Below are 485,097 nucleotides of genomic sequence, written 5' to 3'. Positions count from 1 at the left end.
GATTTTCTACATGTTAGATCCGATTCTCTCTCTCTTTTTTAATATTATATATATATATATATATATATATATATATATAATATTAAAAAATATATATGTTATATGATCTTTATTAGAATAATATAATTATAAAAATTACATTTCATAATACAAATTATATACATATACAGTATATAATTTTATTCTTTATATAGAGGTACTAGGTAAACATCAATTATAGATCACCACAAAATTAAAAAGATAGTGTATACCTTTTTATAATGAAATAAACATATAAATTAAAAAAATAATAATACGTTTAAGTAACTTAAACCCAAATTACGTGGCACCTCTGGAATGTTGTTTTGGCACCCCGGTTAAAAACCACTGGAGTAAGTGGTTAAAGAAGCATTGCAGGATCACCTAGATTTTCTAGACAAGACTGCAGTAATAATTCACATGCAGCATTCTCATCTCATAAATTTGATTGGATACTGTCATATAGTTACAAAGGAACTAGATGCAAAAAAATAATTTTGATATCATATACTTGGATTACAGGAAAGCTTTTGATACTGTTGCGTATGGAAGACTACTGTACAAATTGGAGAAGTATGGTATTAAGTACAAGTTGCTACAATTAATAACAGTGTGGTTCAGTGGGAGAAAATAGATGGTGATAATCAATGAACGCTGTTCTTCTTGGACTAATGTTATTAGTGGAGTCTCCCAGGGTTCAGTGTTATGCCCACCACAGCTGTGACGAAGGTGAGGCAAATGAGGCTCTTACCACACATTAAAAGCTGAAAGGGGGCGCCAAAAGAGATTAAATAATTGACAACGTTGCCATTGATTAACAATAGGGTGCAATTTTTCATTCTTGCCTCAGGAATTAAAATGGCTCGGCACAGCCTTGGTGCCCACTGTTGTTTTGTATATTTATCAATGATACTGATGAAGGTACACCGATGAGCCAAAACATTATGACTAGCAAGTCGTTATACAAATCGAAGCAACTGCAGGTGAACTACGGCGCGTGCACGGGTCGGACACGGTATAAAAAACACCTAACACTGAGCTCCGTTAATCAGTGTTACTCTTGTTCTTCAGATGAGAATGGCAACGGACTTAATCGAGTTTGACAAACGTCAAATTGTAATGGCCAGACGACTGAGTCAGAGCATATCCGAAACGGCACGGCTGGTGCGCTGCTCAGGGTCAGCAGTGGTCAGTACCTACCGAAAGCGGTCCGAGGAGGGGGAACCCACGAAAATGTGTCTGCAATTCTGCCCAGACACGATAGGAGGGAGTATATGATGAGAGCCTTGCCGATCAATTCGGCCCTGGAAAGATTGTGCAAGGCTCAAGGGGTAGAATTTTTTTCAGCCTGGACTGTACTTGTTAACAGGAGAGATTGCTTCTACAGGGATGGGATACACTTAAATAGAAAGGGTGCAAGAATATTTGCTGATGCTATCGAGGCAGTGTTAGGTGGGTCGGAAAACTGATAGCTTGGGGGGATACAAGGACTAATAGTTTAACAGTAGCCGTAGGCAGAGGTGAAGGGGATTCTTGCACAACTTCTATTAGAATAAGTAGCGACCTGGAGCGAGGGGTGTTGGGGGTTTCAGGGACGGTGTCAGACATCGTGAAACAGGTGGGTATATGGGATGTGTTAGAGTGGCTGGGAATAGGAATAGGTGCATGTATACTTGCATGTATACCAATGCTAGAAGTATAGTAAATAAATTTGATGAATTTGAAGTGTTGGTCTAGACATCTAAGGCGGATATTGTTGGGATATCAGAGACGTGGTGTCACACAGATTTAAGGAATGCCGAAATGGAATTTGAGGAGTACAATGTGTACAGAAAGTATAGACAGGATAGGAAGGGAGGAGGTGTTATGCTGTTAATAAAGAAAAACATAAAATCAAAAGAAGTGCATCCAGTTGATATAGATAAACAGTGCACTGTTGAGTCAGTTTGGCGTGACATAAGCACTGCGAAAGCAAAAATAAGAGGAGTGGGTTATAGGCCTATGACTCGAATGAGTACAATGAACAATTGTACAGAGAAATACAGTGGGCTAGTAAATCGGAATGTCTTATAATGTGGGATTTTAACTGGAACTTGTGGGTTGGGCACTCACACACTAGTCAGATTTTGTGGATTTATTGGATGATTGTTTTCTGCAGCAGCATGTTCGAGAGACAACCAGAGAAAGTAATACTCTTGATCTGGTTATCAGCAGTGATCATTCATGTATTAGGAATTTGCAGATAAAAGAACCACTAGGTGGCAGTGATCACAATGTACTGACGTGGGATTTACTTAAAGATTTAATTACCATCAGGGGTAAAGGAAATGGTTTTTGCTTCCGTAAGGGCGAGTACAGTGGTCTCCGACAGTTTTTAAATTCTGTACAGTGGGATCAACTGACGATGTTACCAACAGTAAATTCTAAGTGGGAAGCATTCAAGAAATTAATCGTGGAAGCTACTAAAAGTTTCATACCTATTAAGAAATATTGGTAAGGTTTAGGCCTAAATGGTTGTCAAATGAACTAATGAGACTCGTAACAGAGAAGAAAAATGCATGGGATGCATATAAATTATCAAGCGAATCAGAAGCCTATGGCAGATATAAGTTAATCTGTAATCACGTCACAAAGGAGGTTCGGCAGGCGAAGGCAGATTACGAGAAATCCTTGGCAAAAGATGCTAAGAAAAACAGCAAGGATTTCTTTACTTATATAAACTCTAAAAGGAAGGGGATGAATCTGATTGGTCCACTTGACATCGATGGTTCGACTGTTGATGATCCTGCTCAGATAGCAAACAAACTGAATGAGTATTTTGCATCTACATTCACACATGAGGAGTTATTAAGGTTTGAAAATGGCAGAAGGTTATCAAATTGTAGCAGGGTGCTTAATGATCTTGTAATAACTGAGAGCAAAGTGGAAGAGAAATTGTTGAAGTTAAACGTAAGAAAAGCACCTAGGGTGGATGGGATCTATCCAGTTATATTAAAGGAGGCGGCAAGGCAACTAAGCAAACCCTTAGCCATAATTATGAGAGCATCTATGGACTCAGGAGAGGTTCCCACGGACTGGAGATGTGCAAATGTATCCCCAATTCACAAAGGGGGATCGAAGGGTGACATGAGTAATTACAGACCAATTAGTTTAACTTCTGTTCCGGGTAAAATAATGGAGTCACTGGTTAAAGATGCATTGCAGGATCATCTAGACAAGACTGCAGCAATAATTCAGACACAGCATGGGTTTGTTAAGGGAAAGTCTTGTCTGACAAATTTGATAGGATATTATGATGTGGTTACAAAGGAACTGGATGCAAAAAATAATTTTGATATCATATATTTGGATTTCAGGAAAGCTTTTGACACTGTTGCGCATGAAAGACTATTGTACAAATTGGAGCAGAATGGTATTAAGGGTAAGTTGCTACAATCGATAAAAGGATGGTTAAGTGGGAGAAGACAGAGGGTGGTAATCAATGGGTGCTGCTCTTCTTGGACTAATGTTATTAGTGGAGTCCCACAGGGTTCGGTGTTAGGTCCACTGTTGTTTTGTATATTTATCAATGATATTGATGAAGGTATATCAGGCTTAATGTCGAAGTTTGCAGATGATACAAAGGTTGGCAGGGTTGTTAATGACAGTAATGGCAGTGTGCTACTGCAACAGGATCTAGATAATTTGGGCAGATGGGCTAAGAAGTGGCAACTGAAGTTTAACCTTGACAAATGCAAAGTACTGCATATGGGTAGAAGTAACCCCAGAGAAACGTACCAACTGTGTGGTACTACACTTAAGGTGGTAGAAAATGAAAAAGACCTGGGAGTAATTGTGCAGTCAGATATGAAGTTTTCTCAGCAATGCAGACAGGCTGCCAGGGCAGGTCATGGGGTTTTGTCAATGATATATAGCAATTTTGCTAGCAGGGAAAAGGAGGTGATTATCCCTCTGTATAAGGCAATGGTCAGGCCACGCCTTGAGTACTGCGTACAGGTCTGCAGGCCTCATTTTACGAAGGATGTAGATTTACTTGAGCGTGTACAGAGAAGGGCAACAAAATTGGTGAGAGGAATGAAGGGATCCTCTTACCAAGAGAGGCTCAAGTTCTGCAAATTGCAGTGGCTGGAGACTAGGCACCTGCGCGGTGATCTGATTGAGGTATATAAGGCCTTGAATGGGTTGAGCACGCTGAATTCTGATGGGATCCTTCCACTTGTTCAGATTACGAACCTAAGGGGGCATAAATTCATATTAAGAAAAAACAGATGTAGAATAGATGTGCGGAAATTTGCCTTTAGCCAGCGGGTGGTTAATTGCTGGAACAAACTTCCATTTGTCGTTCTGGAAGTTGATAGGTTGAATAAATTTAAGGAGGAACTGGACAGGCATTTGGAGGGAATGGTGTGATTTTTTTTTTTTTTTTTTTTTTTTGGCTGATGCTGCATAAGCTCATACATTTGCTTTCTTGCATTACATGCCACTACTACTACTACTACTTCCGGCGAGGTGTTGGACGACCACGACTCATCGATGCTCGAGACGAACGAAGGCGCAACTTCCCGGTAATTGGAATGCTGGTGACGGGAGTAATGTGTCACAAAACACAGTACATCGAACCCTGCTGAAAATGGGGCTGCGTTGCCGCAGGCCGTTTCTTGTGCCCATGCTAACCAGGGTTCACCGACAACAGCGCTTACAATGGAGACGTGAGCATGGAAACTGGACCTTGAGTAATTGGAAAAGGTCGTCTTGTCCGATGAATCACATTTCTTTTTACACCATGTGGACGGCCGGGTACGTGTGCGTCGTTTACCTGGGAAAGTGATAGCGCCTGGTTGCACCATGGGACGGACACAAGCCGGTGGCAGCGGTTTTATGCTTTGGACGATGTTCTGCTGGAATACGCTGGGTCCGGTCATCGATGTGCCGGGAATTCTGACATCTACTACCTTCCTAGACATCACGAAGATGGGAGAAACCCCTGGTGCCGTTAGACACGAAAAAAAAAAAAAAAAACTTAACCTAAACATCATTGCTGACCAGGTACACTTTTTCATGACAACGGTATTCCCTCTTGGGGTGCCGTCTTTCAGCGGGATAATGCACCACGCCACACCTAATTGTGCACCGGTCGGACCGGTTCGCGGAATATGAGGAAGACTTCCAGGTTTTCCAGGAATTCTCCAGACATCAATCCCATTCAGCATCTGTCGTTTGTTTTTGAACAGAAACTACAAACTGCATCGTCTCAACCACGGACTTTACAGGAGTTAAACGATCTGCTGGTTAAGTGTTGGTATGAGATACCCCAAGACACATTTAGAAATCTTGTAGCGTCCATGCCTCACCAAGTACGAGCTGTTTTGGCTGCATGTGGAGGACAAACATCATATTAGGTAGGTGGTCATAATATTTTGGCTCATCGGTGAATATCAGGCTTAAAATCCAAAAACCAAAGACCATAACGAAACCAACTCCAAAAACTGCTGTTAAAGGAAGACCTGCAACTAGGTGGAAAGATGGGCTCAGAGAACTTTTCGGCGTGACATTTTGCGATCCCGCTAGTATAGCACATGATCGATGCAGTTAGAGGAATTTGTTGGTGGCCACAACAGCTCATGGAACTATGTGACTGGAAGAAGATGATGTTTATTTGTTCCAAAATATCATTTTCTATTGAAATTATTGCCAAATTAGAGAGTCGTTGTTGAGACATTGTCGCTCGTAAACAATTTTTGATTAGTTTTAAAAAACTCCGTTCACCTGAATCAAGGAAACTGGTAAAGTTAGAAAAATTCTGAATACAATTGCTACATTTGGAAAAGTATCTGTAAAATCGATTTTAAAAATATATTGTAAAAATTCAAATTGAATAATATTGTTTTTAATATATTTTAACGTACTATATATAAGTTCTTCAAATAATGCTAAACCATCAATATCACTTAACTTAATATGTAAATAATTTAATAAATCGTCATCTGACCATTTTTTTTTTAATTCAGAAATATAAAACATTTTAAATATTTCTACATGTTTTTCTCATATTTGTAAACCTTTCTTTCAGTTTACAAGAAAATTGTTGTTTCCATAATTTGAAAGAAAAAGATAATTTTGAAATTTTGTTGCGGATCCTAAATGTTGAAGTTTGCAGATCATACAAAGGTTGGCAGGGTTGTTAATGATAGCAATGATAGTATGCTACTGCAACAGGACCTAGAAAAGTTGGGCAGATGAGCTGAGAAGTGGCAACTGAAGTTTAACATTGACAAATGCAAAGTACTGCATACAGGTAGAAGTAACCTCATAGAAACGTACTAACTGAATGGTACGTTGTTTCACCACTCAGGGTGAGCAGAATGAAAAAATCTAGGGATAATTGTGCAGTCAGACATGAAGTTTCCTGAGCAGTGCACACAGGCAGCCAGAGCAGCTCATGGCGTTTTGTGAATGATATACAGGAATTTTGCTAGTAGGGAGAAGGAGCTGGTTATTAATTTGTATAAGGCAATGGTCAGACCATGTCTTGAGTACTGCGTACAGGTCTGGAGGACGAGTACAGAGAAGGGCAACAAGATTGGTGGTGAGGAAAACGAAGGGGTGCTCTTACTAAGAAAGGCTTAAATTCTGCAAATTGCAGTGTATGGAGACTAGACACCTGCGAAGTGAACTGATTGCAGAACTGGAATTTGGGCAGTACAATGTGTACAGAAAGGATAGACAGGATAGAAAGGGAGGAGGGTTTATGCTATTAGTTAAGAAACACATCAAATTCAAGGAAGCGAAGCCAGATAACTCCACTGGACAGTGCAGTATCGAGTCAGTTTGGTGTGACATAAGCATTGGGAGATCAAAATTGAGAGTAGGACTGTGCTACAGGCCTAATGACACTGATGAGTATGATAAGAAACTGTACAGGGAAATAGAGTGGGCCAGTAAATCAGAGAGTCTTATTTAGGGAAGGGGATTTTAATTTCCCAGATATTAACTGGAATTTGTGGGTTGGTCACTCACACACTAGCAAGGCTTTTGTGGATTTCTTGGATGATTGTTTTTTACATCAGCATGTTCGGGAGGCAACTAGAGGAAGTAATACTCTTTATCTGATTATCAGTGGTGATTCTTCATGCATTAAGAATCTGCAGATAAAGGAACCACTAGGTGGCAGTGATCACAGTGTGCTGAAGTGGGATTCACTCAAAGAGGTAACTACCATCAGGAGTAAAGGGAAGGGTTTTTGCTTTCGTAAAGGCGACTACGATGGACTAAGACAGTATTGAAATTCTATACAGTGGGACCAACTGATGATGTTACCAACAGCAAATTCAAAATGGGAAGCATTCAAAGAACTTATCTTGGAAGCTACTAGGCTTTACATACCAACTAAGAAATATTGTTCAAGGTTTAGGCCTAAATGAATGTCAGATGAACTAATGAGACATATGGCAGAGAAGAAAAATGCATATAAATTGTACATATAAATTAATGGGTGACATGGAAGCCTATGATAGATATAAGCTGGTCTATAACCAAGTCACAAAGGAGATTAGGCAGGCAAAGGCAGATTATGAGAAATCCTTGGCAAAGGATGCAAAGAAAAACAGCAAAGAGTTCTTTATCTATGTAAACTCTAGAAGGAAAGGAATGAATCAGATTGGTCCACTGGATATTGATAACTGAACAGTTGAGGATCCTGCTCAGGTGGCTAACAAACTAAACGTGTATTTTGCATCTACATTCACAAATGAGGAGTTATTCAGGAAGGGGAATGCCAGAGGTGTAGTAAACTCTGCCAGTGAGCTAGATGATTTTGTAATAACTGAGAGGCAAGTGGAGGAGAAATTGTTGAGGATAAACATAAAAAAGCGCCCGGGGTGGATGGGATCTATCCAGTTATATTAATGGAGGCAGCAAAAGAAGTAAGAAAACCCTTAGCCAATTATGAGAGCTTCTTTGAACTAAGGGAATATACCGATAGACTGGAGATGTGCAAATGTGACCCCAATTCACAAAGGAGGATCAAAGGCTGACACAAGTAATTATAGACCTGTGAATTTAACTTCTGTTCCAGGAAAATTAATGGAGGCACTGGTTAAAGAAACATTGCAGGTTCATCTAGACAAGACTTCAGTTATAGCTCGGACACAGCATGGTTTTGTTAAGGGAAAGTCTTGCCTGAGCAATTTGATTGGATACTATGATGCAGTCACAAAAGTACTGGATGCAGGGAATAACTTTGATATTATATATTTGGATCTTAGAAAGGCTTTTGATACTGTTGCACATGGAAGACTGCTGCACAAATTGGAGCAGTGTGGCATTGGAGGCAAATTGCTGCTATGGATAAAGGGGTGGTTGAGTGGGAGAAGACAGAGAGTGATAATCAATGGACACTGCTCATTGGGGACTAATGTTATTAGTGGAGTCCCTCAGGGTTCAGTGTTGTGTCCATTGTTGTTTTCTGTATTTATAAATGTTATTAATGAATGTATATCAAGCTTAATGTCCAGGTTTGCCGACGATACAAAGGTTGTCAGGGTTACTAAGGGCACTACTGACGCTATGCTGCTGCAACAGGATCTGGAAAGGTTGAGCAGATGGGCTGAGAGGTAGCAAATGAAGTTTAACATTGACAAATGTAAAGTACTACATATGGGAAACAGCAACCCCAGAGTAACATATCAACTCTGTGGTACTGCACTGACAGCGGTAGAGAATAAAAAGGACCTGGGGGTAATTGTGCAGGCAGATATGAAATTTTCTGAGCAGTGCAGATGGGCTGCAAGAGTACCGCATTGTGTCTTGTCAATAATATACAGGAATTTTTCTAGCAGGGATAAGGAGGTGATTATTCCCTTGTATAAGGCAATGGTCAGGCCACATTTTGAGTACTGTATACAGGTCTGGAGGCCTCATTTTAGGAAGGATGTATAGCTGCTGGAATGAGTACAGAGAAGGGCAACCCTTTGTTCCATTTAGAAAGGCTATTAAGAAATTAGAAAGGCTATTAAGCCTTTCTTACGAAGAAAGGCTTAATAGCCTTTCTTCGTAAGAAAGGCTATTAAGTTTTGCAAATTACATTGTCTGGAGACTAGGCTCCTTCGAGGTGATCTGATAGAAGTATATAAAGCCTTGAATGGTTTGAGTATGCTCAATTCCGATGGGATTCTTCCTCTTTCTCAGAATAATCGCCTGAGAGGGCATAAATTCAAATTGAGGAAAGACAGATGTAGGATAGATGTGCGGAAATTGCCTTTAGCCAGCGGGTAGTTGGTTGGTTGGTGGAACAGACTTCCATCCGTTGTTGTGGAAGTGAATAGCCAAAATAAATTTAAAGCTCAGCTGGACAGGTATTTCGAACTAACGGAATGGTGAAATGGGAGTGTTTTTTTTTTTTTTTTTGGCTGATGCGTAAGCTTGCTGTTTTGCATCATATGCCTGTACTAACGCTAAATGCTAATGCTAAGGATTGAGGTGTATAAGGCCTTGAATGGGTTGTCCAGGCTCAATTCTGATGGGATTCTTCCTCTTGGTCAGATTACAAACCTGACGGGGCATAGAAGACAGTTGTAGAATGGATGCCCGGAAATTTGCCTTTAGCCAGCGGGTAGTATTGCTGGAACAAACTTCCATCTGTCGTTGTGGAAGTTGACGGCTAAAATCAATAATATAGCAATGGCTTAATTTATCAGTAATCACCTCATGTCTGCGCGATTAGCACAGTGGTATCGTCACCGTCTTCCCCACACCGGGTGGGAAAGGCGTGGGTTCGAATCCCGTCGATGACGCGAGGAACTTTAATGGGCTTTTTTCACTCCGTGGCTGAGTTAGTTGGTCTCAGGCGTTGATAGCAAGGTTTTTCTCCCCAGTATCTGAGGTTTTTTCTTCCAGCAAAACAGGCAAATCAACCATAGAACATACGCAATTTACAGACACAAATACAGGTTAATGTATTTAATTACGGGCAACCCTAAAATAATAATAATAATAGTACTCACCTCATCTCATGAGGTGAGTACTATTATTAGCCAGCGGGTTAATCAGTACTCACCTCATCTCATGAGGTGAGTACTGATAAATTTACCCATTGCTATATTATTGATTTTAGTTATTAATCCGTTACTTTAAGGTTTACTATAATTTTTTCATTGGAAGTTGATATCTTAAATAAATTCAAGGAAGAATCGGACAAACTTTTAGCGCGAATGGTTGTGGGAAATGGAAATTTTTTTTTGGCTGATGTGTAATCTTGCTTTCTTGCATCATATGCCTCTACTAATGGCGCCTCTGTAGCCAGGTGGGTAGGAGCTGCAGTGCATAGCACATGCTTTTTGATTAGACCGGGGTTCGAGTCCGTGACTAAATACAGAGGATGCGGAAAGGTCAGGGAATGAACACCACATATCCCCGGAGCAATATGGCCTTAGTTGCTAATGCTCCTAAAAACCAAAAAACAAACAAACAATCTCTACTTTCACAATTGAAATGACATTTTTTCGAACTTTTTCCTTACACCGCTTACTTCTGGGAACGAAGTTTCTTCAATGCCAATGATAACAGCTATATTATTAGCCGAATCGGGAAATTTTTTGACTGCTTTCTCTGTTCTGCTTTCTTTAAAATATTCGGCGATCATTTGTAGAGATTCAAGAGCTTTGTGTATATCAGAATCTTTTTTTTTTTTTTTGGAGCATTTTACTTACTGGATTAATTTTATTTTCGTCTTTAGTGATTATAGCAAAATATTTAGCTTCTCTAGTCATTTCTAGTATTTTATCTGTAATATTTTGTGAAATTATTTCAATAATTTCATTTTGTATTTAATCACCCAAATAACATAAAAGCAATATTTTTCGATTCAGATTTCTGAATACGGCGAATATGACCTGCCATAACCAGTGACGGCTCGTGACTCTGATGTTTGGGGGTGCAGCGTCTTAAAGTTGCATTAAATTGCCTTGGTTATAAGACATGTAGACATACACAGTAATAATAGTAAGCAAGTTAAAAATACTACAAAACATTAACTAGACATTTACCATTAACAGACTTGAACTTTTATTTAAAAACAAATCCATCCTTCGGTTTTTATTTGTTGAAAATAGATTAATAACCCTTTCATTCAAGTTTGGTGCACTGTTGACCAAGCTTTACATTGCTTGAGCATTTAGCCTTTCCTGATTCCTAGTGCTCCTTAAAAATATTTTTATTCTGTTTTTTTTTTAATGTCGAATGATAGCGTTCGGGCTCTGAAGTAGTCATCGGGATGGTCAAAAGAACTTTTATGAGTTTTGTAAGTTCACCAAGAACTTCAGCTAGATTATTTTCTGAGATAAATTTCAGCAAGTCATTCAATTTGCAATAATTGTGTAGATCATGTCTGCTATAGAAAACTTGTAATTCCGTAAGAAGTTTTTCTCTTTCAATCATAGGTTATGCCTCAGTAGTCTTTTCCTCTTCCATGGGCATTTTCGTACGAAAAATAACAAAGTTCTCCTTGTTAAACAATTTAGCACCAATTAATTGCTTTGTAAAAGAATATCTCTCACCTATGTCAACACATATATTCGCATACTTCCTTCGCTTCAATTATGAGTGTTTTTGAAGGATTTTCACAGTACATTTAATTCCTGATTTTTAGAATGGCATTCTTAAAGTTTCCTATATATTCATGTATTTTAACTGCCTCAATTTGTCGAGATGGCATTTGATTATAAATAACTTCCACGTGAGGTATTATCTGATGGAATAGTTCTAACCAGAACTCGAATTTTTCATTACTCAAGATGTGCAAAATTCCAGTTGCTTCTGAAATCGTCTTATCTGCGTTTGCTGTCGCTTGTAGTTCCTCCATGCACTTTTTTAAGGATTCAAAATTTTCATAAACGCTGTTCACGGTGCGTATATTGAATTTCCATCTTGTAGGGGGAGGTCGGGCAACACGGCTGCCCATATGCTTTCTGAGAACAGAGAGACACTGTGGTGATCTCAAGAAAAATGTTGGTGTCGACATGGGGTTCGAAATGAATATTCTTGAATCTCGGGTACTACTTGCTGAATTTCTCATCATCAGATTCGGTTGGTGTGCATAACAGTGATTAAAAATTGTGCATTTTTGTACACTTCTTTTATTTTAGCCCGAACACTCTCTTTCTTGCCTTTCATCATACTTGCGCCATCAAATGTCTGAGCAACCAGTTTTTGAGTATTTTCTTCGAGGATTATGTCTGACTGATCTAGAATGCACTTCGATATTCCGTCTGCCGTTTGGTTTTTCGGAGTGAAAAAACGTTTAAAAATGTCTCCATTCAGTTCATATCTCAAAACAAATGGTAATTGTTCATATCTCAGACAATTACCATTCGTATGTGTTCTGAAACATCTTTTGTGTCATCAGCCATGACAGCTACGAATGAAGCTTCTTTAATTTCTCTTTTATTTCATCCCGGCATATTTGCAGCAAACAGTCAATTCTGAAGCAAAAATTCTGAATAGTTTTTGAAATGCCTTTAAATGCTCCATTATTTTCTAAATGGTTCTTTAAATTGGAGTCTAACGTACAGGCGAAATTTATTGATCCTCTGAATACTCCTGAATTTTTAGAATCGTCTTTTTTGTCATGTCCACGTAAAGGAATAATTTCAAACTGTCCACAATCCACAAAATTTAATGCAGTCTATTATTTTAGATAATTCACGATCCTCGGTAACTTTTCTGTTAAGTTTGCAGATCGAAAGTCTGTAGGCTTCACTAAGCTGTTCTTTAATATGTACGCTTCCTAAAAGCGATAGTGAAATCACATTATCATCGAACTCTCATGTTTTAGAGTTTTTTTCTTTCATTCTGTTTATGTTTGCAAAGCCACTTTTTGTCCACGTTAAGTCACTTCGGAACAATGAACATGGAAAACAAAACAATGCATTTTTAACTTCACAACCACAAAGCCAACTTTTCCTTTGGTACCATTCAGTTTTAAAACTGCGAATATATTTCTTATTATTACTTATTCCCCGCTGAGCAATTTTAATCTTTGGTGTGGGGCGGCCTTCGTTTTAATCGCATTTTTTTCTTGGAGAGATAATTGTGAAAAACTAGTTAAAGTTTATTCAGTGTCACGCGATTTACTTCATGGGGAAAGCATGGAGGCCATGATCGAATCAAATTTCACAAAATCGTTGTCGTAGAAATAATGTTTTATTTACACATCACCTGATATTATGTAACTTCAACTTACCAAGTTCAAGCTCGATTCGCAATTAAGCTGTAATCACATAATTATATTGTTGAATTGTTTCTTGACAATTTGATGTTTTTCGCATTAATTGTATGAGTTGTTAGTATCAGGTTCTCTTTATATTAGCGGGGGTGTGGAGGTAGCAACCCCTAGAACAAACAAAGAAGCTTTTCTATTGAGGTGCATGAGCAATTCTCATTGTTAATGTACGTGAAATCGCCTAGTAATGTACGGGCGAGAAGAATCAGTGGTTGTATGTCGTGTTAATTTTTGTTAGCTATGTAAAAAAAAATTGCCATTTTGCTGTTTTTTCTTCATTTCAGCTGCGACATATTGTGTTGTTACGTGACATTCCCCTATAACATGCAGGAGAGGGGATAAAACAGTGAGTGGGAGATGCCTTCTTCCTCTCTTCCCGGCCGAAGTACGGGGTTGTGCCTATGTTCTGGAGTATAACCCTGCGAAATATAAATATGAAACACAGATCCAGATAATAAGAAAATTAAAGTAAGTCTTCAATTTCATTTGCTGTATTTATTTCAAATGAATTATTTGATTGCAGTGTTGAATATTGGTGAACGTTAACCAATCAGATGACCTGTGCGACAGGCGGTTGGATAGGTTTTACGAGTACCACAGGTTGCAGGATGATAAACCCTTTAATTCTTAATTTTTTGACGAATTGCTTGAAGGCCAGAGGTGCGAACAATGCATTCCCAGTTGTCTCTCGTAATCCATCCATTATATGGAAATTTTCTTCGATCTACGAAAACTATTTTAAATGTAATTACCAAGGGGAATTCAAAAAATATTGCTAAATAGAAAATTTTGCTATAAAGAAGTTTGTTAAACAGAGGTTCGTTTTGTATATCAAAAAGTTTTTTGGCGGCATCCTGAACTGTCGCCCGTAAGCGACGCTTACCTCGCCTACTCACTTGCGGCGGCCCTGACAAACTGTTATGTTTAGTTAGTATGTACACTGTGCTGCCACTTTATTAGGTACACCTACCTAGTAGCGTGTTGAGCCTCCTTTAGCCTTCAAAACAGCCCGAATTCATCTAGGCATGGATTGAACAAGATGCTGAAAACGTTATTCAAGAATGGAGTATCATGCAGACACGAGTGTGTCAAGCAGTTCCTTGAGATTCGACGGCGGTGTAGGCCTGCAGCGAACAGCCCTTTCCAGCTCATCTCAAAGATGTTCAATAGGATTGAGATCCACGGACTGAGTGGGCCACTGCAGCAAAGTCATTGTCATGTTCCTGGAAGATCTACTCTTTTCTTTATCTCTCTCTTCCCCCCCCCTTGGTTTTTTGGTATATATATATATATATATATATATATATATATATATATATATATATATATATATGTATGTATGTTTTCGTATATATGCTAAAAACCAATATATATATATATATATATACTTAGTATATATATTTATTTATTTTTATTTATTTTATTTATTTCATTTTATTTTATTTTATTATTTTTTTTTTACATTTTTTTAATTTTAAAAAAAAATTTTTTTTTGTTATCTTAGTTAATTATTTTTATTCTTTTCTTTCTCTTCCTTTCGGGTTTCTTTTTTTTTTTTTTTTTTTTTTCCCTCTTGTGTGGGCCCCAGAGAAGGATTTTTTTTTTGTCTCATACTCTGAGACCAAAGGTGTCCCATCTACTGGAACTGGCCCACCTTCCCGTGGCGTGGACGAGTACCCAGAATCATCTGTCCAGGTGATTGATGCTTCTGGGTAGCCAAGTGGGCAGAACATAACAACAGAACACACAAACCGACGTCACACACATATCTGGCCCATTTGTAGTGATACTGTTCTTCACAGAGATACGAGGCGGGGTTGAACTGACGTTCTAGGAGCCGCCCCATACATAAACACATGTCGTGTTCCTGGAACCATTCCATAGTGATTCGGGCTTTATGCACCGGCGCATTATCCTGCTGGAAGTAACCATCTGACTGAGGATAAACTGTCAACACGAATGGATGCAGTTGGTCAGCAACGATGTTTAGGTACGATGTGGCATTCAGACGTGAATCTATGGGTATCAATGCACCCAGCGTGTGCCAAGAAAACATTCCCCACACCATAACACTGCTCCTACTACCTTGCACAGTAGTCATCAGACATGACGGGTCCACGAATTCATGTTGTTTTCGTCAAATTCTGAGCCTTCCACTTATTCTTATTTAAAAATTGCACTTAAAAAATAGTTCATTAATATCATTGTTCGTTTATTCATGAAATTCTTGAATTTAATAAGTTAATATACAGTTTCGTACCATTTATTACTTCGAATTTAAAATATATCTGAAAAGCCCACTGGAAATTGCTAAATAAAATTTCAAATTGCAAGATTTCTCCCCTCCCAAGTCCGCTAATTAACGTCAAGGAGTCATCACATCATAGATAAATCACATAAACTCTAGTCATGTTGATGACACGTACATTACACACATTAATACAGTTAAAAAAAAAAAAAAAAACATTAATTAAATATAAACGCTCAAAAAAACTCTTACTTTTTCGGAACATAATGAAACGTAATGAAATACCGTTCAAAATATTCAACCGTCTCCGAATCACACACACAAAAAAAAAAAAAAAAAAAAAAGAGCATTTCGCCAAGTTGAGGTACTGCAAACAGTTTGAGGAAGTTGACTATCAGTTCCTACCTAATCTATGCTAGCAAGTACCCCAATTAAATATAATTAGTTTTACCTTGTTGAATTTGTTTACGAGATCAATTTCCTGTAATTTTGCTTTAGCATCCAGTTCGGGTCTGAATATTATTCAGAACTGACTGACGATGTGCTGCAAACATAAGTCTAACAGGAAAAATCTTGCTAGGAGAGGAAAGAATTTTATAGTTCCTTGAAATGAAAGATTTTCCTCAATTATAGGATTTTAGCTAACTAACGAAAGAATTAGAAAACTTTCAGAGATTACAGAAATCTTATATTGATTATCTGTTTAAAATATAAATTTTGTGATAATCGGATTAGGCATAACCCACTACTATATTATTTTTAGGCCACCCGAATAATTAATTTCATCTGCCATGCTGTGTCTTATGTCTGTAAATTGCGTGTGTTATATGGTAGATTTGTCTGTTTGCTGGACGAAAACCCCCACTTTCTGGGGGAAAAACCTTGCTATCTACGCTTGAGACCAACTAACTCAGCCACGGGGTGAAAAAAGTGCGTTAAAGTTTCTCGCGTCATCGACAGGATTAGAACCCGGGCCTTTACCACCCGGTGTGGGGAAGACGGTGATGATACCACTGTGCTACCGCGCAAACTGGCATAATCTACTAGAGTCCTACTAGGCCAGTGTTTCTCAACCTTTTTTTTTTTTAATTATCGTCCCCTAAAGGGCTTTTTTAGACAATTTTTTTTCCTAATCGCCTCCCCGTGAAATTTTAAACAAGAAAATACTTTATACTTACTTTTTTTATTCAATGGGATCCCTGAGCCTCATGCTTCTTAGCTAATGCTTGGCATGATGTTAGTAATTTTAATTCTAATGTCTCCTTTTGAACATATATATGTATATCAGTTCTGTTTCTTTCCTATGTTAATATTTTATTTACTGAACAAAAAACGAATTTCAACCACATAAGACGTTGGAAAACAAAGTACTTTGGCCATTTCAGACCACATTGTTGGATAGAGAAGTTTAGTTGTTTTTGATACCCACAACTCAGCCATTCCAAATTCTTTTTCAAATTTATATTTGCATTCTTCGTTACATTTTAATTCAGTGAGTCCTTCTTGAATTTCTTAACTAGCAGACCCGTCATCTCATCCAAAAAGGATCTAACATCCATGGCTTCACTTCAAATCTGAAAATCTATTTTTCATTTCACCTTTTAAAGAACACAAATGATCTGAATAATTCTTAAGATCATTCTCGGTGAGCGATTCATTGATTTCAGTTAACTCTTGCATACCATGAAATTGTAATCTCATTAAACTGCTCTCAGATATTTCCAGTTTTTCAGTGAAGGCTTTTAATACGCGTTTGCAGTCTATCACTGTAATTAATTTCCCTTGAAGTTGAAGTGATACTTCATTAAGTTTTCGAAAAATCCAAGCCATATAGTATATGTTGTTGATGTGTTTGCTGATCTCCTTTGCTAAATCGGTGTCTCCTTCGCTGTCTAAAAAACTAATTATCGAATCAAAAAGGTTTAGAAATCTTGTTAGACAGTTTCCTTTAGAAAGCCATCTGACTTCTGTATGTAAAAGAAGCCTCACATACTGTTCATTATCAACACAAAATTTTCTGAAAAGGCGATCATATTTGCTATGTAACTTTATTTTATTGATGATTTAATAACTATACTTAGCGACTGATAAAGAACTGGATTAATATTTTTTGCAACCAGATGATGTCGGTGCACAATGCAGAACATACTTCCTTTTGTTGGGCTATAAAACCTTTTGTAGGCGTTTATTTTTGCCGGACACACTAGCAGTCTGGAAGGGGTACCCGATAGAGTACTGAATCTCGACCGGCTACTGATACGGCCGTGATTGACGGGTGCTGACTCCGCCCAGTGTCACGTGATTTTAATCACCTACTGTTATTTAGTTTAACCTTATGTTACCTTGGGCCACTGACTGCTTACAGGATCAGGTATCTAAACCTTAACTGGAGTAGAGTGATACAACATGCCATTAGGAATATACATATTCAATAATGTTTAATGAAACCAACAAAACATAAAATAGGTACATAGGCACTTGCATTAAATGAACTTTCCTTACCAAATTTTACAAGAGAAACAATTCAATCAAATAGCACTGTTACTTCCATATCACTAGCGTATTGTTATTACATAAATTTTCCTTCTCAATATACCTTGCACAACTCTTGCTATTGTGCCATACTGCATTAAAGTGAATATTATCTTCAATTACAATTTTCCTTATTAGCCTATTGTTATTACATAAATTTTCCTTCTCATATATACATTACACAAATCTTGGTATTGTCATACTGCATTAAAGGGAATATTATCTCCAATTATAATTTTCCTTAAGCATTCCTTATAAGAATACAGAGTGCCTCTTTTGAAACCTACTTACAGGTTTCGCCTGGCCGGACACACTAGCAGTCTGGAAGGGGTACCCGATAGAGTACTGAATCTCGACCGGCTACTGATACGGCCGTGATTGACGGGTGCTGACTCCGCCCAGTGTCACGTGATTTCCTGAACATAAGGAAACATCTGGCACGGGTGCCACGCGATGCGTGTCACCCGTGCCATGTTCCTCATAGCACTGGAAACATTTTGATTTATCCTTTGTTATGGCAGCTGAAAACAAAAGATTTGAGGATTTGTCCTTTGTTTTCAGCCGCTTTACCTATTTGTTGCTGTGCCACGTGCCATCCGCGCCGAGCCGGCCCGAGGGGAGTGCGAACGGTGCCAGTGCACAAGGTCCCGCGCCGCTGACTGATTTTGAAAAATGAAAATGGTTTCATTTTTTTTTTTTTTTTTTTAATACTGTCGCAAAATCTAGCGACATCGCCATAAAATGGCCATATTTTTAATATACTGTACATAAGAAACAAAATGTCAATAATCATGTTATTAACATTATCTGAAAGCACGCCAAGAATTCTCCAAAGAACACGGAAAAATATATTTTCTTTCAAATATATTTAAAATATCTCTCCTTACAAATAAAAATAATAATTATATAATAATTTATTGGAGTTTCATTTGAAATTATTGAATAAATGTTCCCCACAAATACGAATACAGTAAACCCCCGCGAATAGCGGGGGTTACGTTCCTGAGAAATGCCGCGAATACTGAGTTACGGCTCCCATAGTAATATAGGGGTTCCATTCCAAAGTATGAAATATATAAGAAAACCTAATCTAAAATTTTGTCTATGTATGTATTATATGTACCTTCATAATATAAACTATGTACATAGACAGTACATAGTGAAATACAAGCATATGGCATCGAAATGAAAATAAGAAACAATTTAATATTAAATGTAATATTTATTAGAGATTTCAAACGAATCTTTCAAACCAGCGCCTTTGCTAGCTAAAAAACTTATCCCGCTAGTGCTATCACGTGTTTCACTGAAGTGCTGATAAAGGAGTTTTGCCTTTTCACGAATGATGAGTGAACTTAACGGAATTTTATTTTGAGTTCGGTCTTCTATCCACAGATTTAAAGCTTTTTCCAATTTAACATCACGAGTTACAGAGCAAATTTTTGAAGCAATTAGCGCGTTTTCACGGACACTACGGCGGATTTTTTCTTCCGATTTCTTGATTGATCGTACCGTTGACTCATTGATTTTATAATGTTTTTGCAACTGACGAGACACTTTCACCATTAGAAATTTTGTCTAATAACTCAATTTTACTCGCTAATGTCATCACCTTCTTTGATCTTTTCACAATTCCCTTGTTATTCGTAGGCATATTTTTGTACGGGTTAGAAAGAACTTATCTCCACGATAAAGTCACTTTCTTCCATTAACACACTCGAAAAGGTCTGTTTTACACTGCAAAATGGTAGATTTATTACTTTTGTAAGCATATCAATTGATAAATTTATTCAATTTATAAGCATATAAATTAAAAGCAAACGACGAAATTTTCCATGACAAGCGCATAACACATACTGAACAAAGATTAGCGAGAAACATCCACGCTCGCGATTTTGTCACCCCTCTCCCCCCACCCACTGAGAGCTGTTTTGACCGGGAAAGATAATTTTAGCCACGCCCATGTTTTTTATGGCGGAAAATGTTCACGGCGCTTTAAAATTCACATTTTTTTAGGTTTCATTTTATATTAAATCAGCGACCGCGAATACAGATACCGCGAATAGCGGGGATTTACTGTATTTTTTTATAGGACTCAGTCCCTGAAATCCCAGGAAATTAGGCGGCGGGACCTGCCAGAGTATAATAAATTTCAAGGTACACCTGGCCAGCCTCCTCGTTGGCATAGTACGGACAACGTCGGGTCCCATCAGGGGCTCGACGGCCAATAGGCCAGAAGAACAATGGGCACAACATACTACACAACACATGATCCACACACTTTTAAATCTCTGGTCTTGACAGAGTACTGTCCCTCGATACAGCGAACACTCGCGGAGATGGGAGAAATTTCTGGTGCCGTTTGACCCTCAACATACTTTGTACTTTGTACAAAGTATGTTGAGTTTGTACTTTGTATATATATATCCCCTACTGGGATAGGATAATGCAATTTACCCTGGGTGCAGGATACTCACAGGAGCACCTGCTCCTGTAATTTTCAACTTCCTTCTCCATCCTCTTGCTTAGAGTGGACTACCTTCCCTCTTTGGTCCACTCCAACTACTGTTCCCCACATTTGACCTCTTCTTCTTCTCTTACACCCCCCATATGCTCTCTTATCTTTTTATTTATTAATTTTTTTTTTCACTCTTCATTTTATTTATTTTTTATTATTTTTATTATTTTTATTTTTTATTTTTATTATTATTATTATTTTTTATTTATTTTATTATTTTTTTTTTATTTATTTTATTATTATTTTTTTTTTTTATGGCTTCTGTCAGGAAGCTCAGGCAACCCTGGCAGAGGCAGCCAGAGTATAATGGGTAGCCTGGCTCGCCTCCCAGTGGTTGTGGCGGGCAACGTGGAGTCCCAGTAGGGGCCCCGCGGCCAAGCAGCCAGACACAACAACAGAACAAAGCACAATACTACATTAACCAGACATTACACTTTTTTCTGGCTGTGCAGTAGTTCTGCATTTCATCATTAGAGTATATATGGTGCAGATGTGGGAAACCACCGGTGGCGCCTGAACCTAAATACTATGCCACTAAGTAATATATATATTAGTATAAATACGAATATATATATATATATATATATATATATATATATATATATATATATATATGACAGTTGATCGTACATCGTACGTTTTTATCGCGATTCGCGAGGTGTGAAAAATAACATATTCGTATCTATTTCGCAACATGACTAGTAGAGACAGAGATGCAGGAAGAAAGTATATGTGTGGCTCTGATAAATTGAAGAAAAAAATAAAAGAGAAGAAATAAGGGAAAACAGAGGAAGTCCCTTGCAAAATTTTTAAAAACCGAATATGTGCAACAAACTGAAGAAACACATAATTCACGGTTACTGGAAGATCAAACTCGCAGAAATGAAATTACGCCGTGCGACATCCACGAAAACGATCCTGATCATCATAAAGCCACCTCTCGTCCTAATGAAGAGGAAAGCGATGATAAGAAAACTGTAGAACGGGAAGATAATCATGAAGCAGAGGGAACGTACAGACGGAGGATTTTTTGTCAGCGTCGAACAAAGAACAAGATGAATTATTCCGAGGACCGCAGCTTCAAGAGAATCAACAAAGCGACGAAGACGAAAATATCGATATCAATGATCCTGGTACTTGGCCCGAAATTATAACTGATAAATTTAGAATGGCTATCATACAAAATGGCGTGATACAAGTAAAAAACTACGATTTTCCGAAAGATAAAAATAACAGAAGTTTTTCTGAAAATTATTATTTAAGAAAATTAACGAATGGGGAACGTCAAGAACGAAGGTGGTTACTCTACTCAAAGTACAAAGATGCCACATTGTGTTATGCGTGTAAGTTATTCTCTTCAAATACCACTTCTCTGTGTTCAACTTTACTTAACGATTGGGTACATTTAAGTTCGCGACAAAGTCACGAAAGATCAGAATATCATTTACAAGCTATGTACAAATTGTTACAACTTGAAAAGAATTTGAAACTTGGAAACACTATTGACAAAGAACATGAAAAAATAATTAAAAACAAAACACAGCGTTTAAAATGTGTTTGTGAACGAATAGTGGCTGCATTTTATATTTATCAGAGCATAATTTGGCGTTCAGGGGCGGTAGCGATGCTCTATATAAACCGCACAACGGTAATTTCTTAGGTGTCATAGAATTACTTGCAATATTTGACCCAATCATGAAACAACATTTAGATCGGTGAATAGAATCAGCATCGCGTTCCTATTTATCTCATAGAATACAAAATGAACTGATTTCTGCTTTGGCTAAAAAAGTTAGAAAGGAAATAATAAACACAGTTAAGAAAGCTAAGTATTTCACAATTTTATTAGATTGCACTCCAGACGTAAGCCATCAAGAACAATTATCTGTTATTTTAAGATATGTTAATGTAGATAACTCTGAAAGTGATGTGAGTATACAAGAACGATTTATTTGTTTTGAAACAGTAAAAGACTCGACAGGAAAAGGGTTATCAGCCAAAATTGAAAGCATATTAGAAAAAGGAGGAATTAGATTTAGGGAACTTTTTTTTTTTTTTGGTAGTTGTTGGCGCATAGGCTTATGTGGCCATAATGCACCTCCCGAGGTTTTTGCAGTACTTTGATGCAAGCCCGAGGCGGGAATCGAACCCGCGACCTTTGGGTTGTCAGGTAGGCACTTTACCCACCCGGCTAGCCCGGTCGGCATTTTAGGGAACTGTCGAGGACACAGGTACGATAATGGAGCTCATATGAGAGGTTTATATAAAGGCGTGCCAGCACTTATCCTGCAAAAGAATTCCAAATCCCTGCGGAAGTCATAATTTGGATTTAGTTCTTGGAGACATTTCAAAATCATCTTCTCTTGCAAATTCATTTTTTGGGACTTTACAAAGCATATATAATATTTTTGCAAGTTCTGTAATACGCTGGGATATATTAAAAGAGCGTGTCAAACATCTTACTCCAAAATCACTGTCAGAAACGAGGTGGGAATGTCGCCTCGAAAGTGTGAAATCTGTGAGATACCAAGTACCACAATTTTCTCTAGCTTTAAAATACCTTTATGAAACATACCAGTGACATGAAAACGAAATCTGAAATCCAATCAATCGAAAATAAACTTACTTCATTTGAATTTTTATTAAGTTTGGTCATTTGGTATGACATACTGAATGAAGTAAATATTGTGAGAAAGATATTTCAAAATTCAAATATAGATATCGGTATTGCAAATTCACATTTAAAAGGCGTTTTAAATTTTTTTTGAACAGTATCGTGAATCGGGATTCAAATCTTCTTTAATAACTGCAAAGGAAATAGCTGAAGAATTACAAGTGACATCTGAATTTAAGAATCAAAGACCTGTACGAAAAACAAAGCAATTTTATTAAGAAGGAACCGATCAGCTCTATTTCATCAGGCGAAGAATATTTCAGAATTCAATATTTTCTAGTCATAATCGATAGTGCGATTATTTATTTTAAGAAAAGATTGGAAATTTATCACGAACATGAGACTTCATATGGTTTTTTATATAATTCCGATAATATTCAAAAACTGACTGAAAACGATCTTCTTAAATGTTGCAAAGACTTAAATGTGACCTTGCAAGACGATATTGATTGCATTGATTTATTTAATGAAATCAAAATTTGTCGTCGAGTTTTGCCTTCCAGGATCACAATATTACAATATTTACTGAAAAATAATTTATTTGAATTGTATCCAAATTTTGTTACTGTTCTGAAAATTATATTAACCTTACCAATTACCGTCGCATCTGCAGAAAGATCTTTCTCAAGATTGAAAATAATAAAAAATTACTTGAGATCTAGCAAGAACGATTTACCTCCTTAGCCATTTTATCTATCGAATCCGAAAAAGCCAAAAAACTAAATTATGATGATATTATCAACGAATTTGCTATAAAACATGTAAGAAAATGAAACAAAAATCACATATTGTGACCTTATTCGAATAAGTCGCATACCAAATTATATATTTTATAAGTATATGAAGCAATTATTTTTCTTATTTGATTTATTAAAGATTTTTTCCTGATTAAAATGTTAATTTTATTAAAATAATTTAATTATTTATCATTTTCATGTAATCCTAACTAAATCAATTTGTGCAATGTAATAAATATCAAAATGCAATAAAGTATTTTGTTGTACTAAATTTGTATCAAGGCCCCGCAAGTTTACTTTGCACCGGGCCCGCTTTTGTTCGGGTCGGCCCTGACTGCTTCCCCCATATGTAAGTCATGAAATATAACACCTAGCACACTCTAGGTGACCAGCCAGGTGCGAACCAATATAAGCAGGGCTCGAGGTGTGGTACCCACATCACACTGAGGAATGCCGGCAGATGACTCTCATCAACCAGTGCAATACCATCACTTTGCTTATTGGAGGCTTGAAGCGGTGCAACCCATGCTTAGTCTCCAAACAAATCTCTGGCAAATCCTCCCCCATCTTTTCCATTATGCAGTATGATTGATGTCTTTCAGGTTATGATGGACATCATGGAGCGATGCAATCTTCACTACATTTCGAGGGTACAGCTCAAAAACGATGTTCACAGGCCGGCCGCTAGTTAGTACACTGAACCGAACCTATTGGTAACTCTCTAGGAGGCTTTCGGATCAACTAGTGTATAAACTCGCTGCCTCTACTCTGAGTCTGTGCCGGTAGTACATAGGTATCGTCATCGTTCTCCGCACACCGGGTGGAAAAGGCCCGGGTTCGAATTCCATCGATGACGCGAGGAACTTTAGTGGACTTTTTTCACTCCGTGGCTGAGTTAGTCGATCTCACGCGTAGATAGCAAGGTTTTTCACCTGGAAACTGGAGTTTTTTCGTCCAGCAAAACACGTAAATCGACCAGAAAACACACGCAATTTACGTACAAAATAAATATACGGGTAGATGTAGTCATTTATGGGGAACCTAATATCATAATTTGTTTTATTTTTGCCTCTACTCTGCCAGATAGAGACGCGAGGGAGTCCAGGTAGTGTGTACCCAGGGAGCATTGTAATCAAGGTTCTGGGTATGTTCTCACTATGTGTTCGCCATATCCAAAAATTTCATTACTTCGTACAGCATGTCCCCCCTCCACCTTTTCTTACAACTGAATTCACCCTGAATTGTCAAACTAATAAAACAAACTTATCTGGGAAAATATCTAAACCTCCCAAACGATTCCAAATAAATTACACAAATATACGTGCTGCCAAACCTCACATACTTTTTTTGAGAGAATCTCAGTTATCGGTTGGTTCTACCACTGCTCATCTCAGTTGTCCGAATTATTTGTTGTATGATTCCTTTTGTTTCAAAGGTGGTACTTGTGCATATGTCCATTCTGCTTTTCCCTGTCAGGGAATTAGAAATTTGGAATCTTCTCTTTTCGATCTTCTCTAGCTTAAAAATTCTGTACCACGTTCTGTGAAATTCATCTGTTGGCTCTATCATTCTCCCAACTCCACTGATCCCTTGGAACTCGTCGACTTCCTATCTTTGAAACTTACTCCAGTTCAACTTTCCTAACAGTGTGGTATTTTTCCTTGGTGATTTTAAGTTTCACAACTCCATCTGGCTGCCATTCTGAAGTCACACGGACCGGAATTGTCGACATGTTGAGGCTTTTCAATTACTAATGATCTTGCACAGATTGTTCATTTACCAACCAGAATACCAGACAATCCTAACCATTCAGTCAAAACGTTTGATCTTTTTCTCACAAACAATCCTTTTAAGTACATGGTCGAGGTGAGAGATCATCTAGGCATCTGAGATCACAACTTGGTGATGGTCTCTCCTCCAATGGACCTTTCTATCAAGGCCATTCCCAACCTCGTGTTGATTGGCATTACAAAAATGCAAAATGGGATGAACTGCATGATCTCTTTTCCTTGGTCGGATGACTGTTTAAAATGCCTGCTGTGAAAATTTGCTCAGATCATGTCAGCGATATTATTCTTTTATGGGTGGAATCCTTTATTCCACACTCCACTTTAAAATCTCATTCTTTATCTAAGTTTTTTATCTTGGTTTTCCAATAAATGTGGTAAGGCTGTTCAAGAGAGGAATGTCGCATATCGTAATTGGCTAGTATCCAAATCTTCAGGTCCATTTTCTTTCTACACTAAAGCTGTAACAATTGAAATGAAGTTATTAATGAGTCCCAACAAGATTTCGAACAGGCCAAGAGTAGAAAACTTGCTTCTTGACCTAAATGGTAGCCGAGCATTCTGGTCTCTTGAGAAACCTATTGGCTGCAACTTTTGCTCATCTTTGTTCCCACTTCTGTCAAAATCAGATCGTTCTATATTGCCACTTCAGAGCCAAGGATAAACCTGACCTGCGAGCATCCTATTTTTTTTCCAACTCGTGTATTAATCATTTTATGATTTTGGTAGATCACCTTCCAGAATTCCCCAGTACATTCCATTCAATGCTTCCTGTAGTCCTTCGTTAAAAGGATGTGAGAAGGATTTTGAACAATCTAGATGCTATGAAAGCTTCAGGTCCTGATGGTATTTCTCCGCTTGTTCGAGAGAGAGAGAGAGAGAGAGAGAGAGAGAGAGAGAGAGAGAGAGAGAGAGAGAGAGACCTTTTTCCATTGATCGGAAATCCTATCCGTAGTTTTGCTGATGATAGCATATCGCATTGCACCTTCCAGTTCGAGAAACCGTCCTGCTCAAACCGCTTCAACTTTTCGAATATCCATTACCAACTCCTTAAATGCTGTTCTGCAGATAATTCTCCAGTTGGGGGAAAAAACAACTTAGTTGATTTCAATTCTTTTATTGCTCAGTCCTGTCTTGTATCCCGCAAAAAGGATTCTTCTGCTCCTATGCTTTTCTTTGATGACACTTCGATTTTTAGGCAAGATCATATATATGTCTATTGGGGAATATCGTTACTTCTAAACTCTCTTGGCATAAGCACATTACAAATATTGCTTCCTTTGCATCTGAAAAACTTGATTTACTCTTTCGCTTTCCAAATTGATTTACTTGATTTACTCTTTCGCTTGATTTACTTTTCTTTCAAACAGCCATTCACTCTGTAAAAATCTCAAATCCGTTATACTATGGAACATTGTTCCCATATCTGAGGCTGTGGCCACAAAAGCTCTCTCACGCTTCTAGACTTCATTCAAAAGAGTGCTGTTAGAATAATTAATGACTCATCTCTAACAGAGTATCTCCACTCTCTGTCTGTTTCTGTTGCATGCCTTTTCTATAGATACTTCCTCGGGCACTGTTCTTCTGAATTAGCTTCTATAATTCCCGCTTTCTCTTGCATCCGAACACGTGCTGCAACCTGTCAACATCCTTTTACTGTCCATCTTGAAATTCACAGAACCAACTTTTATTCTTCATCGGTTCTCTCTTTGCTTGTTATTTGAAATCACTGCTATTGCCTTGCTTCCATTTTGGCTGTAGAGCTTCACAGCGCACTGTGGTTTTTCGTCCAGAGAACAAAAATTCGACCTCAGAACACACGCAATTTACAGACAATATATACGGAACAATATTGCTAGTTGCCGATGCTTCTAAAACCCTATTAGGACAATAAAGTGAAGATATTGTTACCCCAATACTACGATAACCCCAGGTGCTCACATTTGGTGAGTATGGGCTTGGCACACCCATGGTCCTGTGCTGAATATCATCATTCTTCTCTTTCTTGGTGATTCCCTTCTATTTCTGACTCTCTCTCTCTCTCTCTCTCTCTCTCTCTCTCTCTCTCTCTCATGGTAACTGAGAAATTTTCTTTTGGCTGGTGCAGTAAAAGCCTCAGGCTTCCTTGCACCATATGACTAATCATAATAATACTAATAATATTCTCATCTACAGCATCTTGTCTCTTCCATTCCGTCTTAGATTTAAATTTAGAATTGCTTTTGATTTGGTTAACTAATTTATTTGTACAGTATTTATTGGTTTTGCCTTTGGCACATCTTAGCCTTGGGTGAGTTCTGCTTGTCTCTTTGTGTTTTGTATATATGTTTCTGCATTTCTTCTGGTTGACTATTTCTGTTAATTTCTTGGTTGACTGGTTTTTCAACTAAGATTTTAATTACTTATTTTGTAAATATTGTATATTTTACTCTCTGCTTATGCAGTGTAATTTGTTAATATGTTTACTGCTATATTTCATATCGGTGACATAAGTATTTATTATTTATCTTAATTTATTCTTTTAAGTGGCTATCTAATAGCCACTTGTACATTACCTATGTTCTTTCCTTGAGACTTTTCTTTTTCCCCTTGTCGGTGCAGGTTGGGCTTCCTTCCTGGCTAGGAGAATCTTTCTTTCAAAATTACAAGCCTTCGGGCTTCAAAATTTTACCTCTTCAAGTTCTCTCGCTTGTTGGATTTTCCAACTAGTGTTTTCCTCTTTCCTATTTCTTCTTTTTTCTGAGAGAGTGTTTTGCTTTCTTTTCTTCTTCTACTTTATTTTCTCCAACTTTGTCCTCCCTATTCCTTATTTATTATAACCGGCATTCCACTTGTTGGAATCCCGCTTAGTTTAAACTAGATAGTTCCTGGTGCGCCTCCACGTGGCTAGGGACGGGAGTTGGGACACAGGTAGCTTGCTCCCTGCCTCCCGGCTGCTAAGACTCCAGGGCCGGCAAACAACAACTATCACACACACACACACACACACACACACACACACACACACACACACACACACACACACACACACACACACACTTGCCGGCTATAAATAACCTATAGATGCTACAACGGTATATAGGGGTAACCCTGGAGGCCGCAATCTTCCATTCCGTAGGTGTGCAAATATTACCCGAGGCAACGTTTCCCCTAGTGGTGAGTTGTCGAATCAACCTTGTTTGTTTTTTTATTTTTATTTATTTATTTTTTTATCATACACTTCACATGCATTTCATCGAATATCGCGCGTTGCAGGCAACTCTAAATAAGTCACTTTAATACTAGCCATCCAGTGTATTTTTTAAATTGTCCTGAAATTTTCTAATTGCTGTATTTTTTGAGACACCTTAGTGTATTTACAGAAATTGTCACTTTTTGCCAGTTTTATCGATTATTTTCAAAATTGTGTACTATTTTTACAATATGCCAATCTCTGTAATGGACCTCAAGGGTCTTGTACTTTCGTTTTTTACTTTTCTCACGGTATATTGGGCTAGTTTTGGGCGCTGGAAATTTTCTATTCAAAAATTTTACACCGTTAATGCTTTTGTGTACTTTCTTCCATTGAACATGTCACGTTAGGTAACATATGAGTTGTAATGGGTCGTTCCCGGCTTGCTTGGGTTTGCCAGGCTTAAAAAAGAAACGAAAGGGGAGAAAATAAATTGAACAGCTAATGCCTGGTGGTTTAGCAGTTGCTGATATTAATAATGGGTTCCGTCACTATAGACCATTTACCAGAACCCGTCCTGGAATATATTCTGAGTTACTTGTCACCCTATAGAGATTTAAAACAATGTATGCTAGTTAGTAAAAGTTGGTATCGTCACGTTCATGGTGAGTTTTATATAAATCTGTATTGATTTTTTTCAGCCTTTCTTTCTGTTGTGACTTGATTCAGGCTTGGACGACCATTTTAGATTTTCTGACACTATTTTTATTTTAAATTCAGGTGCTAAATATATGTATGAAAGTTATCGACAGAGCTGTGCCCCTCTAATTTAGTCCTGCGAATACAGATCTTACTGCGCTCCCTCCAACTTAATATTTATTTCACTTCATTTGGTTTTAGCGCCTCTAGCAAGAATAGCCTGGAAAAGGACCATCAATCGCCCACACCTCGTTGTAGTGATGAAATTCTTAGTCCATGACCCTGAGGACCCAAATGTTTTAGAACGCATGGGGAATAGTATTCTGTGGTTTTTAATGAGTGCAGATTTCGCTGGGGGAGGTGGAGACAGAATTTGGAATCCACTGTCAAAAGGGGTAAACCATTCTACAAAACAGTACGTGAACTTGACCTTGGGCAATGGCTCGAATATATAACTAGGTTTTATAAAAAAAACTCCTGCCCTTATGATGCCGTCACAAATTGTCTACGATCGTACCTCTGATTAATTACCTGCTTGTTGCAGCCACTTCTGGTGATGATGAAGTACCACAGTTGATGGTGAAATGGCTCAGGCCATTCATCATAGACGCACTATGATGAATGGCCTGAGTGAAGGAAACTTCTTTCCTTCACTATGGCACAGATACAAAGTCTGCCCTATCCCTAAAAAGCAACTTTCGTCTGAAGTCAACCAATTCAGGCCTATTTTCCTGTGCATCAAGCCTCTTAAAGATTTTGGAAAAGGCTTTACTGCCATCGGTAACAAATCAGATTCTCCCACAGAAGCCAGCCAATGTTCATAAAACAATCAACCATCACAAACTTAGTAGCAACCACGTCGTCCATCCTTCATGCGCTTGAACAAAAGGCAGAGTTGGCCATCACTTACCTCAATATCCATGCAACTGTTGATGCAATTTTCATTCCAGCCTTACTTCACCTATTGCAGCATTTCTGCAATATTCAGGGAGATATACTTTGGTTCCTTACTGCCTTGCTCCAGGGAAGAACGCTTGTGCTACAAGCCAATAACCTGTCTCTCTCTCAAAAAATCACCCCAGGTGTTCCTTAAGGAAAGTCTTGTCTGGCATCCTTTTCATGCAATAATAGCACCACTGATCTCATCCAATGATAATATAGTCAGTTATACAGATGACCTCAAACTCTTAATAAAGATCATCCTGTAGATAATCTCCTACAGATTACAAATATCATAAATGCAACTCTCAGGAACATTGAAGAATACCTATCCAGTTTTAATCTACACATAATCTGAAGTCCAAACAAATGGTCTTCTCATTAAAACACAACCCTTTATAACTGACTCTCTCCCTCTCTTCAAGGACCTGGTATTCCAATTGTGCAAGCCCGCACCAACCTTGGCGTGGTCTTTGATGCCAAAGTGACATTCAACAGCCACATATATATGGCAACCACTATGTTCTCTTGTCTTAGGCGGGCCATCAAACAGCATTTTCTCCATGTTTCGAACCCTCCATCCTCATACAGTTACACGGAACTGTGTGTGGATGGAGGTAACCTTGTACAGTTATGAAATTTGGGTTTCAGCAGCTTCCACTAACATGAAGAGACTTTATGCAAGAGTAGTCTTTTGAAGTGGGCCAATGCCAAACTCCATCACAATCATAGGATCACTACCACTGAACTGGCAGCTGACTTGCCAATCAGAAGAATGTACCTCCTTATTTTTGACAGCAGAATCATGTTCGCTGCTAAAATGCTAATAGGGTCAATTTCCCAACCAACCATCTGGGACTCTTGCTCCTGGAGACTCCCACAACCTCGTCTCTGATCCGCTCTGATGCTCAGTTATACTAACAGGCTTGCCCTGGCAGACAGATTCCTTCCCAACCAGATGCTTGACATGTTCATCAAAATGGATAGCAACATGCACAAATTGGTGAAAGATAAGAAGTATAGACAGAGCATTCTCCTGGCCATAGAGACCTCTTTGCTATACAGTAATTAGTTATTGCTGTCTGTGTTCACTTACCTGTCTGCAATGTTTTTATTTTTTCTATTTATATTATGTTTTTTGTTGTCATGTTTTAGTTACGTATTGTCCCACTGTGTATTCTTCTCTTAATTGTAATGTGTTACTTTAGTGCCTCACTCAAATTGTAAACCCCTGGCATTCTCATGTTTTGAAGGGATATGTATGGTTTCTTTCCATAATAAAGATTATATTATTATTATTTTGTAGTTTCACTCTACTAGTATCGAATGCAAAGTAACCTTGTGGGTTCTGTGTTTAATGTAGTCAAAGGGCATTTTATTTAAAAAAAATAATAATGATAGGATATTGGGTATTGTGACAGTAACAAGAACTTTAGGTACAATTATAAATGTAACAATTTTCAAATCAATTAATTTCTAAAGCTGTATAGCATTAGCAAAGGCTAACTTTTGTAAACATCTAATTTTCTGTTTGGAGGAGAGTGAAATTGTGTGCTTTATAATGGTTGCTGCTGTGACCGTCAGTCATAGTGTCTGAGAGTTCTGGTTTGTAAACTTTTCAGAGGTAGTCAGATCACTATGTTGCAATGTGGGCTCTGTCCCATAAACTTTTTCAATCTGCTGTGATGCTCCTGATGTCAGTGATACATTTTTGAAATTGGGGTGTCTTTTTAATGAACCTGCTGTTATTTTCACTTACTTATATTGAAAAAATAGATACATACAGGGTTATTGGGGTATTTTGAAATTAGCATTAGTAGAGGCATATGATGCAAGAAAGCAAGCTTATGCAGCATCAGCCAAAAAAAAAAAAACACTTCCACTTCACCCCTCCGTTCGTTCGAAATACCTGTCCAGCTGAGCCTTAAATTTATTTAGGCTATCAACCTCCACAAACAAGGGATGGAAGTCTGTTCCACCAACCAACTACCCACTGGCTTTAGCTACCTGACGATGTTAGGTAGCTAAAGGCAAATTTCCGCACATCTATCCTACATCTGTCCTTCCTCAATTTGAATTTATGCCCTCTCAGGTGATTATTCTGAGCAAGAGGAAGAATCCCATCAGCATTGAACATGCTCAAACCATTCAAGGCTTTATACACCTCTTTCAGATCACCTCGCCATTGCCTAGTCTCCAGACACTAATTCGCAAAACATAAGCCTTTCTTCGTAAGAGCAACCCTTTGTTCCATTCACTAATCTTGTTGCCCTTCTCTGTACTCGTTCCAGCAGCTCTACATCCTTCTTGAAATGAGGCCTCCAGACCTGTATACAGTACTCAAGGTGTGGCCTGACCATTGCCTTATACAAGGGAATAATCACCTCCTTATCCCTGCTAGAAAAATTCCTGTATATCATTGACAAGACACCATGAGCTACTCTTGCAGCCCGTCTGCACTGCTCAGAGAACTTCATATCTGCCTGCACAATTACTCCCAGGTCATTTTCATTCTCTACCACTGTCAGTGTAGTACCACAGAGTTGATACATTGCTCTGGGGTTGCTGTTTTCCATATGTAGTACTTTACATTTGTCAATGTTAAACTTCATTTGCCACCTCTCAGCCCATCTGCTCAACTTTATTCAAACTTGAAGCCCCCATCAAGGGGCTTCAAGTTTAAATAAATAGAAACATGGGCATTCCATTCTGTCTTTGGATGGCTTTTATGAAAATTCTCTGTTGGGATGATTAAAGGAAATTGGATTAGTGCTATTTGGAGTGGTCTTGAGTACCATCTTTGGCACCTCTGGTATAGGTTGCTAACCTATGCTCCAGGTCCTTTTGGTTAATATCTGATAACTCTTTTAGATCTGATAAACCCCATCCATCTTCATAATTTCCTTCAGATCATGTCCAACTGGTTTCCCTTGAATCTCTTGTATTGAAGAAGATCAAACAGATAAAGCATACAGCAAAACTTTTGGATCCTGAAGCCAGAATCTTCACAGATGAAGAGCGGATCAGTTTTGAGATCACTAAATGCAGTGGAGATAGTAGTAAACGTTTCACAAAATAGTAGCGGTGGTGAAACAGATAAGACTGTTGATCCTTTATATGATGAAAATGGTCAACTGATTTCATTCTAGAAATATGCACTGAAACAACCAGACCTTAAAATTAGTAATTTTCTTCTTGCAAGATTCAAGGGTGGGAACTGTCATGAGTATCTATAATGACTGATAGAAATTATGGGAAATGATAGAAATTATGGGCTTTTAATCTGGTAAAAAGAAAAAGAAGGAAGAATGAAAATGGTATTTGTCATCATGAAAAGTGAAGTAATTCTCTGAATTCATGTTCCTGAGATCTCTGGGAATGTCATTTAAAAAGTAGCCTGGAGATGTTTTTGAGGGCTGATTAAATTATTTGCAATTTTTTTTTTATTTCATTTTGTTTTTTATTCTTTTAGCAGTTACATTGTTTCTCATTGTATCAAGCATATATGTCTTGGAGGGATGAGATAGTATAGCAGTTTTTCCTTGTTTATCTTATGATTAGTGATTCTTCATGCATTAAGAATCTGCAGATAAAGGAACTACTAGGTGGCAGTGATCACAGTGTGCTGAAGTGGGATTTACTCAAATAGGTAACTACCATCAGGGGTAAAGGGAAAGGTTTTTGGTTTTGTAAAGGTGACTACGGTGGGACCAACTGACGATGTTACCAACAGTAAATTCAAATGGAAAGCATTCAAAGAATTAATCTTGGAAGCTACTAGGCTTTTCATACCAACTAAGAAATATTGTTCAAGGTTTAGGCCTAAATGGATGTCAGATGAACTAATGAGGCATGTGGCAGAGAAGAAAAATGCATGAGATGCATATAAATTAACGGGCGACAGTGAAGCCTATGGTTAGATATAAGCCGGTCTGTAATCAATTCAAAGGAGGTTAGGCAGGCAAATGCAGATTACGAGAAATCTTTGGCAAAAGATGCAAATAAAAACAGCACAAAGTTCTTTACTTGGGTAAACTCTAGAAGGAAGGGGATGAATCAGATTGGTCCACTTGATATCGATGATTCAACTGTTGATGATTCTGCTCAGGTAACTAACAAATTGAGTATTTTGCATCTACATTCACACTTGAGGAGTTATTCAGGGAGGGGAATGCCACAGGTGAATTAAACTCTGGCAGTGAGCGAGATGATTTTGTAATAACTGAGAACAAATTGGAGGAAAAATTGTTGAAAAATAAACATGAGAAAGGCACCTGGAGTGGATGGGATCTATCCAGTTATATTAACAGAGGCAGCAAGGGAAGCAAGCAAACCCTTAGCCATAATTATGAGAGCTTCCTTGGACTCAGGGAAGGTACCCATGGACTGGAGATGTGCAAATATGACCCCAATTCACAGAGGATCAAAGAGTGACACAAGTAATTACAGACCTGTTAGTTTAACTTGTGTTCAAGGGAAATTAATGGAGGCACTGGTTAAGGAAGTATTGCAGAATCATCTAGACAAGACTTGTTATAGCTCGGAACAGCATGGGTTTGTGAAGGGTAAGTTTTGTCTGACCAATTTGATTAGATACTATGATGTGGTCACAATGGAACTGGATGCAAAGAATAATTTGGATCTTAGAAAAGCTTTTGATACTGTTGCACATGGAAGACTGCTGCACAAATTGGAGCAGTGTAGCATCGTAGGCAAATTTGGTCTTTGAGGTTGTCAGACTGCCTACCTTTGTATCGTCTGCAAACTTCGACATCAAGCTTAATGTCGAAGTTTGCAGACGATACAAAGGTAGGCAGGGTTGTCAAGGACACTACTGACACTATGCTGCTGCAACAGGATCTGGAAAGGTTGAGCAGATGGGCTGAGAGGTGGCAAATGAAGTTTAACATTGACAAATGTAAAGTACTACACATGGGAAACAGCAACCCCAGAGCAATGTATCAACTCTGTGGTACTACACTGATAGTGGTAGAGAATGAAAGGGCCTGGGGGTGGTTGTGCAGGCAGATATGAAGTTCTCTGAGCAGTGCAGACGGGCTGCAAGAGTAGCTCATGGTGTATTGTCAATGATATATAGGAATTTTTCTAGCAGGGATAAGGAGGTGATTATTCCCTTGTATTAGGCAATGGTCAGGCCACACCTAGAGTACTGTATACAGGTCTGGAGGCCTCATTTCAAGAAGGATGTAGATCTGCTGGAACGAGTACAGAGAAGGGCAACAAGATTAGTGAATGGAACAAAGGGGTGCTCTTACAAAGAAAGGCTTATGTTTTGCATATTACAGTGTCTGGAGACTAGGCACCAGCGAGGTGATCTGATAAAGGTGTATAAAGCCTTGAATGGTTTGAGCATGATCAATGCTGATGGGATTCTTCCTCTCACTCAGAATAATCACCTGAGAGGGCATAAATTCAAATTGAGGAGAGACAGATGTAGGTTAGACGTGCGGAAATTTGCCTTTATCCAGCGGGTAGTTGGTTGGTGGAATAGACTTCCATCCCTTGTCTTGGAAGTTGATAACCTAAATAAGTTTAAGGCTCAGCTGGACAGGTATTTTGAACGAACAGAGGGGTGAAGTGTAAGTGGGTTTTTTTTTTGTTTTTTTTTGGCTGATGCTGCATAAGCTTGCTTTCTTGCATCAAATGCCTCTACTAATGCTAATGCTAAGACATTCTCTCAGATTTGCCAGACAAGCTGCACTTGCTACCTGGGAGTCTAAAACACTGATGGAACTGATATTCGGGTGACACTCAAGTCAAGTGGACCCAATCTCAGCGAAGTCTGGACGGTCTGTGACAGACAAATCCTCTGCTTGCACCTTCAAGATGGTGGGACTGTTAGTAATCCTGGGTATAACCTCCATGCACAAGTACTTGGTGGGTGACCAGCGTAAGCAGGGGTTGAGGTGTGGCGCCCACACCACATGGAGGAACACCGCCCTTCTATGTTACCAGGCAGTACTAGGTGGTAGATGACTATCATCAACCGGTGAAATACCACCACTTTGCTTATTGGAGGCTTGAAGTGGTGGAACCCATGTTTAGTCTCTAGAGGTAAGTTCTGGTCAACCCTTCCCTATCTCTTCCATCATGCAGTATGATTGATGACTTTTGAGGTTATGATGAACGTCGTGGCGAGATCCAATATTCCTTACATTTCGAGGGTACAGCTCTAAAACGGTGTTCGCAGGCCAGCCGCTAGTTAGTACACCGGACTGAACCTATTGGTAACTCTCTAGGAAGCTTCCGGATCAGCTAGTGTATAATCTTGCTGCCTCTACTCTGCCAGATAGTGACTGGAGGGAGTCCGAGTAGTGTGTATGCGGGGAGCATTGTCGAGGCCACGTTATGTCAAGGATCTGGGTATATTCTTACCACATGTACGCCACATCCAAAAATTTCATTGCTTCATACAGCATGTCCCACCTACTTTTTCTTACTATTGAATACACCATGAATTGTGAAACTAATAGAGCAAGCTTATCTGCGAAAAGATCTAAACCTCCCAAGGACTTCCTATTTCATTTCAGAAATATACGTGGTCTCACTTCTAATCTCAACGATGTCCATTTCCACTTGCAGTCTGCCAAACCCCATGTACTTTTTCTGACAGAATCTCAGTTATCGGTTGATTCATCTACTGCTCATCTCAGATGCCCAAATTATTCACTGTATGATTCCTTTCGCCTCAAAGGTGGTACTTGTGCATATGTCCGTTCTGATATTCCCTGTCAGAGACTTGGCAATTTGGAATCTCCTCTCTTTGATCTTCTCTGGCTTAAAATCTCTCTACCTCATTGTATCAAATTCATCTGTTGTCTCTACCGTTCTCCCAACTCCACTAATCACTTGGAGCTCTTTGACTTCCTCTCTTTGCAACTTGACTTTCTCCAATCCAACTTTCCTAACAGTGAGGTAATTTTCCTTGGTGATTTTAATGTTCACAACTCCAGCTGGCTTCCGTTTTCTAGTCACACCGACCCAGCAGGTCGAGATACTGAGGCTTTTGCAATTACTAATGACCTAGCACAGATTGTTCATTTACCTACAAGAATACCAGACAATCCTAATCATACAGCCAATACGCTTGATCTTTTTCTCATAAACAACCCTTCTAAGTACACGGTCGAAGTGAGAGGCACTTCAGATCACAACTTGGTGATTGTCTCTTCTCCAATGGAACCTTTATCTCATGGCTATTCCCAACCTCGTGTTGTTTGGCATTACAAGAATGCAAAATGGGATGACCTGCGAGACTTCTTTTCTTCTTTTCCTTGGTCGGATTACTGTTTCAAAACTTCTGATGTCAACGTTTGCTCAGATCGTGTCAGTGAAATTATTCTTGCAGGAATGGAATCCTTTATCCCACACTCCACTTTAAAATCTCGTCCCTTATCTAAACCTTGGTTTTCCAATAAATGTGCTAAGGCTGTCCAAGAGAGGAATGTTGCATATTGTAATTGGCTTGTTTCTAATTCTTCAGTTTCATTTTCTGCCTACACCAAAGCTCACAACAATTGTAAAGCAGTAATTAATCAATCCAAACTAGAGTTTGAACAGGCTAAGAGTAGAAAACTTGCTTCTTGCCCTAATGGTAGCCGAGCATTCTGATCTCTTGCCAAAGCTATTGGCCGCAACTTTTGCCCATCTCTGCTCCCACCTCTGTCCAAACCAGATGGTTCTGTTGTCACTTCAGCCAAGGATAAAGCTGACCTGCTAGCATCCCATTTTTCTTCCAGCTCATATATTAATGATCTTGGTAAAACACCTCCCACCATTCCCATCACGCTCCATTCAATATCTTCTGTGGTCTTCCGTCAAAAGGATATCAGAAGGATTTTGATGAATCTTGATGCTAAGAAAGCTCCAGGTCCTGATGGTATTTCTCCCCTTGTTCTCAAAACCTGTGCCGCCTTTTTTCACTTTCTTATTCCAAAGGTGTTTTTCCTTCTGCTTGGAAATTTGCTCATATCCAGCCAGTTCCTAAAAAGGATGACAAATCCCTCCCATCCAATTATCGTCCCATTGCAATTACTTCTACTCTTTCTAAAGTAATGGAGAAATCAATTAACCGCCTACTCTTAAACTACCTAGAAACCTTCCGTCTGATCAACGATCACCAGTATGGATTCCGTCAGTGTCGATCCACTGGTGATATTCTGGCTTGTGTTACCCATTTATGGACTAATTCAATGGAAAGGTTCGGTGAAACACAAGCAGTTGCTCTTGACATCTCAAAGGCTTTTGATCGTGTTTGGCATAAAGGTCTTCTAAACAAGCTTCCATCTTATGGTTTGCCAACTGTTTTTAGTAATTGGTTATCCAGTTTTCTCTGTGATTGCTCACTGAGGGTGATGGTAGATAGCTCTTTGTCTTCTAACTTCTCCACTAATGCTGGTGTCCCCCAAGGTTCAGTTCTTTCCCCCACTCTTTTCCTCTTGTATATCAATGACCTTCTTCCATTGACTGGAAATCCTATCCATAGTTTTGCCGATGACAGCACATTGCATTCAACTTTCCATTTTGAGAAACCTTGTCCTGCTCAATCAGCTTCAACTTCTCAAAAAATCTGCTACCAATTCCTTAAATGTCGATCTTCAGGTAATTCTCCAGTGGGGAAAAGACAGCTTAGTTGATTTCAACCCTTCTAAAACTCAGTCTTGTATTATATCTCGTAAAAAGGATTCTTCTGCTCCTATGCTTATCTTTAGTGACACTCCGATTTCTAGGCAAAATGATATATCTCTTTTGGGGATTACCCTGACTTCTAATCTCTCTTGGCACAAGCACATTACAAATATTGCTTCCTCTGCATCTAAAAAACTTGGTTTTCTCTTTCGTTCTCGGCGTTACTTTTCTTCCATACAGCTGCTCACTCTGTATAAATCGCAAATTCGCCCTGCCATGGAATATTGTTCCCATATCTGGGGTGGTGCCCCCAAAACCTCTCTCCGGCTTCTTGATTCCATTCAGAAGAGGGCAGTTAGGTTAATTAATGATTCATCTCTAACAGAGTCTCTCCACTCGCTGTCTCATAGACGCACTGTTTCTGCTGCATGCCTCTTCTACAGATACTTCCATGGGCACTGTTCTTCTGAATTGGCTTCTATAATTCCCGCTCTTTCTTTCAAAACAGTGCGAACACTTGCTGCCACCAGCCAACATCCATTTACTGTCCAACTTCAAACCCACAGAACCAACTTTTCATCTTCCTCATTTATTCATTCAACTGCCATTTTCTGGAACAACCTTCCTTCATACATATTTCCTGAAAATTACAATCTACAGAAGTTCAAGTCCAATGTCAACAAATATCTTCTTTCGTCTTCTCAACCTCCAACCCCAGCACGGTACTAAGTACTATAGGTTCTAATACCTCTCGTGTTTGGGGTTCACATAAAAAAAAAAAGCTATAAGATGGATGAGGCCCTTCTCTCTCTCTCTCTCTCTCTCTCTCTCTTACAGTTCTCCTGACAATATTAAAAAAGGATTTTTTAAGTTGGATGAGGCCCCTTGTAATGTGAGGCCCTAAGCTGTAGCTTGTTTTTCTTATATGTAAATCCGGCCCTGCAGGGAGTTAAATTGTTTTGTAATAACTGGGAGCAGAGTGGAGGAGAAATTGTTTAAGTTAATCATAAGAAAGGCACCTGAGATGGATAAGATCTATCCAGTTATATTAAAGAGGGCATCAAAGGAAGTAAGCTGCCCTTAGCCATGATTATGAAGGCACCAATTGGACTTCGGGGAAGTCCTCACGGACTGGAGATGTGCAAATGTATTCCCAATTCACAAGGGGCATTAAAGGTGACACGAGTAATTACAGACCTGTCAGTGTAACTTCTGTTCCGGAGAAAATAATGGAGTCAATGGTGAAAGAAGCGCTGCAGGATCATCTAGACCAGTGCTTCTCAAACTATCTGTGGTAGGACCAGCTTCTTTTATTTCCAATGCGTTGCAGACTGGTACTTTTGTAAAATACAAATTGTCACAGACCGGTAACAGACTAATCGCCGGAGCTGTTAGAGAGGGCGCGGACTCTCTTTAAAAATTACAGCTGTGAATTACAGGCTCCGAAAAAGCAATTAGTGTTTGCCATTTTATTTACCTAATTGTCATTTTGTATTGAACTTTATAAGTAGCCATATAGTTCTAGATACACTGGTTATTTTTATTTTTAATTTAGATAAGAGTTTTTGTAGATTACTACTTAATATATGTAAAACCGTTGTTTCGTTCGAATCTTGCAGCCATTGTTTTTGTATGGAGTGGTAGGGAATTCTAATTTTTAATTGTGGTAACTAGGTAGCTCTAACGTAAAATTATATAGCGTAATTCGCATCCCTGCATTTTGTATTCTATTAGATAGTGTAGTATTGACAATTAATAATTAAATTTATTGATCTTATTAATTTAAAATATCATGCCCCAGACTAGAGCAGAAAAGCAACGGGCACAAAGTGGCAGGAGTGCTGTGACTCGGGAGAACTGAGGGGGGCGATTCTCCAATGCATCAAGCCTAAAAAAATGTACAACCTATGAAATGTTTGCCGAACTCTGGAACAGAACGTGATCTAGCCAAGGAGGATGTCTTTGTGTGTGCCAGGTGCAGGGAGTGTCTAGAAATTAGGCATCAACTCAGCAACTCTGATGGGTGTCTGAGAGCTTGAGGTGTAGGGTAGATACCCTCGAAGAAATTAATATGAGGGCCCTTCAAGCTCACTCCTGGGCATCAGGCAACCTCCAAGGCAGAATGCGCTGGTCCCACAGGAGTTAGTTATCGTCGGTACCTCTGTTGTCAGGAAGATGGGAAATTATATTGTGTAAAAAGGATAGATGGAATAGGACCAGGGTATGTCTGCCCTGGGCAAAAGTTGATGACGTAAAGCATACATCATCTTTTAAGGGCACAAAGGGTGATATTGTTGTACACGTTGGCACCAATGACATTAAGAGTAGGAGATCTGCAGATTTACTTAACAAGTACAGGTCAATGTTGCAAAAAAGTCGTGAATTAGGGTTAAATTGGAAAGTGTCTGCAATTCTGCCCAGACACAATAGGAGGGAGTACATGATGAGAGCCTTGTCAATCAATTCGGCCCTGGAGGAAATGTGCAGGGCTCAAGGGGTAAACCTTTTTTCAGCCTGGTTTGTGCTTGTTAACAGGAGAGACTACTTCTACAGGGATGGAGACCCTTAAATAGAAAGGGCGCAAGAATATTTGCTGATGTTATCGAGGTAGTGTTAGGTGGGTCGGAAAACTGCTAGCTTGGGGGGATTCACAGACTAAAAGGTTAAAAGTAGCTGCAGACAGAGGTGATGGTGATTCTTGTACTACTTCTATTAGAATAAGCAGTGGCATGGAGCGAGCGGGTTTGGGGGTTTCAGGGACTGATGGCAGTCATCGTGAAACAGATGGGTATATGGGATGGTTAGGGTAACTAATAAGAATAGGTACATGTATACCAATGCTAGCAGTATAGTAAATAAATTTGATGAATTTGAAGTGTTGGTCAAGACATCAAAGGTGGATATTGTTGGGATAGCAGAGACGTGGTGTCACACAGATATAAGGAATGCAGAACTGGAATTTGGGGAATACAATGTGTACAGACAGGATAGGAAGGGAGATGTTATGCTGTTAATTAAGAAAAACATAAAATCAAAAGAAGTGCATCCAGTTGATATGGATGAACAGTGCACTGTTGAGTCAGTTTGGTGTGACATAAGCACTGCGAAAACAAAAATAAGAGTCAGTGTGTTATAGGCCTAATGAGTACAATGAACAATTGTACAGAGAAATAGTGGGCTAGTAAATCAGAATGTCTTATAATGGGGGATTTTAACTTCCCAGATATAGACTGGAACTTATGGGCTGGTCACTCGCACACTAGTAAGACTTTTGTGGGTTTATTGGATGATTGTTTTCTGCAGCAGCATGTTCAAGAGGCAACCAAAGAGGGTAATACTCTTGATCTGGTTATCAGCAGTGATCATTCGTGTATTAAGAATTTGCAGATAAAGGAACCATTAGGTGGCAGTGATCACAGTGGACTGATATGGGATTTACTTAGATATAATTACCATCAGGGGTAAAGGAAGGAGTTTTTGCTTCCGTAAAGGTGACTATAGTGGTCTCAGACACTTTTTAAATTCTGTACAGTGGGACCAACTGATGATGTTACCAACAGCAAATTCTAAGTGGGAAGCATTCAAAGAATTAATAGTGTACACTACTAAACGTTTCATACCTATTAAGAAATATTGTTCAAGGTTTAGGCCTAAATGGTTGTTAAATGAACTAATGAGACTCGTGGCAGAGAAGAAAAATGAATGGGATGCATATAAATTATCAGGGGACACAGAAGCCTATGATATATATAAGCTAGTCTGTAATGAAGTCACAAAGGTGGTTAGGCAAGCGAAGGCAGATTACGAGAAACCTTTGGCAAAGGATGCCAAGAAAAACAGCAAGGATTTCTTTACTTATATAAACTCTAAAAGGAAGGGGATGAATCTGATTGGTCCACTTGATATTGATGGTTCGACTGTTGATGATCCTGCTCAGATAGCAAACAAACTGCATGAGTATTTTGCATCTACATTCACACATGAGGAGTTAAGGTTTAAAAATGCCACAAGGTTATCAAATTGTAACAGGGTGCTTAATGATTTTGTAATAACTGAGAACAAAGTGTAGGAGAAATTGTTGAAGTTAAACATGAGAAAGGCACCTGGGGTGGATGGGATCTATCCAGTTATATGAAAGGAGGCGGCAAAGGAAGTAAGCAAACCCTTAGCCACAATTATGAGAGCATCCTTGGTCTCAGTGGAGGTCCCCACGGACTGGAGATGTGCAAATGTATCCCCAATTCACAAAGGGGGGGATAGAAGGGTGACACGAGTAATTACAGACCAGTTAGTTTAACTTCTGTTCTGGGTAAAATAATGGAGTCAGTGGTTAAAGATGCATTGCAGGATCATCTAGACAAGACTGCAGCAATAATTCAGACGCAGCATGGGTTTGTTAAGGGAAAGTCTCGTCTGACAAATTTGATTGGTTATTATGATGTGGTTACAAAGGAACTGGATACAAAAAATAATTTTGATATCATATACTTGGATTTTAGGAAAGTTTTTGACACTGTTGCCCATGGAAGACTACTGTACAAATTGGAGCAGAATGGTATTAAGGGTAAGTTGCTACAATGGATAAAAGGATGGTTGAGTGGGAGAAGACAGAGGGTGATAATCAATGGGTGCTCTCTTCGTGGACTAATGTTATTAGTGGAGTCCCACAGGGTTTGGTGTTGGGTCCACTGTTGTTTTGTATATTTATCAATGATATTGATGAAGATATATCAGGCTTAGTATTGAAGTTTGCAGATGATACAAAGGTTGGCAGGGTTGTTAACGACAGTAATGCAGTGTGTTACTGTAGATGGGCTGAGAAGTGGCAACTGAAGTTTAACATTGAAAAATGCAAAGTACTGCATATGGGTAGAAGTAACCCCAGAGAAACGTACCAACTGTGTGGAACTACACTTAAGGAGGTAGAAAATGAAGACCTGGGAGTAATTGTGCAGTCAGATATGAAGTTTTCTGAGCAATGCAGACAGGCTGTCATGGCAGGTCATGGGTTGTTTTCAATGATATACAGGAATTTTGTTAGCAGGGAAAAGGATGTGATTGTTCCTCTGTATAAGGCAATGGTCAGGCCACACCTTGAGTACTGCGGCAGGTCTGGAGGCCTCATTTTAGGAAGAATGTAAATTTGCTTGAGCGTGTACAGAGAAGGGCAACAAGATTGGTGAGGGGAATGAAGCGATCCTCTTACCAGGAGAGGCTTAAGTTCTGCAAATTGCAGCAGCTGAAGACTAGGCACCTGCGAGGTGATGTGATGAGGCGTATAAGGCCTTGAATGGGTTGAGCACGCTGAATTCTGATGGCATTCTTCCACTTGTTCAGATTACGAACCTAAGGGGGCATAAATTGAAATTGAGGAAGGACAGATGAAGAATAGATGTGTGGAAATTTGCCTTTAGCCAGCGGGTGGTTAATTGCTGGAACAAACTTCCATCTGTCGTTGTGGGAGTTGATAGGTTAAATAAATTTAAGGAGGAACTGGACAAATATTTAGAGGAGATTGTTTTGTAATTTTTTATTATTTTTATTTTTTTAATTTATTTTGGCTGATGCTGCATAAGCTTATACGCTTGCTTTCTTGCATCACATGCCACTACTACTACATCCATGATCAATTTCCAATTCATTGTGGAGTGGTAACAAACAGTTTGTGGACTGGCACTAGTCTACAGACCACAGACAGGGGTATGTGATGTCAAAAATAATTTTGATATCATATACTTGAATTTTAAGAAAGCTTTTGGTACTGTTGCACATGGAAGACTACTGTACAAGTTGGAGCAGTGTGGCATTAAGGGCAGGTTGCTGCTATGGATAAAGGGATAGTTGAGTGGGAGAAGACAGAGCGGTAATCAATGGACACAGCTCTCTTGGACTAATGTTATTAGTGGAATCTCCCAGGGGTCTGTGTTGGGCCCATTGTTGTTTTCTGTATTTATCAGTGATATTGATGATGATGGTATATCAAGCTTAATGTCCAAGTTTGCAGATGATATGAAGGTGGGTAGGGTTGTTAATGACAGTAAAGACAGTACACTACTGCAACAGGATCTAGAAAAGTTGAGCAGATGGGCTGAGAGGTGACAACTGAAGTTTAACATTGACAAATGCAAAGTACTGCATATGGGTAGCAGTAATTTTTTTCCAATTGGGTAACAATGAGTTCTGAAAATTGCATTGCCTGGAGACTAGGTACCTGCAAAGTGATCTGATCGAGGTGTATAAGGCCTTAATATTTCAGCAAGCTCAATGCTGATGGGATTCTTCCTCTTGCTCAGATTCTGCGCCTGAGGGGGCATAAATTCAAATTGAGGAAAGACATCTGTAGAATACGTGTGCGCAAATTTGCATTTAGCCAGTGGGTGGTTGATTGCTAGAACAAACTTTGATCTGCCGCTCTGGAAGTTGAAAGGTTAAATAAATTCAAGGCTGAACTAGACAAACTTTTGAAGTGAATGGATGGGTGAAATGGGAGGTTTTTTTTTTTTTTTTTTTTGGCTGAAGCTGTATAAGCTTACTTTCTTGCATTGTATGCCTCTGCTAATGCTAATTAGGCTATAATCAAGTCCCAAACGTGGTTAGGCAAGCTAAGGCAGATTTTGAGAAGTCTCTCGCAAAGAATACAAAGAAAAACAGCAAAGACTTCTATGCTTATACTAACAGTAAAAGGAAGAGTTGGAATCAATTTGGGCCACTTGATGTTTATGGGTTAACTGTTAATGACTCTGCTCAGGTTGCAGACAAATTGTATAGGTGTTTTGCATCTACATTCGCACATGAGGAATTCTTTAGGGAAGAGGATCAGAAGTTTATGAAATTCTAATGAGGAGCTAAATGACTTTAATAACTGAAAGAAAAGTGGAGCACAAATTTTTGATGATGGATTAAGGAGTTAAGCAAACCCTTAGGCTTAGCCATAATTATGAGAGCATCCTTGGATTCACGGGAGGTTCTTATGGACTGGAGAAGTGTGAATATATCCCCAATTCATAAAAGAGGATCAAAAGGCGATGTGAGTAATTAGAGACCTGCTAGCTTAACATCTGTTCCAGGGAATATAATGGAATCACTGGTTAAAGAAGTAATGTAGGACTAGTTGGATAGGCATGCAATTATACTAAAATTACAGCATGGTTTTGTCAAGGGGTGGTGTTATTTAATCAATCTGATATGTTACTATTATGCAGTGACCAAGGAAACTGATGCAAAAAAATAATTTTGATATAATATGCTTAGATTTCAAGAAGGCTTTTGATACTCTTGCACATAAAAGACTGATGTACAATCTGGAGCAATGTGGCATTAAGGCCAAGTTATGGCTGTGGGTAAAGGGATGGTTAAGTGGAAGAAAACAGAGAGTGATAACCAATGGGCATTGCTCTTTTTGGACTATTTAGTGGAGTTCCCCAAGGTTCACTGCTAGGTCCATTGTTGATTTGAATATTTATCAATGATATTGATGAAGGTACATATATATGTATTTCAGGCGTAATGTCTAAGTTTGCTGATGATACAAAGGTTGGCAGGGGGTTAATGAATCATCAGAGTGAGCTACTGAAACAAGATCTAGGAAAATAGGATCCATGGGCTGAGTGAGAAATGGCAGTTGAAGTTTAACATTGACAAATGCAAAGTACTGCACGTGAGTAGCAGTAACCCCAGAGTAACTTATCAACTGTGTGGTACTACTATACTGAGGGTAGTGGAAAAAATTACAGTCAAACATGAAATTCTCAGAGCAGTGTAGACGTGCTGCTAGGATAGCTCATGAGGTTTTGTCAATGACATGCAGAAACTTTGCTAGCAGGGATAAGGAGGTGATTATCTCTTTGTATAAGGCCATGGTTAGGCTGAATCATGAGTACTGTATAAAGGTCTGGAGGCCTCACTTTAGGAAGGATGTAGATCTGCTGGAATGGGTGCAGAGAAGGGTAGCCAGATTGGTGAAGGGAACAAAAGGATGCCCTTAGCTAGAACGGCTTCAGTTCTGCAAATTGTAGCATCTTGAGACCAGTGTATTGCTGGGAGATCTGATTTAGGTGTTTAAAGCTTTGACTGGATTGAGTAAACTAAATGTTAATGGTATTCTTCCTCTTGCTGAGACTACACAAATGAGGGGGCATAAATTCAAGTTTAGGAAGGGTGGTTGCAGAATATATGTGCAAAAGTTTGCCTTCAGCCAGCGTTTGGGTGATTGTTGGAATAGGCTTCCATCTGTTGTTGTGGAAATGGATGGGTTGAATAAATTCAGAGGAGAGCTGGACAAATTCTTGGAGAGTATGGATGGATGAACCGGATGAACTGGGGTTTTTGATGTGCAAACATCTATGGCAGGACTATAGTAAAATCACTTGGTAACGAAATTTTCTTAAGGTTGCGGAAATGACGCAATTGATTGGTAACTAAATTTTTTTAAAGAAATGACACAATTGACATTACTTCCTATTAGGTGGCTGTTAGATTTTAAAAGACGCAAATGACATCACTTCTTAAATGGCGTTAATGATGCTAACTCGGTCACTAACGTTGATTTGGTAGGGTAAGCAGTTGATTCAGTAGAGTAAGTTCATACTAAGATACAGAAATGATGTTACTTCCTAAATGATGCTAACTCAGTCATAATGTTGATTTGTTAGTGTAAGCAGTGGGTAGTAATATTATGCAAGAATAAAAGTTTTAAAGCCACCGAAGGAGCCTCTCGTGTCAAAAAGGAATGAGTTCAAAATTTTGGAGAACAAAAAAAATGCAGTCTTTAATAAAATCTGCTTCTCAAAATTTTGATCAACATCAATTTCTAAGTAGCATAAGTAAGTTTCAATCAAATCGTTTAAAAATTTAAATGGTTTTGATTCAAGAATGCAACAATAAAACAGTCACTTCAACAAACAACTTCTTGCAGTAGTTTTTGGTTATGACATACTAGTCTACAAATGGATTTTACTAACTATTGAATTGTACAAATACGAAGATGGCTAAAATTCCAGCTGAGTGAAATCGAGAGAAGAATGCATTCTTCTCTCGATGCAAGAATAAAAGCTTCAAAGCCACTGAAGAAGCCTCCCATGTCAACAAAAGAAAGAGTTCAAAAACAGAGAACGAAAAAAAAATGCAGAGTTTAATAAAATCTGCTTCTCAAGATTTTGATCAACATCAACCTTCTACATCGACTTCTCATCAAGAAGCTGGACTGTCGACATCATGAAATGATATTCAAGAACTTCCTGAAGATTTGAGTTCAAATGAATTACCTGAGGAATTTCAGTTGATTCCTGAATCGGCTAGACAGAGTATACTGCAACAATCAGCTTTGATTGCATTATCCAGAAAGGAACAAAATCATATTTCAGCTCATTTGCCTTTGTAGACATTCCACAAGTTTCAACAGTAATAGAGCATGAAATCATTTACAAGAATGTCAAACATGACCGTAACTCCTATAAAGAATTTGAATGACAGTTTCTGAAATTTTGTTTGGTGATTTGCGACAGTTGCCCTTTGTATGAGCAATGCCTATTTATCAACAGATTAAGCAACACATCGGAGACCCAGATCTTTGCCGTGGGTTACAATATTACGAACTCAATGAAGTGATGAGACAGTTGAATTCAGAATTCTCGAGTGTTGACTAAAATTGGAAACGGTGTTCAGTTAACTGACGACGAACAGGAACTTATCAAGTTGCGATTTGTGAACAAAGAAGTGGTGAAAAATTTGTGTTCTGATGGTGTTCATTTATATTTTAAAAATAATAAATCTGTGGACGATTATAACGATTCTGTGTTAAATTTGTCTTCGGATACCATTATGTCGATTGCTCAAGACATATTTGTCGGGTGCAGAATGTTGAGGCTCACGTGCGACAAAAACTTCATAAAATGGCAGTATTAGACACCAGTGGATTACTGTATGAACTTCCTTTACTTATTGGGAAACCATACTTGATAACCACTAATATTGACGTGTCCGATGTTCTGGCTAACGGACCTTTAGGAAAATTGGCATGTATTGAATATGGCAAAGAGACTAATTATATTAAAAGTCTTTGGTTGAAATTTCCAGGATCACCTGCTGCGGGTCGACTTGCTAGAGCGAAGGCTTGTCGGTTTGCTATGGCTAGAGAAATTGATTTAGAAGCCTTACTGATCACAAGAAGTAAGAGTTTCGTTGAATAACAACAGAACAGTCTCTGCTAAACGAAATCATTTTCCACTAATATGGGCTTGTACTATTACCATCCATAAATCTTAGGGAGGTAAGTTTGATTCCGTAGTTTATGAATATGAGAAATATCACAAACAACAACTAGTTTATATTGCATTTTCTCAAGTTACTGATATCAGTGATCTTTATGTTATTGCTGCAAATGGAGAAAAGAAATTTTATCATGGACTAAGAAATGCTACATCCACTCTTGCACTTCAAGCTGAAATGACCAGATTGTCGAGTAATCCTCTATTTACCATGCAAGATATTTTATATAAGTTCATCAGTAAACGACAAGATCTTTACATTCTAATGTTAAATTGTCAAAGTTTACGTGCTCACAGTGACAATCTCACTAATGCAGTCACAACAATCCATTTACTTCTACTTTTCAAATGAGATCAACAAGCTGGTGGTGTAGCAGTTTATCATAAGAGAAAAAATTGTACTCATGTTGTTACTTCTCATATGGAAGTGATTTATCAACAAACTGTTGGAAAATCCGTGAGTGTTAGACCTGTTGGAGACATTTGTGCAGCTGAATGCCTTCTTCCTGATGGTCAAACGATATTTTCAGTAGTCATTTACATTTCACTTAACCAAAAGATTGAACACATCATTGAATTCATCCATTTCGTTTTACTTCCTTACATGATTGAAGGAGCTGCACTGCTACGATTTTCTCACAAAAAATGCGACTGAATACCAATGATACTTAGTGGAGATTTCAGTGTTAATTTTGCAGATACTCAATTCAAACCTTTGACTGATTCTTAGAAAATAAATTTGGACTAATGGTAAATACGTCTAGATTTGTATTGACTACTAATCATGGAACTATAATTGATGCTGTGTTTCAAGGACATTTACACTCTTTACAATCTCAAGCGTACATATCCTATTTTAGCTATAACAAACCCATTGTAAGTAAATTACCTATTGAACATGTATTGCAACCCCAAATTCATGAATCTGTTGAAAAAAAAATAAATGCTTTATAATGTTAAACGTGTTTGAATTCTTTTTTCATACTAAACCCCTTTAACCTCGCCCAAGCCAGGATGTTTTCACATAAAATATCTTTCGTGTGTACAGGGTACACAGTTTTTTTTTTTTTTTTTTGACTGATGCTGTATAAGCTTGCTTTCTTGCATCATTTGCCATTACTACTACTATATTTACCCTTCCTCTTCAATCCGCCCAATTCATAAATGCCATGTAGCATCTGAAACTGTTACAGACCCTATCCTGAAGTTAACACCCGTGTTTTAAACTACTGCAACAGCTTTCTTCAATTTCCAGCTAATAACTGCATTATTACTAGCTGCCAATGGTTTCTGTATGGTAAGCTCAGTGTCATCTGTTTTGTAAGTAATGATGAGCTCTAGAATATTCCTATCCTTAGTATTTTCTTGAACATGCTGGTGCAAATAATAATCATCACTTTATTAAGCTGGCAAGTTTCCCTTTCACTTATTCCCTTCAATTTGGGGAAAATTGAAATTGCCCATAATAAGACATTCATTCACTCTCATCATTCTCTTCACAATCGTCTGGTATATAGATTACTCCCACTGTTATTATACCTTTGCTTCCAACTAACTCAACGTGGGCATTTTGTGGCGAGGGAACCTCCCAGTGGTGCTGCTGGCCTTCCAGACTAGCATCACTGGGATCCATCGCCCATACCTAGGTTTCAGGGTTACATCACTGGAATCCAGTGTATGCAGCCGTGCGCCATGACCTGTGGAAACTTGGAGGGGGGGGATCCTGGTGGTTGAGGGGGCTCAGCCCTAATTCATCACTTTGGCCCCTGCTTCGACAAGACAAAGGTCTCGGACTGGCCTGACTGGAATCAATTGGTGGGTGGTTCTTATTGCTAGGGTCAAATGCATTCCAATAAGCCTCGCTCCCTTTCGTCCTGGGATGGGGGTCAAGACTTATTGGAAATGTGGGTATGATTCTCCTAAGCAAATTTGGCATCCCATTCGTGTACGCAGTACCTGCTAGTTTTCCTGAATAGGCATCCCCTCATAGGGCTCCATGGTGGGCGAGGTATTTAGGACATCTGAAATTTTTATCTTAATCACGAGTAATTTAAATCCCTCTTTTGCTTCTGGGGCCCCAAAGGCACCGATAATACCGACTCAAAAAGACCCAGAACTGAAGATAGACCACCATCAGTGACAACGTTTTTCTTCATTCTCCATTCCACCGGAGAGCGGTCACTTGGGAAAATGTCACCCTTTTTCATCCAGGAAGGATTAGAGGGGCTGGCAGGATCTCCAAAATCTGTCAAAAGGCTGATTCTGGAGACATTTTAGTTGAGACCCCGTGTCTAAAACATGCACAGCAACTTCTGAAAGCCACATCAATAGGGGAAATACCCATCGTTGTTACCCCCAGAAAACTCTGAACCTTCTTCGTGTATCTGAAGAGATCTGCTCTGAATTGAGAGACCAAGGAGTGACGGCTGTCAAGAGAATATCGACGCAAAAGGATGGGATTCTTGTCCCTACTTGAGTTCTACTCCTAACGTTCAACACCCCACAGCCTCCAATTTCTATAAAGGCATAGTACTTAAACTGCCCAATGAGGATCTACATTCTGAACCCACTGAGGTGTTTTAAATGTCAAAAGTATGGCCACTCTCAAACAGCTTGTCATGGCTCCCCTGCCTGTGCTTGCTGTGGTGCCAAAGATTATGAGAGCAATGAATGTTTAGTTTCTAAGCCAAAAATTGAACTGCCAAGGAGAGCACCCTGCATACTCTCTTGAGTATGCCAGCGGTGGAAGGATGAAAAAGAAATTCAAAAAATAAAAACAGAGCTGAACATCTCCCCTCAGGAGGCCAGAAAACGCATCCAACCAATAAATAGCACCAAGCCCTCACATGCCCAGAAAATTTCTGGGAACGGTATTATCGAGACCCAGACTGATATGACTGCCGACCGGGCTAGCCGGGAGGGTAAAGTACCTGCCTAGCAACCCAAAGGTCGCGGGTTCGAATCCCGCCTCGGGCTTGGATCAGAGTACTTGCAAAAACCTTGGGAGGTGCATTATGGCCACAGATGCCGATGCGCCAACAACTACAAAAAAAAAAAAAAAAAACTGATATGACTATTCCACCAAGGGAATCATTTACTCCCATTGCACGCTATTTATTAAGTTCCCAAAAGCCCACCCAAAAATCACAGTCAGCTGCCACTCCTGTATACATACCTCCTAGTACTCCACTACTTCGAAAACACAGTACTAAACAAATTGGAACAGCCATCTATAATCCAAAAAACAATGGATGTGGAAGATAAGGAGGTACAGGACGAAACGGTCCTGGAGCTCTTTGCAAAAAAGAGAAAATGGATACGAGGCAACGCCCAGTCTTTCCAAAGAAAGAAAATTCCAGAACTGTGAAAACAAAGCCCTTCGGAAGCCACCATTGGACCCAACAAATCTAAATAATGGGTACATTTAAATTTCTACAGTGGAACTGCTGTGAATTCCATAGAAATAGTGATGACATAAAGGCTCTGCTGAGTAAGCATGAGCCAACTTGCTTTTGTTTACAAGACTTATTTGAAGGTAAATGAGGACCCTTGCATAACTGTTCAGTTATTTGCAAAGACAGAACTGGGGATGGATCTTCCCATAGAAGAGTTGTTATCCTTGTGGGTAACCACGCCCCTTTCAAGCTACACCACTTACCACCAGAGGCTGTAGCAGTTTGTCTTACAGTAGGATTCCTCTTAATTGTTTGCTCTATGTATTTGCCACATTAAGAATGACATCCCCCAGGCAGACCTGATGATCTTATTAAACAATTGCCACCACCTTTTCTATTATTAAGGGATTTCAATGGGCATAATACTCTGTGGAGTAGTTATGACATCATAGAAGAGCCAGATCAATACAATGATCTGGCTCTTCCAAATGTAGGATCTAATTCCTTTTTCCACATAGCTACCTGTACATTTACTGCCATTGATCTTTCCATCTGCTCTGCTTCCCTCCTGCCTGTGTTTGTGTATATTGGAGGTCGATTGATTTTGATTTGGTAGTTGTTGGCGCATCGGCTTCTATGGCCATATTGCACCTCCCAAGGTTTTTGCAGTACTTTGATCCAAGCCCGAGGCGGGAATCGAACCCGCGACCTTGGGTTGCCGGGTAGGTACTTTACCCACTCGGCTAGCCCGGTCGGCATTGGAGGTCGAAGAAAACCTTTATGGTAGTGATCATTTTTCATTGTTATCATTTACACGTGTGCAAAACTTAAGGACCAACACTATTTCTAAAGGTTACAACCACAAAATCAAACGAAACAGCACGTGGCAATTTGCATAACTGTGTCCATTCAGTAGAAAGCTGGTGCACATGCAAAAATTTAAATCACGATGAGAGGGCTAACATAAACAGATAAAAGCAGCAGTTCAGCAGTTATGTGCAAATTACCGAATGGTGAGCACGATTGGTTTCATACAGTGCTACAGACAAAATGGCCAGTAGACATCTTGACGATTTTACCCGGGGCTGAATAATTGGGAAGATCGAGGAAGGTCAAAGTGCAAGGAGTGTGGCTGCGGAGTTCGGTATCACCCATAGTATCATCTCACATGCGTGATCAGCCTTAAGAACGACAGGTACAGCTGTTCAATGGACCAGTGGTGGTGGTCCACGAAAAATAATGCCCAATGATGATCGCTATATACACCTACAAGCCAAGGGGGACCGACACCAGACAGCGGGATTCATTGCAAACCAGCCGCACAGAATGCAGGATATCGCAGTTTACCGTGGCCAGGCGACTCCACAAAGGTGCTGTTTGCCTGACTGCTAGTACCCTGTGTCCCTTTAACACCTGCCCATTGGAGACACCATTTACAGTGTTGCATCGAACACAAGGAGTGGACAGCAGCGCAGTGGGGTAAGGTACTCTTTACCGATGAGAGTAGATTGAGTCTCAGCAGCGATTCTGGATGTCAGCTAATCTGGCGAGAGGTTGGCATACGGTATCATCCCGCAAACATCACTGAAAGAGATCGATATGGTGGTCGAGGTGTTCTCATCTGGGGAGGCGTTATCTTGGATGGACGTACACAACTCCAGATACTGGTTGGTGGTACCATAACCGGTGCATGCTACTCTACCGAGGTAATCCTTCTCTGTGTGCATCTGTGCATGATAACGGCACACCTCATCGCACTGCAGCTGTTGATATGCTTTTGGAAATGAGGACATTGTTCGTATGGATTGGCCTGCCCGTTTATACTGTCTAGATCTCATCGAACACATATGGGATGCTCTGGGGAGATGCCTAGTGGCATGCCCACACCCACCAGAAAATGTTGACCACCTGAAGATGGCACTGACAGAGGACTGGACGATGTTACTGCAAGAATTTATCAACAACATTGCTCCACGTATGGACAGGTGGTGCAAAGCCTGCATCGACATTAGGGGTGGCCATATCTCCTACTGAGGACCACCTCTTCGCTTTGTTCCATCTTTGGCAGTGATGCATCTGTATCATGGCAGCCAGTGCTATGTTGCCATTTTTGAATAAAGTCCCTTTATACTGTTTTGTTTCCGTTGTTGTGTCGGTGTTGTTTCCTTCATCATTTCTGTACCTCACGAGGTTCCTTTGATTTGCTTTTCCCATATCCAGGCCACTCCTATGAGAAGCTACAGGTGAAAACATGACTGGTCTTTAAGCTTTACATGCCAGTGTATAATGGAAGACAGTGCTACCCATCTAGGATACCACGGTGGACATTCAGTCACACTGACTGGAATTCCTTTAGATATAGATATCTGGCCATGTTTAATACTGCCACAGTCAGCCAGGAGCCAATTAATGCAGCAGTAAAGTACATCACACAAAGTATCGTCCAAGCATCGGTAGTTGCAATCCCAAGGACATCGAGCTGGTTTCCACATTTTGCAAAAGCATGGTGCAATGAAGAATGCACAACAGATGGAAGGTGCAAAAGAAGCATGGGGGTATATTTTGCTATTACCTCACCACAGAATTATCTGTGGTGGGGTAACGGCGAAATATAAAGGCCTTCAAACGTGCGCGAGCCAAAGCACATTATTTCAGACATCAGAGCCGAAAGGAATCTAAGATCCGATAAGCATCTTTCCTCACACGGGCTGCCAATCCCAAAGTTTGGAAAATGAAGGGCAAATACATATCACACCCTTCATCGATCCTGGAACATGGATGTACAATTGCAGGCCTAACTGCAGTCGGAAACACTCTCGGGGAGACATTTGTTAAAATGTCTTCAGAGACATCATACATCCAAAGTTCCTGTCCCTCAAACAAAGATCAGAAAAACATATAAATCATACAAGAATACAGGAAAGGATCCAAAAATACCAAAAAATTACTGTCCTATTGCTTTGACCAGCTGTGTTTGTGCAAGATCCCGGAAAGAATGGTCAACGCTTGCCTTAGGTAGTATTTAGAAGCTAACAACCTCCTTTCCAGGACACGGTGTGGCTTTCAAAGGAACAGGTCAACACTCAACCATTTAATCTGACTGGAAACATCCATTTGTGATGTTTTCCTGAAACGCAAGCACCAGGTGTCAGTTTTCTTTGACATGGAAAAAGCGTATGACACGGCTTGGAGATACGGAATCTTAAAAGACATAACTTTGGTCTAAGGGGACACATTGCCATGTTTATTAAAAACTTCATCTCAAACTGATCTTTCCAAGACAGTATCTTTTCATAGTCATGCAGTATGAGGGTAATCGAAAGACAATTGCAGCATGCCATTGAACACATTAACTCTTGGGCAATGGCTAATAGTTTCAGGTTCTCACCTCGGAAGACTGTCTGTGTACACTTTTGTCGCAAATGAAATCTTCACCCCGAACCAGAACTCAAGCTTAGACAAAATATCATTCCAGTAGCACCGGACACAAAGTTCTTGGGGCTCATATTTGATAAGAAGTTGACATTTCTACCACATATCAGTCAACTGCAGACAAAGTGCACAAGCTGATTGAACCTCCAACATGCAATCTCCTCCAATAAATGGGGAGCAGATCACTGCACCTTACTCTGCCTATATCGTGTACTTGTCCATTCTAAATTAGATTATGGGTCCCAAGTGTATATATACATCACAAAACAGCGTACTATGATGGCTAGATCCAGTCCATCATCAAGCCACCTTACTGGAGCTTTTAGAACATCCCCTGCCCAGAGTTTATATGTCGAAGTAGGTGAACTGCCTCTGTCCCTGCAACAAAAGTAATTGTCTCTAAAATATACTTTTAAACTGAAATCCCTGCCAGACAACCCTACGTGGACATCTGTTTTTGAGCCACTATGGAAAACTCTCTATAACACCCATCAGATTGCCAACCATCCCTTTGGTATCTGGGTCCAAGAGCTGCTCAGAGAGCTTAACATCACAGTAGACAATGTTGCTGAGTCACCAAGGCAGCGACTTCTACCTTGGCATGATCGCCTACCATCATGTGATTCCTCCATTAAAAGCTCTATACTGCACACTGGGTCGAATACTCTAATTTCTTGCCTGTCTTCGCTGATAGCTCGAAGTCAGAGTTATCTGTTGGATCTGCTGCTGCTGTCTTTCCGAATAGTACTATATCTGGGAAGATTCTCCAAGAATGCAGCATATATACAGGTGAGTTGTATGCTATAGAGTTAGCACTGGACCATATTGAAACTCAACTACTAAAGGTGCATGGTGTATACTGACTCATTAAGTATACTATAGGCTTTATTGGGGATTGGGTACAATTCTCATCCATACTTGACTCAGATCCAGCAGATGTTACATTCTCTTTTCTCTTTTCAAAACATTCCTTTGACATCCATTTTTGCTGGATCCCAAGCCACATTGGGATCAAGGGTAATGAATCGGCTGATGCTGCTGCCAGATCACTGCAGCGACACAACAACGGCAGCCTATTAGTCCCTTATACAGACTACAGGCAGCTAATACTCTACATTACTCTCACAATGGCAACAATCTTAGCATGAGCAGATCACAAACAAACTGATAAAGCCTATTATTCAAAACTGGCAGTCTAGTCTGCGCAGGGACTGTAGAGAGGAAGTTGTTCTAGCTCACCTCCGCATAAGACCGTTTCCCAAACTGGGGTCCGTAGGCCAATTCCAGGGGGGGGTGCAAAATGAGCACTCTGGAACTGGTCAAATTATTCATTCTATGTATAGCAAATTGATGATAAATAAAGTTATTATATATTTATGTAAAAAAAGAATAAAGTTGTTGTTTTAAACATAAAACTTTGAATTTTCTTTTTATATTTTTTTCTGACTATCTATTTTCTATAAAATAGTCAGATAGACAACCATTAATGACCCCCCCCCAGAATATGTTGACAGTTGAATTGGATACTAATAGGAAATTAAAGACACGCTCAATAATAAGCTGAATCAAAAGACAGTGGACAGAACGGGGATAAGCGTAGGACCACCAACCATCCGAAAAACATTTTAAAAATTGAATTATCCTGCTCGGTAAGCTGCACGTAAGCCGCTGTCTCTGCAGCATCTTATGTCACCTGGTTCAGAGAACCGGAGAAATGGACATTAAAGCAGTGGCAGAGTGTGATGTGGAGGGATCAATGGTGCTACATAACCAAGGCATTGGATGGACGTGTCTGAGTGTAGAGTATGCTGAAAGAGATATATAGAGGGTCCACAAACGTTTTGATTTTTGAAGGGGTTCATAACCTTTTTTAGATTTTTGAAGGGGTCCATAACCTTTTTTAGATTTTTGAAGGGGTCCATAACCTTTTTTCGATTTTTGAAATGGTCAGTGGTTTGGGAACCACTGGCATAGGACATACACCTTACGCATACTTTCTTGCTGAGGGCAGATGACTCTCCTATGTGTGAGGATTGTTACATCTTATTAACCATTCACCATATGTTAACTAAATGTCCACTGTATAGACCGGGACATTTTATGTATTTTAATGTTTCTACTCATCTGACAAGGAGAAAATTGAGTATACTGAGTTATGCAAAGCCATTAGAAAGAGACTCAGAGAGGGCATAAGATTTAACACAAAAAATGTAGAACGAGCATTAAGGGAAAACAAAGGACTTAAATCAGCAGCCATGAGCAGTAATACAGAAAGACAAATACTGAATAGCGATGGTGTACTTATAAATAGCAGAGAAGGCATAATTCAAATAGCAGGCAACTACTATAGAGAATTATACAAGGAGTGAGGGGAAGATGGATCACAAATTAGTAACACGTATGACATACCCAATTATGAGGTAGAACATGCGTTGAAGAAAATGAAGAATCAGAAAGCTCCGGGGGAAGATGAAGTTATTGTAGAATTGTTAAAATTGGGAGGAAGAGACATGACACAAAAACTGGCCTCTTCACAAAATGCATTAGAAAAGGTGTTGATGCCTAAGGAGTGGAATAAGGCAATCAGTTTTGCTACATAAGAAAGGAGATAAATTGGAAATTATAGACCAATTAGCTTGTTATCCCACATCTACAAGTTATTCACAAGGGTCATTACTAACAGATTAGAAAGAATACTTGATGAGAATCAACCGAAAGAGCAAGCTGGCTTTAGGACAGGATTCTCAAATATGGATCACCTTCACATAATATAACAGCTAATGGAGGAAGCAAATGAATATAAAACACCACTATGCCTGGCATTTGTGGATTATGAAAAGGCATTTGACTCCATACAGCATAAAGCAATGTTTTGGGCACTGGAAAGACAAGGCATAGATACCCCACATATTATGATTTTGAGGAAAATATATGAGAACGCTACCTCCTTTATTAGACTAGACAAAGACAGTAGGAAATTTTAAAATCAAGGAGTTCGACAAGGAGACAATATCTCTGAAGCTGTTTACTGCTGCCCTTGAGAAAGCTTTCAGAAGATTAGACTGGTCGCAGAAAGGAGTCACTGTGAACAGAGAGTACCTAAACCATTTACGATTTGCAGATGACATTGTGGTCATAAGCCACGATCCCAAAGAATTAGAGGAAAATCGTAATCAGTTATGCACAGTTAGTAAGGATTTAGGACTAAAGATGAATATGGCTAAAACAAAAGTAATGATGAACAAGTATGCCACAGAAAGGGAAATAATGATTGAAGGAGCAGTAATTGAAAAGGTGGAGTCATATACTTATCTGGGACAAGTTATTAGCTGTAATAATGATAAATGGCTGGAAGTCAAGAGAAGAATAAATTTTGGATGGATAGCATTCAGGAAATATAGTCACATACTGAAGAGCAATATCCCAGATTGTCTGAAACATAAAATAATGAACCAATGTATGCTCCCCACCATGACTTATGGAAGTGAAACTTGGGCACTCACCAGAAGAATGGAAGAGAAGCTGAGAACTGCACAGCGAAGAATGGAATAAATTATATTGGGAATCAAACTGTTAGATAAGAAGAGAAACACATGGATTAGGCAGCAAAGTCAAGTAAAGGACACTGTTATCAAAAGTAAAGAACTAAAATGGTCTTGAGCAGGACACATAGCTCAAAGACACGATGACAGATGAACTAAGAACATAACAGAATGGTACCCAAGAGGAGCTAGAAGAAAACTTAAAGACAACGGCAGAGATGGATAGATGAAATTCATGAGTTTGTGGGTAGTAAATGGATGGCTATTGCACAAAACAGAAGGAACTGGAAAGTTGCCGGAGAGGCCTTCATCTTGCAGTGGATTGAAAATGGCTTCTGATGATGATGACTCATCTGACTGAGCCTTATACACTCCGGCAGAATTTATCTGACAATGACAATGTGTCAGCTGTTTTTAGGTTTTTAAAATCAATAAATCTTTTTCTCTTGTATTTAAATATATTTTTATATTCTTCTTTCTTTGGTCCTTAGCTGGTGGCTGGAGGAGGCCGTTGGCCACACAACCAGTACGCTGCTGTAGTTGCCGCAGGGTTTCGCATTTGCTCTGTGATGTTCTTCCATGCTTTACAATCTATGGCGTCAGTCCTGGCCTGATTAAGGTTGAGACGTCGGCTCTTCAGGTCATTTTCCACTTGCTTGGCCCACGTTTTCCTAGGCGCGGTCCATTGAATGCCCCATTGGGTGGGTCGTTGTCTTCAAAGGAGTGTGGATGGTATTCTATTCGCACCCATTCTACATACGTGGCCAAACCATCTAAGCCTTCGCTTCTGAATTTGGTCGATGTTGGTTGGTTGCTGTTGGCATCTGGCGCGGATGGTATTATTAGTGATGCGGTCGCGAAGTGAGATGCCCAGGATCTGAGATTTGATCACAGCATCCTCGCCTGGATCTAAATCCCGCCTGTTCTTCTCGACTGGTTTGCTCGCGATGTTTTTGCAGGCATTGCATTTGGAATACATCAAGTTTGTTTAAATCTAGCTTGGGACAAATCCATGTTTCCGATCCATAAAGGAGAATGGGCAGGATCAAAGTCCGGAAGAGTCAGATTTTAGTCTTTGAGGAAATGTTGGTCCTCTTCCACAGACACCATTTGAACGAGGCGAACACAGTGGCCGCCTGTCCAATTCTGCTGTGGATTTCCATGGCGGATGCAACTTTCTTCTCCTGGACCAGCGATCCAAGGTATTTAAAGTCCTGCACTTGCTCGATCTGGATGCCTTCGAGATAGATGGTGGCTTGCGACCCATCTGTTGTCAGGGCCTTTGTCTTATCAGCATTGATCTTCAATCCGTATGGCCCGGCAATGCGGGCAATGTCGTAGAGGATGTCCGTGGCTTCAGCTTCGTTTCCGGCAAAGATAGCACTATCGTCGGCAAACATCAAGTCAGTCACATAGTGATCCTTGCCATATTGTATGCCACGTCTGTTGCTGAATGCTTGCCTCATAATGGCGTCGACCACAATGCTGAAAAGCAACGGGGAAGCCACGTCCCCTTTGCGGACTCCAGTTTGGATGGTAAATTCCTCAGATAAATCGCTCTGGATGCGCACCTGACTGGTTAAACTGTTGTATGCAGTTTGGAGGAGTGTGATGACTTTTCGAGGTACATGTTCGACCTCTAGCAATTTCCATAAGGCGGGCTGGTGGACACAGTCAAAAGCAGACTTAAAGTCAATAAAAACAATGACGATTCGCTGTCCACACTGGATCCTCTCCTCCATCAGCTGACGGATGGCGAAGATTTTATCACAGCATCCTCGCTCGGGTTTAAATCCTGCCTATTCTTCTCGACTGGTTTGCTCGCGATGTTTTTCCAGCCTTGACTGAATGATCTTCATAAGGACCTTTCCGATGATGGAAAGGAGACTGATGCCACGGTAGTTCTTGCAATCCCGGTTATCACCTTTCTTGTGGATTGGCACGATAATGGCTTTCCTCCATGTTTGCGGAATTTGTTCAGTGCACCAGATGGTTTTGAGGAGTGAGTGTAGTCGGCGAAGCAGTACATCTCCCCTGGCTTTGATCGCTTCTGTGGTGACTTGGTCCACTCCTGGTGCTCTACCATTCTTTAGGGATTGTATGGCTGCTTTCACTTCTACTGTAGGCTCGACATCGACCATAGTGACCTCAAGGGGATCGATCGGTGATGCAGCTGCTGGTGGTCCCTGAGGTGGGTCGTGATTATACAATGCTTTAAAAAATTCACTCCACCATTGCAGGCGTTCGGACCGTGATCGCACAAAGGTCCCACAGCGTTCTTGATGTTGTCACTAGTCAATTTGGTCTTTCCACTCAGGCATCTGAGGGTGCGGTACTCTTGCTTGGATGCCGCCTCTTCAAGATCGTCTACCACTTGGTTCCAGTATGCTTCTCTCTCCGCTTTCATCCTCTGTCGGACTTCTCGGTTTAACTGCCGGTACCGTTCGAAGTCTACCAATTTTGCCTGTTTCCATTAGTCCACGAGGTCGAGGCACTCGTCTGATATCCATGGTTGCGTTTGGTGTCAGGCAGGTTGGCATAGGGGCTTGGCACATTCCAGGATGGCATCAGAGATCTGCTTTTCTTCTTCATTTATATCCTCGGACGCCGCCAGTGTCTCAAACCAGTTGGATAGGGCGATCTGATATGCCTGTTTGTTGGCAGCATTTATTAGCTGCCTCCAGTCCAGCTTGGCTGACCGAGATGACCTTTTTGCATGTCGTAGTTTGAGCTGCACCTTAGCGGATGAGGTAGTGATCAGATCTGCAATCAGGTCCCCTCATGGCATGGATGTCCATGAGTGATGAGCGAAATCGGGCGTTGATCAAAATGTAGTCCAGGATTGCTGAGTCCTTGCCAGATGGATTTCGCCATGTAAGTTGACGTTTTTGAGGGTGCTGGAAATGGCTGTTTCCAATGATCAGGTTGATAAATGCGGCAAAGGACAACAGCCGTAGTCCGTTGTCGTTGATCTTCCCATGACCAAACTTGCCCATTGTTGTTTCCCAACCAGATCTGTCCACGCCAATGTGGGCATTAAAGTCACCTGCGAGGATGATCATTTCTGTCTGTGGAATTGAATCCAGCGTATGTTGGAGCTGGTTGTAAAAATCATTCTTGGTCGGGTCCAGGCTAGTCTCGGTGCATAGTCGGAGATGATATGGGTCTTGATGGTGCCCTTGACAGTAAGGACTGCCAGGCGGTCCGATATTGGTTGGAAAGCGACCACGCTATTGGTCGCCTGAACATCGACCATAAAGATCACTCCTGCTTCTCGTTTTTCACCACCAGAGTAGAATAGCGTAACCGCTTCGTTAGGTGCTGGTGGTTGGATGATCATCGTTCCAGACCCGGTGAGCCTTAGTTCGGATAATGCCACGATTGATATCTTGCACCTAAGTAGTTTTTGGGCGATGATTTCCTTTTGTCCAACGTGGTGCCCCGTTCGAACATTCCATTCGCCAATGTTAATTGCCCTTTTCGGCGTAGTAAACTTACTGCTGTGGCCAGTGGTTCACTTCACACCGGCACCCTGGGTCCCCAGTGCTGGCGCATCGGCTACCCCAGATGCGGTAACATTGTTGAAAGAGCTTGTTCCAAATTTCATGCGGTTTCTTGCCTAGTTTCCCCGGTTTCCCGGTTCTGGTCATTTCGGCAAGATGACCACCCTCCTCCTTTCGCAGCCAGGCTTGGGACCGTCCATGACGGAGTTATATATTAGTTTATCTTCTATACATATCTATATTAGTATATCTTTTTATACATTTATATTTTTATACATATTGACATAGTTGCCTAAGTAATTAGGTCACTGAAACTTTTACTGTTATCTTGTATGGGACTTGGTTTTGGTGCATTATAGCCCTAGTTGCTGATGTGTCATTAAAACTCAAACAAAAAAACTCACACCACACAGATTGGCCTTCGTACTTTGTGTTTTGGCGAACACAAAGTACATGTACACCGAAAGGACAGAATTCATGGGATACCTGGTTCCTGGGCAATGCAGTGCTGTCCCCCCCCTCTTGCTAGTGGACAAACTCGCCACTTAGCAGGGATATAGATTCACTGCATTCACGTAGACAGCAATTCACTGTCAGTATGGATAAAAAACGTCATAAGTTAACCAACTTTGAAAGAGAGATGATACAGGGTACCCGGTGCCTGGGGGCACTCTATCACGGAGGTGGTACAGAAATTGCACTATCCCCGTTCGACAGTATCGAGAGTGTATCAGAACTCACCATTTCTGGAATAACATCTCATTGTGGACAGCGCCACGGGTGGAGAAAGGTGGTAGATGAATGTGGCCATCGATGTCTGTCTCGCATTGTCTCAGCCAACTGGAGAGCAACAGTGGCAAAAATCACTGCCGACTTCAATGAGGGAGGTGCCAGAAATGTCTCCACCAAGACTATTAGGTGATCATTAGCCACAATAGGTTATGGGAGTCGCCTACCGACCAGAGTCCCATTGCTAATGCCATGACATAGGACTCTATGCCTCAAATGGGCAAAAGAACATCGGCACAGGACCTTCGATGATTGAAGATGGGTTTCGTGGTCTGATGAGTCCTATTTTCAGTTATTTCAAGCGGACAGGAGGGTGGGTACCTGGCAGAAACAGCATGAAGCTATGCACCTGTCATGTCAACAAGGAACTGTTCAGGCTGGTGGACAGTCAGTAATGGTCTGAGGCATGTTCAACTGGCACAGGTTGGGACCTCTGGTACGTCTAGACGCATCATCATCCAGATTGTGTCCCTCCTTGCAGACTATCTGCATCCCTTCATGGTCATTGTGCATCCACAGGGCATGGCGCATAATGGCCTTAAGCTGCCATTGCACCGTAAAACCTTCAACAACCCACAGGCAATGGACTCTTCCAGCAGGACAGTGCACCTCCCCACAGAGCTGTGGTGACTAGAACGTGGTTCGAAGAGCATTCCGCAGATTTTACCACCATGGAATGGCCTTCCTGTTCACTGGACATGAACCCTGTGGAGCATCTTTGGGATGCTATGAAAAGGTCCATTCGAGCTTTGGATCCTCCACCAAGGAATGCAATGGAATTATGGAGAGTGGTGCAATAAGCATGGATGGAAATACCTGTGGAATGCTTTCATGAATTAGTAGACTCAATGCATTGCCATGTGACTGCCCTTATCCAGGCGAAAGGTGGGCCTACCCATTACTAGGTAGGTATCCCATGATTTCTGTCCACTCAGTGTACAACAATATAGAGTCAGTAAGTTTTTTTTTATTTGTAAGTTTTGATCATATGCAAAATCCATTGAATACAAGCAGATTTACACCTGTGGAGAAATTAAAGCATCCTCTGCAACTATATTGGTTTTTCCATTTGTCACTCATTTGGGTAGGTCTGGGTTCAAATCTTATTGAAGACTGGAGGAATTCTTAAAAACTTTCAGTTGATGGTCATAGTTATTTAGATCTATGTGGAAAAAAATATAGTTCCTGTAAGTTATGGATTTTTCAGTCCACCCAATGTGCAAATCAGCCCATGAACACATGCTCCTAAAGACATAATACACTAGTGCAATATGGCTTAAGATTTTGCATTCTTAAAATCAGTAACCAATGATTTCAAGCATATCTCGTTGCAAGTATCCTGTGTTGTTCACAAGTGCTTCTCATTTAGCAATACCATATCAATTACCATTAAAATCTTGCTGCATTTCATAAAATTCAGTTGTGCAACTTTCCTTCATACAAATTTTGAACGATTGAGTAACATTGTTTTGTGGTTTTTTTTTTTTTTTTTTTGTAGTTGTTGGCACATCGGCTTCTGTGGCCATAATGCACCTCCCAAGGTTTTTGCAGTACTTTGATCCAAGCCCGAGGCAGGATTCGAACCCACGACCTTTGGGTTGCTAGGCAGGCACTTTACCCACCCGGCTAGCCCAGTAGGCATTGTTTTGTGTGTTGTTAGAGAAGTGTTTATGGAAATATCGGATATGGATAAGCATGTTTATGGGGATGAATCCATCTGAAGAATGCATATATTTCAGGTTTCTCAAGATAGGACAGCAGTCTCTGGAGGGTGATTATCATACTGATAGTAACAATAATCAACATGAGTAGCCCATTGGATGAGTAGGCCAGCAATTTATGCATCTTTGTTCCTATGGATGACCATCAGGCATGACCACCTATGTGAGGTCATCAACATTTACTTTAAATTTTGATGTTTCTCACAGCAGTTGTCAAACTTTACTGTGATAAGCTGAACATGATGTTTTACAACTGATCCTGTGTGTGGGATCAGTTATAAAATGAAATTGTGCTATGAAATTCTGGGGACTACTAGCACTTAGAGTATTTCATCTGGTACAACCAAAAGTTAATGGGGACTTAGACCTGTTCATCAGAATTATTCAAGATACAATCAGAATATCACTTCTGTTATAAATCTCCACTCCATGAAGATGGAAATAAATAAATTTCCTCTTATACTGTATACTTTTCAACCTTTCCCTATCTCTTCCATCATGCAGTATGATTGATGACTTTTGAGGTTATGATGAACGTCGTGGCGAGATCCAATATGCCTTACATTTCGAGGGTACAGCTCTAAAACGGTGTTCGCAGGCCAGCCGCTAGTTAGTACACCGGACTGAACCTATTGGTAACTCTCTAGGAAGCTTCCGGATCAGCTAGTGTATAATCTTGCTGCCTCTACTCTGCCAGATAGTGACTGGAGGGAGTCCGAGTAGTGTGTATGCGGGGAGCATTGTCGAGGCCACGTTATGTCAAGGATCTGGGTATATTCTTACCACATGTACGCCATATCCAAAAATTTCATTGCTTCATACAGCATGTCCCACCTACTTTTTCTTACTATTGAATACACCATGAATTGTCAAACTAATAGAGCAAGCTTATCTGCGAAAAGATCTAAACCTCCCAAGGACTTCCTAATTCATTTCACAAATATACGTGGTCTCAACGATGTCCATTTCCACTTGCAGTCTGCCAAACCCCATGTACTTTTTCTGACAGAATCTCAGATATCGGTTGATTCATCTACTGCTCATCTCAGATGCCCAAATTATTCGCTGTATGATTCCTTTCGCCTCAAAGGTGGTACTTGTGCATATGTCCGTTCTGATATTCCCTGTCAGAGACTTGGCAATTTGAAATCTCCTCTCTTTGATCTTCTCTGGCTTAAAATCTCTCTACCTCATTGTGTCAAATTCATCTGTTGTCTCTACCGTTCTCCCAACTCCACTAATCACTTGGAGCTCTTTGACTTCCTCTCTTTGCAACTTGACTTTCTCCAGTCCAACTTTCCTAACAGTGAAGTAATTTTCCTTGGTGATTTTAATGTTCACAACTCCAGCTGGCTTCCGTTTTCTAGTCACACCGACCCAGCAGGTCGAGATGCTGAGGCTTTTGCAATTACTAATGACCTAGCACAGATTGTTCATTTACCTACAAGAATACCGGACAATCCTAATCATACAGCCAATACGCTTGATCTTTTTCTCACAAACAACCCTTCTAAGTACACGGTCGAAGTGTGAGGTCCTTTAGGCACTTCAGATCACAACTTGATTGTCTCTTGTGATTGTCTCTTCTCCAATGGAACCTTTATCTCATGGCTATTCCCAACCACGTGTTGTTTGGCATTACAAGAATGCAAAATGGGATGATCTGCGAGACTTCTTTTCTTCTTTTCCTTGGTCGGATTACTGTTTCAAAACTTCTGATGTCAATGTTTGCTCAGATCGTGTCAGTGAAATTATTCTTGCAGGAATGGAATCCTTTATCCCACACTCCACTGTAAAATCTCGTCCTTTAACAACTAAACCTTGGTTTTCCAATAAATGTGCTAAGGCTGTCCAAGAGAAGAATGTTGCATATCGTAATTGGCTTGTTTCTAATTCTTCAGTTTCATTTTCTGCCTACACCAAAGCTCGCAACAGTTGTAAAGCAGTTATTAACCAGTCCAAACTAGAGTTTGAACAGGCTAAGAGTAGAAAACTTGCTTCTTGCCCTAATGGTAGCCGAGCATTCTGGTCTCTTGCCAAAGCTACTGGCCGCAACTTTTGCCCATCTTTGCTCCCACCTCTGTCCAAACCAGATGGTTCTGTTGCCACTTCAGCCAAGGATAAAGCTGACCTGCTAGCATCCCATTTTTCTTCCAGCTCATGTATTAATGATCTTGGTAAAACACCTCCCACCATTCCCAACACGCATTCAATGCCTCCTGTGGTCTTCCGTCAAAAGGATATCAGAAGGATTTTGATGGCCCCAAGTGCCAAGCGATAGGGACCAAGCGATTTTCTTAAGCGAATTATAAAGTGATCCTTCCAAGTGATTTTGTTCTCTTTCATTTCTAGCCGCTCTTATTCTCAGTTCATTGTAAGTGGTTCTTCACTTAGCAGATTTTAAGTAGAACCCAGGAAGGAAAATCACCTTTCTTTTTTAGGATAATTATCCATTTTCTCACTAACAAACTAATCCGCCAGTCGCTTGGTTACTAGGTGGCACTGCTCCTGCCTCCCCGTGGTGGGGCCGGAAACCTGAAAGGAAAAATAATCCTTTCAGGGCTAAAAGGAGCAACAATGGACTTGACAAACCAGGCTTCTCCTGGAATTATGGATCAAACTGATCACAATCGGCAGCAAGATGATCTTAATCCATCTACTGCCAAAAGACAAAAGAAAGATGTGACCAAAACCATCTCGCCACTCTTTCTAATTGTTCATTCCCTATCAGACCAACCAGTTAGTAAACTTTCTCCCTTTGTTATACAGAGGTGTCTAGAACATATAGCTGGTCCACCAAAAATGGTTCGCCGCTTGAAATCAGGCGACCTTCTGATAGAAACGACAAATCATCGACATTCTGAGCTTCTTCTTGAAACCAAAACTTTTGGAGGGTTTCCCATCAAAGTCACTCCACATGCCACTTTAAATTCATCTAAAGGGGTTATCGTGGAATGGGACCTCCTAAATAGCTCTGAAGAAGAAATCGTGCAAGAGCTACAAAACCAGAATGTCACACATGCCAAAAGAATCCTTATTAAAAAGGATGGAAACCTCGTTCCAACCCGCACCATCATACTTACTTTCAGTACTCCAACTCTACCATCATCAGTCAAAGCCGGGTACCTGAATTGCCAGGTAAAGCCATATATCCCCAATCCAATAAGATGCTTCAAGTGTCAAAAATATGGCCATTCCCAAACAGTATGCAGAGGACAAGCTATTTGTGCCACTTGCGGCTCAAAAGAACATACCTGTAAAGAATGCAATACACAGTCTCCTCTCTGCCCAAACTGCAAAGGAGACCACCCTGCCTATTCCAGAGACTGTAATATATGGAAAAGAGAAAAGCAAGTTCAAAAATATAAAACTGAACATAAGGTAACATATCAAGAAGCCAAAAAGCAGATACCACTATTTCCAGCAGTGAGATCATATGCAGCAGCAGCAGCAACAGCAGCAACAGCAGCAACTACAGTGCAGAAAACAAAGGTAATTGCAATACAGACCGACATCACAATCCCGCCTAACATCTCAATAGCAGATTGGGCACGTAACATTCTTTTACAAACAAAACAAAAAGTTGATCAGGCAATTAATACACCCATTGTAATCCCACCAGATGCTAAAGATCCAACAACAACAAGCAGTACAAATTCCACCAAACCTGTTGAAAAAACACAAAAAAATACTGACACTATGGAAATTGATGAAAAGGAGAAAGAAGATGAACCAGTTCTGGAACTTTACGCAAATGATGACATGGACAGTGGTGGCCGACCAAGCTTCCCCAGAAAAGAAAAAATCAAAACAGATCGATCAAAACAGGCAACTCATCGTAAGTCATCTGAATCAAGTACTAAACCCAAATAATGCGTACACTTCTACAATGGAATTGTCGTGGCATTCGAAGTAATCTAAGCGATATCAAAGATCTAATTTCCGTATATGCTCCTGCAAGCATCTGTTTGCAAGAAACAAACCTAACTCCGCACATAAGTATTTCAATCAAGAACTACAATGTATATAGGCAAGATCGAAAAACCAATACAGGTCATGGAGGAGTCGCCATTCTTGTTGACTCTAATGTGCCATCCAAACATATTCAACTACAAACACCCCTTGAAGCAGTCGCGGTACGCATCGTGACTGGAATTACCTTGACTATGATTTCGCTCTACCTTCCACCTAATCATGCGTATACACTGCAAGAATTTGAGGATTTAATTGAACAATTACCATCTCCTTTTTGTTTGATGGGGGACCTTAATGGGCATCATATCATCTGGGGATCACTTCATACAGACAAAAGAGGACAGATGATTGAAAAACTTATAAATAATAGGAACCTAACACTCTTAAACACAGGTACCCACACCCATGTCCACTTACCAACAGGGACTACCTCTGCAATTGATCTCACCATCTGTTCCCCAGCTCTCTTTCCTCTCCTTGACGTCTGTTTCCGATGATCCTTATAGCAGTGATCATTACCCAGCTGTTTGTCACCTACTAGCAAATGATGTACAGCAACCTATAAGAGGTATAAAATGGAAATTCTGCAAAGCAAACTGGGAAAAATACCAATATGCTGCTTCTTTAGATGAGAAAATCATAAGACATACTGATATCAATAATGCTGTTACTCATATCACAAATCAAATAATTTCTGCAGCAAACATTGCAATACCAAAGACAGCTAACCAATCTCATAAACACTACAAGCAGTGGTGGAATGAAGAATGCCTGGAAGCAAAGAAAGAAAAAAATAAGGCTTGGAACCAATTCAGAAAGTATCCCACCACCACCAATCTCATAAAATATAAGAAAGCCAGAGCAAAAGCACGCTATATACGCCGGAAATCTCAGAAAGAATCCTGGATATCCTTTGCAAGCAAAATTAATAGAAATACGGACAGCAGAATAATATGGAATAAAATTAGACAAATTTCAGGCAAATATATAACCGTCCCTAAACCGATCATAAGCTGGAAAGGTCATGACATAACTGAACCAGAAAAAATTGCAAATCTACTAGGAGAAACATTTGAGGAATTGTCAGCAACAACGTCATACAGACCAATCTTTCAAACATATAAAGCTCAAATCGAAAAATACAAAATTAATTTCCATGCAGCTCATGAGATTTCATACAATCAATCTTTCACTATAAATGAATTGCATAAAGCCCTAACCAAATCTAAAGAAAGCGCAGCAGGTCCGGATGGAATCCACTATCAGATGATTAAACACCTCCCTAAAAATTCTTTATGCCTGCTGTTACTGCTATATAATAGGATATACCTTGAGGATACATATCCAGACTCTTGGCGACATTCGTTTGTACTGGCCTTTCCAAAACCTGGGAAGGATCATTCAAATCCATATAATTATCGTCCCATCGCGCTCACTAGCTGTCTAGGAAAAATTTTAGAAAAAATGGTGAATGATCGGTTAACATGGTTTCTTGACTTCCATAACCTCCTGAGTCCTAGTCAATATGGTTTCCGGAAAAATAGATCGACAATAGACATAATGACAAAAGCTGAATCAAATATTCGCAATGCCTTTCTCCGAAACGAACACCTTGTAATGATATGCCTTGATATTGAAAAGGCGTTCGATACTACGTGGAGATATGGTATCCTTCATGAATTGTACAAATTAGGTCTTCGAGGCCATCTACCAAAGTTCCTTCAGAATTTCATGACTAAAAGAACTTTTCAAGTCCGTTATCATCATATTCTGTCTCTAATATACAATCAAGAACAGGGGGTCCCCCAAGGCTCAGTCCTCAGTGCAACCCTTTTCGCTATCAAAATAAACCCTGTAACAGAAGTTATTCCAGCAACAGTTGAAACCTACCTATATGCCGACGACCTCACAATATCATGTCACTCACAGAATATGCGGACAATCGAGAGGCAGCTCCAATGTACTATTAACAAAATAGAGTCCTGGTCCACCTATAATGGATATCGAATCTCAGTACAAAAGACAGTGGCAATACACTTCTGCAGAAAACGAAAGATGCATCCTGATCCAGAACTAAGGATAAGCAATCAACAAATTCCACTCAAACAGAGCATCCGGTTACTAGGACTAATCATGGATCAAAAATTAAATTTCCTAGAACACATAAAATATCTACGTACAATGTGCTTAAAGAAATTAAACATTCTACGAGCTGTATCAGCCATGACATGGGGAGCTGATCGTTACTCACTTTTGCACGTTTATCGTGCAATGATAAGATCTAAATTAGATTATGGTTCTCCCATTTACTCCTCAGCTAGGAAAAGTGTGTTGAACTGGTTAGATCCAATTCATCACAATGCACTACGTGTTGTTTCAGGAGCCTTCCGTACCTCACCTGTGTATAGTCTATACACAGAGATCCATGAACTCCCACTCAGTCTTCGTAGACAAGTTCTTCTCATGAACTATGCTGCGAAAGTTCAAAGCCTTCCTGGACATCCAACATGGCAATATCTTTATAAACCGAAATGGGAAAATTTATATACGAACAAACCAAATATATGCAAACCTGCAGGCATCCGACTAAAAGAAATACTCTCAGAATTGAACTTAAGTATGGATAAAATCTACCAAGATACCCCCACAGCCCTTCCACCTTGGGAAATCAGTTCAGTTGACTGTGACATGGTCCTCATAAAATGGAAACAGAACAATATCCCAAGTCAAAATATAAAACAGCTACATTCCTCCTATGTAACACAATTCTCTGACTATTCTCATCTGTACACTGATGGATCCAAGACGGCCACACACGTTGGTGCTGCTGTTGTGTTACCAAACAGCATAATCTCACAGTCTCTTCCCATAGAGTGCAGTATTTTTAGCGCTGAACTGTTTGCAATAAGTCTCGCCCTAGATCACATTGCCAAAACTTCCCCCGTAAAAAGTATCATTTTCACAGACTCGTTAAGTGCAATATATGCTTTACAGACACAAGATCGTCCATCTCATCCGTATGTAAGAAAAATTCTTTCCTCCTTATCACACCTTACAAAAACCAACCAAAGAGTTAGATTCACTTGGATTTATGGCCATTCTGGAATACTAGGCAATGAACGTGCGGATGATGCTGCAAAAAATCCGTCTAACAAAAATTCTCACTTGCATAAAATACCGCTCAATGACTTTAAAAACATCAATCTAAAAGCCTCTGAAAATATATGGACGCAGACCTGGAAATCTCAAACAAACAATAAATTATACCAAATCAAACAACAGCAGAAATCCTGGAAATCAAGTTTTCGGTCAAACAGACATGAAGAGGTTATCCTCGCCCGACTTCGCATCGGACATACATATTTAACACACTCTTACCTCCTAAGAAAAGACGATCCTCCACAATGCCCTCAGTGTCTGACCACACTAACAGTGAAGCACATAATCTTAGAATGTCCACGATACCAAATTGCTCGCCAATCAGCTTTCAAATCGCATTCAAATGAACCATTAAGCCTTGAACTCATTATGGGAGAAAAATCAAACGTCAGTGAACTCCTTTCATACCTCAGCTTAATAAACTTAACCAATCATATATAATATGGTAAATCAGTAACAATATAACAGGAAATAACAAAACTTGAACAGGCGCAATATAGCCGAAGTTGCTCTTGCGCCACTAAACTCCAAACAACAACAACAACAACAAGGATTTTGATGAATCTTGATGCTAAGAAAACTCCAGGTCCTGATGGTATTTCTCCACTTGTTCTCAAAACCTGTGCTCCTGAACTATTCTTTGCCGCCTTTTTTCACTTTCTTATTCCAATGGTGTTTTTCCTTCTGCTTGGAAATTTGCTCATATCCAGCCAGTTCCTAAAAAGGGTGACAAATCCCTCCCATCCAATTATTGTCCCATTGCAATTACTTCTACTCTTTCTAAAGTAATGGAGAAATCAATTAACCGCCAACTCTTAAACTACCTAGAAACCTTCCGTCTGATCAACGATCACCAGTATGGATTCCGTCAGTGTCGATCCACTGGACATATTCTGGCTTATGTTACCCATTTATGGACTAATTCAATGGAAAGGTTCGGTGAATCACAAGTGGTTGCTCTTGACATCTCAAGTGGTTGCTCTTGACATCTCAAGTAGTTGCTCTTGACATCGTGTTTGGCATAAAGGTCTTCTAAACAAGCTTCCATCTTATGGTTTGCCAACTGTTTTTAGTAATTGATTATCCAGTTTTCTCTCTGATCGCTCACTGAGGGTGATGGTAGATGGCTCTCTGTCTTCTAACTTCTCCACTAATGCCGGTGTCCCCCAAGGTTCAGTTCTTTCCCCCACTCTTTTCCTCTTGTATATCAATGACCTTCTTCCATTGACTGGAAATCCTATCCATAGTTTTGCCGATGATAGCACATTGCATTCAACTTTCCATTTTGAGAAACCTTGTCCTGCTCAATCAGCTTCAACTTCTCGAAAATCTGTTACCAATTCCTTAAATGCCGATCTTCAGGTAATTCTCCAGTGGGGCAAAGACAACTTAGTTGATTTCAACCCTTCCAAAACTCAGTCTTGTCTTATATCTCGCAAAAAGGATTCTTCTACTCCTATGCTTATCTTTAGTGACACTCCGATTTCTAGGCAAAATGATATATCTCTTTTGGGGATTACCCTGACTTCTAATCTCTCTTGGCACAAGCACATTACAAATATTGCTTCCTCTGCATCTAAAAAACTTGGTTTTCTCTTTTGCTCTCAGTGTTACTTTTCTTCCAAACAGATTCTCACTCTGTATAAATCGCAAATTCGCCCTGCCATGGAATATTGTTCCCATATCTGGGGTGGTGCCCCCAAAACCTCTCTCCGGCTTCTTGATTCCATTCAGAAGAGGGCAGTTAGGTTAATTAATGATTCATCTCTAACAGAGTCTCTCCACTCGCTTTCTCATAGACGCACTGTTTCTGCTGCATGCCTCTTCTACAGATACTTCCATGGGCACTGTTCTTCTGAATTGGCGTCTATAATTCCTGCTCTCTCTTTCAAAACAGTCTGAACACGTGCCGCCACCAGCCAACATCCATTTACTGTCCAACTTCAAACCCACAGAACCAACTTTTTATCTTCCTCATTTATTCATTCAATTGCCATTTTCTGGAACAACCTTCCTTCATACGTATTTCCTGAAAATTACAATCTACAGAAGTTCAAGTCCAATGTAAACAAATACCTTCTTTCGTCTTCTTAACCTCAAACCCAAGCACAGTACTAAGTACTATAGGTTCTAATACCTCTCGTGTTTGGGATTCTCATAAAAAAAAAAAAAAAAAAAAATACTGCTGCCATGTCTAAAAGAGTTGACAGTGAATTTAGTGATAGCCTGTGTGAGCTCTCTGAATGTTGCTTACAATATTTGCATACATTACTCCAGGACCACAGCCAGTCCCAAGTTCTGTATAGAACAATGCATAGTGATACTAGAGGTCTATGATATTACCAGTAACTCTATCAGCAATACAATTGTATATGCTGCCAGATACTTCCCAACAAGAAAGAAGTGATCTTATACTGTATTGATCACTACTGTAGCTGGTTTCCTGTACACCATTACTGATATCCATTTTTATTGGATAGCAGTACACAGGCATCAATGCACATCACTGCAAAGGTGCAGTCATCTAGTACAACTGCTTAGAAGATAACCAATAAAAATGGATACCAGATACTCCCTAACAAGAAAGAAATGATCAATATAAGATCACTTCTTTCTTGTCAGGGAGTATCTGGCAGCATATACAATTGTATTGCTGATAGTGTCTGTCTGCATCCTTCCGTGATCATATTGAGTCCTTTTATTGCAAAACTACAATCGTAGTTTTGTAATAATCTCAATATTGTCATGGAAAGATGCCTATAGACACTTTGAACGATGGTATACCCTTTGGTAGAACTATGTAGTAAGAAGGAATATACCCTGGAATCTTATGTTAAACACTGTATCATTTAAATTAAATAGGTACATGACAAAATTTGTAAACTTTTGACTTTGCTATACATATAATATGTCATTTAGTTTAGTATGTAAAGTAAATGTTGAAGTAGTATTTTATTTTAATATGTTTTTTTTTGACAGCCGTTGTGAAAAGGATTCAACGAGAATTTCATAATGCAGTTACATCTGTGGGTGTGGAATGGCATCATTTACCTGCTGAACCTGGTCCAACAATATCCAAAAGATATTCACATAGTGCTTGTTGTCATGGGGATTCGATGTATATCTTTGGTGGTTGTACAACTGCTAATACTACCTTTAATGATCTCTGGAGGCTTGATCTGGGAACTCGCTACTGGATTCGACCACTGGCAACAGGTGATCTTTTTCTCTTAAACCTTATCCCATTTACGTGGGATCAGCTTTATTATACCTGTCTCTCTACTCATTCCTGCTTTGGACCAAAGCAGGAACAGGTGAAAAGACAGGTCTATCAAAGCCAGCCCTCATCCACTCAGTATTCTTTCCTATTCTTCCTCATGGTCTCCCACCATGTTTTCTTTGTCTGTCTTTTTTCTTTTCCCCCTCGAACCCCTCCCACTCTACTGACATCTCTCTTCTACAAGAGACATACCTTAGACAACAAGACACCCTTTCAGTGAACAATTATAGAATGTATAGGAAAGACAGATTAAAAGAAAGGTCAACACATGGAGGAGTAGCCATCTTAGTCCAGAACCACATCCCAACCGAACACATTCCTTTAAACAGCAATAAAGAAGCGATAGCGGTAAGAATAACACTGAAATTTAGGGTAACCATCTGTTCAGTGTACCTTCCACCAAGACCAGATATACCATTTGAGGAAATAGACCAACTAATCTCCCAACTCCCATCACCTTTCTGTATAATGGGAGACCTGAATGGCATAGTCAACTGTGGGGAAACACTGATATCAACAGACGAGGACAGATAATAGACCATCATAACCTTTCTCTACTCAATAATGGCAAACATACTTATTTTCACTTTCCTAGTCGTACAACCTCAGCAGTAGATCTAACTATATGCACGCCTTCCCTTCTACCAGAATTAAAGTGGCAAGTAATAGAAAACCCATACAGCAGTGACCACTACCCAGTAATCACCATACTGACCAGAAACCCTCCTTGCCATCCAAACAGACCACCCCGCTGGAAAATAGAAAAAGGTAACTGGGAAAAATTTAGAGAACTGGCTATATTTTATCCACAAATCATCCAAGAAACATAGGTCGATGAAGCTCTGAAGCATGTCACAGATACCTTAATACAAGCAGCCGAACAAACAATACCCACAACCTCAACTCGTTTTCCGTTGCACCCAAAATCCTGGTGGGACGAAGATTGCATGAAAACAAGAAGACAACGAAACAAAGCTTGGAATAAGTTCCGGAGATATCCTACAACGGTTAATCTGATAAAATTTAAGCAAGCACGAGCGCTAGCTATGTATACACGGAAACAAGGCAGAAAAACTTCCTGGATCCAGTTTACTTCCTCTATAAATAGAACAACAACAATAATATGGAATAAAATAGGAAAAATGAATGGGAAGTATAAAAACCAACCATCACTAGTATTACATTGGAATGGAGAAAGCATTACCGAACCATCAGAGATAGCTAATATATTAGGAGAAACGTTTGCTAAAGTATCGTCAAAACAATCCTACACTACTGAATTTTTGACCTATAAGGAGAAAATGGAAAAAAACAGAATTAATTTTAATACTAAAAGGATTGAACCCTACAACCAACCAATTACGTCAAGCAGTATCACATACATGAATTACGTCAAGCAGTATCACAAACAAAACCAAGTGCAGTTGGACCAGACAACATACACTATGATATGCTTAAACACCTAAAGCAGAAAGAGATAGAAAGCCTCCTTCAACTGTACAACTGCATATTTCTAGAAAACCAGTATCCTGAAGCGTGGCATCATGCAATAATATTAGCTTTCCAAAAACCCAATAAAGATCAGAAGGACCCAAACAACTATCGTCCGATAGCCCTCACAAGCTGCTTAAGCAAAGTACTAGAGATCATCAACAAAATATTAGTCTGGTTTATTGAGACAACTAACTGGTTCACCAATATGCAGTGTGGGTTTAGACACAATCGATCCACATTAGATCACCTTGTACGAATAGAAGCAGATATAAGAGATGCATTTATAACCTCAAAGCAGATGGTTACTGTATTTTTTGATATAGAAAAGGCGTATGACACAGCATGGAGACACGGTATATTACAAGATATCCACGATGCAGGACTCAGAGGACATTTACCACTATTCATTCAAAATTTCATGAAAAATAGAACATTTCAAGTTAAGAGTACAAAACACCATGTAAAAATCATATAAACAAGGAGTTCCCCAAGGGTCTGTCCTGAGTGCCATACTATTCTCCATAAAAATAAATAGCATCACAAAACAATTACCACCCACAGTGTCATGTGCACTATATGTAGATGACTTCAGTATTTCATATCAAGCACAGAACATGGGAACAATAGAAAGACAACTGCAATGTGTGATTAACAACGTCAGTCATTGGGCCCAGAAAAACGGGTTTAGAATATCAAAAGAAAAAAAGTCTGCGTACGTTTCTGTAGAAAACGAAAAATTTACCCCCTGAACCTGAACTAATATTGCAAGGTGACACAATACCAGTTAAACAAAGTGTAAAATTTCTTGGACTTATTCTAGACAACAAGTTGACCTTTGTAGAACATATAAAAGAACTCTTTTTTTTTTTTTTGGTAGTTGTTGGTGCATCGGCTCTGTGGCCATAGTCCCCAAAGGTCGTGGGATTTGAACCCGCGACCTTTGGGTTGCCAGGCAGGCACTTTACCCACCTGGCTAGCCCGGTCGGCTATATAAAAGAACTACGAATAAAATGTATGAAACAGCTTAATATTCTTAAAGTCTTAACAACAACATCTTGGGGGGACAGACCGTTATACCCTGCTCAACTTGTATAAAGCACTAGTAAGGTCAAAAATAGATTATGGTGCACCGGTTTATGCATCAGCAAGAAAGAGCGCCCTCAAATGGCGTGACAACTGTTCTCTCCACTGTTCCTGAGGAGAGAACAGTTGTCACTGCTGTATGCTTACAGGATAAGACCCATAAGAGACCATCTGACTTGGACAACTTTATTCTCACCAAAATGGGAAAACATATATAGGAACCACAAAAGAGCAAACCAGTCCCTAGGCATCAGACTACAGGAGCTACTGATAACACAAAATAGATAACGTTGCAAACCAAGAAGGACATATAGATCCACCATGGATAAACCATACCACAGCTTATGAACTCCTCACACAAAACTGGAATAAAAATACTTTATCAGACAGCAACTTTCAACAACTGCATGCAGCACATAGAATGCAATATCCCAATCACATACCAATATATACAGACGGATCAAAATCAGAGAACCATGTAGGAGCAGCAGCAGTATTCCCAGATGTTACATTGTCACGCCAACTCCCAAAAAAATGCAGTGTCTACACTGCAGAATTAGTAGCAGTTCATATAGCCCTGGAGCATTTCAGAACCACCTACCACTTGAGAACTGTGATTCATTAAGTGTAATCCAAGCCATACAAAACACAAGCAATATAACCCATCCAGTACTCTGGCAAATTAAACAGATACTAACAGGCTTCACAAATAAAAAACAAGAGATACTTTTCTCCTGGATACCAGGACACAAAGGGATAAAAGGAAATGAAGAAGCGGATAGAATTGCAAAATCAACCACACAATATTTCACATTTCCACATAAGGACTACAAGCCAATCATTAAAAATCGCTGTCTAACGCAAGAACTCTGGCAAAAACAAACATGGAATAAGTTATACAAAATAAAACCAAAAGTTGAGCACTGGAAAACGAGCATAAGGAAATCAAGGAGAGAAGTTGTTCTGACCAGATTGCGGATAGGCCATACACATTTCACAAATGGTCATCTATTACGTGCAGAAGAACCCCCAAGATGCCAAGTATGCAATACTATCCAAACAGTTAAACATATACTTATAGAATGCCCAACATATGAAAATGATCGACACTGAATTTTTTCATTATATAAAGGAAACCAAAACATCACCCTTAAAGATCTTATAGGTGACAAAGAACACGTGTCAGATATTTTTAGATTCATACAAACAATCAACATATACCATCTGCTGTAAATAATAGTATAATACCACAGAAACAGTTAACCTTTTACATTTGAACAAGATTTATATAAAGAGAACATTGTATAACAAATGAACTGGTGCACTATGATCTCCGTTGTCGATGCGCCAATAAACACCAAAACAACAACTGACATCTCTATGAACCTGTTTACTGGTGATGTTGCTTTATGTGACCAGACCATCTCTCTACCTTCCTGCATTTTTTCTTCAGTTTATTCAGGGAACTCATCAGGGGAGGATCAGTGGGTGCAATGCACCCAATTTAAAAGATACCAAAACCCAACAACTGGAGCCCTCAATCCCTTCAAGGTGGACTAGAGATAGATTCAAACTTTTAATACTTGCACTTGTCCCCCTGAACTTTAAGACCAGCCTTGAATCTAGCTCACACCTAGACTTCCTCTGACAAACTCATTTCTTACCTTTGTCCTTCCTTATGACTCCACACATCCATTGCTGCATCTGGCATCTCTGCCACATGTAACCTCTGTTCCCAGTGTCTCTTAACTCACCAATTCTCCACACCACTCCATACATCAGTGTCAGTCTCACCACTGCCTTGTAAAATCTGCCCTTAATGCTGTTAGTATTACAGTCTTCCCTCAGCCCAGTAGCTCTTCCCTTAATCACCCTACACGACTGTTATTACAATTGGTAGAGGCAATGCTACCAGCTGCAATAATAACAGTGATGCAGGGTCTGACAGGCCTAAATTGTCTTAATATTAGTAGGGCCAAATGATACAGGAAAGTAGACTTTTCTGCTTCCTTATATCATTTGACTTTACTGATACTAAGAAATTTGGCCTGTTTATTTTATTAAATAAAATAAAATAATAAAAATAAAAAAACAGAATATTCATACTATTCCCAATCCCACAATAGCCATCTAATTCTGCTTTGAACTTAGCATGACCACCTTCCTTTCTCCATGCTATGAGGCAACTTATTTCAGTTTTCAATAACTGCTGTCTGTAGGTGAATTTCATGAGAAGTTTACCTGTGGGTCTTTTGTTATTTCTTGAGATTCTGTATTTGTACTCCCTGTACTTCTCTTCCCTAAGAGGTAAAACAGACTTTTCTCTTTCATTTTACTCAACCCCTTTAGTGCCTTATACACCTCAATCAGATCTCCTTCTAAGCCATTCTTTATATTTGCACTTATCACTAAGTTAGCTGCCTTTCTTTAAACCCTCTCCACAAATTCTTTTTTTAGGGGTAAGTTTCCAGACCTGAATACAGTGTTTCAAATGTGGTCTAACCATCCTTTTCTATAGAAAGGTAATGATGTCCTTCTCCCTGCTAGCAAAAGCCTTATAAATCACGGGTAGGACACTGTATGAAAAAATTATGTTCAATTGAATCGTAACACCTAATTCTTTTTTTTTTTTTGTCTCGAAGCGCTTTTAGCTCCTTCCGCCCTAGCTTATACGTGACTCCACGATTTCTGTTCCCCAAATGCATAACCTCACATTTAGAAACATTAAACTTTATTTGCAATATTTCAGACTATATATGCAACCAGTCCAAGTCTTTTTGAAGATGGATGGTATGGACTGGATTGAGTTGTTAACCACGCTTTCCACCTTCAGTTATCAGCAAACTTTGACAACCTCCTGTGGATATCCTCATCAATAACATTTATGAAAATTAGATATAAGTAGAGATCCAACACAGTTGAGGGACCCCACTTGTTATACTGGTCTACGCCGAAGACTGACCATTTATGATAACCCTCAGTCTGCTGTCTTTTAGCCAGCCTGCAATCCAGCTTATATTACCAGTAACTCAAACTTCTAGTTTATATAGCAGCCATCCATCTTGGATGGTATCAAAAGCTTTACTAAAATCTAGATATAGAATGTCTGAATTGTTATCTGCATCCATCTGTTTACATCTTAGCAATTTACCAGATTGGTCATGCATGAACCCCTTTAAAACACATTCTGGGGTCTATTCAAGATGCCATTCTTGTCAAGTTGGTGCTGAATTGCATCCTTAACCGTAGCTCCACAACCTTCCCTGTCACAGAAGTAAAACTTAACTGGCTTATACTTACCTAACTTCTCTTTAGTACCACCTTTGTTTATTGGAAAGACATTAGCACTTCTCCATTCCAAGGAGATTTTCCTTGCTTTTAACCGTAAATATCTTTGAGCAGTATCTGTTCAATTCATCTGCCATTTCTACTGGGGCTTTCTATGGACCTTCCACTGCAACCAATTAAGGGACGTATTTGATTTCCTCAATTATTTTTTGTATTCAGATATGGGAACTCCCTATCCTCATTCTTAGCTGTTTTTGCTTATGCTTTCTCATAATCAGTTTCTGCCCACTTTACCTCATCAGTGATTTTGTTACATATTCTCTGATAATGCTTTGATGTCAACGAGCTGAGCAAACGTTGACATCAAAGTTTGGAAACAGTAGTCCGACCAAGGAAAAGAAGAAAAGAAAGAAAAAAAAAAAGAAAAAATAGGTCACCCCATTTTGTATTCTTTTAATGCCAAATGATATGAGGTTTGGAATAGCCTTGAGATAAAGGCTCCATTGGAGAAGAGACAATCACCAAGTTGTGATCTGAGGTGCCTATAGACCACTCACTTCCACCATGTACTTAGACGGGTTTTTTGTTAGAAAAAGATACAGCATGTTGGCTGTATTGTTAGGATTGTCCGGTATTCTTATAAGTAAATGAACAATCTGTGCAAGGTCATTAGTAATTGCAAAAGCTTCAGCATCTTGACCAGCTGGGTCTGTGTGACTAGAGAATGGAAGCCAGCTGGTGTTGTGAATGTTAAAATCACCAGGGAAAAATTTCCTCACTGTTAAGAAAGTTGGACTGGAGAAAGTAGAGTTGCAAAAAGAGGAAGTCAAAGAGCTCCAAGTGATTAGTGAAGTTGGGAGAATCGTAGAGACAACAGATGAATTTGACACAGTGAGGTAGAGAGATTTTAAGCCATAGAAGATCAAAAAGAGGGGATTCCAAATTACCAATTCTCTGACAGGGAATATCAGAATGTGTGTGTGTGTGTGTGTGTGTGTGTGTGTGTGTGTGTGTGTGTGTGTGTGTGTGTGTGTGTGTGTGTGTGTGTCAGTGTGTGTGTCAGTGTGTGTGTCAGCCATATAATGTATGACTGTCCTGACTATGAAGACTTGATCTATTCTGATCACAAAGATTATTAATTTGCCAAAGGACCAAGAATATATACTAATTCATACCCATGACAATTATAAACACTTCACCACTTTTGCACAGGATGTCTTCAACAGACGAAGAACATTGAGGAGCCTAAACCACCAAGACCAATAACTTGAGACAGATTCTGGGCACCCCTCTCCAGTAGCATCAACCGCCAACCTTATCGAAGTGTAATTGAACTGAAATTCACTTCCTTCATCCAAGTTCCATCAGGCTGATATCTGCAGCTGAATCTGCAGACAAGATCAACTGGTATGTGATCCCACTCAAGACTCCAAACCAAAACACTGGAGACACCAGCAGCATTTCTGCCACAAGCCACATTGGCAATCAAACCAAGCAGTCTAGCCTGGTTTTCTTTTACTCTCCTCCCCAGCCGGGGGGAGGAGATTGGTTCCTGTCTCCTCTCCCCTGCCACTCCCTTCTTCTGCCTGGTGAGGCCTAGGCCTGCCTCAATAACTTCTGGGGTGCCTTCTCTATCGTCCCCATACCTCTGTCTTTTCCCCCCGCCTTCAGTCTCCCCCTCCTACTCTAACTCACAGTGTACACCCCACACAACGTCCAAATTTAAACCATGCTTACATAAACCTCTCTTGGCCTTTTATATTCTAGCATTAACCCCCTTTTTAATTAAAAAAATTTTTTTTTTTCACATAAGCTCTTGCCACTGAAATCTTTGAAACTAGGTGGCAGGGCCTGCCAGAGTACAAAAAATCTACTGGGTACATGACCTGCCTCCCTGTGGCTAAGTGCATTAACGGTGGGTCCCAACAGGAACCCAGTGGCTAAATGGTCAGAAGAACAATGGTGCACAACACTACACATCTGTTCACTCCCCCACACACTTTTTAAATCTCTGGCCTTCACAGAGTTCTGTGCTACACAAACAGAGTACACAATGTGGAGATGGGGGAACCCCTGGTTCTGTCAGACAACTAATGCACTTTGCACTTGTCATTAGGCTTTCCTTTGTTGACTACGAATGGTAGCTTTGATGTTTTAGCAATGTAGTGATGACAGGAAAGTTTAAATATCTTTGTACGCAACTGTTCAATAAAATCTTCTGTTGTTAATTGCTTTGTGTCCAGTGTATCTCTGTCAGTGTGTATCCATTGCTTGAATTCAATAATATCTTCTGGTTCATTGTTTTCAAAAATATTTTCTAGAAACTTTAATCTATTCTTGGACATTTTCACACCAATGAAGCATACAATCTTTTGACTCCAAATCACAGACTGTTTTACCAATGAGAACCTTGTAATCACATTCAACAGGACTTGCTGCTAGTATTAACTTGACATTTTGACGGATTGTGCATACACATACAGAACGTGTTCCTGGTGCACCAACTGTGACATTCCACTTGGGTCGAAGTTCACAAAATTTAGAAAATCCGATGTCAGATCCATTTCTATCTCGATAAGTTATAAACATTTCTTTCAAGTTGCTGAGTAGTCGCTTTTACATTTTTATTCCCTCAGCATTTCTAATGGAAATGTACTCTTTCTTTCTAGGGCATATCCAACTAAAATCATCAAAAATTCCATCACCTTTTGCTTTACTTGCTCAGAAAGCTTTTTTCCAGGTATGGCCATGATTCCTTCTTCTGCTTTAAGTTTTCTTGCTTTCTTGACCATTCTTTCTGAGACACTAAACTCTTCCATTGTTTTCTTTATGGACCAACTAACTGGAGCTAGTATTAATATTTGAAATATTTCTGAATGACTTGATGCCATCAACTTTTCTTTCAATTCTTTCAGCAGCTCATTGTAATCTAAGCAGTTTCCACACTGATGACTTGCACTTGGCTCCACGATGTCATTTGGATCCAAGCCACCAATAGATACAATTTTACTGGCAATTGCATCTTGTACTTGACTTGCCTTCCTTTTGGCATAGCCTTGTGAGTCTCTCTTAGCCATTTGCTGAAATTTCAGAGGAGAAATACCAATAGCTGTCAAACTTGTGTTCAAGCTTTCAGTCACAAGCATTTTGTCATCATGGTCTGATCCAGATGAGGTTGATATTCCTGTTGCTGCTTTTCGGCTATTAGACTCTTTTCGGCATGATGTGCACAGCTTCTGGCCTGGTTTTATGTGTACCTTTGTTAGGTCTTTCAGGTAGTCTGCCATTGACAAATCAATTGGTTGTAAACTGTTTTTTCACCATATGATTTTTCTTCTCGAAAGGATTGCAACATGAATGCTGTGAAAATTCAAATTTTGTCAAAAGCAAAGCTTCACGATGTAGACAAATTGTCTTCACCCAGTTTTAATCCACGTCGACCTATCAGCTGTTGTTCTTCAAATTCTTTGAATCATTTTAACCCAGTTTTGCATGTATAGGATAGCACATGACATTTAGAATTATCCATATGACTGATGGTGCATGAGTCCAGCTTATCTCCAGCAAAATCTTTTGATTCCATGGCTTTCATGCTGACTAATAAGTGAATATTTCTGCAAGCAATGAAAACTTGATTAACTTTATTACGGTCAAACAATAAAAAATAGAGGAACAAAATAAACAAACTGCTCATCATGAAGATAAAACACATTAATAACAGCATGGTTCAAATATCAGCTATTTATACTTTTTTTGTATGATTCTAGAATATTCCAGAGTTCTAGAATGTTCATCAGTTTTTTTTTTTTTTTTTTTTTGTTTTTTTTTTAATTCATGAATGTTCTAGGATGTTCATCAGGTTTTTTTGGAATTCACTAGAATATACTAGAATGTTCTGGAATTCTAGAATATTCCAGAATTCTAGAATATACTCTATTTCTTGATTATTCTAACATTAGGCAAGATTAAGGAAGTGTTCTGCAACAAAAAAGATCTCACAAAATAACAATATCGCACATAAAACTACTTGAATTTTAAGGCCTTAAGCGCAAAGACATAAAACAGATAAGCCATGATCCTTGTAGCTGAAGCTCTGCTCATTCCAGTGGTGGCAAAAATAAGAGAATTGAAGGTGTCCCACATTAAGATATTTGCCCCTTAAGATAGGTCAAATTTGACTTTCAAATTTTGAGTCAATCTTTGAAGGAAAATATCTCAGCCAGAAAACAAGTATAAGAGCTGATATTTAGTTAGGCTGAATTCATGCAGTTGGTAAGTTGAATGTCCAAAGAAAAGAAGGTACCAAAGGTGTTTTTTTTTTTTTTTTTTTTTTTTTTTTTTCAAAGTTATGACTTTCAAAAGTCTTGCTTAAATTTGGTACGACAAATTTTTGGTGCCAGTTTTAGACCACGTAAAAAATGTGAAGGTTTTTGAGCCAAACATTTTGCATTCTCTGCCAAAAGTTAACTAGGTATACCAAGTTTCAGAGCACTACCTCTCACCATTGTGCAACAGTAACACTTAAAACTTTGAATATTTTTTGTGATTTATTCTGCATAACACAAATGACTTCCACAAAAAAGGGTGCTAGTGCCTCAAGCATACTATATTTTGAACTGAAATTTTGCACAGCTTCATTTGAAACCCGTTTAAACATCCACACCAAGTTTCAACAAAATTGAAGATGGTCGAGCAGGGACCCCTAGGCCACTTGACATGGAATGACCCATTTTCGATTTTGTTGATACTTGAAAAAAAAAAAAAAAAAAATACTCGTAAACCCAGGAACTCATAAAGCAAAAACTCATATAGCATATATTAAATCTTAATTGTAATTTGTCGCTAGTTTGTCCAGTATATTTAATTTTACAGGTACAGCATGTAATACAGTAGATGATGTTATACAGTTTGCAAAAAATAGGTGCTGCTGACTTATCAGTGTGATGTTGAGGATGCCTATATGGACAAATAAGGCAAAGTTTATTTTTACATATATTGAACTTGGCAATATCAGCATCTGATGCTTCCCACCTGAATTTACATAAGAGCTTATCTTCAACACTCTATAATTACTTTTATCACTAAGTTCAATGTATGTAAAAATAAACTTTGCCTTGCTTGTCCACATATGCACTCTCAATATGACACTGACAATTCAGTATACCCTATTTTTTGTGGACTGCATAACGTCATCTATCTTATTACTTGCCATTTGGTGTGGGGTCTGGCAGATCGATTTCGTGATTAGATAATTAAAATCAAACAATAACCTGTCATTTCCAAAATTACTTTTCTGAGTTTGTATGTATGATTAGGAAGGTAGCCAGTGTAGCAGCCACTAATCTTGAACCCCCATTTAGCACACACCAGGTATTACGTTGAATTGAAATATTTATTGCTGCCAGCTTAAGTCACTGGTACTTGCTTATTGCACCAAACCTCACTTGCCTGCCTCTACTTGATCCACCCTGCACCTATGTGTTACATTATCACTTTCTCCACTCTTCTCTATCTCTGATCTTAGATACTAAAATCTCTTTTGTGGTTTCTCTAATTCTTTACTGGTGGTTTCTCTAATTCAAACCACATTCTCCTCTATTCTCCCATTCTTGCCTAATTCCACTAATTCTAATGTGGAATGCAAGCATTTGCAGCCATGATTACACATGTACTCTCCTGTATTAAACCATATATCCCTCTGTGGGGAAATTAATAATAATAAATGTGAAATTCTGTTATTTCCTTTTATATAAATATTTTAATAGTTTCAATTAAAATAATTGTATTCTGTGTTTTTAAGGTACTTACCCACCACCAAAAGCCTGTGCAACCCTTGTTTGTCATGAAGAAAATTTGATTTTATTTGGAGGTTGGACTCATACTTCACCATATCCTCTGCACCAAGTAAGCGATCATTTCAAGTATATATTTGAAGAAGTGGTATATTTTCAATTTAATGATAGATGTAGATGAGTCATCAGACAGGGTGATTACAAAATAGTATACAACTTCAGAAAGTTATTTTATAATTTTTAAATGATCATTATGAGTATCACGAGTAATCAAGCATATACAGGGTGATTCACTACCAGTGCGACAAACTTGCAGGAGGTGTAGGGGGCACAAAGACGAATCAGAATCACATAGCATCAGTGCGACAAACTTGCAGGAGGTGTAGGGGGCACAAAGACGAATCAGAATCACATAGCATTGCAGGGTCCGAAATGCCTTCGTCATGCAGTAGAGAATGTTGAACGGGAGGTCGTGAGAACAGCGATCCCACTGGAAGTCAGCATTTGCGAACCATTTCTGTTGAAGAAACCAAGTAGCAAAAGTCCTCCGGAGTGGATAATCCGCAGGCTCCAATGATTGGACGCGTTGCAGATGGTATGAACTCATTTGGTTTGTTGACAGTATCCTCCATATAGTGGATTGGGAAATACCCAATCGTTGGCTTATCGCTCGAGTACTCGTACTCAGATTGCCTTCTGCAAGATGTAGGACATTCTCCTCATTGTCTGGTGTCCTCGTCGTTCGCTCTTGATTCATGGTACCTCTCGTGAAACAACCAGTCTCATGTAACCTTCTGTGCACACGTGCGAAAATCGTATGATGAGGAGCACGCCTGTGAGGGAAACGTTCCTGATATAAGCGCAGAGCAACGCACCCGTTACAGTCCGCAGCTCCATATGCGAGGTGCATGCCGGCCAGTTCGTTTGAATACTCTTCCATCCTACTGCCTCGGAACCGGTTTGCAAATGCTGACTTCCAGCAGGATTGCTGTTCACATGACCTCCCGTTCAACGTCCTCTACCGCATGACGAAGGCATTTCGGACCCTGCAATGCTATGTGATTCTGATTCGTCTTTGTGCCCCCTACACCTCCTGCAAGTTTGTCGCACTGGTAGTGAATCACCCTGTATACAGATGATCTCTAATTCCTATCCTTTCTCATCCAGTGATATTTTGGTTACTTGGGTTTATAGCATTGCATCTAATTTGTAAATTTTTTTTTGTTCCAGGTATAAATCTTTCTGCTTGGTGGATAATTTTCAGAAGCATGGATTGATAAAAATGGCATACAAATGTAGCTGATTTGGCTCTTTGCTGAACCAAAGAATGTGTCCCATCTTTTTAGTGAGCATCTTCATTTACTTCTGAAAATGTTTAATTCACCACTCATGTAGGACATGTTTCACAAAAGAGAAATATTTGCGAGTTATCCTTTTCATTGTCGTCGTTACTGTTTTTCCACTGTGTATCATTTGTTGGAATAAATTTTTGAAGCTAAATAGATTATAATCATCCTATGCAATATAATGATGCAGTAGTTTCCTTATCTGGAGCCAGATTAACCAGGTTGCAGATTAACTGAAGAGGCTTTAGTTAAAGACCCCACAGGAGCAAACAAACCAAGAGGGGGAAAAGTGAAAAGTTCACTTTTCCTCTTTGTCTATGAATATGTAAATAAAGTTTTTTTTTTTTTTTTTGTCCCATTTATCTCTCAGTCACCCATGGATAATCACCAGTCTAATGTAGATTATTGGAGTAATTTTTAATAAATTTTTTTTGTAAAAGCATTATTGGGAATTTACTACTCTGTTTCAGTGCAATTATTTTTTCCCTGTCCACTGATAATAATTAGGGAAAAGTGCTCTTTAAGAAATGTGTTTTTTTTCCTTATGCAGCTCTGTTTTGCTGGTGATATGTAATTTTCAGGATATTTTGCTTTCTGCCAAGGTTACAAGCTAACCCTACTTTTGGTCACTTGCTTCTGTAGACTTCAGACATGTGAAATTGCTGGTAACCATTGTTATCCTCAAGAATTTCGTCTCCTGTAAGACTTACACAGAATGTTTTTTTCCCATATAATTGTTTTAATGATGCAGTGCAACACAACAGGAAAATCATATTAGATACCTAGGGATATGACAACTCAAAGCAAAACAATTCATGAAAATATTTTTCTCTCTTCTCTTCTCTTGAAAACATTTCTTTGCCTAGCTTGTATATAAAAAAGTATTATTATCAATTATTGTGAATTTTTTACAGAATTTTTCCCACTTAATTGTTTTAATTATTTGCAGTCCAACACACTAGGGGAATCATATTAGTTACCTAGGGATATGACAAATCAAGGCAAAACAATACATGAACATATTTTTCTCTCTTCTCTGGCAAACGTTTCTTTGCCTAGCTTATATATAAAAAAGTATTATTGTCAGTTATTGTAATTTTTCAACTTCATGTTCATTAAGCTTGAACACTAATATTACTGAACTTAAACCTTGAGCAGTGCCCTATTTGTTAATTTTGAAATAGGCAAGAAAACATGCTTATAGCGTATGTTTCTGATGAACACTGTTTGCTGTTTGAATATATTTGGTATAAACTGTTTTGACAAAGTATACAAAATTGGCAAATTAGTAATTTTGACTATTACAGATTTATTTCTCTACTTTCCCTCAACTAGCTTATAAGCTTTCTCTAATACAGGTTGAGTATCCCCAATCCGAAATTCTGAAAACCGAAAAGCTCCAAAAACCAAAACTTTTTGGAAAGTTCTGAAAACTAGGAGCCTTGGTGGGAAAGTGTTGTGATGCAGTGCATTGATGTCAGTAAAGCGGCAATTTTCATCAACACAAGGTGTCTTGTGTCCATTACTCACCATTTGTTTAGTTTATTCTCTGTTTTGTGGTGCAAATATATTGTTGAAAATGTCAAAAAAAAAAAAAAACCTGATATGCTGGGTAACAGTGATAAGAAAAAGAGGAAGCATTTAAGTTTATCTATAGAACAGAAAGTGAATTTGTTGAAGAAACTGGGCTGCAGTGTAAGTGTAAGAATGTTGGAACGACCACCATCTACGACCAGAAGAAAGAGAAAGATAAACTGTTCAAGTTTTATGCTGAAAGTGATGAACAGAAATTAATGAAAAATAGAAAAACACTGCATAAAGCTAAAAATGAAGATCTCGATTGTGTTTTGAAAGAGTGGATCCGTCAGTACCGCAGTGAACACATGCCACTTACTGGTCAGCTGCTCGTGGAACAAGCAAAGACCTATCATACAGAACTGAAAATTGAAGTGCACTGTCTGTATTAACAGGCTGGTTACAGAAATTCAAGAAAAGACACGGCATTAAATTTTTAAAGATTTGTGATGATAAAGCATCTGCTGATCACGAGGCTACGGAGAAATTTGTTGATGAGTTTGCCAAGGTCCTCACGGATGAAAATCTGATAGCAGAACAAGTCTATAATGCTGATGAAACATCATTGTTTTGGAATTATTGCCCCAGGAAGACACTAACTACAGTGATGAGACAACGCCAACAGGAATTAAGGATGCCAAGGACAGATTAACTATGCTGGGATGTACTGGGAGGCACACATAAGTGTAAACTTGGTGTGATAGGCCAAAGCTTGCATCCTTGCTGTTTTAAAGGAGTGAATTTCTTACAAGTCCATTATTATGCTAACAAAAAGGCATGGATCACCAGGAACATCTTTTCTCATTGGTTTCACAAACATTTTGTACCAGCAGCTCATGCTCACTGCAGGAAAGCTCGACTGGATGATGACTGCAAGATTTTATTTCTTCTCAACTGTTCTGCTCATCCTCCAGCTGAAATGCTCATCAGAAATAATGTTTATGCCATGTACTTTCCTCCAAATGTGACTTCATTAATTCAGTCACGTAACCAGGGTATCCTTAGATCAATGAAGTGTAAATATAAAAAACACTTTCTTTAACAGCATACTGGCAGCAGTGAACAGAGCTGTGGGTGTGGAAGGTTTCCAGAAGGAGTTTAACCTGGAGGATGCCGTATATGCTGTTGCAAACACTTGGACCTTAGTGACTAAAGACACAGTTAAGCATGCCTGGCACAACCTCTGGCCTGCGACTATGGTCGATGATGATGAAGAAGCTAATGATTTGGAGAAAAAGATGTCTGGACTCCTTAGATATGCAAAAACAGTGCCTTTGGAGTCTATCAGTAAGCTGGAAAATGTGGATATCGAGGCAGACATTAACATTGATAATGAGGCTCCAGTTATTCATTCAATGACTGATGGTGAAATAGGAACTGGTTTTGAATCAAGGCGATCTGCAGTAAAAATGCCTATAGACAACGTGGTGAAAAAGTGTGATGAACTCGTTGAAGGACTAGAACAGCATGCATTTAATAACAGAACAAGAAATAATGTCAGTTTATAAAATCAAGTTCTAAAAGAACTTCCCTGAAAGCCCCAGTTCCTGGTCCCTCAACCCTTGTGATGTCCCTTCTCAGGATGGTAAATAAAAGAGAATTTTTTTCGCATGAAATATGAAATTTTGAATTAGTAATTAGTATTTGTCGAATTTATATTCTTTTGGAAGCAGACCATGTTTTTTTTTTTTTAGTAAATAAAATGGAATTTTTTGCATGAAATCTAAATTTTATTTCCACCTTACTTCAACTCCACCATGCCATGTATTCCAAAATCCGAAACATTTCTGGCCCCCAACATTTCGGAATAGGGATACTCAACTGGTACTGAAATGTGTGATTTTCTGAACGCATTCAGTTTAGTTAAATTCATGCTTTTTGTAATTAAAACACTTTATACCACTGTGAAGAGATAGTTGCAATCAGTAATGAAGATGAGCTGCGACCTGCATATAAGTGAAAATAAAATTTAATTTTATTTTTTTCTTGTATACAGGTGACACCTCATCTTTATTACTGGTTGTAGTTGCAATGGTCTCTTCAAGATGGTATAACATTGTTTTAATTTCATAAAAATCATTAATTGATTATCCCACATTTATTTTCAACATTTAATGCTTTTATAAATTACAGATTTCAAGTTGAAAAAATAAAATAAAAATATACTTTGTTTCAGTTTTTTTTTTTTTTTTGTTATGATAACCCCAAACACGAGAGGTATTAAAACCTATAGTACTTAGTACTGTGCTTGGGTTTGGAGGTTGAGAAGATGAGAGAAAATATTTGTTGACATTAGACTTGAACTTCTGTAGGCTGTAATTTTCGGGAAAGACATATGAAGGAAGGTTGTTCCAGAAAACAGCAGTTGAATGAATAAACAAGGAAGATGAAAAGTTGGTTCTGTGAGTTTGAAGTTGGACAGTAAATGGATGTTGGCTGGTGGTGGCACGTGTTTGGACTGTTTTGAATGTGCGTATAAATATTGTTTTCTCTCTCTCTCTCTCTCACACACACAATTAAACATCTAACTTATGCACGTTAGAGCTATATAATCAAAAATGAAACTGCCATGCCACAATAGCAAGCAGCTGATTTGCACAATTTGTCAACAACAATTCGGTTATGTAATTTCATAATTAAAAATTTTGTTTAATTCTGAGTAATATCCTAAACCATATTCCTCATCAAGAGCCTTCAAATGTTATTTATGTCTTTGTAGATGCAAAACTAGAGAGCATAGTCATGGACAAACATATATTCAGGAATCAGTTTTATAATATGATTAAAGAGGCCTGTGTGCTCTGGATTCATTATTAATATTGAATTACTGTGGCACAGAGCGAAACGGAGACAAGTTATGATAAGTTTAATAAAGGAAATACATACATATATTAGATTAGATACATACGAAAGCTTTTGTATGTATCTAATCTAATATATGTATGTATTTCCTTTATTAAAAATCATAACTTTTCTCCGTTTCGCTCTGTGCCACAGTAATTAGATATTAACAGTTTTATAATAAATAATTCTATTCAAAATAGAAAACACATTAATATAAAAAGGTATATCTGAAGTAAAATAAGCACAATAGTCTGATCCAGAACATGAACCAGCCTTATTAAAATATTTTGTATAGGAAAGTGATATTTTCACCTTATACAACAATGTTCAGAAATGCATTATGTAACTTGAAGTATATCTGTACTTCGTATTATTTAATATCAAATTAAACAGGTGTCCGTATAGGTTTGCTTTTATATGATATTAAGTTATCAACAATAAAAATAAAGTTAAATTATCCATAAAGGATTAAAAGTTTAATCCATATAATATTCCCATTTAATAACTTGCATTCCAAGTAAAACTTTTTCAGATCCCTGCCCCCCATTCTATTTCTTGTTTTGTTTGTAAGGATAAGTCAGATGAAAGTTAACTGAGTGCATTTCAAAGTACTCTTCAGAAGCATTAATCATTTTATCTCCCTGTCACCAATCTGTTCATTCTGTATTATACATATACATATGTTGTATTCTATATTCATTATGATTTTGATAGCCACAGAACTATTTGTGAGGGTACATCGTTGACCTCATTTTATTTCAACCAATGGCTCTTCATTATTCATTTAAGTTTTGAAAACACTAAGTTGCAAGACTACACATCTGGACTGTGTGATAGATATCCCAACACTCCTCCATTAAAATTTATGTCCACCCATATGTGCGAAACAAATGTAGAGGGTTCTTGATTTTGGGCATCATTATTCGCAATCTCAAGTCCCCAAGAAGCATTAATACTTAAAATCTTGAAAAATATAAGTATGACATGGTGGAACAGTTACCATACAGTTCTTGGAGCTTCCAAGTGCTTGAAGAACCTGAACTGGAGACTGTTTATTTACACATTTAATGAGGACAGCATTAATAGGCTGGTGACAGTTGGACCGATGAATTAATGTCTGTGGAGAGTATTTTTAAATAAGCGTAAATTTAAAAAAATTTTTTTTTATACTGTGCATTTTTGTATACTTTGGAAGCTGAATTGCTATCATAATTTTATTTATGTTATTGTTTAAAGTGAAATTTGGTTAAAACATTGTTATTATTATATAATAGGTTTGGCGCATTTTCAGTCACTTACATATGTATAATACTATTACAAATCGCTGGACCCAGATCATTACCCCAACTAGTTGCCCTGCCATGGCAGGCCATTCTGCTACTGTCCAAGGAAATCTTATGGTTGTCTTTGGTGGGCTGCAGCGACAGAGTGGAGAAGGTCCATCTTCCAGGTAAAATTCAGTCACAATTAGAAATTATTGAATATAACTTTTTTTTTTGCTTATATCATATTTCTTTGACCATAAAAAAAAAGGGATAAGAAAATAAGATTCGGATAGTTTCATTATTGTTCAAATTTTCATTCTTCATTGTAATTAAAATTTAAGGTGTGCTGTAGGTGTCTGATGTGTGCAGCTTTTTTTTTTTTCCCCTCATTAAATAACCTGAATTAAAGGTAAATTTTTAGGCAATTTTGATCACTGCCTAAATCAAGCTTTTTATACTGGACAACACAATATGAGTCCTTTTTAAATTAAATAATTGGTTATTTCACAAATTATATAAAATATGAAACTTGAAGTTTTACATTGTTATAACCAGTATATATTAGGGTATATCTAACCCGCAGCCATTATCAACCCACTGCAGAATGGAAGCCTCCTCAACAATTTATGCTGAGGGAAATGGACCATAATCTGCCACGCTGGTCCAGTGCGGGTTGGCTGATCAACCGTATTTAGCAGTCAGGGACTTGAACGCCGGTCTACTCAAAGACCGTGTGCTACTGCACTCCCACTCCTGGCCACTCGGCTACGGAGGCATACGTAAATAATAAGTAGACTTGCATTGGAAGGATTTGTTTTACTTTCAGTTTCAAAAGTAAGTCATCAGCTGACTTATCAGTGAAGCACACTTATTGTGGTGTAACTAGTTTAAAGGAATAAGAATAAGTTATCCTTGAATGAAAAAGTATTTAAAAGTAGAATTTCCTTTGTGATCATATATTCTCCAGTTTAAAAGCATGTGGACAAAGTAATATATTTTAGACAATTACACTTAGGCTCCTAGATCTGGGCTGTTCTCATTGAAATTAGTGAAATTGCAGTTCTTTGACCTGGATATGAGGCATTTATGTGTGGTAGGTTTAGGAAGCAGTGATCTTACATAGAAATTCGGTGTACTAATAGGCAAGATTGAGTGTCCCTGAGAAAGTTAGCAGATGTTCTGAAAGTAATAAACATGGTGGCTCAACAGTTACTGATGGGTTCAACACTATGCCAAGTGATGTTCCCCCAAATGATTTGATCTACAATGGATCAGGCATTGACGGCATTTGGTTCCAAATAATGAACTCTTAGTGGAGAACTGTGCAAAACTAGGAATATTTCCTCTTAATAAAGACAGATGGAAGAGAACCAGAATGTGTTTCCAAGTGGGAGAGTTAATGTTACTAGCCAGTTGTCAGTACTCTGTGGAAAAAATGTTAACTAAAGGAATTATGTTTGACCCATGTGTTGACTAGTGATGTAAAGCCAAAATGAACTGAGGACTTGGGTTGAGAAATCTACGGTCATGCTTGAAAAATACCATGAGATAGACAAAAGATTGCAATTCTTTCCTGACATGATAGGATGGATTGTAAGAATTACATGATGAAATCTTTTGGGTTAATTCCAAACTTTAAGGACTTTGTAAAGGTTATGGGAATGACATTTTTCTCAGATATGCCTTGCCTGTCCATGAAAAACAAAATTCACTTGAATAGAGATGTAAGAGTCTTTGCTGATATCATGTAGGAGGTTCAGGAAAATTGCTAATTTGATGGCAGGGGGAGTCATTGGAAAGATGCATGGCAGTGGTATGAACCGTTGTTGCACTTGCATTCTTGGGAAACACTTCTTTAAGTACTTATAAGGGATATATCAGTGTGATTTAAAAAAAAAAAAAAAAAAAAAAAGTAACTTGTCTATACAGTAATGCCAAGAGTGTTGACAAAGGTAAACTTTGTGATTTACAGCTTTCCGTTACTCAAGATTTTATATTTGTGACCTTTTTCTTTTATCTTCCACAAGTGAAAATATCTCCCTCATTCATTTTACTCATCTGTTTCAGGCCTTGTACTTTTCAAGCAGAATATCCCCTAAGGAGTCTGGTTGCCAGGTTTTGCAGTTTGCACCTTTTGAGTCATTCCTTAAAGGGATAATGATTAGTGCTCCTCACAATGTAGTTACCATTTGTCAAATCCTTTCTAGGTTTTTTTTTTTTTTTTTTTATGCACAGCCTATCAATCTAAATACAGCATTCCAAGGGTGGTCTCATCATTGCCTTATACATTGTATCCTCATTCATTTGATATTGCATTATTCAAAATGCAATGTTTTTAAAGTCAGTGCCATAATAGTCGTGGAACTCAATGTATATGAGCTGTACATTAAAATAAGCACTGTATTGTTTATTATGTAGCACGTGACAAATAATACAGTTTATACATACATAATATATTATTATGTATAATTGCGCATACCTTCTAAAGAGAATATCCATATTTTGGGATATTTGCTATTTAAAAAAAAAAAAAAGTAACTTGTCTATACAGTAATGCCAGGAGAGTTGAGAGAGTTAAACTTCATGATTTACAGCTGTACCTAATCAAGAATATGGGATTTATATGTATTTTAATATGGATTATTCTAAATATGTCTACAGTGATATTTGAAGTTTGAATTAGGTCTGGAAACTTGTGAAATCCTACAGGCAGATTCTTTAACAAAATTGCTAGTATCATGTGAAATTTAGTATTGTTATACAGTATATAACACCTTTAAATTTTATATTTCTTATTCATTTTCCTAAGAACTGCATTCAAAATCATGGAGAGTTCATATAACTGTAACTTGCATTATGGGTGCACATGTAATCCAATTTTGTACACTGCAGGGAGAAGGGAAGGTAATGACTGCTGACAATACTGTGCATCTTCAGGTGTCTGATTGTATGTACTCAATGGAGGAAAAATACCTTTAGAGAAATAAATCTTTCCCATTGGTGGATTTAAAAAATATTAACAATTTGTAAAGAATTCATAACAAGGCATGCGAAATCATTTTAAATTTCTTGCCATAGCAGTCATGAAACTAAATGTATTTTTTATTGCCACATTAGTAGAGGCATATGATGCAAGAAAGCAAGCTTATGCAGCATCAACCAAAAAAAAAAAAAAAAAAAAAAACACTTCCATTTCACCCCTCCGTTCGTTCGAAATACATGTCCAGCTGGGCCTTAAATTTATTTAGCCTATCAACTTCCACAACAAGGGAAGGAAGTCTGTTCCACCGACCAACTACCCGCTGGCTAAAGGCAAATTTCCGCTCATCTATCCTACCTGTCTTTCCTCAATCTGAATTTATGCCCTCTCAGGTGATTATTCTGAGCAAGAGGGAGAATCCCATCGGCATTGAAGCATGCTCAAACCATTCAAGGCTTTATACACCTCTATCAGATCACCTTGTAGGTGCTAGTCTACAGACACTGTAATTTGCAAAACTTAAGCGTTTCTTCGTAAGAGCAACCCTTTGTTCCATTCACTAATCTTGTTGCCCTTCTCTGTACTCGTTCCAGCATCTCTACATCCTTCTTGAAATGAGGCCTCCAGACCTGTATACAGTACTCAAGGTGTGGCTTGACCATTGTTTTATAAAAGGGAATAATTACCTCCTTATCCCTACTAGAAAAATTCCTGTATATCATTGACAAGACACCATGAGCTACTCTTGCAGCCCATCTGCACTGCTCAGAGAACTTCATATCTGCCAGCACAATTACCCCCAGGTCCTTTTCATTCTCTACAACTGTCAGTGCAGTACCACAGAGTTGATACGTTGCTCTGGGGTTGCTGTTTCCCGTATGTAGTACTTTACATTTGTGAATGTTAAACTTCATTTGCCACCTCTCAGCCCATCTGCTCAACCTTTCCAGATCCTGTTGCAGCAGCGTAGCATCAGTAGTGTCCTTAACAACCCTGCCAACCTTTGTATCGTATCCAAACTTGGACATTAAGCTTGATATACAATCATCAATATCATTTATAAATACAGAAAACAATAATGGACCCAACACTGAACCCCGAGGGACTCCACTAATAACATTAGTCCACGATGAGCAGTGTCCATTAATTACCACTCTGTCTTCTCCCCCTCAACCATCCCTTTATCCATAGCAGCAATTTGCCTCCAATGCCACACTTCTCCAATTTGTGCAGCAGTCTTCCATGTGCAACAGTATCAAAAGCCTTCCTAAGATCCAAATATATAATATCAAAGTTATTCCCTGCATCCAGTTCTTTTGTGACTGCATCATAGTATCCAATCAGATTGGTCAGGCAAGACTTCCCCTTAACAAAACCATGCTGTGTCCGAGCTATAACTGAAGTCTTGTCTAGATGATCTTGCAGTGCTTCTTTAACCAGTACCTCCATTAATTTTTCTGGAACAGAAGTTAATTCACAGGTCTATAATTACTTGTGTCAGCCTTTGATCCTCCTTTGTGAATTGGGGTCACATTTGCACATCTCCAGTCTATGGGTACCTCCCCTGAGTCCAAGGAAGCTCTCATAATTATGGCTAAGGGTTTGCTTACTTCCTTTGCTGCCTCCTTTAATATAACTAGATAGATCCCATCCACCCCGGGTGCCTTTTTATCTTCAACAATTTCTCCTCCACTTTCCTCTCAGTTATTACAAAATCATCTAGCTCACTGCCAGAGTTGAATTAAACTCTGGCATTCCCCTTCCTGAATAACTCCCCATATGTAAATGTAGATGCAAAATACTCGTTTTAGTTTGTTAGCCACCTGAGCAGGATCCTCAACTGTTGAACCATCAATATCCAGTGCACCAATTTGATTCATCCCTTTCTTTCTATAGTTTACATAGGTAAAGAACTCTTTTCTGTTTTTCTTATTTATTATTATTATTATTATTAGCCATATGGTGCAAGGAAGCCTGAGGCTTATGCTGCACCGGCCAAAAAAAAAAAAAAAAAAAAAAATTCCCTATTACCCTGAGAGAGAGAGAGAGAGAGAGGTAGAAAGGAATCACCAAGAAAGGGAAGAATGATTTTTTGCATCCTTTGCAAAAGATTTCTCATAATCTGCTTTTGCCTGTCTAATCTCCTTTGTGACTTGGTTACAGACCAGCTTATATCTATCATAGGCTTCCATGTCACCCATTAATTTATATGTAGCTCATGCATTTTTCTTCTCTGCTAGATGTCTCATTAGTTCATCTGACATCCATTTAGGCCTAAACCTTATACAATATTTCTTAGTTGGTATGTAAAACCTAGTAGCTTCCAAAAACAATTCTTTGAATGCTTCCCATTTTGAATTTGCTGTTGGTAACATCATCAGTTGGTCTCACTGTATAGAATTTAAATACTGTCTCAGACCATCATAGTCGCCTTTACGAAAGCAAAAACCCTTCCCTTTGCCCCTGATCGTAGTTACCTCTTTGAGTAAATCCCACTTCAGCACACTGTGATCGCTGCCACCTAGTGGTTCCTTTATCTGCAGATTCTTACTGCATGAAGAATCACTACTGATAATCAAATCAAGAGTATTACTCCCTCTTGTTGCCTCCCGAACATGCTGATGTAGAAAACAATCATCCAATAAATCCACAAAAGCCTTGCTAGTGTGTGAGTGACCAACCCACAAATTCCAGCATATCTGGGAAATTAAAATCCCCCATTATAAGACTCTCTGATTTACTGGCCCACTCTATTTCCCTGTACAGTTTCCTATTATACTCATCAGAGTCATTAGGCCTATAGCACACTCCTACTCTCTTGTTTTGATCTCCCAATGCTTATGTCACACCAAACTGACTCGACACTGCACTGTCCAGCGATGTCGAGTGGCTTCACTTCTTTAGATTTTATGTGTTTCTTAACTAATAGCATAACCCCGCCTCCCTTCCTATCCTTTCTGTGCACATTGTACTCCCCAAATTCCAGTTCTGCATTCCTTATATCTGTGTGACACCACATCTCTGATATCCCAACAATATCTGCCTTTGATGTTTTGAGCAATACCTCAAATTCATCAAATTTATTTACCAAACTCCTAGCATTGGTGTACATGCAAGTATACATGCATCTGTTCCTATTCTTATCCACCCTAACACAACCCATGTGTTTACTTGTACCGCATTGACTCCCAGCAGTCTCTGAAATATCCTGCATCTTGTTTTGCAGGCTGCTGCTCATTCCAATAGAAGCAGTGCAAGAATCAAGGACTAATAGATTAACTACTGTTAATCTATTAGTCCTTGTATACCCCCAAGCTAGGAGTTTTCCAACCCACCTAACACTGCCTTGATGGCATCAGCAAATATTCTTGCACATTTTCTATTTAAGTGTATCCCATCCCTGTAGAAGCAGTCTCTCCTGTTAACAAGTACAGACCAGGCTGAAAAAAATTCTACCCCTTGAGCCTTGCACAGTCTTTCCAGGACCGAATTGATCGACAAGACTCTCATCATATACTCCCTCCTATCGTGTCTGGGCAGAATTGCACTTTCAAATTTAACCCTAATTTGCGGCTTTTTTTCAACAGTGACCTGTACTTGTTAAGTAATTCTGCTGGTCTCCTACTCTTAATATCATTAGTGCCAACGTGTACAACTATATCACCTTTTGTGCCCTTAAAAGATGATATCTGCTCTACAACGTCATCACCCTTTCCCCCTGGCAGACATACCCTGGTCCTGTTCCACCTGTCCTTTTTACAAAGCATGTTCCCTGTTTCCCTGACAATAGTCACCAACAACTAGTAGTTCCTGTGGGACCAGCACATTCTGCCTTGGGTGTTGCTGCTGTGTTGCGTGATGACCAAGTGCAAGCTCTGGCGTTGATGTTGGCAGCTGAGAGCTTGATGGGCCCCTCAATTTAGATCCTTCGAGGACATCCACCCTGTCCTTCAAGATCTCATATAGGCCCATAAGAACGCTGAGTTGTCGCCTGATTTCCTTACACTCCTTACGTCACACACAAAGACATCCATGGCAATATCATGTCCCGTACACTATTGCTTCACGAACATCATGCAAGCAGTGCATTTTAAAAGGCTGTGATTCAGAGGGAAACTGTCACCCCCTCAGTTCTCCCCTGAGCCACAGCACTCCCATTAGCTTGAGCCTTTTGCTTTGCTGCTCTGGTCTGAGTCATGGTTTCGATTTAATTTCAATAAAATTTAAATTTCAGTACAAAATTATAACCCTAAACTTTTATACCAACACAGTTATAATGCTATATATATTTTTCAGTATCAAGTATTATCTATGTGTTCCGTTTATATATATATATTTTTTATGTAAACCTCAAACACGAGAGGTATTAGAACCTATACAAAGGGTACTAGGAAAGTTTTGCAATACAGCTTTGTTTATTTAATTTTTTCAAAGTAATTTCCTCTACATTCAATACACCTCTCCATCCTCCGAAACCAATCTTTAAACCAGTTCTTCCAAGTTTCACTAGGGAGTAAAGCACACTCGTTGTCCCAAGCCCGTAGAAGGTCCTCATCACTGGAAAACCGCCTCCCTTTTAGCTTCATGTTCACATGTGGGAACAGTGCAAAGTCGCAGGGAGCAAGGTCTGGACTGCAGGGAAGGTGCTCGAGAAGTTTCAGTCCTGTCGTGGTCAAATATTCGGTGCAGGCTTTGGTGCGGTTAGCTGGAGCATTATCGTGATGGAGGTACCAGGTGTCCATTCTTGACTTTGGCCGCAGGTTCTTCATAGATCCAATGACTTTAGGCAGGCATTGTTCAGTATACCACTTAGCTGTGACTGTCTTCTGCGTGTCCAAAACGACACGTTCCACAATTCCACTCGATTTGAAAAATACAGCTATCATTTTCTTCTTTACAGATCGGGATTTTCTGACAATTACGGGTGTGTCGTCATCATCAAAGACCCAAACTTTGTTTTGAGCCTTGGTCGGCAGATCGTAATAGTACAGCCAAGTCTCGTCACCTGTCACGATGTTATTCACATACCGAGATTGTCCCTTATCAAACTTTTTTAACATCTCCCGGCACCAAGTCACACGTCGTGTCATCTGCTCTTCAGTCAGTTGATGCGGCACCCAGAGAGAACAAAGTTTCTTCACGTGCAAATGATCTTGCAGAATCGAACGAATTGCTGGTGCATTTAGGCCCAAAGTATCCTCTATCTGTTGGTAGGTCACTCGCCTGTTTTCGTCAAGCATTTTCCTCACAGCAGTAACGTTTTCCTCCGTAACTGACGTTCGTGGCCTTCCCGGCCTCTCAGAATCCTCCAGAGTGAAATTTCCCCTTTGGAATTCTCTATACCACCCGAATATCGTTGTACGATGTGGACAATCATCATCTAGTGCAAGAGTCATTTCTTCTAAGCACTGGTCTATGGTTAAACCACGCACGAAATTATACCGCAAAACTGTCCTTATCTCATTTCGTGACCACGATGCCATCGCAAGCACTTTACACTCTCACTACTAATGAATAACTGAGCTCATCGACTTGGCGCGGCGGCTACTATGCACGTATGAACATGTCTCAACATGCAGCAACAAGCAGCTTCCTGTGATTCATTGTTGCGTCATATTGCAAAACTTTCCTAGTACCCTTTGTACTTAGTACCGTGCTTGGGTTGGTGGTTGAGAAGACGAAAGAAGATATTTGTTGACATTGGACTTGAACTTCTGTAGACTGTAATTTTCAGAAAATACGTATGAAGGAAGGTTGTTCCAGAAAACAACAGTTGAATGAATAAACAAGAAGATGAAAAGTTGGTTCTGTGAGTTTGAAGTTGGACACTAAATGGATGATGGCGGCACATGTTCGGACTGTTTTGAAAGAGAGAGCGGGAATTATAGAAGCCAATTCAGAAGAACAGTGCCCATGGAAGTATCTGTAGAAGAGGCATGCAGCAGAAACAGTACGTCTATGAGAGAGCGAGTGGAGAGACTCTGTTAGAGATGAATCATTAATTAACGTAACTGCCCTCTTCTGAATGGAATCAAGAAGCCTGAGAGAGGTTTTGGGGCACTACCCCAGATGTGGGAACAATATTCCATGGCAGGGCGGATTTGCGATTTATATAGAGTGAGCAGCTGTTTGGAAGAAAAGTAACGCTTAGAGCAAAAGAGAAAACCAAGTTTTTTAGATGCAGAGGAAGCAATATTTGTAATGTGCTTGTGCCAAAAGAGTTATATCATTTTGCCTGGAAATCGGAGTGTCACTAAAGATAAGCATAGGAGCAGAAGAATCCTTTTTGCAAGATATAAGAAAAGACTGAGTTTTAGAAGGATTGAAATCAACTAAGTTGTCTTTGCCCCACTGGAGAATTACCTGAAGATCGGCAATTTAAGGAATTGGTAGCAGATTTTCAAGAAATTTATGCTGATTGAGCAGGACAAAGTTTCTCCAAATGGAAAGTGGAATGCAATGTGCTATCATCGGCAAAACTATGGATACGATTTCCAGTCAATGGAAGAAGGTCATTAATATATTGGAGGAAAAGAGTTGGGGAAAGAACTGAACCTTGCGGGACACCGGCATTAGTGTAGAAGTTAGAAGACAGAGAGCCATCTACCATCACCCTCAGTGAGTGTCCAGAGAGAAAACTGGATAACCAATTACTAAAAACAGTTGGCAAACCATAATAGATGGAAGCTTGTTTAGAAGACCTTTATGCCAAACACGATCGAAAGCCTTTGAGATGTCAAGAGCAACTACTTGTGCTTCCCCGAACCTTTCCATTGAATTAGTCCATAAATGGGTAACATAACCAGAGAAGCTACCATTATAGCTGCTATAGCTGCTCTATAACATTGTACTTTAGTCCCTGGCAGACATACCTGGTCCTATTCCACCTGTCCGTTTTGCACAATGTATTTCCCACTTCCCTGAAAATCAAGTCCACAACTATAGCTGTTTCCTGTGGGACCAAGAATCTCTGCTGCAAAGGATGCTTTTGTGTAGTCTGGTGTTGCATGGGCTCAAGTGTTAGGCTCAGTGGCTGAATGTTTGATAGGTCCCCCTTTTTGAATCCTTCCAGGATTCAATCCTATCAACCTATTCTTCAAGCGCTCATATAATCCCATCAGAACACCAAGTTTGTGTTTAACCTTCTCATGCTCTTTGCAGTGAACACATGCGCAATGGCTGTATCATGTACTGATAGAGGTAGCTTCACAGAAAGAGCACAGGTAACACACTGTAAGCTTAAGCTTATTTAAAAAAAAAGGCTTTTGGCTTTTTAATGTTTTGGCTGTATAATTAGAAAATTTCAGTGAACAACAATTATACATGCAACGAACAGTTGTGGGATAAGGAATAGTCATTAGGAAAATATCTAAGGGCGAGACCATATTTCTCAGAAGTACGGTGAACATTCGACTTACTGAGGGGAGGTCAGGTCGAAATTCAGGGAAATTTAGGTAAAGTTCGGATAAATAAGGACTGGTTCGGTGGCAAGTAAGCGGAGTTTTTCGGAGTTAGCAAGTTGGGAAGCAGCGAGTAAGTTAGTAGTCGAGAGAAGTCGTGGTTGGGAGTTGTAGTTAGGTGCAGATATGTAACTAGTAGTTCAAAGAGAGTAGATAAATTTAGTATGAATAGGCCACATTAAAGTGAGTTTGGTCAAGAAGCAGCGAGTAAGTTAGTAGTCGAGAGAAGTCGTGGTTGGGAGTTGTAGTTAGGTGCAGATATGTAACTAGTAGTTCAAAGAGAGTAGATAAATTTAGTATGAATAGGCCACATTAAAGTGAGTTTGGTCAAGGAGAATCTTGGATGATAACAAGGAATCTGATGTGGAATCTATTAAAGAAAGTGCCGGAAGATCAAGGAGCTGGTCCAAAAACTCGGTGAAATGAAAGTTATTGTAAGTACTGTTTCGTATTATTATTCCTAGTCAAGGAAATAATCCAAAAAAAAGGAAGAAAGGCATTCTGAAATCCTAACTGATAAATTTGACTAGGCTCCGAGGTAGCTGGATAATCAAATTGGATGTTGTAAAGAACTATATATAATTCAATTTAGAATGAGATATAGAACGGACTTGTTGAAATTGTCTATCTCAGTGGGGGAACATCTGTAATATAGAAAAGTTTTCTTGTGATAAATTTTGTATGTATTTAAGTCAGTTTCTATAATTAAACATGCTAAATTTTTCATGTGTATTGTCTCACTAAATTTTCTAGCTAAATAGATAATTTGCCTGGAATTTTGTTAAGGCAGTCAGAGGCCCCAGGATAACTTGTAGTTACCAGATAAAATTAATGTAGGTGAAAAAAATTGTGTATAAATAACTATTTATATATAATAGTACACGGAAGAAGGAGTGTACGCCTACAATTGACATGCCTATTAAGAAAGGAAGTCATACAGCACATAACACAATCCTGATTCATTCATAGGGGAACTGCTTTTGGAAGTTTTCCCCTGCAACAGTGCATTCTGCTACTTTGAGCCATTTTTCTTTGCTGACTAGACTAAAATCATGCCTCTAGTCTGAGGCATGATTTTTAGTCTAACTTTAATTTAAAAATAACACACAAAACTAAGAGATCAAAAAGAATGCTATGCTAATCTTGCTTATTTAAGAGCAGTACAAACTACGCTCTTTTAAATTACATTTAAATTACTTTATCATGTACATCATGATAAAGCCATATTATTAAAACATGTTTATATTGCTATAAATTATAGTTTATAGGCCTCTTCTGATACTGATTACACTGCCACCAAATTACATAGAAAACACTCTAAGTTTTGCCTATATCAATACTATAACAATGGTGACAAATTTCAAACATTCATATTGATACAATACAATGGCAACAAATTTTGAACATTCTTATTGATACAATACAATGGCAGCAGAAGTCCCCTGGAGTTTCTTAAGCAATTAGAAAGGCCAAGTAACAAACAGATTCATCAAATTAATCAGAGAATCACAAATAATAACTACACTACTAATTTTAAATCAAAAGTTACAATAACAAAAAAAATTTAAGCAATAAAGAAAATTCCAATTAGTGACTCCTGAAAAAAGATATCCATCCAGATAGCACAATTGTTATCTTTGATTAAATTAGTCTGTTAATCACATATTCACGAATGTCATCTATTTTTAAATGAGAATTACAAAAATTCTGCATGATTATAATAAGAGTGACTAAAAACTTTTCTTAATTAACACCGACATATCTTTAACTTGTACACACATACCTTGAACCTGTTTAAATCAAAACAGATGTATTTTGGTCCCTTCAGCTTCAAGGAGGTTTTACTTATAAGGGAATAATATCATCCTTCTATTAATTCCAATAAATCATTGTGTGGTGATTTATCCGACTAGATGGAAACTTAATTGTCTTAGTTTTTAAATTTTTAAGTCATTAACCACCTTTATTTCTCCCCCCCTCAATCTTTAAGTTATTCCAGGGTTTTTGTTTTCCCTGGGTACAAGGTTTATTCATTTAGTGGCATTAAACTTTAGTTGCCAATTTTCAGTCTATATATATATACTCCCACACAGCTATATAAGTCAAGAGTTTGCAACTAATCATTTTGACAATGTGTATAATCATTAACCATATATAGCATTCACATGGGCCTTAACTCACAGTTAACTTAAATACATGTCATCTTTGCTGCAATTCTATATTGATCACTTGACTATATCAAGCTAGAATCATGGAGCCATTTAAAAAAAAAAAATTTTTTTAAATTTTTCTGTTTATACTCCGGCACGACAACCAAGTCAGTAAAGTTTACAATAAATTGTCAATACAAATATTTATCATATTTAGTAATCACGTGCTTGAACCCCGGTCCTCTCAAGGAACGCATGCTATTTTGATTAGCTCACAGGATACCTGCATGATGAATCATCAAGCAGAATAGTCCCATGATGGCTCATCATGTGGCAAGTCATCTCAAACATTTCCTGACTGCTTAAGAGGTTTCCCTTAAAGGTATTACCTTTCTTCTGTACATGGAAAGAAAATTTTTTAACTTTCTGTAGAGAGGAATGGAGGTTTAACTGTAGTGTTATCAAATACAATAGGCACTACTGGATAGCAGTTCTGAGAGATAAGAATTGAACTTTTAAATTCTTCAGGAATGCCATAATTATATGAATTAAATTTTAAATAATAGGGTCATTACAATAATTTTTCAAATGTTATTTTTATTTTTATAATCTACCTATATCATCATCATCACCAATTTTCAATCCACTGCAGGATGAAGGCCTCTCCAGCAACTTTCCAGTTCCTTCTGTTTTGAGCACTGGCCATCCATTTACTACCCACAAACTCATGAATTTCATCTATCCATCTCCGCCTTTGTCTTCCAGGTTTTCTTCTAGCTCCTCTTGGATACCATTCTGTTATTTTCTTAGTCCATCTGTCATCATGTCTTCGAGCTATGTGTCCTGCCCAAGACCATTTTAGTTCTTTAGTTTTGATAAGAATGTCCTTTACTTGAGTTTGTTGCCTAATCCATGTGTTTCTCTTCTTATCTAACAGTCTGATTCCCAATATGATTTGTTCCATTCTTCGCTGTGTAGTTCTCAGCTTCTCTTCCATTCTTTTGGTGAGTGCCCAAGTTTCACTTCCATAAGTCATGGTGGGGAGTATACATTGATTCATTATTTTACGTTTCAGACAAACTGGGATATTGCTCTTCAGTATGTGACTATATTTCCTGAATGCTATCCATCCAAAATTTATTCTTCTCTTGACTTCCAGCCATTTATCATTATTACAGCTAATGACTTGTCCCAGATAAGTATATGACTCCACCTTTTCAATTACTGCTCCTTCAATCATTATTTCCCTTTCTGTGGCATACTTGTTCATCATTATTTTTGTTTTAGCCATATTCATCTTTAGTCCAAAATCCTTACTAGCTGTGCATAACTGATTAAGATTTTCCTCTAATTCGTTGGGATCGTGGCTAATGACCACAATGTCATCTGCAAATCGTAAATGGTTTAGGTACTCTCCGTTCACATTGACTCCTTTCTGCGACCAGTCTAATCTTCTGAAAGCTTCCTCAAGGGCAGCAGTAAACAGCTTCGGAGATATTGTGTCTCCTTGTCGAACTCCTTTCTCAATTTTAAATTTCCTACTCTCTTTGTCTAGTCTAATAAAGGAGGTAGCACACTCATATATTTTCTTCAAAATCATAATATATGGGGTATCAATGCCTTGTCTTTCCAGTGCCCAAAACATTGCCTTATGCTGTATGGAGTCAAATGCCTTTTCATAATCCACAAATGCCAGGCATAATGGTGTTTTATATTCATTTGCTTTCTCCATTAGCTGTGATATTACATGAAGGTGATCCATAGTTGAGAATCCTGTCCTAAAGCCAGCTTGCTCTTTCGGTTGATTCTCATCAAGTATTCTTTCTAATCTGTTAGTAATGACACTTGTGAACAACTTGTAGATGTGGGATAGCAAGCTAATTGGTCTATAATTTCCAATTTCTGATTTATCTCCTTTCTTATGCAGCAAAACTATGATTGCATTATTCCACTGCTTAGGTGTCACACCTTTTCTAATACACTTTGTGAAGAGCCTTGCCAGTTTTTGTGTTATATCTCTTCCTCCCAATTTTAACAACTCTACAGTAACTTCATCTTCCCCCGGGGCTTTCTGATTCTTCATTTTCTTCAATGCATGTTCTACCTCATCAGGAAGAATATTGGGTATGTCGTATGTGTTGCTACTTTGCAATCCATCTCCCCCACTGCTGGCATCATTCCCCTGCTCCTTGTATAATTCTCTATAGTAGTCTTCTGCTATTTGAATTATGCCTTCTCTGCTGTTTATAAGTACACCATCACTATTCTTCAGTTTCAGTATCATTTGTCTTTCTGTATTACTGCTCATGGCTGCTGATTTAATTCCTTTGTTTTCTCTTAATGCTTGTTCTACTTTTCTTGTGTTAAATCTTCTTATGTCTTCTCTGAGTCTCTTTCTAATGGCTTTGCATAACTCAGTATACTCAATTTTCTCCATGTCAGTGTTTTTCTTGCTTTTCATTTGTCGTCTTCGGTTCATCATGACAAGTGTTTCTTGACTAATTTTTTCTTCTTTGGATTTCTTTTTCCCTATAGGTTTCTTGGGCTTTATCACTTTCAAAAAGTTGTAATATTCCTCGTCGATATCTTGGTCCTCAGCAGTCTGCAGAAGCTCATACTTGTTCTTAAGTTCCAGTACATGTTGCTTTTTCTCCTCTTCTGTTATCTCAAAGACCTTTGTATTATTTACTCGAGTCAGTTTTTTCCTTTCCTACATCTATATCAAGTGTACATCTTACCATTCTGTGATCACTTCCAACATTTACCTTATTCAGGACAGTAACATCATTCACAATATATCTTCTGTTAGTGAGGATGAAGTCGATTTCATTAGTAGTTAATCCATTTGGACTCTTCTATGTCCACTTTCTGTTCACCCTTTTCTTGAAAAAAGTGTTCATTACTGACAATCCTTGAGATTCTGCAAATTCCACAAGTCTTTCACCTCTTTCATTTCTTTCACCAATTCCAAAATTTCCTGTTGTTCCCCTTTCTGCGCTGTTTTGTCTTTTTCCAACCTTAGCATTGAAGTCTCCCATAATAATAGTGTAGTGGGTTTTATGCTCATCTAGAAGACTCTCAATTTCGGTATACATTTCTTCAACCTCTTCATTATCGTGGCTCGATGTTGGTGCATAAATCATAATCTTTAGCTTGTATCTCTTAGAAATCTTGAGTATTAGTCTTGACACTCTTGGTGATGTACTTTTGAATTCCAAAATGTTGTTTTTAAAATCTTTATGGACCAGAAACCCAACTCCACCTTCACTCCTTTCACTGTTTCCATTGGTGTACAGCAGATTTCCACTTGATAAACTTATAAGTGATTCATTTCTTCTTGTTTCAGCCAAACCGATGATATTCCAATTCACATTTTCCAATTCCTTTTCCAGCTCTAATATCCTGTCTTCACCAATGAGTGTTCTTACGTTATAACAGGCCAGGTTCAGTTTCCGTGCATGGCAGCCTGGTCATACCCAGAGATTCTTAGCACCCTCTGCTTCCACTCTGATCCTCTCGCTGCCGTAAGAGGGAGAGTGAAAGCTGCTGGGGACTGAGGGCCATTTGTTTCGTTGTGCTTTCATGTGCTGGAGGGTTTGGTCTTTTCCTCTTCACGCTGACCAGGCGTCTTGAAGAGAACCACTCTACACGTTCGTTGCCACCTAAGTGACGTAACAGGGCTTACCATCGAGAAGGTGTGCATGAGTGGATTTTAGGGAGGCAGGCCAACCGGACTTCTCCTAAATCTTCTGTAATAGAGAGATATTGGATCCATCAGTGTTTTAGGCTGAGTGTCTGATAACACACAGGATACCTGTTCCCCTTTAAGCCCCTATAATCTACCTATAATGACACCAAATATTTTAAATTTGGCCTGCCATCAACAAAAGGTTGAGTACCTCTGGTCTAAGGTGTGCCAAGAATGGCCCAAACCAATCAGAAAATATCCAGCTAATGGTTCCTGTGACCAGAGACAGCTCACAGATGTGAGAGGCAGACAGGTCATATAATCAGTTGGATGATAACACAGTAAAACAGTGGTGTGCAGAGGTATGTATTTGGAAGCACAGTATGTTAGACCAATGGTCACAAACTCAAATTGCATGCGGGCCGAATGCACGATCTGAAAGCAGCTGACTGGTCGGAATTTTTTTTTTTTTTTTTTAACAAAATGAGAGTGATATATATATATATATATATTGCACCGTACTTACCCCTAATGTATGGATACCATCCCTTTATAACCTGGTGTTACGTGTGACGCGTGTGTGTGGTGTGTTGCGTGTAAGTTTATAAAGTTTATAATAAGTTTGGAAATTTTACTTTTAAAATTTAATTTGCCTCGAACATGGTTTAATCGAAAATTTATTTCAATAATGTTCAATTGTATTTTCTACAATGTTTTTCTCTATACTTACTTTTTATTTCTCAAACTTATATTTCTCTCCTTCTCTCCCTGGCTAAAATTATGAGACTCTTTCTTTCGGTTAAATTTTCTTTTCTATTTTCTTTAGATACCCAATCACTTACTAAATATTTATCAAAACATACATAAACAACAATAATAATAATAATAATAACGAAAGGAAAAAATTCAAATTTATATTTATTTTCTATCTGAAATCTAAAGGTTGGTACTTGCAAGAAATTTCTGTTGGTTACACTTTGTAATTCAAACGTATTGACAGCTGAATATTAAATTTTCAGACTGATATTTATTTCAAATAATTCTAATATGTTGAATTAACCACTAAATAACTTACTTTTAACTTAAACTAAAAATAAACAAATTATGAAAACTTTCCAAGCGGGACAAAACTTGAGAATAAATAATGACGACCTATTCTCTTTCTTTTATTTATTAAATTTTTCTTCAACACATACAGAAAAAATACATATGTTTGTATGTAAATAATTATAAACTTCTTTATTTCTTTCTACAAATTGACACATGATGGTGTTTCGATTCTGATAAAGTTTGTAGCCTTGGAGAAAAATTACTAGAAACTATCTTCATCACGGATTATAGATGCTCATCGGTCAGTAGGGTTCTTTTCTTAGACTTATTAATTTTCAACCGTGAAAAAAACTGTATACAAGCATATAGTGACAAAGACAAAGCCCCAACCTATTCATTCTATCTCTTTTTCCTTCAATAGCAGTCGTGCACATAAGCTCAGTCCATATCTCTATGTCTCTAAAACTATAAGCACAGTATTTACAAAAAATACATAATTGAAACGTATTCGCGGGCAGTGTAAAATTGCTTCGGGGCCCGGATGCGGGCCGCCAGTTTTGAGACCACTGTGTTAGACCACACTTATTTTGAAAACTGAACAGCTATTGGTACAGTGGGCTCAGGAACGCTCACAACTGTACATTTCAGTTGAAAAGGGTTTTCTGGTCTAATGAATCCTGGTTCCAGTTGTTTCTTGCTCAAAGACCTTTTGGCCTTTTGCCTTTTCAGATGCTACAGTAGCATATAGGAGGAACCTTGGAGACTACAATTAAAAGAAACACCTTGTTTCTTGCTCAAAGGACAAAGCATAGCAGCAACATGAATCAGTGGATCCATCATGTCAGGTGTCAACACCCAGGCTGGTGGTGGAAGTGTTTACATGATAGATTAAATTTTTCTGGTACCAGGGATCAACCTGATGAATCAATATTCAATACCAACAACATTTTTATTTCTGCAAGACAATAAAATTCCTTTCAGCATATAAAGTGCACTGTTGAACTATTTCTTGCCTTTATTCTCCCGTCCCCTGCCCCAAAAAGCTGAATTGTGTATAAAGTAAACATGCACCTTACCTTGGATATTTATCTTTTCTATGCCTGTTAGAAATTTAATATTAGTAACCTTATTTAATAAGAATTGTTTGTTCTTTTAATTTTGCATTTATTTCTATTTTTATTTTTTCCCCACCTTTATCAACACCCACAGTAGAAACCAACCTCATCCATCAGATCAGTTAGTAGTACTGGATAATTATTAGACTTTTATATAAATGAAGTCCTCAAGTAACCATAATTTTTGTTGTATATGTATGCTATTTATTTTTTACTTTATCTGGTGATTATTTATACATATAACTGAAAATTACAAAATTAACTGTATATTCAAAATTAACAACAAAACAAAAATCTTGCAATTGTTTCATTTGCTATTTTTGCTTTTTAGTATCATACATAGAAAAAAGCAACAGCTCAACCGTTATAACATTGATATGGCAGTTGTACTTCAATTTGGCATTAGTACTCTGTTCCCATTGGAAAACATTCCTATAGCTTTCCAAAACTTTTTTGCCAATATCAAATTTTCACTATAATATGGTCAGGCAGTCCATTATCAAACTGTGAAAATGAAAAGATTTTAAATCTCTTTGTGAGTAACTTTTATCATATGCAGTAAATCATTATATATGATAAATTATTACCAGCAATTAACAAAAAAAAAACAAACAAGACATTCTAATACTTTAAAAACTCTGGAAGTATGTTGAACAAAATATTTTTTCCAACAATGTTTACTCAAGGACAGTGTATAACCAGTCATACTTATTGATATTTTTTTATTAATTTTTATTATTTAGTTCCAGCGATGTCTGGGTTCTTGATCTCAGGACTTTGAAATGGAGAAAACAAATGACATCATCATCACAACCACTACCTCGGTATGGACATTCACAGGTATATATATATATATATATATAGGCAAATATATATACAGTATATATATATATATATATATATATAGGTAACCCTTGTATAACGCGGAGGTTATGTTCCAGCAATATCACACGGTATATGAGTTTCAGGTTTCATACAAAATGTAGAGTTATGTTCTGTAGTGTTTTTTTTAATTATAAAAACAATGACATTCAACAAAAACATATTTTATTCATTCAAGAATTCATGTAACTAACTATTTAACAAATACATAGCATAAAATTATAAAAATTAGGAATTATACATAAATTTCATTGCACATAATGTATAAATTTCAAAATTAAAGAATGGATATTTTAATCGTCATCACTGTCTTCAGAAAAAATATTTCGTAGATATTCTTTATTTACAAGTGGCCGGATGTCGTTATCATTTGAAATCTCTTCAACATCATTTGTATAATTCTCACTGGGTACTTCAGCTGGTTTTCTTATCAAAAAGTCGGTAATAAGACCTTGCTTACCACTATGCTGCAATTTTTTATTAAGTTCATAATATGGAGCTAAACAACTGTCCAATTGTCTTTTGAGTTTTTCCAAGCACTCTGTTGAGGGATCATTATCCATAAAATAACTTCCTAACTTTTGTGCCAAATTTAATCCTTCTGCTAATTTCTTTAGACTGAACTCTTTAACGGACTCAGCACAATCAGAATCTTCAGTAGAACTTTCCTCACCATTTGTATTTGGTTTGCTGTCCTCTATTAATTGAACCAGTTCCTCCTCATTTAATCTGTTTCTTCATTAATTAATTCACAAATTTCATTTTCAACCATATCGGAAAATCCCTTGCCACCGCAAATGTTTGCCAGGTTTGTTATACGACTTAGTTCAGCATCCACAGGGGGTACGAAATTTTGATTAAGGACGACACCAGGCTGTATTTTTTTCCAGCAACCTTTCACTGTAGAGGGTTTTAACTCCTTTACACATATAGAAATAATTTTTACACAATTAAATATTGAAAACTCTTTCCACACTTGAGGCAGTCATGTTTGGATTATATTCCATTTTTTCCAAAATTAATTCGAATGTTTGATGAATATAATGCACTTTAAATGTTGAAATTATCCATTGATCAATGAAAATATCCATTGAAATTATCAATTGACCAAGGGGTTGAATAAGTGACGTTGTATTAGACGGCAAATAAATTATTTTAATATTCGGATGGTTGAATTTTTTGAGTGTCCTGGCACGTTATCTAAAATTAGTACAATTTTAAAGTCTATATTCTTTTTCTTTGTGTATCTTTCTATATCAGGCACAAAACAGTTAAAAAAAAAAAAAAAAAAAACATTTTCAAATATGCTAGCTGTAAGCCATGCCTTTTTGTTGGCTCTCCAATAAACAGGGAGAGTGGACTTGTCAATCGCTTTCATAGCACGAAGATTTAAAGATCGGTTAATTAACATTGGTTTTGTTATGTAATCACCTGATGCATTATTACAAAACAGTAGAGTAATTCTGTCTTTAGAAACTTTGAATCCAGGAGCTGTTTTTTCATTTTTTGATATATAAGTGTGTTTTGGCATTTTTTTCCAGTTTAACCCAAATTCGTCTGCATTGAATACCTGGTCTGCATTATATCCACCTTCTTCAATGATTTTTAAAAGTTCTGGGAATTTTCAGGCAGCATCTACATCTGCTGATGCTGATTCTCCATGGAGCCGAAGATTATGCAAAGAAAATCGCTTTTTAAAATTTTCAAACCAGCCTTATTGGCACAAAATTCATGTTGAGAGCTTTCTTCTGAAAAATCTTGTTCAAGTTCTTTTAAATATTAATAAATGTTTAGGGATTTTTGTTTAATAAGGTTTCCACTCAAAGGCATTTTCTTGTGAGTGTAATCTTCAATCCAAACCATTAGAGATTTCTCCATTTTTTTCCATTAAAATATCACGTACACGAGCAACACTCTTTGCACTTATCGTTGACCCAGCAATAACACTATCTCTGATTTTCTGCTCATTTTGTTTGATTGTATGAATTGTTGATTCATTTAAATTCAAAGTCCTTACAGCAACAACTTGTTTTTCTCCATTTTTCAACCGATCCAAGATTTTAATTTTTTCTTCGAGAGAAATGAATTTTCTTTTCAATGTTGGTTTTTTTTTTCCCCTTCTTTTGCAGTTTTGGTGGCCATTACTATAAAAAATAAATTTTTTATTTGCCAATGGGTATTCCCCGAATAAATTCACTATTTATAGCTACTTGCGTAACAATTTAACTTTTTATAAGGTAAAAAATTCGCACTACACAAAAAATATATATGTATGTACTTGCGTGTTTTCCCCTTATAAATTCGGTTCTGGCAACTACATCTGTTATAACGAGCAGACACAAATTTAACGAACATAAAGTTTGATTTTTAAATCGTGTGGTAAAAGTGTGTGAAAAGAAGCGATACAACAATTTGTAGATCACGTTATATTGAAATCACGACCGTGTCATACAAGGGTAGCCACAATTTATAAACCGCATTGTATAGGTACCATGTTATACGAGGGTTACCTGTGTGTGTATTAATATATATATATATATATGTATATATATTCATAATGCATATGATTAATAATTTAAACTGAGATATATATATATATATATATATATATATAAAAACTTGCTACATATATTAGAAATTTTTTACAAAATGAAATTTTTAATAAAATCTTAAAATTATCTAAAAAAATTTAGCCAATTCTAATTAGATGTTAGTTTTTAACAAAAATTTAAATAAAATATTTTAAAACTAAACAGGTTTTGTAACTTAAAAAAGAAATATGTGTATTCCTAATAAAGAGATGTACATAAAGTTATCCATTTCACACATAGCTAAAAGGGAATGCTGAATGTGATTAATAGAATAAAAAAAATAGTAAGAATTCATTACATGGGATGGGAAATTTATTTATTTTTTTTTAAAATTTTTTCCTTCTGAAATATGTTACATCTTGTGGATTTTGATCTCAATCCAAATTTGAAGTCAGATATTGCATATAATCCAAGATAAATGCTTGTATTCCAAGAGGAATATAGGTTACACTTATAAAAATTTTTAATCTGAAATATTACAATAAATGGGATAAAAATAATGATATATTTTTCCCTATTTGCTTCTTCTTTTGTAATGAACAGGAACTTCTATGATCAGTGTCCACCAAGGTAGACCAGCATAAGATACTAAGTCTTCCTTAGTATCTTTTTGCAATATTGTAGCAATATCCTGATGAAAATGTGTATCATGTTAGTCACTAATGAGTCCAAGGTTATCATTTATCCTAAATGTTCTCTCTATAAATACTTTCACACTTCAAAGTTTGTACTTGTGCATGTGGCTCCTCAGATATTCCTTATCAGAGACTTCCTAATCTGAAATCACCTGTTTTTGATTCACTCTGGCATAAATTCTCTTTCTCATTTTATCAGATTCATGTGTTGCTTCTATATTCTCCTAACTCTATAAATCACCCAACCTCTTGACTTTCTATCTTCGAAAAACTCTACTTCAATCTAATTTTCCTCTCAGTGGAGTAACTTTTCTTGGTAATTTTAATGTTCACAAGGCCAGATGGCTTCCGTTTTCTAGTTACGTGGACTCAGCTGATGAAGACATTGAAGATGCAAAGACCTCTCTAGCCAAGTGGTCTCAAGTGCAGGATACAAAAGTGCATGTTCTTTGAGTTGACTGTGGTTGAAGCCAGCATAACTGCTAAATATGGTATAATATTTTTATATTCTCTCTATCTTGTGAACTCCTCTTACCTCATCCTTGAAGTATAAAGAGAAAATTTATTTTATTTTATTTTTTATTTATTTATTTTTTTTTTTTTTGAAATTACCAATGACCTTGCATAACTTGTTCATTTACCAACCAGAATACCACATAATCCTAAACACCCACCAGTCTTAATCTCTTCCTCATTCAATAAACTTCAAGATACACATAGTTAATATTAGTGGTCCTCTGGGTATCTGTGATTATAATTTGGTAATGGTCTCAAGCTTCTTCTCTTTCACATGCATGACTATTCTTAGTCTCATGTCATTTATCATTACAAGAATCTGAAATGGGAATGATCTGTGATTTCTGTTACTTGTTTCCAAACAAGAAAAGCTTGTTTGGATTACTGTTTTAATATTCTGAAATTATTCCTGTAGTGAAGAAATCTTTTATTCCTAATTCCACACTAAAATCTTTTCCTTTATCTGAATCTCAGTTTTCCAGTAACATGCTAAGGCTGTTCAAGATGAGATTGTAGCAATTGGCTTGTTTCCAGATCTCCAGCTTTATGACAGACCATGAAGCTGGAGATTTGGACACAAGCCATTTCACTAAATCTGGCAGCTGTAAAAAAAATTATTAACCAATCCAAATTTGATTTTGAAACAGAGTGAAAAACTTGTTTCTTGTCCAATTGATAATTGAGCCTTCTGGTATGTGATCGCAACTTATCTGTATCTATATTTTGACATATTTACACATTATGGTTCAATTGCACCTTCGGCTAAAGGTAAAGCTGATTTATTACCATCTTCCAATTCTTCTAATGCTTTTCTTCCATTTCTTGTATTGTTGATCTTCGTAAATTACTGCCTACCACAGCAAATACATTTGCTCAGTGTCTCTCGTGGTCTTCCAGCAGAGGGATATTAGAAGGGTTCTTAACAATCGTGATGGCAATAAAGCTCCAGGTCCTGATATTATTTCTCCACTTGTTTTCAAAACCAGTATTCCTGAGCTTGCTCCTGTTTTGTATTGTCTTTTTACACTTTCATATTCAGCTGATGTTCCCCCTTTTGGGTGGAAATTTGCTTATATCCAGCCAGTTCCTGAATATGGTGACCTTTCCCTCCCTTCCAGTTATTGTACCATTGCACTTACTTCTACTATTTCCAGAGTAATGGGAAAGTAGTTTGAGTTTCTGGTTGATGGATAATTATCAACCATCAACTCTTAAATTGGTCTCTTTCACTGACTGGAAATCCTATCTATAGTGGAATGTAATGATAGCACATTACATTCCACTCTCCATTTGGAGAAACATTGCCCTCTAGAAGCAGGTTTAGGTTCTCCAATGGAGTGGAGAAAACTTAACTTCAGTCCTTCTAAAACTCAGTCTCTTCTTATTTCTTGCAAAAAAGGTCTGCTGCCAACATGCTCATCTTTGATGCACATATTTCTAGTCAAGGTCACATCTCTCTATTGGAGATTATCCTGACTTCTAATCTTTCTTAGCATAAGAACATCAGAAATATTGCTTCTTCTGCATCAAAAAAACTGGGTTTCTCCTTTTCTCTTGACATAACTATTCTTTTGAACAGCTATTGACTCTCTACAAATCTCAAATTCACTCTACCTTGAAATATTGTTTCCGTATCTGTGGCGGTGTCCCCTCTCTGATGCTCCTAGATGCTATTCAAATGAAGAAAGTTAGGTTAATTAATGACCTGTCTCATACAAAATCTCTCCACTCTTTGCCTCTTACACATTCAGTTTCTACTGCATGCCTTTTTTATAAATGCATCTTTTGGCACCATTCATCTAAATTGGCATTTGTAATTCCACCAGTCTCTGCCTAGCCAATCTGAACATGTACTGTACTAGTAAACATTGTCACTGTCTAACCCCAAACTCACAGAACTGACTTTCTCTATTTCATTGCTAATGCTCCTAAAAACCAAATAACAAACAAACAAACTAACAAACAACAACTCTATTTCATTTATCTTTTCTACTTATTTCTTTGGATTAACTTTCCTTTGTATGTATTTCCTGAAAATTAAATCTACAGAATTTAAGTCTAATGCCAACAAGTCAATCCCTGTACATTTCTAAGTTAAGTGGTATGGGATCTAATACCTTTTTTGTGTTTGGGGCGCGCGCGCGCACACACACACACACACACACACACACACACACACACACACACACACACACACACACACACACACACACACACACACACACACACACACACACACACACACACATGTTGTATAAATATATTGAATTGAATATACATAAATGGATGTGACAGTTATACAAAGTGCCAGCAACTAGCAGGGTGAGGAAAGTAGAAAAAGAAGTGTAGTACATTTATGAAAGGTGAAAGAATGTTAAAATCTTAGAGGTTATGATAAATTAAGAAAAATTGTGGACTGAATTACCAAGCCAATATAAAGTGGGGAAACTGTAAAGGAAAATTAGTACATCAAAATAATAATATAATGCAAATAAGATGGAAATGAAAATGTTATAACTGTCATCAGATATGGGGGGGGGAACATATTTAGAAAATGGTCAAATATAGGTAATGCAAATATGCATGATCTAATGTCAGCAGAAATAATTATTGATACATGATCAGGTATTTCATCAGGGGACTACACCTGACCATGTATCAGCAATTAATTAATTTAATTCCCTCTGCTGTAAGGCCACGAGAGACACTGAGCAAATGTATTTGCTGTGGTAGGTTGATTTTTGATCTTTGTGATTTACGAAGATCAACAATTAATTAAATATGTGAATCAAAGATGAGCATGTTGGCAGCAGACCTTTTTTTGCATGAAATAAGACAAGACTGGGTTTTAGAAGGACTGAAGTTAAGTTTTCTCCACTCCATTGGAGAACTTAAACCTGTTTCTAGAGGAGCAATGTTTCTCCAAATGGAGAGTGGAATGTGATGTACTATCATCAGCAAAAGTATGGATAGGATTTCCAGTCAGTGAAAGAGGTTCATTCATATACAAGAATTAATTAATTAACAAATTATTCAATAAAATTTTATTTAGCAAAAGTTCTCTTAACACCAAACACTGTATTTACAAATTATTTAATCTTAATCATATCATGCTAGCTAAAAAATGCAGTCACTCACGTGGTAACAAAAAACAATCCACACAAAAATATAAAGTTTGATTTTAATAACTTACTCAGTTCTTGGGACCATACTAATTTAATTTACCCATAATAAACCAATTCCTTCTTAACATCAAAAAATCTATCCTTAAAGCTTTAGTTTCATTCTGTCAAAAATTCAAGTTCAACAGTATCCAACTAAAACACTATACAAGACATTGGTCTGTATAGAATTGACAATCATACTACCTACTGCATTGACTTTTGCAATATTAAATTTACACAAAAATTATTCGACAATATATCTTGGTCCTCACTACTCAATAAGCATAATAACCTGTTGCCAGCAAACAGCCAATACAATTTTAATATACATCATGCTTACAACTAGGATCCTTCATTAGGCTTAAAAATTTGTAACTATAAACAACTAGCTACTAACATGGAAAATATTCTACCTACTGATCTCCCATGCCATTGCAACAATCCTATTTATGCCCCTTACATTGATCAACATCGTGAGCATATTATTACAGGCAATCCTAATGTCATTAAGAACCATGACCTGAAAACTTCTATGAGCAAAGGTTTTAAATACAGACCTATAAATAAAGCTAATAACCTTAACATTATCAACAGAATATTATATTTAAGCCTAATACATTTTGCTAACAAACTTGCTTCAAAATACAATATTCCTCATGAGGCATACCAAAATTGGGTTACCATCATCTATCATGACATAGTAAAAGCTATATCTAATGCCTACAAATTGTAAAATAATTTTTACACACCCTATTACAACCTCAAAAAACATATAATAGAATTACAAGACAATTTTATCATCACCCCGGTAGATAAAACTCCCAACAACTTTGCCATATTTTGTAAACAATTTTACTGTACTCAACTCAAAAATGAAATAGAAAATATTCCACCTTCACTACCTGCCATCTTAATCCTTCAACCATAGTCAAAAAGCTAATTGCTTTACATAAGAAAACTACATAATAAACTATAGAACCCAACCCTACCATTTCTCTACATGATCGCAAAATTCCACAAAAAACCCGTAAGTTTCAGATTTATTACTAACTCCAAAAACAGTGGATGCTACCTCCCAGCCAAACAATTTTCAAATTACTAAAAACTATTTTTAATAATCTCACATCTACTTGGGTAATTAATAATAACCTAACTGTCATCAATATCCTTAAATCTAATATTACCATAACTAACATAGAAACATTTAACTTTACCAACCTTTTTACCTCCATACCACATAATTTACTTACATTTGTGCTAAAACAGCTTTATCACAGATACAAAGATAAATTAAATATAAATGAAAACACATGGAATAATTATGTAAACTATGTCTACACAATAATTATATCTTTGATGGCAAACCTACCTATAAACAAACTATTGGTGTTCCTATGGGTTCCCAAATATCCAGCATAGTCACCAACCTATTCTTGCATTATTATGAAGAATTGTACATCATAAATAATTCTAATCATAACTTGTTAGCTTTCAGATATGTAGATGACATCCTAGTCTTAAATACCAATTTTGAACCTATAGCCAAAGCTATTTACCCTAGTGAACTTAAGCTTAATAAAGAAAACTCCACCAATCACATAGCCAACTTCCTTGACCTCAATATTGCTATTAACAATACACTATTAACAATACCGCCACATAGTATTGACATAAATGATAAAAGAAACTAATTTAACTTTGATCTCATCTATCTTACCAACTGGTGTTCCAATATTTCCATCAAAATACATAAAAATACATAAAATACATATGCACCCAAATCACAAGACTGGCTAACATATGCAGTAACCAACTACTGTTCAGCAAAGCTCTACAACTCCTTTATAATAAGCTTGTCAACAATAATATCCCGATTTACTTTATAAAATACTGTTTTAATATTGTCTCCCATTTTATCAGTAACAAATTCAATTACAATTTACTATATAATGGTCAGTTCTAAACGTATTGGTATAGTTGTAAATTAAGGCTCCTCCGTAGCCAGGTGGGAAGGAGCAGCAGTGTGTAGCACACGCTTCTTGATTAGACTGGGGTTCGATCCCGTCACCACCAAATACGGAGGATGCGGAAAGGTCAAGGGAATGACCACTGCATATTCCCGGAGCAATATGGCCTTAGTTGCTAATGCTCCTAAAAACCAAATAACAAACAAATAACAAACAATTGTAAATTATCTGGTGCAATTCCACTGCTTGGTAAGTAATAGCTACATATGATTTCCAATACAACTATTTTTTTTCGAATTGATAACCTTGTCTCTTTACTCACTAAGTTTCTACTGTTATATTTTGAATTTTCTAGTACATCCATTGGATTACTTTTAATTAACTTCCCATTATTTATATTTAACCACCCATATTGAGTCTTTACTGACTTTACTAATTTGTTTTAGGCTAAGGTTTATATTATATGTAGAATTTACCTTTCGTGGGTCTTGAATTTTACAAGCTTATGTTAACATACTATACCTTTTGAATATCCATTTCTAGATTTTTCCACTAAAATCACATAGTAGCCTTCAGATTTTAGTGACTTTGGTCTATACCACTTAACCTTGTATATATCACTTTATACAATCTCCTTACTATAAAGACATCCAAAATATTTGGTTCCTTGGAATTACTTCTTATTCTTCCATCTGAAGTAAAGACTTTCATGTCCATGGATTGGATTCTTAACTACACTACCAATGGATTTGTCAAATAGTTCTTTTTCCTGGGATACATCTACTATTCTTTCCACAGTGAATTTTTACCTGTGGATGTTTCTGATTTGTTATTCCTGGAATTATTTCCTGGTCATTCATGTTATAGTTGATTCCTTGGAATTACTTATTTTACATGGACTTTGCTACACCTTTGGATCTTTAGTCACCACGTTACTTTCATTCCTGAAAGTATACCTATTCATAATTGGATTCTTAATCACACTACCATTGGTTATAATGTCAACTAATTCTTTTTCTTGGTCTCATTCACCTTCTTTCCACAGAATATGTCATTATTCTGTGGAAAGAAGGTGAATTAGTCACCAGGTGCACACCGGAAGCATCAGGTGTGAAATAGTTAATTTACACCTGATGCTTCCTGTGGTTTCTTCTAGTTTTAAATGTTTCCACAGAATTACTACATATTCTGGTCTTCCATGACCAGAATTTATATTACTTCAAAACTGAATTCTTAACTACTACCATTGGATATAATGTCTACTGATTCTTTTTCCTTGGTTGCACTTACTTATATTTCCACAGAAAATACACACCTAATATTACCTGTGGATGTGTATATTTTATATACCCTGAATTATTATCTTCTATACTTTAATTGTTTTCTTGGAATCATTTCATATTCGTGGGCCTATTGCATGTTCTTTTAATATTGGATCCTTTACTACACCATTTTAGGATCTCAAGCCACCACGTTACTTTTCCACAGACTTAAACCAGTTATATTTCCTTGGATGTACCTGCATGCAAATTTGAATAGATTATTAATTTATTTATATCTTAAAATATTTACGATTCTTATTTACTTTCTCTGATACGTTTAATATTCAGCTTATTATAACATAAGCCCTATCTTTTGGTCTACGTGTATATGATTTTTGACACAACCTTAATGGTAATGTTTAATTGTGTATGACTTTATTATATTTAAAGCTGTACTATTCCAATCGCATCTCTCACTTTTTCCAATGCTTATTATAAATTATCTCCATGCACTTGTATTCTAAATATGACTATAGAGGTCACTACGTTCCCGTTTTTTTGAATTTCCACGCTGCTTACTATTAAGTCCGCTTCGCTGCTATAAATTGCTCTATCATGTAAATATATTGTTTACTTGGTTGAAACTTGCTTGCATTCAACTACTCTACTGAATTGATGCACTTCATCTCCTGCCTTTTTCCTGCCAGACTGGTTTTCACTTCGCATGACTTGTAATATTCCAGGTATCGTACATGTTTACTTTCTTATTTTGCTTTCAGTTTCATTTTAGATTCGTTTTATCGGCATGTTCGACACACATATTTCTATACAAGCTTTTGGTATTGGCTTCCTTTTATACTAATGCTTACAAATGCCAAAGCCCTTACTATAAGGTTGAGCCTCACAACCCCAGCAAACTTTGTGTCTTTTAATTGCTTTTTCTATGCTTTTATCTTTCTGCTGTCTATTTCTAATTTCTTCCCATTTGTTGAACTATTAGTGCAATACGAGGGTGAAACAAACTTTCCTACTTCTTTCGCTATTTTTCTTCTTTATTTATGTAAAATACTCCTTTTTCCCTTCCCCTTCCTCAATTTAATACCTCATCCTTACACCATTTGCTTGTTCTAAATTGATTTCTTATCTACACAAAATTAAATCCTACAATAAATTCTACAAATTTGTTTTAACATTTTTCGATTTTAACTAAATTATTTATACCTCAATAAATTACACTGCATTCGGGACTACCTTGTCCATACTGTATTAGAAAGTGCTAATTTCTTTATCCTGACTTGTTTTGACCATTCACTTTTCTTCTACTACTATGGACAAGTATAGAAACGCAGTTCCTGATACATGGTCAGGTGTAGTCCCCTGATGAAATACATGATCGTGTATCAATAATTATTTCTGCTGACATACAGCTATATTTGACATATTTTCTAAATATGTTCCCCCCATATCTGATGGGGGGGGAACATATCTATAACATTTTTATTTTAATTTTTATTTTCATTTTATTTGCATTATATTATTATTTTGATGTACTAATTTTCCTTTACAGGTCTCCCACTTTATATTGGCTTGGTACTTCAGCCCATAATTTTTCTTAATTTATCATAACCTCTAGGATTTTAACATTCTTTCACCTTTCATAAATCTACTACACTTCTTTTTCTACTTTCCTCACCCTGCTAGTTGCTGGCGTTTTGTATAACTGTGACATCCATTTATGCATATTTAATTCATATTAATACAACTTATATTTACTCATGCATCCGTTAATGCTGCTTTGCACTTTTAGGTGCATCTGGCATTCCTATTTATTAATTTTGCTTCACTGAAACCATTTCATCAGCTGTATACCTTTTTCATACGTAACTCTTAAAACATTACCTTTATAGAGTTATATCGAATACCCATTTATTTATATATATATATATATATATATATATATATAGTGTTTCTTACTGAAGACTATAAAAATGATATTTGGTAAAGTTTATTGTATTAGGTACCTGTCAGTTGTGCAACATTAATACTATTGCACATAGGGCAATTAGGCATTATACGTGCATGAAATTATATTAGTCAATTTTATTTAATGGTATCTATCTGTAGGGAATTAGGTGTATAAGGACAAGTTAACAAAAGTAAACTAGCTTTAGCCTGGAACGCCTATATAAAGTTATATTAATGAAAATGATGATGAACACAAAAAAATAACAATAAAAATGATAATAAACAATGAAATTATAAATATGATAATAAACAATGAAAATTGTAAATAACATTCTCTCACTTGGTATCGGTCTGTTAATTCTTCGGGGGCTTTGAGCAGACCGATAGCCAGACTAAAAGAATGTCTCGTACATACCCGTTTCTGTTGTCCCCATTCCAGTTTTGCCTGATTTTAATTTTTAAATTTTAGGTGATTGTATTGAAATTAATAGAAATTAAATGGGAAGTGCTAATAAATGAGAAACGATAATGTGCTTAATTTAAATTTTGTAAAATTTGTGTTAAATTTAAATTTTGTAAAAGTAGTGTCAGAATCAGCAAACTGGGATAGGCAACACAAAGTCCAATGGGTATGTATCAGATTAAATGAGAATAGGTTCTTACTTCCTTCTTGTTCTGTGGTGGTCAGACTGAAAAGGGATAAATTCCGGCCTTCTGGTTGTTTTATATGTTGATTAAATGATACTGCGCAGCCGCGCTTTTCATTGACTATGGCGTGATGGTGAAATTTCTGTAGGCAATATGTCCTATGTCAATGCAAATGTTCTGATAGCCTTGAGAGGATTTATATTTGAGTTAGTGAGGGTGGGTTGCGTCTGATGTCGGAAGGAACCTATATAAATGAAATGATGTGTTTATACCAGTACAATAAGTGTTAGTATGATTAAATACAAGAAGTATGTTAATGAAAATGTGTTAATGTAAATGTATAGGAAATGCTATCCCCTGGACAAGGGCCGGTATAGCTTTTCTAAGACATAACAACCCTTGTATGTCCAGGGGGATAGCTATATACATATTTACAGCCTCCTTCAATGTCAATTTTCACCATGTGTCTCTAGGTTTTATACTGTATTTATATTTAAATGAAGGGATATAAACGTTATGTGTTTAAAATACTTTAGGCATGATTATTCTGTTGTTGGGAGTTTGATACAAGTGATAAATTACCATTAATTAGATTGTCTGATTTTGGGGATTGGATTTGGTCCCCCCCCAAATAAATCCGGGAATCAAAATTGGGAAGTCATTATCTTAGTTTTGATGATGGACACTGGTTTTTAGACAACAAGGTAAAGGTGGGCTACATTTATTGATGTTATAGTTCTAAACTGGTTCAGTGTATTTTCAATAAGTGTATTGGGATTGGTGTAGGTTGAGGTTTTTTGCAAGTATGGCCGCTTTAATATGGTGTCTGCTGTAATTGGCAGGTATATTATTCTTGATGAGAATATCTATAAGTTTTTTTATTGCTTCCGTCATGTTATTTAGATTATTGCAGATGTGTATTAACCTGTTTGTCTGATTTCTAATAGTGTTGCCATGGATATGCTTAGCCAAATTGCTCTCCCAGTTGATAAGCTTTATAGCTGGGAATCTAAAATGGTCTCTCTTATCATAATGTCGAGTGTAGACATTCTTTGGTGATGGTGATTTCGCTGTCGAGATAGTAAGCTTGTAGGTTGCTATCTGGGTTGGTGCGTTCTATGGTTAAATCTGCAGGATAAATTTCCTGGGCTATATTGTCGAAATTGATAACCAGGACATCATCAATGTATCTGTAGAATATAATTTCTTCTTTGATATTGTTTTCGAAATAATGCAGGTAAAGGTTGGCTATGTAGCCACTCCCCCTACTCTGTACGTAAATGCTGTCTCCCATAAGTACGTAATTATTTTTGACATTAAGATTAATAAGGTCGTGCCAATACTGTTTATTACATCCTATTAATTTCAATACAATCACCTAAAAATTAAAAATTAAAATCGGGAAAAACTGGAATGGGGGCAACAGAAACGGGTATGTATGAGACATTCTTTTAGTCTGGCTATCGGTCTGCTCAAAGCCCCTGAAGAAGTAGCAGACCGATAACCAAGTGAGAGAATGTTATTTACAATTTTCATTGTTTATTATCATTTTTATTTCCATTTTCATTAATATAACTTTATGTAGGCCTTCCAGGCTAAAGCTAGTTTACTTTTACTAACTTGTTAGTTTGGTCCTTATACACCTAATTCCCTACAGATAGGTACCATTAAATAAAATTGACTAATATATATATATATACACACACACACACACACACACACACACACACACACACACACACACACACACACACACACACACATTCGATTCCGGTTAATTGGGACACATCGAGACTAGTGCATTTTGGCCTGATTAAGCGGCTGCCCCAATTATCCGAAGTTCCACGTAAAAAAAGTTAAGAATACGATGGACCCCTGCTTTACAATTGGTTCACTGTATGATGTGTAGTAAGCACCGGTCATTGTGATCACGTTTGTGAATTGAATTTTAATTCTATTAAACAACGATTCTAATTAGCGAAAATAAGAGGAATATTATCCACAGCTATAAAAGTAAAGATATATTAAGCACAAATTTATCCTTTGTTACCTTACCAATTAAAAAATTAAATGATACATGAAAATCGGAAGAATATACGTGATAATCGGAATAATTAATACGTACTGTAATGTGTACATACTAACTAGTTGACATTTCTGTTCACTGACATTTGTGGGTGGGGATTAAAATTTAAAACAGTAAAATGATAAGGAATCAATGACAAAGAACACAGCATACACAAATTGCAAGTAACATGATACGCACAAGTGAGAACGGAGTAACAATTTTACGAAGCTTTAAAAATAGGAATGAAGAGAAGATTCTGAAATTTAATTTTTTTATATCATTGAAGATTCCATGGAAATGTAAACACATTTCACCACAATAACCCACAGAATTCCAGTTGTTGGTATTATCGCAAATTCAATAAGATCGAGTTTACTATTCGTTTATGATAGATTGAACTAACAGAAAAGCCCAATAAACAAGTGACTGCTAATTGCTTTTATTTTTTTATGGTCGTGACCTCCACAAATCTGACCGAACCACATGGTACGGTCGGAGAAAATCGTAGGGTAATCTCCAGTGCTGCGGTCCCTGCCCCGATTAAACGGCATGTTGTCCCAATTAAGCGAAACCTTGACTATTTTCTCGATTGGGTTCTGTTTTTTAAGATTTGCCCCAAATAAATGACTGCCCCGATTAACCGGTGGCCCAAATAACTGGAATCCACTGTGTGTGTATATGTGTGTGTGTGTGTATATATATATATATATATATACACATATATAAAGTAAAAAAAAAAAGTGAGCGAACTAGAGAGGGATAGAAAGTAACAAAAAAAAAAGTATAATAAATAAATAATTACAAAAATAAGGATACACGGCATACACAAATTGCAAGTAACACGATACGCACAAGTGAGAACAGAGTAACAATTTTATGAAGCTTTAAAAATAGGAATGAAGAGAAGATTCTGAAATTTAATTTTTTTATATCATTGAAGGAATGTTGCCACACAACTTCCAAAACCGGCCTCTCATCAGGCATCAACAGCCATCAGGATTGCAAGCAATATAACAATGTGTCTTCATTTCTGATATAAACCACAAGCCAAAGGATAAAAAACATAAATGAAAATGAGAATAAAATTTTACTGTTATCGAAATAAATGAAAAGAATTTTTGTGAGCAAAATAAAAATTTTTTACAAGGATTAAAAAGGAAGTATTTTGAAAATGGCTTGTCAGCATTACAGTTTAAACTACGAAGACAAGTAATTGAAAACTGGAATCAACAACAGAAATTTCTAAAACAATTCCAGTTTTAACTTCTCATCTTTATAGGGTCAACTGTAAAGTTTACAAGCCAGTTTCAATATATACCCCCTTTTTAATCTTGTAAAAAAAAATTTATTTTGCTTATAAAAATTTTACTTTTATTTATGTGTATGTTTTGTACTCTTTGGCTTCTGGTTTATGTCAGAAATGAAGATATGTGTTGCTCTATTGCTTGCAGTCCTGGCCGTTGACATCTGACAAGAGGATGGTTTTGTAAGTTGTGTGGCACTTTCCTTCACTTTATTGTCCATTGCTCTGCATAGGTTTAGCATTTGCTCCCTTTGACTGCACTAGACTAAATCCTCATTTTTCATTTTTCTGCCTTGTTACCACTTTCTTGTTATTCTATTCAATACAACTATATATACATATTTCTTTTTTTCTTTTCTTTTTTTTTTTTTTTTCAATTTCATTTTTTCATATTTCATTTTGTGTGTGTGTGTGTGTGTGTGTGTGTGTGTGTGTGTGTGTACAAAGATTTATTTAATTCGATAGATAAATTAAGCTAAGCTATATATACGATCTAGTTCGATAGATAGATAAAGCTTAAAATGGAGGTGAATAACTGCAACCTACAAAGGACCCTATCAGTCTCTATATAAAGCGAAGTCAAACAAAATCCAAATCATAATAATTCCATATTTATAAAATACAAAATCTAAAATACCAAATTTTAACAGTTATTATTGAATTAGGCTTACATCGAAAGGCACGTCATCATGGGGCTAGTACCTCTCAATATATGCCATCAATAACAACATAAACTATCTGTTTCTGCTAGTTATATGCCAGCCTAACCATATTATGATATACTAAATATAGTATAAATAATAGGCATTAAGTTGATATAAGGTCATATTATAAGTTATCTGAAATTACGTTATATGAAAAATAACTGCAGACTGGCAAAAATAACTGCTAGCCCTACAGATAGCCAAAAACTTAAATATTATTAAAATACACACAAGTGTTTCTGTTTCTTAAGCAAAATGCACAGGTGAAAAGCAAAGCAAAGGCATAGACCAAAAACTAGGTGAAAGGAATAGGCTACAAGGATAGAAATAGCACCTCAATCTCCCTCTAATTGCTCTAATAGATTTTGAGGGTATAAGATATTAGTTAGATAGTATATAGATAAAAGCAAAGGCAAATACAGCAAACTACTTCAGAAAATTAAAGCCCCATCCCTTAGCAGGGTTCCTGGTAATCCATTGTGTAAAGAAGCATGTACAAATATAATTAAAATTTAATGCATTATATTTAGAATTAAGGTTAAAATTAAAAGACATAATAATTGAAATTGCCTGTATCAAAATTAGCTACATAAACCAGAAATTAATTCTAAATATCAATACAAAATATAAAATAAAAATAAGAAATTTTTTAGTGACAAATGGGCCTGGAGTACTGGGGTCCATAGTTTAATAAATAGATATTTACAGTATACCCAGTATAAAATAAAATATAAGTACAAATTCAGTAGCTTTCGGAACTCGTGTCCCTTTATCAACTGACAAATTTGAATACATTACAAGCAAAGTGTGGCACGTTACTCATTCGTCATTGTTGTAGCACGGACGTGTGCTGCCTTGCGCCAGTGATCATCCATCAATAAAACGGTTGTCTCCAGGATTGGATGTATACGCATGCCTTTCTGGCGATTTAATGCCTTAGGGTTGTTTATTATGTTTAGTGACTCTAGCCATAGGCGGTGGCGAAAGTGTCGCGCGTGGTCCACTATCTCAAAGTCGCGCTTGGGGTCAAGATCGTGGTTGGCAGCCCAAAAATGTTCTGCAAGCGCGGACTGGTCAGTTTCGGCAAGCCGGATTGCTCTGTCGTGTTCCGTGAGGCGATTCTGGAGACGTCTCGATGTCTCACCTACGTAGCAACTGTTACAGGCCCTACAGGTGATACGGTACCACTACATTGCTGCGTAAGACAGGTGTGACAGGGGTCTTCACACTGGAGACAAGTGAACGTAGGTTCCTACCTGGTAATTGCACACATTTGATGTTGTAACTTCTCAGGATCTTCGAGATACGTCCTGACACTCCTGGATAGTACGGAATGTAGGCGGATGATATGCCGACTTGCTTCGGAGGTCTTGGGTTGGAAGTAAGTTCTTGTGCCTGTAACAAGCATCTGTTTAGTACATGGGATGGATAACCGCATCTGGTTAGGTCCGCCTTCACACGGGAGATCTCGTTACGTCTAATTGTGTCGGTGCTGGAATGGCTCCAGGCCCTGGAGAACAGGGTGCGGGCAGTGCTGTTGAGATGGCTTGGAGCGTGGCCGGACCCGTAGTTGGTGAATTGACCGCACCACATGGGTTTGCGGTATACTGAGGTCTCTAGATGTGGGCCTACGCGATGCACTAGCACGTCCAGAAACGGGAGCGAACCGTCCACCTCTGATTCTACGGTAAACTTGATGAAATTGGATAGAGAGTTGAGGTATTCTAGTAGTACCGTTTCAGAACCACGTGGTATTATGGTAAAAAATATCGTCGACATATCTACTAATAATAGGTGTAATAGGTGTAGGTGGGTTCTGGTGTATCTGCTTCTCCAGATCTTCCATGGCGATGTTAGCTACTACGGAACTGACAGGGGCACCCATAGCAGTGCCATGTACTTGTTTGTAGAGTGAGTCTTTCAAAGGTGAAGATGCTGCTAGAGAGGCATAGGTTGAGGGCGGTACAGATGTCATCAGTGGATAGTGACGTCCTGGATTGGAGGCTTAAGTCGCTCTCAAGGAGCCTTCTGGCGCAGTGCACGGCCTGTTGGACGGGAATCGAGGTGAATAAAGAAACCACGTCAAATGATGCCATGACAGAGTTATCAGGGATTGAAATGTCCTTAATGGTGTTAATGAATTCACTGCTGTTTTTAACGGTGTGAGATGTATTACCTATAAGAGGCGAGAGGAGGCTCGCGATGTGTTTGGACAGTTCATACGTTGGGGCACTGCAGCAAGACACTATAGGTCTGAGAGGAATACCCGGTTTATGGATCTTTGGTAATCCGTAGAATTGCGGTAGTTGGCAGCCAGTAGCACGCAGAAGATGGTGAGTCGCGGTCGGGATCTTCTTATCTTTAAGCCATGCGTGGACAAGTTTATTAACATTTGCTTCCAGACGTTTCAAGACTTTAACGGGAGGATCAGGTAGAGGTTCATATACGTTAGGATCGAGTAATAGGGCCAAGGCTTTCTCTCGGTAGGCTGATCGGTCCAGCACAACAGTCCGGCGCCCTTTATCCGCAGGAAGTACAACGATGGAGTTGTCTTTTCTTATAGATGACAGGGTGGCACGTTGGCGGTGGTTGAGGTTTGAGCACGTTTTTTCGAGTGTTGCGGAGGACTGCGGCAGTCTTGAATCGGATCTCGTTGGCAGTTTCTTCGGGAAGGTTGGTAATACCGGCTTCTATACCCATAGCGAGCTGTGTGATGGGAGGTTTCGATGGTATAACGGCGAATTTCATACCGTTTGATAAAACACTCAGCTGCTCGTTGGACAGTTGTTTGTTACTTAGATTCAAGATGAAAGAAGTCGTGTCGTCTGAACGAAGTGTTCGTCTTTAAGGAGTTAGTTTCTATGCTCAAGTTTATGAACTTGCGCTGTTGGCGTAAACGGTAGGTATCCGAGGTCTGACTAGCCCGATGGCAGATGGTATGTATAAGGTTTGTAAATACAATAGGCGAGACCTTACCTTGTAGATGTTGTAACAGTCTGGACTTGTTGTAGTCAGCGTTCCTGATTTCACGGTGGAGATGGGATATCCATAAATTTAATGTGCGTAGGCTGAAGTTAAAGCAGGCACGATCCATATGAGAGTTGTGGAATGGGGCTTTGTATCGGAACCCTTTAGGTATAATTCGATTGCTTTTGCATCTGTGTGCGAAGCGTAAATGTTGCCTGTAGCGAGCTATTGAGAGGAAGCACTTTTGCAACTGTGCACAATCGTTGTAGGTATTATGGCCATAAAGTGATCGAATAGTGACAAAGGGGCCTGGAGTACTGGGGCCCATAGTTTAATAAATAGATATTTACAGTATACCCAGTATAAAATAAAATATAAGTACAAATTCAGTAGCTTTCGGAACTCGTGTCCCTTTATCAACTGACAAATTTGAATACATTACAAGCAAAGTGTGGCACGTTACTCATTCGTCATTGTTGTAGCACGGACGTGTGCTGCCTTGCGCCAGTGATCATCCATCAATAAAACGGTTGTCTCCAGGATTGGATGTATACGCATGCCTTTCTGGCGATTTAATGCCTTAGGGTTGTTTATTATGTTTAGTGACTCTAGCCATAGGCGGTGGCGAAAGTGTCGCGCGTGGTCCACTATCTCAAAGTCGCGCTTGGGGTCAAGATCGTGGTTGGCAGCCCAAAAATGTTCCCCAGTACTCCAGGCCCATTTGTCACTATTCGATCACTTTATGGCCATAATACCTACAACGATTGTGCGCAGTTGCAAAAGTGCTTCCTCTCAATAGCTCGCTACAGGCAACATTTACGCTTCGCACACAGATGCAAAAGCAATCGAATTATACCTAAAGGGTTCCGATACAAAGCCCCGTTCCACAACTCTCATATGGATCGTGCCTGCTTTAACTTCAGCCTACGCACATTAAATTTATGGATATCCCATCTCCACCGTGAAATCAGGAACGCTGACTACAACAAGTCCAGACTGTTACAACATCTACAAGGTAAGGTCTCGCCTATTGTATTTACAAACCTTATACATACCATCTGCCATCGGGCTAGTCAGACCTCGGATACCTACCGTTTACGCCAACAGCGCAAGTTCATAAACTTGAGCATAGAAACTAACTCCTTAAAGACGAACACTCGTTCAGACGACACGACTTCTTTCGTCTTGAATCTAAGTAACAAACAACTGTCCAACGAGCAGCTGAGTGTTTTATCAAACGGTATGAAATTCGCCGTTATACCATCGAAACCTCCCATCACACAGCTCGCTATGGGTATAGAAGCCAGTATTACCAACCTTCCCGAAGAAACTGCCAACGAGATCCGATTCAAGACTGCCGCAGTCCTCCGCAACACTCGAAAAACGTGCTCAAACCTCAACCACCGCCAACGTGCCGCCCTGTCATCTATAAGAAAAGACAACTCCATCGTTGTACTTCCTGCGGATAAAGGGCGCCGGACTGTTGTGCTGGACCGATCAGCCTACCGAGAGAAAGCCTTGGCCCTATTACTCGATCCTAACGTATATGAACCTCTACCTGATCCTCCCATTAAAGTCTTGAAACGTCTGGAAGCAAATGTTAATAAACTTGTCCACGCATGGCTTAAAGATAAGAAGATCCCGACCGCGACTCACCATCTTCTGCGTGCTACTGGCTGCCAACTACCGCAATTCTACGGATTACCAAAGAGCCATAAACCGGGTATTCCTCTCAGACCTATAGTGTCTTGCTGCAGTGCCCCAACGTATGAACTGTCCAAACACATCGCGAGCCTCCTCTCGCCTCTTATAGGTAATACATCTCACACCGTTAAAAACAGCAGTGAATTCATTAACACCATTAAGGACATTTCAATCCCTGATAACTCTGTCATGGCATCATTTGACGTGGTTTCTTTATTCACCTCGATTCCCGTCCAACAGGCCGTGCACTGCGCCAGAAGGCTCCTTGAGAGCGACTTAAGCCTCCAATCCAGGACGTCACTATCCACTGATGACATCTGTACCGCCCTCAACCTATGCCTCTCTAGCAGCATCTTCACCTTTGAAGACTCACTCTACAAACAAGTACATGGCACTGCTATGGGTGCCCCTGTCAGTTCCGTAGTAGCTAACATCGCCATGGAAGATCTGGAGAAGCAGATACACCAGAACCCACCTACACCTATTACACCTATTATTAGTAGATATGTCGACGATATTTTTACCATAATACCACGTGGTTCTGAAACGGTACTACTAGAATACCTCAACTCTCTATCCAATTTCATCAAGTTTACCGTAGAATCAGAGGTGGACGGTTCGCTCCCGTTTCTGGACGTGCTAGTGCATCGCGTAGGCCCACATCTAGAGACCTCAGTATACCGCAAACCCATGTGGTGCGGTCAATTCACCAACTACGGGTCCGGCCACGCTCCAAGCCATCTCAACAGCACTGCCCGCACCCTGTTCTCCAGGGCCTGGAGCCATTCCAGCACCGACACAATTAGACGTAACGAGATCTCCCGTGTGAAGGCGGACCTAACCAGATGCGGTTATCCATCCCATGTACTAAACAGATGCTTGTTACAGGCACAAGAACTTACTTCCAACCCAAGACCTCCGAAGCAAGTCGGCATATCATCCGCCTACATTCCGTACTATCCAGGAGTGTCAGGACGTATCTCGAAGATCCTGAGAAGTTACAACATCAAATGTGTGCAATTACCAGGTAGGAACCTACGTTCACTTGTCTCCAGTGTGAAGACCCCTGTCACACCTGTCTTACGCAGCAATGTAGTGTACCGTATCACCTGTAGGGCCTGTAACAGTTGCTGCGTAGGTGAGACATCGAGACGTCTCCAGAATCGCCTCACGGAACACGACAGAGCAATCCGGCTTGCCGAAACTGACCAGTCCGTGCTTGCAGAACATTTTTGGGCTGCCAACCACGATCTTGACCCCAAGCGCGACTTTGAGATAGTGGACCACGCGCGACACTTTCGCCACCGCCTATGGCTAGAGTCACTAAACATAATAAACAACCCTAAGGCATTAAATCGCCAGAAAGGCATGCGTATACATCCAATCCTGGAGACAACCGTTTTATTGATGGATGATCACTGGCGCAAGGCAGCACACGTCCGTGCTACAACAATGACGAATGAGTAACGTGCCACACTTTGCTTGTAATGTATTCAAATTTGTCAGTTGATAAAGGGACACGAGTTCCGAAAGCTACTGAATTTGTACTTATATTTTATTTTATACTGGGTATACTGTAAATATCTATTTATTAAAGAAATTTTTTATTATTTTTTACTATGGGTACAACTTTTTCAGAGTGTAAGACACAGATCAACAGTTCTGTGGGAAGTGCCTAATATGTACTTATATACATAAGCTAAAAGGAAGATATCTCAATAGTATTTCCCCAACTTTCTAACCACAGTATGAGGGCTAATATTTTCATGCCATAAATTCATAGCAATAAAAACAGCTCTACATAGATGCTTAAATATAAATTTAAGAGGGAAACCATTTCTTCTAAGCTTATTAATAAATTCTTTAAGTGAAACTAAAATATTTTCGAGACTATTGCATATTCTAATTAATCTTAATTGTTGCGATAAAATTATATTACTATGAATTCTATGGGAGATGTTTGAATGCCAATGCGTGAGGTTAACTGTCTCAAATTTAAAATCTCTAAGTTTGTCATATACTTTCGTTACTACCTTCTCATTAGTAATTTCCATATCTATATCTAGAAATGTGGCTACGAACATACTCTGTTTATTTGTACACTCAAGCTCCAATTCCATAGGATAAAAAAATTGCCATTTCCTGTAAAAAATTAGGCTCATTAATTAGTGATAAGGTCATCAATATATCTATAAAGTATTGTACTTTTATTAAATTTACTTTTGTAGTGATGTAAATACAGATTAGCTATGATACACGAACTACATTCTCCCATAGCTATACCCGTATGCTGTCTATATACTTTACTACTGTTGATGATATAGCAATTAAATAAATATAAGTCTATTAAATTGTCCCAGTAATACTTATCACAAGATATAACCCTATATGTATTATAATATTCACTGATTTTTAAATTTTTAAAGTCATACTTACCTATATGTCTAATATCTGTTGAATTCGTATTCAGGTAATCCAATACTATACTATTATTTAAAATAATCTTAGAATCAGCCACATTTTCCAATACAATTTTTAAGAAAAGATTCTAGCTTTTTATGTGGTATTTTTACATAACTATCTTTGCAAGAAGTTATAAACTTAGGTTTATACGTGCATTGGATCCCAAAATTTCATAGGTCCCCTGTCACGTCTAAACGTGACAGGGGACCTATGAAATTTTGGGGTCCAATGCACATATGGAAATTTAGTGTTAGAGTAGTTAACTTTTAACCTTTTATTCATAGCAACCAGTCACTTGCTGATAATATTACTGTTTGTTAAGCTCTTTAGCTAAAGTAGCAGTATAAAACTTTTTACAAATAATACCATAGTTGTTGGCTGCCTTATCAATGGTAGTGATAATAAATCTAGATTGTATATCTGATAACTGCTGTTTAATTAACTTTAAATCAAAAATCATAGCCTTATCACACCATTTGAACTTACAATAAATCTGCTTAACCGATGCCTCGTATGTAAGGCAAATCCACATATGGAAAGTCTCTACAGGTATACTATATTTATATGCCAGTTTTAGACCAAATTGTATCAGATCAATATGAATTTGCTTACAAATTTGTTTAACACTAGTCCTAAAACAAGGCCTAAATTTAAAACCATAAGATAACAATTTCCTTAGTTCTACCTGTTGGATAATTTTCAGGTCTCCTGTAATGATATGCTTATGGTGTCTCTAACAGAGTCTCTCCACTTGCTGTCTCTTAGACGTACTGTTTCTGCTGCATTCCTTTTCTACAGATACTTCCATGGGCACTGTTCTGAATTGGCTTCTATAATTCCCGCTCTCTCTTTCAAAACAGTCTGAACACGTGCTGCCACCAGTCAACATCCATTTACTGTCTAACTTCAAACTCACAGAACCAACTTTTCATCTTCCTCGTTTATTCATTCAACGGCTGTTTTCTGGAACAACCTTCCTTCGTTTGTATTTCCTGAAAATTATAGTCTACAGAAGTTCAAGTCTAATGTCAACAAATATCTTCTTTCGTCTTCTCAACCTCCAACTCAAGCATGGTACTAAGTACTATAGGTTCTAATACCTCCTCGTGTTTGGGGTTTTCATATAAAAAAATATATATCAACATAAGATTGATATTCTGGTAAATGGCAGAAGCAAAGGGCATTGTTATCTACACTATTAAGCTTTATAGCTTCCTGTTTATAATTACAGACTGTTAGACGAATAGGCTTAACATAGCTGAATCTAGATCTAATTTTTGAACTACTTAATGGCAATGCATAGTTAGTGGTTTAGGATCTGCTCTAATTTAATGTTGTCTAAAACACTATTCAAAAATTTAAAACTTATGAATTCCTTTGTAACTGCTTTAATATTTCCCAGTTTAAACTTAAATATATCAAACAATAAATGTTGCAGGTGTGAATTGATAAAGTTGTAATCTTTGCATAAATTCAGCAAGGCCTTCAACCTGCTAAGTTTCATGCCAGAAACCATGTCACGAATAATCTTGATGTTGATGATAGGTTGATCCCATGACTTTAACAAATCCGAAAAGTTACCTGCTTTATCAACCCTATGTCTCTTAGACGTACTGTTTGTACCACCATGCAAACTCTTTTTCCTGTAATGTCTAATAAAAGTAGTTTTGACCAATTGGAACATATTATATATACATTGGTCCTGTTTAATGCTGGCGAAGTCCATTAAATGTATTGTTCCGTCCATATGGATAAAGTGATTTTTGCTTTAGAATGTTAGGTTTTCTAAACCCAACCTATTATGTTCTTAAAAATGTTCTTAAAACTGTGAACTTGAATGTGCTGTAATTCAATATCTTTTGTTTTTGAAAGACCTGATATGAGATCTGTGAAATTGATTCTCAAATGCAACAGCCCATCTGTTTGTCCTACATATTTGGCATCACATTCTCCACATTTGATTATATAAACAACCCCACTGGCATGGCAAAAAGTAGAGTAGGAAAGATATTCACTTCTGTAGCTAACTGTGACGGGTTCATAACTGGACATGTTAGACAATGTTCTTTTCCACAGCTTCTAAATTTAAAATCATTATTATTACCATTTTTATGATTACACATTTCTGGCTGTACCTGCTTATTACTATGCATTTTAATGTTACAATCTGCAGTACTAGGAGACACTAAATCTGATGCCTTATTTGAACTTAAAGCATCTAATGCTACTTGGCCAGTTAAGTCACTAATCGGTTCACCCAGAACCCCAGTGGAAACCATGGTATAGTTTAGCCTACGCGACCGACGTCACGCATTTGCATAAAACATCTCTCGTAGAAATCATAGTAATATAATTTTTTTCACAAGGATTAAGATTAATTAGAATATGCAATAGTCCCAAATATTTTAGTTTCACTTAAAGAATTTATTAATAAGCTTAGAAGAAATGGTTTCCCTCTTAAATTTATATTTAAACATCTATGTAGAGCTGTTTTTATTGCTATGAAAATATTAGCCCTCATATTGTGGTTAGAAAGTTGGGGAAATACTAATGAGATGTCTTCCTTTTAGCTTATGTATATAAGTACATATTAGGCACTTTCCATAGAACTGTTGATCTGTGTCTTACACTCTGAAAAAGTTGTACCCATAGTTGTTCTATGGGAAGGAATTAATTTTTATTTTATATTGATATTTAGAATTAATTTGTGGTTTGTTTCTTTTTCACCATTGGTTTCTGTTGCTTATGTTTCATTTCACATCTGGTTTATGTACCTCCCCCCCCACGGCATTTGATTTTGTTCAGAGGTCACTGTTGTCCACAACGTTTTTAATTGGAGGATACGTGATCCATAATCTAATTTGACAGTAGAGGAAGCTTTGAAAATTCCTTTAACTTCTTGCAGCAGCTTGGGTCTATCCATTTTTTGTAAGCTCTGATGCATTGGTAAAGATTGCTTTGTTCTTTAAGATGGTCTTGCAGTGCTTGATGCAGGCAATTTCAGTTATTATGTCTTTTAATTTTAACCTTAATTCTAAATATAATGCCTTAAATTTTAATTATATTTATACATGCTTCTTTACACAACAAATGACCAGGAACCCTGCTTGACTGGGCTTTACACCCCGGTAATTTTCCGATAGTTTGCTGTAATTTTCCGAAGTAGTTTGTGGTCTATGCCTTTGCTTTGCTTTCACCTGTGCATTTTGCTTAAGAAACAGAAACACTTGTGTGTATATATTTTAATAATGTTTGTTTTTGGCTATCTGTAGGGCTAGCAGTTATTTTTGCCAGTCTGCAGTTATTTTTCATATAACGTAATTTCAGATAACTTATAATAATATGACCTTATATCAACTCAAATAATGCTACTTTGCTTAATCTAATTTAAACTTAATGTTATTATTTATACTATATTTAGTATATCATAATATGGTTAGGCTGGCATATAACTAGCAGAAACAGATAGCTTATGTTGTTATTGATGGCGTATATTGAGAGATGCTAACCCCATGCCTTTCGATGTAAGCCTAATTCAATAATAACTGTTAAAATTTTGTATTTTGGTATATTAGATTTTGTATTTTGTAAATATGGAATTATTGATTTGGATTTTGACTTCGCTATAAATAGAGACTGACAGGGTCCTTTGTAGGTTGTTGTTATTTACCTCCATTTTAAGCTATATTTATTGAATTAAATAAATCTTTGTATTTTCTCGGGCAAATGTAATGTTTAATCATATCTGATGGCATTAATCTGTCCTGACCAGTATTTTTATCGGTTTTTAAATAAGTGAATGTATTTTTTATCTTAATATATATACAGTATATATATATATTTAATAGAATAACAAGAAAGTCTGAACAATGAACAAGAAGGCAGAAAAATGGGGAAGTAATCTAGTGCAGCAAATGCTAACTGTATGCAGAACATGGACATTAAGTAAGAGGGGAGAAAAAAGGAGGGAGATAGTGATAAAAGAGGGAGAGAAGGTAACAAAAAAAAAATATCTGTAATCAGAGATAAATAATTATAAAATTAACAAAATAAGGATGTTGCCACACAACTTACAAAACAGGCCTCTCGTCCGGTGTCAATAGCTAGGATTGAGAATAAAATTTTGTTATTGATTAAGAAATATTGTTCAGGATCTAGGCCTAAATGGAAGGCAGATGAACTAATGAGACTTGTGGCAGAGAAGAAAAAATGCATGGGATGCATATAAATTATCAGGTGACATATAAGCTAGTCTGTAATCAAGTCGCAAAGGAGGGCAAGTGAAGGCAGAATTCGAGAAATCTTTGGCAAAGGATGCTAAGAAAAACAACAAGGACTTCTTTACTTATATACACTCTAGAGCAGGGGTGGCCAACTTAATTTGTGATGCGATCTACTTCTTTTCTTCAAAATGTGCCATGATCTACCATCTCAAGAATTTCATTGCACATGGTTAAAAAAGTTAATCAACACATTGAAAAATGTTGTTTATAAATTTTAAAATTTAATACAATTCAGAATTCTTATTTTAAATTCATACGTGTTTAAATTTTTAATTTATGTGAAGTTTGTGTGTTCATGTCATTTGCCAAGCTTACAAAATTGGGGATATGCTGTGATAAGGCCCACCATAAAGAGTGTTCTGTATGCGAGTCTGTAAGAGTAGAGCGATTCTTCGTCTTTGTTTCAAATACGAAAAGGCCAATTCACATAGATATGTGGAACCAAAACAAGAATTTAAAAGTTCACTGCATTTTTTTTTCATATTTGGGTACTTTTCTCGGCAAACATATTTCCAAAAGTCTTTTTCTGATGAGCTGGCTTTTAGGAAGATATCGTTTCGCAATGTAATAATTTCATTTTCAAGTAATATTTTCTCCGTGTGAAAAATCTCAGCGTTTTTTTTTCCTTCTGCAATTTGTTTCATATCTAAGTCTACATTAAATGTATAAGAAATATATTGAACAATGTCTTCAATTGTTTTAAAATCATCCACAACTTTCTCAATTTCAGAAACAATTTCTCACTATTACATTCAAAAACAGGATATTTTTGCAGATGATCTTGCATATTTGCACAATGATCGAATTCTTTTTCTTTGAGATCCTTAGTCATTGCCAAAAATTGATATTTATATGCATAAATCTACTATTTATATGCATAAATCTATGAGCATGCAATCGTTCACTCACATTTTTACTCATTTTTTTCAATGCGTTGCATCATATTATTCAAGATAATTGCAGATCTTGAAGAGCACTTTTAATTTCATTTTTGCTCTTAAAATTTTCAAAAACAGAATCTGTTATTTCTAAAAAATGCATCTTTGATGATTTGACCATCAGAAAATGGTTTGCATTTTTTTGCAAGAAGATGACTCACTTTAAATGATGCTACAGTTACTGCTTTAGATTGTAAATTAGGTGTCACGAAGAAATTTTGTTGTGCGAATAATCTGGATTTAAGTTCTTTTAATTTATTTTTTCTAAGGTCGCTATTAGGCAGAAAATCTGATTGGTATTTACCATGGAGTGCATTGAAGTGCCTTTCTAAATTTACTTTTTTTGGGTATAGCCATGGAAGCTTTGCAAATCAAACAACATTTTTCTTTTATCATTACAAAAAAGTATTCTAGTTCCCACTCGATGAAAATGATACGTTTTACTCTTTTTGGGGTATTCATTTTAAATCAAATCAAATTAATGTATAAGTACTGTCCAGTTATTAATATTAAGTAAGCTAAATAAAAATTCCACGCATACACCATGCTCTCCACAATGAACTGCGTGAATTTTCACTAGACAAGCCTGCTGCGTGGCGAGAGTAGTCACGTGGTTCAACGGATTGGTGATAATCTTATGCAGTGGGGCCCTTAATAATAATAATAAAACATTTAGATTTTGACTAATCTGTTTATTATTATTATTATTATTATTAGTCATATGGTGCAAGTAAGCCTGAGGCTTCTGCTGCACCAGACAAAAAAGAAAAACTTTCTGAATTACCCTGAGAGAGAAAAAGAGTCAGAAGTAGAAGGGAATCACCAAGAAAGAGAAGAATGATGATATCCAGCTCAGGATCCTGGGTGTGCCGAGCCCATACTCATAGATGTGAGCCGCTGGGGATCTTTTTTTATATATATTTAAAATTTGTCGTGATCAACTGAAATTAAAGCCGTGATTGACTTGTTGGCCACCCCTGCTCTAGAGGGAAGGGGATGAATCAGATTGGTCCACTTGATATCGATGTTTCGACTGTTGATGATCCTGCTCAGATAGCTGATAATCTGAATGGATATTTTCCATCTACATTTGCACGTGAAGAGTTATTAAGGGAGGAAAATGCCAGATGTTTATCAAACTGTAACAGGGTGCTTAATGATTTTGTAATAACTGAGAGCAAAGTGGAAGAGAAATTGTTGAAGATAAACATAAGAAAGACACCTGGGGTGGATGGGATCTATCCAGTTATATTAAAGGAGGTGGCAAAGGAAGTAAGCAAACCCTTAGCCATAATTATGAGAGCATCCTTGGACTCAGGGGAAGTCGCCATAGACTGGAGATGTGCAAATGTATCCCCAATTCACAAAGGGGGATCTAAGGGTGACACAAGTAATTACAGAACAGTTAGTTTAGCTTCTGTTCCGAGGAAAATAATGGAGTCACTTGTTAAAGATACATTGCGGGATCATATAGACAAGATTGCAGTAATAATTCAGACACAGCATGAATTTGTTAATCACTAATATGATTGGATACTATGATGTGGTTCAGAGGAACTGGATGCCAAAAATAGTTTTGATGTCAGGAAAATACTTTGGTGTCAAAAATACTTGGATTTCAGGAAAGCTTTAGACACTTGCAAGACTACTGTACAAATTGGAGCAGTGTGGTATTAAGGATAAGTTGCTGCAATGGATAAAAGGGTGGTTGAGTGGAAGAAGACAGAGTAGTAATCATTGGATGCTGCTTTTTGTGGACTAATCTTATTAATGGAGTCCCCAAGGGTTCGGTGTTGGGCCCACTGTTGTTTTGTATATTTATCAATGATATCGATGAAGGTATATCAGGCTTAATGCCAAAGTTTGCAGATGATACATAGGTTGGCAGGGTTCTTAAAGACAGTAATGACAGTGTGCTACTGCAACAGGATCTAAAAAATTTTCTAAAAATCTAGAAAATTTTTTTTTAGCAGATGGGCTGAGAAGTGGCAACCGAAGTTTAACATTGACAAATACAAAGTACTCCATATGGGTAGAAGTAACCGCAGAGAAATGTACCAACTGTGTAGTACTACACTTAGGGTGGTAGAAAATGAAAAAGATCTGGGAGTAATTGTGCAGTCAGATATGAAGTTTTCTGAGCAATGCAGACAGACTGCCAGAGCGGGTTGTGGGGTATTGTCAATAATAAACAGGAATTTTGCTAGTAGGGAAAAGGAGGTGATTATCCCTTTGTATAATGCAATGGTTAGGCCACGTCTTGAGTACTGCATACAGTTCCGGAGGCCTCATTTTAGGAAGAATGTAGAGTTGCTTGAACGTGTACAGAGAAGGGCAACAAGATTGGTGAGGGGAATGAAGGGGTCCTCTTACCAAGGAAGGCTTAAGTTCTGCCAATTGCAGTGGCTGGAGACTAGGCACCTACGAGGCGATCTGATTGAGATGTATAAGGCCTTGAATGGGTTGAGCACGCTGAATTCTGATGGTATTCTTCCGCTTGCTCAGATTATGAACTGAGGAGTCATAAATTCAAATTGAGGAAAGAGAGTTGCAGAATAGATGTGCGGGAATTTGCCTTTAGCCAGTGGATAGTTGATTGTTGGAACAGACATCCATCTTTTGTTGTGGAAGTTGATAGCTTAAATAAATTCAAGGAGAAATTGGACGTACTTTTAGAGGGAATGGATGTATTAAATTGGGGTTTTTTTTTTTTTTTTGGCTGATGCTATATAAGCTCATGTGCTTGCTTCCTTGCATCACCTGTCATTTATTACTATAAATGAAAATTAAAATAAAATTTTTGTAAACAAAATAAAAATTTTTCTCTCTCTCTGTGTCTGTGTAAAAAGATTGGTAATAAATCTTGTTTCATTTAGTAATAGAGTTGTTTTTCTTATACTTTACATTCTTTCTTTTAGAGTCTTTGAATAAGAATGTTTCATTGATTTTATACATTATCTTATAGATATCTGTGGATGAGAAACACATGCTGATTATGGGCGGTTGTGGGGGACCAAATATGGTGTGTATTATCTTATTTCAGTTACTTTTATTAAGATATTAGTGTTAAACTTTGTTTGCAGAAGTGCCAAAAACAATGTGCAAATTATATTTACTTTATCAGTAACACCATTAATACCTTGTGTTATTTTCCATGTTATACATAAAATTGTGCATCAGCATTTCTAGATTCATTTATATATATATATATATGCAGGAATGAAATGATGTTAAATTGTAGAAATGTAGAAGCCGTCCTGTAGTTTAAAATACCCGAAGCAATCCAAGAACAAACCGGACCCTAGGCAACAATGGTTAAACATGAATATTAAATTCAATAAAAAATATACATAATTAGCCAACCATGGGAAAAGATACTTTGCAAGGGACTTTGTTGAGGGCTAAACTCCTACAAAATACATAACCCATGGCTGGCAGAGCCATCAGTTTCTGTTGTCTAGGACCAAAAGATGTCAAAAAAGACCATAAGTTAGGTATTAAATAAAATAATATAATAAAATAGAAATTAAGTAGCTTATTAATAGTAATTTTGCAGAAGACAGGCTGGATGACATTTAGCCCGACCGATAGCTGTAACAAAATAACTAAGAACCAAATAATCTGCTAAACATAATAAGCTAAATTAGCTAAAAAAAGGAGAAAGGAGAGAAGGCTAGTTAAAGTAATAGTACCTCAATCCCCCTCGAATTGCTCTAATAGTTCATGAGGTATGAAAAATAAGAATAAGATAGTAAAAAGTGAAGGAAAAGTGTTTATACGATTGTACATGATGGTACCGGGAACGTAGCTTCCCGACCCTATAAGAAAGGGATCCTGGTATAGTAAGATAATATCAGCAAAGAAGAGCCGTTAAAAAATGGTAATTTTTAACGGAAATATATCAAAAAGTGGAATACCGGAATGGCTAATTCCTAATATAAATTCCTAGAGAAAATGTTAAGGTCATGGGGAGTAGGATATACCCATGGTGAAAACACTAAGGTAATACGGCGTTAAATATACATTACCTTACCCTGTTGAAGCGTAAGCTTCAACAGGGTAAGGTCACGTATATTTAACGCCGTATATTTAACCCCTGCAATTCAAGGGGGATTGGGGTACTATTACTTTAACTAGCCTTCTCTCCGTTCTCCTTTTGTTAGCTAATTTAGCTTATGTTTAGCAGATTATTTTGTTTTTAGCATTGCTTATTTATTATTTTGTTATAGCTATCAGTCAGGCTAAATGTCATCCAGCCTGTCTTCTGCAAAATTACTATTAATAAGCTACTTAATTTCTATTTTATTATATTATTTTATTTAATACCTAACTTATGGTCTTTTTCGACATCGATCGGTCCTAGTTATACAGGCAGACGACAACAGAAACTGATGGCTCTGCCAGCCATTGGGTTATGTATTTTGTAGGGGTTCAGCCCTCGACAAAGTCACTTGCAAAGTATCTTTTCCCATGGTTGGCTAATTATGTATATTTTTTATTGAATTTAATATTTATGTTTAACCATTGTTGCCTAGGGTCCAGTTTGTTCTTGGATTGCTTCGGGTATTTTAAACTACAGGACGGCTTCTACATTTTTACAATTTAACATTATTTCATTCTTGAATATATTTAACGATGGATGTAATGTTCTATCTCAGATGGCATTAATCTGATTGGTTAATATAATCTTATAATATCCCAGTTCTATGCTTTAGTAATTATAATATCCCAGTTCTACACTTTAGTAATTTGATTCTATATACAGGATGATTCACTACCAGTGCGACAAACTTGCAGGAGGTGTAGGGGGCACAAAGACGAATCAGAATCACATAGCATTGCAGGGTCCGAAATGCCTTCGTCATGTGGTAGAGGACGTTGAACGGGAGGCCGCGTGAACAGTGATCCCGCCGGAAGTCAGCATTTGTGAACCGGTTCCCGAGGCAGTAGGATGGACGAGTATTCAAATGTTGAACTGACTGGCCAACATGCACCTCGCGTATGGAGCTGCGGACTGTAGTGGGCGCGCCGCTCTGCACTTGTACCAGGAACGTTTCCCGCACAGGCGTGCTCCTTATCATACGATTTTTGCACGTGTGCACAGAAGGTTACGTGAGACTGGTTGTTTCACGAGAGGTACCATGAATCGAGAACAAACGACGAGGACGCCAGACAATGAGGAAAATGTCTTACATCTTGCAGAAGGCAATCCGAGTACGAGTACTCGAGCGATAGGCCAACGATTGGGTATTTCCCAATCCAATGTATGGAGGATACTGTCAACAAACCAAATGAGTTCATACCATCTGCAACGCGTGCAATCATTGGAGCCTGCGGATTATCCACTCTGGAGGACTTTTGCTACTTGGTTTCTTCAACAGAAGCGGTTCGCAAATGCTGACTTCCAGCGGGATCGCTGTTCACGTGACTTCCCGTTCAATGTCCTCTACCGCATGATGAAGGCATTTCGGATCCTGCAATGCTATGTGATTCCGATTCGTCTTTGTGCCCCCTACACCTCCTGCAAGTTTGTAGCACTGGTAGTGAATCATCCTGTGTGTGTGTGTATATATATATATATATATTTTTTTTTTTTTTTTTTTGCTTATTGACCATTTGACTGTTTTGCCAGCATGTATATGTGCGTATACATGCAAAAGGTTTTATCAAAAATTTGTTTCAGTGAATGACATTATTTTGAACAATATGAAGAGTCAATTTTAACTGATAAAAACATTCTCATCATGCCATATCTACTTTATTCATCTGATCTTGCGCACACACACACACACACACACACAAACACACAGCTTTTGGCTTTTCCCAAAATTAATACAGGACATAAATGGGGAAAAAAATTTGTCGATTCAAGAAATCCAATCAAACACGATTGTATTCACAAAAGATTTCCAGAAATTTTGTGATCAGTGGCAAGCATGATGGCACAAGTGTGGGGGTTGCAGAAGGAGATTATATTAAAGCATATTAACAATGCAAATATCATTGAATAAAATAAATTTTTTGAAACATTCAAAACTTTGAATGTTGCAAAAAAATTTTTATTCTAACCTTGTACATGCTTGAATTACATGCTGCCATCTATCAACTGCATTTACAAGTGTGGTAGATTTGAAAATCGGAATATTAGTGCACACCTGTTGGCCTCATTTTACTAATAGCAACTTTGAGACATTGTGGACTTTATGTAAGCAGAAATTGAAGAAGTGCTCTGGTACTCAAATTCGTACATTAATGTAGTTGAATTAAGTAATAAGTAAATAAATGGAGGATGTTCTGCATCCTAAAAATAATAATAATAATACAACTGAAACAGACCAGTCAAGCAGAAGATGATCAAGCGTTCTGGGACAACATGTGGAGCACTGCAGTAAGACATAACAGCCAAGCCCCCCCCCCCCCCCCCCCCCCGAATAGAACTAGAATGGAAGAAAACCAAGGACATACAAAAGATGAGAGAGTGGGAGATTGGGGAGGAAGAAGTACAACAGTAAATCAGGCACTCCCACAACTAGTGAACCCCTGGGAATAGATAACATCCACAACAAGACGCTCACTTGCACACACAAGCACCTAGCAGAGCAGTTCACCCGAAGAATAAGGCACCCAGAGACAATCCCAGAGTTACTCACTCAAGGAATCACATATCTGAAGGCTAAAGACCAAGCTACAAGAAACCCGGCAAAATACAGACCAATCACCTGTCTCCCAATGATGTACAAGATCCTGACCAGCTGCATAACCAAGAAGGTGTCAGACTACTTGGAGAGTCAGAACATAATGGCCAAATAGCAGAAAGGATGCAAGCAGATGAGCAAAGAATGCAAGGAGCAATTAACCATAGATGCTACAGTTATAGAGCACACCTACACAAAGCGCCGCAACTTGTACACAACCTACATTGATTATTGCAAGGGGTTTGACTCCATGCCTTGTAGCTGGCTAATAAAGATGCTGAAGATTCACAAAGTCAATCCGACAGTGATAAACTCTAAAAGCAACCATGGTGAAATGGAGTACCACCAACAAGGTTGAGAACATCACAACCAGACCAATCCCCATCAGGAAAGAAATCTTTTGGGGAAATGCCCTGAGCCTACTGTGGTTCTGTCTAACACTCAACTGGCTATGCACCATGCTCAACAACAGCAAGTATGGATATAACCTTAAAGAAGGAAGGAAAAATCTGTACACCCTCACCCACCTGATGTACATGGATGACATCAAGCTCTACGCAGCAACCAAGAAGCAACTACCTCAGATCACTGAAGAATTCACCAGTGATATCAGGATGGAATTTGATCCAGACAAATGCAAGACCCACAGATTGCATCAGGGGAAATTAGTCGGCCGAAACTATCAGCTGCAAACTGTAAAGAGATAGAAGCCATGACAGGGGGGAGCCCTACAAATACCTAGGGATGATGCAGGTTCAGCAGTTACAGCACAGGGGGAAATAAAGACCTGCCTTACCGAAAAATATTGTTAGAGACTCAGAAGCCTGCTCAAACCAAAGCTGAAAGGAGGGAACACAATTAAAGCCATAAACACCTGTGCAGTCCCAGTGCTAACATACTCCTTCGGGATCGTAGTCTGGACTAACACCAAGCTGGAGGACATCATGAGAAAGACAAGGACAATGATGACCAAGAACCACTAACACCACCCAAATTCAGCCACGAAGAGACTGACAATAGTTGGGAAAGAAGGAGGAAGTTTTCTGTATCGAGCAACAGAAAACAGCAATAGCCAATCTGAAGGATTATTACAGAAAAACACAGCAGCACTCTACCAGGCCATAAAGAAGACAGACAAGCGACATACTCCACTCAACCTAAGCAAGGTGTCCTCTCCTGCCTTGACAGCACAAACGAAGCTAGAAAGATGGGCAAAGAAGACACTCCATGGTTGACAATGACTACAATGACCTTCATCAAGATCACATAGATAAAATGGCTTCCAGTCCATGGTTCACGAGTTGGACGCTCTTTCCCGAGACTGAAGGATTCAAGACCAGGTAATCAACACCAGAAACTATAGAAAATACACTGCCAAGAAGCCCGGAGTGTCAGATGACACATGTCGATGCCACCTGCCCACAGAAACAATCCACCACATCATCGCAGGATGCAAGGTAGAGTAAACTCATAGACACGACTAGGTAGCCGGGATAATACATCAGAAGCTAGCGAGGAAATACCATTTGATCAAAGAAAGTGTACCGTATTATTAGTATGAACCCCAGGCAGTACTAAAGACCCCAACCCACGAGCTGCACTGTGACCATGCCATAATAATGGACAAGACAATGCTGCACAATAGACTGGACATAACCCTTGTTGACAAGACGGAAAATGCTACCTATCTGATTGACATAGCAGTGCCCAACACTGGCATTCTCCAGAAAACCCACAAGGAAAAAAAATCAGGAAGTACGCAAACCTTAAGACCTTAGGAAATAGAGATGTGGCATATGCAACAAGTAGCCACCATCCCGATTATCTTGTAAACCACTGGTATGGTGAAAGACCCTACATAACAGCCTATCAGCAATAGGTCTCCCAGAGAACACCTACAAGGAATTCCAGAATGTCGCAATCCTGAACACCTGTAGGATAGTCAGATAGTTCCTTGACCAACAGTAAAGCCAGACATAACAACCACGTGGCCCATATTATACAGGAAAACTCATTCCCCAAAAAAGGTTAAAATGGATAAGGGATGAAGTTCTCTACATCAATAGCTATGCTTAACTACTGATGCATGCCCCCTGACATTTATGGTTTTTCATAAAATTTAAAGAAAGCTTATATATAATATAGGGATAGAAAGCTTTTACAGTAATTTTTTTTTTTTTTTAATTTATAGATTTCACTCAGTTGTTATATTTTTTCAATACAGACATAATTGATATAATTTTGTATTTATTGATAATACTCACAGTAAAATATGGTTAAACCTCAATTATTCAGACTACTATCCTGCATTATAGAATATAATTATATACAAATATTTTCAGGTTGTAGTTCATAAAAATAAAGAAATTTATTCACAATCCAGCAGTATATTAACATATATACTGCTGGTTAATTTAAATATGACAAATTCTTTTTGTCATATTTGATCAGAACACACATATGACAAAAGAGAAGGAAGTTTATAGAAATGTGTATTATTTAGAATAAAATTGTATGCAGAGTTCAAATCAAATGGAACATGAATAACTCTAAATTTAATCAGGTGTAGACAGTGCCACTCCAATTGCCTTTTTTGAAGAAATCCTTAATCCTTCTATACATTAAAAAAATTTTCCTCCTAGTGATATTTATTCAGCTAATGGGAGAAGAGGGATGCAGGTTACGTGGTACTACTTAACAAATACTAAAATACGTAACAGAAGCTTGTTTTACTGTGGTAAACAAGCTTCTGTTTTAGTGTGGTCATGCTAGATAAACCTCATGCATGCGCTTTGTTTATCTACCCCTGTGCTAGATAAACCTCATGCATGTGCTTGGTTTATCTAGCACAGGGGTCCCCAAAGTGGTCAATATCGGCCCCCATGGGTCGATAATAGAATCCAGGGGAGGGGGGGTCTATTAAACATTTTTACTTGTATTCATAAATTTCATGCCAAGTCCAGAAATTGAAGAAATAGCCAAGATTTTAATACTAAAATACAAAAGTATAAAATGTCTATAGCTTATGTTGAGAAAATTGTCATTTTTGAACAACCCAAAATTATTATTTTTTTTATATATTTAAATTAATTTTTAAATTTATTTACTGATCTAATATAGTTCCCTGAGAACTTGACCATTATTTTATTTTCTATTTTATATATTGTTATACTGTGAATACTAAATTGAGCTACAACCCCAATAAGTACAATGGCTGCCACTGTATCTAAGAAAAATGTCAACAATATTCACAAGAGTATTTGAAATTTGGATTTGTGCCCTCGATTAACAATGAAACAATGCCTATGTGCCTTTTATGTGAAACGAATTTTAGTAATGATGCCATGAAACCTTTGAAGATGAAAGAATACATTGAACAGATTCATCCTGATAAGAAAAATGAAGATCTTAAATTTAAGGTGCTGAAGGAAAAATTCAGAAATTGGCCAAATTTAAATACATTTTTTAAAGCATTCTGCTCATGCTGATAACGAAGGTTAACCAAAGGCATTCAATATCCCTCTTATTATAGCAAAGAAAGGAAAAGTATACCATTTGTGAGGAGATTATAATTCAAGAAATTAAAGAGATGATTGAAACGATTATGAAGAAGGATTCCTATCCTGTTTTAAAGTGCCTGCCATTAAGTGCAAATACAGTGCATTGATGAGATGGCTGATGATGTGGAGAAAACCTTGGTGTCTGTGCTTAAAAATTATAAATTCTGCATCCAACTTGAGTCAATTTTCGCAAGTTTAATATTCTAATGGCTTAAGTGAGTTATATAGCCAAAGCCAAAAATGTATTGTTGACAAGTTTTTATTTACCAGATAAATGAAAGTAGATAGAAAAGGTGAAACAATTTTACAATGTTTGGAAGAGTACTTTAGGAAAAACAGTGTTTCCCTCAGCTATATAACTACAGTGGCTACCAGTGGTGCACCAGCAATAGTTGGCAGTTACAGAGGATTTACCACCCTTCTCAAAGAAAAGGTTTCTGAAGTACGCACTGTTAATTGTCTGTTACACCATCTTGTAGCAAAGAAACTCAGTGGTAAACTGCATGATGCTCTTAAAGTGTATCAAATCAATTAATAAAATCAAAGCACATCCACTTAATTCACGTATGTTTGCCATGTTGTATGAAAAAAATTATGAAACATTCAACCAATTACTTTTGCATAACGAAGTAAGGTGGCTGTCAAGAGGCAGTAGTTTGCAAAGACTTGTCGATTTGTTTGACTCCACTGTGGAGCTCCTTAAGAGTATAGATCCATCACTGTTGATGAGTTGAAAAAGTGTAAGACCCATCTGTTCTGTTTGGCAGACCTGTATTCAAAATTTAATGGAAGTACAGAACCGACTCCAGGGGGAAGGTGTTACCATCATTCAAACCTACACAATTCTATTAGGGTTCCAAGTCAAGTTAGGCCTATATAGATCTTCATTGGCATGCAGAGATTTTCAGTATTTCTCAAACTTAAAACAATTGGAAAGAGGAGGTAAAAAAACTTTCAGATGATCATTTTGAGATATACATAGAGCATCTTAAAAAATCAAGGGAAGCTTTAAAATCCGTTTCAAGGACCTGGAGGAAATGAATGTACCTGATTGGATCATTATGCCATTTGATATAAATATCGAAAATGGAGTTGAACCAGGTTACTTAACCATTCACTGTTTTTTTTTAAACAGTGAATTTATTGATGTGTATTGATATAGAAGCTAAATCTTTATTTAATAATAAAAGTATCAGCGATTATTGGAAGAATATGAACATTACAACAAAATATCCCAAATTTTATGCAGCTGTTGAGCCATTTTTACTTGTGTTTCCGAGCACCTGCATGGTCAAAGCCAGTTTTAATCATAGAAATGGCATTTTAACAAAAGAGATGAACCGACTAAATTTGGAAAAGCATGGTGAGTTAAAATTAAAACTCAAATCTCAAACCCAATATTAAAGAGATTATTAAAAACCACCAACAACATCCTTCACATTAATGATATTCACTAAATATAATATTTAATGTTATATATAAAATTCAATAAAGAATGTGTTAATTTATTTTTAATATGTTTTATTTTTACAGAAGAATTCAGAAATAAATGGAATAAATTTCAAAAAAACAATTACTTCCAAAGTAAATTTTTACATTAAAATAAGTAAAAAATATTTGAAATTTTAATTTTAAATTATATATAAATTTAAATGATACATCAAATCAGACCCCCATAAAATGCGGGAAACATTAAATGTTTCCTGAATTTTTCAATATGAATTAAGAAACACATCGTCTTCACTGCAATTAAACTCAGAAACAGTCCTTAAAATATTGTTATTTTTATAATTTTTTTTATTAAATGGTTGGGGGTTGATGAAATATAAAGGATTTCATTAAGAGGTCAAAACTCCAAAAAGTTTGGGGACCCCTTTATCTAGCATGACCATGCGGTACCATTCTTGATTTCCATATATAACATATTTATGTATTCATAGCTGAGGAAGAGAGACACACACCAGTGTCGACAGATTCTGTAAGTATTTTATTTTATTTTGTCAAAAGAAGCAAGCAGGGGTGAAGCCTCCTAGTATCATATTAAATAAAGGTCTTACTGTATTGTTGTTTCATGTCTTTCTTAATTTGCCAAATTATAAAAATATATTTTTCAAATTCCTCATCAGAATTAGCAAATTTAATCTGAATATCAGGACAACTTCTGCTGTTTTATAACCTGACTTTATTCTTTCTCTTCACTTTTCACTAACAAATTTTTCCCTTGAAATGCTTTGCCATTTCTTCTGCCATTGTATGATATCCAACTTCATCTTTTCCAACCATATATTATTTTTTACCACTGTTGTGTTACCACATTTTGATACACTTCATCTATGATACACTCTCCATCTAAATAAGCACTTAGATTTAGATTGTCTTTTGTCTTGTTCACTGTCATTAGAACTGTTTAAAAAAAAAACTTCTATTTACTTCAATACAAATGTTATATCAGTGTGACAATCTGATCCATGAATTGTATAAGCTATGTAGTATTGGGATGTAAGAAAAGGCATTGTGAAATCTTGATGTTGCCATCCTCACTTGATAAAATTCCGGTGATAGAACATGAAGTGCATTATCAAACAGCCTTAAAATTTTTTTTATTATTATTTTTTTTTATTTGTAAAAGAAAAAGTAAATTTTTACATCCTTTTACAATGTAACTCTGGAACTATTAAGAAAATAAAAAGTTTAGAATTGTATCATACCACCAGAAAAATCTGTTCCTCAAAAAAAAAAAAAAAGAAAAAAAAGAATGTGGTATTAATTATTGAGGTCTTACTGTAAATGAATTAGTTAACTGCACATATTGATATCTTTCCCAATTCTCTTTCAACAGCAAAGAGTTTAAAACAATTTAACATGAATGAAAATGAGAAAATATTTTTTTCTGGTTTTTATTCAGCCTTAGCCACAAATTTTTAGTCAGAATTAGGTCCATGCTGTTACTTAGCCACACGAGCACATTTGTATTATGGCCTTTCAGGCATTTATTGATTGATGACAGCAATTTCTGTTCAAGAATCTTGGATTAGTACTAAATGGATACTAAATAGATACTCCATTCTCACAATTATGTATTCCTAACAGGTCTTCGCCAGGTCATTTACACTCATTTGATATTGTCACACCATTGCAAATTACTTCTGTCCAGTCATCTGGCATCCGGGACCATTTAATTCAATTTACATGTTGGTGCCTCTGTTTTCATTGAGAAAGGGGGTTTTCTCACCTTTGCATAAGTTTTCTCACCTTTGCATAATTGTTCTATCAGTAATGTTCGCTCCAAATGTGTCTAAAATTGCTTTTGTTTTTAGTTCTTCTGCACCCTGACAAATTCTTTTATCTTGAGATGTTATTTTAGGTTTTTGATCTATTCTTGAAACAGCTTTAGTACTGTTGGTAATTTTATAGTGGCTGCACACTTTGCTAATGCCAGATTTGGTAGCCCACCTCCAAGTTTTTTCTATTTCTTCATATATATGGCCTTCCTCATAAAGTATGAGGAAGGCCATATATATGAAGGCCTTCTAAGCATAGCAAAGTATAACTTTGCTATGCTTAGAAGGCAACTAGTTAATTGCCTTTGGTATCATTTTATAAACTTAACACCTGAAATAGTCAAACTATTTTAAGTATAAACATTGATATATCATTTAGCTAATTATAAAATAATGTGTCACATAAATGCAAACAATGGTTGATTGGACACCGGGAGTAGCATGACACAAACAGGCAATATTCACTTTGCCTGTTTGGTTTGTGTAATGCAGTGTTCACATGGTTATGATGATTTCAGTCATTCAATTTGCAGTATTCTGTTTCCATTTCTTGTATCTGTACCCAAAATTGTACATGTATATATTAATCCTAATATATTTTACACAAATAATTAATATCTCAGTTATAAAAGATAAAATAACTGAAGAGTCAGAAGGATGTTTAAATTTCTGATAAAAAAGTTTTCAGGATTAAGTCCACTACTAATATCAACTAGATATTAAAAATGCAGTCTACCTAGTTTGTGCCAAACTAAACAACAAAAAAAAAAAAAAAAAAAAAGCAAACTATTACTATATTTACATAAATAAAACAATGCTTCTAATAAAAGATGTGGCCTTTTATTTACTACTGTAAGGGCCAAGTCTTTTAGAATTCTGTAATACGATGCTATAACATTTCATTGCTATAGCTACGCTCATTGTCAGGAGTAGTTTTTCAGTCATATTAAACCATCTGAGTTCAAAAAATGTACCAAACTTTTCTTAAAGTGAATAAATTGTCAATGTGGATGATTTATTTAAGGTTATGGAGGAGTCTATAAAGTAGCCTTTAACCTGTCATATATTATGGTAGGTCATAGTAATTTTAATAAACTGTCTCAGAATGAGGGGTAGGGATCAAATAAAATGTTATGCAAGATAAATTTGAATTTTTAATAAAATAATGTATACATTGAATATCTACTGGCAAATCTGTTTTTAATTTTATTAAATCAGAAATTATATATTCAGTTTTCATGTCATATGACTGTTTTACATGCTAATTTTACTTTTGTGAAGAATTGAAGGACATTTACCAACAGCCACAAGATCAACTAAATGGAGTAAGGAAAACACTGCACTGTATATACTAACAAGGATTTATTAATTCACTTTTACAATAGAGTTTTTTATAATTCTCATAGCATGAGAATTTACTTGAATTAATTTTGATACATAATGTAGTTACCAATATTTAAAATAAATAAATGCACAAGGCATAATACTTTAAGAGTTTGGTATCTATATATGATATCGGTGTTTAGATACACCATAGATAACTCTTAAGAAACTACAAAGTAGTTGTTGGCGGCATCATTTGCTCTTTCTCATATTGTGCTCTGCCTTCACGACCAATAGTCTTCACGGACAATAGTCTTCTCTATCAGTGAAGCGTTACTTATTCAAGGTAGTGCAATATCATGGCAACTCGTCGTGAAGGCAGAGCACAATATGAGAAAGAGCAAATGATGCCGCCAACAACTATTTTGTAGTTTCTTAAGAGTTATCTATGGTGTATCTAAACACCGATATCATATATAATGTAGTTACTTACCACTTAATTATATACGTATGTAACGGAGAATATTAAAACATTTTGGGCTTTTTATTTAATATTAAAAATATGTACAGATTTTTAATATTAAATATTTTGACCGACATTTGACATCTTTTCACTACCTTTTATTATTTGTGAGTTGTCATATAGACTGCGACTCGAAAATACATATGTTACATTACAGGAATACGGCGCTCACTTAGCGCTCTGTTTTTCCGGAATGAATTATCAGCATTAAGTGGGGGTCACCCGTATTAAAATTTATTCGTTAATATTTATTATTTATTACTAGTGGGAGCCTCAGACGGCAGTGCACATTTTAGTAGCCTTTATATTGACAGAAATTATACTTTTTAACAGCCAGTCTTACCTGATGCTTTGCTGTAATTCTTGAATGATAGAACTTTGAAAAAACTTTGTTCAATGAAGCCTCCCTTTAATAGAAAACAGATGTTCGTCTTACCTCATCATAGCAATAGCAGCAAGGGCTGAACATTTGAAGTGGGACAGATAGTATTGCAGAATGTTATCTCTACTCAGGAAGATGACAGCCCTCTTAAGAAGATGAAACACTTGGTAGTTCTGCAGAACCTAAGTGTTTCTTTTTCTTAAGAGGCAAATGTGCCAACCTATCATTGTTATTATTAAAAAAAGATAGAACCCCCTAAGAGATAGAAAGATAAATTATAGGACCACTAAGAATTGATGAAAGCTTCCTGGTTTATGTTAACACTTTTGCTTCTGGTTTTTTCAACCTTTGTTGCCCAGCATTGAAATCCACAGGATTGAGTCAATCTGGATCAAGGAGGGCAGAGACATTTTTGGGCTTTTCTTCTCACTGTGACTGGTCACCCTCTGGTGAATGCTTCTTGACAAAAATATCCAGCTTTTCTTCTGACCAAAGAAGTAGTTCTAAAAGTCTTTAATCGTCCAAGTGGATTAAAAACCTGATGCCACATATTTGCATCATGATGCAAATAGCGAATGTGCTAAACTGTATTTTGTGGCTTGGTAAAATCATGGATATCATACATATATCTGAAACTCATGTTCCCAGGTTACACAAAAACCACTGAATACTGTTTAAGTAGTAAATTTTTCTCTTTTGTGTATTGTGGATTAAAAAAACCATTTCTTTTATTTTTTCATTCAAATTTACTCGTTCTTATTTCATAGTATTTGCAGTTCCATTATGAAAAATGACTTATTTTTTCACCCACCCCATTTGTGAAAAAAAAAAGTAGTAAAGGGGAAGAATATGCTGTTAAATATGGTAAGTAAAATATCTTCTAGGTTCAAGCATTTTGTTTTGATCTATATTCTTAATTTTTTTTTTCTAACAGCTCTTCAATGATATTTGGCTGTTGACTATAACAGATGAACCACATGTACATTGGGAATGGCAAGAAATGGCTATTAGAGATAAGGATAATGCTGCACCTCATTTGGCATTTCATCCAGCATGTAAGGTAAATAACCTCTTAGCATTAGCATTAGTAGAGGCATGTGATGCAAGAAAGCAAGCTTATGCAGCATCAGCCAAAAAAAAAAAAAAAAACCACTCCCATTTCACCCCTCTGTTCATTTGAAATACCTGTCCAGCTAGGCCTTAAATTTATATAGGCTATCAACTTCCACAACAAGGGATGGAAGTCTTCCACCAACCAACTACCTGCTTGCTAAAGGCAAATTTCCGCACATCTATCCTACATCTGTCTTTCCTCAGTTTGAATTTATGCCCTCTCAGATGATTATTCTGAGCAAGAGGAAGAATCCCATCGGCATTGAGCATGCTCAAACCATTCAAGGCTTTATAAAACCTCTATCAGATCACCTCGCTGGTGCCTAGTCTCCAGACACTAATTTGCAAAACTTAAGCCTTTCTTCATAAGTACTTAAGTACTTTTCCTCTGGTTATTCATTATTTACTGGAAAGTAGGGATGCCGAACTTCTTTATAAAGTTAAATCCTCCTTATATTATTATAATGATTAGAAATTTAATAAGCATTAAATTCTTTTTTATTTTTTTAAGTTAAAAATTAAACTTAGGTGTGAAATAAGTGACAGTGCAATGAAAAGAGTGATTTTCTTGTGAATTGAAACTCTTCCCCATGTATTCCTTTATTTACTTTGATTTGTAGAGACTGATGAAAGCCAATTCATCTCATGTTGTGAAGTATAATAAAAATTTAATTTTTAAATTAAAATTAAAAATCCCATCACTGATTAGAAGTGCAACTAAATCTACTTGCTGAATTTCTACGTTTTAAACATTCGTTCTTCTGTGTTTTAAACATCCTTACAGTATTGTCACCTGGTAGCATTAGAAGTCAATGCCAGTGGTTGCTTTTTTTTTTTTTTTTTTTATACTTGTGCATTAGGTTAATATTTTCTCAATGTCTTCATTAGGTAATTATATACTCATTTCTAAAATAAAATAAGGAAGTTTCAATTAAGATAAATTCTGTCAGTTTCTTTTCTAAAACTTTACATAGGGTATTCTCATAGCTGCCAACTCTTCAGATTTACAATAGAGAATCGGTATTTTTGACTCAATTTGACCTGTTCATCATCTCACCATAGTAACATAATTTCTCCTTTTTATTTTCACTAAAAAAGGGGGGAAAAATTTAAAACTACATTAAAATTGAAATTTTTTAAAAATTCTCTGAATTTTTTATTTTTTGTTAAATTAATGTGCCTGTAATAAACATCTGAGGGTAGTTTGCCATAATTGTTCATTTAGCCATAAAAATAAGCAAACTTATTCTGCAGGTTTTTATTTCCACTGTAACACATGCAATATGGCCCAGGGATGATATTTTCAATTTAGAAAGTAATAAAGATTAATAAAGGAACTTAAAGTTCATTAAAACCTGATATTTTAAAAGATTTATTTTGAAATAAAAATCCATGGCAATCTCACTAACTTGTGAGGAGGCAGTCAAGTAGGCATTTTTATTATTTATTTGTTTTTATTATTTTTTTAATTAATTTTTTTGTTTGTGCAGCAAAAGCTTAGGGCCTCCTGGCACCATATATTTAATACTAAACTGAAATAACACCGCACATTTTCAGTACTTCTCAGTATCATTGACTGACAAGTTGGAAAACTGCGCACCTAAAACTTATCTTAAAAAACCGAACAAAACCTCCGGACCAACTGGCCTCATATCGCCCCATAGCCCTATTCTCTACCCTAAGCAAACTCTATGAAAGTCTGCTTCACAAAAGGATCATGAACCATTACAAAACCGCCAACCTGGAATCACCCAGGCAATATGGATTCAAACCGGGCTTCTCGACCATTGAAGCAGTCCAAAACCTCATAACCAAGGCAACCCAAAGTAACAAGAAGTACTTTCTGGTAATAGCAGTGGATTTTGCTGGGGCCTTCGACACCGTCTGGTGGCTGAGCGTCCTTAGCAGGCTCCGGAAAGCAGCACTCCCAGAAAACTTATATAACAGTGTCCAGGCATATCTGTCAGATAGGAAAATTGAGGTCGTCACAACTTTCCGAAGAGTTGTTAAAAGCATCCGAAGGGGCTGCCCACAGGAATCTTTCCTGGGGCCACTAATGTGAAACATTGTCTTTGATGACTTCTTGGCTCTGGACCTGGGAAATGTGGCCAGTTAGGCCTTTGCTGATGATCTCATTTTAAATGATGATCTCATTTTCAAGTCCCGTTCTGGACTCCAGAACGGGACTTGAAACACAGGCAAACCAAGCACTACAAACCCTACAGAATTGGGCGAAAACACATATGTTAATGATTTCACCAACTGAGACAAACTCAGTATTACTAAAAGGCTCTCTAAATATCAGACGACCACCGCAAATAAAGATAGCGGGATCCACCATTAAACTAGCAAAGCAAATTAAGTATCTAGGTATCCTGGATTATCCTGGATGGAAACCTGTCCTTTACACCTCACTTACCTGAGAGAGAAACTAAGGAACTATGCAGCACTAGCACTTGTAGCAAGAGTATCTCGCAGGGACTGGGGACTCAACAGGAAGACCCTGTCCCTGTATTATAAAACAATATTCATCCCAGTAATCACCTACGGATTGCCAGTCTGGTTCAGGAAGGCCGGAACTGTGGTTAACAGAAGACTGCTGGACACTATCCAAAGAAACATACTTTAACTATAACTAGGGCCTGCAAAACGGTGAGCACCCACACTCTGCAGGTCCTGGCAGGAGCTCTTCCGCTGGACCTCGAGGTGACTAGATGTGGACACATGTATTTACTGTCCAAGGATATGCCTGCCTCCATCTATGACTTTACATTGGACCCAACCAACAGCCGGACGACAGAGACACAACGAATAGTGGCTCACATGTTGAAGATTTGGCAGCACAGATGGAGATGTCGCCAAAGGGTCAAGTTACAAGAAGCTTCATACCGATAGTCACAAAAATGTACCCAAAAGCCCCCTCGTGGTTCTATCCTGGGCTAAATACAACCTTCCTCCTGACGGGCCACGGCCCATTTAAAACAAAACTGAACACACTTGGAATAATAGAAGAGTCCACATGTTCTTCGTAGCATTCACAGTAGTGAATGCTACGAAGAACACAAAGTAGACTTATAACTGAGATTCAATACTTACCGAAAAATCAAGAGTACCATCTACTGCATTCAGAAGATGAATACAAAGCCCTCAGCTGATTTGCACTTGACGTCTTCAATAGACGACGAACAGAAACAGCCATCCACAACGAATAGATGACCACAAATAATAAAGGCAAACTGATAGAACATCAGCACAGAGGAAAGGATCGCAAAATACTAAGGACAAACAGTGTAATATGCAGCAGAATAAATGAAACAGCATCGACCTAGGAACCAATGGGAGTGGCTCCAGGCAGGATGTCGTCGCTCCCAGGATGAACCCACACACCTAGAAAAGGACTAGGCCCCACCAATGAGTCATCATCAGACTGCACCCCCACCACCCCCTCTTTTCCCTCTGGTGGGGCAAGGGCATGCCTCACTGATATACCTGGGATCGCCTTCCCTATTGACCCCATATTTTTGTCTTTTTCCCCCAGCCTTCCGTCTCTCCCCCCCTACTCTACCAATATCGCCAGCGAAAAGCGAATGCCCTACACAACGAAAAATTTTAAATGCCAAACTCGACACACTTGCAACCTCTTTCGGCCTAACTAGATTCAAGCGTTTATCCCCCCCCCCCTTTTTTTTTTTTTTTCATATATCCTAGCCACTGAAATCTCGGGAAATTAGGTGGCAGGACCCGCCAGAGTACTTATCTAAAAATACTAGTGTACCTGGTCTGCCTCCATGGGACCAAGTGTGGGCAACGTTGGGCCTCAGTAGGGGTCCAGCGGCTAAACGGCCAGATGAACACAACACAACACTACACATGTACAATACCCATACACTTTTAAATCTCTGGCCTTCCCAGCGAACTGGTACACCCACAATGAAAGCAACGCAGAGATGGGGAAACCCCTGGTGCCGTTAGACACTAAATACACTTTACACTTTATCATTGAAGATAAAGAAATGGATATTTTGCAGTATCAGTTCTGCAAGTTCTTTCAAAATAATGAAAGAAGAAAGAACTGATGTACAGCATTGGTTAGGGAACTGGCAAGTGCACAAAGAACCTTGAAATATAATAAATTATCCCAAGTCGTGCTTGGCATTTTAGCAATTCCTCATAGCAATGATTATTTGATGGTCTCTTTTAATTGACCTACTTCCAGATCCCCCCCCCCTTCCCCCTGCACTGTTCTAAAAAACATTTAAATTGGATATTCATTCATTTCCTGCTGTATTTTCTGAATGATGCCATCAGTCAAACATCCAAGTCTTGTTTTAATGCCACATCACAGATCAACTTTGAGAATTTGCAATTTTTTGAGTTCTGTTTCACTCCTACATGTGAAATGGCACAGCAGCTGTCTCTTTGAACCAAAGAACAGAATGAGCATAATTTTCTCAATGCTTTCAGAAGATTTGAATTTCCCAAACCTTTGAGGACTGAATGCTTCCGCTGTGCACTGCTTGCTCCAGTTCAAATTTCTTGCATCATGTCTCATCTGTGGTCACTATGTGATCCAAGAATGCATTTCCTTCCTCTTCACACATACCTTTCTGTATTGCACTCTGTCATGGCTGATGCTGTAGGCAGACCCAACTGATATCCAGCTGTCTAGCCATATCAGTTGTATGCTGATCCACTCTGATGTTGTTGCTGCCAAAACATTTTTCTTCTGTGACAACTGTGTGAACTTGTCCTAAGTGAGGTTCATCCTCTAGGGTTTCTTCATTCATGGTAATAGTTTGTCCCCATGCACTTGTAGTTATTGAATTACACCTTTTCCATATGATCAGAGAAATCTCATTTGAATTTGTCAAAGAGGGAAAATGAAAAGGGCAACTCTAATTTTGATAAATGGTGACATAAATTTTTGTGTGAGCTTAATAGTTTTTTTTTTTTGAAAGATTTGCCACTCTCATATTCTGTTCTGTTTTGTAGTAAAAATTGAAGTCTTTATATATTTATGCTAAAGAAAAAAAAAATTAAATGGCTGAATATATGTACAAGTACAAAACCATACCTTGCAGCTTTACATCAGGCAATGCAGCATTTAGTGAATACTGTTATTCAGTTACAACCTCAATTTCTTAATACAAATTCCCTAGAAAAAATCCAAGACCATCTCAACCGGTGAAATACCACCACTTTGCTTATTGAAGGCTTGAAGTGGCGAAACCCATGTTTAGTCTCTAGAGCAAAGTTTCTGGCATCCCCCCCCCCACACTTCTCCTTTAACCCATGCACGGTACTAAGTACTATAGGTTTTGATACCTTTCGTGTTTGGGGTTTTCATAAAAAAAAAAAAAAAAAAAAAAAAAAATATATTATTAGCAAGTATTAAATGACTTGAGAGATACAATAGACTAGCCAGACAAATATAGTATTGCTGTGATCCACTCTTGCAGGGCACAGTTAAATTGTTTGTGCTGGGCACACAAATGCTAAGAGATACAAATTGAAGAACACTTTATTAGCAGAGTTTTCACTGAAGCAAAGATTGAAGTTTTTGCCAACAGGGAGCTGTTTAAACATAAGTTACTATTATAACACATCAGACTTATTACTTAAAAGCTTAGATACCACAAGAAATTGGCAGGTCTTTGTGGATAATTGCCACATTTTTATTTTTTGTACTTCATATGATAATAGGCAGACATAACTATGGATACAGCTTTGAGAAAGTGTTCCTTGATGCTTTTTGATAACAGAAAAAAAAAAGTTGTAAAGCCAGAATGAGATGTAATATATCAAGACAACTAGCTGTTCCTAGCTACTGAACAGAATGAATACTGAATCCCAGAAAGAATGGAATGGGAAAATAGCATCTAAGATTGAAGCAGTGTAAATTTGGAACAATGAGTAGCGATGCTTTTTATTATATATATATATATATTTTTATTGATGCTGCTATGCTTCCTTGCATTATTATTTTGTTGATACTAATCTTAATTTAACACATTAATTACTATAACATTATTAAAAAATAAATTCCTATGGGCCACAAATTTTTTTTTTTTTTTTTTTTTTTTTTTTCTCAAGAATGTAATAATGCCATGACCTCTCAAAAAAAAAAAATTATATTTGGATCTACCAGGCCATTCAGATTCATTTTGCATTAATGAATATTAAGGCAAAATGAATCTGAATGCTGTCTGTGACATAAATGTTGTGCCACATGGCCTAATACTTTAAAAAAAAAAAAAAAAAAGACCAACTTTGTGACATCTCATGGTGATTAATGTGTTAAAGCTGCTGCATTTGACAAGACAGAAACTGAAACACCTCTTAGTAAAAAGAAAGCATTAAGTATTTTATCTGTGATTATTTCGGGTATCCAAACTGGAATTATTTTATTTTATTATTATTTTTTTAATTTCAGTTATTGTACAGTGGAACATATTAGTTTAAGAGCCTAAATTTTAATTTTAGGTTGGAGAACGTGTAGTGGTGTTGAGTAAAACACGGAAGTCCAGAACATCTCCATCTTCCCTTCCCCATTTACTGAGAGCACCATCAAGAATATGGATCCCTCCAAGAGCAGATACTGTAGATATGTAAGTTCTCTTTTAATATTGAGTGATTAGTGGTTCATTTAAACATTTTGTATTATGCAAAACACTTCTGACATTACACATGAGCATAATAGCAGCAATGCTTTTACTCTCGGTGCCGATCAACTTTTTTACTGATTTTCTAGAACAGTAATGATGAAACTATATCACATATGCCAGACTTATCAAGGTCACTATGATCTTACATGCACCATTAAAAAAAATAGGTCATTGAAAAAGCTGTTCAAATCAACCAATGGTGATTAACTTACCTCACTTTTGGTTCATCGAATGCTTAATTTTTTGTTGAGGTTCATCTTATTGAACTGTCATCTCAATGCACAAATTAAACATTTGTTCTTGGAGACACTATTTTAAAAATGTTGAATTATTGATTAATTTCTTTTTGAATTTATTTACAATCAACTTAAGTCTAATTGTTAATTTTCAATTCATAGCTATTAACCTCAAAGGTTAACTGTTCTGTTATGATGATCCTTTCTTATATGCTATATTATTATTAAAACAATATTTTTTTGTTTATGATAGAGGACAAATAAGAAGTTCTCATAGACCGGCTGAAGTGGAGCATTGTGTTAATGGAAAGAAAGGTGTTTTAAAGAGGCAGTTTGATCGCTATAGGCCTCCCGCAGGGTGTACATCAAGTAGTGATGAAGATGATACTCATATTCAGGAAATGCCAAAAAGAGTTGCAACTTCATCACAACCTCATCATGCAACTGTGATTAGTTCTGAATGTTCAAAACTTTCTCCAGCTGGAGGATTACACCCTTCTACTTGCCACAGCAGTCACTCAGAACATTCTCATTGTAAAGAAGTGTTTTCACATGGCATAGCATCTTCATCTTCATCATGTCTGCCTTTATCTTCATCTTGTGAATCATCTGGCTCATCAACAAGTCATTCATCAACAGTACATGAACAGCACGCTCTCTCAGGAAATAGCACAGTTATTTCTACAGATTCAGTACCTCCATCACAGGAAGCAGATTCCAGTAATAAGCCTCCATCCAGACCAGTGTTATCAGTTAGACCAAATGCTCGTCGCAATCGTCAACGTCAATTAGAAGGTTTGGATAGAATGGAACAACGACTAAGGGATTTACGTGCTGGAATGGCAAGGTATGATAATTTTTCAGTTAGATTCGAAAAATTGTTTTTACTTCTGATAACTATTTTTTAAGCCATTGCATATTTTAAACAGTTAAGTTGAAATATTAGTGTATTGATATTTAATTTTAATATTTTTTAAGTTTTAATTATTTTTTGTGATATATACCATCAGAATGACAATTCCTTATTGATAGTCAGTCTCAAGTGAAGATAGAGCCTCCCCTCCCACGGGATTTTCCTCAGTTTATTTTTATTTTTCAGAATGCAAAGCAACCTTAAAGCACATGCAGTTTACAAACATGGCACACTAACACTTCATGGCTTGAGTCTCAGGACAGTAATTAAAATTTAATTCCTTGCCAGTAATAAAAAAACAACCTATCTGCTTAAATGATTAGAACCTTTTAGCAGCCATTCTAAATAAATGATGCTAGTCAGCAATCTCAATTAAAAAGCAAAATGATGACTCCCATAGAATCTATATCCACCAACCCTTCCACTTCAGTTGGAAGTTTTCTGTTTAGTTGGGTTTGTCTTCCCATTTTCAGTCAATTTTGTTAATTTTCAAATGTGCAGCTAGCATTATTTTTTTAATTATGGACCTTACTGAATTTAATGATATGCATTTAAAAACAGACAAGTGTGGCTCTGCACATGCTCAACACGAGGATAGTGAAACCATGAAAACCCCATATATGAAAGGTATTAGAATTTATACTATTTAGTACCGTGCATGGGTTGAAGGTTGAGAAGACACAAGATACTTGACATTTGAATTTATGTAGATTGTAATTTTCAAAAAAAAATGTGAAGGACACTTGCTCAAGAGAACAGAAATAGAAAAGATAAATGAGAAAGAGAAAAGGTTACTTCTGTGAGTTTGGAGTTGACTGTAAATGAATGCTGGTTGGTCGAGGCTTATGTTTGGATTGCTTTTGAAGATAGTGGTGGAATTACAAATGCTACTTTAGAACAGTACCCATGGAAGTACCTATAGAAAAGGCATGCAACAGAAACTGAATGTCTGTGAAACAGAAAGTGGAGTGACTTCATAAGAGGTGGATCATGAACTGACATGACTGCCCTCTTTTGAATGGAGTCTAGAAATTTCAGAAATTTTTTTTGGAGCACCACCTCAGATGTGAGAACAATATTACATGTAAGGCAGATTGAGATTTGCACAGCGTGAACACTTATTGGAAGATAATAAAGCACTCAAACCTATGTTAGTTTAATTATATTTATTTTCAATTTAGGTGCCTCCGTAGCCAGGTGGGAAGGAGCAGCAGTGCATAGCACACGCTTCTTGATTAGACCGGGGTTCGAGCCCATCACCACCAAATACGGAGGATGCAGAAAGGTCCGGGAATAACCACCGCATATCCCGGAGCAATATGGCCTTAGTTGCTAATGCTCCTAAAAACCAAACAACAACAACAATTTTCAATTTGGAATGTTGTACATAATGGAGTCAAACATTTCGTGTTATTTTATTACCACTTCTTCGGTGACATTGTCTTTGCAATATCGCCATCACAAAAGATCACTTAGGTTGTGACTTAAATGACTTTTTTATGATGGTGATATTGCAAAGACAGCTGTCATTGAAGAAGTGGTAAGAAAACACCACAAAACATTTGACTCCATTATATACATATTTCCAAATGGGAAATAAACATAATTAAACCAAATGTAGGTTTGAGTGCTTTATTACCTTAAAATAATACAGTTTATCTAAACACTATGCCACTCAAAGAATGTCTAAGAGTGAATAGTTGTTTAGAAGAAAAGTAATGCTGAGTGTGGGGGGGGAGGGGGATTTTTTTTTTTTTTTGCAGTGAGGAAACACATTTTGTGATATGCTTATGCCAAGAAAGATTAATAAAAGTCACAGAAATCCCTAATAAAGATATGTGATCCTGTCTGGAAGCGGGAGTGTCATCAAAGATAAGCATAGGAGTATTAGATTTTTTTTTTTTTTGTGAGATATAAGATAGGACTGAGTATTAAGAGGGATTAAAATTTAACTAAGTTTTCTTCACCCCATTGAAGAATTACCTGGAGATTAGTGGTGGGTATTAGAGAAGTTGTGGCTGTTTGCACAGGACAAGGTTTCCCAAACTGGATTGCAGTGTGCTATCATCAGCAAAACTATGGATTGGATTTTCAATCAGTGAAAAAAGGTCATTAATATACAAGAGAAAAAGAGTGAGCATGAGCAAAATTAGTGGAGAAGTTAGAAGACAGATTGCTCTCTGCCATCACTTGCAATAAAAGCATTCAGAGTGCAAACTGGATAACTGATTAAAAAAAAAAAAAAAAAAAAAAGTCTGCAGGCCATAAGATGGGACTTGTTTAGAAGACCTTTATAACAAACATAATAAATAGCTTTGGGGGGGAGGGGGTTAAGAAAACATTCATTGGATAAATATAGGACCATGCAGAAAAAATTCCCCAAGTTAGGTCATAATCTGTATGTGTCTGCAATTCTGCCCAGACACAAAAGAGGGATTATATGCTGTAAGCCTTGTAGATTAATGCACAACTTGAGGGAGTCTGGAGGAGTAGAGGGGAGGATTTTCATCAGCTTGGCCTACACTTGTACATAGAAGGAATCTATTTCATAGAGATGGTATTCATTTGAAAAAAAAAGGTGGTGCAAGGATGTTTGCCATTGAGGACACTTTCGGGGTTCAAGGAAACTGCCAGATATTTTTAATGATACAGATATGTTTATCTGATGATATGGGTCAAAGTAATGCTTGCACAACTCAAGAATTCTTATATGTTGCTGCAACACCCGATGTTGGCAAGATGTTCTGAGGGTAGCAACATTTCACATGAGCAGGAACATAAAGCTAGGGTAACGTGCTTAAATAACTTCAAAGGGTGTGTCAGGGAAGTAAATTATAGAAGAATACTTAGTCTTGGCTGTGTCGTGAGTGTTAATAAAATAAGTGAATTCAAACTCTCCTGGTTAGGACAACAAACACTGACATAATAGAACTAACAGAAATGTGTCACCCAGAAACTGAAGATGATGAGTTCCACTGTTGGTATGTATAATGTGTTTAGGAAAGATAGGGAAAATAGAAGGGGTGGTGGGGTCATTCTTCTTATCAAAAGCAGCCTGAGCATGAAATGAGCTTTTGCTGAGCCAGTTATTTTATATCTGCCAGCATAGAATCTGTGTGGTGTGAATGAATTGAAAACAAAGTTACAATGAGAGTGGGAGTAATATACAGACCAGAAAATGGTGAAGAGTATGAAGAGAGTCTCTACATGCAGATGGAATAGGAATACAAGTGTGGAATAAGCAGAGGGAAACTCACCATGGGAAACAAAATTTTCAAATAAACTAGATTACTGTTATTTGTACTAGCATGTTAGAGAAAATACTAGAGTAAGAATATTTTTGACCTTGTCATACTCATGATCAGATGACATCACAGGCCTTAAAGTACAGGAACCATTGACTGGTAGTGAACATATAGTTGTTAGTTGGAACACGAAAAAATATTAATATTAGTAGTGGCAAATGATGCAAGAAAACAGTATAAAGCATCAGCAAAAAAAACTTCACTGATCACATGTCCCCTACAACAGTTTGTCTAGTTCTTCCTTGAATTCATTCAAACTACCCATCTCTACAACAACAGATGGAAGTTTGTTCCAATAATTAACCATCCACTGTTTGAAGGCAGACTTCTGCACATCCATCCATGCAACCATCCTCAATTTCAGTTTGTCCCCTCATGTGTAGTCTGAGCAAGAGGAAGAATGCCATCAACATTGAGCTTGCTCAATACATTCAAAGTCTTAAACACCTCAATCAGATTAGATCTCATGTGCATAATCTCCAGATGCTGCAGTTTGCAGAACTGAGGCCTTTCTTGGTAAGACCATCCTTTTCCCTTCACTAATCTCATTGCCCTTCTCTGTTCCAGCAGATTTACATCCTTCCTAAAACAAGGCCTCCAGACTTGTATGCAGTAATCAAGATGCAGCCCAACCATTGCCTTGTACAGTGGAATAATCACCTCATTATTCCTACTAGCAAAGTTCCTGTATATGACAAAACCCCATGAGCTGTCCTGGCAACATGTCTGCACTACTCAGAGAACTTCATATCTGACTGGCATAGTCACTCCCCAGGTCTTTTTCATTCTCCACTACCCTGAGTGTGGTGTTGCACAGTTGGTACATTAATCTGGGATTACTGTTCCTTGTATGGAATACCTTGCATTTGTTAGTGTTAAACTGAAACTGCCATTTCTCAGCCCATCTGCCTAATTTTTCTTAACGAATTAGCTTAGCCTGATTACTCTCATTAACCACCCTGCAACATTTGTATCATCTGCAAACTTAGACATTAAGCATGATATACCTTCATTAGTATCACTAATAAATGTAGAAAACAACAATGGGCCTGGTACTGAATTCTTGGGGGGGGGGCTCCATTAATAATCACTGTCTTTTCCCACTCAACCATCCTTTTCTACAAAGCAGTAACTTGCCCTTAATGCCACACTGCTCCAAGTTGTACAGTCTTTTATGTGTAACAGCATCAAAAGCTCTTTTGAAATATCCAAGTTTATGATAAAATTATTTTTGCATCCAGTTCCTTTGTTACTGCATCATAATATCCAATCAGATTGGTCAGACAAGATCGGGACTGAACAGAAGTTAAGCTAACAAGTCTGTAATTACTCCTGTCACCTTTCGATTGCCCTTTGTGAAATTGGGGATACATTCATACATCTTCAGTCCATAGGGACTGAAGATGTATGAATGTATCCCCAATCCTGAATCCAGAGATACTCTCATAATTATGGCTAAGAGTTTGCTTACCTCCTTTGCTGCCTTCCTTAATATAATTTGATAGATGTTGCAGTAGCTGTGACTTCAATCCATTTTTACTAATTTTGCAATAAAAAATGACATTTAGAATGATGCTGCAAGAAAGATTAGACTGCTGTTCATATACATGCATCTCTACAAACTTTTCCTACATAAATAAACATCCACTCATTATCAGTAATAGGTGGATATTAGTTATCACAGGGCACTTTGCAAGCCCTGGATGTGCAAGATTAGAAGGGCACACATTCTGGAATTACTACAACATACAGGTCAATTTGCTTTGCTTAAAAATTTAAGGAAGACTATAATACAGTGTAATTTAATAACAGCATTTAGCACACAAGAGGACAAATTGCTGCTAAATTATGTAGAGTACGTACAAATGGAGAGAAGTTGAACCACAAAGACAGTATTTACAAAGTCCAGTAACAGTTCAGTGCCATTCAAAATAAATTGTTTCCTTTCTATAAGAATATAAACATAGCATAAGCATAGGGTCAATCTTATACAGTAAACCCCCGCTATTCGCGGTATCTGTATTCGCGGTTTCTCGTATTCGCGATCGCCGATTTAATATAAAATGAAACCTAAAAAAATGTGAATTTTAAAACGCCGTGAATATTTTCCGCCATAAAAAACATGGGCGTGGCTAAAATTATCTTTCCCGGTCAAAACAGCGCTCAGTGGGTGGGGGGAGAGGGTTGAAAAAATCGCGAGCGTGGATGTTTCTCGCTAATCCTTGTTCAGTATGTGTTATGCGTTTGTCATTGAAGGTTTCGTCGTTTGCTTTTAATTTATATGTTTATAAATTGATTAAATTTATCAATTTATAAATTGATATGCTTACAAAAATGATAAATCTACCGTTTTGCAGTGTAAAACAGGCTTTTTCGAGTGTGTTAACGGAACAAAGTGACTTTATTGTGGACAAGTTCTTTCTAACCCCTACAAAAATATGGCTACGAATAAAAAGAGATATGTGAAAATATCAAAGAAGGTGATGACATTAGCGAATAAAATCGAGTTATTAGACAATTTCTAATGGTGAAAGCGTCTCCTCAGTGGCAAAACATTATAAAATCAATGAGTCAACGGTACGATCAATCAAGAAATCGGAAGAAAAAATCTGCCGTAGTGTCCGTGAAAACGCGCTAATTGTTTCAAAAATTTGCTCTGTAACTCGTGATATTAAATTAGAAAAAATGGAAAAGCTTTAAATCTGTGGATAGAAGGCCGAACTCAAAATAAAATCCCGTTAAGTTCACTCATCATTCGCGAAAAGGAAAAACTCCTTTATCAACACTTTAGCGAAACTGGTGATAGCACTGGCGGGATGTTTTTTTTTGCTGGCAAGCAAAGGCGCTGGTTTGAAAGATTTGTTTGAATTTTTTAATAAATATTACATTTAATATTAAATTGTTTCTTATTTTCATTTCGATGCCATATGCTTGCATTTCACTATGTGCTGTCTATGTACATAGTCATATTATGAAGGTACATATAATACATACATAGACAAAATTTTAGACTAGTTTTTCTTATATATTTCATACTTTGGAACGGAACCCCTTTATTACTGTGGGAGCCATAACTCAGTACAGTAATACCCCGAAGTTACGCGATAGGTGGGTCCGACGAAAATCGCGTAAGTCGAATTCGCGTAAGTCGGGGTACAACTTTGCATATAAATACATATAAATTTTGCCTATGTATATAAAGTGCTTAGCATCATAAACCTTAGTCTAATATAAATTTTGCTTAATTGGGACCAAGGACTAACAAAAACACTAGTTTAGAAGAAAAATATTAATAAAATTGCAGTTCTTTATACATATTAATACAAAATATGTATTAAAAAAACAAATCACTTACGTTAAAAAGTTATTTCGATGTCGATGGCTTCATAAAATCTAACAAATTCGTCTGACGACACAGCACCTTCTTTTTTTCACGCAGAATTTCTTCGTAGCAAGCTAATAATTTTTTTTATTCCTTGCTTTGTAGCTATAACGCGTTCTTCGTTGGAGTCTGTTTTCTAAAATTTTTAAGCCCTTTACAATTGAGCCCTTTTCAATTTTCAACCTGTCAAGTTTGCAATTGTCATGTGCTTTTTGCCGTTGCTTCATTTAGGCCTGTAGCACGTGCAATATCACATGGTCTTTCATTTCGCTCAAAGCGTTTCACAATTTCATATTTTTTCTCTATCGACAGAGGCGGACTGGCCATAAGCCTTACCGGGGCCAGTGTAACCCAGGTGGGCCAGTGTGATTTTGGCCATAAACCATAGTATGAGGCCACTATAAATTTTCCCGGGTAAGAATTTTTGACCCAGTCCGCCTCTGTTCATCGATAATTGCTTTTCTTTTTCTTTCTGAATCTGCAGTGTCTTCACCAGGACGCTTCCTTTTCACACCTTTTAATTAAGTATTTTACTCATTTTTAGGGAATAAAGCGCAATTACAAAACGAGGAGGCACGCTTGATACGCATAAACAAAGCTGCGCGCATGTAGCAACTGAATATACAACACCATAAAGGCAGAGATACACTATTAACACCTCACATTTCTAGGGGTTACTACCATAAAACAATAAAAATCCAGTTGCGTTTCTGCTAGTGAAATCTGTTATAAACTGGTAGTAAACTCGATCTAATTGCATTTGCAATTATACCGATAGCTGGAATTGTGTTGGTTTTTACGTTATTATGGTGAAATGTGTTTCCCCTTCACTGATATAAAAAACATAAAAGCAGCAAAGTTGAATTTTGTTCATCTTTCGCTCTCATTCTCCGCCGTCGCACCGTATATCGATAACATATGAAAAACGACCTTGAAGATAGTGGGCGGCAGCGTTGCCAAACGAAAAAAATCAAGAACCGCGTAACTCCGAGTTCGCGTAAGTCGGGGTATTACTGTATTCGCGTTTTCGGTATTCGCGACATTTCTCAGGAACGTAACCCCCGCGAATAGCGGGGGTTTACTGTATTTTTTTATTAATGCCAAGGTGGGACCAGCAAACATTCTATTTATAAGCTTAATTTAATTCTCTAATAATATTTTTTATTATTATTATTATATTTTTTACGTAGATTGGGCTTATAATTTTTTTACCATCTATTGAGTTTTTATTTATTTATTTCGTATGATGTGATCAATACAAGAAGGAACAAGTTTTTTCTTGCTTCCTTCATGTATCGTGGCCGGGATATCCAACCAACTGGTTGGTTCGGCACCATTGTGATATCCAGCCCGAGGCGGGAATCAAACCCGCGACCTTTGGGTTGCCAGGCAGGCACTTTACCTACCTGGCTAGCCCGGTTTGCATCTATTGTGTTTCTCTTTAGGAACTAGAGTAACACAATATATGGTAAAAAAAAAAAGACTGTTAAAAGTTCTCTTCCACATTTCAGTGATTTGACTTTGGTTTAAAATCTTATTATGGCATACTGTGTATTGCTCTCCCAAACATTTTCCTGCATTTCGTAAATATTCTGCAATATTCTGTATTTCGGTCTTTTTCTCCTTAAGTGATGTCTCCAGCTTCATTTAGTAATTCATAAACTTACTTCTAAAATGTACGTTTTTCCATTTTAACTTATCTTTTTCCATCCTTTGTCTTATCTATAGGTTCCTCCTTTTATGACATTTTTAACTGAATGGTTAAACGTTTTACACCTTTATTTGGGTTGTTTTTTTGTCTTTTCTAAATCTTGCCATTTTGCTTTTTTATAAAAAAAAAAAAGCACACACTTTAGTCCTTTTACAACTTTTTGTTCTAATTAATTGGAGTTGCATAGCTGTCCACTATCAGGTTTATGATAATGAATCTTTCTTTTGGATCCATCTTTGGTTCAATTTGATCCCCTTATCCATCTCTGTCATATTAGAGGTACTATTATGGTTTCTCCATTTTTTTTTTTTTTTTTTTTTTTGCACAAAAATAATAAAACTGCATTAAAATTGTAATTTTAAAAAATTGTGAATTTTTCATAATTTCATTAACAAACATGGCCCTAATAAACACTGCAGATAGTTTGCCAGATCTGTTTGATTAGCCATTTAAAAAAAAAAAAAAAATTATTTGCAGGTTTCATTGCCAGTACAACATATATGTTATGATATCCTCTCTCAACTTAGAGAGTAATAAAAACCTTAGTTTATTAAAAACTAATATAATTGAAGATTATTTTCAAATAAACTAAATTGTGCTTCAACCCCTAACTTGCATTGCCAGTAGTTTAGAAATATAAGCCGAAACATTGCTCTCTCCTGTCAATAAATGGTAAAGGCCACTTTGTTAAACATAGTTACAAAAAATCAATGAGAGACAAGCGCAGAGACAATGTGTTTAATATCAAAGCAGGTCCATGTAGTCAAACTAATATAAGATGAGCTCACATTTAGTAAAATGTGAGCTCGCGTGGGGTGATAATAGTGAGTTTTCGCCTTAACACCGTGAAGTTCTTTTCAGAAAATTTCATTTTGACCGTATGCACATGGTAAAATACAAAAAGAAAATAAAATACCTTATACTAGTTTAACTGCCTGAACCTGTTTTGATATTCAACACATGGTCTCTGCATTTGTCTCATTGTCTCATTCTTTTGTAACTATAAAGGAAGCACTGGTGAAATTTTACATGTATAGTTAAGGTGATTTGTTATAATTTGAAATATTTAATACACTCATAGCAGAAGCTAAATGGCTTTGAGTACATTTGGTAAATTGTGGACTTAGTTTGGTGGCCAATGACTTTCTATTCCTAAGACTAAAATGTGTTTTCTTATGCATTCCAAAGTCTGCTAGTTCCAAACAGAATTTGTATGTCCAATTAAATTAATGGAAGTGTTCAAGTTAAATGTTATTAGTTCATTTCAGTTCATCATCCAAGAGTGCTGTTCGGAAAAAAGTTTTATGAACCAAATTTGAAACAAATTCATTTCACATTTAAAAAAAAAAAGTTCTTGTATTGAGGATATCATTGAAGGTAAAAAATAGCTATTTTGCAGTTCTGCAAATCAGTACTGTCAATTTCAACATGAGAATCTGCCAGACACTATTTTGAAAGGGGAAATAATGGGACCTGACACTAACTAGAATAGGTGCACGAGGAAGCATAAAATACATCAGACTCTCAATTTACCGGGATCGGATTAACTGGGACACTTCCAAATTAAAAAAAAAAAAAAAAAATCAATGAGAAATCATAAAATTCAAGTAATAGCTAGAATAGGTATAAACATTTATTTTGCAAGTCCGTAAATAAGTGACAAGATATGTTGTCATCAGGAGATTAGTGTGCATATTACTTGCAACCCCTGCTGTCTTCACAGCCGCCGCTCAAAAAAAAAAAAAGAGACCAAATGTTTAGTTTGATTTAGTGCATCGATTGTTGCGTTCTGTCACACCAAAAAGGACAAATTTTGTTTTGTTGACTTATGTAAGATGTTGGAATTTTTTTTTTATAATAACTTTTTTTTTTTTTTTTTTTTTTTGAGAAATCATGAAAATGATGGGCAAATGCAAGAGTTATGGTTTCAATTAAACAAAAACTTGAAATTATTCAAAAGTTTGAAAACGGTGCATCTGTTAAATCTCTAAAGAACCGTTATAATGTTGGTGACCAAACCATACGTGAAATTGTAAAAAAAAAAAGGAAAGCATCGTATTGGACACACAAGTAGTGTGTCGTAAGTTTATCTGTCACCATACTTTTTACGTAGGTTGCTGAACATTTTTCAATACGTCAAGTCCCCGACTTATGCAGCTTCGGACTTATGTGTTACGTTATTTATAATTTTTTTATATGATTAAAGATTTCAAGTGAAGGGGACACACATTTCATCATAATAATAACAACTTACAGAATTCCACCTATCGGTATTATCGCAAATGCAAGAAGATAGAGTTTACTACCCATTTATAATTACAGTAGATGCACTAACAGAAAAGACCAATAACTCAGAAAGTGCAAATTGTTTTATGGCAGTGACCTCCAGAAATGTGCTTTAGTAAAATGTGAGCTCGCGTGGGGTGATAATAGTGAGTTTTCGCCTTAACACCGTGAAGTTCTTTTCAGAAAATTTCATTTTGACCATATGTGCCGACTAAGAGAATAAGTGACAGCGGTACTAGTAAATCTATCAAGAAAAGGAAAGCGAATGAGTTGGATTAGAAAATTAAAATAATAAGGATGTATGAAAATGGCCAAAACATTAACAAGTATCATGCGGAATTCAGATTTGTCAGTGGCAACAGTAAACACAATAAAGGTGTTTTTTTTTTTTTTTTTTTTTTTAGGAGCATTAGCAACTAAGGCCATATTGCTCCGGGGATATGCGGTGGTCGTTTCCTGACCTTTCCACATCCTCCATATTTGGTGGTCACGGACTCGAACCCCAGTCTAATCAAGCAGCATGTGCTACGCACTGCTGCTCCTGGCTACGGAGGTGCCCACAATAAAGGAGAAAGAATACAAGAAGCGGTCGGCACCAATGAAGATCAACTATAATAACCAAGGCTACGAAATACATACCAGTTTTTACAGTACAATAACATGCGTTTTTTGTTCCTTTTATGTTTTCTTATGTGCCATTCTGGCTACTTCACTGCTGTCCCCAGGTAAAGTTTTTAATTGAACTAATTAAAAATATATAACTAGTTTTCATTCTTCTGAGGATATTATGTGGTTTTTTGTAATTTGGGCATATCAGGGATATAGAAGCAATATTTTATTAGTCATTCCCGAGTTACGAAAATCTCGACTTAAGTAAGAAGTCCTAGAACGTATCTCTTATGTATGTCGAGGACTTACTATATTTTTGGATTAACCCGGAAATCAGTTATCTCGGAATATTTTTTTACCATCTCTTCCAGAAAATTGAGTCTACTATATAACAAATTATCCCAAGTCATTCTTGGCAGTTTAATAATTCCACATAGCAATGCTGAGTGCCAGATAATATTCAACCAAGTGAGAAGTGGGGGGGGTGAATCTGAATTCAGATCTCTTTCCCGGTATAGTTTTGGAAATTCTCTGGACAACCAAGTTAATTTGCTACAAATTAAATTTCACTGACAAAAATCACTTTTTTTTTTTTTTTTGAAAAATCCTGTTTTTTCTCTTTTCATGGCTAAAAACCACCCGTTTTTCCTCCTACCTACAAATACCTAATCTCGAGCATTTTGAAAGTCAAAAGTTGGCAGCTATGGTGTTGGGACAAAAATATCCAAGTGCTCTCTTTATTTCTGCTGTGTTCATCATAGTAATTCCTGTTTGTTCTCCCCATTCAAGTATAATTAACCACTTTTGAAAGTGGGGTTTCCCGATAGTGTGCAAGATACCTGTAGTGAGTTTTTTTTTTTTTTTTGAGGAATTTGAAGTTTGTAAAATTTTTAAATTTATCTATATGAATGCTTTTAAATTTAATGTTTACCTATTTGGAGTTAATATCTGAACATTAAAAGTGGGATTATTGTCAAAAAATGAAAAATCAAAATCAAAATTTCACTTAAAAAATTGAATAAGAACTCATTTTATTTATTATTATTTTTTTATTTTTGCAGTAATATACATTTATGTATGTATTATTTGATTCAGTTTAATCAATTTCTCAATCTGAATTACAGAGAATTTCTTCAGTTTTGGCTTGTGTAAGCACACCACTGTCTCAAATCTTGTTGAAAGGGTATGCCCTATTCAGATTTTCAAAATTACTGTAAATATAAAAATAACTACTATTGCTGAAGAGGCTTGTGATTCTTCCTTTGTGATGTTACATTTTAATTAAAGACTTTTAAACTTTTTAGTAATATCACCAGTTTATAATTTAACATTAACTACTAATCAGTTTATTTAACTTTTGCATCCCTTCTTATATTAGATTGGCAACAAAATCTAGATTCACAATTATTTTTGGCATAATACTAAAATAGAGCAAATACCTTTATTTCCATGTCAGTCATTCTTATTGACAGACATTAACATTAGTGAACAGATAACCACTTACCTGTATGGTTCTGTCTGAGGCAATTGTTGGTTGTGAGAAGGGATCCGAACTTCTCTATTTTTTAATGACATCTTCATCTTTAGGTTGGTAATATGGTTTTTGTGGATCCTCACAAGGGCTCTGAGCTCAGTAGTGTGGAGGCTGCTCCATAGCTGTTGCCAGTGAAGTACCTATATTATAGTTCTACAGTCGGCATCCCCTCTTATTTTATCAGAATCTTCAACACCCAGCTTACCCACAGCCAATGCTAGTGTTGAATACCAAAACCTATTGGTAAGAAGTAATTTTTATCAATTGTTAATATTTTTAGTAAAAATTTACTGAAAAAAAATTGGAAAAAAAACTCAACTCACTCTATGCTTTAATTTGTGTTATGCCAAAAACTATCCCTACTTATCACTAATTTAGATAATGAAACAAGGAATAATGATCTCATTAGTTAATCATTTTAAATTAATTTGAAGCCAATATAAAATTAATTTGACTTCCAATATAAAATTCCAAATGTGATACTCCTCTTTTTAATTTACGTAATAATAATACTATATTTATATAATGGAAGCAATGGAGGAAATTCAATGGCAATCATTAAAATTGCAAAATGAGGGAATTATTTAAGGGCAAAGGTATATGTAAGATATTTAAAAATGATTCTACAGCAAAAAGTGGGAAGAATAATTACACAGAATATTAAACAATCAGAAGGTATTGTTATCAAAATTCACAAGGAATATGGTTACCCTATTTGATCTAGTGCCATTACTGATTTTAAAAATAGCTTGTTATATTTCTCATTCTACCACAAGAAAATACTCAGTCTTACGTAAAAAAATTAATTAGCAAGCATTGGTAAATAAGCATACACACCTAATTTCAGAAACATTGACCCTGAAAGTGTAGACTGATTTATCTTGTTGATTTATTTACCTTACCTTACAAATAGGTGAGGGTAAACAGAACAAAAAAAAAAAAAAAAAAAAAAAAAAAATCAATGCAGAGAACCAACCTACATCAGTATGAATGACCTTTTGGTACATGCCATTGTGTGTACCTATTCTCTTTTGGGATATCCCTTCATTCTTGGGTTAATTGTTGACTTAAAACTGCTATGGTTTGAGGTTTGGATCTAAACTGTTCTCCATCATGTCCAAGACACGTTCAGTAGGAAATCAGTAGGGATGCAAATGTTGAATAAATGCAAAAACGATGGACTCCATGGAATCCCATCATACCAGATTTGTGGGATTTCATCTATATGCCTTTGCTGAATACAGGCAAGAACACCTCTTTTCATACTGTGTAAATAAAGGTCATCTGAAAGAATTTCAGATGACCTTTATTTACACATCTATTTCTATCTCTATTATTATTCATTTCTATTTCTGTTTCTATTATTATTCATTCCAGCTGGCTCTATATCCTTGGTGTCCTAGGTTAGGCTGGGTCTAACCTAATACAACAAAGGTAACCATTAGCTTTGTGTGGTGTAGCAGGTGCTCTTTTCAAGACTTGATAACAAACCCTAAAGTTTATCCCGAAATAAAGTGTAAAAATTGAAAGTATTGGTGATATCTGGCTGCAGAGTCTCAAGTGCAAGATGCAACAAATAATGCAGTCAAAAAAAAGCATGGTTTTTGGTACCAAGACAAGTGACATTTAAATGAAAGAGGCTGTTGAATAGTGTCTGACACATATGTGCTTTCAGATGTCCCCACAGGAAGAAGTCTACCAGGTGCATATCCAGAGACCTTGCTGGCCAAAGGAAGAGCTTGCCACACCCTATCCATTGGTCAAGAAAGGGCATATTCAGGTACTCTATAAACCTCTACCAAAATGTGAAAGTACTCCATTGTTCCATAGCTGTTGCCAATGAAGTACCTATATTATAGTTCTATAGTCAGCACCCCCCTTTTCTTTTATCAGAATCTTCAGCACCCAGCTTACCCACAGCCACTGCTTGTGTTGAATACCAAAACCTATAAATCTAGTATGTGGTTTAGTACTAGCTCTGATACAAGAGGCCAACTTCTGGAAGAGTTTATAATTAAATTAATCATAATTTATCTACATTATTGTCTACAGACCACAACAATTTACTACGTTTTCAAGTTATTCAGGGGAGTCAAATATCGATGTGACTCTGACTAATAATTTCAGTCCTAATATATCTGATTGGACAGGCTTTCCTGATTGGACAACAAGTGATCACCGAGTTATCTCTTTCTACGTAACTAGCTGCAGTACTTCCGCCGAAAATTATACTCCTCAACCAGACCTCATTAGGTTTTCAATAAAAAATAGTAACTGGCCATCTTTTGATGCCTCAATCTGCACCGATTTTCCTGAGAACAATACAGATATTTTTCAGGACTTCTCTGCTAATGAAACTGCTGTTGCAATCCAAAGTGCGATTATTAAAGCCTCATACAAGTCTTCAAGGAAAAAAAAAGATTGATTTCAAAATGTGTTTGTGGTGGTCCCAAGAACTCATAACACTTAGAAAATCTATCCATCAGGCCCATTGAAGATACCAACGACATCGGCATTGGCCTTCTGCTGATATGGAGCATTTTCACTTACTATACATCTCTTAAAAAAAATACATAAAAGCTATAGCTTCTCGAAAACGAGAGACCTGGATGAATTTCGTCAACAACTCTGGCAACGCAAACCTGTGGGGCCTTCTCTACAAAATCTCAAGAAACAAGACCTCTTCATTAGAAGTTTTTGGTACTGTGGTCAACAATTCTGTTGAAACATCTGACTGGTCGGGTTCTGTTAACACTATTTTGGACAGATTATTCCCACTTGATAACTCCTCAACTGACACAAGCTCACTCAAAACACTCGTTCTGCAAACTCTGCATATAAATCTAATGAAGCTACTCCTCCATTTACTTCTGTAGAACTTGAAACTGTCACAAAGAAAATCGATACTAAAAATGTCCAGGTCTGGACCTAGTAGAAAACTTATTTGTTTTAAGGATAATTAAATTAAGACTACTATTACTGATTAATCTTTATAATAAATGTTTGCAAGAGGGCCTCTTCCCAGACATATGTAAAAAGCATTACTAAAACTTATTAAAAAACCTGACAAACCAGCTTTGGAGCCAAAGTTTTATAGACCTATCACCCTTCTGGCAAATCTAGGGAAGCTGTTAGAATGGCTCATGGCTTTGCACCTAATGAATATCCTGTAGTCACAGAATTTACTGTCATCCAATCAATATGGTTTTACGGTAGGCAGGTCCTGTGAGGATGCCCAGGTTGAATTTACCTCTCATATCGAAAATTCAACATCTAAATATACTCTTGCTATTTTTGTTGACTTTGAGGGCGCTTTTGATTCCCTCTGGTGGGAAAGTGCCCTCAAACATTTCTGCACCAGCCACTGTCCTCAACAACTTTATCTTCTGTTCAGAAGTTATTTCAAAATTCTGTCAGGTCTCCAGGCAGGTGTATTGAGGGTTTCCCCAGGGGTCCCTCATCTGGAACACTGCCCTTCAGTAGTGGATTTCCAGATCTTTTATCAACACCAAAATTGCCTATGCTGATGATGTAACCATTTTGATCAGTGGTCACTCTTGTGCAGCTATTGAAGTCTCTGCTAACGCTGTTCTTGCAAATATTTATGGTTGGACTCTAGACAACAAACTATCCATCAGTGCTTCGAAATTAAATATTCAACACCCACCACAAGTCAAAGTTAACAATGTTCGACTCCCAGTTGTCACGGAAACCAAATATTTGGGTACGATTGTGGACTATAGATTAAATTTTTTTCTCACACCTTAATCATGTAACTGCCAAAATTAGAAAATTTATTGGTGCCATCGTGAAGGTCTCTAGAACTGACTGGGGTCCTCGCGTCGGACCGTGCAGATTTATTACAATGCCGTCTTCCTCCCTATGGCAACTTATGCCACTGGCACATGGTTTCACAGGGTGAAAATAGTTAAATTTCAAGCAAAACTAGCTAGTTTACAGAGAACTATGCTCCTTAGTATTCTAAAAGTATGCAGAACTGTATCTACACCAGCGTTACAAGTTATCGCTGGCACATTGCCCTTGGACCTACACCTAATATACAGAGGCCTCTGCTTTTGCATTAAGAGACAGATTCCAACTGAATTTTTGAATATCACCATAGATCTTCAAAGACGTTAAGCGTGAAAGAGCTAGGTATTGGAACGAACTTTTAAATACATGGCAAACACGTTGGGACACCACATCTCTGGGTACTGTCACTAAAGGATTTTTTCCTGAAGTTATTTTCATGTCAAACAAGAAAATTAAAACCTAGTTCTCAATGGATCTGCACAGTTCTTATTTATTAACAGGACATGGATCACTAAATGAGAAATTATACAAATTTAGGTTATCCCAAACTGATCTCTGTGCTTGTGGATTGAAAATTGGAAACATGTCCTCTATGAGTGTCAACTGTACGACATAAGAGATGGTTTATCCAAGTCAGTTGAAAATTTCTCTCCCGGTTCAGAACATTAACGCTTTTCATGCTCTCCAACTGTTTGCTCATGATGTCTTTGCTAGAAGACTATCTCTAACTTCTGACTTAAATAGTTCAACTTCTGCTCCCATGGATACTTAAACAACTACAGCTTCAATTGTACCTACAACAACTTTCAACTGTTCTTACAACAACTACGGCTTCATCAACCATTGATTGCTGCACCTACTTCATCATCAGAAATCAGTGTATCACTCAAACAGTGTAAACTCGGGCTGCAACTACACTAGGATTGAGTTCTTCTATATCGCCCTCTCTATCTTCTGAGGAGGGATAATCTCCTACCATAAAATACTGTCAAGATAGACACTCAGCATGGCTCCCTGGCTACAGAAAGAAATTTATGTATCTATATAAACTCAGTGATCAATTTAGTGTATAATGCACAAACTATCATGTGGCCCCTACTCACATGACGTTCCCCTCTCTTGTATATATTTACACATACGACTGTGTATATACTTAGTCTTGTATATGTATTTCATGTGATATACGTGTGTGTGTTTTGTCCAATAATGGTTTTCATAGTATGTCCTCCAAAATTCTGATGACGTTTATGAGATGTATGCCTCTGGAACATGCTTTGTTCCACGGGTACAAGGTCAATATTTATGTAGCTGTATAGATTTAGCTGTCTGTTAAGAATTTAATGTAGAAACTACACTGAGGCCAACTAATCTTTTAATGCCCTTCTGGGATGATACTGAATCTTGTTAACATTTATGATAATTGGCCCTTTGCTATTCTTACGTAATCTTACCTTTTGTGCTCATTGTCTATGTCTAGACGAAATAGCTTGTTGCCTATAAGTGTGTTTACACTAATTAGTCAAACGTTTTTGCTTAGTTACTATGTATGTTCTATGTTTCCCCCCCCCCCCTGAACTTTGACAAAGCTCTGTATCTGTAGAGTGAAACGAGGCGGAGATGAACTAACGTTCCAGGTGCCGCCAAAACAATATATACATACATACTCCATTGTGCTGGTACCAGATTTGTCACTATATTTTAGTCATATCCTTCAACAGTTCAGGAAGTACTTCCTGTAAGAAAACAGAGAAATTGGTATTGCAGAGGTGTTCAAGGAGAAGGTATGGCCAAAGCTTATCTTGTCTGTCTTGGCCACGAAGAGCCAAGATATGGGATTCAGATTGAGAGCAACATAAGCTAAAATACTTTCATGGGGTGTGAGACCTTTTCTCTCTCAGAGTGATTGTTGGAAAGAGTTAGTTTTGGAATATTCCTGTATTAAGCATGCACTTTAGATATCCAGTGTTAAATTTGCATAATTGTGTAGTTCAAGTTTTTGCCTTCAGGAGAAGAACAATCATTTATCCATAATGACACTAACTAGAGTTCAGTATGGTGAGTTAGTGAAACATTGGTACATGCATAGGTGTAACGCTGAAGTTTTATTAAGGGAATGTTGATATGTACATAATCTCTGTCTCTTGGTCGACATTCCAATAAAGCTGTGGAGAAATTTGATAAAGAAATTTAATGCCACAGGTTGCACATATGATAAACTGGATAAAAAAAAAAAAAAAAAAAAACAATTACAACATTCCAGTTAAAGAGAAATGGCAATGCCATTTCTCTTTAATTGGAGATGCCACTGGTGCAGATGACTTTATCATCTCTCGTGACTTTTTTGCCACAATTTCTTACATTTGGAAGAATATTGAGTGACCCAGCAACATCATATGGACAGGTGGTTGTTGCATCAGCAACAGACCATATTGCACCATGTGGGCAGGCAAGGCACACGTCACTCTGTCGAATGGTATGAACACACCAGTTGTTGTTTAATCATCACTCATAATGTGTATTCATCACTCATAATCCTTATTGTACTTGTTGTTGAGAAACTAATGGTGCAAAGACCAAAAATGTGTTCCATCACAATAGTATTATATCACACTATCATACTTATTATAATTTCTTGCATACACCAACCAAAAGAAAAGAACTTTTAATAAAGTGACAGAGCACACAGTTAAATAGAACATTCAAGATCTAACATTTAATTTAGCACAAACATAGAATACAGAAGTAGTAGCTTTTGGCTACTGTATGTAGCTGTTATCAACTGACTGAGCACTGGAAGGCAGGCGCCTCCGTAGCCAGGTGGGCAGGAGCAGCAATGCATAGCATATGCTTCTTGATTAGACCGGGGTTCGAGCCCGTGACCACCAAATACGGAGGATGCGGAAAGGTCAGAGAATGACCACCGCATATCCCCGGAGCAATATGGCCTTAGTTGCTAATGCTCCTGAAAACCAAATAACAAACAAACAAAGTGGAAGGCAGTGGTTTTAAGTGTGTGGGTTGACCTTCATACTTTGCGAGATCAGCAGTTGCCATTGCTGGTCACCTACCTCAAACCCCCAGGCCACCCTCTTTCACTCTCTTGTCACCCTTCTGCACACACACCCCTCTCCTCCATGACTTTGCATGCTTACGTACTAGGTCAACCCACACACTTAAAACCACCACCTTCCAGTGTCCAGTCAGTTGATAAAGGCTACTACTTCTGTATTCTATGTTTGTGCTAAATTAAATATTTTAGATCTTGAATGTTTGTGCCGGTGTCAGTTTACATGTTTTGTTTAACTGTGTGTACTCTCTCACCTTTATTTAAAGTTTTTTTTCTCTTGGTTGGTGCATGCAAGAAATTATGTATTCCCCCCACCACCCCTCACAGGATTCTTCAGCCATCACACTATCATGATGGTATCTATGCCTGATGCTCTTGCAGAGCAGGTACAAACTTGATTTTGAGCATAGTAATATAAAAAAATATTCTAAAATTCAAACCTTTTCAAAAAGTACTTCAATGGATACAATTCCTCAAGCCCCCAGAAATTATTTTGTTATCATACTGTACATGAAAAATGAGACTTGTTTGGAAAAAAAAAAAAAAAAAAAAAGTTTTTTTTTTTCCTGTTGGCAGGGCTTTCCACCCCACTTACCAACTGTAGGCCTTTGGGTTAAGAAATAGTTTTAGAATGGTCTCTTGATACATTACTGTCCTTTTTTTTTTTTTTTTCTTTTTTTTTGTCACATTTCATTTGTAATCTAACTATAGTGTGTTTAGTTTAGCCTAATATAAGCCCTTCAGTCATTTAACAGTAGAAAATATTGTTAGAATAGTAGGCAAAATGTAAATCTTTTATAATGATTGAGAGATAACTAAAAAGTATTACTCTATTACATCATGATTGTAACCTTTATCAGCATCACATTCTAGATCCTCTGCTAGTTTCTTGTTACTGGAAAACCACTATTCTCAGTGATTAGGATGTCTAGTAAAGTAGGCCTAGCATGGCATAATTGATTACATAATCACGCAACTAGTAGAGGTTATGGAATGTGTTGCTGTTAACAAAAGTATTAATTTTAGTGTAATGATGTAATAATTTTTATTTTGTAGTTATTTCCATCCCAGAAATAACCCATGAAATAAACAACCCTTTGAAAGTTGTGATTTTTGAATGATGTTTCTTTTCCTTGGTATATTTTATAGTGAACATAAATGAATTAGTATGTCTGCTTTATTATTTTATTTCATTCTATACTTTCATTTTATTGTTCAAATTATTTGATGAGAAGATTTATTTTGCATGACTTGTACTACATAACATGTTTATGCTTTTACTGTTCCTGTGCTTTTAGGTTTTCACAGTCTTCAACAAGTAGTGGGCCAAAAGCTACATGCTCTTCAGTAACAGCAAAGAATCCCATGTGTTTATATGTAATGGACATAAGTACTGTCATATCTGCTGGCTATGTTACTTGGCTGCCTGTGCATAGCCAAGATGGTTCAGGTCCAGAAGAAATAATTCTTTACTCTTTAGTTCATGGAAGAGGTGAAATCATCATGTTTGGAGGCATTCAAAAAGACCTTAACTGTAGGCAACAGGAAGGGGAAACAATGCCCGAAGTAGTATCTAATTCACTTCACTTTATGTCTGCTCAGAAAGCTGTAATTTGATAATTACTGCTTAAATAGTTTAAATATAGTAATACCTCTTGGAATATTTATATATACACACACATAATAACTGAGTTTAGAGCTTAAACTATTTTAATAGCCTTTAAAATGAAATATGTGTATCTATATATATACAATAATTATCTGTATATATATATATGTGTGTGTGTGTGTGTGCGCGCATGTGTGTGTATTTATAGGAGTTTTTAAGAATTGAAGATCTTACATGCTGCCAAAGTTAAATGCCTCTGATAAAATCATCTTTGATTAAGTCATGTGTAAAATTCATTTGATCACCTTATTGCTTCAATTTCTTTTCATACTGTGTAAATAAAATGCATACTAATATCACTCAAACACTTTTTTTTTATAACTTCTCTGAGTAGATTAAATTAAGAGTCACTACAATATTAATACATGTTTGAAATTCATTCTATTTAGCTTTCCAGTGATTTTTATTTCAACCATTAGTTTCTGTATAAATTGCACTATAGTTACATATACTGGCCCACTCTAGCATTGACATCTTGCCTCCATGTACAATTCACCAGTGGCTGAAAAAATTTTAGGTTTTTTTTTTTTTTTTTTTTTTTAACCATTCTTGTTGCAGTGCAGCTAACATTTCTGATGTCAGAGATAAGATTCCATAACCATTTTTTTTTTTTTTATGAAAACCCCAAACGAGAGAGAGAAGCTATAGTACTTAATACCGTGCTTTGGTTGGAGGTTGAGAAGACGAGGAAGACGAAAAGTTGGTTCTGCGAGTTTGAAGTTGGACAATAAATGGATGTTGGCTGGTGGCGGCACGTGTTTGGACTGTTTTGAAAGAGAGTGGGAATTATAGAAGCCAATTCAGAAGAACAGTGCCCAATGGAAGTATCTGTAGAAAAGGCATGCAGCAGAAAAAATACGTCTACGAGATAGTAAGTGGAGAGACTCTGTTAGAGATGTCATTAATTAACCTAACTGTCCCCTTTTGAATGGAATCTAGAAGCCTGAGAGAGGTTTTGGGGGCACCACTCCAGATGTGGGAACAATATTCCATGGTAGGAGGTTGAGAAGACTTGAACTTCTGTAGACTGTAATTTTCAGGAAATATGTATGAAGGACGGTTGTTCTAGAAGATGGCAGTTGCATGAATGAATAAACGAGGAAGATGAAAAGTTGGTTAGGGTGGATTTGCGATTTGTACAGAGTGATGAACATCTGTTTGGAAGAAAAGTAATGCCGAGAGCAAAAGAGAAAACAAAGTTTTTTAGATGCAGAGGAAGCAATATTTGTAATGTGCTTGTGCTAAGCGAGATTAGAAGTCAGGATAACCCCCAAAAGAGATATATCATCTTGCCTAGAAATCGGAGTGTCACTAAACATAAGCATAGGTGCAGAAGAATCCTTTTTGTGAGATGTAAGACAAGACTGAGTTTTAGAAGGATTGAAATCAACTAAGTTGTCTTTGCCTCACTGGAAATCGGCATTTAAGGAATTGGTAGCATATATTCGGGAAGTTGAAGCTGATTCAGTCGGGCAAGGTTTCTCAAAATGGAAAGTGGAATGCAATGTGCTATCATCGGCAAAACTATGGATAGGATTTCCAGTCAGTGAAAGGTCATTAATATACGAGAGGAAAAGAGTGGGGGAAAGAACTGAGCCTTGGAGGACACCAGCATTAGTGGAGAAGTTAGAAGACAGAGAGCCATCTACCATCACTCTCAGTGAGCGATCAGAGAGAAAACTGGATAACCAATTACAAAAAACAGTTGGCAAACCATAAGATGGAAGCTTGTTTAGAAGACCTTTATGCCAAACACGATCAAAAGCCTTTGAGATGTCAAGAGCAACTGCTTGTGTTTCACCAAACTTTTCCATTGAATTTGTCCATAAATGGGTAACATTAGCTAGAATATCACCAGTGGATTGACACTGACAGAACCATACTGGCGATCGTTGATCAGACAGAAGGTTTCTAGGTAGTTTAAGAGTTGGCAGTTAATTGATTTCTCCATTACTTTAGAAAGAGTAGAAGTAACTGCAATAGGACGATAATTGGATGGGAAGAATTTGTCACCCTTTTTAGGAACTGGCTGGATATGAGCAAATTTCTAAGCATAAGGAATGGAAGTATAATCCTGAGTGCCTGCTGTTTGGCAAAAGTGCCCTATTGGTTTTAGCATGATTTTTCCACCATGCCAAAGTACTTTGAGGTAATGCTAAGATATCTGTGACATAGCAGTGAGCAAACCCATCTTTCTGTGGTGAATACAATGATCACATCCTCCTATATAAAATTCCAAATGATCACAATTCTCATTTGAATTTAAGTAATAATAATACTATATTTATATAATGGAAGCAATTAAGGAAATGCAATGACAATCATTAAAAATGTAAAATAAGGGAATTATTTAAGGACAAAGGTATATGTAAGATATTTAAAATTATTCTACAGCAAAAAGTGGGAAGAATATTTCACACAGAATATTAAACAATCATTGGAAGGTATTGTTATCAAAATTCACAAGGAGATGGTGAAACCTACCCTATTTGATCTAGTGTCATTACTGATTTTAAAAATACAGTGGGAAACTATCAACTTGCATGGTTGAGGTAATGCATCTTTCACTTCTTGGAGTTGGTGTGAATACCTTAATTTATGCATGCATATATACACCAGCACCATCAGAAAAATGTGTATTGGGATTTGCAAGTCATAGCCCTTTCTTTGCAACACACAAAGATACAGTGCATCCTACAATAGGATTCTGATATTTTGGTTAGTATGAGTATTTATATTGTTATATATCCTTTCATTTCCACTTATCAGTGCTTTTCTTTCCAGGACCATTATTAACTTTAAGTTTAATACATGGTACATTATGCAAGAATATTATAACCTTACATATATTAGTTTTACACTCATTTTTCAGTGGGAAACTATCATAAGTAATGAATAAAATTTCCATTTATACTCAAGATGGCTACTGCAGCAGAGGAGTTTATCATTGGAACAGTTTTATTGCAACCATGCAACCTTGGATGAATTCTGCTTTTATTTTTCCTCTATTTGGTATATATGTGCATACGTATTTGTCAATGCTATCCTGAGTTGTGACATTGGAAAAGTGTTTCCTTCCTGCAGTTAATACATATCACACAGTAGTTTTTGCTCAAGTCCCCTCCCTCAGAGGCTCAAGCATAGAAGGGTAAACACAAAACTGGTATCCAAGGCAAATAACTCAGCAAAAATGTCCATGGGAACAGATTATTTTTTCCTGAAAAATAAATATTTATTTTATTTTATTTATTATTTTTTCCTTCTCTCTTTTATGAATAAAAAGCTTGGCAATAAGAAATTCATATTCTTACTGTGATTGTGACCGAAAGAAATATCAGTTTTTACATAAAATCAGGCATCTACATTACTAATGGGAAAAATAATAGCAACTACTGGCAGTTTTTAAAAAAAGGGTTTTATTTATCACCTAAATCTGTCAAAATATCTTTCTTTCCATTGTTAAGCATCTTGAGTGCAGATATGGTAAAGGTGATTAGCTGCTCTTGGAGTTGACATGCATTTTCTTTCATATTTGCTTACTTTGCCACTGTGAGCTTCTTCCAGTTCTGTCAATTGCCACCCTAATATTGCTTTGTGTACATAAATGCAACAGGAGGGTGGTTGTACCAGTGATTTCAATGTTTGATTTTCCACATTCCTAATTAATTTTAATTTTAGTCTTAATTTTAGTAATCTTCTTAAGAGTAATCAGGGTAATATTAGTTTTTTTTTTTTTTCCCATTTTAGAAATGGCAGAAAGAATAGTATTGGTTGGAGATTAAAATAAATGAGGAGGAAATTATAGTTACATCTACAGATATTTTAGGAAAATTTGGAAATTTAGATTTTGCCAGTCTTCATCTAGTCATGTTAGCATCAGGAATACAATTTAGCTTTTGAATAAGACAATTTCTGTATTTTAATGGCTGTTTACAAATCTGAATGATTTTTTCCTTTAGCACTTTTTTATATCTCTTATTTTTGGGACTAATCAACATTTTTTAATTTGTTCAGTATAAGATAGTCAATTCCAATCTGAAATTCACTGTAGATATAGCTTTGTTTGTTCCAGTTGCTTGAGAATTTTTCTGTAATGATACAGTCATTGAAGTTTCTCTTGCTTTTTTTTTCCCCCCTTGCTATAGCACCACAGTGAGTAAGGACTTATTGCAATGTGTTCATCACTGAGCACTTTGCAATAAGTCATGACTCACTGTGGTGCCATAGCAAGGGATGTATAGGTGATTCACATCATCTAGACATAGTAATGCATGAAGCACCCACTTATCTGCAATCAGTCTGAATTTTCACATATTGAATAGGTGTTTTTATATATTTCATCACAAAAGATGCTGTCTCTTTCAGTGGTTTGCAGAGTTTTGAGGGCACTTGTCTGTCAAAGGTGACTTTCACTCTGGCTACCCTTTAGTTTTAAAACTGATTCAAGTGTTTGTGATCTGATCAGGAGTGATCAATGTTTAACCCTCTATGCAGTTGCTAGTAGAATTGGTATTTCTTATGATATGTGTCAATTGCATCCTCAGTGATGACCAAGAGCACAGAGTTCTTGCTTATTAGGATTTAAGTTCTGCAAATTGCTGTCTGGAGACTGGGCACATGCAAGGTGATCTGATTAAGGTGTATAGGGCCTTGAACAGGTTGAGCAAACTCAGTGCTTATGGGATTCTTCCTCTTGCTCAAATTAAGAACCTGAGGGGGCATAGATTCAAATTGAGGAAAGACAGCTGTAGAATAGATGTGCAGAAATTTGCCTTTAGCAAGTGGATAGTTGATTGCTGGAATAGACTTCCATCTCTTGTTGTGGAAGTTGATAGCTTAAATAAATTTAAGGCTGAGCTGGACAGGCATTTGAGTGAATGGATGGTAGGTTTTTTTTTTTTTATTTTGGCTGATGCTGTATAAGCTTGCTTTCTTGCATCATATGCCTTAAGTAATGCTAATGGTAAGTTCTTGTTATTACTGATATAGCACTATCCAAGACATTTTACATTCATTTAATAATATCCATCCTAGACTCAATTTTACATTGGAAAGGGAAACTACAGGTACTAAGTCATTAAATTTTCTAAACTTCATGCTTACTTGGAACTCGAATGAAATCCAATTTAACATCTATCATAAACCAACAAATACTGGTATGCTTCCACATTGTAACAGCTATCGAAATTTGTAAAATTCCAGAAAAAAAATAAATGGTTCATAAGTTTCAAACTGCCCGCCAAGCAGGTACAGGCTGTAACATGGTGAAGTCTGTCAGCCCAGTATATGACTCATCTCCCTTTGTCCCCATACCCACGCTCCCATGCGAAACTTTCCCCCAATCTGCCTCTAGTGTTCTCGCTGACTGCATTCATTGTAGCGTTATTGTAGTGCCTTTGTTTAAAAAAGCCCTTATTTACCGTAATAATGGCCCCAAAGTGCAAGAGTGGTGGTGCTGGTAGTGCTTCTAAGCATAAGAGAAGCTGTGAAGTGCTTCCCAAGATAGTGAAAAAGTAAAAATTCTCAATACGATTGAAAAAGAATGGAAATCACATGCGGAGATTGCCAGGCTGTATGGTAAGAACGAGTCTTCGATTCGTGAAGTGATGAAGCATAAAGACAAAATTCATGCTAGTTTTTCTGTTGCACCTCAAACTGCAAAAGTAACTGCTATAGTGCATGATAGTGTTAGTGAAGGTGGAAAAGGCATTAAATTTTTGGGTGGAAGATATGAACAGAAAAAGGATGCTCATTGATGGCAATGTGTTACAGCAAAAGGCCTTAAGCCTATACGAGGACGTTTGGGAAAAAGGCAAGATGGAAGGGGAAACCAAGTCATTTACAGCAAGCAGGGGATGGTTACCTAGATTCAGAAATAGGTTTAATCTGAAAAATATAAAAATTACCAGAGAAGCTGCATCTGCCAATGAGGAAGCTGCTGCCATGTTTCTGGCAGAGTTAAAGAAAATTATAGAGGAAGGAGGCCACCAACATAAGCAAGTTTTTAATTGTGATGAAACAGGACTGTTTTGGAAAAAAATGCCCAACAGAACCTATATCTATAAAACTGCAAAACAGGCACCAGGCTTTAAAGCATGGAAGTACTGATTGATGTTGGTACTATGTGGCAACGTGGCTGGGCATATGATAAAGCCTGGCACCGTTTACCAAGAGAAGAATTCTCGTGCTCTAACACAAAAACAAAAATTATTTGTCAGTCTTCTGGCGACAACCTCAAGGCATGGGTTACGGTAGTGTGATTCACCGAATGGTTCCATGAATGCTTCATCCCTGAAGTGAGGAAATATTTGGAGAAGGAAGGGTTGCCTTTCAAGGTTTTATTAATAATAGACAATGCGCTTGGCCATCCTCAGTTGATCACCATCAAAGATCCTAATGTCCAGGTTGTATTTTTGCCACCTAACACGACCCCACTGCTTCAGCCACTCGACCAGGGTATCATTAGGTGTGTCAAGGCTGCATACACTCGGCGAGTGTTCGAGATGATTCGAGCAGCGATTGATGCCAACCCTGACATTGAAATCATGGACTGCTGGAAATCATTCACAATTGCTGATGCAATAACATTCATCAAAGGAGCAATTGATGAATTAAAACCAGAAACTGTGAATGCATGCTGGAAGAATTTGTGGGGTGAAGTCATCCATGATTTCAAAGACTTCCCAGGAATTGACGGAGAGGTAAACAAGATCATCCGAACAGCAAGAGAAGTTGGTGGCGATGGATTGGTCGATATGATAGCTGAAGAAATGGTAGACCATATCGAAGAACATTGTGAGGTTTTGACAAACGAGGAGTTGGAAGACCTTGTTAGGTAGTCTACAGAGGAAGAAGAAACTGAAGTTGAGCCAGCAAAGTGGACGTGAAAAAATTTGGCGAAGTGTTTCAGATGGTACAAAAGGAGAAGATAATGGATTACGATCCTATGATGGAACACACCATTAAATTTATCCATTTGATAATGGAAGCAATGGAACTTTCCGGCATATGTTTGATGAATTAAAAAAAAGAAAACTCCCTATCGTGATGTTCTTCAAAAACGTAGAGAAAAAAGTATCCACTATCGATGATCCACAGCCATCAACATAGACTACTCCTGATGTCATCTAACGATCATCATCATCTTCGTCTCCTCCAGCTTCTGGCATCTCATCATCATAGGCATTGTACAGTATCATCGTCATCATGGATCATCGCAGCAGCCTGAACAACGAAGAAGCCTGTGAGTACACACAATAGGCTAAGTTATTTTCTAACAAAACTCTTTTTCATTACATGATATATATACAGGTACAATAGTACCTGTATACATTGATACAATAGTACTGTACAGGTATTTTTCATTGTAAAATGTATAATAACAGTACAGGTATGTTTTTCTATTGTGCCTTTGTCTTTTGAGGTGTATAGAAAGTATAATTTGCATTGCTCCATCATCCTTTGATACATGAAATTTTTTCATTGCTCTATCATCTCTTAAGGATTAGGCTAAAACATCAGAATCCCTTTCATTCATTCAAGAGAGAGAGATTACATTGTGTGTTTCGTAGCCTATGTATTTTGTAGCCTTCATTGGTGCTAATCACTTCACCGCTTTTCGTATTCTGTCTTTGTCCTTTATTGTGTTTGCCATTGCCACTGACAAATCTGAATTCCATGCGATACTTGTTAATGTTTGGCCATTTTCATACATCCTTATTATTTTAATTTTCTTATCCAACTCGATCGCTTTCCTTTTCTTGATAGATTTACTAGTATTGCTGTCACTTATTCTCTTAGTCAACACATACGGTCAAAACAATTTTTTGAAAAGAACTTCACGGGGTTAAGGCGAAAACTCACTGTTATCACCCCACATGAGCTTGCATTTTACTAAAGCACATCTCTGGAGGTCACTGCCATAAAACAAAAACAATTTGCACTTTTCGGTTTATTGGGCTTTTCTGTTTTCTGCATTCATTATAAATGGGTAGTAAACATGATCTTATTGCATTTGCAATAATACTGATAACTGGAATTCTGTGGGTTTTTAAGTTATAGTGAAATGTGTGTCCCCTTCACTGAAATCTTCAGTCATAAAAAAAATATAAATAATGTAATGTAAGTCCGAAGCTGCATAAGTCGGGTACTTACTGTATTGAAAAATGCTCAGCAACCAATGTAAAAAAAAACAAACTTAACATGTACTACTCGTGTGTCCAATATGATGCTTTCCTTTATTTTTTACCATGCCATGCATGGTTTGGTCACTAACATTATAATGGTTCTTTAGAGATTTAATGGATGCACCGTTTTCAAACTTTTGAATAATTTCAAGTTTTTGTTTAATTGAAAGCACAACTCTTGCATTTGCCCATCATTTTCGCAATTTTTTAAAAAAAAATTTGCTATATAAAAAAAAAAATTCCGACATCCCTGACATAAAACAAAATTTGTCCTTTTGCGGTGCGATGGAACAACAATCAAAGTGATGCACTAAATCAAGGTGTTTTTTTTTTTTTTTAAGCGGTAGGTGTGAAGACAGCAGGGGTTGCAAGATAATAGGTACACTAATCTCCCAATGACAATTTATAATGCCAGTTCTTGTTGCTTATTTACAACTTTCAAAATATATGATTTCTGGTTAATTTTTTATTTGGAGTCTTGAAGTTTCCCAGTAAATCGAGAGTCTGCTGTACTTTATTATTACCATATTTAATGTTGGTAATGTCTTACTGTATGTTTAATTTATCAATTCAACTTTATGTATGTACAAGAAAATCACGTTATATATATGGGGTCAGCAAGTGTTCGTTTATATCCACGGTTTCAGCCATCCACAGTAGGTCTTGGAACATATCCCCGTGGATGGGGGGGGGGGTGTCTTACTGTATTAGATGCTATTTTTCACTTCCATCTTCAAAATTTTATTTCAAATTTGAACCGTGATCATGAAAATTTCATATGTTACACATGTCACTAACTCTATCCTGGGTAAAGTACCTGCCTGGCAACCCAAAGGTCGCGGGTTCGATTCCTGCCTCGGGCTTGGATCAAAGTACTGCAAAAACCTTGGGAGGTGCAATATGGCCACAGAAGCCGATGCGCCAACAACTACCAAATCAAAAAAAAAAAAACTCTATCCTGTGTGTTTATTGCTTTCCTTGTTTATTATTCAAAACTAATAATGAATCTTTCTAAAAGACTTAAGTTTACAGCCATTAATAATTATTGTTGTGTGAGAGAGTTCTATAAATAAGTTGAACTAGAAACATGTTCTAAGCTTTGTAGTTTCAGTAGCAGTCAATTTCCTGTGCTAGCATTACTGAGTTAAAAGCAGAGCACATGTGGTGGGGGCTGTACCTTCTGAGTGCACTCGGGAAAAATAAATAAAAATTCAAAACTATACCAAGTAAAACTGTTTGTATTTAGGAAGGTGCAGAAAATCACAAATTTTTATCTTCAGCCAACAATTAACACTAGCTTGTTATTTTCAAGTTACTCCTTGCAGCAATAGCTTGAAAATATGTAACACCAACACTGGCAGGGTCATGAAGTGAAACTGAAGATTACTGGAAACTTAAAGTAAGGGAGAATTTGATACCAACAAGTGCTGTTAGAATTACAAAGGCAAGAACTCAAGTTATGAAAAATACTGTGTGGCTAGATGGATCAAGATTCTATTCAAAATTTAGGTAAGTTTACATTTCTCCACATTGAGGATTGCAGTAGGAAACTAAGCCAACACAATATAGACCATTCTAGATAATGCCACCTAGATATTGTAACCAATGATTAAATTGTAATGGCAAAGGAAGTTCAAGTTTTCTTATGCACAGTATCTTTAAAAGTATATTTAAAAATGCATTATTTTACCCACTCACATACTTTTAAACCACTCTCTCTTTTTTTTTTTTTTTTTTCTTCATTCAAAACCACTTTATTCACTTTGCAGGAAAATAGCCAATTCATCTTTCAGTACTTTAGAAAATGAACTAGTTGAAAATTACTTTAGAAAGTATTCCAGTCAAGGACAGCTCTGAATGCTTTCCAAGTTGTTTCTGTTAAAATTTGAAAAATCTCTAATATGTCACATGAAATGTAGATTTCATATTTAGTGCTCTGATGAAAACTTAGTTTAACTTCTGAAAACAAACAAACAAGCAAGCAAGAAAATTTCTTTGGTTTATTTTTAATAGATGTAACAGTTGTTCTTGTAATAACTTTTACTATAAAGAAACATGTGACCATTGTTGGGTGAAGATGAATGACAGCAAACAGACAGAAAATATATAACAGCTTTGATAAATGAAGGAAAAAAAAAACTATGTACAAAAACTGTATATCACATTTATGTTATGTTTTATTGGCAAAACTTATCTTTATAAAATCTCTGCTTTCATTTCTTTGTACAAACAATGGGTTAAATAAATATTTAAAAACTTATCACACACAAGACATCAAAACAAATTTCTCTGCTTATTGTAACAATGAAGTACTAATAATCAATCTTCCTCACTGCTACTACTAGTTAGGAATAATACTACTTGTGCAGTGTATAGTCATTGGCTGCATGGAATGAAAATTTACTAGAGAAATCACACAAGTAAGAAAAGCAAATTCAGTTAGTTTTTGTTAAAAAAAAAAAAAAAAAAAAGAAAACATTATGTTGCAAACCACATAATACACTACACTAAAAAATAAATAAATTCAATAATCTAGATATACTTCAGGTGTTATATTTCAACCTAGGGAAACTTTACCGTAACTCCCTGAAGCAGCACATTTTTTTTTTGTGATTTACAGCTACTGTTACATCTTAAAATCAGCATTTATTTTATTTTTGCTAAGCTTGAAGCTTACAATGTGATTATGGAAATTCCTTCAATTTCACAACTGTAGGTATAATAATTGTAACATTTCCTTAATAATTAGAATAGAACATTTTGATTTTTTTTAGTGGGGGTTGTCTCATGATTTTAGATTAATATTTGTTGAATAGGCCTGGCCAACAAGAATTAAGAATCTGCAGATAAATGAAACACTAGGTGGCAGTAATCATAGTGTGTTAATGTTGGATTTACTTGAAGGAGAAAAGGGAGGGGTTTTTGCTTTTGTAAAAGTGACTATGCTAGTCTCAGACAGTTTTTAAATTCTATACAATACAATCTTGGCAGCTACTAGGCTTTTCATATCAACTAAGAAATACTGTTGAAGGTTTGGGCCTAAATGGATGTCAGATGAACTGAGACTCATGGTAGAGAAGAAAAATGCATGGGATGCATATAAATTATCAGGCAACATAGAAGCCTATGGTAGTCTGTAATCAAGTCACAAAGAGGCTAGGTAAGTGAAGGAAGATTACAAGAAATCTTTGGCAAAGGATGCAAAGAAAAACAGAAAAGACTTCTTTACTTAAGTAAAGTCTAGAAGGATGGGGATGAATCAGACTGGGTCAATTGATATCAATGGTTCAACTGTTGATAATCCTGCTCAGGCAGCTGACAAACTGAATGAGTATTTTGCATCTACATTCACACATGAGGGATTCTATAGAGAAGTGAAGGCCAGAAGTTTATCAAACTCTAACAAGGAGCTAAATTATTTTTTAGCAACTGAGAGGAAAGTGGTAGAAGAAAAATTAAAGTTAAACACAAGAAAGGCACCTTGGGTGGATGGAATCTATCCAATTATATTAAGGGAGGGAGCAAAGAAAGTAAGCAGATGCTTAGCCATAATTATGAGAGCATCCTTGGATTCAGGGGAGGTCCCTCCAGACTGGAGCAGTGCCAATGTATCCCCAATGGGGGATAAAAAGGTGACAAGAGTAATTACAGATCTGTTAGTTTAACTACTGTTCCAAGGAAAATAATGGAGTCACTGGTTAAAGAATTATTACAGGATCATCTAGACAAGACTGCAGTTAGAGTTCAGACACAGCATGGGTTTTTAAGGGAAATCTTGTCTGACAAATTTGATTGGATAATATGAAGTGGCCACAAAGGAACTGGATGCAAAAAATAATTTTGATATCATATACTTGAATTTCAGAAAGCTTTTGATACTGTTGCACATAGAAGAATACTGTACAAATTGGAGCAGTATGGCATGTTGCTACAATGGATAAAAGGATAGTTGAGTGGGAGAAGACAGAGTGGTAGTCAATGGACACTGCTCTTCGTGGACTAATGTTATTAGTGACTCTCCTAGGTTCAGTGGTGCCTGTTGTTTTTTATATTTATCAATGATATTGATGACGGTATATCAGTCTTAATGTCAAAGTTTGCAGGGTTAATTGACAGTATGTTACTGTAACAGGATCTGGAAAAGTTGGGTAGAGGGACTGAAAAGTGGCAACAGATTTAATGTTGACGATTAATATTTAATACTAATAAAGTACTGCGTAAGAGTAGCACTAACCCCAGAGTAAAGTACCAACTCTGTTACTACATTCAGGGTAGTAGAGAATGAAAAAGACCTGGGGGTAATTGTGCATTCAGATATGAAATTCTCTGAATGATGCAGACAAGCTGCCAGGACAGCTCAGTGTTTTGTCAATTTATAAGGCAATGGTCAGGCTACACTTTGAATACTGCATACAGGTTTGGAGGCCTCATTTTAGAAAGGATGTAGAGCTGCTGGAACAAATACAGAGAAGGGCAATAAAGGGGTGCCCTTATCAAGAAAGGTTTCAGGTCTGCAAATTGCAGCATCTAGAGACTTATGCACCTGCAAGGTGATCTGTTTAATGCTTTGAATGGTTTGAGCAAGCTCAGTGCTGGTTGAGTACTTCTCTTGCTCAGATTACACACTTGAGAGTGGCATAAATTCAAACTGAGGAAAGACAGTTGCAATATAGATGTGCAGAAAATTTGCTTTAGCCAGTGAGTGGTAGGTTACTGGAATAAATTTCCATCTGTCATTTTGGAAGTTGATAGCTTAAATAAATTCAAGGAAGAACTACACAAATGTTTGGAGGAATTGATACTCAAAATGGGAAGGGGTTTTTTTTTTTTTTTTTCTGGCTGTTTCTGTATAAGCTTACTTGCATCGTACTAATGCCCCTATATGAATAACACCATATTATATGAATGTAAAGTGGTTTAACTTTTAATGGAATTTTAATTATATATTCAAGCTTTTAAATGTAATACATGATTTACATTGGAATATAGTGTACAATGTCAGTAATTTAAAAACAAAAATTGTCTAAAACATGACCGTGATCACTAAAGAATAGTCTTTCGTAAAAAAAATTCTTCCACTAAAGAAATGACCATATGAATGATTACAAATTATCAAAGAGGAAATGCTGTCAATATGTTGCTGTGTGCAATATAAATCTTACTTCATGGAAGAAAATACACCAGAACTATTCATATTTTTATCCTTTTTTAGAACACAAAAGAATTTAAATTTGTCAGAAATTAATAAATTAACATGTTGATATGAAGCAAACCTTTTCTCAATCTGGAATACTGGCTATCTACAGTGGTAAAAAATGGCAAATATTGTAGATTATACATCAACTTTTTACAGAGAAGAACAAGAGAAAGGCCAGGCCTATGTCAACAACCCACACAAATCTCTAAGAACAGTATAGGGATAAGATTCTTAGTCCACAATGAAACTTTTCAGATGTCATAGGTCCTGAATTCATTTTCATAAACATTTATGCTCTTGCACCTAAGCTGGCTAAAATATGACCAAATACCTTCCAAAGGAAGATTCTTTAGCTGGAGTAACCAGCCAGATTTCCAGAACCTGCCATGCATCTGCTTTTATAGATGACTGATTTTATTAAGTACAAAAAAGGCCTTACCTTCAGCACCAATGCTCTTGAACGTTGTGTAACTGATAGAGGTGGTAAAAGTTTCTATTAAATACCTGTCATGTAGAAACAACTGTCAGTTTTCACTAGTGAGGATTTCCATAATGTTTTTTATATGATGGCAGTGCCTAGTGATTTTCTTTTTAAATTGGGCTTATTCCTTTTCTAACCCAATTATATTGAGTTAGAAAAGAAATAAGCCCAATGATGAACTGATAAATTTAAATACCATGTAACTTTTCAAAAAAGCTGCTTGTATCTTTCACTCACAGAACTATCTACTTTCCACTACAGCTGATCCTTCCTTGCCTTATTCAAAACAATAAGTAAATTTGTAGAATTGTAGAAAAATGCTGCTTCCAGCCTTTAAAGGTTATCGTGTATAGGGTTCAGGTTTACCAATATTTGAAAGTCTGTAGTCTTTTATCATCAGAGGATTGCTTTATTAAAAAGTAATGCATTAAATTCCATTAAAGTTGCAAATTGAATCACACAAAGTTAAGGGAAGACTAAAATTTAACTAACTCTCAGGTGTACTGGCATACAAAATATAGGAGAGAGTTCTATTAGTGATATTATTTTGAAGTGTAATATTTCTTCAACCCAGTTCAGCCAACAGTTTTAGTAATGGAGATGCTCTCAGTATTGGCAGTGGTAATATTAAGATATACAGAGTATGTTGCATGCTTACTTCTATAAAATATTTAGATGTAAAAATGAATTGAATTTAAAGGCTGAAATTTATTTTAAAAAAAAATTGTTTTTTAACTTATTTCTTGCCTTTATACCAAAATATGAATGGTAAAAAAGTGAACTTAAAGGATGTTAAAGTTAATCTTAAAAACAAGCTACTGCAGATCTGAAATCTAGAGTAGTGTGCAATGAAAAAGAAAAGCAGCTTTAATTGCTGTCAAGGATACAAAATGAGAAATTAAATGCATAGAGTTCATATTATATACAAGGCATAAGAAGTCATGTTAATCCTTTAAAGTACAGGTCTACAACAGGTTCAAACAAGTGGAGCATATATTTCTTTGAGGTATTTTAAAACCCAGTAATGAGCTTGACAATTCTTAAAAAATGTCATCAAGAAGTAAGCAAGTTCTAAACCATGAAAAATATACTGTACACTAGATTCTGTAAGAGTAGTTGCTTATAAATGGAAAAATATGAACACCAGGTGAACAACATAAATTATGCAGATAAATATAGTAGATATCAGACTACTTAACCCTAATAGATAAATACAACTATAAATTATTGCATAAATTCTGTCATATCTGAAATCATAATAATGTTGCTAATTTTGTTTAGTCCAACCCAACTTTTTGAAATATGTGAAATGAATTATCCTAAAAGTGAAGTGATGCCTCAGCTGAGAAATGCAACAGTCTAACCAAGCACAAATAGTTGGATCTTAATAGATGTACTTCTTCCATACTACATTTATCAATATTACAACTCAGTTGCTATTTTTCAGAAACCTATCCCATTAATTTACTATCTGGATTTTATTGAAGTAGTATACCCTAATTAATATCATTAACCATGCTGCTCACCTTTGTATCATCAGCAAACAAAGCTACCAAACTTGAAATACCCACAATCAATATCAGAAATGTGAGATCCCACTCATGAGTCCATGAAGAGCAGTAGTGAGGTTGTTAGGGATTAGCAGTTAAAGGGAATGAGTAATTAATGCTCTGTCCCTCAGCAGAACAAATATGCTTGTGTGGCATCTATCAGACACCTTTTCTCTCTTTAATTATAAAAAAATTAATCTTTATCATAAAAAACCCTTTTAAATTAAGAGAAACCAATAATAATGTTTTTATAATAGTTTTTAGAATTTAACTTCACTTATCCTCTGAACTAAAACATACACAGTCAGGTGGCATCTGGCATATGCTACACATTGTGTTTTGTTTCTCTGAAGTCAGCAAAACCAAAGTTCTATAGAAGATTAGACAACCCTTGATTGTCTCAAATGGTAATATTAAATTCCCAAACAATTTATTTCTCACAGTAAATTGAAACAAAAATAGGAAATTCTGTTTTAGAGTATTAGTTAGAAAGGATATTTTATTTCCAAATTTAAAAAAATAAAAGTGGCATCTCTTAAACACCATCCTGGCTATGAAAGGTTTGGTTTGATTTAAGTTTTTATGGTGCAAAGGTCATGATGGACCAAGTCCAGGCTATGAAAGGTTAAACCAAACTGTATGGTCTTGCATGATCAATTCCATTAGATGCTATTACTGTTGGTGTTAGAATAACTGTTAGATTATAGCAAGCCTAGACACTTGAAATCAGTATTATTTAATAAATATTACTATCTTGAGGGGAAATAAAAAAAAAAAATTTATTGCAAGATTAGATTACTTATTGCTATGTCTCTTCTAATTTCCTTGGAGGGAAATTAACCAGGAAATTTAATTTTATATTATAGTCTACCTACAAATACTGATGGGTATAGTCAAATAATTTATAATTGATTTCAATAATCAGTTATATGCAAATTAGTTATTTATTGACAATGATAGAAACAGAACTATTGGCCAAGTGGTAACAGCACTTTATCTCTAGGTAACATCAGTTCAAATCCTACCCATTGTCTTGATTATGCCTATCACTACCTACAAAATATTTTTAAAAACCTTTCGTGCAAGGTACTTTAAAAAATAGTGAGTGAAGTGTAAGATCTATGATGAATGGAGAATTTTTTTTTCCTGTTGTTTCATGCAAGAAAAACAAGGGAATCAGTTTACTTTTTTTTTTTTCTTTCTTAATAATAAACTTAAGTCTCCATTACAGTAAGGGATGTCCTGATTTGGGTATCTACATTAAAGCATAATCTAGCATTTCTCAATTTTTTTTTAAAATTTGGAACCTATGTGTATTCATATTTTCATTTTAAGGCTGGTCTCTCCCCACATGTTTAATCAGCAAATTAAGCATGCAAAAGAAACTGCAACTACTGGATTACATTTGTGTCTGTTGTGTGTTTGTGTTACTGTTTTATTTTTATAATATGATAGATTTGTTCACTGATATAACACAAAACAGTGCATTTGTGTCTGTTCCCTTAAAGCAAAAAATTATGCTAGCAGACAGTTGTAGGAAGTATTTATCTCAAAAGATAATTAAATTTCTGCTTTTTTGTCATTTCATTATCTTTAAATGTGTATTTTTTTAACAAAAAATATCATTAATAAAACCATTTCTAATGATTAAAAATGGACTATCATAACCACTGGAAAAAAATTGATAAAATGCTTGTGGCAAATTAATTATAAAAATTTGCAGAAACACAATGTAAGGAATTCTTAAAATATATTGTATACTCACTTCTTATCCTCCATCCATCCACTATACATTAATAACTTTCATTTTGGTATATTAAATGAAATTTATACAAATACTGATTGTTGATGCAAATCAGAGGTGAATAAGCTATAATGAATGGGTCAATTCTGCAGAGAAGAAAAGGTTACTATAATACCCTACACAGAATTTGTAATTCAAGTACTATAAGCAGCAAAAGAAAGAAAGATTCATACAACTATTTCTTGTCACTTGTTTATCTTTACAGATAAACAAGAAATATGTATCTGTAAAAATGTACAAAAAATTACTTTCAATGCATTTTAGAGCACTGATAGCAAAATGTTTAACTTCACCCATTATTATCAGAATTTTCCTATATTCAATACTATTAAATTGATAATATATGTTCACAATAGTGGATATTTCTTGTTATAGACCATACTCATGATAACCAATTTTTCTGTTAGAAGAAAAATTATAGCTATATAAGAATTCAAAATTTCTGCACATAACATTTTTAATTTTTATAAAATACCTTGAGCATATGATTATAAAAAAAAAAAATCAAATCCACTGTTTACCAAGACAATTTTCCTTAACGATTTGAGAAAAAGTTATAAATCCTTATGTAAGGAATTTACAAATGATAGAAATCAGATGTCTGGAGAATACAATATAATATACATCATTGAAATTAAAAATAATTTACATTAAAGATGAACCAAAAATTGGAACATACAAAAACAAACTAAGAAAAAAAATAACAATACAAAGTACAAAAATGTTCCACATGAATACTGTTTTCAATAAAAATATCACTGACAAACAAAAGAACAGTACAAAGCATATAACGAGATTCATTCAGTAGTATACTGACAAAGTAGAAAAACATGTAAATTTCATTAAAATATGATAAAAATTTTAAGATCACAGTTTTGCCCGCTAAAACATTCACATACATGTGCCTCATTATTATTAAGACCTATTTTGATTCATTTAGTACAAAAACAGCAGCAAATTTAAAATGTTTAAAGCTTCCTGTGCTGTTTAAGTTACTAATTATACATACAAGTGTAGAGATCACAGATATTTACTAACACAGTGACTCAAAACTATTTAAACTGGAATGTACAAAATCACAACCTGAGATATATTTCAATTGGAAAAAAAAATATTTAAAATACTTCTCGTCTATTATACAGGTGAGATTCTATTGTCACTTTCAGAATTACGTTTTCGCCAACCTGCAAAGCGTCCAGATTCGAGATTATCTTCAGATTCTGACTGAGTTTCAGATGGTGGCTCTGAACAATTTATTCCATTTGTAGGTAATGTCTGCATGTTTAGTGGATTTCTCAAAAATACTCCTGTATGCATGTTTTCTATAACTTTTCGAACCTATATAAATACAAAGGATTAATAAGTAACCTATAATGGATGATGTTCCTCTTCCCGTTCTATAAAGTAAAGGGTATGTAACAAGCTGGTTACTAATTCATGAATTACTGCAATGAAAACAAAATCAACTATAGTCTGTTTGCAACTGGAAGATACTTTAATGCCTTGGCAATCTGACTGAAACATTTTGCAAAAGGGTAGGGTAAAGAGACTTAGATGGAGCAATCAGTCTGTCTTACAGAAAGAAGTACACTATATGTGCTAGTATATACCAGCAGACACCTGCATAAGTGACAAAAATGTCATATGGCAAGAGTCAAAGTTCTTCACAGTGAAGAGAAAAATATAGTGAACAATGTCATTGATTTTTTGAAGATGAAGCAATATGTTAGAGTTAAATTGTACATAAAAGTCAGAAAAAAAAATCAATGAGTAGGAAGCAGTTGATCAAGTAAATGATTTTGATAGATGCATTATTTGTCACACTGTTCAAGAATTTTATAATGTCAGTAGAAAGATGTTCACTTTAAATAAATTGTTGCCAGCTATTAGACAAATTTGATTTTATATTCAGGAAAACAACCCTATGTCCAATTTTTTGAAACACAAGAGGTTTAAATAGAAGAATATAGAAGCCAAGTGGGAAGTCTTAATGAAAAGAGACAACACTGTTCTATGGAGAAAATATTTACGAACAATTATGGCTTACCACAATTCTAGGAAGAACTTAATTTTTTTTTTTAGATAAATTACTGTCCTGAGTGGACAGTAATTTAACTTTTTGGAAGTGCTGGCAGATTGATGGATTACCTGGAGTCATGGCCTGTGCTCATGCTGGAAAAAAGACATTGTAATAAACAACTGGAGACTACCATATCCAAATGAATCAATATAATTTTGAAACTTGGCTAAAGCAAAAACTATTGCCAAATATTCAGGCATGTTCTGTTTTCAGTAATTCACCATATCACTGCATTCAACAAGCCTCCAAACACTTTGTCATGGAACCAAGATATAGAGCACAGTTGGTGAAACACAAAGTATCATTTCAGCCTAGTATGCATAAATGTGAATTAGTAGAAATTGTTAGCCATTTACACATTCCAAAAATGTACACAGTGGATACAATACTCCATGAGCACAGACACAATGTTTAAGATTACAACCATACCACTGCAACTTAAATCCTTTATTTAAAATAAAAATATTCAGGGAAATCTGAATATGACACATCTAGTGGAATACACAAAACAAGGAATAGCTCGTATAAATCAAGAAAGATAGAAAAGTTGCTGTAACCATGTTTTCAAGTTAGAATTGAAGTATTGGGAAACTGATTGTATTATAGAATTTACAATGTCTTTAGTTTACTACAAATGAAAGTGATAGCAAACTGAAACAGCAATAAAAACAGATCAAGAGGGTGTTTTAATTACATTATTAATATTTAGATGTCAACATTTATTTATGAATATGTATATTTCAGTAATCCAGTATCACAATATAGCTATAAAAAGAAATAACTACTAAAATATAGTATGCATTTGACCAGTTTCATGCTCTCTTTACATTCAGAAAATAGAAGTGTCTACTTAGTCCCACCCTCAAGTATCCCCCAGTTGCAAACAGACAATGGATTCATAATAGTTATACAGGGTCCATCAAAATAACTGATCCATTTTGATGGTAAGAAATTTTTAACTGAAAAAAAAAAACATCAATTTTACACATTTGGGAGTTTTAACTTGAAAAGGCTGAATTCAATAAATGTACCTCTTGCAATGTTATACACTCTTCAACATGTTGAGTGAAATTTGTAATGATGCAGAGCATCTCTTTCATCACAGCAATTTCTTCACTAATAGTCATCATGAGCTTTTTGGTAATTCATGGCTTATTTATACACATGACCCTTGAAGTATCTCCATAAAAAGAAGTCAGGTGCCATACAATCAGAGGAAAAAGGTAACCATAGCATCTCTCTAAAGTAAGAAATGAGCGAACCCGGAAAGATTTTGCATAAAAGTTTCATATTCATTCTTGCTATAAATTCACGAACTTGACAAGGATTATCATAGCCTTAATTCTATTAGTTCACATCACCATTTAAATCAAAATATGCTTCAACACTCATACTCAGATTATTTTTTGGCTCATGTAATTTTTGCTTTAATTCTCTAAACAAAGAGAAATTTAGTATATTAATTTTTTCATTTGCACTGAGTTCTTGAACAAGCCATTGTGTAAGGGCAAAACTTTTGTGTATGAAGAATACACCTGAGAGTAGTCCCTGACAAATGTAGCATACAGGAATGGAATCTATTCAGACTAGTAAATCAGTTCTTCATTTTCAGGAGTATTTAGAGTAAATAGAGCTCCTGGTGGCTTTATGTCTGTTACAGTGCTGAAGGTTTTAAAATTGGCCACCCACAACTTGACCATACTGATGGGGGGTGCATTAGAAATGTGAAAAAGCTACCTGAAGATTATACTGCATTGTACCAATATACATTAGGGGAAACCACTGTATGAAACACAACACTGAATGCTCCATAATGAACTGACCTCTTAGGTTGTTGCACACTCCCACTAAAAGCAGACTTCTACTGTGCAGGAGAAAAACACTTACGAAAATGTATAATTCTGAAATACTTCAGATTTAAATCTAAAAATACTTCTGCCATATACATTTCATTCCCAGTTATACATTTACTAATTTTCAAGATATCTTTAATTGGCTTGCTCAGTATCTAAATTACTGGGTGTGGGTGGTGGTTAATATTTTGTAATGTATCCAGGGAGTCTATAAATGATCCATTTTTATACTGTAAAATTTGATTTGTTTAATACCACCAGTTCTCTTGCCATAATCTAAACTGCAAATATACTACATCCATCAGGATTCGAGATTCAAATACTATAAGGCCAACGCAGTAGCTTAGCATCAAACAAGATTAAAAGCAGAGTACAGTACAGTTTAACACATTTGCTGCTGGAATGCACAAATATACATCCATTTAATTATGAGCAATAAATGAGTGCTGGGAAAGGAAAAGCACATGAACAACTGAGCAGTATTGGCATATTTGCTGAATTATGGGCTATTGCATTACACCTGGGATTTTGCTTAGAATAAATCACTGTCCAGAGAGCACTATAAAAGCTGTATACATGGTTCTTATGTTGAAGTTATTTTATCTAGTTTAGTATTTTTTCTTTACTTATTTTATCTTCATTGCAATCAGTTAAAAATCTAGTTTAATGTTTTCCACAAGAAGAAAAGGTAAAATTTTTCAAAGATTATGCTTCCTGAATTTTAATTCTTTAGTTTGTGAAGAATAAAACATCATTCTTATAGGTATATTATATTATAAAATATACCTATAAAATTTTACTCTAAAAAGGTAAAATTTTATATTATATTATAGTATATAGAGAGAGTACTGTTATAATGGATACACAGCCTGGAACATCAGGACTGCAAAGGAACAGGGATGGACAGTATGTTGATAGCACTGAATCAGCTCTTTATAGTGTGTCATCTGATACTGAAATGAATTCTATTCAAGTGCTGCAGATTTTGAATTTCATTCAAATGTAACTGTTGATGTTATAACACAACAGATTCCAGCATTACTTGGAGTGATGGTTCTTCACATATAAAATCCATTTATTTACTAAAACGAACTGCTTACTTGTTCCAGCATCCAAAGGCGCACATAAAGGATCCTAGCAAATATAAGCAGGAGCAAATGTGTTAACGTTAATATGGAGAGGTTGCTCATCTATATACATCCCTGCATAGTTTATTATGGTGCACTTGTTATTATGCATAGTTTATTATGCCAAGTCATATATACAGATGCATCACAGTCTAACTTTGTTCATATACGAGCTCTGTGCAGTAACAGAACGGTTCAAATCTGCTCCCCAAGATGATAAGGACATAACATAAAAAATATTTTTATCAAAGTGATACCAGGACCTTTACATTTGGTTCAACTACTTTTTTGTAGTATGTACATGCTGTATGTTGGGACCCTAAGAAGCACCTACATATGGTTGTTGTTTTTTTTAAGATAATTTCAAATAACATTCAAAAGTACATTACATATCTTCTGATAAGTGTAACTATCTCTCATTAGTGTTTTTCTGAGTAATTCTAGACAGTTTAATAGATGGTATCATGAAAACAGATTTTAAAATAGCAGGATGAAATATCACATTTGTCTGTTCTGCAATTGTGGCTTACAACTACCAACATTCCCTGGAATCCAGATCCAGAAGTTAAAACTGTTAAGCAATGCATAAATAGATATAAAAGGTAGTACAGTAAACTATTAAAATCTGACATTGTACAATCTGTAAGTCTTTAAAATCTGGCCGATTTCATAAAATAATAAAATAATCCAGATATATTAAGAAAGCAATACAGCACTTGTAACAATGACTGCACTTGTCTTTAAGGATCCTTGCAAAAATAATTTTACATTTTTTTCCTTATAAGCTTCTTGAAGGAATATCTTGTCATTTAATCTGTTTTTGTGACCAGCAGAATTTAAACTGCTTTGATAACATAATGGTCTTAATTCTCAGAACAAACTTGCCTTTGCAGTGGGTTGCCTGATATTGCATTACTTTCAAACAGGTTTTTAGCCATTTGTTTAAAAGATGAGACTGTTATGATAGCCTGTTGCAGGCTAACTGGACAGTAAGTAGTCTCTTATGACTGAATTATGCATGTAAAGAAACTGTTCAATGTGAGCTGCCATGTGGTATACAAGATCAGTTTTCAAAATTGTAATATAGCTAAAACTATCTCTTGAAAGTAGTGATACAATTAAGGCAACTCATTACAAAGGCAGATTTGTTCTGCTGTGAAAATTCAGATTATTCATGCAGTTTAAATTCTGCTGGCTGCAAAAAACAAAAGAAAGGACAAGACAGCCATTATAAATGTTTACAAATGTAAATAAGTTCAGTTATTTGTGCTTAATATTTATTGAAATGAACTTCTCTAAACTGCTCAATTACTAGGGATACCTCTCTAAAATCCAGAAAATTTTAAAATCTGGCCTCTCCCAATCCCCAAGGGTATCAGATTTTAAAGAGCTTAACGTCAAAAAAGTAACAAGTTTTTAAATTTTTTTTCATGATTATTTTTGTTAATTTTAAATTTTGATTTAATTTGATTTTTTCAAATAATTTCACTCTAATATTGGGGAACCAAATAAAAACATTTAAAAAATATTTAATATTTAAAAACATTTATGTATTCACAACCCCATATGCCAGTCATAGCCTGGATCTTCCAACTATCACCTATTTGGCCCGCTGAAGGATGCACTTCATGGAATCCATTTTGCAAACAACAACCAGCTCAAGCATGGGGTTTGTGAGGCCCTCCGGAGCAAGAGTAAGGACTTTTTACAGTATTGGAATACAGCATCTGACTCAGAGATGGCAGAAGGGCATAGAAAATGATTGACTTTGTGGGAAAATAACAGTGTGTTTATTAATGATTGAGGATTAATTGATGCAAAAAAAAGCATAGGTTGTAGGAATTAAATTTTCTGTGGAAAAAAATAGGAGGCATTGCTTTTGTGCCGCTCCATATACAACTCATCATACTTCATTCTTGGCAGATACCACAACCGAGACAGCACATTTCAATGCTCATTGGCCTCTCTGGGTGGTAGTATCTGCTGAGAATAAATAACATTAGTCTTCTCCATCAGTGAAGGAAGCATTACTTATTCGAGGTAATGGAATATCATGGCAACTCATGAGGATTTTCACAATATGAGATTGATTAAAATGCTGCCAGTTTATCTACTTTGGTAGTTCACTATGTATAAAAATGCAATAGCACTAACCTGTCCGCTAATCCTATCTATAATATAATAATGATATGCCATACTTCTTTTCTTAAAATCAATAAAGGAGAATACTGCTCCAAAAACTGCTGTGTACATTTTGTTTTTATAGTGTTTTTATCTGTATATTCTTTTCAGTCTTATCCAATAAGTTTTTGGTAAAATGAAGCTATCCAATGACTTCATTTTATCAGTATATTTTTAGTAAAGGTTATTTCTTTTGTTTCATCAGTGGCTAAAAGATTTATTTTTTACCAAAAAAATTAAATTTATGAGATTTTACAATATACCATACTATGATGCAATATATCTAAGAAATCACTTTACAATAGTAATGAGTTAATTTATAAAATATCCTATGAAGACAATAACACAACTGTAATTTCTAAATATATTAATCACTATTGTAATATAAATTACTATATCAAAATATATGCTAATTTCATACTTCTTTAAGGGCTAGAACTCCCACTAATCGACCAATTGCAGTAACATAGGCATGGTTAAGTCCCAACATAGAAAACAAAGAATGAACCTGAAATGCAAGAGGGGGGGAAGCATAAGCATAATTGTACATAGTAAGAAATAATATAATTTAATACAAATCTATTTTCAATTATAATTGAAGGATTTACAATTATCTTTATGTAAGACTACACTTCTTAAACAGAGAGATACTGTAAAACTTTTTTTTTAATGATTTTATTACTTCTACAATTTGCTGTTAGAAACTTATTCCATATTGAAATCAAATGTCATTCAGCGGTTTTAACTTTCAATAGAGTTATTTGAGCTGCTATTTCGGTGTTTGTGGTTCATAAACTACTTTGGTTGTAGTGTGACAATTAGCATATATAGCTGACAACCTCTGACTTTCAAAAAAGTCAGAGGTCAAACATTCGTAAACAGGAAATACATAAAAGCAGTTCTAAGAGTGAAGTTGGTAACCACAGCTGGTTAGTCTCACTTCAGTGGCAGAAAAAATCTTAGAGGCAACGATTAAGGGTGCAATCCAGGGGCATTTAGATAGATATGGCATTCTGAAGGACACGCAATATGGCTTTGTTAAGGGAAAAATCATGCTTAACTAACTTAGGAGGCTATTATTATTATTACTACTAGCCATATAGTGCAAGAAAGCCTGAGGCTTATGCTACACCAGCTAAAAAAAAAAAAAAAAATTTCCAAGTTACCCAGAGAGAGAGAGAGAGAGAGAGAGAGAGAGAGAGAGAGAGAGAGAGAGAAAGTGTCAGAAGTAGAAGGGAATCACCAAGAAAGAGAAGAATGATGATATCCAGCTCAAGACCCTGGGTGTGCCAAGCCCATACTCACCAGATGTGAGCCATAGTTTATTTTATTTATTCATGAGCTGGATTTAGGGAACAATTTTGACATAGTTTATTTGGATTTTAGCAAAGTATTTGACTCAGTTTCTCATGAGAGGTTAATGTATAAGCTTGAACAAGTTGGGATTACTGGTAAGATTCTAAGATGGATTGCTGGGTGGCTGCAGGGCAGAAGGCAGAGGATTGTGATTAATAGATATTTTTCAGATTGATGTAATGTCAGAGGTGGGGTCCTTTAAAGATTGGTTCTTGGACCACTGTTGTTTCTCATTTTCATAAATGACATCGATGAAGGGATAGAAGGTGTGATGTCAAAATTTGCAGATGACAAAGATTGGCAGAGTTGTTAATAATCAGTGCCAAGCACTGCTCTTTCAGGATGACTTGAACAGACTTCAAAGATGGTCAGAGAAGTGGCAGCTATGTTTTCATGTTGCCAAATGCAAGGTGAATAGCACTTGGGGAATAGCAACCCAAAAATAAATTATACACTTGGTGGGGTTGAATTAAAAACAGTGGAGGAGGAAAGGGATCTGTGAGTTACAATATAAAGTTTTCTAAACAGTGTAAACATCCAGCCAAGAAAGCCATGGTGTCCGATGATTTATTGAATATTATCCTCATAATCCCACTGTACAGGGCAATTTAAGACTACATTTGGAATGCTGTGTTCAAGTATTGAGACATCATCTGAAAAAAGACACTGAGCTTCTTGTAAGGGTCCAAAGACAGGCAACTCAAATGGTGGGATCAACAGAAGAACGACTATATGAGGAATGACTCTGATTATGAGATTACAGAGCTTGCCAAACCAGGCACCTCAGAGGAGACCTGATTGAGGTTTATCTGAGAGGGATTAGTAAAATGAATGATGGTGGAATTCTCTCTGTTATAAAGAGAGAGAACTCATCATCACAGGTTGCATCCCATCTGGGATTGGGTGATCAGTATCTGTCATTCAGCATCTCAAATAACTGTTCCACAGTTTTGCCTGTCCATCCATGATATTCTTCTTCCTCTTACCATTAATTATTCCAGTCAGACTGATTTGCGGCATTGCATATTCTTCTTGAAATCTCATAATATGACCAAAAAAAGAAATTTTTCATTTCTTGATTAGTAACAGCAATTTCCTTTCTCTGCTGACTGATCTCAACACTTCCACATTTGTAACTTTAACTGTCCATGGAATACGTGATATTCTTCTATACATGTACATCTCAAATGCCTCCAATTTCTTAATTGTTGCTTTCTTTAATGTCCAAGTCTCACAATCGCAGAGTAGTGTGGACCAGCTGTGACACTCCATTACTCTTACTCAAAGATTCAGATAAAATTGCATATAACATAAAACACCTTTCATTTTGCAAAAGGCTGATCTTGCTATTTCAACTCTTTTTTTTAATTTCAGTAGGCCCATCCCCTTTGTCATTAATTTCTCTTCCTAAATAGACATAACTTTTTTAATCAGTCTCCCACTGACCATAAGTGCGAGATTTGTATAATTCTTGGGGCCAACTACCATCCATTTAGTCTTACTAGGATTAATCTGAAGACCCATATTATTACTTTCTGCATTAACTATTTCCACGAGTGTTTGAAGATCAGAATCACTTCCTGCAAAGATAACTATATCATTGGCATAGCGAATATTATTGATAACTACTCCATTTAAAACAATTCCTTCTGCTCTATCTTCCAATGCCACCATAATTTTTTCAGAATAGAGATTGAACAGTAATAGAGATAGAATGCCCCCCCCCCCCGTCAAACACCTCTCTTTATAATTTCTCCTGTCAGCTCATCTTCCACTCTCACCATAGCACTCTGATTATAGTATAGATTCTCACTTATTTGGATGTCTCTGCTGTCTAAGTTTATCTGGTGCAGGATAGGATAATTTTTTTATGCTGATCTTTATCAAATGCTTTTTCGTAGTCTATGAAACAAGCATAGACATCTTGTTGCATATCCAGACATCTTTCTATTAATACCGAAAGATCGAACATAGCTTCTCTGGTACCTACACCCTTCCTAAATCCAAACTGAGTCTTCCCTGTTTCCTTTTCACATTTACCCCAAATGCAAAGATAAATTATTCTTAAAAATATCTTTAATGTATGGCTCATGAGACTGATTGTTCGATATTCTGACAATTATTTGCATTTGGCTTTTTTGGTAATGGTACAAAAGTTTATTTCAACCAAACCTGAGGAATTTTCCCTGAGTCAAACTTTGTTGAGCAGACGTGTCAGAACCTCGATGCCATTTTCCCCAAGCAATTTTAGATATTCTGTCACTATTCCATCCTCTCCAGCAGCCTTTTCACTCTTTGCCATTTTCAAAGCCTTTATCACCTCACTCTGAAGTATCTGTGGGCCTTCAAGATCTATTTCCTTTGCACTTCATCCTCTTTGAACAACTATGATATATACTTTTCCCAGATCTGCTTTTTTTTCCTTTCAAATCCATCACTGCTTTCCCTGTTTCATCAACTATGTGTATCTGGGTCTTTTTCTTGTATAATCCAGCCATCTCCTTTACTTTTCTACACAAATTAGAATAATCATGCCTTTTCTGCAGTTCCTCAATTTCTTGGCATCTTTCTTCCAGCCATAGGCCCTTAGCTTCCTTGATTTTCTGTTCAATTTTACAACTTATCTCCTTATATTTTTGTTCATGTCTGTTTTTGTAATTTCTCTTTTCCATCAACTCTAATATCTCCTCTGTCATCCAGGCATGTTTCCTTTTCTGTCTCCCCTTTTTTTCAAAAGGTTTTTCTCTACTATCTTAATGGCAGTCTTTATTTACTTCTTTGGTTCTATTCTGATTCCAAACTTCTGACTGTGTTTGTATGACTTTTGTAAATGTCTGCACTACCTCAGCATTGTTCAGCTTTCTTCTGTCTATCTGAAGGCTTCTTTTGTCTACCTTTTTGGGAGCTTTTAGCCTTGTTCTCGGCATTACCACTGGATTATGGTCTGATATAATATCTGCTCCTGGATATGCCTTTGCCGTTAACACTATTGCAGAATCTTTTGTTGATCATTATATAATCAATTTGATTTCATATAATTTTGTTCTCTATCTCTTGTAATGATTTCCAAGTATATAGCCTTCTTGGTGGCTGTTTAAACCACTATCAAGTCCTCCTCCTGGCAGAACTGGCTAACTATCTCCTCTATCATTTGTAATTCTCCAATTGTGTTCATTACTGTCTCTTGTCCTACCTTCACATTAAAACCACCCATGACTATATTTCTTGTTTCTTAGTCAGCTTCATCAAACTCTGGATCTGTTCATCCAGTTTGTCCACTTCTTCATCTGTCTTATCAGCTAGCTGTAGGGGCATAAACTTGAATCAGATTAATATTTACTGGATTGCCCCTCAGTTGGAGTCGCATTACTCTATCAGATTTTGGGATGAAACTGCTAACGTATTTTATCATGTCCTTTGCTACAAGGATCCCAACACCATTTATCCCACTGGAGCTTCCTGAATAGTATAAATTATCTCCATTATAAGTGTAGCATTTTCCTTCCACCTCACTTCACTCAGGCCTAAAATTTTAAGGTTAAGCCTATGCATCTCTTTGTGTTCTGCAACTTCTCTGCATTCCAGAACTAGAGGTCATAAATTCAAATTACAGAGGTTGGTTGGTTGGTTGGTTATTGGAAGTTTAATGGCGCATCAGCAACTAAGGCTATCGTGCGCCAATATTACAGAGGTTGAAGTTTAGATAAGATTGTAGGAAGTTTACTTTTAGCCAGCGAATCAATCACTGATTGCTGGAACAAGTTTCCCTTGAAGGTAGTTGAGACTGACAGTTTGAATAAATTCAAAGGTCAACTGGACAGTTATCTGTACGAGGAGGGAAGCATATAATTTGTATTTTCTTATCTACTTGGTTGTTTTTTTTTTTTTTTTTTTGCCAGTGCAGCAAAAGCCTGTGGCTTCCTTGCATTATATGGCAAATAATATTACTATTACATTTTTCTGTCTGTAGATTTGTCTGGATATTCTATTACATCAAATTATCCAGAATTAATCCACTACCTCCAGTGGGTGCAGGATTTGTGCACAATTGCACATACAGGATTAAGTAGACCCAGGTGCAGCTCCTCATGCCTAGGTACAGGCAACAGGTAGTGGCTGCTCCCTGGTGGAGAAGTGGCCTGACACTAACAACAAAACAACACACCCATACTAACACTTTTTTTTCAGGCCAGTTTTGCAGAGGTTCTGTGCCATCAGAGGTGGACAAGGTGAAGATGGATGCAAGCCTAAGAGCCACCCTCAATACCAGGACACACACATCAAATGATTTTGATTGAATCAAGAAAGATACTGTTGCAAACCTTTCCATCTTAGAAATATTGAGTCAAAGTTTTGTTCATAACAAAGGCTCTGCTGTTCTAGCCTTGGCTGTCAGGAGCACTGAAAGCATCATTAAAAAAATATCTGAACTTAAGTTTTTTTTCTCTCTCGAGAAACGGTGCCTTAATGTGGCGAGAGAGTTTGCGTACGTTAAAGAAAGCTATACTGTCGGGAGCTATATGCTCCCAGAAGTGCCTCCCATGGCAGAAAGGTTTCAGTGGAGACGTCAGACGAAACCCATTTCAAAAGGTCCACACACGACCTTTTCAACTAAATTGTGATCCAAGAAAGCAACGGGAAACTACTTGGATTATCCTTCCATTGAAAACTTCAATGATAGCAAGCAAAATAAACCACGGCCCCAAGTTTCGGCATCCCTTGAATGGGACAGGGGTGCTAAGAATCTCCGAGCTTGCATCGAAGAATTTTCTGAAACTAGCTACATGGAACGTTAGAAGCCTACTACAACCAGGAAAACTAGCCAATGCTTTACAAGAAATGGAACGCATTAACATCAACATATTTGGGCTAAGTGAAACCAAATGGCCTGGAACAAAGAAGTTGTATATCAAACGACCACCACGTCTTCTGTTCCGGAGGAGAAGAGAACACCAAGCAGACGTACGGCATCGCATTCGTTGTCCACAAACAACTGGCCAACAAAGTCACCAGTTTCACCCCAATATCGGAACGAATCGCACTACTACAGTTAGCAGGCAACAAGATCAACCTGAATGTGCTCCAGGTCTACGCACCAACAGCGGACAAAGACGATCAAGAAATTGAATTGTTCTACGACAAGCTAAGCAACACTTTAAAGTCGTTGAGGAAGCACAACATTACGGTCATCCTCGGTGACTTTAATGCCAAAATCGGTCAAGGAAAGCTACAAAACATAGTCGGAGAACATGGCTTGGGGACACGGAATGAACGAGGCGACAGACTCGTCCAGTTCTGCCAAGAAGAAAAATTTAGCATTGCCAACACTTGGTTTAAACTACCACCTCGACGACTATACACCTGGACCTCACCACAAGACTCTGACAACAATATCGTCAGGAACCAAATTGACTAAATCTTAATCAACATCAGATATAAGTCAAGCGTCCTCAAGGCAAAAACTTACCCTGGAGCTGACATATCATCAGACCATAACCCAGTAATAGCAACACTATGTCTCAAATTACGAGCAGTCAAACGCACAAGCACAACAAAAAGAATCGACCTGGAGAAACTGAAGAACAACGCCAACAGGCGACAAGTACAGCTTCATCTCAACACTACAATCAGATCGATAGAAGCAGTAACAACAGACGTGCAAGCGTTCGGGCATTCACTCAAACAGTGCATCAATGAAACAGCAGAAACCCTGCTAGGACATCAGGCGTCGAAAAAGAAACAACGGTGGATGACCCAGCACATACTAGACCTAATGGATGAACGGAGAACATTCAAAAGCAACAACAACAACCGGGAAAAATACAAAGAAATACAACAAAAGATCAAACAGGAAATCCGGAAGGCGAAGGAAAAATGGATGGAAGATCAGTGTGCAGAAATCGAAGACCTAATCAAGAAAAATGACAACTTTAATCTGCACAAGAAGCTTAAAGAAGCTGGAAACATCTACAAACCGGCTCCTATCCCAAGCTTATATACGGACAACAATCAACCTATACTAAGCAAACAAGCCAAACTCGACACCTGGAAGAGCTATATATACAATCTGTTCGGCACCAACAGAAAACTGGCAGAAACGCAACAGCAAACACAGGAAGACAATCTCCACATATTAACATCTGAAGTGGAACATGCCATCCGAATAACAAAGCCAGGCAAAGCCTGTGGACCTGATCAGATTCATGTGGAACTGCTGAAACAACTAGACTACAGCAACATCCAACAACTAACGAAATGGTTCAATCAAATCTACAACAACAACGACATTCCATCCGAATGGCTCCAATCCATCTTCGTGGCCCTACCAAAAAAGGCTACCAGCCGGAAATGCAAAGACTTCAGACTGATCAGTCTAATGAGCCAGGTGCTAAAAGTCTTCCTCAAGGTGATTCAGCAAAGGATAAGATGTAAGTGCGAAAGTGCACTAGGAAACACACAGTTCGGATTCTGCAGGGGACTAGGCACCAGAGAAGCAATTTTCTGTTTACAAATATTGCTACAAAGGTGCTATGAACATCAAAAAGACGTGTATATATGTTTTATTGATTACGAGAAAGCCTTCGATTCAGTAGACCACGACCGTCTAATTGACCGTCTGAGAGAACTTGGGCTTGAAAACAACGATATCAACTTTATTACAACTCTCTACTGGAATCAAACAGCCCGGCTTCGCTATGACAACGACCTGACAGACCCAATTCCAATAAAAAAAAGGCATCCGGCAAGGCTTCCCATATCTCCCATTCTTTTTAACATCTATTCGGAAATGATCTTCGACCAAACACTGGCTGCCAGGAACATCGGCATAAAAGTTAATGGACACTACATCAATAACTTAAGATATGCCGATGACACAGCACTAATAGCGGATTCAGAACAAGATTTACAGACCATCTTGAACGAAGTGGACATAGAAAGCCAAGCATGGGGGCTACGAATCAACAAAAAGAAAACAAAGGTGATGAAGGTCAGTAGGACTGCAAGCAAAATCACGATCAAACTAAACAATGAAAAATTAGAGCAAATACACCGCTTCAAGTATCTCGGAGTACTCATTGATTACCAGCTGAACCATGAGGCCAAAATCAAAAGCAGAATTGAACAAGCCAGGCGGGCATTCACCAAGTGGAAAACCCTCCTCACCGACAGAAGCTTGAACATCATGCTCAAATTACGCACATTGAAATGCTACATCTGGCCAATACTGCTCTACGGTGTAGAAACCTGGACTCTAACATCAGCCACTACAAAAAAGCTCCAGGCCTTCGAAATGTGGCTCTACCGAAGAATGCTGAAAATCCCGTGGACAGCCAAGATAACCAACGTACAGGTCCTGCAGGACATGCACATGAAACGGGACCTGCTCAAAACCATCATCAGCAGGAAATGTAAATACCTAGGTCACATCGCTAGGAACCAACAAAAATATCACCTACTACCACTCATCCTGGAGGGAAAGATCGAAGGCAAGAAACGCCCAGGCAAACCGAAAATGGCATGGCTAGATAACATCAACACCTGGCTTCACATGACAACAGCACAAATTCTACACGCAGCGCTAGACAGAACAATATCAAAACAAAGTCGCAAACGCCATTCGGCAGCATTAAAGAAGAAGTTTTTTTTTCTAACCAGGCAGAATCTCAACTCAGTACTGCTATGAGAAACGGTTAAAATTCCAAAAATAGCTCTTGATGATTTTTTATATTTCAAACTTCCGTGTGCACCATCAGTTCTCTAAACTCTGTACATCAATTCTCTTTTCTTTCATAATAGCATCTGGTAAATCTTTACACTGAAACTGACAGAATTGATGCTGCAAACCAGTTATTGCTTCATCTATTTCTGTATCTTTAATGGCATCAAGAAGTACCTGATGTTTATCCACAAAAAAATTCAATTTTGAAAATGATGCAATGCCATCCAAAGAAATTTGTGTTACCTCAGCATTCATAAGAACATTTTTCAATGGTAATATGTGCAACCAGTAGTCACATGCAGCAAAAAAATAATCTCACAGAGCAAAGAAGAGAATCTTCTCTAGTTTTAGACTCTTCACAACCCTGGCAGTAGAAATGTCTATATCTAAGTCAGAATCATCCTTCTGATTTAGCCTTCCATTTTCAAAATGAAAGTGGAAGATACAAAAATTGTTGGTAAAACAGATTTGCACCTAACATTTTTCAACATATCTAAGAGTAATAACCTCAGTTCGTAGATGTGAGATATGTTGGTGCTCTTAACAAATAAAAATACATGTATATAACATTAAGTTTAGTATATACAATTTAAATATTAGTTAAATAGCACTAACTGTATACCTTAATCAGAGTAGTCCTTTCAACCAGCTGAAAAGGCGCTGGATCTATATGGCACTGACTAAAATCAATGATTTGATTAAGCTGGTCTTCTTCCCAAGCTAATTGCTGAAATATTAATATAAGAATTAACAATTAGAATGCTGAACTACTAGAAAGATATTAATGCAATAAAAGATATTCAAATATTTAAAATATATAGTCATGTGCTAAATACTAACTCACAGATTATCCAAAAGTTATCACCAAGTTATATACACAACACAATATATCAAGAGATTTTATATCAGATAAAATCTCTTGAACAATATTAAACAAAAAAAAAGTTACATAAAAGAAAAATTAATTTTCCAAGCAACTGCTGTTTATGGTTTCCACCAAAATGGTTTCCACCAAAAGAACAACACTTCTGCTATTTCTGCTGCAACTAATGTGATCACAATTGGCTAGTTCATTTGGTTCATTATATATAATGTCTGTATGAGTCTCATGGGTCAATTTCCATGTTGTGTAGGTTGACACATCCAGAGTAACTCAGATAGGCTGGGGTTCCATCTCTACTATGTGAAATCAGCTAACTAGAGCCATGAATGAAGAGGCATTTAAGAATTTCTCCAGTCTTGATGGTATTGGAACCCAAACTATTCAGACAACAACAAATTGGATCAACTGATGATTACTAACTGCAAATTATAAGTGGGAAGCATTCAGGTAATCACAAAAGCTACTAAGCTTTTTTTATACCAACTAAGGGATATTATTTGAGATTCAGACCAAAATGGATATGCAAATGAACTGATGAGACAAGTAGCAGAGATGAAAATTGCATGGGATGATTACAAATTTACAAGAAAAACAAAAACCTACTAAGTACAAAGAGTAGTCTGCAATCAAGTCAGTAGAGGGGTTAGGCAAGATAAGGCAGATTATGAGCAGTCCTTGGCTAAAAATACAAAGAAAAGTAACAAAAACTCTTTAATCACGTTAATACTAGAAGGAAAGGGATGAACGACACTGGCCCACTAGATACAAATGACATAACTATTGATGATCCCGTTCAGGTTGCGGACAAACTAAATAAATATTTTACAATGAAACTCACACAAGTTTTTTTAGGGATGGAAGTACCAGAAGCACACCAAGTTATAACTTGAAGCTAAATGATTTTGTGATAACTAAAAAGAAAGTGGAAGGGAAATTGTTGAAACTAAGTGTAAACAAGGCATCTGGGGCTGATGGGATCCATCCACTTATATTAAAAGAGATAAGAAAAAGATGTTGCAAAAGAGATAAGCAAATCACTGGCTATAATTATTAGAGAACCCTTGGATTCAGGGGAGGTTCCTATAGATTTTTTTTACCTATAGATTGGAGGAGTGCAAACATGTCTCTTGTTCACAAAAATGGGTCAAAGAGCAATTTAAGCAATTATAGCCCTGTAAGCTTGACTGCTATTCTAGGGAAAATAATGGAGTCACTGGTTAAAGAAGTATTGCAGAACCATCTTGACAGGAATGCAGTTATACAGAAATCATGGTATTAATCTGGTAAAGGGAAGTCTACTATGGTGTAGTAACAATGAACTAGATGTAAAAAATAATTCTGATATTGTGTACTCAGATTTCAGTAGAGCTTTTGACACTGTTCTACATGAAAGGTTGCTATACAAATTGAAGCAGTGTGGAATTACAGACAAGTTACTGCTGTGGATAAAGGAATGATCGAGTAGCGGGGGGGGGGGGTTATAAATAAACGGGCACTACTCTTTGATCAATATTTATTAGTGGAGTCCCTAACGGTTCAGTAATGGCCCCTTACTGTTTTCAATATTTATCAATGATACTGAGAAATACAGATGAAGCTTACTGTCTACATTTGCAGATAATAGGAAGGTTGCCAGGTTGGTTAATGACAGGAATCAAGGTATATACTACTGCAATGAGGTTGAAAAAAATTAGACAGGCTGAAAAGTGGCAACTAAGGTTTTATATCGAGGGCAGCAGTAATCTCAGAATAACACCAATTAGGTATGTTAACAAGCGGTACCACACTCAGGGTTTGTTTGTTTGTTTGTTATTTGGTTTTTAGGAGCATTAGCAACTAAGGCCATATTGCTCCAGGAATATGTGGTGGTCATTCCCTGACCTTTCCGCATCTTCCGTATTTGGTGGTCACGGGCTCAAACCCCCAATCTAATCAAGAAGCGTGTGCTAAACACTGCTGCTCTTGCCCACCTGGTTATGGAGGTGCCACACTCAGGGTGGTAAAGAATGAAAGCAAGTTAGGAGTAATTGCACAGCCTGATGTGAAATTTTCTGAGTAGTGCAGATAGGCTGCTAGGTCAACTCATGGTGCTTTGTCAGTGATATGCAGGAATTTTGCCAATGAGGACAAGGATGTGATTATCCAATTATATAAAGCAGTGGTTAGGCCATATCTTGAGTACCTGCATATAGGTCTAACAGCCTCATTTTAAGAAGGATGTGTACTTCTTGGAATGGGTGCAAAGAATTGCAACCAAATTAGTCAAGGACACAAAGGGGTTCTTTTATCAAGGACTTCAGTTCTGCAACCTGTACCTGTGAGAAGACTTGTTTAAGGCTTTAAATAGATTGAGTAAATTAAATGTTGACTGCATCCTTACTCTTACTCAGACAACATTTATAAGGGGATACAAACTTAAACTGAAAAAGGATGACTACAGGATAGCTGTGCAAAAATTCACTTTCGACCACTAGGGAGTGATTGTTGCAACAAACTACCAACCGGTGTTGTGGAAGTGGGTAGTTTGAATAAATTTAAAGACGAATTAGACAAATTACTATTGGTGATGGACAGATGAGGTGGATAGGCATGGGTGGTTTTTTTTTTTTTTTTGTCTGATACTGTATAAGCTTCCTTCCTTGCATCATTTTCCACTACTAATACTATGTGATGAACCCACCATGCTGTAATGAAGGACTAGATAGTATGTATAGCTTAGCTTATATTTTCAGCACTCACCTCAGGTGAGGTGAGTGCTGAAAATTAAGCTAAGCTATACATACTATCTAGTTATTACATTACAGCACATAAGGACTCCTTAAAAATCAAGAGTGTAATGAAGGACTTAAATACATCAGAGAAAAAATTGCTTGTCATTTAATGTTTAAAAGTTGGCAGAGCACAGAATTAACATTTGATTTTATTTATAGTTTTAATTCTGCTTTTTTTTATATATATAAAACCATAAAAATAAATTAGAATAAGAATTAAAAATAATGCCAGCAGCATGGCAAGACAAGAGTGAAAATTGTTTTCGCTCTTGTCTTGCCATGCTGCTGGCATTATTTTTAATTCTTAGTCTAATTTATTTTTATGGTTATATTTCAAACATCATGTTGAGGAATATGCTTTCTGCTGCCTCTGATGGTTGCTGTACCTTTTTATTTTATTTTTATTATGAACGATTCAGTTTCCAACTATTTTAAAAGTTATTCAAATATATGTATAATTATATATATATATATATTAATATTAATTTCCAATACTGTTTAAGGGTCTTCACAATTGTCACATACATGATGCAAACAAAAATTATTTAAAAAAAAAAAAAATATATATATATATATATATTTTTTTTTTATTAAATAAAATATATAGTAATATTTTTTGTGAGTGCAAGAAATGTCTTAAGTTTAGGTGGGCTATGTTATAAAGGCTTAGCTGCACTTGAAGACATGCAGCAACCAACCAATATTTGTTTACTGCAGAATTAAATTCATCAAATTTTCTTCATCATTCTCCTAATCTTAGGAGAATAAGAAATTAATTCATTTTTAGGAGCAATTTTTCTTTATATAAACCAAGAAAATTACAGAAACATGATCCAACAACACTAATTTCCTTCCAAGCTCAATTCATTCACAGCAAACTACAGATCTATTTCACCTTTCGTGTCTACCATAATTTGTAGGGAATTATAAACAAGCAATTGCTACTTCCTAACCATTTAGAAATGATCAACTAAAGGATGACTTAATAATATCACTATTATTTTTATGAAAGTGTAAATTTAGAATTTTATATATGTTCAGAATTTTAGAATGTTAAATGCACTAATTCATTTGGATAATGCACACAGTTACTTTATAGCTTATTATTATGCTTACCTCTTCTGGTGACATATCAATCACTCGTTCTCTGGGCTAAAGAGGAAAAAAAAAAGTTTTCTACACCGACACATATAATAGGAAATACAGTCAAAATATTAAGCTAGAAAGTTTGAAAGTGTATTTAAGATAGTAATCATATGACTATTCGGTTTTGCTATAATTTTATTTTAGTTTTTTTCAGGGTTTGGGTGGAAAAAAGGTTTCAATACAGTGAGACACCTATAGGCTAAAATAAACTGAAACAAAATTAAATTAACTCAAATAAAATGAACATAAACCATTACACATACTATCTTTTCTAGTAGCCATTGCATGACCTTGGCTTATGAAAGCACAAACTATTTTGATAGCCAGATAATTCAGTGCACTGGCTGAATAGCAATTATGTTAGTTAATTAATTAATCTATTTTTCTATTTTACAAAATCTTAATATTTTCTATGCAACTGAATTGATGAGTGCCATTAAATTCAGTTGCATATAAAATATTAAATATTTAACAAATACAAAAATAGGTCACTTAACAACATCTCTATTCGACCAACACAATGAATTATTTGGCCACTGAAAACTTTGTGCTTCCATAAATCATGGTGATATGGTGCTTGAAATAGTAGCATGTGCAATGGTTTATGTTTACTGTGATAATTTTATGAGTTAATATTGTGAGTTAATTTTATTTGTTTATTTTTGTTTATATAAATGCACACACATACACATATATATTTACACATATGCATACATAAACTATATATTAAGGATAAACATTTGAGGAAAGGAAAGGAAAAATAATGTGACTAGTCAAAGATGTAAGATAAAGGTAATATAATAATTATTAATCATTAATATCATAACACAGCCAAACAACAATACTGGCCAAAATAATTTTGACATCTGCTGAAATATCAGGTGTGTACAGTCAATTTCTGTGTGTAGATTTCGAAAATAATTCTTAAAATTTCACATCACAATTTCTACATATTACAGGTCCGTGTTTACCCATATTATGTAAATCTTACTACAATTTGGCAAAGTAGATATGATGCTGCTGCTGTTCTGTTGTATTACCTGCAAATAATAATGTTTGCACGTGCTCATATATGGCAGTAATGTTGGGGAGGGCAAAACTTGTTAGTCTGCCTCCCGCCTCTCTCTTTCAGTAATAGAAAGATAGCAATAGTCAGAGTACATATATAGTTTACCTGTATATCTACTGCATTTGTTTGTTTCTTCTCTATTTTGCTTAGCATTGTATTGTTCAAATGTTTAAGCAGAAGCAAAGGAAGTGTCTGAGTCACCATGACAATTTCTGCTATGTGTGTGTGCGGATCATTTACAACAAAAAATCAGAGAAAGAAAATCTACAGTATTAACAAATATGCATATTCTTTGTACTAAGGTTGCAAGATTGGTGATTGGAACAAAACTTGAGCCTCCACATGTACTCCACATCACAAATCTGAGGATGTGGCTGACTGGAAAAAATTAATAATATGCCTTCTTCTGTTCCTATGATGTGGCATGAACTGTGCAATCACATTAATGATTGCTATTTCTGCATGATAAAAATATCAGGGATATTTTTATGGAAAAAAGCAGAAATGCTTTTTTCCATAAAAATGCATATAAATTATTGGGCAACACAGAAGCCTATGGTAGATATAAACTAGTCTGTAATCAAGTCAGAAAGGAGGTTAGGTAAGCAAAGGCAGATTACAAGAAATCTTTGAAGAAGGACGCAAGAAAAACAACAAAGACTTCTTATGTAAACACTAGAAAGAAAGGGATGAATCAAATTGGTCTACTCAATATCGATGGTTCAACTGTTGATGATCTTGCTTGGATAGCTGACAAACTGAAATGAGTATTTCGCATCTACATTCACACATGAGGAATTCTTTAGGAAAAGGGAAGCCGGAAGTTTATCAAACTCTAACAGGAAGCTAAATGATTTTGTAATAACAGAGAAAAGTAGAAGAGAAATTGATGTTAAACATCAGAAAGGCACCTGGGGTGGATGGGATCTATCCAGTTATAATAAGGAAAGCAGCAAACCCTTAACAATTATAAGAGCATTCTTGGATTCAGGGGAGGTCCCCACAGACTGGAGATATGCAGATGTATCTCCAATTCACAAAGAGGAACCAAAGGGTAATATGAGTAATTAGTTGAACTTCTGTTCCAGGAAAAATAATAATGGAGTCATTGGAAAAAGAAGTAATACAGGATCATCTAGACAAGGATGCAATTATACTTCAGACAGCATGGGTTTGTTAAGGGAAAATCATGTCTGACCAATCTGAGCGAATACTATGTTGTGGTCACAATGGAACTGGATTGAAAAAGTAAGATTGATATCATATACCTGGATTTCAGGAAAGCTTTTGATACTGTCGCACATAAGACTGCTCTACAAATTGGAGTAGTGTAGCATAAAGGGCATGTTACTGCTATGGATAAAGGGATGGTTGAGTGGGAGAAGACAGGATGGTAATCAATGGTCATTGCTCTTTATGGAGTCCCTCAGGGTTCGGTGTTGGACCCATTGTTGTTTTCTATATTTATCAATGATACTGATGAATGTATATCAGGCTTAATGTCTGTTTGCAAGATTAATGTCTGTTTGCAAATGATACAAAGGTTGGCAGGCTGGTGGGTAATGACAGTATGCTACTGCAACAGAATCTAGAAAAGTTAGATAGATGGGCTGAGAAATGGCAAATGAAGTTTAACATTAACAAATGCAAAGTACTGAATATGGGTAGCAGTAACCCCAGAGTAATGTATGAACTGTGCAGTTCAACATACTACACTCAGGGTAGCAAAAAATCAGAGACCTGGGGATTAATTGTGCAGTCAGATATGAATTTCTCTGAGAAATGGAGACAGGCTGCCAGGACAGTTCATGGGGTTTTTGTCAATGATATAAATGGATTTTGCTAGCAGGAATAAAGCGGTGATTATCCCACTGTATAAAAAAATGGTCAGGCCACATCTTCAGTTCTGCATTTTAGGGCCTCATTTTAGGAAGGATGTAGAGCTACTGAAATGAGTACAGAGAAGAGCAAAGAGATTGGTGAGAGTGAACAAATTGGTGCTCTTACCAAGAAAGGTTCAGTTCTACAAACTGCAGCATCTGGAGTCTAGGCACCTGTGTGATGCCTAGACTACAGGCTTTAAGGCTTTGAATGGATTGACAGTTTAAATAAATTCAAGGAAGGACAAGACAAATTATTGGAGGGAATGAATAGGTGAAATACAAGGTGTTGGTTTGTTTGTTTTTTTGGTTTTTTTTTGCTGATGCTGTATAAGCTTGCTCTTTTGCATCATTTGCCACTGCTAATTTCACTGGTGGGAGGCCAGGTACCTCAAATACAGCATCTGACAGCCCAATGATGATATTAACTCACAAATGTTCTTGTTTATACTCATGCACGACTAACAGGTCAATGGAGTTCACAATCACTTATAAATACAAACATTAATTATATTTAGCAGTCATGGGTTTGAACCCCGGTCCAATCAAAGAATGCATGCTGCTGCATTCTCGCTCCTGACCACTCAGCTACCAAAAGGTGTGAATACTACAATTTCAAAAAATTGTCAAAACAGCTGTCAGGGAAGGGATTCACTGAACACTAATAAGTGACACTTTTCTTTTTAGGAATATGTTACTTATGGCACAGCATAGAGAAACTCATTGTAGTAGCCTTACAATTTGGGACAAATACCTTTTGTCCCAAATTGTAAGGCTACTACAATGTAAGACCTTTGTAAGACTATGGCTCTCTAAAATATAGATGAAAATCTACTATAGCTATTCTGTAGTACAGTAAACTCCCATTATAGCACTTTCTAGGACCTAGCCTTAAAAGAGCACTATGAGCAGTCCCCCCCCCCCAGTCTCTTTGGATCTATTTTTCATATTTCATCAATATTTAGATAACAGATAACACTGATTTTGTAGAGCATTTATTTTTTGTAAGCAATGTTTATGAAGCAATAATTTATACATATCTGCACACAATGTACTATGCTTGATTTTTTATTTATTTATTTTTTACACTTGTGCACTTGCAACCTTTTTATTTATATGTTATTAAAAGAAATTTTTAAAAAGGTTATATTAAATTAAACTAAACAAACATATCTCGATTACTGTAATCATGATAAGTGAAGTTGTTGTTGTTGTTGTTGTTGTTATTTGGTTTTTAGGAGCATTAGCAACTAAGGCCATATTGCTCCGGATAAGTGAAGTATTAATATAATAATCTTGTCATTCATGAAATTCATTATAGCAGTAATTTATATTGAATGATCATATGCACCCTGATTACTGTACTGGCAAGGAAATCAGATCAACAATGTTGAAATATGTGGCACTAGAGGATTAACAATGGTATCAAAAAAAAAAAAAAAAGTGTTAAAAATGAAGAAGTGAATGAAAAATGAAAAAACCTAAATGCCAACCAACCTTTCTCATTCTATGTATTCTCAGAACCTTAAAAAAAAAAAAAAAAAAGACGATATAAGCAGGAAAATGTTTTAAATGGGTTCGTTATAAATGTTAAAAAAATACATGGCACTTTAGAGAATTAACAATGGTATCAAAAAAAAAAAAAGTGTTAAAAATGAAAGAGTGCTACAAGTAGGGATGTTCTAACAGAGGTTTACTGTATTTACAGACTGGTTCAGAGCTTTCTTGGTTCCAACATTTATTAAAATGTTATTGTTGACACCTTTTGACACCTCATTTTTTGAATTAATACTGTCATGGAATATCATATGCACAACTGGCTCACTGATGAGGATATATAATAAAAAAAAAAAAAAAAAAAAAAAACACACTGAAACAACTGTCTGGAAGGGGTATTATACCCCTTCCAGACAGTTGTTTCAGTGCTTCTTTTAATACTTCACTTAAGGGTAACATTATACTTCTTTTTAGGGAAGTGTTACTTATTAGTAGTTTGTTTGTTTGTTATTTGGTTTTTAGGAGCAATAGCAACTAAGGCCATATTGCTCTGGGATATGCGGTGGTCATTCCCTGACCTTTCCGCATCCTCCATATTTGGTGGTGACGGGCTCGAACCCCGGTCTAATCAAGAAGCATGTGCTATGCACTGCCGCTCCTTCCTACCTGGCTACGGAGGCGCCTTATTAGTAGTATAGCATAAGGCAACTTGTAATGGCAGCCCAACAGGGTTTTAATTTGAAAGATTAACAATTTTTGTAAGACTGTGCATCTTTGTTTACCTGTGATATAAAATATGAATACAAATTCTATTATTATAATATTTACAGACAGGGTTATTTTTAGCTCATATCTGAAAAGGTATATAAGATATATAAATATCTTATATATATATAAATATACCTATATATAAATACAGTATAAGATATATAAATAGGTATATTTATATCTCTCATAGGTTATTTAATTATTTATTTAAGCTTATCATTGCTATTTCATTTCTTTCTGACTAAGATTATTTTTCCATTTTATTCAGACTTCATTATCATTATTAAATTTCAGGGTTCTTTAGAATTTTCTGATTTAACCTAGATAATTATTGTCTAACAAATAATTATATTATTTTATTAATTAACAATCATGTAATGTTTATTTGTATTGCTATAGCATTAGAGTGCTCATAGATTCAAATATGTATACTATATTAGTATACATACTAGAGGCACAAAATTCTATCTTTATATATTATGTAATACATCAAACATCCATTTTATTAGGCATATCTACCCTTCTCATGAAACAGAGTGCTCCTTCAGTAACAGCATCAGTTGTTCATACTATGCAATACAGAGCAGTGAGCAGATATGTAGGGATACTCTATTACGGTATAGGAATGGGCAAGGTGAAAGATTTAAGGGCCATGGTAGTTGGCACCAGACATACCAGTATGAGTATATCAGAAACTGCAGTTTGGGTTTCACTGGTGTATCATGATCAGTCCAGTATCCAAGTAACATCCAGCCAACAGTGATCCTAAAGTGGGTGCTGACAAGATGAGTCAGTAAGTCAATTAACAAGCTGCTACAACAGTGGTAACCCAAGAGTCATTTCAGAATGCACAACTCGTCATAGCTTTTCAAGGAAAGGGTATCGCAGCTGGCAATTAACCAGGTTCCACTCCTGTCAACAGAAAAACAAGGTACAGTTACAGTGGCCTCAGGAACAGTGCACAATTGGGAAAAATGTTGCCTGGTCTGATGAATCCTATTTCCTGCTTTTTCATGCTAATGGGAGGACCGGAATATAGAGAAAAGAGCACCATGGGCCCACCTTGCTTTGTGTCAATGGTTCAGGCCAGTGATGGTGGGTTATAACAGTGTGGGGAGTGTTTTCATGGTGCACACTGGACCCTAGATACCAGTGGGGCAACATTTCACAGGTTATCTTGAAACTGTTTCTGACCAGGCACATCCCTTCATGGCTGCAGTGTACCATTGATGCACTCAACGACAACCCATTTGAATGGGTTGTTGTTGCTGGGTTCTAGGCATATCTGACTTAAGCTATATTGTGTCATTGTGTATTATGTCTCTACAAATTTGTGTTCATGTGAATGGGTTCCTCAACAGCATGATCCACCATACACAAAGCCAGCATTGCACAAAACTGGTTCCACAAACATAATTTGTGAAATACCTCCCCAGTCATGAGATCTCAATCCAACTGAACACCTGAGGCAAGGTGTTCAGTTTGGAGTAAAAATACACAACTATCCAATTTGCAAAAGCTTTGGGAAGCAGTTCAGTCAAGATGGACTAGCATCCCTGTAAGCACATTTTCAAAACCTTGTTGAATCCATTCCACAATGACTTTTACTAGGTGGTAGATGACTCTCATCAACCGGTGCAATACCACCACTTTGCTTATTGGAGGCTTGAAGTAGTGGAACCGAAGTTTAGTCTCCAGAGCTAAGTTCCGGTCAACCCTTCCATCATGCAGTATGACTGATGACTTTTGAGGTTATGATGAACATCATGGTGAGATCCAATCTTCCTTATATTTCAAGGGTACAGCTCTAAAACGGTGTTCGCAGGCCGGATGCTAGTTAGTACAACAGACCAAACCTATTGGTAACTCTTTAGGAGGCTTCCGGATCACCTAGTGTATAATCTTGCTACCTCTACTCTGCCAGATAGTGACTGGACGGAATCCAAGTAGTGTGTATGCGTGGGGGGGAGGGGGGGCATTGTCGAGGCCACGATATGTCAAGGATCTGGGTATATTCTTATACAAAACTTTCATTACTTCATACAGCACTTTTTCTTACTATTGAATACACCATGAATTGTCAAACTAATAGAGTAAGCTTATCTGCGAAAAGATCTAAACCTCCCAAACACTTCCTAGTTCATTTCACAAATATACGTGGTCTCAATTCTAATCTCAATGATGTTGCATTTTTTCCACTTTCCATTTTTTCCGCCAAGCCCCATGTACCTTTTCAGACAGAACCTCAGTTATCAGTTGATTCAACTACTACTCATCTCAGTTGCCCAAATTATTCGCTGTATGACTCCTTTTGCCTCAAAGGTAGTACTTGTGCTTATGTCCATTCTGATATTCCCTGTCAGAGACTTGGTAATTTGGAATCTCCTCTCTTTGATCTTCTCTGGCTTAAAATCTCTCTACCTCATTGTGTCAAATTCACCTGTTGTCTCTACCATTCTCCCAAATCCACTAATCACTTGGAGTTCTCTGACTTCATCTCTTTGCAACTTTACTTTCTCCAGTCCAAACTTCCTAACAGTGACGTAAATTTCCTTGGTGGTTTTAATGTTCATAACTCCACCTGCTTCCATTTTCTAGTCACACCAACCCAGCTGGTCAAGATGCTAAGGCTTTCGCAATTACTAATAACCTTGCGTAGATTGTTCATTTACCTTGAGGTCGTCACAGACATTCTCTCAGATATGCCTGACAAGCTGTACTTGCTACCTGGGAGTCTAAAATGCTGATGGAACTGATATTCGGGTGATACTCAAGTCAAGTGGACCCAATTTCGGCGAAGTCTGGACGGTCTGTGACAGCCAAATCCTCTGCTTGCACCTTCATGATGGTGGGACTGTTAGTAATCCTGGGTATAACCTCCACGCACAAGTACATGGTGGGTGACCACCCAGGTGTGAACCAACGTAAGCAGGGATCGAGGTGTGGCGCCCACACCACATGGAGGAACGCGGCCCCTCTATGTTACCAGGCAGTACTAGGTGGTAGATGACTCTCATCAACCGGTGCATTTACCACCACTTTGCTTATTGGAGGCTTGAAGTGGTGGAACCCATGTTTAGTCTCTAGAGCTAAGTTCCAGTCAACCCTTCCCTATCTCTTCCATCATGCAGTACGACTGATGACTTTTGAGGTTATGATGAACGTCGTGGCAAGATCCAATATTCCTTACATTTCGAGGGTACAGCTCTAAAACGGTGTTCGCAGGCCGGCTGCTAGTTAGTATACCAGACTGAACCTATTGGTAACTCTCTAGGAAGCTTCCGGATCAGCTAGTGTATAATCTTGCTACCTCTACTCTGCCAGATAGTGACTGGAGGGAGTCCGAGTAGTGTGTATGCGGGGAGCATTTTCGAGGCCACATTATGTCAAGGATCTGGGTATATTCTTACCACATGTACACCATATCCAAAAATTTCATTACTTCATACAGCATGTCCCACCTTCTTTTTCTTACTATTGAATACACCATGAATTGTCAAACTAATAGAGCAAGCTTATCTGCAAAAAGATCTAAACCTCCCAAGGACTTCCTAATTCATTTCACAAATATACGTGGTCTCAATTCTAATCTCAATGATGTCCATTTCCACTTGCAGTCTGCCAAACCCCATGTACTTTTTCTGACAGAATCTCAGTTATCGGTTGATTCATCTACTGCTCATCTCAGATGCCCAAATTATTCGCTGTATGATTCCTTTCGCCTCAAAGGTGGTACTTGTGCATATGTCCGTTCTGATATTCCCTGTCAGAGACTTGGCAATTTGGAATCTCCTCTCTTTGATCTTCTCTGGCTTAAAATCTCTCTACCTCATTGTGTCAAATTCATCTGTTGTCTGTACCGTTCTCCCAACTCCACTAATCACTTGGAGCTCTTTGACTTCCTCTCTTTGCAACTTGACTTTCTCCAGTCCAACTTTCCTAAAAGTGAAGTAATTTTCCTTGGTGATTTTAATGTTCACAACTCCAGCTGGCTTCCGTTTTCTAGTCACACCGACCCAGCAGGTCGAGATGCTGAGGCTTTTGCAATTAGTATTAGTATTAGTATTGGCCGTATGGTGCAAGAAAGCCTATGGCTTATGCTGCACCAGCCAAAAAAAAAAAAAAATCCGAACAAAACAATGATAAAACAAAAAAAAAAAAATAAATAAATAAAATAAATAACTAAATAATAATAATTAATAAATAAAAAAAATAAAATAAAAAATAAATAAAAAGGAAATTAAACCTATCATCCTATGCACTTCCCTTACCCGAAAGTACTATCCAGATGACCTTTGAATTTCCCCAAACTGTCGGCCTCTACCACCCATGAAGGCAACTTATTCCAGTAATTTATAACTCGCTGGCTTAAATAAAACTTCCTGCAGTCGAATCTAAACAAATTTCCCCCGTAACTTGAATTTATGCCCCTTAGTTCTAGCATCATTTATAATCTTGAAAATTTTGTCCTCATTCATTTTACTGATGCCTCTCAGAGCCTTAAACACCTCAATCAAATCTCCTCTAAGGTGTCTAGTTTCCAAACTCTGCAACCCGCATATTCAAAGTCTTTCTTCATAAGGATGCCCTTTTGCCGATCTCACCAGGCGAGTTACCCTTCTTTGCACCCTTTCAAGAAGCTCGATGTCTTTCTTTAGGTGCCGTCTCCATACTTGAACACAGTATTCCAAGTGTGGTCTAACATAAGCCTTATATAATGGGATTATCACATCCCTATCTCTACTTGCAAAAGTTCGATAGATCATCGATAGGACACCATGGGCCTTCCTTGCAATCTGTTTACAATGCTCAGAGAATTTCATGTCTGACCGTATCGTAACACCCAAGTCCCTTTCCTCCAGTACTGGGTTTAGTTGAACTCCACCAAGTGAATAAGTTTTTTTGGGATTACTGTTTCTCAGGTGTAATACCTTACACTTTGTTGGATTAAAGCACAGCTGCCATTTTTCTGACCATTCCTGAAGTCTACCTAGGTCTCTCTCAATTACTAATGACCTAGCACAGATTGTTCATTTACCTACAAGAATACCAGACAATCCTAATCATACAGCCAATACACTTGATCTTTTTCTCACAAACAACCCTTCTAAGTACACGGTCGAAGTGAGAGGTCCTTTAGGCATTTCAGACCACAACTTGGTGATTGTCTCTTCTCCAATGGAACCTTTATCTCATGGCTATTCCCAACCACGTGTTGTTTGGCATTACAAGAATGCAAAATGGGATGACCTACGAGACTTCTTTTCTTCTTTTCCTTGGTCGGATTACTGTTTCAAAACTTCTGATGTCAACGTTTGCTCAGATCGTGTCAGTGAAATTATTCTTGCAGGAATGGAATCCTTTATCCCACACTCCACTTTAAAATCTCGTCCTTTATCTAAACCTTGGTTTTCCAATAAATGTGCTAAGGCTGTCCAAGAGTAGGATGTTGCATATCGTAATTGGCTTGTTTCTAATTCTTCAGTTTCATTTTCTGCCTACACCAAAGCTTGCAACAATTGTAAAGCAGTTATTAATCAGTCAAAACTAGATTTTGAACAGGCTAAGAATAGAAAACTTGCTTCTTGCCCTAATGGTAGCTGAGCATTCTGGTCTCTTGCCAAAGCTATTGGCCACAACTTTTGCCCATCTTTGTTTCCACTTCTGTCAAAACCAGACGGTTCTATTGTCTCTTCAGCCAAAGATAAAGCTGACCTGCTCGCATCCCATTTTTCTTTCAACTCATGTATTAATGATCTTGGTAAAACACCTCCCACCGTTCCCAACACACTCCATTCAATTCCTCCTGTGGTCTTCCATCAAAAGGATATCAGAAGGATTTTGGCAAATCTTGATGCTAAGAAAGCTCCAGGTCCTGATGGTATTTCTCTACTTGTTCTCAAAACCTGTGCTCCTGAATTTTTTTTTTTTTATGAAAACCCCAAACACGAAAGGTATCAAAACCTATAGTACTTCAGTACCATGCATGGGTTGAAGGAGAAGTATGGGGAGAGGGGGATGCCGGAAACTTTGCTCTAGAGACTAAACATGGGTTTCACCACTTCAAGCCTCTACTAAGCAAAGTGGTGGTATTTCACCAGTTGATGGAAGTCATCTACCACTTACTCTTGTTCTTTGCTGCCTTTTTTCACTTTCTTATACCAAAGGTGTTTCTTTCTTCTTGGAAATCTTCTCGTATCCGGCCAGTTCCTAAAAAGGGTGACAAATCCCTCCCATCCAATTATCATCCCGTTGCAATTACTTCTACTCTTTCTAAAGTAATGGAGAAATCAAATAACCACCAACTCTTAAACTACCTAGAAACCTTCTGTCTGATCAGCCATCGTCAGTGTCAATCCACTGGTGATATTCTGGCTTATGTTACCCATTTATGGACAAATTCAATGGAAAAGTTTGGTGAAACACAAGCAGTTGCTCTTGACATCTCAAAGACTTTTGATCGTGTTTGGCATAAAGGTCTTCTAAACAAGCTTCTATCTTATGGTTTGCCATCTGTTTTTTTTTGTAATTGGTTATCCAGTTTTCTCTCTGATCGCTCACTGAGGCTGATGGCTCTCTGTCTTCTAACTTCTCCACTAATGCTGGTGTCCCCAATGTTCAGTTCTTTTCCCCACTCTTTTCCTTTTGTATATTAATGAACTTCTTCCATTGACTTGAAATCCTATACATAGTTTTGTCGATGATAGCACATTGCATTTCACTTTCCATTTTGAGAAACCTTGCCCTGCCCAAACAGCTTCAACTTTTCGAATATCTGCTACCAATTCCTTAAATGCCGATCTACAGGTAAGTCTCCAGTGTGGCAAAGACAACTTAGTTGATTTCAATCCTTCTAAAACTCAGTCTTGTGTTATATCTCGCAAAAAGGATTCTTCTGCTCTTATGCTTATCTTTGATGACACTCCGATTTCTAGGCAAGTTGATATATCTCTTTTGGGAATTACCCTGACTTCTAATCTCCCTTGGCACAAGCACATTACAAATATTGCTTCCTCTGATGCATCTAAAAACACTTGGTTTTCTCTTTTGCTCTCAGCGTTACTTTTCTTCCAAACAGCTCTTCACTATGTACAAATCGTAAATCCCTCCTACCATGGAATATTGTTCCCACATCTGGAGCGGTGACCCCAAAACCTTTCTCAGGCTTCTAGATGCCATTCAGAAGAGGGCAGTTAGGTTAATTAATGACTCCTCTCTAACAGAGTCTTTCCACTCGCTGTCTCATAGATGTACTGTTTCTGCTGCATGCCTTTTCTACAGATACTTCCATGGGCACTGTTCTTCTGAATTGGCTTCTATAATTCCTGCTCTCTCTTTCAGAACAGTCCGAACACTTGCTGCCGCCAGCCAACATCCATTTACTGTCCAACTTCAAACTCACAGAACCGACTTTTCATCTTCCTCGTTTATTCATTCAACTGCTGTTTTCTGGAACAACCTTCCTTCGTACGTATTTCCTGAAAATTACAGACAGTCTACAGAAGTTCAAGTCTAATGTCAACAAATATCTTCTTTCGTTTTCTCAACCTCCAACCCAAGCACGGTAACCTCTCATGTTTGGGGTTTTCATAAAAAAAAAAAAATAATAAATAAAAAATTAATCCATGCTGTTCTGAGGGCTGAAGGGGGACGTACTTAGATATACTTAGGCTATTAGGTAGACATCTAATTAAATGGTTAATCAGTGTGTGCATTCATACTTGAAGATTGCATGAAATATGTATAAAAGGGAAAATAAATTCTGGGTTTCTACTTGACTAAAAGAGTAAAATACTGTATCAAATATGAAAATCCGTTCACTGGGAAATCCATTTGTTACGCGGATGAATGGACAAGCTGAAAGCAGAAAGTACTTAACATATTTGTAAATATACTTAAAAACTACTGTCTAGAGAGGAGCACTAAAAAATAGCCACATGCATTTCAATGGCTGTTATTAACAAAATAACCTTTACTGCAATGTATTATTGTAGCATCATAGCAGATGTCAGGAGAACAATTTTGTTTGCACAAAATTTGCTAATGCTGAAACATTAGTTCACTATCTACATAAAGCAGCCCCAACATCCAAGTGCACCTTCAGAGTATTCAATAAGTTCGAGTTGAATGGAATATTACTGACAGGCAGCACTGTCTAGGGGCCCCATGACAACCCCTAAGTTCTTTTGCACAAATTGGAACAAATGCAATCTTCATGCCCTGAAAACCTTGTTGAGTTGAAACCAACATAAGAAAATGTTTGCCTTAAATTATCTCATCAATATACTGTATACTGTATGGGATGAACTATTCTGAGTCCACAGATCATATCAAATAACCAGTTATAATACCAGCCATGAGGCTATCCTTTCTACAAATAGTGACCCTCTCTGTACAGTAGAGCAGAGTAAATTTTTTTTGGTCACAAACTGAACCAACCTGGAACAGGATTTTTTATATGAACATACAGATTTTGTTTTGTTTGTTTGTTTTTTTAGTTAGTTGTTGGCACATCGGCTTCTGTGGCCATAATGCACCTCCCAAGGTTTTTTCAGTACTCTGATCCAAGCCCGAGGCGGGATTCAAACCCACGACCTTTGGGTTGCCAGGCAGGGACTTTACCCACCCGGCTAGCCCGGTCGGCTGAACATACAGAATGTACCATCCCAGGTTCACTTATAATGCAATATGATAAACCTCAATCCTTCCTAGCAGTTAGCCTCTTCATAAATCACATCAAAAATTATAATCCTTGAATGTTCTTTTTAGTACATTTAAGTTCTATCTGTTGTGGATATAATAAAATGCAAGATTCCTATATCATGTATCCACCTCTTCATACATACACTCACACAAGACTTACCAGTTGTACTCGCTTCATTGTTGGGGTATTTGGAGTACTTGTATCAGACTGAAAAAAGAAAAGGAATAACTTTTTGTGGGATTAGAAAGAATAATGATGTCAGAAATGATATGGAGAAGAAATGCACTCACTTTTAGAAGAAGCAACATTTATCGTAAAATAAAAGATTCACAAAGAGACTTCCAATGTCAAGTTTCAACTTTAAAAGATAGCCAAAATCTTTCTAGTTTTCTTAAATTCATATCTCCCTTATTTTAACACAGATAAGAAATCAGACATATAATCCACATAATCCCATTATAAGCAGCATTTCACATCAAAGACTGATTAAATAAAAGGGGAGGACATTTATTTCATGTTAAAGTTCAAGTTTACATAATAAAAAATGATTATTACATAATATAAGCAAATTAATGTGATATGCAAGATGTGGTAATCCTTTTTGCTAGTACAGTTATTGAACATAAGTAGATTGTACTTTTTAATTTAAAACTTGAAAATAGGCATATCTTTCATTCATTTGTTTATATTATTGAGTATAATCATTAGCATTAAAATTGAGCATTAACATGAGGTAAGGTCCAACTCGTTTTCTTCAAAATTAACCACTGACATGATCAATGCAAGTACATTCAAAAATTTAAATTATAATAAGCAGATGGAAATTTTTAACAGCTACAAAACATTTTTCTACACAAGATTAAAGAAAGGAAAGATGAAACAAGACAAATCCATTTATGTGACAACTTCATTCATGTCACCTTTCAAAACAAAACAAGACAGTCATATGAGAGTATCCTTTCATTTCAAAAGTTTGTGGTTTTTTTATTTTATTACTTTTTAATATATACATATATACTTGTGTGTGTGTGTGTGTGTGTGTGTGTGTGTGTGTGTGTGTGTGTGTGTGTGTGTGTGTGTGTAGCCTGAAATAGAGCAATGAGATTTTACTGTATCTTCTGTATACATGGAGAATTAGTTTTATAATGTATAGTGCACTCTTAGTGATGTCTTCTCATTCATCAACTCTTCAAAGACATCAAATGATAGACATTACTTGCAATACTCTAAATAAAGCATCTATCTGATAGATTTCTTGTTCAGGCATTCATTTCTTCCAATGGCATATGGATCTTGTTTAAACACTTTTAAATAATTCCTCTGGGATATATATATAGTTCAGCACTAGTGATTATATCAAACTTAAGAAATCTCCCCAAAGAAACAAAACAAATTTGTTCTGCAACATGTTGAGATAAACATAAATGTAACAGAAATCAAAACAAAATATTTCCTGCTTTGTAATGCTCATCACAGTATCAACTTCCTAGGCACTTTGGGTTCTTTTGAATAAACAGGTCAACTAAGGCCATGAAACATCAGTATATGTCTGTAAACAGTGTGTATTCCATGGTTAGCTTGCTTGTTTTGTGAGATGAAAAATCTCCCATTTAGAATCGGTAACTTAGCACTGCTTGAAAAGCCACTGTAAGTTCGGAACCAAATAGATATTTTCAAACAGGAAGGCAAGTGGTACAACAGATGCTATGCCACATCAAGGTTTTCTGAATTGGCAGCTATAATTTGAAGACTTTCCCAAGAAGATTTTTCCACAATTTCATGTTCTGTTTAACATTATTTAGAGGAAAGGGGGTTTCACTGGGAACTATCTGAACTTAGAGCATGTTGTGGTTTCTATCAAAACAATTTTTTAATAGAAGTAAACTTTATCTTTAAAAATAATCTTGACAAAAATCTCACAATATTCTTTGATAAAAATGCAAGCTCTCTTTTTTTCCACCTTCTGATAAAGGCTGGCAATAAATTCTACATGGATACCAAATTAAAGAAAAATAAAGTTTACTTCATGTACTGTTTATACATGTTGGACAGACAACTTGTGTGATCGAAACCCGCTAATATTCGTAAAACCGGACAAACGCTAACTTATTGTGATTTTCTCTTGTAAAGAATCTGTGTCCTCATTTTGAATCAGAATCAATGTTTTGAATTTAAACCAAATAAAAATAGAATAATAAATAATATATAGGATATTAAGAAATATTAAAATTTAAAAATATATTTCCTCCACCTCTACCAACGGGGACAGGTAGTCACATACACGGATTTCTGAGTGGAAACTTTCATATTCTTTCCTCCAAAAGACCTTTAAGCTGTCTTAAATCCCTAAATTTTAAAATTCCCAAACTATTAGTGAAATATGAGGAGGCAGGAATTTTCCTTCTATCCTTCTTCTCTTCCTTTTGCCTACTTACATACCCCCTCCCCACTCTTTTGAAATATGGCAATAGAACGTGCCAGGGCTATATATACAACCTTTGACATTGTGTTCGCTTCTCCTTTGAAGATGATATAAACAAAAAGTCCCCATCAAGCTTTGGGTAATTATCTCCAACTATTCGCCATGCATGGATTTAGAGTCCAAGCTTTCTTTTATTCCTTTGTCCTGTTGCAAGGTTCTTCCATCTTTAAGCAGATATTTTAAATAATTTCCATCTATTCTGATTACATCTTACATGGATGCAGTTATTCCTGAAAAAATCTCAGGTAAGAAATTTCCTGACTTAAAATATAATATTTCAAAATTTTAATATTTCTTAATATCCTATATATTACATTTATTATTCTATTTTTATGTGGTTTAAATTCAAAATGAGGACACAGATTCTCTACAAGAGAAAATCACAATAAGTTGGCGTTTGTCCAATTTTACAAATATTAGCGGGTCTCAATCATACAAGTTGTCTGTCTAACATGTCTAGTAAAGTTTCTCGACAACAGGATTCCCATAATTTTTTTCATACAATGTACTGTTTATATTTGTACTCTTTTTGAACTTCTCAAAATCATCACATTCTTTATTTCATTACTTCATTAAAATAAATTGATAGACAATTTGAATAACCTTTCAACTCTTTTCTAGCTGAATAATTAAATGATAAACAATATTTATGTGTGTTATAACCATGAAAATGTGCATAGAAACACAGGAGTTTCCACTAAAGCAGCCAATTATCTCATCTTCCTATTGGTCTTCTGTATTATAAGATGCCATACTGAATAACTGATGTTTGCCAGATTAGTAATGTTATTTTCTATGCATAGGGAAGGTGAAATGAAAATTTCACCCTCTTTATCCTAGAACAGCATAATCACAATTTGTAAATTGTTAGATAGTAGGGGGAAAAGAAAAAATTATTATTCCTACTGCTAAGTCATTAAATGAAAATTGGAATCTGAAGAAGGAAAATACAAAAATTCAAGAATCCAGAAAATACACTACTAGTACATCCAAATTAGAGTTCTCTAACTGTGAGTACATATGAAGCTGAACTGAATGACTGCACTCTGTTCATATACTGTAATAACAACAAATTAGGAGTCAGTTGTCTTCACTTAGAAAATAAGCTTTAATTCAGAAGAAACATTAAATAAATAGTGAAAGTGCAGAACTAGTGTGTCTTGCCTACTGGTGGTTATTTCAGTATCAAAACCAAATGCCTAATCTTTCTCAAAAACTTATTTGTTAATACATTTTACATATCTACTGACAAATTCCAATAGTCAAGGGTCAAAGCAGTGTTTTCTAAATATGATCAGTAAATGATACCAGCAAAGTTCTATCTTGAACATTTCAAGAAGTACTGGATGGTGACAGGTGCCATAATCTGTGTGTCAGAGCATTCAACACAACTACAATGTTATTGCTCATTTGACACAACCTAAGCAAGAGAGTGAAACATTTTTCCCTAATCACTGCTAATGAAGAACCTGAGTAATCTTCATCAAGCTCTATTAAGCTAAAATTGCAAAAGCCTACCTACAAATTAAATCGCAAACACCTTAATGTCCAAAAAACCTCTGACAAGGATCTATGTAAGAAGTGATGTTATCCAAAAACACTGTGGTATGAAAAAATATGAGGGGTGATCATTTAATTCGCAGACTGGTGCAAGATCTTATCTTAATTGTCATCACCTGAATCTTCTGTGGATTTCTCCTCCTCAAAATACTCGAATTTTAACACACTTTCACCACTGTCGTACAAACGCATTAAATGCTTCTTGCAAACCATTTTTTGAAAGACTGCGAAGTGCTTCTGTAGTGGTTCTGCTAGCCTCATTGTCGGACATGAAATGCTTACCTTTCAGAGTTTTCTTTAGATGTGGAAACAGGAAGAAACCACACAGGGCTAAGTCCAGTGAATAAGGGGGATGAGGCAGAACCTCAACACCTATTGCAGTGATCTACAATTGTACTGGCTGTACAATTTTAGCCGTAGGGGCCTGGCATTGTCTTGATAGAGAAGCTACTTCACACTGGAAACTTCTTGACGTTTCTCACGAATGGCATGGCGAAGTTTGACAGTGAGAACCTCAGAGTATGCTTCCTTATTCATAGTTGTTCCACCAAGCACAAAATGGGTAACAATAATGCCTTTTATGTCAAAAAACAAGAACCATTTGTTTGTTAGTCAAATGAGAAGCTCGAAATTTCTTAGGTCTTGGTGAATCAGAATGCTCACTCGACTGTTGTTTTGTCTCAATATCATAGTTAAAAATCCAAGTTTCATCACAAGTCACTATCTGATTTAAGAAGTTTTGACCCTGTTTCAAAACGATCAAGCATTTCTTTGCACACGTCTACTCTTTGCTGTTTTTGTTCTGGAGTCAAATTGTGTGGAATCCAGCAGGCACCAGATTCGTGACATGTTCAGGCGATCTTTCACAATATTGTGAGCAGTACTGCATGAAATGGACTTTCTAACAACTAATTCATGAAGTGTAATTCACCTGTCTTCGTCCAAGATTTCCTGGGCTTTTGTGATTTGCTCAGGAGTTGTTGAGAAGGAAGGCTGACCAAGCCTTTGGTCATCTGTAACAGACTCGCAGCCTTCACTGAATTACTTGTGCCATCCTACCAAGACACTCAATACCATATGCTCCATTCATCTCTTTAACTGTTTCTGATGTATTTAAGCCCCATCTGACACAATAATAAAGCACATATCGCTGCTCAATCTGTATGTCCGACATGATACGTGCTTCAAAATGATTGTAAGTGACATGTGGCTAGAAAAAAAAAAAACTCTTCACACAACATTAGCTTGACAAATACTGGCAGGATCACACATAGCCTGCTCAGCAGTGATCATGGAGAGCACCTCTAGTGGCAAGTTGGAAAGTTCGCACGGTAAACAAAATCTTGCACCAGTCCACGAATTAAATGATCACCCCTCATATACATATAACAGCATATTATACCTTTCATAAGAAATAAAAGACCAATTCCATTAGATCAAGAATAACTATGCTTCGAGATAATAATGTCATAATAAAAATCTTATTAGGAGAAATAATTTCAACAGTTTTTCATAGGAAATATGTTCAAAAACTCAGATGTGTGCTTAAAAAGTTCTCATCACCATCAGTCTTAAAATACGTTTGGTTAATGACTGGTTTTATCACCTTCTCCATTTATTTATCTCTTCCCTTCCCCAGAACATTCGTGAGCTTACAACATTTGACAATGTTCCAGAGCATTCCACAATACTGTTACATGCAGAAGAAAGGTCCTATGTTTCTGAAAGGTTCTAGAAGTTTTGATGGAGTTCTCTAGAAACATTGTGAGCCTTCTAGAGACTTCTCTGCCAATATATATACGAGTGGGTTTCACACCAAGCAAACATTTCCGTATTTCAAAAAGTGTGTGTTTTAGAGAGTGAGTGGTAAACAAAGTGAACAAGTATTTTAGTGAATTAGTCTTTATAAACAAGTGTTGTGCGCATGAGTGTGAATTGTGAATTGTGTTTAAATTAGAAACAAAAATCTACAATTTATTAATTGTGTTCTTATGTAACGTACCTCAATCGTATATGAAATATGTTGCATTCTTGCTGAAATAAGCACGATAACTTTTTCTACATTTGTGGAGAAGTGGTATTAAAATCACAGCAGAAGCCACTGTCACAACTTGTGAGAAAAGCCTATGAACTGCATTTTGGATGAAAGGTCAGAGATTAAGATAAATATGGGCTCCAAAGATTTCCAGTAGCTAGTATTCAAGGTCATTAACAGGCTGAGTTAGAAGTAGTCGTAAATTGATGCCTTTTGCTGTTCTGGTGATATGGTGGGAACCTTGAGACCGCATAAACAATTGTTACTTTTGCATGATCAATATTTCTGATTTTTCTGGGAAATCTAAGCATAAAGTAGAGTATCCCAATATACCTTCTGCTCTAAGGCTGGTTCCTCACAACAATACAATGCCAGTGCCAAAGTCACCAGAAACTTATGGACTCTGATTCAGGATCAGAAAAGGAGTCTCCAGAAGATGCAGAACTCGGAATGAGTACAGATCCAGACTTTAACTCAATACTGCAAAGCTGCACCTAATCACTCAGGCAGAACTGAACAATTTGGTCACATTGTTCTACTACTACTACTAAGATTGTGGATTCAGCAGGAATTTTCCTGAAAAGGGTGTCGTGGTATCTTTTTATAGGAAGAGGCAATCTAAATTTTCTTTAGATGTGGAAACAGGAAGAAACCACACAGAGCTTAGTCCAGTGAATAAGGGGGATGAGGCAGAACCTCAACACCTATTGTACAATTTTTTACTCCAAGCATGGTGCTTTGGTTTATTGTAACAATGTCCAGAAATTAATAAGAGTTACATTTGGAGCATGTCCTTGAGCAGTGGAAGCTTTTCATTAATTCATCCAAGGTCAGTCTGAAAGCAGTTTTACTCCATAATGGAAATAAGTATCCATCAATATCAGGCACCTCCATAGCTGGGTGGGCAGGACAAGCAGTGGGTAGCACACACTTCTTGATTAGACTGGGGTTCGAGCCCGTGACCACCAAATATGGAGGATGCGGAAAGGTCAGGGAATGACCACCACATATCCCCGGAGCAATATGGCCTTAGTTGCTAACTCCTAAAAACCAAATAACAACAACAACCATCAATATCACTGGCCCATGCAGTTCACATGAGGGAAACATACGAGAACCTACATGTTCTTTTGCAAAAAATATGCTATCAAGACTAAAAATGGAATATCTGTGACAACCAAAAAGAGAAAGCTTTGCTGACTGGGTTGCAAGGTGGATACACTAAATACTGCTCCCTTTTTATGCAAGTGGGATTGCCACTACAGGGTAAAAAAAAAAAAAAATGGCTAGACCGTTCGGAAACTACACCAGGCCAGAAAAATGTTGCACATCCTCCTTTGGTTGATAAGTCAAAAATTTATTTACTTCCATTGCACATCAAGCTAGATTTGATAAAAATATTTGTGAAAGCGATGGACAAAAAAAGGAGAAGGAATTTCATGTTTGAGGCAAAAGTTTCGTTGAATCAGTGAGGTCAATATAAGAGGGATTTTTGTGGATCCTAAAATCAAACTGCTATTCCAATATGAGGAATTCACTAAAAAATTAAATAAGAGCCTGGTAGGCACTAGAAAACATCTGCCAGAACCTTTTTTTTTTAGACAATGAGAAATCACAAAATTATGGTGAAATTGTGGATGAGCTAATACTAGCATACAGAGAGTTGGGGATGCAACGTGTTAAAAGCTTAATTTCCTGCATTTCCGTTTAGCCTTTTTTCCTGAAAACTTGTCAGCAGTCTCTGATGAACATAGTGAAGGTTCCCCCAAGGTATTTCTCATATAGAAAAAAGATACCAGGAAAAATGGAGTCCAAATATGTTGGAATCTCGTATGGGAGACACCAGTGGACGATTATAAAAGGCAAAAAACAACAAAATAAGTTCTTTCTTTTTACATAAACATTTATGTAAAAAGAAAATTAGTTTAATAGATCCATTGTTCAATATTTAGTACTTATGAAATACAACAGGGATTACCTTTATTTTTTTTTACTATAGGATGGATTCTTTTGACCAACTCTAGTCCAAACATGTTAACGATTAATTTGTAACAACGATATGATATTTATAAAACTATTAAGTCCTCCCCACTGTCAGCACGGCAGCGGGCCAACCCCATGGTATCACTATTTTAATGTCCAACTCAACTCCGGGCTCCAAACACTACCCTCCTGCCAGTAAGTAAAACATCACGTCCAAACATTAAAACTAAATTTTAAAAAAATTGGTGTAAAAAAGCTTAACTGCATATAGAGCAATTCTCTTGGACTAAGGCTTTTCGAAACTACATGTTCACAGGAATAAAAGCAAACCAAAAAGTTAACCAGAAGAATTTGTCTTATGTAGTACTTTTTTGTTCACGCATGTGCATAAATGACCAATCGTCAGATAGTAGAAATGGTCTACGAATATTAATTGAATTTATGCATAACTTCATCTCAAGGGTTTCCGCAATAAGTAATTTATAGTAATTATGCTGGATATTTATTATTTTTGCTTCATTAAAACAGAACACTTCGTTCATTTATTGCATGAAACAATAGTTCCGATGCATTTGATCAGCCCGTCGGACTGAAGCTTCATGTTGTTTTGCTCGACTCTGAACCACCCCCATAGTAGAACCTACATAAACCGCATCGCAATTTTTACACAAGATGGTGTATACAAGATCGTGATGTGATTGAAAAATGGTGTTTAAAGGTCGACTTCTAAAAAAGTATATAATTTATTCATGGCTATTTTCATGTCAGTACCTTTGCATATTTGATTAAGTTTGTTATACCATTGTGTGACATAAAGTATAATAATAAAATGTTTTTTGTGTGTGTCAAATTTTCGTACATTATGTGTTTCCTGGTTTTTATTTATTTTTTCCCATGCTAAAGTTTTAACTTTATTTATAACTGTTAAAGGGTAACCTCTGTTTATAAATCTCTTTGTTAGCTCATTTATTTCTGTCATTAATAAAATATGGGAGAAATAATATTTAAACACATCAATAAATCGATTCGACACGACTGATTTTTTATATGAATAGGTGTGGTAACTATGGAAATGTAAAAGCATTCCTTTATTAGTGGGTTTTCTATATATACTAAAATTTATTTTATGATCTAATCTACGTATGGTAAAATTAAGAAAATTGATGGACTGTGTTTATGCTTCAATTTCCAATGTAAATTTTAATCTTGAATGGATACTATTAAAAACCCTGTAGTACATTATTTATGGTAAAATGATCTGTAATAATCAAAATATCATCCAGGTATCTTCCATAATATGTGATTTGTTGCAAGAATGTGTTAAGATGCATCTTCTCTAATTTATCCAGGTATAACTCAGCAATGAGTCCACTGATATTTAGTCCCACTGGCAGACCAAAAATCTGTCTATAGATTGTCTTGAAAGAGAATATAATTGGCATTTACTAATAATTTCTTTAGTTTGAAGATTCTATCTTTGGGCAGTCCAGTTTGGTGTTATTAATCTTTATATTGTCATCATTTAAAAGGGTCCAAACTATGTCTAAAGCATATGGAATGTTTACATTTATATATAATGAGGCCACATCCAATGAATATAGCTTATTATCTTTTTTTATTATGAAGGTCTTTTAGGGACATGAATAAAGCATCATAATTTTTAATGTTATATGTTAAATGTTTTCTAAATGATTTTAGAATTGGACAGATAAACATGGCTAATGAAGCAAAGACAGAGTTCTTATATGACACAATCGGGCCTATTGGGTATCCTGTTTTGTGTAATGTACTTGGCCAAATAAGGTTGGGACATTGTAAGTGCGAGCTTTAATTTGTTTGAGTTGGGCCATAGTAATATGATCATCCTTCCTATAAATCTTGAGCATTTTATTATATTTATTAACTATATTGTTAAACAGAGTTGGTTCGAACTCCTGATATGTTGTCATATCTGAAATGATACGACATTAACTGTAGTATCAAGAATAACTACTGTATCACCCTTGTCGACCTTTTGAATAATGATATCACGGTTTTTTCTAAGTGCATGTAATGCTACGACTTCCTCTTTATTTAATTTTGGGGATGTAAAAGAGATAGTTTGGTTTATGATACGATTAGCCTGTTGGATCAATGTATTTTTTTGAGGTAAATCTCTAAGTGTGAACTCAAGATCAATAATCATTTGTTTTTTGGGAAGAATTTGTGGAGGTAAATTATAATTTAAACCTTTATATAATAGTGCAGTTTGTTGAGAAGTGAGCGTATAGGTTGATAAGTTCTTTACATTATCAACTTGAATAAGGTATATGAACCATTGTGCAAATAGACATTATTAGATTGGTTGTTCCCCAAGATATCATTAGTATAGGGCATGTTTCTACTGTGAAAGGTGTAAAGAAATTTTATCCACATCACAGGTGTTTTTGGGGTCCCCTGTGTTCCTCATAACAATTATATGAGGAATAATAACCTCTATTATATGGAAAACCCCTAAGGGCTTGTAATTTTAAAAAATGTTTATTCTTTAATGCAATGGCTTGAGCTTCAGTGTTTAATTGAATCACAAACTTTAAATTATCCCAATCATTAATGTTTAAATGTTTTTTAAAAATATTTTGATATCACTGAATAAGTTTAAAATATTTCTTTTTAAGGTTGAATCAAGAATTTAAAGCTAATTTAACCATGTTTCTGGATGTAGTAAAAACTAAACAATGTATTCCGGGAACTGACAAACCTAACTGTAGTTTGGCAAATTTTGGAATTAAATTCTCAGAAAGACATTGTTTTAATAACCAAATATAATATTTTTGGGCCATATATTTTAATGTAATTCTAGTATAGTTTTCTTTTAACCCTGTTAACCATTCAGCCATTATATTATAAAAAGGATAGTTTAACAAATATAAACTTTTTTGGGGATAAAAAGTAAATAGCGTCACTATAAAATGGATGCGTGAAATATAAATATAAAAAGTTTGTATTCAAATTTTGAATTTTGAGGAGAGGGAGAAGCATGATGTAAAATCAACGAAGCGAATATAATAATTTAATTTGAGAATAGAGATCTATTAAATGCTCAATTATTCCTATGTTCTATTATCTTATGAGATGCAACAGGGGATTACTTTTATTTTTTGCTATAGGATGGCTTCTTTTGAACAAATCTCCTAGTCCAATGTGTTGACGATTAATTTGTAACAACGATATGATATTTATAAAATTATTACATGTCTTCCCCACTGTCAGAACAGCAGCGGGCCTACCCCATGGTATCACTATTGGATGTCCAATTCAACTCCGGGCTCCAAACACTACCCGAAAACATCACGTCCAAACATTAAAACTAAATTTAAAATTTAAAATTCAAATTCAATTTTTTTTAAAAAAAATGGTGTAAAAAAGCTTAACTGCATATAGAGCAATATTCTCTTCCTTCCTTAAGTTGGACTAAGGCTTTTTGAAACTACATGTTCACAGGAATAAGAGCAAACAAAAAAGTTAACCAGAATTTGTCTTGTGTAGTACTTTTTTGTTCTTCACGCATGCGCATAAATGACCAATCATCGGATAGTAGAAATGGTCTATGAAAATTAATTTAATTTCTGCATAACTTCATCTTGATGATTTCCACAATAAGTAATTTATAGTAATTATGCTGAATATTTATTATTTTTGCTTCGTTAAAACTGAATACATGTTATTCATTTATTGCATGAAACGATAGTTCCGATGCATTTGATTGGCCCGCCCGACTGAAGCTCCATGTTGTTTTGCTTGACTCTGAACCACCCCCACGGTAGAAACTACATAAACCACATCGCAGTTTTTACATGTGATGCTGTATACGAGATCATGTTGTGATTGAAAAATGGTGTTTAAAGGTCAATTTCTAAAAAATGCATATAATTTATTCATAGGTTTGGCTATAATTTTCATGTCAGTACCTTTGCATATTTGATTAAATTTGTTATACCATTGTGTGACATAAGGTATGGTAATAAAATATTTTTTGTCCGTGTCAAATTTTCGTACATTGTGTTTCCTGGTTTTTATTTATTTTTTCCCATGCTAAAGTTTTAAATTTATTTATAGCTGTTAAAGGGTAACCCCTGTTTATAAATCTCTTTGTTGGCTCATTTATTTCTCTCGTTAATAAAATCTGGAAGGAAGCATATTTAAACGCATTAATAAATTGTTTCAACATGACTGATTTTTTTATACGAATAGGGGTGGTAACTATGGAAATGCAAATAGACGTTATTAGTTTGGTTGTTCACTGAGATATCATTAGTATAGGGCATGTTTCTACTGTGAAAGATGTAAGAAATTTTATCCACATTACAACTGTTTGGGGGTCACCCATATTCCGCATAACGATTATATGAGGAATAATAACCTCTATTACATGGAAAACCCCTAAGGGCTCCAAACTAGTTTACCATAGTTTGGTGCCCAGAGTTCAGTTGGATGTCCAATAGTGATACCATGGGGTTGGCTGCTGCTGTTCTGGCAGTAGGGAAGACATTTAATAATTTTATAAACATCATATTGTTGTTACAAAATAATCATTAATGCGTTGTACTAGGAGAGTTGGTCGAAAGAACCATTCTATAGTAAAAAAAAAAAAAATAAAGGTAATCCCTGTTGCATCTCATAAGATAACAGAACATAGGAATAATTGAGTATTTAATAGCTCTCTGTTGTCAAATATTTATTATTGTATGTAATATTTTCTTAAAATATATGAAATATTTTTTTACTAGAAACTTAGTTTTTGACTTTAATCCGTTCTCCCTTAAAATTGGTGGGTATTACAGCAATAAGGTTGCCATATTTGAATTCAGCAACATCAAATCTACAAGAATCGCCCTGAATTTTAACAGGGAGTGAAAAAAAAAATTTTTTTTGCTGACCTTGAGATAAAAATAATCATTAATATCTTTAATGAGATGTAGATTTAACTAGGTGAGATTAAGAGAGGATGATAATTTTAAATGACAACCTAAGAATCTGTCAATTACTTTGAGTAAAGGAGTGCTAAAAAGACATGAAATGCACAAGTAACATCTGCTATTCTCTGGAGGCCATATTCCTTTTGAAATTATGCAATCTCTAACACATGTGAAGTGTGACTTGTTGCACCATCTTTCTGAAACCACACTTTAACAATCTTCCCTGTGAAGTATTGTAGGAATTCATGGATTATGTCAATATACTGCTGGGAGATTATGGTTCTATGAAAAATAAAATAGGCTCAACAATCCTGTGACTGGTCACTGCACACCAAAATACAATAGTCACAGAGTGTTGAGGAGTTTCATATACACCACAGATGAATATTCCGGGAGTTTATATACCCAGATGAAACCAAGTCTCATCATAGAAGAAGAAAGTCCAATCTGACACCTGAGGCTCATTTTCCAATCTGATGGCAAAAGTTGCTGTATGACATGCACTTTGTAGAGAAGCAGTTTTAATTTACTCACTGCTTGAATGACTCACTTTTGTTGGATGACTTCTGTTGAAGTCATCCAACAAGTTAATTTTGTTGGATGACTTCTGTTGAAGTCATCCAACAAAAGAAAATATCCTTTTTAATAAATGATGCACTTACTTAAACTTTTGTAAATTTAATGTGTCTAGTACTCTTTTACTTGAAGTTATTCACATTTTCATGGGTTCTCGTTTAAAATTATCATTCTATATAATAGACTATTTGATTTCTAACTTAAGTTAAAATCAATTGTGCATCACAACTTCTAGAAGTGTGAATATATCTGGGGAGAGGTATACTTAGAGAGGATGGAGTATGAAAGACTGAATATAAGTAGGCCATATTTTTCAAACAGTAACTTTCCTATAGGCACATTAAATAAATTGACTACAATTTATTTAATGTGCTGTGTAGACTCTTTTAACACAACACAATTGCTAAGTTAAGATAAACACTATTCTGGGTGTGGGGGGGGGGATTAGCTATTACTTAAAAAGCTTCAGAAAGTACTATGATCAAAATAATATAGTTTCCATTCAGTTAACCTTTTTATCTGAACTGGCAAGAAAACCAACATTTCAAATTTTAGCCTTATACTTTAAAGCAAAAAAGAAAAAAGCTCATTTTAAATTTTTAAAAAATCTAATGATATACCGTTAATGAATATTCAAAGCAAAGTACAGTAAGTCCCCACATCTGCAGGGGAAACGTTCCAAGACCTACTGTGGATGGCTGAAACTGCAGATATAAGCAAACACCTGCTGACCCCATATATAACGTGATTTTCTTGTATGTACATACATATGTATAATAAAGTTTAATTGATAAATTAAACACACAGTAAGACATTACCAACATTAAATACGGTAATAATAAAGTACAGCAGACTCTCGATTTACTGGGATTGGATTAACCGGGACACTTCAAGACTCCAAATTAAAAAAAAAAAAAAAAAAAAAAACCAACCAGAAATCATAAAATTTAAGTAATAACTAGAATAGGTATAAACAGATATTTTGCAATCGTAAATAAGCGACAAGAGCCAGCATTATAAGTCATCATTAGAAGATTAGTGTACCTATTATCTTGCAACACGCTATCTTTACACCTAACAGTCTACTGTTAGTATGTATAATGATTATGCACAAAAATGTTAAGTATCATTACTGCCATCCCTTGTGTTAATATATGCCCTTCTCTTTAGCTGTTATATCTAGCTCAAAGCTATGATATTAATAACTTAAAATTATCTCCCTTACCTCTAACCATGGCACCTAGAAATTTTCACTTCATTTCCCAAGGTAAAGTGCCTCTCTCTCTCTCTCTCTCTCTCTCTCTCTCTCTCTCTCTCTCTCTCTCTCTCTCTCTCTCTCAGAAACTTCTCTAAAAATGCCTGAAATCCATATATGAGAGAGAGCAACTTCAAGAAGAAAACATAAATTACTTTAAAACTGATCTGTTTTTTTAACTTAACATCCATATTGAACTGAAAAATCTAAGTGCCAAAGAATATATGCATTATTAACAAGAGTATTACCATCCTAGAGTATTATTCCCAGAAAAAATAAAAATCACACAAATTTAACTTTAGCATAAATGTGGATGGGAAAATATAGTGTAATTAAACCACATGAAATTAAACTGGATATATATTGGTAAAATAATAACAAGTAATATCAACTGAGCTAAATATAACAGCAAAGAAAGTTTTGCACATTCTCTTTTATATAATTTTACAAGGTCGATTATAAAAGTTATCAGAAATATCACAATAAATCTTCCAGAAACAGAATAAAACAAAACATTATGTTCAATATACACATTTGGAAGTAAAAGTTGAGGGAGTAAATGGCCGGCAATTCAGTCCATGTTCAAGTATGTACGATAAGTCACATTCTAGTTTTTGAAATCCATACTTTCATAGAAATGATATGATAAAATATTCTAATATTGATATCTAAATAAAAACCAATATAATTTGACAATGGCATTATGCATCTTTGAACTGCATAATTCTGTTGTAGGGACACTGTAGCCTTTCTAGTGACAGCTATAGGACTTGGGCTCCTGCTCATTTTAGGGACAGCAACATAGTTGGTTTAAATTACTAATTACTAAAATTACTAGCATTTCAAATTGAATTTTAAACTACATGAAATTAAATGCAAATCCACTATTTGTTTTAAAACTCAAAGTGCTACTGTGACAGTTATTTTGAGACTTACTGGCTTCTCAACACGTAGCAGATGGCCTCTATTAGCAACCTTATGCCAAGCAGTGAAAATTGTATCAGGTCTAAATGAGAAGTCAAATTGTGTGTATGCATGTGAAAGTAAAACTTCCAATTAAACACATATCAAAAGTTGTGTATTTTTAACCCGAATTACATGGCTGTATTGCATACCATTATCATACTTAGTAATGCTATTCAATTTAAAATATAGTAATTTAGATTGATTCATGGATAATGACATTATCTCTAAAGTGAATGTAATCCCAAACCTTGTAGCTGTCACTGAATGGACTAATGTTCCCAAAACTTCCCAATATGTTACACAGAGATGTGTAATAACATCAAATTATTTTATATAATTTTATAAGGTCCATTATAAAAGTTGCAGAAACATCACAAGGAATCTTCCAATTGTGTTCAAATATAACCCCTCTACCTTTACTATCTTTATAACGATGACAGCTAAGGGTGTGATAGTTGAGATTCCAAAACACGTGGGACTGATATTCAGGTTGCACTTGTGAATCAAGTTTTATATTTCTGCATAATCCAGTCTTTCTGTGAAAATCAAATACTTTGCACCTTCACACTGATACAACTATTAGTAAATCCCCATATGCAAGTTCTAAAAATACTATGTTGAAAGTGACACCCAGATGTGAACCCACATAAGAAGGTACCAAGATGTGGCATCCAGACCAGGAATGCTGGCTCTCTGAAACACTAGGCAATATTAGGCAGTAGACGACTCTCATCAGCCAGTGAAATGCTTCCATTTTTCTTAATACAGGCTTGAAGTGGCATAAACTGTTTGGTCTCTAGACCAAACTCCAGCATCTCCCCATCTCTTCTGCTTTAGCTTCATAGTGGTACAAATTTAGGTAGGCCAGCAATTAGATAGTCCTGTCTATAATCCTAAACCTATTGATAATGCTCTAGGAAGCATATCAACTAGCATACAATGTTGCTGGCTCTATTCTGTCAGCAATGACTGGAAGTGGGGAAGATGACTGATAGTGTGTACATGAAGGAGCACTGCCAAGACCAAATTATGTTAAAGAGTAGGATATACTTTTCCATATGTATGCCATATCTAAACGTTTCATAATTCATATATGTTCTCCCCCCCCACCCCAACTTTTTACCTTATCTACATCAATGACCATGAACAGTAAACTAGAGGAACATTTATCTGCAAAAAGAACTAAATACCCAAAAAAAAAAAAAAAAAAAAAAAAAAAATTGTACTAATTCATCTAGAAATTTTTTGGGAAGTTAATTTTAGTTTAGATATATATGGTTTAAATTCTGATCATAATGATGTCCATTTCCATCTACAACCTACCAAGCTCCACATACTTTTTTGACAGAATCTCTAACTGTTTATTGTCTCAACTGTCATTTGTTCTAATTATTAATTTTTTTTTATTGCGTCTGCTTTAAAGATGGTACTTGCAAATATGTCCATTCTGAGACTTCCAAATCTAGAATTTCCTCTTTTCAATCTCCTTAGGCTCAAAAAAATCTTTACCCCATTCTGTCAAATTCATGTGCTACCTCTATTGCCCTTGCAACCTACAAATCATGAAAAACTGACTTTCTTTGGTGATTTTATTGTTCACAATGCTAGGTAGCTTCAATTTCTAATTGAATGGAAATCTGCAACCTCAGAAGCTCAGCTAACAAAGATCCTGAGGCTTTCAGTATTACTAATTACCTCACACTTGTTCATTTCCCTACTATCCCAATCTTATCCAAATGCTCAACATTCTTGATCTTTTCTTCAAAAACTACCCTTTGATACAATTTTAATATTAGTTGTGCTGTAAGTACCTCAGGTCACAAGTTAATGATGGTCTCTTCTCCAATGGAACCTCTGTTATTACCATTCTCAGCCTTGTGTCATTTAGCACAAATGTGAAATGGGATGTGTGTGTGATATCTGTTCCTCTTTTTGACTTGTCTGAACTAGTTTTAACCCTTCTGATCTTAATATCTGCTCATATAAAACCAATAAATTATTCTTCTAATATGAGATCCTCTATTCCTTATTCCAATCTAAATTCTCTTCTGTTATAAATACATGGCTTTCCAATAAATGTTCTAAGACTACTCAACACATCTAATCATATCACATCTCACATATCACATCTAATCTCAAATTTCACTTTCTACCTACAACATTAAGTTTCACAACAATTATTAATAAATCCAAACTTGATTTTGAAAAGCTCAGATCAGGAAACTTACATCTTGTCAAAATGGTACTCAAGCTTTCTGGCCACAACTTTTGACCATTCATCTTCCACCTCTGTTATGTCCCAATGGTTCATTCTACTGCTTCTGATTCATCTAACCCCAGAGGTCGTATCTGGTGAGTATGGGCTTGGCACACCCAGGATCCTGGGCTAGACATCATTATTCTTCTCTTTCTTGGTGATTCCCTTCTGCCTCTCTCTCTCTCCTCTCTCTCTCTCTCTCTCTCTCTCTCTCTCTCTCTCTCTCTCTCTCTGTAACTCAGATATTTTTTTTTGGCTGGTGCAACATAAGCCTCAGGCTTCTTTGCACCATATGGCTGATAATAATAATAATAACCTCAAAGGAAGGAAGGAAGAACCTGTACACCCTCACACACCTGATGTACATGGATGACATCAAGCTCTACGCGGGAACTGAGAAGCATCTTCAGCAACTACTCCAGATCACTGAAGAATTCACAATGATATTAGGATGGAATTTGGTCTAGACAAGTGCAAGACCCATGGATTGCACCAGGGAAAATTAGTCAACCGAAACTACCAGCTGCAGAGTGGTAAAGAGATCGAAGCCATGGCAGAGGGAGAGGCCTACAAATACTTGGGGATGATGCAGGCTCAGCAGTTACAGCACAAGGAAATTAAGGCTTTCCTGACCAAAAAATATCATCAGAGACTCAGAAACCTGCTGAAAGCAAAGCTGAACAGAGGGAACACAGTTAAAGCTATAAACACCTATGCAATCCCAGTGCTAACATACTCCTTTGGGGTCATAGAGTGGACTAACACCGAGCCGGAGGATATCATGAGAAAGACAAGGACAATGATGACCAAGAGCTGCCAACACCACCCAAAATCTGCCGTGGAGAGACTGACAATTGCCCAGGAAGAAGGAGGAAGGGGCCTGATAGACCTCATTGAGGAACAGAAGACAGTGATTGTTAACCTGAAGGATTACTTCCAGAAACACACAGCAATACTCCACCAGGCCATAAGGAAGACAGACAAGCGGTATACCCCCACCAACCAGGAGGTACAAACGAAACTAGAAAGATGGGCAGAGAAGACACTCCATGGCAGACACTACGATGATCTCCATCAAGATCACATAGATAAAATTGCTTCCAATGCATGGCTCATAAGCGGGACGCTCTTCCCTGAGACTGAGGGATTCATGCTCGCCATCCAAGACGAGGTAATCAACACCAGGAACTATAGAAAATACATCGCCAAGGAACCCGGAGTGTCCGATGCCACCTGGCCTCAGAAACAATCCAGCACATCACTGCAGGATGCAAAGTGATCACCTAGATTGAGTACACTCATAGACATGACCAGGTAGACAGGATAATACATCAGAAGCTAGCAAGGAAATACCAGTTGGTCGAAGAAAGTGTACCATACTACAAGTACGAACCCCAGACAGTACTAGAGACCCCCAACCCACAAGCTGTACTGAGACCGTGCCATAATAACAAAGAGGACAATCCCGCACAACAGACCAGACATAACCCTTGTGGACAAGAAAGAAAAGGCTACCTATCTGATTGACACAGCGGTACCCAACACTGGCAACCTACAGAAAACCCATGGGGAAAAAATCAGGAAGTACACGAACCTAAGACAAGAGATCAAAGAGATGTGGCATATGCAACAAGTAACGACCATCCCGATCATCATGTCAACCACAGGTATGGTGCCAAAGACCTTACATAACAGCCTAGCAAGCAATAGGTCTCCCAGTGAACACCTACAAGGAACTCCAGAAAGTAGCAATCTGAACACCTGTAGGACCAACAGTAACACCAGACATAACAACAACCACCCTGTGTACAGTCAGTCCTCATATAGCACGATAGTTGTGTTCCTAGAAACCCTCGTGCAATGCAAAATCCTGCAATATGAACAACAGGCCCTATGGGAAAAATAGGGTTAGGTGCCGGCCACCCAAGATTGAACACACATTTGTAACCAAAACATTACCAAATACAATAAATTATCGTAATAAAATACGTAAGTATTTTATTACGACTATTACGTAATAAAATATTGCTAATGCTTTTGCTTCTATCGTAAGCAAACTTGTTTTTTTGTTTGATTTTCTATCCAAACAGATGACAGCCGTTCCATCTCTTCCAATTCTTTGTGTCTTAATCTAATGGATTTTAATTACACTTTGAGTTGTTCCTGCTATGAAAGTTGTTTTTATTTTATCTGCATTCTTTCTAATTCTCGGCATTGCCTCATTTAGGCCTGTAGCACGTGCAATATCACATGGTCTTTCATTTTGCTCAAAGCGTTTCACAATTTCATATTTTTTCTCTATCGACAGAGGCGGACTGGCCATAAGCCTTACTGGGGAAACCCGGGTGGGCCGGAGGCCAGTGTGATTTTGGCCATAAACACTGGTATGAGGCCACTACAAATTTTCCCGGGTAAGAATTTTTGACCCAGTCTGCTTCCATTTATCAATATTGCTTTCCTTTTTCTCTCTGAATCTGTAGTGCCTTCACCAGGATGCTTCCTTTTCACACCTTTTAAGTATTTTACTCATTTTTAGGGAATAAAGCACAATTACAAAAGAGGAGGCACGCTTGATACACATAAACAAAGCTGCGTGCATGTAGCAACCGAATAAACAACACCGTAAAGGCAGAGACACACTATGAACACCTCACTAGCTCACATTTTACTAAAGCACATTTCTGAGGTTTACTACCATAAAACAATAAAAACAATTTCCATTGCGTTCCTGCTAGTGGAATCTGTTATAAACTGGTAGTAAACTTGATCTAATTGCATTTGCGATAATACCAATACCTGGAATTGTGTGGGTTTTTACGTTATTATGGTGAAATGTGTTTCCCCTTCACTGATATAAAAAACGCAAATACATTTTCAGAATCTTCTCTTCATTCCTATCGTGTTGCATTCAGTTGGGGTGATTCCGCATTCGACTGCCATTTCTTGTAAACAAAAAGGCAAATCATGCATAAGCGAATTCAGTTCGTGTTATATACGATATCATTCCCCTATTTATAAATCGTGTATGATCGAATTCATGTAGTGTAAACACGTGTTATAAGAGGACTGACTGTACTTGGTAGCAATACCCGTCACCAGGTGGAACCCCCAATCAGGGAGAAATAATATAAGAAAGCTGATTTATTGGCATCTGCAAAACTTAAGAGACCAGACATACAGAAGTGACCTAATAGATTTTTTTAAGGTGCTTCAAGGAATAAGTAACTTCCAAAAGTTCTTTTACATTCCTAGACTATTCAAAAGATGGCAGCCAAATCAGAGGCGGATTAAGCGGTAAGCAGACTAAGCGGCCATGTAGGGCCTGAAATACTAAGGGGCCCGAAGTCTTAAAATGTCTTTTCATTAGGATTCAAGGAAAATTGTTTTTTTTTTTTGTATACAATCAACCCTCCTATAACGCGGTATTATTTAAGATTTTGAAGGGAATTTTATTTGTGTTTTGGCAGGATTCTAACTTTTAACTGGACATCAGGGGAAGAAACTAGTATAGCATAAATAGGCCCAAATTAAGTAAATATATTTTTTTTAATTACACAAAAAAAATCGATCCCTCCCAAAATAATAATTTGATTTAAATACGATTTATGATATGTGGAAAGAGGGCTACATATAAAATAAAAATTTGAGGTTTGTCATTTTTTTTAGTTTAAAAGCAAATTGCCCTGACAGGCTGCTATTTTTCATAATGAGATTTTTTTGTAAGAAAAATGATCATAATTCAGAAAAGGGGCCCCAAAATTTTTACCGCTTGGGGCCCCACTTGGCTTGATCCGCCTCTGAGCCAAATTAAATAGTGAATCCTACTGCCAAACTCACTCCACTCCAAATCAGACAGCTGTTTCAGTTTCTGCTGCATATCATTTCTATAAATATTTCTATGGGGACTGGTCTAAATTATCATCTGTAATACCGCCTCTTTCTTCCAAACCAGTCTGAACACATATCTTAACTAGTCAACATTCATTCACTATTAAACTCAAAACTCAAACTTTTCCTCTTCCTCATTTATCTCTTCCATTACTGTTCTCTGTATCAAACTTCCTTCTTATTTATTTCCTGAAATGAATGAGGGAGATTTTCACATTTGCAAGTGAAATAGTACAAGGGGACACACAAATCTAAAATTTTTGGAAGCACCAGAAGATTAGATCTCAGTACGCTGTCCAAAATTCACCTTTGGACAGCAACCTGCTGATCACTGGAGTAAGTTGCCTCTCAAGATAATTGAAGCAGAGAGTATGAGAAGGCTCAAAGTGGAACTAGACTGTTACTTTTTAAAAATGAGCAATTGTGACTGACTCAGGATTTTTTTTTTTTTACTGATGCAGGATAAGCTCATTTTCTTGCATCATTTGGTCTGATCAATACTAATACTTTGCACTTAGACTGATGATTCTGGTAAATCTCCAGCTAATATAAGGAACACATTCTGCTCAATATCTCCCTTTGATCATCAAACAGACATTAGAACTGTGAACAATCTTGATGCTAAGATTTTCAGAAGTTCATGAAAATTTCCAGAATGCCGTCAGAACCTGGAGACTTCCCCAGGTTCAGATGGCATTTCTCCACTTGTTCTTAAAACCTGTGCTCCAGAGTTAACTGATATTTGATTGCCTTTTTGTGCTCTTATTCTACTGGTGTTTTTCCATCTTCATGGAAATTTGCTCATTTCCAACAAATTCCTAAAAACAGTGACAAATCACTCCCTTCCAATTCCCATTCCACTGCACTTAACTCTTTCCAAACTAATGGAGAAATCTATCAACTGCAAACTCTTACACTATCATGAAATTTCCATCTGATTAATGATTCTCAAATATGGATTCCATTATTGTAGATCCATCAGAAATAGCTTAGCTTATTTTAATCACTTCTGGAAAATTCCATGGAAACTGAAAAACTCGAGCAGTTGTTCTCAAAATTTCAAAGGCTTTTCTTCAGATTTGGCATCATAATCATCACTGCAATTCTTCTAAAACTCAGTCCTATCTTATTTCTCACAAAAAAAGAAGTCTGCTGCTCCTATTCTCATCTTCAGCCAATCCAGATTTACAGAAAAGATCACATCTTTACTGAATTTAATTTTGACTTTTAACCTTTCTTAGAATTAGTAGAAAGAAGACAACTTTGTATCAGTTATATTTTGAAGCTGGAAATCTCCACAAATTTTCCAAAGGAAACTAACTTTACAAAAAGAAAAATACTGTATATGCATAAATACTGAAAAGTACTTCATTCCCATTCATTTTACTAAAAAACATCAGAAATTAAACTTCTGAAGTTCAGCAGAAGTTCAAACAACAACAAAGCTTTAAAATTCACAAATCAAACCGAGATGTCAAATTCTTAGCACTTGAAATCAAAAGTTAATTAGTTGAGAGTGTTGAGAGAGTACTGCAAATGAATTTGCAATCATCAACTATATTATCAATCCATTTTAAATAAAATATTAACTGTAACTACAACCATCCAACTTTCCATCCTATATGGTTTAGGAATATTTATTGAAGGATGATCATATTCTAAACCAGTGTTTCTCAACTTTTTTTTTTTTTTTTAATTATTGGCCCCTAAAGGGCTTTTTTAGACTATTTTTTCCCTAATTGCCTCCCCCAAGAAATTTTAAACAAGAAAATACTTTATACTTACTCTTTTTATTCAATGGGATCCCTGAGCCTGATGCTTCTCAGCTAAAAGTTCAATGTTCGGTATGATGTTAGCAAGTTTAATTCTAATGTCTCCCTCTTGAACATATATCAATTCTGTTTCTTTTCTTTGTTAATATTTTATTTACTGAACTAAAACCACTTTCAACCATATAAGATGTTGGAAAACAAAGAAGTACTATGGCAATTTCAGACCACATTGTTGGATAAAGAAGTTTAGTTGCTTTTGATCCCCACAACTCAGCCATTCCACCTTTTTCAAATTTATATTTTGATTCTTCATTACATTTTACTTCAATGAGTTCTTCTTGAATTTCTTCACTAGCAGACCTGGCATTGCATCCAACTGGATCTAACATCCATGGCTTCACTTCAAAAGAAAATAAATCTGAAAATTTATCTTCCATATCACCTTTTAAAGAACACAAATGATCTGAATGATTCTTAAGATCATTCTCAGTGAGAGATTCACTGATTTCAGCTAACTCTTGCATATCATGAAATTATTTTCTCATTAAATTGCTTTCATATATGTCCAGTTTTTCAGTGAAGGCTTTTAATACACATTTGCAGTCTATCATCGTAATTGATTTCCCTTGAAGTCGAAGTGATACTTCATTATGTTTTTGAAAAATTCAAGCCATATAGTATATGTTGTTTTTGTGTTTTGACTCCTTTACTAAGTCTGTGTCTCCTTTGCTTTCTAAAAAACTAATTATCATATCAAAAAGGTTTACAAATTTTGTTAGGCAGTTTCCTTTAGAAAGCCATCTGACTTCTGTAGGTAAAATAAGCCTCACATACTGTTCTTCATTATCAACACAATTTTCTAAAAAGGTGATCATATTTGCTATGTGACCTTATTTTATTGATGGTTTTAATAACTATACTGAGAGATTGATAAAGAAGTGGACTAAATATTTTTTGCAACCAGATAATGTTGGTGCAAAATGCAGTGTATTGCAAAAACTTTGGGACATACACAACATCTCTTCTTGCAATTTACAATCATCAGTGAAGTGAAATAACGAATGTATGCCATTAGAAGGGCCTTACTGTCAGTAATTGTGTATTCATCAATCTGAAAAGAAAACTTTCTTGTTTTTAGTTTGTCAATTATCTGCTCTTAAATGTTGTTATTATTATTATTATTATTATTATTAATAATAGCCATATGGTGCAAGGAAGCCTGAGGTTTATGCTGCACCAGCCAAAAAAAAAAAATTTCCCTATTACCCTGAAAGAGAGAGAAGTAGAAAGGAATCACCAAGAAAGAGAAAAATGATGATATCCAGCTCAAGACCCTGGGTGTGCCAAGCCCATACTCACCAGATGTGAGCCCCTGGGGGTAATGTTAAATGACATCTCATCAATTCATCTTCAAATTGAATTGCTGTTCAATGGCAATGATTTTAAAATACTGGAAGGATTTTGATGCATTACTGTTGAAATTACAGTATGTAATGCAGGTCATACAACAGTCTCAGCAAAAGTATGAGCACTACAGTTTTTGCAATGATTTCTGTAATTTTATAAGACACAATCATTCCATCGTCATTTGTTTATGTGTTCTTCTTAAATAAGGAAGTAACAGTGTTACGTTGCCCAAAATTCTGTTTTAATTTTTTTAAATATTCAATATGTTTACCAACTTTATCAGGATGTTTCCTTTTTAAGTGATCTAAAAGTCTTGGTTTCATAGCCTCATTTGAAAAAGAACTATTGTACATAAGACACATGGACTGTCTTGAATCAAATGGGCATTCAATAAAACCATAAGCTAGATATTCATCCAGATACTGTCAATGCTTTTTCTTTTCAGCACTTAACATGATTGATGATGGGTTGAATAACTACAAAGAATTAAATAATAAAATATAAACTTTTTATTTAACTCTCATAGCCCATGTCACTCACAAAAGCACTCTGGATCAAAAATAAACAACTTGCACAAGGAAACAATAGACAAACATTTCCTCATCCCATTCATAGCTCATATATTGACCAATGAAACAAAAGAATAAATAAATAAAACCACACCCACCACACCACTGCCAAGGTCACAAATATCAGAATGGCGCAAATGGCAAGGATTGTGGAGACGTTACCTCTGAAAGCACTTAGGCATTTAATGACTATGAAAAGCAAAGGTAACGAATCAAATCATGCCCATTATCTTCCTTTTATAAAAATTTTTCACTCACTCCTAACATAATATACCTACAGTGGCGGACAAAAAAACTGCATCACCTTAAAAAAAGTAACATTTATAGTGAAACGTATAAGATATTGTTTGATTACAGTCATTTTGTTGCAAAGCAAAGATATTGTATCAGATAACGCTTCTATTGCATCAGACAGTAATTGCAAGGTATTGCATCAGTCATTTCTATAAATATGGTGTTGGAAGGGTATACATGCTCATTAGTATCCTGTTTTGTGAAGGTGTAAGCATGGCTCCACATGTTCAGTTGACATCAAGAAAAAAAAAAAAGTGTAGCTGTTGTCCTGTCCCAGGAAGGGCTGTCTACGCATGCTATCACTGATAAAATAGGCTGCCACCAGTCAACAGTATCTTGGGTGCTGAAATTAAAGCATGAAACCAGTGATGTGAAGAGAAAACCTGGATCAGGCCATAGGAGAGTAACAATGGCTTCCCAAGATCAATATTTGAAATGGCTATGCCTTTTGCTCCTAATATAAATTAGTGCCATGCTAGTGCTCCTAATATAAAACTGGACTTTGAGATGGCCTCTGGTGTTGAAACAAATGCACAAACTATCCAAAGATGGAAAAAGAGTAATGGGACACCATCTTTTCTGACGAATCGAAATTCAAACTGCATGGTTCAGATGGGAAGCGATATGTCAGAAGACAAAAATCGGAGGCATACCATCCTGACTGCATAACACCGACTGTAAAGTTCCCCGCTGGTCAGATGGTCTGGGGATGCATAACAAGCAAAGGGGTGGGGCAAATTAAGTTTATTAATAGAACAGTGAATGCAGACACCTACACTGCTATCTTGGAGGAGTGCCTGAAACCTGTTATTAGGGATCACCACACAGATGTCCAAAACTGCATTTTTCAACAGGACTCAGCAACTTGCCACAAAGCAAAATTGGTAAGTTTTATGCTATTTAGATTTAATAATGATGAGTTTGTCTTCTTGTCTCACAAGGTTTAAAACACACTTACACCAATGTTTTCCCTTGTTTTTCTACCTTAAGGTGCAGTCATACCTCAGAAATGCTGGCATTATACAGTGTTGGACTGGCCCGGATTTGAACCCTATTGAAAATTTCTGGTACATAATATCATCTAAAATTGCTCAGAAGAAGTAAGATTCAGCTACAGGAGAGCATTGTAAGGGTGTGGTACCACGAAATTGGGCAACCATATATCCAGAAGATGATTAACTCTATGCCAGATCATTGCAAGGCTCTAATTGCAGCTCAGGAGGAACAACAAAATATTGAGAACTTATTTTGCTGATTTATAGTACATAATACTATTACCTTAACTTTTCATTTCAGTTTGTACATGCAATAAAATTATGTTTGGTTGTCATGATTGCCATTTGCACGATTTCTCATATTTCCATTAATTTTGCATTTTACCATTTGGGGTAAATGGCAATTTAGGCATATTAGATGGAGTCTTTTTATTGGATTTCATTCACAGAGATATATATCCCACCTAACAAATGCATTTCGAACATTTCTGCAACCCATAATGCAGTGCAAATCACATTATTTGCAAAATTCACAAGTGATGCAGTTTTTTTGTCCGCTACTGTATAGGTTAAAAATCAGTTGTTTCAGAGGAAAAGGAAACCCAATGAGAGAAATTAACTACAGTTGGTCGTCGACTTACGACCGACTTCCGTTCTGACTGACAGGTCGTAAGTCGATCTGGTCGTATGTCGGCCATATATTTATTAACAGTATTTTTTAACCTTTCTAATCTTTTTATCATCTTTATGATTTATTTTTATAATCTTTTATTTTTCATTTTAAATACAGTAATGTTTTTATCTTTTACTTAGCGATACTGAATATACCTTCGTTTCTACGCCTAGGCTATCTCTCTCTCTCTATGAGGTTAAATTCAAACGTTCTCTACATTTTAATTGGTTTATTATTCATACTGTTTATAAAAAAACAAAACTACAATCTATAATTATATTGTACATAATGTACTGTAAACACAAAAATACAATCTAAAATTAATGTAAAAATTAATACAAATGAAATTTACAAAATCAATTTTCAATCTTTGCTTGTGCTGGGTTGTGCATCGTCAGGGCCATGTTCTTGGGTTGAGGTAGGAAATGTTTATTTATAGAGACATTATGCAAAGAAAATCTTTTTTTAAAAATGCTTAAACCACCCAGTACTAGCCTGAAAATCTTCTGTGTAATCGTCTCCGGCGCGTGATTTTAAACTGAAACAAACTTCTAGCCTTTGCTTGCACTGTGTGAAGGCTCATGGGTGTATTTTTTTGTATTAAATCTTCCATCCACATAAACAACAATTTCTCCATTTCATGGATGGGTTCCTGTCGTTGTTTGGTTAAAATTGTACACTTAATAAGTGCAGAACCTTTCACAGCTTCCCGAATTCTTTCTTTGTCCTTAAGTATCGTCAATACCGTGGAATGTGATAACTTCAAGTCACATGCTATCGTATTCACTTTCTTTCCGCCTTCATACTGCTGGATAATTTTCATTTTACACTCTAAATCAATAGTTTTCCTTGACTTTTTAGCTGGCGTATATGTAGATGAAGTCATTTTCCTTTTACTAAACATTTTATGCGTATTTCAGTAGAATTTTAATTAATACACCACACGCAACAGATACTTGAAAGCGACTGGGTGTATGTGAGAGAGAGTGACCGGGTGTATGTGCCTGGTGCTGTCTTCAGGCCTCCCGTCATCGATTAATTAATTTATTATTATTTTTTTTTGTGGTCGTAAGTGCGGCCGGTCGTAAGTCGCATAGGTCGTAAGTCGACGACCAGGTGTATTAAGGAATAAGATGTCTTCAGGTAGGATTGAACTTTGGAGGGCCACAAACAATTGTAATACCCATGATTTCCCCCCCCCCAGAGGAGCCATATTTCCCCATTGAGAACCCCTGTTATAAACCAAAAAATTCTCCAACTCTTCTTACTGTCTGGAGAGATTTATGATCTGCCATACGCACAGTAAATTTAGGCCAGCCTTTAATATTCAACATCAAAATCTCAAATCCAGTGCTCAAAATAATGGTGGTATTTACAGAGTGCAGTCCATTTTAATTTTTCCATGCGCCAATATTAAAAAGCATTTTACATATTAATTCATTACAACTTCAAAATAAAAAGACAAACAATTACCTTATCTCCAGGAATTACATCTTGAAGTGTAAGAGATTTTTTAAAAACTGCTTCAAATGCTTGTTTGAGTCTGAAATCTAACAAAAAAAAAAAATAATTTCCAAATAACACACAAAAGAACAATTGAGAAAATGATTATGAATACAATTTTCTGTTATTACTAAGTATGCCAACACAAAAAATAAATAAGGAATAATCACAACAGAAAAATACCTAATGGTGAGAGAATTTCTGACTATAAATTTGAACGTCTTCAGTTTACATCACTTTAAAATTTTCCACATACAAAAGGAAGAAAGAAACAATAAACCACATACAAAAGGAAGAAAGAAACAATAAACCACATACAAAAGGAAGAAAGAAACAATAAATAAATAAATTAAGTTCTGCAAATTTCAGTGTCTGGAGATTAGGCACCTGCAAGGTGATCTCTGACTGAGGTGTATAAGACCTTGAAGGGTTTGGGCAGGCTCAAACTGCAGGGGACATGCACTCAAATTGCGTTCTTGTCCCGTTAAGGTAGTTGACTGCTAGAACAAACTTCCATCTGTCGTTGTGGAAATTGATAGCTTAAATAAATTCAAGGAAGAACTGGACAAACTTTTGGTGCGAATGGATTGATGGGTGAAATAGGAAAGGTTTTTTTTTTTTTTTTTTTTTGGCTGATGCTGAATAAGCTTGCTTTCTTGCATATATGCCTCTACTAAAGTATACTGATGATGTGCTAGTGGGCAGACGCCATAGCAGGAAGGAATTAAGAAACTTCCACTCTCACATAAAAAACACTAACACAAATATCAACTTCACTCTAAAACTAGAAAACAACCATTCCTTCCTGTTTCTTGATGTGCTTATAAGAAATTTTCAAAATAACACATTCACAATATCAGTATGCAGGAAAAACAGACATCAATAATGTCCTGAACTTTGATTCAAGCCATCCCGTCAGCATCAGGGATGAGATACTCTGGCACTCCAGAATTGTAACCGTCCCATTCCTGAAGAAGATTTTTATCATTACACAGGTACTATCTGAAGAAAAACATCTACTCTCCAAGATTATGCAATTAGATTGTGTCACACCTCATGGTCTGCATTCCATAGTTCATCCTGACCCAAAGAGCAGTGGCAGTGGGGGGAACAAAGTATCCCCCTCCTTGATATTTTCTTACCACCCTGAAATTGGGGAGAAAATAGCAAGAATAGCTATTAAAAAAGGTAAAGGTATATTCTGGCAAGAGGAAGCTAAAGAAGATCCTGAAACATTTACTGCACTCCCCTACAACCCTAAGAAGTGTGATATGGTTTAACAATATTTACTGCCAACATAGCAAAAGCCCCATAGGACAGTCATATCAGAAACTAAAGTCAAGACAAAGAATACTTGGAAGAGGGGAAAACACAAGGTTGGAGAAACAGCCTTTCACAGTACAGAGGAAAAAACCCTTGGTTCTTTTCTCTTATCTGCTGTCCACAACTGCAAAGGAATATATATTGTGAAGTAGGAATGGTTACATTCTTCCCTCAAAGAAGTTTCCAGATGGGCTCTTTTCCTTGACATAAGCAGAATGCAACTTCCCACATTAATTAAAAAACAAAACATTCCATGAAATTGTGGATCCAGAGCCTGCAGTTTCCAAAACATAACAATAACCATACAGCAAAAACAGAAGTTTAATCCCTACCAGAGCAACATCTCTGGAATTGAGGCCCATACAAATAGCGGTTAGATTGAAGGCAGCATAGAAGAATCACCAGAGCAGGTCTTCACATAATACCAATGCAGTCTGCATGACGTTAACCTTCCAACATGCCATGAACACCAAACCGCAGCATAGAAACTACAGGAAACTTCGAATTTTTAAAGATAACTCTAAGAGCTATACTGAAAGTTTCAGACTGTATATTTCCTAATACATGCTTTGCCATGGCATCAGTGCTATTGCATTCTTTTCTGATAAAACTTAAGCCTTATGATAACTTGCAAATTGTGAACTGATTCTCTTAACCTGGATCGGGAGCAACCTTGCATAAAAATGCCATTTAATAATCTTGAAATAGGAAAGATTGTTTAAAACTGTCTACTTTTTTATTCCACTCTTTATTTTAATACTATAAACAGACAAAACTAAGATGGTTTTTTTTTTTTTTTTTTTCAGAAAACTGTAAAATCTGGCATTTTATAATCCAGAACATTTTACAATTCAGAAATATTAAGAAAGCAAAATAACACTTACATATCAATGATCATGTTTATCTTAAAGAATCCATACAAAAAAGGGTTATATCTTTATAAGATGTTTGTAGGACTATTTTGCTTTCATTTGGTTTTGTGATTAGCAGAATCTAAACTGCAATGCAATGGTCACTCTAAATCAACTTCAACTACTTTCAAACAGATGGCCTTGCCAAAAGTTTAGCTAGCCACTTGTTTAAAAGATGCAAAATTGCTATGACAGCCTGTTTCAACACTAACTGATCTCTCATCAAACAGCAACTAATTTCTAGTGAAAACAATCAGACAAAAACAGTTGTAAAGAAGTTGTTTGATGTGGGCTGCCATGCAGTATACAAAATCAGTTTTCAAAGTTGAAGGAAGTTAATACTCAGACAAAACAGATAGCTAAAGCTATCTGTTTTGTCTGAGTATTATCACCAGAGACCACCATGACAGCAGTTAGTTCTGAAACCCACTGGCATAGCAGTGTCTCATCTATCAAACAATGGCTATTTAACTTTCTCAAGGCTACTTGGTTGAAAGTATTTCAATACCAGGGAAACTCTTTGCAAAGTTTATTTTATTGTGAGAATTGAGTCCATTGCATGACCAGGCTGGCAATCCAGCCAGAACCAAAAAATAGAAGAAAGGACAAGATACTCCTGCAAATATCTTATGATTTCTTTGAGGCCATATAGCTTTAGCTATATATAACTTTGAATTCCTCTCTTTTAGTGCTCTCTTTTATTCAGTAAGGCACAAACTGCTTTTGCAAATTACAGCTATACAGCACTTGCATAAGTCAGTGACCAGTTTAGAACAGCTGAGAGAAAAGACAGATTAGCATTAGTAGAGGCATACAATGCAAGAAAGCAAGCTTAAGCAGCATCAGCCAAGAAAAACCCTCCCATTTCACCCCTCCATTTTTTCCCTTCTTTTGTCTGATGCCGTAGAAGCTCTTTCTTGCATCATTTGCCACTACTAATATTAACTTACATTTTTTAAATAATTTTTGAAAATGAAAGCACCCAATGGCACACTTTATACAATATACAGGCATGCCTGTTCGTATAACTCTCACATTGAATACAATTCATGTAAGCAAACAAACTCTTATACACCATTCAATATTTTTCACATCAATATCACTCCCTGCAATCAGTAGCATCTATTTGTTTATTACTGTAAATAATGTATCCTAGCAGAATCCTTTTTGACCAAGTGGTAGCCTTTGCTTATGATATCATGTGACATGCTGTCACCAATGTTTTGATGAAATTCAATTTCTGGTTCTCAAACTCCTACACAGTCAATAGCACATAAAGATCATTCAGAGAAACTTGCTTTCTCATTTGCTTTTTTATTTAAGATAGCTACAGAGCAATCATAATGAAAGAGTGATATACCGACATCTAAAAATAGAATAGAGTAATGATATAATTTTTTTTTTTTTTTAGAAAAAAACTTAAAAATATCACTATGAACATATTTTTATAATGCTTGTAGTTATGTTGACCTGTAAAAAAAATCAAGAGAAAATGCTGATGAAAACGAATATTATAAATTATTAAAGGGAATGGACAGATAAGATAGACAGTGGTTTTTTTTTGGTTGATGTTATATAAGCTTGCTTCCTTGCATTGTTTGCCACCACTACTAATAATACTATTCAGATGATTAACTTTTTGCAAGCCACTTATACACAGAATACATAAATGATACAGCTAAATATATGAACAAACAAGGATGTATTTAAGCAAAATTAGGTACTTACCAAGAGAAGTAATAGTATTATAGGGCGAGTTCAATGGGGAATGTTTAAGAATAGACTTTTTAGGAGATTTGGGGGTTATTGGAGGAGATGGAGGTGGTGAACCTTTAGGAGATGGCTGCAATGAGAAAAAAAGGATAATTTAAAAGTCTGCATTATATATTTTCATAATAATGCAGTCAAATATAATTTGAGTGTGATTCAGACCAAAATGTTCCCACATACACACACTGGTTAAAATATAAATAAAATGTTTAATCAATAAGATGACATCAGCACTCCTTATGCTACAGTCATAAGTGAGTGCTTTGGATTGCCTCAGTGTAAATAGTTACTAATGGTAGTATAAAGTAGTATTAGTAAATTAATAAGAGGAGTTTACCTCAATATAGTACGTGGAACACTTCTGTATGATACCCTCCAGAAATTAAAACGGAAAAAACGAAAAAATCGACAACTTACCGGTACATTAAAGTAAAATATAAATAATTAAAGTAAAATATAAATAATTAAATAATCAATTTAACACAATTCAAAATCAATTCAAAACAATTAAAATTCAAATTAACGCAATTAAAAGAATCTAACGAAAATATTCAAAACGATTTTCCTTCCTGAAGCTGACAATGCTTTTCGACCGACTGTCGTGATCACAGGAATGAAAATTACCGAATCAGGCTAAACCTGCAACTTAAATAGTGATTGTGTCTTCGCGCATGCGCGTAAAGGTCCACGCATCGGAGATCAAATATGGCCGCCGAACATTAACAGAATTCTCGTGTAATTTAATTTCAACGGTTTCTGCAATTAATAGTCGCGTATAATTACGTTGAACGTTAAGTATTTTGGCCTCGTTAAATAAAAAAGTATGTTTTTCGTTAATGGCATGAAAGGCTAATTCTGACGCTGCTGAACGAGAAGCACGAACAGAGGCTTCGTGTTGATTTACACGGATATTAAGAGAAAACCGCGTGGAACCCTGATAAGACGAGTCGCAATCACCGCAAGAAATGTTGTATACTAGATCATTAATTTGTGTTGCGAACGCCGAAAGAACCGAGCGATTGTTCAGTATAGTGTGTAACTTCCGTATAGGCCTAGCTATAATTTTAAATTCGGTATCTTTAAAGAATCTGTTAAGCTGTTTGTGCCACTGTTCAACATATGGGACAGAAATAAAGTATTTTTTGATATTACTATTGTTGATTGGTGCAGTATTTTGTATCCTATCCTTAGCTTGTACCCTAATTCGATTTATTGTGTTAATGGGATAACCCCTGTTCAAGAATCTGCTAGTTAATATTTGTATTTCTGAGTCTAAAGCAGAATCCGTCGTTGAATATTTATAGGCATTTAGAAATTGATTAAAGATAATCGATCTTTTGTAGGTGAACGGGTGGTAGCTATTATAATGTAGAAGCATACCGGTGTTTGTGGGTTTTCGATAGATGCTAAATTGTATTTTGTTCGAGTCCCGGGTAAGCGTGAAATTTAGAAAGTTTAATGACTTAGTATCCGTATCTTCCCTTTCCAGTGTAAATTTGAGTCTAGAATGAATATTGTTAAACGAATGTAAAATATCTTGGATAGTACTACTATCGGTAATAACTAGAACATCGTCTAAATACCTCCCATAGTATGTGATACGGGGACGAAAAGGTGTCAAATGTATCTGCTCAATCGTTGAGAGATAGATCTCTGACATTAAGCCACTCAGGCTCAAACCCATTGGTAATCCAAAAATTTGTTTGTACACCTTGTCTCGAAAGGTGATGTAGTTAGCCTCAACTAATAGTTTGAGGCTAATAGTGTTCCACAAAAAGATGTATTTATTCAACAAGTTAACCAAGTAGTGAATAACATAAAAGAAACACGACTTCCTAAATTGAATACACATGACAGTTCAGCTTTACGAGAACTTCGAGAAAATAAGGACATTATTATACAGAGGGCAGATAAAGGAGATACAGTGGTAATACTAGATAAACATGATTATATTAATAAGTTAGATTCAGTTGTATCTGATAGCTCCACTTATTGTGAAGTGGACCCGACACTGTTTACCAATTTGGTAAATCAATACAATAAAACGTTAACCACATATCGTAAAAACGACTACATTACTATGGTTCAGTTGAAGGAATTGAAGTCCAGAACATACAATATTCCTGCACTTTTTGGTCAGGTAAAATTACACAAACCTGGATTTCCGATTCGACCTATTGTTTCCTACAGGAACTCGGCATTTTCAGCCTTAGCCACACATGTCTATAACATTATAAAACCTTTTAGACAGGTTATACAATTTGGGATTAAGAATTACGATACATTATTTAATAATCTTAAAGACTGTAGACTCGGCGACAATGACAATTTATTCTCATTAGATGTTACATCATTATATACGAATGTAAACGTTGAATACACATTAGATATTATTTGGGATATGTTAAATAAAAACTCGACACCGATTAATTATACGAAGCTGCCTATAAAGGAGATTTTTCACTTAATTAAACTATTAGTTGAGGCTAACTACATCACCTTTCGAGACAAGGTGTACAAACAAATTTTTGGATTACCAATGGGTTTGAGCCTGAGTGGCTTAATGTCAGAGATCTATCTCTCAACGATTGAGCAGATACATTTGACACCTTTTCGTCCCCGTATCACATACTATGGGAGGTATTTAGACGATGTTCTAGTTATTACCGATAGTAGTACTATCCAAGATATTTTACATTCGTTTAACAATATTCATTCTAGACTCAAATTTACACTGGAAAGGGAAGATACGGATACTAAGTCATTAAACTTTCTAAATTTCACGCTTACCCGGGACTCGAACAAAATACAATTTAGCATCTATCGAAAACCCACAAACACCGGTATGCTTCTACATTATAATAGCTACCACCCGTTCACCTACAAAAGATCGATTATCTTTAATCAATTTCTAAATGCCTATAAATATTCAACGACGGATTCTGCTTTAGACTCAGAAATACAAATATTAACTAGCAGATTCTTGAACAGGGGTTATCCCATTAACACAATAAATCGAATTAGGGTACAAGCTAAGGATAGGATACAAAATACTGCACCAATCAACAATAGTAATATCAAAAAATACTTTATTTCTGTCCCATATGTTGAACAGTGGCACAAACAGCTTAACAGATTCTTTAAAGATACCGAATTTAAAATTATAGCTAGGCCTATACGGAAGTTACACACTATACTGAACAATCGCTCGGTTCTTTCGGCGTTCGCAACACAAATTAATGATCTAGTATACAACATTTCTTGCGGTGATTGCGACTCGTCTTATCAGGGTTCCACGCGGTTTTCTCTTAATATCCGTGTAAATCAACACGAAGCCTCTGTTCGTGCTTCTCGTTCAGCAGCGTCAGAATTAGCCTTTCATGCCATTAACGAAAAACATACTTTTTTATTTAACGAGGCCAAAATACTTAACGTTCAACGTAATTATACGCGACTATTAATTGCAGAAACCGTTGAAATTAAATTACACGAGAATTCTGTTAATGTTCGGCGGCCATATTTGATCTCCGATGCGTGGACCTTTACGCGCATGCGCGAAGACACAATCACTATTTAAGTTGCAGGTTTAGCCTGATTCGGTAATTTTCATTCCTGTGATCACGACAGTCGGTCGAAAAGCATTGTCAGCTTCAGGAAGGAAAATCGTTTTGAATATTTTCGTTAGATTCTTTTAATTGCGTTAATTTGAATTTTAATTGTTTTGAATTGATTTTGAATTGTGTTAAATTGATTATTTAATTATTTATATTTTACTTTAATTATTTATATTTTACTTTAATGTACCGGTAAGTTGTCGATTTTTTCGTTTTTTCCGTTTTAATTTCTGGAGGGTATCATACGGAAGTGTTCCACGTACTATATTGAGGTAAACTCCTCTTATTAATTTACTAATATTATTATCAACGTAGAACATATTGAGTATTACAGCTCTGATTCATACTATCTAGTATAAAGTAGTATATGCATTTTATAAAAAATAACATTTCAAACTTCAAAATAAAATATTAAGAAAACAATCCAGCACTCATATCAACAATCACATTTATCTTTAAGAAGCCATGTGAAAAAGAGTGACATTTCGCTCTTTATAAGATGACAGCACAACTAACTTGTTCTTTAAACTGTTTCTGCAGCCAATAGAACTTAAACTGATTGATGCAACGATCTTAATTCTCACAATAAAACAAACTTGCTTTTTGCAATGAATTGCCCTGTATCACACTGCTTTAAAGCAGATGGTCTCATCTAAAGGTCAACTGGTCATTTGTTTAAAAGATAAGACTACTACAACAGCCTTCCTTGGGATTAACTGGTCCTTTTTCAGAGGTTATCCCTCAGCAAGTAATCTCTAGGGGCAACACCCAGACAAAAACAGCTGTAAAGTTGTTCAATGTGAGCCACTATGCAGTATACAAAATCAAAGTCTTCAAAGTTTTAATATAGCTAAAGTTATATGTCTTGTCTGAATTTTATCACTAGAGATTACCACTCTCAGTTGGGGGAATGGTCAGTCATGATACAGGCTGTCACAGCAGTATCATCTTTTAAACAAGTGGCCAATTACTTTTTTAGTGAGGCTATCTGTCTGAAAGAATTGTAATACCAAGGAAACTCATAATTAAGCTCACTGTATTACCAATGCAGTTTAAATTCTGTTGGCTGCGAAAACAGATGAAAGGATAAGGCAGTCTTACAAACATCTTATAATTTCTAAGGCTCTGCAACTTTAGCTATAACTTTGAATTTCTCTCTTTTATTGCTAACTCTTATTCAGTAAGCTTTTTAAACTTAACACAAAGTGCTATTGCAAATTACAACTATGTGGCTGGTCATACAGTACTTAAATGAGTTGGTGACTAGTTTGCTATCACTTTAGGACAGTCAAGAGCAAAGAAAGATTGAAAGTATGGTTATAGCTGGAAAAAATGTATGGAAAATTAAATCTATGGTTAATCTCTTTTATAAACAGTGACTTACACATGCACAAACAACTGATTTAATTCCACACATCAAAGGTTTTTTCTGACACCATTATAGTATCTCTCACCAATGTCTCCCACTGCTCAGAGAATTTGACAGAACCCATGAGCTGCAAATTTCTGTATATTATTGACAGTACGGACAAGATTAATTACTTCAGTGTATAAAGCAATGGTTAGACCACATCACAACTAGCGCATACAAGTATGTAGGTGGAAATGTTTCAAAAGGGGCACAAAAGAGTATTCCTACCAAGAGAGATTTCAGTTCTGGACACTGCAGCATTTGTAAACCAAGCACCTGCAAGGAGACCTATTTGAAGTGTTAAGGCTTTATTTAAATGGAATGAGTAAACTAAATACTGATGGAATCCGTACTCTTTCTCTTCAGAGAACACACATAAGGAAATAAGCTTTAAACTATAAAAGGAGGCTGCAGAATAAGAGTGAAAATTTGCATAGTAAAATATGCACTGGCATTACAGTAGAATGCCAATAGAATGTATATTTTCTTTTATAAATAGTCTACACATTTACCTCATTTTATCATATTTTTTCCAGTATCAATATATTCTTCATAATTTTTTCCACCTTATAAAGGAAATAAACATATTAATTTTATTGTCTTTCTGTAGCATTGTACTGTTAGTTAGTTTAACTTCTGTTCCGGGTAAAATAATGGAGTCGCTGGTTAAAGATGCATTGCAGGATCATCTAGACAAGACTGCAGCAATAATTCAAACACAGCATGGGTTTGTTAAGGGAAAGTCTTGTCTGACAAATTTGATTGGTTATTATGATGTGGTCACAAAGGAACTGGATGAAAAAAATAATTTTGATATCATATACTTGGATTTCAGGAAAGCTTTTGACACTGTTGCGCATGGAAGACTACTGTACAAATTGGAGTAGAATGGTATTAAGGGTAAGTTGCTACAATGGATAAAAGGATGGTTAAGTGGGAGAAGACAGAGGGTGGTAATCAATGGGTGCTGCTCTTCGTGGACTAATGTTATTAGTGGAGTCCCACAGGGTTCGGTGTTGGGTCCACTGTTGTTTTGTGTATTTATCAATGATATTGATGAAGGTATATCAGGCTTAATGTCGAAGTTTGCAGATGACACAAAGGTTGGCAGGGTTGTTAATGACAGTAATGGCAGTGTGCTACTGCAACAGGATCTAGATAATTTGGGCAGATGGGCTAAGAAGTGGCAACTGAAGTTCAACCTTGACAAATGCAAAGTACTGCATATGGGTAGAAGTAACCCCAGAGAAACGTACCAACTGTGTGGTACTACACTTAAGGTGGTAGAAAATGAAAAAGACCTGGGAGTAATTGTGCAGTCAGATATGAAGTTTTCTGAGCAGTGCAGACAGGCTGCTAGGGCGGGTCATGGGGTTTTGTCAATGATATATAGGAATTTTGCTAGCAGGGAAAAGGAGGTGATTGTCCCTCTGTATAAGGCAATGGTCAGGCCACGCCTTGAGTACTGCGTACAGGTCTGGAGGCCTCATTTTAGGAAGGATGTAGATTTGCTTGAGCGTGTACAGAGAAGAGCAACACGATTGGTGAGGGGAATGAAGGGATTCTCTTACCAAGAGAGGCTTAAGTTCTGCAAATTGCAGTGGCTGGAGACTAGGCACCTGCGCGGTGATCTGATTGAGGTCTATAAGGCCTTGAATGGGTTGAGCACGCTGAATTCTGATGGGATCCTTCCACTTGTTCAGATTACCAACCTACGGGGACATAAGTTCAAATTAAGAAAGGACAGATGTAGAATAGATGTGCGGAAATTTGCCTTTAGCCAGCGGGTGGTTAATTGCTGGAACAAACTTCCATCTGTCGTTGTGGAAGTTGATAGGTTAAATAAATTTAAGGAGGAACTGGACAGGCATTTGGAGGGAATGGTGTGATTTTTTTTTTTTTTTTTTTTGGCTGATGCTGCATAAGCTCCTACACTTGCTTTCTTGCATCATGTGCCACTACTACTACTACTACTGTGTTAATTTATCAATATCACTTAAAGGCCCTCAATTTTAGTTTAATATTACTCTTAAAATTGCATACTACCTCACAATTAGTGATTAATATATTGTATATTGATATGTATCAAACTAAAACAATTTTGGAATTTCAAAAAAAAAAAAAAAAAAAAAAAAAAATCATTATTTCTAGAAAACAGAGAACAACAGTATTGTAAGACTGATTGCAATGTCACCAAGTTCAATGCCAGGCCTAATGTAAATAATGATGGCCAATTTCAGGATTCACCTACAAGATGTTGCAGTGCTAATTCCACCCTTTCCTCTAAACTTACTGTAGGAGTAATAATTTTAATCCCTTATGTTTTCCCTACCTAGTAATCATCTAAAACTGCAGTGTAACGATAATTTTAGAATTACAAAAACTGAGTATTAAAGCAGATTAAATATCTTTAAACTTGAGCTTGTTTTTCTTCTCTAAAGAAGATGGCGAAATTAGCCACAGCAACTGTGTGTTAATGAGAAAGCCTATGTAAAAGTCTATAGAAGCCTACAGTTGTTGGTCGGCAACAGCTATATCGGGTAGCCACTTACAAGTTAGAATTCTATAAACACCGGAAAGATGCACTTAACTTGTGATGCAAAGTAGGGCAACGAAGGGGGAAGGTGAGAGAGAGAGAGAGATAGATACTCGTGTGAACGGACATCGAAGATTCCTCTCCTCCACTCAACCTCGTAAATTCGGTGTAAATACAAACTACAGACTCTTCATTTCCTAAAAAGGAATAAGCGAAGAGTGGTTACACGTGTTGCCAGAATGTTCGGTGCATGGCGTAATGAGGGGATGATGGTTACCCCTTTGACCAAGTGTTCCATGACGTAAAGTCCGAACATCCGAGGACTTGGAGTCTTCCAATTAGAGAAAGGTTTAAAGTAAACAGGACGAAGAACTAGGGGTATGAAAGGGGTTCTCCTCTCTCGGCCCACGGGTTCTTGTGGGCCGAGAGAGGAGAGAAGAGCGAAGGAAAGAGTAAGGAGGAGAGCCAAAACCAAGACGACGAAGGAAGATCGGAGATAGAGGAGAACGAGAATCTAGAGTGAAGGAAGTCGCCGCTTCCTTTTGAGGAAATCACGCAGAGTCGCTACGGAAATAACGAAGAATCGAGGAGCAATAACTATTCAAGCTAAGGCAATACATTAGACTGGTAGGTTAAGAAGGTATAGTATGAAACGGTGGTAAGAATGATAATAAAAAGATGGTTTCTTTCTAGCCACATATTATTATTGTAACTTGTAACTTTGTTTAAGAATGAAAACTAATAGAAGTCATATTCCTATTAATCTTGTAACTTTGTTTAAGAACGAAAACTAATAGAAGTCATATTCTTATTATTATTGTAATGTTCTAATGAGTTCACATTAGTGGAAAGACTAAAATGTGTAAGATTTACTTTCCTTTATATTAAACTTTATTATGTTTTTCTATTATAGAAGTTTCTTATTCTCTGCCAAAACCTCACATCCAATCACTAAGATAGTAGAGTTTAAGTTGATTAGGAGGTGACTGCGGCGTCAGGTAATTAATTATCTAATTGCTTGACGATATCACAATGCTAAAGTCCAAACTGCGAGATGGAGAGGAGAAATAGCCTTCTCGTTCTGCATCTTGAGGGTATATGAGACTTGTCCTATTGAAAACCACTAGACGAAAGCAGAAGTAGATACCAGGCAGGTAGATATGTGAAAGCGAATATGTTAAGTATAATGAAATGACCAACCAAATGAAGAAGGTAAAAATAACCCAACTACACTAAGCCAATAAAAGTATGGTGATGCCTAGTCCGGCTACTTCTGTTACGGCCACACCCTAGAGCTCGCGTAGGCGGAAAAGAAAGTCGGACAAATAGGGAAGCTTAAGAAAGTAAGCAAGCGAGCTCAACCCCACAAACCCACAAAATAAGTAAGTAAAACTAAGAGAGAGAGTAAGTAAGAGTATGTGTGTGTGGGGGTAACAAAGATGAGGAGCATCAAAATAACACTGAGTGAGTGTGATGTGATATAAAAGATGAAACAACAAAACTTTGAGTGTGAGTGTATTACAGATGCAAGTATGGCATTCAGTAAGAAGATTGGCTGCAAGCACAACTGGAATGGGAAAGCAAATCAGAATGCTTTAACAATGAGGGCCATTAATTATCTGGACACTGACAAGACCTCATGGACATTAGTTGCTCCTTAATCCACCTCAATGGTATTTTTCCCTCTACATCAGCATATTAGGGAACCAATACTTGACTTGCTCATTATAAAAGCTTCATCCTCCATTAAAATTTTAAGAGTTAGAAATCTCTAGCAGGCAGAATTAAATTCTTTTTAACCTAAATGATTTTCACTCTACAAAGTTTGGCAATTAATTGTCTGCCCTTGAACTGTTTTTGTTTTAGTTAATGATATTATGAAGACTATATAAATCAATTATCATATTAAAAATGGTACTAGTTTTTTTATAAAGACATTTTTAGCAACATTCCAATGTGGAAGATATCCAAGCCAATTAATTCTTTTCTTCTGCTTTTTTTTTTTAATTTCTAAAAGAATAAGAGAAGTTTACCTCAATATGATACGTAGAACACTTCCGTAGTTGTTGTTGTTATTTGGTTTTTAGGAGCATTAGCAACTAAGGCCATATTGCTCCGAGGATATGCGGTGGTCATTCCCTGACCTTTCCACATCCCCCATATTTGGTGGTCACGGGCTCGAACCCCAGTCTAATCAAGAAGCGTGTGCAATGCACTGCCACTCCTGCCCACCTGGCTATGGAGGCGCCAACACTTCCATATGATACTCTTCAGAATAAAACAAAAACAATTAAAAAATCGAAAATCTTACATTATAGTAAGAAATGATTAACAATAATTAAATATCAAATGAACACAATTAAAAATGAAGAAAAAATTAATTTAACGAAAAAATTGCAAAACGATTTTTCTTCCTGAATATGACAATGCTTTTCGACCTTATGTTGTGATCACTCGAATGAAAATTACCAAATAGGGATGAGTGTGGAACTTAAATAGGGATTATTTGTCTTCGCGTATGCACATAAAGGACCACGAGTCTGAGATCAGATATGGCCAGCAAACATTAACAGAATTCTCATGTAATTTAATTTCGACAGTTTATGCAATTAATAGTCTCATATAATTATGTTGGACACTAGGTATTTTGGCTCATTAAATAAAAAGGTGTTTTTCATTAATGGCGTGAAAGGCTAATTCTGACGCTGCTGAACGAGAAGCCCAAACTGAGGCCGTGTGCTGATTAACATGAAAATTCAGAGGAAACCGAGTAGAACCCTCATAAGATGAGTCGCAATCACTGGAAGAAATGTTGTATACTAGGTCATTTATTTGTGTTGCGAATGAGGAAAGGACTGAGCGATTGTTCAGTATAGTGTGTAATTTCATTATTGGCCTGGCTACAATTTTAAATTCAGTATCTTTAAAGAATCTGTTAAGTTGTTTCTACCACTGTTCAACATATGGGACATAAAGTATCTTTTGATATTACTATTGTTGGTTAGTGTATTTTTTTTTTTTTTTTGTATTCTATCCTTAGCTTGTAACCTAATTCTGTCTACTGTAGCAAGTGGGTAACCCCTATTTAAGAATCTGCTGGTTAATATTTGTATTTCTGAGCCCAAAGCAGATTCAGTCGTTGAATATTTACAAGCATTGAAAAATTTATTAAAGATAATCAATATTTTGTAGGTGAATGGGTGATAGCTGTTATAATGCAGAAGCATACAGGTGTTTGTAGGTTTACAATAGATGTTAAATTGGATTTTATTCACGTCCCGAGTAAGTGTGAAATTTAGAAAATTTAATAACTTAGTATCCATATTCTCCCTCTTCAATGTAAATTTGAGTCTAGAATGAATATTATTAAATGAATGTAAAATGTTTTGGATAGTGCTACTATCGGTAATGATAGACCATCGTCTAAATACCTCCCATAGTATGTGATACGGGGTAGGAAAGGCTTCGAATATATACGTTCAATCGTTGAGAGATAGATCTCCGATATTAGGCCGCTCAGACTTAATCCCATTGACAAACTAAAAATATGTTTGTATACTTTGTCTCGAAAGGTGATATAATTGGCTTCAACTGAGAGTTTGATTAAGTGAAAAATATCCTTAATAGGAAGCTTTGTATAATTAATCTGTATCGAGTTATTATTTAACATATCCCAAAGAATATCTAATGTGTGAGTGAGATGTTTACATTCGTATATAACGAAGTAACATCTAGTGAGAATAAATTATCATTACCACCAAGTCTAAGGTCCTTCAGGTTATTAAATAGCATATAATAGTTCTTAATCCTAAATTGTATTGCCTGTCTAAAGGGTTTTATAATGCTAGTTGTGGCCATGTGGTGGCCATGGTTGAAAATGGCGAGTTTCTGTTCGAAACAATAGGCCAAATAGGAAATCTGGTGTTGTGTAATTTTACCTGAGTGAAAAGTGCAGGAATATTGTATGTTTTGGCCTTCAATTCCTTTAACTGGGCAGTAGTAATGTAGTCGTTTTTTTCGATACGCAGTTAACGTTTTATTGTATTGATTGACCAAATTGGTAAATAGTGCTGGGTCTACTTCAATTTAATTGGTGCTTTCTGATACAACTGACTCTAGCTTATTAATATAATCAGGTTTATTGAGTATTGCCACTGTATCTCCTTTATCAGCTCTCTGAATAATAATGTCTTTATTTTCCCGAAGGTCATGTAAAGCTGAACTGTCATGTGTATTCAATTTAGGAAGTCTTTTCTTTTATGTTATTCACCACCTGGTTAACTCGTTGAATAAATAAATCTTTTTGTGGAACATTACAAAGTCCAAATTCAATATCAATTACACACTGTTTTTAGGTAGTTTTCGAGGTGGTAAATTGTAATTTAATCCTTTGGATAAAAGTGAAATCTGGTCCTGCGATAGCGTATATGGGGAAATATTTAATAAAAATAAAAAACATATATTTTTATTTAATAAGGCCAAATATACTTAGTGTCCAACGTAATTATACGAGACTATTAATTCAAGAAACCGTCAAAATTAAATTACATGAGAATTCTGTTAATGTTAGCCAGCCATATCTAATCTCCGACTTGTGGTCCTTTACGTGCATGCACGAAGACAAATAATCCCTATTTAAGTTCCATGCTCACCCCTGTTCGGTAATTTTTATTCCTGTGATGACGACATATGGTCAAAAAGCATTGTCAGCTTCAGGAAGGAAAATCGTTTTGTAATTTTTTTCGTTAAATTAATTTTTTACTTAATTTTTAATTGTGCTAAATTGATTTTTAATTATTATTAATTATTTCTTACTGTAACGTAAGATTTACGATTTTTTAATTGTTTTCGTTTAAATTTCTGGAGGGTATCATAAGAAGTGTTCTATGTATTATATTGAGGTAAACTTCTCATATTCTTTTACAAATATTGATATCAACATAGAACGTATTGAGCAATATATCTCTGGTTCATACTATCAAAGGCATTTTTAATCTCTTATTGACTATTTCCTTCACTTCCTTTCTCTCCAGGTATAACCTATCGATACACACAATTATGGGGGATTTTTTGAATACCTTGGAGCAAAATTACATTAGATTAAAACTAAGATACTTGGCCAAAAATTACAATATTTCTTTTCTAAAGTATTGCCTTCAAAGCAACATCATTCCGAAGTTTGCCAGGGTCAATTTAAATCTTAAAATTTCAGGCGTTAAGCAACTAGCACATGCCACATCGCATCATATAGTTAAGCTTGCCTTAAGATGTTGATATTCTAATAACAAAAATACATTTCCCAAGTTAGGACACTTCGCGACAAATTAAAAAATTATCTGCATCCTAACGATTGGTCTGTATTGAAGACCTCCATAGATTTGCCATGTGAAGCACAGGCCTCAGAAATAAAAAGCAGACACGTTAACAAATATAATACATTATCAGGAGGATCAAAACACGTTCATACTAGTTATAACACATCATCGCGAGCTTGCAACCAAATGCACACGAGTTGTGTGACAACCCCCCTATTGTTCTCCCCATCAGTCTCTCCAGGTATAACCTATCAATAAACACAATTACGGGAGACTTTTTGAATACCTTGGTGCAAAATTACATTAGATTAACACTAAGATACTCAGCCCAAAGTTACAATATGTCTTTTCTAAAGTATTACTTTCAAAACAACATTGTTCCGAAGTTTGACAGGGTCAATTTAAATCAAAATTTAGGGCATTAAGCAACTAGCACTTTCCACATCGCGTAATATAGTTAAGCTTGCCTTAAGATCTCGGTATTCGAATAAACAAAAATACCTTTCCCAAGTTAGGAAACTTCATGACAAATTAAAAAATTATCTGCATCCTAACGATTGGTCTGTATTGAAGACCTCCATAGATTTGTCACGTGAAGCACAGGCCTCAGAAATAAATAACAGACAAGTTAAAATTGAATACATTATCGGGCGAGCCAAGACACATTCATACGAGTTCTAACACATTATCGCGAGCTTGCTAAAAATGCATATGAGTTGTGTGACGACCTCCCCACCACATATGCACAAAGGTCTACCGCAGAATACTTCAGCTAGTTTGCCAACACCCCCTCGCCCAACATTCAACGAACAGACATATCAACAGGTTACAAATCTTTCCTTGTATACGCTTTCGCAGGACCAGATTTCACTTTTACCCAAAGTTTAAATTACAATTACCCACCTCGAAAACTACCTAAAAAACAGTGCGTAATTGATATTGAATTTGTACTTTGTAATGTTCCACAAAACGATTTATTTATTCAACAAGTTAACCAGGTGGTAAATAACATAAAAGAAATGCAACTTCCTGAATTGAATACACATGACAGTTCAGCTTTACGTGAACTTCGGGAAAATAAAGACATTATTATTCAGAGAGCTGATAAAGGAGATACAGTGGCAATACTCAATAAACCTGATTATATTAATAAGCTAGAGTCAGTTGTATCAGATATCACCATTTAAATTGAAGTAGACCCAGCACTATTTACCAATTTGGTCAATCAGTACAATAAAACATTAACCGCGTATCGAAAAAAAAGACTACATTACTATGGCTCAGTTAAAGGAATTGAAGGCCAGAACATACAATATTCCTGCACTTTTCGCTCAGGTAAAATTACACAACACTGGATTTTCTATTTGGCCTATTTTTTCCAACACAAACTCGCCATTTTCAACCATGGCCACACATGTATATATCATTATAAAACCCTTTAGACAGGCGATACAATTTGGGATTAAGAACTACGATATGCTATTTAATAACCTTAAGGAGCATAGACTTGGTGGTAATGATAATTTATTCTCACTAGATGTTACCTTGTTATATATACGAATGTAAACGTTGAATACACATTAGATATTCTTTGGAATATGTTTAATAACTCGATACTGATTAATTATATGAAGCTTCCTATTAAAGAAATTTTTCACTTAATTAAACTCTTAGTTGAAGCCAGCTATATCACCTTTCAAGACAAAATATACAAACAAATTTTTAGTTTGCCAATGGGATTAAGCCTGAGCGGCCTAATATCAGAGATCTATCTCTCAACAATTGAACATGTACATTTGACACCTTTCCTACCCCGTATCACATACTATGGGAGATATTTAGGCGACGTTCAAGTCATTACCGATAGTAGCACTATCCAAAACATTTTACATTCATTTAATAATATTCATTCTAGACTCAAATTTACATTGGAGAGGGAGAATATGGATACTAAGTTATTAAATTTTCTAAATTTCACGCTTACTCAGTATGCGAATAAAATCCAATTTAACATCTATCATAAACCTACAAACATTGGTATGCTTCTGCATTATAACAGCTAACTCCTGTTCACCTACAAAATATTGATTATCTTTAATCAATTTCTCAATGCTTATAAATATTCAACAATGGAACTGCTTTGGGCTCAGAAATACAAATATTAACCAGCAGATTCTTAAATAGGGGTTACCCACTTGCTACAATAGACAGAATTAGTGTACAAGCTAAGGATACAATACAAAAAAATACACTAACCAACAATAGTAATATATCAAAAAATACCTTATTTATGTCCCATATGTTGAACAGTGGCACAAACAACTTAACGATTCTTTAAAGATACCGAATTTAAAATTGTAGCCAGGCCAATCGCTCAGTCCATTCCTTGTTCGCAACACAAATGACCTAGTATACAACATTTCTTGCGGTTATTGCGACTCGTTTTATCAGGGTTCTACACGGTTTCCTCTGAATTTTCACGTTAGTCAACGCACGGCCTCAGTTCATGCTTCTCATTCAGCAGTGTCAGAATTAGCCTTTCATGCCGTTAATGAAAAACATACTTTTTTTATTTAACGAGGCCAAAATACTTAGTGTGCAACGTAATTATACGAGACTATTAACTTTACCCACCCGGCTAGCCCAGTCAGCATATGTAGGTTATAAAAATATATATATTATATATATTTTTTGCAGGCTTAGCCCTGAACTATGTCAGTGGTTAAAAAAATGAAAACTAACGGTAGAAGCTCTAGACCACATCAAACAGAATGGTTTGATAAATATGGTTTGATTGCAAAGAATAAAACAACTCTGTGTTATTTGTAACGAAAAGTCACCTCTCATACATTCAATGTAAAAAGACATTTTGAAAAGTTGCATTCAAATCTCGGCTTCTCAACAGACGAAGAAAGGAGAGAATATTTTTTACAAAAGAAAAAACAGAATGATTCACAAACAAGTGTTTTAAAAACTTTTTTGACTCCAAAAAATAACATTACAGCTGCTAGTTTTCAAGTAGCCCATTGCATTGCTCACCATGGAAAACCTCTTTCAGAAGGAGAGTTTGTAAAACAAGCATTTTTAGAATGCAGTGCTACTGTTTTCAGATTTTAAAGAAAAAGACTTGATTATAAAGCATATAAATGAGTTACCAATAAGTCGCAATACTATTAAAGATCGAGTAATAGAATTAGAAAGAAATATTTCTTCTCAAATACATAATGACTTAAAGTCTGTAGAAATGTATTTGAATGCTTTAGATGAGAGTACTGATGTAAATGGTTATGCACAACTAGCAGTTTTTGCTCGATATAATGCAGGCAATATAATGAAAGAAGAATTAATAAAACTAATAACATTGAAAGGAAGGTGTACCGGTCTTGATATTTTTAAAGAATTTGATAATGCATTTAAAAAAATGGAAACTGACCTACAAAAAATTGTTTCTGTAACAACAGACGGTGCTCCCAATATGGTGGGAAAAAACATTAGTTTTATTCAGCAGCTTAAGCAAAATATTAGACATTCTCTGATAGAATTTCATTGTATAATATACCAGCAACTTCTATGTACGAAGCACGGTTTAAAAACATTTTCTAATGTAATGCCAGTTGTAATTAAAGTTATTAACTTTATAAATGCAAGAGGTCTTAATAAGCGAGAATTTGCACACTTATTAGAGAAAATTGAGTGCCAATACTGTATTCTGGGATTTTGACATACAACAATGTTCGATGCCTCAGTTGCGGCCAAGTTCTTAATCGGTTTGTCATTTTATTAAATGAAATAAAACTCTTTTTGAATGAAAAAAACAATAGTTATGACGAATTTTCAAATATAGATTGGCTAAATGATTTAATGTTCTTATGTGATATCACTCAGCATTTCAATGAACTGAATAAAAAACTTCAGGGACATGGACAAATTGCATTAATGATGTTTGAAAATATCAAAATATTTATGAAAAAACTTGACATCTTTACTAAAGATTTGGAAATGAGCACCATGAAATATTTTCCTCAATTACAAAAACATTTTCAAAACACTAAAGATTCTGAAAATATTCTTGACATTCAAGAAAATGCAATTAAAAAATATTTAACCATTTTGCAAGAAATAAAACAAGCTTTCCATGAGAGATATAATCAATTTAAAAGTTTGGAAAATACATTTCGCTTTATTTTACACCCACATAAAGCAGAGTATGATACAATGCAGCTAAACGATTTTATGTGGCTAGGTATCAATAACTTAGAAATGGAATTAATTGAATTCCAAAGCAGCATAGTGTGGAAAAATAAATTTGAAAACTTGATTTTCGAAGTAGAAGGAAAAATTTCAGAAAGTAATGCAGATAGGCCTAATGAAGATCCCACACTAAAAGTTGAAAATATTATATTAAACGCATGGTATTCTTTACCAAACAATTTTACATGTATGAGGAAACTGGCTAACGCTCTTCTCACAATGTTCGGGTCCACATATTCATGTGAAAAATTGTTTTCCTCAATGAATTTTGTTAAATCTTCCAACAGGAATAAACTTGGAAATGAATTGACTGCAAAATGTATTAAAGTAATGAACACAAAGTAAGTACCTAATATTAAGAAACTGTCTGAAAGTAAGCAACAACAAATTTCGCATTAAATAAACTTTTATCAACTTTATTACACATACTGTATCTGTAATTATGTTAATTATTAATGAAGAATATTTCAAAATAAAAGTGTTTTCTTTTATTCCTTGCTCATTCAAATACTTTGTGCAGAGGCAATACTGGTCATGATGTCACCTGGTGCGGTACAAGGTATCAAATCAAGCTTTGATATTTACTTTTTTTTTTAGCTCTTCACTTGCAAAAGTTAAAGTTATAAATCAAAAAGGAAACTAAAACCTTTTTTGGATTATTTCAAAAGTGAGAACCAAAAATATTCAACTGTCAACTTTATCTCTTAACAAAATGTTTGATGTTCCCAAATAATTGGCACCCTTTTTAGCCACCCCCCCCCTTTCTAATTGAGGCCACTAACTTATGACTCACGGGCTAGTATTTAAAAAAGAAAAAAATACTTGACCCACTCTTCAAAAAGGTTCGTCATCACTGCCCTATAGCATGGGTTGTAGGTTGAGAAGATGAAAGCAAGATACTTATTAATATTGGACTTCAATTTCTGTAAATTATAATTTTCAGGAAATACGTATGAAGGGAGATCATTCTAGAAAACAAAAGTTAAAGGAATAAATGATGAAGAAAAGTTGGTACTGTGAGTTTGAAGTTGGACAGTAAAAAAATACTGACTGGTTGCGAGACATATTTGGACTGATTTGGAAGAGACAGTGGGAATTATAGAAGCCAATTCAGAAGAGCATGCTTATGGAAGTATCTACAGAAAAGGCATGCAGCAGAAACAGAACCTCTATGAGACAGAGTAGAGAGACTTTGTTAGAGATGGGTCATTAATTAACCTAACTGCCTTCTGAATGGAATCTAGAAGCAGAGAGAAGACACCACCCCAGACGTGAGAACAATATTCGATGGCAAGGTGGATTTGCAATTTGTACAGAGTGAACAGCTGTTTGGAAAAAATGTAACACCGAAAATGAAAGAGAAAAACCTAGTTTTTTCGAAGCAATATTTGCAATGTGCTTATGCCAAGAGAGATTGGAAGTCAGGGCAATCCCAAATAGAAATGTGATCTTGTCTAGAAATCTGAGGGTCATCGAAGATAAGCACAGGAGCAGAAGAATCATTTTGCGAGATACAAGAGAGTACCGAGTTACTTAGCATGTTCAAAACCGAGTTTGCACTGATTAATAACTTCTTTACAATTGTTTGAGCTTTGATGTAGGCAGAAAATGAGCCTGGAGATTTCAATACAAGCCAATTGCGATATGCAAAACTCTTATCTCAAACAGCCTCGTCACATTTATTGTAAACCAAGGTAATGTCACTGACACAATCTGAGCAAATGTTGACATCAGAGGATTTGAAACAGTAAACTGACCATGGAAAAGAAGAAAATAATAAACCTGGAAGAGCATCCCATCTTACATTTTTGTAATGCCAAACATGAAGTTGAGATTGGCCATGAGAGAAAGGCTCAAGTGGAGAAGAGACTATCGCTAAGTTGCGATCTGAGGTGCCTAGAGGACCACTCACCTTGATTGTGTACTTAGATTTGTTTGTGAGAAAAAGATCAAGCGTATTGGCTGTCTGGGTAGGATTGTCTGGTATTCTGGTAAGTAAATGAATCTGCGCAAGGTCATTCATTAGTAATTGGAAAAGCCTTAGGATCTCAACTAGCTGGGCCCGTGTGACTAGAAAATGGATGCCAGCTGAAGTTTTCATATTTTAACCTGGTGGCACATTCACTGTTTGACAATCGCATAGAAGAAGAACAGGAGCTAGGTGTAGTAATTCAACTGTGCTGAAAACTTCATTTCAAGAAGGACATAGACTTGCTAGAAAGGTTAGAAAAGAAGGAAACAAGTTATAGATGCAAAGAATATTCCTATAGGAGGAGACTATCCCTGTAAGAGGCAGCCTAGAAACTGGGCATATGTGAAAAGATCTGATATGTTTCAGGCATTAAAATAATTCAGCACAATTATTATTAGGAGCATTCTCTTTCTAGGGCATGCAAATGAGGGTCATAAATTATGAAAAATTAATTGATAAATGGCTAAAATTTGCTTTCAATAAAACAGTTATCAGCTACTGAAACAAGCTATCACCCAGACAGGGGGATATTCATGTGTTGTTGTGCCAGATCCCAGGGTTTCCCCCATAAGCCGCTATTGTACTTCTTGTGTTGAAGCTTATGCCAAAACCGGCCAATTGTATGTAGTGTGTTGGACGTGTAAGTGTTATGATATGTTCTGTTGTTATGTTATCGGCCGGTGCCTGGCTCTTAGCAGGTAAGAAGCAGTAACACCTGGTCACTACGTCTCACACCCTCATCCCCATCACGTGGAGGCAGCCAGGATCAATTATCTCCTGCTGGGCAAGCCCAGGGCATAACACCTGAGAGTGCCCGAAAAAGAGAATGAAGTGGAAAAAGAGGAATACAGAGGGAGAAGTTTGGGATCTGGGGAGGTAAATGGATAGAAAAGAGGAGAATCAACAGAGGGACTCTCCAATAGTTAGAAGTGAGAAGAAGTAAAGCAAGAATAAAGTAGGAAGAAGTGGACTAACTTCTCTAACCATGGAGACCTATCTCATGGAAAATCCCATCCTAGGAACTAGGATCAGCAAAACATCTTAATTTACAGTTTGCCTATCCCCTTGTAGGCAGAACATCTTCAGTTGTTGAAGAAATAATTGATCTTCTAACAAAAAACACAGTGAAAGCAAATTCCACAAATTCTGAAAAGCTCCACAGAAAGACACTATGTGCAATATGTACAATATCCTCTTCTTCAGGAACACAGCAGAATATACACTATGTACAGATTCGTCCAATGTAATGCCAAGGTAATGCCATAACGTGGCCCAATAAATAAAAGGTTTCAGAGTTAACGCAAAAGTAATATACATGTCCAAATCCTAGATGAGATCACATTAGGCAGGGTTCAAAATTATGTTTTAAAAAGTTCTTGCCTAAATACAAGCTCTAAGAGAGCCCAAAAAGTCTAAGATAATCATCCAAGACAGTTAATAACTAGGAAAAGTCTGTAATATGAAATGTCACAGTGTGAGTGAATACCACTCACTTTGTGAGTGGTATTCAGTCACAAAGAAATATTAATTCCAAAAACTATGAAATGCTAAAGGCCAAATAGTATCTCGATGAGTAGAGCAAAATTCCTTATACAGTAAATACCTATTCTGCTGAAAACAGTTCTACATCAAGAACAAGTCTATTATAAAATCCAGGAAAGTGTAGCACTTAATGATACTAATCAGTTGCAAATATAGAATCCAATCAAAAATGAGAGATATTTCTTTCCTAATCCAATAAAGGATCCAAGAAATCACAGGAACAGTAAAACTAGGACCTAATTTCGGTTCTTCTTTTAAATGCACGAGAAGCAAACACATTCATAGCATTAAAAGCTGCCTGAGACTCAACCAGAATTTTATTCTTGCTGGAGTCCAAGTTATGAACTACACTAAGCAGGTCACGTCGAAGATCGTTATAATAATGACATTAATGAAGAATATGGTTAACAGTTTCTTCCTGGCCACACAAACAAGATGTTGTTGGTGAAAGTCCCAGTTTGTGAAGTTTAGTATTTATACTTCGGTGGCAAGTTAATATAAACATACCATATAAGCCCGGCGAAAACCACTTTAACTCCTCCTTTTTAATTTCCCTTGCTACAGGCAGAAAGTCCCTTGTGACTGCACCAATATCAGATGAAGACTACTCCTGCTGCCATTTTGCAATAAAAATTTGCCTTAATCTTGTCTTCTCAGTCTTAATGGGAGCACTTAGATCTAATTGGATGTTATCATAGGTCAATGGTATTTTCTTCATAAGGTAGCGGTACCGAACTTCAAAATGGACAGGTAGTTTCCCAAGCAAAACCTGAAGAGCCATGGTGGAGGTAGTTCAACAAGCTCTTGACATGGTCAGGAGGGCAGCCCTCTGTGCTTGTAACAGTTGCTTTACTACAGCAACTTTATTGGCTCTAAAGCCCCATGCACCAGCTCCATAAGAAATTATCGACAAAAACACACAATTATAGTGAAGTCGTAAGATTTGACCTCTAAGACCCCAGTCTTGTCTTGTTATCTGTTTAATTCGGCTCAGGAACAATTTAGCCTTTTCTTTCACATACTGAACATGTGGTAGGAAACTGAGAGCATCATCAATATAAATGCCTAAGTATTTGGTCTTCGATAAGTACTTAATGGCTTGTTCCCTATATTTAATAACTGGAGGTCTTCCATGGTCAAGCTTTCCCTTAAGCAACATCTGAGATGTTTTTGCAATAGAAACCTGCAATTTATGTGTTGAAGACCAGTTGGAGAGTTCCAACAGCACAGCATTTGCTGATTCTTCAAGGCTTTTCCTAGAATTACCCTGGATTAATATTGTAAGATCATTAGCGTATGCGATCATATGAATAGCTGGAAAACTCTTAACCAACCAGGAATTAAAAACCAGATTCCAGCACAAGGGACCAAGAATTGACCCCTGTGGACATCCTCTTGTAACCCTGCGAGAGACCTCCTCCAGTCCAAATTTGACAGAAATGGTACGATCAGAAAAATAGCTCTTTAAAAGCTTATATATATTTATGGACACTTCAGCCTACCGGAACCTCGCCAGGGCACTTTGCCACCAAAGGGTGTCAAGGGCCCCTTTGAAGTCCACAAAGAGGCCGAGCAAATACTTGGAATCTGTATCAGCCTGAAAATCTAGAAGTCTAACTAATGCATCTTCTGTCCCTCGTCCTTTGGTGAACCCATACTGGTCTCCAGAAGCAAGTCTTTTGTTGGCACATGCTGCAATTAATCTACTGGCAACAACCTTCTCTAGCGCCTTTCCCAGAACTGGGAGAAGGGCTATAGGCCTATATGATGATGGATCCTTAGCCAGTTTTTTGGGATTCTTAAGCAAGATTTTGAGCAAAGCTCTTTTCCACACTCTAGGGAATTCACCACTTCGTAGGCATGAATTAAACAAAATTAATATTGAAGCTAGTACAATTTTCCAGACTCTTAACAATATCTACTTCAATTTTATCATACCCAGGGGATTTACCTGAGCGCATGGATTTTATTGCGCATTCAACCTCTTCCAGAGAAAATGGAGGTTCTTCAGTCAATCCTGTGTAATTAGAATTTAAATGTACGATGTCAATTTGTTCCAGTGACATATTAGTATCAGAGTCTTGATGTATAATTACATCTAATATTCTATCTATAGTAGAAGACCAAGATAAGGTACTTTGACCTTCTGCAGTTGTGACAGAAGTGAAAATCTCCCCTGGTGGAATCTTTTTGGTCACAAGCTTGTAAATAAGTCCCCAGGGATCACTATTTCCCTGGGTGCTAATTAAACTCTCCCAAGAAGTCCTTTTTTGTTTGCGAATCTCATTATGATACTTTCGTCTTGCTTGTTTGTATCTACTTTGTAAAACCGCCAATTCAAGTACCGTACGCAATGGATTTCTCTTCGCCCTCTGGAATTCACATCTAGTCCTTCTAGTAAGCTGTTTTAAATCAGTTAATGTAGAAGACCACCAAGGAACGTGATATGGTTTGAACTTTCTAAATTTCATTGAGGCTTCACAAGCCTGTATAATAGTGTTCTGTATAAATTCAACTTGATTATCCAAAGGAAGAGATTCTATAATACCCATCTGCTCAGGAGTAAACATTTCTTTTATTACCTTGTCAAAGACCTGCCACTTTGCAGACCTAGTGTGAAAACGAGGCACATCAAAAGGATCCGATCTAGAACGAGAAACGATATCTGTCATAGTAAACTTGATAACGTTATGGTCACTTGTTACCCAATCAGTTTTAACCTGCCAATCCGAGATCCTTTGGGCCAAAGACAGTGTTGCCAAGGGGACATCTATAAATGATTGTCCACGTGTGGTAACAAAAGTCGGTGGATGTCCAAGTGTGTTAAGAATTTTTAGACGATGTGTCATAATTACTTCCTCTAAAAGTTCCCCTTTTTCATTTGTTTGTCGAGCATTCCACAATGTCGAATGGGCATTAGCATCTATTAACAGGAATATTTGTTCATTCTGTAAAGCTCTCACGGTGGAATCAATATAGTTCACAAATGGTTGAATAGAATCATTATGTTGGGCACATTGACAATAAATCAAGATAAGATAAAACTCCTCGAACCTTCAATGCAGGCACAGACTGCGTGTGCAGAGCAAAGACTTGAAATCCAAGTAACAGTTAAATTAGGGTCAGCAATGACAATAGCTGCCCAAATTCTCCTTCTTGCATTTCTGCCAATACCAGTAATGTCTGGGTCAGATTGTAAAAAATCGCATAGGTAAACCTTTTACTAATCCCTTATAGGAGTAAGGTTCCTGTAGGGCCATGATATGAATAGAGTGATCAAGAACAGTTGTGGTGAGGTCATGCATAACTGCAATCGCACATTGACAGTTAAGTTGGAGAAAATTTAACTGTTTTAAATTTGTACTGCTTGTGTTGGAACTGATTGGAGGTGTATTATTCATAACTAGTTTTAGATCTGATAATTTCCAGCGCCTTTAAATATTCTTGGCATTTAGCATCTTTATACGAATGAGCATAGTTCTTTTTTTCTCCACTTACAGTTCGGACATTCTGGGGGTTTGTCTTTATTCTGGCAATCTGCAATATTATAACCTGAACAACCGCAGTGACCACATGTTTGAGCTTCTTGAGTACACGTCCTAACTGAATGGCCATAGCCAAGGCATTTAAAGCAACGTGGTACTATAGTATAGTCCTTAACCATGTGAGATGTCCACTCTATGTAAACTCTATGAGTTGAAAGCAAAGCTTTCCTAATATCACTGGAAACCGCGAATATCCAATTTACCGTTGACCGATTTGGTTTGGGACGTGTTTAAAACCTAGGTTTTACTTGCACCTGTACCTGAGGTAAATCGATAATCCTTTAGATTTTTGTGAAATAAATCATCTAATATATCTTCAATTTTAACCTCCTTGTTGTCATCACCCAGACAAGAGGAATTAGAGATAAAAACTCAGAAGAAACAGATAAAACATGTAATCAGGGAGACAGTCATTACTCATTTTTCATGATGGAAGCTTAATAAGCTTTTGCCTCTTGCACCACTCTGCCAAAATTTTAACACTAATAATGAAAATACTAAAATCAGAATTATAAATATACAACAATAACTTTTCTGCTTATTTACCCTGGCATTATTTGAAACAGGAATAACTTCAAACCTAGATAGTTTCTTATCCATTCTAGGACTTTTTGGAGAGTCACCCAAGGGTAATCGTTTAAAAGCTTCTTGCAAACGCCGTTCACGACCCACTTGCATTTCCAATAGCAGAAGAAGCTCAACCCGCTGAATTGAACCCAATAATATCATGGAATCTATTTATAAAAAAAAAAAAAAAAACACATATATATATATATATATATATAAAATCTAATCAAACTTCATTAATATATAAAAATATATGGAGTTTAAACCATGAAAAGGATAAAAACATAAAATGAACCTATAATTGTTAATAATCAATATTTTAATTAATATTTTTACAGCTAAAAATTATAATATTCTTATCTATATTCTTTCAGAATATATTTCTATATTCTGTATATGCAACTCATCCTATGTTCATAGGAAGAGTTGCATATTTTGTAGCCAAAAAAACCCAGAATAACTCATGTAACTCAAGGAGGGGTCTCTCTGCCTGAGATCAGCTAACTACAGACCTGATGGAAGAGACCTTTAGAAATTCCTCCGGTCATTGATGAGATAGGAACCCAGCCTTCTCCAAATGAGTGACAGGTGAAGCCACTATAGTGCCAGATAGGACATCTTAAGCCTTCATTCAGATACCAAATGCTTTATGTTCAAGAGATTCAAGGGTCCCCTCTGAATGATAAATTATGTTCAACTAGTTATTAATATAATCATAAGTACCACAAAAATAAAGTATAATGTGCAGAAGTTCCCCCTCATGTTTTAATCACTTAGAGCACCTAATAGGTGCTCTAAGTGATTGTCAACCAACACTTAGATTTTTTTTCTCTAGTCAACAATGATATAAGTACTGCAAAAAATCGCCAGGTTTATTTTATTTATTAAACTTAAATTTCCTGACTTACATGGACATATTGAATATTTTGACCCCTGACTTTTAGAGGCTTGTGTATGATTATTTCTAACTGAATTTTTTCTAACCAATGATACAAATATCTGTATAACTAATTTATCACATTCATAATGGAAATATTCCTTTAAAAGAAAAATATAACCTAGTTAGTCAGCTGTGGTTGTAAGATACTTGAAAAGCATATAATACAATAGATATGAATATTTCTAAATTTTTCCTCACTCAATAATAATATAAGCAACATTAAAAAAATATATATTCATAATGACAATAGATCCCCCCCCCAACTCAAGTAGTCACTTTCAGTGATCACAGAATCTTTAGAATCTTATACAACATGCAAAAGAAAAATACAGTAGAACCGGTGGATATGGTAACTAAATGATTTTTAATATGGTAAAGAAGCTTGTTTGTTTGTTATTTGGTTTTTAGGAGCATTAGCAGTGGTCATTCCCTGACCTTTCCGCATCCTCCGTATTTGGTGGTCACAGGCTCGAACCACGGTATAATCAAAAAGTGTGTTCTACGCACTGCTCCTGCCCACCTGGCTATGGAGACGCCAATGGTAAAGAAACTTTCAGGGTAATGAACCCCTTCCTCAGCTAAGTACATACACACAGAAATGTAAACATAACATAAAATGTTAGGAATGGAATAAACTAAATAAGCAGTGTGTGCTCAGATTGCTGGGAGAGCACGCACATGAACATGAGTGTTCGATCACTTACTGTGTCAGATCAGGTGATTGTTGTTGGTACCCGGTGCATATATGGGACGACTGCCAGTGTTTGTTGTGCTTTAACACTACAGATGCCAATACTGGGTGTAGTCTTGTACCTCTACTGAGATTCAAAACTTTGTGACAGCTAGATATGTTTAGGGATTCTAACCATTGGCAGTGACAGTAGTGCAGAGATTGGTCGATCATCTCGCTGTTGCAGCTGGAACTGAGGTCATGTTGAGTTGACCAGAAATGCTCTGCAATTGCAGAATCGCCTAGGTTGATGGACCTATCAGGTTCCACGATATCGTCTGGAGCTTTCCCCCACATAGCATGATAGGTCCATCCACCTAGGTGACTTTGTACACTGCAATTGCAAAGCATTTCTGGTCAATCCAACATGACCTCAATCCCAGCTGTGGACAGCAAGGTGACCAATTGACCAATCTCGGAACTACTAATCACCACATGGTTAGGGACCCTAAACATACACTGTGCTGCTACTTTATTAGGTAAGCCCCTGCTGTGCACACAAAGCAGGTGTCCCACAACGTTGCAAGTCACATGACCACAGTTGTGGATATAAAGCAGCAGAACAACCTTTCTAGTATCAGTTAAGCATACAAACTGTAGCAAGAATGGGGAAAGGGAGTGATCTAACGGACTTCAAATGTGGCATGGTAGTAGGTGCAAGACGTGCTGGACAAAGCATCTCTGAAACAGCAGTTCTCATGAACTTTTCATGCACCACAGTTTCAAGGGTGTATTGAGAATGGTGCAACGAACAGAAAAAGTCCTCTCAATGGCACTCCTGTGGAAGATCGTTTGTTAATGAGAGAGGTCAGAGGAGGATGGCTAGAATTGTGCAAGGAAACAGACGGGCCACAGTGTCACACATCACATCAGAATACAACCTTGGTGTGCAGACCACTAGCACACTGTCGCGAATGGGCTACAACAGCCGATGGCCACATCGTGTACCTTTGTTATCAATGAAGAACAAGAGAGCACGCCTCCTGTGGGCACAGCGACACCAGCACTGGAACATCAACGATTGGAAAACAGTCGCTTGGTCTGACGAGTCGAAGTTCCTGGTGCATCATGTTGATGGAACGCACAGAATCTGGCAAAAACAACATGAATCCATGGACCCGTCATATCTGACGACTACTGTATAAGGTGGTGGGGGGCAGTGTTATGGTGTGGGGAATGTTTTCTTGGCACACGTTGGGTCCATCGATACCCACAGATTCACATCTGAATGCCACATTGTACCTAAACATCATTGCTGACCAAGTGCATCCGTTCATGTTGACAGTTTATCCTCAGTTAGATGGCTACTTCCAACAGGATAATACACTGGTGCACAAAGCCCAAATCACTATGGAATGGTTCTAGGAACACGACAATGACTTTTCTTTACTGCAGTGGCCTGCTCAGTCCATGGATCTCAATCCTATTGAACATCTTTGGGATGAGCTGGAATGGGCTGTTCGCTGCAGGCCTACACCTCAATCAAATCTCAAGGAACTGCGTGACACACTCGTGTCTGCATGGTACTCCATTCCTGCACATTTTCAGCATTTTGTTCAATCCATGCCTAGATGAATTCGGGCTGTTTTGAAAGCTAAAGCAGGCTCAACACGCTACTAGGTAGGTGTACCTAATAACGTGGCAGCACAATGTATCTAGACATCAAAGTTTTGAATCGCAGTAGAGGTACAAGACTACACTCAATTTTGGAGTCTGTAGTGTTAAAGCACAACAAATGCTGGCAGTCATCCCATATAAGCGCCGGGTACTGACAACGATCACCTGATCTGACATAGTAAGCGATTGAACATTCTCATGTTCATGTGCACACTCTCCCAGCAATCTGAGCACGCACTGCTTATTTAGTTTATTCCATTCCTAACGTTTTATGTTATGTTTACATTTCTGTGTGTATGTACTTAGCCGAGGAAGAGGTTCATTACCCTGAAAGCTTCTTTACCGTATTAAAATTCATTTAGTTACTGTATCCACTGGTTCTACTGTATTCTTCTTTTGCGAAACTATGGAAACCAGTGCTACAGGCCCATTGGTCTGATACCTCATGAGAAATATCACATTGCAGCATCTCATGTCACTTACAATAAAAAGAAAAACAACAGGTAGTCAAAGTGACTCATTAGGTTTCACTTTCCACACTCACTGAATAGTGAATACGGAGTGATAGGCCTAGCAAATGACCTTCACTGCCTATTATTTTTCTCTGTACTATAACACTCCTCAATTCCTCTACCCAAATAATGAATTTAAATGAAAGAGGAAGATCAGTTTATATCATAAGCACAGGTGTAACTATATTGAAATAATCCCTGGCAAGGGAACTTTGGGCAGAGATGATTATTCTAAGTAAATGACTTATTCATTGAGTAAATCACTCACTCATTCAATCACATTCTAAATATTTTTCACGATTATCTACCACTGAAGAAACAACATCGTTATGAATGCTAGATGCTAGTAAATGCACAAAGATCTTTGCACACAGTTATTGTACATAAACAGATTATTAATTACTATCACTGCATCTCTATTATCCCAGAAATGTATAATATGAGGGATGCACTGAAAGCAATAGTGACCACATAAAGATTATGTATAGAGAAAGTGTATTTAGCAGTGGACCCTGTGCACCCAGCCTAATGGGTTAACTCCTATACAATAACAATAGTATCATCAATGCCTATAACATGATAAATTCATTTACTTGTAGTATAAGGTAATGCTTTTTTCATCATACTGGCCAAACTATGTGAATAATATCTCTTCCCATCAAGTAGTCTTCAGTAAGTGCATTTTGAAGTGCTTTTCCATTGCAGCTGTGATATAGAACAGCATTATTCATTCTAGTTCTATGTTCCAGAGATGTCTAAAGTGCTATGAACTCTCATATGTATTATGTTTCTGTTCATTTGAGGCTATCACATTAACTTCACCTGTAAATGGTCTGTCTCCATCTTGCTGATTGTTCCTCTACACTTGAAATCATCAAGTACTATCTGTGGATTATCCTCAGGTATAGCTAAGCATTCTTGACTATCAGCCTTTACCAGGACACAATGGCTGAGAGTGGCAGGTTTTGATGGTGCATAGGTCAAAAAACAACTTTCACAATTCTTTTTCACAAATCCACAATCACATGATTTTTAGAAATCAAGTTGATAAATATGTTTACAGGATAAATTTGGAATTTAATATATTTTATACAAAAAATAAATTTAAAAAAAAACCATGAATTCTTTTAACTTTGTAAACCAGGTATTTTGTGGCTTTCTAAAAAGAAAAGAGATATAAAAGATGGAGTGACAGTAAACTTCAAACTGATCTTGCATCAAGCTTTGGATCAACAAAAGTGTTTAATGGTAATACAAAAGGTAAATATGACTATTTTTTTTAAAAACAGTACTTACCTAAAGATTCAACTAAAGGAAAAGACTGTAAGCGTCTTTTAGTCTTAAGAATGCTTCTTAAATCTCGATATGTAGCTCCATGCCAAACACTAATTACATCTCTAATCATGATATCTTCTACGTATATATTGTGAGCCCTGAAAAATTAGTCTTTAATCAATTCTTTAGTTTGTGAAAGAAAATTTATTCAATGTGGGTAAATAATAATCCAACAAAAAAAGTGACCACTTTTAGATGTCATAAAACTAAGTTACACTAAAGGAAATTTACTAATAAGGTGCCTTGTGGAACACTGACAAAGCCCCAAGATTTAAACTCTTATAGTCTGAATTTATTTCTGAATATTTCTCAATAATGTATTTCTTATTTGTTAAAAAAACTCAATACTCTAATAATAAAATATGAATTTTACCATAATATCATCCAAATCTGTTATACCCAGTGAGCATACAGGTTACTATCTATTTAACCCCAAGCTATCCTATTTCCTGTTAGCTCTTTAGCCTGAGCCAAAATAAACCTTTCCTCTATCATTTGCATCAATTCCTTTATTTCTTATTCAGCTCTCCAGATATTCTCACAGCACAATATGACTGGCATACAATGATAATGAAATTTTCACATCTCTCAGTGACACATTCTTTTATTAAATGGTCCATGAAAATTATAAAAAGTGGTGATAAAGTGCAGCCTGCTCCACTTCAAATTTAACCCTTAAACCATTTTCAATGCTTCCTTCAATCCTCAATGCAGATTTTCCTCCTTTCTTTTTACAAATTTCATATTCCTCATAAAGGATTATCCTTGATGCCATATTTTTCTAGTATTTAGAAGAGCAGACCTCTAAGTACTTTGTCATATACTTTTTTTCCAAGATCAGTTAATCCTAAATACATACAGTCAGACCTCTATATAACGAAATCAATCATTCCCTTGAAAAAATTCATTAAACAGAATTTCGTTATAAAGAAATATGACCTTTTTAACAATAAAAAAATATTGTAAATTCAGAAATATAGTAAAAGATAGGAAATAAATCAGAAATAAGTGGGAATGAATAAATTTTCTAACATTTTAAAACAATTAATTTATTTATACATACATATTAAGAAATGACTACTTACATGATGCGCACAATGTATTAGTATACTTTTAAGAATTATGTTGTAAAATATTTGGTTATTTTTTGTTGTACACTGGATTCTACTGTACTGTTCATAAAAATGTTCACATTTGTTTAAACACTCAAATATAATTTCTGGCCCATTTTCTTCCCACTGAAGGCCTCAACACAAAGTTTTAAATGCTGCTAACATGTCTTGTTCAGAAGGTTTAATATTGCCCTCATTTTTATCCAACTGTTCGTCGATATTGTCACTAGTTCTTTAAATACGCTCCAAAATGTTGGAATCACTCAGATATTCAGCTACTATGACATCATTATCAACTCCTAAAAATTCATCAAGAACAATTTCTCCATTGATCAAACCTCGCTTGGAACTCTTCCCAATATTGCTCAATGTCTTGTAGTTCATCCCTCTCATCACTGTTAATTAGTGTTTTAGCAAAACCTGCTTTTGCAAAACAATTCTTAATAATTGTTTCCATCTTGACTCCACACTCTCGCCAACTCTGATATGCACATCCACAAATCTATAGGTTGGTTGGTTGGTTGGTTTCTATTCTCAGTATAATCTTTTTTTTCAGTATGCACCTTTGGTAGTGCATTTTCAAATCCTTGGCCCATTTGCTGCAGTTTAATTGAGATATTCGGAGGGAAGAAAACAAGCTTCACACTTGTAAGTTTCAAAATTACCAAGTGAAGGTGGGCAGGGTAGTTGTCGACAATCAATGCGATTTTTCTGTTTTCTTTTATCATCTTTCTATCGAAATTTAAAATCCACTGCTCAAAAATTTACTTGTCATCCAAGATTTTTTTTTGTGGTTGTAGTCCAGCTCTAACGACTTTACTTCTTTGACACATCGGGGTTGTTTACTTTTGCCTATTACCAAAAGGTCAGTTTTTCATTACCAGCCATATTTGCACCAACCAAGACTATAATTCTCTCCTTACTATTTTTACTACTTAAACATTTATCACCTTTAAAAGTCAGTGTCTTGTTCAGAAAACATTTAAAAAATAGACATGTTTCATTAACATTGAATATGTTTTTGGGCTCACAGTAAGCCCACAGTGCTCTTTAAATTTATCCAGCCAACCAGAACAGGCTTGAAATGTTTAAAGTCCCAGAAAAAATGTGTACTCCATAGCCTTTTCTTTAATTAATGACCCTGATATCAACACATTTTGGTCTAGAATCAACTTCATTCACTTAAAAACTGCTTCTCATCTACATCTTCACAAAGGCATAATTTGGCATGCTTCCAACTTTACCCCGTTTCCTCAAATAGTTTAGAAATCAAAACACAGTTTTTCAGAATGGTTAATACACTACTGGAAGGAATACCAAATTTTAAAGCAATTTTTTTTTTTTTTTAATGTCCCAATCTACACTCTTAAGCCCTTCCACTTTTTCACACTACACTTAAGGATTTCCTCTTACAATGTCTAAGGTTACTTGCACAGCAGCTAAAAGAAAACTGATTTAGGGACCACTTGTACCTACCATGTAAACAGAGACTGATGAAATTTAGTGAACGTGTGGATAACTAATTTCTTCGCCGATTGCAGTTGACCATCGTGACTTCTTTGTATAGTAGTGTATAAGTTTTACTTCTTTTTAGTCATTGCTGACCCACTGCTGGGCAAAGGCCTCTCCCAAAATCTTCCATCTTTTTCTATCCCGCAACGTGGTTGTCCAGTTTTCTCCTTCAGGGTTTTATGGGCACCACTAAATTGTGGAATGTTTTAGCTCTTAATTATTAATCCCTTTAGCTTCTAAAATCTAAAGGGATTAATTCTTAATCCTTTTAGCTCTTAATTCATGCTTTCTACAGCATCATCTTTATTGCCTAAAGGCCAGAGGTGCAAACAATGCGTACCCAGGTCTCTTGAAATCAGTTCGTTATATGGAGATTTTCTTCATTATATGGAAATTGTTTTCAAAGTAATGACAAGGGGGAGATCAAAAAAAAAGTTTGCTACATAGAAATATTCGCCATATGGAAGTTTGTTAAAGAGAGGTCCGACTGTATTTCCATTATGTTCCCATAACTTTTCTATAGTTTGCCTTAGCATAAATATTTGATCACGGCATCTGTGTGGCTTAAAACCTGACTGTTCACCAAACAATAGCTCTATACAAATATCTGAGATACTTGTGTTGGTTTCACTGGTACAATAAGGTGTAAGATTCCTTTACAATTTTCACATTCAGCTTTATTTCTCTTTTTTATATATTGGCACAATAAATGCCTTGGCTCCAATCTTCTAGAACTTCTCCTTCAGAAAAACAGCCTCTGGATAATGCAGACCCACTGCAACTCATTTTTCATCCAGGTTATGTCATTTCAGGTCAGTTTCATCTATATCCACTGCACTTTCCATATTTTATATTTCTCAAGGCCTTTTCTACCTCAATAATAGTGAGAGCATGCAATATTTCCTCTATTTCAACAATGTCTTTAGTTTAATTTAAATCCATACTACTAAATGCTTATCATTTTTTATTACATTAGTTATTCTTTTCTTCCTCTTGCTCTGGGATTTTTTTTTTTTAAGCCTCTTTCACACTTTTTTTTTTTTTTTTTTTCAGTAAGAATTTATCAGTTTTATTTGTTACTTTTTCTTTTCATTTGGTTTTTATATTTATTAGATCCCCCCCAATAACCAAAGCCTTGACATTTCTGATAAGATGTGCCTTTTACCCACATCCACTCCGCTGACAAAATCTTCTTTAAATAATTTGTGGGGAATTTAATTTTAACTGGTATTTAGTTTTATCAATTTTTAATGTTTGGCTGTTGCTTTTGCTTTATCTAGAAAACTTTTCATGCATTGGCTATTCAGTGCACAGTGCAGCAGTTCTTATGATACTCAAGGTTCAAAAAAAAAGCATGATGTCCATTTCAGTCTACCAGTAGACCCAACCCCTTGGCATCTGCTGAAGGCTGAAATCAGCACAGCACAGAGTAAAAAAAAAAAAAAAAAAAAAAAAAAAAAATTTAATTCTTGCACATTTATCACTCTTTTCTTCTGTATTTTATGAAGGTAGTTAAAATTAAAGTAATACACACACAAGGCCAATGTTAATGAAATAAATTTTTATTTAAAAAAAAAAAAGTTATTACAATTCAATTGAAGTAATTATAAAATTCTAATTACAATTTTGTAAGCTGTCTAGCAAGCCAGTTTGGCTGAAATGTGATCCTTCAGGTCATAGCTTTTGAAAGTTCAGAAAGTTCTTTTGACTTTGGAAAGAGGTTAAAATCTGGAAGGAATCATGTGTTCAAAATATATAATAAATTTCTCAATTATATTTATTCAATAAAGAGACCATTCGTTGTGCTACATGTGGTCTTGCACTGCCATGGAGAATGGGCAGTTTTGCATCCAAAATTTCCAAACAATTTTCAGATGCAGCCTTCGTCTCAAAAAATCTTGTGAAATAATAATTAGAAATGACTGTCATTTCTTGAGCATGTCATTGTCATGAATGCCATACTGTCTATAGCATTCATGACAATGACATGTCACCGGGAAAGATCATTTGCCACCACAACTCTTCACACGATAACAAAAGAAAGGGTGCTTCCATTGTATCAAGTGAGTCTTGAGTACGGACACCCACATTAAGGGTGGGGGGGGGGGGAGCATTGCCCTCCTAGATTTTTCAATTTTAATATAATTCATGTAATTTTTTCTCACAAAAGGAATAGTAAATTAAAATTTCATTTCAGAATTATAGCAGATTTTTTATTTAAAATCTCACAAAATAGTGACTTTTTACAATTTTGTAAATAGCACTCATAGGGGCTTTGTGGCCCTGCTATTAGCCATTTCTATACGTTTTAGTTTTTTTTTTTTTACCATGGCAATACATTTTTCAGCCTAAATTCCACATGAGCACAATCACATTGAATATGTAAACTCTTCTTACTTCAGCTGACATGAGAATAAACAGTAATAAATGAATTTATTTATTTATTCCTGATCTTAAGTCATCAAAAATGCTTCTACAGCCTTTTTAAAAATATTGTTCCCATCTTGACATTGTACTTCAAGCTAATGAATTGTTATCACACACATTCAACTGATTATAAATTTCAGTCAAGTTTTTGCCATGTAATGGAAGGATGAAAGATGTAGAGAAGGGCAACAAGACTGGTGAGGAACAAAGAGGTGCTCTTACCAAGAAAGGCTTAAGTTCTGCAAATTGCAAGGTGATCTGATTGAGGTGTTATAAGGCCTTGAATGGATTGAGCAGGCTAAATGCTGATGGGATTCTTCTTGCTCAGATAACAAACCTGAGGGGCATATACTGAAATTGAGGAAAGACAGTTGTCAAACAGGTGTGTGGAAATTTGCCTTTAGCCAGCGGGTACTTGATTGCTGGAACAAACTTCCATCTGTCGTTGTGGAAGTAGATAGCTTAAATAAATTCAAGAAAGAACTAGACAAAGTTTAGAAGTGAATGGATGGATGGATGAAAGGGGAAGTTTTTTTTTTGTTGTTGTTGATGCTGTATAAGCTTGCTTCCTTGCAGCATATGCCTCTACTAATGTTAATGCTTCAATTCTGACATACAAGTATTGGTCATTACATGTTATTTCATTTCATGTCTTAGACTCATCTATTTTAAAAATCTGCAACAGAAGAATGGGTTATGGAGAAAGGTGAAACTACTACTGGTTCACTTACAGTTTGATTCTTTGGCAAGATTTAAACTATAGTTGAACCAGTTACCCAAGCAAAGCAGTTATGAGCTGGCTGCATGGCACAGTGTGCGTTACTTTGGACCAGTTAATGTTGATAATATAATGCTAATATTCTACAGTTATAAACTGCAGAAACAATTACTTTTATGGCAGCAAAAATTAAACTGGTAAAATGTGAGCACTAAAATAAGGATTATTTTCTATGATACATCAAGAATAGGAGTTACAATTTTTGGAGTAAATATTTATATTCAGTAGCAAAGCAGAATTATAATACCCTGATAAAAAATGCAGATTTTACACAACGTATTGAAAATATTGCCTACTGTTACTTACTCTGATGACGTTGATAATATAGGAGGAAGGTATGGCAATTTTTTTATCTGAATAATACTGTCATATATTGATGGCTGTAAAGCTTGAGCAATGGCATTGGCAATTAAGACTGCAAGCTGAAAAAAAAAAATAAGTTAAATAGTATGGGGAAAAAACACCACATGAAAAACAGCAATAGTTTATCATTTACAACATATAAAATTAAATGGATTGGGCTCAGTTTTTAATTTGCACTGAGCCAAAACAAGGTCAATAAGGTCATGAGGTATCAGTATATTGTTTGTTTGTTTGTTTGTTTGTTTGTTATTTGGTTTTTAGGAGCATTAGCAACTAAGGCCGTATTGCTCCGGGATATGCAGTGGTCATTCCCTGACCTTTCCACATCCCCCGGATTTGGTGGTGACGGGCTCGAACCCCGGTCTAATCAAGAAGCGTGTGCTACGCGCTGCTGCGTATCAGTATATTATGTCTGTATCTTCAAAAGCATAAGTGTGTATATACTTATATTTTTATTAAATATTAACATTTGTTAAATATTTGTTAATCATATTAACAAAAGGTAACATTTTTCAGGTAGAAGGTAATTTAAAGTGAATTTAAACAAAATTTAATTATGTAACTAGATTAAAAACTCACACTAACTGAGAATTCACTAATTTTTACCCTCTATAATTTGGGCTGCCTTATTTTTTTGTGTGTACAGTATCTATGCAGAATGGAGATTTTCCCTAAATGAAAATTTAATCAGAATTCTGAACTTCTCAGAAATACTTGTAAAAGATGTAAAATAATTCAAAAAAAATTTTTTTAATGCAAATAAATACATTGCGGCACTGCTATTGCTAGATTAATACTAGCCATTAGTACAAGGAAGCTACAGGCTTTTGCTGCACAAGCCAAAATAAAATAAATAACTAATAAATATAAAATTAATAATAAAATAAAAATAAAATAAACAACCTATGTGTTTTCCTCCTCAGTCAGTTTCAAAATTTTGGCCTCTGGTTCTTATAGACCTCAATTAGGTCCCCTCTAAGGTAACTGGTTGACAAGCTCTGTAGCCCACGTATATGAAGTTTTTCCTTATATGGATGCACTTTTGAAGATATCACTAGGCTGACTGGGCATTTTTGAATGCTTTCAAGCTCAATTTTTTTTTTTTTTTTTTTTTGATAGTCTCCATGCTTAGACACAACATTCCAAGTGCAATTTCCTTATACAGTGGGATTATAACCTCCCTATCTCTTCAAGCAAATGCTTGTTAAATCATCAAAATGATACCATGGGCTTTCCTTGCTGCCTGTCTCCATTGCTCAGAAAATTTATGTCCAATTGTATTGCAACTCCCAAATCCCCTTCTTCCTAAACTGTTTTTAATTCAACACCACCAAGTGTACAACTTATTTTGGAGTTGCTATTTCCCCAAATGTAAGAGCTTGTATTTTGCTGCATTAAAACACAGCTACAACTTTCCTGGACCAACACTGATACCTATCCAAGTTATCCTGAAGGAGTGCTACTTTGCGCTGATCATTAATCACTCTCCCCATCTTCATATCATCTGTAAATTTTGAAATTACATCAGCTATCCCTTCACTAAAGTCACCTATGAAAATCAGAAATAACAGTGGTCCCAGAAGCAATCCTTGGGGGGATCCCACTTCAAACATTAGATGAATCTGAAGAGTAACCATCAATCATAACCCTCTGCTTCCTCCCCTGCAACCATCCTGTGATCCAAAGTAAATGTTCCAGCTCATGCGAGACTAAAATTGAAATAAATGATATTGGAATTATTTCCTAGATCCAGCTCATCAGTAAGTGTGCCAAAATTGCTAACTAGGTTAGTTAAACACGATTTTCCCTTAAAAAAAAAAAAAAAAAAAAAAAAAAAAACTGTGCTGTGTAGTCTTCAAAATTACATTTCTAACTAAATGTTCCTGTACTGCAACTTCACCACTGCCTCCACGATTTTCTCTACCACTGATGACAGACTGACTAGTTCACAGTTACCCAATTCACTCTTAAAACTACCTTTACATACTGGTGATACACTGGCACTACCCCAATCTAGAAGAATCTTTACACAGTTTGTTGATGCCTTCATAATAAACCACCTGGTCTTGGCACATTATAGCCTTAGTAGCTAATGCACCAATAAAACCAAAACCAAATCATAATAAACCTTAATGGTAACAATGCACCCTTTCAGTGCCTCCTTCAAAATTACTAGGTGCAGGAGCCTTACTTGCCTTAAAGCTCAAAAGTTTTTCTAATAAAGTAATATCAATATTGCTAATTTCCTACCACTCAGACTCACAGCCTCTTCTCACTGTGAAGGGTCTTTTGGCTATAAGGATTAATGCCAAGTCCTGTTCAATTCATCAGCTGGTTTATCTAAGCCTTTTCCCTACTCATATTAGGGTCCAAATCTGATTCATTTTCTTCTTCTTTATATTCATTCAAATGAAAAATACCTTGTCCTTGTTCTTTGCTAGTTAAAGATAGTGATTTGTCATATTCAACTTTGCCGTTTCTGTGGTAATCTTACAAATTAACCTATAGCTGTCATACGCTTCAGAACTTTTCATTGGTCTATAACAGAGCCATGCCATCTTTTTGTGCTCTATCAGACTAGTCACCTCTGTATTCATCCATCTCAGCATTCTCTTCCTCGTGTCATATTTTCTTAATAGTATATATGCATTCATGACTTCTGTGATTGCTTTAAAAGATATTCCATAATTGTAATATACTAATCTCCCTCTGCTATCTGCCCAAATGAAAGATGTCATGCAGCATCTTAAACTGTCACAGTCCCCTTTCCTGAAATTAAACACCATCCCTTTACATATAACAACAGCAACCTATTTCTACATCTTTCTTCCAACTAAGGACTGTATAATCACTTTCTGCCATTTCTTATACTGTGAGAAATATGATATCATCTGGTTTGTGGGTCATGATACTTATCCCTAGCATTTTATGTATCATGCTGATGCAAATAACAATCATCCAGTTTATTTAAAAGTTGTCCACCATGGTAAGTTTCCCTCCCACTTGCTCCAATCAGTAAGGGAAAAATTGAGATTTCCCATAATAACATTCACACTTGCTTGCCCATTCCATCTGCACATAGAGGCTCTGGTCATATTCATTATAAGCTTCTGTTCAGCAACATACTTTCTCCATTCTTATTTAATCCTTGCATTCAACTACTTCACACCACACCGATTCAATGTCAGCATGCATAAGTTCTGAATCTGGAAAAACTTTAGTCATGCTCCAGCTGCTTTTGATAAGAAGCATCCCCCCCCCCCAACTCTTTTATCTTCTCTGTCCTCCATAAATACATTATACATACCCTATAGAAACTCATCATTCCCTATTTCTGGGTGATCTCATTATTTCTGTTATTCCCATTATGCCAATATTAGTTGTCCTAATGAGGAGTTTGAATTCCCACATTTATTGATGACACTCTCAATATTACCATAAAAACAGTTACAATCAAGATTTTCTTGTAGAGGTTGCTACCCTGGCACACCCCTTTAAGTTATTCAAGCTTGTTTACCTGGCATTAGCTTCCTGTTCATTTGATACATTGCTACTGTCAGTGTGTCTTATCAATATCAGTTGTTTCAGCAATAAATAAGAACTTCTGAGATGTGCACAAGTGTTAGTTTGATTCATGTCATCAGATAAATGAATATTTATATTAACCCTGTTACATACATTCTGACCTAACTCACAGAATTTTTTTTAATATGGGTCTATATTTATTCAAAAAATCATCAGTTCAAATAATTATGCACTGTTTATTCCTTAAAATCTGATCATCTGTTGGTGACATCATAAATTGATGCTTCTGGCAGACACACTCCAGTTCGAGTCTACTTATCCTTATTACAGAAAATGATACCTATTTCCCTGATAATGGAATCTCCCAATAAAAATTAAATCATCTTAAATCAGAGTAGTATGCACTTGAGTATTCTGTTCTGTGGCCTGGGGGTGCATTGGCTGGCAAGTCACTAGATACTAGAATCCCTAACAAATTCCCAGTTATTTTTCTCTCAAGTATTCAACAAACTGGGACCAGTACACTCCTTATATATGGAACAATGAAAATAATCATCTCATCAGCTGAGCTATGATTATCAACGAGATCAATCTTTGAATATACATGCCACAGGCTATGCAAGTGACTCATACAGGAATTGCCTACAACCATTTCTGTCGGAGCCACAATATCCTTGAACAAAGTATTAAATGTAGATCTTGTAACAACTATTATTATGGTAAGAATTAATCACACAAACTATTAAGGAAGTTACCAAAACTTTAATCATGCATGATCCCATAAAGTGTGTAACGTAGCAGAATTAATTTTACAAAAGATAAGGATTAAATTCACAAAATATTACCAGAAATAACTTCACGAAATTACCAAAACTAAATTCATAAAATTCTAAGATAATTAAATTTATGGAAAAACAAAAATCTGTCTAATAATCTCTTAATCTAATCTTCCTTAAATATCCTTAAATATAATCCAACAGAACTTACTGCTCCATGTTCACTGTCTGTAACTGCCAACTGTGAAAATTTTTGCTAAATGACTATTTTTTATCTTTCCACTGAAATTTAAGAACTGCTGGAATCATGGAACAAATAAATACACTGACTGTATTTATCTTATATCGTATACATCTTTGGATAACTAAGAGTAAGAACAAATGCATGTATACTTGCATATACACCAATGCTAGAAGTACAGTAAATAAATTTGATGAATTTAAAAGTACTGGTCAAGACAAGTAAGACATTGTTGGGATATCAGAAATGTGGTGTCGCACAGATATAAGGAATGCAGAATTGGAATTTGTACAATGTGTACAGAAAGGATATACAAGATAGAAAGGGAGGAGGGGTTATGCTGACACTTAAGAAACACATGAAATCAAAGGCAGTGCATCCAGTTGATATGGGTGGCCAGTGCAATGTTGAGTCAGTTTGGTGTGACATAAGAACTGGGAAAGCAAAGTTGAGAGTAGGAGTGTGTTATAGGCCTAATCACACTGATGAGTACAAAGAACAATTATACAGAGAAATAGAGTGGGCCAGTAAATCAGTGTCTTATAATGGGGGATTTTAACTTCCCAGATATAGACAAACTTTTGGGTTGATCACTTGCACACTAGCAAGGCTTTTGTGGATTTATTGTATGATTGTTTCCTACAGCAGCATGTTAGAGAGGCAACAAGAGGGAGTAACACTCTTGATCTGATTTCAGCAGTGATTATTCAGGCATTAAGAATTTTCAGATAAAGGAACCACTAGGTGGTAGTGATCACAGTGCACTGATGTGGGATTTACTTAAAGGTCACCCCAGGGGCTCACATCTGGTGGTGAGTATGGGCTTGGCACACCCAGTGTCCTGAGCTAGATATCATCATTCTTCTCTTTCTTGGTGATTCCCTTCTACTTCTGACTCTTGTTCTCTCTCTCTCTCTCTCTCTCTCTCTCTCTCTCTCTCTCTCTCTCTCTCTCTCTCTCTCTCTCTCTCTCAGGGTAATTCAAATTTTTTTTTTTTTGGCTGGTGCAACATTAGCCTCAGGATTCCTTACACCTTATGGCTAATAATAATAATAATAATAATAATAAAGATGTAACTGCCATCAGGGGTAAAGGGAAGGGTTTTTGCTTTCATAACAGTGACTACACTGGTCTCAGACAGTTTTAAAATTCAATACAGTGGGAACAACTGATTCAAGGAATTAATCTTGAAAGCTACTAGGCTTTTCATACCAACTAAGAAATACTGTTCAGGGTTTAGGCCTAAACGGATGTCAGATGAACTAATGAGACTCATGGCAGAGAAGAAAAGTGCATGGGATGGATATAAATTATCAGGAGATACATAAGCCTAGGATAGATATAAACTAGTCTGTAATCAAATCACAAAGGAGGTCAGGCAAGCAAAGGCAGATTACAAGAAATCTTTGGCAAAGGATGCAAAAAAAAAAAAAAAAAAAAAAACAGTAAAGACTTCTTTCTCTGTGTAAACTCTAGAAGGAAGAAGATGAATCAGATTGGTCCACTTAATATCGATAGTTTGATTGCTGATGATTCTGCTCAGGTAGCTGACAAACTGAATGAGTATTTTGCATCTATATTCACACATGAGGAATTCTGTAGGGAAGTGGAGACCAGAAGTTTATCAAACTATAACAGGGGATTAAATGATTTTGTAATAACTGAGAGCAAAGTGGAGGAGAAATTATTGAAGTTAAACATAAGGAAGGCACCTGAGGTGGAAGTAAACTATCCAGTTATATTAAAGGAAGCAGCAAAGGAAGTAAGCAGGCCCTTAGCCATGATTATGAGGGCATCCTTGGAGTGCAGATGTGCAAATGTATCCCCAATTCACAAAGTTGGATCGAAAGGTGACACGAGTAATTACAGACTTGTTAATTTAACTTCTGTTTCATGGAAAATACTGGAGTCACTAGTTAAAAGAAGAACTGCAAGATCATCTAGACAAGACTGCAGTTACAGTTCAGACACAGCATTGGTTTTTTAAGGGGAAGTCTTGTTTGACCAATTTTATTGGATACTATGATGTGGCCACAAAGGAACTGGATGCAAAAAATAATTTTGATAACATATACTTGGATTTTAGGAAAGCTTTTGATACTATTACACATGGAAGACTACTATACAAACTGGAGCAGTAAGGCATTAAGGGCAAGTTGCTACAATGGATAAAAGGATGGTTGAGTCAGAGAATACAGAGAGTGGTAATCAATGGACACTGCTCGTTATGAACTAATTTTATAAGTGGAGTTCCCCAGGGGTCCATGTTGGGCCCATTGGCATCTTCTGTTATCAATGATATTGATAAAGGTATATCAGGTTTAATGTCCAAGTTTTCAGATGATGCAAAGGTTAGTAGTGTTGTTAATGACAGTAAGAACAGTACACTACTGCAACAGGAAGCAGAAAAGTTGAGCAGATGGGCTGAGAAGTAGCAACTGAAGTTTACCATTGAAAAATGCAAAGTACTACATATGGGTTGAAATAACCCCAGAGAAATGTACCAACTGTGTGGTACAACACCCAGGGTGGTAGAAAATGAAGACCTAGGAGTAATTGTGCAGTCATATCAAGTTTTCTGAACAATGCAGACAGACTGCCAGAGCAAGTCATGGGATGTTGACAATGATATACATGAATTCTGCTAGTATGGAAAAGAAAATGATTATCCCTTTGTATAACGCAATGGTCAGGCCATGTCTTCAGTACAGGTCTGGAGGCCTCATTTTAGGAAGGATGTAGAGCTGCTTGACTGAGTACAGAGAAGGGCTACAAGATTGGTGAGGGGAACAAAGGGGTCCTCTTACCAAGACAGGCTTAATTTCTGAAAATTGCAGGGTCTGGGGGACTAAGCACCTGCGAGGCAATCTGATTGAGGTGTATATGCCTTGAATGGTTTGAGCAAGCTCAATGCTGATGGGATTCTTCCTCTTGTTTAGATTCCACACCTGAGGAGGCATAAATTCAAATTGAGGAAAGACAGTTGTTAAACAGATGTGTGGAAATTTGCCTTTAGCCAGCGGGTGGTTGATTGCTGAAATAAACTTTCACCTGTCGTGGAAGTTGACAGCTTATATAAATTCAGAGCTAAACTAGACAAATTTTTGGAGTGAATGTATGCGTGAAACGGGAAGGGTTTTTTTTTTTTTTTTTTTGGCTGATGCTATATAAGCTTGCTTTCTTGCATCATATGCTTCTCTTAAAGCTAATGTTGCCAAATTGTGAATAAATCTGTTTAAAATTATATGCAAATATTTCAAAATATTTATGTATAATTATATTCTGTAATTTAGACTTTTAACAAATTCACGTCAACCCTTCTCCCTATTATTCCAAATTACTGAAGTTTTGCTGTACAAAAATTACAGCATTGATTTTTTTTATTTTTACATGAAGTCTACATTTCACAAGTTATCTTAATTTTATATATATATATATATATATATATAAAATTTATAAATATCTTATGCAATATAATCTAGGCAGCTTGTTAAAATACATATGTTCTTACATTTATATAGAATCGGTTTTATATTTTCAGCCACCCCCACCATCATATCTAACATAATATACTATTAAATAGCATATACCTATTTTACTTAAGTTATAATAAAAAAAATATATATATATACAAGGTGATTCACTACCAGTGCGACAAACTTGCAGGAGATGTAGGGGGCACAAAGACGAATCAGAATCACATAGCATTGCAGGGTCCAAAATGCCTTCGTCATGCAGTAGAGGACGTTGAACGGGAGGTCGCGTGAACAGCGATCCCGCTGGAAGTCAGCATTTGCGAACCGTTTCTGTTGAAGAAACCAAGTAGCAAAAGTCCTCCGGAGTGGATAATCCACAGGCTCCAATGATTGGATGCGTTGCAGATGGCATGAACTCATTTGGTTTGTTGACAGTATCCTCCATACAGTGGATCAGGAAATACCCAATTGTTGGCCTATCACTCGAGTACTTGTACTCGGATTGCCTTCTGCAAGATGTAGGACATTCTCCTCATTGTCTGGCGTCCTCGTCGTTCGCTCTCGATTCATGGTACCTCTCGTGAAACAATCAGTCTCACGTAACCTTCTGTGCACACGTGCGAAAATCGCATGATGAGGAGCACACCTGTGCGGGAAACGTTCCTGGTACAAGCGCAGAGCAGAACGCCCATTACAGTCCATTATATATACACACACACACACACACACACACACACACACTTTTTTTTTATGAAAACCCCAAACACGAGAGATATTGGAAACTATAGTACTTAGTACCGAGCTTGGGTTGGAGGTTGAGAGGATGAAAGAAGATATCTGTTGACATTAGACTTGAACTTCTGTAGACTGTAATTTTCAGGAAATATGTATGAAGGAAGGTTGTTTCAGAAAACGGCAGTTGAATGAATAAATGAAGAAGATGAAAAGTTAGTTCTGTGAGTTTGAAGTTGGACAGTAAATGGATGTTGGCTGGTGGCAGAAGTGTTCAGACTGTTCTGAAAGAGAGAGCAGGAATTATAGAAGCCAATTCAGAAGAACAGTGCCCACGGAAGTATGTGTAGAAAAGGGATGCAGCAGAAATAGTACGTCTATGAGACAGCGAGCAGAGAGACGCTGTTAGAGATGAGTCATTAATTAATCTAACTGCCCTCTTCTGAATGGAATCTAGAATCCTGAGAGAGGTTTTGGGGGACCGCCCCAGATGTGGGAACAATATTCCACGGTACAGCGGATTTTCGATTTGTACAGAGTGAACAGCTGTTTGGAAGAAAAGTAACACCGAAGAGCAAAACAGAAAGCCAAATTTTTTAGATGCAGAGGAAGCAATATTTTTAATGTGCTTGTGCCAAGAGAGATTAGAAGTCACGGCAATCCCCAAAAGAGATATATCATCTTGCCTAGAAATCTGAGTGTCACCAAAGATAAGCATAGGAGCAGAAGAATCCTTTTGTGAGATATAAGACAAGACTGAGTTTTAGAAGGACTGCAATCAACTAAGTCAGTGTTTCTCAAAGGGTGTGCCACGTCACATTAGTGTGCTGCAAAATTTTCCAAGTGTGCCGCGAAATCTTAAAAAAACAACTAGCGTCGTTTTTATTTTAACATCATTGTCCGAATATTTTATTTTGGTTGTAAGAATTGTTTGCATAACACAAATATAATATAAGTATAAATAAAAAAAATGTTAATATTATTTTTCGTTCTATTTATTTAATTTAGAAATTGCTTCTTCTATGACTACGTAGGTGTGCCGCGAAATTTTTCTTCTTTGGAAAATGTGCCTCGAGAGTAAAAAGATTGAGAAACACTGAACTAAGTTGTCTTTGTCCCACTGGAGAATTACTTGGAGATCGACATTTAAGGAATTGGCAGTGGATATTTGAGAAGTTGAAGCTGATTCAGGGCAAGGTTTCTCAAAATGGAAAGGTGGAATGCAGTGTGCTATCATCGGCAAAACTATGGATAGGATTTCCAGTCAATGGAAGAAGGTCATTAATAAAGAAGACGAAAAGAGTGGGGGAAAGAACTGAACCTTCTGGGACACCAGCATTAGAGAAGAAGTTAGAAGACAGAGAGCCATCTACCATTACCCTCAGTGAGAGATCAGAGTGAAAACTGAATAACCAATTACAAAAAACAGTTGGCAAATCATAAGATGGATGCCTGTTTAGATGTCCTTTATGCCAAACACGATTGAAAGCATTTGAGATGTCAAGAGCAACTGCTTGTGTTTCACCGAACTTTTCCATTGAATTTGTCCATAAATGGGCAACATAAGGGAGAATATCACTAGTGGATCGACACTAACAGAATCCATACTGGTGATCATCATATCAGATGGATGGAAGGTAGTTTAATAGTTGGCGGTTAATTGATTTCTCCATTACTTTAGAAAGAGTACAAGTAATTGCAATGGGATAATTGGATGGAAGGGATTTGTCACCATTTTTAGGAACTGGCTGGATATCAGCAAATTTCCAAGCAGAAGGAAAAACACCTTTGGAATAAGAAAATGAAAAAAGGCAGCAAAGAACAGGAGTAAGTTCAGGAGCACAGGTTTAGAGAATAAGTGGAGAAATACCATCAGGATGTGGAGCTTTCTTAGCTTTGTCAAAATCCTTCTAACATCCTTTTGATGGAAGACTGCAGGAGGCATTGAATGGAGCATGTTGGGAATGGTGGGAGGCATTTTACCAAGATCATTAATACACGAGTTGGAAGAAAAATGGGATGCTAGCAAATCAGCTTTATCCTTGGCTGAAGTGACAACAGGACCATCTGGTTTTGACAGAGGTGGGAAGAAGGGTATGGGCAAAAGTTGCGGCCAGAGCTTTGGCAAGAGACCAGAACGGTTGGCTACTATTAGGGCAAGAAGCAAGTTTTCTACTCTTAGCCTGTTCAAAATCTAGTTTGGACTGATTAATAACTGCTTTACAATTGTTGCGAGATTTGGCATAGACAAAAAAATGAAACTGAAGAATTGAAAACAAGCCAATTATGATATGCAACATTCTTCTCTTGAACAGCCTTAGCACATTTATTGGAAAACCAAGGTTTAGATAAAGAACGAGATTTTAAAGTGGAGTGTCGAATAAAAGATTTCATTTCTATAAGAATAATTTCACTGACACGATCTGAGTGTGGAATAAAAGATTTCATTCCTATAAGAATAATTTCAATGACACGATCTGAGCAAACTTCATCCCATTTTGCATTCTTGTAATGCCAAACAATATGAGGTTGGAAATAGCCATGAGATAAAGGCTCCACTGGAGAAGAGGCAATCACCAAGTTGTGATTTGAGGTGCCTAAAGACCTCGACCGTGTACTTAGAAGGGTTGTTTGAGAAAAAGATCAAGCATGTTGGCTGTATGGTTAGGATTGTCCAGTATTCTTGTAGGTAAATGAACAATCTGTGCAAGGTCATTAGTAATTGCAAAAGCCTCAGCATCTCAACCAGCTGGGTTGGTGTGACTAGAAAACGGAAGCCAGCTGGAGTTGTGAACCTTAAAAATCACCAAGGAAAATTACCTCACTGTTAGGATGGTTGGACTGGAGAAAGTCAAGTTGCAAAGAGAGGAAGTCAAAGAGCTCCAAGTGATTAGTGGAGTTGGGAGAACGGTAGAGACAACAGATTAATTTGACACAATCAGGTAGAGAGATTTTAAGCCAGAGAAGATCGAAAAAAGGAGATTCCAAATTACCAAGTCTCTGACAGGGAATATCAGAACGGACATATGCACAAGTACCACCTTTGTGAAAGGAATCATACAGTGAATAATTTGGACAACTGAGATGATCAGTAGTTGAATCAACCGATAACTGAGATTCTGTCAGAAAAAGTACATGGGGTTTGGCAGACTACAAGTGGAAATGGACATAACTGAGATTAGAATTGAGACCACGTATATTTGTCAAATGAACTAGGAAATGTTTGGGAGGTTTAGATCTTTTCACAGATAAGCTTACTCTATTAGTTTGACAATTCATGGTGTATTCAATAGTAAGAAAAAGTGGGGGGCACATGCTGTATGAAGTAATGAAATTTTTGGATATGGAATACACGTGGTAAGAATACACCCAGATCCTTGACAAAACGTGGCATTGACAATGCCTCCTGCATAAACGCTACTCGGACTCCCTCCAGTCACTACCTGGCAGAGTAGAGGCAGCAAGATTATAGCTGATCCGAAAGCATCCTAAAGAGTTTCTAATAGGTTCAGTCCGGTGTACTAACTAGTGGCCAGCCTGAGAACACCGTTTTAGAGCTGTACCCTCAAAATGTAAGGAAGATTGGATCTCGCCATGATGTTCATCATAACGTCAAAAGTTTGGTTTGGTTTTGGTTTTATTGGCGCATTAGCTACTAGGGCTATAATGCGCCAAGACCATGTCATTAATAAAAATTGAAACTTTCAGTGACCTAACTAGTTAGGTCACCATGTCAAAATAAATATTAACAAAAGTATAAAAGATAAATCAATGGAAAAGCACAATAAAATGTAAATTTTATATGGCAGTAAAAATGTTTATTGATTTTAAAAAGCTAAAAACAGCAGACACATGGTCATTGTCAGATAAAATATGACTGAGTGTATAAGGCTCAGCCAGATGACTAAAAACGGTAAAGTATAAATCACGTTCATGTCTAAAACGTGGACATACGGTTAAAATGTGATTAATAGATAAAATGGTGTCGCATTGCTCGCACATAGGACAGTCATCTGCCCTCAAACGTCAAAAGTAATCAGTCATACTGCATGAGGCGCCTCCGTAGCCAGGTGGGAAGAAGCAGCAATGCATAGCACACACTTCTTGATTAGATTGGGATTCGAGCCCATCACCACCAAATACGGAGGATGTGGAAAGGTCAAGGAATGACCACCACATATGCCGGAGCAATATGGCTTTAGTTGCTAATGCTCCTAAAAACCAAAATAACAAACAAACAAACAATCACCACCAAATACGGAGGATGCGGAAAGGTCAGGGAATGACCACCGCATATCCCGGAGCAATATGACCTTAGTTGCTAATGCTCCTAAAAACCAAATAACAAACAAAACAACATACTGCATGATGGAATAGATTGGGAAGGGTTGACCGGAACTTAGCTCTGGAAACTAAACATGGGTTCCACCACTTCAAAATGCTCCTAATGTTCCTAAAAACCAAATAACAAACAAAACAACATACTGCATGATGGAATAGATTGGGAAGGGTTGACCGGAACTTAGCTCTGGAAACTAAACATGGGTTCCACCACTTCAAGCCTCCAATAAGTGAAGTGGTGGTATTGCAACCAGTTGATGAGAGTCATCTACCACCTAGTAATGCCTGGTAACACACAGGAGCAGCATTCCTCCATGTGGTTTGGGCGCCACCCCGCGACCCCTGTTTACGTTGGTTCACACCTGGGTGGTCACCCACAGTGTGCTTGTGCATGGAGGTTATACCCATGATTACTAATAGTCCCACCATCATGAAGGTGCAAGCAGAGGATTTGGCTGTCCCAGACCGTCTGGACTTCGCCGAAATTGGGTCCACTGACTTGAATGTCACCAGAATAATAGTTCCATCAGCATTTTAAACTCCCAGGTAGCAAGTACAGCTTGTCTGGAATATCTGAGAGAATGTCTGTGACTACCTCTCAAGGAACAATATCTAGCATTATCCCAGTGATAAATTTGTTTAACGAAGATTAATCATAGGGTTCCACTAAAATCAATTAGAAGGAAGAGTTGAGTTACACTTAAAAATCTTTGTTATAAAATATAGAAATGCATTATTACACATGGCTGTATTGTCTATAGCAGGGGTCGGCAACCCACAGCTCGCAAACTGCATGCAGCTCTTTGAACATGTAACTGTGGCTCTTTAACTTTTAGCTCACATGTATGACAAGCGACGTATTTCCACGAGCAAATATTTTCGAACTATATTAAAAATAAATCAAGAATCAAGAAACCATCTGAACAATACAAGTCTCTCAGCATGTTTAAAGATAAAATTTATGGCATACTCACCTGATGTTCAGACTCGCTCAAGAAGTTCAGCAGCACAAGTCACATTAATTCGTACCTAATTCGATGTTTGCTACGTTTTTTCGGTATTAATAAATATTTCAAAAATATATCATTTTAATAAACACCTTCCTCCCATTTTATTTCTTAACCCCACCTCAACCCAGCTTGAGTTGAGGTTCTTATTTCTTAATTAAATCATAACTGGCTCTTCACTGAAAAAAGGTTGTCACCCCCTTGTCTATAGCATAGAAATATACATATATATAAAAAATAGGGATAAATGTAAAAGTTTGTTGCCAGATCAGATTAATGCCATCAATAGTAGATTGAATATTACATCAGTCTGTAATCTAGTTATTATAGTAAAAGTATAATATGTATTATATAGATGCTGAATATGTATATAAACATAACAGTATACAGCAGGCCATAAGGCAGGAAATATAAAGACTAAGATAGCCTATGTAGGTCTACAAGGCCATATCCTGGAAATAAACATGTAATTAGTAATAATATATAATACAATAATGATTATGTAGCTAATTATTGATATATAGATACACTTTTGATATACTGAAAAGTCCCTTTCAGTATATTGATATATACTGAAAGGGACTTTTCAAGGGCTAACTCTTTCAATATATCCCACCAATAATTAACAGAGCTATCTGTTTCTGATTGCTATCTGCCTGTTTAACTAAGTCTAGTTCTTAAACTTAAACATAAGGCTAATTTGGTTATAATTTAGCAGCAAACAGGCAAGATAACATTTAGCCTGACAGATAACTTCAAAACGAATATATAGAAAATAGAAGACCAACTATAATTTTCAATTTCTGTTGTAGTAGTTTTTATTTGTTTTATATTTATGCAAAAGAAAGCTACTGCTGACTTAAGGAGAAAGGCAGTAGGGATAAGTATAGTAATATTGATGACATTGAAAGGGTTAGCCCTTGAAAAAGTCCCTTTCAATGTATCTATATATCAATAATTAGCTACATAATCATTATTGTATTGTATATTTATATATTATTACTAATTACATGTTTATTTCCAGGGTATGGCCTTGTAGACCTACATAGACTATCTTAGTCTTTATAAGTTATCTTAGCCTTATGGCCCGCTGTATACTGTTATGTTTATATACATATTCAGCATCTATATAGTACATATTATACTTTTACTATAATAACTATATATATATATATAAAATATTTATTAATATATACATAAGATATTAACACATAACCCATATAATTAACTTATTATAAATAAATTTACACTATTAAACAAAAAAAAGACTTACAATGACTGGAAGAATATGAGACATTTGTCCTGTAAGTTCAAATACAATAACTGAGGTTGATACAGTATGAGTAACACTGCCAGATAATGCTGCTGCACCTAAAATTACAAGACACAAGTTAGCTAACAAGCTTTCACCTATGGCAGTATATGAAGTGTTTAAATACAGAAGGGAAATATGATTAAAAAAAGAATAAGTTCCAATATCATTTTCTTTAAATTTGATCACAATTATTATTAATTACTCATCAGCATTTGTCTGTAAGTTGAATGAGGAAATAGACATTACAATGTCTAAATCTTATGACAGGGGCCAGATTCCCACCTTGAAATTGAAGTACTTTGTACTTCAAGGTGGGAATAGCAAACAAAGCTACACGATGAATTTTATATGTAGGCTATAAATGTCAGGAAATATAAAAAAGCTTTAGGCAAGTTAATTTAGCAAGTCTGAAGTTGAACCATGGAACCAAAGATGCCAATTTATATATATACACACACACACACACACACACACACACACGTTTAATTGTAGATTGTTACCGATTATTGGTGTTTTTCATATAAGTATTAGTGTTCATACAAATTTGTAATCAAGTTATCCTAGTTTGGTTATCTTCATTCCATATGGCCTAATTGTAGGCCATACTCGAACATTTTGAGTTAAGATAAAAAGTATAATGCTAAATGATAATGATTTTTCATAACATTTTACTGATGAAAACATTTTATCTGTAGCAAGATAATTATTAAATCTTAATTTCTGTATAAATTTATATAATAATACTAAATCTTAAAGACTGTACAAATTTATATAATAATATAACGTATTGCATTACACCACGTGGCCGTCAATCCCCTACTTCATCAGGGGCTTTGAGTGGATTGACAGCTCTTTTCGACGTAATGCCTCATACTTACTCGTTTCTGTCTGTACCTATACCAGTTTTGCTATTTTAGTTTATATTTTCAGGTTCATTTTCTTAATTTTTTTTTTTTTTTTAAATTTAAATATTATTTATTTTCCTAATTTCTTCTATTTTTAGGTTAATTTTCTTAAATTTTTTAATTAATACTTAATTTTTATTTATTTAAATATTACTAGTTTATTTTTTATCGATCTCTTCAGCAAACTGTGATAGGGTACACAAAGCCCAACGGGTAAGTATTCTATATTGTAATACTACTACTTACATAGTGTTGTACTCCGGTGGAGGCCGTTGAGTAAAAAGGGGGTTTTCCCGCCTTCTATTTGTTTTTATGGGTAGCTATTATTACAGCGCAGTCGCACTAACTAATTACTCTGAGTGCTGATGGCTACATTATATATATATATATATATATATATATATATATACAGCAGGCTCCCGTTATAACGCGGTTCGCTTTACGCAGATTCGCTATAATGCTGTTCTTATATTATAACCCATATCTGACTATAACGCTGTCACAGATCACTATAACGCTCTTTTACAGATTGCATTTCTGGCATATTTAACGAAATCGTTTCATTTGATGGAGTCAATAGCTTGAAAATGAATAGCAAAACAGCATTAAAACGTTTCCCACGCCGACTTTAAAAATTTTCCCACGCTCAGTGAAATTTTCTCGCACGCTAATTTAATTTCAGTACAGTGACTTGTTACATAGTTCTGAGATCAACATTTTAAAAAATGATCAAGTATATTGCTTGTAATATTTGCGTTATATGCATTTATCCAAAGACTAATCATCACTCAGTACAGTATTACACAGCGTGCATAACGGACAGTTTACTCGAACATTGTATCATAATTAATGCAACCAACGCAGTTACATTTTAGAAGAGTTAATAATGGCTGATAAGAATGAAAAAGCAATGTCTGAGCGCAGTACAAAGACTATAAATGTAAGAAAAAGACTGAATTTGAAAATTAAATTAGACGTTTTGAAGCGAATCGATTCCAGTCAACGACAAGCTGATGTATGCCATAATTTAGGACTTGTAAGTTTAACTGTAAGAACAATTATAAAAAAATAAAGAATTAATTTTAGCAGCGGGAAAGATAGCTGTTCCACTGCAAGCAACTAGGGCTAGGCGGGCTACTAGGATTGAAATGGAAAGACTAATTTTATTGAAGATAATATCCAATGCAGAATTCAGTTAAGTTAAATATTATTAAGAGAGAGAGAGAGAGAGAGATCAGCCAATATGATTATCTGAAGAAAACTCACTTAAAAAAAAAAAAAATGTGGAACCATTTAAAACTGGTAAGGGCTGGTTGAATAGATTTAAAATCCAGGGAGAAGCCGCCAAGTGCAGATCAAGGAGCCGAAACTTTCAAAAAAGAACTTGTTAAAATGATTGAAGAGGGTATATATTATGTGTTATAATTCTCAAAAAGTTTTTAACATAGATGAAGCAGGACTTTTGTGGAAACGAATTCCTAAAATAAGTTTCATATTGAAAGAAGAAAAAAAAACATGCCAGGTTACAAAGCGGTGAAGGATCGGTTGACTTTATTGTTGGGTGGTAACGCTGCGGCAGATTTAAAATTAATACCCCTTATAGTTTATTTGGAGGAGGGCCAAAGTTCAATCCAAAATAGACACATTTTTCATGATTAAATTCATCAATTAAAATCAATTTAGATCAATTAAATTCATGACTTTAATTGGAATTTTAAGTTTAATTTTACCACATTATTATATACGTATGTAATAAAGAATATTTTATTTGTACAAATATTTGGATATTAAATATTTTGACCAACATTTGTGCATCTTTTCACTACCGTTTATTATTGATTAGGAAATATCCTATGGCACCGACCGCAACTCACAAATACATATGTTACCTTATGGGAATGCGGCGCTCGCTTAGCGCGGATTCACTTGGAGCTCTGTTTTTCCGGAACGATTGTTTGTTTGTTTGTTTGTTATTTGGTTTTTAGGAGCATTAGCAACTAAGGCCATATTGATCCGGGATATGCGGTGGTCATTCCCTGACCTTTCCGCATCCTTCGTATTTGGTGGTGACGGGCTCGAACCCCGGTCTAATCAAGAAGCATGTGCTATGCACTGCTGCTCCTTCCCACCTGGCTAAGGAGGCGCCTATTCCGGAACGAATTATCAGCGTTAAGCGGGGGTCACCTGTATGTATATATATATATTTTATTATTATTATTTTTTTTTTATTGCACATGAAGACATCTGAATTGAACATATATGATAGGACACAGGACATGGTGTTTGGGGGGGGAGAGAAGGGTCACTGATTCACCTGACTAATCTCTTTTAGATAGAGGTGAGGATTTTTTTAAAAATTTATTTTAAAGATAAGGCACCAGACATAGGAACTGTATTTCAAAAAAGCAGATTTTACAGTTATTCAGATAAAAACCAAAGCTAGTAACCAAAGAGAAAGGAAAATAAAACACCTAGCTTTTTTTTCTGAACACTTAAGAAGCTTTTTTTTTTTGTTAGTTGTTGGCGCATCGGCTTCTGTGGCCATATTGCACCTCCCAAGGTTTTTGCATTTTCTACTCTGATCCAAGCCCAAGGCGGGATTCGAACCCGGAACCAAAGATGCCAATTTATATTATTTTTATATATATATATATATATATATTTTTTTTTTTATTGCACGTGAAGACACCTGAATTGAACATGTATGATATGACAAATATCTGTAGCTTCTTAAGTGCCGACCGGGCTAGCCCAGTACTTAAGAAGCTACAGATATTTGTGAAAAGAAAGGTTAAATATTAAAGTCGTGCCAAGTAGAGAAGTTCTACTCTGTCTTAAAGTTTAGACATCATCAAATATAGGTACAGAAGTGAATTTTACTAACTAGGTTATTTTCTTCCCACTACAGAACAAGGCAAATATTTCATTTAAACATTCTAGATTTTAAGTTGTGCTGAATTTTTCAAATAAGAAGGGAACACTATCATCAACAATACTGAGAAAAGGATTTACAGTCAGTGATAGTAAAAGGTATTCTATATATATAAAGAAAAAGAGGAAGCAAAAATATGAAATACACATATATATACAGTAAACCCCCGCTATTCACGGTCGCTGATTTAATATAAAATGAAACCTAAAAAAAATGTGAATTTTAAAAAAAAAACATGGGCGTGGTTAAAATTATCTTTCCCGGTCAAAAACAGAGCTCAGTGGGTGGGGGGAAAGGGATGACAAAATCGCGAGCTTGGATGTTTCTCGCTAATCCTTGTTCAGTAAGTGTTATGCGTTTGTCGTGGAAGGTTTCGTCGTTTGCTTTTAATTTGTATGCTTATAAATTGATATGCTTACAAAAATGATAAATCTACCGTTTTGCAGTGTAAAATAGACTTTTTCGAGTGTGTTAATGGAAGAAAGCGACTTTATTGTGGACAAGTTCTTTCTAACCCAAAAAAAAATATGGCTAGAAATAACAAGGGAAATGTGAAAAGATCAAAGAAGGTGATGACATTAGCAAATAAAATGGAGTTATTAGATAAAATTTCTAATGGTGAAAGTCTCCTCAGTGGCAAAACATTATAAAATCAATGAGTCAATGGTACGATCAATCAAGAAATCGAAAGAAAAAATCCGCCGTAGTGTCCGTGAAAACGCACTAATTGCTTCAAAAATTTGCTCTGTAACTCGTGATGTTAAATTAGAAAAAATGGAAAAAGCTTTAAATCTGTGGATAGAAAACTGAACTCAAAATAAAATTCGGTTAAGTTCACTCATCATTCGTGAAAAGGCAAAACTCCTTTATCAACCCTTTAGCGAAAATGGTGATAGCACTGGCGGGATAAGTTTTTTAGCTAGCAAAGGCGCTGGTTTGAAATTTCTAATAAATATTACATTTAATATTAAATTTTTTCTTATTTTCATTTCGATGCCATATGCTTGCATTTCACGATGTACTGTCTATGTACATAGTCATATTATGAAGGTACATATAATACATACATAGACAAAATTATAGACTAGTTTTTCCTATATACAGTAATACCTCGACTTACGCGAACTCGGAGTTACGCAGTTCTTGATTTTTTCGTTTGGTGTATATCTAAAATTAGCTTACCAGTGATTTGGAATTCAAATCATAAAGCTTGGGTGACAGCTTCCATTTTTGAGGACTGGTTTGGTCACCACTTCATACCCGAAGTCGAACGTTATTGCAAGTCTAAACAGATTCCATTTAAAGTGATGCTTCTTATTGACAATGCACCCGGTCACCCTCCTGCCACCCCCTAATTAATTTCGACCCACGTGTGAAAGTTGTGTTTTTGCCTCCAAACACAACCAGCCTGCTTCAAACCGATGGACCAGGGAGTCATCAAAACATTCAAAGCTTACTACACGAGGCATTCGTTTGCATGTCTGAATGAAGCTATGAAACAAAATAGTGAGATATCTGTTAAAGACTTTTGGAAACGATTCAATGTTTTAGATGCCATAAGAATCATTGAAGAATCTTGGGATGAAATTCACAAAAAAAAAAAACATTGAATAGGGTCTGGAAGAAACTTTGTCCATTTTTTTTCAAAAACGAGAGGAAAACAATGCCAGAAACTGATCATGTCCCTCATGTGATAGAAGAAGTTGTTAATCTTGCCAGGCAATTAGATTTGGAAGTCAATGGTGATGATGTTAACGAGCTGTTGGATTCACATAGTCAGGAGCTGACAATGTATGAGCTCATAGAGATGCATGAGCAAAACGTCACTGAAGTATCCGACACTTCAGACCCAGTTTCCCCAGAAAAGCACATGACAATTGCAAGCTTGACAGAAGGTCTCAGCTCAATTGAAAAGGGCTTAAAAATTTTAGAACACAGACTCCAACGAAGAATGCGTTATAGCTACAAAGCAAGGAATAAAAAAATTATTAGCTTGCTATGAAGAAATTCTGCGCGAAAAAAAGAAGGCGCTGTGTCATCAGACGAATTTGTTAGATTTTATGAAGCCATCGACATCGAAAATTGCAGTTCTTTTTTACGTAACTCATTTATTTTTTTAATAAATATTTTGTATTAAAATGTATAAAGAACTGCAATTTTATTAAATATTTTTCTTCTAAACTAGTGTTTTTGTTGGTCCTTGGTCCCAATTAAACAAAATTTATATGTATTTATATGCAAAGTTGTACCCTGACTTACGCGAATTCGACTTAAGCGATTTTCGTCGGACCCACCTATCGCGTAACTTCAGGGTATTACTGTATTTCATACTTTGGAACGGAACCCCTTTATTACTATGGGAGCCATAACTCAGTATTCACGTTTTCGGTATTTGCGGCATTTCTCAGGAATGTAACCCCCGCGAATAGTGGGGGTTACGTTCCTGAGAAATGCAACTAAGAATCTTTCTGTAGACAGTGAAGATTCCATATTAATGGATAGATGGACAGAGAGAGAGAGAGAGAGAGAGAGAGAGAGAGAGAAAATCAAGAACACAACAGCAGCAATATCAGGGTAGATAATGTCAAGTTGCTATCTTCATTTGAACACCTCAGTAACAAGAAAGATTCCTTTCTTCCCATAATGCATATTTGGAAATTCCACTAGAACAACATTTTGGGAAATGGAACAAAAAATTTTTGCATAAACTTTAAAATTGTGGATGAGATAGATATTGGAAGGAAAGCTTTAAGGCCCAAAGGATTTTTAATTTTGGAAATGCAAAGCTTGTATTGTAGCAACATAAATTTATTAAAAATATACAAAAATGTTTCAACGAAATGAGAGTATTTCTAAAAGTAAAATGACTAGCAATGTAGCCTTCAAATTGTAATGGTGGAAAAATAAATGAATGTAGAAAATACATTACATCCTTTTAATTTCTCTTCACTTGCACTTTGAAATTATGAGCCTATTATACATCAGAAAGAGAAATAATGACTTTATTTGATTGAGTGTGAAGAAACATTAGTTATTAATTAATGGAATTAATTACGTTAAATAACAATTAAATTCTAGATAATAATCATAATTAAACTTATGTTCCTAGGATTCACATTAGTTTTAACAGAAACGTCCTTCAATAACCTTGGAAACATTTTTTTTATTTTCTAAAAGTCTTGGTAAGCAGAAAGTACAATCAGATTTTTCACATTCAACATGACTCTTACTGCATAGGTCACAATTTCAATCACAATATCAGTAGCCACTTACAAAGATTTCACCAGAATCTCATCTCTTTTCTCAAATGTTGTGAAGGTATCTGGTAAGTTTTAACAGTGAGCAACACTGAAAAAGATTGTTGTGGACTGACTTCTTCAGAAGCCAAAAATTAATTTGCCAAAATGTTTTGTATAATAAATTCCATTTGAGATCCATGTCCCTTCCTCTCCCAAGATACAAACATACCTAGCTAGAACAGGTTGACGAGATAATGAGTCCAGATACAATTTCTCCAACCTTTCACAAAAATCTTCCTGCCATTAGACAACAATAAGTCAATGTATGCACTAAACAAGTCACGTGAAGCAGTGCAAGGAAAAGAATTTTAGAAGCTCTTAACCACTTTCTTCAGGCAAGGAGCTGCATCTGTCAGTAACGGCAGAATATCATTATGCTTAAAATCACCTGGCCAAAGCACTGAAAGGGCATTTAGTATTAGCATTGGCAAAATGATGCAAGGAAGCATCATACAAAAAATTGCAAATATTACCCACACATCATTTGTCTGTCTCTCTCTCTCTCTCTTCTAATCTTACTTGAACTACTTAATGCCAGGTGGAGGTTTTACAAAGTTTAAGCCTGAAACCATAATTTTCCAATTTAAATTAATATACACTCTTGTGTGTATGTTTAAGCAGGAGCAAAGATGTCATCAGCATTACAGATGCTTAGTTTCCAGATATTACAACTTACAGATCAAGTATTTCTTGGTAAAAGTGCTCCTTACTCTTTTTAGTATTAGTAGTGGCAAATGATGCAAGAAAGCAAGCTAAATTGATCAACCAAAAAAAAAAAAAAACTACCGACAACACTTCTTTATCCCCTCTAATAATTTGTCCAATCCTTCCTTAAGCAAGCTTATTCTAACCACCTACTTCCACAACACTACATTCATTATCTGGCTGAATATAACTTTTGCATATCTATTCTGCAACCATGCTTTTTCAATTTAAATTTATGTCCCCTTATGAAGCATCATTACTCTTTCTCATCTGAGAAAAAGTAACACCATCAACATTTAGTTTATTTTCACCTTTTAAAATCCTTATACAGTCAGTCCTCATATGACATGAGTTTACACTACATGATCATACACGATCATACACGATTTATAAATAGGGGAACGATATCTTATATAACACGAACCGAATTAGCTTATGCACGATTCGCCTTTGTGTTTACAAGAAATGGCAGTCGAACACAGAATCACCCCAACCGAATGCAACACGATAGGAATGAAGAGAAGATTCTGAAAATGTATTTGTTTTTTATATCAGTGAAGGGGAAAAACATTTCGCCATAACGTAAAAACAACACAATTCTAGCAATCGGTATAATCGCAAATGCAATTAGATCGAGTTTACTACCAGTTTATAACAGATTGATTCCACTCGCAGAAATGCAACTGGAAATTGTTTTATGGCAGTAACCCTTAGAAATGTGCTTTAGTAAAATGTGAGGTGTTAATAGTGTATCTCTGCCTTTATGGTGTTGTTTATTCAGTCGCTACACACGCACAGCGTTGTTTATGTGTATCAAGCGTGCCTCCTCGTTTTGTAATTGTGCTTTATTCCCTAAAAATGAGTAAAATACTTAAAAGGTGTGAAAAGGAAGCATCCTGGTGAAGACACTGCAGATTCAGAGAGAAAAAGAAAAGCAATATCGATAAACAGAGGTGGACTGGGTCAAAAATTCTTACCCGGGAAAATTTATAGTGGCCTCATACTATGGTTTATGGCCAAAATCACACCGGCCTTCGGCCCACCGGGGGTTTCCTCAGCAAGGCTTATGGCCAGTTCGCCTCTGTCGATAGAGAAAAAATATGAAGTTGTGAAACGCTTTGAGCGAAATGAAAGACCATGTGATGTTGCACGTGCTACAGACCTAAATGAGGCAATGCCGAGAATTACAAAGAATGCAGAGAAAATAAAAACAACTTTCATAGCAGAAACAACTCAAAGTGTAATTAAAATCCATTAGATCAAGACACAAAGAATTGGAAGAGATGGAATGGCTGTCATCTGTTTGGATAGAAAATCAAACAAAAAACAAGTTTGCTTACGATAGAAGCAAAAGCATTAGCAATATTTTATTACGTAATAGTCGTAATAAAATATGTAAGTATTTTATTACGATTATTTAATACAAATTAAATACAAATCTGTGCCATGGACATTCTATAATTGCAGCCAAGTCAAGGTGATGCTGCGTTACTTCTTTAACCATTGACTACATTATTTTTCCTGAAATAGAAGTTAAGCTTACAAGTCTGTAATTACTCACTTCATCCTTTGTGAACAGGGCAGAATTTGCACATCTCTAATCTGTAGGAACCTCCCTTAAATTCAAGGATAAGCTCATAATTATAGTTAAAGGTTTGCTTACCTCATTTTCTACTTGTTTTAATATATAATTAGATAGATTCCATTGGCCACAGGTGCTTTATTCACTTTTCGCTTCAACAATTTCTCTTCTGCTTTCCTCTCAGTTACCACAAAATCATTTGGCTCCTAGTTTTTGCCTCTGTTCCAACAGATCTACATCCTTTCTAAAATGAGACTTCCAAACATGCATGCAGTAGTCAAGATGTAGCCTAACCATTGCATTATACAATTAAATAATTACCTCTGTCTCCACTGGCAAAATTCCTGTATACCACTGACAGAACCCATTGCCTGTTACAGCAAGCTGTCTGCACTGCTCAGAGAAAATGTCAGATTATACAATTACTCCTAAGTATTTTTCATTCTCCACCATCTTACATCATCATATGTGTCCAGTTATCAACATTAAATCTCAAAATGCCATTTTTCAGTTCACCTGTTTAACTTATCCAAGTTTTGTTAGAGTAGCTTACCCTGTCTGCTGTCATTGACCATCTGTTCACCTTCGCAATATTGGTGCTTTGTTCTTATTATTAAAAGTAAGACGACAACACCAAACCCTGAGGATTCCATTCATAATACTAGTCCATTAAGAGCAGTGGCTATGATACCATTCTCTGTCTCCAGCTAATCAACACTCCTTTTATTTATAGCAGCAACTTTTGCCCAGTGCCACACAGTTTCAATTTGTACAGCAGTTATTCATGTGGTACAATATGAAAAGCATTACCGAAATCTAGGTATTTGATGTGAGAAATAAATTTTTGCATCCCAAATTTTACATCCAAGATCTTACAAATGCAAAATTATTTTGTACTTGTAAAATGCTGAGCACAGTTCAGCTATTTGCGTTTTAAATTACTTCAGATGTAAGTAAACACAGTTCTGAGGGTGTACAAATTTGTATTTTTACAAAAACACTTCAAAGAGGTGTTTTACAATTACCCAAGAGAAGTGCTGCCATCACAAAAATTTCAGCATAAATCGCACAAAAACTGAAATTACTTCCTGGAGGCTGCAGAAAATACAGCAAGTAGCCATGCCTTTTGGTCACCATTTCCAAGATGCAGGTCTTTGGAAGATTATAAATATTAGAAAAGGAAGTACCTCTTAACTAAATCCATTCATTTCTCATACATTTTACAAAAACAGCACTGAAAAATGAGCAGATGGACTAAAATAAAACAGTCAACTCAGTTATTTGTGACATTGCTCATGAATATATGATTCATGCAATATGAAATTGTGGAAAATACAAAGTTTATCTGGAATTTCCATGTGTGTTTTAATATTAGCAATGGTAAACTTCAGTAACATTTTCCACCGTATTTCTTTTCCATATTTGTTATTTAAAATATAAAAAATTCTTATTTTCAAAAACCTATAAATAGCTTTGTTTGCTCTATCAATTTATGAATCAAGTAAATATATCACAAATGAATATATATAAACATAATGACTTGTGTATTTATGAAAGCATGTGTGTATGATGAATAAAATTGGGAGAAAAAAAAAAAAAGTTTGTTTTTTTTAAACCAAAAATACAAAAGATGCATTTTATGCATTTAAATGCATTTTGTCACATTGTCGTTATTAAAACCTGAAGTTCAAATCATTAAACTAAATAAACTTCATATATATTAAAATTACTTCAAAATAACAATAACAATAAAAATAATACATACCAACCACAGCATAACCACCCGGAATAACCCTATTCAAACTGTCCCCCATCCTGATACCATCTGGAAACCATGCAGCCATACATTCACCCACTAAACGACCAAATGCAGCCCCTAAAAAAAATTAATATATATATATCCATAAATAATATGAAATAAATTTGACCTCAGCTGTCAATCTCAGGAATTTCTGCTCTACTTCAACAACTACATAAAGAAATTATCTTCTGAAAGTAAACTGATAAAAACAAAACATTTTCAATAATTATTTGCTTAATGTATATGTACACACATATGCATTAAGCAATAACATTTATATAAATTTACAACATTACTATTATAGTATTTTCCTATTCAAGTAACACGGAAACTGCTATATTTAATATTTATTATATAGCAATGTACTATTTTATTATAACATATACTGTGCTACCACTTTATTAGGTACACCCCTGCTGTGCACACAAATGGTTTGTCCCACAACATTGCAAGTCACATGACACCAGTTGGGGATATAAATGCAGCAGAACCTTTTTAGTATCAGTTAAGCATACAAACCGTAGCAAGAATGGGGAAAAGGAGTGATCTTAAAGGAAAAGGAGTGAGTTCGAACATGGCATGGTAGTAGGTGCAAAAAGATGCTGGACAAAGCATCTCTGTAATGGCAGTTCTCCTGAACTTTTTCACGCACCACAGTTTCAAGGGTGTATCAAGAATGGTGCAACGAACAGAAAACATCCTCTCAACAGCACTCCTGTGGAAAAAAATCGCTTGTTCATGAAAGAGGTCAGAGGAGGATGGCTAGAATTGTGCAAACAAACAGACAGGCCACAATATCGCACATCACGTCAGAAAACAACCTTGGTGCACAGAACAAAATAACGCAAAGGTCCACTAGTCGCACTTTGTCAATAATGGGCTACAACAGCTGAGGGCCACATCGCATACCTTTGTAATCAATGAAGAAAAAGAGAGCACGCCTCCTGTGGGCACAGCAACACCAGCACTGGAACATCGACGATTGGAAAAAAGTTGCTTGGTCTGACGAGTTGAAGTTCCTGTTGCATTATCTTGATGCAAGGCTCAGAATTTGGCAAAAAAAAACACGAATCCACGGGACTGTCATGTCTGATGACTACTGTGCAAGGTGGTGGGGCAGTGTTATGGTGTGGGGAATGTTTTCTTGGCAGACGCTGGGTCCATTGATACCCACAGTTTCATGTCTGAATGCCACATCGTACCTAAACATCGTTGCTGACCAAGTGCATACATTCACATTGACAGTTTATCCTCAGTCAGATGGTTACTTCCAGGAGGAAAATGCACCGGTGCCCAAATCACTATGGAATGGTTCCAGGAACATGACAATAACTTTTCTTTGCTGCAGTGGCCTCCTATTGAACACCTTTGGGATGAGCTGGAAAGGGCTGACTGCATGGTACTCCATTCCTGCACGACGTTCTCAGCATCTTTTTCAATCCATACCTAGATGAATTCAGGCTGTTTTGAAGAGTTTGGAGGAGGCTCAACATGCTACTAGGTAGGTGTACCTAATAAAATGGCAGCACAGTGTATGTTGCCGTAACAAGTAAGGAAACGGGGGGGGGGGGACATTAATCAATGAAACTTTCAACTCAAACAATTTTGAGGGACTGGATTTTGGTATTCTGAAGTTTCAGAGTGAAACTTTAACAGCTGTGTCATACCCAGTCGATCACTGCTTAATAATTCAATAAAATTGCATAAATAATATTTTATTTTTCATAGAATTTTTTTTTTTCCAGACATCTGCCCATTATATAATTTTTACACATATGGGAAAAGAAATTTCAATTTACAAACTTTTGATCAACAAACTACTTTTGAGGGATACTCTACATTCAAGTCATGATTACTGTACTGAAATTCAATATGGTTAAGAAAGCAAAAACCCAGCTTCCCAATTTCAGATTCTAAAATAAATGTTACTTTGAAACTAAATAAAGGACTTACCTCCTTTATTTTTTAAAAGAAATTAACTTATTTTTTAACTGTATATTTAAATTAAATATACAGTTAAAAATCTTATGATGTTATGAATTTAAAATTCCAGACAAAGTCTGGAATTTTAAATGACCCTAGCCCTGGAACCTAGAGTTCTATACTTAATCCTAAGTTTTAATCTAGCCAATTAAATAACAATAACATCTAGGTCTAGATTACTCAGTCAAACTATACAAAAAAAGTAACAGATCAAAAATATAAAAAAAAATTAAGAAAAAGTAACTGAATATATTGAATCTCAGAGAAAATAATCTGTAAACTAATTCAAAAAAATGTTTAAAACAGACAAGATTTTGAAGATATCTTTCTCTAATTATATTTAAAAATAGTATTAAACATGTTTTGAAATTAAAAAATTATCTAACTTACCCATTTTGAAAACAGGAATAAATAATCCAGAAGGTACAGGAAGAGTTGCAGCCAGAGCTGTTGTCAAAAACTGAGGGAAAAAAAAAAAAAAAGTTTACAATGAATTAATACAAAAATAAAGCAACTACCTCATTTGACACTATTTGTAACCCTATCCCTTCATGTTTATTTTTAAAGAAAATAATTTCTGTAGTGAATAATGCTAAGCCTGAATGCTAGATCACATTATCAGGACATAACCACTGTTTTGCTTTCAACCACTGGCACAAAATGTTAATCCTTTAGCCATTTTCAAGGCAAGGCACATATTTATTAACATAAAAGCAGCAGATGCTTTAGGACCTCTGAACATTGGTCAGATTTAGTAATGATATGCACTGTCTCTTTTAACCCTTTTGGCCTGAAGTTTAATAGATGTTAAGTGGAAATTTTACTACATTCAGTAAAAAATGTTTTAGTTCATATCTGCCAAAAACATGAAACCTCACTACAGTGTTGAAATTTTCATATTCCAGCAGCATTATGCCACTCTTCATCCTGCACAGTCAGCTGTTCTCAAATTGGAGAAGTATAGTCATAAAATAAATAATCAGATAATGAGTATTCCCTCAATGTGTTTTACATTAGATGTTATATGCCCACATTTCCTGAACATCAAACAAAGCTTAGCAATGTTGATGGTAGATAAGGAAACTTTTCACATTATTTTTATATATGTGGTAAACAAAATCGTAATTTAAATTAAATTTAGGTGTAAAACTAACATCTATTGGAATGCAATTTAGAATCACAGTGAAAGATTTAGCAGTCGCCACCAATATGTTATTTCCATTACATATTTTCTTTCTGAAACAACTGATTTTTTTTGCATATTTTATATCCATTTTAAAGCTTAGACCATAACAGGACCTCACAAAACTGTAAAATAATTTCATATTAGTACATTATTTTCCATCAAACTACCACACTGAAAATTAATGTACCTCAGGTTAAAAATCTCAGCAAATGTGAAATTTAGACTAACAATCCTAGTGTTTTGTCCATAGCTCATTTAAAACCATCAGCTCTACCAACTATTAAGAAACATGGACTGCTGGTTTTTTTTTTTTTTTTTTTTTTTAATATTTTTGTCTGAACATAACCCACACATGTAAAATACTATGAATGCCTAGTATACTGGAGACAACTACCCAGGTAGAAACAAATGCAAGGAGTTGAGGTATGTTATCCATACTACACAAAGGAAAGGGCACATCTCTGCAACACCAAGCAATACTACGTGGTAAGTGACTCAATCCATGCAAGTGCACAATTTTGCTTAATAGAACTTGAAGTGGCCAAAATTATGTTAAATCTTTTTTTTTTTTTTTTTTTTTTTATATGAACCCCCCCCCCCAAACACAAAAGGTATCAGAACCTATAGTACTTAGTACCGTGCATGCGTTGAAAGAGAAGTATGGGGGAGGGGTGCCGGAAACTTTGCTCTAGAAACTAAACATGGGTTTCACCACTTCAAGTCTCCAATAAACAAAATTGTGGTATTGCACCGGTTGATGAGAGCTATTTACCACCTACCTCAGAGCAAAGTTTCAATCTCTCCTAATCTCTTCAGTCAACACAATATCAGTCGTCTTTTGAGTTTATAATGAGCATTATGAGAAATGCAACATTCCTTACATTGTGAGCATGCAACTTAACCTTTTTTGCAGACCACCTGTTACAAGAGGTGTTTGAAAAATTTGTGGCTTGAGTAAGAAGGGTTTGTTTGAGGAGTCTGGTAACATGTTACTTTTCAACATGGTATCCTTTGGAGTCAATACACTTTTGCCACCAATTCTGCAATGCATTGATTCCAACTGTGAAGAATGTTTTCTCTTGAGCATCCAAGGAATGCATCCACTGCAGCAATGACAGTTGCTGCAGTGGGAAAATGGATGCCAGTCAGGTATTTTTTTAAATTAGAAAACAGATGAAAGTCCTCTGGTGAATATGGGGGATAGTCCAAGATTTCAAAGCTGCACTCATGCAATGCAGCTTTGAACTGCATGTGCCATATATTCCTTAAATATTTATCTTATATTCCATGGCAATCACAGACTTGTGAGCAGGTTTATTGTCCTGGTGTAACAAGACTCCCTTGCAGTTTTCCTCAGTTTCTTTGATGTTTTCATGCAAATGTCTCACATTTGCCTGAAAACATCAAAATATATAATATGCCCCTGTGACTGTCTGGCCTTTCTGAAGATAATCCACTAGCAACACTCCATCAGCATCCCAAAAAACCATCCGTTTATTGGAATGCTGATGGAGTATTAGCCAGAATGTTGTAACAAAATTTACCAGAGAAACATGGGGGGGGGGGAGAAAAAGAAATAAAACTAAAATGCCTGTGAGTAATTGTTTGGAACATAACAATCCTTGAACAGAATGAGAGGGGAAGAGATTATTTTTATGGTTTTCTTTATGAGAAATACATAAAAGACTGGCATTCAGTTGCACCTTCAAAAGTACTAGTAATAGGGTCAAAATCGTCTCTCTCTCTCTCTCTCTCTCTCCCCCTCCCCACCCCACCAACAGTGCTATTCATTTAATTTACACTTTCTGCATTTGCTTGGTCAGTCAAAGGAACAAAAATTTCAATAGGTATCAACAATTTTGTTAAGCGCATTCATAAATATCAAATATTCACCCAGTCATATGATAGAGGAATATGTGGCTAGTAATAATTTTTGACTTACAGCTATTTGATTTCATGACATCAGTTCATTCTCTTTATTACAGAGGAAAAAATGCTTAGAATATTTAAGAATGCTAAGACTATTTCAGTCCTATGAGGACTGAAAATGCTAAGACTATTTCAGTCCTATGAGGAAGAACCAGTATTTTGAAGTACACAGTCCCCTAATTAGACTCCCTCCTCCCCCCTCTAACAATTCAGGTGTATTAATTCTACCAACCTTTTTCTCTCATTCCCAGTGCTAAATCTCTCAATTTTAAAGGGATTAGAAAATTCAGATTGTTTTCCTCTCCACAGAGGAGAATTTACTTGAAATTTGTAGTTTTTGGACATGCTAGACATAGGTAAAAGTGACAAAGATGTTAAAATAGGTAAGAGCAATCTTTGTTAGTACTTTCAGGAGCAGCAGATACTCACAGGTCATATCATTTCATAATAGAGGCAAAAATGGCTCACCAAAATTTGTGACCGATGGCTTATTTCTACTATTTCATGACAAATTTAGTACTTTTCTAAGTTTATAAAAAAAAAAAAAAAAAAAAAAAGTTTTGAATATTTACCACGGTTGAAATTAGTAAGCACTTAAACCACAAAATAGCTATAGCAAACTAATGCTGTTAATAAGGTTATATACCCTACTCTGCTTCTATAAACCATTTTCAAAACAAAATAAAAATAAACTTATAAGAAAGGAAGGGAAGGACTACAACAGTGCCCACCTTTAGAAGTGCAAAGGCAAAGCTCCTCACTCAAAGATACATATACCCACACCACAAAAGACTGAGAAATACTTAAATACAAAACACAACAAAATAGAAAGCTCTCAAGAACTCAAAATAGAAAGCTCTCAAGAACTCAAAATAGAAAGTTCTCAAGAACTATCTCCACACAGGAACACGAGCACTTGTGAACTCAAAACAGAGGTTATATCTCGATCACTGATGACAACCATTATCACAGCCAAATATCAATGGGTGTCTTGATATTTGGCTGTGATAATGCACTTGACACAGAGAGAAATAATGAACCAACGAAACAAGATACACCATGACCACACCCTCTTTAAGAAACATAGCCAAAAAAATACAAATTCAGATGTTGGCTCTTGCAACGAACAAATCAAGACAAATGATACCAAAGAATAGTGATGGTGTATTTATAAATAGCAAAGAAGGCACAATTCAAATAGCAGAAGACTACTAGAAAGTATTATATAAGCAGCAAGGGAATGATACCAGCTGTGGGGAAGAGAGATTAAAAATTAGCAACACATACAACATCCAATATCCTTTCTGATGAGGTAGAACATGCATTGAAGAAAATGAAGAATCAAAAAGCCCCAGGTGAAGATTAACTTACTGTAGAGTTGTTAAAATTAGGAGGAAGAGACATGACACAGAAATTGGCAAGATTCTCCACAAAATACATTAGGAAAGGCATGGTGCCTAAGGAGTGGAATAATGCAATCATAATTTTGCTGCATAAGAAAGGAGATAAATCAAAAATTGAAAATTATAGACCAATTAGCTTGTTGACCCACATCTACAAGCTTTTCACAAGGATCATTACTAACAGATTAGAAAGAATACTTGATGAGAATCAACCGAAAGAGCAAACTGGCTTTAGGACAGGATTCTCAACTATGGATCCCCTTCATGTAGTATCACAGCTAATGGAGAAAGAAAATTAATATAAAACACCATTATGCCTGGTTATTTTTTATTTATTTATTTTACTTTAATTTTTTTGGCTGATGCTGCATAAGCTTGCTTTCTTGCATCAAATGCCTCTACTAATACTAATGCTAATTTGTGGATTATGAAAAAGGCATTTGACTCCATACAACATAAGGCAATGTTTTAGGCACTGGAAAGACAAGGCATAGACATCCCATACATAATGATTTTGAAGAAAATACACAAGAATGCTTCCTCCTTTATTAGACTAGACAAGACAGTAGCAAATTTAAAATTGACAAGGAGACACACAGTACCTCTAAAATTGTTTACTGCTGCCCTTGAAGAAGCTTTCAGAAGATTGGACTGGTCGCAGAAAGGAGTCAATGTGAATGGAGAGTACCTAAACCATTTACGATTTGCAGATGACACTGTGATCATAAGCCATGAACAACCTGAAGAATTAGAGGAAAATCTTAATCAGTTATGCAAAGTTATTAAGGGATTTGTACTAAAGATGAATATGGTTAACACAAAAGTAAGGATGAACAAGTGTGCCACAGAAAGGGATATAATCATTGAAGGAGCAGAAATTGAAAAGGTGGATTCGTATACTTATCTTGGACAAGTCATTAACTGTAATAATGATAAATGGCTGGAAGTCAAGAGAAGAATAAATTTCGGATGGATAGTATTCAGGAAATATAGTCACATACTGAGGCAAATATCCCAATTTGTCTAAAATAATGAACCAATGTATACTCCCCTCCATGTCTTATGGAAGTGAAACTTCGGCACTCACCAAAAGAAAAAAAGAGAAGCTGAAAACTACACGGCAAAAAATGGATTGAATTATATTAGGAATCAGACTGTTGAATAAGAAGAGAAACATGTGGATTAGGAAGCAAACTCAAGTAAAGGACATTCTTATCGAAGCTAAAGAACTAAAATGGACTTGGGCAGGATACATAGCTCGAAGACATGATGACAGATGGACTAAGAAAATAACAGAATGGTACCCAAGAGGAGTGAAAAGAAAACCTGGAAGACAATAACAGAGATGGACAGATGAAATTCAAGAGTTCATGGGCAGTACATGGATGGCCATTGCACAAAACAGAAGGAACTGGAAAGTTGCTGGAGAGGCCTGCAGTGGATTGAAAATGGCTGATAATGATGATGAAGTACACGGTTCAAACATGCAGCTGATGCACATGCAAAAACATTCATTTCATTTGTATATCTTAATTTAATAGAAATTTAGAATAAAAACTTCCACATAAGTTTTAGTAATTTCCCTGAATTCTCTGGTTTATATAGTTTAGACTAATTCCTGATGATTTAGTCTAAACAATATATTCAGATTGCTTCTATTCTTTAATAGAAGCATCTGAAGATATATTTAATTCACATTTAAAAAGATATACTATATTGCCCTAAAATAACAATTAATAGTTAAGAATTTCTATTCCAGACATCACATACCACATGTGTGGAGTCAAATATCTAGTAGGACTTTGCAGGTACCTTACAAATAAGTACAAACTGGTTTAAACTACATAAACCAAAGAATTCAGACAAATCACTAAAAATTATATGGGGAAGCTTTATTCAGAGTCTCCACTGTACAGCCAACAAAAAAAGACTATTTCAATATATATAATTTTATTTAACAATCATTACACTGGAGAATGGACAAAGGTTACCACTTGCAACCACAGTAAAATGTTGAGTTTCATGATATGATAGAGGTCCTTTTGTTACCTTGGAAGTAGTGTCTGCCTCCAAGATAACAAAAGGACCTGTATCATACCATGAAAGCAGTTACATACTAGGAATGACAATTCATTTATGGGAGTCTCCCCCTCTCTTGATGGATATAAAATCTGACTTAGACAAACGTCATCTGAGATGGTACTGCACATCCAAAGATATTTACAGCTTATTCCAAAGTTAAAAATTAAGATGAAAGGGAAACAATTTCATACCAACCAAAAGAATGTGAGCAAACAACCTCAAGGAGATGACTTTGAGGGAGTCTCAAGAATACTTTCAATGATTAAAAGAAAGTTCTAACAAGTATATTATGAAAATCATCAAAAATCACCATGGGATTATGGTGATTTTCATGATGAATTATTTTTTAGAATTTGTCTTATTACTCTTCAGACATACTGTGCAAATGCTACTACTTAAAAATATTAGTCTAATAGCATTCATACATCATTAGCAAGGATGGCAGCACAATACCACATGGTAAAATTTAACTAACAGATATTTCCATGAGTGTTGTTCTTCTGAATTAGAATTTGCAATTTCATCTCTTTATTCCAAACCAGTCTTAAACAAGTGCATCAAGTAGTCAGTATCCCTTCTCAATTCAAATCTGAGCACGCTGAACTAATTATCTGAAATGGGGACAATGTGGTTAATCACACAAAATGATAAAGTGAAGAAAGATACTATTATATCACATGCAAATGTTAAGTAAGTTTACTGAATCAGTTACAAGAAAGCTAAGTAACCACCACAACAGAATAGAATGCTTAATGTCAATATGATGTTTCTAATCTTAACTGAGTAATATCATTGGTTGCTGAGCTGCAAAAGCTAAATTACAGAAGTAAAATAATTACAAAGCTAAATTAGACTGAATATTTAATCTAGTTGCAAAACTGCGCATTATAACTGCAACAAAGTTAAAATTAATGTTAACATGGTCAGAATAACAGAATGAATCTTGTCTGAAAGAATGTTCAGACACTGCCTCCAAGATAACAAAAGGACCTGTATCATACCATGAAAGCGATTCACACACAAAACCACTGTTACAAGTGGCTTAACAAGGGCCAGATTCACCTTTTGCAGCTTCATCTGCATCCAAGTGAACCCACCAGTGTTAAGAATGTGAATCTGTTTGGTTAAATTACATTTCCAGTGTCTCACCAACGATTCTACTGTTTTTGGCACCAATGGTAACAAATTTATTTATTCTATTACACACGAGAAATTTGCAGATTACCATACAGTTGCAATAATCCTATTGATCTGAGCTTCCTATGTGCTCTGCTGTTTTGGAAGAAATGGGTTCCTGCCATCTGATGTTTGTCTTCAATACTGCCTTCCAACCATTGTGTATATGGCAAACCAGACATTTGCATTCATAATCATAAAGCATCTTCTTCCAACCAGACTTTTTTACTTCCTATTGCTAGTTTTTTGTCCTAGAGTACTTAAGACACTGTCCACCTCAACACATGGGTGAATTTTGTTACTACTTATAATGATGCTCCTACTGCACAAGTCCCTATGATTATGCCTCTCATGAGATTGTTGATTTTACCTGCCATTTCCATAATACACCTTTAATGACTCCATCCAGGCACTGCAGCTTTTCCTATAGATCTGCTGTACCATGTGATGCTGTACATCATGGACTATTTCACTTGCTTATAATGGAAGGTGTGCAAATATTTAAATGCTGCATTTTCTACTAAATTTGTAGGGCAGTGCACAACTTTCTTGTTCACAGGTCTATTGTACTGCCATTTACAATATTTCTAATTTCTTGTTAAGCAGAATATTCAAGTGCTACAACCAAACAGCCCTTCTCAAGACTAAGTTCTTACTTTAACATTACCCTCTAAATGAGGCAAGACTAAGATTGGATTTACTGCAAGATGAAAACATTTCTAAATATAAATGCTCAAGTAACTTCTGTTACAGTGAAATCATTAATTAAAAAAAAAAAGAAAAAGAAAAAAAAAAGAAAAAGAAAAGAAAAAGAAAAAAACACTAATGTTTCTTTGAACAACCTTAATAAAAAATTTAAACAAAAAGCACTAAACATTACTTACTGTAACAATGATGAAGATAGTCAAGTTGATGTAGATATTGGTGTAAGGAGTAGTCCAGTGATCAACAATGATTGCTTCATCCACTTCTAAAACAGTACTAGTCCATGTTGTGTTACTGAAGAGTTCATTAACTGATTCATGGGTTGTTAACTGAAGTGAAAAAATTTTATTAATCACATTTCAGTCAAATACTTAACAACATGCTATTCTATATAACACTGTATATACTAATATCTCCCAAACTTTAAGTAATACAGAATTTTAAATTATTTATTTTGTCCTTTAACCATTAATCTAAAGCTTTAATCATGTACACCCACAGTGAGCACACTAAATCAGGGAAAGATTAGTAAAACAAGAGATTTAGTCATATATATCAAGCTGGGCTCTGGGAAGTGAAAGTAGTTTCAATACATATTTCATTCCAAATAAAATAAAATAAATAAACAGGATAATAATCACTTAAATTCATAGTTGATTATTAGCTATAATCATCTATACAGATATGAATAATCATATTATAATTAAACATTACAATATCAATATGATTATTACAGAACATACATTCAAACCAGCTTTGGCTTGAAATAATCCTTTCAAGTAAATTTTAGCTGTGCAACTCAAACCAGACATCAAAAGAAAGAAAAAGGAGGGAAGAATAAAGGTTAATAGAAGTGATTGATTTTAATTTCAGCTCAATCATTTAGTAACTGCATGTTTCATCTTTTGTTTCCGGCTCCCCTACTCAGTGCCTTTATTCATTTCATACACACTCTTCAATGTGGTTAAATCCTTTTCCCCCTTTACTTCATTTAATTTTTGTAACTCTCTGTCATTAAGTTGGTGTTTGATTAATTATTTTATAATAAATTCTTTTTTATTTAATTCCCTTCTTTTTATTACAGTTTGTTATAGCTTATTTGCATAAATTTCAGGTTGGTTAATTTGGTATTAATCAAACAACCAAATTTATATTTTCAAACTTCATTTCCTTGTGCCTGGTCCAAGGAAAGCAAACATTCTGGCTATTGAGGGCTTTGATTTTATTTAAGTTTGTGCTATTTCTTTAGTTTGATCTTTCACTTGTATAGGTGCATCAGTGAAAGCTTGGTTACCAGCATTTCATTACAGAAATATAAGCTTTAGGGACACATAGGGATAGAGTGAATGTTAGAAAAAACAACAGAGATAGAAGAATTAGAACAAAGGCATGATCATTTCCAAAGCTGAAAGAATTAACTCTAGATCTGTCAATAAGACTGAAATTTTTTGGGTGCTAGGTGTGTGGTCCATACTATTATATGGAGTTGAAATTTGGACTCTGAAAACATCCAGCATAAAACAAAATAGAGGCCTTCAAAATGTGGATCTACAGATGCATACAAAAAAATCTTGATTATACAGAATCACCAACATTGAATTCTTAAAAAGGGAAGGAAGAAAATGCAAATTGTTGGGTCTAGTGAAGAGAAGGAAAATTGCCTACCTGGGACACATCCTTATAAATGAGAAAACTGCTCAAAGTAATAATAGAGAGAAAGAGAAGAGTGGGAAGGAGGAAACTTTCATGGCTGAAAAACATCTGCAACTGAACCGGCAGATCAGCTGAGGACTTTCTTCATCTCAACCAAGACAGAGAGAGGTACAGCATGGTGATCGCCAACCTCCAATAAGGAGACAGCGCCAAAAGGACAGATGATCCCTCATTAGCATTAGTAGAGGCACATGATGCAAGAAAGCAAGTTTATACAGCATCTGCCAAAAAAAAAAAAAAAAAAACCTTTTCACTGATCCATTCATTCCAAATGTTTGTGTAGTTCTGCCGTGAATTTATTTAAGCTATCAACTTCCACAACAATAGATGGAAGTTTGTTCCAGCAATCGACTACCCGCTGGCTAAAGGCAAACTTCCACACATCTATTCCACAACAGTCTTTCCTCAGTTTGAATCTATGCCCCCCTCAGGTTTGTAATCTGAGCAAGAGAAAGAATCTCATCAGCATTCAGCCTGCAAATCCATTCAAGGCCTTATACACTTCAATCAGATCGCCTCACAGGTGCCTAGTCTCCAAAAGCTGCAATTTGTAGAACTCAAGCCTTTCTTCATAAGAGCAGCCGTTTGTTCCCTTCACCAGTCTTGTTGCCCTTCTTTGTACTCATTCCAGCAACTCTACATTCTTCCTAAAATGAGGCTTCCACACCTGTATGCAGTACTCAAGGTGTGGACTGACCATTGCCTTATACAAGGGGATAATCACCCCCATATCTCTGCTCCCAAAATTCCTGTATATCATTGATGAGACCACATGACCTACTCTGGCAGCCTGTCTGCACTACTCAGAAAACTTCATATCTGACTGCACAATTACCCCAGGTCTCTTTCATTCTCCACTACCCTGAGTGTAACAATGACATAGTTGTACATTTCTCTAAGGTTACTGCTACACATATGCAGCACTTTGCATTTGTCAATGTTAAACTTCAGTTGCCACTTCTCAGCTCATCTACACAACTTCTCCAGATCCTGTTGCAGAAGATACTGTCATTAACAACCCTGCCAACCTTTGTATCATCTGCAAACTTTGAAATTAAACTTGATATACCTTCATCAATATCACTGATAAATATACAAAACAACAATGGGCCCAACACCGAACCGAGGGACGCCACTGATAACATTAGTGCACGTAGAGGCATTGATTACCACTCTGTCCGAACTATCCTTTTATCCATTGTATCAACTTGCCCTTAATGCCATACTGCTCCAATTTGTACAGTAGTCTTCCATGTGCAACAGTTTCAAAAGCTTTTCTGAAATACAAGTATATGATATCAAAATTATTTTTTGCATCCAGTTCCTTAGTGACCACATCAGAGTATCCAATCAAATTGGTCAGACAATACTTCCTCTTGACAAACGCATGCTGTATCTGAATTATTACTGCAGTCTTGTCTAGATGATCCTGCAATGCTTCTTTAATCAGTGACTCCATTATTTTCCCTGAAACAGAAGTCAAACCCTGGGGTTTGATCCCTGAGGGGAATCAACGGGTGACTCATGTCACCCTTTGTCCCCCTTTGTGAATTGGAGATACATTTGCACATCTCCAATCAGTGGGAACTTCCCGAGTCCAAGGATGCTCTCATAATTATGGCTAAGGGTTTGCTTACTTACTTTGCCACCTCCTTTAATATAACTGGATAGATCCCATATACCTCAGGTGCCTTTCTTATGTTTAACTTCAACAATTTCCCCTCCACTTTGTTCTCAGTTATTACAAAATCGTTAAACTCACTGAGAGAGTTTGATAAATATCTGGCCATCTCCTCCTTAAATAACTCCTCATGTGTTGTTGTTCTTAGCACATAAGCTGCTAAGGCTATAATGTGCCTATTCACTTATTATATTAAAACATGAGTTTTCCTTAAATCAAAAGAAAAGCTGAAATAAGAAATAATTGAAAAGCCCAGTTTGCCTGGGAAAGTCAAAAAATTCAGAAATATTTGCCTTATCACCAATGAGATTTTCAAGAGTTATAGGTTTATGAAGTTTAACCAGTGAGATCAAGGATGAAGTTCTGGCTTGTTTATAATAGGGGCAGTCAATAAGAATATGTTTTACAGTGAAATTATTAGAACAATGTGTACATTGTAGTGGATCATCTCCTGTGAGTAAATGAAGGTGGGTCAGATGGGTATGTCCTATCCTTGCCCTTGAAAGGACTACTTCTTCTTGTCTCGATGTACGGATACTGGAGCGCCAAATTTTCGGATCATGTTTAAACTGAAAGAGTTTATTATTAGTCTGAGAGTGCCACAGTGCTGTCCATTGTGATAGGCAAGCAGCATGAATGGTTAGTGCATAATCTGATGCTGGAACAGGGATATTTGTTAAATCAAAGGTAGTTGGATTTTTTGCAGCTTCATCGGCCAGTTCATTGCCTAAAATACCGGAATGGGCTGGAATCCAGCAAAAAGTGACCAGTTGGTTTCGTTCTTTAATTTGCAGTAATAAGCTTCTGATTTCATTTAGAACAGGGTGAACTTTATCTGAAGAATTACATAATGACATGATTAAGCTGAGTGAATCAGTGTAAATAACTGATTTTAAGGAACTGTCAGAGCAGAGATTTTCTAAAGCTAGTTTAATTGCATACTATTCAGCAGAAAATATACTAAAATCTGATGGAAGGAAAACTGATACAGTTGTATTCGGAAGCACTGCAGCTGCTCCAACACTTGAATTAGATTTAGAGCCATCTGTATAAATTGGGGAGAAATCAGTATATCTTTGAGTGTGAACTGCATGAATTTGGTTGACATTTGATGCTTGCAAAGTATTCTTTCTCCATTGACACAGGTAAGTGTCACAGGTTGGAAGAGGAGGAGGAGTCCATGGTGGCTGAGTACAAGTGGCTACTTGTTGTACAGAATGGACAGAAATATTCCAAACTTGCACCAATTCAAGAAGGCGAAGACCAGCTGGCTTTACTATACTAGGTTTGTTTCTGTATAGGATTTCTAACGGTGGGTTGAAAAGGTATGACTGAACGGGATGAGAGGCACAACTTTGTATCTTGACAGCATATTTGAGTAACAGTGTTTTCCTGCATAAAGTTAGTGGGAGCTCGTGAGCATCAATGTAGAGACTATGTGATGGCAACGTTCTGAATGCACCAATTGCAATTCTCAAAGCACTGTGCTGAATTGGATCAAGCCAGCGTAATGCACTCTTTCTGGCAGAATCATAGATTGGAGCACCATAATCGAGATGGGATCTTATTAATGCCCTGTATAAACGAAGAAGCGAGGTACGATCTGCACCCCACGTTTGGGCAGATAAAGCTCTGAGTATGTTTAACTTTTTTAGACATGAAGTCCGTACATTTTTAATATGATCTAGGAAATTTAACTTGTTGTCAAGAATTAATCCAAGAAATCTGATGTTACTGGTAACCGGGACAAAGATGTTAGAAATTTGAAGTTCAGGATCTGGATGAAGTTTGCGTTGTCTACAGAAGTGGATGGCAACTGTTTTCTGCTGCGAGAGCAGATAGCCGTTCAGGCTCGCCCATTGTTGAATTTTATTAAGTGATATCTGAAGCTGTCTTTCAATAGACCTCATGTTTTGAGAATGACAGGAGATGGAAAGTTCATCTGCATAAAGGTAAGTCTCAACTGTATTTGGAAGCTGCTTAGTGATAGAATCTATTCTCAGAGCAAAAAGAGTGGCACTCAGTACTGATCCCTGTGGAACACCTCCTTCCTGGATGAAAGTTGTGGAAAGGGAATGTTGGTATCGAACTTGAAATGATCTAGTATGTAAGAAGTTCTGAACAAATATAGGAAGGTTGCCTCGTAGTCCAAGAAGGTAAAGATCACGAAGTATACCATACCGCCAGGTGGTATCAAAAGCCTTCTCTATGTCTATTGAAACCATTACTCGTGTTTCATGTTTGACATGTTTGTTCATGTTTAACAAAAGCATTACGGATGGCAAATTCAGCCTTGACCATAAGATCTAAGCATGACCTGTTTTGACGAAAGCCATATTGACTATGGCACATTAGCTGTTCCAACTCTATGATCCAGACGAGTCTTCTGTGGATAATTTTCTCAAGAATTTTGCTGAGGCAGCTTGAGAGAGATATGGGTCTATAGCTATTGGGGTTGGATGGATCTTTTCCAGGTTTCAGGAATGCCAAAACTGTAGAGTGTTGCCAAGAAGCTGGAAAAACATTTTCTAAAAATATGCGATTGTAAAAGACAAGGAGGCAGCGCAAAGCTTTATCATCAAGATGTTGTAGCATGACATAATAAATCCCATCTGGCCCGGCAGCACCATTGCGGGCGGTTTTAATGACATGTAAAAGTTCAGAATATTGCAGAGGTTTGTTATATGGGAGAAGACGGGCAGTTTGAAAATGAATAGCATGCTGTTCTTCAGTGTTTTTAATTCTTTGGAATGAGGTAGGATAGGCTGTTGCTGCTGAGATTTCGGCAAAAGTATTGCCCAAAGCATTAGCTATATCTACTGGATTAGAGATATCTTTCCCATTCCAAGAGAGGATTGGAGAAGGTATGGTAGGAAACTTACCAGACAGCTGTCTAATTTTTTTCCATATTATGTTGGAATCAGTATTTCTGTGAAAACTGGAGGTAAAACGGGTCCAGGATTCTTTCTTTGCTTGCTTTTGTATGAAGCGTGCTTTTGCCCTTAATTTCTTATAGTTAATGAGATTGACTGTGCTCGGACATTACCGAAACAAATTCCAGGCTTTATTTTTTGCTCTCTTTGCTGTGGTGCATTTGTCATTCCATCAGTAATTATGATGCTTTCGGCCCGGGGGATTTGATAGTGGTATTGTGTTTTTAGCCACATTTAGAAGATGCGACGTGATGTAATCTGTCGCACCATCAATATGTTGGAGGCGGATTTTTTCCTCATCAAAGTCGATTGATGATTGAAATTTTGCCCAGTCTGGTCGGACAAATTTCCACTTTCTGCAGGGTTGAATTGAAGGAGTCTTTGCTATCAGAAAGTTGCATACTATTAGGAAGTGGTCACTGCCCATGGGATCATTTATTACATACCACTATGTTTGGGACTAGTACTGGTGAACAAATCGAGAGATCTATTGCTGAAATGTGTCCTGCTGGGAGCTGTACGTGTGTCGGTGCACCAGTATTGAGTATACTGAAATTTAGTGCCTCTAAAAAGCTTTCAATTAGTCGGCCACGTCTATCCAATTTGGGAGAGCCCCCATAATGGATGGTGCCCGTTAAAGTCCCCTAAATATACAGAGAGATGGAGGTATCTGTATAAAGAGGTCTTCAAGATCTTTTAAAGAGTAAGTACGGTTTGGTGGTAGGTAGATTGAGATAAGTGTTATTGCACTATGGAGAGTTATGTGAACAGCAACAGCTTCTATTTCAGTTTGGAGTGGGATATGTCTAGTTGGGATCTTCGAGTTTACTAGGATTGCTACACCACCATGGGCAGCATTAGCGGTATTTCGATCTCTTCGATAAAGGCAATAGTTCTTTATCGAAGGAGAAATTTGTGAGGTCAGATAAGTTTCCTGTAGACAGAAGGCAACTGGAGAATATCGGTTTATTAGGTATTGAATATCGTCAGTGTTGCAACAAAAACCTCTGCAATTCCATTGTAAGATACTGTGGTTCATTTAGGTTTAGTTGAAGATGATTCATCAGACTGTTTTTTGTTTGAGCACTTTTTCCGGTTTTTTTTTTGGGAAACTGGGGCGCCCAGTATCCATAGTGTCATTTGCATGAAGTTCTAATATGGGTTCCTCAAGATCTGAGTGTAGATCTACTTCCATACTATTGGTGGATGATTCAGGTTTCTTGTTGTCTTTGGTAGTTTTTAATTTTTCTTTATCATGTGAGACTGTCCGAGTATCAGTTGGGATGCTGATTGGAATGTTGGTCGACTCACTGGTTTTAGTGAGTCGACCAACTCGCTGCTGTTGAAATAAAACTTCGAGTGTGAGATGCATATGAACGACTGGGCATGGTCAACATAACCTGTCTGCGTGCCTCAGGGTATGTGACTTTGTGTTCAATTTTATATTTTTGAATTTTCTTCCCTGTTTTCCACATTTCACAGGATTTTGAAAATGCTGGGTGACTTTCTTTGCAGTTGCGGCAAATGGGACTTGATGCTGAACAGTCTGCTTGTGTATGTTCCTTGGAACCACAAATACGACAAATAGCTTCTCCTCTGCATGCTTGTTGGGAATGTCCATATTTTTGGCATTTAAAACAAGAAATGGGATTAGGAATATAAGCCCGAATTCGGCAGTTTAAATAGCCAGCTTTTACTGAGGATGGCAAATCTGGGGTACTGAAGGTTAAAATGATTGACCTAGTTGGGACGAGATTTCCATCTTTTTTAGTCATTATGCGTTTGGCGTTGGTTACTTTTTGATTACTCAGTTCTTGAACTAATTCCTCTTCTGATATTGTAAGTAGGTCCCATTCGGTTATAACGCCTTTTGAGGAATTTAAGGTGTTGTGTGGAGTAATAGAGACTGGCAGGCCACCGAATGTCGTTGTTTTGAGCAGCCACTCGGAATGTTTGGAGTTGGCTGTTTCAATTAATAGGTCTCCGGATTGCAGTCGTTTAACCATTTTTGGTGTTCCAGCAATCGATTCCAGAAATCTTTGGATGACGAATGGTGATAATTTGCCAACAAGTTGGTTGGAGAGAGAGTGTATCACCAGAAAGTTTAGCATTTTATTGCACTGCACTTCTCTTCGGAGCCTTTTTGGTTGGTTCAGGTCTTCATCATTTGGTTTATCTAGCCTTGAGTTTGAAGACTCTAGAGGTGGATAGTCATTTTTATCCATTGTTGCTCCTTTTAGCCCTGGGGGATAACTTTTCCCGCAGATTACCAGCCCCGCCACAGGGAGGCAGGAGCAGTGCCGCTCGGAGGCCAAGCGGTTGAGGTGTTAGTTGATTAATAGAACAAGAAATATAGGAAAAAGAAAGGTGTGTTTCCTTTCTGTGTTCTAACTTGGGGTTTTCAAGTATAAAACTAGTTTTAAAGAAAGGCTTTTGATAGAAACGTAGGAACTTAAAAGGAAATAACTTCAATCACTTTACAAGAGCACTCTATATATCACAAGAATATCGCTTGGCCTCCTCATGTGTAAATGTAGATGCAAAATACTCATTTAGTTTGCATCTATTTAGTGCATCCAGTTGATATAGATGAACAGTGCACTGTTGAGCCAATTTGGTGTGACATAAGCACTGCGAAAGCAAAAATAAGAGTGGGAGTGTGTTATAGGCCTAATGACTCAAATGAGTACAATGAACAATTGTACAGAGAAATAGAGTAGGCTAGCAAATCAGAATGTCTTATAATGGGGGATTTTAACTTCCCAGATATTGACTGAAACTTGTGGGTTGGTCACTCGCACACTAGTAAGATTTTGTGGATTTATCGGATGATTGTTTTCTGCAGCAACATGTTCGAGAGGCAACCAAAGAGGGTAATACTCTTGATCTGGTTATCAGCAGTGATCATTCGTGTATTAAGAATTTGCAGATAAAGGAACCACTAGGTGGCAGTGATCACAGTTTACTGATGTAGGATTTACTTAAAGATATAATTACCATCAGGGGTAAAGGAAAGGGTTTTTGCTTCCGTAAGGGTGAGTACAGTGGTCTCAGACAGTTTTTAAATTCTGTACAGTGGGATCAACTGACGATGTTACCAACAGTAAATTCTAAGTGGGAAGCATTCAAGGAATTAATCGTGGATGCTACTAAAAGTTTCATACCTATTAAGAAATATTGTTCAAGGTTTAGGCCTAAATGGTTATCAAATGAACTAATGAGACCTGTAACAGAGAAGAAAAATGCATGGGATGCATATAAATTATCAAGCGACTCAAAAGCCTATGGCAGATATAACCTAGTCTGTAATCAGGTCACAAAGGAGGTTAGGCAGGCGAAGGCAGATTACGAGAAATCTTTGGCAAAAGATGTTTAGTAAAGCAGCATGGATTTCTTTACTTATATGAACTCTAAAAGGAAGGGGATGAATCTGATTGGTCCACTTGATATCGATGGTTCGACTGTTGATGATCCTGCTCAGAGAGCAAACAAACTGAATGAGTATTTTGCATCTACATTCACACAGGAGGAGTTATTAAGGTTTGAAAATGGCAAAAGGTTATCAAATTGTAGCAGGGTGTTTAATGATTTTGTAATATCTGAGAGCAAAGTGGAGGAGAAATTGTTGAAGTTAAACATAAGAAAGGCACTTGGGGTGGATGAGACTATCCAGTTATATTAAAGGAGGCAGCAAAGGAACTAAGCAAACCCTTAGCCATAATTATGAGAGCATCCTTGGACTCAGGGGAGGTCCCCATGGACTGGAGATGTGCAAATGTATCCCCAATTCACTAAGGAGGATCGAAGGGTGACACGAGTAATTACAGACCAGTTAGTTTAATTTCTGTTCCGGGTAAAATAATGGAGTCACTGGTTAAAGATGCATTGCAGGATCATCTAGACAAGACTGCAGCAATAATTCAGACACAGCATGGGTTTGTTAAGGGAAAGTCTTGTCTGACAAATTTGATAGGATATTATGATGTAGTTACAAAGGAACTGGATGCAAAAAATAATTTTGATATCATATATTTGGATTTCAGGAAAGCTTTTGACACCGTTGCACATGGAAGACTATTGCAAAATAAATTTACAATAGTCTTCCAATATAGGTTAAATTCATTTAACCTATATTGGAAGGTTAAATGGTCCAGTTCCTCCTTAAATTTATTTAATCTATATTTACAATATAGGTTAAATAAATTTAAGGAGGAATTGGACAGGCATTTGGAGGGAATGGTATTAAGGGTAAGTTGCTACAATGGATAAAAGGATGGTTGAGTGGGAGAAGACAGAGGGTGGTAATTAATGGATGCTGCTCTTCGAGGATTAATGTTATTAGTGGAGTCCCACAGGGTTCGGTGTTGGGTCCACTGTTGTTTTGTATATTTATCAATGATATTGACGAAGGTATATCAGGCTTAGTGTCGAAGTTTGCAGATGATACAAAGGTTGGCAGGGTTGTTAATGACAGTAATGGCAGTGTGCTACTGCAACAGGATCTAGATAATTTGGGCAGATGGGCTAAGAAGTGGCAACTGAAGTTTAACCTTGACAAATGCAAAGTACTGCATATGGGTAGAAGTAACCCCAAAGAAACGTACCAACTGTGTGGTACTACACTTAAGGTGGTAGACAATGAAAAAGACCTGAGAGTAATTGTGCAGTCAGATATGAAGTTTTCTGAGCAATGCAGACAGGCTGCCAGGGCAGGTCATGGGTTGTTTTCAATGATATACAGGAATTTTGTTAGCAGGGAAAAGGATGTGATTGTTCCTCTGTATAAGGCAATGGTCAGGCCACACCTTGAGTACTGCGGCAGGTCTGGAGGCCTCATTTTAGGAAGGATGTAGATTTGCTTGAGCGTGTACAGAGAAGGGCAACAAGACTGGTGAGGGGAATGAAGGGATCCTCTTACCAAGAGAGGCTTAAGTTCTGCAAATTGCAGTGGCTGGAGACTAGGAACCTGCGCGTTGATCTGATTGAGGTGTATAAGGCCTTGAATGGGTTGAGCACGCTGAATTCTGTTGGCACCCTTCCACTTGTTCAGATTACAAACCTAAGGGGGCATAAATTCAAATTAAGAAAAGACAGATGTAGAATAGATGTGAGGAAATTTGCCTTTAGCCAGCGGGTGGTTAATTGCTGGAACAAACTTCCATCTGTCGTTGTGGAAGTTGATAGGTTAAATAAATTTAAGGAGGAACTGGACAGGCATTTGGAGGGAATGGTGCGATTTTTTTTTTTTTTTTTGGCTGATGCTGCATAAGCTCATACACTTGCTTTCTTGCATCACATGCCACTACTACTATCTGAGAATGATGATCTACAGTCAAACCATTGATATCAAGTGGACCAATCTGATTCATCCCCTTCCTTTTAGAGTTTAAATAAGTAAAGAAGTCTTCGCTGTCTTTCTTTGCATCCTTTGCCAAAGATTTTACATAATATGCCTTTGTCTGCCTGACCTCCTTTACGCCTTGATTACAAACTAGCTTGCATATACCATAGGCTTCCGTGTTGCCTGACAATTTATGTGAATCCTATGCATTTTTCTTCTCTGCCACAAGTCTCATTAGTTAATCTCACATCCATTTGGGCCTAAACATAGAGCAGTATTTCTTAGTTGAAACAAAATCCTGGTACCTTCCAAAATTACTTCCTTGAATGCTTCCCATTTAGAATTTTCTGTTGGTGACATCATCAGTTGGTTCCACTGTATAGAATCTAAAATACCTCTGAGACCACTGTAGTCTCCTTTGCAAAAGCAAAAACCCTTCCCTTTACCCCTGATGATAGTTACATCTTTAAGTAAATCCCACATCAGTACACTGTGATCACTGCCACCTAGTGGTTCCTTTATCAGTAAATTCTTAATGCATGAATAATCACTGCTGATAATCAGATCAAGAGTGTTACTCCTTGTTGCCTCTCTAACATGCTGCTGTAGAAAACAATCATACAATAAATCCACAAAAGCATTGCTAGTGTGCAAGTGACCAACCCACAAGTTCCAGTCCATATCTAGGAAGTTAAAATTCCCCATTATAAGACACCGATTTACGGGCCCACTCTATTTCTCTGTATAATTGTTCACTGTACTCATCAGAGCCATTAGACCTATAACAAACTCCTACCCTCATTTTTGCTTTTCCAGTGCTTATGTCAGGCCAAACTGACTCAACATTGCACTGGCTATCCATGCCAACTGGATACGCTGCCTTAGATTTCATGTCTAACAGCATAACCCCTCCTCACTTCCTATCCTGTCTTTCTTTTCTGTACACATTGTACTCCTCAAACTCCAATTCTGCATTCCTCATATCCTGGGGGAACGAGCGTAGCTTATGGCTCCGGCTAATGGAGAAGTTTTTTTGAATTTTTTCTGTTTTATTAACTTAAATTGGCATATTAATTTATTTTCTAGGGTAGTTTTATATTCCTAGTTATGATACTTAGTTTAATTTTTAACTTCGATAGAGATTTTGTACGTTATTACTTAGTATCAGTAAGGGTATCCAATCCATGTGTTTAACAATTTTGCAGCTCTGGCGAATGCTAGTTTTTAGCTATATTTAGCCGCTTTATTGATTTAATTGTTATATTAAATTATTTTCTATAAGTAGCTTATAGACCTAGTCAAGATCCTTGGTTTATTCAGAATTTAGATAGCGAGATTTTGGAAGTTAATTAATAATTAGTGTTCACAGATTTACCGTTCGTAACTTGCAGCCATTGTTATACGCTACGTTATATCCCATACTAGATAGCGTTAGCTTAGTATAGTATATAATATTATCAATTAATCTTGTTAAAATTCATTGTCAATTAAATTGTACTTTTTTAATTAAATAAATATAACAACTTAGATATTACAAATGTAACATTATTAATTAATACATAACTTGATACGGAAGTTATATCACGAAACTCAGAGATAATACTAGATACTGAAAGAAAAATATATAGATATATAGTGTTATAACTGCATTGGAATATAAGTTTAGGGTTATAATTTTGTACTAAACTTGAAATTTTATTGAAATTGTATCAAAATCATTACTCAGACCAGAGCAGCAAAGCAAAAAGCTCAAGCTAATGGGAGTGCTGTGGTTCAGGGGAGAACTGAGAGGGGGGGGAGTTGCCCTCTGAATCACAGCCTTTTAAAATGCATTGCTTGTTTGATGTTTGTGTTAGCAATCAGGTACAGGACATGATATTGCAAGGGGAATGTCTTTGTGTGCATGCAATGTAAGGAGTGTGAGGAAATCAGGCAACAACTCAGTGTTGTTATGGGCCTATACTAGAGCTTGAAGGACAGGGTGGACACCCTTGAAGGAGCTAAACTGAGGGGTCCATCAGCTCTCAGCTACCCACATCAATACCAGAGCTTGCAGTTGATCATCACACAACACAGTGGCAACCCCAAAGGTAGAATGCACTGGTCCCACAGGAACTAGTAGTTGTCGGTGACCCTATTGTCAGAGAAACAGGGAACATAGTGTGTAAAAAGGATAAGTGAAACAGGACCAGGTATGTCTGCCGGGGGCAAAGGTTGATGACGTTGTAGAGTAAATATCATCTTTTAAGGGCACAAAAGGTGATACTGCAGTACATGTTGGAACTAATGATATTAAGAGTAGGAGACCGGAGGAATTACTTAACAAGTACAGGTCACTGTTGAAAAAAAGCTGTGAATTAGGGTTTAATTTGAAAGTGCCTGCAATTCTGCCCAGACACGATAGGAGGGAATATATGATGAGAGCCTTGTCGATCAATTCAGCCCTGGAAAGGTTGTGCAAGGATCAAGGGTAGAATTTTTTTTCAGCCTGGTCTATGCTTGTTAGCAGGAGAGACTGCTTCTACAGGGATGGAATACACTTAAATAGAAAGGGTGCAAGAATATTTGCTGATGCTATAGAGGCAGTGTTAGGTAGGTAGGAAAACTGCTAGCTTGGGGGTATACAAGGACTAATAGATTAACAGTAGCCACTGGCAGAGGTCCAAGTGATTCTTGCACTGCTTCTATTGGAATGAGCCTGGAAAACAAGATCCTGGAAAATAAGATGCAGGGTATTTCAGAGACTGTTGGGAGTCACTGCAGTACAAGTAAACACATGGGCTGTGTTAGGGTAGCTAAGAATAGGAACAGGTGAATGTATACTTGCGTATACACAAATTCAAGGAGTTTGGTAAATAAATTTGATGAATTTGAGGTGTTGGACAAAACATCAAAGGCAAATATTGTTGGGATATCAGAGATGTGGTGTCACACATATAAGGAATGCAGAACTGGAATTTGGGGAGTACAATGTGTACAGAAAGGATAGACAGGATAGGAAGGGAGGAGGGGATTATGCTATTAGTTAAGAAACACATAAAACACAAGGAAGCAGCCAGTCAACATCGCTGGACAGTGCAGTGCAGTATCGAGTCAGTTTGGTGTGGCATAACCACTGGGAGATCAAAATTGAGAGTAGGAGTGGTTATAGGCCTAATGACTCTGATAAGTATAATAAAAAACTATACAAGGAAATAGTGGGCCAGTAAATCAGAGAGTCTTATAATGGGGAATTTTAATTTCCCAGATATTGACTGGAATTTGAGTGTTGGTCACTCACACAATTGCAAGGCTTTTATGGATTTATTGGATGATTGTTTTCTACATCAGCATGTTCGGGAGGCAACTAGAGGGAGTAATACACTTGATCTGATTATCAGTAGTGATTCTTCATGCATTAACAATCTGCAGATAAAGGAACCACTAGGTGGCAGTGATCACAGCATGCTGAAGTGGGATTTACTCAAAGAGGTAACTACCATCAGGGATAAAGGGAAGAGTTTTTGCTTTCGTAAAGGCGACTATGGTGGTCTCAGACAGTATTTAAATTCTATACGGTGGGACCAACTGATGATGTTACAAACAGCAAATTCAAAATGGGAGGCATTCAAAGAATTCATCTTAGAAGCGACTAGGCTTTACATTCCAACTAAGAAATATTGTTCAAGGTTTAGGCTTAAATGGATGTCAGATGAACTAATGAGACATGTGGCAGAGAAAAAAACATGCATGGGATACATATAAATTAATGGGTGACATGGATGCCTATGATAGATATAAGCTGGTTTGTAACCAAGTCACAAAGGAGATTAAGCAGGCAAAAGCAGATTATGAGAAATCTTTGGCAAAGGATGCAAAGAAAAACAGCAAAGAGGTCTTTACCTATGTAAACTTTAGAAAGAAAGAGATGAATCAGATTGGTCCACTAGATATTGATGGTTCAACTGTTGATGACCCTGCTCAGGTGCCTAACAAACTAAATGAGTATTTTGCATTTACATTCACACATGAGGAGTTATTCAGGGAGGGGAATGCCATAGGTGAATTAAACCCTGGCAGTGAGCTAGATGATTTTGTAATAACTTAGAGGAAAGTGGAGGAGAAATTGTTGAAGATAAACATAAAAAAGGCACCCAGGGTGGATGGGATCTATGAAGTTATATTAAAGGATGCAGCAAAGGAAGTAAGCAAACAATTAGCCATAATTATGAGTTTCCTTGGACTCAAGGGAAGTACCCATGAACTGGAGATGTGCAAATGTGACCCTAATTTACAGAGGATCAAAGGGCAACACAAGTAATTATAGACCTGTTAGTTTAACTTCTGTTCCAGGGAAATTAATGGAGGCACTGGTGAAAGAAGCACTGCAGGATCATCTAGACAAGACTTCAGTTATAGCACAGACACATCATGGTTTTGCTAAGGGGAAAGCCTTGTCTGACCAATTTGATTGGATACTATGATGTGTCACAAAGGTACTGAATGCTGGGAATAACTTTGATATCATTTATTTGGATCTTAGAAAGTCTTATGATACTGTTGCACATGGAAGGCTGCTGAACAAATTGGAGCAGTGTGGCATTGGAGGCAAATTATTGCTATGGATAAAGGGATGGTTGAGTGGGAGAAGACAGAGAGAGGTAATCAATGGACACTGCTCTTCGTGGACTAATGTTATTTTTATTTTTTTTTTATGTAACCCCAAACATGAGAGGCATTAGAACCAATAGTACCTAGTACCGTGCTTGGGTTGGAGGTTGAGAAGAAGAAAGAAGATATTTGTTGACATTGCACTTGAACTTCTGTAGACTGTAATGTTCAGGAAATATGTATGAAGGAAGGTTGTTCCAGAAAACAGCAGTTGAATGAATAAACGAGGAAGATGAAAAGTTGGTTCTGTTAGTTTGAAGTTGGACCGTAAATGGATGTTGGCTGGTGGCGGCACGTGTTCGGACTGTTTTGAAAGAGAGAGCAGGAATTATAGAAGCCAATTCACAAGAACAGTGCCCATGAAAGTATCTGTAGAAGAGGCATGCAGCAGAAACAGTACATGTATGAGACAGTGAGTGGAGAGACTCTGTTAGAGAGGAATCATTAATTAACCTAACTGCCCTCTTCTGAGAATCTAGAAGCTTGAGAGAGGTTTTTGGGGCACCACCCTAGATGTGGGAACAATATTCAATGCTACAGCGGATTTGCGATTTATACAGAGTGAGCAGCTGTTTGGAAGAAAAGTAACACTGAGAGCAAAAGAGAAAAACCACAAGTTTTTTTTGATGCAGAGGAAGCAATATTTGTAATGTGCTTGTGCCAAGAGAGAATAGAAGTCAGGGTAATCCCCAAATGAGATATATCATTTTGCCTAGAAATCGGAGTGTCACTAAAGATAAGCATAGGAGCAGAACAAAATCCTTTTTGCAAGATATAAAACAAGACTGAGTTTTAGAAGGTTGAAATCAACTAAGTTGTCTTTGCCCCACTGGAGAATTACCTAAAGATCGGCATTTAAGGATTTGGTAGCAGATTTTCGAGAAGTTGAAGCTGATTGAGCAGAACAAGGTTTCTCAAAATGGAAAGTGGAATGCAATGTGCTATCATCGGCAAAACTATGGATAGGATTTCCAGTCAATGGAAGAAGGTCATTAATATATAAGAGGAAAAGAGTGGGGGAAAGACCTGAATCTTGGGGGACACCGGCATTAGTGGAGAAGTTAGAAGACAGAGCCATCTACCATCACCCTCAGTAAGCGATCAGAGAAAAAACTGGATAACCAATTAATAAAAACAGTTGGCAAACCATAAGATGGAAGCTTGTTTAGAAGACCTTTATGCCAAACACGATCCTTTGAGACGTCAAGAGCAACTACTTGTGTTTCACCGAAACTTTCCATTGAATTAGTCCATAAATGGGTAACATAAGCCAAAATATCACCAGTGGATCAACACTGGCGGAATCCATACTGGCGATCTTTGATCAAACGGAAGGTTTCTAGGTAGTTAAGAGTTGGCAGTTAATTGATTTCTCCATTACTTTACAAAGAGTAGAAGTAATTGCAATGGGATGATAATTGGATTGGAGGGATTTGTCACCCTTTTTAGGATTGGCTGGATATCAGCAAATTTCCAAGCAGAAGGAAAAAAACACCTTTGGAATAAGAAAGTGAAAAAAGGCAACATAGAATAGGATTAAGTTCAGGAGCACAGGTTTTGAGAACAAGTGGAGAAATACCATCGGGACCTGGAGCTTTCTTAGCATCAAGATTCGTCAAAATCCTTCTGACATCCTTTTCACGGAAGACCACAGGAGGCATTGAATGGAGTGTGTTGGGAATGGTGGGAGGTGTTTTACCAAGATCATTAATACATGAGTTGGAAGAAAAATGGGTTGCTAGCAGGTCAGCTTTATCCCTGGCTGAAGTGACAACAGAACCATCTGGTCTAGACAGAGATGGGAGCAGAGATGGGCAAAAGTTGCGACCAATAGCTTTGGCAAGAGATCAGAATGCTTGGCTACTATTAGGGCAAGAAGCAAGTTTTCTGCTCTTAACCTGTTCAAACTCTAGTTTGGACTGATTAATAACTGCTTTACATTTGTTGCGAGCTTTGGTGTATGCAGAAAATGAAACTGAAGAATTAGAAACAAGCCAATTACAACATGCAACATTCTTCTTTAACAGCCTTAGCAAATTTATTGGAAAATCAAGGTTTAGATAAAGGACGAGATAAAGTGGAGTGTGGGATAAAGGATTCCAATTCCTGCAAGAATAATTTCACTGACATGATCTGAGCAAATGCTGACATGAGAAGTTTTGAAACAGTAATCCAACCAAAGAAAAGAAGTCTCGCAAGTCATTCCATTTTGCATTCTTGTAATGCAAACAACTCAAGGTTCGGAGTAGCCATGAGATAAAGGTTCCATTGGAGAAGAGACAATCACCAAGTTGTGGTCTGAAGTGCCTAAAGGACCTCTCACTACGACCGTGTACTTAGAAGGGTTGTTTTTGAGAAAAAGATCAGGCGCATTGGCTGTATGATTAGGATTGTCCGGTATTCTTGTAGGTAAATGAACAATCTGTGCAAGGTCATTAGTAATTGCAAAAGCTTCAGCATCTCAATCAGCTGGGTCGGTGTGACTAGAAAACGGAAGCCAGCTGGAGTTGTGAACATTAAAAACACCAAGGAAAATTACCTCACTGTTAGAATGGTTGGACTGGAGAAAGTCAAGTTGCAAAGAGAGGAAGTCAAAGAGCTCCAAGTGATTAGTGGAGTTGGGAGAACGGTACAGACAACAGATGAATTTGACACAATGAGGTAGAGAGATTTTAAGCCAGAGAAGATCAAAGAGAGGAGATTCCAAATTGCCAAGTCTCTGACAGGAAATATCAGAACGGACATATGCACAAGTACCACCTTTGAGGCTAAAGGAATCATACAGCGAATAATTTGGGCATCTGAGATGAGCAGTAGTTGAATCAGCCGATAACTGAGATCCTGTCAGAAAAAGTACATGGGGTTTGGAAGACTGCAAGTGGAAATGAACATCGTTGAGAAATGAATTAGAAGTGCTTGGAAGGTTTAGATCTTTTCGCAGATAAGCTTGCTCTATTAGTTTGACAATTCATGGTGTATTCAATAGTAAGAAAAAGTGGGTGGGACATGCTGTATGAAGTAATGAAATTTTTGGATATGGTGTACACATGGTAAGAATATACCCAGATCCTTGACATAACGTGGCCTCGACAATGGTCCCCGCATACACACTACTCGGACTCCCTCTAGTCACTATCTGGCAGAGTAGAGGTAGCAAGATTATACACTAGCTGATCCGGAAGCCTCCTAGAGAGTTACCAATAGGTTCGGTCCGATGTACTAACTAGCAGCCGGCCTGTGAACACCGTTTTAGAGCTGTACCCTCAAAATGTAAGGAATATTGGATCTCGCCACAATGTTCATCATAACTTCAAAAGTCATCAAACATACTGCATGATGGAAGAGATAGGGAAGGGTTGACCGGAACTTAGCTTAGAGACTAACCATGGGTTCCACCACTTCAAGCCCCCAATAAGAAAAGTGGTGGTAAATGCACCGGTTGATGAGAGTCATCTACCACCTAGTACTGTCTGGTAACATAGAGGGGCGGTGTTCCTCCATGTGGTGTGGTTTGGGCACCACACCTCGACCCTTGCTTACATTGGTTCACACCTGAGTGGTCACCCACCATATACTTGTGCATGGAGGTTATACCAGGTTTACTAACAGTCCCACCATCATGAAGGTGCAAGCAGAGGATTTGGCTGTCACAGACCGTCCGGAGTTTGCCAAAATTGGGTACACTTGACTTGAGTGTCACCCGAATATCAGTTCCATCAGCATTTTAGACTCCCAGGTAGCAAGTACAGCTTGTCTGGCATATCTGAGAGAATGTCTGTGACAACCTCAAGGACCAAGGTTATTAGTGGAGTCCCTCCGGGTTCAGTGTTGGGTCCATTGTTGTTTTCTGTATTTATAAATGATATTGATGATGATATATATCAGGCTTAATGTCCAAGTTTGCAGACGATATGAAGGATGGCAGTTTTGTTAAGGACACTAATGACAGTATGCTGCTGCAACAGGATCTAGAAAAGTTGAGCAGATGGGCTGAGAGGTGGAAATGAAATTTAACATTGACAAATGAAAAGTACTACATATGGGAAGTAGTAACCCCAGAGTAACGTATAATTTCTGTGGTACTACACTGAGGGGGTAATTGTGCAGGCAGATATGAAGTTTTCTGAGCAGTGCAGACGGTCTGCAAGAGTAGCTAATGGTGTCTTGTCAATGATACACAGGAAATTTTCTAGCAGGGATAAGGAGGTGATCATCCACTTGTATAAGGCAATGGTCAGGCCACACCTTGAGTACTGTATACAGGTCTGGAGGCCTCATTTCAAGAAGGATGTAGAGCTGCTGGAACGAGTACAGAGAAGGGCAACAAGATTAGTGAATGGAACAAAGGGGTGCTCTTACGAAGAAAGGCTTAAGTTTTGCAGATTACAGTGTCTGGAGACTATGCACCTGAAGGTGATCTGATTGAGGTGTATAAAGCCTTCAATGGTTTGAGCATGCTCAATGCTGATGAGATTCTTCCTCTTGCTCAGAATAACCACCTGAGAGGGCATAAATTCAAATTGAGGAAAGACAATTGTAGGATAGATGTGCAGAAGTGTGCCTTTAGCCAGCAGGTAGTTGATTGGTGGAAAGACTTCCATCTTTTGTTGTGGAAGTTGATAACCTAAATAAATTTAAGACTGAGCTGGACAAGTATTTGGAACAAACGGAGGGGGTGAAATGGGAGCGTTTTTTTTTTGTTTTTTTTTTGACTGATGCTGCATAAGCTTGCTTTCTTGCATGCATCGCATGCCTCTATTAATGCTAATGCTAATATCTGAGTGACGCCACGGCTCTGACATCCCAACAATATCCACCTTGGATGTCTTAACCAGAACTTCAAATTCATTAAATTTATTTACTATACTCCTAGCATTGGTGTACATGCAAGTATACATGCACCTGTTCTTACTCTTAGTTACTCTAACACAGCCCACATATTTACTTGTTTCATGACCCACAGCAGTTCCTGAAACCCCCAACAACTGGCCTTCCGGGCTGCTGCTCATTCCAATAGAGGTCTTCCTCTGCGGCTACTGTTAATCTATTAGTCTGTGAATAATCCCCCCAAGCTAGCAGTTTTCCAATCCACCTAACATTGTCTCAATAGCATCAGCAAATATTCTTGCACCTCTTCTATTTACATGTATCCCATCCCTGCAAAAGTAATCTCTCCTGTTAACAAGCACAGACCATGCTGAGAAAAATTCTACCCCCTTGAGCCCTGCACAATCTCTCCGGGGCCAAATTGATTGACAAGGCTCTCATCATATACTCCCTCCTATCTTGTCTGGGCAGGATTGCAGACACTTTCGAATTTAACCCTAACTTACAACTTTTTTTCAACACTGACCTGTACTTGCTTGGTAAATCTGCAGATCTCCTACACTTAATATCATTAGTGCCAACGTGAACGATGATATCACCTTTTGTGCCCTTGAAAGGTATCTGCTCAACGTCATCAAATTTTGCCCCTGGCAGACATACCCTGGTCCTATTCCACCTATCCTTTTTGAACAATATATTTCCCGTTTCCCTGACAATTGAGTCACCAACAATAACTAGCTCCTGCTGGACCAGCAACGAAATGAAATCCCTTTGTAGCATCTTTCATTATTTGATTAAATTTCTTGTTGGAGGTGTCAGCGTTTATCTATGAGGTGTGCTTCCATAGTCTTTCTGCTATGCAAGCACACCCCCCCACAGACTGCAGCTACACCACATTAGTGAAATTTCATGTTGGTTGCCACCCCATAGAGAGTGTTTACACTATCAATTTAAGGACAGGTGTCAGTGACACCTTCTAACCAAAACTTTCTAGAATTATAGCAATACTTTCGTTTGGTAAAAAAATGTTTAATTTCATTTCAGTTAATCAGTAATTATAACAAATATGTTTTGTATGATTTAATTTCACTAATACCGATCTACCTAGTGGGTAACTGCCTTTAGAAATCTGGTGAAATCCAATTTAGTTTTAATTTTACTTCAGTATTTCACTATGTCCTTTTGTATGTAAGCAATGTTTACAACTTTTGTTTGTGTGTGTGTGTGTGTGCGCGTGTGTGTGCACATGCATGTTCACATTTTAATAATAGGGTAATAATAATCTAAATTTATAGATGATTATTTATGCTGCTGTTGTGTAAAAATTACTTAACACAATTTTCACATAAAAAAATGATTTCAAAAATTGCATAATACATTAATCAAACTTAATGCAATATCTATATTATAAAATTGTGATGCAAATGAATGGGTTGATATTGAATAGGGAAAGCAAACATTCTGAATCGTATTTAGTAAATGACATTTGGAAAAGGCCTTTCTCATTAAAATTAATGTCTCACTTCATATAATTTTAATCTATATTAATTAATTAAAATTAATAAATAGGCAAGTTGTGGAAGAATCTGAGAATCTGAAATATTTCTTACTCCTTCCTTCCAATTGTAATTCATTGTATCTTTTATATACTAGCCAGTAACTTCTGAACAAATAGATGAAAAGTGTGAAGCCTGAAAGATGATTTTTATTTTTTGGAAAAATTAATTTTTTTTGTTTTGTCTCATAATTTTACTACTAAATTTTACAAAAAAGTTCTTCCACAACACTATTAGATGCACAGAAGGGATATTAAGTTACAATTTAAACAAGGACCAAAAAAGTACCACTTTTCAACTGTCATTTATTTTCATTCAAACTAAAAAACATCAATATAATGTTTTTGTTTATACACTAGCTTGAACACAATAGCCCACTGAAACGTATGTAAATTACTGTACTCTCACAATAGTATCTTTTTTCCATGTGCAGAAAAAAAAAAATTTATATGAAAATCATCTAACTGTGACCAATTATAAGCTTCTAAACAATAAATTAGGTCACTCGATCGCTTAGGTAAAAGTTGCTTTTTTTTCTCTAAAAATTATTGGCATTATGAATCTATTTTAATTTTACAGTACTTATGGTATCAGTAATTGTTTAGGGGTGGTGGGGGGAAAATCAGACAAATAATTCATAAATGTTTACATTAAATTTCCAATTCGGGCTCATCAGATCTTTGAATAACCAGTGTAACAAAAATCTATATAACTGCTAATGCATTAAAAAGAGAAAAGAAAATACTTACCTCAGCAGCCATAAATTGTCCCAGACCTAAAGGAAACGTCACAGTAGAAATCAAAAGTGTAATAATGGCTGGATACAGAAATCGGCTGAAACAGATAGTATTTCATTCAAAGATATGTTAATATCTTTTTTAAAACTAATTCATAAAAAATATTTGCTAGAATATTTGATGCTCTGCTTTCTCTTTAAAATACATCCAATGTCTTATAAATACTACAATTTACTATCACTGTTTTGTTACACAAAATGCCCATCATACCATAAGAGTTACTATGAGAGGTTTCCGAAAAGTAAGGTCACATTTTTTCTCTCAATGATGTTTAATAATACCAAGTTGAAATTACACACCAAGAAACAGTGAACATGCATTACTTCTCCACAAAGTCTCCAGTTTTATTGATGCACTTGTCCCAATGATGGATCAGTTTATCAATACCAGTACTGAAGAAGTCCATGCCCACATGCAGTAACCAACATTGCACAGCCTGATGAACTTCCTCATCCGTGGTGAAATTCTTTCCTGAAAGGTGTTTTTTCAGAGGGCCAAACAAATGGAAGTCTGAAGGCACTAAGTCTGGGCTGTAGGGGGATGCGACAAAGTTCCCAACGATTACGGCACAACTCATGAGTAGCGTGGGCAGTGTATGAAGTTGCATTTTCGTGCAACGAAACCACTGCCTGTCAGGAGTCCTGGTCATTTACGTTGAATGTTGGCTTTCAGTTTTTCCAACATTGCACAATAAAGCTGTGCATTAATTGTTCCTCCTTTCGGCAAGAAATCCAACAGAATGCCTTGGCAATCCCAGAACACTGTGGCCATGACTTCTCGGACACTGGGCACAGTTTTGAATTTTTTGCACACAGGAGATTGTGGATGTTTCCAGGTCATGGAGTCTTGTTTGCTATCCGGGGTAAAGTGATAAACCCATGTTTTGTCTGCTGTGAACTATGCGAGTGAGAAAATCCTCTCTTTCGTCACTGTATCACAACAGGTTCTCCAAACACATTTCATGCATTTTGCTTTGTCCTCCTCTGACAATTGTCGGGGCACCCAGTAGCAGCACACCTTTCAAAAGCCAAAGACATTGTGAACAGTCAACTTACTCATGTTCACTATTTGTGCAATTTAACTTGCCTGTTTTCAAGAACAATGCCCTTAATGCAGAAAATGTTGTCTTCTGTCATGCTCGGTGAAGGCCTGCCACCCGACGTCAATCTTCAATGTCAACATGGCCCACTTTAAATTCATTGCACCAAAAACAAACCTGCTTCTTTGTCATCATCTTTTTGCCATACACAGCAACCAGTTTACAGTGAATGTCACTTGGTGAAGACCCTTTTGCTTGAAAAAAGCAAATAACTTCACGAACACGTGTTTTGGACCACACTCGCACGATAACGGCCATTTTGCAACTGGAATCTGCTGTAAGGCGACAATACCACAGCACTGCACTGGTAGTCTTTTTGAACGTTATTAACGGGTCTATTTGTCCACCGCATTTCATCTCATTCCCTTTCATCATTATTAAGAAAAAAATATGTTACCTTACTTTTTGGAAATCCCTCGTAATTAAAATACATTTAAATGATAAGAGCTTTAACTAAGAAATCCATACAATCACTCAGTCATGGTTCCACAAATATTTAATATAATTTTATATAGAAAAAGAAAATTTTATATAAACAGCAGACATTTCTGCTGGTATTCATACATTCCAGTTTCCTTAGTGAACAAAATCTAACACACTCTAACAAAACCATTACAACTAAAAATACATAAAAAAAGATACATATAAACAGGTTAGAATGAAATGAAAAACTGAGACACAGAAGTTCAGGTTGTTATCTATGCTTTCCCTGTCAGTGAAGCTTTGTTATCACTCCTGATAATGGAAGGAGTAGCACAGAAAGCAGCTCCAAACTTATGTCTCATATTTTCCTATTTCAATCTAACCTATTCACATGCATCTTCATCATTAACTTTAAGTATTAATGTTTCAAGTTTATCAAAAATATGTTAAATTTTGTGCAATGAGAAAAGGTTAAATAAATTTCAGTTGAAACATTTACTATTTATATAAATTTTCCTATATCTATATAGTTAAAGTTATATTAAACATTTGTGACACAAAGGTTGGGCTGTCCATATACAAGGTCTGGGTTCCACACCCTGAATACTGAATGACGCCACAAAATACAAGACTGGTTCAAATAAAACATGTTTAGAGCTTGTAAAATTTTATTTTTGAAAAATTTAAAAAAAAGTCCCCTTTGATGTTTGAACATATATCTAATGCTTCCCTAATCTATATATTTATTCAAAAAAAAATTCTTTCAGATGTTCTCAGGGTGTTCTCTGATGGCTGTTTTGACTTCAGTGTCTAAATTGAAATATTCTTTTAAGCCTTTTTTTTTTTTTTTTTTTTTCCAATAGACCATGAAAGTTACATTCTGTCAAGTATGAACTGCAGGGCATTTGAGCAACTCCCCAAGAGCATCTTTTGAAACAAGACCTGAACTGAGATGGCAACATGTGCATTGTCATGAAGCAGGATGATCCCTTCTATCATGTATCTCAGCTGTTTGCATTTGTTTCAAAGGCAAAAGCAGTTAAAAGTCTCAACATACCATTCTCACAGTTAATGTTGGCACCAGTTTCTTTAAAGTTTGATATCTTTCTATGAACATACTGTCAAAAAAAACAGTGGCAATAACTTTTCCTGCAGAAACCTGATCAACATATTTTCACTCTTGGAGACTGAAGATGCTTCAACTGTATTAATGACCACTTTATGACAATGGTTTTTAGGCAGCCTTCATTATAAACCATTGGCATTTCGATATGAATTTCTTGTGGTTCTTTCCTTTCAGCAATTAAAAACTGAATTATAATTCACTGATCCATTTTAGATGCACAGTCTATTTTAAAAGCTATATGGAAAACCACACACACACACACTAACATTAGTAGAGGCACATGATGCAAGCAAGCAAGCTTATGCAGCATCAGCCAAAAAAAAAAAAAAAAAACACTCTCTCCCAATTTCACATCTCCATTCGTTCCAAACAAATACCTGCCCAGCCTTAAACTTATTTAGGCTATCAACTTCCACAACAAAGGATGGAAGTCTGTTCCACCAACCAACTACCTGCTGGCTAAAGGCAAACTTCCACACATCTATCCTACATCTGTCTTTCCTCAATTTCAATTTATGCCCTCTCAGGTGATTATTCTGAGCAAGAGGAAGAATCCCATCAGCATTGAGCATGCTCAAATCATTCAAGGCTTTATACACCTCAATCAGATCACCTCGCAGGTGCTTAGTCTCCAGACACTGTAATTTGCAAAACTTAAGCCTTTCTTCATAAGAGCAACCCTTTGTTCCATTCACTAATCTTGTTGCCCTTCTCTGTACTCGTTCCAACAGCTCTACATCCTTCTTAAAATGAGGCCTCCAGAACTGTATACAGTACTCAAGGTGTGGCCTGACCATTGCCTTATACAAGTGGATAATCACCTCCTTATCCCTGCTAGAAAAATTCCTGTATATCATTGACAAGAACACCATGAGCTACTCTTGCAGAACATCTGCACTGCTCAGAAAACTTCATAACTGCCTGCACAATTACAACCAGGTCCTTTTCATTCTCTACCACTGTCAGTGTAGTACCACAGAGTTGATACGTTACTCTCGGGTTACTGCTTCCCATATGTAGTACTTCACATTTGTCAATGTTAAACTTCATTTGCCACCTCTCAGGCCATCTGCTCAACCTTTCCAGATCCTATTGCAGCAGCATAGCGTCAGTAGTGTCCTTAACAACCCTGCCAACCTTCGTATCGTCTGCAAACTTGGACATTAAGCTTGATATACCATCATCAATATCATTTATAAATACAGAAAACAAGGGACCCAATACTGAACCCTGAGAGACTCCACTAATAACATTAGTTCACGATGAGCAGTGTCCATTGATTAACACTCTGTCTTCTCCCACTCAACCATCCCTTTATCCATAGCAGCAATTTGTCTCAATGCCACACTGCTCCAATTTGTTTAGCAGTCTTCCATATGCAACAGTACCAAAGCCTTTCTAAGATCCAAATATATGATAACAAATTTATTCCCTGCATCCAGTTGCTTTGTGATCACATCATAGTATCCAACCAAATTGGTCAGGCAAGACTTTCCCTTAACAAAACCATGCTGTGTCCGAGCTATAACTGAAGTCTTGTCTAGATGATCCTGCAGTGCTTCTTTTACCAGTGCCTCCATTAATTTTCCTAGAACAGAAGTTAAACTAACATGTATAACTTCTGTTCCAGGAAAATCAGATCTTGAACATCTCAAACCAGAAATAGAAAAAGAAGAAAAACAGTTCTTATTACTAGCAATGTCAATGTGTTGGTTTAAGTATATATATCCATTTCTTTTGCTCTGTTCACTTTGGCTAAGAGTGCAAAGGAAAGTAAAGAGGTTTTTTTTTTTTTTTTTTTTTGCTTCTACTAACACTAGAAGAAAAGGGATTAACTGCACTGGTCCCAGGTGACATGAAAGAATTCAAAAATTTTAGGTCACTCTGACCTATAAGTTTGGATTCTACAACACAGAAAATTTTGAAGTCAACAGTTAAAGATCATCTGGATAGGAATAGATTAAGAGGAGTACACCCCTGACCTACCTGACCTATTATAAAGTCACACAGGAACTGAGTGCAAAAAAGAATTGATTCTATTTGTTTTGATTTTAGTAAAGCTTTTGATACAGTTCCACATGAATAATTGTTGCATATATTGCAGCATTAGGAATAATGTTACTACTATGAATAAAGGTATGGTTAGGTGGTAAGCGATTAACATTTTTTTGACTAATGTTATGAGTGGGTTCCAACAGGGTTTTGTGCTGGACCCTTCTCTGTTTCTAATATTTATTAATGATACTGATGTAAGCATTTCAAGTTTAATGTCTAAGTTTGTTAATAATACAGAGGTGGGTAATGCTGTCAGTCATTAATCACAGTATATAATTTCAATTAGATAAACTAGATAAACAATATTTCAGCTAGCTGATCACAACTTGGTCACAACTTTTCACCTTATCTAACTAGATAAACTAGTTGGATAAGGTGAAAAGTTGTGACCAAGTGCTCCTAGGATAACAAAATTGAAATACCACCAAACTCAAGACAATCGATAAAAAAAAAAAGAAAAAAAGTGTAACTGCACACATTCTGACATGCCTTATTATATAAAGCATAGGCAGGTCAGATCTTGCAAATAAGTTTAAAAAAACTCATTTTAGGCAAGATGTAGATATGTCAGAAAGGGTGCAGAGAAGATAAACAAGATTACTTGAGGGGGCACACAAAAAAGTTATTATCACCAAGAATGTGTTCTGTAAATTGTAATGTCTTGAAACCAGGCATCTCCATGGAGACATAATTGAAGTGTTTAAATCTTTAAAACAGTTGAGTAAACCAAATGCTGATGGCATCTTTACTCTTTCTTAGGTGAAACATACACACACAAGAGAAGAACATTAAATTAAAAAAAGGAGAGTTGCAGAATAGATAGGCAGAAAGCTGCCTTCAGTCAGAATAATTGACTGTTGGAATAAATTTCCATATGTTTTTGTAGAAGTAGGTAGTCTGAATAAAGCTGAATAAAGAAGAATTGAAGGACTAATTGTTAAAAGGATGGGGGAAAAATTAGGTAAGTAAAACTTTCTTTTTAATAATTTTAATCCTTCTACATAGTTCACTATGTAACAGCAAGGAACATGTTGGCTGCAACAGATCACCATAGTTGTAAATTCCAATATCCTATATGGATATCCCATAGTAGATGGGGGAAACCCCTGATGCCATCAGACAACTAACACAGTATACAAGGAATTTTTTTTTATACTATATTATTTAATTTCCATTATCAAAATAGCTCTAAGTTCAAATGTAAGTTATTGCCTGTACTACACCTAAAATAAGCTTATTGTATCTGAATGTGGCATCAGGATCACGCCACATGAATAATTGTTGACATAAATGATTTTCAAAATCTTTATACCCTAAATAGTCCTTTCAGTAGTTTCACTCAAGAAATTAAGATGGTAAATGTCAAAATGTTAATAAAAAATATATAACTGATGTAAAATAAATAATTATATCATGACCTATACAGAAATTGAAACCAAAATCATATTTATGGATATGCCACACCCAGGCCATTTAGATAATTTTACACTGGTGTGCAAAACTTAAGGACCAGTGAGGTTTTCTCCTGTAGCTTCTCATAGGAGTGGCCCGGATATGGGAAAAGCATACCAAAGGAACTCGTGAAGTACAGAAATGATGAAGGAAACAACACCGACACAACAACGGAAACAAAATGGTACAGAGGGACTTTATTCAAAAATGGCAACATAGCACTGGCTGCCATGATACACATGAATCACTGCCAGAGATGGAACAAAGGGTGGTCCTCAGTAGGAGATATGGCCACCCCTAATGTCAATGAAGGCTTTTCACTGTCTGTCCATACTTAGAACACTGTTGTTGATGAGTTCTTGCGGTAACATCGTCCATTCCTCTGTCAGCACCATCTGCAGCTGGTGAACATTTTCTGGTGGGTGTGGATGTGCCACTAGGCATCTCCCCAAAGCATCCCATATGTGTTTGATGGGATTTAGATCAGCAGAACAGGCAGGCAAATCCATACGAACAATGTTCTCACTTTCCAAAAGCATATCAACAGCTGCAGTGCAATGGGGGTGTGGCATTATCATCCATAAACACAAACTCTGAGGCCAATGGCACCTCGGAACAGACGCACATGGGGAAGGATTACCTCGGTACAGTAGCATGCACCGATTACAGTACCGCCTTCCAATATCTGGAGTTGTGTACACCCATTCAAGATAATGCCTCCCCAGACAAGAACACCTCGACTGCCATATCAATCCTTTTCAGTGATGTTTGTGGGGTGATACCATGTGCCAACCTCTTGCCAGATTAGCTGATGTCCAGAATCGCTGCTGAGACTGAATCTACTCTCACCAGTAAAGAGTAACTTATCCCATTGCGCTATCCTTGTGTTCGATGCACCACTGTAAACGGCATCTCCGATGGGCAGGTGTTAAAGGGACACAGCATACTGGCCGTTGGGGAAAACTTTCCACCTCTGTGGAGTCACCCAGCCACAATAAACCGCGATATCCTGCATCCTGTGCAGCTAGTTTGCAATGGATCCTGCTGTCTGGTGTCAGTCCCTCTTGGCCTGTAGGTGTATATAGCAGTCATCATTGGGCATTGTTTTTCGTGGACGACCACCACTGGTCCTTTGAACAGCTGTACCTGTCATTATGAAGGCCGACCATGCACGTGAGACGATGCTATGGGCAATACCAAACTCTGCAGTCACACTCCTCGCACTTCAACCCTGGGTAAAGTCATCCAGATGTTGTCTACTGGCCATTTCATTGTCTGCACTGTATGAAACCAATCGAACATCTGTAACAATTGTGCTCACCATTCGGTAATTTGCACATAACTGCTGACCTGCTGCTTTTATCTGTTTATGTGAGTCCTCTCATCACGATTCAAATTTTTGCATGTGCACCAGCTTTCTACTGAACAGCCACAGTTATGCAAATTGTCACAAGCTGTTTCATTTGATTTTGTGGTTGTAACCTTCAGAAATAGTGTTGGTCCTTAAGTTTTGCACACCAGCATATGTTAAAGAATACGAGATCATGATACTCAAGCAGTAAAGTGAACTGTAACATAAATGTTGTGTCATGTGGCATAATGAAACAACTTCATTATACTTTATAGCAAATAAAGTCACTATCAATCAACTGTGTGGGAATAACTGATTTACAGTCTGTATATACCAAGGCATAGAAAACAACCTAATTTTAAGATTGTAAAGGCAGTTAATGTGCAAATTTTAAAGACTAAGCATATATAATATTGCTAACTTCTAATGATTTATTGAATTTCATGTTTTATCACTGTAATACTTATCATTTACCAATATTTGATAGCAGCTTTCAGTGAGGTGAAATTATATTCTATATGCAAATGCGTCAGAATTTTTCATTCAGTTGTTCTAAAACATGCCAATGTGTTCAAATTGGATTAATGCTGGGAGCCAAAGCAAGTTTTACACAATGTTTTCCTCAGACCACTGCATTATTGGCAAAGTTGTCATACAGGGACTGCCATTTTCAGTAGCATTCCTACAATACAGGGAGAACAAAACTGTCCAGGATGTTATGGTGTAAATTAGCATTCACAATTGCATGCATATCCAGTTTGTCTAGACAAAAACCATAGGAAACAAACCGAAACCATCATACTATTACCACTGAACCTTCATTATAGATACAATATAATCTTCATGAAACAAGTTTGGTTATAACCCAGGTATATCCATCTGATATAGATTGCACAGATGATTAATTACTCCATATTATTCTCTGCTACTACTGTACTACTATTGCTTCTGTTTTATGCAGCATTACAGACAATGGGTACAGTTGTGAGGTAATGGCTTAGTTTTATATACACTTCAAAACAAGTGCTATATCTATTTACTATGCATGACTTCTGGGAATGGAACACTACTTTGGAAGCTGTGTGCACAATACATATCACTATGTAATTAAAAATGGTATCTGATAACTATATTCAGGTGGGAATGGACTTAAGATGTAAGTAGTAGTTGAAAAGATTTATTGAAACAGCAAAGAATACATACTGAAATGGTGCAAATATAATTATCTAAATAACACTTCTAAAGTACTTATTTATTGGCATTCTTTCCTTTTCAATCTTAACTTAAAACTACATTTAGAATTTTTTTTTATTAGAAAAGAAATAATTTCCTAAAAAGAATAGCATACTTCTTCTGCAAAAAGGCATTCATTTTCTTGTGCTTTCTATTAAAGTGAACTATTTGTCTGTGGAACCAAACAAATAGAGCGCCAGCTAAACCACATATTAATCTGTAAAAAAAAAAAAAAAAAAAAAAAAAAGTAAAAATATTATGTTATTTTTAGTACGTATAAATTTATTCAGTTTCTTTATCTTTTGTAAGCATACATGGAATTAACAGTAACATACTACATAGCACATCAGTGTTAAATGCACTGATATACCATAAATTAACTTTAAATTCTGAAAATAATATTAAGAGAATACAATTGTCCTTAGTAATTTGTAGAACTTATTTTGACAGCAAATTCATGTTATTTAGTTGTTCTGCTTATAATAATAATAGCCAGACCAATGTTCATGATCAGCCATATTTTGAATATTAATATTTGGCCAACAGCATCTCTCTGTCTCTTAGTTGCCAAAGTGCCAATGTTCATTCAACATCTATTATGGAAATTAAGGATTCTAATGATTGGATGAATTCCAATCATTAGAATCCTTAACTATTTCTATAATAGATGTTGACCATATAAAGTTTACTTAAAACTTTATTTTAAACACACACACACAAATAAATGTAAATTAAACAAAAAAAAAAAAAAAAATCCCCTTGCCAAGCCATGGAGGAACCCACCACTCGGCAGATATATAGGTACACTGCATCACTACATTTACTAGACAGTAATTCAATGTCAGTATGGATAAACATTGTGAGTTAACAGACTTCGAAAGAAGGATGAAAGTGGGTGCCTGACACATGGGTCACTCTATTGCGGAAGTGGTACAGAAATTGCACTATCCCCATTCAACAATATCAAGAGCATATCGGGAATATGCCATTTCCAGAATAACATTTCATCATGGACAGTGCTGTGGGCAGAGAAAGGTGGTGGGTGAACATGGCCATCGACATCTGTCTCGCATTGTTTCAGCCAACCAGAGAGCAACAGTGGCACAAATCACCACAGACTTCAACGAGGGAGGTGCCAGAAATGCCCGATGGTCTCCACCAAGACCATCAGACGATCATTAGCTGCAATAGGTTATGGGAGCCGCCGACCCACAAGAGTCCTATTGCTAACACCACAACACAGGACTCTACACCTCAACTGGGTGAAAGAACATTGGCACTGGACCTGGAATGATTGGAGACAGGTCTCCTGGTCCGATGAGTACCTTTTCCCATTCTTTCAAGCAGATGGGAGGGTGTGTATCTTGCGGAAACCGCACAAAGCTATACACCCCACCATGTCAACAAGGAACTGTTCGGGCAGGTGGATGGTCGGTGATGGTCTGGGGCATGTTCAACTGGCCTACACTGGGACCTCTGATATGTTTAGATGCATCTCTGAATGGTCCATGTTACGAGTCCATCTTTGCAGACCATCTATATCCCTTCAGGGCCATCATGCACCCACAGGGCAATGGACTCTTCCAACAGGACAATGCACTTCCACAAAGAGCCATGGTGACCAGAACATGGTTCTAAGAGCATTCTGCAGATTTTACCACCATGGAATGGCCTCCCTGCTCACTGGACATAAAACCTATGAAATATGTTTGGGATGCTATGGAAAGGTCTGTTCGAGCTTTTTAATCCTCCACTCAGGAATGCAAGAGAATTATGGACAACAGTGCACTAAGCATGGAGGGAAATACCTGTGGAACCCCTTCGTGAACTAGTGGACTCAATGCCTTACCGTGTGATTGCCTTTATCCATGTGAAAGGTAGGCCTACCTGCTACTAGGTAGGGATCCCATGATTTCTGTCCGCTCAGTGTACAATGGGATTACCACTTCCTTGCCACTGCTAGCAAATTTCCTGCAAATCATTCATAAAATCCCATGAGCTGTCCTAGCTCCCTGGCTGTATTACTCAGAGAACTTCATGTTGGACTGTACAATTACCCTTAGGTCTGTTTTTCTCTACACCACTTTGAGTGTAGTACCACCCAACCCAACTGGTATGTTATTCTGGGATTACTGCTGCTCATATGCAGTACCTTGTATCTTTTCAATGTTAAACTTAATGCAATTGCCACTTCTCAGGCAATACATTAAATTTTTCTAGGTCTTTTGCAGTAGTGGGCCTGTATTAGTTTTCTATTTCTTCATCAGTATCATTAATAAATACAAAAACCCTAAAGGACTCTACTAATAATATCAGTCCAAGAGTAGTACCCATTTATAACCACATTCTATCTTCTGCCACTCAAATCCTTTTATCCACAGCAGCAACTTTCTCCCAATGCTGCACTGCTCCAATTTGTACAACAACCCTTCAGGCAAAATAGCATAAAAAGCTTTTGCTGAGATCTAAGTATATGATGTCAACATTATTTTTTGCACCCAGTTACAAATTTTAAGCATTTTTAAATCTATCAATTAGTATAACAAGAAGACAAGTGGAACAAATATTCATTTTGTACATAGAAGTGAGAAAACAAGGCTTGCCACTTATCAATTGTACACTTCAGCTATAAGCAGCCAACAGAAACTCCTGGATACTGCACTGCTCTAAATAAAGTCTGTGCTACAGTGAAGCATTATGCTGCAGTTTAGTATTAGTAGTGGCAACATGATGCAAGGAAGCAAAGCTAATACAGCATTAGCAAAAAAAAAAAAAAAAAAACCACTTCATTTACCCATTGCTTCTAATAATTTGTAAACTTCCTTTCAACCTATTAAAACTATCTACTTCTACCTCATCAGGTGCAAATTTATTTCAAAATTTAATTATTCTCTGGCTGAATACAAACTTCAGTACATCTGTTCTGCAACCAACTTTTCTCAATTTTAATTTATGTCCCCTTATAAATATATGATCTGATAAAGACTAAAATGTCATAAGCATTTAGTCTGCTTAACCCTTTTAAAGCTCTATATATTTCAATCAGATCGCCATGCAGATGCCAAGCTTCTAAAGATTGCGATTTACAGAACCCCAGTCTTCTTGGTAAAAATATCCTTTTGTGCCAGCTATTCTTGTTGCTCTTCTCTGCACCCTTTCCAAGATCTATGATTAACTTTAGTTAAACCACTAGGTTTGGAAGCCTCATCTTCCTCACTGAAAGCTTCATGGGCAGTTTAACTTCGGTTATACCACCCATTCAAAAATGTATTGATCTAAAGTTAAAAATTTCAGTACAATGAAATGATTCAAGCAGCCCCCCACAAAGAAGTTCACTGTAATTCTATTTTAGTATTTACTTTGCCCTCTAATAAACAACTTCCACACTGCATATCTATTAGCTCTAAAGGATGATTGAAATGTTACTACCTATTTTTAAAATGGTGCTTCAGGAGCACAATATCACATAGAATATTTATTCAAACTATGTTTATTATAAAAATCATTTAATATCTTTCAGTATTTTTTTTTATGTAAATAATAACTGGACAACTTACTATCACCAACAGAGGAAAGACTGTCATATATTATGTAATTAAGAGATGGCAGTGAGCTAAAGTGGAAAAAATGTAACAATAAACCCTAACACTTAATGTTTACTGTTGCTGAAAACTGTAATAATGGGATATGTGGCTGATAAGAACACATTGGAAGATTGTCCACTTCTGTGTCAGATGTAAACATTGTACAAGATACTTGTTTATGATATTTTAAGAAATCCATTACAGCATATGTGTTTAAAACTGGGCTGACTTACCATTCTGTATAGAAAATTTTGAAGACAGAACTAAAGTGGAAACTATGTTACATGCAAGAGTTTAACTCAAACGTTCTGTGATCAAAGAATGCTTGGAAGCCTGGAGGAAAGAACTCCTAAAGAATTATTTAGCCAAATAATGGCATTTTTCAAGTTGGAAGTTTCTTTAGAAGACAAGAGCCACTCATGGGGACTACACAATTTGCAGGAAAAAGTAGTGAACAGCAGAGCAGTCCCAAACTGACAGCATGGTGTGGGATGAGGTATGACAGAATTTTTGGCCTGTACATTTTACAAGACACAATAAATTCAGAAAGATACCTATGCTTCAAAATTTTGTTTCCTGAAATCAAGCATTGCCCAAGTTTTGCAGGAAATTATCTTATACAGATGGGGCTTCACTGCACTTTGGTATTCTTGTGAAAAACTGACTTGACATAATTTTCCAAAGAGACATGGGTCGGCAAGAATTTTGAATAGGATTATTTTCCCCATTTCCTTGCTGGGCCAAAGTAAAGGTTTAACAGAAAAAACTAAGAACCATTGAAAAACTGCAGAATGTCATCATAAAAGTAATTGTCAGTGTTTGTGTGGACTTTCACATTCAAAACAAAATGTAGTGGGCAAAATGAGAAAGGCTGTTGACAATGCTACTACCCACACTAAGATTTCAATATATGTATAAAATTATTTAATAAACAATTTTTGATTCAATCTTTTAAATTTCCCACAGTACTCCAAAAATACCTTTTTAAAAACAGATAGTGCCTTTTAAATCACCCTGTACTCACTGCATCACAATATCAACTAAAACTGGAGCTACCCTATTGATACCTCCATAAAACAGGTACCATAACATAGTTAATACAACAGTGTAATCAATCCTGTTGTATTAACTATAATAATAATAATAATAATAATAACAACAATAATAATAATGCAACTTTCTTAATAATTGCTCCAAATAAAACCATTTGATAGATATCTTAACAATACTGATAACTGATTATGGCAACTGCAACAAATTTATTATTCTTACCCAATAATAGCAAAGGCAATTAACTCTTGAGGATCAAATGGAAAATCCACTCTGAAATTTGTCTTAAAAAGAGCAGTAATGGTTTCTGTTGGATTAAAAAAAAATTCAAATTACAAAATTAATATAATTACTCTAGAAATACCCTTATCTGATTATCAATACAAAATAAGAAATAACAAACTTAAACAACCCAATATTTTGTGGATGGCAGAATTGCGAGTACTTGAAATTAATTCATAACAGCATATTAAGTACAAAGTATGGCGGTTCTATATATGTATATACAGAGTGTCCATAAATTAAAGGCCACATTATAAATCATTATTAAGTGCAAACTAGAGCTGATATATGAATAATGTTTATATCATTTGAAGGAGCCACTCAAAAAGTTTACAGCATCATGTAGATAACACTAGCGCTGTTAACAGTTTCACCTCACAATAATTGTTAAAATGGCAATGGTACAACAGAAAATGATGTGTGTATTGTGGTTTGTACAGTTTAAATCTGTAGTTAAAGTGCAAAGGCAGTACCACTAGGAATATGGAGATGAGGTATCTTCAGGAAAGTCACAGTTGTTCTACCCATTAAGTGATGGGTAGAACAGTTTAAGGAAACTGGTAATATCCTGCATTAGAAGGCTGCAGCAAATGTTAAGTGTGTTTGTGAAAGTTTTATACCAACCCAAGGAAATCTACCCATCACGCTAGCAGAGAACTACAAATGCACTGACTGACCATTCACAAGATTCTCCGCCACCACCTGAAACTTTATGTATACAAACTCCAGCTTGCGCAAGTATTGAAACCAGATGACCCACTATGTCAGAGAACATTTGCTTAGGAGTATGCTCAATCAGGTTGAAAATGATGACAATTTCCTGAACAAAGTTGTCTTTAGCGACCTGTCTGGTAAGTGATGCCTCAAATGCTACAAAGGTCAGCCACCACAACTGCAGGATATGGGGCAGCGAATAGGAGCATGAATAGGATTCCCAAAATTGAATGTGTGGTGCACCTTTTCCCGTAACCAGGTGATTGGCTCATTTTTCTTCACTGAAGCTATTGTAAACAGTAACAATTACCTGGACATAATAGAGCATTTTGCAATTCTGCAAATGGCAGAACATCAATTGAACATTTCAGCAAGACTATGTTCCTCCTCATTGGACTTTGACTGCAGGACAATTTCTCAGTGAGCATTTTCCAGGCTGATTGATTGGACGGGGAAGAACAATTCCCTGGCCCCCTCACTCACCAGAAAATCCACCCACTGGACTTTTTTCAATTTTATTTTGCAATTCTACAGAATGCAGAACATCAACTGAACATTTCAGTTATGTAACGAATCAGGTACATCATACACCTCTTTCAGATCTGGATGAACTTCACGAGTGAATCACTGGTGCAACTGCTTCAGTGATGCCTCAAACTGTAAACCGCTTGGACCATCCTGCATGCTACAAAATGATGCCCACAACTTTTTTGAGCTGTCCTTCCGTTGAAAAAATTGTAAACTTTTTGCCGATATCTCTTGTAGTTCCTGTTATATAATTTGTAATGTGGTCAATTTATGGACATCCTGTATATACAAATAAAATACATGTTTGGTAAAAACAGAAGATATGATTTGCTCAAAAAAAGTAAGTTATAATAATGTAACTTACTTGGTGGCTATTCTTTTGCAATCTCCCTATTATTAGGGAGATTGCAAAAGAATAGCCACCATTTATATAAGGTTCTTTTTTAGTATAAGTATTAAAATGACAGAATGATGCAAGGAATCAAAGCACTTATGAAGCATCTGCAGTAAAAAGGTCCCTTTCAAGAACAAAGCAGTGAAATCTAAATAATCCAATGGGAGTGGCAGGAAAGTTAAACAGGAATACTTTGCAACAAACTTTATAACTGAAATATGTTCGAACTAGAAGAAATCAATGATTATGATCTCACACTGCTATGAATAAAGGGATGTCTGAATGAGAGAAGACAGTAGTTATCAATAGGCAGTTTTCTCCTTGAACTAGCGTTATTAATGGAGTTCTTGAAGGTCTGGTGTTAGGCCCACTGTTGTTTTCAATATTTATTAATGATAGTGATGAAGTCATATCAGGTTAATGTCTAAGTTTGCAGATAATAAAAATGTTGGTATGGTGCTTAATGACAGTAATCAGGGTATGCTACTGCAACAACATCGAGAAAAATTAGGCAGATGGGGTGAGATGTGGGAACTGAAGTATTTTAACAATAAAAAAAAAGATTCTGCATATGGGTAGCAGTAATCCCAGAATAACATATCAACTGAGTAGTACCACACATAAAAGGAAGTGAACAAGAAGAGCTAGGGTAATTGTGCAACCAGACATGAAGTTCTCTGAGAAATGCTGGAAAAATATCATTAATAAGAGCTTCTATGCCAGCCCATGGGATATTATTAATGTCATACAGGAATTTTGCCAGCAGGGATAATGAGGTGATTATCCCATTGTATAAACAAATGGTTAGGACACATCTTGAGCATTCCATACAAGTCTGAAAGCCACATTTTAGTAAGGATATGGATCTTCTGCTGGAACTGATGCAGAGAAGAACAATGAAATTAATGAGAGGAACAAAAGTATACTCTTACCAAGAATGACTTCAGTCCTGGAAATTGCAGCATCTAGAAGCTAAACATTTGCAAGGAGATCTGATTGAGATATTTAAGGCTCTGAATGGCACAGAATGATTTAGGACTAAAACTTCAGGTTATGTAGGGAGTTAACTGACGTACAAACTAGTGCAATTGCATCATTTCTGTATGTAGTCAACTACTTAAGTAGTTATAAATTGGCATCATTAAGTAAATCTCATATTGTGAATACCTTCACAACGAGTTGCCATGATATTATTATTGCTCTTATATTATTTCTCTCTGATTGGGGGATTCCACTCCGTGACGGGTACTGCTACCAAGTACACAGGGTGGTTGTAATGTCTGGTATTACTGTTGGTCAAGGAAATCTCTGACTATCCTACAGGTGTTCAGGATTGTGACTTTCTGGAGTTCCTTGTAGGTGTTCTCAGGGAGACCTATTGCTGCTAGGCTGTTAGGTAGAGTCTTTGGAACCATACCGGTTCCAAAGACACGATGATCGGAATGGTTGATATTTCTTGCATATGACACATCTCCTTGACCTCATGTCTCAGGTTCATGTAGTATCTAATTTTTTCCTCATGGGTTTTCTGGACATTGCTAGTGTTGGGCACCACTATGTCAATCAGGTAGGTAGCCTTTTCCATCTTGTCCACAAGGGTTATGTCCGGTCTGTTGTGCGGGATGGTCTTATCCGTTATTATGGCGGGGTCCCAGTACAGCTTGTGGGTTGGAGACTAGCACTGCCTGGGGTTCGTACTTGTAGTATGGTACACTTTCTTTGGTCAACTGGTATTTCCTCGCTAACTTCTGATGTATTATCCTGGCTACCTGGTCGTGTCTACGAGTGTACTCAGTCTGGGTGATCAAGTTGCACACTGCGGTGATGTGTTGGATCGTTTCTGAGGCCAGGTGCCATCGTCGACATGTCATCTGACATTCTGGGCTCCTTTGCAATGTATTTTCTATAGTTTCTGGTGTTGATTACCTGGTCTTGGATGGCCAGCATGAATCCTTCAGTCTCGGGGAAGAGCGTCCCACTTGTGAGCCATACATGCTAGCCATAATTATGAGAGCTTCTTTGGACTCAGGGGAGGTACCCATAGACTGGAGATGTGCAAATGTGACCCCAATTCACAAAGGAGGATCAAAGGCTGACACAAGTAATTATAGACCTGTTAGTTTAACTTCTGTTCCAGGTAAATTAATGGAGGCACTGGTTAAAGAAGCACTGCAGGATCATCTAGACAAGAATTCAGTTATAGCTCAGACGCAGCATGGTTTTGTTAAGGGCAGGTCTTGCCTGACCAATTTGATTGGATACTATGATGTAGTCACAAAAGAACTGGATGCAGGGAATAACTTTGATATTATATATTTGGATCTTAGATAGGCTTTTGATACTGTTGCACATGGAAGACTGCTGCACAAATTGGAGCAGTGTGGCATTGGAGGCAAATTGCTGCTATGGATAAGGGGATGGTTGAGTGGCAGAAGACAGAGTGGTAATCAATGGACACTGCTCAACGTGGACTAATGTTATTAGTGGAGTTCCTCAGGGTTCAGTGTTGGGTCCGTTGTTGTTTTCGGTGTTTATGAATGATATTGATGATGGGATATCAAGTTTAATGTCCAAGTTTGCAGATGATACAAAGGTTGGCAGGGTTGTTAAGGATACTACTGACGCTATGCTGCTGCAACAGGATCTGGAAAGGTTGAACAGATGGGCTGAGAGGTGGCAAATGAAGTTTAACATTGACAAATGTAAAGTACTACATATGGGAAACAGTAACCCCAGAGCAACGTATCAACTCTGCGGTACTACACTGACAGTGGTGGAGAATGAAAAGGACCTGGGGGTAATTGTGCAGGCAGATATGAAGTTCTCTGAGCAGTGCAGACGAGCTGCAAGAGTAGCTCATGGTGTCTTGTCAATGATATATAGGAATTTTTCTAGCAGGGATAAGGAGGTGATTATTCCCTTGTATAAGGCAATGGTTAGGCCACATCTTGAGTACTGTATACAGGTCTGGAGGCCTCATTTCAAGAAGGATGTAGAGCTGCTGGAACTGGTACAGAGAAGGGCAACAAGATTAGTGAATGGAACAAAGGGTTGCTCTTACGAAGAAAGGCTTAAGTTTTGCAAATTACAGAGTCTGGAGACTAGGCACCGGCGAGGTGATCTGATAGAGGTGTATAAGGCTTTGAATGGTTTGAGCATGCTCAATGCCAATGGGATTCTTCATCTTGCTCAGAATAATCACCTCAGAGGGCATAAATTCAAATTGAGGAAGGACGGATGTCGGATAGATGTGCGGAAATTTGCCTTTGGCCAGCGGGTGGTTGGTTGGTGGAACCGACTTCCATCACTTGTTGTTGAAGTTGATAGCCTAAACAAATTTAAAGCTCAACTGGACAGGTATTTCGAACGAACGGAGGGTGAAATGGGAGTGGTGTGTATTTTTTTTTTTTTTTTTTTTTGGCTGATGCTGAATAAGCTTGCTTTCTTGCATCATATGCCTCTACTAATGCTAATACTACATTGGAAGCAATGTTATCAATGTGATCTTGGTGGAGGTCCTTGTGTCTGCCGTGGAGTGTCTTCTTTGCCCATCTTTCTAACTTTATTTCTTGTGCCATCTAGGCGGGAGGGGGTTCCTCGCTTAGGTTGAGTGGGGTATATCACTTATCTATCTTCCTTATGGGCTGGTGGAGTGGTGCTGTGTTGTTCTCGAAGTAATCTTTCAGGTTAACTATCGCTGTTTTCTGTTGGTCTATCAAGTCTATCAGGCACCTTCCTCCCTCTTTCCGAGCTATCGTTAGTCTCTCCACAGCTGACTTTGGGTGGTGTTGGCGACTCTTGGTCATCATTGTCCTTATCTTTCCCATGATATCTTCTAGCTCAGTGTTAGTCCAATCTATGATGCCAAAGGAGTATGTTAGTACTGGAGCTGCATAGGTGTTTATGGCTTTAACTGTGTTCCCTCCATTCAATTTTGCTTTCAGCAGGCTTCTGAGTCTCTGGTGGTATTTTTCGGTCAGGCACTTCTTGATTTCCTTGTGCTCTAACTGCTGAGCCTGCATCATCCCTAGGTATTTGTAGGTCTCTCATAGCTTCGATCTCTTTACCAGTCAGCAGTTGGTAGTTTTGGCCAACTAATTTTCCCAGGTGCAGTGTGTGGGTCTTGCATTTTTCTAGACCAAATTCCATCCTGATGTCCTTGATGAATTCTTCAGTGATCCCGAGTAGTTGCTGGAGTTGCTTCTTGGTTGCCACGTACAGCTTGATGTCATCCATGTACATCAGGTGGGGTGAGGGTGTACAGGTTCTTTTTTCCTTCTTTGAGGTTATATCCATACTTGATAATGTTAAGCATGGTGGACAGCGGATTGAGTGCTAGACAGAACCACAGTGGGCTCAGAGCATCTCCCTGAAAGTTTCCTCTTCTAATGGGGATTGGCCTGGTTGTGATATTCTCGACCTTAATGGTGGTACTTCATTTCGCCATTGTTGCTCCTAGGAAGTTTGTCACTATTGGATTGACCTTGTAGATCTTCAGGGTCTCTATTAGCCAGCTATGAGGGACGGAGTCGAAGGCCTTACGGTAATCGATGTAGGCCGTGTATAGGTTGCGGTGCTTCTTGTAGGCTTGCTCAATAACTGCGGCATCTATGGTTAATTGCTCCTTGCATCCTCTGCTTTTCGGCCATTATGTTCTAACTCTAAGTGGTCTGATATCTTCTTGGTTATGCAGCTAGTCAGGATCTTGTACATCGTTGGAAGGCAGGTGATTGGCCTGTATTTCGCCGGGGTTCTTGTATCTTCGTCTTTAGGCTTCAGATATGCAATTCCTTCAGTGAGAAACTTCGGGATTGTCTCCGGGTGCCTTATCATTCAAGTGATCTGCTCTGCTAGGTGCTTTTGTGTGTGTGCAGGTGAGCTTCTTGTAGTAGTTGTGGATGTTATCAATTCCTGGGGTTCGCCAGTTGTGGGTGTTTCTGATCGACTGTTTTACTTCTTCTTCTCGAATCTCCCACTCTCTCATCTCTTGTATGTCCTTGGTTTTCTTCTGTTCTACTTCTATCCAGGGTGCTCTGCTGTTATGTCTTACTTCACTGCTCCAGATATTTCCCCAGAACTCCTCGACCGTCTTCTTCTCGGGTGGTCTGTTTCCTGCAGAAGGCTCTTTGGTCCTCATCAAAGATTCGGTTGTTTATTTTCCTCTGGGAGCTCTCTTTGTATCGGTGTAGTCTCTTGCTGAGTGCGAGGAAGTTCTGCTTCAGTGTGTCCAAGTATTCTCCTATTCTATGATTTCTGGTCTCGTGTTTGCTGTGGACGCTGTCTCTCTTGAGGATGCTCTTCACCTTTCCAATCAATTTCTTACTCCAATTACCCTGTTGGTACTGGGTCAACTGGCCTATCTTGAATCTTAATTCTTCTTTCTTCTGCTGAAGTCTTCTTTCCCAAGTAGCCTTACGGGGGACAGCACCACTTGCACCACTGTCTTGCTCAGGTGACAGTCTAACTTTTCGAACCGACCCCTCTGCTTAAGGCCTGAACACTAGTGACTTTATCCTGTGGAACACTCGATGCAGTATGAATAATATTTCTCTGAGACATCATCCATCTATGGAAGTGGACTTCTTTAGCTTCGGCTTATGTCCAGGGGTTTATTTTATTTATTTTTTTAGTTCTCGCGAGTGACACCAGATGGTGCCACTACCTGCCTCACCGTCGCTCTGACCTTGGGGAAGGTAAGTCCAATGGGGTAACTTTCGCAATTTTTTTTTTTTTATCATCATTTAATAATATTATTATTATATAGGTCATCCAGCGTAATAGAGCCGCGTTCGCTTCCACCAAGGAGGGATTCAAGCCCGTGTCCATCTGGCCGGTAGTCCAGTGTCTCAACCAGTGGGCCGTCGCGCCCCCTTTATTATTATTATTAGCCATATGGTGCAAGAAAGCCTGAGGCTTATGCTGCACCAGCCAAAACAAAAAATTCTGAATTATCCTGAGAGAGAGAGAGAGAGAGAGAGAGAGAGAGAGAGAGAGAGAGAGAGAGAGAGAAGCAGAAAGGAACTACCAAGAAAGAGAAGAATGATGATATCCAGCTCAGGACCCTGGGTGTGCCAAGCCCATACTCACCGGATGTGAGCCCCTGGGGTTGAATTTTGCACTACCTCAAATAAGTAATGCTTCACCACAGGAGAACACTATTGTTACTTATTCTCAGTGGATACCATCACCCATACGGCACCATTTCGGAGCTTATTGGCTCCTCATTAGTGGGTGGGCAGGTACCCTGGTGTTGCAATGATGCCAATCCAGTTGCAAAGTATAACTCCACAATATGAGAGATGCCTGATGGTGTGAAGTAATTCACAATATGAGATATACTTAATGATGCCAATTTATAACTACTTAAGTAGTTGGCTATGTACAGAAATGATGCAATTGCACTAACTTGTACATCAGTTAACTCCCTACATAACCTGAGGCTTTAGCCCTAAATCATTCTGTATTCTAAATTACTCCTTTTAATTAGTTTTAATTTTAAATTACACCAGTTGATGAGACTCATCTATTCTAGATGACTCTCATCAACTGGTGAAATACCATCACTTTGCTTATTGGAGGCTTGAAGTGGTGGAACCCATGTTTAGCCTCTAGAGCTAAGTTCCGGTCAACCCTTCCCCATCTCTTCTACTATGCAGTATGACTGATGACTTTTGAGGTTATGATGAACATCGTGGCGAGATCCAATATTCCTTACATTTCGAGGGTACAGCTCTAAAACGGTGTTCGCAGGCCGGCCGCTAGTTAGTACACCGGACCGAACCTATTGGTAACTCTCTAGGAAGCTTCCGGATCAGCTAGTGTATAATCTTGCTACCTCTACTCTGCCAGATAGTGACTGGAGGGAGTGCGAGTAGTGTGTATGCGGGGAGCATTGTCGAGGCCACGTTATGTCAAGGATCTGGGTATATTCCTACCGCGTGTAGGCCATATCCAAAAATTTCATTACTTCATACAGTATATCCCACCCACTTTTTCTTACTATTGAATACATCACGAATTGTCAAACTAATAGAGCAAGCTTATCTGCGAAAAGATCTAAACCTCCCAAGCACTTTCCAATTCATTTCACAAATATACGTGGTCTCAATTCTAATCTCAACGATGTCCATTTCCACTTTCAGTCTGCCAAACCCCATGTACTTTTTCTGACAGAATCGCAGTTATCAGTTGATTCAACTACTGCTCATCTCAGATGCCCAAATTATTCGCTGTATGATTCCTTTCGCCTCAAAGGTGGTACTTGTGCATATGTCAGTTCTGATATACCCTGTCAGAGACTTGGCAATTTGGAATCTCCTCTCTTTGATCTTCTCTGTCTTAAAATCTCTCTACCTCATTGTGTCAAATTCATCTGTTGTCTCTAACGTTCTCCCAACTCCACTAATCACTTGGAGCTCTTTGACTTCCTCTCTCTGCAACTTGACGTTCTCCAGTACAACTTTCCTAACAGTGAGGTAATTTTCCTTGGTGATTTTAATGTTCACAATTCCAGCTGTCTTCCATTTTCTAGTCACACTGACCCAGCAGGTCGAGATGCTGAGGCTTTTGCAATTGCTAATGACCTTGCACAGATTCTTCATTTACCTACAAGAATACTGGACAATCCTAATCATACAGCCAATATGCTTGATCTTTTTCTTACAAACAACCCTTCTAAGTACATGGTCGAAGTGAGAGGTCCTTTAGGCACTTCAGATCACAACTTGGTGATTGTCTCTTCTCCAATGGAACGTTTATCTCATGGCTATTCCCAACCTCGTGTCGTTTGGCATTACAAGAATGCAAAATGGGATGACCTGCGAGACTTCTTTTCTTCTTTTCCTTGGTCGGATTACTGTTTCAAACTTCTGATGTCAACATTTGCTCAGATCGTGTCAGTGAAATTATTCTTGCAGCAATGGAATCCTTTATCCCACACTCCACTTTAAAATCTCAAAATGTGCTAAGGCTGTTCAAGAGAAGAATGTTGCATATCGTAATTGGCTTGTTTCTAATTCTTCAGTTTCATTTTCTGCCTACACCAAAGCTCGTAACAATTGTAAAGCAGTTATTAATCAGTCCAAACTAGAGTTTGAACAGGCTAAGAGTAGAAAATTTGCTTCTTGCCCTAATCCTGGTCTCTTCTGGTCTCTCTGCTGAGCATTCTGGTCTCTTGCCAAAGCTATTGGCCACAACTTTTGCCCCTCTCGGCTCCCATCTGTTCAAACCAGATGGTTCTGTTGTCACTTCAGCCAAGGATAAAGCTGACCTGCTAGCATCCCATTTTTATTCCAGCTCATGTACTAATGATCTTGGTAAAACACCTCCCACCATTCCCAACACGCTCCATTCAATGCCTGTGCTCTTCCGTCAAAAGGATATCAAAAGGATTTTGATGAATCTTGATGCTAAGAAAGCTCCAGGTCCTGATGGTATTTCTCCACTTGTTCTCAAAACCTGTGCTCCTGAACTTACTCCTATTCTTTGCCGCCTTTTTTCACTTTCTTATTCCAAAGGTGTTTTTCCTTCTGCTTGGAAATTTTCTCATATCCAGCCAGTTCCTAAAAAGGGTGACAAATCCCTCCCATCCAATTATCGTCCAATTGCAATTACTTCTACTCTTTCTAAAGTAATGGAGAAATCAATTAACCGCCAACTCTTAAACTACCTAGAAACCCTCTGTCTGATCAACGATTGCCAGTACGGATTCCGTCAGTGTCGATCTACTGGTGATATTCTGGCTTATGTTACCCATTTATGGACTAATTCAATGGAAAGGTTCGGTGAAACACAAGTAGTTGCTCTTGACATCTCAAAGGCTTTTGATTGTGTTTGGCATAAAGGTCTTCTAAACAAGCTTCCATCTTATGGTTTGCCACCTGTTTTTAGTAATTGGTTATCCAGTTTTCTCTCTGATCGCTCACTGAGGGTGATGGTAGATGGCTCTGTCTTCTAACTTCTCCACTAATGCCGGTGTCCCCCAAGATTAAGGTCTTTCCCCCGCTCTTTTCCTCTTATATATTAATGACTTTCTTCCATTGACTGGAAATCCTATCCATAGTTTTGCCGATGATAGAACATTGCATTCCACTTTCCATTTTGAGAAACCTTGTCCTGCCCAATCAGCTTCAACTTCTCAAAAATCTGCTACCAATTCCTTAAATGCCAATCTTCAGATAATTCTCCAGAGGGGCAAAGACAAATTAGTTGATTTCAACCCTTCTAAAACTCAGTCTTGTCTTATATCTCGCAAAAAGGATTCTTCTGCTTCTATGCTTATCTTTAGTGACACTCCAATTTCTAGGCAAAATGATATATCTCTTTTGGGGATTACTCTGACTTCTAATCTCTCTTGGCACAAGCACATTACAAATATTGCTTCCTCTGCATCTAAAAAACTTGGTTTTCTCTTTCGCTCTCGGCGTTACTTTTCTTCCAAACAGCTGCTCACTCTGTATAAATCGCAAATCCACCCTGCCACGGAATATTGTTCCCACATCTGGGGTGGTGACCCCAAAACCTCTCTCAGGCTTCTTGATTCCATTCAGAAGAGGGCAGTTAGGTTAATTAATGATTCATCTCTAACAGAGTCTCTCCACTAGCTTTCTCATAGACGTACTGTTTCTGCTGCATGCCTCTTCTACAGATACTTCCATGGGCACTGTTCTTCTGAATTGGCTTCTATAATTCCCGCTCTCTCTTTCAAAACAGTCCGAACACGTGCCGCCACCAGCCAAAATCCATTTACTGTCCAACTTCAAACCCACAGAACCAACTTTTCATCTTCCTCATTTATTCATTCAATTGCCGTTTTCTGGAACAACCTTCCTTCATACGTATTTCCTGAAAATTACAATCTACAGAAGTTTAAGTCCAATGTCAACAAATATCTTCTTTCGTCTTCTCAACCTCCAACCCAAGCACAGTACTAAGTACTATAGGTTCTAATACCTCTCGTGTTTGGGGTTCACATAAAAAATAAAAAAAAAATTACTCCACACCATCAGGCATCTCTCATATTGTGGAGTTATACTTCACAACTGGGTTGTCATTATTGCAACACCAGGATACCTACCCACCCACTAATGAGGAGCCAATAAGCTCCGAAACGGTGCCGTATGGGTGATGGTATCCACTGAGAATAAGTGACAATTGTCTTCTCCTCTTGTGAAGCGTTACTCATTCGAGGTAGTGCAATATCATGGCAACTCACTGTGAAGGTATTCCCAATATAAGATATACTTAATGATGCCAATTTATAACTAATACTAGTTGGCTACGTACAGAAATGATGCAATTGCACTAACTTGTATGTCGATTCTGAACGGATTAAATAAGTTAAATATTGATGACATCCTTATTCTTCCTCAGGAAACACATGACATCATAAATTTAAATTGGCTGCAATATAGATATGTTAAGATTTGCTTTCACCCAGTGGGTAGCTTATCGTTGGAACAAACTTCCATCTGGTGCAGTGGAAGTGGGTAGTTCAAATAAATTTAAGGAAGAATTAGGTTAATTATTAGAGGGGACGGACAAGTGATTGTGGGAAGGTTTAGCTGATGATGAGGTATAGGCTTGCTTTCTTGCATTATTTGCCACTATTGATACTGTTATAAAATAAGGGATTTAATGATTTTTGAAAAAGAGGAGCTTAGGGAAGGAAAGGCCTCTGGGTGGCAATGTACATCCGATTATGTTGAAAAAGGCAGAATGTGATACAGATAACCCTCCTATAAAATCTTGTGTAGTGGGAAACCATGTTATATGGGACTAAGTACCAGTACAAAAAAGGAGGTTACATTCCAAAAGCTAACAAAAATACAGCATTTCGTTAACAAAATATTAACAAAACTGACAAAAATACAGCATTTCGTTAACAAAAATATGCCTTTCTAGATTTTGTGTATCTTCTGCTCTCTTTAAAATATCAGTAATCTGAGTTTGTTTGAATTTGCTTGATAGATCTTTGTAAATTTTATCATAGGAAACTAAGCATTTCTGAAGCTCCTTTTTGAATTTGAGTCCTTTCAGTCAAAGGATTTGTATTTAAAAAATAAGATTCTAATTGCTTGGCTAAGTTTATGCCTTCTGGTATGCTTTTTAGTGTAAAATTTGGAAGTTCAGAATTTTCATCTGTGCTATCATCCTCTGAATTGATTTGTTTACCTCTCATGCCATCTCCATCAAATCCGCTTTGCCAGCCTCTTTTTCTACCAGTAATTCTTGGATGTCTTCAGTAATCATATCTTTTTTTCTTTTTCTTTTTTTTTTATTAGGGGGCATCAGCGACTAATGCCATGTTGCTCCGTGTATATTGTGTATAAATTGCACGCTCTGAGATAGATTTTCTTTTTTGCTGGAATAAAAAACCATGCTACCCTCACCTGAGACCAACTAATTCAGCCATGTTGTGAAAGGGACCCATAAAAATTCCTTCCAGGATTTGAACTCAGGTTTTTTCCACCCAGTGTGGAGGAGGGGACGGCGATTCTGCCAACTGTGCTACCCAAGAGGGCTTCAGTAGTCATATCATCAAAACCTTCCAATCCTACCAAATTAGCTAGTTGTAATATCACACCGATTATCTGCGCAGACAGCACAGTGGTATCGTCACCATCCTCTCCACACCAGGTATAAAAGCCCCGGGTTCGAATCACATCGATGACGCAAGGAACTTCAATGGGCTTTTTTCACTCCGTGGCTGAGTTAGTCCATCTCAAGCATAGATAGCAAGACCCTCCCCCAGAAACTTGGGTTTTTCATCCAGCAAAACAGGCAAATCAACTGGAGAACACACAATTTACAGACATAATACTACAGGTATATGTAACACATTATGGGTGGCCCTAATATAATAATTTGAATCACACCGATTCCATTTTTGTCGGTTCGACCATATTTCCTGAATGAACTGACTCTGGCCATATATTTTTCCAACATGCATTTCATGTTGATAGTTTTACTTCTTTGAGCGATAAAGCTATGATAAAACCGATACAGTCCACAGCTGAAAAATGTTTCCATATCAACATCACTTCAATAGATTCGGAATCAATTTTTTCCAAAATCCATTGTAATGATTTTCTGATGTAATGAGTTTTAAAGATAGATTTAATGTCTTGATCTAATGGCTGAATTAAAGAAGTTGTATTAGGTGGTAGGAACATTACTTCAACGTTTGGATGACTTAAATCCTTTGGATGGCCTGGCACACCTGTATCCAATAGCAATAAAACTTGGAAATCTAGATTTTTCCACAAGTTCAATAGCACAGAACCTAACACGAGGATTTACCAACAAAATAAAATACGAATTTCCCAACAGAATAAAATGCTGGGATTTCCCAATAATTTTTTTGCATAACGACTAGCAAGTCAACAGCAGGGTTCACAAAAAAAGAATGGAAATGTTGAAAAATTACATTCAACATAAGAGCAGGGTTTCCCCTGCACAAAAGCTCAAAAATATAAAGAACCATGTTATGTGTAGTTTGTCACAATTATCTAACCATGTTAGAGCGAAACCGCGTTATGTAAATAACATGTTGTGCAAGGATTTCCGCAATCACATGCAAGGTGATCTGATTGACGTGCATAAGGCCTTAATTGGGTTGAGCAAGCTGAATGCTGATGGGATTCTTCCTGTTTCTCAGATTAAGAACCTGAGAGGACATAGATTGAAATTGAGGAAAGACAGTTGTAGAACAGATGTGCAGAAATTTGCCTTTAGCCAGCAGGTAGTTGATTGCTGGAGCAGACTTCCATCTCTTGTTGTGGAAGTTGATAGCCTAAATAAATTTAAGGCTGGGCTGGACGGGAATCTGGAATGAATGGAGGGGGTGAAACGGGAGGGGGTGTTTTTTTGGCTGATGCTGCATAAGCTTGCTTTCTTGCATCGTATGCCTCTACTAATGCTGATGCTAATTTATCAATCGTGTTAGAGCAAAACTGTATTGTAGAAGTACCATGTTATACGGGGGTTGCCTGTACATCGAATCATTATGAATGCTACTGAGATCATCATTCCATTCTGAAATGATCCCCTTGGACTGAAGAAGAACTAATATCTCTCTAATTAGGAAGCACTAAAAGCAACTACAGACCAATGAATTTAGCTTTTGTAGCAAGCATGATATATGGGGTACAGTTAAGGATATAATACAAGGTGCAATGATAAGAACAGAATCCTAAGCAGATCACAACACATGTTTGTGAAGGAGCAGTCTTACCTTACCAATCCAATATATTACTATGTGAGGTCATAAAACATTTGATGAAACAAACTTTGCAATGTATACCTGGATTTAATAAAGCTTTTGTCATGATTCCACATAAAAAAACTTCATGATTACTTTCACAAATACACATGGTTTGAATTCCAATCTTAGCATTAGCAGAGGCATTTGATGCAAGAAAGCAAGCTTATGCAGCATCAGCCAAAAAAAAAAAAAAAAAAAACACCACTTCCACTTCACCCCTCTGTTCGTTCAAAATACCTGTCCAGCTGAGCCTTAAACTTATTTAGGCTATCAACCTCCACTACACGGGATGGAAGTCTGTTCCACCAACCAACCACATTCAGAGCCAACAAGAACTAATTGGGATTAAAAGGGCAATCTTTAGGTGGATTGGGTTGCTAAAGGACAAAATACAGTCATAAACGGGCATATATTGAAATGGGCCAGTACAGCAAATCAAGATCAGAGATTGGTCCTTAAATTCTTCTTGTTTTCAATCTTCCTTAATAGAATGACAATGGCAAGTGCATACAGGGGAAAGTTCTACTATTTGTTGATTTTTGGAGCTTGGAAAAGTGGTTAATAACTAGAATCAGGCTATGCTGTTCAAAATGACTTAGGAAACACACAAGACAACATAAATGCATAAATTTAAATTGACTGCAAAATAGACATGTGGAGATTTGCTTTCACCAAGTGGGTAGCTTACTGTTGGAACAAACTTCCATCTGGTGCTGTGGAAGTGGGTTTACCTAATTCTTCCTTAAATTTATTTAAAGAAGAATTAGGTAAAAACTCATCTTGTATCAGAAAAACGGAATCCAGGAATAATCTACAAACTGGAAGTGGGGAAAGATACAGGTCTCATTCTCAATGGTTAAGGAGTTAGGAGCATTTAATATATATATCATGCATGCAATTGCACACAGTAGCCTTGCACATTTATGCAAGCTGACAAATGAGTAGCATGTGTGCTTAGCAAACAGTGCAGTCATCATTTTGTATTATAACAAAAATAATTGTGAAAATGTCATTTACATTATACATTACCCAATAAAGAATGTGTATATGCATACATGCTGATGTTCCCCAAGGTTCAGCTCTTTCTCCCACTCTTTTACTCTCATATATTAATGACCTTCTTCCACCAACTGGAAATCTTATCCATAGTTTTGCTAATGATAACATGTTACATTCTACTTTCCAGTTTGAGAAACCTTTTTAAAACAGTTTCATCTTCTCGAATGTCCACCACCAGTTCCTTAAATGCTAATCTCCAGGTAATTCTCCAATAGGGCAAAGATAACTTACTTAATTTCAATTCTTTCATCATTCTAAAACTCGGTCCTGTCTTCTATCTCACAAAAACGGATTCTTCTTCTCCTGTGCTTATTTTAGATGACACTCAGGTCTCTAGACAAGATCACACATCACTATTAGGAATTATGCTGATTTATAATGTTTTTTGCCATAAGCATATCACAAATATTGCTTCCTTTTAATCTAAAAACTAAGTTTTCTCTTTCACTTCCAGCATTACTTTTATTCTAAACAACTACTCACTCTGTACAAATATCAAATCTGCCCTACCGTGGAATATTGTTCCCACATCAGGGATGGTGTCTCCAAGACCTCTCTCAGACTTATAAATTCCATTCAAAAGAGGGCAGTCGGGTTAATTAATGACCCATCTTTTACAGAATCTCTCCACTCTGTCTCATCTCACAGACTTACTGTTTCTGCTACATGCTCTTTCTGTTTGACTTTCTTTCCATTGATATTGGTCTTCCAAATTGGTGTCTGTTATTTCTCTCTCTCTCTCTCTCTCTCTCTCTCTCTCTCTCTCTCTCTCTCTCTCTCTCTCTATCCAAAACCAGTCTGAACACATGCCACAACCAATCAGCATCCATTTACTGTCCAACTTCAAACTCACAGAACCAACCTTTCTTCTTTTTCATCTATCCCTTCAATTTCTGTTTTCTAGGATGACAATCCTTCACATGTATTTCTGTGGATTGTAATTTTCAGAAAATACATGTCCAACATCAATAAGTATCTTCAACTTCTCAACATTCAACCCATGCATGGTACTAATATAGTTTCTAATACCTTTCATGTTTGGGGTTTTCATATTTAAAAAAAAAAAATGCATTTTTTTTTACTAGGTTCTGCAAAAGTAATGTCTATACTGTCATTGAGGAATATCACCAACATAAATGGAAATTTCACACTTTTATTATGATACAAAATGACCTGGCTGCACTATTTGTTAACACAAATTATTCATGTTGAGTTGCATAAACATCCATGCCCACTGCACACATTTCGATATATGCTACATTTGAAATATCCATAGCTCATAAACTCATTTCAAATACTCAATAACTATTGAGAAATGGATCCACTGATATAACATTTTTCACTTAGAAATTATGACAAGGTTGCAGGACACCTTGCATAACACAGTCAGATTATCCAAATTACAATACTGTATTCAGGTTTATAAGCTTCATCTAAAATTTCAACATGAAGTTCACTAAGCAGTACAGACAGGCTGCTAAAACAGCTCCAAGTTTCTGTCAATAATATACAGAAACTTTGCCAGCAGGAATAGGGAGGAGTTTATATCACTGTATAAAGCAATTGTTAGGCCACATCTTGAGTGCTGCATACAGATCAGAAAGCCCAATTTTAAGGAAGGTGTGGATTTCTTGGAACAGGTACAAAGAAAAGCAAGTCAAGAACACAAAGTACACCTACCACAAAAGACACTGATTCTGAAAATTGCACTGCTTGGAAACTAGGCACTTGCAAGGAGACCTGATTGAAGTGTTTAAGGCTTTAAATGGATTCAGTAAACTTAATGATGACAGTATGCTTAATATTTCTTAAACAACACACACACACACACACACACACACACACACACACACACACACACACACACACACACACACACAGTTCATAAATTTAAATTGAAAATGGATGACTGCAGGATAGATGAGCAAAAATTTGTTTTCAGCCAGAGAGTAATTGATTGCTGGAACATACTATCATCTGGTGTTATGGAAGTAGGTATACTTCCATAACACCAGATGATAGTATGCTGAACACCAGATGATTCCATAACACCAGATGATTATACTGAAGAAATTTAAGGAAGAATTAGGCATATTATTAGAGGGGATAGACAAATGAAGTTGGTAGTTTTTTTTGTTTTGTTTTTTTTTAATTTTTAATGTTTCATTTCCATGCTACTACAACAAACACTGAATCTGATTAGCTTTAGAGCTGACTTTCTTACACCAATTAAGATTTTGTGCATAATAAAAGTTGCTGATAGTTCCACATCTGTTATTAGACTCCATAATACTGTACTTTCTCAAATGTTGAACTAATCTTTTACAAATACAGACCACCAACATTGAAAAACACAGAATTCAGGAATAACTTCACAGACACAAGAAGAGCTGTAATTGAATGAAGTAATCAGTGAAAACACTAGGTATCAGAACAAATTTCTTAGTTGCCAAATTTTGGTTTATCAACATGGAACACAAAATTTGTTGTGGCTGGTTTATGGGATTCCCAAGCTATCTTTCCTTAATGAACATTTTGCATCAGTAATAGTCAATTATGTTGAATAACAATATTAAAAGTGAAAAAAAAACATTTACCTTCATCTTTTATCCAAACTGCTAAAAGCCTCCATATCATTGCTCCACAACAGGCAGCAAAGAAGCCTCTCCAATAATTTCTTACAGCAAAAAATACTGAGGTTACTTCTATGCTGAATAATACTCCTAAAGTTAAAATATAAATTTATCAATACACAGCACTTTCCATTTTAAGAGCAAAATTAATTAGAATGAATGAAGAGAATGCATAATCAAATATTAAAACAAAATTCACTTGCAGATAGGAAGATAAAAATTATTGAATGTACAAATCAAGTAATATGATACAGCTCTTAAAAAAAAAAAAAAACTGCATTATTGATATTTAATCCTGCAGAAGGCAAGCTACAAGCACCCAGTGCACTACTCATTCCTTAAATTTAAATATTAAAATACCTATTAGAATTATCCTATTGAAACACCTCATCCTGAGATATAATAGTTAATTCCAGAAGTCACATGGCAGGCAGATTGCAGTATCAGTTAATAGTAGAATATAAAAGGCAGACACACTCAATGACAGACAGATTAAACCGAATGGCTTTAGAAAAGGACCTTGCATTACTTCATACAGTGTGATAACATAATATCACAAGATGTGACAGTAGATTATTACAAAGCAGTCACATCCATTCACCAGACAACAGAAAGAGTAGGGTATCCAAAATGAAGTGATGGAAGCATCACAACAGAAGACAGAAGGTAACATGATCCCATACCAGGCAGAACACCTTTAATTATTCTTGTAACAGACAGTGAGAGAATTCCACAAAGGTATCCTTAATGAGCTGACTCTCAAGAGACTGTTGACAAAACTGGGATAAGGGCAGAACCAATAACCAACAAAAAAACCCTTCACAGAATGATTATTATGGTTGTGCAGCTGCTCATAAGCCAAAGCTGTATCCCAGCAATAAATATCACCACCTATCATGGAGCAAAGAACGGAAATATTGTTCATTATAGCAGTGGCAGAACATCATTTGGAGTTAAGAATATGCTGCATAGTTACGGCATCAGATGAACATGCTGGGTGTGGCATATGGCCAAAGAATGGTTTTACCCAGATTGTACTGCACCAACAAAAAAGCTGGGTTTGATCTACTGATTGTCAATGATAAAAACCATGAATGCAACAGTCTACTGTGACATTCTGAACAATTATACCTTACTCACATTGTTGCAATTCTTTGGAGAGGGGGAACTATACTGGTATCTCCATTACAATGCATCGTGTCAAAAAGTACTGCTGTAACCCTACAATTGCTAATTTAAAATAAAGTACTGCTGCAAAAATCCTGCTGTAACTCTACAATTACTAATTTAATTTCTTTCATGTTTTAACTTAACTCCCCTATAGGGGAGTTAAGTTAAAACATGAAAGAAATAAATGATAAGGGGGTTCACAGTTGAGCCTTGAAATGTGGCCCAAGTATTAAGTGTAAATTGATATGATTCACTTCAATAAACATTTAAACACTATCATGTGGTGTAATAGTGTTTTTAATTTCCTTTAAATCATAGTTAATGGCTAACCATGTATCATCACCCCCTTTCCCTTCCACACAAAAGAAGTATAATTTAGGTTGAAAAACAAATGTCAGAAGAGAGACTCCGTCAGCCAGTGTTATCCATTAATGATCTTTACTTTTGGTCTCCAGAATAACTTTCCTCCATATATATTTATTTACTGATTTATTTATTTGAAATAGTGCATACATTAGAGTGCTAATCACTAAATAAATAAATAAATTTTTTGTTTATACTCCGGGACGGCCAAACGGTCAGAGGAGTTCACAAGATAGACGGAATACAAGAAACAGCACTGTATTCAGCAGTCAAGTCAGCCTGTATGCAGAAATACAAAATAAGAATTACCATTTAATAAAAATAAAACAATAAAAGTGAAAGAAAAGTGTGAACAAGTTCCTTCTTGTTTCCCAACTTGTCTGTGGTACTCTTTTTATAGGATCACCCTAAAAAAAGTATAACACATTAAAAACTGAAGGTGGATAGTGTGCTTTATCAAGAACATCAAGAATCATACCATGATCACTAAATTAACCATTTATAGCATGCAATGTTAAAAGTTGTATTTTCAGTCTTGCTTAGTCATATGCCAAATTTTTGCAAATAATTCACCAAATTGTTGTATTCTATCAAATTGCTGAATTGTCATGCACTAAACTGTCATATGACAAATTGTCTGTACCAAATAGACTCACTGGTCATTACTCATTCTGTGGTTGTTTCTGAGGGTATTGCTTCAAAATTACCAACTCTATTACAAAAGCACTCCCAATATGGAATGAGTGTTTCCATATACAATTCTGAATTTTGGTGGAGGTAATATATCAATGGCTTGGATTTTTATTTTTTATTTATTTATTTTCTTTATTATTTATTTTTTTCATGGTTATACTGGGTTATACAGGGCTTAATCCTTGGTTTTACTGAAATGAGTGCCAAAAACTTACTGCTGCATTTCAGACCCAGCCCTCAACATCACAGCTTTCATGCAATAATACTATCTCTTGGATCCACATCTATCAGCATAAAAAAGCACTTGCCACCCTGTTATGATAATTAAAACTTGGTTACAAATGTACCTTGTATCACTCTTTATGACATAACAATGATATATCTAAAGTGACCAACCAAAGCCCCAACTGAACCATTTAGGATCATTTCAGAATAGTGTGTATGATGATCTGAATTAACAATCCCAAATTTATTATTGATACGGCTTGTTCTCTAAAGAAAATTGGTACAATATTATACTTTAAATTTATCAAATTTGTTTCAAAATGTTCTTAACAGGGTCATACTGTAATTACTGCTTAACATCTTAACAACTGCTGAAACATCTTATTAAAAATGGAATTTAAGGGAATTGATTCAAACTAAGGCAAGCATGAATTCTCTCAGCATGAATTGTTGAGGAGGCTTCCATCCTGCAGTGGGTTGATAATGGCTGCACTTTTTAAGGCAAGCAATTCTAGAATTTCATTACTTGCTTAGTTTACATCAATTCCCTTAAAATCCACTGTAGCCTCTGTTTATGGAACAATCTGAAAATTTCTGTTTGCCTTATTATGAAGGCTGATTAGGAAAATAGTGCAATTCCTCTTATCTAGCCATTTCAAAATAAAATATTCAAAACAGCAAAAGTTAGTAACTATGAGTAAATGTGATAAATCTTTAGTAACTATAAGTAAAATTGATAAATCTTTAGTAACTATAAGTAAAACTGATAAATCAGAGCAAGCAAACAAACCTCCTATTGGAGCAGCAAAACTGCATGCAACACCAACAGCACATGCAGCTGCTAACATTTCACTAGTTCTAGATTCATTCTGAAAAAATAAAAATAATTAATGATACCATTTCAAACAGCTAAGATAATACATTAATTCGCTGTTATAAATTACAAAAAATTAAACCATTATGCAAGACAATTAAAAATTATTATAGAAAGAAAATCAGCTTACAATATATTATTATTGCCATTTAAATCTATTATATCCAGTGGGTGTACAGGTTACTGTGTTGTACAAATCATTATTTGTACTACCATAGTGACTCTCCTAGACATTAGACTTCCATTTACTATTTTCTGCCATACTATTCTATTTCCTATTAGATCTACAACCCTAACCAGAATAATGCCTTGCCATTGTCTTCCATTCATTAGTTCTATTTATTTTCTTAAAACTATAATTTCTGGTGATTCTAACTTTTGATCAATTCCTTTATTTCTTAACCAGCTCCTAATTCTTATTAAAAAAAAAATAGAAGTTAAAAAAACTGTGATAAACAGCTAATTTCTCTTCTGCTTCAAATTAATTTGCTGGCTTCCTTATTCTATTGTTTATTAGAATAGTAGTGGCATAAAATAGAAGGAAGTAAAATTATACAGTATAAGTCAAAAAAAGAAAACACTACCTTACTTCATCTTTCCATCCCTCTAATAATCTGTCCAATTATTCCTTAAATTTATTTAAAGTTCATTTCCATAACACCACATGGAAGTTTTTTCCAAAAATCAGTCACTTGTGTCTGACTGAAAGCAAATTTTTGCACATCTATCATATGTTATCCAAGAAAGAACAAGGATGTCACTGGCAATTAGTAGTAGTAACGGCAAATGACGCAAGAAAAAAAAAAGCAAGCTTATATAGTATCAGCCAAAATGCACGCACGCATCCGTACCCTCCAAGAATTTGTCTAGTTCTCCCTTGAATTTATTCAACCCATCCACTTCCACAAAACAGACTTCCATCCCTTGTGGAAGTTGATAGCCTAATTAAATTTAAGGCTCAGCTGGACAGGTATTTCGAACGAACGGAGGGGTGAAGTGGAAGTGTGTTTTTTTTTTTTTTTTTTTTGGCTGATGCTGCATAAGCTTGCTTTCTTGCATCATATGCCTCTACTAATGCTAATGACAGATGGAAGCCTGTTCCAACAATCAACCACCTGCTGGCTGGAGGCAAACTTCTACACATCTATCCTGCAACCAACCTTCCTCAACTTGAACTTATGCCTCTGGATAATATGATGCAATCCATGTGATGCTATTTTCACTTCAGCTTCAGCATTTCAGATCTAATTTCATCTACACACTGCTTGCTATTTTTCCATGGCTTCTCAAATAATAGAGATATTATCCAAAATTCTTCCATTTCATCTTTTCCTCTCTTAAGTGTTGCCTTTGGCTTCTCAATTTCACAATTCAAAATTATTTGCTCCATAAAATCTCTTCTGTTTTAACTTTATAATTATTATTTTTGATAAGGGTGAAGTTAAAACAGACTGTTGGCAGAACCACACTTATAAAATAATAATTAGGGAAAAGGTAGCATTTGGAAAAATTTACATTTAGAAGGTTGGTTAGTTATTAGGAGTTTTATGGCGCATCAGCATCTAGAGCTATTGTGCACCAAACATTTAGAAGAATTTAAACAGGTGTTGTTCATATTCAAATAAACTCAAGACACTAACTGGATGGTCACTAGGTGGCTAAGTCACGTTAAAGTGAGCTCCCGAATTTTGGTTTATTTTGTGTGTTTTGAACAATCCCTGAGTTGAGAAAATAGGAGTTTGTGAAAATATAAAGTGTGGTGAGTGTAGGTGTAAAGTTTTGGAGGTTGGGGTCGTGTTTTGAGCGAGATACATTTGATTGTATTTTTTGCAGGTTTTCAGTTGTGCTTCCTATGCTGACTCATAGTCCCATAGACTTAGCATTGTGAAAAAACCCATTGTGAATTTTCTCATAGGTTTACCATTGCCCATAGACTTTACATGGGACAAAATGGCTACCTAGATTCAACTTGTTTTTAGGGTATCCAGGAGACTTTATAACAGGCCTAGTGACACCTACATGGATTATATACCTAATATAAACTGAGAAATATTAGGAAATAATTGATTTTTACATGTTTTCCTATGGTAAAATTTTTTCCCATAGGTTCACATAGGATTTTGTGTGGGCTGGTTTTGGGCTGAAATTCAGAAAACTTTAAACGTTTATACCTTTTTACCTATTGGACTTGAGGTGCTCATCTTTCGTGGGAGTATTCTTAAGAAAATTACTTATTTTCTGGGAATTTTTCCAGCTCCATCTGGTGATTAGGAGCTCGGTTACAGAAACTGGTTTTTTGCAAAATCAAAACTTTTATGCAGATTTGTGTCCATAGATTAACATTGAAAAATATATACTTTTGAATTAGTTTCTTCCTTATAAGAGTGAGGTAAGTAAGTAAGTAATAGCAGGAGAATCAAGAAGAAGAGGATCTTATCAAGAAATAAATAAAGAATTGTTTTTTTTACAGGCGGAAGAGGAGATTTTTAGTTTTTGTGGAATTGTTTTGGTACTGTTTTCTTTGAAACAATACACACAATGGATACAGAACCTAACAGAGAGACAGTTCACGATTCAGAGGTAGAGGAGGTGTGCTCTAGCGAGTCTGGGGATAAACCCGAACCCCGTAAGAAAAACAAGGGCAAAAAAGTTGTATCACTTAAGGGAAATTCTAAAGGTGGAAAAGGTAAAAGCAAACAGAAAAAATCTGTTCCTACTGACAAGGATCAAAGTAAACATGATTCTGAGGAAGGTACTTCTTCTGACTCGGAGTCACCAGTGTTAAAATCTCCTGAAGTATTTAAAACACTTAAAAGTCGCAAGGTTCCATTGACCCCTCGGGTTGTGTCACGTGGGGATGAGGACATAGCTTCTAACATAGATAAAGATAATGTAGTATGTTCCCCTAGATTAGCGGTGGAATCATCCACGTTGGAGGAGCCTAAAGGAATACATGTGCATGGTCCCTCCAGTTCATCTGTATCGGGTGGACATGGGGGAGACGGAGAGACTCCAAGATGGGAGTCGATACTGAGTTCCCCACTTGAAGATGATCCTGTACTTGGACGGGTTCCGGAGGTATTTGAAATGTGTTCTGTAGTTTCTAGGGTTAAAAAAGCCCTTACCGATTTTCTGTTCTCAGAGGCTAGTGGGGTTACAACTGCTGCTTCTGGACGTATTTTGGGCTTCTGTGCCGATTTGGAGGCAGTGAATACTACCTTACTGGTGGAAAATGAACGTTTGAGGGTACGTTCAGCCGAGCTAGAGACTCGTGCAGAGCTTTTTGGAAATTTACTGAAGACGCAGACGGAATCTGGTAAATTGCGTCCTGGACATAAAACATTTGTCACTACGTCTAGTCTGAGCGGGGGAACATGTTCCCAAACTGTAGCAAGGGACCAACCAGAGAGTATGCCATCTACAAAGGACACCAGAGAAGAGAAGTCAACAGAAGTTCCCTTGGATCCTACCTTGCCTGATGGCACAGTGTATGAAAAATCTCTAGCCTTGAAGACAGCATTAGAGAATGTTTTCAAAGAACCATCAAACAGAATTACAACAGGTATTAGATCGCGGATTGCAAACATTTTTAGTAAGATGGAAGCCATGCTGATAGAGACCTTCCTGGAAAATGAAAAGGCAAACGTGAAGATACAAATCTACGAACAATGTGGGTCAAATCAAATGCAACAGCGTGCTCCCACATATGTCCAGGCGCTGAGGAATGGCTCAAACCAGTTACAACCAAACGAAGAAGGGCAACAAGAAAAAAGGCAACCACTCTTGAAAACACCAAACTTGGTGGTTCTCAGACCGACAACCCTGGAAAACGCTGAAAATGTCCAATCCAGCGAAGAACTGAAGGTTAAATTTATGAAAGAAATGAAAGATGACTTGAGGACTACTAGAATTAAAACAATAAGAAAAACAAGAAGCACGGGACTAATAATAGAAACAGAAAATAAGGAAGATATACAGGCAATAATGGAAAACCCAAAACTTGTCAAGTTAGGGCTAACAGCGGAGCCGCCAAAAAAGCGTGGGCCTTCAATTATAATATTTAATGTAGACCAAGACGTAATGCCTGAACAACTAGCAACTGAAATTGTCACCAGAAATTTAAGGAATTTAGCCCAGGAAGAACAAAAAAAATGCACGGTAACACCAAGGTATTCAACCGGTACCAGATCGGGAACCAATAGGAACTGGGTAGTTGAACTAGACCCATCTGCATGGCAACAGCTGAAGAACTGCAACAGAATATATATAGAATGGGGATCCCACCGGTTCCGGGAGCATGCAGCGGTGCCGAAATGCTTTTGGTGCTGCAAGTTCGGACACACAACCCACACCTGTACTCAGACAATGCCTACTTGCGGCCATTGCTCTGGCAAGGGCCATGAGTACAAAACTTGCCCCAACAGGGAACAGGATCCAACCTGTGCCAATTGTAAAGCAGCCAAAATGGAATACACACATTCGATCAGAGATCCAAACTGCCCGGTCTATATCAAAGCAAAGGGTCAATACCAAAAGAGAACCGACTATGGAGACAAACAATAAGAAATATAATACATCCAAAATAGAGATCATCCAACAAAATGCGCAAAGAGCCAGAGCAGTGGCAGAACAGCTAAGGATAAAAGCTGACGAAATCAATGCAGACATTCTCATACTCCAGGAGCCGTACACCCACTCTAAACGGGTGTGTGGATACCCAATCACATATAAGATAGTACACGATGAGGAAGATACTCCTTGGGCGGCGGTAGTGGTACGCAACCCAGACTACACAGTCACGAAAGTTAAACAACTATGCTCGTCATGGGCAGCTTGTGCCCACGTACTGACGCCACTAGGCCAGTTCTACATAGTGGCACTGTACTGTAGACCAGGGGAGGACATTACCCCAGCTACACAATACCTTCAAGTTTTGGTAGACTTGCTACCAGACGAGAAAATAATCATAGGGGGAGATGTCAATTGCCGATCCCCCACCTGGCACAGCCTCACTCCGGACAGAAGCGGAACTCGGAACGGGCAAATACTAGACGAATATCTTTCTAACTCCCCGATCATGGTACTAAATCGGCCACACCAACTGCCCACGTTCTGTAACACACTGTGGGAGGCCACGATCGACGTCACGCTGCCCACTAGGAACGTCGCAGGCTATATTAAGGATTGGCTTGTTCGGGATTCGTGGACAACGTCCGATCACAGAGTGATTACCTATCAGATAGCAAGGTCACTTGACAGAGTCCCAATATCCAAGCAAATACAGAGCCGATATGCCATCCGCAAAGCAAATTGGGAACGTTTTAAGGAAATCCTAATACCAGCAACGGCCCAACATCTAACTGAGACAAATCAGCTCGAGGAACCCAATAAAACCCAAACTAAAGTAACCAAGATAATAACAGAAGCCAGCAACGCAGCAATAAAAAGAAGAAGCCCGATCCGGGGGGCTGTCCCGTGGTGGACCCTGGAAATTCAACAGCTCAGACGGGAAACAATTACAAGAAGAAAACAATTCCAGCGGGCAAGGCGTACATGGCCGGCCCATGAGGTTGAAGCTTTAAGGGAAAGATATAGAGAAGCCAGAAACAGCTACACAAATGCGATCGTCAAGAGCAAACGCAAGGCCTGGGAGACCTTTGTAAGCACAACAGGGAACACCGAACCCTGGGGTGTGGTATACAAGATAGTGACGAATAAACTTCCCAGGGGGGAAGTCATTTCAACCACCCAGACACCACAAGGTGAATATACCACCACGTGGCAACAATCTATAAGCAATATATTGGATGCCATCTTCCCGAAACCAATAGAGCCATCACTGCCAGAGCAACTTATCATCTGTCAAGATAATGAAGTTTACTCAACAGACACTCAGGAGCCACCCTTCACACGGGATGAACTACAACAAATGGCAACCACGATAAGAAATAATAAATGTCCAGGCCTGGACTACTTAGAACCCGAAATTATTAAGAAGACCGTGGAGATCGTTCCAGACCTCCTCTTACACCTATATAACAGCTGCTTGGCTAAGGGCATCTTCCCCAAAAAATGGAAGACAGCAAAGGTAAAATTAATCGTCAAAAATTCGAACAAACCACCCCCACCTGCCAAACTCCTATCGGCCAATAGCCCTACTGCCGGTTGCAAGCAAACTGCTTGAAAGACTACTCTGTACAAGGATAAATCAGCATTACCAGGCAGCGAAACTCACAGAGACATCGCAATACGGATTCAAGAAGGGTTCGTCTACTGTGGAAGCCTTGCGTAGCCTATCGGAATCAGCAGCAAACTGCAATAATAAATATCTTCTAGCCATCTCTGTTGACTTCGCTGGGGCATTCGACACCATTTGGTGGCCGAGCGTACTGGCAAGACTAAGGCTGGCACATGTGCCGATCAACTTATATTCCATAATTAGGTCTTATCTCTCCGAGAGACGCATCATTGTGGAAGCACCTTATGGTAGAGTGAATCGTGATGTCCACAGAGGCTGTCCCCAGGCTGGCCGCTCCTGTGGAATATGGTTTTGGATGGGTTCTTGGCTTTGCACCTTGGTGATGTGCGCTCCCAGGCCTTTGCTGATGATTTGGTCCTCACCATTGCTGCAGATAGCCGGGCCCAGCTAGAGGATTTGCAATATCAGGCAATGCTGATATTGCAAAACTGGACCAGAACCCACTGCCTGACGATATCAACAACAAAGACGTCCTCCGTCCTGCTAAAAGGCAAGCTTGATATACGTAGACTGCCACAAATAAAGGTGGGACCTACCACAATAAAATTAGTGACCCAGTTAAAATATTTAGGAGTTATACTGGATGGTAATCTTACTTTTAAACACCATCTAACTTATATCAGAGCCAAAATCAAAAGATACTCTGGATTGGTGGCTAGGATCGTCAAGCGGGACTGGGGGTTAAACCAACGCACCCTGTCATTGTTTTATAAAACAACCTTCCTACCGATCATCACTTACGCCTCAGCAATATGGTTTTCCAAAACAGGAACTGTAGTAAACCGACGCATCCTTGATGCAACGCAAAGAACAATCCTACTGACAGTTACACGTGCTTGTAGGACAACCAGTACCCACGCGCTGCAGGTCTTGGCCGGAGCTCTTCCCCTTGACTTAGAGATCATGCATAGGGGAATGAACTACCACATAGAGAAAGGAATACCTTGTACATACCATGGCTATACTGTGGATGTTAATGCACCACAAAAAAATGAAAAGACAAGGCTGCAAAAACACCTGATGCAAGTTTGGCAGGAGCGCTGGGCCAACTCAAATAAGGGAAATATCACCAGGAAATTCATTCCGAACATCGACAGGATGTACCCCAGTCCCCCAACTTGGTTTCAACCTGGCTTATACACCACCTATTTATTGACTGGTCACGAGGCCTTTACAGCCAAGCTGGCAGCGCTGGGGATTGAGGTGGATCCGAGATGTGCCTGTGGGGAGCTTGAGTGCTATGATTGCACCCATTATGAGGACCTCAGGTGCAGACTGATCACTGCAATACACTACCTCCCCAAGAACTTGGAATCACATCTATTGGACTCACTTGAGGAATACAGGGAGCTAAAGGAATATGCCCAAAAACTATTTGGTAGGCGTAAAACATTGATAGCCATCTACAGAAGGTAAAAAAAAAAAAAAAAAAACACAGAACATGCGTGGAGAGGACTCAAGGAGAACCTCGCCCAGGAACCTGCTTACTACTAATCATCTAAAACCAGCGATCGCAAAAATAACCCCATGGAGCTGTGGATCTTCCCATGATGAAGAGAACCACAGCCATAGCTAACAGACCAACAATGGACCTGACCAGTGTTCATAGCTGAGGAAAAATATGGCTACCAATGACAGAGAAGACCAACGAAGATAGAGAAACTCCAAGTTGCTGCCTCAACGGAGCCATATTGGCTCTATGCTCTGCACTCTCTTGTGCAGTGCAATTCTTTCACTCCCACACCCGGCAGGGGAGGGAGGTGACGGCTTGCTGTCGTCTCTCTTCCCTGCCACACCATTTCTTCCCTCTGGTGGGGCATGGGCATGCCTCACTGAAAAATTGGGGGTCACCTACCCTATCGACCCTCTTCTTCCTATTTCACCCACCAGCCTTCATTCTCCTCTCCCAGCACTTTTTCTTGCACAGCGTATAGCCCTACACGTCCAAATTTAAATACACCAAAAAATTTCGCCCAACCTTTTTGGCACTTCAGAAACAGGCTTTCAGCGTCAAACCCCATATTAGTGCTTTAATGTAAGTGATTTAAAATCAACCGCGGTCGTTCCAATTTTATTTTAGGTCCTAGCCACTAAAATCCCAGGAAAGTAAGTGGCAGGACCTGCCAGAGTACAATTGACTCAATGGTAACACCCGGCTAGCCTCCACGTGGCGAGGTATGGACAACGTCTGGTCCCATTAGGGGCCTGGCGGCCAATAAGCCGGATAAACAATGGGTACAACATATAACACTACTCATGATCCACACACTTCTAAATCTCTGGCTTTGACAGGGTACTGTCACCGATACATAGAACATTCGCGGAGATGGGAGAAATCCCAGGAGCCGCTAGACCCTCAATATACCTCATACCCTACTGTCACAAAGACTAGCAAGCTGTCAACAAGAAAAAACTGGAGATGACACACCGATCGATATTACTCATAACGACAAGAGCTTGCTGCACTGAGAGCACCCATGCATTCCAAGTCCTGGCAGGATGCCTTCCCCTGGATTTGGAGATTGCGTGCTGGGGTTTGCCGTATTTCCAAAGAAAAAATAGTCTCCCATATAGGATTCACCACAGACCCAGCAAACTCCAAAATCGTGGAGAACAGATGGATTTTTACAACACGTGAAATCACTATGGCAAAATTGCTAGAACCTCATTAACAAAGGCTCCAATTACTAAGAAGTTTATACCGTATTGGATGTCGGACAAGTTTATCCACTCTCCCCAGCCTGGTTTTTGCCCGGACTCTAAACCACCTACCTATTTACCGGACATGGCTCATTTAGAAAGAGGCTATGTGACTTTGGAATCTCAGCTACTCCGCGGTGCTCCTGTGGACAGGAGGAGTCCTAGGAGCACCTGGTCTATGAGTGTGACCACTACGAGGACTTCAGATGTCAACTATACACCAAGATTCACTCACTTCTTCAAAACCAAGAGGATATCGTTCTGCAAGAGGAAGAGACCTACAAAGCCTTCACACTTTTTGCGCAAAATCTGTTCACAAGACAATGGACCCTCCCCTCCCATTGAGTGGAGGTATCCCAAAAGTTCATAAATCCATGAACAGGGCAATATCAATCACGAGACAACAGCCATCCCTCAATGGCCCAGAATAATGGAAACACAACTAAGATAGTAACTCAACTCGGTTAAAGACACCACAGAAAACCAGAAGAACCTCATCTTGCCCTGTTGGGCACCTGGACTAAAGGACATCCAAGGTGGTCATATAACTCAACATACACTGTTTCTCTCTTGAACGGTGCTTTGGTTGTTGTGTTTTTTGGCGCAAAGGCAACTTTGGTCATATTGCGCCTATCTATTAGTATTATGTGACAATGTCACATTGACGTTTCTTAATTATGGTTTTTATCTAGATAAAATATCCTATCAGTTTTAAATAAGTAAATATATTTTCAATGTTGGAGTTATCACCTAGGATATGTGATAAAGTCAGGGAATCCTGAATATTTATAGGAAGATGGAAGGCTGATTGTCGTGCCATGTGGTATTGTGGACATTCTATGAGGAAATGTTTTACAGTGAGTTGACAAGAACAGTGAAGACATACTAGAGGATTTGATTTAGTGAGTAAGTACAGGTGTGTGAGATGAGTATGTCCAATGCACAGTCTGGTTAAAATGACTTCTTCGTGCAGATTTTTTACGAAGACTTGAATTCCATGGCCGAAGTTCATGTTTAATTTGAAACAGTTTATTATTTGGTTCATTTTGCCACATTTGTGACCACTGAGTGTGGAGAAACTGTTTTATGATAGGTCTGTAATTGGAATGTGGAACTTTGTAAAGCCTTAAGTTTGTATTTGTAGGATTCTTTGCTGGTCGATCAGCACTTTCATTACTTTCAATGCCTGCATGTCCTGGGATCCAACAGAAATTTACTTGCACTCTTTTGTTTTTGAGCTTCACAAGGTGAGCTTGTATCTGGTAAAGAATGGGATGTGACGGAGTCTGCTTTTGTTGGAGAGCATGTATTGCACTCAGTGAATCTGTGTATATGAGATGTTTTAGAAGATTAGAGGATGCAATGTATTTTAAGGCTATTAGTAAGGCGAATAGCTCAGCAGAATAGCTACTGCACTGGTTTGGGAGTTGCTGTGAGATAACAGCGTGTGGAAGGACCATTGCAGCACCAACTTGGGTATCTGTTTTAGAGCCATCTGTATATATTTGAAGATATTCAGAGAACTGTGATGAGTGGGCTGCATGCATTTGTTTTATGTTTGACATTTTCCAGAGTGCATTTTCCCCACTGTTGAAAATAAGTGTCATAGTTAGGCACTAAGAGTGCCATGGTGGAATACTTATGCTGTTATCCTCATGAACGTTGTCGAAGCTTAGGTCCCATTTTGAAACAATTTCTTTTAGTCGTATTCCAGCTGGTTTATTTACTGTGGGTTTATTGCTGTAGAGGATCTCCCACTGTGGACGGAAGTGATACTGCCAATTAGGATGATGAGGAAGACTTCGGATTTGAATAGCATAGTTTAATAGCAGCATTTGCCTCCAGAGATCTAGTGAAGGCTCATGGGTCTCTGCATATAAGCTTTGTACAGGTGATGTTCTGTATGCCCCTAAGGAAATTTGTAAGGCACTATAATGCATGGAATCAAGCCATTTGATGACACTTGGTCTACACGAGCTATACATAGGGGCTCCATAGTCTAGTCTTGATCTGATTATTGCATGGTATAGGTGAAGTAGTGTGAACCGATCAGCTCCTCACTTTATTGCAGAAAGAACTCTGAGAATATTTAGTTTTTTTAGACAGGTTGTTCGGAGGCATTTGATATGTTCCAGAAAGTTAAGTTTTTTATCGAGAATCAGGCCAAGGAAACGTATACTATTTGCTAGAGGTATCAGCTGGTTTTCTAGTCTTATTTCTGAATCTGGGTGTATTTTTCGCTTTCTACAGAAATGTATGGCCGTTGATTTTTGTTGTGATATTCTGTAGCCATTGTTTTTAGTCCACAATTCTATTTTTTTCACTGCGCTTTGTAATTGCCTTTCAATCACGTTCATGTTTTGTGAATGGCACGAAACAGTAACGTCATCTGCATAAAAGAATGTTTCAACTGTTTTTGGCAGGTCTTTTGTAATATAATTTATTTTGATTGCAAACAAAGTTGCACTCAGCACTGAACCCTGAGGGACTCCTTCTTCCTGAGTATATGTTTGGGACAGATTGTTTTGACATTTTACTTGGAAGGTTCTGAGCTTCAGAAATTTTTTTACCAAGATCGGTAAGTGGCCTCGCAAGCCAATGTTGTGGAGGTCATTCAGAATGCCATATCGCCAGGTAGTGTCGAAGGCCTTTTCTATGTCGAGACTGATCATAATTAGATGCTCATTCCTTAGAAAAGCATTGCAGATATTTGCCTCTGCTTTTATCATGGGGTCCAGAGATGATCTATTTTACGAAAGCCGTATTGGTTTATGTTAAGTACATTATGTTTCCAAGAACCAGGTTAATCGGTTGTTCATTTTCTCAAGCGGTTTTCCCAAGGCAACTTGTTAGAGCTATTGGTCGATAATTTGTGGGGATCGTATGATCTTTGCCAGGTTTAGGAAAGGCAATTACAAGGAGTGATGCCAGGAGTTTGGATAGTAGTTTTCCATATAAATTCTATTGTACAGCATAAGTAATACCTTTAGAGATTTTTGATTAAGTTGTTGGATCATTTCATAGTGAACTCCATCGGGTCCTGCTGCACTCTTCCTAGACTTAGCCAGAGCTTTTTACAATTCTTCTATGTTGAAAGGCTGGTGGTTATATGGGAGTTGTTGGCTGGTATTAAAGTTTAGTCTGTATTTTTCAGCTACAGTTTTTGTTTTCTGAAAGGATGTGATATATGCTGATACATTTGCAAAAGTAGTTGCAAGTATGTTTGCGATTTCCTTGGAGTTAGTGATCTCCTGTCCATTCCAGATTATTAGTGGAGTTGGAACCGAAAGAAATTTCCCATTTAGTTTTCTGATTTTGTTCCATATGACACGGGTATCTGTATTTTTTTTAATTGTGGAGGCAAAACATATCCATGATTCCTTTCTACTTCTACGCTGGATATATCTGGCTCTGGCTCTAGCTTTTTTAAAATTTATGAGGTTGGTGGAGATGGGATACATTCGGAAGAGATTCCAAGCCTTATTCTTCTCTCTCTTGGCTATACTGCATTCTTCATTCCACCATGCTGTGGCATGTTTATGATATTTTCCAGATGACCGAGGTACTTTAGCTTCAGCTGCTATTAAAATTTGGTTTGTGACAAGCTATAGCATTGTCTATAGGCTGAGTGGTGATTATTTGTTCATCTATTGCTGCAATTGTTTTATATTTTGTCCAGTCAGCTTTATGGAATCTCCATCTTTTTTGGCCATTGTTATGTGTAACGTCATTTGTTAATATTTTGCAGACCACGGGGAAATGGTCGCTATTAAGAGGATTGTTCAAGATTGTCCATTCAATCAATGGATATAGGACAGGCGAACATATGGAAATGTCGATTGCAGAGGCTGTTCCAGTGGGCAAATGGATGTATGTCTCAACTCCAGTATTAAGGAGTGAGAGATTTTGCTCTTCCGATAATTTTTCAATCAATTTACCACGTTTGTCATGGTGGCAAGATCCCCATAGGGGATGATGTCCGTTTAAATCTCCCATGATACAGACCAGAGGTGGTAGATGGGTTACTAATGCTTCTAGATCTAAATATGCATACTTTTGATTTGGGGAAAGGTAAAGTGAGACCAGTGAGAATGTAAACTTGATTGAGACTCTTACTGCAACTGCTTCCAAAGATGTTTGTAGTTGGAGGCATTTACACAGAATTCTGGAGTAGATTAAAATTGCCATTCCACCATGGGCTCCACTGGAAGGGAATCGGTCTTGTCTACAGGTGCCGTAATGGTTCACTGCTGTGTTTACTTGTGGAGTTAGGTTAGTTTCTTGAAGGCAGACACCTACCAGATGATATTTATCAATTAGGTCGCGAATGTCATCAATGTTACTGCAGAAACCTCGACAATTCCACTGTATTATTGTGCGCATTATATTGGCTTTGTATCTGTCTTTTTATGAGTGGGGTCTGCTTGGATCGCTTAGGTTTTTTCTCTTTTCTGAGGAAAAATGGACAGACTTCCATCTCTTCCTCAGCATGTATCTCTAAGATTGGTTTGTCTGAGACTTCTTTTTCATATGAATCCATATGATCATGGACAGAGAGTTTGTCATCTGTATCTATGTCTTTAGTATTTGTGGTTGGCTGCGACGTGGAAGGCGTGTTTGGCAGAATTGTAACAGGTGTATTGATGGCTTGATTGGAAGTTGGTGTTGAGAGTGATTTTGATGATGGAGCTAGGATTGAGCGATTGGGCGGAACTGTAACATTAGTTTGAACCACAGTGGTAGTGGTGGTAACAGCAGTTATCTGATTATGCTGTTGAACAGTTGGTGCATATGAGCACGTTACTGCAATTGGTGATATTTGTTTCTTTGCTTCAAGATAGGAAACTTTATGCTCAGTTTTGTACTTCTGAATAATTTTTTCTTTTTTTCCATGCTTCGCAGTCTTTAGAGTAAGCGGAATGATTGCCTCTGCAGTTTGGACACTGTAAAGATTGTGCAGAACATTCAGTATGGATATGATCTTTAGATCCACATGAAGCACATACAGCAGTCCCTCAACATACTGCCTGTGAATGTCCAAATTTCTGACATTTATAGCATCTGATAGGTTCGGTATATACGGTCGGACATGACAGTTCAAGTATCCGGCCTTTACAGCACTTGGTGGATTTGGCAAGTTGAACGTTAGTATGATGTTTCTGGCTGGAAGTAATGAACCATCCTTTTTAATTAGGATTCTTTTAACCTGAATAACATTTTGGTCTGAGAGTTCTTATTTAATTTCTTCCTCGGATACGTGTAGAAGATCCCATTCTGTTATAACTCCTTTTGAATAGTTTAAGATGGCATAAGGTGACACTTCTACGGGAGTTCCTCCAAGTGTTTTCAATTTAAATAACTTCTCAGAGTGCTTGTGTTGGATTGTTTCAACAAGCAGGTCACCTGATTTTACCCTGCAAACCATTTTTGGTGAGGCAACAACATTCTCTAAACATTTCTAAATCAGAAAAGGAGAGAGCTTGCTGACTGGCTGGTCAGTCAAGGAATGTATTATAAGGAAGTGAGGCAAGATATTCTGGTCTGCATCCTTCTTTTGTCTCTTAGCATAGAAAGGGTTGTGACCTTCCTGCTCTCTAGAATGAGTTGGGGCATCGATCCCACAAGAGTCAGTATTGGTATAGTCCATTTTTGCTCCTTTCAGCCCTTGGCAGCTTAACTTTTCTGCCAAGATTTCCGGCCCCGTCATGGGGAGGCAGGAGCAGTACCTGGTGTGATCAAGCGAGAAGTAGTAGTAGGGGTTAGTAATAAACTATGAGAAAAAAAAGAAAAGTGCTTGCCTTCCTTGCTCTGTACAAGAACTTTTGTAACAAGAGCAGTTATGAAATAAATAGATTTCTTAACAACAGGAAAGTAAAAGAACTGTAAATCACTTTTGGAAATCGCACTGGAAGTACAGAGAAATGGGCACAATCGCTTGGCACCTGGGTCCAATGGTTCTTTCTTTCCCCTCCTGTGGGGAGAGGGAGCTTTGCCCCCACTCCTCCCCTTCCCCAAATCTCTTCCCTCTGGTGGAGCACGGGTCTGCTCCATTGCAATCGCGGGCCATCCTCTCTATCGGCCCCTTGCTTCCTTTTCTTCCCTCCAGTCTTCACACCCTCTTTACTGTTGACTTTCACAGTGTTTTCAGCCCTACGTGTCCAAATTTAACTACAATTTCTTGCCCAACCTATTTAGGCATATAGAAAATATTATTTCAGCGTATAGCCCCTTGCAAGCTTCTAAATTATTCTAACAAGCGCGAACAACTAACCGTGAGCAGCACTTTTTTTTTTTTTTTTTTTTAGGTTCTAGCCACTGAAATCTCAGGAAAGTAGGTGACAGGACCCATAGGTAACTATATAGGTAACACCTGGCCTCCCCGTGGCGAGGTATGGTAACGTTGGGTTCCATTAGGGGCCCGGCAGCTAACAGGCCGAATGAACAAGGGCACAACATGCTACATATAACTTTAAATCCCTGGCTTGTCCGATACAGTGTACATACGCAGAGATGGGAGAAATCCCAGGAGCCGTTAGACCCAAATATACCTATATCCTACTGTCAGAGGTGGAATCAATAACTTTGTAAAGTTTCAAATCATCTACAAACAGTTCTAGTATAAATGAAGTTTAACATTGACAAATGTAAAGTACTACATATAGGAAACAGCAACGTATCAACTCTATGGTACTACACTGACAGTGGTAGAGAATGAAAAAGACCTGGGAGTAATTGTGCAGGCAAATATGAAGTTCTCTGAGCAGTGCAGTTGGGCTGCAAGAATAGCTCATAGTGTCTTATCAATGATATACAGGAATTTTTCTAGCAGGGATAAGGAGGTGATTATTCCCTTGTATAAGGCAATGGTCAGGCCACACCCTGAGTACTATATACAGGACTGGAGGCCTCATTTTAAGAAGGATGTAGAGCTATTGGAACAAGAACAGAGAAGGGCAACAAGATTAGTGAATGGACCGAAGGGTTGTTGCTCTTACGAAGAAAGGCTAAAGTTTTGCAGATTACAGTGTCTGGAGACTATGCACCTGAAGGTGATCTGATTGAGGTGTATAAAGCCTTGAATGGTTTGAGCATGCTCAATGCTGATGAGATTCTTCCTCTTGCTCAGAATAATCACCTGAGAGGGCATAAATTCAAATTGAGGAAAGACAATTGTAGGATAGATGTGCAGAAGTGTGCCTTTAGTCAGCAGGTAGTTGATTGGTGGAACAGACTTCCATCTTTTGTTGTGGAAGTTGATAACCTAAATAAATTTAAGACTGAGCTGGACAAGTATTTGGAACAAACGGGAGGGGTGAAATGGGAGCGTTTTTTTTTTTTTTGTTTTTTTTTTGACTGATGTTGCGTAAGCTTGCTTTCTTGCATGCATCATATGCCTCTATTAATGCTAATGCTAATATCTGAGTGACACCACGTCTCTGATATCCCAACAATATCCACCTTGAATGTCTTAACCAGAACTTCAAAATTCATTAAATTTATTTTACTATAATCCTAGCATTGGTGTACATGCAAGTATACATGCACCTGTTCTTACTCTTAGTTACTCTAACACAGCCCACATATTTACTTGTTTCATGACCCACAGCAGTTCCTGAAACCCCCAACAACTGGCCTTCCGGGCTGCTGCTCATTCCAATAGAGGCAGTGCAAGAATCATTTCCTCTTCCGCCTGCGGCTACTGTTAATCTATTAGTCTGTGAGTAATCCCTCTCAAGCTAGCAGTTTTCCAGTCCACCTAACATCACCTCGATAGCAGCAGCAAATATTCTTGCACCTCTTCTATTTAAGTGTATCCGATCCCTGCAGAAGCAATCTCTCCTGTTAACAGCAATATGGCACACTTTCCAAGAATACACTTTTGCTGATACACTTTAATATCAGACAAAAATAACAATAAGAAAAGTCAAACTCTGTACTAAAGTGTCTGGTTTTCCAGATCATGCTGAGAAAGCATGGTTTGTGCTTCATTTAGCAAAATCATTTGCTAAATGAATTAAAACACAGTTTAATTAATTTAGCAAAAAAAGACAAAATATTTGCTATCTTCATATTTAAAGCAACAAATCTTTTTATTCATTAGCAAATATGTTTTTGCTCATTGCAGATGATTTTAATTAAATAAACATCTTCTAAATGTAAAAGTAAATAAATAAATACATAAAGACCTAAATAATAGAATTAGAACAGACTCTAGTAATATCCCTACTTCCCAGTCAACTGAAAATATCAACTGCTGCAGTAATCTATATATACATATCAGTTCTATAATAAGAGTAACAAACACTGGGAAAAATGTGAAATATCTTTAAAAAAAGATTACTGAAAATCATTTAATTCTGAATAACCATTCATCCTTTACACATACAAAAAGATGTTTATATCATATTCTTACCTCATAAATGCCTTTAAAAGATGTGACCAGTTTGCTAAGTAATGTAGCAACAATACTTGATATATGCACAAATGGACCCTAATGAAAAGCAAAGTATACTTATAGTATATAGCGCAAAAGATGAAAGAAAATGACATAACTAAGAAAAATTCAAGGAACTAATCAGAAATTTAAAGATGTAATGCATTATTTACCCTTATCAAAAGTGATGATTTCAGTTATCAATATCACAATAGTTAAGTAATGTTAAGAATGCATTGCATTGAAAATATACAACCTTAAAAATTACTTGTATTATTCACATTATTTTTATAAAGATTATTTATTACGGTATAAATAAATTCTGTTTACTGGCCTCACTACTTAGGGATTTCCCATTTTTATCTACTGCACTCCCTAAACATCTGAAACTATCCACTTCTTTTATCTCCTTTCCCTCAATAAAGATGTTAATACTCTTTTCCCCCACCCCTTTGTCATATGCATTGCATAAGGATTCTAGGATCAAGGCTACAGTGTGTGGCTGTGTATTTCCAAAGCTCTTAATTGCAGGTTAATTTTTGAAATAATTTTGAGGTTGTTTTTTTTTTTTTTTTTTTAATTTTAATATACTAAACTGTAGTTGATAAACAGGAGAACTTCTTGGCTTTCCAAGCCTTTGCGACTGCAATATTTCTTAAGCAGAAGATTCTTCTGCATCTGGAAGCCTTGGATTTGTAATGCAGTATGGTGTTGCCGAATTACCTAAAGTTCTGTGAAATCGTGGAGGCTTGAATCTGCTATATCCACTGCAACTCCAGCTCCTTGTGCTGGAATTTCTGTTCTCGGCAGCTCCTGGCACTGCTGGCTTTCCAACAGACTGTGAACAGATGTAGCTTTTTCCAATGAAATTTGGACTTTGTCTGAAATTTAATTATATGTATATTTATTTTTTATGTAATTTGATTATTTTCAGTTTGTTCATATCAATCTTTTTTGGTCATGGCAGAGTTTTTCCCTCTCTGTACTTAGGCAAACAGTAGAGGGAGTATATAAGAGTACTGCTAAATTATGTGTAACTGACAGCAGAGTTGCCATTGGTTGGCTGGTACTACTTTGACTAATAAATATATCAATATCAATACTAAACTGTAGTTAATACAGCATGTAAAGACTAAATGCACAAGGCATAATTCCATATGGGTTTAAATTAACTACATAATATCAGTGTAGATACACCATAGTTAACCCATAAAATTAAACTACGTATGTAATGTCAAAGCATCTTTTAATTATATCTCATATTGTGGCTACCTTTACAATGAAATACCAGGTATTGTACTACTTCGAATAAGTAACACTTCTCTAGCAGAGAAGATTATTATTACTTATTCTCAGTGGGCACTACCACCCAGATGGCACCGTTTCAAGGCTTATTGGCCTATCATCGATAGGTGGGCAGATACCCTGGTAATGCAAACATGCTATCACAGTTGCAAAGTTAATTCCACAATATGAGTATATGTTTGTGACAGATTGTTTTGACATTTTACTTGGAAGGTTCTGAGCAGAAAATTTTTTACCAAGATCGGTAAGTGGCCTCGCAAGCCAACGTTGTGGAGGTCATTCAGAATGCCAAATGGTGAACAGAATATGTAGTTAATACAGTTTCAATTCCAATAGTCACGTAAGTTAGTCTATTTTTGTATTTAGAAAGCTACAGTTTAATATTCAGATAGCCTTTGTTATCAATATTTTGGTGGGAATTTTGTAGTAGATTAAATTTAACTTTAATGATTTAAGTTTTCTCAACAATTTAATTTATGCAATATTTTGTTAAAATAAATTCTGTAATATATTGTAAATTTTAATTTCATAATCTTTGTAAAGTTCAAATTTTACTTAAATTATGGTTGCTACAAGATCCATTAGTGGTTAAAAGTATTGTATTGTACACTTAAATTTGTAAAGTACAGTAGAACATTGGTTATCCGGAAGTCAGTTATCCAGAATAATTTGAAAGGCTGATTTTTCTTCTTTTTTTTTTTTATTAATGGTAGGTATTTAAGACAAATGTTTATTATGCTACGAGAGTATTTCTGTCTGTGTTTTACATTGTATATCTGGTGAAATGTTGGATTAGGACCAATGGGTTTTCTCAGAAACCATGAGTGATAGAGTTTAATCATTTGCTTCTGTGAACCAAATTTTCCATTACATATTTTGTTCTCTTTATTTCATATTATGCTTAATTTAGCTGCCGTTTCGGCAAGACTAATCTAATATCGGCCCGAAACTGCGATTTATTATTTTTCTCAGTTTTTTTTACAGTAAAATTAACAAAAAGAAACAGCACTGAAGTGGGTAGAAAACCAGGAAGAATGTGATATAATCAAATTGATATTAAGGAACTTGAGCAATTTCACAGCAAGCAGAAAAAAAAAAAAAAAAAAAAGTTAACAACAAACAAAACAAAACATTATTCTAACATCAAACATTTTAAAAAATTACTTTAAATTTTTTTCCACAAAATTTGCAGTAAAATACCTATCTGAATATACATATATATGTAAATGTGTGAATTTTTAAGTTATTATTATTATTTTTTTAAATTAAATAAATTCGTTTTTTTAACGCTATTTAATGTCTTTCTTTAAATTTATTTATTTTACCTTATGTTCGATTATCTGAAAGAGATATAAACATTAATTATTCCAGATAACTGATGCTCTACTGTATTTGGAAAGCTACAGCTTAATATTCAGATAGCCATTGTTTTGTTATTGATATTTTGGGGGGGGAATTTCGTTAACTTTCGTTCAGTAGTTTAAATTTAACTTCTTTAGTGATTTAATTTTTGTGAACAGTTTAATTTCTGCAATATTTTGTTCTTTTTCTATCATTTGTCTCACAGCAAAATTTAATCAATGGTAGATCTACCTTTTCTGAAGCTACTCTACTCTTCTCGATCCTACTTTCAACCTTTTCTCATACTCTCTTTTCAACTTTTCTTTCATACAATTTCCTTATGTGACTAGTTAGGTTGATTTCTCTATAATTCTCACATTTTTTTCCTGTCCCTTTTTTTTTTTTATATACAGTCAGGCCCCAACATACAATGGTAATTCATTCCACAAAACCCATTGTATGTTGAAAATATTTTAAGTTGAAACCAATAATACATTGATTTCCTGTAATTTGGTCCCCAACAACATACAAAATTGGTATTTCTTACATGTTAAATTTGTGTTTTATAAAGATTATTTAATAAACAGTCATAAAACATGTTAAAATAAAAAACAAACAATAAATTAGCATTTACCTTAGACAAAGTACAGAGCTGATGAAATCAATGGTGGCATAGTGGTAGTGGGACTATATCAAGTGTCTGGTGTCTTTTCAGTCTTTTGTTGCTACTGGCAAAGAAATGTGGCAAAGAAAGTGGACTATTTTTTTGACTTCTTTGTAGCTTCCTGAAGTAAGAAATGACTTCTTCCATTTTGCACATCATGAGTTCAGTGTTTTCAATGTCGGGGTATTTTTTTCCCACTTCTCTTAAATGCTTCCAACAAGAAATGACAGTCTTCAACTCTTCAGCTGACACTTTTTGGGTGTCTTTTTCCTCCTTTTCCTCTCCCCTCCAATGTCATTCTCCGTAATTTTCTCCAACTCTTGTAGCTCCTCTGTTGTTAGTCACACCCATGAGTGTCAATAAGGCCCTCCACATCCTCTTTGCTAACCTCCAGACCCAAGCACCATCATCTTCAAAATCTGTCAATGTTATGAATAATTAAAGGCCAGACATTTTTCAAGGCTGAATTTAAGCACCTGGTGGAAACATCACTCCAAGGACTTACAATCAGCCTCACACAATCCAGCATGTTGAACTTTGACCTCCAAAAATCTTTGAGGGTGACAGCATTTTCACCAGAGGTCACTGCAAAGCAACTTGCGAACATTTTTGTGGTGTAGATTTTCTTGAAGTTTGCAATCACTTGCTGGCCCACTGGTTGAAGAAGCGGAGTAGTGTTGGGTGGCAAAAATTTGACTTGAACAAAGTCAAATTGTGCCTCAAGAGACTGAACAAGGTTGGGATCATGGCCTGGAGCATTTTCCAGCAGGAGCAGTGCCTTCGCAGGAAGCTTATTTTTCTCAATATAGTATATATTGAGAAAAATAACTCTTCACTGAAGGGCAGAAAACTTCAAACTCCCATTCATTGAAGACATATCCTGTAACCCAGGCTGATATTTATTAGCTGATATTTACTATGCCAAAACACTCCCAGTATGCCTTTGTCAACCTTCTGTTGTTTAAATACTCTGGGAGTGTTAGAGTGATATACTAGCAAAGGCTTCAGTTTAAAATCTCAAGAGGCATTGGCACCAAACAGGAGAGTGAGCCTATCATTCATAGGCTTATGCTCAGGTAAACTAGCCCCATCCTTAGTGATGTACACTCTCCTGAGCATTTGCTTCCAGAAGAGGCCGGTTTTGTCAATGTTAAAAACCTACTGGGGAAGATAACCCTCCTAATCAACAAACTCTTGGAATTCAATTTTAAAGGTCTCAGCTGCTCTTTTATCAGCACTGGATGCCTTCCCATGCCTTTCAACACTTTTGATATTTGCCCTTTTTTTGAAGCTCTCGAACCAGCCTCTGCTGGCTTTAAAGTCTTCAAAGCACACAGCACTGCCACTGGTTGATGGAACGTTAAGTTTCAGATTGTTATAGATCTGAAACAATCGTACAAGTGATGTTCCGCACGCCATGCACTGAACAATAACGTTGTTGAACAATAAAAAAAAGGTGCTAAATAGTTGAGACCAATCGTATGAGTGATGTTCCATGCACCACGCATCAGAAAATTTCCACTCATGTATCGTTCCAGTTACATCAGAAAGCCACTGGTACCTGCAAATATCATCAGTCCTTAAAATAAATGATCGTATGGAAAGTATATCGGTTCCTGAGAATATCGGATGTAGATGTCATCGTAAGTTGAGGCCCCACTGTATAGGTACAAAATCATCCTCATCTCTTCCCATACTACACACATACCTCGAATAACGAATGGGATGCGTTCCACGAAATTACTTCGTTAAGCGAAACTTCGTTTTCAGAGGTAAAAATATTATGGCCAGAATAGGGATACGTTCCTACGTAAAGAAAATGAAAAGCTTTTTTTTTGAACAAAGAAAAGTTTTATTAAATAAACAGTCAACTTACATACAAAGTGAAATCACATTTTAAAATACAAGTCTAAAGTTGATTGTTTATGCTCTTTTTCTCTTTCATTTAACAATTGCCTATACGGAGTTATTGCATTTAACACTGATCGCTTAACTTCTTCTTAAATCAGGATCATTTTCACTAAAAAAATTTAAAACGTTTTCAATGTCATTTAAGCACCTTTTTAAATCTTTGGTTGTTAACACTTTTTCGGCAGGAACTTCTTTAACCTCGTCTTCATTATCTTTGTCTTCGTTGCTAACAAGGTTTTCTAAATCTTCCACTGCAAAACCATCATCTTCTGCATTCAATAAATTTCTAACATCCTCTTCATCAACATTTTTGAAACCTACTGATTGAGCCATCTGGATAACTTCATTTCTAATTTCTTGGATGTTATTTTCTTCTTCTAGTACAACTTCTGGCCATATTTTGCGCCAAACTCCATTTAAACATTTCTTAGTGACTTCTTTCCAAGAACTATCAATGTTTTCAATTACGTTTTTAATGGTGTAGTTTTTTCTAAAAAGCTTTAACTGTCATTTCCTCTTTATCCTCTAGTTCAGTTAAACTGCTTAATGTTCGACGCAGATAATAAGCTTTAAATGATGCTATTACTCCCTGATCCAATGGTTGAATCAGGGAAGTTGTGTTTGCTGGAAGAAACACAACTTTGACAGGAATGCATGTGTCCAACGTGTTAAGATCAGTAGGATGCCCCAGAGCATTGTCTAACAACAAAAGAGCTTTTTCTTCAAAGTTGTTTTTTTTGACAATACCGTTTTACTTCAGGACAAAAGTGGTTAACAAACCAATCAGTAAATAACTCCTTGGTAACCCACGCTTTTCTATTTACTTTCCATATTACAGGTAAATTCATTTTTATGTCACCTTTTAACATCCTCGGATTTTCTGAATGGTAAACTAATAACAATTTTAATTTATAATCGCCAGAGGCATTTGATCCAAAGAGTAACGTTAAAAACGGTCTTTGGCTGCTTTGAACCCAGCAGCTGATTTTTCTTCAATAGAAATGAAGCTTTTTGTTGGTAGCCATTTCCAGAACAAACCGCTTTCGTCAACATTGAACACCAAATTTGGAAAATTTTCACGTTCAATTATTTCCTTTAGTTTTTCTGGAAACTTATTTGCAGCTTCTCCTGTTAATTTTACACTATGAATCCTGGCCTGTTTTTTAAATTTCTCGAACCAACCACGAGAAGCCCCAAAGGTTTCCGTAATTTCTTCAGTTTGTTTAGATTTCAGGTGATTAAACTGGAATATTTTTTTTTATGTTAAATGGGGCTTGAAATTGCCAACTTCGTTATATCGAAGCTTCGTTATCAGAGGTAACGTTAACCGAGGTATGCCTGTACTTTCATTACTCAGTATATCTATTGCAGCCCTGCTTGACTAGCATATTTTACCATTTCTATAGTCACTTGATCACACCCTGGCAATTTAACTCATTTCATCTTTTTGCCATCACTTCACTTCTTGGTATACCTCCTCTCTTTCCCCTACCTCTTCTTCCATTGTATCTCCTTTACTCTGATGTTCAAGAGTCTACTGAAATAGTCTTTCCATCTCCTCATTTCTTCTTCATCTGTAATTATTCTTCCCATTTCATTATACAGTTAATATTGTTGCTTTCTATTCCTTCCTCCTATAATTCACTAATCCATATAACTTCTTTTTCCCATTATTAACATTTTGGAACCAAATGTCCAAACATTTTCAGCTTAACTATTCTTCTTGAACCCCTTTTTGCTTCTTTATTTTCTCTCTCTGACTCTTCCATTGCGTTTTTACATCTCTTTCTAAAGTCTATTCTTCCTCAGATTAGTCTCTTTTTCTCTCTCATTCCACCACTGTTTCTCTTTCCATTTCCTCATACTGCTTGTCCTCCTGTACACTTCCTCCACAGAGTCAACCAAAGCCTTGTTAGTTTAACTTCTGTTCCAGGTAAATTAATGGAGGCACTGGTTAAAGAAGCACTGCAGGATCATCTAGACAAGAATTCAGTTATAGCTCAGACGCAGCACGGTTTTGTTAAGGGCAAGTCTTGCCTGACCAATTTGATTGGATACTATGATGTAGTCACAAAAGAACTGGATGCAGGGAATAACTTTGATATTATATATTTGGATCTTAGAAAGGCTTTTGATACTGTTGCACATGGAAGACTGCTGCACAAATTGGAACAGTGTGGCATTGGAGGCAAATTGCTGCTATGGATAAAGGGATGGTTGAGTGGCAGAATACAAAGAGTGGTAATCAATGGACACTGCTCAACGTGGACTAATGTTATTAGTGGAGTTCCTCAGGGTTCAGTGTTGGGTCCGTTGTTGTTTTCGGTGTTTATGAATGATATTGATGATGGGATATCAAGTTTAATGTCCAAGTTTGCAGATGATACAAAGGTTGGCAGGGTTGTTAAGGACACTACTGACGCTATGCTGCTGCAACAGGATCTGGAAAGGTTGAACAGATGGGCTGAGAGGTGGCAAATGAAGTTTAACATTGACAAATGTAAAGTACTACATATGGGAAACAGTAACCCCAGAGCAACGTATCAACTCTGCGGTACTACACTGACAGTGGTGGAGAATGAAAAGGACCTGGGGGTAATTGTGCAGGCAGATATGAAGTTCTCTGAGCAGTGCAGACGAGCTGCAAGAGTAGCTCATGGTGTCTTGTCAATGATATACAGGAATTTTTCTAGCAGGGATAAGGAGGTGATTATTCCCTTGTATAAGGCAATGGTCAGGCCACACCTTGAGTACTGTATACAGGTCTGGAGGCCTCATTTCAAGAAGGATGTAGAGCTGCTAGAACGGGTACACAGAAGGGCAACAAGATTAGTGAATGGAACGAAGGGTTGCTCTTACGAAGAAAGGCTTAAGTTTTGCAAATTACAGAGTCTGGAGACTAGGCACCGGCGAGGTGATCTGATAGAGGTGTATAAGGCTTTGAATGGTTTAAGCATGCTCAATGCCAATGGGATTCTTCATCTGGCTCAGAATAATCACCTCAGAGGGCATAAATTCAAATTGAGGAAGGACGGATGTCGGATAGATGTGCGGAAATTTGCCTTTGGCCAGCGGGTGGTTGGTTGGTGGAACCGACTTCCATCACTTGTTGTTGAAGTTGATAGCCTAAACAAATTTAAAGCTCAACTGGACAGGTATTTCGAGCGAACGGAAGGGTGAAATGGGAGTGGGTTTTTTTTTTTTTTTTTTTTTTGGCTGATGCTGAATAAGCTTGCTTTCTTGCATCATATGCCTCTACTAATGCTAATTCCTTCCCATTCCTTCTCTATACTTATACTTCATTCTCAGGCCTCCATCTCTCTCTATCTTTTCTCCATACATTTTTCCTATTTCCTTGTTTTTCAGCCTTCATATCTTAATTCTCCTCTAAGACATTCATTATGCATGCAAAATGAATATTCCATCATCTTTTGTGAGGGCTACTATAAACATTATTCAAATGAAAAGTAACATAAAATGCATATTATGCAAACCTAATGATAATCCTGTGTCAAATTATTGATTGAAGTATGTTAACAACAATAAGCACGAACATGAAACCATCTGCTGATATTAGTAATAGTATTCATAATATAGTGCAAAAAAGCCACAGGTTTTTGTGGCTTTCCTGCACTATACAGCATTTAACAGCATTAAAACATAGATGTCACTTCTCTGACCATTTTTGAAGTCTATTAAAATCATCCTGAAGGAACGCTGCTTGGCACCGATAATAAACAACTCTGCCAATCTTTACATCGCCTGCAAATTTTGACATCGTGCCTTCCATTCCTTCATCGATGTCATTTATGAAAATGAGAAACAACAGTCATCCAAGAACCGATCCTTGAGGGATCCCTCTCCTGACGTCACACCAATCTGAAGGATATCCATTATTCACAACCCTCTGCCTTCTGTCCTGCAGCCACCCAGCAATCCATCTTAGAATTTTACCAGTAATCCCAACTTGTTCAAGCTTATACAGTAACCTCTCATGAGGGACCAAGTCAAATGCTTTGTTAAAATCCAAATAAACTATGTCGAAATTGTTCTCTAAATCCAGCTCATAGTGACTGTGTCAAAATAGCCTACTATGTTAGTTAAGCAAAATTTACCCTTTACAAAGCCGTGTATCCTTCAGAATGCCATATCTATCTAAATATTCCTGAATTGCACTCTTAATCATTGCCTCTAAGATTTTTACTACCACTGAAGTCAGACTAAGCGGTCTGTAGTTACCAACTTCACTCTTATAACTGCCTTTATGTATTGGTGATACGTTGGCACTTTCTAATAAACAATCATCTGTAATTACAACATCACTAATTTAATATAGCTCTGTGTCACTGGTACAGCCTCTTCTCAACATGAAGAGTCTTTCTTCAATAAAGACTGATGCAAAGGTGCCTCCATAGCTAGGTGGGAAGGAGCGGCAGTGTGTAGCAGATGCTTCTTGATTAGACTGGGGTTCAAGCCCATCACCACCAAATACGGAGGATGCGGAAAGATCAGGGAATGACCACAGCATATCCCGAAGCAATATGGCCTTAGTTGCTAATGCTCCTAAAAACCAAACAAACAACAACAACTGATGCGAAGTAGCTATTCAATTCATCCACAACATCAGCTGGGTTATCTAAGACTTTCCCCACACCAATCTGATTACCTTTCTACTTTGTTATATTTATACACTGAGTGATCACTGAATTATGACCACCCTTATAAAAAGTGAATGCGACCCATTGACTATGTGAGGTACGAGAGTGTGCAGTTAGCCGACCTTTGTAGCATAGATAAGGTGTCAGTGGTTCAGTAGGTAGTAAAATTCCAAGCGTGATGGATAAAAGGAAGGATTTATCAGACATATAAAGGATAGATTGTGGAAGCTTGATGAGCTGGTGCCTCGATTTCCCAAATGGCTGAACTGGTGGGGTATTCGAGAGCCATCATAGTTAAAGTGTACCAGGACTGGCATCAAAATGGTCAAACAACGACCCAACGGCAAAACTGCAAAGGTCAGTGAAAGGTTGAAGTTAGAGGTAAGCACCAGGTCCAATGACTCGTAAAGGTGAACAGGCGCAACACTGTTGAAGAGTTGACTAACCAATACAACATGGGCCAACCATGAACAATATCTGGCATGACCATGCATCGCACGTATGGGCTATACCAGCAGACAACCCCTACGGCATCCTCTCCTAAACAAGGTTCATCGGCGTAAAAGACTCGCCTAGTGCAAAGAGCATGCAAGTTGGACATCAGAAGACTGGAAGAAGGTGTGCTGGTTGGATGAGTCAAGTTATTTATTCCACACCGTGGATGGTCATGTACAGATTTGGTGTCAACAACATGAGGCTCTTCATCCATCATGCATGGTATCAAAAGGGCAGGCCGGTGGAGGCAGTTCTATGGTGTGGGGCATGTGTCACTGGCAGGAACTTGGACCCTGGTGCATGTGGAACAACATATCACTGGTCTCTGCTATCGTCAACTGCTTACTGACTGTGTACACCCTGCTATGTTACACTTTTTCCCGAATGGCAATGATGTCTTCGAAGATGATAATGCATCGAGCCATCGGGCACTTGTGCAGGAACAGTCTGAGGAACACAGTTCTGACTTCGAGCATATCGATTGGCCAAAGAACTCCCCCAATATTAATCCCATAGAGCATTTGTGGGACACTATGGAAAGGCATATCAGGTTTCTGGATACACCAATCACCTCCATACCTGCATTGCTGGCCATATTACACACAGCTTGGTTGGCCATACCTCCTGAATGCTTCCGACATCTTGTTGAATCAAAGCCACATCAGATAGCTGCTGTACTGAGGGCAAAAGGAGAACCTACGAAGTATTAGATAGGTGGTCATAATTCAGTGATCACTCAGTGTATAAGAAAAACTGCTGGTCCCCATTCTTTGCTCTCTGAGCCAATGCTTTCTCATATGCCTTATTGACCTCTCTAACCTTATTTCTGGTACTATTACAGATCAACTTGTAGCTGTTGTAGGCTTCAGTACTTTTCATTGATCATTTACTATCCCATGATATCTTTTTCTACTCTATTTGACCAGCCAGCTTTGCAGTTGTTCATTTCAGAATCCTCCTCCTCCAATATTTTCTTAAAGGTATATATGTGCTCATGGTGTCTGCGATTTTTGCTTTAAAAGTATTCCATAATTCAAATGTATTTGCCAGCCCTCTGCAATCCACGCAATTCACAGATGCTATATAGCACCTTAAACTGTCTAATGTCCCCTCTTGTGAAGTTAAAACCTGTGGCTTTACCTTTAACTACTGCAATATCTTTTTTCATCTTCCAACTGACAATTGTGTGATCACTTCCTAACAATGGTTTTGTACTTTGATGTCATCTGAATCTTTAGTAATGAGGAGGTTAAGACTATTCTCACCCCTAGTACTTTCTCTAACATGCTGGTACAAATAATAATCATCTAGTTTATTTTAAAAAAAAAAAAATTTCCCCATCATGTGTTTCCCACCCACTTATTCCAATCAATCTGGGGCAGATTAAGGTCACCTGTAATAAGATAATCACACTAGCTTGCCCTTTCCATCTGCATATAAAGACTCGTCATATTCTTCAACAATCTTCTCATCTGTAGATTATTTGCAGCGCACAGATTCTATGCTATATTATGCAATAAATATATTCAGAATGTTTATACTTAAAAAAAATCTCAAAAACTTATATACAAGTAGACACACTCAAATTTTGCTATGGTCACTAATATCACTTGGCACTTCTTACCCCATTTATTTAATCATTGTTCTGCTTTTGTTCTCTGAATGACATGCGTGCTTACTGCAGAATAGTATCCGTTCATGTTTTGTACAATGTTTATGAGTAAGATCAAACATTCAGGAGGAACACATGGAATGTTTAATTCAGGTTCTTTTTATTTAAGCACATTATTCAAATTTTTGTCATCTTTTAACAAATTCTAAAACAGGTGTTGAAGAAAAGGAGGCTTCACTTCCTGAGCATTTCCTTTTAGACAAAAGTATTCAAATCTGAAGAGTTTTAGGACAGTATCTTTTGTCTTCTTCAGAATGTCACTAAGCAAAATATTATTCATTTGAAGTACAGATATTTGTGAACGTAATTACAGTTCCTTTTACGTTATCATATTACAGTTCCTTATTCAAGGATGGAATAACCTGAATTCTGTTTAAATTGACAGTCATTTATTAAAAACATTGCTAACTGGAACTATTAGTTTTGGGATAACCATCATCTGCCAAAATGCAAATTAATGGAGATATAAGAACAAGATAGTTTTGGAAAAGTTCAAAGCTTGAATACCTTTAATGAAGGGAAGAACTTATTTGAGGCTAAAAATCCTGCACCTCAATCTCCAATTTAAAGTGCATGATTTTTTTTTTTTTTTTTCTATTAGATTTTCCAAAGTCTCTCCATTGTGTGAATATGAAATCTGACTTCAAATGCCAAAATTTCCAGACCTAGAGCACAGACGTGCAAGGAAGTGAAAAACTTCTTGTGTACTGTACATAAATATTCCATGGTAGCCATGGAATTTATAACATTGCTGTCTCTGACTAGTAATATACAACTGCTATCAGGGTATGTAATTTGATGGCATTTTAAACTTCTTAAAAAAAAACAAAAAAAAAAAAGTCAAGCAAACAAGAAACTTGATAAACATTCATTAACACACATGTATCATCCCTTTTAAATTATAAAAATTGAATGAAAGTACCAACATATTTTACCTCTTTTCCTAATGGCATGCCACTACCTAATGTACACGTTAATCCAACAATTTTTGATATTAGTGTACGAAAACTAAGATATTCTTTAAGTACAACTCCCCGAAGTATTGTTTTCATTTCTGGAATTCCTGAGCCTAAGAATCAAAATAGAATTCACAAAAATCAAAGAAATCTTTTTTACACTTTAATGCACATTTTAAGAAGAACAACTCTAATAATAAATTATTTAATGCAGCTAAAGCATTTTTTCCACATAAATAACCATGACTGAATAATAACATTCTTTATTCTTTTATAAAGATACAAAGAAACAGATATATTAATCCATAACAGTGACCAAACATTTCCTATGCATAATCACTGTCCTTAGCACATCATAATAAAATGCTAATTTTATTATGATGTGCTAAGCTTTGTCATTTACAAATATGTAAAAAATTTAAGATTTTTTTTAAACAGCAATTACTACATGTATTTAATTTTAAAATATATTTTTTTTTTTTTTGTTATATTCTATATTGCTCTATATTGAGATCACATTATTAAAAAATGTCCTATTCTTTACCAGTACATTAATATTAATGCAATTTACTGTATAAAAAAAAAAAAAAAAACAACTCTGGTAATTTGAAGTAACCCACAACGGTGACCAAACATTTCCTATGCATAATCACTGTCCTGTCATTATTCTTCCACACCTTGTGGAAAAGACCTAAGGTTTGTACTCCATCAAGAAAGATAGGAATAATTCAGGGGATTTAATTTTTTTTATAACTTTGTTTACACTGTAGACAAGTCAGTCTTGAGCACCTTGGTGGAACAGGTTTCAGCACCTATTCCACCAAGAAACCAAAGTTGAGTTTTTCATTCAATAAAACACATAAACTGACTATAAAATTATTACAATTTACAATACCTCATGGCCTCAGCTGTTTTGGTTGAAGAACAAAAACAACTATCACGAGGGGCCACAACTGTCTAATGAGGCTTGTTGCAGCAGGTTTTCTTCTTTTTTTTTTTTCTTTGTTAATATTATCCACTGTTTACTGACATATACAATATAATATGTCTTAGTTTATGCCATAGTATACTGTATACTGATATATACAGCATAATATGGCATAAACTAAGGCAACTTCACAAAAAGACAATCACTTCTCTCACAATTATAAAAATAGAATGATTAACACTCTGATGAAGAGCAAGTAAAAAAAAAACCAAGGTATCACAATTATAATTGACACATATATAAATTATAAAATATTTTCATACCTATCGCTTGTGGTGATACAATATGTACAAATCCTGAAGCAAACAATATAAGAGTAAGTGGAAATGATATCCAAGCTAAATACTGGTATACTGGATGATTTGTGAGATCTCTGTATAACCAAATTCGACCTGAAATTTAAAAAAAAATCAATAATAATTAATTTTATTTTCTACTTAAAAAAATTACTTTTCTGTAAATTAATAAGATAAGCATCTGAAACATTTTATAAGAGACTCCAAAAAAAAATTTTGGGGTGAGAGGAAGCAGGTAAGAAGCGAGGAATTATATTATATACCAAAAAAAAAAAAAAAAAAAATCACAGTTCAGTTTTATTTTCTCGGTTTTCAATATTGTGCAGTAATAATTACAAATTTAATTTTCAGACTAGTACTGGATTTATGAAATGAGATCACACAGAAGAGTCACAATAAGATCCAATGCTTGAGATGGGCAGGATTATGCCACCTCCTTTTCAGGTGCCTCAAATTTTTTTTTTTTTTTTGCCGCCACCTTGAAAACCATCCTGCTGACTTGAAACTAATCTAGAGCTTTTAGAGTAGCCCAGAAGTTTTGCACTGTCTTTCTTTGTCTTTTATTAGAAGAATACACAGGTGTCAAATAAAGTGCATCACCTAGGAATTTCACATTTCTAACCCTTTTTCACAATGGTATGTTACATTAACGACTAGCATCACAAATTTTGCCTTAACTATTAATAAACAAAAGATGTTTATTGATAGTTAAGGCAAAGTTAAGTAATATTTGACAGGTGCTCTCAAAATATTCCAAAATGAGCATTTGCAACCTTTATACAACAGTTTTGGTAAACACGACAATTATGGTTGAAATGTTATCAGTAGCCCTCAATTTGCTTCAGTTTATCATTTTAAATGGTAAACAAAATGAAAAGTTCACCAGGTGCAAACTAATATTTAGTTGAACTGCCTTTGGCCCTGATGACAGCAACACACCATCAAGGCATTGACAAGATCAATTTCTGAAGATAATCAACTGATAGTTCGTGGTTCCAAACACGAATTATGGCTTCCTGAAGTTCATGAAAGGTCTTTGATTTCTTTCTGGCAACTGCCAATTCCACACAATGCCAACAGATCTCTATAGGATTCAGGTACGGGCTGCTTCATGTCCAGCTAAAGGTTGTAATGGACCGTTCTTCCAACCATTTTTTCACCTGTAACAAATGTAAACACATTACTGTTGAACCTCTAATGAGGAAATGAAGCTAAAGTAACTACAGAAGCGTCTATCTACACTTTTCACCCAATGACAAGGCACAGTCGTCCTGAAAGATACAGTTACTTGGCAGGTTGAAATGGTCTCTAATGGTTGGCAACAATTTGCCTCCCAATATAGCCAGGTATCCATTGGTATTTACGGAACCTTTTATAAACTGCAAGTGACCTACTCAGTGATGTGAAATGCACCCCCATATTATTTGGCTGGTAGGGAATTTCACTGCAGACACCATACAGTCTGGATGGTATTCTTCACCACGTCTACGGCAAATTGTTTGTTTCCCCAACAGAGCCATGCAGGTTGAATTTCTTCTCTTTCGAGAAAATAACTGACTTCCACTGCTCGGGGGTCCATTTGGCATGCTCCTTACACGAAATTAATCGGGCCTTTTTCATTTTTTGTGTGAGGAGGGGCTTCTTCTTAGGACGATGGGCTACAAGTCCATTTTTGAAGAGGCATCTTCTGACTGTTACTGCACTTGCTACCACTCCTGTATGTTCTTCCCATTCTCTTTCCAGCTCAGATGAAGAAGCTCGAAGAAGCTTTACGGTTTTTAAGGCACAAGTGCTTCAAACACGGTCCTATTTTGGTGTAGAGACTAGTTTGCATCTGGTTCCTTTTTTCCTATCAGCAGAATCAGTATTCTTGAGTTTGGAAAGAAGTCTACTCATTGTCGACTGATTACAAGACATTCTATAAGCAATATGACGGGAAGAACATCCTTCCTCAAGTAAAGCAACAATAGCACTCTTTCTTCGTGGCATCAACTGCACGTAACTCGCCATCCTGACACAAGCAAGGAATGACTGCAACTCTTGCATAGCGTGCTTATATAGCTGAAAGTAACAGCTGATGCAATATTACATCATAACCTATGCGTGTCAATCTTATCTGATGCAATCTGTAAGAAATACTGCCATATACTTACGTTATTCGGATGACAATTACAATTTTAAGGGGTGACACACTTTCTTTTAACACCAGTATAGATAGCAAAGTGCAAAAATGTGACAATGAAACCAATGCAAGGTATAAATTTTTTAATCCACTAATCTATTATCCTCAATGATAAAAGATAATATATAGAAATTAATATAAATACATTTACTATAAATAAGCTTCTCAACAAGTAAAAGTTCAATGAATATAAATTTATGGAAGCCAAAAGCAGAAAGAAAACTATGTTATTTTATTATTATTTATTTTTTTTTTTTCCCCGTTTTGGATAAATGATAATGTCAGAGTGCAAGAAAATGTATGAAAGAACAAATCTAGAATCTAATATAAGTAATATAGGGGAAGGGAAAAGTGAAAGAATTTTTCATTTTCTGGACTTAAAATAATAATCTGTTCTACACTTCCAGCTTGAAAAACTTAAAAAGTCTTAACATTTCATTTTTGTATCCTGAATTTAAGCACTGATGAAATCTGAAAAGAACTGAAGCTAAGAAAAAATGCAAAATGGAAACAAAACTGCTTGTGTTTTTAACAATACTTTGAACTAGGAATTTTCAGGTTTCATTTTGCTAATTTGATGGTCATTAGCATTCAGACATCAAAGAACAGTTATAATACAACTCACCATCAGAATCCCATATATCAAGTTTACCTATCAGGAGCCACTATGAAAATTACATTTAGTTATTAAATTTTTTTATACTCTGATATTATCTGAATCCTTGATTCATCCATTTAAATTACAGAAGCATACATTAATTAGTTTAACCATTTAAAATTTTCTTTCTTTGACAACTTTAAACTTTCTTTTCTAGAAATCAGTTTATCTTCTGAATAACTGCCATTAAGTAGACCTTCAGGGTAAAGATCATGGTTTGCAAGGTCCTCAGTTTAATGAATTTCACCCTAAGCAAGCTAATATTACTATACAGTCATGACTTCATTAAGCTAAGTAACATTCCACAGTCACAAACAGTGCTAAAGTTTAATTATAAGGCAAAATATTTTCCTATCTTATTTTATAAATACTTTGATATATTTTTCTTGTAGGTTAAAGTAAATATTAGATTTATTCTTTGGATACATACTGAGTTGTATAATATCCCCAGGGAGAGATCACAATGCATAGAAATCACAAAAATTAATCTTTTTACAATGTTATATTCTATATTTCCTGCTTCATTTTGTATATACTGTTCCCCTCTCTCCTTGGGGCAATAGCAAACCTTAATTCCAGTCTCTGGGTTCTTGCCGTGCTGTGGTATGCCACCCCCTCCACTTAAAGGAGTCACAATATTCAATAAAATATGGTACAAATCCAATTATTCTAACTTATACAGAGCAGCATTGTCAAATATTTCAAAAAATGATATAGGCAAAACATAAAACAGTATAAACAGTTAAGGAATTAAAAAATATATACTGTATATATGATGAACAAAATTTCCTTCTACCAGTCATATTTTGCCATGTTTCAACCAGTTAGTGAAGAGAATGGTCAAGTTCAAAATGAAACTAAGCAAGAACTTTTTATTTTATTTCAACTATTTTTTAACAAAGCAATTCCATATTAATAAAGTTGTTTCCATTGCTAGCAGACTACTAATGACAGCCCAAGATGCACCCAATCTTCAATTCATCCTGCAAACCAATAGTCACTGATAATATAAGCCACCAGTATTGATCCCAGCTATATATATATCTCCAACTGGTACTAAATGATGTATAGCACATACATGTTTCTGGGTAATACAAAACGTTTAACCAAATTAAAAAAAAAAAAAAAATGTACTGCATCTTCTGTGTTTTGTTCAGTTTTCTGAAACATTTTAGTGGTGAGGAAATGCTCATGTAATTAGAGTGGAAAACATCTGTTCTTCTTTACTTTAAGGTCAGGATAAATTACAGTGGCATAATGTACAACATATTTTCAATCAGCATAACAGCATATTAACAAAACATCCTGTCACATAAATATAATATACATAAAAGGTTTTTTTTTTACACTACACAGCAAGTTATATATGTCTGAAAACATTTTGAAAAGTAACAAAAAAAGACACTACACTTGCTGAGCTTACCTAGTCTTCTCTCCCAGCTGAGCATCTCTACAGGGTGAATATTTTTGCACTCTTCAAAATATGCTTAGCCTATAAATGTTTATCTAGGGAAAGAATGGCATGCAGTGCATCATATTTCATGAAATATTTTTGTTTGTTTATTGCTGTGATGGAAGGTTGCAAATGGATATAATTGTTTTATACATGGTTTAGCTCAGGGTGAGACCGTCTTTACCATGACTGAAGATTCACTTGAAAATTCATTTGATTGACTCTTCTACAGTCTCATTACTGAAGCCATCAGCTCTGTTAGTTCCTCTCCCCAGATGGTCTGTGTTCACTGGTTTTCTAGGTGAACCACCCTTGAGATTATAGCCTTCGATAATCAGACAACTGACATGGTCTGAAAAAATGATGCAACAAACACCTGTGCACAACAATTATTCCCTTAAACTTGGTTATATCTATTTTTCTTCTTTCTTACCTTGGAAAGGCATGCCCATAGGTCTTGCTTTATCAAATACAGTCTGAAGTACATTAACCATATGAGTGAAACCAGGCGCATTATGGCCTTGCTGCCCTTGCGCCGTAAAGCCCATAAACAAACAAACAAGTGAAACCAGGCTTCACTTGTATTGCATACAATAACACAACATCATACCAAATTATATTAATATTATATCATATTAATTCTATTGATAAAAGGAAAATAATTCCAATGTGTCTGTGCAAACAAGATAAGGGAAGTCAATATTTAGCATATATTTTTATGCTGTTCAGAAGAGAACAGAATAAGATATAATGAATTACACAACTTACAAAACAAGAAATGGGGGAAACAAAATAACATATATGAAACAGGACTGAGGATAAATCAGATAGCGTGCTGATTAAAAAAAAAAAAAAAAAAAAAAAAAGAATACTGATAAAAATTGTACACCATAAAATCATGTAATGAAATCAAATATTAAAAGGAATCTATAACGCATAACAACAAATTTTAATTTAATAATTTTCATATTTAAAGAACATAGTGGACTATAATTAAATTACTAGTACAAAAAGCATTTATACTGTTCAGGTACCCTTATTTGGCTCTGGTACTAGAAAAGCAAATGATGATAATACAGAAGAATCAAAGGATATTATATTCAAAAACATGTTCCCTTTCTTGTACAGGTTCTAACTTTCAGTCAATAAATTCTGAAAATGATTCTCAATGTGTTTGGCTAGTTGAGTAGCATGCATATTGAGCAGAATCAGTTGCATGAATCTTGGGTGCCAAAAAAGGCCATACTAATAATTAGTAACGAAATACATAATGTAGCGGTTGTTAGCACTGGTGCCAGGAGAGTGTAAAGATGCTCAATTTAAAAGCATCATCACATAGTCACAATTTTAAAGTGGACAGGCATATAAAAATACCTTGAAAGCTTTAGAAAGTCTGTTGGGAGAAAAAGGTTTAAAATAATTAATATAATGAATGATGCTGCAAACAATGTTGTTGTAAAACTAAAATAACTAAAATTTAAAAATATAGTAATAGAATATTACCTATTATAATACTACCACTATTCCTTCCAAGATCCTATTGAAATCCGGTGCTTGTTCTACTGGATGTAAACCCTCTCTTGCAAATTATTCTGCAAGCACCACATTGAATACATTTGACACGTGTGTGCTTTTAGCATTGACATTTGTGTATAGTGACTCGTTTATTTTGAATAACCTCCAATCCAGTCTACTCAAATGTATCTAAATGGCTTGGCATAAAAAAAATGAAAGAGAGCAGACTGGAAGAAAGAAGCCATAACAAAGTTTCGAATATTATTTTCAAAATCTTGATTTCTACCAAAACAAAATCGATATTGTAATGCCTGTATGGCAACTCATTCCTTGTGTATACCATCTCCAGCCCACCTGTCAAATACATCTAACCCAGTATACATATCTCTGCCCAACTTAATGTTTATAACTTAAGAATTTATAATCACCTTATATTTCTGAAGCATTTTTAATATTGTGTGATAATTTGAATAATGTAGCCCATAGTTCATTTTTTCACTCTTCCTGTTTCATTTTATTGAGTTAATTAATTTTTATCTAATTTTGCAGTGTTTAAATTTATTTGGGTATTTTATTTTGTTTAGTTATAATAGGTTCTGATTTTTTCAGAACCTGATTTCTTGCTGAAAATAACACCAGTGCACTTTGGATAATAAGAGGGGGAAACTCAATTATGGTATAAGAGGAAAATCCAAAAATTATGCTGCTCTAATGTTATGCTGACATTGCAGTAGAGCTAAGAAGGCCATTTCAGCTTTCCTTTATTTTATTTTATTTTATATATATATATGTGTGTGTGTGTGTGTGTGTGTGTGTGTGTGTGTGTGTGTGTGTGTGTGTGTGTGTGTGTGTGTGTGTGTGTGTGTTAAATAAATATATAAGATAATTATAGTTATTAATAAAGAATATATACACATCAATAAGTTGACTCATTTTTCTTTCATAATAAATCTGTAATAAAAACTACTACTTACATAATTTTATGTAAGTAAATCACATTTGTTGAAGAAAATGCACATTTTTATTTAAGCAAGTGTTCACACAACACAGCTTTGTTCTACTCTTAATTTTTTTATATATAATATATATTTTATAAACAGATTCAAAATATTCTTGAGAATAAATATTAGTATGGTTTAATTGTAAATGCAAGTACACAAAGTACTCACCAGAATCCTTTATTTTGCTACTCTACTTCCAAGAAGCATAAAATAGAAAAACAAAAGAGAATATATATGAAATAGATTTCACATATTAACATGATCTTAATAACATTTCAAAATACTTCATTAAACAAATTATATATTTCCAATTAATAGTTCTACATGTACTATAAATTAAGATGAGTTGAATAATTTATACTTACATCGTTGGCAAATGGCAATGGCATAATCCATTGAGAAACTTATTAAAGAAGAAATAATCCCAAGTAAAGATAAAAAAACCCAGTCTTCCCCTAGTCGAGCAAATGTATGCTGCCAAGCTCCTGAAAGGTAGCAAATGTAATTGCATTCAGAATAAATTAAATTTTATTCTTAAGTTATTGTGACATCAATAATAAGTATAATTTATTAATATACACTGTGGTATCAAAATTTTGTTTCACCCACTTCTGTCATTCTACAGTCAATGAAATTTCCAAGTTTATCTATATATAACAAATATTCAAACCACATAAGCAATGCTCTTATCACTCATTTCACTGCTGCCACTGGAATTTAGAATGATTGAATTCTTGGCAAATTCTATTTCATTTCTACCAAAAACTTATGGTGGGTAAGCAGTAAAAAATTGAAACTGGTACAATTTATGAAGACTTAAATTTACAATGAGATGCTTAATGCATTATTTATATACATTTTATACAATAACTAATTAAAAAAGAATTTATACATGCACTTCATGAATAGAGAATATAACTAATCAGAGAAGAGGTTGCAAAACTTAATGAGAAGATTAATAAAATGTAAAATTATATACATAATCCTTTCTGATTAGCTGCTATTCCACCCCCCATCCTTTCATTTTATTTTTTCATAAACAGCTGTTGCTGCTTGGAAGATTAGTAGCACATGGACAGCTATGGACATACTATGCCTTTTGAGGTTTCTCAGACAGTACCATAGTTCAAATTCAAAGCCAGATAAATTCACAATTCTCAAATATGGGTATAAAGACTGATTCATTTCATGAATATAAGAATTCTATTAGGTTAACAACACCTCCTATTATGGGTGGTAATGTTAAAAGTTCCTATAAACATGACTGGATCTTGAAGGATATGCACTTATTCCATAGATAAATATAGTCTAAGAGAATATGATTTACTATGAGTAAAGATCTGGATATTGTGTGGAGGGAAATCTTCCCGATTAGCAAAAATCAATAAATTGGGTTTTTGTTTTATTAGCATGAGTTTATTACTTGTTTGGATCTGTCATATTTGTAAACAACAATCTTAATGTGCTGTTTATATATAAAAAAATATTTTTCTTTTTCATGTGCACACTTTTTTGGGGGCTAACTGCTATTGCATCATACTACAAAGTGATTGACAGGTCTATCTCAAAGACACTTTTACAAACTCTTAATTTTTTACAGTCTTTAAATTTTTCTATATATAAAAGAATATTTATAGTGCTTTTAATTTTTAGAATTCTAATGTTGTTAATAATGGCAGTAATAGAAAAAGAAAACTCAGCTTTTCTTTTCTTCTCAGAAAAGCTAAGAAGAAAAGAAAAGATCTTGAGTATGAAGCAGCACTTAAAAATCCTGATATCGAAGAAAACAAAGTGATTACTGAAAAATATGAAAATAATAAGTTAAAGGCTTCACAATTGAGAAAGGAAAGATACGAAAAACAAAAGACTTCTTTTATATCACAAGACTACGTGTAGTGGAAATAATGAAGAAATGTTTGGTTTGTGACAGAGCTGGAGCGAAAGGCATATAATCCACGGATTCATATGTATTCAAACGAAGAGAAATATATAACTTCATTTTTCAACGAACACAGTTTCCTGTGAAATTGACTTTTAGTGTGACAATAAACAAAAGTTGAAGGCAGCTAACAATCTCTATGTATTAACGGAAAATGAATCAAAAATGCTGAAGAATGGGGTGTGAGGGGTTTTTATTTTAATTTTTAAAAAAAAATTAAAATATAAAAACGTATAATTCAGGTTCATGTGACACAAGACAGAAGGGAGAGAAGTGACCTTCTGACTTGTTCTGATAAAAGATCTATAATCACAGGATAGAACTTGGATCTAAAGCATGTCAGTATCAGCTGAATGTTTTGCAGCTTGAGCTGATCATTCATTTCCTGGTATCTCTCTCTATTAATGGCACTTGTCAGTAGCACAGTAAGCCAACGTTCATTAAGCTGTGATTACAGATATAACGGCAAAAAAAACAGTTATCAACAAGTAAGTGATGCATGCACTGCTAAGGGTATAATATTGGTTTCATGCAGTATATACATGAGCCTAATGAGAGAGAGAAGAGAGAACACATTGCTGTAAATGGACCAAGTCAATATATTCTTTTTTTCCCAATTTTAAATATAGAGGGCCTTCAATATCCACTAACTTCTTTACTTATCATTTCTATCATCTACTATTTAACATCCTTTTTCTCTTACCCATTGTCATGATGCCACTTGTCTCACATGTCATGCATGAAAATTACAACTGGTCAGCAGTATCAGTCTACCAGGAATGACAAATACAAAAACTACTGGGGGTAACTAACAGATACCAGGAATGACAAATACAAAAACTACTGGGGTAACTAACAAAGTGGACGTCAGAAAGTTTACATTTGGTCAGCATTTAAACCACTGGAATAAGCTATGACCCTCAATATTCAAACTTGACAGTCTGGCAAAATTTAAGGAGCAGTTGGATGGACACCTGGAGGTGGGAGACCCCGGTGCCACAAAACCTAAAACACTATACATTATACTTTCTGGAAGTGGGAAGAGTATGATAAGATAGATAGAGGTTGTATAAACCAATTTTTTTTAAGAGGACCCTTAAGTAATACTAATTAATTTGGATGCAAGTCAGTGAGAACTGATACCAGCCAGCAGAGTTATGTCAGTGAGTGTGAACAAATTATTGAGGAGACTGGATAGAGCCATAAATATCCTCAACTCATCTATCTAGTCTTGAACATCAATGAAATGGGCGGGACTGACAGGGAGGATATCCAACATTACTATCATGGTGAAGAAAAAGATGAGCTTTCTAAGTCATAAATCATTTTTAAGAATCAACTGACTTCCACTATGAGGCAATGTTACTTGGAATTTAAAGCCAAAACCAACACTTGTTTACCACTACAAGAACCAAAAAGCACTTTGAAAAACTCTTGATTTCTGTTTTTTGGAAGAAGTCAAAAAAGAAAGCTGGGTAAGCAGGTCAGCCATCACTTCTATTCTGTATTAAAGATTTACCTGAACAAGAACAACTTTCCATTGCAGATCATCAACAATGATCCAGGTCAGGCAACCTTTATAAGGTGAAGTAGTTACAGGATGGTGGAAATCGAACGATGAAGTGCATCCTTCCTACAATACAAAATCAACCAGTTAGCCCATGGACCAGAATATGATTGCTGATATCAAGCGATACTACCATATCATACTACCTCACAGCCTTATAAAATGCACTGTTTGCTTGATGTTTGCAGAGCAATCAGGTACGGGACATGATACTGCCATGGGGGATGTCTTTGTGTGTGCGCGATGCAAGGAGTGTATCGATATCAGGCAACAACTCGGCGTTCTTGTGGGCCTATATGAGAACTTGAAGGACAGGGTGGATGCCCTCGAAGAAACTAAATTGAGGGGCCCATCAAGCTCTCAGCTGCCCACATCAACGCTAGAGCTTGCACTTGAGCATCGCGTGACACAGAGGCTAACCCCCAAGGCAGAATGCGCTGGTCCCGAAGGAACTAGTAGTTGTTGGTGACTCTATTGTCAGGGAAAAGGAGAACGTGCTTTGTAAAAAAGATAGGTGGAACAGGACCAGGGTATTTCTGCCAGGGGCAAAGGTTGATGACGTTGTAGAGCGAATATCATCTTTTAAGGGCACAAAAGGTGATATAGTTGTACACGTTGGCACTAATAATATTAAGAGTAGGAGACCGGCAGAATTACTTAACAAGTACAGGTCACTGTTGAACAAAAGCCGAGAATTAGGGTTGAATTTGAAAGTGTCTGCAATTCTGCCCAGACACGATAGGAGGGAGTATATGATGAGAGCCTTGTCGATCAATTCGGCCCTGGAAAGATTGTGCAAGGCTCAAGGGGTAGAATTTTTTTTCAGCCTGGACTGTACTTGTTAACAGGAGAGATTGCTTCTACAGGGATGGGATACACTTAAATAGAAAGGATGCAAGAATATTTGCTGATGCTATCGAGGCAGTGTTAGGTGGGTCGAAAAACTGCTAGCTTGGGGGGAGACAAAGACCAATAGATTGACAGTAGCCACTGGCAGAGGTGAAAGAGATTCTTGCACTGCTTCTATTAGAATGAGCAGACGCCTGAAAAACAAGATGCATGGTATTTCAGAGACTGCTGGGAGCCATTGCGGTACAAGTAAACACATGGGTTGTGTTAGGGTAGCTAAGAATAGAAACAGGTGCAGGTATACTTGCGTGTACACCAATGCTAGGAGTTTAGTAAATAAATTTGATGAATTTGAGGTATTGCTCAAAACATCAAAGGCAGATATTGTTGGGATATCAGAGACGTGGTGTCACACAGATATAAGGGATGCAGAACTGCAATTTGGGGAGTACAACGTCTACAGAAAGGATAGACAGGATAGGAAGGGGGGAGGGGTTATGCTATTAGTTAAGAAACACATAAAAACCAAGGAAGTGAAGCCAGTCGACATCGCTGGACAGTGCAGTGTTGAGTCAGTTTGGTGTGACATAAGCAATGGGAGATCAAAATTGAGAGTAGGAGTGTGCTATAGGCCTAATGACTCTGAATATAATAAGGAACTGTACAGGGAAATAGAGTAGGCCAGTAAATCAGAGAGTCTTATAATGGGAGATTTTAATTTCCCAGATATTGACTGGAATTTGGGGGCTGGTTACTCACACACTAGCAGGGCTTTTGTGGATTTATTGGATGATTGTTTTCTACATCAGCATGTTCGGGAGGCAACTAGAGGGAGTAATACTCTTGATTTGATTATCAGCAGTGATTCTTGATGCATTAAGAATCTGCATATAAATGAACCACTAGGTGGCAGTGATCACAGTGTGCTGAAGTGGGATTTACTCAAAGAGGTAACTACCATTAGGGGTAAAGGGAAGGGTTATTGCTTCCGTAAAGGCGACTACGATGGACTGAGACAGTATTTAAATTCTATACAGTGGGACCAACTGATGATGTTACCAACAGCAAATTCAAAATGGGAAACATTCAAAGAACTTATCTTGGAAGCTACTAGGCTTTACATACCAACTAAGAAATATTGTTCAAGGTTTAGGCCAAAATGGATGTCAGATGAACTAATGAGGCATATGACAGAGAAGAAAAATGCATGGGATACTTACAAATTAACACATGACACAGAAGTCTATGATAGATACAAGTTGATATGCAACCAAGTTACAAAGGAGGTTAGGCAGGCGAAGGCAGATTACGAGAAATCCTTGGCAAGGGATGCAAAGAAAAACAGCAAAGAGTTCTTTACTTATGTAAACTCTAGAAGGAAGGGGATGAATCAGATTGGTCCACTTGATATTGATGGGTCAACTGTTGATGATCCTGCTCAGGTAGCTAACAAACTAAATGAATATTTTGCATCGACATTCACACATGAGGAGTTATTCAGCAAGGGGAATGCCAGAGGTGTATTCAACTCTAGCAGTAAGCTACAGAATCTTGAAATAACTGGGAGTAAAGTGGAGGAGAAACTGTTGAAGATAAACACAAGAAAGGTACCCGGGGTGGATGGGATCTATCCAGTTTTATTAAAGGAGGCAGCAAAGGAAGTAAGCAAACCCTTAGCCATAATTATGAGAGCTTCCTTGGACTCAGGGGAGGTACCCATAGACTGGAAATGTGCAAATGTGAGCCCAATTCACAAAGGAGGATCAAAGGCTGACACAAGTAATTATAGACCTGTGAGCTTAACTTCTGTTCCAGGAAAATTAATGGAGGCACTGGTTAAAGAAGCACTGCAGGATCATTTAGACAAGACTTCAGTTATAGCTCAGACACAGCACGGTTTTGTTAAGGGGAAGTCTTGCCTGACCAACTTGATTGGATACTATGATGCAGTCACAAAAGAACTGGATGCAGGGAATAACTTTGATATTATATACTTAGATCTTAGAAAGGCTTTTGATACTGTTGCACATGGAAGACTGCTACACAAATTGGAGCAGTGTGACATTGGAGGCAAATTGCTGCTATGGATAAAGGGGTGGTTGAGGGGGAGAAAACAGAGAGTGGTAATCAATGGACACTGCTCATCGTGGACTAATGTTATTAGTGGAGTCCCTCAGGGCTCAGTGTTGGGTCCATTATTGTTTTCTGTATTTATAAATGATATTGATGATGGTATATCAAGCTTAATGTCCAAGTTTGCAGACGATACAAAGGTTGGCAGGGTTGTCAAGGACACTACTGACACTATGCTGCTGCAACAGGATCTGGAAAGGTTGAGCAGATGGGCTGAGAGGTGGCAAATGAAGTTTAACATTGACAAATGTAAAGTACTACACATGGGAAACAGCAACCCCAGAGCAACGTATCAACTCTGTGGTACTACACTGACAGTGGTAGAGAATGAAAGGGACTTGGGGGTGGTTGTGCAGGCAGATATGAAGTTCTCTGAGCAGTGCAGACGGGCTGCAAGAGTAGCTCATGGAGTATTGTCAATGATATACAGGAATTTTTCCAGCAGGGATAAGGAGGTGATTATTCCATTGTATAAGGCAATGGTCAGGCCACACCTAGAGTACTGTATACAGGTCTGGAGGCCTCATTTCAAGAAGGATGTACAGCTGCTGGAACGAGTACAGAGAAGGGCAACATGATTAGTGAATGGAACAAAGGGGTGCTCTTACGAAGAAAGGCTTAAGTTTTGCAAATTACAGTGTCTGGAGACTAGGCACCAGCAAGGTGATCTGATAGAGGTGTATAAAGCCTTGAATGGTTTAAGCATGCTCAATGCTGATGGGATTCTTCCTCTAGCTCAGAAAAATCACCTGAGAGAGCATAAATTCAAATTGAGGAAAGACAGATGTAGGATAGACGTGCAGAAATTTGCCTTTAGCCAGCGGGTGGTTGGTTGGTGGAACAGACTTCCATCCCTTGTGGTGGAGGTTGATAGCCTAAATAAGTTTAAGGCTCAGCTGGACAGGTATTTTGAACGAACAGAGAGGTGAAGTGGAAGTGGGTTTTTTTTTTTTTTTTTCTTTTGGCTGATGCTGCATAAGCTTGCTTTCTTGCACCAAATGCCTCTACTAATGCTAATGCTAATCATCACATTCATTAAATTACTGTATGCCACTAATGGAGAAAATCTCATTTAAAGGAAATTTTGGAAACACATCAATGTCAAGAATACAGTATACAACACCTCTGATGGAGTAAGCTCATATTACATGACTGTTACATGAAGGAAGTTATGGATTCTAGATTTCAAGAGAAAACGCAAGAAAAACTACAAAAAAATAGGATTGCTTCAGCCAGTTAACCAGTTAATTTTGGAATTAGAGCCCTTTGATGTTGAAGAACTGTTGGTGGAACACTCAAGAAACTAAGAACTTTGAAACTGATGGATTGGGTGGAAATCAAGAAGCTTTTAGATGAGTATCTAAATGCTGAGAGAGATAAATCTTTCCTGTTGCAATGAATATTGGCTTCCACCAATCTTCATTACTACAAGAATGTCAAGAATGAGTGGAAGAAGGCTAGGATGACATCAACTCTAGATTCCTTTTGCAAACAAGATTATGCCTCTAGGAATCTACAGCCCTCAACTTCTAGATTTTAAGTTATCGGTATGTAGATCCAGAATGCTCATCCAGTAAATGTTGAAATCAATAAAATTATTTCAAACTAGTTTTAATTATCTTTATTTATCTAAAAAATGAGTTCAGTGCTAAAGTTTGACTTCCCTGGAACCAATTATTGTTATAACAATAATGTCAATTATCTTATTTTATTTTTTAACAGTATATACAAAACATTTTACTATGACATGGCAAAGTGCACCATGTCAACCTAAAATAGGTTATTAAACAGGTACAGGATGTTTATCTTGTACCATCACTGCACACTTGTTTCTCATTGGTCTTTTGTAATTGTGATTGACATTGGAGGTAGCCTTAAATAATTTATTCACGTGGGAGGGCAGTATTTTGGCTTGTATTTCTAGATAGATTGTACTGATGCAAATTGGGAGAGCCGAAAACCCATAATTTAATTTATTTGAAAATAAATCTTTATTGATGTTAAGTTTTAATAAATTAAGTTATTTTATTAATCTTTATTGGGTATCATTCCTGGGCTGCAATGTATCCATTGCATTGGAAGTGAAAAACCAGCACAATAAAATTTGATTTATTCTGCTGGTTTTTTTTTTTTTTTTTTTAATGGCTACTTCAACAATTATGCCAAACTATTTTCAGGTGTTTATAATGGCTATATTTGTTATGAAAATAAGAAGAAACTCACAGAATTTTTTAAAAGTTACAATTTTAACAGAGTTTTACTATTATTTTTAGTTGAAAAGAAAATGATGGAGAAAAAAAGTATTTCCACAAAAACACAAAGGAACTTTATGATACTATATTAAAATGGCGAGACAGAAAAGGGATCAAACTGAGTGTAAAAGATATCTATTGTAAACCTAGAGAGCTGATAGGTATGCTATTAAAAGCCTGTGAGATGTCAAGAGCAACTGCTTGTGTTTCACCAAACTTTCCATTGAATTTGTCCATAAATGGGTAACATAAGCCAGAATATCACCAGTGGATTGACACTAACAGAATCCATACTGGCGATCGTTGATTAGACGGAAGATTTCTAGATAGTTAAAGAGTTGGTGGTTAATTGATTTCTTCATTACTTTAGAAAGAGTAGAAGTAATTGCAATAGGACGATAATTGGAATGGAGGAATTTGTCACCCTTTTTAGGAACTGGCTGGATATCAGCAAATTTCCAAGCAGAAGGAAAAACACCTTTGGAATAAGAAAGTGAAAAAAGGCGGCAAAGAACAGGAGTAAGTTCAGGAGCACAGGTTTTGAGACCAAGTGGAGAAATACCATCGGCACCTGGAGCTTTCTTAGCATCAAGATTTGTCAAAATCCTTCTGACATCTTTTTGACAGAAGACCACAGGAGGTATTGAATGGAGCGTGGTGGGAATGGTGGGAGGTTTTTTACCAAGATCATTAATACACGAGTTGGAGGAAAAATGGGATGCTAGCAGGTCAGCTTTATCCTTGGCTGAAGTGACAACAGAACCATCTGGTTTGGACAGAGGTGGGAGTAGAGATGGGCAAAAATTGCAGCCAAATAGCTTTGGCAAGAGACCAGAATGCTCGGCTACAATTAGGGCAAGAAGCAAGTTTTCTACTCTTAGCCTGTTCAAACTCTAGTTTGGACGGATTAATAACTTCTTTACAATTGTTGCAAGCTTTAGTGTAGGCAGAAAATGAAACTGAAGAATTAGAATCAAGACAATTACGATATGCAACGTTCTTCTCTTGAACAGCCTTAGCGCATTTATTGGAAAACCAAGGTTTAGATAAAGGACGAAATTTTAAAGTGGAGTGTGGGATAGGGGATTCCTTTCCTGCAAGAATAATTTCACTGACACATTCTGAGCAAACGTTGACATCAAAAGTTTTGAAACAGTAATCCGACCAAGGAAAAGAAGAAAAGAAATCTCGCAGGTCATCCCATTTGGCGTTCTTGTAATGGCAAACAATACGAGGTTGGGAATAGCCATGAGATAAAGGCTCCATTGGAGAAGAGACAATCACCAAGTTGTGATCTCAAGGTGCCTAAAGGACTTCTCACTTCGACCGTGTGCTTAGAAGGGTTGTTTGTGAGAAAAAGATCAAGCTTGTTTGCTGTATGGTTAGGATTGCCCAATATACTTGTAGGTAAATGAACAATCTGTGCAAGATCATTAGTAATTGCAAAAGACTCGGCATCTCGTTGGTGACTGATTAGAAAATGGAAGCCAGCTGGAGTTGTGAACATTAAAATCACCAAGGAAAATTACCTCACTGTTAGGAAAGTTGTACTGGAGAAAGTCAAGTTGCAGAGAGAGGAAGTCAAAGAGCTCCAAGTGATTAGAGGAGTTGGGAGAACGGTAGAGACAATGAGGTAGAGAGATTTTAAGCCAGAAAATATCGAAAAGAGGATGTTTCAAATTACCAAGTCTCTGACAGGGAATATCGGAACGGACATATTCACAAGTAACACCTTTGAAGCGAAAGAATCGTACAGCGAATAATTTGGGGAAACTGAAATGAGCAGTAGTTGAATCAACTGATTACTGAGATTCTGTCAGAAAAAGTACATGGGGTTTGGCAGACTGCAAGTGGAAATGAACATCGTTGAGATTAGAATTGAGACCACGTATATTTGTGAAATGAATTAGTAAGTGTTTGGGAGGTTTAGATATTTTTGCAGATAATCTTACTCTATTAGTTTGACAATTCATGGTGTATTCAATAGTAAGAAAAAGTGGGTGGGACATGCTGTATAAAGTAATGAAATTTTTGGATATGGTGTACACGTTGTAAGAATATATCCAGATCCTTGACATAACGTGGCCTCGACAATGCTGTTCCTTGTCGAAAATGCTGTACATGCTGTTCCTTAAAAATGTAAGGATTAGCAAAACATCATCCCTTGTCTTTTATTATTTTATTGGCTTGTTTTGATATCTGTCCCTGTTTGTCTGTGCTACTTCAACTTTCTTACTTTGTTCCTGTGTTGATGCACCCATCCTTTGTTATAAGACTATATTTGTATTAAAGCAATAGATGTGCCCCTTCCTCTGGTATGTTGTTTAATGGCACACGGGCTACTAAGGCCATATTGTGGCCCCTTCCTCTGTATACAGAGTTATTTGCAGATGATGAATGGGTGACTAAGTTGGTATATCTTTCCGATATTTTCGTTTACTTGAATGAGCTGAACTGCAAAATGCAAGGCAAGAATACAAATCTTTTTACGAGTATGGATAACATTCAAGGCTTTCAGAATAAGCTGGATTTTTGGATACAATGCATTGCAAATGGGTCATTTGAAATGTTCCCAATGTTATGGCCATTTGCTGCTGGTAATAAAGTGGTGGCAGACTTCATATAACTTGCAGCAGAAGTTCAAGGATTATTTTTGGAGAGAGAGCGTTGAAGATTTTGACTGAATTCGTGATCCATTTGTTGCAGATGCAAAATCTCTTCTGATGAATGTACAAACAAGAGGAACTAACAGATCTGAAGGCGGACAGAACATTGCGATTAAAACATCATGAAGTGCTGTTGGACACATTTTGGTTGTCAATAAGAAAAGAATACCCAGCTAGCTCCAAGATGGCGATTAACGTGTTATTACCATTTTCAACTACATATTTGTGTGAACTGGGCTTTTCGACCTTGACTTAAATTAAAACATTAAAGAGGGAGAGAGACTCAGATCCACTGACGAAGAAATGAGGCTTGCATTGTCAATGATTTTGCCACACATCAGCTGTCTGTGTTCAGCAAAGCAGGCACAAGTATCACATTGAAGGAATGCATAGTTATTTGGTTTAATACTAATAGATTTTATTTTTTGGCTTTGCTTTGCTTTTGTATAGTGATTTAGGGTTCATAAAATGTTAATATATGCATGAGCCAATTTCTGTTGGATTGTTGGAACAATAATAACTGATTCTATTGTGACTTATAACATATTTATATTAACGTTGCCATAAATTATGCTTTTTGGAGAATTGACATTTTGATGTCGTGTGTTGTGTCATGGATAAGTAAGATGTGCCACAAAGAGAAAAAGGTTGCATAACACTGCCCTAGAGCAACTGAGCCACTGCACCTCAGTAAATCTGGCCTTGTCTAAGAGGCAACTAATAAAATAATGAAGCACAGAGTAATTATAAAACATCCAGGGTGTGAGGAGGTCATATCTCTCAAAGCAATTGTCGGAAAATATTATAACTGCATACGAAAATATTATAGTCGCATAACCGCATACTTAGAGTTTGTATCATCAAACACAGGATGATTATTGTCAGAATAAATAAACAAACTGACATACAAAATTACAATAAACTGACCGCAAAATAAGTAATAAGGAACTTCATTAATAAAACAAACTTTACATTTCCTTCAAATACTCATGTTTACAACTAGAGAAAAGCCATATATAATGTGGCCAATCTCTAATAAAACAGTTGACAGAAGCATTTCACCAGGGATGTTTGTAACTCTTAAATCAAAGCTGCTTTCATTTCCAAAAACCCCATATAAAATCTGAAAATCATCTGCTGGTATTAAGTCTGGCATATGTGGAAACCACATGCATGAAAAGTGATGGGAAATTGCCCTGCAGAAAAATAAAGATAACTCACCTATTGCCAATTGCTCTTGAAAAGTGGATATGATCTGAGGTACTATACAAATGTGAAGGTACACATTTTTGGTCCTTGTGCTGGTTATTCCTCAAAAAGGCACACATGAATGAAATAAGCAGTAAACTCATAGAAAATTCACTTTTACATCATGAAAGTGACAATCTGGTGTAGGCTCAGTCAATTATGCCACAAAAGGTAAGTCTGAAAAATAGAATGTGGGTTCAATTCTCATGAAATGTCAAAATTTCATGTGTTCATATCACATAATAGAGTGAAGTGTGCTTCATCCATCCATGGATGTTGCTGGTATATTCTTTATACTCTTACAACTTGGCCAGAAATTGTAATAAAAAATAAAAACACAAGCTATAATTGTCTGCTTGAAAAGCAGATGACTATGGCATGGAAATCTTTATGATGTATTAGGTATCTGCTTTAAAAGCTTAAACCTGGGAGAACTTATGCAGAAACATGAACAAATTATCTAAAAAGTGCCTATAACTGTGTATACAGGGATCTCCAATTTTAGAGAGAGATAGCATGCATACTAGTGGTAAACCTTTGGATTTCTGCTCCTCTACCAAAGCACTCACTGCATTGCACCATATCAGTATCAGTGTGGATAAATGATTGCTTTGCTCTTTCCAAACATTAATAAATAGTTTTTTCCACATCTGATATTAAAAACTCAAAACTAAGCAATTACAGAAATCTAATTTTCCATATGTCTATACCTAATATAGTTAAGTCCTTTGAGCTATAAAACCTCAAAGCTCCAAAGTCATTTTATAATCAATAATGATAATCAAACAAGTAAAAACATGTGAAGGTAAACAAAGCAGACATTTCTATTATTCCACCACAATGTTTATTAGAATAACATAAGTCTCTATGATTTGTCTCTAAGTGTTAAAGTAAAATCAATAAATTAATTGTCACTTATGAGCCTTCAAAATGCCTGTCCTTGAGTGAAACTGACAGTTAAAAAGCATGATTAATATGTGTTATGACCTGTGTCTATGATCCAGTATATTTAAACTATTACCTATAAACCATTGCAAACATTTTGTAATACATCTCCTATTCCTTCAAAAAACACTAGTTGAGAATTGCTATAGACGAGCTCTATGTTAAGTGAAGTAATATGGCATTCTACAAAGATTTGGCACCTCTGTAGCCAGGTGGGATGGAGCAGCAGTGCGTAGCACATGCTTCTTGATTAGACCGGGGTTCGAGCCAGTCACCACCAAATACGGAGGATGCAGAAAGGTCAGGGAATGACCACCGCATATCCCGGAGCAATATGGCCTTAGTTGCTAATGCTCCTAAAAACCAAATAACAACAACAAAGAGATTTTGAGAATAATGCTAGGATGTAGCTACTATGTTAGTGGTGAGCAGTGCTTCACTCAGGTTGCTGAGAGGTATGAGGAGGTTGACACACAATACTTTCTCACCACAGTTTCCTTTGACCCAGTTCTACACAGTTTATCTCTGTGTCATGGATAGCTTCATACTAGAGCAGAAAGTGTTTTTGAATGACCATCATGTGCTACATAATCCTGCTAGAAAATGTCTGGAGGAATTTTGGAAGAAGTTCCCCAGTATTCACATACAATATAAGCATTAGTAGAGGTATATGATGCAAGGAAGCAAGATTATGCAGAATCAGCCAAAAAAAAAAAAATAAATAACCATGCCATTTCACCCATCCATTCACTCCAAAAGTTTGTTCAGTTCTCCCTTGAATTTATTAAAGCTATTAACTTCACAATGATAGATGGAAGTTTGTTCCAGCAATCAACTACCTGCAGGCTAAAAGCAAATTTTCGCACATCTATTCTACAACTGTCTTTCCTCAATTTGAGCTTATGCATCCCAGTTTCATAATCTAAGCAAAAGGAAGAATCCCATCAATATTGAGCCTACTCAAACCATTCAATGCTTTATGCATCTCAATCAGATCACCTCGCAAGTGCATAGTCTCCAGATACTGCAATTTGCAGAACTTAAGCCTTTCTTGGTAAGAGAACCCCATTTGTTCCCCTCACCAATCTTGCTGCCCCTTCTCTGTACTCATTCTAGCAACTCTACAACCTTCCTAAAACGAGGCTTCCAGACCTGTATGCAGTACTCAAGGTGTGGCTTGACCATTGCCTTATACAAAGGGATAATCGCCTCCTTATCCTTGCTAGCAAATTCCTGTATATTACTGACAAGATCCCATGACCTGCTCTGGCAGCCTGTCTGCACTGCTCAGAAAACTTCATATCTGACTGCACATTTACCCCCAGGTCTTTTTCATTCTTCATTACCCTAAGTGTAGTACCACACAGTTGGTACATTTCTCTGGAGTTACTGCTACCCATATGCAGTACTTTGCATTTGTCAATGCTAAATTTCAGTTGCCATTTCTCAGACCATCTGCCCAACTTTTTTAGATCCTGTTGCAGTAGCATACTGTCATTAACAACCCTGCCAACCTAGGGATACACAATTCAGAACTTAATAAATGAACTTAGAATAAAAGAAGTATTATGGAACAGTAAACAGAAATGAAACTTCTGGGTATTAACAGAGAGAAGATTGAATGAAATGGTTGCTTATCCAGAGCAATGACTTTATAGGTCCCCTCAAACAAGAAATGGGAGGATAAAAGAGTAAAACGAAAATGGCAAAAAAAAAAAAAAATTACTAACGCTGTGTCCCAACAAAACAATAGCAATGTACTCTTTAAAACGTCAAGGTTCGGTAGCCAGTGTCAATTTTTTAAATGGTTCCTCCTTTCGGTTCACAACTGAGAAAATGACCGATCATTAATGTTTGTTTCTTCACAAGTGTCAAGGTTTTATTTGAATGGACATATGAGCATCCAAAACAACAAAGAACTGAATTTGCAAAATCTGTATTTTGTGTACAAAGTTCCTCTTCCCAAGGTAAAAACATTTGTTTTGTGTACTTTCAGTGCAGAAAAGATTATCAGGCCTGCAATCTTTATAGAGACAATATTCAGAAAGGCATACAATCTGGCATTACAACTATTTCTTAGGGAACTAACAGATGAAGAAAAAAAATCTAAAGATGCTTACAGCAATATTCTGTTACCATACATACTTGCAATCAGTGAATACAGATACTGGTAAGCATGTTCAGTGAAAAGATAACCTGTGTATTATGGACATCTCATTTTCTAGACGTTAACTCCCTATATAAAGGATAAAGTATACAGAATGAATCCACTCATGGAAGAACTCCAGAAATCAATAAAACTGCAGTAGCCAACTAATCCAGAATCTTTTCAAGTGTATGGAATGCATCATAGTAAAAATGGCAAGTAATTTTAATATTTTTAGTATTAATTATTGCCCCTATAATAAAATTTGATAAATTTTCAATAAACTTCTAGAAAGTAGGTTTTGCTATAATGTATTTCTGCAGTCACGCTCTTGCTGGTGCCAAAGAAATAAAATTTAAAGCAAGCAAGCACACATTGCTAGTGTCAATGCTAGTGTGGTGACCATGGGCCAGAACGTGTCTGCATTCAGTATAAACTATGTGATAGCATGTAATTGTCAGAAAAAGCATACTGCTCTATACTTTAATATATGTACCTGTCTGTGCAAATTATTATATTTTAAAATTTTTAAATAAAATTTTAATATTTAATAAATTTTAAAATTTAATAAAATATTTTAATTTTATAATTTAAATAGAAAATTATTTTCTTACCTATAAGTTTCCTTTGAAGTTCACTCCTATATGGCTGCAAATCCTTTTGACGAAGTTTATCTTCTTTTCTTCTTAACTTTTCTAAACTCTTTAACCTCAGTGCTTCTGATTTGGCATATGCTCCTAGATCTTCTCTGTAGTGTCCAAACATCTGTATTTAATATAATATGATTAATTATACCAATATATACACATGTGTGTATGCAGGTATGTGCATGCATGTACGTGCATTATACTGCGACTGTTTTTATTTTTTATTATTATTATTATCATCATTAGCCATATGGTGCAAGTAAGCCTGAGGCTTTTGCTGCACCAGCCAAAAAACCCTGAGAGAGAGAGAGAGAGAGAGAGAGAGAGAGAGAGAGAGAGAGAGAGAGAGAGAGAGAGAGAGAGAGGAGAAAACAAGAGTCAGAAGTAGAAGGGAATCACCAAGAAAGCAAAGAATGATGATATCCAGCTGAGGATCCTGGGTGTGCCAAGCCCATGCTCACCAGATGTGAGCCCTTATACCATAAAGTTATTAAACCAATCCTTAATGAGAAGTCCAAGTAATGGTAGAGTAATTACCTATCTTTTTGTTTATCTGCTGGAATGAAAATGAGCCTCAGTTGTCCAAAGGATATTGTCCTTAAATGAGTACAGATTATCTATCAACACATGTATGTGACTTGGGCAAACTAATCCAACATGTCACTTAATAAAGTATTCTTATCTATCAATTGACTTAACTTAGCAATAGCTCTCAATGTGTTGTTCATCAACACCAATAAGGATGGCATCATTAATGCTTCCATTCTATTTAAAATTTTTGCATGAATACTATAAAACTGTCTAAAACTGTGCACAGACAAAAATCAGATTTGACTGCAATTCTTTTGTGACCACAGAAGACTTTTATTGGAGAAAACTCTGCGAACTCAATATAAACTATCAACATCAATTTCTTGCTCGTGCATTTTCATCCTGAATGTTTTCTCATGTATCCAACCAAAGGGTCTCACTCTCTCCTCTCCCCAGAAGATATGATTCTTTAAAACTTTTTGGATCTCTTGCATATACATTTTGTCAAGCACTATGCCATTTTTTTCAAATGATTTAATTGGAAATGTTATATTTTTAAAAAATATATTCTTGCTTGTGTCATAAAACTACTATTAAAAAGGAACATTTTTGAAAATTTCTTTTATTATGAATTTCAAAAACAAAGAAGATGATGATACTAGAAAAAATAAATGGGTGCCAAAATTTGTCACATTTTCCACATAGCCAATTTGTCTCTGATTTGTGTAAAAAAAAAAATAAATAATTTTTATTTTATCCAATTTAATTTCCACTAAAATTCCTTTTTTGATTGTGTTTTTAAACAATTTTTCAAAGGACCCTTCCCCACCCCACTAGTCAGAAAGATTTTTTTGTTTTAAACTTAGAAAATTTGACTCTATGAATTCAATCTCAAATTATGGACAAACATATGAAGATGACATTCTCATTATGGGGAACCACATCAGAAATTTCTTGTGCTAATTCTAGAACTTCCTAAATTCAAAATGAAAATATACAGAAAAGCACCCACTACATGTTTTTAGAGAGTGTCCACTTATATATGTTTGTAGTCAATAGATTTTAAATTACAGTAAATACCACAATGGTTTTAGTAATCTTAACATAAAAAAACTCCTTTACAATGAGTTGCTTAGGTGTTACACTACTTTCAAGAAAATACTATTATCAAAAGGCTAGACTGCAATTACTTAAAAGACGAGACATAATATCACTGTGACTTACTAGTTCTCTGAATAGATAGCCCTAATTCTTAATTCTGAGACATCCCAATGGTTGTTCTATGTATGCTGCCACATAGTATTAAGAAGACACTGTGATATTTGATATAAAAAAAGCTATAAGACTAGTTAATATGTTTAACATCTGCTGACTTTGAAAAAAGAAGTCTGCAGGACCAGGACATAGTCTATTAACTAGGTCATGTAGCTTTTACTATATTAGATACCATGAAGTGCATGGCAGCTCATTTTATCACTATGTTGTCTTGAATTCACTAATAGAGAACACTTGCCATCTAATGAGAGACCAGCAAGTCTAGGGACTTATGATAATGTCCAGGTTAAGATCAATTGACCTTAACTCGAACACTATCTTAACAATTCTCATATTTTAGAAAAATGGCAGACTAGCCTCTTTGCCACTAATTTGAAAGTAGTGTAATACCCAGGAAACTTGTGGCAAATGAGCCTAAACACTAAGACCATTGCAATATTCACTACAGTTTGAAATCTGCTGGCCAATACACACATATGGGGACAGAACATCCAAGTATATATTGGCTACACCATATGGCTTTTACCCTATTAAATACAAAATAAAAATATTTTGTTTCCCCTTGTTCATGACAAAACTGACCATTCTATCATCCACTCTCCAGACATTTTAATAAAAACTGAAAAACACCCTCCACAGTATAGATCTGAATTATAAGTCTGATCAACCTAGCAAAATTAAAACAGGCATTATTAAGAACTTCATATTGAGGGCCTCCAATTGAAATGTGAACTGAATAAGTTCAAGCTATTGCTGTTGATAACAACTATCCCCTGCGCTTGGTTCAAATAAGTATACGGCAAACTATTAAAATACTACATTCACACAATACCTATTACCAAGGAATTGAGATTAGAACCTTGCCTGAATATCCAAGCATTATAAAGCATAAATCCACTTTTAAAGGTGATAAAAAATTTAAATGGATAACAGAATTGCCATTCATCGCCCTCTCACCAGAAATCTCATACACAATCTATAAAATGCTGTGAATACAACAAGCACTACATAGAACAGACATACAGAAAAATGATACATAGGTTGAAAGAACCAGGCTGGCAATCTGGATTCAGACACTGCCCACAAATTCAACAGAAGAAAAGCTTTCTTTCACCCTACAAGAGCTAAATAACACCAGAGAGGAGAACAATAAAAGAATGGAATTTTTGGAAAACATTACATAATAGGAATGGAGGAACGACTATTCCACACACTGTATCTTTGTTTACAGATATTCAAAAAAAAAAAAGAAAAAAAAAAAAAAAAAAAGTTTCTTTATCTTCTATTTCAAACAATAGGCTGCACTGTGCCACCCCACCACCCTTCATCAGTGCCTCAGGATCTCCAAAAGTCAGCCAGTCTTCACCCAAGCCATCACAACCAAAGACATTTGCAAAGGGTAGCTAATAGAGAACCAGTCAGTTGTCTGTTATTGGCTGGTTTACTACTATTTCTATGTAGCCAAATGGTCAACATAGAAATAGTAGTAAAAGTGTTTCAGTTGACCATGGTTTGAACCCATGCGACTACAAAATACAGATTTCAGTGATGCTTTTAAATCATGTCATGTTCTTCCTATTCACTACCATAGCTTGTGCAGTTAATAAGTTATTTTACTTTTTTTTTTTTTTTCTTTTTTTTTTTTTACGAAAAACCCCAAACACAAAAGGTATCAAAACCTATAGTACTTAGTACCGTGCATGGGTTGAAGGAGAAGTATGGGGGGAGGGGGATGCCGGAAACTTTGCTCTAGAGACTAAACATGGGTTTCACCACTTCAAGCCTCCAATAAGCAATGCATAAGTAAAATAGTAGTATTTCCATTTTTTTTTGTTTGTATGTTATAAATAGAGCTTTGTCCACCTGCAGCACACTTTCAGTTCATAATTTCATTACTTGGTAAACAAATAACCTTTTTTTTTTTAAAAAAAGAAAAAAAATTTCTCTGGTTCATTCTCAGATCGAAATAGGTAGAATTTTCCAGTCATGCTAAAACATATAGGTCTAACTTTGTTGCAATGCATTTGTGTGAAGTGGAGCACAGCACACTGATCACTAAGTCTTGATACCCATTAACTATTTCATCAGTGGGAGAAGAGAAAACTTTGTTGAAATGTGGTCAAATAACGCTTATCTTTGTGCAGCTGTAAAAGGTGAAGAGCTTTCATCTTTGAGGGGATAGTGAAATATAGTCTAGGTCTGGGTTGATTCGTATAATATTGTGAAGCTAAGGTCTGGTATACGAGGATCTGACTGGTTTAAAATAAATAGTGAAAGGCTGAGCAAAAGAGATTTAGTTCAGTTAGAGAAGCAGCTAACATTTAATTAAATAGCTGTAAAGGTAAATTTAACTAAAGAACCAGATTTGTTTTTAACAGAACATTTAACTGCAGGAAAATTTTACCAAAACTGGACTCTGAAGTTCATTATTTAGAAATTCTGAGTGGCTGCTGGGGGTGGGGAGATTCTGTTAGCCAAATAGAATCTTTAGCCATAATGAAACTTTAGATTCATCACCGGTGCAATTTGTCAAAAGAAATTTTCTTGATGAAAGAAGAAACTTATATTGCTTCATTATCTGCAGTCTTATTCACCAAATTTGGCCTCTTCTCTTCCCAAACTGAAAGCTCAATTTTGTTGATTTTCCAGCAATGGTAACATTAAGGATAATATTCAGTGTTCTGACAAGTATTCCAAATGTAAAGTTCCAGAAATATTCTTAACAGTATCAGCAATGCTAGTTACGGTAAAGGTCTTCACAAGGATATTACGGTAGATAAAGTTCACTGACATATACCAATAAAGGTAAGTCTATCACAAAATTGGTTTCATTACTTCGGTGTGAATCCAGAAATTGTTTTGGGTGGGCGAGCTTGTACATTCCAAACTGGTAGCTTTTATAAGCATCAATACGTGACAGTACGATTATTTATATATATATATAAAACAAAATATTCTTTGAGTTTTAACCCTCTCAACCCCCCCCCCCCATGAATGCACTTATGCATTACCTCATGTTTGCACCTCATAACACCTGTTCAATGTATAGTTTTTCGATTTTTTTTTTTTTTTTTTTTTTTCATGTTATTAATTTTCTTCTGTAATGCTACAATCCTAAACAGATCACGAATCAAAAATATAAATATCTTGCATAATATCAGCCAGTGATGCACTGGGCATGAGCTTTCTCCCCCATCACTATATATGCAAAGATGGAAGATGTTCTAAGAGAAATCCGAATTAGACACTGGGTTAACCCCCTCCCCCTTGCAAACAAAATTTCTAGGCATGACATGCTCACTCCATGCCAATAACTTTTCAAACTTTTTGTAATACAGAAATTGCTTGGATTCAAAATCACACGGCCTACATAAACCTGCTTATTGCTGTAGTAATTATTCAGGAATTGTTCTTACTTTATTTCCAATACTATACAATGGCACAGTTAAAAACTTTTGTGAAATGTTATGATTTTGAACTCGCTTACAATGATATATAAAAATATTCACGCTAGAGAAGAATATTCACCTAATATTGATAAAAAAAAAAAAAAAAAAACTGGAAATCTCGTATATTTCGAGTTTGTTTATCAATATTAAGTCCCCCCCCCCCCCAATATTAACAACTGAGATAAGCAAAACTAAATATTGGGAATATTTAATTTGTTGGAGATGTTTCGCGATAATGCTGCAGATCTGATGAAAAATTAATATTTAAATATATATTCCATTGCTAATATTGGCAATATCAACAATGGTGATGTTAAATTATAGTATATTAGTGACACAGAAAATCATTACTTCACTGTAAATCATTATTATATAATTTAACATGATAATTATGAAACGTCGAAATCCAAGTGATATAGCTTACCAAGGTATGCTCATATCCGAGCGCTCCTTGATCTCCCCTGAGTTCTTCAGCCATTATTAAATATTTAGGACTTCTGACCACAGTAATTTCTCTGAAATATTAAAATTTTACACTAAATCTTATATACATGTATTATTAAAAAAATGAATTTCACATTAGCTTCATTAAATGCTTTCGTGAGCAGTGTGGTATAATGTGGACTGTCAGCGGTCAGGTGTTCTACCACCTGTAACCGCGCGCCGTAACGTCGCCGTCACCGTCTCCTAACAAATAACTTCTTTCGTGTTCGCCGAACTACAGTAGACGGAAAGGAAGTTTACGTCAACGATAAACTGATGTAGTCTATGTAGGTGTGTAAATTTAGCTAAACGTACAGTTTATATTTTTATATATACACACACATAATGATACCAAAATATTTCAAATTAATATTAAATCCAAAAAGTGTATTTTAATGAAAATTTAATATTAATACACAGTGGTGATAAAGATCATTGAATGGTACAGTATTAGCGGCTCAAGGAGGGGACAATACAGCTTGAAGTTAAGCGATTTCTCTACAAATACGGAAGTAATGTAGTTAATTTCGTTTCACAATTCCTAATATTATTAATAATTAACAATTACTGTACATAGCAGGAGTAATTACGAGTGCCACGATTATATTTAATTGTGTAATTAGTGAGGGCTTGCTTTTAGGTACAATCGGTAAAGTAGTCCCTTCTGCAATCGCTGTGTCTGAACAGCTTCATTTTATGCTCCGGTATAGGAGCCTATGATTGATTTTTAGTGGCGAATAGGCATATAAGGAGGTAAAAATATATTGGGAACATCAGTGAGGGACGAAACAATGGTTTCTGTTAGGTGCAATATGGTTAAAGTTGCCGTTGCACCAAAAATGTCCCAATCAAAAAACAAGGATAACAGTTTTCCTCCAACCTATATCGGCTGCAATAAACCAATTAAGATGAAATCTGGAGCCCTCTGAATTCTTGGGGCGATTCAAATTGGCGCAACCCAAAATGAAAGTGCTAATTTCTCTAATTATCATGTCCATACTCGATTATTGCAAAACCACATCGCTGTCAACACTGTATACCTCCGCATGCAAAATAGTGGTTATTAGGTTACACTAACAGAGAATCATCCATACCGGTTTATTCCACAGATTACTAATTTCTGGTTTATTCGTAACGAAGCCACATTATTATTATTATTATTATTATTATTATTATTATTAGCCATATAGTGCAAGAAAGCCTGAGGCTTATGCTGCACCAGCAAAAAAAAAAATTCCCTGAGTTACCCTGTGAGAGAGAGAGAGAGGGTAGAAGGGAATCACCAAGAAACAGAAGAATGGTGCTATCCAGCTCAGGACCCTGGGTGTGCCAAGCCCATACTCACCAGATGTGAGCCCCTGGGGTTAAATATGACATGTTCTCTGTCTGAACTAGTATTTATAGTTAAACAATACTTTTGCTCAAAATCGTATGTGAGCATGAAAGCTATGAAAGAGAAAGGCGAATTTCGAGAAAAAATCCCCGATTCATCAGTACCAAATAAATCAAAGTTTCAAATACAGGCAGTCTCGCTTTACGAGTTCCCGGGTTTACGAGGTCCCCCCCCCCCAAGTATCAACAAAATCGAAAATATGAACATTAATTGCAAAAAATGAAGGTTAAACATTCATAAATAATGTTTTCAAACCACGCCCGTAGCTATACAATACAGTGTACCTCGCTTTACGATATTAATCCGTTACCATCGTATCGCGAAAATATCGTAATGTGAATCCAATACACATTGTTTTTTGGTAATCATTTCACAACCTCGGAAGTTCAAATTTTCGCTATATAATTGCTTAAAAGGTCGTTTTTATAGTGTAAATTGTATTAGTTACCAATTGAAATCATTAAACGCACTACACTTTCATCGTTATCGTGTTATAAGAACCAATTTTGAACGGCTTTGTGATATTTTTCTAAAGCACATTTCTGGAAGTCACGACCATAAAACAATAAAAACAATTTGCACTTTCCGGTTTATTGGGTTTTTTTTTTTTTTTTTTTTTGTTACTGCAAGCAATTATAAACGGGTAGTAAACTCCATGTTATTGCATTTGCGAAAATACCGATAGCTGGAATTTTGTGGGTTTTCACGTTATTATGGTGAAATGAAATCTTCAATCGTATAAAAAACAAATAAATTTTCAGAATCTTCTCTTCATTCATTTTTTTAAGCTTCATAAACTTGTTACTCCGCCCAAATCGTGTTAGTTGCAATTTGTGCATTCCGTTAAATAATGCTTATGCATGCTATTGACATTTATAAAGAAAAGAGAAGATTATTTTGGAAACAACCCCAGGGGCTAACATCTGGTGAGTATGGGCTTGACCCACCCAGGCTCCTCAGCTGCATATCATCATTCTTCCCTTTCTTGGTGATTCTCTCTCTCTCTCTCTCTCTCTCTCTCTCTCTCTCTCTCTCTCTCTCTCTCTCTCTCTCAGGGTAACTTGGGAATTTTTTTTGGCTGGTGTAGCATAAGCCTCAGGCTTCCTTGCACCTATGGCTAATAATAATAATAATAAACGCTTCTTGAACCATTTCTGAAAAAGACGACTCCTTGTGCAACAAACCAACGAGTGCCGAGCCAATAATGAGTGATCAACGAGTGTGCATTTAGTCGATGATGATGATGAAGAATAAACATTCTTTAACATTTGTAAGTCATAAATAATTTCTCTATTATTATAATTTGCTTGATTTTACAGGCTACGTTTTCATTTCTTTGGATAAATCAATCATTGTTTAAACATAAACTAATTAGCTAACTAATTTCATTGTTGATAACGTAACCCCTATTTTTAACATTATGTCTATGGGAAATATATTCCCGCTTTACGAGCGCGCGCTAGAAACTAATTAACTCGGTAAAGTCGAGAACTACCTGTATTCACCAGTACCAAAATAACAGAATGAAATTGCGTACGTGGATGTTCAAATGTTACTAAAGGTATCATCGAATATCACGAAACGAATCCATAGGCTCACCCACGATGGGGAGAAATGGGGACTAAATTCCCCAAAAACATTTTGTCTTATATTGTCATGTGTTCACGATTGTAAAAGGTATGAAGAATACAGATGTCTCTTCTCCCAAAACAAAATTTGGTAGACATTTTCAACATTTATTACAATTTTTCATAATCATTTGAGTTCATATGAGGCCGCCGTAGCCGAGTGGCCAGACGCGTGGGTGCATACGTTACACGTGCCTGGTGTGACCCGGGTTCAAGCCCCTGATTGCTGAATACGGTGTTGTTTCTTGTATTCTCTCTACATTGTGAACTCCTCTGACCGTGTGGTCGTCCCGCAATATAAACAGATAATTTATTTATTTATTATCATGGTAGTTATTCTAACTACCTGATTGCAGAATCTTATAGAATTAATAAGTGATATTTGGGTTGCGCAAATATTGAATTACTCAGTAGAATATAAACAGATTACTTTTCATTATAACAGTTTTTATTGCAACTAAGTAAAGAAAGTTTAAAAACAGACACTTTACCACGTGATGCATTTAATTTGTCTATAGGTATGAAAAGGACAAATTGTCCTTTTCATCTCTATAAATAAATTACAAAAAAAAAGAACATTGGGAGGAAAAGGGTCCTTTTCCTCCCAATACCTAAATAAGCTGACCAGATTTCGAATTTATAGTAAATTAACGTTTTAAGTCCCCCCCCTCCCTTCTTCGTCAGGACCGGGTACCTTACATACAGTATATCTACCCCTTTAACAGACACGTGCAGAGAGCAGGCAGAAAAGTCTGAGAGGCTCGGTGCAGCATTTTTAACGGATTTTCAGCCTTAGTGAAAATATTTTTTTTCCCTCACGGTTCTCTGTTGGGCCCATTGTTCTTTTCTGTATTTATCAATGATATTGTTGAAAGTATACCAGGGTTAACGTGCGAGTTTGCAGACGATACGAAGGTTGGCAGGATTGTTAAGGATAGTAATGATAGTACTACTGCAACAAGACCTAGAAAAGTTGGGCAGATGGGCTGGGAAGTGGCAACTGAAATTTAACATTGACAAATGCAAAGTGCTGCATATGGATAGCAGTAACCCCAGAATAACGTACGAACTGTGCAGTACTACACTCAGGGTAGTGGAGAATGAAAAAGGCCTTGGGATAATTGTGCAGTCAGATATGAAGTTTTCTGGTCAGTGCAGACAGCCTGCCAGAGCAGCTCATGGGACCTTGTCAATGATATACAGGAATTTTGATAGCAGGAATAAAGAGGTGATTATTCTTTTTGTATAAGGCAATGGTGAGGACAGACCTTGAGGACTGCATACAGGTCTAGATGCCTCATTTTAGGAAGGGCACCTGCAAGCTGCTGGAATGACTACAGAGAAGGGCAACGAGATTAGTCAGGGGAACAAAGGGTAGCTCTTACCAAGAAAGGCTTAAGTTCTGCAAATTGCAGAGTCTGGAGACTATGCACCTATGAGGTGATCTAATTGAGGTATATAAAGCCTTAGATGGTTTGAGCAAGTTCAATGTTCATGGGGTTCTTCATCTTGCTCAGATTTCGCACCTGAGGGTGTCATAAATTCAAGTTGGTAAAGCAGGTGGTTAATTGCTGGAACAAACTTCCATCTGTCGTTGTGGAAGTTGATAGCTTAAATAAATTCAATAAAGAACTGGGCAAACTTTTGGAAAGAATCGATGGGTGAATTGGGAAGGGGTAGTTTTTTTTTTTTTTTTTTTTTTGCAGACTTTGCAACAAATCAAGACTTTGTTGTCACTATTACAGCAACATACGCTGAGTGGACAGAAATCATGGGACACCTACCTGGTAACGAGTAGGACCACCTTTCGCCCGGATAAGGGCAGTCACGGTGAAGCATTGAGTCCACTAGTTCAGGAAAGCGTTCCACAGGTATTTCCATCCATGCTTGCTACACCGCTGTCCACAATTCAGTCACATTCCTGGGTGGAGGATCCAAAGCTCGAACGGACCTTTCCCCAGCATCCCAAAGATACTCCACAGGGTTCGTATCCAGTGAGCGGGGAGGCCATTCCATGGTGGTAAAATCTGCGGAATGCTCTTCGAACCATGTTCTGGTCACGACGGCTCTGTGGGAGGCGCATTGTCCTGCTGAAAGAATCCATTACCCTGTGGGTGCACGATGAACATGCAGGGATGCAAATGGTCTGCAAGGATGGACATGTAACCTGGACCGTTCAGAAATGCGTTTAGACGTACCAGAGGTTCCAACGTATGCCAGTTGAATACACCCCAGACCAATACCGACCGTCCATCAGCCTGAAAAATTCCATGTGGACATGACGTGTACATAACTTCGTGTGGTTTCCGCCAGGTACGCACCCCCCCCCCCCCCCCTTCCTTTCGAAATAACTGGAAATGGGACTCATCAGACCAGGAGACCCATTTACAATCATCCGAGGTCCAGTTCCGATGTTCTTTCGCTGAGTTCAGACGTAGAGTCCTGTGTCGTAGTGTTAGCATTACGACTCTGGTGGGTCGGCGGCTCCCATAACCTGTTGCAGCTAATGATCGCCTGATGGTGTTGGTGGAGATCATCGGGCGTTTCTGGCACCTCCCTCATTGAAGGCGGCGGCGATTTGTGCCAGTCACTCTCCGATTGGGTGAACAATGCGAGACAGACTTCGACGGCCACGTTCATCTACCACTTTTCTCCGCAAATGTCTGCGATGAGATGTTATTCCGGAAATGGCGTATTCCCGATACACTCTTGATACTGTCGAGAGGGGTGATAGCGTCGTGTTTACCCCCAGCAACCAGGTGTCCCATAAATTCTACCCTTTCAGTGTACTTTGGCTTTAAATCCTCCCCAAACCGAAAACTACTGGACTCGGATCTGTGAATGATTCCAGCCTCTAAAAGGAAAACAGTCACTACAGAATGATTCACGTGAGGGATGAGCAGGGAAATTTAATAATGAAGAGTCCATGGTCTGTGTTCAAGAAGCTGTCGTGGGTTTGAACTCTAGTCCTTTCCTCACACCGTGTGGAAAAAACCAGAGTTCGAATCCCGTCAATGACGTGAGGAATTTTTATGGACCTTTTTCGCATTGTCGTTGAGTTAGTCTCAGATATCTCAGATTTTTTTTTTTTTTTTTTTTTCAGATATTTCAGGAAAAATTGCAAATTGATCACAGGACACACCCAATTTACAGACACATTATATCAGGTGCAGTATGGTTAAGTTACTCATGCGCCTAAAACCCTACAACAGTTGTGTCCAGGAAAGCATTCAACAGACCCATAGCCTATTGGTGTCCAACATTTATTCCACAGGCACCTTGGAATCGGCAAAACAACACCAGGATCCATAATTATTTTTAAATAGAGCACCAATATTTAGTGAAAATCAACTCTTTTTTTTTTTTTTTTTTTTCCAATACTGGTAGTTCTCGACTTTACGAGTTAATTCGTTCTTATCGCGCGCGTTCGTAAAGCGGGAATTTATTTCCCATAGACATAAGGTTAAAAAGAGGGGTTCGGTTCTCAACTATGAAATTAGTTTATGTTTAAACAATGATTGATTTATCGAAAGAAATGAAAACGTAGCCTGTAAAATCAAGCAAATTACAATAATAGAGAAATCATTTACGACTTACAAATATTAAAGAATGGTTATTCTTCATCATCGACTAAATGCACACTCGTTGATCACTCGTTATTGGCTCGGCACTCGCTGGTTTGTTGCACAATGAGTCTTCAGAAATGTTTCAAGAGGCGTTTGTTTCCAAGATAATCTTCTCTTTTAATTATAAATTAACACGATTGCATGCATAAGCATTTTTTAACGGCACACACAAATTGCAACAAACAAGAAAGATTCTTGTGGAATAACAAGTTTACGAAGCTTAAAAAAAAAAGGAATGAGGAGAAGATTCTGAAAATTTATTTATGTTTTTTATACGATTGAAGATTTCAATAAAGGGAAAATACATTTCACTATAATAACGTAAAAAACCACACAATTCCAGCTATCGGTATTTTCGCAAATGCAAGAAGATCGAGTTTACTACCCGTTTATAATTGATTGCAGTAACAGAAAAGCCCAATAAGCCGGAAAGTGAAAATTGTTTTATGGTGTGACCTCCAGAAATGTGCTTTAGAAAAATATCACAAAGGCGTAATTGATTCTTATAACGGAACATATGATAACGATGAAAGTTTAGTGCATTTTAATGATTTTAATTGGTAACTAATACAATTTACAAACCACGCTCGCGACCTTTTATATGGCCTTAAAGTCACGAGCATGATCTTAAAAATGATATTTTAGACATATAAATAACTTCGTTATGCAGCGAAAATTTCAACTTCCGAGACCTTGAAACGAATTACCAAAAAACAATGTGTTATTGGGTTCACATTACGATATTTTAACAATACGATGATGTCTCTGAAACTGATTAATATCGTAAAGCGGGGTACACCGTATTGTGTGGCTACGCTCGTGGTTTGGAATGCGGAATTTATGACTGTTTAACATTCATTTTTTGCAATTTATGTTCGTATTTCCGATTTTGTTGATACTTGTGGGAAAAACTCGTAAAGCGAGAACTGCCCGTATTTCATCCTGAGGATGTAATTAATTGAACAAATAGGATTAACCATTGAAAACTGATTTTCATACAGTTACACAGTGTTTATAATCACTGTACTCTCCACACCGTAAACATCTGGATTGTAATCCCCTCAATGACGGGAGGAACTTTTATGGACCTTTATTCAAACTGTGGCTGAGTTACTCACTCTCAGGTGACGATAGCAAGGTTACTTCAGCCATCAAAACAGGTGGACCGACCAGAGAAACATGTAATTTATGGACATACACTGCTGTGCAAAACGTAAGGACCAACACTATTTCTAAACGTTACAACCACAAAACCAAATGAAACAGCCTGTGGCGATTTGCATAACGGTGGCCGTTCAGTAGAAAGCTGGTGCACATGCAAAAATTTGAATCGTGATGAGAGGGCCCACATAAACAGATAAAAGCAGCAGTTCAGCAGTTATGTGCAAATTACCGAATGGTAAACACTATTGTTACAGACGTTCGATTGGTTTCATACAGTGCTACACACAACGAAATGGCCAGTAGACATCTGGATGACTTTACCCAGGGTCGAATAATTGGGAAAATCGAGAAAGATCGAAGTGCGAGGAGTGTCGCTGCAGAGTTCGGTATGGGCGACCATGGCATCGTCTCACGTGCGTGGTCGGCCTTCAGAACGACAGATATAGTTGTTCAAAGGACCAATGGTGTTCGTCCACCAGACAGCGAGTTCCATTGCAAACCAGCTGCACAGGACGCAGGATATCACGGTTTACTGTGGCCAGGCGACTCCACAAAGGTGGACTGTTTGCCAGCCGGCCAGTACGCTGTGTCCCTTTAACACCTGCCCATCGGAGACACCGTTTACAGTGGTGCATCGAACACAAGGACTAGACATCAGCGCAATGGGGTAAGGTACTCTTTATTGATGAGAGTAGATTCATTCTGGACGTCAGCTAATCTGTCGAGAAGTTGGCACACGGTATCACCCCGCAAACATCACGAAAGGGATCGATATGGCGGTCGAGGTGTTCTCATCTGGGAAGGCATTATCTTGGATGGACTTACATAACTCCAGATACTGGAAGGCGGTAGTGTAACCGGTGAACGCTACTGTACTATTATTAAAACCTATTATTTTAGCCAACCCGAATAATTCATCTGCGCGGGAAGCACAGTGGTATCGTCACCATCCGTGCCACACCGCGTAGAAAAGGCTCGGGTTCAAATCCCGTCGATCACGAGGAACTTTAATGGGCTTTTTTCACTCCGTGGCTGAGTTAGTCGGTCTCAGGCGTAGATAGCAAGGTTTTCCCACAAAGTTTTTTCGTCCAGCAAAACAGACAGATCGACCATAGATCACACGCAATTAACAGACATAAGACACAGCACGGCAGATGAATTTAATTATTCGGGTGGCCTATTGGCTTTTTTTTTTTTTTTTTTTTTGTGTCTGATGTCTGTTAATTGCGTGTGTTCTATGCTCGATTTGTCTGTTTTGCTGGACGAAAAACCCCAGTTTCTGGGGAAAAAAACCTTGCTATCTACGCTGAGACGCACGGTACTGTATTGAGGTAATCCTTCCCCATATGCGTCTGTTCCAAGGTACCACTGGCCACGGGTCCATGTTTATGAATAATAATGCCACACCCCATCGCACTGCAGCTGTTGATATGCTTTTGCAAAGTGAGGACATTGTTCGTATGGATTGGCCTGCTCGTTCCGCCGATCTAAATCCCATCGAATACATATGGCAAGCTCTGTGGAGACGCCTAGCGGCACGTCCACATCCACCAGAAAATGTTCACCAGCTGAAGATGGCGCTGGCAGAAGAATGGACGACGTTACCGCAAGAACTTATCAACAACATTGTTCTAAGTATGACAGGCGATGCAAAGCCTGCATCGACATTAGGGGTAGCCATATCTCCTACTGAGGACCACCTCTTCCCTTTGTTACACCTTTGGCAGTGATGCATCTGTATCATGGCAGCCAGTGCTAAAGTCCCTCTGTACCGTTTTGTATAAAGTCCCTCTGTACCGTTTTGTTTCCGTTGTGTTGGTGTTGTTTCCTTCACCATTTCTGTACCTCACAAGGTTCCTTTGATATGCTTTTCCCATATCCAGGCTACCCCTGTGAGAAGCTACAGGTGAAAACCTGACTGGTCCTTAAGTTTTGCACACCAGTGTAATACACGTGGATTTATGAGCTTATTCTCTTGGACTACCCTAATATGAAATAAATACATGAAGTATATTGTTTATTTAACAAATAATTATTATATTGCATTACATAATGTTACAAAAACAGATATAACCCAAGTTTCATATGAACTATGGCAAAGTGTATTGGAGCAAACGCACGAGAACGTTATATACCAATTTTCATTGGTTCTGACATTTGGCCATCGCGATCGGAGTGACCCATGCACTTTTTTCCCAGTGTGAATATGTTCATACTTTTTTTTCCCAATATGAATATGTTCATACTGGGAAAAAATTATGTGAGCGTAGTGCACGCATTGCAAGATCGAGCTCCGACGCTGCCCAAAAAATGCATTGCCTATTGTTAATTGGTACTTGCAATAAGCTTCAGTAACAGCTACAACGAAGTTGGAAACTTCTCTGGTCCCTTGGAACTACAGTATAACGGAATGAATACAAACGGAAATTTTTTAACATTTTTAAAACTTTTTGGAAACACTTTAGCATCATTATTAGGCCTAAATGGTTGTCAGATGAACTAATGAGACAGAGAAGAAAAATGCATGGGATACATACAAATTAATGGGTGACATGGAAGCCTATGATAGATATAAGTTGGTCTGTAACCAAGTCACAAAGGAGATTAAGCAGGCAAAGGCAGATTATGAGAAATCCTTGGCAAAGGATGCAAAGAAAAACAGAAAAGAGTTCTTTACCTATTTAAACTCAAGAAAGAAAGGGATGAATCAGATTGGTCCACTGGATGTTGATGGTTCAACAGTTGAGGATCCAGCTCAGGTGGCTAACAATCTAAACGAGTATTTTGCATCTACATTCACACATGAGCAGTTATTCAGGAAGGGGAATGTCGTAGGTGAAGTAAACATTGGCAGTGAGCTAGATGATTTTCTAATAACTGAGAGGAAAGTGGAGGAGAAATTGTTGAGGATAAACATAAAAAAAGGCACCCGGGGTGGATGGGATCTATCCAGTTATATTAAAGGAGGCAGCAAAGGAAGTAAGCAAACCCCTAGCCATAATTATGAGAGCTTCTTTGGACTCAGGGGAGGTACCCATGGACTGGAGATGTGCAAATGTAACCCCAATTCACAAAGGAGGATCAAAGGCTGACACAAGTAATTATAGACCTGTTAGTTTAACTTCGGTTCCAGGAAAATTAATGGAGGCACTGGTTAAAGAAGCACTGCAGGATCATCTGGACAAGAATTCAGTTATAGCTCAGACACAGCATGGTTTTGTTAAGGGCAGGTCTTGTCTGACCAATTTGATTGGATACTATGATGTAGTCACAAAAGAACTGGATGCAGGGAATAACTTTGATATTATATATTTGGATCTTAGAAAGGCTTTTGATACTGTTGTGCATGGAAGACTGCTGCACAAATTAGAGAAGTGTGGCATTGGAGGCAAATTGCTGCTATGGATAAAGGGATGGTTGAGTGGCAGAAGATAGAGAGTGGTAATCAATGGACACTGCTCAACGTGGACTAATGTTATTAGTGGAGTTCCTCAGGGTTCAGTGTTGGGTCCATTGTTGTTTTCTGTATTTATAAATGATATTGATGATGGTGTATCAGGCTTAATGTCCAAGTTTGCAGACGATACCAAGGTTGGCAGGGTTGTTAAGGACACTACTGATACTATGCTGCTGCAACAGGATCTGGAAAGGTTGAGCAGATGGGCTGAGAGGTGGCAAATGAAGTTTAACATTGACAAATGTAAAGTACTACATATGGGAAACAGTAACCCCAGATCAACGTATCAACTGTGTGGTACTACGCTGACAAGGTATAAGGTATAAGGTATGTTCGTGTCAGACGGCACCTGGGATTTCTCCCATCTCCGCGTGTGTTTCGCTGTATCGAGGACAGTACACTGTCAAGCCAGAGACGTGAAAGTGTGTGGGTCGTGTCTGTGCAGTGTGATATGTTGTGCCCATTGTTTATCCGGCTTATTGGCCGCCAGGCCCCTAGTGGGGCCCGACGTTGCCCATACCCTGCCACGTGGAGGCTAGCCGGGTGTATCCAGTATCACAACAATTTGCTCTTGCAGGTCCTGCCACCTAGTTTCCTGGGATTTCAGTGGCTAGGGCCTATTTAAAAAAAAATAATAATAAATAAATAAATACATAAATAAATAAAATAAAATAAAAGTTTATGCATTTGACATTAATGCTTAATGGGATTGCTGTTAGGAAATCGCTGGTTAGGGTTGAACACTAAAGAGATGTGTTAAAGGCCAAATAGGTCGGGCAAGATTTTGATGTTATTAAATTTAGACATGTAATGCTAGATAAAAGCTGATAGTGTTAGATATCTTAGAGATTTGCACAAAACCGGTAGAATTTAGACGTTGGTTATAATTTGGCGGCATTGTTAAGGGGTGTACTCGGTCGATTTAGTGAGAGAGAGAGGGGGGGAGATTGAAGACTGGGGAGGAAACAGATAGAAGAATAGGGACGGATAGAGTAGGCATCCCCAAAGAGGTCAGTGGAGACGAGCCCCACCAGGCGAAATATGGGGGGTAGGCAGGGAGGAGAGGAGACAGAGGTCCATCTCCTCCATTCCCTGCCTGGGGATGGGGTTTTAAAGGGAACCAGGTTAGAGTACCCAGTTCGGATCGCCAATGGCGTGTTGGCAGCAAAGCCGCAGAGTGTCTTCGTCGGTGTCTTGTCCAAGGAGTGTCGAATCCGGTATGAAGGTCCAGCTGCCCATCCCGCTCTGGGGGTGGGATATGTTAGCTGGCAGTGGGGAACCTACCAGGTGAAGGGGGGGGAGACGCACACATTTACTTCATTCGGAATGTGCATTCTCACTCTACTTGCATTCTTTTTTTTTTTTTTATTTATTTTATTTATTTTTTTTATACTTTTTTCTTATTTTATAATTTTTTTTTTATTTATTTATTATTATTATTTTTTTATACTTTTTTCTTATTTTATAATTTTTTTTTTTTATTTATTTATTATTATTTTTTTTTTTTATACTTTTTTCTTATTTTATAAATTTTTTTTTTTTTTTTTCTTTTTCACTCGACTCATTCATCTTTTTCTCACACACCACGAGGGAATGCAATGATGGGTAGTGTAAATTTAAATACTAATTAAAACCAGGGTTAGTGTGTACTTAACTTAGCATTTGTGTTCTTTTCTCTCACGCTTGCACTTTTATTCATTCTTCTAGTTCTCATCTCATTTATTCGACTCTTTCTTTCTGCACTGCACTCTCTGGGCACCGCAACTTACTGTTATTCTTCAGTTGTGGTGCAGGCCTAGCTGCAAGTTTTTTTTTTTTTTTTTTTTGCAGGCCAGGGGAGAATGCAATGATAGTGTTTATGTGGTTTGTAAATGTTTGTTGGTACAGTATATATAAAGTAATGTAAGTTATTTTTAACTTTGTATTCTTTCGGCCAATTACATTTGCTCATCTGCTCACTCCCATTCACTTTCTCTGCATGCATTCCCATCCCCCTCCCCTACATTGGTTTGGGGCCCCAGGTTCCTACACATGGCATGGTAGTCATGGGGAGTTTGGTTATGTCAGGTTTCTGTCAGGGTGCAGAATACTGCTATCCTAACAGTTTTTAAGTCATCATCTGGGCGTGGTGGGAAACTTGGGCAATTTTACTATTAATTATTGTTTAATTGCTGGGGGGCTGAAATTGCTCTGCGCATTTCGAAAACTTTCTGTGTGAAAGATGTAAAAGCTTTATAATTTTGCTCTTCTATGATGAAGAGAAGTTCTTCTCCCCTGGGAAGGGGACCAATCTGTGCTATTAGCTCTGTTCTGGGGATGTCATATATTACACATTCATAGAGAATGTGTGCCCAGTCTTCACTTTCGCCACAGGTGCAGTTTGGGTCATCGGTCAGGCCTAAGGAGGTTAGTTTCGCCTTTAGGGAGCCGTGCCCTGTCAATATAAATGTTGTAAAAAGTCCAGGGGCATACCACTTAGGTGGCTTTGGGCTAACCATTGACACCAGTGGCAGAAACCGTTTGGTGACCAGACCTCTGGTTTCCTGCTCCCACTTTGTTTGCCATAGCTCGTGGAGCTTTGTGGCTATTCTTTTTCTTTCATCATTGAAGGTATTGGTTGTATCAAGGGCTATCCCCAGAAATTCTGTGGATATGCCCTTTTTAAATCTATAATATAAGCCTCTTTTGGCTACTTCCAGGTAAAGTGGGAGAGTTCCGGCCAGCAACTGTAGTGCAGGTGTGCTTACTGTGCGACATGCTCTGGTAATAGTGAGTAGTATTGTCCTTTGTATCGATTCTAATTTATTCCTATTTCTTACTATGGCCGAGCGGATGAACCATGCACCGGCTCCATAAGTGATAACAGGCAGGAACATTGCACGGTATATGATTGCCAAGGTCTTTCTTTTGAGTCCCCAGTCTGCTCGACTGATCCTGGCAATCATACCTGCATAATTTCTCACTTTCTTCGCCAAGTAGATCAAATGGGGGGAAAAAGTTAATTTTGAATCAAAGACCACTCCAAGATATTTTAGTTCTGTTACCATTTTTATAGTGATTGTGTTAATTTTGATTTGTGGACGTCTTCTCATGTCCAAATTACCTTTTAGAAGTATTTGTTTGGTTTTTTCAGGCGATATTTTGAGCATGTGCATTTGTGCCCACTCCTGCAGGTGCAAGAGAGCGGCATTTGATCTTTGCTGCTCTACAACCACTCGTGAGTTGCCTTTTACAAGGAAAATCATGTCATCTGCAAAGGCCAGGCTTTCCACGGGGCCCAGATCCAAGGCCAGAAATTCATCCAGAACAATGTTCCAAAAGAAAGGGCCAAGGATTGATCCCTGCGGGCAGCTTTTATTCACAGGGCGTGTCAATTCCTGGAACCTTGTGCGTACTGAGACACTTCTGTCTGTAAGGTAGCTGTTTATTACCTTATAGAGGTTTTGTGGGGCATTTGCCTGGCGAAGTCTCCTAAGGACACTAGGCCACCACAGTGAGTCAAATGCCCCAGCAAAGTCAATGGAGATTGCCAGCATATATTTCTCCTCTGTGTTTTTAACTGTTGTCAGTAGGTGGTGCATGGCATCCTCCGTAGAATTGCCCTGCTTAAAACCATACTGATTGTTGGAATGCAAGCCTGCTTCTGTGTAATATTGAGCTAATCTGCTGTATATTAATCTTTCGTATATTTTCCCTAGTACAGGGAGTAGGGCTATTGGTCTATATGATTTGGGATCAGTAGGGAGTTTTTCAGGGTTTTTCAGGATTAACCTTAACACAGCTTGTTTCCATATTTTTGGGAATATACCTTCTGTCATACAGTTATTATATAGTGCTATTAATTTATCTGGTGCTATTTCTGCTAATTTTTTGATAATCTCAACCTCTAAGAGGTCAAAACCTGGGCATTTATTGTTTTTGGTTTTAGATAGTGCTATTTCTAAGTCTTGTATAGTGAACAGAGGTTCAATATTGGCATTGTCATATTCAGTGTTTTCTTTTATAATGTCGAGCTGGGTGGGGGAATGATTTCCAGTTTCAGTCTGAATGATACTGTCTAGGATGTTATTTACAGAATCCACCCAACCCTGGGGTTCCATCTGGTTTGTAAATCCACCCAACTTGGGGTTCCATCTGGTTTGACAGTAGTTTCTAAGACATCTCCTCTTGGCAGCTTGTTGGTCACTATTCTGTAGACAACTCCCCAAGGGTTGTTTCCAGTAGTTCCCACCAAGTGCTTCCAGCATTCCTTTTTCTTATCTCTTATGAGGGCTGTATACTGATTCCTGTGAGTTTTATGAGAATCTCTCAGTGCATCCACCTCATTTTGTGACCAAGATGTTCTGGCTCTTTGAAAATGTCTCCGTGCCTGGTGTACCCTACTTCTGAGTATAGTCAGTTCGGGGCACCACCAGGGAACTGTCTGCTTCCTCGGTTTTTTCCGTGGGATAGACAGGGTTGCTGTTTTTGTTAAAATGTTTGTCATAGTCAGTGCTTGCTCGTCCGGGCTACAGTTGCCTGATCTAGACCACTCATTTTCCTGTTTTTGCAGCTCAGCTGCTGTATGTTCTGCAAAAATCTGCCAGTTTGCCTTTTTAAGGTTATACCTTTTGATATCCAACAGAGAGTGTTGGGTTGTTTGTAATTGCCTGTTTAGTTTGAAGGAAATGGCTCTGTGATCTGATGTGGTCCAGGCTGGCTGGACACACCAGTCTGTGATTTTATAAGCTATTGAATTGGTGGCAAGTGTTAAAAATGCATTTATTTTTAACCGTATTGGTACATTCTTAGAGAGCACAAGGGCCTCATACTTTCACTGCGCTGTATCTGTCATAAAATATTTACTTCGCCGGAGAAGGCAGAATTACTTTCGCTTTCGCATGGGAGCAGAGCCGCACCCACGAAATTCCAAAACCACCGTCCGACGCCTGCCGTACGTTATTTATTCGTTGGACCGGGCAAGCGTCCGAGTGTATTGTTGACCGAAAACAGAAAAGTCGAGGCACTGGTCATAAAAAAAAACAGGGGAGTTACATTTTCAGAGAACACTACTAGTATTGTGTTTGATTCAGGCATCAGCAGAGTGTTTATTATTTCATAGTTTCTTGTGTCGGAGTAGACGATTTTATGTCCGTTTTGGCTTTTGTGCGAACCTCATACAAACATGTAATTCTTTCAACGACTTTCATAAATCGGATTTTCGGTTGAGTCTGAAAGCTGTAAAAATACAGTTCCCCAGATGTTTTTCCGCTTGACGAAACTAACTAGAAGGGAAATAGGGGGGAAGGCAGTTCGGTTAACAGTTAGGGTGTGGGAATAGTTGAAGTCGGTGTTCTAAGTAGTTGGAGCCGAGCCTTGGACAGTGAGAGTTGGTCGGCGAAAGAGCTGTGACTTGTAAGGGCAGTTAGCGGAGTTTGAGTTAGGATTTTGTTAAGATAGAGAGCCGTCGCAATGATAATCTTTTTTAGAATGTGAAGAAAATATTCTTAAGAAGGGGAAACGAAAAGTCGGAAGAAGAAGAAGGCAAAAAACTCGTTAATGAGATATAGGAAGGAATCGAGATGAACTACTGTCCGGTAACTACAGTTCCTGAGGCGATGCTGAATTATTCGGGTAAGTTAACCCTCGTTATTTAATTATAAACGGAACTTAATTGCGCTAAGTCGAACATACTTCCATCCCCCCCTTTTATATATTTTTTATGTGCTTAAAGACATCGATCCTCACGCACACTCATACTTTGATGAGAGTTTTGTTATTTTACTTAGCATTTCATATTTAATAGATACTATAACTTGTACATGAATACCGGACGTTATTTAATTAGAATTAATTATAATTAAATATTAAAACTGAATAATCCTAATTAACATTAAAACTGAATATTATAATTAAATATTATAACTGAATATTATAATTAAATAGTAAGACTGAATATTAATCATGGCCTACAATCTTACATGT

The 485,097-nt window shown here is 36.8% G+C and overlaps 2 protein-coding genes across 4 annotated transcripts; one reads left to right on the top strand and one right to left on the bottom strand.

The window, feature by feature from the left end:
• Positions 1-29,367: 29,367 nt before the first annotated feature.
• Positions 29,368-189,570, top strand: LOC150085389 (F-box only protein 42-like). Its single transcript, XM_090373195.1, has 10 exons — positions 29,368-29,627; positions 76,010-76,246; positions 87,976-88,079; positions 95,007-95,182; positions 114,184-114,280; positions 146,466-146,522; positions 160,199-160,324; positions 166,861-166,985; positions 167,532-168,125; positions 189,197-189,570. Exons 1-10 carry the CDS (start codon positions 29,501-29,503, stop codon positions 189,513-189,515), a joined length of 1,962 nt encoding a protein of 653 aa, XP_090229321.1. The 5' UTR covers positions 29,368-29,500; the 3' UTR covers positions 189,516-189,570.
• A 6,910-nt stretch (positions 189,571-196,480) lies between these two features.
• LOC150085388 (chloride channel protein 2-like) lies at positions 196,481-468,095 on the bottom strand. Of its 3 annotated transcripts, XM_090374018.1 has the most exons (26): positions 467,807-468,095; positions 462,095-462,245; positions 446,101-446,220; positions 438,894-439,022; positions 437,622-437,755; positions 424,620-424,697; positions 407,164-407,242; positions 403,887-404,012; positions 385,271-385,355; positions 380,530-380,631; positions 371,628-371,712; positions 348,357-348,506; positions 340,087-340,156; positions 337,678-337,788; positions 326,448-326,545; positions 311,020-311,135; positions 304,846-304,982; positions 299,730-299,917; positions 274,956-275,070; positions 270,964-271,040; positions 241,980-242,027; positions 227,873-227,908; positions 223,725-223,829; positions 214,448-214,534; positions 207,970-208,123; positions 196,481-196,808 (listed from the first exon to the last, which is right to left on the bottom strand). In XM_090374018.1, the coding sequence occupies exons 1-26, from the start codon at positions 467,858-467,860 to the stop codon at positions 196,744-196,746; spliced, it is 2,700 nt and encodes an 899-aa protein (XP_090230144.1). In that variant the 5' UTR covers positions 467,861-468,095; the 3' UTR covers positions 196,481-196,743. The 3 variants fall into 3 exon arrangements, with proteins under 3 accessions (XP_090230144.1, XP_090230145.1, XP_090230146.1); XM_090374019.1 differs by lacking the exon at positions 241,980-242,027; XM_090374020.1 differs by lacking the exon at positions 380,530-380,631.
• Positions 468,096-485,097: the final 17,002 nt, after the last annotated feature.

The sequence above is a fragment of the Mastigoproctus giganteus genome, chromosome 5 (genome assembly GCF_048544385.1).
Source record: "Mastigoproctus giganteus isolate SK-2022 chromosome 5, ASM4854438v1, whole genome shotgun sequence".
NCBI classification, from domain to species: domain Eukaryota; kingdom Metazoa; phylum Arthropoda; class Arachnida; order Uropygi; family Thelyphonidae; genus Mastigoproctus; species Mastigoproctus giganteus.
Note: the sequence above shows the minus strand (reverse complement) of the source record. Positions and strands in the feature narration are given on the sequence as shown.

What these genes read in the sequence shown, in the direction of transcription:
- LOC150085389 (XM_090373195.1), top strand. Translation starts at nt 29,501, where the DNA reads ATGGGTTCCGTCACTATAGACCATTTACCAGAACCCGTCCTGGAATAT. An exon ending in GATTCGACCACTGGCAACAG is followed by an intron (nt 76,247 to 87,975) that starts GTGATCTTTTTC and finishes TGTGTTTTTAAG; the next exon opens with GTACTTACCCACCACCAAAA. An exon ending in CACCATATCCTCTGCACCAA is followed by an intron (nt 88,080 to 95,006) that starts GTAAGCGATCAT and finishes ATTATATAATAG; the next exon opens with GTTTGGCGCATTTTCAGTCA.
- LOC150085388 (XM_090374018.1), bottom strand. Translation starts at nt 467,860, where the DNA reads ATGGCTGAAGAACTCAGGGGAGATCAAGGAGCGCTCGGATATGAGCAT. An exon ending in CAATGAAGCGAGTACAACTG is followed by an intron (nt 227,909 to 241,979) that starts GTAAGTCTTGTG and finishes TTTCCTCTTTAG; the next exon opens with CCCAGAGAACGAGTGATTGA. An exon ending in GAGTTCTAGCCCTTAAAGAA is followed by an intron (nt 208,124 to 214,447) that starts GTATGAAATTAG and finishes GTATTTATATAG; the next exon opens with GTTCGAAAAGTTATAGAAAA.